Raw genomic sequence first — 576,716 nt, 5'->3', positions numbered from 1 at the left:
AGTTTAAAAATAACTCAAATATTAATTAAAAAATTAACTTTAGTTATGCTGTGACTAATTTATATGCTATTGCATCTTGTGTGATTGTCAAATAAATAGTTAAATTGAAACATGTTTATACTTGGGCCAAATCTATTACAAATTATTCTACACATCTCCTGCAGATTTGTAAAAGCCAACAGACACTGAAGACTTTCATTCTATAATTTGGGCTACATTTGAATCCGTATCCCAAGCAGAAGACCAAGTTTCTAATCTTATATTCAGTTACATAGCTTATTTTTCACAATCCATCTGACAGCTAATTCTTTCTGATTATGATTGTCAAATTGTGGTTAGTGTTCTGTTTCTAATGTTGTGTGGATCTTCCAGAAACTGTGATCAGGGGTTTCCAATCCTAATTTGCAAGTATGGGCATAGAGAGAGGGAACCTTTTTCCTATCGGGATAGACTAAGTTCTTAATCTAGGCCCAGCATGAGCAACAACTAGTCAAGTGTGCCTCCAAATGCTTAATGCTAATTTTTTTTAAATGTCCTAATTAAAAGTTTAGGGGGTGAAACTGGATTTGATGGTGGTCATGTTTAATCAAAATAAGAAACCTTGCAGATCCAAATTGGTGTGGAGGCTTTGAGTGCATATTGCACCTTTGTGATGCAATAGTGTCTTCTACGAACACAGAAGTCTCAAACTTGCTGACAGGTTATTGAACAATAACAGCAGTGGTATCAATTGACAGTTGTCATATTCATAAAGTCATTTGGCATCACTGCTAGAAAATAATGGAGTGAATAGCCACTTCCAGACAAGGAACTCTTTTATAGAATTGAACCTGCATCACTTGCTCAAGGCTGTTGCTTGGATTTTAACTTGAGAAATTAAAGATTGAATCAATTTGTGTTCACATAACATCTTACATTTTCTTAGGTTGACTCAGACTATTTAACTGCAAATGAATTTCTTTATTAGATAAACTTAATTCAGAAAATGTTTACTATATTTAGTATAATTAAGGGAAAAGGATAGGTGAAGTGCTGCAGAAGATTACAAATGATATGTAACCACAAGAAAATGGAGAAACAGATTGTTGAGGAATGGAGATGGAGTTAAGAATGAGAGGCAAACATTGTTGCCTAAATGTTATCCCAAGTCAAAAGCACAAGGTTAAAGAAATAAACTGGAGGCAGAATACAACTAGTTGTGTATCCTATAAAATATGTTTAGCATTACTGTCTGGGGATGAATTTCTTGGCAAAAATTGAAAATGCTAGAAGCACTTGGCAATTCAAGCAGCATCCATAGGGAGAGAAACAGTGTTGATGTTTCTGGTAAGAGCTGGAGAAGTGTGAAACCAACTCTGTTTTAAGTTGCGGGGGGGGGGGGGGGGGGGTGGGGGGATGATAGGAGTAGAAGAATTGAAAGAGAAAGGCAGAGAAGCATCTCTACAGATGTACAGATGCATCTCTGGAGAAAGAAAACGAAAGGTTACCTGAAATTGTTAAATTCAATTGAAAATCAAAAAACCGCAGATGTTGGAAATCTGAAATAAAAGCAGAAAACATTGGAAACGCTCAGTGTCTCAGATAGCATTTGTAGAAAGTGAAACCTGAAATGTTAACTCTGTTTCTGATCTGGTGCATGTTTCGAGTATTTTCTGTTATTATTGTTAAATTCAATATTGAATCCTGAAGGCTGTCATGAGCCCAGATGGAAGATGATGTACTTACCCTGGGCATGACTGGAGTAATGTAGGAGGTTAAGACAGAGAGGTGAGAATAGGAGTGGGATGGAGAATTAAGGTGACAGGTGACGAGAAGATCAGGGTCATTCAATCTGTGCTCAATTCCTCCAGTAGCGAAGAAAGCATATTGAGAGTACTGAATGCAATACACCAAAATGGAAGAAGTGCAAGTGAATTGTTGTTTCTCCAGGAAGGACTGTTGAGGATAGTGGAAAGGGAAGGGATAAAAGCTCAGGTGGTGCATCTGTTGTGATTGTGAAAAAGGGTGTTGTTGGTGGAGATGGATGAGTGGACCATGGAATGGACCCTTCAGAATGCTGAAAGAAGAGGGGATGGGAAGATGTTTTGTGGTGGAATCCCTTTGAAAATAGAAATTAAGAAGAATGATCCATTGAATGTGGAAGCTGGTGATATGAAAGACGAGGATAAGAGGAACTTTTTCCTTATTCTGGCTGGGACGAGAATGGGTGAGAACAAAAGTATGGGAAGTAGAAGCAGCTGAGAGTCCTGCCATGATTACAGAAAAAGGAGGACGTCTGAAAGAGCCACAAGAGACTGCAGATGCTGCAATATGGAGCAAAAAACAGACTGCTGGAGAAACTCAGTGGATCAAGCAGCATCTGTGGAAGGAAAGGAATGGTTGACATTTCAGGCTGTGGCCCTGCATCAGAACACCTTTAAAGGTGTGGCAAATCACATCAGAGCAGAAATAATGGAGATGAAGAAACTGGGAGAATGATACGGAGTCCTTACAGAAAGCAAGTTGAAAGAAGGTACAGTCAAGATAATTGCAAGTCACTTGGCTGAAAATGGAAATTGGTTGCTAATCTTGAGATGGGGATAAAGATGTCAAGATAGGGAAAGGATGATTCCGAAATGGACCATGTGAATATGAAAGCAAGGTAGTGAAAATGTTCAAGTTCTGAAGGAGTGCAGGAACCAGTCATCACTATATGCCCATCTCAAGATTAGCAACCAATTTCCATTTTAAGCCAACTGACTCGCAATTATCTTGACTATACCATCTTTCAACTTGCTTTCTGTCAGGACTCCATATCGTTCTGAGGGAGAGGGTCTAAATAAAACTGAAGCAAGAACTTTTGCTCTTGTCCAGTGAAGAGACAGGCAAAGCTTGGGCCCGTGAAAGTTCTTGTAGCTACACCATTGACATGGGGACATTGAATGGAGTTGGAAAAGCTGTTCAATATAAGAACACCTTCAGCAAAGGAGAGTGATGGTGAAAACTAAATATATCACCAGTATCATAAAAGAAAGGAGAGAGGTAATCTAACATCAGTAACAAGCAAAATCCAAGAGTTTAAAATAAAGGATGTGAGACAGGACACTCAGAAAATATTAATGAGATTAGACAAAGTAATCATGGAATTATGAAGGGCAACAAAAGACCTAGGAAGAGTACAGATATAAACTGTTGAGATTGACAATCACGTAGAATGGCAGTGCAGGCTGTAAAGACTGAATGGCCTAATCCTTCTCTAGGTCCTGTTTCTATAAGGTTAGTTGGGCTTCTGTTCAAGTAAAGGGCCCTCAGATTATTCTGGTAAGGGGGTGGAGATGTAGAGGGATAGGATGTCCATAGTGAAGATAAACCTGTTGGGATAAGGAAAGTGGGAACTTAACTGGCAGGGGACATCGGAGTTGTCAGGAATGTAAGTGGAAAGGGAATAGATGAGGGGTGAAAAAAGACAGTCAAGGTGGGAAGAAATAATTTTTCTGGGTAAGAGCATGCACTCCTGATTGTGAATCTTGGGGAGGAGAAATGGGATGTGCAAGGTTGAGGGCTATAAGGCTGAAGGCTGTGGAGAGGTTTCCTGAGGAAATGAGGTCAGTGACTGGGAGAAAATGGTCTGATGTTCAATGGTAGGGTCATAGTCAGGTGGGAGAAATGAGGAAGTGTCTGAGAGCTTCAGTAAGGTAGAGGCCAGTTTGACAAATCACAACAGCACCACTCTTGCCAGCAAGTTTTATAAAGATGTCAGGTTGGGTCCTTAGTGAATAGAGTGCTGCAAATTCTGAGGATCATGGGTGAGTAAGGCTGTGGAAAAAATTGAGAGCATCAATGTCATGTTGGAAGTCAGTGACAGATAATATTGAGAGAGTAAGAGGTTGTTGGAAGGATCCAACTAGGTTGGGAATTCTGGAGATGGGAGAAAGGATCTACCGTCTTGGGTGAGGACTCCTGGACAAGGAAATGGACAAAGAAGCAAAAGCAGGGCAAGAAGATATCAGCATCATGTTCAGCTCAAGATTCAGTCAGTTAGAGAGATGAAGCTAAGGCCTCTGCTGAGGACTGATTATTTGGAATCAGAAAGTGACAATCAGAAGGGATTGTGAAAATAAAGCAATGGGTGAGAGCTGGGGTCTTTTGTTGAACTACACCAACAATGCCCTTGTCAGCAGGTTTGATGATTTTGTCAAAATGTAGCCTCAATCTTGGGATAAATTGGTGATCAATTTCCATGATAAGGACACTGGCTCCTACAGTTATCTAAACAGAGCCTCTTCCCACCTTGCTTCTTGGAAAGATTCTATTCAATTCTCCCAGTTTCTCCAGCTCTATTATATCTCCTAATGAGATTTTCCAAGTGAGTGTCTTCCTTTTACCTTCATCACGTCTTCGCTTCTCTCTAATATTGAGAAGACTCCCAACCATTTCCCTCACTTCTGCTTTCACCCACTTTCCTCCCAAACTGTCCTCACCTTCTTCCCTACTAACCTCCACATTTGACGAACCATCCTTCTGCCACCTTCAACGGGATTCCAGACACATCTTCTTTGACTCAATGGTCCACTCCTTCACATCCATCTACTACCCCTTTTCTCACAACACTTTCCCATGCAACTGCAAGAGATGCAACACTTGTACATTTACCTCTTCCCTTTCCACCATCCAGGAACCCAAACAGTTCTTTGTGGTGAAGCAGCAATTCAATTGTACTTCTTCCAATTTAGTGTATTGCATTCAGTGCTCATAATATGGTCTCCTTTGCACTGGATAAACTAAACATAGATTAGGTGGCGCTTCGCAGAACATCTCTGTTCAGTCTGAAGGGCTAACCCTGAACTTCCAGTCATCTGTCACTTTAATTCTCCATTCTGCTTTGCTCTCTCTGTCTTCAGCCTCCTATATTGCTCCAGCATTGCGCAAGATAAACTCAAGGAACGGCACCTCATCTGGGCATGTGGTTGATCACTTCAATTCTTTGTTTGATTCCCACTCTGACCTCTCTGTCTTCTTTGTTTATTTCTCTACTTTTACAGAAATGAGCATCCTAACTGATGAGAAAAGGGAAGCCACAGTAACAGCTATTACGCCATGTAAATTCTATACAATTTCAAAGGCAGACTTTAATGAAACTCTTGAACAATATCCAAAGATGAAGGGGCATTTTGAAAAAATTGTATTGGAAAAGCAGAAAGCACTATCCCAGGATATGAAATCCACTGAGTAATCCTTCAAATTTATTTTAGTTTCCTTTTCATTAATACTTGTGAGTAAAATGATTCTTTGTATCTGTGTTGAATTCGGTTTGCTGTTAATATTTTGAATGTTTTTCAAAACTTTGGGACCTGATGGTGACATAAAATGCATTCTGTTTTATGAGTTCTTTTCAGGATATAAGTAGAAAAGGTCTATGAAAGAGTTGAAGGAGGGAGAGATGGTGATGCGCAGCAAAAGGGTAGGTCATGGGATGAGGAAAGTAACAGAAGATAAGTCTAGAGTGAAAATAAATAAGAATGATAGAATCAGTACACCAACTTGTTGAAGTCATTGTTGAGTCTGGCAGATGCTCTCTTCCTCAGATTTACATTAGAACAGTGTAGGAATGCAAAGCTATTGTGGGGCGGAGAATTAATGTAACAAGCAAATGGATATTCGAGTCACATGTATGAACTAAATGGAAATGTTCTTCACAAGGGGGAACTCAATTGCTTTTGATTTCCCAGTGTAGATGAACATGAACAGTGAATGCAGTTTGCCAAATTGAAAGAAATGTAAATAAGTGTCTGGACAATAGGTAGGATGGAGGTAAAAGTTTCAGTGATATACAGTATCTCATCTACTGTGCTGGCACAGGAAGGTGGTGGTGAAGGAGAGAGAAGATATTGGTCTTCACTGAGGAGAGTAGCGGAGGGATCAGATTCAGCTGAATGTTAAAAAGGAGATGGGGAGGTGGGGGGAAGAACATGGGTTTATTGGTGGCTTCATGCCTGAGATTGCAGAAATGATAACGCATGACCTGTAAACGTGCAAACGATCTGTTAAGGATGAAACACTTTTGTCATTTTGTTGCCTCCCGCACGATTGTTCGAGCAAACACCTCCCATTTCAATCATCTAGGGCATCCATTCTCTGCCTGAAGTTTATTCATTTAGTGGTTATTAGGTTGTTGAGTTCTTCGTGAGTACATTTAAATAGAAACACCTGGCATTCTAAGTGCATAAATGCATCAAATAGTAACATAGTTAATTCGGTCAAATTAGTTTACCTGTTTGACCTTCTCATAGGATTTAAACATTATTTTTCAATCTGCATTTGTAATAATGGTGGGTCATCACAACTTTATGATACTCAGCTACCAGCAGTACGGTGGTATGTCTGGGGAATATCAGCTTCTACTGCAAGGAAATCTTGGCCTCCGTAGGAACTATTCCAATTGACTGTGAAAAGGGTGGAAAAACTTCCTACCCTAACAAAGACTGAATGGAAGAATTTCACACAGAGCAGGGATCTAGAACAATGTGGTCCCAACCATTTGGTGTGGTTTTCCAGAAAACAAAAAGACTGCAATTCTGAGAAACAAAATCAGAAAATGATGGAAACGCGCAAGTAGCTCATCCGCTCCAATCAGGAGAACAAGCGAGTTAAACGGCCAGCTTTTGCGGGGAATAGTCGGTGAAATTCACCAACTTTATGTACCTGACGCATTTCTGCGCGCCAACATGAAAATCAGTAAATTGCTATCTGCAAGTCTCTACTGGGGTGTAGGACGCATCCTGCCCTAGACTCCTCATGGAGTTCAGCGTTGGAACGGTAACTGAGAAATTATGGACTTGCCCAGGAATCCTGGAAACGAACATTTCCTTTCCAACTTGGTTTGAATTGAAGGGGAAAATTGCGGGAGCCTCAGACAAGTGTTCGTAACGTTAAACAGCTCAGATACTGGCTTTTAATTTAAAAAAAACTACTATAAATCTTCCCAAATAATGTTTTAATTGTTAATTTTGATTTCTTTACAGTTCTTAAATGTGTTTTAAAGCATTTGAGCATGTTTTCAGAAATGTATGTGTTATAGTGTTTCAAGTATTTAAAATATTGTTCTTTTACTGCATTTAAGTGTTTAAAAGTTATTGAATTTTTCTGAACGTTTTTAAATTTTGCTAAAATATTCTGAAGCCCTTTGAAGTTTTAATGCATTGAAAGTTGGGAGCAGTTCTGGCTCAGTCAGATGGTGGAACTTTGTCGGCGGCCAATCATTTTCCACTTTTGTAGCCGGGGCTGTTTTGCTGCTCCATGTGATTCCATTCAACGTGGAAGCTCTTTCAGAGCCTCGACTCCAAGGAGTTTCCCACTGGCAGAATCGGCAGAGATGAGTGAAGTTTTTGTCAACCAAAGTCACTGGTGATCCAACAAACCTAACTGCAAATTGTTGGACAATGTTTGAGAATGTAAACGGTTCAAAAGAACACAGGATTCATTTTGTCGTTTGGCAGATTATGGTAAGAACCAGCAGAATCTTCCCTAGAGATATATGGCTGTTCCTCGTAAACATGTTCAGAATTTTGTTCTACACACACATGCACAGCACAGAAGAAAATATTTATATATTTTGGTGTATTCTTCCAATGTTAAGTAAATGGTTTTTAATTTAACATTGCAGAAAAAGAAGGGTTAAATAAAATAAGGTGGGTTAGATGAAACAAAAATAATACCAGCAGCCATCAGAAAGCACATAACTTCGCGAGTACTGCAGTCTTCCCCATGATCCAGGGCAATGCCGATATCAAAAGAATTCACTTCCTCGTTGTCAGCTGATGTGTACCTCGAATAGTGCATCAGTAAACAATCCTAGTGTCTATCTCCAGTTGAGTTATCTTGGATGCTGAGTAATACAGACTATTCACTGACAATGAGTCATGACACCACTGCACAACTGTCACATGTGAGTAACATCCCTATAATGCAATCCGTGGTGCCAAATTAAGTGAAGCACTGGAATGTAACAGTATATACTGGAACAGTTACTAAACAACAGGTGGAAATAGTCTCCTGTCCTTTGCAGACGGGAATTTTTTTTGAAGTTTTTAATCATCAGCATACCTCTTAAGTCAAAGAGCTTTTACCAAATAAATATAATCAAAAACCAATGAAAATCATATAATATGCCTTACAATAGCCTCAGAAGCTTATAATTAATGTCTCACTGTTTTTTTCAGTATGGGGTATGTATCCTTGCGGTTAAGGGCCAGTCTTGCTGCAGTAAGTTGCACCTGACGTGGATCTTTACTTTTACCAAGTGCCAGAACCAAAACCTATTGTCTTCCCTTCATGAGTTAAGGCTTATTTGATCACTTGCAAAATGGCAATAGAAAATTATTCAGCTCCTTATCACTATCAATAAGAGATTTTTACCAAGACCCATTCCCAGCAACAAGCAATAGGATGTTAATGTCCTTCCTCCGTAGGAAGGAATACTGGAATTTTTGTGCAGGTCTGTAGTATATGATGCATATTTTGTCTCCCTAGCTGGTTCTCTTTCTTGAAAGAAACATCTAGCTCTGATTCAATGTACCCAGTTTCCTTCTCTTCCCACTCAGGAAAAGATCAACTGCAACTTCATGTTCACGCAGTGTAGCCACTTGGGATTGTCCCACTTCATTTGAATGTTTTTCCTCTATCTTGCCATCAAGTTATAATCCCATCATTTCTTGCTCAAGTTGGAATCTGTGTGGTCCAGATTTCATAACGAGTGAAAATTTGCATTGTGCTTCCTGAGTCTGATTTATTTCCTCACTTGAAATGTTTGCATTGTGAATTGGGATCAGTGGGATATCTGGATCTTTGGTTGGTAGCAAGATAGAGGTCAAATGTGTCTGCCTTACTCATTATTTTAACATTTTAAAGAAAGCTAACAACACTCTGTAATAGCAAATGATATCTTAGATTGTTTTCCCCATTAAAATATAATTTCATATTAGTAAAGCTACTACTTCCCTCCAAAGAATCAATGAAATCAATTTTCTTTGTCTTCCAATTCTTTTACTTCTGATTTTGGTCAAAGTAGCAAATCAAACACATTTTAGGATTTTGGTCCAGAGAACCCCTTCCCTCCCACCCCCAACCCCTTATTAGTAGAGCAGAAATTTTCTCCAAATATAAATGGAAAACCAAGCATAAATATTGAACCGACTTTACTTGGACCCAGTCTGTTGCCCTGACTTGTCTCCTGTGATCTCTGTCTACCTGCACTCATCCAGTTAGGTTGCAGAAGGTAGCAAATTTCAACAGTGACTAGGCCTTAGAAGACATTGCACTGTAGCCCTGTCCCTGGAATGTTCCTGACTGGTTTGGACAGAAGGCAAAACTGGGGCAGTGCTTTACTTCCATTTTAAATGTGTCTGACATTAAACAAAATTTAGTTAATTAAACTGAAGGAAAATGAAAGAATAGAGAATATAGTTAATTCTACCATTAAAATATTTGAAGAAATTAAAAACATTAAAAGAAAATACCTTTCAGAAGTTGTTTTTCTTAATTTTTATTTCCTGCTCCACAGGACATAATTCCTGTTGAAATGAACAGGGTCCCTGGATCTAGGATTGGAGTGGCAATCCCCCTATATATTGCTGAGAAATCTCAACAAGTCTGGGGTTCACCACTGCATGTGAAGTCCAGTGATGGAGCATCCTGCCAGATCCAGCAGCATCTATCACTCAGTAAGTATTGAACTTAGAGTAGGTACACATAAGTCAAGGACTGTTTACCATTGCAATGGCTGAATGCTGGGAATTCCAACAGGAATCACTAGCCAAAGCCAGGAAGATCCATCCGATTGTTTTCAGTCCCCATCCTAAACCATGTTACCCTCCTGTTAACTCCATCCTTCCCTCTGATAATTGTGTGTGCTTGAATCAGACCATTTGCAACTTTATTGTCATGTTGACTGAGATGGTCTTCTAACTATATAGTTAAAGCATCACGCAGTTTTTTCCTATCTCTATAATGTTTCATTATACTGCCCCTGTCTGAATTTGTCTGTTGCTGAAACCCTCATGTGTGCCTTTGTTCTAAATCAGATTATTGAGCATTGTTGATTTCTGCCTCAAAAAATTTCATTACTTCCAGCTGCATACTTTTGAATGGAAAGTGAAAACTTGTAAAAAAAAATGTTTGAGCAATTGTGTCAGTTAAGTTCTGCATTACTTGCTAAGCAGTAAATGATGGTTTTGAAAACCAAGTTGAGATGTCAATTTGCTCAGTTTTGCTTTCTTACTTGATGAATGATGTTTCATTTGTTCATTTGAATCAGTTGGGGTAATTTAATGGGTAACTTAACAGATAAGTCCCAATTGTAAGCATTTTTTTTCTGTGGTATTGGAACACCCTGAATGAACTTCAAAAGTGGTACTTTTTAGGTGTGATGTGTTCCAAATGTATCAAGTTATTAATGCACCTTGGGTACAAGACTTTTAATTATTCAGGTTTATGGAGTTTGTGAAGATTTTATCCATCTTTTAATTATTGCAATGTTGTAAACTTGGTTTTGTATTTTAAATGAACTTCAATTTGTACTTCTATTTGCATTTATAACTGCCAGTGTATTTTAAAACTGAACTTCATCTTATGCAAATAATATTTTAATTAATGTCAGTGATGAATTATTCCTTTTTAAAAAATCATGTATTTAACTAGGATTTTTGGATTTCCTTAATTTTTCCCATTCTCTGCATTCAAAATGACTGGCTCAGTCATGCAATGGCAGAATTCACGAGGACAGAGGTTTCCTTTGTATATTGATAACACTCAGTTTTATCATTTCACTCCTCCTTGTGATCCCTCCACTGTCCCAAATTTGTCACTTTGCATATCCAATATCTGACTGACTTTCCATTTCAACTCTTCTGAGCTCATTTAAACTTCTACTGCCTGTATTTCAATTCTCACTGAATCTGTTCATACACTGACCTTCATTAGCTTCTGGTCTGGAAAACTCATTTTAAAATTCTCATCCTAACTTTAAGATACCCCATGGCATTACTCTTCATATCTCTTAACCTCCATATTTTCAGTCTTTCCAATTTCTGCCCTCCAGTGCATGCCCAAATTTAATCGATGCACTTTTGGGACTGTGCCTTTGAGGAGTAGGTCCTATGCTTTAGACTTCCCTCCCTAAACCTTCCTGCTTCTATAGCTCTCCCCCTTGATTTTCTTCTCTGCCTTTAAGAGAACCTTTTAAAGCCAGTGAACTGTCTAAATTTCTCTTTCTATGGCTTGTGTCAAATTTTATTTCATAATGTCCTTGTGAAGTATCTGACATGTTATCTGATTAGGTTTCTGATGTAGGAAGAAGTTGCACATTCTAAGCATTATCTGGGTAAAGACGTTTCTCCTGAATTCTTTATTGAATTTATTGCTGACTAGCTGATACTTTTGGTCTCCCTCACAAGGTGAAGTATTTTCTGTAGGCCAACCTTATTAAACTTTTTCGTAATTTCGAAGACATCTGTAATGTCATCCTTTAGTCTAAACATTTCTAGAGGAATGAATTTTAGTGCTTTTGTTTTTTTCCTAATGAATTTAATTTCTAAGTTCTCACATTATGACATTTTAGTTATAACTCCTGAATCCAAATTATTTATGTAAATGATGTGCAACAGTGACCCAACATCAATTCCTGTGTGTACCTCTTCTCACCTATCATCAACCTAAGTAACTACCCTTAACCTCTTTCACAATTTTATGTTTTGTAGCTTGCTTTGTGCTGCTTGTTTCTTGTATTGTCCACCATAAAATGTTATACCACTGTCTAATGGATTTTTAATGGCAGTCCACCCTCTACCTCTTCCCAAACTTCTCTTTGTCAAGGGATTTTACATCTTTTTGAACTAGTTTACCAGTTATTTTTATCTTCCTATCTTAAATGTCCTGAATTTTTAAAAATCTTTTCTGATAACATATACACACAATTTTTGCCCCCATCATTACTATTTATCTGTACAACATTTAGGAATTCTACCCTAATTGTCCTTTTGTTAGTTATGTGACTGTGGAATATTTTAATATTGCTTATGCTGTTCTTTGTTAATTTCATTTCATACTTTGCATTTATAATTTTTTTCAACCTCTTTCCTAATCTCTTTGAAGTTGCATTTGTCAGTCTTATCTTTAATATGTACTCCTTTCCTTGTGTCTTTGTTCACCGATAGTAATGTAGGTTGTTTTAGATTTTCAGCAGAATATTATTTTTCCTGAACTCTTTCGATCACCTTTTAAAATATTTCCTCTCGCTTTTCTATTTCTGTATGACAATGTAGTTTTCCAGTTTATTTCCCTCAATTACATTTTCACTTTCATGATCTGCTTGGATTTTAGTTGTGATGGGACATAACAGGACATCTGAGGAATTTAAATCTGGTCTTTTCTCACTTACTCCCAGTTCAGATTTGGGTTCAAGTTTCTTAATGATGGAATGAAAATTCCTTCTGTCTGCTGGCTGTTGCAATCCTGAACAAAATTAATTTGGGTCACTTTAATCTAGTTTCTAATGGGCATAAGCATACCCCTGAGCCTAGCCTTAATTTGGCACTAATTAGCATTAAATTGGCAATCTTTCTGGAGAAACAGTAATATGGCTATTATACAGAATGGAAGAATTCACACTGGTATAACTCTTCTGAGGTACAGAATAAAGGATAGTGTTGGAACAGAACAGAGGGAACTTTCCTGTTTTATGCAACATTATTGAAATTCTAATGGCCAGAGCATAACTATGTGTTTCACCTTGAAAGACACAAAATTCTGAAAATAAAATACACAGGCATTGCAGCATAATTTCTACCCTTTCAATCTTCCATAGAAGTATTGTTCTCTTGCTCTTTTTGAATTTCTGCTTAGTACTTTTCCACACCAGCTATAATTTGTTCATCTAGCTTTAAAGCAATCTCAAACATGTCCTTTAGACTGTTTTTGACAAATATTTAGCTTCACAGCAAATAATTTTCATCTTTGCCACCTGCATGATAACCTAACAGTGCAGATCAACTGTTTCAAGTGGAAATATATCAGGTGAAAATTGGATCAGTTCTATAGTGGATAGACAACCAATGTATCTTGGATTCATAGCTCCCATTGACACAGCCACAGCCATTTTTTTTGTCTGAGCTGAGACAGTGGGCATTAGGAAGGTAATCTTGAACCCATGATCTTGTTGGATCTGTTCTGGATGTTCACTGCAGCTCGTGAAATGTTTCAAACCCAGTGTAGTCAACACTGAAGCAGCGTTTGTTTTTACATTTGAGGGATGTGAGCTTCTGAGCCAGCATTTAATTGCCCATCGCTTGTTGCCCTCGAGAAAGTGTTGGTGAGCTGCTTGAACTGCTGCAGTCCTTGGGGTGTGGGTAAACTCACAATGTTGTTAGGGAGGGAATTCAAGGATTTTGATCCAGTGATGGTGAAGGAATGACAATATATTTCCAAGTCAGGGTGGTGAGTGGTTTGGAAAGCAACTTCCAGGTGGTGGTGTTCTCATGCTTTTGCTGCCCTTGTCCTTCTAGCTGGTAGTGGCCGTGGGTTTGGAAGGTGCTGTCAAAGGAGTCTTGGTGAGTTGCTGCAGTGTATCCTATAAATGGTACAAACTGCTAATATATCATTGGTGGAGTGAGTGAATGGTTGTGAATGGGGTGCCTATCAAGTGGGCTGTTAACGTCTTGTATGGTGTGAAACTTCCTTGAGTGTTGTTGAAGCTGCACTCATCCAGGCAAATCTAAAGTATTCTGTCACACTCCTGATTTGAGCCTTGTCGATGGTGGACAGGCTTTGGGGAGTTAGGAGGTGAGTTACTCGCTGCAGGATTCCTAGCCTCTGACCTTCCCTTGTAGCCACACTGTGTATATGGCTACTCCAGTTCAGTTTCTGGTCAATGGTAACCTCCAGAATATTGATAGTGGGGGATTCAGTGATGGTAATGCCATTGAATGTCAGGGGGTGATAACTGGATTTTCTCTTGTTGGGTATTGTCATTGCCTGGCACTTGTGTGTTGCGAATGTTAGTTGCTGCCCATTGTCATATTGTCCAGGTCTTGCTGCATTTGCATGTGGACTGCTTAATTAACTAAGGGTTATGAATGATGCTGAACATTGTGCAATCATCAGCGAACATCCCTACTTCTAAACTTATGAAAGAAGGTCATTGATGAAGCAGCTAGCATCATCAGTTGAAAGTTATAAGGCTCTTAATGGAGCAAATATTCACTTAATCAGTTACACCATTGAGACCTTGAAACCAGGATACCCATCATTAGATGGCCCACAGATTGAACGAGGAGATCACCCTGAAGATAACTAATCTTGAAATGAGATAAGAATATTCCCAAAGTGGACAAACATACCTGACAAATAAATAATTTGGTTACAAAACTATTTGGACTATTCATTGCTGATTTGATTATTATGGGTTCACACTTTGCTCTGAATCTTCCTGATTTTACTACAAATAACTAAAAAGGAAATATTTACAAATCTGTTTGAGATATTGCTGCAAATGAGGAATTCTTGCCCCACTGTTTTAAAACAAGTCACCATTTAGTGTGTTGCTGGTACAGCAGATCACAAGTCTGATGTTTCAACTGTTCTATTAAAAGTCACTATTTTCTTCTTCTGCAGAATCATTGCATGTCTGAAAAACCAAATGCGCACATATTAATGAGCTGAATGATACACCTCTGCTTTTTATAAATTATCTGAAAATATGTTCAGTACTGATATTTGAATAGCTTCCATAAACGTTTTAAAATGTATTTCTTGATAAAAGGAAAATTTTTCAGTGACTGATTTAATGTCTTGCATCAATAATTTCTGTGAGATATGGACATTTGAAGCTTGTGTCTTCTCTGAATTTATTTTAACTAATCAACACTATTGCCAATGTTCAACCTTGGATTTGAAGATGTTGTGATAAAACATATCTGGGTATACTCAAAATTTAAGATCTGAACCTACTAACTTTTTAAAAAAGTTTTACAACTGTCATGTACAAGGAAGCAGCTCAACCAGCATACATTCTGAGGTTTGTTTGTATTCAGAAATATCTGGAGGAGTCAATAAATTCAAGTATGAATGATGGGCATCCTTACCAGTTTGGGCATATTTGGAGAATTCATCTGAAAGGTGGCTGAAGGAGAGGAGGCAACAACTAATTTTCTCTGCCTGTCTTCAAAAATTCTGTTGAAACTCCATGTGTGCCAGGAGAGGTACAAGTAATGCCTTGGGATTCTCACACCCCTTGGTCTCCCAAACAACACTGAGGAAACCACCAGTACTAAATATTCATTAATTTCAAGGTCCTACTCGCCATCTATTGTAAATCCTCTATAATCCTGGAACCCCTGCTCCCACTTACTCTAAGAACCCAGCCAATAGATTAAGTTTACGTATGACAGCAAGGAATGAAACTGCAGATTCATCGGAACAAATAATGAAGACAAGTTACATACGCTTGGTTTTTAGTCCTTTGTGTTTGGAGATTGAGGGTTATCTGATCAAGCTGTTTAAAATGTTAAACAGATTTGATAAGAGGCATACATGGAAACAATTGTGGTGAGGAGTGAAGAACAAGGGCAAATATCTTGTAAATAGAGCTTGGTGATTCATGAGTATGATCAAGAAGTACCTCTTGCCAAGTGGTAGAAGACATTTAGGGTTATCTTGCAAAAGACCTGTATCTGTTCCTACCAAAAAGGTAAAAGGATAAAAAAAAGAGTTCAATTCCTTAATATGTTTCCACACCAAGTATGCTGCTAAATATTCCAAGGCACGGAGCCATAACAAAATTATTCACCATTTGGCATAAGAGGATAACTTTTCCAATGAGCCTTTGATTAGGTGTCAGTTGGATGGTGCTATATTAACTAATTACCTGGCAATTAATGTATTGACTTCTTTGGATTGACAAGGTTAGTTTAATTTTTCAAATGTGGAGCAGCTGTCAAGCCCAATTAGAGTTCACAGGACAAAAATGTTTAAGGTAGATTTTACAAAGGCCCAATATTTCCAAAAGATTAGACAAAAAGAAATTTCTGACAGAATATACCTGGAGGTGGGAAATCAAGTGTGTCTGATGTGGCATGGTCCTCCAATCCATATCCGATGATTGATGATGTGGAGCTGGAGCCTCATGAGAGAATAATAAAAAGATCAACTCCATTTGCAGCTGCAGGGCACTGTCCCTGGAGAACTGATCATACAGCCACTGGCAGCATCAGTGCTATAGTGCACATTACCTACAGGTGTCCTTGCAGTACTATCATTATCGGCCCCATACAGAACTCGCTGCCAATGATTTGGATTATCTGCAGGCAGAGCTCCACTGACAAATCCATGTGCTTGTGGTTGTATATGTGGGTTTGTTGCTAGGCAACCACTGAATGCCTCTAGTGCAGCTTGACCTGCCTCCTATCCTTGTGCATATCTTTCAGTTCTTTCAAAACCCATAAGGAGGAATTCATTGCACAATGCATTGTACAAATATTGTTGACACTCCAAACAGGTGAATGCACCAAAGCATTTGCCACAAAGCCTCTGAAGCAACTGAGTACATCTTTGAGAAGAGATCAAAAATCAATAAGAAATGTTTATGACTTCAGGCAATTGCAGCATAGACTCTGGAAAATTGTACATCTAAATCATGTCATATTGTATAATTTAAACTATGCAACTATGAATCCACTTACTGTCACTTGAAAACCTGAGCAGATAATTAAGTGGTGCATTAAATGGATAGAGATCCAGAATTAACAACAGCTGCATTTTTGTGGCTGGTTGCATCCACTTTACACCTTAATTGATGGAAAAGTCTGCTCTGGTTTGTCAATCTCAATCAAACAGACCACAAGTATGCCTGCATGGGAAATGGAAATGCAATACAGATATTGTTTGATATTTGGGTTAAGTCATACTTGTTGAATAACCAGAGTCTATCATATATCTGCCTTTTTTTAAAACTAAACCTAGAAACAACAGAAAATTCATCTTGATGACCAAATAGGAAACATTGGCCTGCTTTATAAATTTAATTTGTTCACTGCAATAATATTAGCAAATCAGGACGCAGTCTTCTGATATTGCCATCCAATTTTCAACCATTAATATCAAAGCAAACTGTCTAATGGGAGGTGGAGCATGGGCAACAAAAGCATGGATTTTAATTGCCAGCAATTTTCACCAGCAAAAGTCCTTGAGATTGGAGCAAAAAAAAACTACTGGAGGAACTCAGCAGGTCAAGCAGCATGTGTGGAGGCAAAGGGATAGCTGCCATTTCAGGTCAAGACCCTGCACCAGGACCACTTCAACTAAATATGGTAGTTGGAAGTTGATGGAGATTTGCACAGTCCTGTAATTGCCCAATATGAGGCAGGTGATGGGATCAAATCTCAGGGGCTTCCTGCAAGGATCTTGTGTCCATGCAACAAAGACATTATGCAAATAGAAAACAAAGTTCAAAACTTCGTTCCCTCAAGTTTCTGTTAGGTTCCACTGGTCTTTCCAATGCGGCATACCCAATATTATTGGAACTAATGAAAAGATCAAAGAATTCCAAGCATTTTGGCACAAACTGAGTTTCAGTGATCTTTCAGTTTTTATTTGGCCAGGACACCAGGTCATATTGGTCACCATGGAGCAGTTCCTTTAGTTGCACCTAACTTACCTGTTAGTGAGTCTTTAGGCAAACTCTTAAGATTAGTGCTTTGGTATCTTGTGTACATTTTAAATATTCCATATTTAAAACAATTGAGACTACCAATAAACTGATCACTGTACACCAATGAAACTATTAAGTGGCCCAGTAATTTATATATGGCCAAGATGTGTGTTTAAAAAGGTGATACTTTAATAATAAATCATTTTGGCTATATTAACAAAATGGCATCAGTTACTACTTGCAAATCATAAAATCATAGAATTGTACAGCATGGAAATAGGCCATTTGGCCCAAATCATCCAAGCAGAGGAAGTGGTCACCTTTCTGTAATCCCTTCACCCAGCACTTTGTCCATAGTCCTCTATGCCTAAGGGATTTGAGTGTTCATTCAGACATTTCTTAAATGCGGTCAGTGACACAGTGGGGTTCAACCACTCTCTCAGGCAGGGCATTCCAGGTACTTAACACTCTTTGGGTGAAGAAAGTCCCACTTATATCCCCTCTCTTCCCCCTTATCCTAAACCTACGTCCTCTAGTTTTATCTACCTCTGATATGGGGGAAAGTTTCCAGTAGTCCACCCCATCTATACCCCTCAATTTTATATACCCAGTCATGTCCCCATATGCCTCCTCCACTCCAGGAAGAATAGACTTAGTTTCTCCAGTCTCTCTTCATAACTGGACTGACAACATCCTGTTGAACCTCCTCTGCACCCTCTCCAACTCTATTATTTCCTTTTTATACCTGGTGACCAGAACTACATGCAATGCTCCAGCTGAGGTCTGACTAACATTTTATAAAGCTGGAGCATAATCTTTCTACGTCCGTATTCAATACCTCGACAAGTCAAGGCCAGTATTCCAGATGCCTTTCTAACTATATTATCTGCCTGTTTTGCCACCTTCAAGGACCTTTCAAATTACACCTGCTGTCCAGCCCTCATGGACACACTTTATTACCTCTTCAAAGTATTCAGTCAAATTGGTCGTACAGGATCTGCCCTTAATAAAGTCACAATGGCTGTTCCTGCCTTTCCAAGTGATCATTAATCATCTCCCTTGGAATTTTTTCCAGTATCTTCCCTACCACTGATGTTAGGCTCACAGGTCTAAAGTTATTAGGCTTTTTCTTGCTACCTTTCTTGAAAAGGGAGACCATGTTTGCTGTCTTCCAGTCATGTGGTACCTCACTTGTATCCATCAAAGATTTAAAAATCTCAGCCAGAGCCCCGGCAGTGTCTTCCCTTGCTTTCTGTTGCAGGCTGGGAAAAATCCCATCTGGCCTTGGGGATTTATCCAAGCCCGCCAAGGCATTGATGGGGTTAATGCTTTGGCAGGCCTATAGATGCTTGGTGAGCCTTGGCAAACTTAATTGTTCTCTTTATTGATGAAGATCTGCACTAGACTTTCACCTACCCTTTCACTAAATTCTCCAACTACAATATCTGTTTTCTTTGTGAGTATCAAGGAATTGATTATTTATTTGGATTGTAGCGACTCACCGTCCGGGTAAGCAAACCGGCTCGGCAGTCGGGTCGCACGGCGTCGGAGCGGCGAGGGCCAAGTTGGCGGCGGGCCTTCGTCGTCCCCGAGCGACGGGGAGAACCCGCGTGCGGGAGAGACTTGATGACGTAGCATATACATCATTGCTGGTTGCATTGGGCGGGAACAGTCTCCCTTAAAAGGCCTGCACAAGGCGGGAAAATAAACCAGTTCTGTTCTGAAACTGTACGACTCATGTCTTGTGTTCATTCCGCGGTAGCAACCGCTACATTGGTGACCCCAACGGTCCAAACGGATTTTGGACCTGCACAATGGACGGCAACGCAGCATCCAACGCTGTGGCACTCAAGCTGCCCACCTTTTGGATGCTTCGTCCCAGCGTCTGGTTTCACCAGGCCGAAGCGCAATTCCACCTTCGGCGGATCACCTCTGACTCCACAAAGTACTACCATGTGGTCAGCTCTCTGGACCAGGAGACAGCTGCCCAGGTCAGTGATTTCATCCAGTCCCCTCCGGAGGAACGTAAGTACCCGGCTTTCAAAGACCTTCTGATTTGGACCTTCGGCCTCTCCCGTCGTGAGCGCGCCACCCGCCTGCTTCATCTTGATGGCCTGGGGGACGGATCCCCATCCGTGCTAATGAATGAGATGCTGGCATTGGCCGAGGGGCACAAGCCCTGCCTAATGTTCGAACAGGCCTTCCTCGAATGACTGCCTGACGACATTCACCTGCTGTTGGCCGACGCTGATTTCAGCAACCTGTGTGAGGTGGCTGCCCAGGCAGACGTCCTGTGGAAGGTCAAACGTGAGCGCGGTTCATCCGTCGGCCAAATCGCCAGGCTGTGAGCCTAACGCCCGCCTGAACCAGTCCCAGCAACCGGGCGACCACACGCTAGAAACACAGACGACGACACTGCCAACCAATTGTGTTTCTACCATCAGAGTTGGGCACGGAGGCCCGTCGATGCCGCCCACTCTGCAAGTCAGGGAAACGCCAGCGCCAGCTGCCGCTAACAGCTACGGCGGCTGGCCACCGACAAAGCCTCCTATCCGTTCGGGACAAGCAGTCCGGGCGGCGTTTCCTCGTCGATACTGGAGCAGAGGTCAGTATTTTGCCCCCGACCGGCCGCGACACTTGTAACAGGCAACAAAGTCCGGTACTCAATGCCGCAAACGGCACAACAATACGGACTTTTGGTACCGGTACACTTCAGTTACAATTCGGCGGCAGCCGTTTCACCTGGACCTTCACCCTTGCCACCGTCACCCGACCACTCCTAGGAGCCGATTTCCTTCGGGCCCACAACTTGTTAGTCAACCTGCGAGGGAAACAGCTAGTCCACTCCACAACCTTCCAGACCTACCCCCTGGGAGAAACCAGCCTACCAGCCCCACGCTTGGACTCCATTTTCCTGTCCGGCAACGAGTTCACCAAGCTCCTAGCCGAATTCCCATCAGTTTTGCCCCCTCAGTTTACGAATTCTATGCCCAAACATGGGGTCCAACACCACATCATTACCACAGGGCCACCACTTCATGCCCAAGCTCGACGCCTACCTCCAGACAAGCTCCGCCTGGCAAAGGAAGAGTTCCATCGCGTGGAGGAGCTGGGGATTGTTCGCAGGTCAGACAGCCCCTGGGCCTCCCCCCTGCACATGGTCCCCAAAGCCACCGGCGGGTGGAGGCCCTGCGGCGACTACTGCAAGCTGAATGACGCCACCACCCCAGACCGCTATCCCATCCCTCACATCCAGGACTTCGCAGCAAACCTACATGGGGCCCGCATCTTTTCCAAAGTGGACCTCATTTGGGGATACCACCAAATCCCGGTCCATCCGGATGACGTCCCCAAAACTGCAATTATCACCCCATTCGGCCTTTTCGAATTCCTTCGAATGCCATTCGGCCTTAAGAATGCCGCGCAGACCTTCCAGCGGCTGATGGACGCGGTAGGCCGAGACCTGGACTTCGTGTTCATTTACTTAGATGACGTACTAATCACCAGCCGCGACCGCCAAGAACACTTTTCCCACCTCCGCCAGCTGTATTCCCGTCTCCCTGATTTCAGCCTCACAATCAACCCGGCCAAGTGCCAATTCGGGCTTGACTCTATCGATTTCCTCGGCCACAGAATCACCAGCGACGAAGCAACACCCCTACCTGCCAAGGTGGATGCTATCCACCATTTTGCCCGCCCCAGCACGGTCAAAGGCCTACAGGAATTCCTGGGGATGGTCAACTTTTATCATCAGTTCATCCCTGCAGCAGCCTGTATCCTGCGCCCTTTGTTCGCGCTGATGGCTGGTAAGGGCAAGGACATCGCCTGGAACGACGAGGCTGAAGCTGCCTTTGTTAAGGCCAAGGACGCCCTATAGTTCCTGCAGCCTGGCGGAAACACATTTTCGATTCAATACATGGGTTGGCGCACCCGTCCATCAGATCCACTGTCCGGCTGGTCGCCAGCAAGTTCATCTGGCGTGGCCTGTGCAAACAGGTCAGAGAGTGGGCCAGGAATTGTCAGCACTGCCAGACATCGAAAATCCAATGACACACCAAGGTTCTGCCACAGCAATTCGAGCCTACCCGTAGAAGGTTCGACCACATCCACGTCGACCTCGTAGGCCCTCTGCTGGTTTCAAGAGGGGCTCGGTACCTCCTTACCATCGTGGACCAGTTCATGAGGTGGCCAGAGGCAACCCCTCTATCTGACATCACGACTGATTCCTGTGCCCAGGCGCTGCTCACAACTTGGATCTCACGTTTTGGTGTTCCAGTTCACATCACTTCAGACAGAGGCACACAATTTACCTCCAGCCTCTGGTCTGCATTAGCGAACTTGCTGGGGACGCAGCTGCACACCACCACGGCCTACCACCCTCAATCAAATGGGTTAGTGGAACGTTTTCACTGCCATCTGAAATCAGCCTTGATGGCACGCCTGAGAGGTCCTAACTGCGTTGACGAACTGCCTTGGGTCCTGCTCGGCATATGCACTGCCCCCAAAGAAGACCTCCGCGCTTCGTCAGCTGAGCTTGTGTACGGGGCGCCCCTAGTTGTCCCAGGGGATTTCATACCTGCCCTTCGAGACCAAGGGGAACAACCCCCAGCAGTCCTACAAAGACTGCGCGAGAAGCTCGGCAACTTGGCCCCGATCCCCACTTCGCAGCACGGTCAAGCCCCATCCTGTCAGCCCAAAGAACTACGAGACTGTAAGTTTGTTTTCGTTCGCAGGGGCACACCTCGGGCGCTGTTGCAACGACCATATGAGGGACCGTTCCGAGTCATCAGGAATAATGGATCCACCTTTATTTTGGACATTGGGGGCAGGGAACAGGTTTTCATGACGGACCGCCTCAAACCGGCCCATTTAGATCTGCAACAACCGGTCGAGGTTTCAACGCCGCGACGCAGAGGCCGACCCCCTAAGCGGCGGCTGGCACAGCCCGCGGACCTTGGGGACTGTATCGCCGGTTCTGGGGGGTGGGGGGGTTGTGTAGCGACTCACCGTCTGGGTAAGCGAACCGGCTCGGCAGTTGGGTCGCACAGTGTCGGAGCAGCGAGGCCCAAGATGGTGGCGGCCTTCGTCTTCCCCAACCGATGGGGAGAACCCGCGCGCGGGAAAGACTTGATGACGTAGCATATACGTCATTGCCGGTTGCATTGGGCGGGAACAGTCTCCCTTAAAAGGCCTGCGCAAGGCGGGAAAATAAACCAGTTCTGTTCTGAAACTCTACGACTCGCGTCTTGTGTTCATTCCGCGGTAGCAACCGCTACAGGATATTGTGTGCAGTTCTGGTTGCGACGCTATCGGAAGGATGTGATTAAATGAGAGAGAGTGCAGAAAAGGTTCACAAGGATGTTGCCTGGACTGGAGGGCTTGAGTTATAAGGAGAGATTGGATACACTGGGACTGTTTTCCCTGAAGCAAATGAGGCTGAGGGGTGACCCTTTAGAAGTTTATAAAATCATGAAGGGCATAGATAGGGCAGATTGTCCCAGTCTTTTTTCCAGGGTAGGGAAGTTTAAAACTAGAGGGCATAAGTATAAAGTAAGAGGGGAATGATTTCAAAAGGATCTGAGGGGCAAGTTTTTCATTCAGAGGGTGGTGGATATATAGAACAAGCTGCCAGAGGAAGTGGTAGAGGCTTGTACAAAAATCTAAAAGACATTGGACAGGAACATGAACAGGAAAGATTTAGAGGGATATGGGCCAAATGCAGGTAAATGGAACTAGCTTATATGGGTATCTTGGTCAGCATGAATGAGTTGGGCCGAAGGGACTGTTTCCATGCCATATGACTCCATGACTCTAACAGGATATCAAGTAAATAAACAAGCCCAAACCAGAAACACTGTCCCAAGCACCATTTGGGAAAGTTGATTGAATGCTGAACTATGTTTTCATATTAGTAGAAGACAGTTATAAGGATTTTGTGTTGAAACTACATAGTTATCTGTGGTGCTCTATTATTTTGCTGTTGTTGGTAACATTCTGGCATTTTTGAATATGTTAAGTTTGTGAAATAAAGAGGAGATCAGCTGTGTCAAGATTGCAAGCATATCAAGAAAGCTCAATATGTTTTGACGCCATTACATTGGATGAAATTAGTGGCTTTAATTGGAGCCATTTCAGTACTGGAGCAAAGACAGAAATCTGGTGGGAGAGTTTTGGGAAACTACAATATGCTCAAGGACTTTGGAGGGAGAAGTGAGGACGGGGATCAGTAGTGCAGGCACAGATAGGACAAGGGTTAGTTTATTGAGGAGTTAGGTGAGGATATTGGTTTTGAAGAGTCGTGAACAATTAAGTTTTGGCTTTCATGGAGGTCTGGAAGTACTGAAAGTAGATTAGTGAGAATTAGTTCAAGGGAGCAAGTGGTGGATCTCATAGAAAAGATAAACAAAGGTGGCATGCAGAGAGATAGGAGAGGAACAGGAAAAAGATGGGAGTTCAAGGCTAAGGTTGGAGGGAGTCCTAGAAGCTCAGCCGAATGGACTTAAGGGAAGGATGGGAAGCAGCAAGTAAACTGACCAGTCAGTCTCAATTTCGATGTCATTAAAGCCAAGAATTTCTCATGGCCGTACCATCAGATGCAGTTGCCCAAAGTGGTGTAGTTCCCTTGCTGAACCTGTTCACTTCTCCCTTTCTTTTATTTCTTCTTTTGATAGTGCTCTTTATAACCTACTTCTTTGACCAAAGTCTTTGATCATCTGCCCTAAACTTACTTCATATAAATTTACTTCATAGATCACCAATTTTTTGTTTGGCATTTAATATGTTATGCAAGTTGCAAGTTGTTGAGATGGAAGAACAGAAGATGGTTTGCAACAGAGAAGGGAAGCCAGGAAATATCTCTGCATTCCCTTACAATGCTCATAAATCAGTTCTAAAAGTTGCTATGATTGTATGTGACAGCATCAGTACCTAGATGGAATTACAACACAGTAGTGTCAAGAGTAGGTGGTATTAAAATTCAAATTATACATTATTTTTAAATATGTTTTGATACATGCTATCTTATATAATGAAACTGCTGCAGATCAATGCACAGAGTTTAAGTTATATAAAACAAACTGAAATTCCACCTGGATAATGTGCCTGAAGTCAACTTTTCAAACTGAAATCAACTAGACAAGACAAATCAAGAAACAACTGGTTAGAATAAAGTTTGTATAATATCATTACTTTCTTAATAAAGTTTTTATCATACATAGTCTGATTAAATACTCTTGTAAATTATGACAGTATTATTTTTACTTATAAAATTATGTGATTATAGTGATGAAGATCTGTGTATAATGTGAAAGAGTTCTCATCAGTGAGGCAGATAACAAAACTGGTGAAATGATTTCCTGGAATCAGACAGCCTCAGATCAATTCCCAGTCTAGTCCATGAAAATTAATAGAGCTCCCCTGGGATGTTTCTAATCACTCAATGTAACTGCCACAACAAGTGGTCGAGAAGGAAAAGAGACATTGGGTATAAATTTGATCATGGAACACTATATTTTTCTATGATAGGTGATTGAAAATTGATTTTTCACAAGTGATGACCATTTCCAGTATTGTTTCATATCACTGCAGAAATTTAGCTCGGCACTTCCTGAAGTGATTTACTCTTGTATAGTGGATACATTTCTGCTGTTGGAAGTGCATCTAATTTTATTTTTTATATTTTTTGTGACAGAGAAGGAGGTTGTTTGGTCCTTTGAATCTTTGCCAATTCTTAGAGGATTCTCATCAGTCTCTTTCCCCCAGTTATCTTCGTGTAACCATTCTCTTTCACCTGCCATCAACTCCCTCCTGATTCTCCCACCTTTTGGCCATTGAATATACAAACTCCACGTAGACAACATCAGATGTCAGGATTGAACCTGGGTCACTGGAGGAGTGTGGCACCAGCATCAACTACTGTGCCACTGGGCTGCCCAAAATGCAAGTCCTCATGCATTGCCAGATGAAATTCAAACTGCTGTAAAGTTGGCCTACCTTTTGTCTCCATCCCCTACCCCAGCCTTTCATCACAAGCCTCCAGTGCCTCCACCCCCACTGCCCTTCCATCATATGACTCCAATGCCCAAACCCTCCTTCCACCTGAGCCCTGACCACCTTTCACAAAGCTCCAATATCTGTCTTCCCTCCCCATAACAATCAATCACTAGACTTCTGATGTCTTTCAATATTGAACTCTGAACACTACACCCCTGCCCTCAACCATCAATCACCAGGTTCAAGTTGTGCTGAGGTCTTGAGCACTGGATGCAATTGAAGTTTTGAGCAGGGGTCCAGTACAAAAATGGCCATTGGCACCTCACTGTTGAGCCCTTCTGGGTGCAGTACAATTTCTTGATCATTGTCAGTTCATGTGTCTGACATCGTTGTAACAAAAAAAATGTGTGCTTCTCATAAAGTGAGAAAAAGACATACCGGGTGCATTTACATGATGCTAGTGACCTAATAATTGTATTATTAGGGGATAAAATTGAAATAAGTTGACTTAGCTCTTACTCACACTTTTACAAATGACAAAATTCACTTTATCTCACAAATAAAAGCAGTACAAAGTAGAAATACTCCAGGTCAAGCAGCATCTGCACTTAGAGAACTGATGAAAGCTCATTAACCTGAAACAATAGCCCCTTTTGTCTCTGCAAGGTGCTGTCTGACCTGGTGTGTCTTTTCAGCATTTTCTGCTTTTATTTCAGATTTCCAGCTTCTGCTATTTTTTTTGTTGTTACCTCTCACCTCTCTCTGGAAGTGAGCAGCCAGAGTCTTGAAACTTTCCATAGTGAGCTTATACAGGTCCCACAAGGCTCAGATGGACAAGGTATAGCAATGAATTAAGGAGCTTGTATTGGAGCTTCATATTAACAAAAAGAAGTGTGAAGTAGATTTGAAATTGGGTTTTGGTAGATGCACAGAATTGAAACACAGTAGGTCGTAGTTAGAATATTTGTTATAATAGTTCTTGCACTTTATCATTTTAACATAGCCACAATGTGTTCACCGCTTGAAAAGAACTGGAACAGTAACCATGCATAGGTTTAGAAAATCTTTGGTGCCACTGAATGAGTGTGAAAGGGCCTTTGCCGGTATGCCAATCAAAGGTTCACAACTCCCTAGTGCACGACGTCCAAAGCAGGGGATGAGGCAGATTTGGTGGTGCAAGCTGAGTGTGGTAGGGTGTATTTGGAGTTGGGACCCTCGGGTTCCATCAGGTAATGGTTTGGGCTGGCACAGTTGGGAAGCAGGGTATGGGTGGAGGAGAACAGCAAAGTTTCATATGTTAAAGGAGCCTATTTGGGTCAAGTTTCCTGCACTGAACTGCAATCTGTTCCAGGAGGCCCCTATTAAATCATGATCCTGCATCAGTCATGACACCATGAATGGCTAGGAATGATCGTTGATGGGCACAACCTGGAACAAAGTGATCTAATTTCCTGGGTTGCGTGTGGGATGTCATCATCAGTGCAATGGTGATTGATGACTGGAAGCACAGTACAGCATGGCGTGATGTGACCCAGAGTTGGCCATACATTCCACTATCAACATAAACAATTTTCAGATTTATGCTGGAAAACCATCACTTCTTGACTGAATTTCTAGGTCATAATTCTTTACAACATCAAAACTTTGACTTTAAAAACCATTTTACCCTTTCATCTTTTCATGTCAGAAAACTTGGATTCTCAGTTCTGTGACTTATTGTTAGAAGCATTCAATTTTGATCCTAAATGGCCCAAAGCTGCCACAGAAATGTCAAGAATGCAGAAGCTTTAAACTGCAGCTGAAGCTTGTGCCTCTTTTCCCAGTTGCTTTAGAGTACATCAGAATTCCAATCTATTTCCACTCTCAGACAGATCATTCAATAGATGAAACATTAATATTATAAAACATTCTACAATCTTCATATTGTTAAGGATCCTGGAAAGATTTTTGATTTATGTGTGTTTCGGCCATTGGAGACAAATAACTTCCTTGGATTTGAAATATACGTAAGATGAAAGTAACTAGTTTAAGTTACATTTTTGTGTTTTATTGATCAAGCTGTATGGACGTATGATTTAGGGAACTATGATGTTGACCCCTTTCTCTCCTCCCCACCCAACTGCACTCATGCAAGCTTCCATTGTTCTTTAATAGAAAGCAAACATCTAAATATGAAAAGAATTTTAAACAATTTTTATACAAGTTATAGCAAAAACTACCTAAACAAAAAATTATGAATTTTCAGGAATTGGATTTGGTTTATTATAGTCACATGTACCGAGGTGAAAAACATGTACAGTGAATAACTTGTCTTACATACCATTCATACAGATCAATTCATTACACAGTGCCTTGAGGTAGTACAAGGTAAAACAATAACAGAATATAGAATAAAGTGCAACATCTACAGAAAAAGTGCAGTGCAGGTCAACAATAAGGATCTGGTAATGCAAATATTTTTTACCTGCATCTACTTTCCATTAAACCACTTTGACAAACTGCAATCCTTCTGGCGAAGTTACTCCTACAGTGTTGTTGGGTGAGGAGTAGACCCAGTGACAATGAATTATGAATGGTATATTTCCAAGTCAGGGTAATGTGTGACTTGGAGGGGAACCCACAGATGGTGGTGTTCCCTTGTGCCTGCTGTCCTTGTCCTTGGTGGAACTGTTTGCAGTTTGGGAGATGCAATCGGAATGGCTTGGACAGGTATCTGCAGTGCATTTGGTAGTTTACACACATTGCAGCCACTTTGGACTGGTGGTGAAAGAAATGAGTATTTACGGTGTTGGATGGGGTACCAATCAAGTGGGCTGGTTTGTCCTTATCGGTGTTGAGCTTCTTGACTGTTGTTGGAGTTGCATTCATCTAGGTAAATGGAAAGTACGCCATCACATTCCTGATTTGTGCCTTGAAGATAGTGGAAAAGCTTTAGGCTGTCAGTAAGTGAGTCAGTTGCCACATGATACACAGCCTCTGACCTTGTTTGATTCTATAGCCTTTGCTGTATCTAGTGCTCTTAGCTGTTTCTAGATATCATGTGGAGCAAATCAAATTGCTGCTGTGATGGTGGGAATCTCAGGAGGATGCTGAGATGGATCATTCAGTAAACATGGATGTGAATTCTTCAGCCATGTCTTTATCACTCAAATACTGGCACCTGCCATCATTGAGGATGGGGATGTTTTTGAAGACTGTCGTTCCATTACCTTTTAATCATCTACTACCGTACACAATTAAGTGTGGCAGAACTGTAGAGCTTTGATTGAATCTGTTGGTTGCGGGATCGCTCAGCTCTGCAGATTGCATGCAGTTTTTCCACCTCAGTTCTTCATCAAAGGACAGACCAGGACTTTGATGTGGCCACTGCACTAGGAGGCTTAAGATTATCTGGTAGTTTCCATTCTGTATATGGATATTCTACATTTATTTTCTTTCTGAATTGGCTCAGTTCATGGCCTACTGTGGAAATTTCCATTCTTAGTCTATAACGTGAACCAGAAGGGTTATGATTTCAGCCGTACACGAGCAGGTAAACCTGTGGCAGCAGCAATTTAAGGTGATAAAATCTCTCAGGCTGAAGAGCATGAGTACCAGGGATGGAATAGCTTCTGAATCTAAGCAGGCAAGGAGGTCACAGAGGAGGCCAAGCTGGATAACCCAAGGATGCAGGCTGGGAGGTTAGGCAGGGGTTATTGCAGTGGGGTAGAGAAGTACTGGGTGAAAGGAACTTTTTTGCATCTCAAAATTTGTGTGTCACTAACTTTATTCCCAGTAGAGGTCATTGACTTGTGCCATTAGCTCTATTTTTCTCTCTCCACAGGTGCTGCCTGACCTGCTCAGAATTTTGTGCAATCTTTGTTAGGTTTCCAGCATCTGCAGTATTTTATTCTTGTTCAGCTCCAAAAGGCCAATTCTTTTGATTATTTACTTTTTCCATTACCACCCCTTTTTGTCTCATTTGTTATTTAACCTCTGTCTTGTTCTTGAACACAATCCTTTGTTCTCCCCTTCTCTCTTCAACTTAAAAACCTCTGATCCTCTTAACCCTTTCTGATCCAAGGAGAAAGTCCTGACTTTTTCAACAGAACAGCTGTCACAAACTCTCTGCAGCACCTTGATAAATTTTCTCTGTGCCCTATGAAAAGCATTAATATCTTTCCTGAAGTATGTGCCCAGAATTGTTCACAATATTCTGGCTGAAACCTATCAGCGCAGTTATAATGGTATTGTAGGTAGAAACATTGCATTCACTTTTCTTTCACTGTTTGGCAACAAGAATTTTGTGTCGAACCTTCCATTTTCTGATAATAAAGTTCTCCATTATGTCGGAATCACTGTTACTTTATGTAATAACATTGAGGATAAAATAGTAATATAATATCACATCAGGATAGTGGGAAAGTAATGTACTTGTGCTTCTATATATCACAAGACCTTTACAAAGCAAAATACTTAAAAAGCAATTCTGCGGATGTCAGGAATAGATTCTGATATTTTAATGAATAATTCCTATAAATGTGTGTTCAGATTAAGTCCTCTCTTTTGGAACTGCAGATCTCCAACAGCAAGCTGCAGCCCACTAACTCCATTTCTCACTCCACAGATGCTGACAGAGTTACTGAGTATTCTAGACTTCTTGTTTTATTTGAGATGTTCAGAACCTGCCTGTTTTGCTTTCTTTCTGATTCCATTACTGATTTAACTTAATTCACTTTATTTCACTCTTTTATTCTTCTGCTTTTCCAAACAGGCATGATACCCAACTACAGAAAATTCTGGGCCTTATTTAGTTATTTATAGATGGACAAAGTTCTATTCTCCTTCTGCACAACTATTGCAGGTGGATGGATTTAAAAGAATAAAAAAGATCTTGACAGAAATTTTAAAGAAATTGTTAGAAATAAACTAGTTATTTGAAAAATGAATGGATTGTTATAAAAACCCATCAGCTTTATCAATGCCTTTCAGGGGAAGGAATCTGCCATCCTAACCCAGTCTGGCCCATATGTGACTCCAGACTCACCAATGGGATTAATGCTCAAATGCCCATGGAAAGGGTCCAGCAAGCCAAACAGTTGTACCATGACTGTTAGACTGACACAGATAAAGAATAAAATGAAATGGACCCCCAGCATTAACCTGGGCACCAAATTCAGAATGGTGTTCAACTTGGAGGGGAACCTGCAAGTGTTCATCAGAAGGACTATAGCAATTTAAGTAGGTGGCAGACCACCACCTTCTGATAGGCAGTGAGGTTCAGACAATAAACGCTGACCTTGCCAGCAATACCCACATCCCAAAAAATGGATTAAAAAAAGTAAAACTTCCATGCATGGAGTACTGGCATCTCCCCTTCCTTTTGCCCTGTCCTGAATATAGGCTTCCTTTCCCCAATATCTCACTATGTGCAGATTCTGCCACCCTGTTACCCTCTAAGTAATACACAAGTGTTTGATGTGATGACTGTTTATGATCAATTGATTTAACAACAAGAAAACATATTTCATAAAGTTAGCTCAAGTTATTTTTAAACTCATTCCAGAGTTTCAGGGACTATCTCCCAGTGCAGTTTCTATGAGGCAAGCCTTTCACAGAGACACCCAAGACAGCTGCTCGAAGGGTCCAATATTTCTTGCCAGACTTCCGTAGCAACTCTTACTTCCATTTAGTGATACTGTGCTCTCATGTTGATTTTATTCACAAGTTCTGGGAAGCTTGGGAAGTCCTTGGGTATAAAATTCCAAAGTTTGCACCATCACAGTCAAGTGGAAGCAATATTTTGTACCAACCTCTCTATGTGTTTCATGAAGCTGCAGTATTTTTATGTTAATTTCACAACATTCCTGCCCCAGAAAGTTAAGCTTCATAATTAACAGCATAAGCATCCTATTAGTGATGAGATAATTATGAATAAGTGCCACTCAATCTCTCTTGCTTGGAAATTCTTTGCCATCTGCAAATGTTTGTAAATGTGATGTGAGGATGGACAGGGAACATTTCTTCATCAGCCCACACTGCAATTCTATAGCTCACAAAGACGAAGGCATTTGAAGTTATAGATGAATACATTATGCACTGGATGGCCTTTCCTTTACATGCTTTGCAAAGGAAAGAGTTTCAGGGAAGTAGTCGGTGTGGGAGGGAAAGGGGGTTGGTACATATCGTAGAGGTGCCTTTGATGGCAATGACCTCAACAAAGACCATTGCATCCCATTCCAGACCTTGGCAAATACACGTCCCAGGAGGAATCAGATGACGGTCTCATCCCCACTGCAGCGCCAGCTTGCATTTTCATTGAGACTCCTGTTGAGCGTAGGAGAGAGAACTTCTCACCTCCAACCAACAAAGTCTTGGTACTTGTTGGAAAGTTCTGATGATGAGGTATTCTGCCGAATTATTTTGACAGTTGGCTCAGGGGAATATTCAAGAGGATTCATTATTTCCTGTTCCCAAAAGGCCCCAAGGACATTTTGTGCAAACCACTGGCTGATTGACATGTGCTTTCTCTGGAAACTTTCCTACAAGGGTCAGGTGGTGCAGCAGTTTTGCAACAACGGGGAACAGTGGAACCTTGGCTTGCAGTGAACTTGGTGTTTAAGTACTCAGGATTCAGCCACACTCTAGCATCAGACTGAGGGCTTCATTGGGACCACAGTCCAGTCCAGATGAAGGATCTCGACCCGAAACATCAGCTGTCCATTTCTCTCCATAAATGCTCCAGTGTTTTATAGATTGCTTCATTGGAATACACACTGAGGTGCCTGCTGTAGGTAATGCAGGTCTAGAAGCATATAAGAGGGTAGGTCTCACTGCTGAGTTTTTGTCAGATTTGAGATCTTGATCTTCAAACAATTATTTCCTCAAATCAATCAAAGGCTATGCTAGCACATGGAAGGTAATGGTGAATTTCATTATCAATGTCTGCATTCACTGAGAGATGACTCCCAAGACGTGAGAAGTGGTCCACATTTTCCAAGGTCTCGCTGTGAACCTTTACTCTTGAAGGACAGTGTTGCACAATTGGGTCAGGTTACTAGAGAACCTTTATCTTGCAGATGTTGATTGTAAAGCCAATCCTCTCATGTTTCGGTAAACAAGTTGATGATGGCTTGGAACATGGCCTTTAACTATCAGCAAACACAAATATTTTATGCATTTACAGCTTGACTGTTGAGGTTGGGATGTGGAGTGTAGTCACAGAGGTTGAATAGTCTCCCATTTGTTTTAATGATTAAATTCACTCCCAATGAGGTGTAGAGTAGAGGTGCAGCATTGCAAGAAGAGACATTGGAAAAGGTATCACGGCAATGGCACAGTCTGGTTTGACATTGGTCTTCAGTGAGATTGGTTCTGTGTAGACCCATTCATTAAGATCATGGCTTGCACTCCATTGTGAAGCAAATAAGATGGAGACGAACTTCAGTGGGCAACTAAATCTGAGGAGAGTCCCTCCCAGATGATGGAGTCAAGGGCTTTAATAAGGTTGAAAAAGGCCATGAATAGCGGTTGGTGCTGCTCCCAGTACTTTTCTTGGAGTTGTGTGCTGAAGATTATGCCCACTGTGCCTCTGCATGGACAGAATCCACACTGTGGTTCAGTGAACAGTTCTTCAGCCACTAAAAGATATAATCTGCCAACCACCTAATGTCCCCTCTTATGCCAAACTGTTTCATAATCTATAAGCTTTATATAAAGTACGATTCATATTGATGCAGTTCGTTATGAGTGAGAAAGTTAGCAGTTTAGCTGGCAACTGGCATAACTGATCACAGTGGAAGTATCTGAGTGGAATGCAGCCCACGACAGGGGGCCATGTTCTGACAATCATAAAGTTGTCTGACATGCATTCATGTGCTCCACTGTCAGCACCTCTCCCTTGGCAACAATATCCTGTTGATTTATGTGAAAGTTTCCAAAGGATAGCTCCATTTAACAGAAAACAAATAATTTACACCAAGCTTTTGTTGGCAGCATTAGAGTGAATATGATTGGCACATAAACAAAGCACAACTCAACACCAGTAAAATACTACAGGCCGCGTACAAATGGAGCAGGCTGATAAAGCAGACTAAACAGCATGGGAGAAGTGCCAAAAGTACAATCGTCATTACATGTGGGATTGAACAGTGACCAGCATGAAACATTAAATATTGATAAAGGTGGAAGTGGCTTGGTGCCAGTGGGCAGTGAGTCCCAGAAACCAGCAGTAAAAGACGTAAAGGTTAATTTGCTATAATTATTATTATACACTTTAGAAAGAAGGCAATTAAGGCTGGAGCTGGATCTAATTTTGTAATATGAACAGATGAACTACGAGTGAGTTATTAATAAGGTAATTAATTTATTAATCAGGTCCAGGCTTATGAAAGCATTTGAAAATTATAATTGCAAGGTGAAGTTTAGAGCATGCAGCCAAGAGACAGTAGTTTAACTCTTTGCTCAAGGTACAAGGTCTCTGAAGCTGATAAAAATGATACATTTAATATGATAAAAATAAATCACTGCTATTAGCATGAGGTAATGCAAGGATTTCAAAATCATTACGGCTTCTTTGCAACTTAACCATTGGGCAAATGTACCATGGAAATGCAAAATAGAACCAATTGCTAAACTAATCTGAAATGGATTGTGTGTTCATTATATCAGGCACCACAGCACTTTACACTTGTATTGCGCCAAGTATAAACACTACCAAGGTCATTGGAAGTAAGGACGTTCCTACAAAAATAGTCTGGAACACAAGTCAAACATATCTAGAGCAAGATGATTTTACAGAATTTCACTGTATGATATAGAGAAGTCTGACAAATTTTGTGAAAGGATTTATATAAATTTTCAAAGACTCAGGCAGGTAACTTAAATCATTTATTGCGGGAAATGTTATTTCTTTCGATAAGGCAAATAGAAGGAAGCTTTCACTGAGAAATATGACATTCCATTTGAGAAGGTGCCCAGCACAACACAGAGATGAAAAATCACACAGCATCATCTGTAAGTCTAAAGGCACTAGCTCTGGATCAAACGTTAGGGAAATCATTTATGTATGGTACAAAAGAAAGTAGGCCAAGGACAGAGCCCTGAGGGATGGCAACTGATAACTGATAGAAGCTGTTCAACAGATCCAGTCCTGCTGGATATATTACACTCTTCAGAAATCTAGACTCTCATAAATGTTAGAACAAATCCATCAAGAGTGGACAAGGCAAATTGTAAGTATCTTGGCAATATTAGGTAGTGACTTATTGGAATGAATTATACAAAAATACTGAAGCAAACTATGTGAGTGAGGAAACACACAGAATGCAAAGAAAAAGTCCATAGGGAGAGTTACCTGTTTATAAATATTACTCCATAATAATGTTGAATTATGTTTGTTTCTGTATGTATGCCTAGAATAAAAATTGCTTTTGGAATGTTCTCAGAGCTAGGAAGGTACAGTACTATGAATTCATAATATAAAGGGAAAGAGAGCAAAAGCTTTAAAGCATCAAAAAGTATGTTGGGGTCTCCACACTTCTGGGAAGATCCTTTGGTCCATATATTTAAATATATTCAATAATTGAATTGAATCCAGTGCTGGCATCCATTCCATAATCGCTGGTGAATAATTTGATTGGAAGAAAATCCTCACCATATTTGTTGTTTATATGATTCTCCAGGGGAGCAAGATGGTTTCTTTTAAGTGACAACAATATTGTTTCAAGTTTTACTGTGGGAAATTGGAAATGAGCCATGATTAACACATGCCAGTAATTGTAGCATTAGGCACAGATTCAAACCATTGGCACTTCACAGCTCAGTGTTTGCTGATTTGAATCGATGTGGCTGCTCTGTTCCTGCTGGTCTACCTCTCCACTGGACCAAATCTTCTTGAGTCTGTTGGGTCTTAGGGTAAAAAGGACACCCAATCACCTTTCGGTTTGCTCCCAGTAATAATAGCTAGGACTACCACCCTTCTGTAAGAAAGAAGAAAGATACAAACTACTTGCGGAACTCAGCAGGTTGAGCAGCATCTTGGGGAGTGAAAGGAATTGTCGACATTTCGGGTCAAGACCCTGCATCAGGACTGAGGGTGGAGAGGGAAGATAGCCGATATAAAGAGGAGAGAGGAAGGGGTGAGACAGGGGCCTGGAGGTGACAGGTGGCTGAGGAGGGGTGAAGGATGATGGGCAGAAGGAGCTGACAGGGGGGAGGGGTGGAGTTGGGAAATAGAGGTAGATGGGTGATAGGTGGAAGCAGACAAGGGAAAAAAGGAGGCAGGTTGAACCAGGAGGGGAGAGGAAGTGGGTGAAGGTGGAGATGACTGCTGGAGGGTGATAACAGTGGACACAAAGGCTAACTGTGCTGGAATCTGAAAACTAAGGAAGGTGATAATGGGAGCCATTAAGGGAGAGATGAGGCACAGGTGGAGCTAGATGGGGGAGGGGATTCGGTGGGTGAAATGTGTGGGTAGTAGGTGGATGGAGGGGGAAGAGGATGAAAATGAGTGATGGGGGGCTGGAGGGGAGGATGGGAAAGGGAACAAAAATGGGAGGCTTATCACCTTTCAGCCTCTGTCTCCACCTTCACCCTCTCCTTCCCCCACCTGTCTCCATCTACCTCTGATTCCTTGTTTGCTCCCGTCAATCATCCACCTGCCTCTGGCTCCCAACTTCTAGACCCCCCCCCACCCCCCCCACCCACCCACACACACACCCCACCCCCCCTCACCTGGCTCCTTCTGCCCATCATGCTTCACCCCTCCTTGGTCCACCTATCACTTACTGGACCCTGTCTCATCCCTCCCCTTCCTCTTTACACTGGCTATCTTCCCTCTCTGTTCTCAGTCCTAATGCAGGGTTTCAACCCGAAACATCTACAATTCCTTTCTCTCCACAGTTGCTGCTTGACCCGCTGAATTCCTCCAGTAGTTTGCTTTTTGCTCCAGATTCCAGCATATGCAGTCTCTCTTGTCTCTCTTTCAGAGAGATTCTGCCTTTGGTTTGCACAGCAAGTAGGAAGTTATTAGGAGTAGGAGTGCACCGACTAGATGCCTTCAACCTTTCTGACTAAACGGTAGGCATAGCAAGAAGGTGATAATTGGCAAGTAAAGAACAAGATATAATTGGAAAATGGAGGGGAATTACAATGCAAGGCAGACAGGGTAGAAATATTTTTGCTTACAGGCATGTAATGTTTTGGGTTGCAGATGGCAGGATGTGAAAGGATAATTGCATTCAAGTCTATGGTCGGGCACTGTGGTTTCTGACCCTCCACTGGGCACTGTTGTCTGGCTGCAGAGTCGTTGTTTGCTTGGACACTTTTTTAAATGATTGAGCCTTTAAGAATACAGGGGTCCCACACTGGACAGCTAATGCGGTCACTCCATGAGCAGCCTTCTCCTGCAAAAGAGAAGAAAGTGTGTTGATGAGTATGTTCTGTTTGTGTGAATGAAATGGCTGGCATATCTGAACAACTGTATGTTTAGGTGGGACCTGAGGGGTGTGTGAGTGCTGAGCAGTAGGAAGGGTGTAATGTATGATAATTCTTGTATTGTAAAATGGGATTTGTGGTCAATTTAATTAACTTTGACTGGATCAGTGGGATTATTAAAATTTTTTTCGCTCTGCAGCCAGGTCCATGATGCTTCACTTCTCACTGTCAATTCCTCCTTCCTTATTTCCCCTCGAACTGAGAAGGTCTCACTCTTACTTCTCGCATACATGCCCCGACAATGGGTGTCAACCCCTTCCACCAGAATGTCCAGGTCAAGCATCTGTGAACCTGGGAGACTGCTCCCATTCCTGTTCAGGCATCTCTCAGTGCTGAGCTGAAGATTCAATCACTCCCAGCAATGGTGTGACCGAGGGGTTAGCAGCCCTTTAAGAGCTCCAGTCCTTACAGAAATCAGCAATGATTCATTCCACAGGACTATGGTATTCAGTAAATTAGTAGCATTTAGCATTCTCTAGTGTATGATTTGTGATTTCTAAGTTCTTGTCTTTGTGCACAAGGTACAAGACAAAAAATTGCCCTCCTGACAATGAAGTAAACAGGCACAGTGCGCACAGGCTCAACTCTCTGAGTACATCTTTTCATGAGCTTTACAGATTTCACCATCAACCTTTATGAAACTGATTGACATTTTCTGCAGGTGGTAGGTCACAATCAATTGATCCTGCAAAGAATATTTCTGTGGGCCACTATCCTTCAGCCTTGGAAGACCTGTGGGGGCAGAAGTCTGTCTTTGATTGTTCTCACTATATGCTTTTCTGAATATCAGCCACTGGTTGTACTCACCTCTGCACATACATTTCCATTGCCTTTAAAGATAAACTTCTCCCCAAAGAATGGATGACCACTTGAGAACTATATCAATATTTTATTGCCCTGGCCAGGACAGCTAATTGAATAGCTCCACAAGGCACCCTTTTCTTTACATCATGCTTTAAATTGGGATTTACTTGCATTGCTTTTCCCCTTTTAATTGAATTCATTGCTTTGTCCTTTCAATTCCTTTTGCCATTCCCCTGCTGTTGCATTTTTTGCATATCTGCTATCATTCTAACCCTGCCTCCACAACCACTGTGCTGCATTTACCCACCAAACCATCAGTTCGTTTTGTTCTGATTTAATTTGTATTCAGTTCCATTTCCTTTTACTTTTCTGGAGAATACTCAGAGGCCAACCTCAAAGGCTTGTAAATGAAGGTGAATCCTGTACGAGTGAGGATGAGTGAGTTATGAAAGTCATTCTCATGAATTGAATATAAAATCATTTTCTAGCTTCTATATGAAATATTTTCTTCGTATACATAATTATTTTCCATCAATGTGAAATTGGGATCATTTTCTGAGTTTATTTGTAAAATAAAAATTATACCCTCCAATTGATTGGACTAAAATATGACCTTTAAGATCTTATGTTTCAACATAGAAAAGCTCACACAAATCCAGGAAGGTCAAGGTGAAAGAACTCTCCTAGTGTGTTGCATCGAATTACATTAAATGTATACCATGGAAACAAAGGGCAGCACTGTGGCGCAGCTGGTAGAGCTGCTGCCTCACAGCTCCAGTGACATGGGTTCAATCCTGCCCTCAGGTGCTTTCTGTGTGGAGTTTGCACGTTATTCCTGTGACCACGTGGATTTCTTCCAGCTGCTCTGGTTTCCTCCCATATCCAAAAGATGTGCAGGTTGGCAGCTTAATAGGCCAGTGTAAATTGCCCCCAGTGTGTAGATGAGCAGTAGTATCTGGGGGCAATTGATGGGAATATGAGGAGAATAAAATGGAAGTAGTGTAGGATTAATGTAAATGGGTGTTTGATGGTTGGTATAGACTCGGTCTTTCCTCCATGCTGCATGACCAATGCCTGCTTCTAGAACAATGCCACTAATCCCATTTCGCCGCTGGTGGGATGTAACCTATTCTCTTTCTGACATGCCAGTGAACTTCACCCTGATTCTTCTGACACCACCTATACTTGGAGCAATTGACAGTAATTAATTAATTTACCAACCTGCACATCATTGGAATGTGAGGGTACCCAAAGGTCACATGGTCACAGAGAAAATGCCACCTCCACACAGACAGCAATATCAGAATCAAACCCAGATTGCTGGATCTATGAGGCAGCAGTGTGATCTGGGTGCCCTTCAACCATTAACAACAACTTTTGGGGTTGAGTTCCACACTGACAATTGCTGGTTAAAGAACTTCATCTGAATTCCTTACTGAATTCATTACTGACTATATTTATGGCCCCTGATTTTGTTCAACGACAGAGTGTAAGTACTTTCTCAGCAGCTATCTTATCAAATCTACTCATGATATCAGCACTTGGATAATGGCCTGATGATCTGTGTTAGTGACAGAGGGATGAATTATTGGTCAGGTCACGTATGGTAACTCCACTGCTCTTGTTCAACGTACCGTGGCCTCAGTCATGTCACTCTACAGCTTTCCTGCTTCTAGAAAAGGCTCCCAGTCTTTTGATCCTTCCTGGTAGGCATGTGTTTATCCTATCCCCTGTACTTAAGTCAGTTTTCTATGTTATAACCGTTTGATTGGAATGTACTGTATGATATTGTTCATGTTGTCATGAGTAGACGGTGAAGTTGTAAATCATGGTAATCAGATGTTATGCTGCAATTGAAGAATCCACAGCAGTTCAGGAAAAAAAGTCTCTCTGTTTCTTTCTTTTGTTTTTGATTGCAGTCTTCAGAAATACAGAGCTCAGTTATCAGCGTAAGTTACCAAGCAATTGAACCTCAACCATGTCGCTGATGCCGCGTGTTAAAGTTACATTTAGGGCAGGTAGGATCCTGCATTGCCTAAAGCAACTGAAATTATGCACAGATTAATTGCTGGTTGATTTTATGCAATGTTAAATGGAGGTGGCACTGGCATTCTCAGGCAGAGTTAAAGAAGTACCAGCGTGTTGAAGAAGAGCAGTGGGGTTACCCTAGGTTCCTAACCAACATACATCCCTCAGTGAGCATCACTAATATAGGCCTGTACCCCACACTCTTGTGCTGTGACAGTCACCTGAGCCCTGTTGCATTTCATCTGGAGATCCAAGATGGGGTGAATCTGATGGGTCTCCGGAGAACAGAGGAAAAAGCATATCCAAATTTGCCCTAATCTTGATGGTCATGTTTGTGTGTGGATATATCAAGCTGTGCTTAGAACTGAAATACACAATCAGCAACCATTTGCTGAGGGTCTGCCTGTCCCTGGTGTTGCCATGCAATGTTCCATTTGGCTGGACCTTGTGACACTCTCTGTCCTTTGTAAAGAAAACTTTCTGCAGATAAACATCTTTGACCATGAGTCCATCAGGCAATGGTCAACATGGAACATCCTGTAAGCCCTGTGGGACAAAGACATGATGGATCATGTAGGTTTGTTCCCTGAGCAGACTGTTAAAATCATATGGTAGAACATGTCATTGCCAGAACTCACCAACAAGCACCAAGACCTCTCTTGGCTGGCAGCGACAGGGACCCTCCCTGTCAGATCCTTCCTGCACGGTTGGAGTCTTAGTCCCAACATACACTGCCTTCAAGATGGCTGCATTGCGGATGAGATGATCATCCACCTTTTTGTGCACTGTGCATTTGCCATGTCTGGAAAATAATGCAATGGTCCTTCCTGAAGTTCACACTGAGCAGATGCATAACAAGAAACTCTGATCTATGGGTTACTTACTGGGGCAAACATCAAGTGCTGCTGGAATGTCATCACCTTGGTGAAAGATGCACTTTGGTCTGCCTGCAACTTGTTGATGTTTTGGTACAATGAAATGTCTCTAAGGGAATGCTGCCAACTGACTCATGCCAGGCTATAGGAGAACATGTTAAGGGATGCACTGAATGTTGGTGCTGCCAATGCAAAGACTTGATAAAGAAGGACTGGAATCTAAGGTCCTGGTGTCACCAGACACCAAGGTGCTGGGTCTTGTGTAACAGCCCCTCAAACACGAAGTATGTATTGTTCTAAGAGGACAACATGAGTGGCATTGGTGATTTGTACATAGAAAATACTGGTCTGATGACACAATGAATATAAAGAGAAACATGTACTGATTGTCTTGCATTTGATGTATATATCTTTATGAATAAAGCTTTTCTTTTGAAATAAAAAATTACAAACCATCAGGCCATTATCACAGTACTTTGATGGAGCTTACAGTGTATATTGCCACAGTTCAGTGTTTACTTCATTGGCAGTAGTGCTCTTTGAGGACATGAAAGGCACTTTATAGATGCAAGTTTTTTGCTTTACTCTGATGCCAATGTGCAAGTATCTAAGCTGGTGTTAAGTCCCCTTGAGGTGATGACAGCTCTTCAGAGGGAGTCAACTCCAGAGTGAATTTACCACCTTCATGGAAGGGGGTGTTAAGTATCTCCTGAGGGATACATGAAGACCCTATGGGAGATAAAAAAAGAATGCTTGAAGCTATCATAATGCATATCATCATACCTCACTCACTATTGGGGAGGCACAGTGGTGCAGCATGTAATGCAGTTACCTCACATCTCCAGGGACCCAGTTTCTGGTGCTGTCTGTGTGGAGTTTGCATGTTCTTCCAGTGACTGCTTGGTTTCCTCCAGGATTCTCTGGTTTCCTTCCACATTCCTAAAACATGCTGGTTGGTCAGTTAGCTGGTTACTGTCATTTACCCCTCATGTAGGTGGGAGAATTGTGGGAGTTAGGAGAGTAGGAGAGTTGATGAGTATGTGAGAGAGAATAGGTTACAGGGAAATAACTGGGGGGATCTTACTCCTGGAATGTCTAACTTAAGGACATCTGATATAAAACATGAGAAATAAATATGCTGGGCTGGATCAGACTGAGCTTGCCATCTGTTGTAGCCCCGGCGCAATAATCTGTGGGAGCATGGTTCCCAATGACACTAAGGACTTGCCATTGAGCTGTGCCATGGAGTGAAACAAGGCACAAGTGGCAACTAGGCCTCAGGCAGCAGAAACTGAGCCCTCACCCACAGATCCTCCAGGTGGCCCACTGACAGCTTGCCTTGTCAAGGGCCTCTTCACGGATTCCAAAAGTCTCTGAGCAGCAGCTGTCACATCTTCACACCCTCTAACTTCTCCCACTCACTCACTGACCAGATAACCTCGTTTACAGTTATCCCAACGCTCACCCCAGTTTTACCCTCTCGGAGACATTCCCCCTCCCCCATCCTCCCTGCACCTTAACAAACTGCTCTATTTCCCTTCCCAATCCTTCTCTACCCCCAACTGTTTACAAAACACATGACCGTCTTCCACCCACCAAATATTCAGACCTGGATGATTCTACCTACAGCTCCCACTTCCTCATGACATTTTGCAATATCTTTACCAGTATTTTGTCCCCAAAACTTGCCCCATTATCACCAAAGTTGGCCTGGCACATTTGCCATTTTGGTCATCACTTGGCAGGCTCCCGCATCACATATCTCTTTCTCTCTTTTGTTCTTTCACTGTCCCCTATCCCCAGCTTTACACTGACTTGAAAGCTGTTTACCTCTAGCATCCACTACTTGGAATGAAAGGTGATCAATGAAACCCAAATGCCCAAAAATTGTATTGGACCTATGTAGATGTGCTAATCACTTGTGGCACTGCACACTAGTGCCATTTTCTTCCTGAGAAATTGTGAAGCATTTGCCCAAGTTCCTACCACAGAAGAACATGTTTCCAATGTGTTTCCCACAGGGAGAAGCAGAGAATCATCATGATTGCTGTGTCTTTGCTGATCTATGCACAGAGAGAGTTGAGGGACCTAAAAGCACAGACAACTATGCAGCCAGTGATGAGGCAAAACACAGGGGAGGGGTGATTCATTGTGTGCGGCTTCCCCCATTTGACCATCTGCCCTGAAGAGTCCTGTGCTGCAAGTAACCTCCAACCACTGCAAGTTGTGGGCTGATCAGTGAGGCAGAGATCACAGAATGTTGTATGCAGGTGCAGAAAATAAAAAGGCAACAATGATGGAGCAAGGAACAATTATTGCACAAATACTTAGACCATCAGAATATGTACATCCAGTGCTGTGATTAAAAAATATCAAATTAGAACAGAGAACACTTGATTCATGTGTCTTTGGTGATTTGAGCAGATTGTGCTTTTTTGTGACTGACAGATGATCTCCCAACCTGGGAGGTGCACTTTTATTTGGAAGGAGATCAAAGATGCAGTGAAATGGGACATAACTGCATGCACGCCTGATGCTGTGCAGAGGTCAGGCACGCGGGCATGCGTCCTCATTTGAAGTCTCCTGTCCAACTTCAGGAGAATCGCAGGTATTGTCTGACAACGATTGCTAATGCAATTCACTCTTAGTAAAACCAACTCTGGTTCACTGAGCACTGAAAAACCAAGCACTGTGCAATCCATTTTCTAGGCATAACCTTCTCTATCCACAGGTTTCTACCGTGTGTTTTCACCATTTTTTTATTTTTAATGCACACCTTATTAATTTTTGGTTCAGTATAAACTTCCTACAATAAATGAATGTTTTAATTCACAGCCTAACCCAGCAAGCTCCCTCTGAAGCTACATGGAAAGATGCTCTTCCCTTGTCCTTGCTGTGCAAGTGCAGCTGGTGCATTATGAATAATGAATTGGGCCTCAAGATTAATGCATCTTCACACTGGCTACACTGGGACTAAAATTATGTTTCTTCACATGAAGGTCCAGCTCTTCATAACAGCAATCATTCCTATGCATGTTGCTGCTTACTATTCCAGTAAATAATTAATGTTGATTGTTGAAGAATAAAGTGTTTTTTGACAAGAAAAACTTAGAGAGTGATCCACATACCTTTTAGACCGGAGTGGTGCTGCTTGCCATTTGGCAGTCCATTTTTAAATGGAAAGGAAACTACTACAGATTTTATTAATAGTATCTGCTTCATCAGCTTTAATCTCATTTAATGTAAATGCAGATAAGGCCAATGTCAGAACCTGACTTTCTATTTTGGTTGTGTTTGCACTTTGGCTCCAACTTTCCTTGTACCTCTGAACCCCTCAATTTGGCACAAGGCAGGTGGAGGGCCTCCAAATTGTCCTCCATTGATTGGACTTAACATCACCTGAAGTGCACGTTTGTTCTCACTAACTGGCAAGGTCCTGAGCCTGAAAACCCAGGCCATAATGATGAAAGTAAAGAATAAGTAGCCTGGGTCTATAACTGAGACAGGTCTTTTGTAGGTAAAGGATGTGACACCTGTTTTATCAGTCCCTGGAAATGTGTTGCTGGCACAGTTGTATTCAATTTTTAAAAAACAGAGATAATATAACAGGCAGACATTTCTTAAACCAGCCCTTGTATGCCACCAACAACCAGACGGTGGCCTGAAGTGGTTCATGATGATGGTTTAAAAGATTGAGGAATTCCTAGCATATATATTGAATAAGTGTAAATCACCTATAACACAAGTAACACTGTTTTATTATTGAGGAACCTATTTGTTTCCCCCAATATCCTGCCCATTGTAAAGTTACTCTCAGGCTCATAGAAATTTCCAGATGTTCTGATTGCATCTACAATACGTTGCGGCAACTTCCTCTATGATCCTTCTGCAATTTTCAATCTTTCCAATCGAAACGTGTGGCCACTATGTCAACGGTCCCACAATGTGAGTTGAGAAAAGGGGAGCGGGTGGGCATTTGGAGTTAAAAATGGAGTGTGATCCCACACTGGCACATTTATACATCCCCACTGCTGTCTGAGTATTGCATCCCTAAGAGACAAAGGCTGTAGCCTTCTGCTTCTGATTTTCCCATCCAGGAGTAGGGTGGCTAGTAAATTTAGCCTGGTACCAGGTGGGAAGCAGCAGAGTTTCAGAAAGACCTCAGTATCTCAACTAGTACCACACTTTCCCACATGCTTCTTGCTTTTCAGTAAGTATCTTCTCCTTTGAGAACTGAAACCCTAGTTATTTTAAACCCGAGTACCTCACAACTTGTATATTGAGTCTGAGAAGCCTCACACGTTGTTCCTCACTGTGATTCACAGGGGAGAATTTCCCCGTGGAAGACCCTGGCGCTTGCTGCTGAAGGCCCTTCACCTCCCTGTTTCTCCTCTCACTTCCAGCTCTGTACGCCCTCTCCACATTCTCCTGGTCATGCTGCACCTTGAGAAGAATGGAGCACTCATGTTCTGGAGTTGAAGTCAGCCTGTATTTCTTGAGCTCTTGACTTTACAAACTTGGAGAAGTTTGGAAAAGCACAACTCAAGCCAACGCCCTGAAGAGCACCCAAACTACAAGTTATTGACTATTCCACTTGCGATGGTCCCTCATAGAACCATAGAATAGTACAGCACAGTACAGGCCCTTCGGCCCACCATGTTGTGCTGACCTTTAAACCATGCCTAAGACTATCTAACCCCTTCTTCCCACATATCCCCCTATTTTAAATTCCTCCATATGCTTATCTAACAGTCTCTTGAATTTGACCAACATACCTGCCTCCACCACCACCCTAGGCAGCGCATACCATGCACAAACCTCTCTCTGATATCTCCCTTGAACTTCCTACCCATTACTTTAAAGCCATGCCCTCTTGTATTGAGCATTTGTGCCCTGGGGAAGAGGCGCTGGCTGTCTACTCTATCTATTTCCTCTTAATATTTTGTATACCTCTATCATGTCTCCCCTCATCCTCCTCCTCTCCAAAGAGTAAAGGCCTAGCTCCTTTAGTCTCTCCTCATAATCCATACTCTCCAAACCAGGCAGCATCCTGGTAAGTCTCCTCTGCACCTTTTCCAACGCTTCCATATCCTTCCTATAATGAGGCGACCAGAACTGGACACAGTACTCTAAGTGTGGTCTAACCAGAGTTTTGTAGAGCTGCAACATTACCTGTGGCTCTTAAACTTGATCCCACGACTTATGAAAGCTCACATCCCATAAGCTTTCTTAACCTCCCTATCCACCTGTGAGGCAACTTTCAGTGATCTGTGGATATCACCCCCAGATCCCTCTGCTCCTCCACACTACCCAGAATCCTGCCATTAACCTTGTTATATATCTCAAACAGATGGCACTTGCTGCATCGTTGACTACGTTTGGCAACACTGGTGTAAACTAAGCACTGCAGATAGTATCGTTATGATACAGCTACTCTTCACATTACTGCACCCCTCCCAATATGGCAGGTTTGAACGACAAATATCCTTGCACACGTGGACACCAGTTGGAAGCACCTTGATACCAGTACTGCCCAACCAACAAGCACTACACAGCTGATTTTGTGACTATTATCATTTCTGAGTCCAAAATAATTGTGGCAGAACTTGAACCATCTTCAGTAATACGCCACGTTTTCTCTGATTTCCTCTGTAATTGGCCCATTAATATCTTCCTCCAATTAAATGATTCTATTTTCTCCTCCTCTCCTGACATCAACAGATGACTCAATGGCTGAATGCATAAATGCCCAATGACATTTCTTGTTTAGGAGGCGGGTAAAAGATATGACCCCTGATCTTACCTTCCTTTCCTGTGGGGAAAACACCTGGTCACATGACCTCTGACCACAATTGCACGGTCAAGATCAAAGACATGACATGGAACTTATGAGGCCCATAACTCGATGTGACACATTGGTCGAGAAAATCAATTCCATAGAGCATGCTGTTACGTGCTGGGTGATTGAACTAAAGTGCAAACAATTGCTGATCGTGATCAGGTTTCATGGTGTGTGTATACCACAAAATTTGTTTTCAAATTCCATGCTTCAGTGCACACAATGTGTCAGTATATGAAAGATGTTGTACGTGCAACAGTAATGTCAGTTGCCATGCAGCACGCATTTGACATTGCTGACAATGTGGGCTTTTAACAGGAAAGCAAACCCAGAGGGAGCCAGGCCTTTTGAGTGAGGAATAAACCTTACCTGCATCATTGTTGGGAATCCAATCACAAAATCAGCCCTCTACCATCATCATCTATTGCCTATTGCCAAGCCAGTGTCGGAGCCAATTTACCATCTTTCCTTGGATCCCATGCACCCTAACCTTTTGGACTAGTCTCCCATGTGGGACCTTGCCAAAGGTCTTCCTGAAGTCCATGTTCTGCACTGCCCCCGTCGATAAATTTTGTTCCCTCTTCAAAAAATTCATTCAAATTTGTCAGACAAGATTTACCCGTGACAAACCCATGCTGGCTGTCTCTGATTAGTCTCTGTCTTTCCAAGTGATCATTAATTCTGTCCTTCAGAATTTTTTACAATAACTTCCCTACTACCGATGTTAGGCTCACAGGTCTGTAAATAGGAAGGCTTTTCCCTGCAGCCTTCTTTGAAAAGGGGGACCATGTTTGCTGTCATCCAACCATCTGGTCACTCACTTGTAGCCAGTGAAGATTTAAAAATCTCAGCTGGAGTCCCAACAATCTCTTCCCTTTCCTCCCATAGAAGCCTGAGAAAATTCTCACCTGGTCCTGGAGGTTCATCCACCTTTAAGCCTGCTAAGGCATCAAGTACCTCCTCTCTATTTATGGAGACCTGCATTAGAATTTTATCTTCCCCTTTGCTGAATCCTCCAACTACAAAGCCAGAGTACAAGGGTCCTGAAGAAGGGTCCTGAAACATTGACCGCTTGCTTTTCTCCACGAATGCTGCCTGGCCTGCTGAGTTCCTCCAGCATCATAATGTTTTTCATCTAGATTCCAGCGGCTGCAGTCCTTTGTTTTTCAGAGAACAAGGGCTTCCTAAACATTTTTTGATAAATAGGAATTTGTCGTAAAAGAGATTACAATTAGTGGGAGCTATTAAAATGGAAAAAGTTTGACATTTACATACATGAGTTGTCAACGCATCGACTGAGTTCTGGGACTATCTTTTTAGTGAAGTTTCAATCTAAATGAACCGCCAAACATAAAAAAGATTGGATATACTTTGTGGTGTCAAAACACTCCTGTTAATCCCTTTCCCTGTCTCTGTCAATGTGGCTGACTATATCAAGCCTTCATTTTCTGTAATCCTTCACTAGATGATGGGATAACATCACTGCAGTCTCCAATGTCTGGAAGTCAGCTTTTGCACTTCAATTATTTGTTAGGTTTTTAATATTTTTTTAAAGCACATCTTTTCAAACATATGGCAAAGGTACTGAAATGTAGAGTTCCATATGAATACTGTTGCTGAAGGGCATCTATTACCTTTTTTACTAAGAACAGAGGGACCTAGGAGTACAAGTGCATGGTTCTCTGAAAATGGTGTCACAAGTAGACAGGGTGATGAAGAAGGCTTTTGGCATGCTGGCCTGCATCGGCCAGGGCACTGAGTATAGAAGTTGGGATGTTATGTTGCAGTTGTACAAGATGTTGGTGAGGCTGCATTGGGAGTATTGTGTTCAGTTTTGGTCATCCTGTGATAGGAAAGATGCCATTAAGCTGGAAAGAGTGCAGAGGAGATTTACAAGGATGTTGCCTGGACTCGAGGGACTGAGTTATGGAGAGAGGATGTGCAGGTTGGGACTTTTCTCATTGGAGCGTAGGAGAGTGAGGGGTGATCTTATAGAGGGGTACAAAATCATGAGGGGCAAAGAAAGGGTGAACGCACACAGTCTTTTTCCCAGAGTTGGGGAAATCAAGAATTCGAGGGCATAGGTTTAAGGTGAGAGGGGAGAGATTTATAGGAACCTGAGTGGCAACTTTTTCGCCCAGAGAATGATCAGTAAATGGAATGAGCTGCCAGAGGAAGTGGTTGAGGCAGGTACATTAACAACGTTTTCAAGGCACTTGGACGGGTACAATGGATAGGAAAGGTTTAGAGGGATATGGGCCAAACGCTGGCAAATGGGACCAGCTTATATGGGCATCTTGGTCAGCATGGACCAGTTGGGCCAAAGAGCCCGTTTCTGTGCTGTGTGACTTTATGACTCTATTTTGTTTCAGGAAATAGAACATATTCATAAGTATTTACAAACAATCTGATACTGTCTCTGGTGGGACGATGAATTGAGCTGTTATCTTCTGGAAGTCATATTTTCTGGTTACTTTTGAAGAAGATTTTAAGAGAACATGGTGCTCTTAAAGATCTAGAACTTTGGGCGTACATCTCATTTTCATAGAGAAGCCTGGAACTCAAATCATTGGTGGCAGCTACAGTAGTTATAATTGGATTATCACCAATATAAATCATGGTGTCTGATGCAGCAGTTAAATGCAGTTTGTGCCATCAAATCTGCCATGTGAATTTCCATCACGAAAGTAATATTAGGTTGTCAACAGTTTAGTCTTTATTTCTGAACTGTTTATAACAATGTTAAGGTTCTATTCTCAAGGTAGAACAATGTTTCAAATTGTCAATGTATCAAGACACACTAGCAAAGACCTTTGATATGTTTTACTGCATTAAGGTGTTATATAAACATACAAAATTGTTTTATCCATAAACTCAATTGTGTTCCAAATCTCAGTCCTACTGCCTTTTAAAACAAATGGTCCAGGCATTTGAAATTGATTGACGGTAGAATTTTAAAACAAAGATATTACTCAGTTGGCAGCCAATATTGGTCAGTGAGCACTGTGGCGACGGGCAAGCAGGGTTTGATGTGAGTTGGGATATTATTGCTTATTCCTGAAGCCCCAAGAAAATGGATGCCTTGTTAAAACTTTATCATCCGTATCTTACTCGCATATTGTTAGTTACTACCATTGTGTTAGTAATTGGTTATTAATGCTAAGGTTTTTTGTGTATTATTGTAACCCTGGAGACAGAGCTGGAAACACTTGATTTTGATATATACATTTATATTAGTGAATTAAACATTGATGTGCAGAATAAAATTTCCAAAGCTTGTAAATATGGTATAAACAGTGAGGAAGATACGAATGGATTGCAAGAGCACATAAGTAGGCTGGCAGAATGGGCAGCTAACTGGCCAGTGTAATTCAGTATGGAGAAGTGAAATGGTATACCTCTGCAGAAAGATTAGCACTGCATTGAGTTACCTCAAAAATGGTGAAATTGGTTAAAAACAAGTGTGCAACAGTGTCAGTGTGACTTACACTCAGAAACAAACGCTGCAATGCAGCTTGCAGGTCCAAATGGGACCACAATAAACCTGGTACAAGTGCTGACACTTGGCTGGACTGCATTCCAAGCAGGGCTTGCCAGCAACATAATGTAGCTATTATGGAGGAGAGAGGCAGTGGGTAAACTTATTGAGGGACATTACTCATCAGCGAGATACATGCCAGGGCAGAGGTTCTGTCCTGCGGGGCAAGAGAGGGGGAAAGCAGTTGGACAACCACAAGAATATCCTAGCAGGAGGTGACTCAAGTTGCTTTCTTCAAGAGAGAATCCCCAATCAAGCAGTTTCTTAACCTTACAAGGAGTGGAGAGATGCAGCTCATGATCAGATGCTCGCCTCATCAAGCAGAGTTAATAGCACCAATGAACACATCTCTTATCGTTAGAGAAGGCAAAAGTACCTCCACTCTCACACCTCTTCATCTTGAGCAGAGTCCTGCTCAGATTGCACAGTGTGGAGAGGAGTGACAACGGCAGAGACCAGGTGCCTGTGATTCAGGGCCTGTGTCCCAGGTCATGCCCAGCTGAAATGATTGAGTGTGTTGTTTGGGTGCCAGCAGATTGATAGACGGTTGGCTACCTGGTCCTCGGAGAGGTTGTGCAGCTTCAGGATATCGATGATCGCCCTGACACAATTGGCAGCTGAAGCACGATGTGCCCCACTGCCATTTATCCCAGTCTGCTCCTCTAATTGGGCTGGGGCAGCAGTCTCAAGCTGCCACATCTTTGGAAAGAGCTTTGTAGATCATCATGGACAACAGCAGGAACTCAAAGGGAATGGGACAGTTTTCCAGCAGCCAGACTGCAGCCACCTAGGCAGCATCTCAAAGCAGCATGGGGACAATGAACCCCATTGACATAGCGGTCACTGAGCTGTTTATAGACAAATTTCAACCTTATGTGTTATTTAATTTCACACCGCTGTAAGTGATTTTCAATTTATGTGCAACACTCAAATGTGTTCTTACTTTGGCCATATAACTTCTTACAACGTGCAGAGAGAGAGAGAGGACTTACTGGTCTTGTAACTGCTGGCGTTGCTGCATACTCTGTGATACCTTTTAGTGAGGATGCCCTGTCAGGTCGACTTGCTCACAGGTGAACCATGATTGGCATTAGCCACTGCCGGATGCTTTTCAAATGAAAAGGGTTGCCATAAGGCAGCGTAGCAAATGATGGTGAAATCATTGCCCTGCTGCCATGTCATTGGCAGTGAATGAACATGGCCTGAAAGTGTGAAGTTGTTTCCATCTCAGGATTCTCCTCTCCTGCTTAGTGCGCTCTTTCTGCACTTTTCAGGGCAACCTCTAAGAGAAGGTGTCTTGTGAGAGGTCGAAGAATATTAACAAGTACACATCTACTGTCTAGAAACCCTCCATTATGACTGGGATTAAAGCTGACAGGAACAGGTGAATTAGCATTCGGCAGGAATGTTTGCTTGAGCAGGAAAGTAATCGTGGTTGTCCTGAACAGAGTGAAATATTGTGCTTCCACCACTTGTACATCATCATGCCTTGCCCATTGTCAATCTTGGAAGGGATAATTGGTTCAATGGGTTAAAATGAACCTCACTCAGAGTTCCATAGGATTTTCACATCATTGAATGAGTGTAGATTTCATTGACTTCATTCCTGCCCAATGCATGCCAATCTGAACTACACATAGGGATGCATGTTTCTTTCAACTCCATTGACTACAATGGTGAATACTAACCATCGATATTGACTAGCGAGACAAAGCATAAAAGCTCTTGACCATTGCTAACAGCAGCAGACTGGAGCTGCACTGAGAAAAGTATATTCTGTGCAAGGGTCAGACTGCATTAAGCAAGGTGCCGTTCATCAGGAGGTACAGAGATGTTGTAGCAAGACATTCAGTCAAGCAGGGATGAACTTATTTGTGTATTTTAAGCAGTGGACGAGCAAAGCAGCATGTGATGGAATATTATGTGTCACCTCGGTCTCTTGGCTACTTATTGGTGTCTTGTGATGGTGGAAGGTATTGAAGTGTGGACGGGGTCACTTGGTTTACATTGGGAATCTACAAGAGAAACATCTCTTGAAGGGAAGTGCTTAAAGCCCATCACTCCTGCACTCAGCAGGAATATATCCTTTTTGATTGTGCTCCTGCTCCTCTTGATTTTATGCATGTGCTGCCCCTCATGTTTTTGATTTCTTGGTTGCTCTTCATTAAGCGCCAGCCTCTGCTTTCTGTTTGTCATGTTAGCATTCTCCACACCCACTGGGTTTGTATGGCAATGCACCCCAGACTGATGAAGGCAGCAGAGTCTCATCTTCAGGAGCCAGTGGTGTTCTCAACCAACATTCACGTACTTGCACAGCTGGCATTGTATCTGTGCTGTAGCTGGAGTGCGCTCAGGTGTCAGAAGCCATAAAAGGAGCGGCTTGCCCTTGAGCCATCTCACAGGGCAGCCTGAGCAGACTCCCGAAGGATAAAAGAGTCGTGGGAGCTGCTAGAAAATATGGCTTTGGGCATCATAAGATTCTTTTCATGATCCACGATGACTTGGATATTTAGGGATTAGAAAGCACTTCTTTTCCTGAAGGATCTGGATTATTCAGGGGAGCCTCAATGGCTGCCTGCCCTCATGTGAAACCAGGAATGGTGACAAAGGTCAGTGCCCAAGATAGAACCTTCACCTCACTGAAATCAAGGTAAGTGAAGTTGTTCTTCCAGGAGTACCTGGCCTGGGTTACCTCTCAAAAGCAAAGAAAGAAATTTGGCAAAGGCAGGCAGTGGTCAATTGGAGCAATCCAGTGGCCAAGAAGCTGAGAGTTAATATTACCTTTACCTTCACAGAGAGTAATCCAGACAGGAAAAGGTCATCTCACAGACTGAAACATTTCTTTCTTGTTACAGCCTTAGAAAATCTGAGCCTGCAAAATCATTGCTCATCAGAAAGGACCCTCAGGTGTCTCGGAAGGTTCTCTGTGCACAGGGTCTTCAATGATGGACATTTCTGTCTCTCCTGCCTCATGGTCTCTGACCTTTTTTGAGTCGTCTGCGACACCATTCTGAGGCCTCCAGCAATGAGTGTTGTTATCACTGAGGCATGCAGTGAATGTGCAGCGTAACAGTTAACATATGCTCCCCCGATAGTTTGAGCACACACACACAGTGGAGTCGGGGAATTTTCTGAAGCTGGCCTCCTCTGAAGTCAGCAGGCTATCACATTGACCTGCAGTGCTCCCAGTTCTCCTGTGATTGTTCCGTGATGATTATTGTCTGGAGCTTTGAGCTCCAGTGTATGTCAGAATGGGCTGAAACATGTGTTGTATGGTGATAGATGTCATTAGGTGCATGTCTGACGCCGGGAAAATGTCAGGAGGGTGACTGTGGATTGTGACTGGAACTGTCCAATCTCTGAGTCCAGCTCCACAACAGCACACTGTCACCCAGATAGAAAATAAGTGATTACTTATACACTTTATTCTGAGAAAAATTAACTTCTGATCATATGGTATGTCGTGGCACGGAGCATGATCAAATCTCTAGGCAAATATAAACCAAATAGTGCAGTTTTAAAGAGTGTGCAGGAACAGAGGGACCTGACTATTTTGGTGCAGGCTGTGTGGATGGGACAGCCTCTCTGCAGGGTAATTAGGGTTTTTCTGTTGATCCTTGAAAGTAGAAGGGTATGTTGAAGGACACACTGAAAGTAGTTATGATCTGGAACCCACAGTAGTGGTGGAAATAATCAATCAGGGCTTTCAAAGGGGAATTAGAAGAGCACTTGGGACCATGGGAAAAGAGTGGGAGAATGGGACTGATGGGATTCCTCATTGAGGAGTCAGCATTGACCCAACAGACCAAATGGCCTCCTGTGCCATAACATTTTGAGGAGTTTATGATTCCCTAAGTAATGCTTGCTAGCTGTATTCACCTTGGAGGTAAAAGAATCAAGCACAGTGGGAAATTAGAAACACTCAGGAGCCTGTACGAGTGGAATGAGGAGCATTTATGAGTAATGTAAGGACTGTCCACTGAGCTATTTGATGACTTGTTGAATTACCAGTGATCTGAATAAAAGCCATAAAACCTCTAAGTTGCAATAGTTGCCTTCCTTGAGCAGGGTAGAAGAACTGCAATTGAGTGAAAATTGGAACAAAGTACCATATGCTGAAGAATAACGCAGGAAAACCTTGAGATCCTGCTTTATAGCAAAGTCTCCTTATTCCCTTTTCCATCCCTAAATTGGTGGATAATCATGAAAAAAATGAAACTTAACATTATACACCTGCCTCAATTTGACGGGAATGAAGTGGATCATTTTTAAGCTGATGTCAGGCTCTGGTCATCAATTCTGTTCTTGCTGGTTTGCTCACCATGAACAAGTGGAATTCGAACCAGCATAACTGATAACTGGATGTTAAAGGAATGAAGGAACATGGGGAATGGTACAGGGAAATGGTGTTTGAGGGAGATCGGCCCTGGTCTTGTTGAGTGCCCAAATGGCCTATTCCTGCTCCTATTTCACAGAGCTATAGAGAGATACAGCACTGAAACAGGCCAACCGTTAACCACCCATTTATACTAATTCTATATTAATTCCATTTTCTTCTGTTCTCTCCACATTCTCATCAATTCCTCCCAGATTCTACTACTCACCCACACAATTTACAGTGGCCAATTAACCTACCAACGCGCATGTCTTTAGGACATGGGAGGTAATTGGAGCACCCAGAGGAAATCTATGCAGCAAGCGCGAATATTCAAACTACACACAGACTGCGTGCAAGGTCAAGATTGAACCTAGGTTTCTGACACTATAAGGCAGCAGCTCTAGTAGCTACGCCTCTGTGCAACCCTATGTTCTTATGTACTTCCCACAAAATTTCTGCAATAATGGATAGGAAATGCATCTCAAAATCATGCGGAGTGATTTTCATATCCAATCAAACCTATTATAAACTTCCTTGAATTTAGCATTTTAAGAGCCAGATATTAATTTCTCAGTATTATCTTACCCCCCCCCCCCCCCTCCCCCTGCTGATTTTCTGAACTGGAGACCAAGGCTCAGGTCACCACTTCAGATGGTGTCATTTTAAATAGCCAAGCATAAGAAGGTGATTTGCAGGTGATTTACCGGTTCACATACCAGTATGAGAACCTACTTGATGTCCTTTCTATTTATCAATAACACCTTCCTTTAATATAGTGTACTGAATATAGCAAAATGCCCCCAAAGCACTTCACAGGAGTCCTATTAAACAAAGATTGATTCTGGGCCACAGAAGTCCAGAGGCCAGGTGACCAAATGTTTGGTCAAGGGGTGATGTTTTAAGAAATGTCTTAATATGGAATGAGAGATTGGGGGGGGGGGGGGGGTGGGGTGAATATGTGTAGGGAGGGAATTCCAGAGCTTAGGGGCTTTGGCAGCTATATACTAAATGAATGCATGCTCATACCCGATTGCTAAAGGATCATATAATTGCAACTAAATTGTTCAGGATAGTTTGACTAGTAGTGCTAATCAAAGCGATACACAAAGACTTTCAGTGAGAACAACCTTTAACTGTTTCCCTGAGAACTCTAGCAGGTTCCAGTCCATATTAAATGTCTCTGAAGCTTCTTCTGTACAGAGCTAGAATTTGATGAATACTTTGTATAAAAATGTAAAAGAAATCTTTGCAGCAACTACCATAAAACAGATTATTTTAACTGCCATGCTCTTCAGGTTCATCTAGTTTTAATTTGCATGAATTGACATTTGATGGTACATGAAGTTCTCCAACCACTTTTAATGCAAGACACTGAATGAAATGTAAAATGATCTGCGGTACTGAAACCAATGTATTTTCATTACAATGCAAGTTCTACTGAATGAACAAAAGAAGTTATCAAGAGTAATGAGAAACAAGAGTCAACATTTCAGATCATTGACCCTTCACTAGAACTGGAAAAGTGAGAAAGCAAGCGGGGAGGTGGGTAGGGAGGTGGAAAGACAAAGGGAACGTCTGTGATAGGGTATAGACCAGGTCTCCTCCCTACCACAGATATTCCCACTGTACTCTCCCATCCTCTCTTCTCTACAACTTAAAGCCTGGTTGTTTTCTCACTTTTCCAATTCTCATGATGGGTCATTGACCAGAAACATTAACTCAATTGCTCTCTCTCCACAGATACTGCCTGACCTGTGGAGCATTTCTGTCATTTTCTGTTTTTGACCCTGGGGATAACTCTTCTTTTACACCCCCTGACGAGATGAAGGGTCCAAAATGTTGACTGCCTATTTTCCTCCACAGATGCTACCTGACCTACTGAGTTCTCCAGCAGCTTGTTTAAGAACAGAGGATTTCTTCTTTTAACAATTCATCCAACAGTGCAGCATTTCCTTGGTATTGCATGATAGCATCAGTCTAAACTTTTGCACTTAAACCCACCAAAGTGAGTCTTGAACCCTACAACAAATTATAAGAGCAGAGGAATAACGACTGTTGGTCTTCATGACTAGTGACACATCAAACACTTGTACCGAATCCTGGACTCCATATAATACCATGGGCCAGAACTTTCTCCTCGTGCCAGTGTTGATTGGTTGGTAGGTGCTAAGCCAATCCGAAGTGGTCAGGCCCATTATTGCAGTAGGACTGTGAATGGTGTGATTACACAAGGACTCAGAAAAAGCTCCAAAACATAATAGTAAAGATCCTCTCAGCTGGCTAAAGCAAGCACCCTGACTCAGAAACACTCAAAACCAATGAAACATTTAAGATTTTTGTAGGAATTATTTTGAAATGTCAATAATTAAAAAAATTAACACTTTTGGGAGCTCCAAACACTTTTACAGCTCAGTGTTCAATACCGTCATCCCCTCAGATTAATCAACAAGCTTCAAAACCTGGGCCTTTGTACCTCCCTCTGCAACTGGATCCTCGGCTTCCTTATCGGGAGACCACAGTCAGTGAGGATCAGTAATAACATCTCCTCCTTGCTGACAATCAACACAGGCGCACCTCAAGGATGCGTGCTTAGCCCATTGCTTTACTCTCTCTACACTCATGACTGTGTGGCTTGGCACAGCTCAAACGCCATCTATAAATTCACTGATGACACCAATGTTGTTGGCAGAATCTCAGCTGGCGATGAGGAAGTTTACAGGAGTGAGATAGATAGGCTGGTTGAGTGGTGTTGCAACAAGAACCTCGCACTCAATGTCAGCAAGACCAAGGAATTGATTGTGGATTTTAGGAAGGAGAAGTCGGGAGAACACACACCAGTCTTCATTGAGGGGTCTACGGTGGAAAGGGTGTGTAGCTTCAAGTTCCTGAGCGTCAATATCTCAGAAGATCTATCTTGAGCCCAACACATTGATGCAATCACAAAGAAGGCACTCCAGCAGCTCTGCCTCATTAGGGGTTTAAGGTGATTTGGTATTTCACCAAAGACTCTTGCAAATTTCTACAGATGTACAGTGGAGAGCATTCTGACTGGTTGCATCTCCGTCTGGTATGGAGGCTCCAATGTGCAGGATGGGACGAGGCTGCAGAGGGTTGTAAGCTCAGCCAGCTCCATCATTGGCACAACCCTCCCCACCATCGAGGACACCTTCAAGAGCCGGTGCTTCAAGAAGGTGGCATCCATCATTAAGGACCCTCACCATCCAGGACATGCTCTCTTCACGTTACTATCATTGGGGAGGAGGTACAGGAGCCTGAAGACCCACACTCAACGTTTCAGGAACAACTTCTTCCCCTCTGCCATCAGATTTCTGAACAGTCCATAAACCCATGAACATTACCTTGTTATTTATTCCTCTTTTGCACTATTTATTTATTTTTGTAACTTATAGTAATTTTTACATCTTTATGTCTTGCACTGTACTGCTGCTGCAAAACAACAAATTTCACAATGTATGTCAGTGATCATAAACCTGATTCTGATTCTTTTAAACAATTAAAGACATTCATATACAACATAGAACAGTACAGCACAATACAGGCCCTTTGGCCCACAATGTTGTGCCGACCTTTAAACCTCACCTACGACTATCTAACCCCTTCCTCCCACATTACCCTCTATTTTAAATTCCTCCATTCGAGTAAACTGAATTAAACTTTGAAAGATGTAAATTCAATTTGCATTTTTCAGCAAGTTCCAGCCTAAATACAATATTATGTGCAGCATTAAAAAAAGTGTATGAATGGATTTTACATCCAAGAACACAAACCTGTTTTTATATAACAGCTTTAACATACCAGGATGCCTCAAAGTAGTTCACAGAAGTTTTATCAAAGAAAATTTGACACTGAGCTATAAAAGAGATCAGATGACTGTATCAATGTTTTAATTTCCGCCCTTCCCTTTTTCTAGAGTACTCGAATTTCCTAGAGGTATTCAAGTTTCTCAAAAGGTCATTGCTTTATACCATATTTAACCAGCATCATCTCTCCACTTCTGGTTACCTTCTAAGATTTCCTACAATTTACTCCTCGTCCAATGTTGCTGCTCCCTTGCTCAGGACCTTCTCACACACACTTTAGTAATAGTTGTGGATACTATTAGCAAGTACCTTATTACCAGTCAGTGGTAACTCAGGTGGTTACAGGTTAGAATCTTCCATCCTTTCAGCTGTATAAAGGGAAATGTGAAAAAACTGTGTATGGTGTACTGAGGAAGAATAAGTGCAGACAATGAAGGCTTGGAGAGGGAAGGATATAAGTCGTGGGGAGTGATTTTTTTATATTCAGTTTTCACAAATTGGGAAGTAACTCAACCGGTGAAATTGATGGGAAGTTTCTGAGAGCTGCTGTCAGCTTACAATGGACATCATTATTTCATAAACAGAAACAATGCTGGAAATATCCAGCAGATCAGGTGCCATCTAGAGAGTGAGAAACAGCTATTTTTTTTAGGTCCATGACCTCTTATCTACAAGCTGTTCCCATGACCTTCCTGACATCCTCTGCTTATTCCACTAGTGGAGGAAAGGTTTCTGTACAAATTAAATGTTCACATCCCACTCTATTGCATTTGATGCATTTGCAGTGGAATTTGCAGTGGTGAACCCTTGCATAAAGCATCAATTGGTCCATTTCACACAACCAGTTAACCGTTTCCAGCCATATACATTTTTCAGCCAACTTCTGTTATTGTCAGACCACTTAAACAAAAGCAGCATTTGTTGCCCATTTACTTGGCAGATCCCCTGACTTCAGCATTGTTGTTTGAGTTACACTTTTTAAAACAATTCTGTTTACTTGAGTATTTTTAATTGTTCAAAAGCATTTTGGAGATCTTTTTAGATTTTATTTGTTAAATGTTTCAACAAAACATTTGAAATAAGCCTAATAAACTGATTATCACAAGTGCCTCTGGAGGCAACATGATACTCATATCTCTGACAAGTAAGATAGAAAATGCCATATTTGTAATCTGTAGGTGCAGACACTTCTTCCGCCCCCTCTTCTACCTCAATGGAAGTACCTTCCATCAACTAGAAATCGATTTATATCTGGAGTATTCAAGCAAATACAGGATCTGCGGGTGTCTCTGCTGATTTTTCCTTGAGGAATTTACCATATATCATAAATGAAATAGGTTCCACAGGATTGGCAGTCTCAGGAGTAATTCAGGCTCTCCTGAATGCAATTCCACATGTAGAAATTAGTATAAAGTTCAGGAATTAACTAAATCCTGTTGCATATTCAAATAAGTCACAAATACTCACTCAAAGCTTGACACAGTCCAGGAAGGGATTGATTCAGCATCTACTTGTTAAGAATTGCTTTGATGCTTGATAACAGAATTAAATCTACATTTGATATCTCACAAACAATTCAATGAGCAGCTTTAAACTAGCCACAAGAGGATCAGAAAACAGCATGTTGCACTAAGTTCTTTCTAGAAATTTTCTTTTAATCCTGACTTCTGTAAGTAATCTCCAAGTTGAAACTGTGATCATGATGTCACTGTCTATTATATTAATTGATGGGTCAGGTATTACTATACAATAGTGTGAAGGATACAGTCCTCATGTTAGCTGTTGTGTCTTTCTTGCAAAGATGTTAAGATTCATTATTGTGATGCACAACTCAAGAGTTTTCCAAATCATTGACAGCTCCCTCTTGTTTTAAATATAATTCAACATGATCTCACCATTTCTTTTCCGTTCTGCACTGTTACATCGCAAATATAGTGTTGAAATGGTTGTTAATGTTTAGCAACTGCTCACAGTGTCGAGAGGAAATTGTTATATTTGTCAAGTAATAGCGCCATAAATAATAAAACTTAGTTGATAAATGTGAAATATTAACAATGAATATCATAAATGCACATATGCACTTAACAGTGCCTTTATTAATATTGTTCGTCCAAAGCAAAAAGGCTGCCATAGACTGACAAGTAAAGCTTTTATTTCATGTCTTCAATCATATTCACCATACTTGACACCAAGGCTACAATTCTACTAACCCATTGAAATGTGGAGAGGTAGCAATTCTGATCACCCAGATAGCCTGAAGAACAGCCCACAGGGTTTCCCGTTTGATGAGTTGCGAATGTAATGTTCAAAACAGATTTCAACTGGGAACCTCGTCTTGATTGTGGTCCTGAAGTTCAGAAATTGGCCTCAAAGAATAATGAGAGCACAAGGACATTACATTGGCAAAAGGATGAAGAGCCTCAGGGATGTCTGTAATGATTAGATCTCTCATAATCTCAGAACTTCAGTAAAGATAATGTTGGCAGGAATACAGTAAAAACAAGAAGAAAAACAGCTCTTAGGCAGGCAATACATTAAGTATTTGATGTTAGATGTGCACTGCCCACCGTTCTGGTGAAGCCAGGAAGATGGTGAGCCCAGGGCCATGCATGAAGTAGGTACTTAAGCACAATGAATGTGCAAATAGAGAGTCAAAACACCTATTGCCTATTCCTTTATCGAGACTGCTGAGCCCTAAACCCTGCTGATGCTGGTTCAGTGGAGCCAAGAAAACCACATTTTTATTTTCCCTGAACAGCAGTCCTTCCATGGATTGCTATAAGACATCATCAAAAATATATATTTAAGAGTGAATTAGGGAAAGTAGGAGTGCTGTTTCCACAAGTGGAGCTGGTGAGTTGTGCAACCGTTACACAGACCCTCCTGATCAGCACATTAGAAAAGTATATCCTTGTTTTATGCATGTAAATCAGCTTAAGTGACCTACAATTGTTGTCTTGTTGTTGTTAGGACAAAAAAATGAAGAGATTTCTGTACTTACTAAAATTGTATTCCTTCTCATGATTACAAGGGAACATTTTGTGCCCATCCCCAAATGCGTGAGATCGTTGTAGTAATTCAAGTAATGTAAAAAGATGGTAGTTCCCTTTCCTTGAATGTTTTTTATGATACTGCCACTTTTGATATATTACCAGATTTATTGACTTAATTTTACAACTTGCTATGGTAGAATGTGCACTTGCAACCTTTTGATAGCTGATGCTAATTGTGGGAGGGTCGCTGTGTTAATTCCAGCAGTTTAATCTGCCTGGATAGCACCATGATATCAACCTATGAGTTGAACATAAATAAACTGAAAGTGAATTATGACTATGGTCATACAGATTAAAGATCATGAAAAAAATTCACCTCAGTAGCCTTCACATAATGAAAAATAAATGGAAGTACAAGGGTCAAGAAGCTATTTTGCTGTTATGGGCATGAACCCAGCAGCAGCCTTTTGGGTCCAAAGGTAGAGCCATAGAGTCGTACAGCATGGAAAAAGGCTATTCAAGCGGGTACCCATCCATATTTACTCCATCTTCCAGCACTTGTCCTGCAGCCTTCAATGCTTAGGTTTTTCAAGTGCTCATCTAGACACCTCTTAAATGCTGACAGCAACTCTGTTTCCACCACTCTCTCCAGCAGTGCATTCCATGTATTCACCACTCCCTGAATTAAAAAGGTCCCCCTCAAACACCTTCTAAATCACTTAGCTCTTAACCTAAATCCATGTCCTCTCGTTTTATTCACTTCTGATAAGGGGAAAAGATTCCTGCAGTCTGCCGTATCTTTACACTTCATGCCCCCTCTTAACGTCCTCCACTCCAGGGAGAACACACCTAACCTCTCAAGTCTCTCTTCAAAACTAACACACTCCATCCTAGACAACATACTGCTCAATCTCCTGGTGGATCTAAATCACTCTCTTGGTTAATTTAAATGGGTTGAGCACTGCTCAGCTTCACTGTATAGACTTAGGTAAAGCACCAATTTACTAGTGGATGTAAATCAGGAAATGACCTGTTAAGCGCAGTTTCTTGTTCAGAACTTCAGACACTGACACAAGGTCAGCCATTATGTAACCACTGGTCTTCAACTCAACTTCACTCGTGTTGAAAGATCTTTTGGCCTGGAGTAATAGAAAATAAATATACTGAAACTAATACGGTATTGATCCTTTTAAAACCTCAGAATGTGGTGTTTGATTTGGTTGTAGATCTGCTGGACCAGATTCACAGTGAGCTCAGGACAAGGGGAAGAGATCAAGACCTGAACTGCAGCAAGTCAATTTTAATTACCTTCATGTAGCAGTCTCCAGCAGACATTGAATCACCACTAGTTTAGTTACATCATTTCCAAGAAAACTGCACACCAATCAAATATGAGAGGGCCTTGAATTTATATATAAATGGCAAACATAAGTTTTGAGCCCAGGGATATTGAGCTTTTGTGAGAGGCTTAAAGACCAAAATTCTTTGGTCAAAATAACAGTGAGCCAGAAACTCGGAAATTAAGAAGTTACAGTGTGAGATGTGTCATTCCACCATTAGCTGTGTGAATGTGGCATCCTGGTTCTGCATCTCTATTGAAATGCATTGTGTGGTATGAAATTCTTCTACTTGCATGATAGATGAAAAAGTCTATTTCAGTCTGACTACCCTTTTAAACATAACATAAATAGTATCTAGTTCCAATCTGTCTCAAAGCACTGAAAGTTAACTATGACTGGTGTGGTGTCTTATTCCTTGAGGTTTCAGATTTTGCTGTGGATTTTTATAAAATACAAATTTAAAAGTCATTTTTTTACTTTTCCTTTCTGTCTCTTTTGTCTCCTCTCTTTTAATCTCATCTTTCTTTTTCTGTACCTGACTTTGTATTGAATTCACACACTCTGATTTACACTTCCTTCTTAGTTCAACTGATTGGTTAAGGAAGTATGCAACTGCTTTCTCTGTTCACTCAGACACTTGATGCCTTTGTTATCCTCACTGCACTAATACCAGCTCACACTTTCAAAAACTTGTTGTGCAAACAATTTTAAAAGAAAATTTACAAGAAGAAGTCTAACTAACAGTAGATGCTATTGAATAATGCAGCAAAATATGGTCCATTCTTTGACATTAGCCACTATTTCCAATTAAACTGAAGGATATAGAGTATAGGTATGCTGTGTATGTTAGGGATATTAACAGCTATACCGAATTATCAAATTGTTCTGAATTAATTGCAAATCGTAAGTGTATGGAACATATCCTGAACTGGATTTTATCCCCTCAGTTAATGATGCAATCATCATAAAATTTGAAACAGGAAGCTGATTTAATAAGATCTCCTCATTTATCAAAATGAGATATTATTTTCTTGAGGTGAAGTTCCTGTGGCTATGTGGTCAATAAATGGATTGCTCAGGGTGAATGAGTCACAGACAAAAGAACCCAGCTTTGTCCCAAGTCTGTGCTGTTAATTGATTTGTCCTGTGTCACTAGCCATAGTCAGTTATTTTTCTTTTAATTAAACCATAGCTATTTCAACTTCACCTTGACTCACTCTGCTTCCTCTGAGGATTCCATTCCGTTCTTTCAGTTTCTCCATCTCCGGCGTACCTGCTCTGATGATGAGATTTTTTACAGCAGTGCCCTAAGACATCTTCATCCTTAACCACAGATTTCTATCTTCCGAAGTTGACAGGGTCACAACTGCAGCTCCACTATTTCCTACAGTTCTACTTTTACTCTCTACCTTGCCAGCCAGAATAAGAAAGGGTTCCCTTCCTTCTCACCTTCCACACGGCCAGCCTCCACATTCAACATTTGTCCATAGTTAGTGCCATTTTAAACAAGATTCCACCAAACATCCCTACCTCCCCTCCTCAATCCCTTCATCACTCCCTGGTCTACTCTTCCATCTCTATCAACCATTTAACTTCTCACAGCACTTTCCCTAGCAACCACAGGACATGCAACACCTGCCCCTTACCTCGTCCCTTCCCACCACCCAAGGATCTTTGTGGTCCTTCCAGGCAAAACAGCAATTCTCTTGTATTCCTTCCAACTTAGTGTACTGCACTTGATGCTTACAATATGCTCTATTCTACATTGGGTGACCACTTTGCTGGACACCTTCATTCAGTCCCTTAAAGAGCTAATGTGATTCTTTTGTTATTAATTCCCACTACTCAAAGGACGATGACAAAAAAATAAAATGATTTCACACTTTGAGAAGCATAGGGTGGAAACTGCTGAAATGTGTGTGTTTTTATTAAATGTTTGCACACATTGAACAGTGCCATTATTGTAATTGACAACAAGGATGAGATGAAGATAACCAGGATAGTTCCAAGAGTAAATGTTGCTTGTCTTTCATGAGATTTTGCTTTCTTTTTTCCCCTCTAGAGCTGTGGAACAGCATGGTTTTCTGAAGTCAACTTGGATTTCATAGATTCAATTTTTTGTACTTGCATCAGCTGTGTTGTCACAGCGTTAAAGTCCAGGTGGCCAAAATTGGTACCTTAGGTTCAGTGGAATCATGGATTGAATACATGGAAAGGATGGAACTTATCCCTGCAAATGACATTGCAGAAGGGAAGAAGAAGCCCATTTTGCTCATGTCTAAAGATGCTATGACATATATGTTGATAAAAGCTGGCTGGCTGGAGCCAAACCAGAAGATAAGGCCTTTGAACAGCATGAGGGCCAGATTCCAATCTCATTGTGCAACAGTAAAGTATAGCAGCAGGGATCAGAAATTATTGTAAGTTTTGTCATAGATTTGAAGGCGCTGAAGACTAGCGTGTGGTATAAGTTTGGAGCTGACACGGTGGAATCTGTGATATGCATATTAAAAAAGGGGTTATTCAATGAGAAGAAACTGAATTTCAAGCAAACATGTGATGTTGTGATGCCGCAGAGAGTAGTGGACACAGCCCTGTCCATCACGGGCACAGCCCTCCCCACTATCGACAGCATCTACAGGAGGCGCTGCCTCAAGAAGGTGGCATCTATCATCAAGGAATGCCACCATCCAGGTTATGCCCTCTTCTCACTGACAGGCAGGAGGTACAGAAGCCTGAAGTCCCACATCACCAGGTTCAGGTACAACTACTTTCCTACAACCATCAGGTTCTTGAACCATCTTGCACAACCTCAGCAATGGAACACTATGGACCACTTCCTGCACTTCCATCGACCTGTCTTCAATTGTGTCTTTTATTTTTTTCCACTGAAGTCTTGATCTTGCACAGTCTTTTTTCACTGTATAGTATAATTTATGTATAATTTAATATTCTGTGTGTTGTCTGTAGCTACCTGTCTGTGATGCTGCTGCAAGCGAGTTTTTCATTGTACTGTACCCCCCCTTACTTGTGCACATGACAATAAACCACTTTTTCCAGACAACAGAGAGACAATGATCATGCAAACACAGACATGCAGCATTACCAGGCAAGGCTCAGAGTGCAAACAAATTGGATCCAGTCTCTGCGGCAGCTTTGGGAAAAGAGGAGATGATGGGTGTACACACACGGTCAGTTGGCCATAATTGTGGTGTCAAGGGACAGCTGAGTGCAGAGCAAGATCACTGCAACAACCAAGCAGCCTGAAGTTTATTGGGAAGCATAGTAAGGGTTATCATACACCTGAAATAGGTGAAGAAAGTGGGGATTGAAAAGCAAATGCTTGCAGATGCTGTAAATCTGAAATCTAAACAGAAATTGCTGGAAGTGCTCAGCAGGTCAATGCAAAGAGAAACAGTTAACATTTAGATCAATTATGTTCTGTCAGAACTGACAAAGAAGATGGTGATTAAATGGATTATGTAGATCATTCTCACTAGAACTCAGAATTCTACTGAACTTTTTCATCTATCAGTATACATTGACATTGTCAATGGAACCTGACACTGGTACTACTGTACTGGTGATATGTGAGCAGGAATGTAAGCCACATTGGGCAAATGGTATTGTGAAGCTCAATGCAACATCTGTCTTCCATCTGGAGAAAGGCTGAAGGTGCAGGATGTGTGGTTAGAGGGAGAGGTGGTAAAAGTGAAACAAAGCTCTCTCCTCCAATTGTTCCAGGACAAAGATCACGTTTGAAAGACTTGAACTGGCTACCCAAGATAAAGGTAGATAGGAAAAGATTAAAGGCATGAGGAAACTGTTGATATGAGCTGTGCTCATCAAATACCCAGATGTGTTTTGTGATGACCTTGGAAGAATTCAAGAACATGAAAGCCAAGGTTCACTGAAAGGAAATGTTACACCCAGCTTCTTCAAAGCACCACCTGTATCTTAAAGGAAAAGCTCGGGGAAGAGGTAAAGAGATCAGGAAGCAGGAATTGTTGAATGGTTGAATTTCCCATGCCTTACTGTGGTGGAGTCAGATGACACCAGTAGGATCTGTGGAGACTGCATGTTAACAGACAACAGAGAAATAAAGGTAGACAGATTGTTTAATTGACAGTGTCTTTAATTGATGATTTGTTTGCTTAGCTATGAAGAGAATCATTTTTCATAACCTTTGACATACCAACAGATAAAGTTTGACAAAGGTTCAAAGGAATACTCAACAATTAATACTCATCTTGGACTGTTCAGTTACAACATAATTTGAAGTTTCATTTGGGATAACATCAGCTCCAGGCATTTTCCATAGGACAGTAGATAGTTTGATCAAAGGTATGCCAGATGTGATGGGCTACCTGCATGATATCCTGTAATCTGGAAAGGCAGAACAGGAACACATGTGGAATCTGGAAGGTGTATGACATGTATTTCAACAGTTCTGGGAAGAAGCAGTTCAGCTGAGGAAAGACAAATGTGTCTTTACTGACTTGGAATTGTCCATCTTGGTTATATGATATAAAATCAGAAAATGCAGGAAATACTCAACAGGTCAGGCAGCAAATATGAAAAGGAAACAGAGTTAGCAATCAGATCCATGACCTTTCATCAAAACTAGGAAAGTGAGAAACAGAGATGTTTTACAGAGAAAGCAGAATGGCGAAGAGAACATAGGGAAAGTCTGTGGTCAGGTGGCAACTCTGACCTGGAGAAGTTGGTAGATAGATTAAACATGCAAGTCCGGGCATGTTAGTTATATAGCTTTGTTGTAGCATTACACTTCTTTGAATATATTTAATGTATGTAGATGCTCATCCCCATTAAGGGGGAAGAGGTGCAGCATTCCTTGTCAGGAGAACTCCCTTTAAGGGACGTTGTGATCCCACTGTTATCAACCCCCTCTAGTGGTCGGATGACAACACAAAACAAAATGGCTTTTCACAAAGAGCACACAGTGAGAACTGCTGAATAGTGAGTTGATTTTATAATTTTCATGTGACCTACAAAGAGATTTCTGCCTATTATAATCACAGTCAGAATTATTCAATTGTTTTATCTAAAATGTATATCAAAGCAAAGTGATTATTCTTAACACTGAGGCCATTTTAAACCCAGGTAAGTAGTATCATTGTTATGAGGCAGTGTCTAATGTTCTAGTGATAACTAGTGATGAGATTTTTGGTCCCTTCCTCAGAATATCTGTGTTCGTGGCATACTGCATTTTATATTAATGCCGCTTCTGGCTGGTTGTTCACAAAAATATCATGCGTTCATAAATAATGCCAGTAGTGTGGATATATGACATCTTCTTAGGCAGTACCTCAGGTTCAGAAAGACTTGCTTCCACTTTGGTTCTTTAGGTTTGAGGTGGCTGATTTGATTAATGTGGGAACTGCAGATTCTTCCACAGATGGAGCAGAAGGTGCTTAATGGGGCAAACAGAGGTACAGTTTGTGAGGTGGTGTGCTCCTTCCACCATTAACACAGGGCTTCTGTAAGCTCCTGTAGAAGAATCAGAATCTGATTTATTATCGCTGACATATGTCATGAAATTTGTTGCTTTGCAACAACAGTACAGTGCAAAGACATAAAAATCTATAAATTACAAAAAATAATTTGTGCAAAAAAAGGAATAATGAGTTAGTATTCATGGGTTCATGGATGGTTAAGAAATCTGAAGGTGGAGGGGAAGAAGCTGTTCCTGAATTGTTGAGTGTGACTCTTCAGGCTCTTGTACCTCCTCCCTGATGGTAGTAACATGAAGAAGGCATGTCCTGGATGCTGAGGGTCCTTAATGATGGGTGCGACCTTCTTGAGGCATCGCCTCTTAAAATGTCCTCAATGGCAGGGAGGGTTGTGCCCGTGATGGAGCTAGCTGAGTCTACAACTCTCTGCAGTCTCTTGTGATCCTGTGTATTGAAGCCTCCATACCAGGCGGTGATGCAACCAGTCAGAATGTTCTCCACCGTACATCTATAGAAATTTGTAAGAGTCTTTGGTGACATACCAAATCTCCTCAAACTCCGAATGAAGTAGAGCCAGTGGCATGCCTTCTTCGTGATTGCATCAATGTGTTGGGCCCAGAATAGATCCTCTGAGATGTTGACGCCCAGGAACTTGAAGCTGATCACCCTTTTCACCACTGACCCCTCAATGAGGGATGGTGTGTGTGCTCCCAACTTCCCCTTCCTGAAGTCCACAATCAATTCCTTGGTCTTGCTGACATTGAGTGTGAGGTTGTTGCTGCAAAACCACTCAACCAGCTGATCTGTCTCACTCCTCTACACCTCCTTATCACCATCTGAGATTCTACCAGCAACAGTGGTGTCATCGGTGAATTTATAGATGACAATTGAGCTGTGCTTCGCCACACAGTCATGAGTGTAAAGAGAGTAGAGCAGTAAGCTCGCATCCTTGAGGTGCACCTGTGTTGATAGTCAGTGAGGAAGAGATGTTGTTACCGATCCACACTGATTGTGGCCTCCCAGTAAGGAACACAAATACTGACACAAAGTTCTCAATACCATCCTGAATGCACCTTCTCTTTCAGCAGTCATGGGCCAAGGTTCCCAGGAGTAATCAGAGATCTTGCAAAGAGGATTTGAGCACAGTTTTGAATCTTTTCCTCTATATACCTGGTAATGCCCTGTGACAGAGGTCAGGATAGAGTATCTGTTTCATGGGTCTGGTGTCAGCCATGCAAATGACATGGCCTGCCAATGGAGTCAACTGACTGCAATCAGTATTGGGGATGTTGGTCTAAGAGACAACACTGAGATTGGTTTGCTAATCCTTGCAGTGAATTTGGAAGATTTTGTGGCAAGACCATCGGTGATATTTTCCCAGTGCTTTGAGGTGCCTTCTGTGGGTAGTCCAGCTGTCAGAGCATATGGGAATACAAGGATCACTGCTGCTCAGTAGATCACCAGTTTTGTGCCAGATCTGAGGCCTTGATCTTCAAATACCCTGTTTCTAAACCAACCAATGGCTGTGCTGAAAAACACTATGGTGCTGGTGGAACTCAGCAGGCCAGGCAGCATCCATGGAGAAAAGCAGGCAGTCAACTTTTCAGGTCAGGACCCTTCTTCAGGATGGGTCAGAAGGGTTCTGACCAGAAATGCTGACCGGCAGAAGGGTCCTGACCTGAAACGTTGACTGCCTGCTTTTCTCCACGGATGCTGCTTGACCTGCTGAGTTCCTCCAGCATCATCGTGTTTTTTATGTAGATTCCAGCATCTGCAGTCCTTTGTTTCTCAATGGCTGTGCTTGTATATTGAAGACAATAGTGAATGTCATCAATGTCTACCTTCATTGAGAGCTGTGTGCACAGGTCACTTGAGGGGCATTGCCTTGCAGATGTTGAGTGCAAGTCCAATTTCTCATGTGTTTCAGTGACAGAGTTGAGGGATGACAGGGAGCTCAGCACTGATGTGAATCCTGAACCTTGACATCTGAGGTTCAGATAACCTTGGTTCTGGAGTGTAGTCACTGTGAGTTGGATAGTTTTCATTTGTTCTGAGGATTAGTCCACTCCTGCGTGATGTTTGTTGGTGCTGAAACCGAAACGATTTCAACATACTTTTACAGAAAAAAAACTGTTAATTCTGAGCCCATGCCTGCAAGGAACTGAACTGAGACTGTCACAAAAACCTTTTATATAGAATTCTCATGTACAGAGAACAGTGGAGACTCTCAGCCTCTTAGTCTGGGCTAGATTTGAACTCTCAACCTCAGAACACTGCAATTGAATGCTTTCTTTATAAATAGCCAGTTTCATATTGACCCACTCGAACTTTTCAAGGTTATGTGTTCAGCTAACAGACAAAATGCATTGAGGAACATTGGTTACTATGGTGAAGGGTTCAAAAACCAGGAAGCACAAATTGAAATTGAAGAAATTAGGATTAAGAAGGGAGCAATGTTGTATAATTTCACTGAAGCATAAAAGATTTGCAGACTGATAGCCAGAAAAACCATTAAAGTGAAGAGTTCAAGAGCTATATTTCTAGAGGGAAGGGATTGAGAAATTCAGTGAGAGGTTAAAGAACTTGCAGAGATCCATTTCCTGTAAAAGCAAATGCTTTATTGACAATCTGGGTGTTTTCCTGTTTGCAGAAGAAATCCTAACAATGCAGGTAATGATGCTGGGGCGTTAGAAGGAACAGCATTTTAATAAAGTCATCTGCTGCAGCACAGCAACATTGCGAAATTGTAGCACTCTCCACTACTCAAATTTTTCACTGTTAGTAATTTCTGCCAAAAGTAATGTCGGGTTTGTAATGGGGGCTATTCTCAGCCATGTGATACCAATTTTCGGACATGTGGCAATTTAACACTAAAACTATGAGACCCAAGGTATGCTTCTGATGAGAAGAAAGCAGGATCTGATCATTGCCACCTACCAACTATATGCACCATACAGAACTGGCAGATTGTGGTGCCAATCTGGGTGAAAGAGTGTTCCTGCTTTTGAATACAACACTCCAGTCAACTCCCCTTCTTAACCAGACAGAGTGGAACACCAAAAGAAATGAAGGGGCCACCACCCCCACCAGCTCTACAAAGGGGTCATGAACGTCTTATGGGTTTGTTTTTGAATTATACCTTCTGACTACTGGTGAAATTAAACATGGTTTGGAGCTAAACTCTGGAAACTCTGCAGGGAGTGGACTGCCAAGTGTTGAAGTAATTTTCTATTCATTTAAAAGCTTGTGCTGATGATCCAACTTCACTTTCTGCTTCCCTTTCTGGCCCCCTAGTTAGCAGATCTTGGTAAATGACTTCTTTCCTCAGGAGCTTTACGTGTGTGTGTGTGTGTGTGTGTGTGTGTGTGTGTGTGTGTGTGTGTGTGCGTGCGCGCGCCCACCTACATGCCTGTGGTACTGCTGCAAGCAAGTTTTTCATTGTACCTGTACCTCACCAAACTTGACTTGACTTGAACCTTCAACTCTGTCATCAACAGCCCTCATCAAAACACTGCAGTCCTCACCCTCTTTTTTTTCAAATTATTACCTTATCACCAACCTGCTCCAGAGATCTGGGTTCAATCCTGACACCAATTACTCTCTGTGTGGAATTTGCCCACTCCCTGTGGCTGCCTGGGTTTCTGCCACCATCATTCTTCTTGTAACATGTCCAATCCATCTGATGTCTTGGAGGAATTCCATGATCACCAGAATCTGACAGAGGACAAGTGACTCTGCATGTTTTAAGGCAGATACTTTATTAAAACTCTGCTCTTTAATGTAACTTTACTTTAAACTTGCTGCACAACCACAACCAACTATGCTGTGGACCCGATTCCCCACAGGGCTGGTGGGCCTTGGTCATATTCATTCCAGCCTGGCGGAACTGGCCAAACCCAAACAGGATTGTCATGCTCATCAGTGTCTCTCAAAACTAGACAAATTCCATATGGATTTGACTCAGAAGTATCATTTTAAAGTCTCAGGTGAATTTTGTCAGATTTGGGAATATCACTGCTCACTGACCCAGGTTTGACTTTCTTCTTGTTTCAAGGCTTTCACTCATACGTTCATATTTTCTCACTCCGGTCACTTTGGTAAATGCCCTAGTCATCCTGACTGCACATCCCGGTACCTGAAAATCAAAAACAGCTGTAGATGCTGCCTCACCTGCTTTGTTCTTCCAGCATCTTCCATTTTCTGTTTTTTTTATCCTATACTCTTAAGACCAGCCTGTTGGACAAATCCCACCACCCTACCATTAACAACTCATTACACAGGCCTAGCAGCCTAATGTGCTGATAACTGTCCCCATGAAACCATTTCAACTCATCCTATCACACACTCCCTTTGCTCTACACATCCCTTCACCAACTTCCCTCCCCCGATAGTCTGCTTACATCTCCGTCTTCCCCAGTTCTGACAAAGGGTCACAGACCCAAAAGTTGACTGTTTCTCTTCCCATCGATGCTCTCTGACTTGCTGAGTCTTTCCAGCGTTTCTTGTTTTTGCTGTACATCACAGTATTCTGATCCCACTGAGTTCAAGTGTGTTCTCTAATGGCTCCGGTCTCAAAGTGGACACGACTAGACTTTCCATCAATTTCAATTCATGCAAGCCCCTTGTTCTAGAACTTTTTCACTGCTTTCTTTAAATCCTTGTATCTTTTTCCTTCATTCAGATTCCCAGTGACTATTGGGAAACTACAAGTATCTGTTCCCATCTTCCCACTGATGCAGGCTGCCCTGCTGAGTATTTCCAGAATTTTCTGTTTTATTTTATATTTCCAGCATCACAGATTTTATTTTAGATTTCCAATATCTGCAGATTTTTTTGGTGTTCCCATGTTCCATTTGGGAATCATCACGTAAAGCTTCCTACCTTTATTGACTGGCTCTTTGTGATCATCAGTCTGGGCCACCCTTTCCTTGGAGCCTGATCCAGTGCTCACTGTTACCTGTTCTTCACATTCTGAGTAGCATCCATACTTTTCTCTCTGTAGTTTTGCGGTGTTTCTTTTGAACCTCACAGGTATCTAGCAACTTGTTCTGTTGTACCTTTACTTGGATGACTTTCCCCTGCTTACTCTTTACTGTGCTGAAATCAGGGCACAGCATGTGATTCTGAGGGAAAAAAGCTGTCTGTTAGCTGCTCATGGTTTCCCACACTGTGCACGGTGCTCAAACAGAATATGATTGGTCCTAGTTCTCTGATCCAGTTCCTGCCCAGTGCAGTTAACTTCCAGGTGTAGTCCAGCATGATTAATAGCTGAATGATGTCCTTGACATCTCGGGCACGAGGGCACCTCAAGTCTCCCGGCATCCTCAGCACTTATCCTGAGTTCATGCATCGTACAATGTTGCTCCTGATCTGTGGAATTTGGCTCATGTTGTATCTGAAGGTGAATCATGCCATCACTGAGTGATCTGAGTGTCAATATGCATCACGACAGTCAAATCACCATAGAATATAGAACACTACAGCACAGGATCAGGCTCTTCAGCCCACCATGTCTGCACCAATGATGATGCCAATTAAACTAATCCCATCTTCCTGCATATGTTCTGCATTCCTCTATTCCCTGCCTGTTCATGTGTCTGTCTAAATGCCCTGATAGTGCATTCCAAGCACCTACCATGCCTCACAAATCTCCTTTGAACTTTCCCCCTCTCATCTTCCTCTGGTACTTGACATTTCCCCCCTGGGAAAAAGGCTCTGACTATCTACCCTATCTATCCCTCTCATAACTTTATATACTTCTCTCAGCCTCTGAAGCTCCAGAACATAAAATCCAAGTTTGTCCAATCTCTCCTGATAGCTAATACTCTCTAATCCACGCAATATCCTGGTGAACCTTCTCTGCGCCCTCTCCAAAGCCTCCACATCCTTCCTGTAATGCAATGACCAGAACTGCGCACCATGCTCTAAATGTGGCCCACCCAAGGTTTTATACAGCTACAACATGACTTCCCAACTTTTATACTCAACACCCTGACTGATGAAGGCAAGCATGCCGTACTCCTTCTTTGCCACCCTATCCACTTGTTTTGCCACTTTCAGGGAGCTATGAACCTGCATCCTCTGTACATCAATGCTGCAAAGGGTCATGCTGTTTACTGTATACTTCCCTCTTGCATTTGACCTCCCAAAGTGAATCACCTCACACTTGTGCGGATTAAACTCCATCTGCAATTTCTCTGCTCAAATTTCCCTGTCCAAATTTCCAACTGATCCATATCCTGCTGTATCGTTTTAACAACATCCCTCGATATCTACAACTCCATTTTTTGTGTCATCTGCAAACTTACTAATCAGACCACATTCATTTATATCACAAACAACAGAGGTCCCAGCACTGATCCTTGTAGACCACTGTTCATAGACCTCCAGTCAGAAAAACACCCTTCTACCACTACCCTCTGTCTTCTATGACCAAGCCAATTTTCAATCCAATTGACCAGCTCTCTATGGATCCCATGTGACTTACTTTTCTGGATCAGAGGGACCTTGTAAAATGCTTTACTAAAATCTATGTAGATGGTATCCACTGCCCTACCTCATCAATCGTCTTTGTCACTTCCTCAAAAAACTCAATCAAATTTATGAGGCAGGACCTCCACCACACAAAGCCACGCTGACTATCTCAAATAAGTCTATGCTTTTCCAACTTTGAGTAAATCCTGTCCTTAAGAATCTTCTCCAGTAATTTCTCTACCATTGATGTAAGGCTCACCAGTCAAAAATTTCCTGGTTTGTCCCTCTTGCCCTTCTTAAACATAGGAACAATATCAACTATTCTCCAGTCTTCTGGTATCTTACCTGTAACCAAAGATCTCTGTGAAGGCCCCAGCAGTCTTCTCCCTTGCCACTCTCAGTATCCTGAGGTAGATCCCATCAGGCCCTGGGGACTTAGCCACTTAGCAATATTTTTCAAGACACCTAACACCTCCTCCTCCTTGATATCAACATGCCTTAGAATATCAACATATCCCTCCCTAACTTCACCAAAATCCATGTCCTTCTCCTTGGTGAATATCGATGCCAAATATTATTAAGGACTTCACCCATTTCCTCTGGCTCCACACATAAATCCCCTCCTTTGTCCTTGAGTGGACCTACCCTTTCCCTAGCCACACTCATGTTCCTAATATATGTATATAATCCTTGGGATTCTCCTTAATCTTACTTGCCAAGGACATTTCATGGCCCGTTTTAGTCCTCTTAATTTCCTTTTTTTAAGTTCTTTCCTGCTTCCTTTATAAGCCTCAAGGGTCTTGTCTAATTCAGCTTCCTAAATCTTATATATGCTTCCTTTTTCTTTTTGACTAAACTTACAATATCTCATCATCCAAGGTTCTTCAGTTTAAATACACTGCTGCAGTCTCCTCTTCTGTCACTGTCTGTAGTGTAAATGCCACTCAGCATGTACTCTTCCATATTTTCATTTACTTCAATAATACTCAAGGCACCCCTTTAAGTTTGCTCTGCATATTTGGTTCCCTGCCTGAAAGACATAAATGGCCTGTAGTTTTCAGTGTTTGAAATGTTCTGTCTACATTTGCAAACTTGTGCAAGATGTCCCAGATTATTGCAGCTCTACCCTCAGGCTGTTTTGAATGAGCAAACAGACCGTGTGGTTTCCCTGGTTTTAATAGCAGGGCCTCCCATCATTTACAGTCACATGGGTTCTCTCCATTTGGAACGATGTAGCTTGTGGACTTCCCATCAAAACCACACTAGGCTCCCATGTCACCAGGTTGTGATGTGGAAGACACAGTCAATGCCAGTATTACTGCTCCTGGAACTTGCACAATGGTGAGCTGACCAGAACTCGTACACTTTCGTCAGTGCCATTTCCACTGCATACCAACCCACTAGCCTTTTCAAAAATAAAGTCTGGCATTTTAATATTCTTGGGCTGTAGTCACTCATCAGTTAACCTACATAATAATCTCTCCATCAATGCTCAGTACAGGAAATGTCTAAAATTGCAAAATCTCACTGTATCCCTCAGAAGTGTACAATGTTGCCTCCACTGGAAGATGGAAATGTACACTGGATTTGTAGCTTTGAAATACTTTTGGATCGTGCTGGGTTGAAGCATTTTAGACCACTTTGTCAACAAGACATAACAAGTCTGCAGTCCTAACAAATTAGCTGGAATCACGTTTTTAACATTGCTGACAGTGTATCCCAAGAATAAGGAACTAGTTTTGGGCTGTGGTCATTGTAGACAGGGTTTGTGGTGGACAGAATTTTACCCATAGGATCTTTTTCCCACAGTCCAGATCTTCAGGACAACTGAAGGCCTGCTGGCCATTCTCTCTCAACTGTTGGGTCTTATGGCCTTGGTAGTGTTGTTTAGATGGCTGCTAGTGCCTGGCTGCACTCATCTGCCAGACTCCTCACTCACCCTGTGCTATTAGCCCAAGGATCTCCTGGCATCACTGAGCCCCCCATAGTAGGCCCACTAATCTCCCAGCCATTGTGTCAGCAGACTTCTCCACCAACATCAATCCAGGCAGCAGCACCTGCTGAATGGTGGGAGGCACAGCTGTGCCTTGTGAGATGCAGACAAAGATGTCTCCCCTGTCTTCCAGGCCTCCACCCTCACTCCTGCCCTCCAGATATATGGGGTCTCCTCAACTCTCCCACCCTTGAGTATTTCAGCAGTCCTCCCACTGGATACCTTGTGTCTTGGCAACCTTCTCCCTGGATCTCCTGTGTGCCAGCATCCCTCCCCCTGAATCCCAGTGACTCCACAGCCCTCCCACTAGTAACTTTGCAATTCTCCCTTCGAATCCCCAGTGACTTTGCAATCCTTCAATATTTCAGAGGTGCTCCCAATATCCAGTGACTAAATGGATCCCTGGGTATCCATTATCTCCTCACCCCTTCCAAATTCCAATCATGAGATTTTCTTTTGCTCAGGGACTGCTGCATTTTGTTCTTCCACATTTTCACATATGCTACTGAGTTTTCTGATGAGCCCCATTTGTGTGCTTTGTGCCATCTCACCTTGAGCCCCATTTACACGTGCTACTTGTTAGTTCAGTATGGAGACCTCACATCCTCATCGCCAGTGTAGTGTATTGGGTTCTTCTTGTACTCATACTATGGAATACCACATAACTAGCTCAGATCGGAAGCATCAACAAAATGTCTGTTCTTATTGCAGTCAAACTGAGTTCAGGCATGGTATATATAATGTTGCAAATACCAAATTACGTGGCACAGTTTCTTAAAGCAATAGTGACCCCACTGACCTTACTGTAACAGCTGCATGTACACCACACTGGGGTTCAGAACTATCCTACTGATCAGCTAGAGAATGCATTGCTGAACTGCTATGATGCCCTGGATGTTTTGATTGGAAATGTAAATCATAATTTTATCAATGAAGATAAAAAAAATAGACATTTAATCAGTGCTGATATCTAATTGAGGTTAGATGAGCAGTTTCCTAAATGGTATCAGAAGTCCAAATATTAAGGAGCTTTAGATGTGGAAAAAATTATCTGGCAGTCTTTATCACAAAGCAAAAGCTGGTAGAACTTGTTCTGATTGAAGGATACATATCTGCTTGAAGTGTACACAGAGAAAATTGTTCTCTGTTTAAATCAGATTAGCAGAAAATCCCATTTGGCAAGAAGTTAGGAAAAGTGCATTGCTGAGATCAGATAGCAGGTTTTAATTTGGGAATCACTGTCAGATAGCAGGGCATCATAGCTGCACGAAAGCTGAATCTAAGCTGGGGACCCAACAGAACGCCTGAGGGGGTCATGCATTCAAGAAATTTGAGGTTCAAGTAACTGAAACAATCATTTTAATTATTCCAAAAATGACGGCCTGCAGCTTTTCTTGAATATTCATGACATTGGTAGCCTTGAAAATAGACAATTTAATTATAGCAATACATTAAGAATCTCCCAGTCAGTGCTTCTTCCAAGGGCATCTTGATTTGGATGATCTTTTATTTGGGTTCAGGAAATGAACTGTTACTCTGACACTTCCTGTTCATGTAGGCACTTACAAATAATCAATTATCATCTTTAATTACAATTATATACATATATGATTACCACTTTCACATATCTATCTTCCCTTGTTTCCTTTTCAAGGCTACTAAAATACAGTAAAATTTTAACGTGCCAAACACCACTTTGGCTCCTGCGTTGATCGAGATTGTGACATGTTCACTTGCACTTTTTCACTGATGTCCACCCACGTTCTCTCTCCCTTGGTTCATCTCTTTTGTCCTTCCACCCCCACTCCATATTCTTGTTACCTGGAGGCATCACCCTCCATCACTGGGTACCATCTTCCCATCACCTATATACATATCTACCTGGGTTTCTTCTCCCTTGATTCACCTTTCCTGTCCCCTTCCCCACCTGGATCCATCTGCCCATCATCCCTCCTTTATCTGGTTCAACTTATCACCTCCTAACCTCCATCTCACCCTTCCCTCTCACTTGTGTATGCTAGCTATCTTCCCTCTACACTGTCAGTTCTGATGCAGGATCTTGACCCAAAAAGTCGACCACCTCTTTGCCTCCACAGATGCTGTTCGTTCCACTGAGTTTTTCCAGCAGTTTATTTTTTGGGCCATTTAACGTTTGAGGCATCATGCTTCAGTTCCTACACAACCTCTCCCTTGCATTTTCAACAAGGATTATGAGATAGTGACTAACATCTTAGTTATAATGTGAGATTAAGCATGAAATTTAAGCAATTAGTGTATTCCAGTTCTGGAATGGGCATCACTGAAGATCTGGGATGAGGAACAGGATTTTGTTTGAATGGTGAAGCCACTGGTTAAACACAAGTGATCCATCCATGGGGAACAGTCTGGGTACTTAGCATCCTGATTATGTTCTTGGTAAACACCAGCCAGCAACATTGCTTGAAGATCAATGGCATCTTGAGGTAGATAGTATGTAGTCACAGAGACATAGAGTTTTACAGCACAGAGACAGGCCCTTCAGCCCACACCAACCTTTTAGCCCATCTACACTAATGCTTTTGGCTCACATTAGGACTTCATTCTTCTGCCTTGCCTATTTAGTGTCTATCTAAGTGTCTCATAAATGTGCCAATTGTATCTCACTCATCCACCTCCTCTGGCAGCACATTCCTGATATCAACCATTCTCTGTGTTAAAAACTTTCCTCTCAGAACCCCTTTAAAACTCCTTCCTTTCACCTTAAATCTGTGCCCTCTTGTTTTTGATATCCCAACCAGAGGAAAAAGATTTTGACCACCTACCCAATCTCTGTCACTCATTATCATGCATACTTCTATCAGGTCACCCTGCAGCCTCCTTCGCTCCAGTGAAAACAAGCCCAGCCTATCCAACCTCTCCACATAACGAAAGTCCTCCAATCCAGATATTTGAGAAGTCTGTCTGACAGATGATTTTCCAACTGCAGAACCTTTAAGAATTCAGAGGATGTCTTCATTTTATTTATTTTGAATTTAAGCAATAAAGTTCAACAAAATTAAATTTAAATGTTGAGGGTTGCACAAACACAAAGAGATATTAAAATTTAAAATATCAACTCTTAAAACTGGAAACTGTGATAAAATATGTTACTGATCAACTGGGAACTGAACAATTGCATCTTTAATGATTTGACATGAGCACAGATTCTTAAGGTTAAAAATCAGGATTAGTCTCATACATTACATGGAAATGTGGAATTCCTGTCAAAGTAATAGCACGTAAGTTTAGGAGCTCTTTTCAAATATGTATTCATAATCATCGTAATTCTGAGCCCTATCAGAAAGAGTTAGCTCTCATTTCCAATGATGCACTCATACTTAATTTCTGTCCCAAACCACATGCAGTTCTCCTAAAAAAAATGCACTTAGAATTTTACAGGGAGAGCTCAGCCAACTAAACACAGGTCCAGAAATGTTTCCCATAATTTATCTAAGATACTTTAGATATCTAGTCCAAGCTTGGTTATGTGATTTCAATTAGGGCAGGAGGTAAAATGCTACAGACAATCCCCATCCAGGAAGGAAAAGTCAGCAAAAGTTTCTATTCCTCAACTCTATTCAACAACCTCTGAGGAAGACTGCTGAAAACTGGGTCAAACCTGGCTGTGATGCCACCTACGAGCAATTAGCCCGGCCTGGCGTGTGAAGAAAAGGCCTGGTGTGAGATGGTTGTTTCTCACTGACAATGGAACTGTAGTTCAGAGTGATTAGTCTCTGTGTAAGAAGAGGGGTTAGATTAGTTTAGATTAGATGAGTTTATTGTCATATACACCAGGGTGCAATGAAATTCTTTACTCGCATGAAGCTCATAAACATTATACATGGTAATAATAAATACAACAATAACTACAGCAACGAGCACAAAACATCAGAATGGAGCAAAGATTGTAGTGCAGTCTGAAGTGGTGCAATAAAATACTAGAGTGACTATAACTGAATAACCGAGAGAGATGAAGTTAAGAGTCTGAGAATGGGGCAGCACCACTGGGAAGGGGGTGTGAAAGAGGTGATTGATTCAGGAGTCTGATAGCAGTGCGGAAGAAACTGTTCTCAAGTCCAGATGTCCGGGCTTTCAAACTCCTGTATCGTCTCCCAGAAGGTTGAAGAGAAAGGGAATGGCCAGGGTGGCGGGCATTCTTGACAGTACTATTAGGCTTCCTGAAGCAATGCACCATGAAGATGGACTGGGTGAAAGGAAGTGACGAGCCTGTGATGGACTGGGCAGTGTTTTCCACTCTCTGCAGGTTCAGTCAGTCAAGAGCAGAACAGTTGCCATACCAGACTGGGATGCAGTCGTCAGTATACTTTCTGTAGAGCATATGTAGAAGTGCAAGAGAATCCTCATGGACATGTTGAATCTTCTCAGATGCCTAAGAAAGTAAATATGCTGGTGCGCTTTCTTGATCACAGCATCAGTGTAAAGGGACCAGATGAGGTTCCTGCTGACATGGATGCCAAGGGAGTTGAAACTGTCAACCAGCTTCTACAGCAGCTCTGTTGATTAGGACATGGTTGTGTTCACCCCCCCACTCCCACTTCTTCAGGTCAGCACCCAAGTCTTGCTGACATTAAGGTCTGGGTTGTTGTTCTGACACCATAACACTAAGGTTCAGGATCTCTTTCATGCAGTCTGTCTCATCATTGATGTTGATCCGGCCGATAACAATGGTATCATTAGTGAAATTAGATATTGAATTGGCATTGTACTAGAGAACGTATTCAAGTAAAACCTTATGGGCCTGAATCCTGTAGCCAATAAAGGGACAAGAGGCTTCATACAAGAGAGGACGAGCAGGCAAAGGAGGGAGTTTAATTGAGTTTAACTAATTGGCTAACTGGAAACAAACAGTCAATGAGTTTGTCAAAAAATGATATGTTTCTATCAAGATTTCATTTGTATCAGTGCATCTATAAATTATGAATAAAAAAGGAGAAAAACTGGAAAAGCTTTATATTCCATCCATTTAATTTCTTTCAATAATTTAGTCCAAGGACAGGTAATGTAAAAAATACTTAAATCAAATGTATTTTACACAAGATTTTAGAATTGTAAAACACTTTGTTGCCTTCTGACTGGGAATAATCATTATCAATCCAGTTTGTTAAATAATCAGTCAAATGATTTTGAGCAGAGAAAATGTATACCAGTAATGTGACCATTAAATTTGTAGAGCGGGCAGAGTGTTCTTACCTACTCCATAGTTTGACCAGGATTCACACAAAGATATCCACAGAGGGTGAAGTAACCTAGTATATGGGAAAAGGAACAGTCATAGCAAAAGAAAATTGTTTATAAATGGTGCCATTTTCTGTGGAAGGGTCAGTGATTGCACGCCAGTCTTGTGCTGGAAACGAGTTTCAATGCTCATGGTGATGACAAGCAATAGCTACGGTATAGGAGTGGATTAACAACATTATTACTGCAGATTATTTTGGTTCTGAAATTTGAGAGGAGGAGGGAAAATGCTGAAAATGGGTGAGGAATCCAGAACCCCTTTATGAAACCTTTGTTTACAACCTGAAGCTGGCCAAATCAACTGCCTGGCTGGGAGCCAGGAGGGTGAGTGAAAGGCAGGAACCCACAGCTGGGAACATTCAGGGACAATCTCCAGTAATTGAGTCAGAGGATGCTGGCAGATCTCACTGATCACAGCAGGGACAAGAAGCGGGACAGAGGAGGCTATAAAAGATGGTTTGTGGCGGAGAAAGGAAGGGGTTATTCATTACATTCTGGCATGATCATTATCATTATGTGTTTCAGCCCAATTTACATGGATCCAGTTATATCTTTTGCAGCCCGTCCTCACCCCATGCCAACCAACAAGAAAATCTGGCCTCAGCTATCACTGGGAATGGGGCAGTTCCAGCTCCAGTTGCCATATGCCCCCCACACAACCCCAGATCTAATCTCAAGACTACATTGAAAATTCTTGCAGTATTCCCAGCCTTTTGGGTATGGGGGTGAATGCAGACCTGACTTTTTTTTCAGTGTTCACTTACCAACATCGATTCATCCACTTTCTCCAAACACATCTCAATTTTGGTCTTTCGGAGGTTGGTACATTTCAGCACATGGGTCCAATCTCCAGTCCTGAGCCACATCCCACAGAAAAGTGGGGGGAAGCGTGACCTGTCCATAGAGGAATTCTCTTACTGAAGGTGTGCCTCCTATGAATTTGGTCTGGGGATTACAGAGATTCCATTTTACAAAATGCTGACAGAAATTCTGAAAATGTGGAAGAAATAGTGCAGACAAAGCCCTTCATTACTGGTGAGTTCAGCCACACTTCCCACAGTTAAATTGTTGTAAATCACAATGGAAATTCGATGTCAATTTGCTTTTGCTGATATTGGCTGGACATTGGAAGAGCCCTCCAGTTTTCTTCAAATGGAGAGATTCAGTCGTTCACCTGAGAACATGAAAACTTTTCTTTTCTCAAAGGTTATCAATACTGCTACCACTGCAACATCAACTGAGTGGACAGTGCAGCATCCCTCCATTCTGCAGGAAAGTTTTAATCCAGATTATGTGTTCAATAGATGAGCGGATTAAATAAGAATATCTGCAGTGAATTTTGAATGTTTGAACTTTACAGCAGAAATGAAGAATGTAGGAGATCAAGAAGATACAGAATGGTTATGACGTCTGAAGAAAGCATGAATCATAATAGAATATCCTGAAATTCGGTTCTTCACTCAGAACAATATTTACATCAGACATTTTTATAATCTGTTAAAGTAGGACAATATATAAAGATTTATTCAAATGGGTAATAATGATGGTGAGTTGGATATATTTTTGATCTGGAAAGAAGCAGTTCTTTCTCTACACAAAATAGTAATTTTGGCAGTAACCAGGGATAGGTAAATTAGTTCCATTCCTGATAACAATGAGGAATTTTACTGAACAATTGCAAAGTGACAGTCAATAAATTTAGTCATTACATCAGTGTGGGCTAGGGCCAAGGAGCTGGGGTTGTATCAAGAACCGTGAACCATATTGTTTTGGATTCAGACACCCAAGGGGCAATGTAACTAACCAGATTCAGTCTATTACTGTTTCTGTCATCTCATTAAGTTTGGTAGGATCAGGTTTACAGTTTCTAAAAGACATGCTTATTTTTGATGCTGTTGGAGAGAGTAAATAATAGAAATAATAAAAAAATACTTAATTTTTAATCAGGATTGACATAAAAATTGAAAGATTTGTTTTTGAAAAACAAAATTTAAATACATTTCAGACATGACCTGTTTATTACTGATGTACCCAGTTTGTGTGGAATTTGATTAAGTGGAGGATCTCTTTCCAAAAGCAATTCTGATCACTTCATTTGCCTCAGACACTTTAAATGTGAACATCGCTTACGCAATGTGGAAGGACTATTTCAAGTAAAGTTGTCAAAAGTAAGAGTATTATTTCTGAATTTTGAGATATTCAAGATGTTTTCTGTTTTATAACAGACCTACAGGTTAAGTAGGATGTACTGACTCTTTTCACTACTGTGAACTCAGTGGGTTGAGCAGCACCTGTGGGGGGGGTGGGGGGGGGGGTGGGGAGCGGGAGGGAAGGAATTGTTGACTTGTGTTATTTGGCCAGCAGCTGAAGAATTATTTTTAGTGTACCCCATGACCCTAAATCAGGTTGTTATTCAACACATGACACATTACCTTGCAGATAACTATGCTCATAGCGTAATCTTTTTGGTTAATAGGAAGCCTAGTTTTGTGAATGGAAATGGTGCCCTGAACTGCAAAGAAAAAAATGTGGCAGTAGAGCAAATATATTACACTGTGTGAAAAGAGACCCTTTTTTCCTTCAAGCTGACCTTTACTGTGAGTACTTTTACACAGGTTGCTTTGCATACTTACAGCCTCTTCAGATGTGGAAAATATGTCCTGACCCCACTATATTCCCAGAGATCAGCTGCTTGAAAACAGTCAGAAATGAATCTAAGACTTTATGCTCCAAGTGATTTGTTATTGCATCATGTGGTTCTTTTACAATGAAGATCTGGCACTTCTTCTTTCCAGCTGCCGTGACTATTTACTGCCTTCAGAAGGAACTGAATGAACCTTAAAATATGAGTTTACAACTGCATCCTTCTAACCATTGCATGTGGTAGGTCTTTTGATTGTGACTTTCCTGCATCTTAGTCCAAACTCCAACAAAATACTGTTGATATGGGAATAATATTGTTGGCCATGATAGGAAGTAGATTCTTTTCAGTTTAGTTGTACAGAAAAATATTTCTTTGTGCTAAGAGAAAAATCATGGTAGACAGCACAGGCTACCCTGCCAACTGATATTATTTCAAGGATAAATATTGGCTAGGACACCTGATAGAACTTTATCCTCTGTCTCTTTTTGGAAAATACTACTGGAAAGAGAAAATTGACCCTCGTTTAAATGCCTCATGTAAAGGATAGACCTCAGACAGAGCAGCACTCTCGACTGTGCTGCATTTGGCCAAGATTATGGAGTTGTACAGCATGGAAACAGGCCCTTTGGCACACCAAGTTTGTGCCGACCATTAAGCACCCAGATACACGAACCAGACGCTAATCCCATTTTATTCTCCCCATTTTCCCATCAACTGCCCCCAGATTTTACCATTCACCAACACACTAGGGGCAATTTAAGTGCTGTTTTCTGCTCAGTAGGTGGGTGGATTAAGTGCGTAAAGACATGATAAAATGACTAAATTTACACATTGCAGCATGAAATAAAATAGGTAGGAGGGCAAAAAAATGCAGTTTTCATGTCTAAAGACTGCACAGAACATGATGGAATACAGCCAAGTGTCTTGACTTTACCACTAGTGAAGAGTATGAGCAATGTGCAGAATGACAATAGCATTTGAAGAAAATGCAGAGGAAGAGAAATATTTGAGTGTTTATTTGATCTTAAGACCCATCGCAGTGGTTGTTTGCAATAAATGCAAAGAAACTCTCTGCTTTTATCACCCAGTAATCCTGCTGGGTTTCACTGCAAAAAGAAGACAGTTGAGCTTGGAATTGTCAGTCATATTTTTTACCATCTTGTGCTTCTGGTATAGGTTGCTGGCTGGTAAGATGCGTGCTAATCTTTCATGGTCCTTTAAGAATGAGACAGAGCAATTCCAACCTGGGCTAGGATCACATTATATAGAAGTAAATGTCCTTATACAAAACATTTGGTTCGCCAGAACATCTGGATTGGTGCACATTTATTACAGAACCCCTTGTCTGAATTCTTCTAATTAGGTTTCTTTCTCTTCCAGATATGCTCAGATCAACGTCACAAGCACCATCCTGCGTGACTATGTCAAAGGTAATCTCTTTTTCCTTGATCATTTCAAACCATCTTCAGCCTTTGAACTGGTTGTTCACACCATCCTCCTCCACAACCTCTCCACCATCATCCTCCTGGGTGGAACACACCCACCTGGTTCCATCCTTATCTATTCATTTGTAGCCAGCGAATCACCTACAGTAGTTGCTCCAAATGCTCCAATGCTGTTATCTTCAATGTGCTCCAAAGACCATTGCTTCTTGCTTCTCCTCCCCCTCCACCCCCCACCTCTCATCTACTTGGTGTTCTTATCGACTTCATGTGAAAATGCAGAAGGCATACGGCTCCACAAATGCTCATCCAGGTATTTTGGTAAATTGGTTTATTATTGCCACATGTGCATTGAAAAACTGTTTTGTATCATCTCATCACATCGGCACATCGAAGTAGTACAAGGGAAAACTATAACAGAGCGTAGAATTAAGTGTTACAGTTACAGAGAAAGTGCAGTGTGGGCAGACAGCTGCAAGGCCATAACAAGGCAGATTGTGAGGTCAGGAGACCATCTTATCGTACTAGGGAACCATTCAATAGTCTTATAACAGTGGGATAGAAGCTGTCCTTGAGCCTTGGCATCTGTGCTTTTAGACTTTTGAATCTTCTGCCTGATTTGGGGGGTGGGGGGGCGGTGGAGGTGGGTGAAGAAGGAACATATGGGTTAGGAGGGGTCTTTGATTATGCTGGCTGCTTTACTGAGGCAGCAAGAAGTATAGACAGAGTCCACGGAGGGGAGGTTAGTTTCCATGATGTGTTGACCTGTGTCCACAACTATCTGCAGTTTCTCGTAGTCTTGGGCAGAGCAGTTGCCATACCAATCCATGATGCATCCAGGTAGGATGCTTTCTATGGTATATCTATAAAAATTGGTGATAATGCACTTTCTTGGCCATGGCAACTACATGGTTGGACCAGGACAGGCTATTAGTGATGTTCACTCTGAGGAACTTGAGGCTCTCAGCCCTCTTGACCTCAGCACTGTTGATGTAAGCAGGAGCTGACACCACGCCAGTAGGCTCTCTATCTCCTTCCTATACTCCAGCTCATTGTATTTGAGATTCGGCCCACGACAGTGGTATCATCTGCAGACTCGTGGATGGAATTAGAGCAGAATCTGGCCACACAGTCATGAGTGTATAGGGAGTAGAGTAGGGGGCTGAGGATGCAGCCTTGTGGGGCACCACTGTTGAGGATAATCATGGCAGAGGTGTTGCTGCCTATCCTCATTGATTGTGGTCTGTTGGTCAGGAACTCAAGGATCCAGTTGCAAAGGGCGGTGTTGAGTCCCAGGTCAAGGAGTTTCGAGTTGAGTGAAATATATTTTTCACAACCCCCAATAAGCTCTCCCCCCACCAGACCCCTCCACCCACCAGACCCCTCCGCTACCAGACCCCTCCCCCCACCAGCTCTTCCCCACCAGACCTCTCCCCCCCCACCAGACCTCTCCAGAACTGTAACTAATGTTTCATACAACTCTAGCATAGCCTCACTGCTCTTGTACCCAATGCCTTGGCCAATAAAGGCAAGTATCCCATGTGTCTTTTTCATAACCATCTTAATCACTGTTGTGCTATCTTCGTGGACTTGTGGATATGCACCCCAATATTCCTCTACTCCTCTTCATACCCCACTATTTATCATTTATTCCTTTGCTTTATTTGCCTATCAAAAGTGCATTGCCTCACAGTTTTCTGGACTGAATTTCATTTGTCATCTTTACACCCACCTAATCAATCTATTGGTGTCATCGTGGAACTTAGAACTTTCTTCCTTATCATCATCCAAGCTACCAGTCATCGCATATATTTTAATTATGACCCCTATATTTAAGTCCAAATAATTTTTATAAATAAGAGCCCTGCAGAACCCCATGGTATACATTCCTCCTGTAACTAAAATTCTCATCAACCATTACCCTTTGCCCCTCTGCCTCCAAACATTTTTTTCATCATTTGTCTGAATTATTTTAATTGAAACCCACTATAATGTTATAAACTTACTTTTGGATCCTCTTGAGTTTCAATTTTATAATGAGAAGGAAAAACAAAACACTACAGCTAATATTCTCAAATTTCAATTTCTATAATCTCCTTTATACGAAAACCAATAAATCATTCCACTGATTCACCAGTTGGAGATCATTCTATCTGACTTGTTTAATGCTCTGCATTGAATTAAATGCCAGAAATGCAATATCTTTCCTTCCCTTTTTTTATTCTAATGTGAATTAACATATTAGTTTCTGTTTCTTTAAAATATGTTCATCCTTTGTAGTAATCATTTTTTGTTCTTCTTACCTATAGGGACATGATGAAGTGGAAAACCAAAATTTGTTCTGAAATTAGTTGGGACAAACTGCATCCAGAATTAGACACAGGATTATCTGCCAGAGAGCAGACGCATATCCCTGAAGGTGAATCTAGCACATGCTGAGCTCATCGTCAACAAATGGAAGTGCTTCATTCACTGGAATTATTATATCAGGTACTTAGAAGTGCAGTAATATAGCTGGCTAAAATTTGGCATGTTGACCTTCTGACCTATTTCATTAAAGGTGACCTCATGATTTATTTTTAAATTGTTGGTGACTCCACCATCAACAATCGATTAAATAAAAAATTATTTATAACACAATAGATCATACCATGAGAAAAAATGGCATATTTCCATGTAGATTCGGGAATTCCATTCAAATGGTCAAGTCCCAAACTTACTAGCCTCTCTTTGCTAGTCATTTATCAACTTCAGTCTCTTATTTATTTCCCCATGGAGATGACAGCACACCAGTCCTCTTTTCCTACGTCCTACTTCCCCTTCATTCCACAATCTCTTTTGATTTATAGGTAGTGGCTGGGAAGACTTTCATGTTGCATAATAACTAATGCAACAAAAGAAGGTGTCAGCTGCAGAATGGAGTCCAAAATGGCAGTGCTCGCATGATGCCATGATGTGCCTGCTCCACATGCTGCTGGTGGACTTGTCCTACAGAAGAAAAGGTGAAGAACAGTGCAGCTGAAATACATTTGTAAACCTCATAATTACCTGATGAAGAAGGGCAAAGTAAAAAAAGTGAGGAAGGAATACCGTCGGCAGAGGAAAGTAGATCACATTTTGCAATTTACCCAACATCAGAAGAGTATCAAGTGTTGTCCTGCTTCTAAGAAGACAGATAACAATTCCAAGCCTGATATGCAGCATTCAGACCTGTAATATCTTCCACGTAGTTTTTTGCTACTGCTACATATGGCCTAATAGCTTTTCCTCCTGCTCTGGATGTTCTCAATCATGTTATCTGGACCACAGGACAGGAAAGTCACGGAGATAGAAAAATCAAATTCAAATCCAATAGTTTTATTTCTCTATAGTTTTCCCTTATTGTGAAAAGTTAGCATGAAAACCTATTTCTAATTTGTATACCCAAGAATAAGATCACCATTAACCTTATGATAATTAACACTACAGAATTGCTTTTGTGAAAAATGCTTAATTTTGATTGTGTAAAATAAACATGTCCAGTAAGAAATTCTTTTGTGTGGCGCAATGATTTTGTTTGCTACATGAAAGAATTTAAGTATTATTGGGTCATTTATGTGCTGTTCCTGCTGTTTCAAACATTTGCTACAAGTCCTTTGTCCATGTGACATGAATATGCATGGTGGCTCCCCAAAATGCCCAGTGGTGTCAAATGACATGGACTGCATGTTTTGATATCATTTACACAAAATTCCTTTGCGCATCCAATGTCCACCGGCTGCACAGGCCACTCACACCAAGAAGCCCTGACTGTTTGAAGGCCTTGGACATACAACTAATTTGGTCAGCCTTAACTGACCTGCTTTAGCAATCACTAAAAGGACCATGTCTACCACGTCTGCTGCCAGGGTGCCCAAGGCATCGATTTTTTGACAGATAGCTTCTTTAAGAATCTTCCTTGGTCACTCCCTGCCCTTGCTGTTGATGTTGTTCAGAGCCCTGTCACATCTCCGACCTCACCCCAAAAGCCTTAACCAATTGTGTGTCCAAAATTCCCTCTTACCACCCAATCACATATCAGATTAGTTGCCCGAAGTCCATTTCCTCATATTGCCCCTCCCCCTGATGCCCCTGACTCCAATCCTCCTTGTTCCCACTCTTGTCCTCTCTTAAACCCACCTACCTGATAGATGTTGCGGATCTAATAGACTGTGTATGTTTTAGGGCACAAGACCGTGATGCCTTTGACCTGGGGTGTGATTGAAAACTGCTCTTGGGGCCCCCTCTTCTCCAGCATTAAATAATTTATGCACTGTACAATCTCATTCCATTTTGTTTATTCTCACATTTAACCTTTTATTCATGGAAGAAAGAGTAGAGCAGATTTTAACCTGCTTATCTGACTGCCAAACAGTGGTTAAAATTGTCCTTGAGTACAGTTCACGAAGCCCTGAATCACTCCTACGAGCTGCTGCTTTAACTGCAATGATCAGACTCGGCTGAGAGGCCTATCAAAGGCAGGAGTATGGTTACCAACACTGCAGGATAGAAAGAATAATCTCCCAGATGCTGGCGCCAGCAACCCAGGAGAAAATTGTAAGGGCATTAAAACAATGGCCAGGATTTTGTGGTTGTAATTTCATTATTTCACTGTGAAACCCACAGCAATTTTGGAGCTGGCATATGCACAGTTAAGTACAGACATCCAGAAGTTGCTGTCAGTAATTCCCTACTCATCCGTTCTCTTTTGCAGACTTTCTTCTCAGCATAATCTTCAGAACTCAATGATCTCATAAGAACCTGAAATTTACAAAGTATCCTTGCATATAATATTGCTGTGGTAGTTCCCTAGTAACCCCTCTCACCCTAAAAACTACTTTTGAAATGTGTAAATTCTTACCACTCATACAATTATTTCAAAACTGTGTCTTTTAAAACACTACCTTCAATTCTTCTGCTCCAAAGTTGAATATTTTGCCACCTACCTCAATGGCATGTATTTTCAGTTTTATATTTTATTTATATTTCATTTCTGTAAAATAATTATGACGTTAAATATAATGCCTTTTGTTTTCTGTTTTGCTCTCTGACTCAACCTGCTTGCTGACGTCACTGTGATGGGGCATCAGAGATCTCACTGACAGCAACCTATCTGGGAAAAGCAGAAATCCATGCTGCAGAGACACCAAGACTTGTTGGCAACCTTCTCTGAGGTCAGCAATGAGTACTGTTGCTTCATGGCCGTCTGCAAAAGCTGATAACTTCAATTTAATTAAAATATTTTATTAGAAAAGTAATGAGATAGAGAAAATAGGTAGTCAGACAGCTGAGAGTCCATTAGCTTTACAACTGGCCATGGGAAGTTGGGGAGTTTCAAGAATTGAGAGGATGGAGTGAGCTTGGGAGTCCTCGGCGTTGACCCTTTGAGGTCTCACAGCACAGGTTAGATATGGGGCAGGAAACTTCCTGCTGATTATCACCTACCATCTGCCCTCAGTTGAAGAATCAATATTCCTCCATATTGAACAGAGTGCAACCGTTGAATTCGGAATGAAAACAGAAAACACAGGAAAACCTCAGCAGATCAGGCATCAGTTGTGGAAGGAGAAACAGAGCTAATGTTCCAGGTGCGAGACCACCATCAGAACTCGAAGGGTCTCAGACCTGAAGTGTTAACTCTGTTTCTTCTTCTTCAGATTCATCCTGACCAGCTGAGTGTTCCCAGCATTTTCTGTTTTTATTTCAGATTTCCAGCATCAGCAGCTTTTTGACTTTAATGCAATTTAGAAGCTTTACAATTTCATAGAAACAAAATTGCCGAGCATTTCATATGAACTGCTTTTGGGACGTTCCTGAGATTACGAGTTGGGTATTTGCAAATCATTTAAATTGAATCATATGATGTTTTGTAATCAATAAGGAAATCATATAAATTTACATAAAGGAAGTGGTATCACATGCCATGCCTGTGCCAGTGCTAATTACCTACCACATCCATTTAATACACTCCCATTTCCTGACTTTTCCCATGCCCAACTGTAGATTCAAAACATTTTCTTCCATTACAGTATATTCTTCTTCACATTTGAATGTCACGCTTGAAGGTAATTCGAATGTCACACTTAAAAGAGTCTTTAATTCCATCCAAATCTATGGAAATAAAAATGGGATGTAAAATGGGCTGCCAATTCACTACTACCCAATTCATACCATTGTCAGAGTCATTCCCATTATTCGAAAACTTGATGCTATTTGGAATTTCAAAATGGACTTCTCATTTAGGACCTTTCTTGGATGAGTACTATAAATACCAGTTTTGGACGTATTTATCACCATGGTCCAGTTCTTTAAGGCAAAGTGTAATTTTGGTAATCTATGCGTAAGCAATTCATCAGACCTTAGCTTAGGATGTCAGTTAAAATGTACAGAACTAGCTTTAAATAAAGATCGCAATATTACATTTAGTAATATGAGCACAGGATACATTTGATATTCTTTTATTTCCTTGCTTGGCAGAAGCATTTCCTCAGCAATGATAAAAGGATGAGGATATATGTCTATGTCAAGATAGTATGTGACTTGGAAGTGTATTTAAAGGCAAAACTATTCTCTGCACTTACTGCCCTTGTTCTTCCAAAAAAATGTAACATTCATCTTATAGATAGTATATCCTCCATCCATTTCATGGTGGAGAGGGTGGAAATCTAAGCTGTGAGTGAAGTGCCAATCAAATGAATAGTTTTATCCAGGATAGTTTGAAATGCCTGTTTGTTGCAACAGATGCATTCCTGTTAGGTGGAAAATAGGATTGTGCAGAGACTTTGGGTGTAATAAAGTGAGCCACTTCTCATAGAATACCCAGCGTACAACTTACTTACTTTAGTAATTACAGAATTTATACAATCTGTGCTGTTCGGTTTCTGGTTAATGGTAACACCCCTCCTGGGTGTGACATTCCATTGAATGTCAGCGTGCATTTTTTTTTGGAGATATTGTTGTCTGGAACGTGATGGGGCTGTGGTGCATTGAAAGGCAGTGCTCCAGTCAGAGCCTTGGGGATTAGAAGCTGGCCTTCCCCTTCACAGCTGTCTCCTCACTCTAAGCATGTGTCTGCAAGGTCTCCTTGTCTCTTTCCACCTCACCACCTCCTCCACCAGAGTACCTCAAAAATCATGGAGTCTGTTTTGTTCCATAGTATGCAATGATTCTTCCACCAAATCACAATCATCTTAACCTTCGCCCCCTCCCCCACCCATTATAGCCACAATGCATTTCCTTTTTAAAAGGGTATCAGTTGGTGTTAGCTACTCATGAAACTGGGCCCCCTGCCAAAGCACCAGTAGAGTTAGCTCCAGCTGTTTGCTGAAAGTTTGTGCGCTACCTGAACAAGGTCAAACACATTAGCCTCTCATTACAGTGCCCTTGCCCAATGTCTGCATTCCCTCCCCCCATCCCCCACCCGTAATCCTCTAAAACTTTGTGAACCATCTAAAGGAAAAAAAGCATTAAAACTTTAAAAGAGAATATTAATTGTCTCTTCAAAAATAGGTTTGGCCTAAAGTGGAGTGGTTACCATTCCAGAATTATTTCTATTGCTTCCAAATTATCATTTTGAAGATACTATACACTGCAAAAAAAATCCATTATTTTAAATGGTCCAGCATTAAAAGATCATTGTACCAATTATAAATACAATATCTTGATGTAAATAACCTTGACTTGCCCTAGGATTCTTTATTCACTGAAACAATAATGATTCTTCTGTTCACCTTGAAGTATTTTAGAACATGCAATCTGCTATCTGAGGTGTACTGGTGAAGATAGGTCATATTGTGTTAATCATGTGACCTTTGGTTGTCTATTAGGCAGTAAAAGAAGAGGTTAAGATCTTTTTAAATTCAATATCTAATTGCTCCAGGCAATCAACAATTTTAATACTCTGCACAAAGTCATTTTTATATGAAATGCTTTCCTTATTATACAATATCTTAACGAATATCATCTAATCTGATTGGCTCTGAGGTAATAAGTGATAGAAAATACATCATATCTTTCATACACTTCCATATTTGGTTGCTATTTCTTAATTATATTCGGTTCATTTACACTGAAAGATCTATGAAAGAATTCATAACTGTAAAGTGACTCCAGACAAAGTGGAATTTACAAGTTTAATTTCAGAATTACCTTTTCACTATTTACTGTTTTTTTATATAAGACCTTAAGATATAGGAAGAGAATTAGGCCATTCGGCCTATCGAGTCTACTCCACCATTCAATCAACCCCATTCTCCCGCCTTCTCCCCTTAACCCCTTTCCAATCAATATTGTGCAATATTCTTCAAATTTACCATCAAAATGTTTGGCAAGGTTAACTGTAAATCACAAATACCATGGAAACAAAGGGTTTTAGAAATTTATACTGTTCTTCACCTCTTTCAGGAGTTGAGGAGTAAATTAGAAACGTCAGCCATTTCTTTAAGAAAAGTCTGCTTTCTACTTGGAATCATTCTCTGGTAAGAAATGAAACAAATTGAAGCAAAGAGCAACAAAAGGACGAAGGTCACTGTTTCTTTATTAAACTGCTTCAGGAATAGCAGTTAAATTGTTCCCTCGATACGCAGATTATTTTGTCTTTTCATACATCAGATCTCTCGTTATATTGCACTTTGTAACTTGATTTTGATTGGCGATAGTGGAATTACACACACACACACACACACACACACACACACACACACACACACACACACACACACACACACACACACACACACACATATATATATAAAAAAATAAACAAAACTAGCTACGTTTATAACTGCAAAATCATGATATAGCCCAGAGATTAGTGCTCGCTTACAGTTAAGGAGGGCTATAAGAGCCAATTAAACAGTGCAGGCAAAAGTGGAAAAGTGGATCTGGAATTATGCTCTTCTGCTGTAGTAGAGAGGCAAGCTGGACTTCATAGGTTTAAGAAGGTCTCTATTATAATTAAATGTATTCTCTGTACCTTTTGCACAAACACAGAGGGTGCAACAGATGAAAAACAGCAGTGATGACTGCAGCTCTTAAAGGATTGTTGGTTTGTTTCAACTTTGCTGTGTCTGCTGCATTGAAGAACTGGTAAAATTAATGCAGTCGCTCATATCCGTTGCTCATTGAAGTAGATATTTCTCAGGTCTGCAGAAGATGGCATCTTAAGATTACCCATTTGTGGAGTCTGTATTTGTATTAAATGCACAAGCAGTGTGCTCAAATATTTTGCTGTAATATTAACTGACCATAAAAACAAAAGGCAAAATCTCTTTTGTTAATCACACTTGCTTTTCTATGTCACTTTAAAACTTTTCATTTGACAAATAAAAATATTCTGAATGTTGTGAAGGGCTTATTGTCCCAAAAAAATTAAAAAGCCTTTTAAACCTACTTGTTTTGTGTTTAGACATGGATTCAGGCAAGGCTGATTTCTGTTATGCCTACAGGCACTGTTCTGCATCTTTCTAAATGCTGAAACTGTGTTTTGTCTGCTTTTAAAGAAAAAGACTGTGCGTAACCACAGAAACCTAATGGAATTCGGTAGCAAACCTGTCAACCTTCCAATTCGTAAATGGTATCAGGGAACAGCCCTTCAAATTATAGAGCTGAGGCGATGCAGGCAAGGAAGTGTTTGGTGGCATCAGAAGTATCCTTTCTTTGCTTGCATCAGCTTCCAGCTCACTATGTAACAGGCACTACTGGCAACAATAGAATGAGACTGAGATTTTGCAATGGCCTCATTTCAGGCAGGGGTCAAGCAAGCATTTGGTCCTATCTTTCCTGATGTGGTTTCCCACTGTCATTGTATCCCAAAGAAGGTAAGAAACCTGTATCAGCTGAATGCATGTGTCATATATTTCAGAGTGCAAAGGCACCAATTGAAATACATCTTTGTGAGGGTAATCAGATCAATAGATAAAATGCACAAGGGAAGCAAATTGAGGCAGCATCAGAAACAATCTGAAAAAGATATTTTTCAGTTGTACAGGCCATAGGTTTCATATTTATTGAACAGCTTGCAAAGGTAAACTGAAAAGATGGAGGACTTCATAATCCTTTCAGAATATTTAACGCTCCCTGAATGGTCCAGGACTGAACTGAGATGAAAACTGAAAATGCTGAAACGGCAACATCTGTGGGGTGGGAAACAGTTAATGTTTCAAGTCATTTGATTTTCAGAACCATTGAAACGTTCCATAATCTCCATAGGCGTAAACGGGACTGTGCTTGTGTGAATCCTCTCTGGGAGATGGGTTCAGAAATGTCATAATTACACAATAATTATCTTCATGAAACATAAACAGGTCACCCTAAAACACCCTTGCAGATGTGATTATCTTTAAAGGCCTGACTCAAGCAATGAAGCAGTGTGGTTGCCAGCAATCCAGGTGCAATCACATCTTCCTTTATCCTTGCCTTCAGAACTGCCAGAATAGAAATGATCAGGGAGCTTTACTGAATTATCAACCACCCTTTTAAAAGTAAGTTTCCTAAAAAAAAATAATCCAGCACAGCCTATTTTATAACAGTGACCAGTGCTAATCAATTGAATGAATGAAAATGGCCGTCAACATCAATTTACTGACATTACCTAAAATAAGAAGCTGTAAGTGGCCCCTACAGATTGCATGAGGCCTCCAAGAGAGTGCAGTTTATTGAAGCTGGCACGAGGCACATTCCTGCAGTGTAGGATTTCTGGCCTTCACTAAATCACCCTTTCATCTGCTCCTTCCTTTGGATGATATATTTAATGTTGATGGTTTTCCTCTTTTCTTAGATGTGGTTTCCTTGATCACATATTACAATGATTAATGTTTATTATGCAGGTGAGACACTTTTTTTCCAATCCTATCCTTTGCCCCCAGCCCTTCTTTTCATCTCCATGCACCATCAGACTGTGTAGGAGGTGCATAACTGGGAAACCTGCTTTTCTCTCACCACCTCCACAGGATATTGTTAAGGAGATCTGAGGGGAGGAGCACTAATACAGAGACCCAATATCTTCATACGTCTATTCCATAATTTAATTGTGGACAGCAGCAGCCCTCCAGTACCTCAGTAAAGAAGCCTTTTTGCCACAGCTGAGCCCAGAGCTGCCAAAGACTTGGGATATTTCTGGGCAGTTATATCCCAGATAATTTATTAATGTGGCCTTCAAATGTATACTCAACCCAGAATTTCCATCCCCTCTGGGTATCATCCATCACTTACACATTTTAAATATGTTCACAACTTTTATGCTAACTGATAAATGGGTCAAAATCCTGGAACTCCCTGCCTAGAAAGGCTGAGGGAATACCTGCATCAAACACAACTGTTCAGAGCAACAACTCAGTACCAAATTCCCAGAAAAAAATAGGAATAGTCCTGTCATCAATGCCCATGTGTTGAGAATTATTTTTAATAATGCTTCAAAAATCACCTTTGAAAAGAAAATTAATTTCATTTTTTCCTATTATGAGTCAGATACACTTCACATCATAAACATGCACTGGGTAGAAGCGAATATAAGACAAGGTTGTGTGGATATGCTGAATAGTCTTTTCTTGTCCCATGGTTTATTTTATGCTTCTGATAGGGAAACGAATAAACTGTAAAATAAAATACAACTTTCACATTTATGCCAATAATGGCAACACATCTGAAAACCCACAAAAAGCCTTGAAAATTGGAAAATGAGTAACAGTAAGAACGCAGTGGTACTCTGCTTTTATGTAGCTTGTATGAAATAATATAAATATCGTTTTGATAATTTAATACTTATTTTAATTCTGATATTAATTTTGTCCTGTTGATCTAACTCAAGATTAGTTCCTCTCTTTCCCAGTTCGACCTGAAACATCAACTCTTTTTGCAGATGCTCCATGGCCTGCTGAGTTTCCAGCATTTTCTGTTTTTATTTCAGATTTTTAGCACCTGCAGTTCTTTTAAAATTTTCTTACCATTTTGGCTTTCGCTAGCAAACCTTTCCATGTTGTATGAAGGATGGGTGGGGGAGGGGAGGGGCAGGGGTAAAAGTGTGTCATTTGACAATTTTATGATGTCCTACCTAAGATGAAAATGGTTTTATAAAGAATTAAATTGTACCATTTAGTCCAGTAAATACAGCACCAGCATTAAACCATTTTATCCAGTGGCTGAATCAGCTGCAGTCGACCCAGTTTCCAACTACTGAGAATAATGACAGTATACGTGGCACTGGGATGCTCATTGTGCCCAGAATAATGTGACAGAATTCCCAGAGCTTCTGTTATCAATTGAGATTGTGCATGGATTTGTCCTGCAAGATGCAATACAAACCTTAAAGCGTTTTATAGTGGGAAAGTATCACATTGAAAGGAAAAAAGTAGAATTAAAAGACAAGTAAAATTGCCTGCTTTATATATCATAATAGGCACTGAAAAGACATCCCTAAACAAAGCAGCTGTAGACTGCAGCTGACGGCAGAATCCCCATTATGTTGTGCACAGCACAGAGTGTGGGAGCAGTGCGTTTCACAGGACTCTGATTTGCACTGCAAGGGAGATAAGTGGAGTTTTGTTTATGTGCAAACAGCAATTACTTTCTGAAATGCAGAGCCTGACAGTTGGTGCTGCAGGGCAGTCGACTGTACTTCCTGCAGATGGCTGCTTAATCCTTGTAGAGGTGGGGGAACCTGAAGGCAAGCACCAAACAGGTGGTAATTGACACAAATGATGACCTGTGCAGACAAGTCACCGACAGACAAAAAGAACTGGCAACTAAAAAGGCTTCTGCATGGCTTTACCATAATCTTTCTCTATCATTGATCACAAACTATAAGGAGTTCCTTGCAGCTTATTTGTGCATAAAAATATTAATGAAAATATCCGGTGGCCTGATATTAACTTAATCTCAATTCCGTTAATGAAACATCTAATCTGTTTGATCAAAAACTATAAATCAGTTTCGTTTCAATGTTTTATTTTGTTGATATTTTTCAGAAATTTACTGAGAGAATGTTTGTGAATTAATTATGATTGCAAGTCAATATCTAGGATGCTCATTTGGTCACAAGTAACTAGTCAGCTTGACTTAATTTAGGTATGGCCTTGAACTTCCAGGACTAGTTTTTCCAGTGCTTAATGAACTCTGCTGCACATATTAAGATGGGCCATGCAATTTAGGAGTGAAAATCCATATAAACTTTTCTCCACATTCTTTAAAAAGTGCCCTGTTACTTCAACAACAAATTTATAAAAACCTCTTATCTGCTATGAAAGCATGAAATGCTCTATTTTAATAGGTTAACATCTTTAAGGATCAAGACTAAGAAGTTTCATATAGCCATTTAATAAATTCATTGCTGGTATTTCATGATGTAATATAAACCCACAGTTGTTTTTAGTTCAGCTTGAACATAAGCAATGTTTTTACCTATCTCTCAGAATGCATCCAATTGTCCGTTGACTTGTTTTTATAATTGCTTATTTTAATGGCTTAATGGCTTTGACCTACCAAATGTATAAGCCCTACAATGAGCCTTACCCACCTGGAATGTATATTAAGTTACTAAGAGTGATCTGCCTCTATTTTCAATCTGTTTAAATTCATAGAATGATTGAGCACAGAACGAGTTTACCCAACCAGCTGTGCCAACTCTATCCAACCTATTTAATTTCTTGCTTTTTCACATTTTTGCTTTTTCACATTTTTGCTTTACTAAATACAACATTTCAGGATAAATTTATTCACAGATCCATTGGGTCCTTTCTTTGTACATTTGCAAAGTGAATGAATTATTGGATTAACGTGTGTCAAAAATCAACTCATGAATGATATAATTGTTATAACAAATGAAAGATCCTGGTATTACCCAATGACATAAAATAGTTTAAATTATCCAGATTGGGAGCACAGGTTTGTTTCAAATTAAGTGCAAGGTACACATAGGAATTTTATGCAAGCAGAATTACTTAAAAAGATACTCATCCATTCCCTCCCTGCTTCCCAATCTTGGCCATGTTCCCTTTGAGAACACTTGATTCACCAGAGGGAATGAAGGAAAATTAGAAGCAAACTCGCTCTTAGTATTGCTGTTACATATTTCCCAGTAACTTCCCACTCTGCAGGAATACGTTCACATCTCTGAATGGTTTCATATGTCAAAAGAAAGTGGGGAAAGGCATAAAGTAACAAGCAACTTGCAAAAAAAAAGGCACATTAAACTTAAAATAATGAACATTCAAGTATCAACATGTAAACTAAGTACTCACTATTTTGAAGAATTACTTTGCCTCATGTGTTGATTTCTTGGCTAAATATTCATTCTCATCAAGGAGAACAATTTCATTAACTGGCAATGAAATCTCTTTTGTACGTGTTCAGACACCTCCAGGACAGGTGTTGAACAGCTGAGTAAAGAACAAAACTACAAATCCTGACTTGGCCCATCCATAGAAGTGTACCCTCTGCTCCAAACCTGTGAATTGTTCTTCTGTTCATAGCTATCGTGTTTTGACTGAGACTCAATTTTTGCAAGTTTTAAGCTTTTTATGATTGCTGCTGTTGAATGAGTTGGGAATTTGATGAAACTTATTTTGACCATGTCCCTTTCAAACAGCATGAAGCATCCACTTTTATTTGGGTTGGATTCAATCCCAAATCCCAGAAAATGTAAGTAATCAAGGCCAAAAATTAGGTTTTTTTAAATACTCATGGGGTCAATTCATGAGATATTTTCAGATCACTGAGCAACTATATTTTACAGTGATTTTTATGAGCTTTGTCATTTGTCCATGTTGTATAAGTATTGGAATTGTATTCTTTTATAGCTGGGGAATGCATTAATAGTAAGAAGGTTGGTGATAGATCCTGTTCTCCAGGTTGGAACTACAGAGTCCCTCTCTGATAAATATTTAAATTGAATAACCTTGGATTTCTTTTCTTCACTGGTGCCTTTAGCTACCTGTAAGGAAATGGGAATGCTTGTCAATTAGCAATGTGGAATGTAATTCTCATATTTTTATTTACAAAATGCCAGAGAAAGGTGGTCTACAGTAACTAGGCTGGGTAGTCTAATTAGCTGAGAGGAAAAACTTCGGTTTAGAGCTAATAGGAGAAAATTACAAATAGGGATAGCTTGACATAAGCAGAAAGAATTACCCAATGAAAAAGGAATGAGTCACCTAAGGGGCAAGGGAATAGGCAAATGTCTTAAAATATTATATTGCAGGACAGACAATGACAACTTAAAGTTAGGGGTTAAACTTAGACTACTGAAGTCCTGACTCTGAAAAACAGGATTCAGTTGTAGTCAAATAAAACAGATGAAAGGAAAATGAAAAATAAGACACTGCCGTAATACCTGTGTACACTCTCTTTTCCAGTTGAGAGGCATGTGAACTGACAGCAAGGATTCTTGGTGATAGCCAAACCACTGACCTTTCAACTGCCCATTCGTCAGCGAAGAGGTGCCTGCGTCACACTGCTGGAAGCTGAATCTCCCGGCCCTCACACCAGCAGCAACCTCTTCCAGTGATCCACGTTCTGCCAAGAATGGTGTACCCACCTTGCTGAATGGCAGGAGGCCTTTGGCTTAGTGACACCCCAGAAAGGGACAGGATCATAGACTTGGGGCTGGGAGATAGGCAGAAGAATGCAATTTTTTAGCTTATTTGAAAGAAAATGCAAACTACTTATTAAATTGGCATTAATGAACTGCATTAAACTCATTTTATGTTAACCACTTCATAGCTTATGATGCTGATTTTACATCACACTCAAAGAAGCTTATCTGTCCATGTGGAATGCCACAACAGCTTTGGATTTAGACCAAAATAGTCCATAAAATTATTTCATCCTCCTATGGAAAGTTAGTTCTTCAAAAGAATTAGATATGGGTCAAATGATCGGCCATACATTAAGATCATCATTTGTTTTCGTTTTGGACGTTTCTATTTCCCATGGGGAACATCCATGCAAATCTTTCAAGTGAAGTTGTGAATTATTACTGAAGTAATGGCTTAAACAAATAGTCAGGGGTGATTTAATATTTAGTTCAGATGTAGCCATTACATTGCAATAGAATGGCTGCCAATGTGTTAATAATGTTGACTGAATTGTTGGTGCACTGGATCGATGACAAGATTTACGTGTCGACTTTGGGCAAGTTGGAAAGGTAAGTTGGGGGTTGTGACTTTCTTGCTGATGGTGGAGGCGAGAGCAGGAGGGCTGGTCACATGACCCCTCCCCAACACCAGTGGGTGGTGCAGGGTCCATCCTGGGGAGGCTTCTGGATTCAATCGCGGTCTGATTGGCCTGTTCACAAAACGATGAAGCAACGCGTGGTTATGGCTGCAACTTACCAGTAAGTGGTGGGCGGAGACCAGGTCTAAAGGGGGAGCCTTTACCTCAACTCTGGACTTAACTGGTCTCTACCATTTTGCAGACAATGTAGAAAGTAGATGATTGGTTGCATCGCATCAAGTGATAAAGGTCAATGACCTAGAAGTTCAGGGGCACCCAAATGAACGTGATAGATGGTGGTGAAAGAGCCCACCAAAAATCACCATGGCAACTCTCAGTGATCTGGGAGCTATTGGCACACAAGGCATCCACGTTTCCATTCAGTGAGCTAACTGCATGTAAGTATGGGTTCGCACTCACTAATATGCTTTCTGTGATTGATAAAGTAATACTAAGTGAAAAGTTAAAAGTTGTATTTTTTCATATACGATTAAAGTGCTACATCAAGAATCTCAAGCTCAAACTAATTACTAAGATAAGGCAAAATCTTTCAAAAAAAATACCTGGTGAGCCATCCAGGAATCTAAAATGAAATTTTAAAATATTCTGTGGCTATCTCATAAAGATTCAGTTTTAGTAATTATATTATGTACTAAAATGAATAAAGTTTGAGAACATCAATAAGCATTTGGATGACATAAGGAATGGTGCTGAAAGCATAGGAATTCATGGTTTTGGAAATTTAGTGCCTTAATTGAGTGATTAGCTCAGTGAGCTGGAGAACAAGGAAAAGTGAAGTCTTTTATGATTCAGAGTAACAGACCTTGGTGTACATGTCGGCACAGGGGGCAGATGGTAGAACTGATGCTGCACAGCTTCAATGACCCAGGTTCAATCCTGACCTCCAGTGCTGTCTGTGTGGTGTTTGCATGTTCTCCCTGTAGTTTCTGGGTTCCCCCAGGCGCTTCAGTTTCCTCCCACATCCAAATACATGCAGGTGGATGAGATACAGTAAATACAGAGATATTTGTATCGTCGTTAGCCATAGATAAGGTCCCGGAAGACTAGAGGGTGGCTTGTGTTGTACTTTTATTTAAAAAGAGTTGAAACGACAAGCCAGGGAACCACAGGCTGGTGAGCCTACCAACAGTGATGGGGAAGTTACTGGAAGGGATTCTAAGAGACAGGATCTACCTGCATTTGGAAAAGCAAGGACTGATTCAGGATGCCTGTGCATTGTGCATGGGAAATTGTGTCTCACAAATTTGATTGGTCACCTCTTCAAAAAAAAAATCAGAGGGCAGGGCAGTAGACATTATCTACATGGATTTTAGCAAGGCCTTTGACAAGGTTCCACATGGTGGGTTGGTCTGGAAGGTTAGATCACGTGGGATCCAGGGTGAGTGAGGCAATTGGCTTGGTGGAAGGAGTTGGGGTGGTTGTGAACAATTGTTTTTCAGATTGGAGTCTTGTGATCAGCAGTATGCTGCAGGGATCAGTGCAGGGTCCACCATTGTTTGTCATCAATTTGAACATAGAACAGTACAGCACAGAACAGGCCCTTCAGCCCACAATGTTGTGCCGACATAGCTATTCCCTCCTACCTACAGAATGCCCATCTCCCTCCATTTTCCTTTCATTCATGTGCCCATCCAAGACCCTCTTAAAAACCCCCAATGAATTTGGTTGAACATATAGTTGGCATTGTTGGTAAGTCTGTGGATAACACCGATATTGGTTATCTAAAATTTCAACTGGGAAAACTCAGGAGCCTGAGGGCACATACCACCAGGCTCAAGGACAGCTTCTATGCCACGGTGAAACGATTATTGAATGGTTCCCTTATACGATGAGATGGACTCAATCTACCTTGTTTGACCTTGCACCTTATTGTCTACCTGCAATGCACTTCCCTGTAGCTGTGATACTTTACTCTGTACTCTGTTATTGTTTTTACCCTGTACTACCTCAATGTACTGTGTGATGAATTGATCTGTACAAACGGTATGCAAGACAAGTTTTTCACTGTACCTTGGTACAAGTGCCAATACCAATACCAAAATGGGCCAAGGAATGGCAGATGGAATTTAACTCAGACAAGTGTGAAGTGTTGCATTTTAATAAACTAAACCAGGCAGGACTTGCACAGTAAATGGCAGGGCCCCGGAGAGTGTTACAGAACAGAGAAACCTTGGGTTACAAGTACATAGTTCTCTGAAAGTGGCGACACAGGTGGACAGGGTGGCAAGCTAGCCTTCATCAATCAGGGCACTGAGTATAAGAGTTGGGATGTCATGTGCAATACATTGGTGAGACCACACATGGAGTATTGTGCACTTTTCTGGTTGCCTAGTCACAGGAAGGATGTCATTAAGCTGGAAAAGGTGCAGAATAGATTCACAAGGATGATAACTGGACTAGAGGGCTAGAGTTGTAAGTGGAGACTGGATAGGTTGGGGCTTTTCTCCCTGGGGCATAAGAGGCTGAGGGGTGACCTTATAGGAGTGTATAAAATCATGAGGGGCATAGGTAAGTGAGTAATTATTTTCCCAATGCAGGGGAGTCTAAAACTAGAGGCCATAACGTGATTTCAGGTGAAAGGAGAAAATTTTCAAGGGGACCTGTGGGGCAACTTTTTCACACAGAGGGTGGTGGGTAGGTCCCAGAAGAAGTGGTAGACGCGGGTACAATTGCAACACTTAAAAGACATTTAGGTGGGTTCATGGATAGGAATGGTTTAGTGAAATACAGGCCAAATGTTGGCAAGTGCTATTGACTCAGGTAGACAATCTTTTCAGCATGGAGGAGTTGGGCCGAGTGGCCTTTTTCTGTACTGCAGGACTCTACCCTTGGGTAGGTGAGAGAATTGATGAAAATGGCCTCCTTTTATGCCATAAGGAGATATGGAATATTATTACTGCTGCATTATGCATATCCAAGGATCCCTGAATTCAGCAGCACAGGTAGATAAGATGGGTAACAAAGTACAGGGGATCTTTGCCTTCATTAGTGGAGCATAGATAGCAGGGAGGTTATGATACGACTGTATAAAACATTAGTTGCATCACGGCTTGAGTACCCTGTACAGTTCTGGATGCCACATTAAAGGAAAGATGTGATTTGCTGGGGAAAGTGCAGCAGAGGTTCACTAGGATGTTGCCTGGGATGAAGTGGGGAAGGTTGATTGATGCACACAAAATTATGAGGGGCATAGATGGGGTAGATGGTGAGAAACTTTTTCCATTAGCAAAGGTGTCAATAACCAGAGGACACTGGAGATTTAGAGGGGATTTCACCTTTGGGGTGATTGAAATCGGGGGTACTGAAGGCATGGACACTCACAGCATTTAAGAAATATTTAGATGTGCATTTCAAACACTATGGCATAGAAGACTGTGGAATGACTGATGGAAAATATGACTCGTGTAGATGATTACTTGATGGATGGAATGGACACAGTGGGCCAAAGGGCCTGTTTCCATACAGCATGACCCTTATTACTTCATATTCTTGGTATTCCAAGAGTGAAAATGAACATCTAAACAAGGGAAATAATAAATTTGAAACCATGTGGTAGCAAAAAAAATTAGAAGCTGCATAAAATGAAAAATGCAAGAGATGAAAAGATTAGTTTGCAGGCCAATGGAGAGTTGGGTGTGTGGATGTTCTTGAAAGTGCAAATGAGATGCTAAAGGATCATGTAACAGAGGGAGAGGTGTTGAATGAGGAATTGAAATTCACACTCATTCAGGCGGGCCACCCTAGGAATCTGAACCACTAAAGAATCAACTGACTGAGTGTGTGGTACAAAGTGCAAGTATCAGAGAGGTTCCAGTTAGCAAGAGTTTTATTCATCCAAGCTCTTAAGTATGTTGTGCCCACAGAAAAAGAGGCAGATGTGGAGATTCAGGCAGGTGAACTCGTGAAAGGGCACACTCTCAACTGGTTCACCAAAGCTCCCTTCATTCCCCTACCCATGTTACCCCTCTCCCAGCAATAGACAAGTAGGAGGAAAACCTTCAGCAGTTAAGTAACCTGCTAACTCCACCATTTCACAGCAGGTACACATGCACTTGCATGCAGAATCCTTGGCTACCAATACATGGAGAAAACATAAAACGTGGGAAGTTAAATTCACAGAAAAAGGATAAATATTTTAGACAGCTGAAGAAGGTGAAGGGGAAGATTCTGTCTTGTTTCTCTTGAGCCAGGATGCAGGGTTTCTTTTGATTTCAGTGTAAAAATGTATGCGAAACTGTCCACAGGGTCGGAAGTTTCCCTTGTTTTCGGTTGACAGATTAAACCTTTGTGTTAGTTGTTATTGGATTGCTACATATATTCAAAGCATTATTCCCTGCAAGTGCTAGTTTTTCACAGCTACATTACATAAATATGAAAGATAATGGTGACACAATCAATAAATTAATGCCTTCTGCTTGTTTTTTTTGTGATTCTTAAGGATACATGTTATTCGGTTTTGGAACGGTTCAAATTACTTAGTTATGCAGTGTATTAGGGAGGTCCTACTGCTTACACATACACTGTTAGAAATTGGGGAACTCCTCAACAGTCATTTAGAAATGGGCTGTTCAATAAAAAAAGTAAAGATGATTAGACAAATTAATTTGGGAAAATTAATTTGTATTTGATTAGACAAATCATATCAGGGATTTTAAGATCAGGCAGGTTATATTCTGCAGGACTGCCAAAGATAAAGAAGATGTATATCCAATGGTAACATTTAATCCTGGAGACCAGCATGCTGATTACTTTTGCACGTTCAAGCACTCAAGGGGAAGAACTCGCAGCGTGACTGTGGATTAAATATTCCAGGTAATTAGGCCTTTAGAAAGGATAGGGGAATTAGAAACCAGGGAAGGATACCACTAAGAGACTATAACAGCATTAGAGAAAAGAGGATATCAGTACAATCCACAGGCAATGGAAATTCACTGAGTTAAAACTGAGAAACAAAAAATATGCAAGAATTTGTTGGGAATAGACTACAGGAACCCTGACGGCAGTGATAAATTAGTAGAATACATAAACACAGAGATCAGTGGAGCATTTTGGTAAATCAGTGTGATTATAATGAGAGACATTAATTTTCACATAGACTGGGACAAACAAAACAGTTTGAGTCCCTATGGCAGCCTATTCCTTGTGTGTATGCGAGAAATGTTTCAAGAACACATTGTTCCAGAAACTACAAGAGAATGAGCCAAATTATATTTGGATGCGAGCAATGAGCCTGTGTTAGTTAACACGCAATCCTATTTAGATCCTGTTTAGGACCACCAATTTCCATTGAGGCTGATGAAACTCAGGGAACCTGGTCGGTTTCAGCCATAAAATGAGTGAGTTCTGTGTTGGACTTGAGTGAATGAAGCATGAGTCACAAGCCAAACTTTCAACTGAAGCATCAACGAAACAGATATCTACAGCAAAAAGGAACATAGCTGCCTCCTCGTGTCTGCCAGCTGAAGAAAAGCTACTCTTAACTTTGGGCTCATATGCCTGTAATTCTCTCTTTTTAAGCAAGAGGACCACGTTAACAGTCTTTCACAGTCTTGGGAGGACTGGAAGACGATGGTTGGAGCCTCCTTTCCTCCTTTTGCTTTCCTGAACAGTCTGGCATACATTTCATCCAGGTCTGGTAATTTACTTCCAAAGATTCTAAACCTCATAATGTTTCCTTTCTCACCATGTTTATCTCATCCACTGTTGCTTACTCCTCCTGCTTAATTGCAATGTCTGTGAAGACAGTCATGAAGTATTAATTAACATCTCATCAAGTTCAACAGTAACAAAAAATGAAACTGCTGGGATCTGGAATTTTTTGCTCCAGACGACAGCATCTGCAGTCTCTTGTCTCCAAGTTCAGCAGTAAAGCCTGAACTAAACATACAGTGCAAAATAAGGAATTAATTTAGGATACAACAACAAGGGTCTCTAATTTTTCACCTGCTTCGAAGGACCTGAGTAGTTCTTAGCAAGATCATGGACTGTGTGACAGCAAATCAAACTGACAAATCTGTTGGAATTCTTTGAGGAAGGAACAGGCAGGATAGACAAAGGAGAGTCAGTGGATGTTGTTTACTTGGATTTTCAGAAGGCCTTTGACAAGGTGCCACACATGAGGCTGATAAACAAGATTGGAGCCCATGGTATTACAGGAAAGGTACTAGCATGGATAGAAGATTGGTTGATTGGCAGAGGGCCAAGAGTGGGAATAAAGGGGGCCTTTTCTGGTTGGCTGCCAGTGACTAGTGGTGTTCCACAGGGGTTGGTGTTGGGTCCACTACTTTTCACGTTATATATTAATAATCTGGATGACGAAATTGATGGCTTTGTGGCCAAATTTGCGGATGATACAAAGATAGGTGGAGGGGCAGGTAGTGTTGAGGAAGTAGGGAGTCTGCAGAAGGACTTGGACAGGTTGGGAGAATGGGCAAGGAAGTGGCAGATGGAATACAGCATAGGGAAGTGTAAGGTCATGTACTTTGGTAGAAGGAATAAAGGCGTAGACTATTTTCTAAACTGGGAGCAAATTCAGAAATCTGAGGTGCAAAGGGACTTGGGAGTCTTAGTGCAGGATTCCCTAAAGGTTAATTTGCAGGTTGAGTCAGTAGTAAGGAAGGCAAATGCAATGTTAGCATTCATTTCAAGAGGAATAGAATACAAAAGCAAGGGTGTAATGCTGAGGCTTTATAAGGTGTTGGTCAGACCACATTTGGAGTATTGTGAGCAGTTTTGGGCCCCATATCTAAGCAAGGATATGCTGGCATTGGAGAGGGTCTAGAGGAGATGATCCCAGGGATGAAAGGGCTAACACGTGAGGAGTATTTGATGGCTCTGGGCCTGTACTTACTGGAGTTTAGAAGGACGAGGGGGATCTCATTGAAACCCACCGAATATTGAAAGGCCTGGATAGAGTGTTTCCTGTAATGGGAGAGTCTAGGACGACAGGGCACAGCCTCAGAATAAAAGAATGCCCCTTTAGAAAGGAAATGAGGAAGAATGCCACAGGGTGGTGAATCTGTGGTATTCTTTGCCACAGACAGCTGTGGAGGCCAAGTCATTGGGTATATTTAAAGCGGAGGTTGATAGGTTCTTGATTAGTAAGGGCGTCAAAGGTTACGGGGGGAGGGTAGGAGAATGGGGTTGAGAGGGAAAAACACATCAGCCGTGATCGAATGGCAGAGCAGACTTGATGGGCTGAATGGCCTGATCCTGCTCCTATGTCTTCTAGCCTTGTGGTCCTTCTCTGCCTGTGATTTTTGCAACCACATCAACTAGTGGACCATTTCGTCACATCCTGCTCTTGACACAATTGGTGGAGACATCTTCGAGGTAAACCCCCTCTCCAAATGGTCTCAAGCTGAGGTTAAATGTTGCTCCAGCACTTGCAAGAAATTATTCCCTTGTTCTTTATGTATTGTATTTGAGTTTTGAGATTTTTTTGCTTTCTTTTTTTTTCATGGCTTTTCTTTGCTTCCCTACTTTTTTTAACTTGAATCTGCACCTTTTGTATGTTGTTAACTTTCTGCAATATTGACTTGTTCCTTATCCCACCCTGTCTGCTCCTTGCATCCGTGGGACTCTAAAATTGATGGTCCATCAACTTTTCTTTGTGGGAATTTTTATTTGTTTTGAAATTGGCTACTTAATTGAATGTTTTCAGCAGTTCTGACCTAATTTACCCTCAATTAACCGGTTCTGGCCCACTTGGGCTAAATCACATCTGCTTCGAAAAGTTAATTTCCTCCTTCCTCAGTTCTCCCTTTCCTTACAACAGTGGTAGGGAAATCATTGGAAGATATTCTTAGGAACAGGATTTACTTGCATTTGGAAAACCATGGACTTTTAGGCATAGTCAGCATGGCTTTGAGCAGGGCAGGTCCTGTCCCACAAATTTGATTGAGTTTTTTGAGGAAGTGAAAAGATGATTGAGGGTAGGGCAGTGGATGGTGTCTACATGGACTTCAGCAACGCATTTGACAAGGTCCCTCATGATAGGCTGGTCCAGAAGATTAAGAGTCAGAAATGACCCACAGTGAGTTAGTAAATTGGATCCAAAATTTGCTTCGTTATAGAAGACGGAGGATAGTGGTAGAGAGATGTTTCTCTGACTGGAGGTCAGTGACCAGTGGTGTTCTGCAAGGATCATTGCTGGGACCTCTGTTTGTAATATATATTAATGAACTGGATGAAAATGTAGGTAGTCTGATTAGAAAGTTTGCAAATGACTCAAGAATTGGTGGAATTGTGGATAGTGAGGAATGTTGTCAAAGGATACAGCAGGATATAGATCAGTAGGAAATTTGGGTGGAGGAGTGGCAAATTGAGCTTCATCTGCGCAAGTGTGAGGTGATGCATTCTGGGAGGTCAAATGTCAGAGGAAAATGTACAGTACAAGACTCTTGGAAGCATTGTACAAAGGGATCTTATGGTATAAGTCTATAGCTCCCTGAAAGTGGCAACACAAGTGGATAGGGTGGTAAAGAAAGCATACAACATGCTTGCCTTCATCGGTTGGGGCATTGAGTAAAGGTGGTTATGTTGCAGCTATGTAAATCGTTGGTTAGACCATATTTGAAGTATTGTGTGCAGTTCTGGTCGCCACACTATAGAAAGGATGTGGAGGCTTTGGAGATGGTGCAAAAGAGATTTACCAGGATGTTGCCTGGATTAGAAAGTATTAGTATCAGGAGAGGTTGGACAAACTTGGGTTGTTTTCTCTGGAGCATTGGAGATGGAGGGATGACCTGATAGAATTATGTAAAGTTATAAGAGGCATAGATAGGGTGGATAATCAGAATCTTTTTCCTTGGGTAGAAATGTCAAAAACTAGAGGGTATAGGTTGAAAGTGAGAGAAGGAGAAAGTTCAAAGGAGATTTTTACACAGGGACTGGTAGGTGCCTGGAACATGCTGCCAGGGGAAGCAGTAGAACAGATATGAGAGCAAAGTTCAAAAGGCATTTAGACAGATACATGAACAGGCAGGGGATGGAGGTACTGTATGCAGACTATCTACAGGCAGATGGGATTAGTTTAGATTGGCATCATGGTTGGTGCAGAAATAGTGGGCTAAAGGGCATGTTCCTGTGCTGTACTGTTCTGTGTTGTACTTGAAAGCTTTTCCTCCTGTCCAATCTCTGTCCTTCTCCGTAACTACACTAAATCTAACTGAATTATGATTACTACAACCAAAATAATCTCCCACTCTTAATTCTTCTGGTTCATTCTCCAAGACTGAGTCCAGAACCATCCACTCTCTTGTTGGGCTTGCTACGTACTGAAAAAGTTTTTCCTTTTGTAGATCAAGATTTCTAGGCTCTCTATGTCATCTTTAGTAATTCAATACTTGTCACTTTTCAAATAGTTGAAATCCCTTTCTTTTACTCCCCAATTACTTTTGCATTTTTCAGATATTTGTCTACATATATGCTCTTCTGTCTTCCTCTGACCTTTGAGGGGTGCATGGTACACTCTGTTGATTCTGTGTTTTGCAATGTATGCCAGTAAGTAATGCTGTCTTCACTGTTACCTTCCATTGTTTTCCCCACATCTTCCAAACCTGCTTACCGACTCTCTGTCTTCCATTTCCAGTTTTGTTTCTCTCTCTTCCATATAAACTATCAGATCCCTACCAGCCCGTTTTCAAGCCTCCCCTGATGACATTGGTAGACCTGGCCATGCGGGCCACCAGATGTTATCATTTACTCAGAATCTGTTTGCAGGACCTCTGCCTCTAATGGAAAATCTTCTCCATCCCTCACGTCCTCCAAAATGTTTTGCAGTTCCTCAGTGTTGTCCTTAGCTCTAATACCAGGGAGGGAACAAATCATCTTGGAATCTCTCCACTTACCACAAAATCATGGCTCTACTGTTGAAACTTACTTTCGTATTTGCTTTCCTGATCTTCCCCATCCATCCCTGTACAGTGAACTATCCATTGAGCTGGGGATATAGCTCTGGCTGGAAACCCCAAAAAGAATTATGGTCCTTGCCATTATTTGGAGATGAAAACAAGTCAGAGAGTAAAATACATTCAGGGGATTCTGGCACTGCTGGCTGGATTCCCCTTGTCTGGCTGCATTCATTCCCTCTGCGCCTTCATATTCTAAAGCTGTGTTCGAGTACCTCTTAAATCATGCCATCCATGTTGTCCTCATCCTCACAGATGCACTGCAGCAAAGCCCAGAGTTTGGGTGCCTTAGCCACTGCCATCTCCTGTGCATCTTGTTGTCTAGGACAATGAAAACAACCTGGAGTTCCCACTTGGCACAGGATATGGATTTACCACGATGGAGCTGTCCTGCCATGGCATTGTTTACAAGTGTATCAATGTACTCCACCTCCCTTTACTCTGTGCTCTCTTACCTCTGGGCTCTCCAAACTTTTTATCCAATTACTGATTTTTAATTCTTCAGTTAAATAACTAATCATTCATTTAATTTTATTAATTAGATCTTTAATTCAGTGAAGTAACAATCACTATATATTCCCAGCCCTTTTATCTAGTGCTCTAATTTAGAGAGGGAAAATAAAAACCTGTAAAACTCATCAACTAATCACTGACCTTTTATCCCACCTCTGCTCCTCGCAGTAAGTTTGGGTTTTGGTCTTCCTTCACCAGCTTTACTGTCACCCGCCAGTCAGTCCAAATGATGCTGCCTCCACTCCTTGACTGTGGTGACACCCTGGAAGTCTCTTTCAATGTGACTATCCAGAGCAATAATGATTGTATGCTGAGCTGGCACTGGAACACTCAGGCTGGATAGCTGCTGCTGCGGCAGAGCCTGGGAATGCAATGGAAGCTGGAGTCCCGGGCTCTGGACATTACATCGTGGTTGGTTCACTAGGGAATTGATGGAGTCGGCCTTTAAGAGATCAAAGCAAGTGAAGAGTAGTGCAGCATAGAGTTGAGGCACAATTCCTCCCCCAACCCCCTGCACCTCCCCCCCCCCCCCCCCCCCCTCCCCGGGCTAATGCTGATCCTCACTGAAATTATGAGTGAGTTGCATCATGCCTGCATTACACAGCAGGCTGGGGTTAATTCTACATTGCAACCCCTGCTCCTAAAACCAATTTAATCACATCTTGCTTTCTCCCTTAAACAGTTGTGATGAAGGGTCTTCAACCTGATGCATTAATTGTTTCTCTTTCCACAAATGCTACCTGACCTGCCAAGTTTTTCCAGCACTTTCTGTTTTTATTTCAGATTTCCAGCATCGGCAGTTTTTGATCTTTTAATCACCATCTCCTGCAGTTCCTATTATATACTTTGCTTAACTGCTGATTAAGGAACAATGCTTCAATTTTAAATTCTCACCCTTGTTTTCAGTTCCCTCTGTGTACTCACTTGCTGTAATCTCCTACAGAGCTCTGCTGAGAATTCTTGCTTTCCTCCATTCCAGGCCTGTAGTACTTGCCCTAATCTAATCGCTTCACAAAAGCTGAACTGGCCCATGTTCTCCCAACTATCTGTCTCTCTTATAACTATCTGAGGATGGACCAAATAATTTGCAACATCAGATAGCCTTGGTATCATATCAGTCCAAGAGATGAGCTTGGAAACATAACTGCATTATTGCCTAAGATTTCATGCATTGTATTTCTTTGACATTTGCTCATCATCACCTCTGCCAGGCTCAATTACTGATGAAACCTTCATCCACGCCCCTCTTACATATAGACCTTAGCAAGTTGGAGGAACAAATCTAGGTGATGGAGTACATCACCGTGACACCACTATATATGACTTGTTTAGCATTAATGGCCAAGGGTAGATTAGTGGCAACACTATTATCAGTTTGCCCTAAAATTGTCAACAGCAACTGGTGTTTCTTGAGCAGTTTCACAGTAAAATGTACATTGCATGTTCATAATCAAACAAAAGCTGACACCAAACCATATAAGGAAATATGTGGAACATTTCTGAAGGATGTGGAGATTTTTGGATGGAATTACAAAGTTTCAGTTCTAGACAGATGAAGGCAAGGATTAACAGAAGGAGGCTAATTAGCCAGATTGGGAGAATTTTTTAAAATGAAGCACATGCAAACAACAACCATTGTATGTCTGTAAGCAATGGGTGAATGTAGGAAGCTGCTCCAGAGAATGTTGGAATAACCAATTAAGAGGAAACCAATGCATGCATAATGTTTTAACAGGGTAGTGTAGTGGTTAACGTAATGCTATTACAGTGTCAGTGACCCGGGCTCAATTCCAGCCACTGTCTGTAAGGAGTTTGTATGTTCTCCCCATGTCTGCATGGGTTTCCTCCGGGTGCTTCGGTTTCCTCCCACATCCCAGAAAAAAGATGTATGGATTAGGAAGTTGTGGGCATGCTATGTTGGCACCGGAAGTGTGGCGACACTTGTGGGCATCCCTCAGAACACCTTACCCAAAAGATGCATTTCGCTGTGTGTTTCAATGTATATGTGACTAATAGAGAAATCTTATTTTACAATCAAGTACAGCTGCGACATTTATTACTGTTCCTGCTGATCCCTCTACTAATCACCTTTTCCAAGAAAAAGAAGTATTCACCTGTTTTTACAAAGTGCACATTACGAAACAACACCCAGAAATTTCCCTTGTAGTCTCTCAGAATATTTTCTGAATGCTTCCAATTCCAGGGATGGGAAAGACTGGCAGCTAAATGTTCTAGGGTACAGATACTACAGGCATGATAGAGGTGGAGATAAGAGAGGGGGAGTTACATTTCTGATTCAGGAGAACATCACAGTAGTCCTTGGTGAGGATAATCCTAGTGGATCGTCCAGTGAGGCTATATGGGTAGAATTTAAAAATAATGGGATTGTACTATAGGCCCCTCGATAGTCGGTGCGAATTGGAGGAGCAAATATGTAGGGAGATCGCAGATAGCTGGAGGAGTATTAGGGTTATTAAATTTTTTTTAAATTTACAGCATGGTAACAGGCCCTTCCAGCCCAACAAGCCTGCGCCGCCCATTTTAAACCCCCAAATTAACCTACCTGTACGTCTTTAGAATGTGGGAGGAAACCGTAGCACCTGGAGGAAACCCACACAGACACAGGAGAACATACAAACCCCTTATAGACAGTGACAGGAATCAAACCCCGATCGCTGGCGCTGTAATAGCATCGCGCTAACTTCCTTAATATATTGACTAGGACTGCCATAGTGCTGAGGAACTGGATAGAGTAGAATTTGCTAAGTGTGTCCATGTAAGTTTTCTTAAGCAATATGTATCTTGAGTAATACCTGACCTCCTCTTGGGAAATGAAGCTGGGCAAGTGGCTGAAGTGTCAGTGGGAGAGCACTGTGGGACCAGTGACCATAATTGTATTAGTTTCAAAATAGTTATGGAAAAAGATAGGACTGGTCCACAAGTTGAAGTCCTAGGGTCAAGATAATCTTGATGGCATTTGATTGGGAAAGATTACTAGTGGGTAAAAGGACATCAAGCAAGTGGGAAGCTTTTAAAAGTGAGACAGGGAGAGTTCAGGGCCAGCATGTTACTGTGAGAGTGATGGGAAAGGCTGGCAGGATTAGGGAACCCTGGTTGATGAGGGATATTGAGGCGCTGGTCAGGAAAAAAGGAGGAGGCATATGTCAGGTATCGGCAGCTGGGGTCAAGGGAGTCCCTTGAGGAGTATAAGGGATGTAGGAGTACGCTTAGGCAGGAAATCGGGAAGGCCAAAAGAGGACATGAAATATCCCTTGCAGATAAGGTAAAGGAGAATCCCAAAAGATTCTATAAGTATATTAAGATCAAAAGGGTAACCAAGGAGAGAATAGGTCCCCTTAAAGAGCAATGTGGTAGTCTCTGTGTGGTACCATGGGAGATGGGCAAGGTCTTAAATGAAAACTTCTCCTCTGTATTTACTGTGGAGAAGGTCTCAACTCGAAACATTGACCATCCCTTTGCCTTCACAGATGCTGAGTTCTTCCTGCAGTTCCTGGTGGGAAATTGCCAGCACGTTCTCTGTTTGGACAAGGGTGCAGAGGAGATTTACCGGGATGCTGCCTGGAATAGAGAGTATGGATTATGACGAGAGACTCAGGGAGCTACTCATTGGAGAGAAGGAGGATGAGGGGAGACATGATAGAGGTATACAAAATATTAAGAGAAATAGATAGAGTGGACAGCCAGCGCCTCTTTCCCAGGGCACCAATGCTCAATACAAGAGGGCATGGCTTTAAGGTAATGGGTGGGAAGTTCAAGGGAGGCATCAGAGGGAGGTTTTTCACCCAGAGGGTGGTTGGTGCATGGAATGCGTTGCCAGGGGTGGTGGTGGAAGCTGATACATTGGTCAAGTTCAAGAGATTGTTAGATAAGCATATGGAGGAATTTAAGATAGAGGGATATATGGGAGGAAGGGATTAGATAGTCTTAGGAGTGGTTTGAAGGTCGGCACAACATGGTGGGCCGAAGGGCCTGTATTGTGCTGTATTGTCCTATGGACACGAGTGCAGTCTTTAAATGCCTTCACTCTGTAAAACCTGCAATGCAGACATCTACTTGTGTCCTCTCTCTGTTCCTGTGGGCTGAAGGGGAAATAAATTAAGTCTTCTCTCCTTGGGTGGGGAGTTTGAGTGATATCTCTAGTGTAGCAGTGAGCAGCACATCGTGAAATGTAGCACAGACCAGCTGCAGCAGCCTGGAGTGATCCAGAAGCAAAAAAAAACTGAGAGTGACCATAGCCTGGGCCATGACAGGCAAAACATTCCAAGCACAAGTGTGAGTTTATATTTAAAGGTAACAAAGGTCACAGATCTCAGTGAGGACAAAGAGTGCACTTTGAATCTTGGTCCTTTTGAACAACATGGCTTTAGCGGAGACGGGATAAGTAAAGGTTGGTGGTTCTGGAAGTAAATAAAAACTGTCACCTTTAATACCAGCGAAGTTGAAAATCTCCACTATGTACAAATTTTGCACTTTGCACTATTGGGAGAGATTTGTACCGGGGGAAAAAAAGGTTCTTGATAGAAAAAAATCCCACTGAGAAATGAGGAGGTGAATATCCCAGCAGGTGCTAAGGTACCAAGAAATATGCCCAAAGTTGTACCAATCTGGACCAACCCAATCTTCAACAGTTCAGCACCATGTTTTGTTTTGGAATCAAATTTCAATCCCCTTGCACACTATTGGTATGTGTGCCCATTGGTATATACTTATTTTAGAGCATTCAGTAATTAGCTGCTTGTCAAATCTGAAGCTTTTTTTTTAACCAGAGTCTGGGTAGTTCCTAAAACAGATGTCAGGTCCCTGGAACATGTAAGTCAGGGATCCTGTGCTTTTGAAGGATCCAGTTGACAAATTGATCACTGGTTAAGCCAGGCATGTGTATTCTTAAGTCTTCAGCACTCCCTTATCCACCAATTCAAGCTGAGTTTCGAAAACAACTTATTTTAACAACAGAAGGAGCAGGTGTGCTCCCCAGACACTGCACGTGTCATTATCGCCCCGTCTTTTCATCAGCCCCAATCCACTTCTCCCAAAACTTGCAGCTTGCCATTACTTGCAAGGTAAGCAACCGAAGCTGGTTTCCCCCATAGGTTGAGCTGGCCACTGAACGGAGGCATGGTTAGGACATCCCAGTTTTATCCTTGATCTAGGAAACAGTTCATGTTAATCCTCCTGCTTGGGGACTGCCAGCAGGTGTAATTCTTCTGAGGCCTGGGAAGTACGATAGCTACTTGCACTTACTCATTTAATATAATAGTGTTCAAATATTTGGAGGGTTTTTATTCTGTAGGAGCAGTAACAATTTGTAATTTGGGGGAGGAGGGCAGCAGGGGGGGAGATGGGGAACAGACGTGGAGTTCCCTAAAATAACTTGTACCAGTGTAGATAAAGTCTGAGTCAACAGCAGGCTGACAGAAGTCAAGTTCTTATCATGAGCCAAGATCCTCCCATTTCCTGAGGCATCCTGCCCGGTATTACAGAAAAGAGCTAATGAAAGCCATTCCATTTAGAGGGCTATTATTACAGAGTACTTGAGTAAATAATTGCTTCAGAGCCTTTCAAAATGCACCAGAAAATCCATCAAAGTACATCAGATGTCAGTGTTGGCTTATTTTAAATGAGTACTGTACTATTAATAATGAAGGTTTATCCTAAAATAAAAGCAGTAAAGCCCTGTTCAGTACAAGTAGTAAAGGTTTAAGTAGAAAAGATAAAGAATATAGGGAGCTGAGACCCAGAAATCAGTGTGCATTGGGAAAGATGCACCAGAATGGCAGAATGCAGGCCCCAAGCTGGTTTGATTTTCTGCCGCTCTCACCCAAACTTTATGTGTGCCCCCCTTGAAATAATTATAGCATTTAACCGCCGCCAATTGAACTATTTTCCACATTAGTGCACGAAAATAGGGAGTTGTTTCAGGAAGGCAATGCAGCAGCTGAATGTAACTGAAACAGATTGAAATCATGTCTGCACTTATTAAGTGGCAATGCTCACTGCTTCCAGCCACTGCTGGAAGTCATTGTGTATTTTGGGGAGTGATCACTGTTATAATGGGCTAATGGCTAGTTTTTGGTCAGTAGAGAGGCTCCAGCTAGCTGCAGTATGGGCACTGACTTGTTCAAGAGCTGTACACCACAGCAGCGAACCCAGAAGGTGCCAAAGGTCAGATTCGGGCACATCTGGATACTTGCTCTGCTCCTTGAGCTCCACTTGATTAAGGAGGTATCGCACGACTTACTGAGACGAGGGTCTGATGCACTTCATACCTGGTACCTCAGCGTAATCCCATTCATTTGAATAAGGTCCTCAATCTTTATTAAAAAGCTGGTTTTGACTTTAATTTTTATTAATGTTCTTAATTAATTTATATCAGTTAAATATATTTTAAGTGAATTCACTAGTTAATTTTTTATTATCACACATTTTTATTTTTTCCTGAACTCTCTAGTCCAACTATGCAATTGGTAGGGAAGGGGTGAGCACGGGGTCCCGAACAGTGTGGCCCATTGTCAAACCAGACTCACAAGTGAGCAGCCCAACCAGCAAATTTTTTTGGATTAATTGAAGAGGTGGCAACCAGGATAGGGACTCGACACACAACGGGGATATGAAGCCCTGCAAGGCTGGATTGAAACACCAGTGAGAGGAGGTGACGATGGAGATTAATTCCAGGGGCAACATGCCAAAGACACAATTGCACTTCCAGAAAAAGGTTTAATGATGTACCTGCGGTCAAGATCAGTGCACACGTGCTCTTATTCCACCTACTAACAACTGAATCCTACACTTGCGTAGTAAACTCCATCAGTTGCCTAAGAACAATCTCCATCAATCAATAAAAAAACTGCAGATGCTGGAAATCTGAAACTAAAGCAGAAAATGCTGATGCTCAGTAGGTTAAGCAGCATCTGTAAGAAGGAGAAATAGTCAACACTTCTGGTCTGTTTCCTTCCATCAGAACTGAAAATCTCTATCAGTCACCTCTCCTACTCAACACATATACATCCCAATACACACATGCAGATTGCCGCTACTCCAGCACTTACGTACGTCTTACAACTTACACAGGCTTCCAGCTATTCAACCATGGCACCCATTATAATGCACTCACCGGTGGTCTTCCCTCTTTTTGTGGGTGAGGTGGTACGCAACTGTAAACCACCACCAACGGCAAACTGGCAAGGGTCACTAGCATGCCCATAGCTCAACGGCCTGTCAAAGATGTTGCTGGCAACCTGGGGATCAAGAACCCCAGAGACCATGGGAAATGATCAGTGCTCATATCTGGTCCTCCTTCTCACATCTCACTTCCCCATCATTCAACAACCTCTTCTGGTTTGCAAGATGCAGGTATAAGGGCTATGCCCTCATCATGGTATGGTTGTGGAAAATGCAGAAAAGCCTCTGGAATGTACACCAGAAAGACCTGTCCAGGCATCAAGGATTCCAATGGTTGACTCTGCAGTGTTTATCATGGCTCTGTAGATCCCACCAAGAGCCCACACAGTTCTATGGATTCGGGGGGTCCTTCTTCCCCAAGAACCATAAGTCAGTAAAGTGGCTGAAGTGGGGTAAACATGGAGCACTGTCTCAGAATGAAAGAGTTATGCAAACTTCCCAGGTTACTAGAAGTGGTCATTAAAAGTTTTTGACTGTTATCATAAACTATTCTTAAGTTCAGGGAATGATAAATCAGCAACCTTTTATGGATGAACAGCTTAGGATTCATATATCTACCCTTAAAGCCACACATGCAGCCAATGGCTCCCGGAACATTAAGGAGGCTGCTATCTGGGTAAGTACTCAGGGAGCAGGAGATGAATTCTCCTCACCTTGAATAGAAAGCTTCCACCTTGTCAGAAATGCAACGGTGTGCTGGAACCAAGGCATGTGATTTATGTCAGCTGTCTCTGCCTGAAATGATCTGGATCTAGGGAGTGACTTTCACCTCCAAAGGCAAGGAGATCCTGGCCCATATTTCATGCATGAGCCCTGCCGGCAGCAGCTGGCAGATCTTGGTGAGCACTTGTGTTGAAAATGTCAGTCTCCAACTGCATTGCTCCTCAGACATGAAAAAGATAACAGTGTTGTTCACAACAGACTGAGGATAGGCCTAGCTAGCCAAAACTACTTAGTCCCTTGCCCGTTGCCCTGCCTTTGGGCCCTCCCTTCTTCCTCCCGGTCATATGAAGATTCACCAGGACCCACACTAAATGGTGGAGGGGAGGAAATAGTAGACTTTACCTCAGAACAGTCAGTAAAATTTCTGTGACTCAACACCAATGTACAACACAGAAGAATGCAACAAGTTCTTCTTGAACTCCTGCAACCCTCTCAATGAATCTCTGCCAGTGAAATCCACGTCCTGAGAATGAACAGGACAAAAAATGATCTGAGAATTTGCTGTCTTTGAGTTTGCTGGGCACAACTTGTCTGTTGCATTTCCAATGTTACAATGACTGCACTTTAGAAGTATTCTATTGGTTGTAAAACACCTTGAAGCATCCTGAGGTTATGAAAGGTGAAGTAGAAAAGCATCTATTCTTATATTTCCTTTTTATTTCTTGTCATTGATGTAAAATGTACTTTCCATCAATTTGCTATTGCACCCCTTCAGTGGTCGGCAGATTTAATGTATTTTTGTGATTATAGCAAGTACATTAAAACACTTTCATCTTCATTTCTGTTCTGTGCGCTATGATACAGTCATACTTGTTGTACTTTGGTGCTCTTGCTTAATTCAGGAAGCATCTTCCAGACTTCTTCCAAGCTGCTATGGAGAGATTTAAATTCAAGGTTATTAATCCAGGCATCTGGACTTTTAGTCACTTATGCTACATTACCCTTTTGCACCAGCCACACCACTCCTTGAAGACATTGGCAATTATAGAAAGAAATAAGAACTTGTAGAATTGTAACAATAACCAGCAGAAATAAGCCACAGCTAACCCATCAATAGCACCAGTTAAAGGTCCTTCCTGTGCTCAGCTGTATTGGTATTTGGTATTGATATTGGTTTATTATTGTCACTGGTACTGAGGTACAGTGAAAAACTTGTCTTGCATACCGTTCGTACAAACCATTCGTACAGTTGTGCAAAGTTAAGGGGGTGTGGCAGTGAAGGGACACTGATCTCCAAAATGGTAGCACAAATATTGTGATTGATGTCATTTTCTACATACTTCCTAACGGTGTTCACTAGACTACTTGTTCAATCTAACATCCACCAGTTAATTTGTTTCACTAACATGCAGGCAAATTTTGGAGGTTTTAAGGGCACTCAAAGCGTACAAATAAAAATGAGTGGTAATGAGTCAAGTTTTGCAACTAATCTGTAAATGCATCACCACTCAAATCTACTTTGTCCACTGAAGTTGTTAATCCCTGTTGTGACTACCAGGAAATCAATCTTATATCATTAAAGGTATAAGCAGAAAAGCAGAATACTGAAGATGGTGGAAAGACGAATAAAAATACATAAATTATAAGAATGGTGCTGAAATAGCATTTACATTAAATGATTGCTGTATCTGTAATTAACAGGGCATGAATAGGTGGTACAAATGTGAATTATTCTCAGCACTTCACGGGATACCACAGAGACTAATGGCCAAAATTATAGGCAGCTAAGTAGCTCTTCTAACGTATTTCCAAATGCAGCAGAGTTGTGCTGCAATAATAATTGTCAAGAAGTCAAACTTTAAATTGATCAAGAGCACTTTAACTACTAGTCCAACAATAGAATTTAACCTTCAGGTCAACAACATACCATCACTTCCACTAATGTCAACCCACCCATTCAAATTTTCAAAAATTGGGTCATCAAGATAGGTTAGAATATGCTACTCAAAAGCAAATTCATAAAAAGCAAGTAGACTCATTAGGAGAAAAAATTATACTGACGGTTCTCAGAACTCATTCCAATTTATACGGTTGGCCTGAGAAAGACCACATTCAAATTCTGACAGCAAATTCACTGCGACTGACATCAGTGAGGAATACTGGTCAGGGTTATATGTGAGATGTTGTCTCAGCCTTTAAAGTAGTGGTTTTATGAAAAGAAAGATGGCCCAAGAATTCAACATGACCTCTTATTGCATGCATTACCTATGGTGCACCCTCAGGATGCACCCAAACAGCAGGACTGAGACTCAACAGAAAAGGGGTCATTGGCCATGTAAATTTCACAGTGGGCAGCTAATGCCTATTACAGCTCTAAAGACTGCTCACTGTAACACCAATGTGGGTCAGTTGCCTTGACTAGAGAAGGGTTGAGATGGTGCTGTGAAGCCGAGAGATGTACTCCTCCTTCTCTCAACTCCACAGAATGTGATAAGATCTGTCTACCTTTTCCCAAGAGGCGAGAGCAGTCTCTCATGGGTTATGACTTGAAAAGTTGAAAGACAAGTCATAACTTGGACAGCGTTGCACTCCATCTAATTTTTGACATTTCTGGGAAAGAGCCTAATGTAGACATTTGGGACGTGATTTTTTTTTACACGGGAAGCACTTATTTACCAACATAGCAGCACCCTTCCCTTCCCTGCAAATCTTTTGAAGTTCAGGCATTGCAAGGCTGAAAGTGCCTCGTAAACCATAAACGAGAGAAAAAAAAGTACTCCAATTCAAAGTCATTAAATTTCAATCACTCCCGAAATTAGTCTGCATCTCCTCCAAGAAGTCGGGATGCAGCAAGGATTAATTTCTCCAGCTGCCATGTGTCTGACAATTTGAAGATAGTTCATTGTTTTGTGATGTGGGCACGTCAGTGGGAAGACCCCTGTGTGTCCATAGTTATGTAAATAACTAGAATTCAGGACTCAGGTTTTCTCAGCAAACATGCAAGTCTGAAATTTTATTTTCCAAAGTAGAATGTGGTTGTGCCCATTTCAGGGTTGAATCTCACCACTGAGGATGTTTGACCACCCACTTTGAAGTGCAATTCACCTTTGCACACCTGGCACAATTTCCACATCATTTGAGTATGGTTTGCTCCTTTTGGAACATAACTATGGAAATTAGACCAAGTTGGCCTTGGAGTGACCATGATAGGATACTCCCAGAACAATTAGATCTTCAGAGCATGGCATTGGATTGAGACCCCACTAAGGTAAGTTCAATACTTGTCTTCAAATCTTCAGAGTTATTGTTGAAAACTGCACCAACCATTGTCCTACCACCACCACACCCCCTCTCCCCCCACCGCTCTGATTTCACTAACAATCCACTGATCTTGGCTTTGTCCCCTTGATCTCACTCCTGACTACCTATTCAATCCCACCTCTTGAAACCACACTGACTGGCCAAGGCCCATGACCACCCCCCCCCCCCCTCCAACCAGCCAAGGCCCAAGATGGAGGCCTTGATCACCAGCCTAACCAGTTGCTTGCAGAATCTCCCCCAATTCAAGTCTTGCTTTCAGACCCTTGATCCCCTTGATTCCTGGACACTTACTTTTCTCACAGACCCAACTTTTAGTCCCCAATCAGACCTATGACTGCCACCTCTCCTCCACCCACCCCCCACCCCAAATCCAGCCCTCTGTCTCTGAATCCTGCTTCGATCCCGGACAGATGCAGTACCCAAGCTCAAGGCTTCAGATGCTACTGAAATTTGCAGTGACCAAGACAGATATTAGTTTGCCAGTTCTGCAACCACTGAGCACATCTACTTGGATGCACTACAATTTCTGGGCCACTGTATCTTCGCTTGCTACATAACATACTGGAAAATCGATTACTTTAAAGCAGAATTGCACACTTGATGTAAATGTATCAGTTCAATTTATTACTCCGAGTAACATATTGGTTAGGAATCTTTAGATTCTTCAGATGAAAATGTCATCTTAATCCTCTTGAGAGAACCCAATCAAATTCTAAATGCACCTGAATAAACAAGTATTCTCTGCTCTCCACAAACAGCAGCCAGCTGTGAGTTAACTTGTTCAGTTCCAGAGTTATGGGGAAGCACCATTGAACAGCAAGCACTTTCCCAGATACGGGAATGCAACATCAAGGGGAAAGACACTTGGGGCACAGTTCCCACCTTCTCGTCTGAGCATTCGAGAACCTTTTGCAGAGACTTGGAGCAGGTGACCCACTAGTGTCTTTGAAGGCCATAGAATGGGAAGTGAAGACAAGCTCCAAATACCAAACTTAAAAGTAATTATATTTCACAGTGATAATAAAGAAGGTATAGTTTTAATTCGCTGAGCAAAACAAACCACCTGGATATACTAATATCAGCAGTGGCTCCTTTTAGAACTAAAAGTAATATTAATTTTAATAATATTTCATTGCTATTATTGAATGCAGTGGTTTTTCAGTTCTTGTGATTCCATGACCCTCGGTTTGATTTCAGTTGGTATCCAACAGTCTTTACTTGGTAAAAGTCATTCATTTTCAGTGCAATATGCCATTTTATGGCAATCACTGATTAGCACTGAATCCCTTGTACAATTGAAAGTTTGCCCAGAAGTTCAAAACTATCAGCTATGCTGTTCAAGTTATTTTATAGTTATTTGTTCGGGCTTTTGCAGATGTGCAATTTACACAAGGGCTTTTGCACTGAGCAATCAACAGGAGTTAAAAACATTGTTAACAGTTCCTTTTGACAAAAAGTAAGTGCACATTTTATTTGACTGTAGATCTGGTAAAGCAATAATAATTGACTTGAATGGTTTTAATTCTCATTTTTCACTAAAAATGTCAAAAGATTTGATGCCTTCCTGCATCTACTGTTGTCAAATGGGATTACAAACAAATATTTCAAATTTCACATATTGGAAGGATTACTTCTCAGATGTTAAGTTGCAGAACAGTTGTATATATTATTTCAGAAAATTGGGTATATAGTCTATAGCACCAGACAGCAGGGAGCTTTGAAAAAAGGCAGGGAGAAGACAAGATGAATCAAGGTGTCTTGACATGGCTCCCAGAAGAGAAATTGCAGGGGGAAGGTGCCGAGCATTTCCAAGAATTGGTGGGGAAGGGAGGAATATCATTCACACCCAAGATAATGGGGGATGGTGTATCCACATTCCCTTATCCTGCTGACAGGTAAATGATTGCAAGGAAAAGTATTTAGTTCAAACCAAGTTGGAGGCTTTTGATGTCAGTGTGCAGAACTACTTGCTAAGTAGCTGGGCCAAACAATTCAGTGCGTGGAGGATTCGTTCCAGTGTGCTGGTGGACAGAAAAGAAAGAAGTCCTGTGTACTAACTGGTAGGAAATGATCTACTTTCTATTGGGTAGTGTGTCTACTTAGCTTTGGAATAAACATAGAATAAACTGAATTAAATCACATTTTCCAACTCCGTAAAATGTGGTCAAGACAATTTGAAAACTGAGAGAATGCTAAAATAGAATGCATTTGAGCACCTAGACTTGTATGGCATTTTCTCTCATTGAAATGACTCTAGGTGGGTACCTCCAGCTACTTGTACAGCTGGCCTGCAAAGAGAACTGCTACCTGTTCGCTTCCAAGCTAGTCTGCAGTGTCCTCAGCTGAAGGCCAGTGGCTATTTTCTTCTTTGTTCTTCAGAGCTCTGTGCAAGAAATCAGGAATACGCTTTAGTTTAATCCATTCCTTTTACACTAACCTACTGACAGAAAACACTGGAATGACCTTTCTTCCAGTTTATTTCCACCAAATATCAACACATCATGGAAATAAATGTGTAATGATGCATTGATTTGTTCTTCATTATAAAGTATTTACTATCTCTGTGATTTTTTTAACTGCAGGTATATGTGACTGACATATTATGCATTGAAGTTGTAATGCAATCTAATGTAGAAATGTGACACAGTGAGAAGTGCTAATCTCAGTAATAACCTCAAAGTAAAATCCATAGAACAAATATTATACAGCTTAATTACAGGGAAAGAAGTTCAGGTGCGCTGACTTTGAGGTAACCTCCCTGTTATCTGAATAGGGGTTCCATTGTGGAGTTATGGGGAAGCAGCACTGTAGAGCGAGCATTTTCCCAGATTCAGGGATACAATGCCAAAGGGAAAGCCACTTGGGGCACAGTTCCAACCTTCTTGTCGAAGCTTTTAAGAACCCTTTGCAGACATTTGGAGCAGATGACCTGCTAACATCTACGAAGGGCTACAAAAAATACAGAAACTGCAAAAACAAAGGTTAAAGATGGCAGAATACCATAAATTCGTCCAATTTACTTATTTTTTTCCCACAGTGATAAATTTACTGAGCAAAACAAACCACCTGTATATAATAACGATTATCAACATTGGCTCCTTTCAGGGGGCCCTTCCCCTTTCCAGTATTGGCCCAGCAATCTCATTAACAACCCAGCATAAGGCCTGAATCCAGGAGGGAGATGGAGCATGGAGTATAAGTAAATCTGTGGGTCGCCAGGACTGGGGCAGTGGATCAGAGTCCAGGGCTTGGAAGGAAGTAGGTGCAGTTACAGACAAGGTAGAGGGTAATATGTGAAAACACAAGGAAGTTGTTACGTCTCTGGAATTTGCACGAACCCTGTCTCCCCCCACCCTTTATGAAAGGGGCCAACACAATTTCAGCCGGAAATGCAGAAGACCTTGCTCACTTTAATACTCGGTGCTTAGTGGATCAGTCCATTGTTAAACGGGAACAAAACACTGCAAATTCTGGAAACAAAAATAGAAAATGCACGAAGCTGGCAGCAGGTTGAGCATCATCGGTAAGGAGGGAAACAGAGTAGACATTTCAGGTCAAGGACCCTTCATCAGAACTGGGACAGTGGAAAAGCAAAGGTGTTAGAAGCAGCAAAGAGGGGGAAGGGTAGAGAGAACAGAGGAAGTGTCTATAATTGGGTGCGGACCAAAGTTGTCAAGGTAACAATTACTTTAAAAAAAACAGCAGTTAGAGGTAGAAGAGATGAAAATTAAACAAATTGAAACAATAAGGTACAGCTGTGAAGACATAGAAGAAAAATGGTGCTTACTTTAAATTTCAGATCCACTGATAAATCCTAAGGGTTGCAATGTGCCCAGATGGAAGATGATGTGCTGTTCCTCGTGGTTACATTGGGTATCATTGGAAGAACGCAAAAAGCCAGAGACGGGGAGCTCAGAGTGGAAGTGCCATGGAGAATTAAAGCGACAGGTGATTGGAAGCACAGGATTGCCCTTGGGGACTGCACTGAGGTCGTATAGTTACAAAGAGATAGACACAGAAGCAGGCCCTTCAGCTCACCGTGTCTGCACCAACCGTGAAACTCCTGTTAATACTAATCTTACACTCATCAATTTTATTCTCCCCATATTCCTGTTAGTTCCTCACAGATCCTACCACACATCTACACACTAGAGTGAATTTACCTTGGCCATTTAACCTACCAATCTGCATACCTTTGGATGTGGGAGGAAGCCGGAACACCCGGAGGGAGCCATGTAGTCACAGAGAGGACGCGCAAATGCCACTCAGACAGCGCCAGAGGTCAAGATTGAACCCAGGTCACTGGAGCTGAGAGGCAGCAGCATTACTATGGTTTGTGTACAAACCAGACATCCAACCTGTGTTTGCTTTCGACAGTGTAGAGGAGACCACATAGCGAGAACTGAATGTGAAACACTAAATTGGAAGGTGTTGGAAGTGAATTGCTACTTCAGCTGGAAGAACTGTTTGGATCCTTGACCGGTGTTGCATCTCCCGTGATTGCAAGGGAAAGTGCGGTGAGAAGGGGAGTAATTCGTGGAAATGGAGAAGTGTACCAGGTCCCTTTGGAATACTGAAAAGTGACTGGGGGAAGATGTGTCTGGCAGTGGAATCCCAGTGAAGTCTGGCAGAAATTATGGAGGATAATCCGTTGAAGCTGGTGGTATGGAAAGTGAGACAAGGGGAACCATATCCTTGTTCTGGTCCGGAGAAGGGTGAGAGCAGAAGTACAGGAGGTAGAGGACAAGTGGTTGAGAGCCTTGTTGACTATGTTTGAGGGGAATCCATGGTTAAGGAAAATGGAAGACATTTGAAAGGTATTAGTTTGGAAAATCTCATCATCAGAGGAGATTATGTAGAAGCTGGGAGAATGGAATCAATTCCTTACAGAAACAGGGCAGAAGGAGATGTGGTGAAGATAACCGAGGGTGTGGGTGGACTTATCACTAACTTATCCCCTGAGATGGAAATTACAATGTCAAGAAAGGGAAGGAACGAGTCAGGTCTGGATGTGAAAGTGAGCATATAGTAGAAATTGGCAGAAAGTATAATGATATTTTTGAGTGACATAGGTGCTGTTTGGCCAAATTTCAGACCACTTTCCATTACCCAAACATCCATAAATATCAGATGGGGCACAGCTTTAGATAAATACAAATAGATCAGTAATGTCATGAAATGATACCAGAAGTACACAGTTTCTGGTTCAATGAACTTCTGATGGAACTACCAAGCAGATTGCCCTTTAAGGAACAAGCTCAATCTAAACAGGACAACCATTCATACCCATTTTGTGTTGTATTACGGTTCATTTCGGGTTCAGACATTTGGATTGATATTGGGTCAAGAAATTTATTAACACTTTTGAACCTTAAAAAGCAAGCAAACATGACACATTTCCCCACTGCAATAGTTGCAAAACAGGCCTCAGCGCTCGAAAATACAGATTGCTTATGCCATCAGCACAGACATCGAGTAATCCAGTTTCAACCTTTTATATGTTGTGAAGTGCTTTGGCCCATTTGTCTTTCTAATTTACCTCTACAGAAAATTGAATTAATTTTCAATTGGATCAGCCTTGTTGCCAAGGTGATTGGCTTATTCTGTGCAGTCATTTTTCATGGCATCACCATCATTACTGGTGCAGTGAAGAATGGCTACAATACTTACATCTTTTCCAGAGCATAGCCATCAGTCAGAAAATGTGGTTCAATGAATTGTATGTGCTGTTCTGTTGTATTTTTCAATTTACTCACTTCAATGTATCCTCTCGGCTGATTGACCCAGGACAAGCCTGGGGAGCTTTTGGCAGGAGGCATGCTTACCAGAACAAGACTGGGCCTCCTGCCAAGCTTCTCCAGTGAACTGTGCATCACTCCCACATGTGGGAATGTGTACTTCAACTACCTGCTGTGGCATTCTGTAAGACCTGGTCTATCTTTTACCTCAGTGTCACTTTCCAGCTCTAATCCTATATCCCTTGATTCTCTTAACATTTAAAAATCTGTCCATCTATGCTTTGAATATACTCAGCACTTTAGCCTCCAAGAACCATATGAGTTAAGTATTACATAGATTCACAACCCTCCAGGTAAGAAATTTCTCCTCATGACACTCTTGTATAGCTCATCCCTTATTTTGAGAGTGTGATCTCTCATTCCACACAACAAAACCAGGGAAAAAAGCAGCCGTGCATCTACCCAGTCAAGCCTTGTAAAAATTTTGTAAATGTTTTAATGAGATCATCTCTCAATCTTCTAAACTCAAGAGATTTCAGGGCCAGTGTGCATCATCTTTTCCTCCTATGACAAAGCCTCCCCACCCCCACCCTCCGATCCCAATCTGATGAATTTTTGTTGCAGTCCCTTTAAAAGAAGTATATCTTTCTGTTGTGAGACCAGAGCTGTGCACAATGTCACAGATGCACTCACTGAGTCCAGTATAATTGCAGGAAGAGACATCTACTCCTGTATTTGCATTGGTTTTTCAAGATACTCTACCAGAAGCCACCTCTCTCCACACTATTACAGCTATTTTTTTTTTACCAGTTCATATGTAGATTAAAGTCTCACATGATTATTGTATTACCTTTATTTCATGCTCATCTAAATTTATACTACACTCTACATCATTTATACTACACCCTACGAAATCACTACTGTCTGGGGACTGAGCAGAACTTCCTTTATTTCAAATAAATCTCACCTCTTATGCTCCCAATTCACTTCATATGGGGAGAATTCATTAATATTTTTTGTGTATTTATGAACAGACCATTAACATAACCAATCACTGTATAGAAGGACTTGCACTTCTTTAGCACGTTACATCATTTTTCAGAATGTCCCAAAGCAACTCACAGCTAGTTATGTACTTTGAAAGCATAAGGAATGTTGTAATAGCAGCAAATCTGTACACAGCAAGATCCCACCATAGCAAGTAGTGAGCAGATAGTTGAATTTTAGGAAGGTCAAGTATGGCTAGTAAAGTGCAATATGTGAAATTTTGCAAACCTTCTGCATTGAGTTCCAATGCAAGAGTGATTGAAATAGTGAGTGCCGTTGAATCTCTTTATTTCACTTATATCTCAGAGTGAAATGGTTTACAGAGAGAAGGATAGATCAAGTGAGGTGGGAGGTGCCTCATTTGGAGCAGAAATACCATCCAGGATCAGGAGGACTGAACAGCCTGCAACAGTGTTATGGGTTCCATATAGTTCGAGGTAAGGGTGATTAATCAGAATCAGGTTTATTGGCACTGACTTATATGTCGTGAAATTTGTTGTTTTGTGGCAGCAGTACAGTGTAAGACATAAAATTACTATAAATAACAAATTAAATAAATAGTGCAAAGAAAGGAATAATGAAGTCATGTTCAGGGACCATTCAGAAATCTGATGGTGGAGAGGAAGAAGCGGTTCCTAAATTGTTGAGTATGGGTCTTCAGGCACCTGTACCACCTCCCCAATGGTAGTAACGAGAAGAGGGAACATCCCAAATGGTGTGCGTCCTTGGTGATGGGTGTCGCCTTCTTGAGGCACCGCCTCTTGAAGATGTCCTCAATGGCGGGGAGGGTTGTGCCCGTGATGGAGCTGGCTGAGTCTACAGCCCTCTGCAGCCTCTTTCATTGCTGTGCATTGGAGCCTCCATACCAGCCGATGATGCAACCAGTCAGAATGCTCTCTACTGTACATCTGTAGAAATTCGTAAGAGTCTTTGGTGACATACCAAATCTCCTCAAACTCCTAACGAAGTAGAGCCACTGGCATGCTTTCTTCGTGATTGCAACAATGTGTTGGGCCCAGGATAGATCCTCTAAGATGTTGACACCCAGCAACTTGAAGCTGCTCGCCCTTCCCACCACTGACCCCTGAATGAGGACTGGTCTGTGTTCTCCTGACTTCCCCTTCCTGAAGTCCATAATCAATTCCTTGGTCTTGCTGACGTTGGGTGTGAGGTTGTTGTTGCAACACCACACAACCAGCTGATCTATCTCACCCCTGTATGCTTCCTCATTGCCATCTGAGATTCTACCAGGACAAGACCTGGGGTAGATTTTGACTTTTGAGTGGACAGTCAGCTAATCAATCTGGTGGCGAGAGGTTACTGTGATCTTTAGGCGTGTCTCAGTTGATTCTAATCAATTAGTTCAGAACCCAAATCAGATCCACAAATTTTCACCATATTTATTAAAGATTTTTACTCTGGTGAGCATAGCATTTTATAGGATTCCTGTAAAAATTGTGGATAATTTATGTTTTTCTTGTGAATCCTGCTTATATGACCCTATGTGCCAGTGATGCCGCTGCGAGTAAGTTTTTCATTGCACCTGTGCATAGGTGTACTTGTGCATATGAAAATAAACTCGACTGTGACTAGATGAGTAAATAGAATTGAGATTCAGAGCAACCATAATCTAATTGAATGGAAGAGCAGATCCAAGGGGGAGGGAGCAGACAGGAATGGTGAATATCCTCCTTGGGTTCTTTGTCCCCCCACAGCATAACTTCCTTGCTGGGGAAACTCATCAGAGAATCCAGAATGTATGCTCACACCAGCTTTTCTTCATATTGGCAATTAGGTCCTTTGTACATAAATTAGCAGAGTAAGAGAGATCCATTGCCTGAAACAGGCATACACGTGCCTGATGAAAGATGCCTCAATATTTCTCCCAAAGATACTGGAAAATATTTGTTCAGACTAATAAGAAGGTACTTTATGAGATAATGGAAAAGCCTACTATATAAGTGTAGCATTCTTACTGCAGTTTTCTTCACAGAAGCACACAGAATCCAGAAATTTCCACACAAAATAATGTTGCAACAGCAGCTGGTCACATGAAACAATATGTAAAATGGTAAAGCCTTAAAGCAGTGATAGTTGTACACAACCAACATTAAAGATGAACATATGTTGCATTCCTCCTTCAATAACGAATGTACAATATGATGTTACAATAACGATGTACATGTGACTAATAAAGATCTTATCTTATCTAAAAATATAAAATAGAAACCAAACACCCAAATTAAGTGTTGAGTTTCTGTGCTTTATATTCATATCATGTTTTCTGGATATGTGGATCAATAGACTGTACTTCTAAATCTGGTACAGTCTCCCAGGGCCTGTTGATGAGCTGCAGTGAGCTTCATCCTCCAGTATCTCCACATGTGCTTCCATTAAGCCAGCTTCTTTGGTGGTCTTCCTGAGATTGTACCTGTTCCTGCAAAATGGGGCACCCTTGTCATGATCTTGTGTGATGTGAGGTGATGTGTGTTAAGTCACCACTGCCTTCTGCCATGTCTGACATCGGCCTAATTTAGGCTTATTTCTTATTGTGTCTCCAGCTCTGAGCAGTGATGGTGTGCCCTTACTCTTTTAGTTTCCTCCAGTTGTCTTCCAATGCTTCAAGTTTCCCAGTTCCATGAAAAATATCCATACACGCAGCTGTGAGTTGTATGACAGAGGTGATTCCTTGCATTGAATTAATCTTCATGATCCTATCTTGGTGTCCTTTATCAGCTCCATCTGAGGTAATATAACATCTTTCTGGTCTACTACAATGAAATCCATATTATTTCACTCTTGATTCTTTCAGTTGTCCACCTTCAATGAAGGTCACCCAGCAGGCTTCAGTGCAGTCTCATTGGGCATTGACATCACAAAATACATTGGTTTCAACTGCACCTCCTTGGGATTGATTGCATACATTTCAAGTTACTCCCTGGAGGAAACCCTTGGGGTTATAGGGAGAATGTGCACCCAAGGTCAGGATTGAACCCAGGTCTCTGACACTATGAAGCAACAGTCTACTAGCTGTGTCACATTGATTAGGAAGTATTTTACAATATCTTTTAGATGTCATAAACTGGATAAAGGCAAGCCAACTTGGGTTTGCCCCATTGTACACTGTTTGTGGATATAATTGTCCAATCCACATTGCACACACATTTACCATATATAGGGCACTTTTTCAGCTGTTCATGTTGCCAGCAACAATACTTGCAACTTCTTTCCTGGCTACACAATCCCTACTCTGCATTTGTCTTGCACTTCACTGCATGTACTTCCTGCTGCTGGCCATCCCACATTATAACCTTCCTTGAGTTAGCTCTGTAGCTCTGCACATCTGTATGCAATTTTCTCGCGTTAACTCTCTCTCATGTAGTGGATGTTCCCTCAGGCCAGACTCCCGGATTCCACAAATAATTCAATCTCTGATCTGCAAAATTGCAATTACCTGCTAACAATTTGAGCTCCATTAAGAAAGCATCAAAGGTTTCTCCCTACTATTAGTTGTATGTAAAGATCCAATAACTGTCAGCTCTTTCATTTTACGGTGGGCTGTACTGTGCTTGTAATACAGGGGCTCCCTGGCTTACGAATGACCTAACTCATGGAAATCTGAATTTACACAAATTCTCCCATGTCTTTTTAAAGCATTCTTCAAGCTAGTAATAATAATAACAAAATGTTTCATGGTATCCATTAATGACTAGGTACAGTATACATTCCATTAGTTTAATTATGGGTAGTGTTGGGGGTGATTATTCAATGAAATGAAAGAATGATAGCGAGTGTGTGTAGAGTGATATGATATGAGTTACTATAGAGAATAAATGTTTCTGACTTGTGGACAAGCCGGCTTACAGACCGTTCTCAGGAATGAAATCCTTATGTAACCCAGAAACTGGCCGGATAGTGGTCAAAGCCAGCTGAGTATACCGTGCACATTCTTTCCTTCACCACCTTCGTTCTTTAGATGGATTACTTTCTTGGAAATCCAGCTATTCTGGGATCATAATTTGCTCCATTGTGTATTATTCTGGTTAAATCAAGTAGCTTGCCATCTCTCAACACACTCCCGCGTGACAAGGTTGGTGATGTTGCCCACTGAGATGGCTACAGATGGTCAGGCCTGTCTGGCCAAATGCTTGAGATTCTCTCACTGGAAGTGGTGCCAGGACATCAGGACTTCCATTCTAGAGGCCGTGAGCACTTCTTTGCAAGAACTCAGCCACATCCCATCACATCGACTGCTACAGGTGCCAACTGCTGCAGATCGAGACCATATGAAGCCTTTCTGCTTGTATCTAGTTTCACTCGGATCCACTGGAGGTTTGCTTTCTGCCACATGGGAGCAGCTTAAAGTTTTCTCTGAGCAAAGAGGCACCTCTTGTGAGCAGATTGCTGTTCTCATCTGACATGGATTCAACTCAGGAGCAGATTGTAGTTCTCCAGGTGCAAGAGGGTACTGCACATCAGGAGCTAGCTGTTCTCCATGAACAGAGAGATACTGCATGTCATCACATTGTTCACCTGCTGAAACAGATATCAGGCATGCTCCTTGTTCACCAATGTCCTTCAGGGGAGGGAAGTTTTATTTTGCAGGCTTCTTATGAAAATCTTTCCTCCAGTATTCCAAACCGCCAATATCTGCCTGCTCCAATCAGTGGGGCAATTTGGCTTTGGATGGTGAGCAGGAACATTCTCATAGGAATGATGAAGGGTCCTGTTGAGGGATCTCAGACCGAAACGTCGACTGGTTATTTCCCTCCATGGACGCTGCCGGACCTGCTGAGTTCCTCCAGCACTTTTTGTTTATTGCTCCAGATTCCAGCATCTGCAGAATTTCTTGTGTCTCCATAGGAAACTTCTGCTGCTCTTGCTATTGCTGCTCTCCAAGCTGTGCCTCAGGGACCTCAGGTTTCACTCCTTCCGGCAACAGCTGCTGTCTTCATTTGGCAGCACCGAATAGCATTCAGCAAGTTGTCACTAGACTTGTGCCGGCAACAAAACTTCATCTTCGGGAGATCGGTGGCATTTTCCACAACTAGCCTGGTGCTTGCAAGGCTCTCATTATATTGGTGCTCAGCTGGAAAACACACACTAGAAAACAGCCAGGAAAGTGGAAGTTGCCCTTGTCCCTCAGGATGCAGTCCACTGGGCGGTATCAGCTGCTGAAAATGTCCGATACTGTAGACTCTTTCAGCTTTAGCAACATTCACCACCACAAAATTCTTCTGGAGATTCACAACAAGCTGCCATTGAGGGAGCTGTAGTGAGACAGCACATGGCTGTCACATGACAGTAATGACACTGACCCCCGCTGACCGGAGGACAGCATTGCTCCTCAGATCGGAAGTGATACTACTGTCAATCAAGGTGCAGCTCCTCCCATCCCTCAGGTGTGAGAGTACCTTTTGTCTCTGAACTTGCCTGACCATTGGCTCATTTAAATCACAACAGTGAGGCTCCACCCAGCCTCCTAGCACCATAAAAAGGGCTGCAATTTCCCCCAGCCCTCCCTCTTTGACAACCCCAGGAGTAGTGAGACAACGCTGCAGAGATCACTGGTAAGAGTGCATCACCATGTGGTTTGGGAGCGTTTCACTCAGATTCCAGGCAGTCTTAGAGCCAATGCTAGTGTGGGTCAAGCATTGAAGTATTATATCCTGAAGTTGTACATTGTTATTGTTCTTGTGTGTATCAGTGTGTGTGTGTGTGAGTGTACCTTATCCCAGTTGCGATGCCCCCCGCATGTTTGCAGTCTCCTGCGTGTATGTGAGTGTGTGTCTGTTCCCATCCATTCTGTCCCTGCATTTGCCTTTGTGATTAAACTAGTTTTGATATCCAAAGCTCGTGTCCAAAGTCCTTGATCCTTAAGGCCAGAAAGAACCATTTAACACAACAGGAGCAAAGAATTTTTCTCTTCATAAAAATGTCCTGATTATTAAGGGGAAGCACATGAGTGTGGTCACTAGCTCTTGATACTCATAAGAAGCCAAAAAAGCTGCCAAGTCCTTGTACCTGAGGTACTACATATTCCTTAATGAAATCAGAGTAGGTGCAATCAGTTTCCAGGGTGACCTCCCTGATGTAGTGGTGAGCAGCAAATCAGAGGACATAACTGAGATTGGCTGCAGTCACTTGGAATGATCCTGTGGTGAGGACATTGAGAGTTGGTGTAACCTTGGCCTCCGTGGAGAGAGTAGTCCTGGTATGGAAGCATAGCCAAAAGTTATCCTGAAGAATGCCACATACCTCAGTGATGACAACCTCTGATAACTTGTGTCTAGAAATGGGTGTTGAACAACACTCCAAAGAGTTCAGATTCCCAACCAATGTTTGGTCCTGCAAAGTGGTGTTGCTACAAGGGAGGCATAACGAGCAATACATCGTTAATCACTGAGGGCCAGTTAGGGTGTAATGCCTGTGAAGATTGTGGGGGTAGGCTGTTCACTGATGGGTTTGCCTTTGCCTACTGCTCTAGTATTCCCAACCTTCTCCGAGTGTCCAATCATGGTGACGACAATACCTCCAGTGATGGAGTGTTGCCTGCAATGTTACAACTCAGGCGCTCTCAGAATGTGCATGTCAGCTGTTAGGTGCTGGGAAAAGCACTCACTTGTAGGTTTCATGGGAGGGGTTTGAGCAGCTTGCAGTCATACCTGAAAGTGGCCAGTCAGGTCTCCCCACACCACCAGCATGCCTCTTTCAACAACGAGAAAAGCGACAGACTGACACAGTGAAATCAAAGTTCCACTGAAACCATTCCACCACAGATGCAGTGCGGTGTTTCTTGTCTAGCTTATTATGAGGATGGAAGTGGGCTTTGCATGTCCGGTAATGTTATTTGGTGTGTGTTGTTACCAGGCATGGATTATGCCCTGAAGTGCCTGGTCTTCTTATTGCTGCAGTTTCATCCAGAAATTATTTCCAGCGTGATCTCCTCTGGGTAAAATCAAAATTGGATCATGTAGCTTATAAATAAACAGGTGCTATGCAATCCAATATCTTAACATCTACTTTTCAAACCCATGAGCTTAAAAATGGCATTGCAGACAATTTTTTGCATGTTCCACAACTATTGAGTCATTTGGGGAGTTTTGCAGCAGAAAGAAATGTTCAAGAAGTTGAGGAGACAAATTCCCTGGGGGTTGCGAGGGGAATGTCCGCCTAACCTACATTAAAACCCAGACCTTAAGGAGTGTACTACACAACAGGCCACAGGCACTTCCAGTTCAGATCATGACATAGACCACAGATACAAGAGCCCGGAACCTCCGACTTCCAGGACATAGCACAGGCACTGGCCAAAATTAGACCATTGCCTCCCACCGTCTCTGTCACCAATGTAAATTTGAGAAGAGGCATTTAAATAGTTTACAATTCTGTTATGAAAAACAAATCAAATTACACAATTATGTACAAATTTCTAGACTTTTCTAGCTATGATTCCTAAAGCACCAAAAATGGAAATAAATTACAGATTTTCCTCTGTAAGATGCTTAGCCAAGAGTAAAACTAATTCATCCCTAATTATTTGTTAGGAGTAATAATTCCATGTTCTCAGATTCTTCATTCAAGGAGCTCATATTTGCCTCATATTCACTGATGCTCTGCTTGCTCAGACAAGGTTATTGGTCACGGTTGCAACTTAACAAGTGATTCACTGAAGTTTCACTGAACAATTATTGCAGCAATTCAACAACACACCCTAGCAGGAGCTTGGGTACTCATTCAAGTCTATAGAGAGTGCCCAAATGTAAATACGTTCACAAAGCCTGTGCTGAAAGTCAGGAGATGGAAGAGATGTGCTGGGGGAGGCAGGGATCTATTAAAATAATTTTCCCTGAATATTTGTTTCTCTCAAATGATTCACTATGTGATAGCTGCTGGACTCAAACTGTCAGAAAGAGTGGGCTTGATCAGCAAAGGGCTTTTATTAGGTGCATGAGGAGCATACAGATTCGAAACCTAGTCTTTTCTCTTTCAACAGAGGCAATGATCATTTTAAAATAAATGGGTTTAGACCTCTGTTAAATTAGCAACCAAATTCGGTAAGCTTTCCTAACATGTTTACAAAAGCAAAGTATCTCAGATGCTGGAAATCTGAAACAAGTTTAGAAATATTACCAATGAAAGGCGATTGATCTAAAACAGTAACTCTTTCTCTTTCCACTGATGCCACCTGACTTGCTACCTACTTTCAGCAATTTTGATTTTATTTCATTTGCTCCACCAATTTCTCACACACCAAATCTCACATTCATACTTATTTTTAGTTAAATTTAACACCTTATACTTCTCAATATTAAAAATGCTCCCTTCAGTTGCTCCTTCTGCAAATTTAATAACCTTTTGTTAGTTTTCCTATGTGTTAACTATCCTCTCCAATTTAATATCAACCCCACATTTTTAAACTGTTCCCAATCCAGAAGTTCCTGTCATTTATGTAAACAGTGAACATGTGTTTCCATCGCTGATCCCTGTAGAATATCACTTCCCAGCTTCTGACACTTATGCTCTATCCAAGCTTTATTGTGCAGTTTTACTGTGTATTTACTGTGCAGCTTGGATATGTAACTCTCTGATCCTTCATTATTAAACACATTGTGAAAAGCTAAGGTCCTATTACAGATTCCTAGTGAATACCCTTGCCCCACCCCGTCAATCAGTGAATGTATCCATGATCCCTGGGCTCTGCCTCCCATTTCCTAATAATTATCAATCTGTGCAGTTTTTATTCTTTCATTTCAGCAAATAACCTCTTTGCTTGGAACCACATCAAGTGCCTTCTGTAAAATATCCTTCATATCCTGTATGCAACTGATGTCAAGCAAGGCTGTTTGATTAGTTTTTCACTCTTTCTCATTGCAGTGCCATGTCTCATCTTCAATAAGCTTTCCACTGGAGTGGAGCTAATCTACAGGACAAATGGGAAACGCTTCAACCAGTGTAGCCTCCATTCCAAAACCAAGCTCGTGAATGGTAGGCATCAATTCCTCCATCTCCCCGACTTGTCATTGAACTGCAGTACGTTGACGGCAGCCAACATATGCATATGTTTGGAGGCCAAGATCCAAAGCATTGTCAACTCTGCACTGCAAAATATGGGAGTATGGATTTTACATTTAAAAGGTGCAAAACTAAGATCCTCTACCAACCTGCCCCAACTTTACAACACTGCACTCCAACAATAAAGGTGCACAGCAAGAGGTTGGAAAATATATACCCAGATATCAGAAGCCACCTTTCAATGAAAGTGGACATCAATGATTAAATTCACCTTTGCCTTCAATACACCAGCACAGCCTTTGGCCATCTGAGGAAAAGAATATTTGAAGATCAGGACCTCAAACCCAAAGCCACTCAGGCAGTAATGATTCCTACCCTCTTGTATACATCAGAGGTATGGACTCCTCATGACACTGGAAAGATCCCACCAATGCTGCCTCCACGAAATCCTCCAAATCCAATAGCAGGATAAGCAAACCAACCTCAGCATCCTTTCCCAGACCAACATCCTCAACCCAAGTTGCATTAATTTGGCTCCAGTAGGAAGCCCACATCCTCCATGTGCCTGGCACCAGACTGCTGAAACAGGCATTCTATTCCAATCTCTTTCATGCCATGAAGTTACCAGGTAGACAGAGGAAAAGATTAAAGGATTTTCTTAAAGCCTCCTTGGAAAAGATGTAATAACCCTACTGAGTTGTTGGAATCTAGGGTCATAGATTTAGGGTGAGAGGGGAAAGACTTTAAAGGGACTTGAGGGGCAACTTTTTCACACAGAGGGTGGTGAGTATATGGAACAAGCTGCCAGAGGAAGTGATTGAGGCAGGTACAATAGTATCATTTAAGAAGCACTTGGATAGGTAAACACAGGGGCAGGACTTAGAGGGATATGGGTTGGCACCATGGTCGGCATGGACTGGTTGGGCCAAAGGGCCTGTATCCATGCTGTATGACTCTATAATTCCCCAGTACAATTACTGCTCAAAATGGAGAACCAACTTTTGGAATAGCATTCAAAACGTTGAGTTCATTCGTTGGGAACATACAGAAGTCCAGCATAAATGGCAGAAGGAGCATGCCACCTCCCAACCTGCCTGAGCACCTTGTTCCACCTGTGACAGGGTCTCAGTTACCTCAGAGCCCACAAAATCAGAGTGGAAACAAGTTAACCTCCATATTCTTGTACTACTTAAGAGACAAGGAATAGCTACCATTTTGAGCTTTATCTGTATTGATTACTGTTAATGTATCTTAATGTTCAACTTGCAATGGTAATGTGTAGTAATTATTACCCTCCTATTTCTAAATATGTAACTTCAAAATTGACAGTGAATGTTAGTGCAGTTTTCAGGTAATGGAAGCACACTATGTTATTAGTCAATTTGAAAATGGAATCATTAAACAGCATCTTAAACTGTTTTGCTCCAGTGTTATTCCCCAGCTGTTCTGGACTAAATAAGCAATAGAAGAGGTGTTGCCTTCCCCGTGGTCCAAAGAGCAGCTCATTTTATAGCACTTTGTGATGACAGCTAATTTCAGTAATTTAAAGCCATAATTTTAGTACTAAAGTACTAATGCCTGGAATTCAGTTGCATGACACCTTTCTGGCATAGTTTTACACAACTGAAAATGATTTTTTCCAGTAATGACTCACAATAATGACCATTTTTCCGGTCAGTTTTGTCACTCTGAAAATTTGACCAGTCTCCTCCTCTCGTGAGTCACCCTTGTGATCCAGACGTAATACCCACTGATGTAAGTTATCCACCATTGGGATAGTGTGGTTGCAGTATGTCTTGTACACAAAGCCCACTGCGGAAACTCATGAAGGTGTTTTTAGCAGCATCTCCTAAACCAACAATCTCCACAGTTTGGAAGTACAGAAGAGCAGCAGCTCAGTGGGAATATCACCACCTCCAAGTTCCTCTCCAAGTCACATAACATCTTGATTTGGGAATGTATCACTTTTTACTCGGTTATTAGATCAAAAATTTTGGAACTTCCCACTCAGTAGCATGTGGGACATTCGCTACAGAGACCACAGCAGTTAAATTAGTAGGCACACCATCACCTTCTCAAGGACAGCCAGGTTTGGGCAATAAATGCTTGCCTTGCCAGCGACACCCACATCATGAGAATGGAAATAAATCTTGTCATCATTTCTCACAGTACTTGCCAATATAACCTTTGGCATGAACATTACCTTAATAGAATGCACAAATACTGTGGGCAATGAGATGCACACACAGTTACTGTTCTGCTTGGACACGATGGATGACAAGATTTATAAGCTATTTTAATTCTATTGTTTTGCTGTCATTTCCACATTTTTATTCTGCATTCAAGCTTATTAGCATAAGAGCTCTTTGTAATCACTCCTGCAGTGAGGTTGTGTGACACTTACTTGAGTGAACAGGTTCTTACATAATTAAACCAGTAGATGGTTGTTACTCAGCAATCTCTCCACCTTATTTTAGCTCTTTATTGAATTGGAGTCATCAGAAGTGCAATAGAACACTGTGATAAACAACTCCACACCACACTGGGTCTTTGTAAATCACGGCAGTTTCGACAGAAGTCTTATCCTTCTTGCAGCAGACCAATAGGAAAAGATCCAAAGTATATATAAAAACACTTGATACAAGCTCATTCATCATCATCATCTCCTAGAGAACCATGAATGCATTCCAGGTTGGAACTTTGAGAAAGGTACTCACAAATCAGTCCCAAAACTCCCCTGTCTGCAACATGCGTTAAAAAAAAACTTGGGCCAGATCATGTTGGACCCAACCACTGCTGGTGATTCCAGTCCACCGGTACTCCTTCCAAATGAATAGGGGTGGACAGGCATCCAGCAAGCCAGAATGGGCTCTGAACAGCGAGTCAGGCTCAGTCAGAGTCCCCTGAGTCTCCACAGTTCACCACTGGCAAAGGCTTCTTCAGAGTTTTTAAATGTCTCATTGTCAGAAATGTTTTAAAACTACTTCATGATTTCAAAAAATGAAACTATTTTGATGTGAAAGTGGCTGTCCTTGATTGTATTTCGTTGAGTGCAGCATCAAGGAGCTCTGGTAAAACTGATGTCAGTGGGCATTGAAAGGATTTGAGTCGTATCTCACATGCAGGGAAATGATTGTGGTTGTTGGAGGTCAATCATCCCAGCCCCAAGTTCCTCAGGACAGGGCCCTAGGCCTGACCATCGTCAACATCTTCGTCAATTACCTTCCTTCCATCACAAGATCAGAAATGGGGATGTTGCTGGTGATTCCACTGCAAAACTGACAGGCAATGACCATCTCCAACAAGAGGGAATCCAACTATCTAACCTTGATTATCAATCACATTAACTTCCCCATCTCTCATCATCAACATCCTGGAGGTCACCACTAATCAGAAACTCAGATGGGCTATCCCCATGAATACTGTGGCTGCAAACCCAGGTCAGAGGCTGGGTATCCTGTGACTTACCTCCTGACACCCCAAGGCCTTTCCATCAGCAGCAAAGCATAAATCAGGAACGCAAAGGAAAACTCTCCACTAGCCTAGATAAGTGCAGCACCAATAACCCCTAAGAAGCTCGACACCGTCCAGAGCAAAGCAGCCTGCTTGATTGGTACCTTATCCACTGCCCAAAATTTTCATTCCCTTCTCCATCAGTGCACCGTGGCTGCAGTGTGTACCATCTACAAAGTGTAGTGCAGTTACCCACCCAGACTATTCTAACAGCACCACCAAAATCTGCAACCTGCGCCCACCAAGATATACAAGGGCAGCAGGCACGTGGGAACACATCACGAAAACTCCAAGCACGCACCATATGGCTGGGCATATATGACCAGTCCTTCATCATCCCTGATCTATATCCTGCAACTCTCTGTCCAAAAGCAGTTCAAGAAGGCAGCTACACCCTCCATCATCTCAAAGGCTATTGGGAATGGGCAATAAATGCTGGGCATGCTAGCAGCTCCCAGATCCCGAAAAATGAATAAATAAACAGATAATTTGTCACCATACAAATATTGGCGTAACACCAGGGATTGGAAGCAATTGCATCCAGATCCCCTGTTGAGCACAGTACTGCTCTGTCACTGGACCCAGTGGTGAACCCAGCAGCGGAACAGACTCAAAGGTGAAACTCGGAGCAGAACGGACACCCACCAGCACATGTCAGACCTCTGCCTTTCGCAGCTCATCTATGGAACTCCAGGACATGCCGTGGCCTGAACGGTTGCCAGTCAAGTGCTCCCTTTCGAACAGCCAGCTCAGTCAGTGTGATTCATGTTGTTATGTGCTCTTCCTATCTGCAGTCCTTACTGAATGTTGCAACTATTTTAGTCACCCTTCAGTGTCAACTTCTCCATGATTCCTCACATTTATGACAGAAGCCAGCATCGTAAATTAAAAATCATGAAATAGTTTTATTTAGTGTGTGCCAATCAGACTTGACATAACATCTTATCACAAAGCATTTGTGAATATGTGCTTGTAATCATCTCAAATAACAACAAAAAATGTTAAAATGTAACTGCAAATGAAATGTTGCTGATTGCTGGAACAGATAGGTCACCTACCAATGAACAATCAGTAGAAGGGAAAATGCCGATCAAAAATTGGCAAGATTGCCACCAATAAACAATTAACAGGGAGAAAAAAGGCAATTCAATTAAATTGTTCAAGCCACTTTGTAGAAATGTTTCTGACAGTGTTGATTTGTCAGTAAGCTGTGAAAGATGTACTCAACACCTAAAAGCCTGACAGGAGTGTAGAAAAGGTATGTAAATGGCGAGAGGAAGTTACAGTTTTAATTTGGAAAGGGATGACAATAAAAACTTGAGTGTTACTAGGAGTGGGATGGGATTAATGTTTTGACAACTGTTACTAGACAGGCCAGAAAACTGCTAAATAAGTTTATGCCTCTGTTTTAAATATTTGATCTGGAAAGGAATTTAGAGTGTCATGGATAAGTTGTGGCATGTTTCACCAGCAAAGTGTTATAAAGTAGATAAATCTTAGTGTCCAAGAATCCATAAAGAAATAAGGAAGGAAATTGTAGAAGCTCTGACTCATCTTTCAGAAATTGTTTAATATTAGAGAGATATCTGGTGAAAGAAAGTCAATGGTCAATGAAACTAATGTCTAAAAATTGGATTTCACCATCTTTGATGCATTAAAACTTAGTTGCATACAGCACTGGTGCTAATTGGGTCTTCAGAAGGATTGTGACATTGATTAAAATAAACAAGTATGTTCTCCACCCATGTAGGACCAGGCCAGGTTCAACCCCTTGCTTGCATCAATCAAAGTAGGCCATCAAACACACCCCATGGCAACCAGACAATAACAATGCTCACTGGGCTTGTCATAGAGGAGAGAGCACCAGGGAGGGGGAAAGGGAGAGCCCCTGGGTTTGACAGAGGGGCATTGACATACTCTTAACCAAGATATATGCCAGGAGGGGTCCTATACACTGGGTTGGGGAGAGTTGATGGGATGGGAGGGGGGTGTGGGTGTTGTGGGGGGGAGGGGAATATTGGTGACTCAATGTACTTCATCTCCTCTATTTAGGTTAAAACTGTGAGGAACGAGAGGGAAGCCAGCCTGAAGTTAGGGGAGTATCTGGAGTGCTGGGGCTCACCAGGCTACATAATAAGAGGCCCTCACAGACAGAGGCTGCACAAACTCTGGTATGGTCATTTCTAACTTGTTATTGCAACCAGTGCTTTCCTTCATATTTGATCAAAAGTGTACACTATGGGCCGTTGCTCGGTAACAAATGGAATCAGTTTTTACTGACGCCTGTAAGTCAATTTTGCCATAAGTCAGAAAATACACAAATTCACTCAATGTGGTAATGAATGCCATCAAAAGTACAAAAGACTGATAAGAAAGATCAATACTAAAGTGGACAGAGAAAGGAAACTATTTCTGACATTTGTTAGGAACAAATGATACATGTATGTCAGACTTTGAATTTAGTAATATTACGGGAGCTCGTCCATATGTACGGGTGTCCATAAGTGAGACGTTGGTAACCCAGAGATAGCATTGTCTTTGTAGGGTATGAGGAGATCCCCCACCCCCCTTCTATTTCCCTCCTACCATCCACCCACCATTATGCCAGGATACAGAGTGGAAGAAGCAGATGGAGGTGAGGAACAGAACACTTCTAGCTCCACCTGACACTACAAGACAATTGAAGTTAGATGGACATGTGTTACAGTGAGACACCCCAGGCAAGTGCGGGTTGCAATCTGGCATCAAGCATAGGAGATCTGGTGGGGGTTCATCACAGTTGCTCTCAACTGTTGATTATTGATGTTGATATTGATCAGCAGGCCAAAGCTCTTGACCACTGTTAATGGTAGCAGAGCGAGCTCCTTTCAAGGAAAGAGGATTGAGTGCTGAATTCAGAGTGCTTCAAGCCACGTGCCATCCCTCAGGAAATAGAAGAATATTCAAATCATAAGAGCAGGAACTAATTTCTTGATAACATGTGAGGGAATATGAGGCCTCATCCAGGATCACTTGGCTATTTATTGGTATACAGTAGTGCTGAATGGAAATGGAGTTTGGAGAGGTTTGCACTTCGTACTGGAAGAATCAGTAAGTGTGTGTTGGGTGTTTATGAACATCTTCTCTCTATAAAGGAATCTGTAGGAGCACATCCAGGCATGGCCTCCCTGCTCTGCTGGGACTGATGATCCAGCTCATGAGTTTCCAATGGGATCTTTTTCTCAGAGTCCTTCTATTGCAGGTCATCATCTTATGTCTCTTGGATTTCACGCCCCTGGTCTCCTGGCTGATTTTCCTCAGGCACAGCTTGTGCCGTGCTCTAACCAGGTTATGGAGCGTTCAAGAAACAGCGATCAAGTCTGGATTCCAATTGGGCATAAGCTGCAGCGCCTTCTCTACCACCACCCTCCTGGACTAATGGAACCTCCTGTTCAGCAGGTAGATGGCATTCTCATCATGTCATAGTGGGACTCAGCTGGAGGTCATGGTGCAGTTGTACAGAATGCTGGTGAGGCTGCACTTCCGTTCAGTTTTGATCACCCCGCTATAGGAGAGATGTTATTAAACTGGAGAGAGTGCAGAAAAGATTTACAAGGATGTTGCCAGGACTTAAGGGACTGAGTTATAGGGAGAAGTTGGACAGGCTAGGACTTTATTCCTTAGAGCGTAGGAGACTGCGAAGTGATCTTATATAGGTGTATAAAATCATGAGGGGCATAGGTAGAGTGAATGCACTCAGTCTTTTTCCCAGAGTTGGGGAATCAAGAACTAGAAGGCACATTTTTAAGGTGAGAGGGGAGAGATTTAGTAGGAACTTGAGGGGCAACTTTTTTACACGAAGGGTGATATCTATGTGGAATGAGCTGCCAGAGGAAGTGGTTGAGGCAGGTACAATAACAACTTTTAAAAGACAGTCGGACAGGTACATGGATTGGAAAGGTTTAGAAGGTTATGGGCCAAACGCTGGCAAGTGGGACTAGACTGGATGGGTCATATTAGTTGGCATGGACCAGTTGGGCCGAAGGGCCTGTTTCCGTGCTGTGTGACTCTATGACCCTATGAGTGGTGGGAGTGTATATGGAAGTATTAACAGTAGTAAGTAGCTTTTGTCTCCCAAGATACATCCCTCATGTCAATGCTCTCTGGCAAAGCAAACTCCCTGAGAATGAAGGAATTATGTGAACTCCCAGGAAACATGGCATTGGCCATGAGAAAGTTCTTGCCATGATCCACAACTATCTAAACATCGAGGGAGTAGAAGAGCTGGAGGATTTTTGAGGGGAGACCTCGTGGGCACATTTATGCAGTGATGGCGGCCTTGACCTTGGGGATGTCAGCAATCCCTGGGTAAGTAATGCCACCTGTTACTCACTGAAACCGAAGTACACAATGTTGCCCCATCATGCATAAGCCTGTGGAGCAGTGAGCAGCAAACTGTGAGATGTGGCAGAAATGAGTGACAGCCAACTGGAACCATTCTTGAGACTGGGAATTTGAGAGCTAACGTGATCTTAACCTTGGCAGTGAGAACAGTTCAGGCTGGAGAGCATGGCTGAAGATCTTCCCACCGAATGCATGTCGTAGTAAGTGCAGCCTTTGAAAGTCTGAGACTGCATCGACAATACTCCTTGGAGAAGTTAAAGTAAGGTCCTGTGTCTCTGAAAACTCTCAGCGGATAAAGTCTTCACCCTTGCGTTTCTCTGTGTGTCGTGCCATCAGATTCCCCAGCCCTGTCTAAATTGCCCGCAATGTCAGTCCCAACAGTTTCAGTCAAGCAGTATCATTGTCCATTATGACAATCGAGGCCTCCACAATTTGCTTCTGAAGTTTAATTTTTCAACGACCATTTCGTGCTGGTGTGAGCATATTCTATGGACTTCGGGTTGCAATTCGACATGCTACAGTCAGCTCTGGAACTGCGTTGTGAACTGCTCTGATGTCAGCAGAGTGGCACTTTAAATGATGTCTAAATGAAGATCATAGTGCATTGTGCTCCTTGTTATTTGATGACGGTTCAATGACAGTCGTTTCCTGGAGCTGGGAGCTCCAATTTATGTCACGTGGTGTTGAAATGTGCTTTGCAGATAATTGATATCATTAGGTGTGTGCCTGGTACTGGGAAAATGTTGGATGTGCTGACATGGATCGTGACTGTAGTTGCCTGGTCCAGTTTCACAATTTGCATGAATTCACTTGGAAATGGTCACTAACAAGATTGGATTGCTTAGCACCGGGGGAAAAAAAAACACCCTTTCAGCACTAGCAGCCAAAGACTAATTTCTACCCTATGATCTTTCTTAAGGATTTAAAGGGAACAGTGGCATAGTGATTATGTTAATGGACATGCAGCCCAGGGTCCAGGATTAATGATTCACGATTATGAGTTCAGATCCCAGCACAGCATCTGCAGAAGTTAAATTCACTCAATTAAATCAGTCCCAAATAGTAAAGTGGTATCAGGAATACTGACACTAAATCTACCAGACTCACAAAATAAATCACTAAATAATCTCTGCCATTGAAACTCACATCCCATAAAAATAAATTTAAGATAAGGTCAGGTTTGTGATGCTTCACCTATATCTCCTCCATTACTCAGACTTCTGCTCCCACCCCACCTCCCCCCAGACAGGACAGTGGTAGAGTTCCCTTGGTGCTCACCTTTCACCCTACCAGCCTCTACACCCAGCACGTTATTCTTCATCATTTCCGCCAGCTGCAACATGATCCCATCTCCAGCCACGTCTTCCCATCCCCACCATTACCCACCTACCACAGGGACCACTCTCTCTGTGACTCTCTGGCCTGCTCATCCCTCCCCACTCGCCCTTCCCTTCCCCCAGCACCTTGCCCTCCAGTTGCAGGAGGTGCTGGTCCCTGCACCTCCTCCCTCACCACCAGCCAGGGACCTAAACAGCTCTTCCAGGTGAGGCAAAGATTCACGTGCACCTCCTCCAACCTCATCTACTGCATTCAGTGCTCTCAATGTGGTCTCTCCTACATCGGCGAGACCAAGCATAGACTGGGCAACCAGTTTGCAGAGCACTTGAGTTCTGTCCGCAGTGGCCATCCTGAGCTCCCAGCCACCAGTCACTTCAACTCCCCCTCCCATTCTCACACAGACGTGTCCTTCCTCTGCCTATTCCACTGCCAGGGTGAGGCCAAACTCAAACCAGAGCAACAGCACCTCATATTCCACCTGGGTAGTCTACAACCCGATGGTATGAACATTGAATTCTCCATTTTCAGGTAACTCACAGCCACTCCGTTCATTTCTCTCTCCTCTGATCCACCCAGGTCCTCTTGTACACAACCTTCTTTCCAACTGTGCCCCCAGTCCCCCGTTACCCAGTTTCTTTCCTCTCCCCCACCTCCCCCACCTGCCTCTCCCTCTCCCCCTCTCTCTCTCTCACACACACACACACACACACACACACACACACACACACACACACACACACACACACACACACACACACACACACACACACACACCACTCGGTCCCCTATAACCCTCCGTTCCCCCCCCCCAATGTTCCCATCTACCCACCATCCCTCCCTTACCTGGCTCCACTCATCACCTTTCTTGTCAGATTCCATATCTGCAGCCCCTTGTGGTCTCCACCAATCACCTCCCAGCCTCTGTCACAATCTCCATCCTTCCCTCGCCCACCCGGCAGCTTGACAATCAGAGGGGTTGGACAGAGGGGCCGGCAATTGGAGTGTTGACCCTTACCTTGGTCAACTAACTTAGGTTAGGTAAATGACCACACAAATCGTAATTCATTCAAATTCACAACCTCACTGCATCAACTTTATGACATCAGTGCAAATATTCACATAAGTTATGTTGATCCCAGGTCAACAATTCGTGAATTCTATTGTTCCTTTTGGACCCGTACTCACCCAAACTACCTCCCTCCCTTACAACACTGAAATAGGGGATCTCCCATTGACCGAACAACCGATCCTTCTTCTCCCTGTCCCAGGCATGGGGGTCTTCCTTGCAATAGTTGGTCTCCCCCGGAGTTCTCGCTCATTAGTCTCCTGAGTCTCACTTGTTAGTCTCCTGAGTTCTCACTCATTTGTCTCCTAAATTCTCACTCATTAGTCTCCTGAGTTCTCGATCATTAGTCTCCTGAGTCTCACTTGTTAGTCTCCTGAGTTCTCACTCATTTGTCTCCTAAATTCTCACTCATTAGTCTCCTGAGTTCTCGCTCATTAGTCTCCTGTTCTTGCTTCTCTACCTCCGATAACCTTCATTATTTTTCTCTTCCCTATCAGTTCTGCACTGTTATACTTCGATTCTGTTGGCTCTGATTCATCAGGCCATCCTTATCCACCCCTCACTGGCTGTGGCCCAAGGCTAGGGGTGGCACCACGTCATTGCTCTCCTCCCAAATAAGGACATGCCTCCCATGTCATTCCTTTGCTTTTTGCTGAATCAGGCCATTTCACACCGGTTAAAGCCAGTCCAAGTCAGACACTGGGCCCAGGCCACTCCAATTCACGGACACAGATTACTCCTCCCGTAAGCCCGTGTTGCTTCTTCTGACTTATCAAGGAGCATCCCACAAATAACTTCTTATCTGGAAATGGTCTCTGATTAGCAGATTATTGGAAAGGCCTTCATTATGTCCACTTTCGATTATTTCAATCCAGAAAAGATTAATTCAGAAAATGACAGCCTCCACTTCTTCCACCACCTGGCGAGAATGAAGATATTTGTTCTGTCTACTCGTCCACTGTCCTTGACTTGTTCCAGCTAGCTGTTCCGCAGATTTTTAATTTCTTCAGGCCAACAGGAGGGGATTGCACAGGGTCAGTGGTCAGTCTGATGGTCAAGGTGATGTACACTGGGGGTGGTCCTAGCGATCGTGCAGGAGGAGAGTGGAGCGGGACAAGGTGGACCAAGTGAATATGAGGGTAGGGGGTTCTGTATGGAGGGTGGGCCAAGTGATTGCGGTAGAATGGGTCAGAGGTTGGGCCTAGGAAACGTCAGGGAGGGGTGTAAAGGGTTTAGGCCCAGTAATTGGCAGGGGGGAGGAGTTGGTTGGGCATTGGGACCGGGTGGGGGCACTGTGGGGGGAGTTGTAAAGAAAGAAGGTCAAATCATCAGAGGCTGTGCGCAGAGGATGGGCCCAGTGATTGTGGGAGGATCTTTATTAGTGTAGGCCTGGTGTAGTGTACAGAGAATAGTCCTGGTAATTGGGAGGGGCTGGGTGTACAGAGCATGAGCATAGTCATCAGGGGGTTGAGGGAGGGCTGTGCAGAGGGGGGCATAGTGATTGGAGGATGAGTTTTAAGGCTGGCCTGAAAGAGAGTGGGTTTTGTAATCGGTGGGTGTATACGGAGCATGGGCTTAGTGATCGAGGGTTATGTGCTGAGGATGGGTCTGGAGACCGGCAGAGTGGGGGTGTGCAGTGGGTGGTCCTGGTGTTCAAAGGATGTATATAGTTGGACCTGGTGATTGGTAGGTGTTTACGGCTGGTGAACCTCGTGATTGGGATGAGGCGATACATGGAGGTTGGGCTTAGTGATCAGGTGGGGGTGTACAAAGCAAGAACCTGGTGATCAGGATTTAGTGCCAAGGGTGGGCCCAGCGATCCGAGTTGAGGTGGAGGGCATGTCTCAGACTGGAGATCAGTGCATGGTTTGGTGGAGGGGTTCCAGCGAGTGATCGGAGATGGGGAGTTACTGGGCATACTCGCGATCATAAGGTGGGGCTGGGGTCCTGCCCTTAATTGGGGAATGGATGGTTCGGCTGGAGATAACTGATGGTTCAAAGAGGATTGGGCTCAAGTTCAAATGGGGCTTACAATCAGGTGAGTGTGCACACAATAATTGATGGAGCAGGAGAATTTGTGACCAGGGTATGAAGCTGAGGTCACGAGGGAGAGCCACCACAAGGGCAAGTATTTTACTGGAGTCCTACCCGTGCCAGCTCCCAGTGCTGGGTTCCATAAACTGGCATCTCCCCTCCTTTGTGCAAAGTTGTGCATTGTCAAAAGTAAAATACCTGCGCTATGACTGACTGCTTCTGCACAAAGGGCCAGGTCCATTGACATATACTAGGAACACAGGCCTGCAATGGCATCCAACATGTATCACACACTGCACAGAATTTACACTGTCTGCCAAGAACCCACAGCATTGAAGGTGACATCCCATGTGGCTTTCAGAGCTCAGTAATTCTCATCCTAGTAGTGTCCTTAATTCCACCAATGTCACAAATTCATGGCCTTGGCGTGTATGTTGTAATATCACCGTTTTATCCTTTCACTATTTTATCTTCATTTAACTTATTTCTTTGCATAATATTTCTATAAATATGGCAAACAACTCAGTATAATTGTTAAAAATAACCATAAAATTTCTTAAATCATTGATACATTTGATAAATATACTTTCTCTTGCCTTCCCTGGATCAAAGGATTAAAGAATTCTGGCTCATAATTAAAAGCATAGTTTATACATGGAGCATTGGAATGGATAGCTAATGGGAAGGAGTTAAAAAGCAGAGTAGATAGCATGAATTAACTGCCTGAACTTTGCACTGGCGATTTGTAACACCAGTGATTGCATTATTGACGTAACTCCCCTTTTACCATCTTCCCATGCACGACACAGCGCCATCTGGTGTGTGCACAAGCACTAAAATTATAGTTTTGTTGGAATAGGACTTGAAGAAGTGTTTGTAAGAATGTACATATGTTCTTTGCTTCAGGTATAATGGGTTTAGTTAATTCAAAGTTCATTGACCCAGATTTTGCAGTTTATTTGAATTAGGCAGTAATTTTGAGTTTTTTGTGCATGCACAGTATAAAACAGGAATTACAAACTATGTCAGTAATTCAGATTTCCTTTACAGGATGGCAGAATCACAAATGGAAGGAGGCCATGCAGCCGTCTATGCTAGCACAGTCCAGCTGGCTCCCCTCCCCATAGCCCTTCAAAGTTTTCCCTTTTAGATACTTCTCCAACTCCCTTCTGAATGCTGAAAGTGCCTTCATTCCTACCCCTGGCAATGCATTCCGGATCCTAATCACTCATCAGAAAAGTAATTCTCCTGTCACTTTGGTCCCTCTGCCAATCACCTCTATCCTATGCCTCCTAGTTTTTGACCCTCTTCCAGTGTGAATAGTTTCTTTCTATCTCATCTCTCTATATCCTTCATGATGTTGAATACATCAGTCAGATCTGATGGTTGCTCCTCAGTTCCAAGGAGAAGTTCATGCAGTATATCCACAAATTTAAGTTCCTCATCCCAGAAAAATTTTTGCTAATTTTTTTCTGCATCCTGAAGCGTGGAGTGTTTTATAAAGTTTCATCATCACATCCTTTCTCCTGCACTAAGTGCCTCTATCTTTAAAGCCAAGAATCTCCTTTGGTCTTTTAACAGGATACAGAAGAAATTTCTCATCCTGTCCTGTCACTTTCAATGTACTACACACATATATCCCCAGATCTCTCTGTGGTTTTACCCATTGTAGAATTGCACCCTCTGCTTTATATTGCCTTTTTTCATTCTTCCTAACAAAATGCAACATGACATTTCTCAACAGTAAATTTCATCCTTCACCCTTCTGCCCATTCCAACTGCCTGCAGTTCTGGGTAGCATGCTAGTGTGGCAGTTAGTACTGCTGCCTCAAAGCTCCAAGTACCCAGGTTCAATCCGGTCTTTGGGTGCTGAATGTGTGGAGTTTGTACATTCACCCTGACTGTGTATGTTTCCACTGTGTGCTCCTTTCCTCCCACATCCCAAAGATGGGCTGGTAGTTTAATTAACTAGAGTGCAGATAAGTAGCAAAAGAATTAAAGGGGAATTGATGGATATGTGAGAGAGAACAAATTGCAGGACTGCAGGAAGATAAGGAAAGGGGATCTGGCACTCATCTGGCACTTATTCATCTGGGAGCTGACATAGATCTGATGAGCCAAATGGCCTCCTTCTATGTCCAAGTAAGTCAATTGTAGTCCAGCTCACAGTTCACAAGATCTCCAATGTTAGCGACAATCTCCACTGCAATCAAGGGAAATCAGTTGAATTAACAAAAATCTGTAGATCAGGAGCATTATTGAAACACATATTACTGTAGATAAAAATCTGTCTGCATTCTGGTTGCAAGTGGGTTTGCAGCAATACCAGATCAAGCTGATTGACAAACTTGTTTTGCCTTAACACATACTGTAAAATATTACTTTTGTCCCAGGAGATTAAGTTTATAAAAAATGTTGTAAGTCAAATTAACTGCTTAGTAAACTCTCTAGTCCTAATAAACTAATGTTATACATGTGAACTATAATTTGCTGACAGTAATATTTAAAGATATAATAATTTTAAAAATAATTTATCATTTTTATTTTTAAAAGCTTACTAATGTTATTTCAGGTATATATGTTTCAAACTTTATATTTAGCAATGTTTAAAATGTTTGCTACGTATAATATTTTCTCCTCCCTGTTTTGCTGTGAAAGTTTTGTTTAATTGGCTACACTGTTGCTATGTACTAGGAAATCCTTTAAATGAATGTCTGATGACATTGACATTGGAAAAGAGGGTTTCATGCCACAGGTATCAATAGATTCTCGCAGGCATTTTTTTTAAGGTAAAAAATGAATGTCATCATTTCCAGGCCTTTGCTGATCACAAAGGCCTGATTCAATCAGCTCAATGCTCTCAGTGGAAAAATGCAGTGCCTGAGCAGCAGGTCCTCGAGGCCAAACCTTCACCTGTACTTAAATAGCTGATAGTGTAGTAGGAGAGAGGAAATTACAACTGACCTCAGTCTTCCTGGGCCAGATCAAATAATATAGCCAGAGTCCTGCTCCAGATAGCAATCCAAGGATTTCTCTCAGAAATAGTGCTGGTGTCGAAAGCAACCACATTCATGCTCAACATTAGCCATCAGAATGTTCCAGTATTTATTAGATAGGAACAGGAAGGCTAGCAGCAGCCATAAAACTATACCTGTCATAATCCAAGACATCCAGGTATAAAAAGAGTGGGAGGGAAATGCTTTATAGTGCTTGACAGAGATTTCAAGACTTTTCTCCTTGCTAATTTTACTCCACCATTTCCATACTGTTTACTCCTCGTGAAAGACTGTAAGGAGTTTACTGGGCCTGGTATCACTAACACTGGGTACCCTCAGTACCTCAGCAACGATGAATAATGATTTTATTAATTTTACAGTTCCTATGTGTTTGACAGAAGCTAACATTGGAATGCAAACAGGTTTTCTTTAATGGTGTTGTTGGATGGTTGTTATAGAAGACCCAAGGTATTTTCATGATATTTACATGGTTATTATATTCCTACAAAGATGCAAAAAAATCTCTAAAAATGGACTTCAAAATTTTTAAATAGGTTTTATCACATCTTTTACAAGAATGACCTTTACAAGCAGATGAATATCAATCAATAAACACAGTGATTAATGGGGAATTGTTTTAGTTCATCGTGAGAACCTGATGAGGTGCTTTTAGGAACAGTGGGGCATTGGGAACATGAGGAAATTGTGCGGTGCTTTAGGGCAGCTCAACCCTTCAATTATATCACAGCTGGTCTGCACCTCAACTTCACTTTCCTTCCTTTGCTCCTGGTATCTTTACCAAAGAAAAATCTATCAGTCCCAGCTGAGAAAACTCCAAATGACCCTGCAACAATAGTCTATTGGGAAGAGAGAGGTTCCTAGAATCAGAATCAGGTTTATTATCACTGACATATGTCATGAAATTTGTTGTTTTGTGGCAGCAGTACAGTGCAAGACATAAAAATTATCATAAGTAACGAAAAAATAGTGCAAAAAGAGGAATGAGGAGGTTGTGTTCATGGGTTCATGGACCGTTCGGAAATCTGATGGCGGAGGGAAAGAAACTGTTCCTAAAACATTGAGTGCGGGTCTTCGGGCTCCTGTACCTCCTCGATGGTAGTAACGTGAAACGGGCATGTTTCGAGTGTTGAGGGTCCTTAATGATGGATGCCACCTTCTTGAGGCACCGCCTCTTGAAGATGTCTTCGATGGTGGGGAGGGTTGTGCCCATGATGGAGCTGGCTGAGTCTACAACCCTCTGCAGCTTCTTTCGATCCTGCACATTGGAGCCTCCACACCAGGCAGAGATGCAACCAGTCAGAATGCTCTCCACTGTACATCTGTAGAAATTTGTAAGAGTCTTTGGTGACATACCAAATCTCCTCAAACTCCTAATGAAGTAGAGCCACTGGCGTGCCTGCTTCGTATTGCATCAATGTGTTGGGCCCAGGATGTTGACGCCCAGGAACTTGAAGCTGCTCACCCTTTCCACCACTGACCCCTCAATGAGGAATGGTGTGTGTTCTCCCAACTTCCCCTTCCTGAGGTTCACAATCAATTCCTTGGTCTTGCTGACGTTGAGTGCAAGGTTGTTGTTGTGACACCCCTCAACCAGCCGAACTATCTCACTCCAGTACGCTGCCTGTCGCCATCAGAGATTCTGCCAACAACAGTGGTGTCATTGGAGAATTTATAGATGGCATTTGAGTTGTGCTTAGCCACACAGTCATGAGTGTAGAGAGAGTAGAGCAGTGGGCTGAGCACACATCCTTGAGGTGCGTCTGTGTTGATTGTCAGTGAGGAGGAGATGTTATTACTGATCCGCACTGACTGTGGTCTCCCGATAAGGAAGTCGAGGATCCAGTTGCAGAGGGAGTTACAGAGGCCCAGGATTTGAAGCTTGTTGATTAGTACTGAGGGGATGATGATGTTGAACACCGAGCTGTAATCAGTAAACAGCAGGCTGATGTATGTTTTGCTGTAGTCTAGCTGCTCCAAAACAGAGTGAAGAGCCAGTGAGATTGTGTCCACTGCAGACCTGTTGTGGCAGTAGGCGAATTGCAGTGGGTCCAGGTCCTTGCTCAGGCAGGAGTTAATTCTAGCCACGACCAACCTCTCAAAGCATTTCACAGTAGATGTGAGTGCTACTGGGTGATAGTTGTTGATGCAGCTTCTACAAGCCTCTGTGATGAAATTTTTTAAGATCTTTATTAGTCATGTGTACATCGAAACACACAGTGATATACATCTTTGTGTAGAGTGTTCTGGGGGCCGCCCGCAAGTGTCACTGCGCTTCCAGCACCAACATAGCATGCCCACAACTTCCTAACCCGTACGTCTTTGGAATGTGGGAGGAAACCGGACCACCTGGAGGAAACCCACACAGACACAGGGAGAACGTACAAACTCCTTACAGACAGCAGCCAGAATTGAACCTTGGTCTTCCCTCCCGAATGGACTTGCTCTTCTTTTAAATGTCTTGTTTCTTGGTTCTTGGTTCTTCATTCCCTACTAGAGAAAGTAGTTTTTGGTAGGCCTAGCCTATCAAATGCTTTTTTTTAAATACCTTGACGAGACCAACCCTCAGTCCTCCAAACCAAAACAAATACAAATCAAGTTTATCCAACCTGTCCTTATAATTTAATCCACCAATATTTTTATAAAACAGATGCAGTTGTCACATTGATTGCCAAGAGTTTTGTAACAGTGTACCTAATGAGTTGAAAAGGGCAGGGTCATTAATTCAAATGACTCCTTGATGCTCATTAATATTTATAAAAACAGCACTGATTGGCAATTGGTCTGAACACATCAGCCTGGAAATTCAATCACTTATGAAATTCATGTGGTCAAATGGTGCTGTGGAGGAGACACATGGAAGGTTGTTCCATTAACATGTGTTTTTAATGTTAAAATCTTGTGCAAGAACTGAGTGCTTGTGAAACACCAATCATATTATTTTTGGCACACGTACTCAATGTACATGTGACTAATAAAGACCTTAAAAAAAAATTTCATCACAGAGGCTTGTAGAAGCTGCCTCAACAACTATCACCTGGTAGCACTCACATCTACTGTGAAGTGCTTTGAGAGGTTGGTCGTGGCTAGAATTAACTCCTGCCTGAGCAGGGACCTGGACCCATTTTGGCACATTTTAAGCATGAATAATTTCAGAAATAACACACACCAGCTGAAGCTAACCTGTGCTAACTCATGGGATCCAACCACATGTGAACACTCAGGGAGCATGTCAAGATAACATGGAGCTAAGAGTGGGCGACACAGACTACCACACTCTGGTTGGGGAGATGGGCACGTGCAGAGAGGTCCTGCCTACTCATGGAGCCCAGGAAGTCATGGAGTCGTAATGAAGTGGCTGTGGAAGCCCCCACTGGTGCTCTGGATCTGAGACTTGTGCTACTACATAAATTATTCATGGAAAATCCATAATCTGTTTTCTGCATTCCATTGAGTCAGCAGGAATGTGCACTGAAACATTCTACCTCCATGAGAAGAAGGGTCACTTGTGGTAAAATGAAAATTCTTGCATTTCCTTCAACCCTTTCTTTCAATGAGTGTTCACTTTTACTCAGAGCCTTCTTATCAAGCCTTGTCAGATTATTCATTTCCCAAGCTGATAGCAACAGATATGAATATCAGACGACTATTACCAGAACCTGATTACGTAAAACTACAACTTGGAACACTCAGTCTGTTCAATCGATTCATATAATTCACTCAAACCTCTTCCCATCATTCCTCAGTTGATTCTAACTGCGGTGCCTCGAGAGATGTTTTCTGTTTTTATTTCTGACTGCAGAGCCCTCTGTTCCCTTCTCCCTCATTTGCTTATCTAGTTCCTCTTAAGTACTATTTCTTCCAAAAATTGAGGGTGGTAGCAAGCTCTATTCTCAGCATTCTTTGGAGAAAAAAGACTTCTGATTCCTTCACCCAGTTTTTCTGGTGACACACTTGCCCCCACAAATAAAAGTTTACTATCAGTCATCCATTAACCATTCCTTTACAAGAGTACAGAGATCTGATCTTTTTATTCTTTCACAATAATATGAACTCACAGTTTTGGTTTCATCATTGTAAATATTTTTTGCATCTTCTCCAGCACCTTTATGCTCTATTTATAACACGCTAACCAGAGCTGTGCACAGTACCTGGAGTGATGTAAGATTCAATGCACTTTGTATAATTTCTCCATTGCATCTCTCTGGAAATAAACCCAAGTGCTTGTTAGCTTTTATTGCAGCTACTGAGATTCTTAACTTCCAAATAATATGTCAGCAGCTAAATGTAAGATCTCGCATTCAGTACTGTCGAAATTATTTGCCAATTGTATGTAATTTTATTAGAACCTTCTTGTATTTTGTTGCAGACTTTCACTCTTTAGCTACTCCTCCAATTTGGTGGTACCAGAAATTTGGAAATAGAGTTTTGATTCTAAAGTTTAAATTGTGAATATAAGAAATGTATAGTAAAGATTCCAGTAGTCCATTTACAACCTCGTGCCAGTCTTAATGGATGCCCTTTATTTCTAATCTTTGCTTTCTACTTCCAACTTGCTATCATTCCGGGGGAGGAAGAGGAATTACATTTATCCTGGATCATTTAAGCTAGCAGAACACCTGAGGAAGTTTTGTCTTCCATTTTGCAGTAGAAGCAGGAAATGAGTAAGAAGTTGGCTCTGTTGCCCATGGCAAGACCACCCATCAGGCAAACCAAATTAGTTAACTAGAAATTGCTTTGCACCTATTTTTGGTGTGCTAAATCATTATTGTGTTTAGCATGCAGAGGGCCATCACAAAGCCTCCCGTAATGGAGTACTGCCAGTGATACTATTACTGATGAACCCATAGAAAGTGTAACTCAGCAGGTAAATGCTAGAGTAAAGCCTCAGAATAAAGGGATGTCCCTTTAAAACTGAGATGAGGAGGAATTTCTTCAGTCAGAGGGTGGTGAATCTGTGGGAGTTGTTGCCACAGAGAGCTGTGGAGTCTGAGTCATTGGGTGTACTTAAGGCAGAGATTGCTAGGTTCTTGATCGGTAAAGGAGTTAAGGATTATGGGTAGAAGGCAGGAGGATGAGGTTGAGAAACAAAATCAGTCATGATTGAATGGCAGAGCAGACTTGATGGGCCAAATGGCCTAATTTTGCTCCTATATCTTATGATCTAAACATTCTCTGTTGGTTGCAGCAACACTGTGAGAGATGTCAAAGCAATCTTCAGTCATTTCTGAAGCTACCCAGTGAGATGTCCCTATGTCAGCAGCGTGTCCTTCTAAATAGCGATAAACTAGCACAATGTGCTCCTATCCATATGAGTTTGTTCCATGGCAGTCATACCATGGAGCTTTGAATTCCAATTTATTTTACCATGTGTGGATTTGTGCAGCCAGTGACATCAGATACTTGAAAGTGGATTACATAAGGAAGTACTTTGTCCAATTTCACAGATAATGAGACTTCTTCTGGAAATGATCTACTCCAAGTACATTGGAATTTTGGCTGATTGACATCTTATGAGTGAGCACTATGCAATCTAATTTTGAGGCTAATATTGGTAATATTATCAGCATTATCGAAAAATGAAGTGAAAAAGTTACATGTTCATTTTCAGGATATTTCAAACTGAACGCACAGATAAAACTTTTGGAGTGGCATAATTAAACTCTGTGAACATGTTTTTCAATATCTGTGTGATCTTAACTAAACTAATTTAGGTAGACTCATTCCATTACCAAATAAGCATGAGATATTACAAAATTGTCCACAAATTTTCAAATCTGCTTTACAACTTGGCAATCTCACACAGAACGCTCACAAGGGCGTTGGCGAGAAAAAGGAAAATTTCACACTCATGAAGTTTTGAGACTGAAATTAATGCATATAATTGAGAAGCAATAGCTTGCCTTTGTAATTATCTTGAATCTGATTTAAAAATAACCTGGATCCAAGCCCCAGATCAAAACTTTAACACTTAACCTAAGCAGATATTGCAATGTAATACTGAGGGAATGCTGCCTTCTCAGAGGTGTTACTCATTGAGTTATATATTGAAGACATCCTAAAGTCTTTAGTATCCAGTTAAGAATACTAATCTTTGACTAATGTTTTGACTTGAACCATTGTAGCAGATTAATATTCTTCCTAATGTTTGTTGTATTATTTAGAGGAATAAAGGAATTCTGATGCCACAGTCAATATTTCTCTGACCACCAAGAACAGATAATTCACTGCTTGCCCATTTGTGGAATATTGCTGCTTGCCAAACTAATGCATTCTGATGCAGCAAGAGTGTGCTGCATTTCAGAATGAGTTACTTGAATGTGAAGTTCTGCATGATGTCTTTGGAGATTCAAATAGGTGCTATATAAATGCAAGTTCTTTCTTCCAAAGTAAAGTCAGCTTTAAGCTTCATCCAGTCCATGTTATGTTTGAGTTGAGAATGACAGTTAAATAAATAAAACTTATCCATCATCATCTTGATAAGCGCAAGATTTATGAAGCTGTTCTTAGAACATTCCAAAATGTTGTCACTTCTTCTACATCAAAATAAAAGCAGCAACTATTTTGGACACAGCAAAGCCTCAAAAACAGCAATAATGGAAATGAGGAGGTAACCTGTTTTCAGGCAGGACACGTGTCCTCATTGCCATGTTGGAATGTGCTTCTCAGGAGCACGTCAGAATTGTTTAAATTAGGATCATGCATTATGTGTGGTCCTCTCTTCCACATTTTGGATTACCCCAGTGCCTGATAAAGCACATGTCCAGTGGTCAGCAGGAAGGATCACTCACCAACAATATTTGAAGAAATGCAGCTTACTGAATGTATACTTGACATGCACACGTGACATTCCATGGGTAATGGCAAGAACTGAGGAACTCTTCCTTTACTGGGATTGGTAAGACTGCATTGAATGACACATTTTAATAAACTGCTCTCTGATGGCTGTGGTGGGCAACCTCAAATCATGGTTGGCGGTGAGTGCCCACCTGCAAGCCACATTGTCTGTGCATGTACAGGCCCAGCTGGCTGTGTCACATTGATTAGGATACTAACAAAGTTGTTGGTGGTGGTGGTGCAAATACTTTGTCGGCCTGAGAAGTGACAGCAGGTGCCTCTCCTATGTAGTCAAGGTACCTCAGCACTCCTACAGCTCTGTGTAAGAATAGAGGGCGAGTGAATTGAAGATCTAAATTGGAGCTCTAAAAGACCAGACGTTCTTAAAAGCTCAGGTGGCAGCTGCAAGAGTTGCCAGAAGGTGTTCCATGACAGTAGAAGACATGCTGGTAGAGCTAAAGGTTGATAGGACATATGTAACAGAAAATAAGTTGCAGGAGTGCAGGGAAGTAAGAAGGGGGAAGTGAAACTAATGGGATGAGTATGGGCTATGTGGCCTCCTTCTTTGGTAGAAGACATGTTCATTAATTCTCCTTTGGTTCTTTTGCCATTAACCTACAATAAGGGATGATGTACACTTGCCAATTATCCTCCCAGCAGTACATCTTTGGGATGTCGGAGGAAACCAGAACAACTAGAAGGAATCCACACAGTCACATGGAGAACAAGCAAACTCCCCACAGACAGCACCCAAGGTCAGGGTCAAACCTGGGTTCCTGGAACTGTGAGGCAGCAGCACTACTGATGCATTATCTGTGTAAAACACTGATACAATTTAGAGCTGGAATTCTCCGCATTCTGGAATAGTGATGCAAGTTCACCGATGGACTATCCGATATATGGAGTGTTTGCAGAAAAATGTCCATTAACTTTCTTCAGAAAACTGAGCACAAAGACAACACCCATTTCTCTGCACCACAGATAGTTTATGATCTTATTCTCTGTCAAGATGCCACCTCTGGTATCCCTAATGTTTGCATGTTTGTGCACAATGATTCACAACATACAGACATCTCTTCTGGCCTAGTCTCTAAAGTAGGCATGGTGCCACTATCTGATCTGACATTTGCCAAGGTCTTATTGCACGATCCTGATGCTTTGGGAAGGCTCCACTAACAGATGCATGTCCAGCTCTTCAGTGCCAGAGGTGAAAGAGAGAGACAAGAATTAGCAATTAGTGTGAAAAGAAAGCAAAGAGAAATGAGGAGTGAAAACATTTTTTAGTTTGAGTAAGGCAGGAACAAAATGTGTGAAGTAGATGTAAGAAAGGGGCAAGAGGATTAAATGGGAAACTTGACTGAGAATATTATGAGTACTGTGACTAGAGGTGGTGGAGGTGGGAAGTAGTACCATTATCTTGACATTTCCAGGATGTTTTCTGGAATTGTGTCAAGTCTTGGGATAAATTCCTCTGCCACTTCTACCCAAAGTCAATACCTATCTATTGTCCATTGCCTGAGCTAAATCAGCATCAGAAAAGAAGGGACACAATCAGAACATCTCGTAGCCACTTCTTCATTTCACTTCCTTCTGCAACCAGAATGCACTTCTCCTTTAAGAGGTGCGAGCTGCATTGAAATACCTGGCTCCTAAAACAGACATGCAGCTCAAAAATAGCACAGGCAATGCTGGCTCAATTCCTGAGTGATGATAGTAAGCAGCAACAAGAATATTGCATGTTGTCTGAGAAAACGCTAACAGGCAGATGCAGTGTGCCCCTCACCCCTTGTGTATTTCTTGCCCATGTCAAGGCAGCTCTGAAGTGTCAGCCTGGATTACGATCTCAAGCTCTCTAAAACTCTGACTCAAACCTAAACAGAATTGAGGGGTTAGCTGTATTTTTTCTTTTGATTAACTATAAGTTAATATTATGAATTCCCATTAACATTCTGGCATTGATGGGGAAGTCTCACCTTCAACCATATAAAATTTACAATGAAATGCATTCAGGTTTATTATATGTAACATGTTGTATATGTTTCATCCATTACTTCTGTTAACTTTCACTCAATAAAATGTCTGTGCCATTTGTTTTAGGAGCTCATTATTTTAAAGACAAACCCTTTCATAAGCAGTAAAAGACTACAAATTAAGGAGAAATGCTCTTTTAATCAAGAGGTAATTATGATTTAAGAACCATTGTGATTTTTGCACAAAGATCTTGCCCATCCAGAAAGATCACTTCAAACTCACATGAACTGCAAATTCTACATTACTATTCAGAACCTCAGCATATTTTCAATACACTGGAGTCCTCCAACTATCAGAGCCAATTTACAAGTCAAACGTATGATATTAAGAGGCTAAGACTTTAAGTGAGCTTATTAAAACAAATGAAAAAAAGTAGATGGTGAATTTAATGGAGATGAAATAAATGAAAACTGTAAGACACATCTGTACTTAGAAAGAATTCTTTTCTATCCAGGCATCTCAGGGACTTTCAGTAATAACTACAAACAATTTGAAAAGTAGTTATTAAATCTGTGAAGTTATTTGGTTGAAAATCTTAATGGGAAAAACTGCTTTTTCCTTTTGAAATGCAACACTGCTGTCTATGTAGGTGTTAAATGGACCCTTGTGTTGCAATTCAGGTTTTATCCAACACTTGCCTCATGCAGCTTGCCAGAGCTTGTAGTCTGAAACCTTGGTGTAGAAGAACAGAAGTGGATCAGTCATCCCCTCAAACCTATTCTGCTAAAATTTCATCAACTTTCCTTGTGTATCTAACTCATCTTACTCTCACAAACAAAAAGCTATCAATCAGTCTTACTTCCACAGCTTTTTTTGGGCAGAGGGTTTCAGATTTCATTTGTTTTTCAACATCACTCCTGAATTAGTGCAACGAGTGGGAATGCTTCCTCATGGCTCCAGCAACCTGGGTGTAACGGGTGCTCCCTGTCACTTTGCACCTTCTCCCTGCGAATGCACGAGTTTCCTCCAGGCGATCCGGTTTCTGCCCACATTCCAAAGCTGTGCAGGTTGGTCAGTTAATCGGCCACAGGGTAGGTGAGTGGTTGAGTCCGGGAGAAGTTGAGGGAAATGTGGGGAGAATAAAATAGGATTAATATGATTGATGCTTGATGGTTGGTGTGGACTTTGTGGGCTGAATGGTCTGTTTCTATGCTGTGTTACTCTATCAGAGTAACTTGATGAATTGCCCAAGCTCCAATTTTACATTTATGGCCCTTCGTTTTAGACTACCCCATCCAATTAGTCAAATCACTTTAAATGTCTCAATTAATTCAGCCCCTGTATTCAAGGGAATATAAACTTTGTATTTACAACCTGCTCTTCTAATTTAACCTTTTATCCCTGTTGTCCTTTGAGCAATATGTGCTACAAATCTGCATATTTACTGCAAGGATATGAACTGCAAGAATATGTACTGCAAGGTTAGTATATCCTTCCTGAAGTGTAACATTGTGAACACCACTCTTCCAGTTGGAATTTAATCACAGTTCTGTGCAGATGTAGCATTAACCTTCATCTCCAGGTTAGATCAAACTTTGAGATCTGTGAACAGTTCTGGGGTCCATGAAACAAAAATGCTACAGAGGCACTGGAGAAGGTGGAAAAGGGATCGACAAGATGTACGCCAGAATTGATAGGAGTCACCTTCTTGACAAGGTTGAACAGACTGTGAGGCTCTTTGATTAAAAAGTGACTTTTTCGCTGGCTTTAAAATTATGAAACAGTTTGATGAAGTAGATATAGAGATGATTCCAGAAATGGGGTCACAAATGTAGTAAATCCAATAGGGATATCAGGGGAAACCACTTTAACCAGATAATATTGGAATTTGTTACCATAAAATAAAGTTGAGACTTCTAGTGTCAATGTGCTTGAGGGAATACACAGTGGAGAGGGCAGTAAAAGTTTATGTTGATGAGGTGGAATGATGAAAGAAACCTCGTGTGGGGTATAATTACTGGCATAAACATGTTCAGCTGAATGGCCAATATCTGTGCTGTAAATGGTACCTAATGTTATCATTCACAGAGAACTTGAAGAGAAGGAAAGGAAGAGGAGGTTCAGATTGGCATTGCAAACTTAAAGATTAATCCTGGTAATTGCGTTGTTTAATGAATTTCTTTCCATTGCATTTGACATTTTACACTAATTGCTTTAATCGCCCTGTTTCTTTCTCATCTCCTCAGTATGTTGACTCAGTTTGGACCACAGTTGTACAGGTTCCTGCAGCTTGCCCAATTAGCTGCACTTTGTAATGACTGACAGGAGAATATTCAAATATGGACGGCATCATAATCCACACAGCCAACGTACACACACTGCATTTTTCAGCAAGGGCCAGTAAATCAAGGGCTCATTTTAGCAACCTCAAATCAGAAACTGAAGTGCAAAAAATTGCAGCTTCTAGAAATCTGAAAAATAAACCAAAAATGCTGGAGATACTCAATGGAAGTAGTATCTATCAAGAGAGAACCAGAATTAAAATTTCAGATCAAGGACACTGCATCAGAACTGGAAAAGTGAGAAAGTGGAAAACTGGAAAAGGTATCTTTTAAGTTGCAAAGAGTGGGAGGGGTTATGAGAACAAAGGGAATCTCTGTGAAGTGGTGGAGACCAAGGCTGTCCAGGTGACACAATTGCTTGCAGTATTGTCTAGTTAATTATAGTTGGTGAGTCTGGTGCAGTGTAAATGGAAGGTGGTGAATAGGGCAGATAAAGAGGGGGAAATCAACAAGATGCTGGAACTGAGAGATATGGAAGACAGCAGTTGCTCGAAACCCGAATTAAACAGGAATACTGGAAATACTCAGCAACATGATTGATTGTACCACCCATTGCAAAGATCCAGTGATTGACTATGTCATTACAATGCAGTTTTGACAAAAAAACAACTGAAATGTTAATCACATAACTTGTGTCTACTGTTTTCTGTTTCTATTATTTAAACCAGAGGAGTTCCCAACATCTAATTGAAAACGTGGCTGAACAATAAAATTGTGGACTTCTGGAAATACCTATTAGAATTTTTTAAAATTTAACTTGGCTATTCAATGTATTTTAAATTGTTTATACAGTAGTCATGGTGACATGAGTCAGTTTTCTCCAACTCACTACCCCAAGTTCATGGAGGCACAAATCTTCTCCCTCCCACCATGACTTATCAGAAAAGCAGAGGCAAGGTAGCCCAGTTAGGTGATAAATTGTGGATCAAGTGTGTAAACGTTCCAAAGTTGCAGAACCCACAAAAGACACAGCATGTTATGCAACACTATAGATAAAATAAATAATTCGCTTGCATTTATGTAGCATCTCAAAACCCTAAAATGTCCAATTCTAATTCACATCAATTAATTACTTTTGCAACCCGATCATGGTTGGTGTGTAGGTCAATATGGCAACCAATTTGTAAACATTAAATAGCAACAAGATAAATAACCTGAAAATCTGTTTTAATGATGTTTGTTAAGTCCAGGTCAGGTCAGGTCATGAGGAAATCTCACTACTTTTCCTCAAGCAGTCCAGAAACTGTTTGCATCCACCTGAAGTGAAGTCAGGGACTTAATTTAATGTTTCAGCTGAAAGATGGCACCTTTGGCAATTCAATACCCCCGTGTTATTCAGCAGGATATTCATCCATTGGGAACTTTACAGACGACTGAATTCTGTACCTATATCCACATTGGTCACTTTCAGCAGGGATCATTGGGGAACAATTAGAAGCAGGCACTTGAGCCCCAGGTCAGAGATACTGAGAGTAATTTCACACACAAGACCAAGGTAAATGGAGACTCAATGAATTAAATTTGATCTGTGTGTGCCAAATTGCAAAAAACATTTCATTTACCCTGAAACCTCAGAACCTCATTACCTACATGCTCAATTGTGTTGGCAGTTATTTTGATCCCCCTATTTTCTCCTGAAGTCAGTAACTCATGTCCAGCACTCTGTTACCTTCTCCAAACAGTTTTTTTCACTAAATGAACTTTGGGCATTAGATATTAGCAGTCTATATAAAGAGGTCCCTCAGCTGAGCCCAGATCTGCCCCACCTGACAGTCGTGTGCATGTACTTTCCAGCAGAGGTCACTAGACATTGATCAGAAGCAGGACTATCACCAATGAGATCATCCACATCCGGATAGATTGATGATCTGACCTGCAGTGTCCCTTGTTGCAGGTCTACCTGTGCCAGCTGAGACACCCAAGGAATTCTGCTTCATGTCTGTGAGCCCAGTTCTTCCTTGATAAATTTAATTGTGAATATTTTAAACTCTTATGGTTCCAACACTTATACTGACTTTGTTTATCATATGTTTTCAGGAGGTCATTATTTTAACAAGTATTAAATCCAAGCTTAAAATGAAACTGCCAAGTTGCTGAATTTACATGAAAAGATCTTGACTCCTTTCAAATCCTGGTGAATCTCAAATTTTAAACTATAGTTCACATGCATAAAATATTTTGAATTGTACTCAATATCATAATGGTTCTATGGTATTAAGAGGGTGAGATATTCTGTGGGTCTATTAAAAGAAATGTAAATAAAGTAATGGCAGGATTAATTGTGAAAGAAACAGGAAATGAAGGAAAATCCAAAATACAGATGAAAGTTACGTGAAGAAAGGAAAGAATAGAAGAAGTACTGCAGGAAGGTGAAAGCTGACTAAAGGATTATTTATATTATCACAGACAGTCACATGCTAACAATTTATGAGAATGCTGATGGAGCAATTCAAGCCTGAGCCAGGTGTGAAGTCTGCTTGCATGAAAAACAGTTTATTGCAAATGACCTGAACAAATTATAGTGCAGGAGAGGAATTTATTAGTGATTTGTAAACAAGTAATGTGGAGGAATGTGGATGGCTGTGAGTTCCTGCAATGTTTGCAGATAATGATTATTCCCTTGCCTTGTATTACAGCTCATCTTTATATTTCCCCTGTACTTTATGACTTCCCTGAATATTTTCACCACTACAATCACATATCACATTTTCACTTACGTATCTACTTGTGATACAATCACAAGTAGACATGTGAAAATATCAATATGTTTACATCCTTTACTCAATGCCCTTACTGGAAGAGCTTTCGTCCATGGTTATAATATTGACAACCTACAGAACAGAAGCTGGCTACCCAACACCATCCCGATGAAACTTGACTCCATGTATGGGTCAGGTATCAAACAAATTTTGTCCACAGGCTCAGCTCAAGTTTGGATTGGCCTTGGCTACTTTGAGTTGGCAAATTAAATTAGGAACGTTGCAGATGACACCTGGATGCTATGTGTTATTAGCAATTCATTTTCATGTGTCGTTTATCTGCATAATTATTTACAACTCCAAGTGCAGAGATGGATAGGTAATGAGATGATGAAGGCACAGGGATTGTGAATTTGTATGTAGATGGAATTAAAGCTTCAACTTTATCTATAAAACATGCTTAACATAGTAAGGTATATTATAATAGCGATATCAGATGAGATTTGACACAAACCATAAAGAGGTACTCAGGCAATGGACCAAAAGGTTGATTAAAGAGAGAATGAATAAAATAGTGGGATTAAGTGGATGAAGAGGTTTAAGAAGAAAATTCCAGGCCTTAAGTCAAAGCATGTAAAGGTATTGTTGTCAATAATGAAGCATTACAATCAGGGACTTGCAAGAGGTCAAAATCAGAGATCATGGTGTGGGCTGAGAATAGGAGGGATGAGGCCCCGGAGGGATATGAATGCAAGAATCAGAATTTAAAATTTGAGGTATTGCTGGACCCAGAGCAGAGGAATGATTTGTAGTGAGTTAGGGCACTGGCAGCAGAGTTTTCATGAAACCATTCTTTCACAAATTCATGCTGACTTTCTTTGATCACTCGAGCTTGTCCAAATACTGAGTCACTTGGATGCCTGTAGTTTGCTTGAATCCGACAATGAACGGCTGTTTTACTCTATCTACTGTGTAAATACAAAACAATATTTGCAATTTTCCAATTTTGAGACATTTAATCCTAATCTAAAAAGCTTTGAAAAATTATTATAAATGGATCTGTAATTTCCCCAAGTAAAAACAATTAGGTCCTGGAAGTTTGTCTTAGTTGAGCCCAATTATTTTCTCTATTACTATTTTTCCTACTATTTCTCTACTACTATGTTTGTTGTGACAAACATTCTGCTGGAGGAATTCAGTGGGTCAAGCAGCATCTGTGGGAGGGAAAGGAATTGTCAACGTTTCGGGTTGAAACCCTGCATCAGGATCCTGCTGTTGGTTATTTGATTTATTCCTAGGTTCCCTTACGACACTGGCATTTTGTTCTTTTACTTTTCAGTGAAAATAAATGCAACATATTACCTTAACAAGGCTGCCGTTTCCTATTATCCATTACTGTCACCAGCATCAGTCTTTGATGGGCACTTTATTCCCCATACTAGTCTTTCTCTCTTTAGAAATTTAACTCAGCATTAGCAATACACAAAAAGTCCTGATGAAGGGTCTCAACCTGAAACGTCGACAGTTTATTTCCCTCAATAGATGCTGCCTGACCTGCTGAGTTCCTCCAGCACTTGTTGTGTATTGCTCCAGATTCCAGCATCTGCAGAATTTCTTGTATCTTTAACTTCGCATCAGCTTTGGTTTCTCTCACATACCTTCGGCTTTCATCGCTTTCTTTCTTTAGAACTATTTGTTCATGACTATTTATCTACCTTTCTATCTGTAGATATATTGATTGGACTTTTATCTTTCCTTGTGTGGGCTTTTCCTTTAAGTTATTACTTCCTCTTTCCTCTGTGGTTGATCATGGTTGCTTAAAACACAATGGGACCTCCTGCGCTTCAGGGATTAATACCGTTTTTTAAATTCTACCTCACACTCTTTGACTTTCTTTTGTCAAATTAGTTGTCTAGTTCTTCCTTGTTGTTTTTCTTCTAATACTCTCTCTTTCCCATCCCTGGCATTTCTTTTCTCAACACTGGATTGATTCCAGGGATGAGGCTGTATGAAGGGAGAATGAGAAGAGTGATTGAGACCTATAGTCTCTGGAGTTCAAAAGAGCTCACAGTGATCTCATTGAAAAATAATACTCTGAAAATCTTCGACAGGGTAGATCAGCTGCATAAACATTGCATTATGAGAGCAGGTCAGAGGCTGGATATCCTGCAGCAGGTGACTCGCCTTCTGATACGCCAAAGCCTTTCCATGTACGAGGCATGTCTCAGGAATGTGACAGAACATTCGCCACTTGCCCGGATGAGTACAGTTCCAACAATGCTCAACAAACTTGATACAATGCACAGTGATACAGATAGTAGAGGTGGAGACACAAGAGACTGCAGATTCTGGAATCTGGAAGGGACCAGATGAAAAGTCTCAACACAAACTTTCGACTGTCTATTTGCCTCCACAGATGCTCCTGACCCACTGAGTTCCTCCAGCAGTTTGTTTTTTTTTCTCCTGATAGGACAGCTGCTGCCTCACAGCTCCAGCAACCGGCTTCAGTCCTGATCTCTGGTGCCGGCTATGTGGAGGTTGCACGATTCCCCCCAGGTGCTCTGGTTTCCTCCCTCATTCCAAAGACATGCAGGATGGTAGGTTGATTGGCTTCTGTAAGTTGTCCCCAGTGTCCAGGTTAGTGGCAGAATCTCAAGAGTTTGATGGGAGTGTGGCATGAATAATGTAGGATTAGTGTAAATGGGTGTTTGATTGTTAATGGGTACCTGGTGGTCTGAATGCTGGGTGACTCCATGACCATCCAGGACAAAGCAGCCCGCTTGAATGGTACCCCCATCCACCCCACTAAATATTCATTCCCATCACCACCAGCACAAGGACTGCTGCATGCATCATGTACAAAATGTACTGATGTTACAAGCCTGGACATCTCTGAGAGCACCTCCAGATTCTCCAATCTATCACAACAAGGACACAGGCAGCAGGGACAGAGAAGCACCATCACTTGCTGTCCAAGTCCAAGTCACACACCATTCTGACTTTTACTTATTCATTTTTCAGCAAGGCCAGCATTTATTGTCCACCCTAAATTGCCCTTGAGAAGGTGATGGAGAGCTACCACCTTGAACCACTGCAGTTCTGGTGAAGTTAATCTCACAATGTTGTTCAGGAGAAAGTTTCATGATTTGGATCCAGCGCCAGTGAAGAAATGGCAATATATTTTCAAGTCAAGATGGTGTGCCTTAAGTATATGCTGCCATTCCTTCATCAAATGTTGTCATTGATATCTGCCCTTGCTGAGTGGTGGCTCCCAAGCTATGGAAACTGATCAACATTTCCCAGGATCTTGTCATGGATCTTAATTGTTTGGAGGTAGTGTTGTATGGCAGGGGGAGGGTGCTCAAGGACTTTTGTCTTCTAGTTGTTGGTGCAAAGCCCATTGTTTTGTTCCTCTCAGTGAACGAGTCAATGATGGTCTGGAGCTTGGTCTATGATTACGCACAGATGCAAGTCATCCGTGTACTGTAAAATGATGACTGAAGTTGGGATGATGTTGGTCTGGAGTGAAAACAAGAAATGTTGAACTGTTTCCTTCTCATCCTGTACTTCAGCTGCACTCCAGCTGGAAGCTTCTTGAAAGTGAGGTCCTCTGTAATAGCAAGGAAGATTGAGAAGAAAGTTGGTGAGATAACACATTCTTGCTTGATCCCAGTTTACATGAGAGCCATATCTTTAATGAACCTGTTGGTTAGGACCATTGTGCAGCAGACACAGAATGGATATGAACTTCTGAAGACTGGCAAATTTAGGAAGAATTCTTCATAATCCCTCTGGGTTGATGGAGTTGGAGGCTGATATGAGGTCAAATGTGGCCAGAAGGCCATGAGCATGCTATTCTCTTGGAGTTGTGTGGTGATGATCATGACCCATGGCTCTGTGATGGTCAGACTCCTTATTGAGGCTCTGGGTGGAACACTTTCTCCACAGGAAGTCACCGAGAAGGATCAAGTTCAAGGTACTCTTGCCTTTATATTTTAGCAGAGCATTTTTCTTTTCTTAGTCTGATTTGGGATGGCTTTCTATGTTAATAGTGCTAGATAAATTAAAGTTGTTGTTTTGAATATATGGTCTCCCCTGTTTGATCCTATGCATCTAATAGTCTCAAGCGCAGGGATTGGGATTGGAAAATATGTCCATACATTTTTTCAAAGAACGTTGGTGTGTTCCTTTAGTGGTTTAGTTGATAAATGCACAAACAACTGTGAAGAATCCAACCTTAATTCTGAATCTGTGCTCAGCTGATTAACTTCTCGTGGACAACCAACAGAAGAGTTATAATTGATGTCAGCACCCATAGGTATGAAGGGGAAAAATTAAGGGAGTTCCAGCTCCTGATCTCTACTCATTGGGTTCTGCTGGGAAACGTGCATGTACTGAACTCAGGTTTCCCCTCAGCATTGCAGATCCTGTTTAAGCATACACATGAAGAACAGTCATTGTAGAAGATGAGAGAGGGCAGCTTGGACCCATGGGACTGCCCCTTCAGGAAAGGAATCAAGACAATTAGAGAGGGAAAAGTAGAAAATAAGGTAAAGGAGAGCATTTTTAACTATTTTTGAAGGTTATTGGCCATTAAAAAGATTTGCTTTTATGTGTATTATCGTGTCTCAGATGTGCATTAAAACAAATCACAAAATAAATTACTGTGATTTGCAGTGACTGTTATTATGTAGGCAAACACCTAATTAATTAAAAGCCCATTGAAGATCTTTGTAGGGAATCAATCCCATATCATTCTAATTGGGGAGAATGGGAATCACTGGGGAGATGGAAACAATAATGCAAGTAATTAGGCTTTAATTTAATTGAAGGTTTCAGAGGACATTAGCAATCCTCACTGAAGTTTGAGTGGTTTATAGACATTATCATCCCCTAATTATTGCATACCTTTTACTCACTTTTATATCTATTATTTTTATGTATCTGCTGTAGCCTCAATAAAATAAAACAAAATTGACAATATTTATTAATGAAAGAGCTTCTTGATTAACAACGGTTGAAATTATTGTACACTCATCATCAGAAAATAAGGGAAATTACAAAGGGGGATCTTCATCTCCTGGGATATAAAACATGGGAATATGGGAAACTGCAGATTCAGAAAGGAAAATTGTGGGCTACTAGCAGCAGAATTCCAAAAAAAAATTTACTACATTTGTTTATTTTTCCAAAAATGTAACTATGTTTGATGGTAATCAAATTTCTCAGTATATTTAGTTTTACAGCCATGGGATTAACACAAAGCTGGTTTCCTCCAGTAATTTTAGTGAACGTGAGTTTAAAGTGATGAGCATAAGATTGGTCACAGAGGGGAGTGAAAAGAGATGACAATAAGTAAAAAGACCTTTTTATATCCTGCCTGATATTCTTTTCTATTAATTTCATCAAAAATCATATGCACCTCATGGTACCATTGAGATTCGGAATATCTGCAGAAGCCATGTGAGTGTCTACTATTCTCAAGAGTTTCCTAAGCTAAGGAACCAGCAGCTTCTAAGTTATGAGAGATATGGGAGGCTCAAACCCATCAGCTACAGTCAATCTTGTTTTATTGGTGCTGGAAATGTCCTTTGTTGCAGTCACTTTGCTTTTGATGAAAGCACTTGCCTTTCCACTGTTGCTTGAAAACATCTCTGCACATCAACTGCTCCTGTGCCCTACCATACATCTCACTACTGGAAACTATTTCCTCATGATCCCTATTAATCCGTCTCAAAGCAGAACACTGTGAATGTCCTCTTCATGCATATAGTGCCTCTCTATGCAGGTTGAAGCTAATCATGTCAGCACTTGGAATTTGGCCTCGCAAAAATCCTTAGCCAGAGAGGGGACTTACAGTATATGAGGGTTGCTTTTATTACTGTGTTCTTACCCAGTGACACCACGACTACAGATACCATAGCTATTGTTTTCCAGTCAGTGGCAACACTTTCGTCTGTTCTGACTATGCAGGTGAGTTCTAAAATACAGAAAAGCCAGCAGATGAGAAAAAGGAGAGGGAACTAGGGTTAAGGTTCATGAGCTGTTAAAAAGTAGCTCGCTAAGTGGAAAAGATGATTTTCAAAAAATGGAAAACTGAGTTTTACGGCAAGAGATATAAAATATAAAATTCAGTGTAGTATAAAACTTGAGTAAGAATTAAATTATGGTGTGTTTTTTGGACTCTGGACTCCAGGAAGGATATTGAGGGGATGGAGATTTACTGGGTACTGCCTGCTGTGAAAAGCACATGAATATTAGGAATGTTGTTACAACAAAGATTATGAGATGATATGATTAAAAGGTTAAAAAGATGAGGATGGGCCAGAGTAGAAATGTTGTTAAGCTATACAACTAAATGTAAGAGATCTAGGACAAAGGTGGAGAAACCTTTCCACAGAGAGAGCTGTGCAGTTGTGGAATACACTTAAATTTACGATCAAAGCAGGGATCATGTTACAATTAAAAATTATAGACAGAAAAATGAATCAATTGAAATTAAAGAATCAATATATACCAGTTGGATCAATCAGCTTGTTTCATGTTTCGATGTCATTCTATTGCAGTTTTATAGAATCATCTGTATTTTTACACAGAACTGAATTACGTGCAGGAGCTCTTCCTTGCATCTTTTGGCTCCTCATCAATCCTATTGCTGCTACCTTTTATCACCAGCATGCCGTGTTTTCTCATCACATGAATAACTAATTGTTGGAATGTTACAGTATCTGTTCTGCTTTATAATGTCAGTGAGTGACATGATGGTTCGTGCTTTGGGAATACTGCTGTTTGATTACATGCTGAACCTGGTTCTCAGTTCTACGAATGATGGAGCACTTTAAGTATGTAGCACATTTAGCCATTGTATTGTCATTATATGAACTATTAAGCACTTATAATCAATCAATGTTATGGATATATTGAAGTAACATATAGAGAAAATCATGGAACATGTGATTAATATGATACATCTCAGTTGGTCTGCACTACCCTCCAGCCTGCTCATGCTCAATTCCTTTGAGGTTTCCCTCTCCTGCTACCAAGTAATTCCATAACTTGCTGATCATGTTACTTTCTTCTGATGTACTCTAACACCTGTTCCATTATGCTCCCTCCATTGTGCACTTTAAACATAACAACACAGCACATTAGCAACATGTTTGCCCCATGCGACATCATTCCTGGAGTAAATATTCTTCACTTTCATGTGGATTCATCTGTCTGTCATTTTTGGCTGCGCAATTTCCTTCCTAATAAATCTGAGTATAAGTGCAGCGAATTTTCATAGCTTTATCAGTAACTACATAGCATAACATGGAATAAGTTTCCTCAAAAAGTACTGTACAATAATATTCCTGCCTAATTTTGGTGTAAATTTTTTTCCACATATTACAGCTTCTTCTGGACCTCAATTTAAATACCCACAGAGCTGGCACCAAGTTCCTTTTGTTCACTTTTCAGGATCTGAGTGTCACTACAAGGCCAACATTTATTGTCCATCCCTAACTGCCTTTCAAAAGATGGTGGTGAACCGATTCCTTGACCTTCTGGCATTGTTCAAGAAGTCAGTTCTACTCCCACAGTGCTGTCAGGGATGTAGTTCCAGAATTTAGACCCAATGATTGTGTAGGAATGGTGATATTTCTCAAACTTGATATTTTCTTCAGCCACAGAGGGAGGCCATTCAGCCCATTAAGTCTATACTGGTTCTCAGAGCAATCCCATCAGTCCCATTACCCCACTGATCCTTCTGCAACCCATTCTGTCACGTTATTCATAAACTCCATCCTGATTTACCTATCACCCACCTACGTCAGGTAACGAACAGTTACCAATTAACATGGAGTCACGGGTAGACCGGGTGGTGAAAAAGGCTTTAGGCATGCTGGTCTTTACCGGTCAGGCATTGAGTATACAAAGATGTTCAGATCTACAGATCTTTGGAAAGATGTTATTAAACTGGAAAGAGTGCAGAAAAGATTTACAAGGATGTTGCCAGAACTTGAGGGACTGAGTTTCAGGGAGACGTTGGACAGGCTAGGACTTTTTCCCATGGACCTTAGGACACTGAGAGGTGATCTTATATAGGTGTATAAAATCATGAAGGGCATAGATAGGGTGAATGCAGTCAGTCTTTTTCCCAGGGTTGGGGAATCAAGAACTAGAGGGCATAGGTCTAAGGTGAGAGGAAAACAATTTAATAGGAACTTGAGGGGCAACTTTTTTACACAGAGGGTGGAATGTATATGGAATGAGCTGCCAGAGGATATGGCTGAGGCAGGTACAATAACAACTTTTAAAAGACAGTTGGACCGGTACATAGATAGGAAAGGTTTGGAAGGATATGGGCCAAATGCGGGCAAATGGGACGAAACTGGATGGGCACCTTGGTTGGCATGGACCAGTTGGTCTGAAGGGCATTTCTGTGCTGTATGACTCTATGACTTACCAAGTAGTAAACTCCACCCAAATCATGCTGGAGGTCAGTACTGAACCTGTTTCACTGGAACTGAGAGATAGAAACATTCCCTGCTACCCCACTATATTTATAAGCCAGGATGATGTTCATCTTGGAGCAGACTTAGAAATATACATTGCCATTATTTATCAGATTTCATCATTGCTGTTTGCCTTTGCTGAGAGGTGGAAACAAGGTTACATGTATGAGAACCATAACAGCAGTAAAATAAGTAATGGTATCAGTCGCTTTGTGCGTTCATTGGGGCGTGAATGTCAACTGGGGCCCCAGAAGAGTTTCTTGATTTTCTTTGAAATCATGGCACATCTACCTACAAGGGCAAGTGGGACTACCATTTAGTATCACCCCCAAAGGAAGACAATTTCAACAATGCAGCACTCCTTCAGTACTGGGCTTGTGTGTTAGCCTACATCTCTAGAATGGGGTGTAAACACACAACATTCTGATTCAGGAGTCATTATGCTGCTTCTGTAACAAGGCTTGGATGAGACAAATGTCAAGCAGCTAAATTACTGTCATCCATTAATAAATCAGCAATTTATTGTTGAAATTAGTTCCTAGGATAGCCAAAGCATCCTACAACCAAGGCCACAATAACAGCAATTAGGTAACCGCTTGCTTTGCAATGGATCACGGGCCTCATTCATTGACACTTTGCAGTAAAACACTCTAAAGCTGGCTGGTGTTAGGAAAGTTTGCCATTAAATTACCATTGAACAGCATAAAGCATTTGCTGCAAATAATTGAGGTGGTATGTTAAAGGGTGTGGTGACATGTACATTATACTTCTGTGAGCACTTCAAGATGCATGCTGCACTTGTTTTTTTCAGAGTCTCAAATAGTTGCTGCCTTTGGGGAAATAAATTGAAGTTCTCCGTGTAGCCGCCCTTTGGTTTGGGTTTGGGTCGTAGCCTCTGGCCATATATCCAGTAATGACTCCAGAAAGGGTCTCTGTTGAGGCTACTGTGGAAATGGGTGGATGGAAAGAATAAAAGTCATTTCCTAATTTTCATGCTATGTTTCAGATGTTAGCTTCTTGTACATTATGTATATTTTTACTGAATTCCTCAGGTGCCAGTGTTACATAATTGAAGTGGGGGGAGGAGAAGAGGGAGAGTAAAGCCTGTTAATATTCTCTTAATGCTGCCTCTGCATGTCTCAATAAACTAGAGTTCAAAGACAATCCCCTGTCAGGTGACCTTTTCTAATAGCAGCTAGTCAGAAGTGAAATAAGCTTTCACAGTCTCAGTCTAGTCATTATAGGATATGAATTCACAACCTAGATCATTTACTTTAGGCACTTTTACAGTACAGAATTTCAGCCAACTGGAGATATACAACTCCCCTCTGACTAGTCATACTCGATGAAATGAAAACTTGAGGAACCAATAGATTTGTAAAGCCTCAAAAAGGTGAGTCTCTGAATGTGCCATTGGATTAAGGAAGCCAGGCTCAGAAAGACAAACACAGGGAGCCAATCTCTGACATTTTCAATGACAACTGGGTCTCCACTTTCCACAGAGGACCTATGCAACCAGAAGTTAAAGAGTCAGAGTGGCACATGGACGTCAATCTTCCAAGACAGGAGGGAAATAATTTAGCAATAGAAAGATGCTTGGAGGGCTTGGGGGAGTTGTTTTAATTGATTAGAAAAAAGAGACTCATAAACAGTGGAACAATATTAAAACAAAATGGTAATGAAAGCTTTTATATGTTCATGTCATTATTCTAAGTTTCTCATTCCAAAGAGGGAAATAAAATGAAATTAACAAGGAATATTATCTGTTAAGAACTGCTGACCTTCATAGAAGGCCAATCATGTGAAAGGCAGGATAAAAGTGATCTCACCTAGTTGAATGAAGATTTTGCAGCATTGTATTGTGGACAAAAATAAATACTACAAGGGAGTTTCAGTGTCACAGATTGAATGTGTTCAAAAGCAATACTTCAGACAGAAGAAGAGGGTGGGAAATGATCACATTCAATCCAGTTGATTTAGAAAAATGGAGAACTGATCCCAAGTAAGGTTATGGGCTATGCAGAAATGCAACAAGTAGTGTGGCTGTCTCATTCCAGTGACCCAGGTTCAACTCTGACCAGTGCTGTCTGTATGGAGTTTGCATGTTCTCCCTGTATCTGCATGGGTTTCCCTGGGAGATCCCATTTCCTCAAAGATACTCTGGTTTGTAAATTAATCGGCCACTGTAAATTGCCCCTTGCATAAGTGGATGGCATTGGAATCAGAGAGGAGTTGGTAGCCTTGTGAGAGAGAATAGATTAGGGGGAAATAAGTGCCAGGATGGGATTAACGGGATTGGTTTGAGAGCTGATATAGACTCAATGGGCCAAATGAGAACCTATGTCATTAAAAACATGAAATATGACTAGGAACTGTCACTGACAATACAAAGTATTTGAAGCTCAGGTCATTGGGTCTAACTGATCTGTAACTGGGTTAATACTCTACACAAGCCTCATTTCTCTCTGTCTGTTGCTAATCCAAAGGTTTAGGTGATAATCCAGAAAATATTAATTCAAAACCCTGGATGGTGGTTTGACAATCTGAATTCACTTTAAAAAAAACTAAAAATGTAAAATAAAAAATTATATCAGTAAAAGCAAATAAAGAGCTGTCAGATTGTTGTAAAAACCTGACAGGCTTTATCGGTCTGACCTGGTTCTAGCTCATCTTTTCCAGCAGTTCTGTAAATCTGCAGTTCACAGCTCAACACGTCTCGAATTTCTAAGCATGAATGGTCAAACAAGGATGTCAGATGCTGGCGTATATGACCTTTGATCCCACCACCAGGCTCAATATTGAGTCCAGCAGCAAAGTACTGAGGTGCTGAGGAGAAGGTGTATCACATTAGGCCCCATTCATTTTCAGTGAGGTCGCTGACATTTTAACGTTATTACAGTGTCAGCGAACCGGGTTTAATTCCCATCGCTGTCTGTAAGGAGTTTGTACGTTCTTCCCATGTCTGCGTGGGTTTCCTCCGGGTGCTCCGGTTTCCTCCCATATTCCAAAGACGTATGGGTTAGGAAGTTGTGGGCATGCTATGTTGGTGCCGGAAGCGTGGCGACACTTGCTGGCTGCCCCAAGAACACTACGCAAAAGGTGCATTTCACTGTGTGTTTTGATGTAGGTGTGACCAATAAAGAAATCTTATCTTATCTTATTTCTTGAAGTTCAGAAGAATGAGGGATGACATATTCAAACGCCTAAGATCCTAAGAGGGCTTGATGGGGTAGATGTATCGATGTTACCACTAGTGGGAGAGTCACAAACAAGGCAATGTAGCACCAAATGAATGAGCCTGTCCTTTAAAACTGAGGTGTGTACAGATTTCTTCTGTCAGAGGGCAGTGAACGTCTGGAATTCTCTGCCCCTGTGGATGGTGGAGGCCAGATCATTAAATATATTTAAAGTGGAGATAGATAAATATTTGAAAGATTGAGGGTTATGGGAAACTGGCACAGAAGAGAAATTGAGGCCAGCATAAAACAGCCATGATCATATTGAATGGTGAGGCAGGCCTGGGGGGACCTATTCCTGCACCTATTTTCTTGTGTTCTTGTGGAAAGAGCAAGTGGTTAGTGGATTTCTAATTTTAATTTATTTTAGTATTTTTACATTCTTGTTAGTATTTAAGAAATGTTAGTTTTTTTTAAATGTTTTAAATCATTTTGTTAATTATACATATTTGTTTGCACAGTTTTGAACTGTTTGTGACCCTTAGATATATTTAAAAACAATTCTGAAAGCCTTTGACAGTGTGAGGTAGCACAGAACCAGTTCCACTTTGCAGGACACCTCCGAGGTACAAAGGAGAAGCTTGGCCAACCCTCTGTATCCAAAGCAGGATAGAGCCAACAGGCAGACACTGTAAACAGTGAGTTTGTATAGTGGCCCATATCTTTCAAGGAAGGAACCCTGTAGTCTTTATTCATTCTGGCCTGTAGGTGAATCAAGATCTGCACCAGCATGGTTGATTATTAGCTGGTGACTGAAGTGGCTTAGCAAGTCATGAAGTTGTTTCATTATAAATGTTCTACAATTGTCAGCTTTGCCAGTGACACCCATTCCTGAAGAATGACTTTTTTTTACAAATAACCTCTTTCCAATTTGGTCCTGTGTTCTTCTATTCTTTTTCAGTCCTGCATGCATCAAGTCTCTCTTAAACTGATCAATGATATCTGTTTCAACCACTCCATGGGACAGCAGGTTCACGGTTCAGGCTTCCTGTTCTCTGGGTACTTCATCCTTTAAAGTATGAATGCCAGGTGACTACTGCAAACATCCCTGCACATGAAACACCTGGAGGTGATCTCAGCTAACACCTGTAAGTGTGAACCATTGGACAGGTTTGAATTCCCTGAATCCAGCATTCTGCAATTGACGCAAAGCCAAGTACAGCTTACCAAACGATACATACCCGCTTCCACTCTGCATGTACAGAAAGCAAGGAAACAAGCAGTAATTTAACGCAAGCTCTGTGTTCTAATATTGTCCAATAGAAAGCACATTGATGATAATCTTTATCATAAGAGCAAGACAGAAAAGGCTAGGACCAGCATCACCAGTACCTTAAGATTCAATGCACATTCCCTCGTGCACCTTAATATTTATTTGACCAGAAGGCATAGAAATTCAATAACACAAAAGCATGTGCTAAGATAGCACTGCTAGGGACACCAGGCTGGTTTGTTCCATTGTCATTGTGCAAAGTTTCAAGAATAATTTCATGAATCTCATGTAACAACTGGAATGAACCAGTGCTGATCAGCATCATGATTGACCTCTTAAATGATCGATGATCACTAAATCCAACCATCGCTGGAAGTCTCAGCGAGAGGAGGGAACATTGTATTCAGAAATGGCAAAACACACCTGGAAACACACACTCCATTTTGCTGACACTGACTGCAACAACATAGTTGAACAGTTGAGTAAGATTCTGCACATCCTGTGGCCCAGGAGGTCCTTGAGTATTGAAATGTAGAGGCAGCAGAAGGAGGGGATCAGAGAGGTCAGTGGTAGGAAGACTGTGCCAAGGACCAAAAGGAGTTGAGGCCTGAAGTAAAGTGACCACGATCATAATGTACAGTAGGGCAGGCTTGAGGAGCCCGCTTGTATTTTCTTGTGACCTGGTTCCAGTGCCATAGAAAAAAAATTAATGACCACAAACATGTGGCTAAAGTCAGTGAACATAGCAACAAAGTCCCTTGCCAGCATATGCATCACTGAACACATACACTGTTCTGTACATCATACCACCATCACACAAGTAACAACAATTGCAAATAACCAACGCTCTGACCTAAAGCTATATGTCCAAGTCCGTGAACCATGAGAATGGTATCCTCATGTGAAAGTTCTTTTTTCCTCTTCCTCATCATCTTCCTTCTCTTCTTCCTGCTGCTAGACAGTGGATAAAGGTTGTGCTGTCATCATGCAGAGAATACTTGCAGGGCACTTCCTAGTCGGTTCAGGGAACAGAATGAAATTTAAGGGCCCGATGGCATTTTCCACTAATGACCTTGTGGCTGCAGTTGCAATCCATTCTCCAACACAGGTTGGAGCCACGGATGATGAGGATGTACAGTGTAAAGTGCATGTGAGAGTCTTGTGGAAAGTGTGTGTGTGGATTGGGGCATATGACTTGGTGAAAGTGTTGATTGGTAGTGACGGGTGGAACATCACTCCGTCGGGTGTGGTGACTGGCACACCCAACTGCCCCAGGATGAGTCACACAACCTCCCCAGGTACAGAACTTTGATCTTAAAGTTGCACTTGTGGTGTTCAGAAGTCCATGTCCAGGGTGGAATCACCTGCAAAAAGCTTCCCAAATTCATGTGTCTGCCCTTTGTTCTGCACAGGGAGGTGGAGATCAATACCTCTCTCTTGAGTGGAGAGCATTTGTGATGTGATGGACGAATCAGTGAGCTGCAGACTGTGAAATGTGGCACGTACCTGCCATCACTGCCTCCCCTGTAGGCCGAGGAGCACCAGCAGCCTTCACCAAGTCAGGCAAAGAGGTCCAGAATTCAGTGTGTGGTTGGACCCCCACCAGCCAGAGGTGACTGATCTTTTTCCACTGCCTTTGAAAAATTGTAGCCCCCAATTGCAACTCTCTACAGACAGGGGGAGGTAGGAGTGCTGCTCCCGGAGCTTCCTGGGAATGGGCTGTCTTCACCAGAGCCCTTCTCCCCTTCCCCCTTCAGCCTTCTTTGGTGAAGAAACCTTGCCTTCACCACACCAAAGGCCTAGTGCGATTATAACTGGGTTTTTTTGTGAACAGACAGAAGGTTTCACCTCAGAAAAGCTGTTGCAGTTTCAAATTTCAATAAGCTCGACTCCAATTGACTCCCAAATAAACCTGGAAGTAAGTGATGAATCTTTGGAAAAGAGCAGGTGCAGGGTTTGTTCCTACTGTCCAGAACCGGCTTCCTGTATGACAGGAAGGGTTACAGTATTTGTTAAATGATAATTGACGCTGCCATTACCTGGATAAGGCATGTATAGAAAGTGTGATCAAGTGTGGGAGACATTGTATAACCTACCAGTGTGACTCACAGGCAAGTCTGTGGCACAATTTAGTCCCATGGCACTGAAAAATTCATTGTGCAATTGAATTCTTAGGCCAATCTATCTATATTTTCACTTTAAGTTTACTTCCATTTTGCATTATGATGATTAGTGCAGTGGTAACTGTCGCACCCTAAATGAACATTATGATAAATTATTTGTTCCTTGCTTTGTGAAGAGAGCATATAGGCGCAAACAATACATGAAGTGTACAATCAACAATGTAGATGATAAAGTATGATCTGTGGTGAATACAACTCATTATTGTTATTTTGCAGTCATTCACTTTCATCAGGCTGAACACTTTTAAGACATTCCTTGTGTCACTCCTTGAATTTAAGACAATTCTCTGTTCATTAAGAATTGTATTTCCCTTGGACTGAGGAGTCCACCATTGTTCCAACTATTCACTTTCTGATCATGTGTGTGTTGTCTTAAAGCAGAAGAATTAGAGATATTAAAGTATGATTACTTTTCACCTTTCCCGTAAATATTTAGAAACAGCTTTCATTTAACCATTTTTGTTTATTTCCTGTTGTCCATATTCATGTATGATTTACCCCTTTGTTCATTCTTTGTTTAATGTGAAAGTGGCATCTTCTTTTAAATTTTTATACAAATAACACTTAACCACTTTGCACGTACACATTTTGCTGTTACTTTGCAGTGATATTCCTGCCAAATTTTTGGCACTCTATTCAACTCATGAAACTTGTCCTGGATCTCCTTCCAGTTCCTGCAGTGCTCGGGCACAAGTTCACATGCTCTGTGATACGCTGCCAAACATTTGTCTCCAGAGTGTTCATGTGATCTGGCTGCCTGAGTGAAAATGTGCTCCTGCTTCACCATGACTCAGTCCACATGAGCATTTATGATATGGTCACATAAGCATTACTTTTGGATTTGACACTGAGCCATTACAATAAAGGTTGATGGAACAACAGCTGGAAATTATGAAACTTTTATCATTTATTTGGGTAAGTATTTCAATTAGCTGCTTGACTAATATAAAATGAGGATTATTTCAGGTGTATCATGTTTGGACTGCTTGTATTCCTGTTAATAAGGTTGTACAGGCTGTCCCTGAGTAATGAACAGGTTCACTTTCTACAGTCCTCCACAAGTCAATTTTGTCCATAAGTTAGAAAATACACAAAAATCACTCTGTGGTAACCATACCTCCACAGTACTGTAATGAATGACCTCAAAACACATTAGACTAATAAGAAAGAACAATTACTAAAAGTGGAAACAGAGAGGAAACTATTTCTGGCACTCTTAGGAATGAATGTACGTACGCATGTCGGACTTTTGAATTTATTAATATTATGGGACCTTGATCGTATGCAGGGTTGTCCATAATTCAGGCATTCATAACCCGGGGACAGGCTGTATAGCATTAAAGTGCCCATTGTACTCCTTTCCTAACTTCCAATTTATATCTATTGTCATTTAAGGATGCCCAAAGAAGTTATTTGTATTCCTTTTTCACAAAAGAAAGTTTTAAAGTTTGATACATTTTGACCAATTTAGCTACCCATTCTCAAATCCCTTATCATGGGCACCTCACCAAACAAAACTAGTTGTTAATCCATATATGGTCACCAACCAGCAAAGAAATATAGAAGGTTAAGGGAATGTTAGCTTTTATCTCAAGAGGTCTGACATGCAAAGAATCAAGGCAGGCAGATGTAGAGTCAAGATACAGATCAACTCTGATCTAATTGAAGTTGGTGAAAGCTAATTCTGGCAGCAAGCAGGGTGCCCAGAACTACCTTCAGTACATCCATTGGTAGCTGCCTCATCCAGCCTTGCACTTCCAGGTGTCTTGACCAATTAAATTGTCAACCTGCACAAGTTGACCTCAGATTGCCTCCCCTCACACTGCTTTCCTTATCATGGTGATGTGTGAGCTCCAATGTCAGGGCCTTGCCAGGCCTCAATGTCTGCTTGTTGGTTGTAACGCTATGTGGCAATGTGAGAGGGAAATATAACCAAACCACCTCCACACAGATCTTAATAAATAGAAATCATTTCAGAGAGATATTTTCCTGAATGGTGAATATAACAATGCTCTGATGGCAATCACTTCCAAGGAGAATCATATTTTTTCCCTTGGGTGCTGCAGAGTAAAACAAAGGAACATACGAAGGTGCTTTGAGACTCCCTGAGATGGCGAATGAAGCTATGAAAATGCAAGTTATTTCCTGGGGCGCCACAATGGCACTGAAGCTAGTCCAGCTGTCTCGTAGATTCAGTGACCTGGGTTCAATCCTGACCTGCTGTGTTGTCTGTGATAATGTGAATTTCCCAGGGTGCTCCAGTCTCTTCACACATTTCAAAGGTACGCTGGATGTTAGGTTAATTGAGTGTAGATGAGTGGTAGAAGAATCAGGAGTGTGTTAATCAGCGTGAGAGAGAATGCATTATGGGAAATAAATGGCAGAAAAGGACCGATGAGAATGTTCCTAAAGGTGGTATCCACTTGATGGGCTAATTGGCTTCTTCTGCACCGTGAGGAAATATAACAAATTAGGAACAGTTCTTCGAGCCTGCAATACCATTCAATATACAAAATGACTGAACATCCATAGTCCTCGGGAATTCCAAATATCAGCAGTTAACCAAGTAAAGAAATTTCTCTTCATCTCAGTCCTTTGCTGAATTGATTCCAAGGTATAAGACCCAAACTGCTCTCTACCCCACATACAGTCTCAGGAAAGCCCTGTATACTTCTGACAAGATTTTCTTGTTTTAATACTCCAAACCACTTGCAATTAAAGCCAGTAAAAAGGCAGAGATTGATAGGTTCTTGATTGGTAAGGGGGTTAAGGGTTACAGGGAGAAAGCGGGAGAACAAGGATGATAAAAAAAATTAGTCATGATTTAATGGTGGAGCAAACTCGATGGGCCAAATGGCCTAATTCTGCTCCTATATCTTCTGGTCTTGTGGTCTTTCTAATCCAGATAAACTACATCTGCTGCATCCCCTTCATGTACTCTGTTCATTTTATCCTCAAAATATTCTTATTCAATTTGTCAAGTCAATTTTGCTTTCATATATCCAAACTGTCTCTATCTACTTAGTATATGCAGTTCTCCCCCAGTTAGTGAACATTTACTTAATGAATCTTAACAACAATAAAAGATTTTATTTAATTTGTCACTTAAAAAGGTTTCAAATGCTAAAATGAAGTGTGTCAAACTGGTCTTTTGTTCCTTCTCGACATCCCACTTTCTTGAACAGTAGTGTCAAATTTGCTATCTTCCATTCTGCTGGGCATTTTCCAAATGCTTAATCTGAATTTCATGACTTTTTGAATATTCTTCACAATGCCATATACATCAGAGTCATACAGCATGGAAACAGGCCCTTCGGCCCAACTCATCCATACCAACTGTGTTGCCCAAGGAGCTAGTTCCATCTGCCTGCATTTCGCCTGTAACCCTCTAAAGCTCTTCTATCCATGTACTTATCTAGATGGCTTTTAAATGTTGCTGATGTCCCCGCCTCAACCACTATCTGTGGCAGCTCATTCTAGATACGCACCACCCTTTGTGTGAAGAAGCTGCCTCTGATGTCCCTTTCAAATCTCTCACCTCTGATCTTAAACCTATGCTCTCTTGTTTTTGGCATCCCCTCCCTGGGAAAAAGACTATGTGCTTTCACCCTGTCAGTGCCCCTCATGATTTTATATACCTCTGTCAGATCACTCCTCAATCTCCAACATTCCAGGGAATATAGTCTACACAACCTCTCCTTGTAACGCAGACCCCCAAGTCCAGGCAACATCCTGGTAAATCTTTTCTGCATGCTTTCTAGTTTAATAAGGTCTTTCCTATAACAGAGTGACCAAAACTATACACAGTACTCCAGGTGTGGCCTCACCAACGTCTTATATAACTGCAGCATAACTTCCCAACTCCTATACTCAGTGCCCTGACAGATGAAGGCCAGCATGCCAAACGCCTTCTTCACCACCGATGTAGTCAACTCTTGTTGAAGATGGAGCTTGTGGTGAAGTTTGCCAGATCTAGCAAATCTCTTGTCTTTCAATATCCCTAATTTCTCCGGTACCTTTGTTTAATGATACTAATTATTTTCTGAATTAATCCATCAACCAGATGACATTTTTCATTGCTTATCCACATGGCAATATCAGAGACATTCCCATTATCCTGTCTATTCTTCACCCATCCTCTCGGCAACTTAAAACCAGCTCTTTTTTCCAGTTCTGATGAAGGATCTTAAACCTGAAACATGAACTCTTTCTCTCTCCACAGATGCTGCTTTACCTGCTGAGTTTTTTCAGCATTTTCTGTCTTTATTTCAAATTTCCAGCTTTGCAGTTATTTTGTTTTTTTTTACTTGGAAGATGGCTGCCCATGAAGTTAAGGGTAAAGTCGTTTAATTTTAAGAAGCAGAGGGTGGAGGTGGATAGAGTTTTTTAGAATGGGGTGTAGTTTGCAGCGATATTCCCAAGTGGAACAGTTGTGGGCCTGTTAGTTTAACATCTATTGTTGGCAAAATGCGTGAATCAATCATCAAAGAGGAATTATGCTAATCATCACAGGGAGGGTTGATACAGGGGAACCTGTAGATGTAATGTATTCAGATTTCCAAAATGCGTTTGACTAGGTGCCACATGAGAGGCTGCTGCATAAATTAAGAGCCTAACGCTTTGGAGAGAGTGTTAGCATTGATTGAAAACTGGTTGTCACATAGAAAACAATGGAAAACAAAAAATAACTGTGTCCTTTTCAGTCTGGGATGTAATTCATGGAGTTTCCCAGGGATCAGTTCTTGGCCCTCAATTATTTACAATGTAGATTAATAACCTGGAGAAGGGAATAAAATGTAATGCTTCCAAGTTTGCCGATGATCTGAAAATAGGTGGAAGGGTACATTGTGATGTGTTTCTACAACAGGATGGAGATAGATTGATTGACCGGGCAAAAACCTGGCAAATAGAGTTTAATGTGGGGAAGTGTGAGGTCATGCACTTCAGGAGGAGGAATCAAAAGGTGGAATTTTATCTAAGTGGATAGAGACTGCAAATAAGTGAAGTTTGGAGGAATCGGGATGTTCCAGTGCATGGACCATAAAAAGTTATCAGGCAGGTCAAACAAGAAGGCAAGCAGCATGTTGGCTTTTATTGCAAAGGGGTTAGAGTTTAAAAATTGGGAGGTTTTGTTACAGTCGTACATTTTTGGTGCTCTTACCTAAAAAAAGTATATAGTAGCATTGGAGACAGTCCAAAGAATATTCACCAGATTCATCCCTGGGGTGGGAGGGATGTCTTGTCAAGAGAGGCTTGACAGTTTTGGCCTCTATTCCTTGAAGTTTGGAAGAATGAGGGGTGACCTTATTCAAACATGTAAGATTCTAATGGGGCTTGACAGAGTAGATTTTGAGATGTTTCCAGTCATGGGAGAGTCACAAACAAGGGGATATAACCACAAAATAAGGAGCCAGTCATTTAAAACTGAGGTGCATAGAAATTTCTTCTCCCAGAGGATACTGAATCTCTGGAATTATCTGCTCCTAAAAGTGGTGGATGCCAGATTATTAGATACATTCATTGATAGATAAATATTTGTTAGATTGAGGAATTAAGGGTGATGGGAAATGGGCAAAGAAGAGGAGTTGAGACCAGCATAGATCAGCCATAATCATATTGAATGGCAGGGCAGACTTGAGGGGACTGGTGGCCTACTTCTGTTCTTGTGTTCATGTTTTGTAAACAACATAGAGTTGGGTGCAGAGAACCACATTATGTAGTTTGCAAAGGATATGCATCTTGGTAACATAAACAACTCTGTTGAGCACAGTTATAACTTTCAGGGTGTCATAGATATTAAATATAGATTTTAAATCAGGGAGCTGTGATCCCCTTTGGGAGGGGTAATATGGACAGTGAGTACACTATACATGATACCATTTTGAAAAGTACAGGTGATCAATAAGACCTTGAAGGCCCTTAATGGAAGTACAGTTGTTTATGGTGTGGTTTAAAAGAGCATGAGGATTACTTGTTATTTAACAAATAGGAACATAGAATATTTTGGAAAGGAGATCATGCTAAAACCTTCCAAATCATTGGTTGAAGCCCAGCTACAATATTGTGGACAATTTCTAGGCACCAAGTTTCAGGAAAGATATAAACGCTTGAAACGGGAGACCGAGGAGGTTACCCGGGTAAGAGACTGAGATGAGAAGGGAAAAAGCCAGAACTCTTCTATTTGTAATTGTGAAGGTTGTGGCGACCTTATGGAGATTTGCAAGATGATGAGAGGTTATGATGGATTATGTAAGAGGACAAATTATTCCCTTTGTTAAACAAGCCAAGTAATCTCCGGCCAATGGCCACAGATATAATTTTGTTTTGGCATGTGATCCAGGGAGAGTTGAGGATGAGAAGAATTTCTTTTAAAGTCATAGAGTAATACAGCAGGGAAACAGGCCCTTCAACCCAACTTGTCCATGCCGACCAAGATTCCCATCTAAACTAATCCCATTTGCCTGCGTTTGGCCCACATAGACGGATTCCCAGCATCCCAGCCATGTCCTCTTCTCAATGCTGCTATCAGGCAGGAGGTATAGGAGCCTGAAGACCCACACCTCAAGGTTCAGCAACAGCTTCTCTCCCACTGCCATCAGGTTCTTGAACTGACCTGAAGAACACTAACACCACCTCGGACTATATTTCCTTTCCTCTCTCTCAACTTGCACTAGTGTCGTTATGTTTATTTTGTTGCGTAAATTATGTATAATATATGTTAATTTAAGTTTGTGTTAGCTTTACGTTTGTCATGTTTGTAATGTACTGTGCTGCTGCTGCAAAAAGCTGATTTTCATGACACTTATACCCTGCGTATGCATGCCTACGACAATAAGCTTGAACTTGAACTTAAGCCTTTCCTATCCATGTACCTGTCCAAATATCTTTTAAATGTTGCTATTGTATCTGCCTCAACCACATCCTCTGGCAGCTCGCTCTATATACACACCACCCTAACTTTATACACCTCTATAAGGTCAACCTCTCAGTCTCTTATACTCCAAGGAATAAAGTCCTAGCCTGCCCAACCTTTCCCTTGAGTCCTGACAACATTCTCATAAATCTTCTTTGCTCTCTTTCCAGCTTAATGACATATTTCCAATCACAGGGTAACCAAAACTGTACACAATACTCCAGGTGTGGCCTCCCCAATGTCTTGTACAAGTGCAACATAACGTCCCAGCTCCTATGCTCAGTGCAACACACACAAAGTGCTGGAGGAACTCACCAAGTCAAGCAGCATCTATGCAGGGAAATTAACAGTCGATGTTTTGGGCCGAGACCCTTCATCAGGACTGGAAAGGAAGAGGACAAAAGGCAGAACAAAAGGGTGGGGGGAGGGGAGGAGCACGACCTGGTGGGTGATAGGTAAATCCAAGTAAGGGGGGACAATCAGATTTTCAGCATCTGCAGTCTTTCTTGTATCTCCCATACTCAGTGCCCTGACTAATGAAGGCCAGTGTGCCAAATGCCTTCTTCACCACCCTGTCTACCTGTGACACCACTTTCAGGGAACCATGTACTTGTACTCCTACGTCCCTCTATTCTACAACACTCCCCAGGGCCCTACTGTTCACTGTTAAAGTCCTACTCTGGTTTGACTTTCCAAAATGCGACACCTCGCACTTATCTGAATTGAACGCCATTTACCATTCCTCGGCCCACTCACCTGGCTGATCAAGATCCCCCGTAACTTTTGATAACCTCTTCGCTGTCTACAATACTACCTATTTTAGTGTCACCTGAAAACTTACTAACCATGCCTTGTATATTCTCATCCAAATCGTTTATATAAAATACAACCAACAATGGGCCCAGCACCGACAGCTGGGGAGCACCACTAGTCACAAGCCTCCAGTCCGAATGTTATTGGGATCTTGAATGCTTAAACTGAGAAAAGTTGTGGAAGCTCATGGATAATATGAGATCAGAGAGATCAGCAGATTAAATTTGTTAGAATAAGATGTGGGTAAAGAGCAAGGCCAGAGAGAAACTTGGCTGCAGTTCGGTTAGGTGAGCTAGTAGAATGGAGAGATGCCACAGAAGCAACTGAATGATGGTCTTAGTTTCAGTGAAAGAAAAGCCCTTGAACTCTTTGTATGTTTTTGGTGGGGGCAGATGAGAGGTCAGAGTAACTCAGTGAAACATATTTCCCTTATATCTAATTGCAGGCCTCCTTAAAGTGGGATTCCAGGTTGTAGGAAGCCTAACAATAAACTGTGGTCTTGTGGGGGTGGGGGGGGGGGGGTTGCCAGTAAACCTGTCTTACCGGCTGTAGAAAAAACCTATGGATAACTAGGAGTCAGAAGTATCTTTGGGAAAATGGGTGGGTCAGGAACAGGTTCAGATTACAGGGAGGATGTCTGGATCAGAGGTCTGGATCTAACGAGTCTAGATCATGGGGTTAGATTATCGGATAACATGGGATTTTCCAGTAGCTGGAGGTAGGAGCAAATGGTAGTTTGTGAAGAGCAGGTAACTTACAGAAAAGAGGTTGGGATTTACGGGGAAAGATTGTTGGACCTGGAAGAAACACTCCTTTTCTGGCTCGCAGATAGTGGCTACCTGGTGGTTCTATTTCTTCTTGTCTACTTTCATCTGCCAAATTCCCCTGGCCAGGAAAACCAAATCACCAGTTGTTAAAAATAGACCTGCTCTTGAAAAAGAAGCAGACAGTTTCATTATACTATTTAAAACTAGTTCTTGTGAGTAGATTAGCTGTCCTCCCCTGTGATACTGATATTAAAACTGGATGCAAGCAGGTTCCAGGCACGCTTGATTCCTGCTTTCAGTTTTGGCAGCAATTTAATCTGTGGTTTGGCTCCAGGCAACCCCCCCCCCCCCCCCACCCCCCAAACGGATGGACGAGTCCCCAAATGTGAGGCAGCTTTTGGGCTTCATTAATAAGTTGGTCAATGATAAGGCTGCTACAGTTATCTTCAACATCCCAAATTAGATAGAGGAAAATACATACAGAATCCTGCTCTTTAGCTTAATCCAGTTCCTCAGCAAAAGAGGGTACATACACCCCTCGCCGGCATAATGGAACTGCATCCTGACACCCACTTTTTAGGATCATTCTTGAAGAGTTAATACAGGACAAAAAAGAAGAATCGCATTTATGTTGAACATTTCTATCCTTGAGATAGGCCCAAATGTACTTCATAGCCAATTAGTTACATTTCAAGCATATTCATTGTCCCTCTGTGGCAAAAGGCAGCAGGTCCTGTCAACAATACATGTGATGAACCACCAGGCCCTCTGGTTTTGACATTACTGGCTGAAAAACAAATGTTGGCCAAGGTACTAGGTGAATTTCCAGCCATGCCGTGGTATCTTCTTAATCTGTCTGAACAGAGGAAAAAAAAGCCTTTGTTTTATGCCACTTGTGAGAACTGGCAACAATCTTTTAGTCCTACAGTAAAACTCCAAAAATACACTATCCAGTTGTTCAGAAATCCAGACTGTTTGGCAGCTGGTTCACAAGTTAATGTTTCCTGCGCTCCCTTTAAACTCACTGGGACCCTGTTCCCGGACCAGACACATCAGGGCTCAGTTCCCATACTTCCACTCGCATACTAGGACCCTGGTTGCCTTGCTCCCTTGAAACTCTGTTTCCCACACTCCTTACAAGGTTTACTGGAAAAATTATTATACTACTGTCCTGTGTAATATTTAAAATTTGTGAATTAAAAGTGTTTTGCTGTAATAATTGGAGTAACATCCAATAGTCTGGAAAATCTGCCAGTCTGGCACCACCAATGTCCTGAGCGTTCCGGATTATTGGAGATTCAATCTACATTGAGTTATCAGCCTTGATTGATGTGCCAGCATCCTGTCAATGGAGCATGAAAGTGCAACCTTCTGAACCAAAAGCAGGACTGCTGCCAGCTAGCCCAACCAAGCACACTGCCACAGGCACTTGGCCAGGGGCAGAATTACAGAATAATAGTAAAGCTACAGTGCAAAAGGTGGTCACTTGGCCTGATTCTGTTGAAGGGCACTTTCAAGAATTTATCCAGTTCCCTTCTGAAGGTCATGATTGAATCTGATCCATAAAATTACCCAGCAGTGCATTCCAGACCTAACCACTCAGTGTGATAAAAAGAGTTACCTCCTGTTACCTTTGGTTATTCACCTTTATTCTGGTTCTTGTCCCTTTACCAATGGGAACAGTTTCTCCCTTTCTACTCTATCTTGATCCTTCATAATCTTAAATAGTTCTGTCACCTCTCAGTTTCTCCAGTCTAACCACAGAACTAAAGTCCCTCATTCTTGGAATTATTTTAATATATCTCTTCTGTACCTCCTTGAAAGCTTTTCCATCTATCCTGAAGTATGGTGCCCAGCAATGGAGACATTACTGCAGTTGTAGCTGAACCTGTGCTTTATAAAGGTTCATCATGGCTTCCTTGCTCTTAACCTCTTTGCCTCTAATTTATCAAGCCCAGGATCCTCTGTGATTTTTTAAAAATTGCTTTCTCAACCTGCCCTGCCACATTCAACAATTTATCCACATGTGCCCCTAGATTTCTCTTTTAAGAATTGTGCCATCTATTTAGTTACCTCTAGTTAGTTACCCTTGGTTAATTACCTCTCCTTGTTCTGCCCATAGAAATGTAATGCATCACATTTTTCTGCACTAAGTTTCATCTCACAACCCCAGCCATTTCACTAGCCTGTCTACATCTCCATGAATTCTATCACTCCATTCCTCACAGTTCACTTGGCTTCTAAGTTTTGTGACCTGTGCAAGTCATTTGATATATATTAAGAGCAAGGGTCCTAGAGAATACCACTGTTCTCTTCTCTCCTCTCTAAAACGACAACTGTTTACTCCCACTGCATGAGGAGGTGGTGCAGGCAGGCACGCTCACAACATTTAAGAAATATTTAGTCCTGAAACACCAAAGCATAGAAAGCTATGGGCTCAGTGCTGGAAAATGGGATTAGTTTTGATAACAACTGATGACCAGCAAGGACACGGTGAGTTGAATGGCCTGTTTCTGTGGTCTGTGACTCCATGACTATTAATCTCTTTCTCCTGTCAGTAAGCTAATTATCGATCAGTACTGCTCCTGCCTCTCTTATTCCACGTGCTTCAGTCTTGATGACGGCTGTTCTGCAGCACTATATCGTGCCTTTTGGAAGTTCATATACACATTAACCACATTGCCCTCTGTGTTACTTCATCAAAAACCTTTGTCATGTTACTTGAACACAATTTGCCTTTTGAACATCCCTGCTAGCTTTCTCTAACCATCCACACTTCTCCAGATGATTGCTAACCCTGTCCCTGGTTAGGGTCAATTTCACCAATCACAATTGCTGGGTTTATGCCTTTTGAACATGGGTGTAACCTTTACAGTATCCAGTCCTCAGGCAGCATCTGCACATATTCGGATGTTTGGAACATTATGCCCAATACCTCCTTTTCCACCCTTACTTCTCTTGGCAATCAAGAAAGCAGCCTATCTGGATCAGTTGATTTATCTATTTTAAGTGCTTCTTGCGTTTCTAGTACCTCCTTTATTAATTTTTAGCCCATCCAGAATTTCGACTATCTTCCTTGGTAAGTACTGATGCAAGTACCCATTAATCCTAATAAACTGCCTTCAGGTATATTTGATGCATTAACCAGATGTTGTGTATCTTGTTAGCGCCAAGTAGGAAGTCACTAAAAATTAACAAAATTGGGATATCCTTTCTCGAAGAAATGTTTATCATGGTTTGTTCCTTTTCAATAATTTTAAAACCCAACCTATGTGTTTGCAGACACTAGCTGCTTGCTGAGCTCACAGCTGATCAATAGGAAGTGGGTTGCAAAGGCATCCATGGCAGCCACAGATCTGGGAACAGCACAGCAAAAAATGGGATGGGAGGTAGAAAATGGGGATAACTATGCACAGATCCCTCAATCTTTACAGAAGGCTGCTGGCAACAATATTTTAAATAAAAATTAGAGAACATGCTCTTTTACATATTAAAAGGCAGAATACTCTAATTCACGTACAACTCACTAATCTCAGCATGATGCACAACTCTTTTACATATTAAAAGGCACAGTAGTGTAGCAGTTAGCGTAACGCTATTACAGCACCAGCGACCCGGGTTCAATTCCAGCCGCTGTCTGTAAGGAGTTTGCACGTTTTCCTCGTGACTGCGTGGGTTTCCTCCGGGTGCTCCGGTTTCCTCCCACATTCCAAAGACGTATGAGTTAGGAAGTTGTGGGTATGCTATGTTCGCGCCAGAAGTGTGGCGACACTTGTGGGATGCCCCCAAAGCACTCTATGCAAAAAGATGCATTTCACTGTGTGTTTCGATGTACATGTGACCAATAAAGACATCTTATCATAACTTTTATTGTGGGTTATTTATATGAGCTGCTGTTTTTCCATTCAGTTTCCGATGGTAAGTAACTGAATTGTTCAAGGAGGGAATACTTTAATTCAAACACAGTTCACTAATTTCAGTGTGATTTTTATTGTGGGTTAATTATGTAAGTTTGCAACTTCATTTTATTGTGGGTTAATAATGTAAATTGCAACCTTTTTATCCAGATTCTGCAACTAATATGAGCTACATGTATTGATGACATCATCATGTGCAGGAAAATACTAAATGGAAAACTCGCATTAGGGTGAACCGTGTCAAGATGTACCCAGCATAATTTCCTGATGGGCAGGAACTCAACAGGAAATAGGTGGGCATAAATATTTCAAATACATGTAAAACGCTTTTTATGCATGAGTTATGCAAATGGATCCAATTTCTACACATTTGCACCATGCCTACTGCCTCTGTAAGTAGATATTCATATTGGTCCCTGACTGGACCCACCTCTCCTTTTACTACCTGTTTACTATTTTTAGGCCCTAAGATCTCAAGAGCGTCTAATAACCTTTTCCAACAATAAGTCAGTACACTCAGGGAAGGAGAACAGGAAGATGAGAAAATTGTCAGAAAATAATTGGTAGAAAAAAAGTGTTGAAACATCACCACCAGGGGGACAGGATTACCTTTCTCTTTGGTCTGCTGCATTGTGAAAATTATTACAATATTATAGCTAATTTATTCACTGTATTACCACTCACTAATAAATAAAAAGTGATTCCAGAATTTTTCAGAGGCAGATTTAATTTTCACTTAGCTATATTTGGAATACATTTTGTCCAATTCAAAAATATTGCAAGATAAAGAAACAATTAGAACCCTGATTTGAAAATAATGCGGTGTCACAAACTGGATTATTCCACAACATGAAGCACATGGCTCAAAAAACTTGACAGAAGATTTTGTTCATGCATAAAATGTTGTTTGAAGGTGCAGCTTAAATCAGGAAATTCTTATTTTAATGGAATCATAAATCAGATTTCTATTAGATGACAAAAGGCCTGTACAGAAAATACAGAAGACATGTTTACACACCAAGCACACAGACCTTTGCTACTTTTCTCACACCCGATCTTGAGCTGTTGAGCTTCAGGTGAGATCTGCACAGGAGCAATCCCTTCCATACTGACAACAGTCCGACTATATAATTTACAGACAAGTGGGCAATGAATGAGAGTTAGAGAAAATGATAAATAAAAAGAGTGAGAAAAATAACAGGAAATTCAAAAATACAAAAGCCAGAAAATAAACAAAGCAGAAAGAAAAGAGAAATGTAGTTTCTATACGACACAAAAGGCCTTTAAAGGGCTGTATTTTATGGCAGAGGAAAGAGAGCTTTGTTTTCACAGGCTGCTCACATTTTTATGAAATTGGGAAAAGCGGAGCTTCATGCATGCATAATTGGATGCACACACAGCACTCTTCACTGGCCTCCCACCACCACTAATGCAACTGTTAAAAACAGAAGTAGAAATAGCCTGATATATTCAATTATTTTAGAAAAAAGAATGGTGGTGGTGAGGGATAACGAAGTTCACATTCAGCTTTATATACTAACCATTTTTATCGCTGCTCACAATTTCAAGGTGACTTCAATAATATGCTTTTCCCAGTTATTTTCACATAAGACCAACATAATGTAGGATGATTTTCTAATATTCACATAAATATGAAATTACAGTTGATTTCCTGTTTCTCTTTTTGGGGGCCATCTTCGGTTCTGGGCTCACAGTGTGTTGTGGCACAGACTGAGCCAATGTACTAGTGCAGGCCCATAATATATGTGTGATTTCTAAGCAATTTCACTGGTGGCCTCAATTATTATTAGGGATGGGAATAATGGCTGTTGTGTATTTAGTTGCAGGTGGCATGTCCATATAGATTGGGATGTCAAGGAGTTTTAATGGCAGTATTTCAATCAAATATTTCCTGGAGTCCAGCACAGTACCTAGCCAGATTCACCACTTGGTGGGTGTGAAATGTTGCCTCAGGAGAACACAACCAAGGACCCAGGAGGATGGTTCCTGGATATTGGTTGGATAAGGCAAGCTAGCTCCATGATGAAGAGGGGTTAGGGATCCTTTTGCTGGGAGACTGGGTATTCTTTTGCTGTACAGGATCTGAGATCTGGACTTGAAAAGTCCAAGGATCCCAAGACATGGGGGAGAAATACTTGTCCACAGATTGTTCAAAGAGATGGACAATCTCAAAAGTTACTGGGTCTCTTCTGAACAATTGACTCCTCCCACTTAGATTCTGTTGCCAGGCAGCAAACAGCAGTACTCTCTCTGGTTTGACATTAACTTCACGTTGCAGGACTGATGATGTAAATCGACTGTGACTTTTATATCTGAAGTAAGGCTCTGCCTCCTTTTGACAGAAGCCTCACTGCTGCTAACATTAGAGCAGAGTTTTGATTTTCAAGATTCTAACCCCAACCTAGAGTGTTTCTCACCCATCAGTGCAGAGATGGTTTTAGTTCAGGTCAATGTCCCAAAAGAGGACTTTCAAATAAAAGAGATGACAGAAATTTGTATATGGGCTGCTGTTTAGTATTTAACCCCAATACTTTGAAACCAACTATATTAAAGTTGGTGAGGATAACATATTGCCAGAAGGCTAAGGAATTTAACTCTAAGTAATTGTATAACAAGCAACAACTGTGGAAATTGATGTACAATTTTATCAGATTATTTAAAACATTGCCCTCATATTATCCATGTCAAATTTTCCAAATCATGCTAATAATGAAATGCATTCTTGACTGCGGCTAGGGGATTGCACAAGACACCACTTGAAGGGAGTGATTGTATCATTGTATTGTCCTGTGTGAAATAATGGAATTCGCACCCAGTTTAAGACCCTTGTGTACATTGGGGGAGTTTGTCGATTTAGTGTATATATGTGTGAGTGTGCCTTTAAAATTTCAGTGTACCATGCAATGTGCTTTTGGTTGCACTGTTATATCAGGCATTGCTGTTAGCTGAGATCTGACTGCTCCACTTCTTTTGTTTGCCTAGTAACTTGTGAGCAGCAACACCAGTGAGTTTACAAAGATTACATTAGTGTTGGGTTTGGAAGTTTGCTGCTTGAGGATGTGGTGGGACAGTGAGCAACTCAGTGCACAGTTAATACAGATTGGGATTCTCCAGGGAGTCACCAAGGTGGATATGTCAGAGAACTTGAGAAATATGAGCTATCTCAGCCATTCGCCCTGAGTGGAAACATTCCCAAGTGGGAGTGATGACAGGGAGGTCACAGAACTAGGCAACAGAGCCATACATGAAAAAAGGAAGACAACATTGTCACTGATAATAGGGTCAGGGATACATGATGTGGTGGCGAGTCTATGAGCATCATGAACCCCATGGAAGACATCTCGTGTGAGGATACTATAAAAACCTCGAAGGGATATTTTAATCCAAAGCTTTCAGAGATTTTTAAATGTCACAAGTTTGGTATTTTCAACCAGAGGATCAGAGGAAATGGCTGTCACATATATGGTCAGGCTAAAGACAATGGGAACAAGTATGTAATTTCCTGACCATTTTAGATTGGGCACTGAGTATTTAGTGTACAGGCTGGCAAATGAGGAGATTTGGGTGAAATTATTTGAAGAAGCATGCAATATAGCTCCTGAAATGGAGAAGGAACTTAAAGCGGCAAGGCAGTCTCACTTGGGGCATGGTTCTGAGGAGCAAGTAGAGAACAAACCCACAGGAACGGTAATAGCAGTGTGATCTTGTTTGTCACCAAGTTAGTTGTCATTACAAATGGGTTTGGTGGGAAAAGGTGGCAGTAATAGGTGGGAGGCCTTGCCATGGCTGTTATGGGAGCCACCCAGGCTCGGAATGCTGATTCTAGATGGCCCTGTGCTATAATTTTCAAAAGGTAGGACACATTGCACTAGGGTGTAATCCTGAAGAAAGCAACTACTGGTAAAGATTTTCCATTTGCCTCATGCTCAAGTAGGTTAGGGAATGCAAGTTTCCTGCTGGGATATCATTTATAGCCTGAAATTAGATAACATCCTTTACACAGAGTATGGTAAGGACAGTATATTTAATACCATCTTATTCATTAAGAAATCAATGATAAGTATGTTAATTGATACCACTTTGGTCTCTTTCAGGTCAAGATATATATTGGAAATACTTCAGTGTTTTCCACTGAGATAGAGCAAATGGTGTTGGTCACCTATGCTGGAGGGACTCTGAGTTATGCAGAAGGTAAACCATTGGGTTGCCAGTGAAGACAGATGGGTCCAGTTACCCATCATTATTATCAGCCAGAGTGCGCACCAGTATTCATAGGCACAGATCAGGTTGAGTCACTTGGATTGAGTGTTTGTGCCTTTGAAAAGATCAGTCAGTATTGGGTAGTGAAGAGACATAGGAGCTATCAGGTGTAGTGCAACCCCAAACAGATCAGTTGTTAGGTGGGCTAGAGATGCACCAAAACTCACAGACAATGGCAGATTGGAGTTACTGCAGCTCCAATGAAACAGTAATGAAAATCGAGAGATCAATTGCTGCCCCACTGCTGCCTGAGGCAGGAAGGGAGAGCAAAACCCAGAAGAGAATGCAGTGAAATAAGTGAATTAGAAATTGAAGGTGGTCCACCTGAAGAGAAATGTGCAACTTGGGCTGGAAAAGTAACTAAACAATTAAATGTGAGACTTTCCTGAGTGAAGCTAATGCAATTGTCTGAATGATGCATACAAAGGTTGCATACTAAGCAGATGGAGAAAAGGTTGAGCAATATGGAGCCAAAGGCTGTTCTGAAACCACGTGGCAGTGAATGTGATGTCCCCAAAAGTGAGTTTGTAATATGACATGTCAATATTAACAGAGAACATATCAAGGGAATATCAAGAGCTTTCTTAAAAAATTTTGGATTTCCAATGTTGATTGTTCTGGTGTCTGCTGGCAAGGGCTGAGCTTGTGCCTACTTCAATGCCGGTTAGCAAGTGAAGCAAGTATTAGATTGCGATGGCAGTGAGATACGAGGGTAGAAGGTGTTGATTGCAGAGTGTTCATAGAGGTCACCAGAAGGTTGAGAAACAAACCTGTAAAGCAAGGCAACAAGCTGGTCTGAAAATTAGACCAGGGTGATATGTCCCAGAATGGATGACATTCTATAATAAACAGCCAGAATCCAAACCAATAGCAATCAGTTCAGAAGATTTCATAGTCTGGTTAGATGGTATGTGAGAGCTGGTCCACTGGAGGTTCAAGATATGCATGTGCCAAAATGAGAATCCACAGATAAGGCAAAAAGCTTAGCATGGAGCTATAGGGAGTCTGGCACAGACAACACTGATGGAGAGGATGAGACTGATTGAATTTTGGGGGAGAGTTCAGTTTATACAAGTCATGTGTATGTCATAGAGTCATTGTGAAATACAGGACAGTAGCAGGCTTTTCCACCCACTGAGATCTCACCAACCATCAACCATTCATTTACTCAAATCCCACCAACATTAATCCCATTTTTTATTATCCCCACATTCTCACCAACTCTCCTCTGATTCTACCACTCACCAACACAGTGTTCAATTAACCTACCAACCCACACACATTTGGGATGTGAAAACAGAACACCCAGAGGAAACTGACACAGTCACAGGGAGAACATGCAAACTCCACACAGACAGCACCAGGATTGCACCTGGGTCTCCGGTGTTCTGATGCAGTGGCTTTACTCATGTCACCATTGTTGAATGGACTGATTCAAGTGAGATTGAGTTAGGTACTTTAAGACAGGCCTGCAAAGCAATACACAGACAGTTGAAAAGTTCCGAAGACCCTACCAGGAATGTCACAATAGGTATGGATTTACTGATATCTGCCCAATACAGCCTTGTCAGAGAATGACAAGAGAGTCTGAAAATAGTTTTGATAAAATTGAGAGCTTTAGAAACAATCTGGAGAGGGAGTCAGGTTGGATGATTTTGTGGCTTCAAAATGGACAGCAGGGAAGGTGAAAAATCCAGTGTGTACAAGAAGTCAGAGTAGGAGACAGGATATCAGATGATGTAAAAAGAGAACTTTAAGAAGCAACCAAGTAGAAATTGGAGTGATTGAATTCATGGTATCCAGCAATGTGCCAAATAGAATACATAGCTGTAGCTATGTTACAGCCATTATTAGGTCCAATTATGTCTAATGTTAATATTTTATGTTTAGATTGTGTAATACCATGTATTTATGATTATGCATTGTTATGGAGACATTTAAGTTGAGGTAACAAATGCAGAACAGGATGAGAGATCAGCTGTGTATGAAGCTTAGCATATGAAAATAATCTTCTAGAATTATCAGATGCTTAAGGGATATCAAGAGCAGCCCATAGGTGAAGTTTTGTGTTTGAGAAGACTCAAAAACTGAGTGAATTTATGTTAGGTTAGATTTATAACTGTGTATATATGTCTCAGTGAGTATTAATTTTATTACAATAAGTAATTAACTGATGATATAATGCAATGGTTGATGGCTTGGAAAGGTTTATTACATTTTTAAGGGGAGCCTATGTATTGTTCTTTGAATGTGATTATATTTAGTTAAGATAAAATATACAATGTGGTATGACTTTTGAAACTTTGTTGTACCAGCCACAACTGTTCGTTGGGAGTTGACTTCCTTCAATAAATAAAGTTTTATTATTGGCTCCAAATCTATTACTTGCTTATGTACGCAGCAACTCCTGCTAGAGGTTCTACTGTTATTCATTTTCATTCTTCAAATCCTTTAAAACCTTATCATTCTTTGGGAAACAAAATATTCTGTCTTGATAATATAATTATCTAAAAGTTGCAATGAATAAAATGTATTATTTGGGGGTTGTGGTGGGCTAGGCATTAGCGGAAATCCTGACAGACCCTAAATGATTAAACTAATGCTGCCAAAAGCTGTCATCTGTCTTGGGAGGCAAAGCCAATTCTGGATCACACTAACTAACTGAGACTATAGCCTTAACGGTTCTCGCAAATAAGCGATTAGATAAAATGGGAATCCATTGGAAAATTTAAAAGTATTTATATTTTTAGAACATTTCAAAAGTATGAGCTTCTTGCACTTTTTGTTACCTACATCCTTGAATGCTCAGTGAATCACTACGCCATATGATGTGACCCTATATTAAGCAGAGCTGGAAATTCTCAGGTTTGAACCTTAATGATGAATTAATTGAACTCAAAAAGAAAAATGGTTAGGATCTTGGACCCGTGAAGAACAAACCAGATAAAGCCCTTCCTGCTCCCTCCATTCAGTGTTGAAATCTGTAGGAAAAATACATATTTATCTTTGTTGGTGGAAAACAGGATCAGGTTCATTTGCAATAGCAAGCCAGAAGCAAGACAAGTGGTCCCATGGTTCTTGAATAACTGTAATCTGGTATAACTCTCTACCTTCAAAAAAGAGAGGAGAAAGATGGAAGAAACGCTCATCAAAAAACACGTTATCTGAAACTTATTTTTAAAACTACAGAAAAATATTTTCCCAAAAGACTATGGTAGATTCCTGTTTGTGCTACAATCTTACATACTTCTGTTTTATTTTCAAACTGGAGTTTCTGACAAAGCAGATAGATATTGATGAATTTATGGAAAAGTCTGAAATTACAAGGGTCAAGTGGGCTCTTTAAAGTTAAAGGCAAAATTTAGTTTTAAAGTAATCGTCCTGGATTCTATGGACTGCAGTCTAATCTTCTCAACTGATGTTCAGTTGTGGAGTGCAATTGGACTCAGAAACTTTGGCAGAATTCATGGCTTACTTGTTCGTTCTTTCTCCTGTGGATTGATGTGTAGAACTCATGGGGGCTTTATGATAAAATCTTAGTTTATTTCCAGAAAAGATTTGATCTGTTGTAGGGAGATTTAAGTCAATGTATTTCTATTCTTAAAGATAATAATATTAAAGATAGATGTATTTCATGTTTGGTAAAATCTCAAAATAACTGATTTCATAATATACATTTTCTATGCAATACTATTCGTGGTCTAAAACATGTTATACTTGTAGGATCATGTGATAATTTTCAGCCTGAAGGTTATGTTGCTGTTTTTCAATATGCCTAAAAATTTCAATCCTAAATCTCCTTCAAGTTTACTCAGAAACTGCATAATACATTTAATTTTAAAATACTAATGGAAGTACTAAAACAATATACTTTCACCTAAGTAGTAAAACAAAATCCCTTTGTTTGCTCTCATATCAATTCATGATGAATCTGATCTTTCCTCTTCAATAATTGGCTTAGAATTCACAGTGTACTTTTGTACTCATGTTTTTGTTCCAGTTCCGCCCATTTAAAAAGGCAATGATAAGATGATATGCTTTCAACTCAAAACCAACATCAATTAATAATTAATTGTCTGATTTTCTTTTACATGAAAAATTAGATGACTACCTTAAGAGAGTCATAGCACAGGTGGCACGGTAGCGTAGCGGTTAGCGCGACGCTATTACAGCGCCAGCGATCGGGGTTCCATTCCCGTCGCTGTCTGTAAGGAGTTTGTACGTTCTCCCGTGTCTGCGTGGGTTTCCTCTGGGTGCTCCGGTTTCCTCCCATGTTGCAAAGACGTACGGGTAGGTTAATTTGGGTTTAAAATGGGCGGCGCGGACTCGTTGGGCCGGAAGGGCCTGTTACCATGCTGTAAATAAAACTTTTAATTAAAAAGAAATCAAATTGTTCACTGTATATTGTTTGAAAAAGAAGAAAGTTAGGAGAGCAACTGTTGATATTCAAAGTCCTAAAGGGGATGGTAGCATTGTAGTTAAGTTACTGGACCATTCATCCAGAAACCTGAGTTTGAGTTCTACCATGGTAACTGGAGAATTTAAATTCAATAACTAAATAATTTTGGAAGTTAAAAAAGCTAACTTGGGTTTTTTTCTCTGGAGCGGTGGAGACTGAGGGGAAGCCTGATAGAAGTTTATAAGAATATGAGAGGCAGAGATAGAGTGGACAGCCGATATCTTTTTCCCAGGGTCAAAATGTCTAATACTAGAGGGCATGCATGTAAGGTGAGAGGGGGTAAGTTCAAAGGAGATGTGCGAGGCAAGTTTTTTTACACAGAGAGTTGTGGATGCCTGGAATGTGCTGACAGAAGTGGTAGTGAAGGCAAACATAATAGAGGTGTTTAAGAGGCTCTTAAATAGGCACATGGATGTGCAGAGAATGGAGGGATATGGAGATTGTATAGGCAGAAGGGATTAGTTTAGTTAGGCACTTAATTACTAGTTTAATTAGTTCAGCACAACATTGTGGATCGAAGGGCCTGTTCCTCTGCTGTACTGTTCTGTGTTCTATGAGAAGGAAAGGAATTGAATCTTATTCCTGGGGTTGAATAGACCAAGTTTGGGATTCGGCACCTCACTGAAGTTATTGGGAATAAAACAGAAATTGGGGAGAAAAGTTTTACATAAAATAATTGTGAATGAAACATTCATATAAAAAGCAGACAAGATATTTAACTCAAGAAAACTAATAGTTCCATGTAAGTGATCAGAATTTGAACAAGGTAGTTTAGAACAGTGGCATCTTATTTGACCCTAAATTTACCGGTTTCTTTCACCTCTGAAGTATCAACTATCTATGTACTTGCCTCAGTCCATCTGCTGCTGAAACACTCATCCATGTTTTTGAACCACCAGACATGACTATTCCACTGCCCTCTGATTCATCCAAATATCTGCTGCCTACATCTTAATTGGCACCAAGTCTTGTTTGCCTGCTACCCAAGTGGTCACTGACCTATATTGAATACTGGTTCAACATATTATGCCTCTTTAAGCATGGAACATGTTGTTTTCTCTGTGTCCATCTGAATGTTTATATTGTGATCTCATTGGACAGCAGAGTCATGTGGTGTGGCTACTTCTCAACTATGTAACAGTTTCACAGATGTTCAATTTGTACCAAGAGCTTCGAATAAACCTCTTTTGAGAATAAACCTCTACTATATATTTGCTATGTCTCTTTGCTATTACAAATTGGTGATGAGGATATATAGAGTATAATGTAAAATATTTATGACTCTCATATTGGCAAGATTTTAAGATGAGTTTATAGCACCAAAACAGAATATTAAGGATGTGAGAATATAATCACAACAACTTACAGAGGGAAGGAAGAAGTGTTGATCTATCAATATACTTTTCTACACCAAATTAATTGTGTCAATGCTGAAAAGGACTGAGCAACATGGCTGCCCCAAATGACTATACAGGCAAACCCTGCATTATGGAGGGGGAGTGTTATGTTTTTAAAAAACCTGTAGGTATCACAATTTTCTGTAATGCGAAGCTGTGTCAGTTGTGCATGCGTCAAGAAACGCAAGCTGAAAAAAAAATGTTGTGTTTATTTATTTACCTTTTTCCCCCCACGTACATTTCGTAAGAGTGAATTTTTATTTTATATCTCAAATTTTTTTGGCAGTGATTTGTGAATTCTATAAGGTCGAATTTCTGTGAACTGAACTGCCATAAAGCAGGGGTCACCTGCACTGAGAAGTCTTCAACCTGAAACATTAACTGTTTCTCCTTCCACAGATGGTGCCTGAACTGCTGAGTGTTCCTGGCATTTTCTGTTTTTATTTCAGATTTCCAGTGTCTGCAGATTTTTTTTGATTTTCGTATTGAGAATCTAGGCATGTATGACTAAGCTTGAGAAGCATTCAACTCATCTATAGAATAAAAGTGGGCATGTCTTTTAAAGTGAATGATTTCCTAGATGCTGAATTAGTAGGTGATGTATGAGAGCCCAAAATGCTGTGAAATGTGAGTAAAAAATGCAATACTCTTAACAGAATTTGGGCCAGAAGCATTTGGCATGCTTACAAAATTTCACATGCCATGCAAGACCAGAGATGTCTTGTTTAAAGATGCTGTGCAGAAACAGAAAGATTATTTTGATCCAAGGCCATCAGACACAGTAGTGACAAGGAGCCAGAAGCAGGGTGAGGCAGCCAGAGGTATAGTATTTCATTAAAGACCTTATTCTTGCATTGCAGTTTTGGTGCCTTTTTGGATTGTGCCCTGCAAGTTATGTTTATGTGTGGAATTGTAGATGAACAAAGTCAGTCAAAACCGTTGAACATGTAAAACCTGACATTCAAACATTCTTGTCAAATTCCTGCATCGACAAAAATTTCACCAAAGAATACTAGAGAATTTTGTTCACCACAATCATCTGGTGTACCTGCAGTCCACAGTTAGAGAACTGTAGCACAGTCCAAGTCTATAAACCTGAGTCTGAAGCACATTGATGAGACCAGTTCAGTCAGTTCCTAGCATTGCCATGACCATCATTTATCACAGTCTCATCAGTTAAGAGCAGCCAAGTACTTTAATTGCCAAAATAAATGTGATATTTCAACAGGCCAAAGATCCAAGGGTAAGACAAATAAAAAAAGAAATTTCAGTGGCAATTCAAAACTACATAAAGGAGGACTTTCTAGTTTGGAAGTTTGCTTAGATAATAAGGAACTGGAATTGTGAGGTTCTATGCTGCAAGCAGCAACAGCTATAAGCCGACAGGCTTTGAAGTAAAGGTATTGATTAACAACCAGTGCATTGACATATGAATTGATACTGCTACAGAATGCTTAGTAATGAGTCAAGATGCTTACTTGAAGCCAGATACAATTGATAGAAAGCGCCAGCAAACTGAAAACCAATTCTGGTGAGGTTTCGCAGACTTTAGGGCAGATGGATTACACAGTGCAATATAATCAACAATGAGTACAACTACCCATCGTTGTAGCATACTATGAAAAGAGGATAATTTTGAGGGAGAGGGACTGACTGAGACAAATCATATGCAATGGTTGTGCACCGTCACATGATCTGGAAAAAGATCACGTGGCAGAATGGAAGAATGTTTTCATCGTTGATGCTTCAAAGTCGCACCTTGGTGCATTGTTAGAAAAGAGTGATGATATGTTCAAAGACAGTTCCACTGGCATAACAGTGCATAATGTGCACATTTGCATCAGACCAAACATTAAGGCAGTCCCAGACCAGTCCTACACTCTAGAGTGTTAAATTAAGAAGGAATTGGATAGATTGGTAAAAGAATGGTGTGCTTGTGAAACGGAGCAGAGTGATTGGGACACACCAATAATAGTTCAGCAAACAAAACTATGTGCTTGCGTAGGCACTATCAAGTCTCATCAGTGTGCTTCAGACCAAGGCTTATAGAATTGGACTATGCCACAGTTCTCTAATCAGAGACTTAGTTGAGAGAGGGACAGGAATGGGTGCTTAATGTTCCAGGATTTTGATGTTTTAGAAAAGATAGAGAGGGAGGTAAAAGAGGGGGGGGGGGGAAGTTGCACTTCTAATCAGGGACAATATCACAGTTGCATTCAGAAGGGACATAATGGAGGGCTCGTCCATTGAGTCTATAAGGGTAGAACTCAAAAATAAGAAAGGTAAGAAAGGTGCAATCCCTCTGATGGGATTATACTGCAGACCCCCCAGTAGCCACCAGGATATTGAGGAACAGATATGCAGGCAGATTAGGGAAAGGTGTAAAACTAATAGGGTTGTTGTCATGGGGGACTTCAGCTTCCCTAATATAAACTGGGACCTCCTTAGTGTAAGAGGTTTAGATGGGGCAGAATTTGTTAGATGCAGCCAGGAGGGTTTCTTAAATCAATATGTGGATAGTCCGATGAGAGGAGGGGCCGTACTGGACCCGGTGTTGGGTAACAAGCCTGGCCAGGTGACTGACCTTTCAGTGGGAGAGCAGTTAGGGAACAGTGACCACAACTCCTTAAGTTTTAAGATAGCTATAGATAAGGATAAGTATGGACCATGCAGGAGAGTATTAAATTGGAGCAGAGCAAATTACGAGAGCATTAGGCAGGAACTAGGGAGAATTAATTGGGAACAGCTGTTTTTGGGCAAGTCCACATCTGACATGTAGAGAGTGTTTAAAGACCAACTGCGCAGAGTACAGGACAGGTCTGTTCCAGTAAGAAAGAAGGACAAGGATGGCAAGGTAAGCAAACCTTGGCTTACAAGAGAGGTGGTGAATTTAATTAAAAAGAAGGAAAAGTATGTAAAGCTTAGGAAGCTAGGATCAAACAGAGGACTTGAGCATCATAAAGAAGCTAGAAAGGAACTCAAAAAGGGAATTAGAAAAGCCAGGAGGGCCATGTAAAGTCCTTGGCAAGTAGGATTAAAGAGAATCCCAAGGCATTCTATACCTATATCAAGAGCAAGAGGATAACTAGGGAGAGGGTAGGACCACTCAAGGATAAAGGAGGGAACATGTGCTTGGAAGAGGAGGATGTGGTAAGGTCCTTAATGAGTACTTTGCCTCAGTATTTACCAAGAAGAAGGACGTGGAGGATAGGGAGATCAGTGTGGAGCATGGTAATATGTTAGGGCATTTTGAGATAAAGGAGGAGCTAGTGTTGGGTCTCTTAAAGAGCATTAAGGTGGATGTCCCCAGGGCCTGATGGGATATACTCCAGGCTATTGAGAGAGGCAAGAGATAAGATTGCTGGGGCCTTGGCCGATATGTTCATGTCTTCTTTAGCCACAGGCAAAGTCCCGGAGGACTGTCAAGTAGCTAATGTTGTTCCATTATTCAAGAAAGGAAATGGTGATAATCCTGGTAACTATAGACTGGTGAGTCTCACGTCAGTGGTAGGGAAGTTACTGGAGAGGATTCTTAGCGATAGGATATATGAGCATTTGGAAAACCATAGCCTAATTAAGGACAATCAGCATGGCTTTGTGCAGGGCAAGTTGTTCCTTACTAACTTGATTACGTTTTTTGACGAGGTGACGAGGGTGATTGATGAGGGTAGAGCTGTGGATGTTGTCTACATGGATTTTAGTAAGGCGTTTGACAAGGTCCCTCATGGGAGGCTCACCCAGAAGAGTAAAATGCATGGGATCCTCGGTGAATTGGCCATTTGGATTCAGAACTGGCTTGCCCGTAGAAGACAGAGGGTAGTGACGATGGGACTTAGTCTAGCTGGAGGTCTGTGACTAGTGGTGTTCCTCAGGGATCTGTACTGGGATCTCTGCTGTTTGTGATGTATATAAATGACCTGGATGAAAATGTACATGGGTGGGTTAGCATGTTTGCAGATGATACGAAGATTGGTGGTGGTGTGGATAGCACAGAAGACTGGCAAAGGATACAGTGGGATACAGATCAGTTGCAAATATGGGCGGAGAAATAGCAGATGGAGTTCAATCCGGCCAAATGTGAAGTGTTGCACCTTGGGAGATCAAATATAAAGAGACAGTACACTGTTAATGACAAAACCCTTAACAGTGTTGATGAGCAGAAGGATCTTGGGGTCCAAGTTCATAGTTCCTGAAAGTGGCTACACAGGTTGATAGGGTGGTAAAGAAGGCATATGGCGTGCTTGCCTTCATTAGTCGAGGCAATGAGTTCAAGAGCCAGGAAGTTATGTTGCAGCTTTATAAAACTTTAGTTAGGCCGCATCTGGAGTATTGCATTCAGTTCTGGTCGACCCATTATAGGGAGGATGTCGAGGCTTTGAAAAGGGTGCAGAAGAGGTTTACCAAGATGCTGCTTGGATTAGAGGGCATGTGCTACGAGGATAGGTTAACCAAACTTGGGTTGTTCTCTCTGGAGCGACAGAGGCTGAGGGGAGATCTGATAAAGGTTTATAAGATTATGAGAGGAATAGATAGAGTGGACAGCTGGTATTTTTTTCCCAGGGTTGAAATGTCTAATACCAGAGGGCATACATTTAAGGTGATGGGGGTAAGTTCAAAGGAGATGTATGGGGTAAGTTTTTTACACAGAATGGTGGGTGCCTGGAATGTGCTGCTTGTGGTGGTGGTGGAGGCAAATACGATAGGGGCGTTTAAGAAGCTCCTAGATAGGCACATGAATGTGAGGGAGATGGTAGGACATGGACATTGTGTAGGCAGAAGAGATTAGTTTAGTTGGGCATTTTATTATTATTGTAATTGGTTCGGCACAACTTTGTGGGCTGAAGGTCCTGTTCCTGTGCTGTACTGTTCTATGTTCTATCAGGTACAGCAGATGTTCATGGTGAACAAAATTCTCCAGCATTCTCAAATGAAATTTCAGTGGACTCAGGAATTTGACAAGAACGTTTGAATGTCAGGTTTTACATGGTCACTAAAGGAAGCTGCTGATGATGGTCAGTATCCACCATCCAAGATTTCTGATCTATCTTCTCAGACCTCTGAAGTCCTTCTGGAGAAGTTATTCTCACAGTGCTGTTAGGTAAGGAGTTCCAGGATTTAGAACCAGTGATGATGAAGGACTAGTGATATATTCCCAATTTGGGAGGCTGTGATTTGGAAGGGAATCTACAGGTGCATTCCATGTCATGTTGCATTTTTCTTTGTTGGAGGTAGAGATAGCAGGTTTGGTAGGTTCTATCTGAGTAGCCTGGGTAAGTAATTGCAGTCCGAGGCACCTGATGGCAGAGAGAATGAATCATCTTGATATTAGGTCCGAAATCAGAGATACCAACTATGATGGCATCAAGTCATTAGAAATCATGGAAAGGTTACAGCACAGAAGGAGGCCATTTGGCCCATTATGTCCACACTCTCTACCAATTCACTAGTGCCATCCCCAACACCGCCACAGCCTTGCAAATTTTTCCTCACCATATATTTATCCAATTCCCTCTTGAAGGCCACAATGAGCCTGTTTCCACCACATCTGCAGGCAGTTCATTCAAGATTCCAACCACACACTATGTAAGAAAAGTTTTTCTTCATGCTACTCTTAATTTTCTTCCCCTTTAGTTTACACCTGTGACCTCTACAATATGATGCCTCCCACGATCCACACTGTCCAGACTCCTCATCATTTTACATACTTCTGTCAGGTCTCCCCTCTATCTTCTCTTGTCCAAAGAAAACAGTCCCAGACTCTCTAATCTATCCCTGTAACTGTTTTCTCTCATTTCAGGAAACATTCTTGCAAATATCCTCTGGACGCTCTCCAGTTCCTCCATATCCTTCCTATGATGAGGTAACCAGAATTGAACAAAATATTTCAGCTGGGGCTTCCCTGCTTCCCTGCTTTAAAGCTCTGTATCTTTATTGATACAACCCAGAATTGTGTATGCCACTTTCAATGATTTGCGCACACATACTCCAAAGCCTCTTTGTTCCTTCATTTGTTTTAGAATGCTATCAGTGTAGCGGTTAGCGTAATGTTTTACAACACCAGTGACCCAGGTTCAATTCCGGCCACTGTCCGTAAGGAGTTTGTACGTTCTCCACGTGTCTGCGTGAGTTTCCTCTGGGTGCTCCGGTTTCCTCCCACATTCCAAAGACGTAGGGGTTAGGAAGTTGTGGGCATGCTATGTTGGCACCAGAAGCGTGGTGAGACTTGTGGGCTGCCCGCAGAACTCTCTACGCAAAAAATATGTATTTCACTGTGTGTTTCGATGTACATGTGACTAATAAAGAAATCTCATCTCTCATCTCATCCTTTATACTATATTGCCTCTGATTCTTCCGACCAAAATACATCACCTCACATTTATGTGAATTAAGCTTCATCTGCCACAAATCTGTCCATTCTATCAAGCTGTTTATATCCTGCTGTAATTTATCCATACCCATTTCGCAGTTCACAACACTGTCAATTTTAGTGTCATTTGCAAGTTAGAAATTGTGGCTTGCACCCCAAAGCCTGGGTCATTAATATCACTAAAAAAAAAGCTTTGGCCCAAGCACCAATCCCTGGGAAAGACTGCTATTTATCTTCCTTCGGTCCAAAAAACAACCATTCACCATGATCCTCTGTTGTCTGTTAATTCACCAGCTTTGTATCCATGTTATCAATATCCCTTTTATGTCACGATTCAACTTTGCTGACAGGCCTGTTATGTGACATCTTTTCAAAAGCCTTCTGAAATCAATGTATACCACATTACCCTCATCAACACTCATTACCTCATCAAAAAAATTATCAACTTGGTTAACACAATTTCCTCCCATATTTCCACAAAATCCTATGACTGACTTACTTTAACTTCAGGCAACTTTCCTAATGCCAGTTAAATATCAATATTTAACATTTCCTTCTTCTTTGTTACTTTAGAAGCACCTACCCTGATGAAGGCAGATGCAAAGTACTCTTTTAGCATTCAACACATTGCCTTCAGCCCCCATTTCTTTTTCCCTTTTCCTTGGAGCAGACTCGATGGGCCGAATGGCCTGCTTCTGCTCCCTTATCTTGTGATCTTGTGATCTTGTGATGTGCAAGTTCCCATTTTTATTAGTAATAGCCCGTCACCTCCATGTACTACCCTTTTACTATTTTTATGCCTATAGAACAATTTCGCATTCCCAAGTGTGTTGACAGCTAACCTTTTCTCAAATGCTCTCTTTGTCTCTCTTATTTTAGTTTTCCCTTGTCCTCTGATTATTTTGTAATTAGCCTGGTTTCCACTGGTACTTAAAACCCAAAATTTGTTTTAAGCAGTCCTTTTTTGCTTTATCTTCCTCTTTTTCTCTTTCATCATCCAGGGAGTTCTAGATTTGTATGCTCTTTCTTTGTTCTTCATGGGAATGTGCCTCACCTGTACCTGAACCATTTCTTCTTTAAAGGCATCTCTTTGTTCTACTACAGTTTTTTTCTGTCAACCTCTGGTTCCAGTTTACCTGGGCCAGATCCAACTCTCATCTCATTGAAATTAGTCTTTTTTTAACAATAAAAATTAGAAATATATATATTTTTACTTTGGATTACTTGTTTTCTTTAGCTAAACTAAATGTTATGACATTATGATCACTATCTCCCAAATATTCTCCCACTGAAACTTTGTGCAGTTGATCTACCTCATTCACTAGCATTTGGTAATGCCTCCTTTGTTGTTGGACCAGAAATGTACTTCTTTAGAAAATTATCCTAAACATGCTTTAGAAACTCTACCTCTCTGTCTTTGCTACTATTACTATTCAAATTTACACTAGGGTAATTAAAGTCCTCCATTAAAACTACTATATAGTTTTGTATTTTTCTGTAATCTCACTGCATATTTGTTCCTCCATATTGCTGCCGTATTGGTGACCTATAGAAACAGCCAGCAGTATGATGCTCCTTCCACTGTTTCTCTGCTCTAGCCAAACAAATTCTCTTTGACCCTCCATATCATCACTCCAGCACTTAAATATTTGCTTTAATCAGTGCTCCTACCCCTCCTAGAGAAACAAAGGCCTGCAGATGCTGGGATCTAGATGAAAAACATGATGATGCTGGAGGAACTCAGCAGGCCAGGCAGGGTTCCGAACATTCAAGAAGGGTCCTGACCAGAAACATTGACTGCCTGATTTTCTCCACAGCTGCTACCTCTCGTCCTTTCTTTTCTTTCCTATCCTTTCTGAACGCTTTCTGTCCAGGAATATTTAATTCCCAGTCATGTCCTTTTCTGAGCCAAGTTTCTGTTATTGCTACCACATCATATCTGTGCTTATGGTTCATTGAACTTATTTGCTAAACTCTGTGCATTCATATACATGCATAGTAAAGCAAATTTAATTATATCATTTTTATTTTCACTGAACAGTAAAATCCTTACGCTGACCTAACCTACTGTGAATTGTCTTCCACATTTCTTTTTGACTTTTTACCTGTAATTTCATGCTTTCGTTTTTTCCTGACTCTGACTGTATTTGCTCGTTAGGTTTCATGCTTGTATACTCTGCCCTTCCTGATAAACTCTGGTTGTCATTTCCCTGTACTTTTGTCTTTTCCTTCCAGAATACATCTTCACCTGAACCCCTACCTTCTGCTTCCAGCTTTGCTTTTCTCATTTCTGATTCTACCCTCAGTCCTCCAACCTTCTGCTAAATTAGTTTAAACCCTCCCCAGCAGTACTAGCAAACCCCTCTGCGAGGATATTGGTCTCATTCTTGTTGAGGTGCAACTCATCTGGCTTTCAGAGGTTCCATGTCCCCAGAAACAGTCTCTATTGCTCTCTCGTGTTTCTTCCTCTCCCCCTGTGCAGTTGACCCACTTGCATTACCATGTTCCTGGTTTTGTACAAACTCCTGAGTAGCTATCATCTCCAACAGTATCCAAAAGGGAAAACCTGAGATTGAATCAACTCTTCATACTACCATGGGATATACATTTACTGAGATCTTGATGAAAAGAAGATTGAGAAGGTGCTTGAGTCTTGTTTGACCAAATTTGGCTTCTAGAGTTCAACAGAAGCAGTTGTGTCAAAACATCACAATGATGCCAATCAGGAAAATGAAGTTTCAGCAAAATAAGAACATTTGTGTTCATAGTCCATCCAGCAAGTTGAGCTTACTCAAGTGGGTAGGAATGATAGTAGACAATTGAGGGACCAAGAGATGCTTGGCTGAAACAGGCAACAAAATCTGAAGTGTTCATGTGGACCAAATTCAAGCAAGTGTGACAAAGAAATGGAACCTTTTTTGAGTTCAAATCCAAAACCAAATAGTCCAAACATTGATTCAGCACCAAAACCTGTAAGAAGATCAGACTCACAAAAAGTTATTAGATTAAATTTGTTGTTCTTTCTTAGTTATTTCACTGTTGCTTCAAAAAAAGGAAGTAGTTTGCAATGCATTTTTAAGCCTGGAAAAGCCTCCTTCTCTGTAACTGTGTTTATACTGTGATCCTATTGGATTACAGAGTCATGTGGTGTGCCTGCTGCTCAATAATCTAAGAGCTTCACAGACATTCAGTTGTCTCAAGAGCTTGGAGACCTAACTTGCACATAGACCTTTATTTTTAGGACAGCCTACAAACTATCTTTTGGATTTATTTGCTGTGTTTCAAATGCATTCATTAAGACACAACAGAACAATACCCCCAAAGGGTCCAATTCCGGCCACTGTCTGTAAGGAGTTTGTATGTTCTCCCTGTGTCTGTGTGGGATTCCTCCGGGTGCTCCGGTTTCCTCCCATATTCCAAAGACGTACAGGTTAGGAAGTTGTGGGCATGCTATGTTGGCGCCGGAAGTGTGGCGACACTTGCGGGCTGCCCCCAGAACACTACGCAAAAGATTCATTTCACTGTGTGTTTTGATGTACATGTGACTAATAAAGATATCTTATCTTAAAATTATCAGTATGTTCAAATCCTTCAAAGACCTCCCCTTCCTATTTCTGTAACCCCTTTGAAGACTTCCCATTGTCCAAGACCTTTGTGGTCCTCTAATGTACATTCCCATTTTCCACTGCCCCACAATTGCTGGTTATGGTCAACTGTCTATGGGTCTAATCTTTGGAATTCCTCCTCTAAACATCTATCCCTTTCTATCAATCTGTAAATATTTAAGACATTCCTTAAAACCTGTTTCTTTGACTAAACTAGCTGTCTGCTACCCCTCTATCAAGTTTTGTCTGGTAACACTGTGAAACGCCTTAGGATATTTCACCATGTTAAAGATACAGTATAAATACTGTAAACAACAAGTTCAAGAAATGTTATACAAATTTATGAATGTGATGCATCTTGATAAGTTTATTTATTTATACATATTTACAAAGTCCAGATTTTTTTCCATACAAGATACATTGTTTTTTCTTTTGCACTTTTTAAACATTAAAATTTAAAGTTAATATTTAACGTTAAAACATTTTCAGGTGAGAGGAGAAAAATTTAAAGGGGACATGAGAGACAAATTTTTCATGCAGAGGGTGGTGGGTAGATGCAATGAGCTACCAGAGGAAGTGGTAGAGGTGGGTAAAGTTACAAAGTTTAAAAGACATTTGGACAGGTGCATGGATAGGAAATGTTTAGAGGGACATGGGCCAAACGCAGGCAAATGGGACTAGCCTTGGTCAGCATGGACGAGTTGGGCTGAAGGGCCTGTTTCTGTGCTGTATAACTCTATGTCTGTTTCATCACAGTTTCTAAAATATCATGGGCTGGGGTAAATCCTTCGTTGTTTCAGACTTTTAAAAAATCATTAGTTTCCAAATATATATTAATTTATAAAATGTATTAATAAATTGCAGAATATTCAGAAAGTTACCATTCATTTCATCACACAGGGTGCCTCATTTCCATTTATGTACAAGATTCACTTTACATTACCATTGCAATTTTCCCCCTTTTGTGCATTTTAGCATAAACTCAACAAAGGGCATTTTTGCATTGCTATAAATAATTTACCAACAATTCAACTTCCAAGTTGGCTTCATAAACAGACCCCCTTTAAGTACAAAACGTTTTCTCAAACTGTATCTCTTTAAATGTCTATCAGAGAGGGCTGTAGCTGTTGATGCCAGGTTACCACTGTAAATAATGTATGAATAAAACGGGTGAAGCTTTACATTACATTGAAATTGTTGTTTTTAAAAACACACTAATTTTTAAAACCATTTTTTGAAGTTTCTGTAAAAAAACTTGTACTGCCAAAGCAATCAGTTTTACTTCCGCGCTTCAGCATGAAGTACACAACAAACCATAATGTGGATGTTTGAAGAAATTAGTTTCCTCCCTCCGAAAAAATACTGCTCGTCTAGTTATTTATTAATTTATGTTTAAATTTCATTGAAAAACTGCGTAGCTTATCATCTTATTTTAAATGCTGTATATAAAACTGTTCTGGGCGTCATGAGCCCATCGATTAGCAATGAAATGCCTTTTCTTTGCCCCTTGCCTCTTTTGATCGAATATCAGATCAACCAGGATTTGCAACTAACCTTCCGGCATAACTGAACCCAACTGACGCTGGGAGACATAAAGATCAAAAAGACTTCTACAACCATTTTATTTTTCCACAAAATATCGCTGAATCACTATTACAAACTTCAAATTTATTTGCAAAACGGATTTATTTTGCAAACGTCGGGATTATTTGATTGCAAATTGAGAAAAAGGAGAACAAAAGGGACATATCTTTTACCCCGGGCTGACGTCAGTTTGATTTTACTGACAACTATTGATGCGTGTGAAGCAATTGCAAGCAACTCCCTTTCATTAGGTAAATGAAAAAGACTATTAGGATCTGACTGAAAACTTCTGAAATTGGTTACAGTGTCAGTGTAAACTAATTGGAAATAAATATCATAAAGCATTTTTAGATTAAAAATAACGATTTTTCAAATTTGTTTTCAATGTAAAAAGATCTCCAGAGGGAGTGTAGAGGAACAGCAAATAGGCACTGAGCAGAGCAGAGAATGCTTCAACCTAGGAATGTTGTTCATTACACTGAAGGAAAGGACACATTAGAGAAAATAGTCCCTGCTATTTTTGCAGGATTTTTCTTAATCCCCTTTCTCAGACCTGAGTTGCCACATCAGTCTGGGATAGGTGGTTTTAGGGTGAATATTTTTTGCTGGCAGAGTTTTGATTTGGATGTTGGCAGATGTGTATAAGTTAATAGCGTAAGGATCCAGTGATCCTGTGATTATGTCTAACTCTGAGGCTAGAGAGAAATAGATTGAACCCGGGGCAGGGAGAGAGCAAAGAACTGGACTGGAGCATTCTGGCACACGCAATGTAAAAGGAAAGGTGGCCACTTTTACAAAAATAAAATAACGAAAGAAATAAACTTCAATTTAGTGTTTTTCTAAACAATACTTTAATAATAACGTTCCCAACAAGTACTGTAATGAGTATAAATTTGTCTGGTTGTTTTAAAAAAAAATTAAATGGGTTGTGCAGATAAGTAAATTTTACTTGAGCATATTATTAATACGTTAATCATTAAACTGGTGTTTTCGAATTTGGAAACCAAGTTTAAAGTTGTTAAGGGTAATTGTGCACTTTGGCTTGGTGGATGGCCAAAAGCTTTGACTCAGCTGCATTCAATGTAGAAAAATATTATGTACTAACAATAAATTAAAATATTTTTAATGAGAGGATATACAAATAAAAATGAACGTGAATTAATTTTATTGTTATTACAGACAATGGAACAAAGATTTTTTCCCAATCAAATATGAGAAATGCAACGAGATTTTATTGATAATTATATATAAATATGCAATGTATCAGTTTTAATAGCAGAATATAGATGTTGCACGATTTGGCTGAAATAAGAATCAAATTTCTGTAAGGAAGTAAATGAAAGTTTAGAACATGTATTTAGAGATTAATATGTTTAAATAGCTCATTGTATGCGTGAGTGAGAGAACTATGCTCCAGCCCGTGTTTTCGAGTTGATGTGCAATAATAAGACGAATGGATAATAGTTGTTGGAGTCCTCATGCCATGCTGGGCCAGAGGCTCAGCTAGACATGTATTTACCCATATCCGGGTTAGAGAGGAAAGGAAAGTTTGATTTTTAAAACAGATTTGGAGAAAGTTTTCTATCTATTTAACAAAAAGAGGAAGAGGATAACAGAATGTAATATATTATAATAATCACCCATGCAACAAAAGAGAGCCTGAGCCTTTTTTCCCCTTCTCTCTTGCTTTCAATCTGGAGGAGGACGAGTTTTTTTCCCCCTTTTTAATAATATTTAATGATCGGGTGTAAAAGGAAGAGAAGAAGCAGACGTGTCTGTGTGTCTCTCCCTCCTCTCTCGCTCTCCCTCTCTGCCTGATTCTCTCTCAGAGATGATCATGGCCGCTCAAGTAGCAGCAGCTCCGGCCAACAGTAACGGCGGCGGCAGCCCCGGCAGCCGCGACCCCGACACCATCAACAACGGGAAGCCAGCGGCTCCCACTCCGGCTGCGGGAGGAGGACTGCCCGGAGATTCCAGCGGTGGCGGCGGCAGTGGCGGCGGCGGCGGCTTGAATCTCAACAGCGTTGATCATCATCACCATCCCCGTCACCACCATCACCACCACCACCTTCACCACCCCCTCCAGCAACAGCAGCACCACGGCGAGCTCAACATGGCCAACTCCTCAGGCCCGGCTAACAACAGCGGCGGCGGCGCAGCTGGAGGCTCGGGGTCCAACCCCAGCCTCAACCCGAACCCCGAGCCGGCGCACAAAGAGCCCGCCTCGGCCTCGCCTTCCTCGGCATCCACCGCCTCCTCCTCCTCGTCGTCGTCGTCTTCGGCCGCCAGCGAGGCGGGGATAATTCCCAATCACAAAGTGAAGGCGAGCGGCGCCGAGTTGTTGCTCGCCCCCCATCACCAAGGAGAAGGAAGCGGCGGCGCAGACACTCAACATGGAGGCGGCGGCGGCAAAGACAACAACAGCCTCTTAACCGCCGACAGCCAGGGCAACGGCAGCAGCAACAAGGCCGACGACGAGCTGCTCAAAATGGGTGACCAGAGGTACGAGCACCCGGCAGCCGCGGGACCCAACAACCAGGCGGGCGTCGCCGATTATAATTACTACCGAACGGGGCCGGCGACGGCGGCAGGAGCAGGCCCCGGGCCCGGCCCTTACTTCGATCAACATGGCGGACAACAAAGCCCCGGGCTCGGCGTTCACCCTTCCACCAACCTGGAACTGAGCGCCAGCCCGCTGCACAACTCGCACGACGGCTACTCCAACAACTACAATCACTACTCGGGCTACAGGCCACCCTACGGCAGCCCCGGCTACGGCATGATGAGCTCGCCCAGGGCGAACAGCATGGGAGGCAGCAGCAGCGGCAGTGGGCACCACCACCACCATCACTCCGGCAAGCAGCAGCAGCAGCAGCAGCAACCGCCGCCGCAGCAGCCGCCCTTGGCCGGGGCCTTCCAGCGCTACTCGGGTCAGAGCCAGCATTCGGGAGCCACGCCAACCCTCAACCAGCTCCTGACCTCCCCCAGCCCCATGAGGGGATACGGCTTCCCGGACTACAGCAACCCCGGCGCTTCGCAGGCCTCGCTCAAAGGCAGCGACATGGGCTCTCAGTACGGAGTAGGGAGCAGCCAAGCCTGGGGAGGAGGTGGCGGAGCGGCAGCTGGACAAGCCCGCAGCCACCCGGCTATGAGTCCCGGCAGCACAGCTCAGGCTCTGGGCAGGGCGCAGGTAAAGGCGGCCTTGGTGAGAGTGCGAAAGTGTCGGTTTTGGAGGACATTAGAGAGAAGCTGGTGGTCGGGGATATGGGCCTCCCGCTGTTTGCTAGGAAGTTTTAGCGACTCTGCCCCGCGTTTTGGTGTAACCCCGTCTGCAGGGCGTCGGTGATCTTGCTTAATTTAGCCCCTCATACCCCAAAACGGGTGACCTAGACATCCACTCTGCTAATTGTGAGCTGGTGGAGTGCAACCCTGTTGTTACACCTTTTTAAAATAAACCAGTTAATTTTTCTCTATTATTTCAAACAGCTGTCTTTTTGTTGACCCCACCCTTTTCTCTGTGTGTCTGTGTGCGGTATTTTTGCCCTCCAGACTGCTCAGGTTGATTCTGGTTCGTGATGTGTGAAAACTGGCAGCTCCATTCAGTTCGCACTCGAGTCTCTTCACAACTTATTTTGCAAGGTTTGCAATTTGAATTGTGGAGGTAAAAGGCCTGGAATCGAGTCTCCAGACAGCTGCCTCCGAGTTGACATCTAATCTGCCATCTGATTGGCTCTCACACTCACCACTGGGCATTTATCAGTGCTGATGTAAATACAAGTTGTTGAGCGTTACAATCACAAATCCACAGCCAGCACCTTTCCCACTGCAAATTCCCCAGCAATCCACACACCACTTAGATAATTGGGGAAAAAAGATTTTAAAAAAATTTTCCCCTCCCGTATTTCGGATCCTTTTAAAAAAAAGTACTGTATTTGTTTCAATAGTAATAAAGTTATTTAAATTATTTTTAATTTAACTAAACATGTTCAGAAATGGTAGATACCAGAACAAAATTAATTTGTTTAAAATCAAGCTGTTGAAAAAATATTTATAACTTCTTGCAATAAACAACAGCTTGTGCAAATTTAGTAAAATCAAGTGTTAATTATAAGCATTAGTAATTTCATGTAACAACCATAGATTGTTCCGTATGTTTCAAAACCTGTTCTTCATAACCAAAGGATACAAATGTTTATTTGGCTTATTGATTATAGGTAATTTAGAAGTTTATTAACATTAAAATAGTCATGAAATTATATACTTAGTTTCAATATGAATACTTTGTACCAGTTCAAAGTAGTACTAAATATTGCCAGTGGTATTGCATGTAGAATACTTATCATTTGTAGGTATGCCTGTAAATGTTGTTCTTGATTCCACGTCCATTGCAGTAATATCAGGTATATTACAATTTTGATTTGTTTATTTTGTGGAATGTTCTGTGACTATCCAATTTCTTACTTTGTGGTGATCCAACCATAAAGACAAATGTTAAAATTAATTCCTGCTGCATACTGTTCAGAACAGTTTGTAACTTGGATGCCATGAATGACTTCAATTTCTAATGAAAAGAAGCTGAAAATCAGTGAGGATTCAGCAGACTCTCAGATATTGTGATGGCTTCCTCAATAATTGACTTGCAAACTTTTGTGGATTTTAGTTTTTAATATACAATGTTTGAGACAGATGTTGAAGAATTACTATTGCTTGTAGTACCAAACCCTGCATGGTTTATTCTTCAGAGATGGAAGGAGACAAATAGATTTTAAAAAAAATTTTAAGCTCAGATTGGCTCTCCATAAGAGGAGTGTCTTTCCAGTGCTTAACATAAGGCAGTCAATCAAGCAGTTTCTTGGTTGGCAGTTGTGAAGTGATGTACCTGCAAATACATGTGTATCTACATGAAACAAATGTATTTTAAAACTACAGACATTAACAATTTCCCCCAAATATACAAGTTAATCATTTATCTTCATACCCCAAGGATCTTGCTAAAATGTAATTATGACAATTTTTATCAGAAAAAACTTTTTTACAAATAGGTGATGTTAAATCATGCTCTCAGCTGTTATCTACTTGGTCTAGTAATGTATGAAGAGAACATTTAAAGGTATAGAAGTTTAATTGTGATTTTTTAAAAAAAATGATAAATCACTAGTGAACCAGGTTGAAAGCAAGAATCTATTTTAGGGACTTATGTTGAAGTCGGGACATTTCTAATCAGTTACATAACAAAGGTTGCAAGTTTATTGTTTAAGTTTGTCCAGAAACAACTGGAATAACATGTTCACCAGTTCAGGGGCTCTGTAATTTCAGGCAAAAATATGTGTCATTATCACAAATCCAATTGAAACATGGTCACTTTAAAGTATTGGAAGAAATTGCTTCATAACAGGCATCTGAAATAATTTTTGAATTGTTTTAATTTTGATTGTGTGCCTCTAAGGGCAATATTTTAGCAATATTAGTTTGCATTATAAATTATAACTAAGGTATAATATATTTGGGAAATTTATTTGAGTTGGAAAGGATAAGGGATTCACTTTTTGGATAAAAACTGCATTGTTTTCTAGTGTCTAACTGTTGGTTATGTTGATTTGAACGACAAACAAATACTTTTGAAAGCCTCTGCTGCTGCTTTTTTCCTCTCTGTGTACTATCAGTGTTAGTATTCTGAAACCGATTTAGAAAACTGGAAATCTTTGTAGACTTGTTCCAGAGCTGGCCACTAGGAGGTGTGTGAGAAAGGCACAGGATGACTGACCTTTCGGTTAGGCTGTTAAGTTCCTGTTTGTTTAATTCCTATTTGGGTATAATTGAGACTGTGTGGTGGGGGTTTTGGGGGAGAACAAGTGTAAATGGTGGTGCACAATTTTATGGTCTTGGAAGTCCAATAAGTTGAGCCATTGTGTCACCTGTAACTATGTATCTGCATTTAAGAGGTGCATCGGAACATGCTTTTTCTTCCATAAATTATAAAAGCTGTAAGTGCTCTGCAGATTAGACAGCAACTGTGGAGTAAGAAACGGTCAATGTTTTAGGTGGAGTAAATCGGTTTGAAGTTGTTGGGAAAGGGGGAGGAGTAGAAAGCTGAAGGTGACGGCAGAAAAGAGTTCTGTTATATTGGAAATTAGTGAGATGGAGGACAATGAAGCTGAGGCTTCTGCTGAGGACTGATTGTTTAGGATCAGAAAGAATAATGCAAAGGCAGCCAAGGAGGAAGATTAAGAGGAGCAGTAAGGCCTAAAGAAAACGTAGCAGAAGAAAAAGTGTTAAAATTCAAGAATTTTGTTTGTGATCTGTGACACCTGAAATGAAGGGAAAAGTTTTTTCTGAAACTACCAATGTGGTGATGTGGAGCTTTCAGAGGGACTGTCGGTTGCCTCTTAGGGAATTTTCAGGCTTCTGTCAGATGGTGTGGTCAAGTCTAGAAATGTGACATTATAGTTGCTAGCTGATATGGTGCAGTTGACCTTGTTCACTGCACTGTCAGTAAGTTAGATGGTGGTGCTGCTTCATTGTTTCAAGATTGAACTTCACATCCAGGGCTCTGTCACTGAAAAATGGAGAATATAGAACCCAGATTACTTTATCACAAGAGTAGCTCTGTTGGACCAATCTGTCCTTGGTGTCTCCTCCATTGCTTAGTGAGCTGTCTGAGATGATGATCAGAGAGAAGGTATCCCTTTATTATTCAGGTAAGGAGAAGTGGTTAGGTGTCAAATGCCCATTATTTGCTAAACTTTGAGCATTTGGGAGGAATCAAAAGATTGCATGCAGCTTGTTGTGGTACAATGAATTCAGGTTCAACAACCAATCTGCTGGAAGAGCTCAGCAGGTTAAGCAGCATCTGTGGGAGGAAAGGAATCGTTGACGTTTCGGGTCGAAACCCTGCATCAAGACAGTCTTCCAGCAGATTTTGTTGCTCCACATCCCAGCATTTGCTGTCTCTTGTCTCCATAATAAATTCAGGTTGTTGCTTAAGTGTTACTCTGCCTAAGCTTATTTTATATCGCTAGCCACCATTTTAAAGTGGGGGAGGAAAAAAGAATTGAGGATAGCTGCCACAAAGAATAACACAGTTAGAAAAACTGATGGAATATTTTTAAGTTACTTGGGTGGTAATTTGACTTTAAAAGATGGGGATATTGATGGGTTGGCTAGCTCATGGATGTGACTTGCTTGAGTGTTCATTGAGACCAAAAAAACTACACCTGTTTCCTTGTATGAGGAACAAGGGTTAAAAAATAGTGTTAAATTTAGAAGATTATATCATTTGTGCTGTCCTTCTGGCACTCTTGTGAAAGGAATGATCTTGTGCAAGCTCTGTAAGGCTAAAAGAATACCAATAAAATGGGAGAACAGCAAAGTGTGAACTGCTCGGCATGCCTTTTAATTTAATGATCTGGTTCAAAGTGACGTTACTGGCTTATGCTTTTTCATATTTCCCTGAAAGGTCTGTTGTCAGAAAATTCCAATGCTTTAAGACTTTTTAATAGGTCAAGTTGGTCATGCTTTGTGGATGCTGCAACAATTGACCACCCTTGCTTTTTTTTAAAGCTGGCTTGTATTCCTGTATGTTGGTTCTTCTTGAAAGTAAAATTGCTTTTAAGAAAGTATTGTATTTCCATGTTAATGTGCCTTAACTTCTTAAGGTTGCATAGAATTTTTTTGTTGGAAATGAATTTCACCTCATGGCCCATTTTATAACTCAGTTTCACCTTTGGATTTGATTTGTGCTGATCAAGATAATAAGTTCTGTTGCTTGGTCTGTGTTGATTTTTGAGACGCTAATCTTGATTGGAGATTTGGTCATACTGTCAACGCCAGTTGCTTCAACTGGTCTGGCGGTAGTAGAAACATTTGGTAAATGGTATTCTTTTTGTGAAGTTCATTTGAAGTGAATGTAGATATAAATTAAGGTGGTTCTGATGCTCATATGGTGAACTAAATATGTCAGCAAACTATATATGAACGTGCTCACTTTTATGACTTTCGAGAATGTTTGCTTGTAAGGGGAATGTAACTTGTAAGACAGAGCCTTCAAAAGTGGGGAAACCTAATTTCCTTGGCCAGGTACCTCACAAATTGAATCATTACCTGATAAATCAAAAATGGTTAGCTTCTGTGGAGAAAGTATTTTCATTATTGTGCAGTTACAATTGTTTAATACAAAAGGATTTCTCGTATATAGTTGGATATGCAGGAATTTTCTTGTGCAAAGTCGGTGTGACTAATGCTTTCTTTCCCCACCCCCCCGGAAGAATGTTGAGTACACTTTTAAATTTTAAATTAGGACATTTCCACCAGCATTTGAAGTGGCTTTGATTTCATACTGGTGGAAACAGTGGGAAGTGTTGCTGATTGTGATTGGTTCAGCTCCTTTGCTTTCCTCATTCATTGTGTGGAAAGCAAGTACAGCTGAAAATAAATGAAAAAGATAAAACATTCATGAGGGGACAATATTCCTCAGAACATTGACTGTTGATAGCAACATTTTACTCTACTACAAGATCTGGGCATTCCCAGCATTTGGTATCCTTCCCTAAATATTCTTGTAGTTGATGAGCTTTTGCACCTTGAATTGTTGTAGTCTGTACTTTAACCTTGCACTATGTTTAGGTAACAGAATCCAGAATCTTTATTAAAAGATGTGAGGAACACTGATATATTTGCAGGTTATTATGGTGCGTAATTTGGAGGGAGATCGCATTGGCTTTTTCATGCACCTGCTGCTTGTATCATTCTAGCTTCTAAGAGATTGCAGGTTTGGGAGGAACCATCAAAGTTGCTGCAAAATGTATTGTTGATGGTACATATAGTAACTGTAATTGCACCTGCTGTGTGCAATTTGTTTTATGGTGATGAATGAAGTAACATTCAAGAGGCTACTTTGTCCTAGGTTGCCTTTTGAGCTTATGGAGTCCATGGCCTTACACTCAATTAGGCTAGTGGAGAAAATTCTATGACCTTCCTGACGTATTCATGGTAGAAGGCTTTGTGGGAGGCAGGCAGTGTTTCACTGGCCAGAATACTCAGAGTCTGACATGCACTTGTTGCTGAGGTATTTGTATGGCTAGTCCAGTTAAGGTATTGTTCAGTGGAGGATTCAGCTTTTTTTGTTTATGTCAAAATTATAATATTTTCAGTTGTGGTCTGACAGAACCAAAACTTGAATATTGCTGAATGAATAACTGGTGATTAACTATAATTTGGCAGCACCATCCATCAGTTTTGTTCAAATGAAACAGGCTACATTAGGTTTGTCTTGTTCTTTTGTTGCTAAGACCTGCTGGGAAACCTTTCCTTGTATTTGTTAAATAGGTCAGTGTTGTAGCCTTGTACTTAGTCAAGCTCTTCTAGAACAGCCATGTCTTGTAACACCAGAGCCAGGATGGTATCACTGTCCACAACCTCTGCTTCATGCAATATGCTCAGCAATTTTTGTCATATGGAGTAAATTGATTGGCTGCAGACTGGCTTCTGTTACGATGGGGATTACAGGCAGAGGACAAAATGAGTCATCCATTCAGCTCTGACTGGAGGGGGTTGGAAATACTTTAGCATATTCTTTTCTACTTGAGTATTGGACCTTTTTCATTAACAAAGATGTTGAAGTTCATGGGATCTTTTGTTAGTTGTTTAACTATTTACCATGATTCATGACTAGATATGGCAGGACTGTGGAGTGTGACTTGAGCTGTTGGTTCAGGAGATGCATTCTGCTATTGTATGCTCCTTCGACTGTTCATGCAGCAGCTTGATATTTCCTTTTTGGGTATTCCTGCGAATTGATCACACTGATACATACTGTCATAGACAGGTGCATCGTAACGAGTTGGAGGCTATGTTGCAGAATTTTGCCTTGTGTTGATTCCTACATCACCTGCCTCTGGTCCAATCTGAAGATTGTATTCTTCAAAATTTGGCCATCTCAGTCAGTGCTGCAGTGTCACAAGATCACAAGACAAGGGAGCAGAAGCAGGCCATTTGGCCCATCGAGTCTGCTCCAAGGAAAAGGGAAAAAAGAAATGGGGAATGGAGGGGGGAAACAAAAAAAACCTATTCTAATCCCAATTTCTGGCCTTATCCCCATATCCTTTGATATCCTGACTATTTAGATATCTATCTATCTCCTCCTTGAACGCCCCCACTGATCTGGCCTCCACTGCTGTACGTGGCAAGGATTTCCACAAATTCACCACCCTCTGGCTAAAGAAATTTCTCCTCATCTCTGTTTTGAAACTGTACCCTCTAATTCTAAGATTGTGCCCTCTGGTCCTAGACTCACCCACCAAGGGAAACAGCCAAGCCACATCTACTCTGTCCTTTCCTATCAACATTTTAAATGTGGCTATGAGGTCCCCTCTCATTCTTCTGTACTCCAGTGAGTACAGTCCAAGAGCTGACAAACGCTCATCATACGTAAGCCCTTTCATTCCTGGAATCATCCTCATAAATCTCCTCTGAACCCTCTCCAACGTCAGCACATCCTTCCTAAGGTATGGGGCCCAAAACTGCGCACAATATTCCAAATGAGGCCTCACTAGTGCCCCGTGGAGCCTCATCAACACTTCCTTACTTTTATACACTATACCTCTCGAAATGAATGCCAACATAGCATTCGCTTTCTTTACCACCGATCCGACCTGGTGGTTAACCTTTAAGGCATCCTGCACGAGTACCCCCAAGTCCCTTTGTATTTCCGTACTTTGAATTTTCTCTCCTTCTAGATAATAATCTGCCCGCTTATTCTTGACAATTAACCAAGAAGTCTCCCACTTGGTATATTATGTGCTTTTATTACTCTGCTTTTTCCATTTTTGGTAATCAGCATGAAGGAATATCAAATCGTCATTTGAGGGAACAGCAGGAGGTTGACTTGGATGCTTAATTTGCTGCTCCAAGGTCTCCTAGTGCCAACAATGAGGATTTCTAGGGCTACCTCCTCTGGATTGTTTGCTGCCATGTTGTACCTCTGATGGGTCAGGTCACTGAGAGTGTGGGGTGAAAGGTGAAAATGATGTTTTGGTTAATGTGAACACGTGCTTAATTAGTTTATGGGAAAGCTCTTAAATTTGAGCACTCATCTCCCAAAATTAGTGAGGAGGACTTCATTGGCTGGGTATGTTTGTTGGACCTCCAGGCACTAGATTCATATAGCTTTGCTCATAATGTACTTTGCACACTGTTTTAACAACAATTAAGTGGCTTTGTAGGCCATTTTGAAAGAGTTTAAGGTTAAATATGGGCCTGAGATGGTAGGCTAGACCAGGGAAGGACATCAGATTTCCTTCTGTAAAGGATATAGCTGACCCAGACATGTTTTTGTTTTAAGACTATCTGATACTTTTATGATCACTCTTTTATTCCACATTTATTTTAACAACAAAGTTTATGTCCCCCAACTAATGTGTATCTCCAAATCATTGGTTCAAGCCTCTAGATTGTGCATGCAATACAATTTTACAGTTAATTTTATAAGTATTAATAAAAGTAGGTGAGAGCGGTTGATGGATGTAACTCGGCTGAAAAAAGAAGGAAATGGTAAAGAGTAGGGGATCTCTGGCTGCAATAGTCATTTTTGGTTTCTTGGTTCACCCCATTCTTTATTGGAGCCATCTATGTTTGTTCATTTTTTTGCTCGTTACTTTATTATATGTCTGATTGGGGTCCCTATTGGATTGGTTGATTTAATTGAAATTAATTTGGACGTATTGCATATACGAAATCATGGATAAGAATCTTTAACCCATTTCTCAATTTATTATTTTACTTCCAAAAAATTTAAATACTTTTTTTGTATGTTTGTGAATTGTTGAATGAGCTAAATCAATCAATTATTGGACTGGATTTTTTGGGTGGAACTGATGGTATTTTTCCACTTGTGTACCACCAAGCTCTGGATTCTTGCACACATGAAGAAATCCTGAACTAGCAAGGCCTTTTTTTTTCCATGCCTTTTCTAGATGGTGCACTGACATTGGTAAAATGTGAAGTTGAGGAAATTTTCCAGCACACTTGTATTGGGGAATTTACCTGAAAGACCTGAATTATTTTAGACCTGGTGGAAGTACAGCTTCTCCATTCGCAGCTGTCCTTCCTAGTCAAATAAAAGATGAATGTGTTAGACAAACTTGCTTTGTGTTTAGTTAAATGTTTAAAATTAAGTGTTTTTTGTTGTATTTGGAGCAGCTTTTTCTTCATGGTTTGATGGTTGAGAAAACCAGAGGAGTATCTTAGTTGGCAGTCTGTCTTTTCATTTGTCTGTGGGAAGGAGTCTCTTGTTTAACATTCTTCTTTATATTGCACCCCCCCACCTTCACATGATGGCATTTATGTATGCAAAGGCCATCTTGTGCAGGGCCTTGACATTAAGGACTGGGTTGACACCTTGCAGGAAGCTAATGGTGAACTGGCAAAGGTAAAATCATTTTTATCACAGATCATCAGCGAATGCTGACAGTGACATAAAGTTCTGAGCCACCATGTTTCAAGGATATGGCATTATGATTAATGCCAATTGAATATTTTTTTAATTACAGCTTTTAAAAATTCTATTGCTGTATGACTTGATTTTTAAGTTTAGAATTGTGCAGATTTGGGACTCAAAACATAATCGTATCCGATGCAGATTGAAAATATTTTCATCTGGTGGCTTCTGGGACCTAAATTTATGGTCCTTCTGTTTTTGCTTTAATTGGAGATACTAAATCTTTCTTTGGTGCTAGCAGCTGGTCTTGCCCATTTATTGTGTGACCTTAATGGGCAACAATGGGCTAGACTGTCATGGAAAATAACATTTTAGATGGAATGGATGAGTGATGATCAAGGCATTAGTGGTTTCACTTTTGACCATTCTTAGTTTGGGATGGAGATGTAGGTAGGGGAAAAATCTTCTTGTTTAGTTTACAGAATTGAGATTTTCAGCTCAAGCTGCAAATGCTTTCAACTAAGTCTTGTTTCACAGTAGTGGACTGCACTGGCACCTGATTAGATCTACCTGACTGACATTATTGATATAAACTAGATTTAATGTAAATTGAGTTGTGTTTTGGCAACAGTTTGAATCCACTTGTCATGATAATTGCAGTTAATGCAGAGGATTTGTTTTTAAAAATCAACACTTGAAGTACTTTAATATTTTTCATGCCTCATACACGTGGGGAAAACTTCAGAATGTTCAGCTGTAGCATAGGGCATTTTAGTATGGTTATTACAACTCTTTGCATATTTAAAATGTGTAGTGGGGGCAAGCTGTTATGCATGGAATTCAAAACAAAGTAAGGTGGCAGAAAAGTAAAAAGGCTTACATTTGTATATCACATTTCACCCATCAATCATTCCAAAGAGTTTTTCAGCCAGTACTTTTCAACTATTAGTGTTGTAACATTTGCGATATGGCAACTTTCTGATGTTTTTGTGATGTTCATCTTAAAAAATGGTCTACTTAACAAAGCAGCATTCCCTCAATGCTCCACTGTAATTTTTGTGCTTAGTTCTCACGAATGGGGCTTGAAACCAAGCTCACTAGCATGGAGTCACAGCCGACACCAATGTGTTTCTGGTGAGAACATCTCTATTCCCTGCTCCCTCTTGTCCCACACCTGCTACTATTATCAAGCCACATTGTAGTCAACAAAATTGCTGTTATTTATTATTATGAAGGTAACTTATTTTAATGTTTCCTCTATGCTGTTGTGCTTTTTCATTAAAGTTGGGGAGCTGGTTTTGCTAGCCCAAATAATTTTCATATTCTATTGTCAGCTGGCTGGAGGTGTGTCTTAAGTAAATGAGAAAGTTGATTTTTAGTTTTAGCTCTTTTGGAATAGAATATTTTATGGCACTTTATTTGATAATTAGCAAATGCATGGAGCGTGTGAAATTCATTTGACTTTTGGATTCAAACCAGTCACAGTCTGCTAGGAACCTTGTTCTGCTCTTTAGCACTGGTTACTGGGTCACAAGGATTAAGTACTGACTGATTTTTAAACTTGAATGTTTGAAGGGTGTCAAGTGCCACAGATACAGGTTTAACAAGTTATAATCTCACTGTAATAATAATATGGGTAATCATATGTTCAAAATGTTGGGGAAGAAAAGTGGGCAAATAGAGCACGGGATATGATGGCTTTTCAAATTAGATTATTGCATCATGTTTTGCTGGGGATTCTGTTTCTCTTGTGTCTTGCTCTTGGGGGGTGAGCGGGCAAGTACAATTGTGTTAATTTAAAAAAATGAAATTTTAGCTCATTGGAGATGAAGAAAGTAATATGATTAACATTTTGCTCTGAGGAATTGTTAGAAATTTTAATTCAAAGGCCCATTTATAAACCAGATATGTAAATTGGTTCTTGAAATTTTTGATTCCTTGCTGAATTATGTTGCTTCATGTAAGAACTTGCTTTCCAAAATAATGTTTTAAAGGTAACTAAATTTGGTATGTTTGCAAAAAGACAAATCCTAAGCAGTGTAGTATTTCAGATTGAGAGCTACTTAAATGTTTTCAGTTGTTCTAATCCAGAGGTTTCAATAATTGAGACTTCTGGTGCTGTGTTCCCATTGCTTCACTTGATTTGATTTTATTCAAATTATTTAAATCAAAATAGCAGTCTGCATATTTAATTTAAATGAACATTGTTCAAAAAATAAATTTGTTTTTTGTGTCCTGACATCTTTTACGCTACTAAAATGGTAGGTGATTAATGAAAAATATTGCTGTCATTTTCAAAAGTGATAAGGTGGGAGAAAAATTGCTGAAATGGCATTTCCTTACTTTCGTCTCTGGTGTGACAGGCTGTTTTTGTACTCTCAAATCTTAGATTTGTTTTGGGTCAAGTAAATTTATATGCTACTTTGTTACATTTGAGGTTCACTTTGAGTGTTTATGATTGTGCCTTTATAATTTTTCAGAGTTCTTCTATATGATGGTGCAAAATGTACATTTTAATGGACTGCGGATGAGGTGCAGGAGTTGATTTTTATTTGTTGAATGAAACAGAAGTCACTTGTCTTGCTGTCATGGTGTTTCACTGAGCTTTGAGTACCAGGATTTTGTTTATTATCTAAATTCCCAAATTTTAAGTTTGATGGAGGAGGATAAGAAGTGCTCCGGGAGCTTGAATTGTAATCCTGTTCTCAGCTTCTACGTTTTCCAAAATGGTGTCTACATTTTGTTTCAAATAATTTGGTAGCATCAACCATTGTTTATAAGCTTGCGTAAAATAAATTGAAAGTGCTTTTTTAAAAAGAAGTTCATTAGGCCAAATGTCTTAAGATAACTACTGATATTTTAAGTTTTGAAAGTTGCTGCTATGTGAATTTTGAGCTGCATCGCAAATGTATTGGAATATTAATTCATATTTCCTTTATTGGTACAGGAGCAGTTAAAAATTCAATAATAGTTGATATTTAGGATGTGATGTAATTTTTGGTCCAACCTAATTGTCTTTAAGTTTTTAATATATTCAGGTGTTTGTAATATATTCAGACATTTTTAGATTCTCTATTCTATACCTTTTTGTAATATATTGGGCGTGAAATATACATTGGTGATTAATTCTGAGGAATTGCTCCTTGCATTCTAAGTTTATATTTTACTCAAGTGTTTTGAGTCCATAGAAATTGCAGAATTTACTTACAGCATGACCAGAATGAAACTGGTCTCTGGAAGCCTGAGCAATTAACACAGGATTATTTAAATGTAATGTGGATTTGATTGTGGTGTATGATCTTGGCCAAAATATGGTACCTTATTTTATGTAAATAACAATGTGAGTTGCCTGGCAAATAGTTCTAATAAATAGAACAGACTTAATAAACTGACACAATTGCATTAACTACAGGATTCTTCTACTTCCAGGACATAAATTTAAAAAGTATATGGTGACATCTATAAAATGGTCTGTTTCTGATCAATGAATCTTAACTTCTGTTTCTACTTTATAAAGTAGAAGGTAATTTAACAGTGTGTTATATGAAATAAAATAGTTGTTTTCCTTGTGATGCAAGATTTCGGATGGCAGTTTTATTTGTACTTGTTTTAAACTTGCATCAATTTTGCCATTTTAATATAAGAAATGATCAGAATCTAAAATTTTGTAATGAAATTTGTAATTGTATTTGCTTATTTAAGGATGGAATTATGGTAACCAAGGTGCACTGGGATGGATTTTTATTAAATGCATAGACAGTGGAAACTACCAACCAGTTGCCAATCAGACTACTCACTAGAATTTGGCCAGTTGCTTTTTTAAGCTAACATCTGTCTTGTATTTATGGAACTTGTCCTTTTTAATGAAAGCTTGCAATCATCAATAATTGTCTCTTTATAATACTTAGTAATTTGTTCTGTACATTGCAGAGAAGGGGCACATTTAGGTAGTAGGTGAACAGTAGGAAACCTGGGTTGTGAGATTATTCAGGATTGAATCTCGTGGTCAGCTGTGTTGCTGTTTTTTTTTCTCTGCTGCCAGAAGCTATCTATTGCTTTTCAGCACTCTCTCTCATTGGGCACTAATCCAAGATGTTTAAGACAACCCCCTATGTGAGCTGTTCCAAATTTAACCTCTTTCACTAAAGTGCCATGACCTTCACATATGTAGATTAGCCATGTGCTCTTTGAATTGAAACTTGCCTCAGGAAGAAAAGGCTTTTTACTTGTGAGAATTGACAGGCATTCATCTCTGACCTGGGGAGAAAGTGAAGAAAAGGAGATTAGGACTGACTGGAAAAAATGGAAAATGGAATTGAGTGAGCAGATTCACTGGCACCACTTTATTTTAACCCTAGCTTTTCCTTAGTTCACACAAAAATAATTAAAACTTCTCCCAATTTGTTTTTGCATATTTGGGGTCAAAAAAAAGAAATTTGTTTGCTCTTTCTTGTTACATTGGCCATTTGAAGCATAATGTTTCCTCCAAAACGTGGACATTATTCTGGGACTGAGGCTGCATGGGCACATTCTGGTTCCCTGTGGCAGTGCCTGGTTATTATAGAGGAAAGTGTAGCTAGGATACCACTTAATGCTTTTTCTATATGCATGTGCTATGCAGGGAGGGGCCATTTGATAGAAATTAGGAGCTTGGCTGACTTTGTCTCTGCTCCCAACACCCTGGTTGAGACATGATAACCCTTCCTTTTGTTGAAATTGGTTAAGTTTGAAAAGGTGAGATATGAAATGGGTGCCTTCTGGTGTATGGCAGTATGAAGCAAGGATATCCTGTAGCCAGTCTCTAAACTGTATGAATTTGTGAGATATGTGACAGTAGTATGAAAAATGCATGGAGGTCTATGGTCTTGAGTAATAGGTAAATTTAAAGTAGGATGCATTTCAAATGCCTTGGAATGTCTTTTCCATTGTCCATTTTTAATACTTTCATTGTACAGTGTCTTTCAGGATAATTGAACATCCTATTTAAAATAAAATCTGATTCTGTTATAACTTTTAAAATCATTATAGATATCCTTTATAGTGAAATTTTGAAATCACAAATTCTGAGACCTGGCCATGTATCTCACGAGGACAATTGACCTTAAAGTATGTAGTTCCCTTTGACTTTTTTTTTGAAAATACAGCTGTGAGGAATCTCATGAGATAGTTATCGCTTTTGAAAATGACAGCAATATTTTTCACTAATCATCTAAACAAACCCAGTCTGCCTATTTTCTTTGTGGCCAAATATACCATGATTATTGGTGCAAGCTATGAAGATCCTATATTCATTGCTTGAGGGGAGGGGGAGGAAGCTTTCTCAAATAATGGTGCTATATAGATCTTATGTCAAAAAGGATTGGTTTGATTCTGATTTTTGAATACGAAGATGGAAGTAAATTAAGGAAATGAAAACAAGTATTTTGTTAGTGTTGCAGTAAGAGAATTTTTGAGATATTTACAAATGACTTAGCAAGTTTTTGAGTTGTTGAGCAATATAGGAAGGCCCAAGATTCTGAGCCTAATTTATTTGAATGATTTGACTATAGATGTGTAGTAGAATCTCAAATCTTTACAATGTGGAAAGAGACCATTTGGCTTGTTGAGTCTATGCTGGCTCCATGTAAGAGCAATCCAGTGATGCCCTCACCCTACAGTCCTGCAAATTATTTCCCCTCCCTTTTGAAAGCTAAAATTTGAATCTGGATCTGTGACTACCCTTGCTAGTGTGTTGTAGGCCCTTTTTCAACTTTCTATGTTGTTTTAAAAAAAAATTGATAAAGATTGGTTCTTTTGCATTTTTCTTCTGTCTCCCTTGGTTCCAGACTCCTCTGCCAATGGAAACATTTCTTTGTCTGCTGTCTAGGTCCCTCATCCCTGGAATAATTTCATTAAATCTCTTCTGCACCCTTTTACTGTTGTCCTCACAATAAATTATGCCTCCATATTTTATGGTATTTGGAAATTTGTTCCATATATATCCAAGTCTTAATCTACATTAAGAAAAGCATTGGCCTAGAACAACCTCCTGGGACCTCTGCTGAATACATCACTCTGAAAAACAATCTTTTACATGTTACTTTGACAATTTTCTATCCTTCTACAACCCTCTTTTGTTCCATGTTGGTCAATTGTGATGACAGGCCTATTATGTGCCACCTCATCCATTGCCTTTTGGAAGTCCATTTGTACCTCGAATTCTTCCATGACTCTTACTGATGCTACTACAAAAAGACTCAAGTTAGTTAGATGAGACCAGTAAGAAATTCATTTGTTTCAGTGAGACTGCTTCTCATTCTAAACTCTGGCTGCCTAATCTCTCAAATGGAAAACCCTCCATGCCAGAAATCAATCCAGTGAACCTTTGTTGCACCCCCTCATCACAAGTAAATTCTTCCACGGGCAGGAAAAACAGACCTGTACACAATATTCCAGATTTCCAACTTGGAGCAAGGTATAAGATATAAGCACTCTTTTACTCAAATGCTCTTGCTAAAAGAGGCCAACATGTCATTTGACTTCATTATTGCTTAATGTGCCTGCCTGTTAACTTCCATTGACTTGTGTACAAGGATACCCAGGTCCTTAACAATACCCAAATCTGTCACTATTTGAAAAAAAATATTCCACCTATTTATTTTCTACAACCTCCCATTTTTCTGTGTTGTGTTCCATCTGCTATGTCGTTAACTTATCTGTTTCTCCTTTAAGCCTCTCTGTATCCTCCTCACAAGCATGCTGTTGCTGAGGTTTGTATCATCAGCAAACTTGGATGAAGTACATATTCTTCCCCTCCCCACTCTTCTCTCCCCTCCCCCCCTCCAATCCAAATGCAGTCTGCAATTTCCTCCCTTCCTTCAGCAAACTAGGATCCATCCCATTTGACCCAGGTGATATAATCACTTGGCATGGAGCTAGATCTTTCAATATCTGCTCTATTCATTTTTACCCCAACCAAATCTAGGTTGCGTTTTCCATTGCTAAGACTATAGCAGTTTCCTTCGTGAAGACAGATTTATTTATCTTCTCATCCTTGGCTTTCATGAGTAAATCTTTTTTTTGTCTTTGGTCCCACTTCCCTTCCAACTTCTTTTTTTGTTCACATACACAAAGTATATTTTTGATTTTTTTTAAAAAAAATTATTATTTGCTATGTCTTTCCCCATGTTCTTCCTTTTGCCTGTCATTTTTTACTTCCCTTCTGTAATCAGCCCCAGTTCTTGTGTTAATAACCTGCTGTCCCTCATTTGTTCTTTTTTTTCTGTTATATTTAACTTGCCAATTTTTTATTTGGTCATCGCTTCAAGTTTGGCTTTAATTTCCCCACCATTCTCCTTCATTGGAATGAACTTTAAAGACCTCCTGTTGTTAAAATTATATTTTTGCTGCCAAGTTTTGATTCCAGATTATTTGTGCCAGATCTGTTCTCATCTTTTTTGAAATTTGCCCTTCTCCAATTTGACTCTTTTTGCCTTGGAGTTCCCTGTATACTTTCCCACAGCTATTCTAAACCATAGAAGCACAATACAGGCCTTTCGGCCCACCATGTTGTGCCGACCTTCAAACCACTCCTAAGACCATCTCCCTTCCTCCCATATATCCCTCTATCTTAAATTCCTCCATATGCTTATCTAACAATCTCTTGAACTTGACCAACGTATCAGCCTCCACCACCACCCCAGGCAGCGCACTCTCTGGGTGAAAAACCTCCCTCTGACGTCTCCCTTGAATTCCACCCCCCCCCCCCCCCCCCCACCCCATTACCCTACCTTATGTTATTTTCTAGATGTTCTTCTGCTGATACAACTTGGCCTGGCTAATTTCCCAGAACCGTATTGAGCAATGCCACCACTCCTTGTTGGGCCAGGACCATATTGATTAAGAATGTTCTCCCAGACACGAGACCCCCCCCCCCCCCCCCCCCCATGCCTGTGATGTCATTATTAACTCAGTTTATATTTGTCCCCATTATAACTGCTGGATGGCTTATGCATATGCCTGCAATTTCCCTGCAAATTTGCTCCTCATTATCCTTCTCACTAGTTAGTGGTCTGTAGAATAGGCCCTGTGGTGCAAACGCATGTCCCTTTTTGTTTTAAAGAAAAATAAGATTTTTAACAGATTTAGTTTTACGGCAGTGGTACTCCTTTATAGGAGTATCTCAATAGTCAAGAGCATAAAATTGACCATGTTTTCTTATCCTGATCTATGTATAATGGGACATTGGAGAGGAAAAGATAAGGCCCAGGATGGTACGCCATTTACTGGTAGCATTCACTATTTATAATTGTGCATTATTGCTGATCACTTGGATCGTCTGTTGAATACCAAAACCGGTTAGTTAACTGTGCATTTGAAACCTAACAAATCTCCACGTATGAGGTTGCTTAACACTATAGTCCATTTGAGGCCTAACCAGTGTTTTGTTTTTAAGATAAATTCCTTTGGTACACTGCTCAGTTGTTTAAAAAGGTGGATCCTATATGAAAACCATTACTGTTACATAGTTCTGTCCATGTAACCCCAGGAATACACTCTCTTTAAAACTGGAGTGTTGAGTTAATTTTGCCAATTCATCCCATCGTACTTCTGTGCAGAAAAGTTAACCTCTTGTATTTGCCACCCTGTCATTTCATCATTCTGTGCTGCTTGAAATTGATTGCTATACTTGTTAACTGTATTTGCAAGTTTTGAGTTAATTGCGTGCTTTGAAATTAAGCACCATCATGGTATTTTCCATAAAAGCAATCCCATGTCCAATTACAGCAAAATTCCAATTACAGAAGTCGTGTTGTGCTCCAAGGAAATGCAGCCAATTGTCACTATGAGATGGATTTAATGTGGGTCTCATATATGAAGGTTAATTTGTTAACCCACACAGCAAGTCCTTTTGCATGTATCTGTCTTAATTTGGAAAGTGTAAAAAAAAATCCACTGTGCAACTTTTACATTTCTAATTTATGCTTGGTGTAATGTACAGTTCTAGGAGAGCCTTGAGTAATGGAAGTATAAACAGGATTAGGCCATTTGGCCCTTCAAACCTGCTCTGCCATTCAGTGCGATCATGGCTGATTGTCTGTCTCATTTCCATATTGCTGCTCTCTCTCCATGCTCCCTGATGTCTTTTGAGCTTGGAGTTCTTTGGTATTAGAATAAGTGATTTTATTTTTGAGCTTGGTAAAAGCAGACTGTGGTATTTGCCTAACCATGTTACAATTTTCACTAGGTTGGTTGGTTGCCGGTTTTTAAGTTAAAATCACTACCCAATTTACTTTACGGTCTTGTTGACATCTCTCAAACTTGATTTGGGTTCTGATCACTGAACCTACAACAGAACAAAGATGGAATATAGTACTATATATGCATTGGTTATGTGTATTCTGTGTTGAATTGCCGAGTAGTTACAGCACAGGATGAGGTCGTTCAGCCTGTTGAGTTGGCATTGGCTCTGTGTCACAGCAATCCAGCTGGACTCTTCCCCTTCCCGCTTCCTGAGTCCTGTCCTGCAAATTTTCATCTCTTACACTACTGGAAATCCTTTAAGTTTAAACTTCTCAGATATCCATGCAATTTCACTCTTCCAAGGAGAAGAAGCCTAGCTTCTCTGTCAGGCAACTGATGTTCCTTGTCTGTGGAATCATTTCAATAAATCTCTTGCAACCCCTCCTAAAACTTTTACAGTCCTGTTTACTTCCCAACCCCCCCCCCCCCCCCCCCCCCCCCAAAAATTTTGTGTTCAGAACCAGACTCCACCTACTCCAACTACTCCAGTTGTGGTAGAGGCATTGTTTTATAAAGTTTCATCACAAATTCCTTGCTCTGAATTGGCAAAGGTGAGGAGATAAGGCCTGGAACAGATCAGTCATGATTGAATGGAATGGTGGGACAGGCTTGAGGATTGAGTGGCCCATTCCTGCTATTTTCTTCTGTTCTTATGTACTTCACGATTTTATTTATAAAGCCCAGGATCCCTTTTGCTTTTAAAATACTTTATCAACCTGCCCTGCTAATTTAAATATGTTCTCCTTTTAGAATTGTGTCCTTTAGTTAATATTGCCCCCTTTCATTCTTCCCACTAAATGGTAATGCTTGGCATTTGTCAATATTAAATATCATATACTATTCACCTATCCATTCCACCACTGGTCTACATCTCCTTGAAGTCTTTCTTTAAGTCATAGTTCATTATGCTTCCAGGTTTTATATTATCTGCAAATTTTATTTGCATTGTTTGCCAATGGTACTTAACGCAACAGTTTATGGAACAGAGGTTAAAGCAAACTCACTTATAGTACAGGATAATTTTTATAAAAGTTAGTATGCTTTTTCAGTGGACTACAGAATTTTCAGATCTTTTTCATAAAATTAAAATTATAAAGGTAGGTAGTGGCATTTTTCAGAAAAAGGATCAAGGTCAACCCAGGAATATTTTCACTGAAATATTATACATGTTCTGTATAGAGGTGTGAAATGTGTAGTTCAAATTAATTTGGTCCTAATGAACTACAGTCATTGATCATTGTTTAGTTTTTGCATGTGTTTTAATTTTAGTTATGCTGAAATAGCATTTTTATGTAATTTAGGAGTATTTTGTCAAGAAATAGTAGTTGTTAATTTTTCATTAGCTATAATATGTTATTGAGAATATTCTCAGCATACAGTAAATAACCCAATATATTTTCCAAAGAATATTTGTACTTAGTATTACAAAACATACCTGAAGCAGACCATTATCTCCACAAATCACCTCTATCATACAACAAGATCACGGTGAATCTTCTACCTCAACATCATTTTCTTGCTCCATCTCCATTCCCTTAGATTTCAGTAATATCAAGAAATCAATCAATCTCATTTTTGAATGCAATTAATGACTCCACAGTACTCTGGGATGGAGAATTCTTATGATTCGCCACTCTTTGAGTGGAAAAAATATTTCTCCTAATTTCTGTCATAAATGGTCTGCCCCTTGTTTTGAGACTTTGACTGCTACTTCCATGCTTCACAGCTACAATGTCCTCTTGTGTCTACCCAGTTGAGCCTTAGAACTCTTGTGTTTCAATGTTTCTTAGCTCTGGAGAATAGAGCCTAACTTGCATTACCTCCTCTTGTATGACAGATCTTCCATCTAAAGAACCAGTCTGTGATCGATCTTTGCTGTATTCTCCAAGTATTTTTTTAGTGAGGAGACCAACATTGTACATGATACTTTCAGGTATGGTCCTACTGAGACCCTATTTAGTTACAGTAAGACATCTTTATTCTTGTACACTAATTCTCTTCAGTAAAGCCCCTTGAAGCTCCTTTGCACCTTCTTGCATTGTTTCATGTCAGTAGCAAATTTAAAAATATTCCACTTGGTCCCCTCTGCCAAATCATTTGATAACAAATAGGCTAGAATAGGTATGGTCAACAGATCGACTCCTCCTGAAGAGGATCAATGAACCAGATGAGTTTTTACAGCAATCTGGTACATTCATGGTTGCCATTATTAAGGATTTTTTTAAACTTCACAGCTGCTGAGGTTAGAAAAGTAGTTTTCATCTCCTTGGACCATAATACTTCCCCTTTTTGTTTTCTGGAGGTATGTCAGTGAAGTTAATTCTTGAAAACCAAGAGCAACTAATTGTCTCTGAATGTGAGCTGTTAAATAGGGAAATTTGGGCTTTCCTGCAAGTATTGCTCTTAATTTCCACAGGGTGTGCTGTTGGAGTCTTTGCAAATGAAATTCATGAGTATCATGGATTTGCCATGAACTCTGTGCATTTTTCTCTCTTTTTTTGGGGGGGGGGAATTTTTTTGAATGGGTTGTCATGCATTTTAATGGAAATCCAAGTCATAATTACTGCTGAACAGTAAGTTTCTGAGGGGAATAAATATAATCGTGGAAAGTCGTGTCTTCCATGATTGAATTCCACAGATTTTGAAATTATTTTTCAGAATCCACCTTAATCCTTTACAGTCACTTCAGGTTTTTTTTGTAGATTCCTGATTTTTTTTTCTTCTACTGTTATTTGAGAATTCAGTCCTTGGTATATTTGGCTGTTCAACCTGCTTATGGACTGCTCCTGGACATCACCCACCTTGTTGATACCAGATTGAGTCTTGCTGTCATAGATTTGGTTAAAACTTATGGGAGTCTCTAGATCAGTTTATGAATGAATTCTCTTCAGAAAAGACTGCAAAATATGGATAGGCATTTTTCTTGAAATTACTGTTTTCATGAAATTACAATTTAGTAATGCTATTTAAGAAGTACTATTGAAGTCCAGCAAAAAAAACATTTTATATGACAAGTATGATGAGTACACAAAATAATCAATTTGTTCTCTTAATACTCTGCAAATAACTTATTAGTGGGGAATGATTAATTGCAGGCCACACTGCATAGAGATTTGACAGAACAACATATTGTAGAGTGGAGAGCAATTTTACATTGTGTTGAAATTGTTATATTTTAAAGCTTGACATAATCTAGTTAGGTGCAGAGGAAAATTTGATGTTGATGTAGGCAAAATGGGCACTTAAGTAGATCTAAATTCAACCATAGCCTCTGATTATGCTGGCTGCTATGTGAAATTTGACCTTACAAGGGTGGGGCGGGGGGGAACAGAGTTTGCAGTTTTAATCTGAACAGCCGTGTGTGTATAATAATTTAAAAAATGGATTTGCACATGTTCTCTCAATATTTTTGTACTGGGATCCACAAAGTACAGGAATGCAATACTACAGATCTATATTTTTAAAATAAATCTCTAGAAACTTGCATCTTTGAATCATCCTTAAATGTTTTGCTGCTAATGTTAAACTGATACTGGTCTGAAAGTCTGTGCTTTGAATGCCAAAGTAGGCACCAAGGACCAGGACAAATGTTCTGGAATTATATTTTGATACACTGATGGATTTTCTGTGTGAACGATTGCAATAGATTTGTAATCCACATTGTCTTGAACAATTATACTGTCTAGATGCAGGCAGCCTAATCTTTAGGTGACAGGGAAGTTCAAAAGTGAATTAAAAATGTGAAAGTGTTAGAGTAAAAAGGTTGTTGTTCTCCTTTGAACTTTGTAAAGACGGTTTGCATTGGGGGGGGGGGGGGAGAAAAAGAAAAATTTATTAGGAAATTCTGGCCTAGATTTCCCTTGGTCATTAACTTGGCAATTAATTCTGGATTTAATTCATTAAAATGAACCAGAAGTTTCTTAAGAAAGATTGTTGATTTTGCATCATTAAGTTCCATGTATTTCTGGGAATGTGGATGACAGATTGGTATTTGTGTACCTTTTTTTTAAAATTTGGACATCTTTGTTCTGATTACTTGATTCTAAAATAATTTCCTTCTGACGGAGGTACTTTTTATTTTTGATAGATACAGCATCATGCTAGAAATTTAACTTTTCTCTGGAATTTTAACTATATCAGTAATTAGCTCATGACTGCTGTGAAAGTACATTTGTCTTCTATTGCAAACTAATATTCCATTTTAGGAAGATTCTGACTGTAGAGAAGTTCAGTTCCATGGTTGTTGGCAACCTTCTGATCATGCAACCAAATGGCCACACTGTGATGAAGCTGAGATGGTGGATTTCCAAGCTTTTGTATCATGGGTGCTTTACAGTTGAACTCTTTAGTGATCCCTGTGCATTGACAATGACTTTTTCACTCCAGTTTTGTGGGTTCTGAGGCGTCTTATAAAGCTAATACAGACCCATGTACTCTGGCACAGGTTGAACAAGAGATGTTTGATGAAGTGGGTGGGTAGGTGGTGTCTTTATTCATACTTGAACTTCGTTTTGGTATGATGCTTGCTTGGAGGACCAGGTCCTTTTTAATTCTTGCTTTACCTTTATAACAGGGTCATTTGTAATGCCCAGCTGATTTATCAAAGCTAATCTTGGATCAGACCTGAGTTGGTCCAATCAAAAGAATAATTTTTCTGGTCTACCTTAATTTAAAATATACTATGTAATAATTGTCCAGCATTCCTTCTCCAAGAGCTGTCTGATGCAGTCTAGATGATCTCAGAAATGTGGACTTTGTGCAAAGTTGGATTTATTATAACATTGAGAGCACATGAAGGAATGAAGATTGCACTTTATGAAATTAATTTGAATTTTTGAGCCAAATAATATAATCTGACTTGGTTTAGGAGGAAGAAAATTACATTGCAGTTGTTTGGAAAAATAGATGCATTGTTTCTGCCTAAAAATACCTTGTTACAGAATTTACAGTATTTCTGTAAAGGAATCTTGTCAAAGCTAGTAATGGCTCAATTGTTGTACTGACTCGGTCCATCAGTACTAGATGATTTTCTGCTAAATAGGCCCATGGGGTTGGTTTTAACATTATCTAATAGCCTTTCCAACAGCAAAGTATGGTTGTTGAGACAACACAATCAATTGTAGCACTGTTAAAACTTGCACATTAAAAGGAATCAATGATCAATAATCTTTCAAATAAAAACATTGCTTACACGATTGGGACAGATCTGAGTGATGGAACATCTGTTTATAACTGAATGTCTGAACAAATAAGTGATTGTAAGGTAAATTGGAAAATAAGGCTTAAGGCTGAAGTTGTGGAGCCGAATTAATGTTCATTTGTGCAAAATGCATGATAGCTTAATACATTTATCAAATAAATCTCTGGAACTGTGCCTGTTAGAGTTGAGTGCACAGTTGGTCAATCTATTGCCCAAATGCTTAAATAAGGCCATTACCACTGGCTAAAAATTGGGTTAAATACACCAATTGCTAAAAATTTGTTTCTGAAATGATTTTGATTTTAAAGTCCTTAAGATGTAAATGATTTTCTTCTCTCACACATTTTTGCAAGTGTTCTTTTCTTTTCTCAATATTCAGCAGAAGCTTCCTTCAGCTAATTATTGGGAAGTATTGTCTTTGATCATTGGCACAAGCTGTTTCCCAACCATTGACTCCCTCCTCATCCCTTCCATCATTCTGAGGATAAATCGGACTTGGCAAAATTGGTGATGTAGTTGATCTGCAGTGAGTTTCGGATCTGAAGTCCAACGCACCAGGAAGACTATTCATCCAGCACTGCATACAATACCCTATCCTGCGTCTGCGTCCTCATCTGTTTTTTTGTTTAAATTTTCACTGGACTTGAATGCTCCTGCAGACTCATGGCTGACCTCCTTGAGGTCAACCAAACTTTTAATTCCCATGTCCTAACTTGCATTAATCATCACCCCTGTGCTTTTAACCTATATTGGCTCTCAGAGCAATGACTTGAATTTTTAATATAAATTCTCGTTCCTTGTCTAGATCTTTGTGGCTTTGTTCCTTTCTACTTTGATAATTTCCTCCAGTCCTTTAAAACTGCCCAAATACTTATTCATTCATTTCTCAACTCTTGAGCAATCCCAATTTTAATAACTCCACTATTGCCAGTATGTAATCATCCTATCTGAGACATTTCTTGAAATCTTCAGATTTTTCTTATCAACCTTAACATCTCCTTGTGGCTATATGTTCGAATCAGTTTGTTAAAACTCCTGTGAAGTGCCTTGGGCTATTTTAATATATTTAACAAATCCATAGAAATATTGATTTTAATTGTGCTTGATAATTGAAAACTGTTCCTTGTATGCTTGTGCAGTGGTACACCTCTCTTTTGCCCCCTCACATGCATGCAGCTTAACCAGAGATAACCAGATAAAGCTGATGGATTGAATTTGGGGAAGTGCATTACTGGGCTTGCCATTGAAAACACCAGCTACAAAGAAATAGATCACTGAGAGGCTAATGATGGTAAAAGTGATATTTACAAGAGTCAAAAATTTAAAATAAAATATCATGAGATCCACACTCAAGGCCTTGTATTGCCACGTGCATCCTCTTGACCTCTCTAGCAACACTATTATTCTCCCTCAACGCTGGCCAGGTTCAGAGTTCTACTTTATCTTTGGATGCACCCGTTGCTTTCACTAGATGTATTTCACTGATACTGTTAGAAGTTCTAAATAATCTAAAGTTTAATAGTGGGGAAATCAGATTGTAGCAGTTGTTTGGAACAATTGGAGATAACTAAGATGCAACTGAATGATGTTGGAAACCCAGTATGCTTAATAGATAAGATTGCTTTAGGGTGGCATTTTGATTTTTGCTAAATTGTGTATACATTGCAAACATAGTTGCTGGCATAGTAGGATCCTAATTATTTAGCAGAAATGGTCAAAGTGCGTTTTGATGCCTTCTGTCCTTTCTCGGTTATGTCACTGGATTTTATGAAAACATCAGCACTTTAATTTGAGGTCAGTGAACAACTTCACTGGTAATTCTCAAAGTTTGTCTGGTATGTATGTAGTGATTTCTAGCAGATGGTTTAAAATTTCCCACACTAAACAAACCCAAAGGTACCAGAAATTGAAACCCCTCAGTTTCTACCAGGATTTCATTAAACTGCATTCGTGAAAGCAATTGCTTTTCATTTCAAAATTCACCTAATTGGTTGAACTGAATTCAACAATTACTTTTGAATGGTAGTCTGAAGTGCTGTCATGTTTATATTCTATTTTCTTAATACATGAAAGGAAGTCATTTGGCCCATGGAGTCTGTGCTGGCTCTCAGAACAAACCCATCAATTTCATTCCTCCACTCTATCTCATTCTGCATTCTCCCGCTTGTCTCAGTGTGCAATGTTATGAGTTAGAGGACATAATAGCTTATATTTACTGTCCAAGTGAAATGTACACTTCCAGTATAAACTCAATGATGTTTTCAATGAGGGAAAAAGAATAAACTTGGTTTCTGATTTTTTTTAAATATAGGAGTATGCTTCCTGATGGGTTTAAACAAAAAAACTGTATTTGTACTGCTTGCCCCAATGGTTTTTAAGCTTGTGAAGTAGTCGGGAAATACAGCAGTTTCCTCCTGGCATGATGCTGCAAATTATGGTGAGGTGATCAGATGATTTTTCTTCCTGATTAAAGGATAAATATTGGTCATGGTGTCAAAGAAACTGTGATGTCATTTTTCATAATGTGCATAGGATATTTCTACATCAGTTTGCCCAAAAAGATGTATTTGAACATTGCACTCCTCAGTGCATGTACTGAATTTCCAGCCTGTATTTTGAACTTGTGGCTCTGATGTGGATTTGAAATTTAGGCCATCCATTACATACATGTGAGTGCTACCACCGTGCAAGGAACTAAAAAAAATTACTGTAAGCACTTACTCTCGACCTGTGAGGCACCATGGGTCAGGTTGATGATCCACTGACCTTTTGCTTGTTTAGACTTGGCACAGGTTCAGCATCTCCATTCATTGGAGTTTCAGTTTTTTTGTTTTGTTGGTTCTCTTCCCCATGTTCTATTCCCACAGAAAAATAAAATTGTAGAAATTTTGGAGCATTGAGGCAGTCAGGCAGTCAATCAGTACCCGACCATACCAGCCAAAAATGAGCTAGGCAGGTTACTTCTACTTCCCATCACTCATCAGTTTCTCCTTCAAATCTGCCTCTCAGACAAGAAAGTAATCCTTGTCCCATTTTGTCTTACCTACGGCATTGTTTGCCTTTCAAATATTTGAACAAGTAGACTCCTAAATTTATTGCCATCTTTGTCGGAATCTCATGTTTCAATCCATTTAGTTCACCACCATCCCCTCCCCTACCATATTATCAAATGAAAGTTAATGAAGTCAGAAATATCGTCCATTGGGTTTGGGATATGGGTATCTCCTTGACTTATCAGCAGCCTTTGGTTGAACCCACCATCCTCCAATGCCCATCTACGACTGTCCAGCTAAATGGGACTGCACGTGCATGTATCCCAGTTTACCTCTCTACTCGCAGCCATAGAATTGCATTCAGTGAGAATTTTAACCACTCACAGGCCATTAAAATGTTTTGCCAAAGATTTATCCTTTGCAGTTGTAATTTTCCTCTTCATGGTGGTCTTCAGCAACGTCATCTGAAAACTGCATTCATTTACATGTGCACAAAATGTAGTGGTGGCACCATTGCCACCACTACATTTGAATGTGAAATGAATTTTGGACCATCCACCGAGACCACTTATTAAAACCACTTATTTCTTTCCCCAACTGCTCCATTTATCAGCTGCTGAAGCCCTCTTCCATGCCCTATTACCTCCAAGCTTGATTACTCCAATGAGTCCTTCATTCCACCCTTCATAGAACCACACAGCACAAAACAGGCCCTTCGGCCCACCATGTTGTGCCATCTTGGTATCATAATTACTGCCTGTGACCTGTCTATATACTACAATGAACCAATTGACTCTGTTTGCCAGCTTGCGTAATTTTTGTTTCTTGGTGAGGCATCACCACAACTTCAAAATTCTTCTTCTGGTTTTCAACCCTTGCCTATCTCTAATTTCCTACAATCCAGTGGGATAGTTACCCTCCTTCAGCTCAGGGGTCTTGATTATTCCTGATTTATGTGCTTCTGCCACAGAAGTCTGTGCTGATGTCCCAGGACCTGGTGCTCTAGAACTTGCTTTCTAAATTTTTCCTCTTGTCCTCGCCCCCCCTCTCCACTGTCACCTCACCCCTTTCCTCCTCTAAGATGGTCCTTAAAATCTTCCTTTGACTAAATACATGCTGCAAACACACAGCAAGTCAGACAGAAAATGTGGAGTGATAAACAGAATTAATGTTTCAGTGCTATGTCCTTTCATCAGAACTAATTTAAAGGTAATTGACCTGAAAGGCTAACTGTTTCCACAGAGGCTGCCGGACCTGCTGAGTACTTCCAGCAATTTCTGCTCCATTGTGGATGGTGGAAATCTGAAATTTTAACTATCGGTGCAACATGTTGCAGCCGATTTATTGTTCTGGTAGGCAGAGGCCTATTGACTTGAGCTTGAAGCTCATATGGTAGCTAGGGAAATTGTATTAAGACAACTTGAATCTTAATGTATGTCATCAATGGTAACCATGAAACTGTTGGATTATTAGTAAAAACCCATGTGGTGCAGGGAAGGAAATGTGGTTGTTACCAGTCAGGCTGATGTGTGGCTGTAGAACCTCCGATGTGCTTGGCTCTAAACTGACCATGTTCTGGCCAAGGGGGCATTTGGGAATTGGCAAGAAATATTGGCCTTGCCATTGATATCAATGTCCCAAGAATGAATAAATAAAATATTTGACTTAATATCTCATTGAGTGACCTGTTGTCAAAAATTACTTTTGGTTACATTTCCTACGTTTAAGTGCTATTAATTTATTAGTTACCATGACTCTCTAGACAAGATGGTTCTTGCATGTATTCTGATTTGCATCTCCATGCCATGTACTCCTCCAGGGCACTTGTAATAACTGATTTGTTCCTTGGACATCAGACCTTCAGATCTAGTGACATAAAATTGTTTTTGGGTTTAAACCAAAAATGTCTTAAGTGACCCAAGCAGAATCCAAACTGAATATTAGTGCCTTGATGCTGATAGGTCACTAAGTGTTTCATTTTCAATTTTTAAGTTAATTGTTTTCCCAAATCTGGGTGTCACTGACAAGACCAAAATTTATTGCCCATCCTCAGTTGCTCTTGAGAAGTTGTTGATGAGCCACCTTCATGAAACCTGCACTCCTGGTAAAGATGCTCTGTTGTTGGGTACAGAGTTCCACGACTTAGACCTGAGAACGATGAAGAAATAAGTAGTAATTTCTACATCAGGGTGATGTGTGTTTTGGAGGGGAGCCTGCAGTTGGTGGTGTTCCTGTGTGCCTGAAGCCCAATGTCATCCTTGGTGATAGAAGTTGTGGGGGTATGGGAGGTGGTGCTGGAGAAATGTAGGCATGCTAACGTGGGGTAATCTTTGGTATCTACTTTGCCCTGGATTCTTGTTGAACTGCTCTAATGTTGTTGGAGCTATGTTTGGGTAAGTGGAGGTACTCCATCATGCTCCTGACTTGTGCTATGGAACAGCTTTGGAGTTGGAATCGCTTGGCATTGGAATCCTTTTTTATTTCAAGATGTACCTTGTATATGGAAAAAAATGTTCAGTGTGTATTACAAGTTTTTCATAACAGCTTGAGTTATTCCCACTACTTAATATTAGCATGTTATGAATTATAAATTATTTACAATCTTAAGGCATATAATTCAAGGGGTTCAAACACTCACTTCAACTAATTAGTATGCAATGGCAGGAAGGCCCTAAAATGTGGCCTTTCCTCATTGTGCTATTGCAGTGACTCCACCTTGCTTTCATGCATTCCTGGACTTTCAGAGTGTGCCACTTTGCAGCAGTTGGTTCTGGACAACGCCTTGATCTGGAATACCTGCACATTTTGGGCATACCAGATGGTGGCCTTCACTCAGTTGATTGTTACAGCAGCAGTTGACAATTGTTTGTGTGCATAATTAGATATATGTGGGAAGTGAGATGATAAAGTACTGTGACATACGCACATTACTACTTCTGTTGCCTTTTGAGATGAGGGTACTGAAATGTGTTTGAAGTATGTGACGCACAAGATTTTCATCAAGATGTTCTGAGAGATTGCCTGAATCTTTGTCACAATACTGGTCAGATTGTAATTACCTTTAATGGTGAAGATGCTTAATATTTATCAGTTTTGCACTGTTCTTCATTTAGGGGAATCCAGTTGATCAGATGGGCATGAAGAGACCCCAGCTGTACGGGATGAATAGCAATCCTTATTCACAGCAGCAACAACAGCAGCAGAGTGGACCTTACCCTGGCCAACCATATGGACCTCCCACACCACAGCGCTATCCAGTGACCATGCAGAGCAGGAATCAAAGTAACATGGGAGGAATGCAATACCCACAGCAACAGGTAAACGTCACTATTAAGGATGAAACATTTTATGACTTACATAAATCCCAGCAACTCTTGTACCTTGATTTTGGACAATTTGAAATTAATTTTCTTTTTGTATCAGTTACTGTGGGGGGGGGGGGCGGGGTGGGGAGGAGAAAAAACAGGGAGGGAAGGAACAATAGTTAGTTATAAAATTAACTGAATTCAAATTCATTGTAGACTGTGCAGAATAAGCAATGTGTGATGATGATGTTCAGGTAGCCTTAGTGTCATGTATGAAGTTTGTGCCAGGAAAAGGTGTTGCCTTGAAACTATGCCCCTGTATCCACAGTAACTTTGTAATCAGGAAAAAGAAATAAAATGTTGCAATTTTGAGTTTTGGGCACCACAAAACACTTTAGAATCAATTTTTGAAGTGCAGTCAGTGTAGGAATTATGGCAGCCAATTCATGTATAGCAAGCTTCCATAAATGGCAATCTCTTCCTTTCACCAGAGAAGACACTTTGGGCCTCTCTCAAACATTTCAGTAGAGGAGTCTTCTACTCCCTCAATAGTGTTAAACCCCTCAGGTGCTTGTCTCTGGAGTGGGACTTGAACCTAGCACTTTTTGATATGAGCAAGAATGCAACAGTTGAACCACAGCTGACAATAGGACTCAAAGAACGTCCTATGCCTCTCTTCTCAAGACTCGACTGACTTGGCAGATTCAGTCACTACTGTTAAATGGGGAACTCAACAGTTGTGAGTACCCAGATCAGAAAGGACTCAAAAATGAAATGGACCCAAAGCATGCTAATGCACATGTTAAGTACAGGCCACCCCCTCATTATGGATGTTTGGGTAACAGAAATTTGCCCTTGCAGCATTCACAGATCACTACCCAGAAATCTGAGATATGGAATAAAATTTGCTCTCTCAGAATTTGTGTGGAAAGAACAATACTTTTTTTTAACTCTCCTTGATGCATATGTAGATGACATGGCTCTGTTACGGAAAATTGCGATATGGACCATGTTCTGGGAACGCAACCCCTGTTATGTGGGGGGGGGGGGGGGGGGGGGTCATCTGTATTAATAATTGCTAAGGAACCATGCCTTTTGTATGAACTGGAAGTTAGAATGAGGAAAAGGTCTTTTTTAGATCATCTTGGTTTAATCAAGAGGTAAAATATTTGAAAAACCTTTTACTGGGCTGTCAAGCTATAACAAATCCAAATTATGAAGTAATTATCACAGCCCAACTCTGCACGTTGGTGACAATTTGACCTGGATATAAATCTATTGATACTTTTAAAGTGCGTGAGGGTTGGAACTGTATTCTTTTTATGGTGGTTGTGTTGAGTTACCTGATGACAATTGGAATAGTAATAGCTATCCTGCAGTTTGCCTTGGACTGTAAGTCAGCTGAAGAGAAAACTGAACCGTATTTCCATTGCTGTGTGGTGACTGCTGTTGAAAGTTGAGAATGTGAAGGCAGCATGAACTATGTTCAACTTGGTTTCAGTTGTGATTGTCATGCAACCTGTTGGGTATTTGGGGGCACAGTTTTGTATTTGAACATTCAGGTTTGCAGATGGCCTCCAGGTGCACTGTAGGTTTTGGTCAGTTTAATGGCATGATTGTTGAAATTTATGTTTTGCCATATTTTTCACTCCTTCTCTCCCTCCATCACTGATTATTATATTCATCAGATGCTGGATGCCCTCCAGTTTCACATCCCTTTTGTCATTTCCACTCAGATTTTTACCTGAGACCATAGTGTCTGCTACAACCACTTTCTAAAATGACATAAAATTTTACCTGGGACGTTCTTGTTTAATATCAGCTGCATGCTGCTTTTACTAATGTATCGGTTACGGAGCCTCAATAGTGAGCAGTTGATGGTTATTAAAAATTAAAGAGCAACACAATATGCTGCCAGAATTTGTCATTTGAAATTTTGCATGTTGCTACTAAATTTCAATGTTTTCATTGCTGTCAAATATATTGATCACAAAGGTGATCAGAAATATTTTTGAGTGACACTTATGAATCAAATGTCAAATTTTGATATTTAGTTATAGAATATTCTATTCTTCAAATGCCTTAACCATTCCATTATTATGAGGTTGAAGCTTTTTTCAAGATTTTTTCCATAATAATCCTAATTTAGGAAAATAATGAACTACTTTATTAAAATTGAATTTGTTTGCCTGCTATGCAAAGGTAACGTGGGCCAAAGATATCTTTCCATATTACAGTTGGCTCAACTGAGAAATTTTACAGCATATTGTACAACTTTTAAATCTTATTACCATATCTCAACTGCTATAAGGGACAAAAGGTTGACTTTTTATTTTAAGAAAAATCCAAGTTTTGGCTACGTTAGGATGTATTCTGCATTAGCTGAATTAAAAAAAAGTGGTGATTTAACAATACTGTGATCTCTTATTTAAGTGCGATAACCTCTAGTCTGGAATAATGAATTTTACAGTGTTGATACTGCATTTGAAAAAGTATTAATTGTCTTAGATCTGTTCTATTGCCAAATACACAAAGTATTAGTATTACTCGTGCATGTTAAATGTTAGGAATGCGGGATCCTAATCTTCATTAATGCTGGTGAACTTGGCTAATTTTGTTTTCTTTTAATCTACTTGAGAATTTATTATTTTAAGATGTTGGTCAGTGTTAATTTTATTTCTTTGACATTTTGATGTCTAGAGTAATTCTGAATTTTTAAGATGTCTCTGTGATGGTAGGAAAAAGATGAAACATAACTCTTTCAACCTTGCCAGTTATGATTTAACTGGTAAGCTAAGAGAATTGATGTCCATTAAAATATGATTGTGGTGTGGTCTGTCAGTCATTTTAAAAGGTGCAGTTTAAATGGAGCCTTGTGTTCTTTCCACTAATATTATGTTCATGTATTGCCTATGTTTGAGAAATGGCAACATTCAGTAAATTTAATTCATTTCAAGGATCAGTGGGCAAACTAATCATAATTATTACAGTCATAAGTAACAAATTTAATAATTGATTAGATAAAAATGTGTATATTTTTAAGAACCTTATTGAATACTGTAACTAATGGGTATTGGTTTTAAGATTTGGGCCCAGTAATTTATGAATGTCTGTATATTCGAGCCTGAAATTGAGTTGAATTTTTCATCCATCTACGGTAACTATTTTAACATCTATTGGTCAAAACTTTTTTGTTATGTTCACACCAGTGATATTTGCTGATGAATGAAGGAAGGTTAACTTGATACGTAATAGAGCTTCAGGTCATCATTGAGAAATGCCGTCTTTAGTTATGTACTGGTATAGGTGTGAGCTGAAACAACTGTGTGTCAATGAAATTTTGTCAAGTGAACAAATCTGAAATGTCAACAATGGATTGGAAAGAGGAAGTTGAACCATTCTTTCTTATGACACAGGAGGCCATTCTGTCTACGTTGGCTCCAAGTAAAGCAGTCCCCTTTACCATAAAATTTAATCTTTCTCGTATCCCCATCAAGTCCTCTTTTGGTTTATTTTGGCAATCTTATCTATATTAAGGGGCAACTTGCAGCAGTCAGTTAACCTACCAGCACATCTTTGCAATGTGGGAGGAAGCCAGAGCACCCATCAGAAACCCACACTGGTATGGGGAGAATATGCAAACTTGATGCAGACACCACCTGTGGTCAGGATTAAAACCAGGTGCCTGGAGATGTGCCACTGAGGAAGCTCATTTACATAAAGTTTGTAAGTGTTTGTCATGGCAAGATAAATCAATGTTCTATTAATACTATTAATTATCTTGAAAGTAAAACAGTGCTGTGAATCCATCAGATTGGAAAATCACTCAGTGCATCCTGATTTCTGCCCTAGGAGTAAAAGTAATTTATGTTTGAGACGGGAATGTGGAGTGCACTTGTTTTTTTATATATTCCCTAGCCCCACATTCTTTCGACACCAGGTTTCCATAATCCTGATCAGTTCTATTCTCTTGTCAGTGTTGGTCTGATATTTGATTAGTCTGGTGGTCTAAACGCAAAGTGCTGCAAATTCAACACTTCAATTCTCAATTTCCTTTTAATAAATTGCAGCTGTCATCTGCCATTGCTTTACTGCACTATGTCCTTGCTGCCATTGCCTGTCAAGTGATTTACTCTTTGCATAAATGGTTCAACTTCCATATTGAGGAATAATAATCTGTTAAATGAAATAAATAGTATGTTGCAGCATGAAAAAAAGCTCATTGGCTCCTTAAGTCTGCACCTGCAATGGAATAGTGAATAGGATAGATAGGATGGTGGCAAAGGAGATGGCTTCAAGTCAGACTTCAAGTTCAAATGATGGATAAATTAATTTGAATGAGCCACTTGGTCCTACACTCCTTGGTCCACGTACCCTTGAATTTACTCTTTGAAACAATTACTGAATTTCCTTTCTAAAGCAAGCTATAAACTTCAAATGACTGAGTCCCATTCAGTAGCTATCATCTGAACGTGAAAAAAACCTTGTTTGCATGACCAGCATTTTAAGTTCACCTTTTTTAAAAAAAATTCTAAATGCTCAAATAGCAAAACTAGGATGCATGTTAACACTGAAGTCCCAGCAAACTTAATCAATTTTAAATAAGTTGGTCTTTTTAGATTGCTTAGAAATACTCAACCACATACCAATCAACACAGGGAAAAATGGGGTGGGGGTGGTGTACAAGAATCACAGAATTTCCTGGAACTGATGTGAAAAGGCACTTAGACTCCAAGATAGCAATTATGGTGAGCAATGAGAGCTTTAATCAGTAGTGTAATTATGAAGCTTGTCTTGGAGACAAGATATTGGTTTTCTGCTGTCAGGTATCAACCACTGTTTCAATACTGTCCTGTGGATGCTGATTCAGGGCCCAAGCTTGCGTGGTCTGCTGATATTTACTCAATGGAGAGATGAAATGCTTCAGTGTATAATCAGAAGCAGTACTTGTTAAGGATTCTGATATTGATAATTTTTTTTGTATGTTCTGTAACGTACAGCACAGAAACAGGCCCTTTGACCCACCATGTCCATGCTGACCTTTTTTTGTCCATCTACACTAATCCCATTTACCTGAACTGGGTCCATATCCTTCCACAAAAAACAATGGAACACTAAGAACTCAGCATGTCAAGTCGCGTCTTTGGAGGCAAAAAGTGTAAGTCGATGTTTTGGGTCATGACCCTGCATCAGGACCAAGAGAGAACGGGGAAAGATTGCCAATTTATAGCAGTGCCTAGGTGGGTGGGGATGGGACAGAGGCTGGTAGGTGATGGGTGGAACCAGAGGGGAAGGGGATGATGGGCAGATGGAATTAGGTGAGGGAGGGTGGGACAGAATGTACAGTATCTTCTGTCTCCATTTCCTTCTATGCCTTTTAAGTGCTTGTCTAAATGTCTCTTAAATGTGTACTCCACCACATCCTCTGGCAGTGAGTTCCAGACATCAATTACTCTAAACAAAATTTGCCCCTCAAATTCCGTTTAAAATTCCTTCCTCTCACCTTAAGCCTGTGCCCTCCTTGTTTTTGACCATTACCATCAGGAAACAATTTTGACTTCCTACCCTATCTATGCCACTTGTACACTGAGCTCATCCCTCTGCTTTCTCTGCTCTTGAAAAAGTGAACCCAGCCTAGCCTATCCAATCCATCCCCATAACTAAAGTCAGTGAAACCAGGCAAAGTCCTGGTGAAATGCAGACATGACACTGCAGGTACTGTAATTTGCAGCAAAAAGCAAACCGCTGGAGGAACTCAGTGGGTCAGGCAGCATCACGATGCAAGTCTAGACACAAGATGTCAACTATCCCTTTGCCTCCACAGATATTGCCCAACCTGTTGAGTTCCTCCAGTTTATTTCTAACAACCTGGTGAATCTCCTCTACATTCTTCAACGCAACCACGCCCTTCCTCTAGTGTGTAAATTGACAGCAAATGTAATCATTTGCCTTTCTGTAGTCACTTCATGGTTTATTTGAGTTTGTACTGGCTACAGGATTATTTGGTAATAAGTGTTATTACTGCAAGCTTACTGAGAAATAGTTACTTCAGTCACTATTCTAGCTATTGATATAAAATAAAAACACAAAGTTGTAAATACTCAACAGGTCAAGCCTCAACTATGGGAAGAGAAACAGGTAATGCTTCAGATTGAAGACCAACTGAGTATTTCCAGCATTTTGTTTTTATTTTGGATTTCGAGCATCTGCAGTTATTTTGCTTTTCATTTACCAATCAGTGATGTATTTTGTATGTCAACAGCATTGAGGATACTAGCTCCTAGCAATTGTAGTGGTGGTTGGCACAAGCTTGAAATTGAATTTGGCAACTAAAATGATGATACTTTGCACATGAGCCTGTAAGTTAACACCAAAGTATAATGACTGTGTTTTGGTGACATGATTTCAGAGTTCTAATGCTTCTCTTTCTGCCCCTGCATGCTCTTCCCCACCACCTGCATTCCATGTTTATAAACTATTTTTTGAAAAGGGTGGGTTACTTGGTGCAATGCTACAGCCGCTGTTCTATTGCTGTATGATTTTAAAAAGTAGGCACAAGGAGTTCATGAAGAATTTTTCTTCTTTCCTGAAAGTACTGATTTTTACTCGTGCTCTAGTTGTATCTCACCCAAATATCAGTAATGTTTATGTTCTGAGCATTGATGCTGCTAAATTATGTGACCTTGGAGACGATTAAAGCCCAATTTACTTATTTAAAAATCTATTGTTCACACACTGCCTTGTGCCAGGAACTGCATGGATAATGATCAGAAATGGAATACAAGAAGTAAACGCAAGAGAAGGCTTGTCATGCAGCCTCTCTGGTCTGCTCCCTCATTCAATAAAATTGTGGCAGATCATATGCCATCGGTCTACTTTACTGTCAGAGTCCCAAATGCTCTGATTTCTTAGTGTCCAAAAAGTTATTGAATTCAGCCTTGAATATACTCAATAACTGGCCCTCTGAGGTAGAGGATTCCAAAGATTTACAGACCTTTGTAACAGAAATACCATCTCGACTTTAAATGGCAGACCTCTTTCCCTGAGACTCTGCTGCCCAGTTCTAGATTCAGCAACTGGAGAAAACTGTCTCTTGGCTTTACCCTGCCAGACCTTTGCAAAATGGATGAAATTACCTCTTATTCTTTGACACTCCATTGGATCTGCACCATAAACCACTGCACTGGTTTTATCTTTACCCCAACATTATCTAGTTCCTGATATTTCCTCCTCAAATTGGCTTCACTAAAACACCATAACTGTAAATTTTTCCACATTACATCATCCACCGGCTTGTCCATTTGCTTAACTTGTTTATATACCTTTGCAGACTTCTTGTATCATCCTCATGGCTTAATTTCTCACTTACCTGTGTCCTCAGCAAATTTGAATATGTTACACTGTCTTTTCATTAATATTTAATATAAATTGTGAATAGCTGAGGGCCTATTACTAATTCCTGTGGCACACCCTGATTTAATTTTCAGGTTTGCAGACTTTTCCCACTGTGTTCAGTTCTTTAACCAATCTGCCATCTGAGCTAAAATGTACACCTCACCCTTTGAGTCCTTATTGAGGCTTTTATCAAAAGTTTTTGGGGAAATAAATCACATCCACTGGTTCTCTCTTCCTCTGTCCTTTTCAAAAAAAAAAACCTCTTAGATTGGTCAAGCACTATTTTCCCCCTCAAAACTACTTTGACTTTGCCTAGTCTTTATTATGATTTTCTAAATGTCTTTTTGCCAGAACCAAAATGATGAACTCAGATTGGACTGATCACTACTCTACTGCCACCCCATATCTGGGTAGGAAGCACACCATTCTGGTTCACATTGTCTTAATATTGGGGAATTGTGTTCATTTTGTCTTTTGTGGCTTTCATGCTCAGTATGAGTAGAGCTTTTGGGTATGAGATCTTTGGTGTTTTGGAGGTCAGTCCTAACTTCCCTGCATTGCTTAAATTTGCAAATGCTGGAATCTTCTGATTTGTCTAGGAAGTTAATGGGCCATCATTAAGCACACATGCATGCCCATCACCCCGCAATCAGGATGATTACAAGTGAAAAATCAGGATTAAAAAAAAATCCCAACCCTAAATGTGGAATTGAAAATTAACTGTGAAGGTTAAAGCTGGTGTAATTCCTGAAATGTGTACAGTAGAACTTCACTGTTTTCAGTCCTGTAAGGAACTGTTGGAACTTGTTTTGTGAAATGTAGCTTGGGTAAATTGAATAGGGAGCCTGTGATCACTAAATTATTCATGTAATTATGGATAAGGAAAAATCAAATGCAATGAGGACTGTTAGTTTCAGTGAGCTGAAGAGGCAGATAAAACAGTGAAGGACCAGTGGGAAAGCATTCACAGAGTAACGTCTGTGTGAAAGCAACGTTTATATATCAAATAAATGTTAAGATATCGAATGACCTCTCCTGGGTCCAGCAAATAAATGCAATCACAAGGAAGGCATGCCATCGTCTTTACTTTCTTAGCTGTTTAAGGAGGTTCGGCTTGTCACCAAACACTAACAAACTCCTACAGCTGTACTGTTGAAAGTATTCTGACTGGTTGCATCGTGGTCTGGTATGGCAATTCAAATGCGCAGAAACTTAAGAAGCCGCAGAGATAGGTGGACTCAGCCCAATACATCAAAAGCACGTCCCTTCTTACCATTGGTAGTATCTACAGGAGGAGCTGCCTCAGAGGCAACATCCATCATAAAAGATCCCCACCATTCAGGCTGTGCCATCTTCTCACAGCTACCATCAGGCAGGAGGTACAGAAGGCTGAATTCCCACACCACCAGGTTCAAGAACAGCTACTTCCCTTCAACCATTTTGTTCTTGAACCAACCAGCACAACCCTAATCACTTTGCACTAAAATGGACTTTGTTTTTCTTTGTTCCAATTATGTTCTTTCTTGTAAAAAATTGGGTATAAATTATATTTTTCTTTTGAATGCTGCTTATGTGTTGCTGTGTGCCTGTGATGCTGCTGTAAGTAAGTTTTTCATTGCACCTGTGCATATGTGTACTAGTGCATATGACAATAAATTTAACTTTAACATTTCAGTAAATTGGGGTGGGGGGGGGGAGCGGTACAAAGCTCTCTCCACAAGTATCCATAGAATGTGGATCTTGTGATAGTGAAAAATGTCTTAGATACTTGGGTGAAAAGACTGTGGAAACAGAAGTAGTTAATGCCTTGGGTTGATCATTGCAACTCAGAACTGGAATAAACTGGGAGTACAAGATTTAAGACAGAGTGAGTAAATGGGAAGGGGAAGTATGAACAAAAAGTGAAGTCTCTGGTGGAATGGAAAGAAGGGCAACCTAAATGAATATTTCCAGTATCTTGTGTTCATTGTGCATTTCTAGATTCTGCAGCATTTTTTATTTAAATTAAATATTTGGCTCATAACTCAGTGGATAATCTGAATACAAGGGAGAATTGCAGGAAAGTACAAGGAAGTAATTCCAGGAAATAAGATTTTGAGCAAATGATCACGTTGAGCACTGTTTTAAGAGGGAGTACTAAGGAATCGGAAGTGTTCACAAATGAATACAATGTGAAATGCAAGCAGCTGGTATCTCCAAAAACAAGAGATGGACAATAAGAGGTGGGGGAACAATATGAAATCAAAGAAAAATAGTACAAAAAATATGAAAATTACCACAGATTCTGGTAATAGTGAAGAAAAGTAGAAGGTGGCAAGGCCAACAATGAGTTACAAAAATAGTGTATAGGTATAGCCATGATCAGCAGTTGTTTTACCTTGGGGTGGTCAACAGCATTGTGAGCCCTTTGAAAACTTCTGATATTATAAATGAATACCAGGAAGTGGCAGACATATTGAATAATTCCTTTGTTCCTCTCCAGTAAATCATTGACACAATCTTGGATGGAATTTGCCAAAATTAACAATACAATGATGATGAAGAAAATTAATGGCAGCAAATGAGTAACCTTGTGAATTTGTCAAGTGTTTGATCGAAAGGATTTTGAAGCAGATGAGAATGCCTATGTCTCTGCAATGATCATCCAAAGTTCCAACTCGGGGACTGGTGTTTGGATTTGAAAATTGTATATGTTTATTCAAGAAATGAAAGGAAGGGAAAGCAGGGAATTATTGATAAGTTATTTCCTAGCCACAGTAAACTATCAGAATCTGTAATGATTGACTGACCACCTTTAATTTTCAGTTGATTGGAAATGGTCAGCATAAAATTGGTCAGAAGTGAGAAACTGAAAGAATTAAAAACAATATTTCATTATAGTTGGAAATAAGTAGTTGTGTCCCTTGAGATTCTGTTTGGAGGCATTGCTGCTTACTGTGAACACTCAACGCTGGCTGATTGCGCGGAATGACCTGTTTCTATGTTGATAACTTGCGCGTGTCTCTCCTATTCATTTGCAAATGTTGAAAATAGATTCAGGCCATCCCCAGGTAAAGCACTGGATCCGTTTTTACAAATGTCCATATGTTGGAAAATACACAAATTACAATATGGTAACCATATCTCCATAGTATTGCAATGAATGGCATCAAAAGCACACAAGATTAATGATAAAGAACAATTACTAAAAGTGGAGAGAAAGAGGAAACTAGTTCTGCTGTTTGTAGGAACAAATGTATGTACTTATGTTGGACTTCTAAATTTAATGGTATTATGGGAACTCACTCTCATGTAGGGATGTACATAAGTTGGGTGTCTGTAGCCTGGGCATGGCCTGTATTTCAGTGAGAACTTCAGGGAATGTTGATGAAATGGAATATAATCAGATTGATGCTTTTCAAAGAGAAAATGGCAAGGTGTGTCTTTTGTTTAGAAAAATATTCAAGTAACAAATGACCTGCTATGAAAAATGGAATAAATAAGACTTGCAAGACCCTGCTCATAGTGGGTTATGTTCCTGGAAATGGGGGATGGATTATTGAGATGTACTGTTAACTGTTATATTTACTTTCGGTGCTTGGAGCATTGGTTTTCTATGGCAGTGGTAGGCCTGGGCATTGGATAGCATTCCATCTTCTAGCAGTTTGCATTGTTAATCCATTAATTTATTAAAAGGTCTAGTTTTGATACTTATTGGACTACTTCCATTTTGGTGTTTTTTGTGCTAAGATTGCATGAAAGTAGCCTTCATGTGTTTTTTTTATATATATTGGATTTAGTGAAGAGTTGATTGGAACATGAGTTTTTATGAGATCATACAATATAAATGACACTTCCTGCAGAGCAGCTTAATCTCTGATGTTTGACAGGATCAGAGGCACAGCTTTCTCTTGGGTTGCTGCCTCTTTCTTTTCCAATATATTTTCTTGTTAGCTCCTTTCCTTCCCTTCCCTGAATCCATAACTTTCTGTGGCATTGGCAACAGCACAACAGTAGGTAATGGGAGTCTAGACCAACGCCTGCAAAAGCATGATGGCCCTACCTTACAAGTGAAATCGCTATCAGCACCTGATTGGTGTAAAGATATTTGAATTTTTTATTGTTGATAATTTGCTCATTTGAAAAAAACTACAAAATCCATGCGTGGATAGATATGATCTAAAAATGGAGCCAGCATGGGTTTGTTGAACACATTGTTTCATGAACTTGAGGTTTTGCTGGGATAACAGATTGGGGAATTAAAACCATGCAGCTGAGATTCATGTGGGGCACAGTAAGGAAATAAGTAGCTTGGCTTAACTACCTCCACAGTGCCTGTAGGTGCTGATTGGCTGAAATTACCAACTGGTTGACTGAAATAAAAGACCTTGTAAATAGAGGTATTGAGTATAAAGCTATAGTTGACTCTCCCTGTTCATTAAAAGTCTGGGCTTCTTCCTTGAATTTTTCCAACCAGCTCTTGGTGTCAAAATTTTCTCAGTCTGCTGTCAGTCTCATCCTTTTGCTCGTTTCTTGAAACCTGTTTGGACATGTGGTTTCTTAAAGGAAGCATCTGTCTAATTCTGTATGGTTAAATGAAAAATATTTGCTCTCTGAGACTTTGTTTCATCAAGCCATGTTTACTGCCTTAACAGTTTCTAAGTTTCCCCAGGCCTACATTCTTAATTGTGGATTTCAGAATTTTCCTGGCAATTGATGTTGGGCTAACTGGTCTCCTGTTCCCAAGATTCACTTTCCTTTTGTTTAATTGTTCTTTGGATGATACTAAAAAATGTTGATATCACATCACAGAAACTTGTTCAGCGAAGTTGGTTCCGAGTGATGGGTTAAGGGAGAGAATTCCAAAGCTTAGACTATTAGCAGTTAGGTAAGGCTGCCAGTAATGATAGATCAAAGTTCAAGTTTTGTATGTATGAAGGAAATTGCACTTGGAGTCTATGGGGGAAAAAAGCAGCATTGAGAGTTGCTCAACTGGGAGCCAATGTATAACATCAGTCACAGGAATAGTGGTGAAATTGACAGAGCGAGCTTAGAAGTTAAGGAAAGACGAACAAATTGCGGCATGCCAGAAATGCTTAGGAATTGTTGAATCTAGAATTAATAGGTGTGGATGAATGTTTCACCAGCAGCTGTTTCAAAACTTCTTTGTAATTTTGGCCTGGTTTGTATGTTATGCCTCCTAATATTTTTGTCATGAATTTGAAGTACAATAAGGGAACTAAAGATTAAATTTGGCCCATTGTCAATTTAAGCATTTAGACTTTTAACAATTTCTAACTTGGGCAAATTTAATTTTTAAGCAAACAATGCTGTAATCACTTAGCAGATCAAGCAACATCTATGGATGGAGAGATAGATATTGATCTTAAATGTTAATTCTATCATTCTTTGAAAGTTTCAGAATTTGTTCATGGTAGCATGCTGTGGCAAACTGAGGAATCAGAATCAGGTTCATTAGCACTGACATATGTCATGAAATTTGTTTTGTGGCAGCAATACAGTGCAAGACATACAGACATTAAAAATAACTAAGTTACAAAAATTAGTGCAAAAGAGAAATAACGAGGTAGTGTTCATGGACTGTTCAGAAATCTGGTGGATGGGGGGAAAAAAACTGTTCCTGAAACGTTGTGTGGGTCTTCAGGCTCCTGTACCACCTCCCTGATGGCAGTAATGTGAGGAGGGCATGTCCTGGGTAGTGATGGTCCTTAATGATGCTGCCACCTTGAGGCACCGTCTCTTGAAGATGTCCTCGATGGTGGAGAGGGTTGTGTCTGTGATGGAGCTGGCTGAGCCTACAACCCTCTGCAACCTCTCTTAATCCTGTGCATTGGAGCCTCCATACCAGGCAGTGATGCAACCAGTCAGAATGCTCTCCACTGCACATCTGTAGAAATTCGCACGAGTCTTTGGTGACATACCAAATCTCCTTCTACACCTAATGAAGCAGAGCCACTGGCGTGCCGCCTTTGTGATTTCTTCAAGTTCCTGGGCATCAACATCTCAGATCCTCTTAGTGTTCTCATGACCTCCCTTTCCTGAAGTCCACAATCAATTCCTTGGTCTTGCTGACATTGAGTGTGAGGTGGTTGTTGTGACACCACTCAACCAGCTGATCTATCTCACTCCTGTATGCTACCTCATCGCCATCTGAGATTCTGCCAACAACAGTGGTGTCATTGGCGAATTTATAGATGGCATTTGAGCTGTGCCTAGCCACACAGTCATGAGAGTAGAGCAGTGGGCTAAGTACGCATCCTTGAGGTGCACCTGTATTGATTGTTAGCAAGGAGGAGAAGTTACTACAAATCCGCACTGACTGTGTTCTCCCGATAAGGAAGTCAAGGATCCAGTTGCAGAGGGAGGTACAGAGACCCAGGTTTTGAAGCTTGTTGATTAGTACTGAGGGGATGATTAGTACTGGTTTTGAACGCCGAGCTGTAGTCGATAAACAGCAGCCTGACCCATGTTTTGCTGTTGTCTAGGTGCTCCAAAGCCGATTGGCGAGCCAGTGAGATTGCGTCTGCTGTGGACCCCTGTTGTGGCCATGGGCAAATTGCAACGGTCCAGGTCCTTGCTCAGGCAGGAGTTAATTCTAGCCATGACTGATCTCTCAAAGCACTTCATTACAGTAATGTAAGTGCTACCAGGCAATTGTTGTTGAGACAGCTCACCCTGTTCTTCTTGAGCACTTGTATGTGTGCTGCCCTTTTGAAGCAGGTGGGCACCTCCGACTGTAGCAGTGAGAGGTTGAAGATGTCCTTGAACACTTCAGCTAGTTGGTTGGCACAGATTTTTAGTACCCTGCCAGGTACATTAGGGCCTGACACCTTGAGAGGCTTCACCCTTTTGAAGGATGTTCTGACGTCGACCTCTGAGACAGATCACAGGGTTGTCGGATGCTGTGGGGATTTGCACAAGTGTGGTGGTGTTCTCCCTTTCAAAGCATGTATAAAAGGCGTTGAGCTCATCAGGGAGTGGGGCATCACTACCATTTATGCTGTTAAGCTTTGCCTAATAGGAAGTAATGGTATGCAAAGCCTGCTGCAGCTGTCGTGCATTCAATTGTGTCTCTAACTTCACGTGGAATTGCCTTTTCGGTCTCACGATGGCCTTCGGAATGTCATACCTGGACTTTTTGTATGGTTCTGGATCGCTGGTCTTGAATGCCATAGATCTAGCCCTCGACTAGAGGATGATATCAATCAACTTCATTTGAACGTAGAGGCTTGCAGAAAGGAAAGACAAGATAGAATTCAATACCAAAGTGTGAGATGATGCATTTTAGCAGAAGGAATGAGGAGAAGCAATAAAGACTTAATAGCATTGTCCTAAAGGATGCAGAAACGGGAAACCTCGGACTTCATGTGCATAGATCTTTGAAAATGGCAGGGCAGATTGAGAGAGTAGTTAGCAAAGCATATGGGATCTAGGGTTTTGTAAATCGAGGTATTGAGTATAAAGCTATAGTTAGCCCACAGTTGGAGTACAGGCAGTCCCTGGGTTATGCAAAGGTTCTATTCCTGAGAACTGTCCATAAGCTGATTTTTCTGCAAGTCAGTTTTCTACACACACTTGCTATAATGCATTTCATTGAATATTCACCCTGACACTACCCATAATTAAGTTAATGTATGTATCTTGTACTCTGTAATTAATGAATACCACAAAACATATTATTCTTATTGCTATCTTTTTAATAAAAATGCTTTAATATATGCGAGAATTTGTAAAATTGGATTTCCATAAGTTAAGTGATTTGTAACCTGGACGGCCCTTGTATTATGTCATTTCTGGTCATCACACTTTAGGAAGGGTTTGAAAGTCCTTAAGAGGACGCCTAGGAGATCTGTAATGGTGATTGCGGGTTGAGGGATTTTAGTTACAAAGTCAGGCAGGTGGATCTGGGAAGGTTCTCCTTAAAGCAAAGGAAGGTGAGGGGAGATTTGGTAGAAGTGCACAGAATTAAGATTGGTTTATGCAAGGTAGACAAAGAAAAGTTGTTTCTATTAGCTGATGTGCAACGGCTAGTGGACACAGATTAGAGCTTTCGAGGAAGAGTTAGTGAGGTGATGGCTGTGAGGAAGAACTTCACGCAGCAAGTGGTATTTATCTGAAACTTGGTGCCAGTGAGAATGTTGGGAGTGCAACTGTTCAATGATTTCCAAAGGAGTATTTAAGGAAATAGTATTGAGGGGTTACAGAGAAAGGGCAGTAGAATGGGAAGAACTGCATTTCTCTGGAGAGTCCGCATGGGTGAATGAACTCCTGTACCATTATGACTTAATCATCCTACCTTAGGCTTGGTTTTACATCGTTTTGTTTCTCTTTCCCTCCTTTAAGGGGATGTTGGCCCTTCATTTAGCTATTCCTTTTCATATATTCTGTATTGGTGGCTGAGAGGGGAAAGTGCAACAGAAATTTGTATATAAACAGGAGATGTGCATTTTCCATGGTATGGGATGTTATTTTCTTGCTGAGTTGATAGCATCTTAGTTCTCAGTCCCAGTTTCCATTCAGTGGTGTTTCTCTTACAACTAATTCTGTTTAGTCGTTGAGACAGGAACTAGCTTTGAGCATGTGACATCAGTTATCTTGATGGTGTTTGGTTTATAGATGGGTTCTGCTTTCATTGCCACTGCTTTTAAAATGCATGGCTTTATTGATTTGTCCTGCCATCGTCAAATATTTTAACTTCATTTAAAATTTAATAAGATCTTAAGAAATAGAGACTAGAGCAGGCCATATGGCCCATCATGTTAGCTCTTTCCTTCAGTGGGCAGATCCTCTAACTAAGCTATCCTGTCCAAACCCCATCTGTTTGTTTCCCTTGGAGTCCACAAATACATCACAACCTTGAATGTACTTTTATATGGCTGTGATTGAGTTCTCTGGTATTTCAGATTCACGAGTCTTTTCTCCTCAGCTTGCATATAAATGACCAAGTCATTGTGAACAGCAGTGTGCTGGAGGAACACTGAGGAACAGTGTGCTGGAGGTGTGGGATATGTCTATATCCCTCTCCACTCTGTCCTGATGCAGGATTTCGACCCAAAATACCAACAATTCTTCCTCCTCCACCTCCCAATGATGCTGCTCAATCTGCTGATTTCCTTCAGCAGACTGTTGCTTCAGATTCTAGCATCTGCAGTCTCTTGTGTGTCCAAGTCATTGTGAGACTGAGTCCTCTTATCAATCTTGAGACCACACTCTCGTTCTGGAAAATCAGATTTCCATAATTGCATTGATATCCAGAATGATATTTTTATGGGATCCTCTACTGTTTGTCCACCCCTTCGTACCTGTAATAATGTGGACTTGCCCTTTTACAATTCTCAGTACACATATCATTAAAATTATAGACATAATGTATTAGTTAACCATGTAATAATGCTGTTTTGCTACCATATGTATTGATATTGCATTGCATTAATGGCGTGACCAAGCTAAACTACTTGCTGGCATTTAGAAAAATGAGAAGTGGCCTCTTTGAGTCTTGAAAGAATCTTGGGAGGGATCGATGGGGTAAATGCCAAGAGGTTGTTTCCTCCAGATGGCACACTTAGAACTAGGTGCATAGTCTTAACGCAAAAGGGTAGCTGACTGAGAGGAGGAGAAATTTTGTTATGCAGGAGATTGTGAATCATTGGACTTTTCTACCTCTGGTATGTGGATGCTGGGGTGATTTTTTTTTGACAATTCGAGGATATTTTGGATTGGAGGGTAGAGATGAGGCAGTGAAGTAATCAAGGCATAGGACTGCAGATCATATGACATTCAGCACAGAGAGGATGCCTGTTTGGTATGCAGTAATAAATTGTACATTCAGAACTGGTTTGCTTGGGTCACAGGTGAAGCTCCTTAGCGTGGTTATTGTCCAGTAAAGGCATTAACTTGTGCCAAAAAAACTCTGCCTAGCTATGTCAGATGTCACAATGTACATCCACCTATCTGGGAATCCGCAGATGGAGGCATTACATCATTGCATTCATATTATGCTGTTGGATTATGCTGAATTCTATTTGGCTTAAGGATTCCAAAAAAATTCTTGCAACATGTCTTGTAGACCTCCAAACGTAATCTATTGGGCATGGTTAATATAGGTTTTCCTGAGAGAAGTCAGAAGGTCTTCTAAGCCATAATGAAAATTCTTGAATTTGATAGTTATGCACTTGCAGCTCTTACTGTGGTTTAGGGGTACCACTGCTGTCATTTTAGTCTGTGGATGTTTTTACCAAAGATTTTTTTTTCTTAGCAGCAATGTAAATTGCAGATCATCATAGAGAACTAGGCATCCCTTCAGAAATAACGTACTTTGAAGCAGCTAGGGCCAGATGAGTGATGATTTTGCAAAGTTGGTAAAGTCGTGATCTGATTGTGGCAGGACAGGTGAGAGTCATAATGAGAAAAAACTAAAAGTCCAGTTTTTTTTTTGATGGACGGCTGCAGGCAATCCCCTACAAGGGGAGCAGGATTAAGAATTGGGCCCAATGTGATTCTTTAATGCCAAAATAAAATATAATTGCTGGAAATCTGAAATAATTGCAAAATTCTGGAAATGCTCAGCAGGTCAGGAACTATCTGTGGCAAGAGCAATGATTAATGTTTCAGATTTTGAAGGAATACTTTGAGAATTATGCTACTCTAACTTAATTAGATTTTTCTAAAGTTAGTTGCTTTCCAGATTGAAGACCAGATGAAGACTGCTGCCGTATAGTTGAACACAGTAGTGATCAGCTGTTGGAAAAGAGAGACACATGCATAACAGCTTTGATTGCACTAAGGAAGTTGCAGGAACCGGCATTGCAACTCCTCTAATGGACATGGAGAGAGGAGTTGCTACAATTTTGAGAAGTCACTAGAATTTCTGTGGTGTGACATGACACAACTAACCTATGAAGGACTAATCTCTCTGCACGTTCTTGCTCCGTCATTGCTGTTTCATTATTGTGGCAGTGTCCAAAAAGACAGTATCAAGAATATCTTCTCAGCTTTGTGCAAAATTCTTGTTTAAAATATTCCATTAATAATCCTCCCATGGATCAAATCTGGTTCAGATTATTATCCATTCCCGCAGCCATCAAAGAATGCTTGTGGAACACATTTGCCTTTAGGTAATGTTTCTATTGAGCACCAGATTATCATTTTCATAAGTGCATCCATGATTCCATGGGAACTCTGGCACAGTGGCTGTAGGTAATCAATGACTAGCTTCAGGAGTGAAAATCGTCTTGCTTTATTAAATTTGTTTTGTATCCTGCTCAAATTGCCCATCTATTTCTCATATTTTCATTCTCTTGCAACAGAGAAAGAGGCCACTTGATCCATCCTGTATGTTTATTCTCACTGCAATCCCATCAATCACATTCCCCCACTTTGTTTCTCTGCAATCAATTTTTCCCTGATTTTTCTGCACCCACCTATATCCAAGGGTGGTTTATAGGAGCCAATTAATTTACCAAATTAAACAATCACGGCAAACGTGCAAATTCCATGCAGCATTGGAGGTCAGTATTGAACCTGGTCCCTGGAGCTGTGAGGCAGGTCTACCTTTTGGGGAACTGCACTGTTCCAGTGTAACCACATTTCAGCGACTCGCACTGTATCCAGATCCTCCCCACAGATTAATGCTTTTAGTTTACCACTTGAATTTGAAAATTGCAGGTTGCTGTTCTAGCAGTTCAAATTATTTTTGCTATCTCTGTGATTCTGATTTTAAGCACTTGATAGGAACTTCTGAAGGTATTTCATTGAAAGATTATAAATGATGGTAATTTTTTGTGGGATACAATCTGAACACATTACATAAAACTAGGGCACCCATCAGTCCTTTGGGTTGGGAGATGGTTCTGACCTATGAGGCTCCTGGGATAGCATTTATTCTTGAATCCCTTTTTGGCTCAATTTACAATTAGTAGTAAGCTGCCTGTACTTACAGCTGACCTTAAGAAAAAATTCCTAAAGGTTCTTCAATTTAAGAAGTAGAAATTACCACAGTTTAAGCATCTAGTTTAGGAGTGTAGATAGGAAAACAGTAGGGGCTTAACGAGCCTTGCCCAAATCTGCTGGCTAGCTTGTGGTCCTTTTATTTTACAAGAAATTGTACATGCCCACCCTTATCTTGAAGTTGGTTACCATACACCGAATGGAAGGAAATGATCCAGCTTGGCATGATTTGCAACCTCTGAAACAATTAATTGGACAGGCAATTTGAATCATGTTGTCAGAACAAAGTACTGCTAAGCAGAAAAAGGAAGAAGATAAATGAGATGGGCAAAGGCACTGGTTGACTCATGGAAGCAGGTCACCACCTCAATTTCAGGACAGCAGGTAACACTGCAAATTATTTGCCTTCTGTGTTATATCACATACATGTGCAATGTACTTCGTGTGCTTTGACTTAACTGCCCATGGTTTGTTTTTTTGGGGGGGGTGGTGCAGGGGGAGAAATCAACACATTGCTGGAGGAACTCAGCAGGTCAAGTAGCATCCATGGAGAAAAAGTCAACATTTCGAGTAGGGACCCTTCTTCAGGACTGAAGATAGGAAAAAGGGATGCCCAATATATGGGGGGGGGGGGGGGGGGGGGGATAAACAGAGCAGTAATAGGTGGACAGAAGAGGAGAGGCAGAATGGGCACAAAGTGGTAGATGCAAGTAAGAGATAGTGATAAGCAGGTGTGGGGGAGGAGGCGAGAGCAGATCCACCGGGGAATGGGTCAAAGGTATGGACGCAGGTGGCGTGGGGGGAGGGGAGGAGAAGAAAAAAGATGGCAAGGAGAAAAAAAGAGGGGATAGGAAAGGGAAGAAAAGAGATGGGGGAGGGTGCATGGGTTGGGTTTACTTAAAGTGAGAGAATTCGATGTTCATGCTGTTAGGCTGTAAGGTCCCAAGACAGAAAATGAGGTGGTGTTCCTCTGCCAGAAGTTTGGACTTCTGGCAGTGGAGGATGCAGAGGACTGACATCAGTGAAGGAGGGGGGAGTTATTTTGGGGGTTGCCCCTTTAATATTAATCCCCCTCAGCCAAGAATATGGTACATCTGCACAAACATGGAGAGGACCTTTTGGTGTTTCATGGAAGCTGTTTAAACTTGAAAGGAATCTATTCTCACTTGGATTTCATAAATGGCCAGCTTGGGGAGAAAAACAATGGGCAAAACTTTCTTGCAACAGCTGGGCCAACAGTTACCAAGACCAGTGTTGGCCAAGAAATTGTGAAGACAGTGTTTTATCCATTTCGATTTTTGGAACACTCCTGTTGTACACTCTGATAATAACATTCTTAACATGTATATTTGCTTAACACCTATTCCCATTCAGTATCAAAGGGGAGTGAAATACTCCTGATCCAAAGCACTTGCTTTGCAATTCTATGAATGGTTAAAGATGTAAAGTTTTAGTTATGTATTGTATACTTCTGTGAATGTGTAGCAAGACTGTATGCTTTGTGGCTGTGTCTAAAATCATTTGTAATTTATTGATGAAAGAATAGAATTGGCTCCATTCCAATTAGCAATGAGGTTAGTTGCTAATCTTTTGGACGATACTAGTCAGAACCAAGCTTTGGTATTGTCAGGTTATTGTGCTACACTTATAAATAAAGAGTTGCTCAGTGTGTGCAGAGCTTTTCTGGATGCAAAGACCAAAGAATAAACAACTGTTGAGTCTTCTTAAATTGCTGTATGCTGAAAGTAATAATTTGAAGCTCGATTATGCATAGTGGAAAAGTGTTCTAATTCTGACATATGGCAAGAATTTTGTGATCCAAATAAAACAAGGAAGCAATTTGCAGTAGCTAAACCAGTATGTTTCAAAGAAAAAAAAACAGTGAGTAATGTGTTCATGGCAATGAACCAAAACAGTTTAAGCATTGGAGCACACCTTGGGAGTAGTGATCACAACAGTGAGTTTAAGGGGGATTGCATAGGGAATAGATTGGAAGTAAGGGTAAAGTCAGATCACACCATAGTGGTTGAGTAATTTAAATTGAAAATTAATCTGGAATTTACTAACCTCAGTAAAGTTGGTCATTTTCAACATATAATGTTATTGGGTTGTTGTTGAGACATGAATTTAGTCCACTGATTGGGTCATTTGTCTGTCTGGGTGGTGAATATTCTACACCAGTATTTCTAGGTGTTTCTCTAACAGAGTACTAACAAAGCTATGAAGGTGTAGCCAGGGATTGTGATGCAAATGCAGATCTATTGTTTCATTAGTGACTTCTGGATGGTTGTAAAATTCCATCTGATTCACTAATGATCTACAAGGAAGAAAATTTGTTGCTCTTGTCCTTTTCTGACCTAAATGTGATTCCACATCCATAAAAATGTGATTAACTCCTAACTGCCCTCTGAAATGACCTGGCAAGCCCTGAGCTACTTGAAAAGTTTCTACTGTGATACTGAAAAATAAAACTGTTTATTGGCAAAGGCTTCAGACACAAGACAGCTGCAGCCCATTTCATGTTGGAAAGTCCCTGCTTGACTATCTGGGGGCAGGTGCCCAAGCTAGGAGAGCTGCCTCACTGATGAGTCAGATAACCCCCTTAACAGCCATACTGTAAAGATGACACCTCTTGAGTAAATTACCAGATGCCTCCACACACACTTCCTGGATACATTCTGTCCCATCAGCAAGATAGACGCACCAGGGGTGGCAGTATGTGGAATTGTAAGCAGGAGGGAGTATCTCAAGGAGTCCTCGACATTGTCCAGACCCTCTGAAGTCTTTTGATATGAGCAAAATGGTCTTGATTACCACCTACCATCCTTTCTCAGTTAATGAATCAGTATTTCTCCATGTTGAGCAACACTTGGAGGAAGTATGGAGAGGGAGCTAGGGCATCAAATGTTCTCAGGGCGTGGGAGTGCAGTACAGTTCACCAAGAGTGGCATGGTAATCTTCACTGACCAAGCTGGCTGAAACCAGAAGGATTTAGCTATCACCAACATGAATCATATACTTGTCTTCACTAATATTTCTTTTGAATAGCTGCATTTTAGTATTGGTGGAGATGCTTTCTTCATATAGTTGTGTGGGATGACAATTGTGCTAAATAGGATAAACTCCAAACACATCTTCTGGCGCAAAACTGAGCATCTGTGAAGTGCTGTGACCAGTAGAAACCTTACTTTTATTCTTTAAAACGTGCACTCCAGAACTTGCTATGCCGTAGTCAAGCCGTTTCAGTACAGTTACCATGCAAGTGGCTAGCTGGTAAAGTGGAAAATTTTGCACACAAAGCAAGACCAATCCAATCTAGCTGAATGCCTCAAACAGTTCCCCTTTATCATCAGAAAAATGATGGAAGATGTCATCTACAGTGCTATCAAATGGTACTTAGGATCTGCTCACAGATGCTCAGTTTGGGCAGAATACTTGCCTCCAGAGCACATTACAGCTTTGGTGCAAATATAGACTAAAAGAGCTGAATTTCAGAAGTGAGAGTAACTCCCTTTGACATCAAGGCAGTACTTGACTGAGTATGATATCAAGAAGGCCTGACGCTGAGGGGAAAATTATTCCAATGGTTGTGGTTGTACCAAACATAAAAGAAATTGGTTGTGGCCTTTCAAGTTTGTTCATCCCTTTTAAACAAAATGCCCCTTTTAAACAAAAACAAGCTGACACAAATGTCAGTTGACAATTGACATTGTGACGGCAGTGTGTACATTCTACGTAATGCCCTGTGGTTACTCGCCTAAGCTGCTCTGACAGCAGCTTTGCCATCTAAAAGATAAAAAGGCATCTCGTGTATGGATAGAGGACCACATGCAGGATCCACCTCTAAGTTGCACAAAGTTATCTCTTGGAAGTTTATCAGCATTAATGAGGGCCTAACTCACTCCCCAGAAACACCAGAAGGATCACTAGAGTTCAGGAAGATAGCTCATTACTGACTTCCCAAGCTCGGATAGGGAAACCTGCTGATGATGATTTCCACATCCCATAGATCAACAAAACCAAACATTGTAAACTGAAATTTTTTAAATAGAAAAAAGTAAGAAAATGCAAATCAAAGAGGAATTAGTTTTCAAAAGAAGTGCATTTTTGTAAAAGGCAAAAATAGGGAAGCAGAGAGACACAAGACTGCAGATGCTGGAACCTGGAGCAAAAAAAAACAAACCACTGGAAGAACTCAGTGGGTTGATCAGCACCTGTGGAATGGGGAGAGGAGGAATTGTCAATGTTTTAGGTGCTGACCCTGCATCAATTCCTTCCTTTCCCGCCTTCCCTACAAATGCTGCTCGATCTGCTGAGTTCCTCCAGCAATTTGTTTTTTGCAAAGGGGAGCAGAGAATGGGACACTCTATATGAATTTAAAAAAAACTGAATCTGGAAAGATTTTTAAGACTTTCCTAAATACTAAAGGAGGAGAAAAGGAATGCAGAATAAAATAGGAATGAAAATTTTTGAAAACCATCAGACAGATTAAGGAGTTAGGCAATCAAGTAATCCAGGAATTTAAAAAATAAATATATTCAATAGAGATGCAATTAAGAGTAGGAAAAAGTAAAGTAGGGACAAGGCCAAAAAACTGAGTGGGGGAAAACTCACAAGAATGGGCAGAAAACAGAAATGTGTGATTTTTTTTCTATTGGTGGATGATCTTAAAAATAATGATAATTGACCTACCACCAAAATTAACAGAATGTGTTTTAGGTCTAGATTTTACGCACACAGATGTACTCAAGAAATGTGAACAGATGCCAGAGCACTAATCTGTATATTCATAAGAATATTTGGGGAGTGCCAGCAGATAGTTAATATTGCTTTAAAATGCAAAGTAAGGAGATGGAAGAAAATCTGAGATCTGTCGGGCAAACAGTTAAGCTTTAATTATGGAAAAGATACTAGAACCTATATCAATAGAAGAAAATCTAGTAACAAAACACAATAAAAGCATGTACACAATAAGAGCATACAATACAATCCAATGAGTTTTGGTAGGCCTTGGATTTACAAAGCAATTCTTCCCTGCTCGCTAGAGGAAAGAATAGCTTCTTAAATCCAAGACACACAAGAATAATAGGGCATGTGGATGAAAATTTTTAAAAAAGCTGAAGATGCTGCAGATCTAAGCTAAAAGTAGAAAGTGCTGGAAACACTCAGCAGGTTGGACAGTATCAGTGGAAAGAGAAACAGAATTAGTGTGTTAGGTTCAAAACCCTTTGTCAGAACTGGGAAAGAGAGGAAGCAAATTTGTTTGGGTTTTTAATAGATACTTATGGTGAGCTTGTTCCCTGAGATGTAGGGCATGTGGAGTCTGGGAACAAATGCCTGAATGATAAGGAAATAGTTTAAGAAGCAGAGAAAGGTAATTAAATTGGTGGAAGGTGGAAAACAATGTTTCACTATATTCACTGATAGGTTGTTCACAGTTTAATTACTTAGGAACCAGTAACTTGTTCTCAATGATACCAAATGTGTGTTAAACTTGCACTGAGGAAGAACACAACATGAAAGAAATCATTACTAGAGAACTTGCAAACTGGGTAGTATAATGCTTAATAAATTTAGCTAACTGTAACCTGATACACTTGGCTCAAGGAGGGAAACATTACCATATTTTTTTTGTTTAAAAGGTAGAAGAGCCAAGGGTTAGAGGTACCAGAATAAATCATTAAAAACAGTATTATGGGCCAGTAGGGAAATAAAAATGCCAACAAAACATTAGGATGTTGGGGTATAAAATTTGTGATTGAGCTATATTAAACATACAAGATCCTGCACAAGGGGCATTAAACATGCTATGCACAGTGCTAATTTCCACGCAGTGTAAAGGACACAAAAGCACTGGGGAGATTTACAGGCATCGTATTGATACCAAGGCCTTGAAGGGTGGAACTGGAGGCCCTACTGGTCCTTGTGCCTCTCAAAATGAATTAAACTAATTGGTAGATTTACTCTGAGCCACCAGGGAAACTATGGTTGGAATTTAAATATAAAATCTTTAGTAGTGATACTTGGGTGTCAAATTGTAAAGGACAGTAAGTTCCTGATTCCCTTCACCCTTTGTGTGAAAAAGTTTTCCTTCATATTCTCTCTAATCATTATACCAAACACTTGAAATCTGTAGCTGCAGAATTTTAGCCCTTCAGTTAAGGGAAATTTACTCTGTCTGGCCCCCTCATAACATTCTTTACCCAAATTATGTCTCCTTCAGTTTTTTCTGTTCCAAATAAAACAAATGTAGCTTATCCAATGTTTCCTCGAGGCTAATATTTTCCACTCCAGGCAATGTCCTTGTAAAATTGTTCTGCACCCTTTACTGTTCAATTCATTTTTCCTGTAATGTGGTCACTAGAACTGTATACAGTGCACAAGCTCAGGTCTTGACTAGTTGGGTTGAAAGTTGTTGGTGTTCACATGGATCTGGGTGTTGTATGCGAATCAATGAAAGTCAACATGAGGTATAGCAAGTGACTGAGAAGGCAAATGGTACATTGGCTTTTGTTGCAAGAGGATTTGAGTACACTATGTCCTCATTATTCACTGACGTCTGATCCGGGTCAGAAGACCTACTTACAAGATCTGCCACAGGAGGCACTTCAGATTTGATCTGGAGATACGAGTTTAGGTATGCAGCTTTTGGTGTGTTTGATCTGGAGAATGGGTTGGGTGTGTGCCCAGAGCTAAAACTTAGATACACTGAAATTATACCCACAATGGGGTCATTTCCAGCAGCCTCAGTGGTATCCACATTTTTTTGTTATCTGCAGAAAGTCTGTGCCTCCATCTGTCACAAATAACAAGGGCTCAGTGTACAAGAAAAGACATGAAATGCTCCATTTCCTTAGGACTCTGATGACACCTCACCTTGAATATTGTGTACAAATCTGGTCTCCTTATAAAGGAGGAAAATATTTGTAATGGACTGCAGTAAATGATCACTAGTTTAATTCTGGGATACAAGAAGATACTTAGACTCTTTTGAGTTGAGAAGAGTGAGAAATGGTTTCATTGAAACATGGAATTCTTACAGGACTTGATTGGTGTTGATGTTTTCCCTGGCTGGGGCACCTAGAACTAGGGGTCATTGTCTCAAAATAATAGGTAGATCGAGAGAACTGAGAAGATGCTTGTTCACCTAGAGCTTAGTGAATCTTTGGAATTATCTACCTCAAGGGAGCTATGGATATTAAGTATATTCAGGATGCTGGTGATTATATATCAGGAGAATTAAGGGATCTGGGATTAGTACAAGAAAATAACATTAAAGTAAAAGTTCAGCCAAGACCTTTTATTAATTGGCAAAGCAGGCAAGAGTCGTTGAATGGCCTACTCCTACTTCTATTTCTTCTTGTAAATACAAGGTCAGCATAACTTCCCTGTTCTTTTATATATTGTGTCTTGGCAAATAAAGAAGCATTCTATAAAATCACTCAATTGACCTGGACTGCTAGATTTAAGGATCTTTGGATTTCTGTTTCTATTAATGACTTTTCTCTTATTGTGCGTTCCTTTGCTTTGTTGCATCACCCCAAATGCACTACAATTAAAATCTGTTTGCCAACCAACTGACCTGTTTTGATCTGCTGGCAGTTTAAAGCTTTCCTCCTTGATGTCAACTGTGCAGAGTCAATTTTTGTATCATCTGCAAACTGTCAATCATTAATCTTTGTATCATACCACTGAACCAATTTTGATCCAGTCTGCCACTCTCCATTGGATCCTAAGAACATTCACTTTTTTTGACCAGCCTGTCATGCGGGCCCTTGTCAAAAGCCTACAAGCATCCATGTGGAATATATCATATGCATAGCTTTCATTAACCCTCCTCCTTGCCACCTTATTCAGTCAAGTTAGTTAGATGTTACATTCTCTTAAATTCATGCTGACTGTCCTCAATTAACCTCTGCAGTTCGAAATGATGGTTCATACTTGGAATTTATTCCAATAATTTGCCCACCTATCAAAGGTAACTAGTTAGTCTGTAATTGTTCACTTTATGCCTTTTGACACAGCAATGCAACATTAGTAGTTCTACAATAAACACCACTTCTGTAGCAGGGGAGGATTGACAAATGATGATCACAGCCTTTGCAGTTTCCTTCTTTGCTGCTATTAACAGCCTGGGACATACTTCATACAGATCTGGTGGTTTACCCACTTTGAAATATTGGCTCTGGTGGGACTTTGTACTAAAAAAAAGTACCTGAAGGCCATCATTACTACAGAGTTTGCTATTATAAAACACTTGGAAGCAGAGATTTTGCAAAGTAGAGTTGTCCCAATGAATGCTGTTTTTAAAAAAAAAATTAGAGACTTTTCAGTCACAATCTAGCTTGATATTGATTTGTTGGTTATTAAAATTGTTTGTGTTCAGGATAATATAATTGCTGATAATTCATGCATATTCCATATGTGACAGCCTCAAGTACTTATTAATGTTACTGAAATTAATCCATTTTTATAATGAAGTGGCTAGAGGTGAAATTAATAAGCTTTTTAATTATAAACATTGCAATGTGTTGGTTAACCCTTCAGAATTGCAGATTAAACTTTTCAGTAATGATACCAATTAAATTAAAAATAATGTGAGGACCTGAATGGAATGGAAATTATGTCTGCTAATTAAATTTCCTGGAGGATGACTAGTTTTATAAGATTTTTGTTGCTTGCTTTTCTCGCATGTGTTTGTCAGACTTGGGTGAGATTCTGTCTTACGTACCAATGTAACTTGAAAGGGAAGTGACTATAGACTTGTGTCTGACTATGTGGAAAGCAGGTAGCTGCTAGCTTCCTCACCTATGAGAGGAATTCAAGGTAGAAATTTTGTTCCAAATATGAGTTGGACTGTCGTTCGCTATTTTTGTTACACAAAATCATGTTTTTTTTAAAGGAGATGCTGAAAGTACTGAAATTATTTGTGCACTTCTAATTACTTTGAATTGTGTCTTGTTAAACAGTAAAACAATTTAGTTGGTCCTAGATAGGTTGCAAACCCTGTTAATGTGAGTACTGCTGGTATGAACCTATTTCATTTGAGATCTCCCAGTACTGATATGTTGAATAGAACGTGAATGGATGTAGAGTTACCTTTCCTGGGATTGCAAAGGTGACCTAAAAAATGACTCCTGAGTTTCCTGCCAGTAGTGAGGTACCTGCTCTTTGCATTGGCCAAAGAAAGTGGATGTTGACTTGCAGCAGAGTGCCTATCTGATCATCTGGTTGCACAGGGCCTTGTATAAATATGTTACTCTCCACTTAAGTGTATGAAGTCTTTATTTCTGTCCCTGTTCCAAGTTCAGTAGACTGGTTCCATGGATTTTGCAGCATATTCTGGAACTATCTGCCTGCTTTTATACCATCTTATCCTCCTTCAGTAACTTAGTTTTCAGTTCATGAAAAATATATGGTATTTGCACATCCTGATATAAATTCACCATTTAAGAAAAGGGGGAGGGAGAAAATGGGGAATCCTCCAATTAGACTGACTGTAGTTGGGAAAATATTCAATTCTTGTATTAAGGAAGTGGTAACAGAGCATTTAGAAAATAATAATAGGATAGATTAACATCATTATAGATTCATGAAAGGGAAATCACGTCTGACAGATGTTAGCGTTTTGAGATTAGAGGGAGCAAAATAAATGAGAGTTGGACTTGGAGAAAGCTTTCAATATTGGGACACATGAGATTATCAAACAAAAAAATGCCTACTATTGGGGGAAAATGAACTGATATGGATTGAGGATTTGTAAATCAGCAGAACTTTCAAGTTGAGTGTGTGCTACAGGGGTTGGTGCTGGGGCCCCAGCTGTTGACAATCTATGACAATGATTTGAATGAACAGATTGTTTGCAATATATCCCGCTTTGTTCATGGTGCAAAACTGAATAGTGGTGTGGGCTAAGAGGAGCATGCAGAAGGTGCAGCGATGTCGACAAGTTAAGTGGTGGGAAAGGACATGGCAGGTAGAATGTAAGAGAGCAAAATGTGAGAGCATCCATTTTGTTGGGAAAAAAATAGAAACACGAGTATTTTTTTTAAATGTGAGAGATTGAAAAGCTTGGTGTGCAGAAGAACGTGGGCATTGTACACAAATCACTGAATGTTAACCTGCAGGTGCAGCAGGAATTTGAGAAAGCAAAAAGTATGTTAGACCTTTATTGCAAGAGTTTTTGAGAACAGAGGTATCTTACTCCAATTTAATAGGGCACGTGACACCTCATCTGGAATATTATTTCCAAGTCTAAGGAAAGATACACTTGTGATCGAGCGAGTGCAGGAAAGGTTCACCACAGTGATTCTTAGTTTGTGGGTGTCTGTCCTGTGAAGAGGGATTCAGAACAGTATGTCTAATATTCTCTTGAGTTGGATCTCGTTGAAACATACCATATTCTTACAGGGTTTGACAGAATAAATGTGCAGTTAATGTTTCTCTTCGCTGTCACTGTCTCTATAAGTGAATGGTCTTTCAGGATATAGATGAGAATAAACCTCTTCACATGAAGGGATTCTTCAAATTATTGTTAAGGCAGATGTTGACAGGTACATGATAAACAAGGGGGCGAAAAGTATCAGCAAGTAAACCGTAAAGCAGAGTTGTATTCAGATCAGCCGTCCTCTTATCAAACGGCAGAAGAGGCCTGAGTGGCCTTTTCCTGATTCGTGTTTTGATGTAGCGAACCTTTAGAATTCTCAACCCAAAACAGGTGAATAGATCTTTAGAAACTAAGGAAGTCAATGAAGTTAGTGCAACAAAGCTATGATCTTAATGGTAGAGAAGGCATGAGGGGTATAAGAGCCTACTCCTTATCTTCACATCCATAAAAAGATTATCTCTCTACATTGGCTCCAATAGAAGAGCAGCAAACACCATTCTACCTTGCTTTTGTGTATCTCACCAAAGATTTTGACACAGAAAGTAAGACAGGTCTCAACCAAACACTGGAGAAAATTGGCTTTTCCTCCAAAACTGCTCATTCTCATTTGTTCCTTTCATCACAACCTGATGCAGAACAGCTTGGCTGTATGTAATATATTCTTAAAATCCCAAGGAAGAAAAAGGTTTCCAGCAGAGTCATTCACTCAGAAGCTAAGATGCCAAGTGTCATAGCTTGCATTGAGCAAAGAGGACTTTGTTGTGTCAGGCATGTGCATAGGATGACCACATCCCCCAAGGATTCACCATATGGGAAGGTGGCCTAAGCTAAAAGATCAAAAGGATGCTCATAGCTCCACTTTAAGGATGAAAGCGAAGGGAATATGAAAGTGTTCAACGTTCATGTTGAGAAGTGGGAAACTGGCTGCTTTCAATATTGGGGTATGTGAAGTTATTAAACAAAATGAGAATGCATACTATTGGGGAAAATGAACTGGAAACGAAATGTGACATTGACTGTATTGCAACATTTCACCAAAATGATCAGTGGTTTATTCTCCAAAGTGGGAAAAGCTCTAAGCAAACCTCCTAATTTATAAGATTAGTGAATTAAACTTTTGGTTGTGACATATGTGCAAGCTATCTTTTCAGAATAGGCTTCTTATTTATCAGTGGCAAAACAGCACCTGTTGAGGTCTTGCCCAAGTTTAAAAGCTCATGAAGATGGAAGTTGCCAAAAACCTAAACTTGCGTAAATAGTTAATGGTTTGAAACTCTCAAATGTGTACCTAAGTGGCTCACTTCTGTGGTCTAGGAACAACATTTAGGGTTAATTTACAAAATAATGTGACAGCAGTTAAAGTGGGAGTCAGGTAGGTGCTCCAAGAAGAATTCTGGAAACCAATCAGAATTTATTTTTACTCCTTGAAATCTGTCTAATGGTCCATTGTTGCTCAAATATTTGTGATCGTTGAGTTAATCCTCGGTTTCACAATAGGTACCAGGGTTTGTGTGGATTATTTGAACTTCCCTTATAGCAACTATCAGTCAGATTTTATATATAATCATACATAGACACGTACAGTGAAGATTTGTCTTATTGGTGACAATTTTTATACAGTTTTTGAATTGTGATCCACCTATGTGATTAAAGATTGTATTTGTATGTATTTAGAACTCTCATTATAGTTGAAGACAGGTACATGAACAACATTTAAAAGGTACTTGGACAAGTACATGGAGAGGAAAGGTTTAGAGGGATATGGGCCAAACGCTAGCAAATGGGAATAGTTTAGATGGGAATCTTGGTCAGCATGGACCAGATGGGCCGAATGGCATGTTTCTGTGCTGTATGACTATAACTCTAACTCTATGACAGAATATCTAAAGAGGACACTGCTGCTTTCCTCTTTGCATTTATTAAACTGATCTGTTTGATCCAGGTTAAACTTGAGGTTATGTTCCACTGAGGAAAAAGTGGATACCTATACTCAAGAGACAAGCTTCTGAAATAGAACATTGAACATAGGACAGTACAGCAACAGACCCTTCAGTCAAACTAATTAAACTAATGATGCCTAATTTAACCAATCCCTTCTGCCTGCATATGGTCCATGCCTCTTTATTCTCTGCATATTCATAGACCTATCTAAGGGCCTCTTAAATGTTTCTATCGGATCTGCTTTCACCATCACCCCAGGCAGCACATTCCAGGCACTACTTTTTTTTAAAAAAAGTATCTTGCCCGGCACATCTCCTTTGAACTTTTCCCCCTGTCACCTGAAATGCATGCCCTCTAGTATCAGACATTTTGACTCTGGGAGGGGGAAAAAGATACTGGCTATCTACTCTATCTATGCCTCTCATAATTTTATAAGCTTCTATCATGGAATTTATGGATGCCATGGATAGATTTTTATAACAAGGACAGTGATTAGTAAGTGTTAGGAGCTGAAAAGATACCATGGTGTATGCACCAGAACCATCACCTTGCTGTAGCATAGACTTTCAGAATGTTCGTTGCTCGCTTTAGTGAAATTGTACCTGCAAATTGCAAGAGCCATATTGGGTAAATGTCAAAATACCTAGCCTCTAAATAAGGTATACAAAGGAGCAGTAGCATGTTGAACCGTTGGAATAAAAAATGCTTAAGGAGTGAAAGAATGGTCTGGGGTGGGAAATGGTGGTAAAGAAGGACTTCACTTTGCTGCAAACTTGGTTCATTATTGTTTGGTTCAAACTTACATTATTTATAACACAAAGGGTTGGATGTCAAGGTGTAAGGATCAGCGATATCTTGGAACAAATGAATCCTTTGGTTCAAACTTTCATCCTTGTTTACTGTCAAGGTAACAAGAAAGAATTGTCTGCCAGAGCATTTCTCTGACCTAAAGACCAAGGCCACAACTACAGTATAAAGGAAATGACACAATTGTACAGGTAGAAATAATGGATTGAATTGTATATTCCTGGGAAGCTGTATAGGAAAATAAAATTGAAGCACACTAGACATGCGATGGAAATCAGTGTAGAATGTGAAAAGAAATTTTTCAGACTTTTGTTCATCATTATTTCCATATGTGCCTGAGAGTGTGCTTTGCACAAGGTACAGGAGCAAAGGTTAGATAATTTAGACCTTTCTTTCATCTGATCTGAGTGCTTCTCTAGGCATGAGATGTTCTTAACCCTGGCACTGGAAATGCAACGTAACCTTTGGGAGTCATTGTTGTGGCTTCAGAGACCATCCATCATTACATACAGTATTTATCCTCTGGTTATTGTATCTCCTATACTATTTCTTTTCATTGTACCCACTTAAATGGTCTTTTTCATGGTGCTGTAGTTAACTGTTCCACCCTCCTCTAAGAACATCATTCCTTGTATTTTCCATTCATTTGAAAGGATGTAGGCTTTGTAGGATGAGCCTATATTTAATTGCCTATTCCTAATTGCCCTTGAGAAGGTAGTGGTAAACTCTTCTTGAATTGCTGCAGTGTTCAAGGTGTGGGTTTGCCTATGATGTACTTAGGGAGGAAGTTCTAGGATTCTGACTAAGTGATGATGAAGGAACAGTGATGTATTTCTATGTCAGGATGGTGTGTGGCTGCAAGGGCAACTTCCAGGTGATTGTGTTCCCATGCTTTTGCTGCCCTTGTCCTTCTAGCTGGTTAAGGTTGTGGGTTTGGAAGGTGCTGTCTAAGGAGTCTTGGTGAGTTGCTGCTGTCCATCCTATAAATGGTACAAACTACTACTACTAGTACTACTGTGTGTGTCAGTGGTGGAGTGAGTGGTTGTGGATAGGGTGCCTATCAGCCGGACTCGTATGTCCTGAATAATGTTGAGCTTCTTGAGTGTCGTTGAAGCTGCACTCATCCAGGTAAGTGGAGAATATTCCATTGCACTCCTGACTTGAGTCTTGTAGATGGTGGACAGGCTTTGGGGGGGTGGGGCAGGGAAATGTTAGAAGATGAGGTACTCACTGCAGGATTCCTAGCCTCTGACCTGCTGTTGTTATCAAATTGTGCATATGGCTACTCTAGTTCAGTTTCTGGTCAATATTAACCCCCAGGATATTTGATAGTGGAGGATTCAGTAGTAGTAATACCTTTTGAATGTCATGTGATTGCTGGATTTTTCTCTTCTATAGTATATAAAACTGTTCATAGTGTATGAAACTCTACAATAGCACAAAAGTAGGATATTTGGCACATAAACCAGACAGTTTATGCTCACATTCCTAATTGCTTCACATAACTTCTAGTATTCTCTTTTAAAAGAATTAATAATGTATTTGGCTGTAGAAGTAGTTTGTGTCTAAGATTATAATACTGATTTTGGTCTGCAGGTACTTGGAGATGAGTGGAGATACTGTGCTTCAGGCAGCAGGATTGCCTGTAATGGGCACAGAATTAGCACGTGCAGAGATGATGAAAAAAAGAAGGCATGTGCACACAATGTCAATAAGCGTAGTGGGAAACTGGAAGATTGGGTAAACTTTAAAAAGCAACAAAGAACCACCAAGCAAGCAATAAGGAAACGGAAGATAGATTATGAAAGTAAATTAGCATAAAATATAAAAACAGGTAGTAAAAGTTTTTATAATTATATAAAGTGGAAAAGGGTGACTAAAGTGAATGTAGGTCCCTTAGAAGATAAGGAGGAGTTAATATTGGGTAATGTGGAAATGGTTGAAGCCTTGATTGACTATTTTGTGTCAGTCTTCACGGTGGAGGATACGTCTAACATGCCAAATAGAGATGTTACGGATGCGACGGGAGGTGAGGACCTCTATACAATCACTGTCACTAAAGAGGTAGTGATGAGCAAACTAGTGGACCTAAAGGTTGACAAGTCCCCTGGTCCTGATGAGATGCATCCCAGGGTACTGAAAAATGGTGGAGGTTATAGTAGACACACTTGCGATAATTTACCAAAATTCTCTGGACCCTGGGCAGGTCCTGGCAGATGGGAAGACAGCGAATATCATACCACTGTTTAAAAAAGGATGTAGGCAATAGGTAGGTAACTGTAGGCCAATTAGCTTAATGCCTGTAGTCGGGAAAATGCTTGAAGCTATTATTAAGGAAGAAATAGCGAAATATCTGGATAGAGATGGTTCCATCAGGCAGGTGCAGCATGGATTCAGGAAGGGCAGATCCTGTTGGACAAACTTATTGGAGTTCTTTAAGGATATAATGAGCACAGTGGATAGAGGGGAACAGGTGGATGTTGTATACTTGGATTTCCAGAAGGTGTTTGATAAGGTGCCGCATAAAAGGCATCCATAAGATAAGGATGCATGGAGTTGGGGGTAATGTATTAGCATGGATAGAGGGTTGGTTACCCAATAGAAGGCAGAGAGTTGGGATAAATGGATGTTTCTCTGGTTGGTGAGCAGGGTGCCACGGGTCAGTGCTGGGCCCGCAACTGTTCATGATACACGTTAATGATGTGGAAGAGGGGACCGAGTGTAGCGTATCTAAGCTTACTGATGACAAACCAACCTTTTGTACCTTCTGCACTTCTGGGTTGATTGCAAAAGTTGTTTCCACTGATGAGTGGAAAAGCAAATTGTGCAGAGGATGCAGAGAGTCTGCAGAAAGATATAGATAGGTTGACTGGGCAAGGGTCTGGCAAATGGAGTACAATGTTGGTAAATGCAAGGTCATCCACTTCGGAAGGAAAATAGATGATCAGATTATTATTTAAATGGTGAAAGACTGCAGCATGTGGTTTTGCAGAGGGACTTGGGAGTGCTTGAGCATGAATCACAAAAGTTTGGTTTGCAGGTGTAACAGGTTATCAAGAAGGCAAATGGAATGCTGGCCTTCATTGCTAGAGGGGTTGAATTTAAGAGCAGGGAGGTTATGCTGCAACTGTACAGGGTAGCGGTGAGGCTGCACCTGGGGTACTGTGTGCAACTCTGGTCTCCTTACTTGAGGAAAGATATCCTGGCTTTGGAGGCGGTGCCAGGTTGATTCTGGAGATGAGGGGGTTAGCCTTTGAGGAGAGATTTCAGTCGCCTGGGATTATGCTTGCTGGAATTCAGAAGAATGAGAGGGGATCTCATAGAAATGTATAAAGTTGTGAAAGGGCTGGATAGGACAGAGGCAGGGAGGTTGTTTCCACTGGGAGGTGAGACCAGAACTAGGGGATATAGCCTCAGGATTTGGGGAAGTAGATTTAGGACTGAGATGAGGAGAAACTGCTTTTCCCAGAGAGTTGTGAATCTGTGGAATTCTCTACCCAGGGAAGCAGTAGAGGCTTCCTCATTAAATACATTTAAGACAGATTTTTGTGTAGTAGGGGAATTAAGGGTTATTGGGAAAAAGCAGGTAGGTGGATCTGAGTCCACAGCCAGATCAGCCATGATCTAATTGAATGGCGGAGCAGGCTCGATGAGCCAGATGGCTTCCTCCTCCTCCTCCTATTTCTTATGTTTTACATTCTTGTGGTGTTGTTCAGTGCTGACCTGTGCAAAGCCTGTCCCAATAATTTCTTGCAAAGGCAGTACAATAAGGAATATATGCAGGATCATTTGGAGAAAGGATTCCTTCTGTATTGGAATTGCAGCTTGCCAACTGAGGAAGTGGTATTGAGCAAACTTAACTATTTGCAGTGAGAGGTTTTAGTTTCAATATTTTAAACTATTTTTGGAAAATTTAAATCCATATTTGAGACTAAATTTCATACCTGCACTTCTGGGTTGATTGCAAAAGTTGTCCTGATCTTCCATGTACCAGTGATCCTGCATTATGGCAGTTCAGGTAATGGAAAATCGGACTTATGGAATTCACAAATCACCACCAAAAAATCTGGGAAACAGAATAAAAAGTTTGCTCTTACATAATTTATGTGGGGGGCATAAAAGTAAATGAATAAACACAATTTTTTTCAAATAGCATTTCTTGACGTATGTGCAGATGACATGGCCTCATGCTATGGAACATTGCAATACAGCTGTTTTCTAGGAATGCATCCCGCACCCCCCCCCCCCCCCCCCCCCCCCCCATAAGATGGGTTGCCTGTATTATTTTGCATTGTATGAAATGCTTCCAGAAACAACAATTAATTCCTTACTTAATAGAAAAGCACTTTGTTTAGCTCACATATATTTAGATCCTCTTTGTACTGTGATGGTATCTCTAGTTAGCACTTTGCCTCCTCCTCTTAGTTTATCATCCACTTTCTCTTCTTAAATTTGATGCACTAATAAGCTTTTAGTACCTTAAAGCCTGTGAGTCTAGACAGGCTTAGTCTGCTGCTGGTAGCAAAACTAAACAAGTTGTTGTGTACTGAACTCTCTTCAAATACACATTTTGGCAGAGCTTGTCTGTAGTGATGAGGAACAAGAGTCTTGATTCTCATCTTTCTACTCCTCTCTCTCCAGCAGCCCAAACGGTCAATTCTTGGCGACACAAAAACTGCAGATGAGAGAATTAGGAGCAAAAAAAACCAAACTGCTGGAGGAACTCAGCGGGTCAGGCAGCATCTAGGAGACGAGGAAAGTCAATGTTTCAGGTCAAGACCCTGCATCAGGATTCTGCCTGACCCGCTGAGTTCCTTCAGCAGTTTGTGTTCTGCTTCAGTCAATTCTATTTTTTTCAGCTTATGCCTTGACTAACTGTATATGCCGGTAGTGCATTGGTTAAATTACTAGGTAAGTAATTTAGAGATTAATAATCCTGAAATGAGAATGCAAATCCCACTATCGTTGTGGAATTTGAATTGAGAGCACTAATTTGGAAATTAAAATATGTAAAAAAAAAAGTCTTATTGATGACAGCATTGTAAAAACGCAACTAGTCTTTCAGGGTAGGAAATCTGCCATCCTTTTCATGTGTGGATTTCATGTGACTCCAGACCCTCTGGGAGTGTTTCATTTTTAACTTCCTTATGAAATGTCTAATCATTTGACTACATAACTTCTATGATAAAAACAGAAAAAAAGAATAAAACTGGACAGGCTACCCGTCATTGACCAAAACAGCAGAAGTTCAGACTGAGCAAGATTGCTCCTGTCTAATTTGGCCTTGCAAAGCCCCTGGCGTTTAAATCTGGAGAGTTGTCCCAGCAGCTTAACACAGTTGAACTCAGAGAATCATACTACAGTTTCTTCCTTCGTATTCCCTGGATATGTCTTGTCCCAGCAGCAGGAAAGACCTAATGGAAGTGGTGGGACTGTAGTATACACATAGGAGGAAGTAGCCCTGGGAGTTTCCAGCATTAAATCTATGAAGTCTCATGGCTTCAAGTCAAATGTGATTGCACCACCACTAAGCAGGCAGAATCCCGAAGGATATAGTTGCCAGACTAGATCTATAGCAGGTAGTAAGCAAACAAATGTAAGGGCTAAACTTGCTTAAACTTACACTGATCAATCTAACTGTAACAAATACATCTATTCAGAATACATTGGTAGAATTGATCATAAAGTCTTATCTTGATACTGCGCTGTGCAGATTAAGTGTTGAGCCACTCTGACAGCTCCTCTCAAACCTCCAGTCTCTTCCATGTAGGATGGTAGAAGTAGGCTTGAGAATACTTCCCTTCCAAGTTGCATGCTATTCTTACTTGGAAGTATAACACTGTGGAAGCACCTTCAGTAGAAGGACTGCAGTAGTTTAAAAACATTGCTCATCATCACCTCAAGGGCAATTAGAGATGGGCTCCCTTTCTTACAGAAGATTTACAAGATGGCTTTTGAGGTTTGACTGACCAGTGCTGCTCAAGAATGCAGATTTAATTTATGAAAAATTGTATATGTGAAAGTAAATAAAATACTACTGGAAATGTGCATAAAGGAAACTTTATTTGTCATGAACTTTGCAGGTTTTACCATACTACAAAGAAGGTGATTCATTTAAAATATTTTCTGCTAGATGTGGACATGTGTTAATCTCTCTGTACTAATTTGTTTAGCAATTAAAATGTGTATCCTTTATATGGAATCTAAAATTTAAATGGAACATCTATAGCTTGTAATATAAAAGTTTCATTTGATGAAGTGAAGATGTCTTTCATTTTAACACACAAGATGTTAAACCGATTTCATTCACTCCAATTTATATCATGGATCCTTGTGTGTTAGTAAGTGAATTTGGATGGATTTGAAAATTCTGATTTCTATTCTGTGAAGTTCTAAATTCTTGGATCTCTAAATACTCAACTCAGGAAAAAGTAAGGGCATAGGATGAAGTTATCAGAATATTTATAAATGTACAAAAGAAATTGGATTTGATTTAAAAATATACATTTTTGAATAGAATATTGAGAATGGTCACTTTAGAGTGGAAATGAATAATGTAAATGATTGTAGTACTTATTTTTGGTTCCATGTTTAACGTTGTAATCGGTCTCATCCAGCCAACCATCAAAACGTTCAACAGAAGTAGTGATTGGATACCATGATGGATCCCTATTCTATCTTTTTACAATTGCATACATGCATTCACATCTGACTATGGACTGCAAATTAAAATGGTGAATTCAAAGATTAATGACATGAAATTTCAAGTCAGATTGCTTTTGTAAATTTAAATTAGGACGTTAGACTTGGCTCAATGGTAGACCTGTTGTCTCTGGGACAGTTGATATGACATTTGAGAGACATTCCTGAGATTTTGATTTGAGCATATAATCTAGGCTGACTGCAGTTTTGAGGTCTAAGCATTCTCTGAGGTGCCATCTTTTAGGTGAAGCATTAAACTGAAATATCGTCTGCCTTCTCATTTGAGCATAAAATATCCTGTTGGACTTTTTTGTAGCAGAAGAGGTTAATTTTCCTGATCATTTTGGCCTGACGCGTCACTGTCATATACATAGTATTTGGTCATGAATACAAAGGTAAAATACTGTGTATACGAAAATAATGTATTTCATGAATACAATTTGGCCTCCACTTGATGAGATATGAGAAATATAAAATATGGTTGAAAGGAAAATAGTGAAATTTATGCCTAGCAGGCTAGGCGGTTTCTGTAGAGAGGTTGAGGTGCCGATGACTTTTGCCAGATTTGGAAGATTAACAGATTTTTAAGCAGGTATAGGGATGCTGGGGGTTTGGTTATTGGGGAGAGTGGAGGGGTATAGGGGATCATGCATAGGAAGGGTGTAGAAAGCTGTTCCCATTTGCATGTCTTCTAAACCAGTCATTGTTTAGCATTTCTCTTTACTGCCTCCTTGTACCATTGTCCCTTTCACCAATTAATCTCTCCAAGCTTCTCCCTTTTGTTTCTTCCTTGAGTCATAGTCATACACCACATAAACAGATCCTCTGGCCTACCATCTCTATGCTGACCATCAAGTATCTATCTATAGTAATTCCATTTACCAGCACTTGATCTGTAGCCATATACGCATTGGTGATTCAAGTGATCATCTAAATGCTTACTAAATGTTGTGAGAGTTTCTTCCTCTGCCATCCCCCTCAGGAAGTGCATTTTAGATTCCAACCACACTCTGGGTTAAGAAAAAGTTCTTCCTCAGATCCCCTCTAAACACGTTTACCCTCAGCTTAAACCAATGGCCTCTAGTTTTAGGTGCCTCAGCATTTGGGAAAGGTTTCCTACTACCTATGCGATCTATGCCTCTCATAATTTTGCACACTTGTTTCAGATTCCCTCTCAACCTACCCATCATTGTGCATGTCCTACCCTTATTAGTCCAACCAAAATGCATCGCTGCACGCTTGACGAGATTAAATTCAATCTTGTCATTACTCGGCCCATTTTGCCAACTGATCAATATCGTCTTGTAATCTATGACTAGCATCTCGATCAACAACATTATGTTAGATTAGATTAATGCGATATGCACCAGGGTGCAATGAAATTCCTTGTTCTCATAAATTTACAAAGCAAACAGTATACATGGTAATAATAAATACAATGACGAGTGCAAAACAGAATTTTTGTGCATTCCTCACCTTTCCCACTTTCAATCTCTGTGCTTAAAATGTGTTACATTTTTCTCTTGCGCACCGACTGAAGGTTTACTGGCCTGAAATGTTCACTCTTTCTCATTGCGCAGGTGCTTGCTGATTTGCTGAATATTTCCAAATTATTTTGTTTGTATTATCTGTCAGTATATTCATTGCTGTTTGTTGTACCTTGCTTTCCTATTTTACACAAATAATTGCACTTTTCAAGAATATTATTTGAAGTGATATTCTTGGGTTGTGTGGAAATCAGTTCCCTGGCCTCTGCCAAAGTAACATTGCGACCCATAATCTCTGTTTGAAAAATTTTCATTGGAAAATAACTATCTTCCTGTTGTGGGGAAAGGTGTCTTTGTGTGCCCTTTTGAAATAAATATAAATTATTTGATTTTAGTGGCCATAGAGCATACGATGGTTTAAGTACAGACTAGCTTTCTTGAACACATACAAGCACTCCATACAATCTTTCTGAATGCATTTAACAGTCCAGATCTTGCACCATGCTTGGATATTAGGTGCTACTTATTTTCAAAAGTTTTGCTTTGAGAGCATGTGGATAGTCACCAATGACTTTTCCCATTGTCGTCCTCCTCTCCCCCTCTCCCCCCCCACATCTATTTGATATTAATTTCAGTTCCACCCAGTTTTTTTCTGTTTTTAATGGTGAATGAATGAGTATTGAGGCTTTTTAACATTTGGGAATTTGTATGGATCTATGTCTGTAAATTTCATTACAGTGATGAAGTATGTTGTGAGAAAATTAATGATAAATACATTGTGAAAAAGTAGGAGGATTTTTAAAAGAGATCCATGTATTAATTTGCATTGGTGATAGCACAAGTATTAATATTGGGATTTCAGTTGATTAATTTGCCTTCTGCTGTACTCTATCATAGTTCCTATTTTCATATAGATTGACTTTGCCCTGATTCCATTGTCCTTGCATTATGAAAGACACAATGAGCATTCTTGCAATTTGACATTCCAGAAGACTTTGAGATGATGCAGGGAGATGAAACCATCTTGAACACAGATAAGCTTTTCATCTGTCCAAACAAAGTTGCTTGTTGAAACAAATGGAATTTGTGTTTTGCACCCAAACTTGTAGGTAGGTCCTGTGTAGATGTCATCAGAATTGTTCTTTTCAAAGTGCAAGGATGGGTTTGTTCTTGCAGTGAATTCTGCTGCTGATTCAGTAGACAATCACTTATTTGCTATAACATGGTAGTTTTGATGTGTACAATTCTAAATATTATTGAAACATGCTGGAGCACTTTTTGCAATAGACCATTAATAAGAGATTTTGTGATTGAAATTTATAAGATGGTACTTATTTGCAGGAAGGTATCTCATACATTTTTGAGTTCATACTGAATGCTGACCCTTGAATTAGTTGGTTCTGAAAGACAAACCAAAAGAGTCCATCACCAAGGGTGGCTTGGTCTCGCCAACATTGACCAAGCTTGTGGAATCCTGAAGTACGTAGCTGCCAAACTGGGTCAGTGGCATGTAGCAAATGAACGAACATAAAGAATAAATGTGTTTGACTTTGCCCTCGCCAAAATCCTGTGTATCTATCCGTGGTAGAATTGGTAGAAGTTATGATATACAGCCAAAAATCCTGTTTTCTATAAGGATATCTTTGAATGTGTTATGTGACACTACAGTGGTGGTTAATGGGATAGACTTAGAATAGATTTGTGAACTCAACTGGGCATTCATGAGATGCTGTGGACTCTTGTTGGCAGCAGCGATCACAATCTGTAATCTTGTGGCCCAGTTTATCTCAGGGTCTACCACTACAATTAATCAAAGGACCAACCTTAGTTGAATGAGCAATTCAGAAGGGGGTGGTTAGCATTGTAGTGCAGTAGTTGGTGCTGCTGCTGTACATCTCCAGTGATGCAGTTTTAATCCTAATCATGGGTTTGTTTGTGTGGTGGTTGCATAGTTCCTTGTGACCAAATGGTTTTCCTCCAAGTGCTACAGTTTCCTCCATATCCCTAAAATTGTACTGATAGGTTAATTATGGGGGGGGGGGGGGGGGGGGGGGGGGGTGGTGATGTGGGAGTGTTCAGTGGATGTGTGAAGGAGAATGGGTTGCAAGAAAGTAAATGGGAGAATGGGAAATTCTCTGAGAGCCACTTAAGACTCAAGTGGCTTCTTATGTCCATGTCATATGATCTGTGAGAAGGGCATGCTAGAAGCAGCAGTAAGCATACCTACAGATGTGTCAGTTTAGTAAAGCTGCAACAGTAGATTATGTATATGCTAAACAGCAGAAATAGCATGCAACAGAGAGAGCTAACCAATTTCGCAACCAATGAATGATATTGAAGCTGTATACTGTTAGCACCATTTGCAACTCAATATGGTATGATGATAAACAGTTAAATAGCTTGTGGGAGGAAGATGCTCCAAGATCCCCATTGTTTACAGTGGCAGGGCCCAGCATGTAATGCCAGCAGAAGGACTGAAGAGGCTGCAATGTGTGCAACCATGAGTCCCAAATAGATAATCCATCTTGGTTTCTTTCTGAGATCTCCACCAACACAGAAGTCAATTTTCGGCCAGTTCAATTCACTGTGTGTAATTTCAGGAGATGGCTGAGAGCACTACTTATGAGACAAGTAGCACTGAAAACCTGTGCTCCAGAATTAGTTGCACCTCTAGTCAATATGTTACAGCACACTTTTTCTCACTGGCATCTCCCTGACAAAATGGGTAATTGCACAGAAACTGAACTGGCCCAGCCTCAAAAGTATCATGTGCCAAAAACCATTTGTTCTATATTTAAAATGCTTTATATTCTATAAACTGTCTGCCTTTAAAAGCATTGTTTGTTTGCTTGTAATCTTTCAACATTAGAGTAAAATCGTAAAAGGTATTGAATGGCATAAGTTGCTTGATAACCTGTATGAATGAGACCATTGGGATCTCTTCCAGGGCAGAGGTGACCTGGACAATAGGGATGAGTTGCATCTGAGCTGGAGGGGGACCAATATCCTGGTGAGCTGATTTGCTGGAGCTACTCTGGAGGGTTTAAACTAGTCTGGCAGGGGGGTGGGACCCAAAATTGTAGTGTACCAGATGAGAAAGATAAAGCAAATATAGAGGTTAAAATGAGCAAGTCCAGAAGGCAGGCTAGGTAAGGGTAGAATAGGGAGCGTGGAAGGTCTGATAGGCTAAATTGCATTTATTTTAATGCAAGAAGCCTGCCGGGTAAGGCAGATGAACTCAGCATGGATTGGTACAAGGGATTGTGATCTTATAGCCACGAAGGAAACCTAGTCAAGGGATGGGCAGGACTGGAAGCTCAATGTTCTGGGGTACAGATGCTTCTGATGTGATGGAGGTGGAGGTAAGTGAGAAGGGGTGAGTTGCAGTATTGATAAGGGAGAATATCACAGCAGTACTAAGAGAGGATATCATGGGGGTAACAACCAGCAATGTCAAATGGGCAGAACTTGGAAATTAAAAAATAAGGAACATCACTTTGGGATTATACTATAGGCCCCCAGCAGTAGCGGGCATTAGAGGAGCAAATATGTAAGGAAATCACAGATACGTGAAGGAATAAAAGGGCTGTAATAGTAAGTGATTTTAACATCCCTAATATTGTCTGGGACTGTGAGGGTACCAAGGGATTAGATGGGGCAGACTATGCTAAATATGTCCACGAAAGTTTTCTGAAGCAACTTGTAGAAGGCCCTTCCAGAGAAGGGGCTGCACTCAACCTCCTCTAAGGAAATAAGACTGGGCAAGTGGCAGATGAATTGGTGGGGGATCACTTTGGGACCAGTGACTATATTTCCAATAGTTTCAAGATAATGGTAAAAGATAGGACTGGTCCACAAGTTGAAGTTCTAAATTGAGGCAAGGCTAATTTTAATGGCACTAGACAGTAACTTGCATGGGTTGATTGGGAGATGCTGTTTGCAGGTTAAGGGACATCTGGCAAGTGGGAGGCTTTTAAACAGTGAAATACTGAGATTTCAGGGACAGCATGTTCCTGTAAGAGTGAAGGGCAGGACCAGCAGAATTAGGGATCCCTGTGTGACGAGGGATATTGAAACTTTGGTCAGGAAAAAGGAGGAGGAATATGTCAGAGAAACAAAGGACTGCAGATACTGGAATCTCAATGAAAAACACTTCGATGCTGGAGGAACCCAGCAGGCCAGGCAGCATCCGTGGAGAAAAGCAGGTGGTCAACATTTTGGGTCAGAATCCTTCTTCAGGACTGAAGATAGGAAAAGGGGAAGCCCAATATATAGGAGGGAAGAGCAGAGCAGTGATAGGTGGACAAAAGAGGGGAGGTAGGGTGGGCACAAGGTGCTTATAGGTAGATGTAGGTAAGAGATAGTAATAGGCAGGTGCGGGGGAGGAGGGGAGAGCAGATCCACCGGGGGATGGGTCAAAAGTAAGGAGGAAAAAAGAGGGGTAGAAGAAAGAGAGGCTAGGAAATGGAAGAAAAGAAGAGGCATGGTTGGGGGTGGGTGTGGGGATTACTTAAAGTGGGAGAATTCAATGTTCATGCCGTTAGGTAGTGGCATATGTCAGGTATAGGCAGCTGGGATTGAGCAAGTCCCTTGAGGAGTATAAGGAATGTAGGAGTACACTTAAGAGGGAAATTGGGAAGGCAAAAAGAAGACAGAGATATCTATGGCAGATAGGTAAAGGAGAATCCTAAAAGATTCTATATTAAGAGCAAAAGGGAAACTGGAAGAGAGCAGGACCCCTTGGGATGAGTATGGTAATCTATGTGTGGGGCCACAGGAGAGGGGTGAGGTGTTAAATCAATACTACTTGTCTGTATTTAACATAAGAGAAGAGCATGGAAGTTGGTGGGTTCAGGGAAGAGAACAACGATATCTTGAAGCTTTTCAACGGTACGAAGCAGGAGGTGTTCGTAGTCTTTAAGAGCATGAAGGTATATAAATCCCTGGGCCTGACCAGGTGCATCTTAGGACATTGTGGGAAGTGGGAGGTGATTGCTGGGTCCCTGGCAGAACTTTTTGTATCTTTGTTAGCTACAGGTGAGGTACTACAAGACTAAGATGGCCAATTCTGTGCTTTTATTTAAGAATGGCTGCAAAGACAAGCCAAGGAACTACAGGCTGGTGAGCCTCACACCTGTGGTGTGTAAGTTTTTGGAAGGGATTCTGAGGGACAGGATTTATTTACATTTGGAGAGACAAGGACTGATAAGGTATACTCAACATGGCTTTGTTCATGGGAGATCATGTCCTTCAAATTTGAGGGGCCTTTTGAAGAGGTGACCAAGAGGATTGATGAGGGCAGGGCGGTAGATGTTGTCTGCATGGACTTTATCAAGGCCGTTGACAAGGTCCTGTATGGTATGCTGGTCTGGAAGGTTTGAATGCATGGAATCCAGGGTGAGATAGCTGATTGTATACAAAATTGGTTTGGTGGTAGTAGAGGGTTGCATTTCAGATTAGAGACCTGTATCTAGCAGTGTGCTGCATCCTTTATTGTTCACCAAATATATTAATGATTTGGAAGAGAAGGTAGCATGATTAGTAAGCTTTCAGATGACACCAAAATTGGTGGTACAGTGGATAGTGAAGAAAGTTGTCTAAGCTTACCACAGGATATAGATCAACTGAGAAATTGGGCAAAGGAATGGTTGATAGAATTTAACTGGGACAAGTGTGAAGTGATGAATTTTGGGAAGTTAAACCAGGCCAGGAAACACACAGTGAATGGCAGGTCCCAGGAGAGTGTTACTGAACAGTGAGGTATTAGGTACACAACAGGGCGACACAGGTAGACAGAGTGAAGAAGGTGAATGGTTTGCTTGCCTTCATTGGCCAATACATTGAGTATAGGAGTTGGGACATTATGTTACACTTGTATAAGTGGTTGGTTAGGCCACAATTGGAGTATTGTGTGCAGTTCTGGTCACCACACTGTAGAAAGGAGAGAGTCACAACCTTTTTTCCAGGGTAGGAGAGTCTCAAACTAGAGGGCATAGGTTTAAGCAAGGTGAGAGTGGAAAGATTTAAATGGGATCTGAGGAGTAAGTTTTTCACTCTGAGGGTGATGGGTATATGGAACAAGCAGCTGGAGAGAAAGCAGAGGCAGGTACAATTACAACATTTAAGAGACATTTGGATAGGTACATGGATAGGAAAGGTTTGGAGGGATATGGGCCAAATACAGGCAAATGAGATTAGCGTAGATAGGGATCTCAGTAGGCATGGACGAGTTGAGCCGAAAGCATGTTTCCGTGTTGTACGACTCTATAACTTTATGAGAACAAACACTGCAAAGAGGATGTGCAAGTTTGGTCAGAGCACCATGATACAGGTTCATTTGAAGGGAATAAAAAGAAATGTAATTGCAGAGATGTGTATATCTGGGGAGATGGGTACTCTTCTCTACAACCATGACTAATAATTCCAAAGTTGGTGCCTGCCCAGGTTGGATAAGACATTGGTTGTAGTGATCCATGTAGGAGCCAGGGACAAAGGTAGAGTTAGAAATAGTGTTGTGTTGTGACAGTTAAAAGAGCAATTGTGAAACAAAATTGAAGAGGGAGTAGCCTGGAAAAAGAGTAACATAAGGGTAGTGACAAAGAATGATAGTTGTTTTGAACATCAGAAAGTAAAATCATTGAGGATGAAAATGAGCGATAATGAGACGAAAAGCTCTAGTGAGAGTAGTTTAGAGGCCCTTAACTGTGCTGTTGAAGTCTTAGTCAAGATATAAAAGGAGCTTGTAACGAAGGTAATGCTATAATTGTGAGGACCTTAATCATCTTATAGATGGGACAAATCAAATTAACAAAAGTAATTTGAAGAATCAGTTCATAGAATACATTCGAGACAATTTCCTGGAACGGTACAGGAGGGAACCAACCAGGAAGCAGACTATTTTAGGTCATGTCTTGTGTAATGAGATGGGGTTAATTAATAATCTCATAATAAGAGATACTCCTCAATTGTGTCCATGATACAAAAATTTTGCGTCAAACTGGGGAGAGACTGAAATTTTAATACACACATTTACTTGGGGATGACTGGTAAATTGGCTCAGGTAAATCAGGAAATTACATGGCAGACAAACAATCCCAAACATTTCAAGAAATTTAATAGGTAAAGAGTAAACGTTCTATTGACAAATAAAAAAAACTGTATTGAAACAGATGGCTAACTGAAGGGTAAGAATACTATGAGGTTAAAACAAGGGGCTTGCATAATGGCCAAGAGGAATGGCAAGCGTCAGAGTTGGAAGTATCAGAAGCCAACAAAGGATTATTAAGAAATTGTTAACAAAAATAGAATGAGAAAAAGACCAAGAGTGTTTACAAGTTTGTAAGAAGAAAGAACAGCAAGGTACCTTGCAAACAGATGGAAGAAATTGTAAGGGGAATGAGGAAATGGAGAATTTAATCAAATTTTGTATCTGTCTTTACAATAAGACATCAGAAATAGTGGGGAAGCAATAGGTTAACATCACTAAACAATTTAAAGTATTATTGGTGAAGTAAAAGGACTGGACCAATCAAGTGCACTGAAAGCAGACACTACCTGGATTTGCTGGAATCTAACAAGTGACTTTGGGGACAATGGAATAATCAGCAGCAATCTTTTAATAATTGTTAGATTTGAGAACCAACCCAATGGATTGGAAAGATTGTACACACATCACTGTGGTTCATGAATGGGAAGAGCAAAATAGGGAACCATAGGCTAATTTGGCATATTAGTTGTTGGGAAAATGCTGGAATCCATTATTTAAGAATGACTGACTGTTTCTCAAAGTGTCAGTGGTAGGAACAGAAGTTTTGTCAGCTTTTGGGATAGGTAAAAGGATGAAGACACCAATGTTTGGTGGGTGTTGAGTGGGTGTAGAAATGGTGTTTCCTTGAAGAAGACACAAGATCAGAAACTCAGCTTAGATTGAATAGATAACAAGGATAAGAGAATGGGAGGTTTGGTTGGAATCAATAGCGTAGAGCTCTGATGGGAAATAAAATGCCTGATTCACTCTTCAAATGATCCAAGAATGGATATCAGCATCAGTTTAACATAGAGTAGGGAAAAGGCTGAAACAGGTAGAGGATAGATGGGTATGAGTATAGAATCAAAGCAGGTCTGCAGATACCATTGCAGATGAAAAGAATGTGGGAAAAATAGGGCTAGATTCAATTTTTTGGGGATGCTAGAGGCAATGATGCAAGAATGGGAATTGGAATCTCTACTGAAAAAGCTTTGCCTGTAATTAGAACCGTAACAGTAGAACAAAGTAAATGCAGTTCCAATAAGCTGGATAAGAGAGGATAGATGTTGGAGGTGGATGGAATGATCAACTGAAATGAAGATGCAAGAGACTGCAGATGTTGGAATCAGGAGCAAAAAATAGACTGCTGGAGGAATGCAGTGGATCGTGCAGCATCTGTTGGGGGGGGGGGGTAGAGGGGGGACTGACGTAGGGTCCCAACGGAAATGTCAACAATTCCTATCCCCCACAGTTAACCATTTGACCTGCTGAGTTCTTCCAGCAGTGCATTTTCAACCGAGATGAAGGCTGGGATAATGCTTGTTACAATGGATCTTGTTCATGACTTCAGCTCGACAATGTGTTCAAGGTCTCTTGAAGAGGTAGATCAGCAGACGATTGTAAGGAGAATTAAAGAAATGACAAGAAAGTTTGGAAAGATATCAGAAAATCTGCCTGAAAGTAGAAGAGGTGGCATAAATTTAAACAATTAAGGAATATAAGAAGAAATGGCAAAATAATCAACCCTTTTCATACTTTGCAAATAATCTGACTTTTGGGTCAGTTCAGGATCCCAAAGCAAATTAAAATCTGTGTTGTTTTCCACAGTTGGAAATGAAATTAATCAATGTTGTAAATTATGTGAAATATCAGAATTTCCAGTGTTTGTATTTGAGCCAATTTTTTTTAAGGCAAACAATTTGAAAAGATTGGGCCTTTCTCATGGCATGTCAGGTCTACTCGTATTTTCTACTATATTTGAGGAAACCCACATTAATGGAATGGCCTGATTTTATTCCAAAACCAAAATTTTGTAGTGCTAGAAACCTTTCTTTTTTTAAAATTCTGGAAATACTCATCAGGTCAGACAGCATCTGTGGGGAGAGGAAGTGAGTTAATGTTTCATCAGCCTGAAATGTTAACTCAGTCTCTCCCTTCACAGATGCTGTTAGACTTGCCAAAAATTTCCAACATTTTCTGTTTATATCCATGGTTTTATTTTCTGTCTTTTGGAGTCATAGTCTTCTGTGCAGATATTTCTTTTTCATTCCAATGTGTCACCTGATCGTTTGTTTCACTGTGGTAATAGTGTCAACCTAGATAAGAAGTTATGAACTAAGTGAGAGTCATTCTTAAGTAAAGGTTACCATATTTGTTATAAATCTCTTTGATGGTAGAACTTGTTTCTTAACATATTTCCATTTGTTGCTGATATCTAAACCATTAAATTGTTCACTAAATTATGAAGACCAAGTGATTATAGTGTACTTATCCTGCAACCCAATTTTATGAATAGATGGCAAATAAATTAAATGGCACAGCCTCAGATGGAGCCTAGAAAAATCAAGATGAACTTTTTGGATGAAATGCCAGAGGTTATGGAAATAGAATACTGGTGTGAGTACATATTCCTCTAAATGTGTGACAAAGCGATGTACAGCTGTATTTATACTTCCTTGGAGTTGCTTGGTTAAGTTCAAGTTCCAGTTTATTGTCATGGACATACATTCCCAGGGTATAAATACCATGAAAGTTACTTTTTGCAGGAGCAACGCAGTACATCACAAACATGATGAACATAAATTGCATAAAATTAAATCACCATAACATACGTGACACAAACAAAAATAACATAATGACTTTAGTGCAAGTTGAGGAAAATATAGTCTGAGGTAGCATTAGGGTCTTTCAGGTCAGTTCAAGAACCTGATCACAGCGGGGAAGAAACTTGTTGAACCTTGAGGTGGGAGTCTTCAGGCTCCTGTACCTCTGCCTGATGGGAGCAATGAGATGAGGGCATGGCCTGGATGGTGAGGGTCCTTAATGATGGATAGTCTTACTGAGACATCGTCTCTTGTAGATGATGGTTGGGTGAGTTGTATACATGATTGAAATGGCTGAGTCATCTCAGTCAAATCTGTTGTACCAATCATGGACTGTAAAAATGAACATCAGTATTTGTAAATCAATGTGCCATCTCTGCAAGCAGGAAAGAAATTAATTCCACCCCCCCCCCCCCCCCAAACACACCTCCTGTACTACTCTCCAAAACAGTTTTTGACTTTAGACATTAGGCCTACCACAACATGTTATAGCCCGTCAATCAGAAAATGAGTTTGGTCTGCTCTAATCTTATCACTTGATTCCTCACTTCTAAACTGAACATAAGCTACATTTAAGGGACATGCTTTAATATGTCCAATTGTGATATTTGATAACCATTTCCTAAATATTTGAAGGTATAGAATGCTTTTTCCATCATTTTCATTAAGTTCGGTGAATTGCTGTGATTCTGCATTATACTTGGCAAGGAAAAAACCTGAATTTGGAGCAAAGTGTTTGTTATTTAACCCAGTTAAGGAGGTGTTTTTTGCCTTATGACAGATCACAACTTGCCATTGATCCACTTAGTGATTTGATCAAGATCTACTGAAGAGCTTGGTCTTTGAATGAAGAAGATTTGGAGCCCCTGTGAGACTTTTAGTTCTTTCATCTTCACTGCAGGATTAAGCAGGATAATTTCATTTGGAAATTATAAAGCTGATGCCTAGGGTGTACTTTGAGAACTGCTTGCACTGCAAGCATTTTTTATAATGCATACTGGTTTGTTTGCTGCCAAATTCAACCAGTTTATTTTACTGAGCAACACCTGGGTTTTCACAATCACTGCAAATTTGATCAATCTGTTAGAAATTGATTCAGTTTTGTTTTCTGTTGTTCTGAAAAATCTTTTCTTAGAGTGGATGGAAAAACTTACCGAATAATCTTCATGAGAGCTATTTGTCAAGCCAGGTGTATGAGCCCAAAATGGTCCACATCCCTGGGGGGGGGGGGGGGGGGAAAGTGTAGTGTATCCAATGCCACATAGAACCCCTGGCTATGAACCATCAAAATGCAGAAAGAGCATTTGGGGTGACATTGAGAACTTCGAGTCCATTTGTCAAGTGTAAATTACAAAAGGAGCACAGCAACTCCCAAATGATTTGCCTTCTGCTCCATCTGTTGAAGGAGTTGGTTGGATATCCAGGCACATAAGACACCGGGGTTGTGGGGGAAGAGAGTGGAAAAATGGTGTTGAGATGGAGGATCACCCATGACTATATAGAATGGTGGCACATGCCTAATACTGCACCTATTTTTCTGTTTCTGTGACTGAGGAATTGCCTAAGAGCAAAGAGAGGGCCATAATACTATCAGCACCGATTTTAGTTTCCCTGCTGCCTGGCTCAACAACTCCTGCCTGCAAGTCCACCACTCAGTGTATCAATGTTTAAGCAGGATGGCTTTTAAATTGAGGAGAAATATGCTAAAAAGTATATTAAAAGTTTGTACTAATTTTGACTTCTTTTACAATGACCCTCAGCAATCTGTACTGGAAGATTAAATATAAAGTAGTGGAAGTCCACCTGCTTGAGAAAAGTCAGGGCCACGATTACAGTCTCCCTTATAACTATTTTAACTATTGACATGTGGAAAGCCCCAAAAACACTGCGATTGGATGTCGCACTCAGTCAAAACTGTGAACGGTTTGTGAATGAGAACTGTTCCCACTGGCGAGAGGAGCAGTAACCAGGAGGGATGCAGCTTGTAGACAACAGCAAGCCCAAGGGAGATATTGAGAAAGTATTCTCACTGTGTCTCTGTTCTCACTGGACAAGTAAGGGTGATCACTCTGAAAGGTTGGTGGAGGCAGATCTAACTTTGGATAGAGAATTGGGCATGAGGTGTCATAGAGGTGTACAAAATGATAAGAGGCATAGATTGAGTGGACTGTCATAGACTTTTTCCGAGGGCAAAAATGGCTAACACGAGGGGACATAATTTTAAGGTGATTGGAATTAGATATAAGGGGGATGTCAGGGGTAAGTTTTTTTTTACAGAGAGAGTGGTGGGTGCGTGGAACGCACTGCCTGCAGAGGTTGTGGGGGCAGATACACTAGGGACGTTGAAGACACTCTTAGATAGCCACATGAATGATAGAGAAATGGCGGGCTATGTGGGAGGGAAGGGTTAGATAGATCCTGGAGCAGGATAAAATGTCGGCACAACATTGCGGGCTGTAGGGCCTGTACAGTGCTGTAGTGTTCTATGTTCTATAACTTAAGCTGCTTGAGTTAATCTGTATATTTTGTAAGTGAATGGATAGTAAAATGAAACATAATGTTAGGGATACTAAAATGGGTCATATTCTGAACAGAAGGAAAAGTACCCGTAACAGAACATTGAAAGTATCAACTGTATGTAACCAAATTTTGAGAGGTAGCAAAAACTGCTGTATACATTATATCAGTATGACAATGTCAAGAAGCCTTAAATTTAAAGATTAACTGGTCTTTCCATCCAACTCTCATTGATTTGAACAAAAGATATTGTTTGTTGCTTAAAAAAAAATCTTCTGGTTTCCACTGCCATAACATGACCCAATACTCCTTGCCTCTGTTTTGGCTTCTCTGGTATTGGACTGTTCATCTATCTAATGCCCCTGGATTTCTCTATTTCTATGTACTCCAGGCCATTTCACCTTGAAGAATGAAAACTTGATGTGATACAAAATTCTGATGCCTATGCCCTAAACTGTGTCAAATCTTGTTTGGCCATGACCACATTTATTGATTTTCATTGGTTCCTAGTCAAGTTGCTCACTTATTATCAGATTTGTGCCCTTGACAGTCCTTCCACTGTCTGCCAGTCTTGCTGTTTCCTTCAGACCAAAGGCTTCTGATATACTCTGCTCTTCCTGATCATATGTAGAATTTAATTATACCAACTTTGGCAAATGAGGCCCCAAGCTCTGGAATTCACGCCCTGAACTTACCCTTTATTTCTTTCAGCAGCTGCTTAAAACATATTTTACTAATTTTATGGTTATCTGTCCTAATGTGGCTTGATCAAATTTTCTCAGTAAAATTTATGAATGCTACTGTTAAACTTACCACTTAAAAGCAAGTTGCTTCATAATTTTACTCATGTAATTGTGTAAATGTGTTTACAAATCTTGCACTTTGAATAAGTACTTTATGATTAGTAATAAAAGGAAACTATTTCACATCTATTAAATAGAATATCTGGCACAGAACATGACATTTAGTCCAACTACTAAATGCAGGTGCTTAAAATTCCACATTGGTCTCTTCCCATTCTATCCATCTTACCTAAATGTTTCAACATATCTATCTGTTCTCTTTTCATATGAATGGCAAGTATCCTTTCTGAAAGCATTTAAGCATGTGTTTCAAGCACTTAGTATGGAGACAAGTTGTGTATTCAAACAACCATAAGTAAAGAAATTGGTTTTGATTTCTCTATTGGATTTACTAATTATTAATTTTGTTTTTGATTGGGCTTTGAGTGGAAACATCCTCCTTATATGTACATTGCCCACCCATGTATAATTTCAATAACCTCTATCAATTCCTCTGACTCATCTCAAGAGAAAGGCCTAACTTGCTCAGCTTTTACCAATTATTATAATGGTCCAGTTCTTTTACATCTTTTTTGCACTTTTTCTGAGTTTCCTTGTCCTCTTTACCAAGACCAGAAAAGTTCCTGATCTAATAAAGTATACAGTCATTGTATTTTAATTGTGTACCCCTTTACAAAAAAATAAATACCGGCATTTTGTTAGCATGTTTAATTTCTCTGACTTGCATTACCATTTTTAATTATTCATTCACTATTCCTTGGTTCCTATGCTCTTCTCATTTCTTTTGTTATTGGAAGTGATTGTTTTTCTATACCAAGTATATCATCCTACACCTGACTATGTAACAGAAGATTATTTGTCACCCTACAACTCAATCTGTTTCTATTATAATGTTGTTTCCTCTTATGTTGGCATTTATTAAGGAACTAATAACATGGTGGCCAAGTTTGCAGACGATACCAAGTTTGGTGGAGGTGCAGGTGGTGTCATGGAGGCAGGAGTCTGTAGAAGGACTTGGACAGGTTGGGACAGTGGACAAAGTGGCAGATGGAATATAGTGTAAGTGTGAGGTTATGCACTTTGGTAGGAAGAATAAAAGTGTAGACTATTTTCTAAATGGGGAGAAAATTCAGATATCGGAGGTGCAAAGGGACTTGGGAGTCCTAGTTCAGGATTCCCTTAAGGTTAACTTGCAGATTGAGTTGGTAGTTTTAAAAAAAACCAAGCAAGTGCAATATTAGCATTCATTTTGAGAGGACTAGAATATAAAAGCAAAGATGTACTGCTGAGGCTTTGTAAGGCATTGGTCAGACCACATTTGGAATATTGTGAGCAATTTTGGTCCCCATATCTAAGGAAAGATGTGCTGTCCCTGGAGAGCATCCAGAGGAGGTTCTCAAGAATGATCCCAGGACTGATAGGCTTAATATATGAGGAGCGTTTGTCTCTGAGCCTGTATTCGATGGAGTTCAGAACAATGAGGGGGGATCTCCTTGAAACCTAGCGGATACCGAAAGGCTTGGATAGAGTGGATGTGGAGAGAATGTTTCCATCAGTAGGAGAGTCTGGGATCCAAAGGCACAGCCTCAGAATAAAGTTGAGATGAGGAGGAATTTCTTCAGCCAGAGGGTGGTGAATCTGTGGAATTCAGAGGGCTGTGGAGGCCAAGTCATTGGGTGTATTTAAGCCAGAGATTGATAGCTTCTTGATTGGTAAAGGGGTCAAGGGTAAGAAGGTGGGAGAATGGTGTTGAAAAAAAAATCAGCCATGATTGAATGGTGGAGCAGACTCGATGGGCTAATTCTGCTGCTATATTTTATGGCCTAATGGTTACTCAGTGTTAGTTATATCCCACCAGTTTGGTGTCATCCACAAATCTTGATATTGCTTTACATGCAAGTCCAAGTCATTAATGTAAGTTGTGAACAACAGTCATTGCAGCAATGAGTGTTGCACAACTTTGCGCCCTACCTTATTCCCAGACACCAGACTAATACATGTCAAGAACCTACTGTGTGGAATCATGTGAGAGCTTTTAAAAATACAAGTTTATTCAATGTCTGCTCTATTAACATCTACTTTGAAGTGTTTAAGTACATGTCTGTTTAAGCAGCACCAATGGAGCTAGAAGCAGAATTAACTTTTTAAATACCTCTAATCAGTTTAGTGAATCATTATTTTACTCTTTAGTTTCTGTCTCTGGAGAGAGGATTCGGGAGAAATTACAGTATATTTTCTAATACTCATAAGGCGATTTAACTAAAATTCCTGTATTTTGTTCCATCTCCCTTTTTACCATATGGGAGTAATATTAGCTGAGTGCTAGACATCTGACACAGATCAATATTCAGTAGAGTGTGTCTGTTATCTCTGTCTTGCTTGGCATCTGAACCTAGGTTTTCTGCTTTTCAAAGGAATCTTGGGGAGTTTGTCTCTTTGCCCATCTATATTAGTTTTGAGCAATTTTTTTATTATTAGTTCATTAATATTTCTATAATTTCCATGTCATTGCCTTTGTGATAATCATCTCTTTATTTTTCTTGTTAATTTTTTTGATAATTCTTTATTACGTCTCCCAAGTTCTTCATGTTCCTTAAAGGTAATCTCTCTTTACGCTGTTCTTTAAGTTCAGCTTTTCACTTTTTAAAAATTCATCCACAATCCTCCCGTAGATTGCTGCTTTTAGGCTTATAATGAAATATGTTTTCTTCATTTCTATTCCTTCCCCCTTTTAAAAAAAAATCCAATTGTTCTGTTTTTCAGATTTTATCCCAATTTACTTTTAGTTCCACCCTCACTTTCTCATATGTTGCTCTTCACTGTAGTCATTGTTTTCTGTAAAGCAGTCTGGATCTTAATCATGAACTTTTTTGTGATCACAACTGCTAAGATGACTTCTTTGTCTGCTGTTTGTCTATACAGGTGCATTCAGTGGTTTATGTGTAAATCTTGGCCAAAATTCTGCTGGATTTGAGGTGCCTTTCAATTTAAGGCAAGTTTTCACAAGAAATCAAACATAACATATACCATAAACTAGCACAATCAGATAGTGTTGGAATGTAACTTTCTAAAAATTGCTTTCAGAATAATTCCTTGATGTATTTAAGAATGGTAAGTTGGCACACTTGAAAATGGGATAGTTGAAAATTAAAGAAAGGTATTTCAAGCAATTGTTTGTTACAAATGTGCAACGTGATTTTAAATAACAGAAAATTAATTTAAAAGCTGTACTTCTCTATATTCCAGTTGTATTTGAATTTAGTAGCCAGTAAATTAAGATTCCAAAAAGTCTTTTTTCAGTGGACCACTAGTGTCCCCAGCTGTTCAGGGCTTCCTCAAAAGCTTTTAAATGTGAGTTCATATGGCGTAAACTCTGCAAGATTAATTCACTTTGGGTGCGTGGTTACTTTTGTGGGCATATCCAGAGTTTATCACCATGTTACTTAAACCATTGTTTTTTTTTAAAACTAGTGCAAAGGATCACAGTGTCAATTTGTATTGCATGGAGTTTGTACTTAAAAGTTTGGTGCTGTTTTCACTGATTTTGGGGAAATAGACTTCACAAAAAAAAATGACCGCAACCTAGCAAACTCCAGGCCTATTTTAAGCTTTGGTGACCCTAAAACCTCTTGTGCTTCAACTTCTGGCTGCAAAACCAATTGACATGTGAGAGCGGATTGTATGAAATGACGTATAATAGTTCCCTAGAGGATAAAATTCGCTTTAAGAGTAAATTGAAGTGCATTGTAGTGTTTAACCATTCTGTATAAAAATCTCATTGGAATCAATGAGCTTCCATTATATAGGGATGCGTGTGAAATTGACAATTGTGCTGCCAGTATTTTCACTTGGTGCGTGGGATAGGCAACAGTCCAATAGAGCACCATAACTAAGTATAGCAAAAATGAATCTATGTCCAATATCAGGAAACCATGCTAATGCATTCCATTTCTTTTAATATTTCAGGAACTACTGCATGTAATGAAAAGAATTTCTTTTGGCTGAGCAGTAGAATTTTGTTTGTTGCTTAAAGGCCCTATTTATTTTGTCTTTCAGTGGAGAAAGCTTTTAATTACTTCCTTTTTGTAAATTTAAGTTTTATGTAATTGATGTCAATGTGGAATGCTGAAAATGACAATTTTTTTCCTGTAGATCATAGTTTCATGTCAGTGAAGCCCTGATTACAATTCAATGACTGTTTAAAATGTTATTGAGATTAATGTTGATTTGAGATCAAGTGGAATTGATGATGACATGACACTCGTGTTGGACTATCTGGTGTGTTTTACATTATAGCCATCAGTTTAAATTTAAAAAAATGCAATTACCTTCTATCCCCAGATATTTTGATAAAACTGCCTTTATTTGGTATTGCTAATATGCCTGAATAATTATCATATCTCTTGTTCCTATTGCATTTTCATGTTAGGATGGATTCAGTGAAGTTGAGCCAGTTTCAATATTTACCAGTAAAATATAAATGGAAATTAGATTGATTTATTCCATCATCCATCAAGGACCACAGGGAAAGGAAAGACGGCCAGTTTTGTGCATGGTATTGCAGATATGGCAACTGCCAATTCTTGTTATCATTTACGGACAATTTCTTGCAGCTGTGCTCATTTGAGGAAGTATGAGGAATGCCATATTATAATTTGTGAAAATGGTGTGAAACCACTGAAGCAAAGTATACACGTTCAGAACATTTGGCTCTTGAATTTCCTTGAACTGTAGGCACAAAACACATGCTGTTTGAGTCAGGATATTGAGAGTTTGACTTGAGCACAAATTTGTCAGATACTCTCAGTGCGTTACTTGAGGGAGTACTGCATTATAGTAAAGATAAGCCAAGGCCATGTCTTGTGAGTTCTAAAGATCTCTTGATTCTGTTTCAGAGAAGAACAGGGTAGTTATCTCCAGTGAATATGTATTCCATAACTATTATCAATAAAGAAGATTATTTGACTATCTTGTACATAAATTGGCTGCCATGTCTCTCAGCAACTGCATTTAATTGGCTTCAACACTTTGGAATATACAGAGAGTTGTTAAAGACACTGAATCTTTTAATAATTCAATCTGTTGAATTCCCCCTGAGGTGCAATACTTGGCAATATACCTCAATCTTATCAAAAGGAAACTGGTATGATTATCCTATGGACACAGTCACCTTCCATGCAGTTTATATAGTTGTATCCAGGCACTGTATAATATATGGCTCTGACTGGCATTGTCTTGCCCAGGAAAGATTTTTGCATGTGCACTATTCCCTCTTGGTGGTTAAAATTTAAAGGTTTTGTTTATGCAGGCAGGAGAATCTGCACTTGCTCTAAACGATCAAATAAAGATGAAGTGCTTTTTTTTTGCTAAAGCATTCAAATGGTCATACAGAGAGCACAGTTGTTTATGCTGTTTGTTCCTTATTGTACATTACTGTTGTAAATTATCACATTCTTTGCCAAGTCTTTATTAATTATGTATTCCATCCTCTTTGATTATAGACGTAATAGTAAGTGTTAATCCTAACGTGAAGTGTTAAGTGCTTGGGATAATGTTACTGAGTCTTGCTAGCAGTCTGGCTGAAGGTATTTTCGATTACATTTTTTTTACCAGAAAAGTGTTTTATGAATGTTCACACCTGCCTGGTGACATTCTGGAAGGCTGGATACTTTAGTTTTCTTTCACTTTTCTAGTTAGCTCTGTTGTACATCTATTAAGATAGGCACTTAAGCATTTATGGAGGAGTTCTTGTAACAAGGACCCTCATTAACGTGTGCAGGTTGACCTTCATCTTTTATGCTTGTATTCAACAACTGGTTGTCAAAAGTAAACACAATAAGACAAACTAGAGCACTTTGAAAGACTGAAAGAAGAGTAGCTGTGTGGGCATCTGGGTTAATGAGGTTTGACTATAAATGATGTGTTTCAAAACTATTTACCATTACAAGCAATCAAGGATGCTTCTATTCTGGGTGCTGCTCATTACTCATTCACGTAACATTCACTACGTTAGCCCTGCGGCAACAAAGCCTTTTAAAAATAATTTAACATCTTGAAGTTTTGTATGGTTTTTTTTTGCCACTATATTGTCTGCAACCATTATGACAAGAACATAAAAACACAAATTAGGCAATGGAAGCAACTTCAAAAGATTGCTTATTTCACTGCTCCTCAGAACAAGCGTGGAGTGACTTGATGGCAATGAAGTATTGCAAGTTAAATAATGATCAGTTTGTCCATCTAAATTCCTTATCTATTTGATGATTGCCTTATTTTTTTTAAAGAAGATTTTACTTCTTTTGATACTACTATGAAATGCTTTGGGCCATGAGGTACTTGTATAAATGCAAATTGTTTAAATTAAAACTTAAGGGGTAATATACTCTAAAGAAACTGATGTATGTTTATTTTCTAGATTTTTTTTGGAATGGGCTTTAAGAAGAGGGATGGTAACATGTACAACTGTGTTTAATAAGATTAGGCTTAGTAGTATTTGGTGTTTATCTTTCAAAACACAACATGTTGATTTCTGTACTTCCATGTTTGTTCATTCTTTAAGTTTTTCTGAAGCAATGAAATTGTAAAACATAGCATAATACATCATTAATAGAATACACAGAGTTCCAAAACTGGACATTTTATTATTGAATCCATACAAGGTAAAAGTTGCATAGATTTTAAGGCCCAAGAAAAGTACTTAAAATTGAAGTTGAACCAAAAAGATGACTGATATGTTGGTTCAAAATAAAGTGGATTGTATGGTAATTGTTTGGTTAGAATGTAGGGGTAACATTATTGATTGGCCTTTTTGGTGTATTGAGAAAAAATAGCATCCAAAAAAAACATTTAACCCTTCTGTGAACACTCAAGAACGCTTGATTTAGATAACTTTGCAGGCAGTTGATATTTGGAGTTAACTGGTGCCTATTTTGCTACTTTGGTGTTGCATTGTGTTTTAATAATTTCAGTATCTTGTATAAATAATGTCCGTACTGTTAAAATTGTGGTTTGCATCTGGATGTATAGCGGTCAACTAAACATCAAGATTAAAAAAATTTTGTTTCCATTGGAAAATATTGCCATTTAATTTTAAGAGCCCTGTAAGTTTGGGTCTTTAAATATTTCTTGTAATTTGCTCTCAGCTCTGTTATGAAGGCAACATGGTTGAACTCTTGCACTTTTCAAAGGCTGGGAATAGAGCAATATTGTTAAATGCCTTGGAAACTGGTTGCCATCTAGCGCTCTCTATTAAAGAATGATGTGTTGTTGAGGAAATCAATTTCCATCAAAAATTATGTTAAGATTTTGGGAAAATTTGAGTTGAACAGATCCAATCACAAGATTTTGTGTTTGCTATTCTCATGCTTCTAAAATTTATACTGAAAGTTCTTTCAAGAATTAAACTGCATTATTAATTTTATTTCTCTTTTAATAATACTAACACACAGATACACACCAGCAGATAGTGAATCCCATCAGGAATTAATAAAAGATGAGAAGCCCTAGAATTGCATTTTAGGGGTTTATTGCATCCCGGAAGCCTCACACATCTCAGATACACGTACAGCAGGCAAGCATTGACAGACTAGTTCGATGCAAGTTAATTAAGCCTGATCGACAGGACAGCAGTGGCAAAAAATTCCAGTTAAATGTGTGAGTGAAGTTTATGAAGATGGGTAAAAGTGTGTGTATGTGGGGAAGGAATGGAACTGTAAAAAATCTGCATGAGTATATTTTAACTGACGTAATTGCAGATCATACTGTTAGTTAATTTATACATTTCCGAACTGTCCTTTCATAATATCTGCATCACACTCCTGTAATCCTTAAAGGGTTACTAGACTAAGAGGGGAAGTGGATAACAATAGTGAAAATTAAACTAAAATAAATATTAAATTCAATATTTTTTTATGACACGTTAGACTGAAATTTTTGTGAAAAGTTGCATGCTGGATCTAGCTGAGATTACTGAAAATCAGATTTTAGGTGCCAGTACATTATGCAGTAATACAAAAGCAAATGTGCAGATATTGAAAATCTGAAATAAACAAGTTCGAAGTACACATCAGGTCAGTCAGCATTTATGAAGCGAGAAACAGTTGATATTTCAGATCATTGGTCCATATTTCCAGCATTTTCTGTTTTTGTGCCAAGACTACTTCACAAATAATTTGAGTAATTCCTCTTTTACAGATTTTTTTTAAATTCAATGCCTTGCAATGTTTTTCCATTTTAAAGGTGCTATATAAATAGATGTTGTTGTTTTCTCACTGAATATATTTAGAAGATAGACTTTTTTTTCACTTGGTAGGCAACTTGCATTTTAGTTAACAGGGAACAGACAACATAAACTCTCCAATTTGTGCTAGGTCATAAACCATTACTTACTAAAATGTTGCTCTAAAGTGGTTCAAATATTAGTCAAATGAAGCAGCAATCAAGTAACTATAATGGCCCCAAATTTCTGGGAAACCTGTTCCCCTGCCCTCTTAACTTGCCATTGTATTGAGCATGTCCACCAGCATGAATTTCCTCATGGAAGCCAACTGTGATCTGATCTGTGATGCCCCAAGCAAAGCAAGGCCTCACTGATTATCTGTCAAAGCATTTCTGTGTGATTGACAATGAAGCCACACCCCAGGCTGAACTGACTGTCAAAAAGCTTGAGTATTTGAATGTTTCAAAAACATGAAATAACTGAAATTGCACATACTTTTAAGTATTGTAAAAATTACTTCATTTGGAAAAAAGGAAATAGTCTTGAAGACAAAAAACCCCACTAAATCAAAAATGTGAATGACCTCTATTTACTTGTTCTCCTCGCAGCTGTTTATCTCAATTGAAATGAATGCAATTACTGAATTGCAGTGCAAGTTTAGCAGGTTGATTTCCACCGTAATGCTTGGGAAACTGCAGAAATTTGTCTGCCCCTGGCTTCATGAGACACTGGCATCTGACATTAACAATTAGGTCAAAAGAAATCTAGTAACATTAAAATACAACAGAATATTTTTTGAGTTTGAGTGGTAAATTTAATGCCAAAACCAGAATTTTAAACTTAAAGCTAAGATCATGGATATGAAGGGACAACTGGATAAAGCGGTTTGGAAAACATGCATTAAAAAAAATCATCTTACAAGATAGAATTGACTTTTTTTTATGAAAGGGGAATGCAGATCTCATGTTTTTTTTTGAAGATGTAACTTGTCAGAGCAGTTAAATGAAAACTAGTGGGTGCAACTATAGTTTACTTTACAATGTGGCTTCGCATTACGACTAGAATGCATTGCAGCAGTGATGCTTATAAGAATTTATTGGTAATAGTCTGCCAACCTGAAAATAACCCATTTATTCCAACTGTTAGCTAACCTTTAACTATGCTAATATGTTAATCCATGCTTGATATTTTACCTCCAACCCCATGAATCCTAATTTTTTTTGCAACTACCTTTTGAATATCTCAACTTGACACTATTATTTTCCATACTGCCCACTTACGGTAAAAATTTCTACAGTGTGCTCCAGAAACCAGCATTTTCTGAAATAGAATTGTATGATAGAAAGATAGTACGGTGTAGGTATGTTAGAATGTTAGTATGAGCTTGTGAATTTTGCTCTTTTTGATGATGTTAAAGAAATTGCTGGTAAGATTTTTTATACACGTAGTGCCCTAATATCATCATCTTAGGCTGTCCTTTGGAATTGAGGGCAATTTTGCTTTCGCCACAGATCTGCTGGTTCAGAAATGGCTGATGAGGCCAACGTGAGACCTGCGGACTCTCCCATGGCTGCAGGTGCCTGATAAAGAGGTAGTTTTGAAAGTGCAGAGCTCTTTCTACAGTTATACCGGAGCTTTTATGTACTCATGATGAATGGACCCAAAGTTCTCAATGCCATCCCAAATGATTGTCCTCTGTCTTAAGCACTCCCAGGCGATGCATTCCCATAAGCAGCTTTGGATGTTGCACTTTTTCAAGGAGGCTTTTTCACTCACTACCAAGTAACTTCCTACTATGGCAGAGCTCGAGTTGTTTTGGGTGTCTGGTGTCAGACATATGGGCAACTTGGCCTGTTCATTGGAGCCAGCTGGCTGTAATTAGGGCCTCTGGCTTGATTCAGGATATTCATCACCTAACTTGACAGTGGATTTGGAGGGATTTGCAGAAGACAGCATTGGTAGTTTCTTTCCAGAGCTTTGAGGTGCTGCTTGTTGCTCAGGTCTCAGATGTGGACAGGAAGTGATCACTGCTGCCCAGGAGACATGAATGCAGTGCCTGATTCAAGGTCTTGATACTAAAACACTTCTTCAGTTATAACCAAAGGCTGTTTTGACACATTGAGGGTAAAATTCACAATTACCTTCAATGTCTGCCTTCATTGAGAGCTGGCTTCTGAGGATTTGAAAAGTGGTTCATGTTTTCCAGGATCAGTAATTTCTGAAGTTGGGGTGGGGTGAGGTGCGAGTGGACAGGGTGCTGGTGTTTGAGTGTGCTTGATTCTGGGATTGATATAGGTTAAATAGTTTCCCATTTTGTCCTGTAAATTAGCTCCACTAATGGGAAGCTGATTGGGGATGGGGTTGAAGCACTGCAGTGCAAAAAATTGGGACAAGTGTTATGGCAATGATGCAGACTTGCTTGTTATCAGTCTGCACTGAGACTGGCTTTTTATAGACCCATTGGTTAAAATCATGGCTGACATGCCACTGTGTAGCGGACATAAGATGGAGATGAACTTCTTGAAGGCAACCAGGCTTGAGAAGAATAGTCCATAGTCCCTCTTGATTGGTCTCACTTAGAGCGCAAAAAAAAGTATGGCTTCTATGAGTTTGTAAAACAAATTAATTTACAATCTGGTGAGAATTAGTAGAGTGTAAAGTTATGGTTGAAGATTTTAAAACTTCAATGGTTTATACAAAGCTCATGAGATTTGTGCTGGGTAATTTTATCTGTCTCATGAAAATCTATTTTGACTTCCCTTTCCTAGATGCCCCCTCACTATGGTCAGCAGAGCATGAGTGGCTACTGCCAGCAGGGCCAGCAACCTTACTACAACCAACAGCAGCAACAACAGCCATCATACATGCAGCAGGCACAACAGAGGTACCAAGCCCAGCAGGTAGGTTTATCTACTTATTTGATGCAACTAAATTTCCAGAAAATCCAATGACTTGGAAGACAACAGAAAAAAGAGTAAATTGTTTACTTTTCACTCAATGCTGGCAGGATTGATATTTAAACTGAATGTTAGACTAATTTGTGTAATTGAAAATGATGTTTAAATGTTTGACAGGTTATTTTTCTGCAACAAATCAATCACTGTTGCTTTATTTCTACTTTCGATATCTTTTAAAACAGTTGCATCTCACTCCCAGTTACTTATGACGTTTTGATGGTGACCAATTGGTTTGATAAATGCGTGCAGTATGATCATAAACATTGAAGTATTCCAGAAAATACAGCAACTCTTCCTGTCCTGTAGTTTGGCTGATTAATTACTTGATAGGGTGAAAGAAAACCAAGGCATCAGTTTTAAGAACTAACTAATTGCACAGAAATGATGAGCTTTGAGATTTACTTTTATAAGGCCAATTAAGGATGTTTGAGATTTGAAAGGCTAGAATTTAAAGTTGCAGTTGATTTGTTTTCATGAAAAAAATTATGATTATTTTTGGTTTTGAGGGAAAGTAGTTTCAGAATTTTGTTTTTTGAGTCAGATGCCTCAAGTTGTTTCCAGGAAAAATTACCCCAATTTCAAACTTATGGCTTCGCAAAAAATGGATTTTTTTTTTGTTTGTGTGTTTTTGATTACAACATGATACACAGTAGAATTAGAATTAAAAACACCATCTAGAATAAAGTGTATCCTTTCGCCATTTATTGAAAAAGTATATGCTGATCCCAGTTGGTGAAAAGTTTCCCTCTCAGTTCCAAGAATTAAACTGTACGTTGATGAATTTTGTCAGGAGATGATTGTGCCGACTTGTTAGTATGTGAAAGCGAACGGATTAGTGAAAAATATTTACAAAATAATCATTTTACAAATCTCTCAACTGTTTGCAAAGAAAACTATTTCACATTTATTGAAAAAGGTTGCAATATTTGCTGTATGTAATTAAATGCTTGTAGGTGAATTACATTGGTTAACTCTTCCTATATTATAGGGAATGATTAAAAGGGGGAAAATAGTCATAATCTTTGAAATCTGTGAGCTACAATCACTTTTATATGCAGCATTTTGTAATCTGTTACGGAGTATGGTAGTCTCACTGGACATAAAAGGTGAGGCTATAACTTAACATTTCAGCTGATGGATGGTGTCTCCAGGAAAAATGTGCCCATAATATTGTTGTATGCTGTCACTTATGGCATATATATTCAGAAAAGATTGCCAGGCAAAAGAAACAAAGATCCAAGAATATGTTCAAAGCCGATTAGCAGGTGAATAAAGGAAAAGATTCAAGATGGTTCTCAAAGCCTCCTTTGGTGGGGGGGGGTTGTGGTTGGAAATGCTATGTTTCAACTGATTCCTGGGAATCCCTGGCTTATGAACACACAAAAGTAGAGAAGGAACATGTGGAATTATCTGAAGAACCTCAAGTCCTTGCATCAAAAGCCCAGCATAATGGGTTTGAAGGAACATGTTGTCTTTCAAGCTACCCACCCACCTACCCCATTGTCGAAGAGTGTTTGTTTCTTACATTGGCCTCACAAGAACCTATAAAACTGGAGTGGAAGCAAGTCATCCTTGATCCTAAAGGATGCATAAAAAGAAGATGACAACATATTTGGGTATTGAACCTAAAACATTCTGTTACAAGGTTGGAAACTTTGGAAGCTAACAGAAATGTTAATTATTTTCCAATAGTCATGAGTCAAGTGGCTGGGTTATGTTATAATAGTTTGTTCCATAAGTGTCCATAATTTAAATTTGCCAACTACTTCTTATGAATACCCCTAAACCTGGGGTGTTCATAACAGCAAAATGCTGGTTTTAAATTGGTATTGTGGATCCTGTGCAGCTTTTTTGAGTAGGAGGCTTGGGTTTACTCAGACAGAAAATGTCATGATTATGGTGTCTCCCTTGGTTGTGGTTGAACAGACATCTTTAAGTTCTTCCAGAATGGGAATGACTTTAGGTACAACCCTACAGAGTTCTGAAGAATTATAAGAGTATATGTGGAAAAGCTTTTATTACTGTAGGTAAGAAGAAAATTGGGTTCATAAAGCAAAGATGGTTAGTAATAAGTCTAATTGAAAATATAAGGTGAAGGTGATTGCTCAGGCACGAACCATGCTATTTCCTTGTTCTTATCTCTGACATGACAAGTTGAGGTGTTCATGAAGGTTACTTCTGTTAGTCATTTAGTTGTCCACCTGGTGTTCTTGGATGCAGCCTGGATACAGATATTAGAATTTTTTGCTCGTATGTGAGTAATGGATGTCATCAGCCAAACCTTGTGGCCTTTAGGAAGGTTTGATGCACTCCCTTCTCGTACCTTTGCATTATGTGATGAAGGCATTAACACAATGCTGTTAGAAAAGCAGTTCCAGCACTATCACCAAGTAACATTATTGGCAAGTCAAAATAGGTTGCGACTGGGGGAAAAGTAACAGGTTGTCTCTTGCAATTGTCCTTCAACGTTGCGGGGGAGGCATTGTTGAAGAATCACAAGGAGTTGTTGCAGTGTATCCTGCAGAGGTTACACACTGCAGTCATGGAGTTCCAGTGGTAGATAGTGCTGGTCAAAGTGGTCGCTTTGTTCTGAATTGTGTATTTTTGTGCCTCAGATTCAGAAAATGAATTGGATAGTGATTGTGTATCTGATCTGGTTATGTTTCTGGTCACTCTGACTGTAATTTCAGGAGGAGGTCATACAACATTTGCATGAGGTATCTTGTCCTTGTATTTGTAGTAGGTTCACCTAGCTAAGTGCATAACATGTTATACCCACTTAACTGTGCACTGTGTCTACTTACCAGGTTGCACAGAATATAAACTGTAAAGACACAAAGCTATATGATCTGTTTCTCATGCCTCCATCCCACCCCCAACAACCCAGTTTTTTTTTTTGCTTTCTTTCACTAAGTCAGTGAATCTGGTCTTCACAGGATGGCAGTCAGTTCTAAACTAAGTGGGTTTGAGTACAGGAATAAAGATGTCTCTTTACAATTATGTAAAGCCTGGTTGAGATCATTCCTGGAATATCATATAAAATTTTGGTCATAAAGGAAATGCTATTGAGGAAGTGCAGTGAAGATTCACCAGATTAGTTCCTGAGATAGCAGGTCTGTCATATGAGGAGAGATTTAGTAGGCTTGGCCTCAGTTTTTGGAGCTTAGAAGAGTGAAAGAAACCTCACTGAAGTATACAAAATTCTTGGAGGGCACAAGATGTTTCTTCTGTGTAAAACTGGGGGTCCCAGTCTCAAACCAAGGTGTAGGCTATTTAGGACGGAATTGAGGAGAAACCTTGTTTCTCAGTGCATTGTAAATCTTTGGAAGTCTTCACCCTGGAGGGCTGTGGAGGCTTCCTCACTGATTCAAAACAGAAACTGGAAGATTCATCTATATTAATCAAATTAAGAGATAGGAGAATAGGACAGGAAAATGGTGTTTGAGGTAGATCAACTATAATCTTGTTGAATGGTGGAGCAGGCTTGAGGGGTGAATGGCCTACTTTACGATTTCCTAGCTTGTAAATGTACTCGGCATTTTAGATCTGCCTTGTTAATGATGAACATACAATCAAACAAGATTTGGATTTGCAGCAGGCTGTCTTCATACCCTCACCCTAAACCTAATCAAATTAATTACATATTAATACTCCTCTATTCAGAGGCCAATTGGTCAGAATTCTAATGAAATTCAGGTTTATTTTGTAAATCAGATTAAATCTTTAAGGCTTTTCTTGTTATCGTTTCTCTCCCTTTCCTAATCTGTATTATAGAAGATTTCTTCTGTGTGAGTATAAATAAGCTTTCAGTATAATCGATTGAAGAGATTTATCTTTATCACTTTTCTTGCTTCATCCGATGCCAAAAGCATTTCAGATGGTGCTTTCAACACCATTCACTGCCACTTCATTGATGTGCCATTCATCCTAGTTATTGGAATGGAAATGGTTATCACAACTGAATTGTGACAGCACTGAAGAGGGCCATTTGGCCCACCGATTCAGTGCTGCCGTGGAGTAATCCTGTCATTTCCCTTCTTATGTTCCTATCCCATAGTCTTGTAAATTTGTTTTTCCTCAAATGCCAGTTCAGTTCCTCCCCTTAGACCCCTGGTTATCTCTCTTTCTAACACTATTGTAGGCAGTGAGTTCCACAGTATTACACTTGTCCGCATAGAAAAAATGTTTCCTTTCACCCACATCCCACCCCTCCCTATCTTTTGTCCATCATTTCTAAACCATCTGCTGATGGGAATGGCTTTTCCCTATTTACCATGCCTGTATCTATCATGATTTTGTACACTTCTGTCAAATTCTCCAAGGCAAACAGTTCAGCTTGTCTAGTCTAATATTGTGGCTGAAATGCTGCATTCTTCTGTTTTCTGCACCCTCAAGACCTTCACATGCCTCTTAAAATTATGATGGCCAGAACTGGGTAGAGTGCTCCATTACTTTTGAATGGTTTAGCATAACTTCCTTGCTTTTGCATTCACTTGTGAAGCATTGGTCCTATATGTTTCATCGCCTGATCGCTCAGATTTTTGAACATGAACACCCAAGTCCCTCAGTTCCTGCACATTATTTAAAAATTGGCCTGTTTACCTATATTCTCTCTTTTTCTCTTCCAAAATTCTGCTGATTTTCTCCTTATTCTGCCAGCCTATCTGTGTCCTCTTGCAGTTCATTACCATCTTGCATTGTTATTTACCATACTTGTGAGCTTGGCGTCCTCTCAAAAATTTGAAATTTTACTCAACACACTCGTATCTGTTGTTCTTTTATTGAACTATAAGACAGATGTCCCAACACTGACCCCATGAGAACATCACTGCACATCACCTTCCATTCTGAAAAATAACTTGTTTATAGGGGCTCTTTGCTTTCTATACTTAAGACAATTACTTACCTTACCTGTTGCTGACCCTTTTATTCCATGTACCTCAATTTTGGTAATCTTTTTATAAGGAACTTAAGGTCAAAAGCCTTTGGAAAATCCACATGGGTGATATCTACTGCATTCCCCTCATCACCCTTCTCTGTTGCTATTCAAAATATTGAATTAATCAAACATCATCTGTCTTTCACAAACTGACATTTTTAAAATTCCTAATTTTTTCATCTGCCTATTTTCCCTGATTATTTCCAAAGGCTTTCTCACCTCTGCACTTAAACTGACAGACCTTTAGTTCACTAACATGCTCTTGCACTCCATTTTAAACCAGGAAGCCATTTTCCAGTTCTCTGGCATTGTCCCTATACAGAAAGAGGATTAGAAGATTAAGGAAGCCCTTCTGCAGTTTCCACCTCCATTTCTTTCTGGTTCCTTGGATACCTCCCATTCAAATAAGGTGGCTTATTTAAGCCGAGTCAATCTTTCTTGCCTATCCTTAATGTCATTTTTCATCCATCAGTTTCCTGTGTTACCTACCCTTCTACTTTTGACAATATTGTCTCTGTAAATAATAAATACAAAATATATTCCAGCCATGTTTAGATCACCACCATAATTCATAATCAGCTGCTTCCCTTCTCTTACTACCTGCTTACAATTTTCATGCCACTATAAGAACTTTGTGTTTCCTTTTATGTTAACTGCTAGTCTATTCTCATTTTATCAATTTGCCCATCTTATTTTCTTTCTCACTTCCCCTCAGCTTATAATATTCAGAATGGTTCTCAATTGAATCATTTGCCTGATATGCACTGTCATTATTTTGTTTCCTCATAATCTGTCTCCTTTTAGAGTAGTTTTCCATGAATGTTAATTCCCTGATCTTTCCCACTTTTGCCCACCTGTTAGCTGAAAATCATTTTTAAAGGTCAACCATTGTTCCATTACAATTTTACTTGCCAATCTCTGGTTCCACTTCCAGATGATCCTTGTACCCTGAACTTCAACCTCACATTCAGGAGGGAATTTCCCCACAAGTATTTATAACTGCCACCATAATATTCTAAATAAACTGACTATTTGTGCTGTTGATAATTTTGTGGCATCTGTTCACTAGAAAAAAAAAATTTGGCACCAAGTAAAGAAAAAGTAGGGATAATCAAGTACTCAGTCAAATTGGTAGGTTTTAAGGAGCCCCTTAGAAGAGGAAAGACCTGGAAAGGCAGTGAGGTTTTGGAGGTCACTGCAGCCAAAGATCGACAATAATCTTACATGGTGGCACAGACTTAAGGGGCCAAGTCACTTACTCTTAATTCTTATGTTTATAAGGCAGCTAATCAGTTTGTGGAAGATCAAGAAGGAAGAATTCCAATACCACTTGTAACTGAATTGAGGGACTGCAGATTAGAAAGATGTTAGAGGGATGGGGCTGTGGGGTTTGAAATCGAGAATAAGAATTTTATAAACGAGGCATTGCTTAACTGTGAGCCTGGAAAAGTTAGTAAATACAAGGTGATGTGAATGTGTAGAATAAGCCTGTAATTATTGTTTGGAAAAAATTAGTTGATCTCATTGGAACATAAAAGATTTTGAAAGGCTTGATAGGACAGATGCTGACAGGCTGCTTTTCCTGGCTGAAAAGTCTAGCACTAGCACTTATTGTTTCAGGGTAAAGTTGCAGACTATTTAAGACTGAAAGGAGAAAATTTCTTCCCTCAGAAGATATGGTCTGCATGCTGAATTGATAAATATATTCAAAGCTGATATTAATGTAAGATTTGGGCAATAATTGACTTGAAAGGGTGTGGAATTGATTGAGGATCATGCATTATTTTATTGAATGGTGATGAAGACAGAGGCGATGAATGTTTTACTCCTTTTCCTTGGTTGTTGTTCTTTTGATGTTTTGTGCTTTCCACACTGCTGATGTAAGCTACATAGCAAAGTGAATGAGCAACAATACTGCTTAATACAGAATAGACATTTTAATTCAAAAGCAAAATTCTGCATCAGGGAGGCAAATGAGAGGATGGAAAGTGATGCAGAAGTCAGTGACAGCAAGTTGAATAGGCATGACAGGCAGCAGAATGGCCAGGAGTGAGGAAAGCCGATTGGATTAAATTGTAGTTAGTTCAATTCAAGAGGTCTGATAGGTAAGGCGGATGAACTTTAGGCTTGTATAGTTATATGGTACTGGGATATTATAGCCATTACGGAAACCTGGCTAAGGGAGGGACAGGACCAGCACTTATTGTTCTGGGGTACAGGTGCTTTAGGCAGGATAGAGACGGAGGAAAGAGGAGGGGGAATTGCATTTTCGATTAAGGGGAATGTCACACCAGTGGTCAGAGATCATCCAGTGAGGCTTTATGAGTGGGCTGAGAAATAAGGAGATGATCACATTGTTGGGATTTTAATATAGGTCCCCAAATTGTCAACAGGAATTAGAAGAACACATATGCAGGGAGACTGTGCAGAGTTGTAAAAATAATAGGAAATCTTAACTTTCCTGACATAGACTGCCATAGTGCTAAGGGCTTAGATGGGGTGGAATTTGTTAAGTGCGTTCAGGAGAGTTTCCTTGGGCAATATATAAAGGGCCCTGCTAAGGAGAGGGCAAAGCTCTACCTATCTGTTGGGTAATAAGGCAGTGCAAGTGACTGAGGTGACAGTGGGGGAGCACTTTGGGACCAGTGGCCATAGTTCTATTAGTTTTAAAATTATGGAAAGGGACAGAAGTGGTCCACGGATTCAAGTTCTAAATTGGGGCAAGGCGAGTTTTCATAGTATGAGACAGGAGCTTGCAAAGGTTGATTTGGAGTAGGTTGTTTATGGGCAAAGGGACCAGAGGCAAGTGGGAGATTTTAAAGGTGAGATTGTGAGAGCTCAAGGTCTGCATGTTCCTGACAGAAAGAAGGGCAAGGCTGGTAGAAGTAGGGAACCCTGGATGATGAGGGATATTGAGGCTCTGGCCAGGAAAAAGGAGGAGGCATGGGTCAACTGGGATCAAGTGAATCCCTAGAGGAGTATGAGGGATGCAGAAGGAGGAAATCAGGAGGGCAAAAAAGGGGCATGAGAAAAGTTTGGCAGATAAGATTAATGAAAATCCAATGAGATTTTATTAGTTTATTAAGGGAAAAAGAGTAACTAGAGAGAGAATAGGGCCCTGCAAGACCAAAGGGGCCACCTTTGTGTGGAGCTACAGGAGATGGATGAGATTCTTAATGAATATTTCTTCTCTTTTTACTGTGGAGAAAGACATGAAGATTTCAGAACTAGGAAAAATAAATAAGGAGGTCTTGGATAGTCCACATTACAGTAGTGGAGGTGCTGGATGTCTTAAAAGGTATGAAGGTAGAAAAATCTCCAGGGCTTGACCCAGTTCCGAAAACACTGGGGAAACTAGAGAAGAAATTGCGCGAGCCCTGGCTGAAATATTTACATCATCGTTAGCCACGGGTAAGGTACCAGTAGACTGGAGGGTAGTGAATGCTGTGCCTTTATTTAAGAAGGGCAGCAAAGAAAAACCTGGGAACTATAGGTCAGTACATCTAACATCTGTGCTAAATTGGTTACTGGAGAGGATTCTGAGGGATAAGACATCTGGAAAGATGGGGATTGATTAGGTGTAGTCAGCATGGCTTTGTGCATGGGAGATCATGTATTACAAACTTGATTGAGTATTTTTGATGAGGTGACCAAGAAGGTTGATGAAAGCAGTGTGGTAGATGTGGTTTATATGGACTTCAGTAAGGCGTTTGATAAGGTTCCATATAGTAAGCTGCTGTGGAAGGTTAGACAGCATGGAATCCAGGGAGAGCTGACTAATTGGATACACAGTTGGCTTGATCAGAGAAAGCAGAGGGTAATGGTGGAAAGTTGTTTCTCGGATTGGAGGCCCATGACTCGTAGTGTGCCCCAGGGGTCAGTGCTGGGCCCATTGTTGTTTGTCACTAATATCAATGACTTTTGATAAGAGTGTACAAGGCATGGTTACTAAGTTGGCAGATGACACTAAAATAGGTGGTATAGTGGACAATGTAGAAAGTTATCAACAATTACAGGGGGATCTTGATTACTTTAGTAAGTGGGCTGAGGAATGGCAAATGGAGTTTAATTTGAATAAGTGTGAGGTGTTGCATTTTAGAAAGTCAAATCTAGGTAGGACTTTCACAGTGAATGGCAGGGCTCTGGGAGTGTTGTCGAACAGAGGGAGTACAAGTATATGGTTCACTGAAAATGGAGTCACAGGGTGGAGAAGGTGGCTTTTGGCACACTGGTCTTCATAAGTCAGGGCATTGAGTACAAAAGTTGGGAGATCATGTGTGGTAGTACAGGATGCTGCTGAGGCTACACTTGGAATATTGTGTTCAGTTTTGGTTGCCATGCTATAGAAAATATTATTAAACAGAAAAGAATGCAGAAAAGATTTGAGGATGCTGCCAGGACTTGAGAGACTGAGTTATAAGGAGAGTTGGACAGGCTCGGACATTATTCTTTAGGGAGTAGGAGATTGAAAGGATATTTTATCGAGATGTATAAAATAATGAAGGGCATCGATAGGGTGAATGCACTCAGTCTTTTTCCCAGAGTTAGGTATCAAGAACTAGAGGGCATAGGTTTAAGGTGAAGGGGGCAAGATTTAAGAGGAACTTGAGGGCAACTTTTTTTTTTACACAAAGGGTGGTATTTTTGTGGAATTAGCTGCCAGAGGAGGTGGTTGAGGCAGGTACAACAACAACTTTTAAAAGACAGCAGGACAGGTAGGTACATGGTTTGGAAAGGTTCAGAAGGTTATGGGACAAACACTGGCAAGTGGGACTAACTCAGAAAGGGCATCTTGGTCAACATGGACCAGTTGGGCCGAAAGGCCTGATTCCGTGCTGTATGACTCTACTCGGGCTGCACCTTAGAGAGGCAGAGAGATTTCTATATTTAAGTATGGTTTACAATTTTCTTTCAGTCTTACCTACTTATTAGCATATTAATGGAATATAAAGGTTGTCTCATAGTCTTGCAGTTTATAAACATTTGTACTTGCCTCAAATGTTCATCTGTTTTTATCCTGGTGATTGTAGTTAATTTTGTGGGTCATAAAAATGAGCCGCCACCTTGTTCTTAGGTTAGTCAATCTGGTATGCTTAATGTTGCAGCAGAATTGGAACTCTAGTTCTAATGTAGTAAGTGCAAATGCAAAAATGGTTTCAGTGCTGATGTAACTTAAAAACGGTGTAGCCCTGTAGTTAAGTCTGGCATTTGTGTGTTACTGTTCGACCATCCTGATGTCGTCATAACCACTTTTCCCTGACAATTTTTTGACTTGAACTCCATCTGCTTTAATTGTATATTGCAACCTTGAATGATCACTTTTAGGAAGTCTCTTTACACATCTATTTTCTGCTGGTTACTTTGGGGCTCAAAAAGTCAATTAATCATTCCTGTTTGTGTGTTGATTGCCTTCCTTGACCTTGGGTTAATCTAAACCACTTCACAGCCAATTATTTCAAAGTTTATTTCGTGTTACAAAAGCAAATACTATCATTTTCTGTAGCCATTTAATAAAGAAAATTCTGTATCTACAGTTGCATTAAGTTTAAAATGTAATGCCCTATATATTTACTTCGTATGACAGTTTAGTCAGTAACAGTTTTTACATCTACACATCTTTTAGCCTTAATAGTTCTAGCAAGAGAATAAATAATCTGAGGCTAAATATTCTGATGTCAATTGAGGGATAAATTTTGGCATGGCATCAGGAGAACTCTCCTGCAGAAAAAGAACATTGGAGCTATCCTATAGTATTCCATTTATCTTAATTACTGCTACATTGCAGGTTAGCAATACAAGTTTTGGCAGCAGAACAAAATAAAATTTAAGCTTCTCCCAACCATATCTGTGGAGATTTCTGAGGAAAATAGACTGGCAGGTTGGGCAGGAGTATTAGGTGAAATTTAATATTAATCTTAAGAGGAAAAACATAACTTGTATGTGAGGGGTGCTTTTCTCATCCTTGGGATTTCAAGAAGAACCTTTTTCTCCCCTAGGCCTTATCCAGTAGCTGGGCATAGGGGCCGAAGAGTGCTGGCCAAGAATGCTCTGGAAAGTGGTTGTATCAAAGCCCCCAACACCTCTCTCAATCTTTCAGCAATACTCAAACTCCCTTTCAATAAGCTTCCTGCTGGAGTGGAGCTCATATACAGGACAAATGGAAAATTGTTCAACTTGTATCACCTCACTCCAGAACCAGAGTTACTTCAGCTGTGGTCAGTGAACTGCTGTACACAGGCATATGCATGCATTCAGAGCTCGAGTCCTGAGTCATTGTTGGCTTGTTCATTGAAGTGTATGACAGAATATGCTGAACATATGAAATCATTTACCAACCTGTCCCTGGTGCATAACATCACAAACTCACAATAAAGTCAATTATGAGAGCCTGGGCATATGAACCATTTCCCATATCTTGGGAGCCACCTCTTAGTGAAAGCAGACATTAGTGATGAAATTTGCCGTCACCACTGGTGTGCCAGCTTAACTTTCGGCCACCTGAGGAAAAAAGTGTTTTACGATTTAAGGTCATAAACTGGCTCGTGGGCTGACGTGCTTGTTCATTTCTCTCCCCCTTTTTTTCCAGCCAAGATGCATCATTATGCACCAGTCTCATGTCCAATGACGTTTAAAAGATTTTGGCCAGATTCTTCAATATTTGCACCCTCACATCCATCAGTATCCTATAGTGGACCTTAGCGCAATCCGGTTTTCTTTTAGTGCTGGCAACAATGGAAAAGTACCTCCCGTGCTTTTCCTTTAACTTTGATAATCTGGCTTTTCCCTCAAGAATAGAAATCTCAGATGAAGGCAACAAAAAGGTGGAATACTGTGAGAGGTACAGCTGGCTTTCAAATATTTGGTGTGTCTGAACATTGAAAGGCAGCTGCAAGTGAAGGCCATCTCAAATCATGACAGCATAATTTGCTCTTATGTAGAGAGAAAACTGTTTTCTGTATGTAGTCAACAGATTGTGTTGGAATATAATTCCCCTGCTGCTGGTGGTCCACAGAACCTCATGGATACCCAGTTTTGAGTGGAAAGATCTGATCTGTTCCTTAGATATACCTATGTCTCATGGCAAGATGTTCCAGTGCAGATCCACAAGAATTTGCAAATATTAAATGAGCTACATCCAAGGAACATAAAGCTCAAGAATTTTTTCAAGAAGATGAGCCTCCTTGTCACCAAATAACAATGAGCAATATAAAGGGATAATTGATAAGTAGAAACCAACTGTTACTTGTTCCCTTGTGGTATACCATATTGATTTTATAGTGTGTCTAAAATAAACATGAGTTAGTGTTAAAAGTTTATTTAAACAATGTAGTTATTTGTGGACCAAAATACTTCTATAAAATTAAAAGTGCCATTTCCCTATAAGGTTCATTGCCCAGGAGAAATTTAAATGAAAATCTTGCACAGTAACAACTTTTGATCATATTTTGAGCAAATTGTTAATTGTCCAAGTATGTGTACTTATGAAACGTATAGGGCTGAGGTTTGTAGTTGTCTGCATCCTGTACCTGTGTACGTAGACACTTTTTTTAAAAAAGATGCCACCTAAGGAAAATACTTCTGCATGTTATGTTAGTTCGTTAAAAATAGCAAATTTTAGTCATTTACTGGCATTTTGATATCTTGCTACTTCTATATATTTAAGAAAAAAATCAGCTGGTAACAATTTCGTTTATCAACCTAAGGACAATAACATTCAGCTTGTATACAGTTCTAATGAGCTAGTCTTGTAGCAGTTGATTCTTACTATTTCATCTTATGAACTCCTCCTCTTCTGATGATAAAATTCTTTTTTCAGCAGTAAATCAATGCCATTCCAGTCAGCTTATGTTATGCACTATCTGATCTGCAAAGTTGGCTTATTTTAGTCATTATATACATATCATGTACATAATATTTGGAATCCCTCTGTAACAAAGTAAGGTACTTGTACTCAAACTTTGTGCTATAGTACATTGATATTGAGAGCAACATGGTGAAGCTTTGTACTCCTGACTTTCATTTGGAAACATCTCTTCAGTGTGCTGCTCCACTGATGTATTTCTGAATGATTTTCTATTTCTCATGGATTACCACAATGACCTAACATCTGTGCAATGCTGATAGAATCCAACAGGCAACCTGATGTTGCTAATAGTTATTTTAATTATTCATTTCAATGTTTGTGTTGTAACTTGACAATATACACTTTTTTTTTCATTTTTCTTTGGAATTCAATTAAAACTGTGTCAAGATTCTGGTATTACTTTTTTACAGTGAAGGGGAATGTAAAATTTCATACTTTCAGTCTAGTAGCCAATTACATAACCTAGGTCAGGTGGAGCATGGGTCAATAGTAATAATAGTTTTAATATTCTAAGGAGAGCTGAAGTACATTTTCTTCAATGAAGAATATGTCAGGTAGCCTTCAGAGATCAAAAGGATGAATGCATCTTAATGTTTGAAAAGTATTTTTCTTGTATGTTAAATGCCTGTGGTACTGGAATTGAAGATAGCATTTTTGTATTCTGAAAATTAATCTATAAAGTTTCAGTGCAGTTTCCTTTATTCAAGAACTGCATGAATTGATAGTCTCAACTCTGACAAGAACGATCCCTTTTTCTGTAGCCTAACAGTAGCCACATCTTTCACATCAGGAAATGGACACAGTATTCTTGCTGATGGCAAGCCAATGTTTTACAAAGGTTTACTGCAACAACTTTTGGAACCATAGAACAATACAGGCCCTTCAGCCCACCATGTTGTGCCAACCTTTAAACCATGCCTGAGACTATCTAACCCCTTCCTCCCATATATCCCCTTATTTTAAATTCCTCCATATGCTTATCTAACAATCTCTTGAACTTGACCAAGTATCTGCCACCACCACTACCCCAGGCGGTGCATTCCATGCATCAACCACTCTCTCTGGGTAAAAAAAAAACCTCCCTCTGATATCTCCCTTGAACTTCCCACCCATTAATTAAAGCCATGCCCTCTTGTATTGAGCATTGGTGCCCTGGGAAAGATTTTAGCTTTGTGCCATCATTTATAAAGCCATTGATTCCATATATTTTTTTAATAGCCTACATTTTGTCCTGCTCTCTTTAAATATTTCTGTATGCAAACCTCCAGGTGTTTTTGTTCTTGCACCCTCCTTGTAATACTTTAGCCTTCACATTTCACATTTCTATCTTAATTTTTAGACATGTCCACCTGTTTCACCAATCTGTTGACATTGTCCTGAAGTCTTTACTGTTTCCAGATTCTTCACTGTTTGCTGCTTGCTTCCAATATATTGTAGACAAAAGCATTTTATTTAAAGGTCAAATGCTTTATATTACTTTTTTCATCCCTTATCATTAACTCTCTTCATGAAGTAAGACAGACATTCATGACTTATCTTCATAAATGTTTTGCCAGAATTTCATCACAGCTCTTGGGATGCTGTTTGTTCCTTTATATAAAATCAGTTCAATTGCAAATTCTACATTTTGGTGCATGAACATACAATTTATGAACTTTCGCTCTAATGTAAGTGACTCTTTAGGGTATATGTCCTTTATTTACAAATATTTTTCCATTGTAGCCATCAATCCTTAATGTTAGGGGGCAAAGAGAGAGATTATATTGATATTAGCAATAAGCAGCAATTGAATCCCAGGCTGATAAAGAGCTATCCACAAAGCAGGCAGCTGTGCTGAAGTGGACTGTATTTGCGTAGACCACTGACCTAAGTACCTCTTGACTCAATTGATTATTGATGCAATTCACTATTGGAAATATACCTCTAATGATTATGTTTTATGAAAGGCAAAAATTTTGTAATGGAGTGAAAGGAAAACAAGGGTTAAGCATTTGGTTAGGGGATTGGAATCAGTGGCATTTGCCTCTGAATTGGAGAATGATCCAGAACAAGTAAGACATGAAAAAGTGAGGGTTGATGGATCTTCCAAAAGTGTTCATAGGTTCAAGGTCAATCATGGTTGGTTTGAATGTTTTAAGTAGCCTGAATAATATTTGTCTTAATATTTGGGAGAGGCAGCATGTGCTGATACCATGAAGGCAGAACATTTTGCAAACTAGATATGTTTATATCAAACGACTGAGAAAACTGCTCCAGGCTTCAAGGCAGCCAAAGATAACCTTGCTCTTTTGAAGGCAATGTTTGTGGTGATTATACGCCTAAGTTGTATTGATCTTCCACTCAGAGAATCCAACAGCTCCAAAGGAATATTCAATGATGGTGTTACAGTGGTGTGGTTATCTAGAAAAAACAGTGGATGGTGATGCTCTCTTGAGATCATACACAAATATTTTTTTCTCTGTTCAGCAAAACCTTGTATGAGGAATGGCCTGGACAATAGAGCAATGTTGTCATTGTCAGTATCCCTGGGGATTTATTGAACTTTGAGGACATGGCTAACAGCATCTTTGTGGTATTTTGGCCCTCTAATACAACTTCATTAATACAAACCTTGGACCAGAATGTTATGACTATGTTCAAGGCTTATAACATGTAATGAGGCATGTCATTTGAGAGTTCAGCAGCAATAACAATCCTACCATTCAGTTACAATATCAGGAAGGCTGTATCCTACATCTGTCTTGGGAATATAAAATTCATGCAAAGGTGAATGGTGTACAGAGGAAATTTATGGCCAGAGTGTGAATACAACTCCTGTTGATTTGCAAGAAGTAGACTGGGATGATATGTGGAAGAGCTCACTAATGAGAGTCTGTTAAGAAGAGAAACGGAGATAACAGGACAAGCAAGAAGCCATCACCAACATTACCACCATGAAACAGTTTATCAAAAAGAGGCTTTTTGAGCCATCCTGCCACATCAAGAAAGTGGTAGCCATCTTTAACTTTAATCCCAACATGGAGTGCAGCATGAAATGTGACTCTGTGATGGAAAATTACATGCTTTGCAATAAGCTTGATCAGATGAAGAGAACTAGACAAATGTCCATTGACACTTTCCTTATGCCTCTTTCATCAATTGCCCAGATACAGTCACAAGACTGTATTTGTTTTCTCCAGTTGCAGCAGCCAGAGCAGCAGCGGGGAGGAGCTAGCAGCTGTTTTTAAAGTTGTCTGATTGGCTAAGTGTGTGGTAACTCAGCCAATAAAAGGAAGGTAGGGTAAAGCAGAGCAGCCATTGTGAGAGTGGACCAGTGTAGGAGTGGGAATCTGAGATTTTGGCTCAAGAAGCTTCGGCAAGGAGGCACAGGTGAGTAGCAGGTAAGAACAGATGAGGCTTTTAAATAAAAAGACACCAAATCACAACTAATTAAATAAAGTGGGGATGCAGGATCAAGTGATGTGTTGTAGCCGCATGATGAGGGAGCTGGTGGATCCCATTGTGATTTCTGGTAACAGTTTGCAGCACATGTTGATTGCTTGAGGAACTTGGGCTCAAAAGTTCATGATGTGGAATCTGAGCTTCAAACACTGCAATGCATTACGGAGGGGGAGAGTTACCTTGGCGCTGTGTTTCAGGAGACAGTGACAGCCATGAGATTAACTACTTAAAACTTGGTCTGTGGTCAGGGACAAGAGGGTGTGACTGTGAGTGAGACAGATAGGGGGATCCAAGAGGTTGTGCTGGAGGAGCCACAGCCCTTGAGCTTGACCAACAGGTCTGAGATTCTTGCTCCCTGCGTGGATGAGGGTGGAGGCTGTAGGAAGGATGAGCAACCGAACCACGGGACTATGGTTCAGGGAGCCATTCAAGGGAAATGTTGTAATTGGGGATAGTATGGCCAGTGGAGTAGACACAATTCCCTGTTGCAAGAATTGAGAGTCCTGAAGGCTGTGTTGCCTGCCTGGTGCCAGGGTTCAGGACATCTCATCTGACTTGAAGAGGAATTTGGAATGGGAGGGGAAAGATCCAGTTGTTATCCATGTGGGTACCAATGACGTAGGTAGAACAAGGCAAGAGGTTCTGCTGAGGGAATATGAGCAGCTAGGGACTAAATTTTAAAAAAAAAAGTGGCAGATGGAATACAGCAAGGGGAAGTGTATGGTCATGCACTTTGGTGGAAGGAATAAAGGAGTAGGCTATTTTCTAAACGGGCAGCAAATTCAGAAATCTGAGGTGCAAAGGGACTTGGGAGCCCTAGTGTAGGATTCCCTAAAGGTTAACAGGCATATGCAATGCTAGCATTCACTTCAAGAGGACTAGAATATAAAAGGATGTAATGCTGAGCTTTATAAGGTGTTGGTTAGACTACATTTGGAGTATTGTGAGCTATTTTGGATCCCATATCAAAGGACGGTTGTGCTGGCATTGGAGAGGGTCCAGAGGAGGTTTACAAGAATGATCCAGGGAATGAAAGGGTTAATGTATGAGGAGCATTTGATGGCTCTGGGCCTGTACTCACTGGAGTGTAGAAGGATGTGGGGGGATCTCATTGTAATGTACCCAATATTGAAAGGCCTGGATAGAATGGATGTGGAGAGCATGTTTCCAGTAGTGGGAGGGTCTAGGACCAGAGGGCACAGCTTAAGAATAGAAGGACACCCCTTTAGAGATGAGGAGGAATTTCTTTAGCCAGAGGGTGGTGAATCTGTGAAATTCATTGCGACAGACTGCTGTGGAAGCCACGTCATTGGGTATATTTAAAGCAGAGATTGATAGGTTCTTGATTAGTGAGGGCATCAAAGATTGAGGAGAAGGCAAGAAAATGGGGTTGAAAGGGAAAATACATCAGCCATGATTGAATGGCAGAGCAGATGATGGGCCGAATGGTTCCATTCTGCTCCTATGTCTTATGGTCTAAGAAGAACCCTCCTTTTGATTGCCTCATGCTAGTATTTACCATGATTATTTGGACACCAGACACAACTCTGCCTCACACCTGCAAAACTCTGCAAAGCTGCCACGAATTAGAAGCAGGAATACACATTGAGACCCCTTGAACCTGCTCTGCCATTCAACAGGAGCCTGGTTAATATATAGTTTGTCTTTTATTATGAATAAATTTTAGTTTGAATAAAAAAAATTCTTGCCAACCTCTGGTGACGTTTCACCCCTTTATTATCAAGAATCTGCGTCAAATCGGATTTTGCTTCCACTGTTCTTTAAGGAAGAAAGTTCCAAGGACTCTGAACTCAGAGAGAGAGAGAGAAAACCTCATTTGTGACTTAATTGATTGAGCCCTTAATTTGAGAGTATTAACCCTCTCCCATAAGAAGATGTGTCCACTCTGTCAAGACTCTCAATATCTTTGTTTCACTTGGTGATTACCCTGAAAAAGTACATTATGCCTTTTTCATTATTTTAATGAAAGATTAGATGGTTGATCACAAGACAAGGGAGCAGAAGCAGGCCATTCGGCCCATCGAGTCCGCTCCAAGGAAAGGGAAATAGAAATGAGAAATGGGGAATGGGGGAAGAAGAAGAAAAAAAAAACTATTCTAATCCCAATTTCCGGCCTTATCCCCATATCCCTTGATATCCTGACTATTTAGATATCTATCTATCTCCTTCTTGAACGCCCCCACTGATTTGGCTTCCACTGCTGTACGTGGCAAGGAATTCCACAAATTCACCACCCTCTGGCTAAAGAAATTTTTCCTCATCTCTGTTTTGAAACTGTACCCTCTAATTCTAAGATTGTGCCCTCTGGTCCTGGACTCACCCACCAAGGGAAACAGCCTAGCCACATTTACTCTGTCCTTTCCTATCAATATTTTAAATGTCGCTATGAGGTCCCCTCTCATTCTTCTGTACTCCAGCGAGTACAGTCCAAGAGCCGACAAACGCTCCTCATACATAAGCCCTTTCATTCCTGGAATCATCCTCAAATCTCCTCTGAAATCTCTCCAACGTCAACACATCCTTCCTAAGATGTAGGGCCCAAAATGGCGCACAATATTCCAAATGAGGCCTCACTAGTGCCCCGTAGAGCCTCATTAACACTTCCTTACTTTTATACACTATACCTCTCGAAATGAATGCCAACATAGCATTCGCTTTCTTTACCACCAATCCGACCTGGTGGTTAACCTTTAAGGTATCCTGCACGAGTACCCCCAAGTCCCTTTGTACTTCCGTGCTTTGGATTTTCTCTCCTCCTAGATAATAATCTGCCTGCTTATTTCTGCTTCCAAAGTGTACAACTGCACATTTCCCTACATTGAATCTCATCTGCCATTTCCTTGCCCATTCTCCTAAACTGTCTAGGTCCCTCTGCAACCTTCCTATCTCTTCAATACTCCCTACTCCTCCCCCTATCTTGGTGTCATCTGCAAACTTAGCCACAAAACCATTTATTCCATCATCCAAATCGTTAATGTACAAGGTAAAAAGGAGAGATCCCAACACTGACCCCTGCGGCATACCACTAGTAACCGGTAACCAGCCAGAACGAGATCCTTTTATTTCCACTCTTTGCTTCCTGCCAACCAGCCAATGCTCCACCCATTCTGTTATCCTACCCGTAATTCCATGACCTCTCATCTTATTAATCAGTCTCTTGTGAGGCACCTTATCAAAGGCCTTTTGAAAGTCTAAATACACAACATCTACCGCCTCTCCCTTATCCACCTTACCTGTGATTTCTTCAAAAAACTCCAATAGGTTGGTCAGGCAGGATCTTCCCTTCACAAAACCACGTTGGCTAGGACCTATCCTGCCCTGCGCCTCTAGGTATTCCGTAACCCCGTCTTTGAGGATAGATTCCAATAACTTTCCCACCACTGACGTCAGACTAATAGGTCTGTAATTTCCTTTATGCTGCCTCCCACCTTTCTTATACAACGGAACTACATTTGCGACCCTCCAGTCCTCTGGAACCACGCCGGAATCTATCGATTTCTGGAAAATAATCGCCAATGCCTCCGCTATCTCTAAAGCCACCTCCTTCAGAACCCGGGGATGCACCTCATCCGGTCCGGGAGATTTATCAGTCTTTAGTCCCTTTAGTTTTCCTAGCACCTTCTCCCTAGTAATCTTAACTGAACTCAATTCCATTTTGTGAGACTCCTGACTAACCGGCACATTGCTGATGCCCTCCACGGTGAAGACCGATGCAAAATATTCATTCAATTCCTCTGCCATCTCTCTATCGTCCATTATAATAGCTCCTGCACCATTATCAATAGGTCCTATATCAACCCGTGTCTCTCTTTTACTCCTTATGTATTTAAAAAAAACTCTTAGTATCCTTTCGAATGTTATCTGCCAACTTCCTTTCATAATTCATCTTTTCTTTCCTAATGACCTTCTTAGTTTCTCTCTGCAGGTTTTTAAAAGCTTCCCAGTCTTCTGTTTTCTCACTAATTTTTGCTTCTTTGTACGCCACCCCTTTTGCTTTTATTTTAGCCTTCACCTCTCTCGTTATCCACATTTATTATTTCTGATACTTGTGTTGTATTTTTAAATGTTTAGGTTTCGTGCCCCAAGAGCCTTGGGCTCTAGAAGGAAATATAAGTCTTTAATCTGAAGCCTGTGGGAAATGTCTTTTAAATTTAAGATTTTTTGCTGAACAAAATATTTTCTTGGAATGTAATTCTTTTGTAAATCTGAATACCTGTATAGGATTGACCATACTCCTATAGGAGCTAAGTGACTTTTATGTCTGAAAAAGCCCAGGGACAGGTTTTTTTGGAGAAGTGGCAGTGATACTTCCACTAATGTTACATTTTTTGCAAAACATTTATATCAACATAACTTGATGGATAACAATCAGCAACTGTATTTGTCAGATTTTAAATCTACGGAACTTTTCTGACAATCGTACATCCAATTGTTGGAAATGATTTTGCACATAGTGTTTGTTAATTGAGAGATGTGTAAAGCCAGTTCAGTCCGACAGTGTAGTTGAGTTTGAGCAATTTTTTTTTAAAGCTCCAGTTGTTTGAATACATTTAACTTACGAAGACCTCCTCTTCAATAGTTTTCCCAATAAAGGGCGTCTTAATAGTTTCTTCATTCCTGACACCCTCTCTTGCTATGTTCCATTACATGCATGCTTTGTGTTTTATTTCTCACAATATGAGACAAGTTCAACAGATAGCACATGATGTTGGAAACTGCTATGAAAACTATAGATGTCAAAGTTCATAAAATCTGGACAAATTATTGAAGAAATCGATTGAAACAAGATCTATATTTGTCTGCATTGTAGACTGATAAGTGCTATAAATAAATATTTATTCAAGGGAAATACCTTGAAGGTTTAAATTTCTGTGCAGTTACTCATTGGTTGCGTTGACCTGCTTCTCCATCGCCACCCCTCCAAACTGATGATGATTCAGCAGTTGCCACATGTGCATGTGCCAAAAATCATAATGTTTTGCCATTTTTAAATCTGTTGCATTCATATATGCAAATTTACTTGAAATTTATTGTATCTCTGCACGTGACTTGGCAAAATTAACTGTGGCAAAGATGTTGGCAACCTTTCCTTTTTAAATATCGTTTTTTTATTTCACAGACTAAGCAATAGCCGAGGTACAGTTTTAATAAGAAGTAAGCTAGTGATCAAAATAAGATCAGCTTGGCAAGTACTTCCACTGGTACACATATATCAAAAATTTCAATTTATACCCAGGGCAAGGATTTCAGTGCACAAGTAAGAGAAAGATGGAGAAATAACTCAATAGTTAAATGAATAATTGACAAAATTGCTAGGTTATCCATGCTAATTTAGTTATGCCAAGGATAATAGATGTTGGGAAGGAAAATGCACTTGTTGGCTGCTTCTGATAGATTTTTGTTCTCAGTATTGTACAAATATGCATTGTAGGAGGGAAAGAAAACTAATACAGCCTGTCCTTGGGTTACGAACTCCTGACTTATGGACACCTGACATATGAACGACTTGGGTATATACGTCCATTCCTACAAATGGCAGAACAAATTTCCTCTCTCCACTTCTAGTAACTGTTTCTTATCAGTCATATGCATTTTTGATATCTTTCATTACAATACTGTGGAATTATGGTACCATGTTGAGTGATTTTCGTATATTTTCTGACATATGGACAAAATTGACTTTTGAACCTGTTTGTTACCCGGGGACGGCCTGCAGATATTGTCTCTTCCAATAGCGATCCTTTGTCAATAATCCCTACCTGTATCTCTTTCACCTGTATCCAACTACTGTGGCTTGTGGATCATAGTAAAAATTGCAGTTCTGTGAATGAACACCTGCATATCCAAGATCAGAGGTTTTCAACAAAATACATCTACCAATGCCAAACTTGCATTCACCACTGGGTATATTTGTTCAACCTACTACTCTTTCTATGTCTGAGAATGAAAGAATGATTTAACGCAAGCGTACTGATCTCTCTGAATTTGGACCCTTATTTTTAAAATAGAAAGAAAGGCGTGAGGCATCAACTGGCATTAGCTGCACTCCCAAGGTTAATATTTTACATCAAAGGCCTTTCCATTCATCAGAAAGGTAATTAATTTGAAATGTTTCTCTCTTCACAGGTGCTAACTGACCCAGTGAGTGTTTTTGATGGTTTCTATATACATTCTGAACTTGGCTGTGATGCCTCAGGAAAGAGTGAAGAAAAGGGAACGATATGTGGAAGGTGTACTTAAAGGCAGAGGAAGGAAATTGTGTAACGCTTCCTAAATAGTAGTAAATGGAAGGACCCCTATCTTTACGTAATATTGTATTTGGGACATATTAGTAGAAAAATGAATGAATAATTTGTGCATGATTTTGAGTCTTCATTGTCATTAAGTATGTTGTGCAAAAATTGAACACTAATTAGTTTAGAAGTGTAAAGTCAATGAATTTGTTTTCACTAGGTGGTGTCTGTTTTATTGAAGGTAACATTTCTCTAAATCTAAGAAGATAGCTGAAATCTGAAGACATAAAATATATTTTGTCTTATAAAAGTATCTGGATGTGACAAAATAAAGGAAAGAGTAAATATTTTGAGAATTCAGGATTCTTTTTAGTGAGTTACTCTATCATGTAAAAGTTCAGTTTTGGAAATGATTTCCTTGTTTCAGTTGAGTGGATTCAATATCAAGTGTTGTAAGTGAAGGTATTTCTCTGATCTACTTGATATGTGAGAAACCCGCCATTTTCAGTATAATAAGGTGAAATGCTTAAAAATGTTAGGGAGATGTTTTAGTAATTGAACTAAAAATCAGAAAATTATAGTAGTCAACAACAACTTTTAAGTGTCTTTATCTACTGTTAGAAGTTGCAGCTGTTGTTCGTTGCTTGGCTTGAAATTGCCCATAAAACTAGATCAGAAAAGCTACATACAACAACATTCCATTTGTCCTTCAAGCCTCTCCATTCCAGATTGTTAATATCTTGGATCTGGGAGAGTCAACATTATTGTGCTTAATTTTCTAAAGGATCAAAACTTTGGTAGTCCCAACTGTTTTGGTCTTTATTCTTCCCATCATCCTAACGCCAAGTAATGTGATAACAGCTGCCTTTCACTTTGCAAGTACTAACCAATGCTGCATGGATAGTAGCTTAATCCATGTTTTTTTTCTCTTGTGTTTGACTCCATGCCACCCATATCAGATGGTGCATTTTCTTTACATCTGTTGTTTGAGGGTCTTATCTGCTAATTTCTCCATTTTTTGAATATTTCGGCCATCTTTATGCCTGCTGAATCATACCAAATGTCCAAAAATGTCAAAAAATTTTCAACAGATCACTGATTGAAAGTTGTGTTGTCGCTCACTCCTATAGTTGTGGATGATCTGTATATTTTATTTTGGATGTACTGAGGGCTCCTCCCCTGGTGATTGTCACTCCCTGCACCTTTCCTTTTATTTGGTCTTCAATTCCAGATCCCTATTTACCTTGAGCTAGTCAGCAGTTGTAAGTGTCGTTCATATTTTGTGCATTTGTACAATCAGAGTGAAAACTCATAATCATGTTATATCCTTACTGTGACCAGCATTTTCTTCATTTTATTAGACTCCCTGACTGTTGCCAAAGGCTTAGCTCTTTACTCATTAGGAAGGTCACCTGTGGAGCCAGGGTTTAGGTTGTTACATAGTGGAGTCTTATTAGCTAGTTTTGGTAAAAGAACTATCAGTTGTCTACATTTCCAGTCTTTTACTTTGATGATTAACAAGCCCAGTGTAAATACATATTTGGAACTTGTTAGTTATGTTTTAAGTTGAAAGGTAATGAGGCTCTTGATAGTCAACTGTGGGTTTTCATTGAATGTTATATTGAAGCAGTGAATTATGTTTTGCAATCTGTGTGGTGTAGTACTTTTGTTATTTACAGGATGTGGTTGCCCTTGACAAGACCAAGATTTATTTTCTTTGAAAAGTTAATGGCAAGCTATCTTTTGGAACTGCAGCAGTCTTGGAGTGCAGTGCTATTAGGATCTGATCTAGTGATGATGAAAGGGTAGAGGTACATTTCCAGGTCAGGTTGGTTTGTTACTTCAAGTGGAATGTGGAAGCGCCAGTGCCCTTCTGTGCCTGCTGCCCTGGTCCTTTTTGATGGTGTCAGCCGTGGATTAGAGAAATGCTTTTGAAAATGACTTGCCTGACTGCTTTAGTACATTTTTTAGGTGGTATACACTGCAGTCACAGTGTGCTTTTGATGGACTTAGGTAATGTTACAGTGGTGGATGGATGGTAAGCAATCAAATGGGCTGAACTGTACTTCATGTTGTTAGGCTCCTTGACTGCTGGAATAGTACTCGTCCTGACAAGTGGTGTGTTTTCCATCACATTCCTGACGTGCTTTGGAGATGCATGAAAGACTTTAGGGATTCAGAAGGAGAGCCACTTACTGCAGAATACTTAAAATGTGACCTGCCTTTTTACTCATGGATCTTATGTGGCTGATACGTTAAAGTTTTTAGTAAATGGAGACCCTCGGGGTAATGTTGATAGGTTTCACCAATGACAAAGTGTTTGCTGGAAGTCTCCTACTTAGTGCCTTGAGATCGAAGTTTGCTTTCACTTCAGTTCTGTGGGTTTGAAGGTGCTTCAAGGCCAATGTGGGACCTGTGGATTTTGCCAGGGGAGGAGCAGGCAGAATCGGGCAGTTAAGTGGGTAAAGGCAAGGACTGATTGGGGATAGTCAGCGTGGCTTTTTTCATGGGAAATTGTGTCTCATGAATTCGAGTTGTTTTGAAGAGGTGACCAGGAAGGTTGACAAGGGCAGTATGGTAGATGCTGTCTACATGGTCTTTGACAAGATATCACATGGCAGGCTGGCCTAGAAGGTTAGATTGCATGGCATCCAGCGCAAGCTAGCCAATTGGATCTAAAACTGAGTTTACAGTAGGAGACGGGGTGCTGGCAGAGGGTTGTTTTTCAGATTGGAGGCTTGTGACCAGTGGTGTGCCCCAGGGATCAGTGCTAGGTGCACATTTGATCATCATTTGTATTAATGATTTGGATGAGAAGGTAGATGGCGTGGTCAGTAAGTTTGCAGATGACACTAAAATTGGTGGTGTAGTGGACAGTGAAGAAGGTTATCTAAGACTACCATAGGATCTTGATCAACTGGGCCAGTGAGCTAAGGAATGAGTTGAGGAACAACAGTGAGCCAGGAACACGGATGGATTTTAATTCACATAAAGGTGAGGTGATTCATTTTGGTAAGACAAACCAGGGCAGGACTTGTAAATGGTAGGGCCTTGGGGAGTTATGCAGATCAAACGGTCCGAGGGATGCAGGCACATAGTTCCTTGAAAGTGACAACACAGAGTGGTAAAGAAAGGCATTTGGCACATTTGTCTTCTTCAGTCAGGATGTTGAGTACAGGAGTTTGGATGTCATGTTATAGCTGTCCAAGTCCACATTTGTACTATTACGTACATTTCTGGCTACACTGCTGCGGGAAGGATGCCATTAAACTGGAAAGGGTGCAGAAAAGATTTATCAGGATGTTCTGGGACTAGAGGGTTTGAGAGGCTGGATTGGCTTGGACTTTTTACCCCTGTAAGAGGCAGAGGGGTGACCTTGTAGAGGTTTATAAAATCATAAAAGGCATAGATAAGGTGAATAGCCACAGTCTTTTCCCCAGGGTAGGGGAGCCCGAAACTAGAGGGCATAGGTTTAAAGTGGGAGGGGAAAGATTTAAAAGGGATGAGGGGCAAATTTTTCACACAGTGGGAGATGCATATCTGGAACGAGCTTCCAGAGGAAGTAGTAGAGGCAAGTACAGTTACAACACTTAAAACACATTTGGACAGGTACATGGATAGGAAAGGTCTAGACTGATAAGGGCCAAGCACAGGCAAATGGGACTAGCTTGGTTGGGCAATTTGGTCGGCATGGATGAGTTGGCCCAAAAAGCCCATTTCCATGCTATATAACTCTTTAAAAACTTGGGAGGTGGTGCACTCCTTTATACTCCCGAGGCATGAACCAGTGTCAGCTCTTTACTTTGAAAAGGAAGGGACCAGGGATCCCAGGAGCCAGTGGGGTTGTTGTACTTTTTCAAGGATGACATGCAAACATCCGTTATTGTGGGAAAGCATTGTTATCCTGAGGTAGCTTAGGTGGAGCATTTTTGCTTTGAAGATATAATGTGTAAAGCTCATCTTCTCGGGCTTCGGTGAATGCATTGGTGATATTTAGGAACTCAGCCTCTGAATGTGTGTACACAAGTGTAGCTTTTATGCTGCTCTTGACAACTGATGTTGGACTGACTGCTTGTGCAATAAAGTGAGTTAAAGGAATCCTTTTGGGTTGGTAATATAAGCTCTTAATTTATTGACAATTGTCTCCTTAAACCTATGTCCCTTACCATGGTTAACCTCACTTCAAACCAGTGCAAGGATCTCAAACTTCTGTCATCAATTTTGTGACCATCTTGTTAGATGCTTATCCATCTTACCACCACCAGCAGCAGCAAACCCCCCCCCCCCCCCCCCCCCCCCCCGGCCACCTGTCCTTCTCTTCCTCCAGTGGGCCATACCACCATCTGCCATCTGCTTGTTCTTCATCCTGTGATTTTTCTCTGGTTTATTTTGTAGAAATTTAATAGACAAGTATGACATAATGCATTTTACATAAAAAGTTGGGAGAGCTAATGGCACAGTTCTAAAGCATGCACAGGAACAGAGGGAAAGTGGCAAGATGTACAGAGGAAGTAATTAGCAAAGCATACAGAGCTTTATAAAGCTCTGGCTAAGACACAGTATTATATTCAGTTTTTTTCATCATACTTTCCGAAGAATGTGACTATTCTTGAGAAGGTGCGGAGAAGATTTGCCAGAATAATTTGAGGGAGGGATTTGATCTAAAAGGTTAATGATAGAGAAATCGGGGTTGTTCTCCTTCCACCAAAGAAACTTGAGAGATTTGAAAGAGGTGGTCAAGATTAGATAAGGCCAAGAAAAGTTGTTCCCATAAGGTGAGTGTACAAGGACAGTAATTTAAGTTTTTGGGCAAGAGATATGGTGAGGATGCAAGAAAGAAATATCTTATACGGCAAATGCTAATATATGGAATAAAATCACAGGGATGTCTTGCAAAATACCTACATTACAAATTAGGTATAATTGAAAAATTAGTTTGAATGGAGATAAATGTGAGGTGGTGCATTTTTGAAAAAAAACTGAATAGCAGATTAAATTGTGAAATGAGTGAATTAGATTAGGGCTACTTCCTATCCATACCATGTCCATTGAATCAAAGCCTAAAGTAAAAACAGGAAATGTTGGAAATACTGACTAGGTCATGGTGCATTTTATGATCAAAGGTCATTGATACAAAACATTTACTGTTTCTCTTTCCACTGATACCTGCATGATCACCCAAGTATTTCCAATATTTTCTGTTTTTATTTTCAGCATCCTCAGTGTTCTTTTATATCAGAATCAAACCCAGAATTCTTGGATGAGTGTGGGAGATTAGCAATGTGGCTATAATTCAAATAGCATTCAGCAGGCTCTGTATTCAAAAATTCTAGTGCAAAATTGCCTGTGTGGTTGTATAGTTCTATTGCTTGTTGAGTTTATTATGATTTATTTCTCCCTTGCTACTCCTATTCTGTAACAGGCATTCACGCATTAATCTGAGAATTGGCTGTGAATCAGTGCTAGCAATTTCAGCCCTGATTCTAGAGTTGTGGGTTCATGACCATATCCAGAATCTATGGCTTTTGAACCTTAAATTGGCGCCCACCTGCTTTTAGTGAGAGCTTTTGTCCAGGGTCTAAATAACCAGTATAAGTCATGATTGAGATGGAAAGTTAATAGTGACTTGAATGCTCAAACTGAGGGGACAGAAAAAAATTTATGGCAATGCAGAGAGACAAGCAGGTTGCATATCACTGCTGGATGATTCCCTTTTCATTACCATCTAACTCCTTTATAGTGCACCTGGGATTGACACTGAGCCAGGTGCTGGGCCTCTGCTCCATGAGTTTCAAGAAATAGCTGTATTTGAACAGTTCAAACAAGCTTAATCTCAGTACATAAAGTTCAAGCTGGTACTTAGCTGTATCAGGTCTCCTTTAATAATGAGATTTACATTCCTGAGACAGAGTACATTTAAAACTCTGATGTCTTACTGATGCATATTATAACTTCTTAGATATTAGTATTGCCTTTTTTCTGTTCCTATTTGTTGGATATGTTTCCCTCCTTTATTTCTTGTTCACTTTGATTATACTTCAACATTCTCTTCTTTTTCCTTTGTTTCTTTCTGTACTTTGAAATTTGGTTGGGTGAAGAGGTCATTGCATCTGCTGTTTCAGCTGGAACTTCCAGCAATCTTTAGCAACAAAGATTTTTCATATTGAAGAGGGAGAAAGCAAATCCCCTCTGCAGGACAGCTCCAGTACAATGTCTAGGAAGTAGGTTGATGTCTGAATGAAATGTTAAATTTTTGCTACAATGAAAATACCATTAGTTCTTACCTCTAGTGGAAAAACAATTTTAAAATGGAAGTTTTGCAAATTGGACCATTTCACACTTGGTATCTTTCTGTCCCCACGTTGCTTTGAAAGCATGATGACTTATTTTTGAAATTTTTTTGAGGTCCTATAAATATCTTTTGAACTGGGAACATAGAGAGGAAAAGGTTTTGCGTTATTTACTTTGCTACTTTTATGTGTGTACATTGTTCTTTTTTCCTTTCTCACATGTGTAAGTGTCAGTTTCAACAGAAAAAAAGACAAATGAGATGCAAAGTCAATGCTTGCTCATTTTGTTTGTCCATTGTAAAGCTGTCTAACTTTGGTTCTCAATGTAGTGGAGTGAGGAGCTTACAAAAGAAACTTCAGACATTTGTTGGTTTAAACATCACTGTTAATCCCTTGCTACCTGCTGGGCTGTGCAGTGGGAGGTAATTGTGCCGGCGAAACGGTGTCTAGCAGTGGAAGATAATCACTTATCTGCTTTTATGACCTTCTAGTTGAATTGTTTCCCTCTGCTGGTTATCTCGTCACACTGCTAGTCCTTTGCCACGATAGCTTCCCATCATTCACATAGACAGAAATTTATAAATGAGTTTTGTTTTCACAGGATATAACTCAGGAAGGCTATGGAACTCGGACTGCACCACCATTGACGTCTAGCAAACCCAACCATGAAGAGTTGAACTTGTTACAGCAAGAGAGACCATCAAGTTTGCCTGTAAGTGACTCATAATAATGCTTTTCACGTAGTTGAGCTCACTGTTTAAAGTTACTTGGAAGAATGTGATATTCTTTATTACATAGAATGTAAAAGAAGCCATGTTATTACATCTTGAAGAATATAGGTGACCCCTGCATTACGGGTTGCAGAAATTCACCCTTCTAGAATTCACAAATCACTACCCAAAGTTTGAGATGCAGAATAAAATTCGGTCTCATGAAGTTAATGTGTTTTTTAAAAAAAAAAGTTAATAAATCAACATAATTTATTTTTTTTCAACTCTCATTTCTTGACACGTGCAGATGGAATGGCATTCTGGAAAAATCACTATATGGGCTGTTTTCTAGGAATGTGGCCCCACCCCCGGCCATACCATGGGGATATCCTGTAGAGGTGGTCATTTTAAATTATGGAATGATGCTTCATGAGCAGACTATTTGGCTGTTCCTACCAAGAAACAGTAAATCCATTTAGTCCTACTTTCTTGCTCTTTTCTCACTGGGATAGTGTTTCTGCTTCCACCAGTTTTAAAGTTTATACATCCAAGTTAATCTAAATGTTAATCTTCAGTGTGTGAACAAAAGAAAGTTCTTCTGTCCTTTTTTGCCTAATACCAGTAATCTTTCTTCTGTTTATCAACCCTCTTGCCACTGGAAACCATTTTTCAATATCTGCTTTATCAAAAGCCCTCATGATGTTGAACACATTTACCTACTGATCTGCTAAACAAATCTGTTTTAAGAACTACATCAGCTTTGTGTCAATGAGTGGAAAAAATCAAAATGATGCTGAAAAAGTTACTTAGTCATTGAGTACTGTATGTAATTGAGAGTAATTACTCTTCATTTATGGCCTCTTTATGTTACATTTCTGTTTCCATTAAATTTGCAAATGTATGTCAAGTGTGCCATTATAGTTACATACTATGATGTGGGTGAGCTGTTTGCCCGTGGAAGCTTGAACACCTATTCATTTATTGGACCAGTCACATGATTTCATAAAAGTGACTAATATGATCCTCTTGATTGGAGAAATGCATTTTCCATACATTTGAGGATTTTCTGTTTTGATAATGGCTTAGAATTATTTTTTATATTCATTTGTTGACAAAGGCAGTAGATAATGCGTGCACAAGATTCTTACATGTAGTTTACACAGAACATTGGACATTACAGCACAGGAACAGGCCCTTCGGTCCACAATGTCTGTGTCGACCATGATGCCAATCCAAACTAATACCATTTGCCTGCATGCAGTCTATATCCCTCCATTCTCAGCATGTTCATGTGCCTCTTTAAATGTCTCTTAAACATTGCTGTAGTATCTGCTTCAATCACTTCCCCTTGCAGTGCATTCCTGGCACATACCACTGTCTGTGTAAAACAAACTTGCCCTGCTCATCTCCTTTTAAACTTTCCCCCTCTCACCTTAAAGGGATGCCCTTGATTATTTCACATTTCTACCCCAGGAAAAAGACTCCATCTACACTATCTACGTCTCATAATTTAACAAACTTCTATCAGGTTGCCTCTCACCTTCCAGTGCTTCAGAGAAAACAGTCCAAGTTTGTCCAACCTCTCCTTATAGCTAATATTCTCCAATCCAGGCAACATCCTGGTGAACTCTCTTTGGAACCCTCCTGTAAGTTTCCACATCCTTACTGTAAAGCAGCGACAGGAACTGTGCACAATATTCCAAATGTGTCCTAACGTGACTCCCTGGCATTTATACTCAGCACCCCGACCAATGAAGACGTACGCTGTAAAGCGCCTTTACCACCCTATCCGCTTGGGTTGCCACATTTAGGGAGCTGTGGATTTGCACCCAGAGATCCCTCTGTACATCAATGCTCCTAAGGGTCCTGCCACTTACTGTATAGCTTTCTCTTACAGTGAACCTCCCAAAGTGCAACACCTCACACTGTCTGGATTAAACTCCATCTGCCATTTCTTTGCCCACAAGTCCAACTGATCTATAGCCTGTTGAATCTTCTTCCAGTCTTCCATAACTTCATCAATTTTCATGTCGTCTGCAATCTTACTAGTCAGCCCACCCACATTTTCTTCTAAATATACATCACAAACAACAGATCCGAGCACTGATCATTGGGGACCACCACTGGTCACAGACCTCCAATCAGAATAACACCCCACCTACCCTCTGTCTTCTGACTAAGCCAATTTTGAATCCAGTCTACCATGTCTCCATGGATCCCATGTCCCATCTTCTGGATGAGCCTACCGCAAGGAACCTTGTCGATAGCTTCACTGAAGTCCATGTATACAACATCTACAGCCCTATCAATCATCTTCGTCACCTCCTCAAGACACTTGATCAAGTTTGTAAGATGTGACCTCTCCCACACAAAGCCATGGTGACTATCCCTAATAAGTCCATGCTTTTCCAAATGCAAGTAGATCCTATCCCTCAGAATCTTTGCCAATAATTTCCCTACCACTGATGTAAGACACATTGTCCTATAATTTCCTGGTTTGTCTCCATTGCTCTTTTTAAACAGAGGAACGATATTGGCTATTCTCCAGGCCTCTGGGACCTTGCCTGTGACTAAAGGGGATACAAAGATATTGTTAAGGCTCCAAGAATCTAATCTCTTGCTTCTCTCAATAACCTGGGATAGATCCCATCGGGCTGTGGGGACTTAGAGAAGTGGTGGAGAAACACCTTAATTTTTTTTCAAGAGCTCCTCCTCCTCGATAACAACATGCCCCAGAATATCAGCATACCCCCCCACTTTGTCCTCCATGTCCTTCTCCTTGGCAAATAACAATGCAAAGTACTCGTTTACTATCTTGCCAACTTCCTCTGGCTCCAGGCATAAATTCCCTCATGTCCTTGAATGGTTCTACCCTCTCCCTTATTACCCTCTTGCTTTTAATGAATATATAAAATGCTTTGGGCTTCTCTTCAATCCTTCTTGCGCCAAAGATATGTCATGGCCCCATTTAGCCCTCCTGATTCCCTGATGAAGTTCTCTCCTGCTTCTTTTAAATTCCTCAAAGGCCCTGTCTGATTTCAGCTTCCTAAACCTTACATAAGAAATAGGAGCAGGAGTAGGTCATCTGGACCATAGAGCCTGCTCTGCCATTCAATAAGATCATGGCTGATCTGTCTGTGGACTTTTTCCCAGAACCCTTAATTTCCCCTACTATACAAAAAACCTATTATTCCTTTTTTTTGAACTAAATTTGCAACATCTCTTGTTATCTAAGATTCCTAAACCTTGCCATCCTTGTCTGTCTTCCTCACAGGAACACGTTGGTCGAGAATTCTGACCAACTGGTCTTGAAATGACTCCCACATGTCAGATGTGGACTTGCCCAATTACGGCTGCTTCCAACCTACACTCCCCAGCTTTTGCCCAATACTGTTGTAATTAGTCTTTCCTCAATTCAGCCCCTGAGTTTAAATAAGTTTATTAATTTTTCCAGTCTTGTTCTGACTATCACCCAAAGTTAAGTGAGAGAGCAGTTGAGAGTCTTTTCCTCTGTACATCTAGTAATCTCTTGCCATGACAGTTTGGAGCAGAGTGTCTGTTTTTAAAAAATCTGGTGTAGGGCATGTAAATGATGTGGCCTGCCCATCAGAGCTGACTGAGTGAAATTGAGCTTTGATGCTAATGGTGATAGCTTGGGAGAGAATACTGATGTTGGTTTGCTTAACCCACTAGTAGTTTTTGAGGAATCATTGTTTGTGGTTCCTTTTCAGTGATTTTGAGGTGCCTGCTGTAGGTAATTGAAGTGTCTGGAGCATACAAGCAGACACCTGAGGATCTGTGCTGCCTGCACCAGGAATTTTACGCCAGGTTTAAGGCTTTGATCTGAGCACATTTTCTTTTCTCAGAAAGCCAGAGGGTGTGTGGGCATACTGGAGCGGGGACTTTTGTTAAAGGGATACCTACATCAGGACTCCTGGCATTAGGGGCAGCCTGTAAATATTTTGGGAATAAAAAGGACACAATGTTTATACCAGAATAAATTTAGCTATGAAAAAGACACTTGTAACTTGCATTTTATTCTGGGAGATGGAATGAAACTGACCCTCCTTTCAGAGTTCTCTATCTGATCAATGTTTAACAATAATCAATCTGTGATACTTGGTTGTAATAAATAAACATGGTTTTTCTGTTTTCAAAGAACGACTGCCATTGTTTTACAATATTTCACACCAATTTAATTGTCATTAAAATTCCTGATTCTCACGGTAATGCAGTTATAAGAGTTTCAGTCATAGCTCAATGGCAAGCATTCTTGCCTATGACTCAAAAAGCATAGGGTTCAAGTCATGTTCAAGATTTGTGGACAAAAGTTGAGGTTAACACTCTGGTAAAGTTCTGAAAGAATTTTGCACAGCTGGAGGTATCCTCTTTCAAATGGCACGTTAAATCAAGGCCTATCTGTTCTCCCAGGTAAATATTGTGGCACAATTTTTAAAAAAAGAGCAGTAGAGTTGTCTCCAGTGTCTTGACCAATATGCATCCTTGAATCCACCTTGTTTCTAAATAAAACCTGGTTACTGTCAGGTTGCTATTTGTGAGCGCTTGCTATGTCCAAATTTGTTGCCATGCTTCGAACTTTATAAAAGTTATCACAGTGTTGAAGTACTTTGTAGCAAACCATTTTGGAATGTTGCAAAGGTGTGAAAAGCACTTTGAAATTTGAATAAATAAAGGACCATTAGCTCCAATGGATAAGCCAAGAAGATTCTCTGCAACCTGTGGTTTCATCATTGATGAACTTAAATAGGAAAATTGAGCCCACGTTCTACATTTATGATTCAATATATTGTGGTTTTTGCACCCTAGTCAGAATCAACAGTGTCAGGAATCAGAAAATCTATGACAACTGCCATTATCAAAATTTGCATGTGCACCACTTTGTTTTCTGGTAAATTAGGAAAGTTGTGAAAAAATAATACTTGTTAAAAATGTTAACAGCAGATTTTATACTGTCAGTACCAGCTCTGTATTTAGTCAGTTAAATTAGTCACCTTAAAGTATTAGAACTTTGGATGGGGTAGTAGTACCTGAATATTCATTGTCATTTTTTTGGATGTTATAATGTCTCCACATTTGTATTTATATATTGGAAACTATGGAATTCCTTGCAAAGATATTAGACCTTTGTATTTAAAATTGAGTTTTGTGAAATTATAAAAATGTGTTTTGATCATGTGATGCAGTGTATGCATTGAAGAATGTTGTGCAATGTTCTGGTCACCATAATACAAAAAGGATATTGGAGCAATTGAAGCAATATAGAAGAGATGAACCACAATGACTGAGTGATTGAAGGGATTAAATTATGCAGAACAATTATATAAACTCACAGATGTATGATCTCACTGAGAGAAGAGCAACTTGAGGTGATATAACTGTTGTTTCTGGGATCCTAAAAGGAAAGCGACAATTTAGGCCTTCATAAATGACATATAAAGGCTGCAGATACTGGATATCTGAAATAAAAAGAGAAAATACAGGTTAGGAGGAATGTGTGGATCGAGAAACAGAGCCCTGAGTAAAATGTTTAAACTGTTTATTTTTCTAGAGATGTTGCCTGACTTGTTGAGTGTTTCCAGTATTTTCAGTTTATAGACCATTAAACAAGCTGTTTTGCCATACCTCGAACAGCAGAACACAGAATACTTTACCTGCACGTGAAGGGAAGTAAACTCAAAACTAATAGTGAGTGAGTTTTAAATAAGAATCAGATTTAACAGATGCCTTTCAGAACATTTTAAGAGGCATTTAGACAGGCACATGAAGAGAGAGGAATGGAGGGATATAGATCAGGTGCACACAAATGGGATTAGTTTAAATTGATACAATGGTCGGCACAGACATATTGGGCCAAAGAGCCTGTCCCTGTGCTCTACTGTTCTGTGTTCTAAAATATTGGGATGCCTTGCGTGAAGAATGTGTGACATGACATCGTAATTTGGGGTGAAAACCCTCTGCTTTAAACTGGCAAATTGGGTAAAGACCCTTTGTTTTAAACTGCTGAGTGATAGGCAAATAATCTGATCAAAGCAGGAAAGGTTAAATGACAAAAGTAATAATGGTGCACTCCAGTATTAGGTGAAAATGAGACATAAATAGAACAGAAGGTGGGTACAAGGCAGTGTAAATGGTTACAAAAATAGCCGAGGAGGAGGGAAGCATAGAAAACCTTGGGCAGGTTTTTCAACTCCAGTGTTTATGTGGGGGATGTCAATGCTGATGGAAGAGTGGATGAGGGCGTCAGAGAGAGAGCTGTCCTTTAAAGCTTCTGAATGTGAAGGGAACATAAGGATTAGGAGCAGGAATAGGCCATTTGAACCTTCGGCCTGCTCTGCCATTCATTGAGATCCAGGCTGATTTTCCATCTCAGCTCTATTTTCCTGCATTATTCCCTTGTTCTGCTATTTCCTTAGTATCCAGAAATTTGCCAACTCCTTTTTAGAATGCCAACAAAACTGAGCCTCCACAGCCTCCAGATAGAGAATTCCAAAGGTTAACACCGTCACTGTAACTAACTTTCCTCTATTAAACTGAGAAAGACCTCTTTATTCCCACTTTTTGCTTTGATAAACAGTAATCAAATTACTTCCAACTCCATGTGGTGTAACCTTATTGAAAGCCTTTTGAAAAAGCAAATGTACCATATCTGCTGGTTTCCCTATTCTATACTTATCACATCCTCAAAAAAATTCCAATAAATAAGTCAAACATAATTTCCATTTCATAAATCCATGTTGATTGTACTCCATTCACAGTGCTGCAGTCTTTAATACTGCTGCTTCACAGCACCACTAAACTAGGTTCGATTTTTGAACTTGGGTGCTATCTGTATGGAGTTTGCACATTCTCCCTACAACTACTGTGGCTTTCCCCAGATGCTCCAGTTTTCTCCACATCCCAAAGGCTTATTGTTTGGTTAATTAGTTCCAGTAAATTACCCCTAATGTGGGCGGGTGGCTGGAGAATCGGTGGGGGGGAGGGGGGGGTCTGGGTTGATGGGTATGTGAGAATAGGTTAATAAATTGCAAGGAATAGAGAAGGAGAATGGGAAGAACTGGATGGCTCTGCAGAGAGCTAACAGACTTGACAGGCTGACTAACCTCTTTCTGTGTTGTAGTCATTTAGTAATTTTCAAGGAGTTTGTTATTATAGGGAGGGCCAGGTATTTTTGATGGTTTATTACTGCCCACCCTCGCACAATCTCTATTCCCATAAATGGTGAGGAGCTAGTGACAGTGCAGACCAGAATGGGTCATTGAACACATACCACTAACAAGAAAAATCTAAAGATGATAAAAAGCAGTGTTGTGATCGATAAATTAGACAAGGGTGTAAAATGGATATGTAGCCAAAGCAGGAAATTGAGTTAAGAGGCAGATCAGCCTTGACCTTTCTTTTCCCATGTTCTCCTCTCTAAATGCACGCTCACTCCCTTAACTTTGGTCACTCAGATTCAGCAGAGAAGCATAAGACTTTCATCCCATTGCAGGACAGGACACAACCACAAGTCCAGAAGTGAGAGTGTTATTTAGCATCATAATACTTGTAGAAATATTCAAAATATTGCATTTTATTTATGGAAAAGAATTAAAATTAATCACTGAATTTGGCTTTGGACTATTTAATGTTTTATTTTTAAATATTTTGATATGAAGGCTAATGGAATTCCAGCTGCACATTGGCTTGTACCAGATATCTCGAGATTTCAGCTGCAGAATAGAAGACTAACAAACGTTGGTTACTTGACTCCATGATACCTTAATGTACATACTCGTTTGATGGCATTTTTGCCTTTGTTGCTGGGAAAATGCTTTCCTATGGGGATTATTTCATGGGGTAGAAGATGCTTCTGAGAGCTGATCAGTAGTTCACTCTTTAGATGGCGAGAAAGCATTGAGTAGTAAATATTTAACTAAGAGTCTACAGTAGTTTCTTGGGGAGTTAGTAGGTTATGGCTGGTAAGCAGGCAGTTTGAAAAGGGGTGTTTTAATGGATTAAGCTCTAAATTAATGTAAACTTCCTAGTTTCAGCTACCTTTACATCAGCTGGAAAAGTTACAAGAAAGTTCAGTGACATGTATACTGAATTTGTGAATGTATACTGAACTTTGAATTTGTGAATGTCCCCAAGCTTAAGAGGTTCAATTTGGTTTTGTGGTATGGTAGTTTTGAATTCCTATGGCAGGAAGGAGAAAATATCAACCAGTATTTCAGCCAGTAGCTTTGTGTGATAGTAGTGTGGGTTTTGAAACAGGAGCCTGCAGTGGAGCAATTTGCATTCTGGTATTTGGTCTCTCAGATAAATGAAGTATGAGAGAGTTGCTGTGTCTAGCAGAATGATGTAATACTTTAAGGATCAGGGAAACATTTTAGGATGAGAAGAATGGATGGAATGAACAGATTTTAAAATATTATAACCAACTCTGTCATATATAGAGCATTTTATTGAAGGACAAAAAAAGTGTACCAAGTTAGATAACATGTGAAGGATATATTGTTCTAAATTCAGTATGCCAGTTAGAGCTTGTAACAGTAAATACTTCATAGGATCGTTCAGTCTATTTTGGGTGGTCACCTAGTTTGAATATAAATTGGTTAAAGTGTGTTCCAGTATTTGGGTCTTTTTCTCTCAGAAATTAATATATTTTCTCCCAATATCTTTCCCAGTTGAACTTTCAAATGAATGAGTACCTCGTAGTGGGCACAAATAGTGGTCAGGGTTCCTGACTTGTGCCTCTGTTGATACCTAATGGCTTGTAATGTTAGAAAACTTTAATAGCCATTTGCATAGACTTGGACAGACTTTAAACCTCAAACTATAGATATTATTTGTGCAGTGAAAGTGCATCTGTAAAGTTTCATAATATTTATATCAAAACATTGAATTGATTCAAGAGTCTTTAATGCAAATACAGATTTAAAGTAGGAAAATAATGTTATGGAAGATCATGCATGATTTGTATTGAATGTTTTCGTTTTAAAGTGCTCACAACGATGAAAAAACATTTAATAAAATTTCAGTAGTGTCACGGATGTGTGAAATTTTTGTATTCCCTTGAATTGCTATACACAGCCAACATACAATTACAGATTTCATCTTCTGGTCTTGGCAAGAGGGAACACTTTGATTTGTAAATTTAGCAAAGCTAGAAATACATTTTCCACATCCGATTTGTACCTCATTGTAGAGAACTGAGTTATGAGGAAAGCCAAGGGGAAAATGACTTTTCAGTTTAGAAAGGTGATAGCAAATTAGATAAGGAGAAAAATTATTTGTTAAAGATATATCTGGAAGTAAATCAGGATTTTAGGACAAGTAGACATTAGAATGGGTAAATTTTTAAAAAAAAAATTATCTGATCTAAGTCTTCACATGAATGAAGCAATAGATAAGATGAATTTAGGTTAGATTAAGCAAACATTAGGAGAAAAAAATGTTAAAATGCCTAGGTATATTGAAAGAAATTTAGAAGTTATAGGAGAATTTTGATGCTTTATTGATGAATAATTCAGTAAGTAGGATCATACAAGCTTAAACATTTAAGACTTAAACTGGTTGAAGTTCATTGGAACCCTCATTTTCAGTTCTGTTTTTTTTCCCGTTATTGATCAAAGTCAGACCCCTGTTCATGTGACATGTTGTCATGATATTACCAACACAGGCATGTTCCAGGAGATGCAGAACCATTTGTGTTCATCTGCTTGCCTTTGAAATGATTCAAAAAAACCAGATTCATTTGTTTGGTGTCCAGTATTTTTTTTATTAACTTTTTCCTACTTAACTTCATTGACAGGAATGAAAAGTCTGTTTTAAAAATTGACCTGAAATATACTTGCCTTTTGCTGGCAGTCATCTTTGCAGTTCAGCATGTCTCTGATTTCCTTACCTGTGCATTAACCCTGCATCTGAGCTCCTCCTCCACTGCTGAACTCTCTATTGACTGGGCCTCTACATTACTGTAGTGAACTATGGGGGCTGGATGTGCTTCACATCTACCCCTTAGTTTTATGCCAGCTATGGCTTACGTTTGCTGAATGACCACATTCAGTTGAATGGTGTTGCTGACGTACATTGAAAAGATAGTTGCAGGCAAGTGTTTTAATTCTGCCGTATCCCTATATTTCTAGCATTTTGTTGTTTTCAAGTAGATTTTTTTTTAAACATTTTAGCAGTTTTGATTTGAATCTATTTGAATTATTGTTGAATGTCTGATTATTAAGAATATTAATAAACATTTCATGAGCCTACGACAACAGCAAGCTTTTTAAAAGGCCATCAGGGCGTTCTGGAGGCAGAGCTTCACGGTCTGTTCTCTCAGTCCTTGTCAACACACACAACCCTGTAACGTCACGGATGGCCATAGCACAAGGCCTTCAGCTTTAAGTGGAAAAGCAAAAATGCAGAAAGTGCAAATGCCAAAACAGCACCGATGAGAACGTATACCAGCCCTGTAACTTAAAATTGTGTTTCCCTTTTACTTACAATGAAATAAAAATAAAATAGGCAGAGCAATGGCAGATGGAACTTAATCCTGTTAAGTGCAGGGTGATGCATTTTGGGAGGACTAATAAGGGTAGGGCGCTCCCAGTGGGAGGGTCCTTGAAAGTATTGAGGAACAAGTCCAAGAATCCTAGCACAACAATTAAGGCAGTGAAGAAGGCATATGGGATACTCACCTTCATTAGCTGAGGCATAGAATAAAAGAGCAGAAACATTATAGTACAATTTGATAAAATATTGGTTAGGCAACAGCTGGAGTACTGTCTGCAGTTCTGATCCCTGTACTATCGGTGGGACATGATTGCACTGGAGTGAGTACAGAGAAAATTCACCAGGATGTTGATTGTGAGAGATTATTTTAGTTATAAGAAGAAACTTTTCAGGTTAGGTTTGTCAAAGTTGAGTTTATTGTTTTCCTTTTAGTGGAGGTGATTGAGGTGGGGGGTCTGGGAGAGGTGCACAAAATTAAGAGAGACCTTGATAAGATTAGAGTGTGAGAAACTTTAGCCCATAGTTGAGCTTCTAAAACTATAGGGTATGGATTTAACGTAAGGGGCAGGTGGTTTAGAGGGGATCTGAGGAAGGATTTTTTTTTCACCCAAAGGGTGGTTGGAATCTGGAGCACACTGCTTGAGGGGGCAATGGGGGCAGGTACTGTCTCAACATTTAAGGAGTATCTAGAGAAGCACTTGAATTGCCAAGGTATGCAAGGCTACAGAGCAAGTGCTGGTAAATGGGATTTGTATAGGTAAGTACTTGGATGATCAGCATGAACATTAACATTTTAGCAGTTTTGATTTGAATCTATTTGAACTATTGTTGAATGTCTCTGATTATTAAGAGTATTAATAAACATTTCATGAGCCTATGACAACAGCAAGCTTTTAAAAGGCCATCAGGGCGTTCTGGAGGCAGAGCTTCAGGGTCTGTTCTCTCAGTCCTTGTCAATACACACGAATCTTGTAACATCATGGCATTTTTCACGTATGTGAAGAGCAGAAGGATGATGGGAGTAAAGGTAGGACCGATTAGGGATAAAGGTGGGAAGATGTGCCTGGAAGCTGTGGAAGTGGGTGAGGTCCTCGATGAATACTTCAGTATTCACCAAGGAGAGGGGCCTTGATGACGCTGAGGACATTGGTAAGGTTAATGTTCTGGAGCATGTTGATAGCGAGAGAGAGGATGTGTTGGAGCTGTTAGAAAATATTAAGACAGAAGTCCCCGGGGCCTGATGGAATATTCACCAGACTGCTCCACGAGGCGAGGGAGGAGATTGCTGAGCCTTTGGCTAGGATCTTTGAGTCCTCATTGTCCACGGGAATGGCAACGGAGGATTGGAGGGTGGTAAATGTTGTCCCCTTATTCAAAAAAGGTAGTAGGGATTGTCCAGGAAATTATAGACCAGTGAGCCTTGCATCAGTGGTGGGCAAGCTGTTGGAAAGGATTCTTAGAGATAGGATCTATGGGCATTTAGAGAATCATGGTCTGATCAGGGACAGCCAGCGTAGCTTTGTGAAGGGCAGATCGTGTCTCACAAGCCTGATAGTGTTCTTTGAGGAGGTGACCAGACAGATTGAGGGTAGTACAGTAGATGTGGTCTACATGGATTTTAGTAAGGCATTTGACAAGGTTCCACATGGTAGGCTTCTTCAGAAGGTAAGAGGGCATGGGATCCAGGGAGGCTTGGCCATGTGGATTCAGAATTTGCTTGCCCGTAGAAAGCAGAGGGAGTGCATTCAGATTGGAGGGCTGTGACTAGTGGTGTCCCACAAGGATCTGTTCTGGAGCTCTGCTTTTTGTGATTTTTATTAATGACTTGGATGAGGGGGTAGAAGGGTGGGTTGGCAAGTTCACAGATGACACAAAGGTTGGTGGTGTTGTGGATAGTGTGGAGGACTGTGGAAGATTGCAGAGGGATATTGATAGGATGCAGAGCTGGGCTGAGAAGTGGCAGATGGAGTTCAATCTGGAGAAGTGTGAGGTGGTACACTTTGGAAGGACAAACTCCAAGGCAGAATACAAAGTTAATGGCAGAATTCTTGGTAGTGTGGAGGAGCAGAGGGATCTGGGGGTCCATATCCACAGATCCCTGAAGGTTGCCTCACAGGTGGATAGGGTAATTAAAGATCGGCACAACATTGTGGGCCAAAGGGCCTGTATTGTGCTGTACTGTTCTATGTAACATGGTGAGCCAAAGCACCTGTTTGTGTGTTGTAAGACTAATTTTTTAAAAAAGGGAATCCCAAACTGGTGAAGTTTAATGATAAATCTGTTACTTACTATTACCATTAACCCATTTAATTAATAACAATTATGCCTGTTATGAATAATTAATTTATTTTGGGATTTGAAGTATGCAACTTTTAATTCCATTCCAGTAATATTAATTACTTTGGCAGACTTGAACATGGGAAGTTAAATAAAAAAGACAGTGAGGTTGGATTGTTTACACGCCAATACAGAAGGTGCATCAATTGTAGCTACAGAGGCTGCTGCCTGAAGGATTAAAAACTTGCTCTGCTGATCAGAAGTGGATTGGATGGCAAAAAAATATAAACAACTCAGCAAGATCATTGGTGGGCCTCGTGTCCATGTCTTCCTTTGAAACTCTTGAAGTGTAGTTAAAAAAAAATTAGGTTTAATCTTTAAAAGTTCAGAATTCTAAAATTTTATCATAAGTTATTCTATTTGTATAAATCTGTGGAAGAAAATATACAGGCAACTGATATGAAAAGACCACTGATCCTAGTTACTTTTAACAGTTAAATTTGTTAAATCTCACTAAACTACGCACCAAGAACTCTGGCAAAATGTGGTCCCACAGTCCCTTTGTGCCTTAAGCCATCTGGATCCTAAATTCTATAGTTGCCTCAGCAAACTTCTCCATTTCTCTCTGAATTCCTCTTAAAATTTATTTCTTTAACCAAGCTACTGGTTACCATCCCCCCTCCCCCACAAACATCTTTCTTGTCCCAGTGATATGTTTTTTTCTTTTAAAGAGCCTTAGGACACTTGGAAATACAAGTTTTTCTGCATCTTGACAATTTTGTGAATAGATCATTTTTAATTGTCAAACCTATTTACATAACTGATTAAAAAGTTATACTTGATTTATAATTGCAAATTCAATTGACCACCTATTTGTCATTTTAAGTACCTGGACAAAGGTGAAATGGGAAAAAATCATTCTTGCTTTACCGTCAAGGTGAAGCTGGTAAATTTTTTTGACCGTTTCTTTTTCCCTTGTACTGAATCTTTATTGCTGTAGTGGAGAAACCAAGTTGGAAGTGGAAATGCTTTCTTTCGTTCCCGACATGCTGTTTACAAAAGCTGCACCATCTAGTGGACCTGTCAGAAACTGGCAAAATTTGTTCACAGTTGTAACTGGCATATCCAAGTGACACTGGTTTTAGAACCCCTGGCCATCTGGTCAAGAGTTAAGCACTAATCCAAGGTTGTTTGAAATGCTTCCAAGCAAGAAATTTGCCAAAGTAACGTATTGAGTGCGATGTTCTTTTTAAAAAAAAAGTGTAATACCCACTGTAACTTCTCATTAAATTCTATTAATTCAGTATTTTAAAACTCTGAATGTAGCTTATGTAACTTACACAGTCAAACAGATAGTAACCCTTCTTGGTGTGAAGCTAGATATTCTGAAGACTTGCTTGTGTTGCCAATACCAACGGAAAGGAACATTCAATGATACTTGGTGTTTGTGTATCCACGGTCCATGTGGAGTTTTGCAGCTTCATACAGAAATAGCCATCAGGATGACAATCACATTTGGTAAACTTTCCCCCTTTCCCTGGAAATTTGTATGCTGCATTCATAAACCATTTTCATTCTCCATATAAATTGGAAAGTGCTTGGATGATAGGATCGCCATATCAGCCACACCTGCAACACCAGTTCCACCTTACCCCTGTTGATCAGGTTCTCTCCTGCAGGAAGGAGCACTATTCCCATATTTCCAGTTTTTGCTGCCCAATTATTATGATCCTTCAGTTATCTCACCTTGTTCCTCCTGTAGACAATGCAATTCCACCAACAATTTCCACCATTTGAGAAGTAGTCTTAAAACTGGAGTTGGGTACTACTACTGATCTCTAAGGATATTATCATCATTCCACCTTCATTTGAAGCGTATTTTCTTTGTGTGTTTGGTGATGAGCTGTTGCAGTTTCGGGAGCCGCCTTCCGCCTAGCAGGCTATTTTGTTAACTTGCATTTGCACAGCCCACTGCTCTTAAGGGCACACAACATACTAGAAATCACTGCTAATTTAGCCATCACTCGGGCCTTTTTTATGTAATTCTATTTAAAACTGCATAGTACCCCATTTCCATAATAACTGATCATTTTGGTTTCCAAATTCAGGGATTGGAATCTTTTTATCTGAAGCAGCAGATGTTAGTCAAATACTTATCCTACGTTCAGCTAGTAGCAAAGTCAGGCACTTTCAAACTGAAATTAATTCCCATACAATTACTTGAGAGCATGCCATCAGTGCAAACTCACAGTGGGATTTCCTGTGTTAACTTTTTAAATGTTTGTTTCTGTCCTTTTTGTGTTCATTAATTCCTGGCCAGCTACTTCTGAAGCTGGGGTACTCTTGTTGGGTAACTCCGCCAAAATATTTAATTTCAAGGTCTTAATGATTGCTTGAAATGGCATTTTTACTAATTGCTTGATATTCTAATTCCTCTTGTGTCTAGAGGATTTCATTTTACTGTTTTTAAATCTTCAAGCAATATTTAAGAGTAGCAAATTACAGCTGAAGAAATGTTAAGAATTATGTTCTCTTCCAGGCACAGATGTATTATTTTTTATTTTTATTCCTAATGTTTCAGTAATCTTCTGAATTTAATGCTAATAGATGTAGATGTTAATGAGAGCAGAATATTACATGTATATTTGGTAATTGATTGACAGAATTATTGCTTATGAGTCACAAATTCAATAACATGTTTTGGCAGGTCGAGAAGTCAGGGCATCATTCCTCCTTCACTGCAACTTTCAGAAAGGAAATAATTGTTAAATAAGCAGTCTTACTTAAAGCACCGAAAATATTTCCATACACAGCTTTCAAATCTTTTATTACACATAAATTTAAATTACCCAAAAATATGTTGGGATAGCTTTTGATTGTCTTGATGATGACTAAACTTGTCTATCTCCACTTGTGGAGATTTGAATTTGAGATGTACTTCAGATAGTACTGCCATGCTTTTTCATCATTAATTGGTTATTTAGCCACAGCATGCACTCCAGATTGACTTCATCCTACCCCAGGTGTCCATACGCCAATTTCTTTCAAATGGCTGATGACATAATTTGTAAAAATCTGGGATGTATTCCCTGGGCAGTTGGTGGAGGCAAGGACAGTCTCAACATTAAAGAATTATCTAGACAGGCCTTTGAATCACCAAAGTATGGACCAGAGTCTGGTAAATTCAGTTAATATAGATGATCAGTGTGGACATGGTAGGCCAAAAGACTTGTATCTGTGCTGTATGACTTGAACTCTGTTTTAAAGAAGGGTTTGTTGGCTAGATCTAGACTTTTTGACACTTGAACTACCATTAGACAAAAGGGATAGTTGTTTCACATTTCCTCTGTGTATTCTGACCATGCAACACTTGCAGTTTGCATCACTGCATTCTTAGATTACATTATGTATAACTCTTGATAGAAAATTCTGATCCATAATCAACTGAATTGAAAATAGTCATGGCTTAAACAATCTGCCTATGACTCTGGAGTTGCAAAATGTTTGCGAAGTGATAAAATTTTGGACCCTTAATTGTTTATGATTGCTAATTAGTTCATTTTTCCAACGGGGGAATTGGCAGTTGATTGCATTGATTCAAAAATTGCAATTTATTCTCCCTTTCTCTCTGTCCTGAACTCTGCATTTTGTATGGTTCCTCTCTGACCAAAGTGGATCATCAAATCTTAATACAGACTAAGAATTGAGCCTATTTCCTTTTGATTAATTTAGTTCAATTACTTGTCATGTTTACCAATTGAGCTCTGGATCAGCTGGCTATTTTTGCAATTAGTTTTAGTCTAAAATATAAATTGGAAAGTCTGTTTGAGGTAAGAGCTCGGGATATAAATTTACATGAGCAATTTTTTTGTTTGGAATACCTCTCTGCTGTTTAACAAAGAGAACACTTAAATTTTGATTCTATTGTGGCACTTACATATTTTTGGTCCAAGTTAGGAAATAATAGTTTCTGAACACTCCTGCATTGCAAGTGACAGTGTATGTTTTTCCTTTATTGGAATGTGACACAGAATATGCTATATAGTTGAAGCTTTATTTGCTGTGTAGGAAATCGTGCCGTGTTGTAACGCAAGTATTTTTAAAAGACTTTAACCTTTGGATTCTGGTTACTGTAGTATTGAATAGAAAATTACCCATATTCTTTGTACAGCCTGTTCTTCATGCTTTATAAATTCAATTTTAGCTTCAAATTGTTATACCTCTGTTGGTGGGTTTCACATTTAAACAGATTGGATTTCGGTTGAAATTTGCTTCGGAGTGTATCAATGTTATAACAGCAACAATATTGATGCATGTTTCTTTCCATAAATTGCTTACTTCAGGCAGTCACTTAAAGAAAGCAAAGCTGCAGTTTAAATTCCAATCTAAACATTGCCCAATAGGTTTTTTTTGTTACGAGATGCCTTCTTTGAACTGTAGTTACTGTACTCCTTTGCACTGTTACCATGAAAATATTGGGTGTCTGTAACAAAGGTAGAAAGTGAAGTTTAATGGCTATTCAGTGAATTGTTATAATGCACTTATTCATGGTATGAAATTAACTGACTGACATTTATCTTAACTTAGTATTGCTAGAAAAATGCAACGTTTTATTTATAATGGGATGTTAGGGCTGCGCAGTGACATTTTCAGTGGATCGACTCTTACCAGTCCATGAATAATGAGGTGTTTCCTAGTTTTGACAAAGGGTCTTTGACCTGAAGCATTAACACTGTTTCATTTTCCACAGATGCTGTCTGACCTGAGTGTTTGCAGCATTTCGTGTTTTTATTTCAGATTTCCAGCATCTGCAGTTTATTGATTTTCACTGATGAAGTGGTAAACTGACAAGGATTGGGAAATCTTAGAAATGTGGCCTCAGGCTAGAGAAAGGAAGTATATGAAAGAGACATCCAACCAGATGGTTTTGATCTTACTAAGAACATATGTTACCTGCATTTAATTTAGGTGAGGAGGCCTAAACAGACATGAGTCTTCACAGTCATGATTTAAATTTTTGAGACCTTGAAAAATTTGAAACAATTTTTATGGTCACATAATATTTTGGCTATAGAGGGAGATGTGGGACTGGTGCAGCATGCTGCTGATGAACATGTAGGACTCTTTCCTCAATATTTTGGGCTTAAATGTGCAAGGCCTTAGATCTATATTTGCTGCTTATGCTCTCCGTTCCCTCGATCTTGCCTGATTCCAAATGCAGAAGGCCTTCTGCACTTCTGAACCATCTTAGACTCTAGGGTCCATTAATAAAAATGAGGCATTGTGGGGTTGCAGGATGAAGCCCCACCCAGAGAAGGTGACAAAAGGCCAGGATGCACCACCAATTTTAAACTATCGTTTAAATTTTATACTGAATCTAAATGTGCATTGATTGGTTAATGGGTTCAAGCTTTAACATCTTCATGCATGAATTGGGATTTTACTTGCGTAGTTTGCGCTCAATCCCTTTTATTATGGATTTTATTTGGATTAATTTTTCTCCTGTTCCTTTTGTTCTATTTCCTTCATTTCTTCAAGTTGCCCTCCCATTTCCCTCCTTTTGAAGGGTGGTTTGAAAGAAATTCTGTATGACTAAATCAATTTTCAAAAGTCATATTTGTGAAGGGAAGAGTTAGGGGTGAAGAGAAGTTTTCACCAACATTCATACTCTTGATAGTTACAGTGACACCTAATGAAAGATGTGAAGTGACAGATGACTCTGCTTGCTTTTGATGCTCTTGTGAAAGTTGAATGCCACTGGTGCTTATCATTCATTGAGAATACATTCGTGCTTCAAGTCCCACTTCATGCATGAAAATGTTAAAGTTTGAACCCATCAACCAATCATTAGTGCATATTTAGAGAGAGTTTAAGATGTTAAGTATTTCACAAAAGACATTTCTACCCAACTTCACTCTCTCTCTCAAGCATTTCTGCATAAAACTTTAAACATTATTCTTCCTTAATTTTATTGCTGACCTTTGCAAAGCCAAGTTAAGATGCAACAATACAACAAACAGGAAAAATTCACTCAAGTGAAGGAGCTGCTGGCTGAATGGTTTGTTTTAAATGTTGGGAATTTTTGATTGTGGGTAGTATGGAAGGTATTTCATTTCTGCCATTTGTTGAGCAAAAAAAAGAAGCATCCTTCCACGTGCTCCAGACGAAGGAACTTGGTGCTCGGTGAAATGTTGTCTCTGTACCCTTGGAAATCTGTTGTGAGGGAGTTTGGAGTAGGCTAACTGTTTTAGGAATCTGTTATCAGGCATGAAAATAACCACCCATCAGAGTTAACTATATATAATTAGAGGTTGAATGCTAGGAATATTGGCCTGAGAGAGAACACTGACTTTCTGCTTGTATATCCTGCCGGTATATTGAGAGGATTTTGAGGAGGCAGGATCGAAAGACTTGGATTACTTTCCATATCTATCCAGACATCTCTTAGCAAAGGTAGATACCATTAATGGCATTCATGACTGTCTTTAGTGCACCTACACAGTCTTTGGCCATCCAAGACAAAATGCTCAAAGATCAAGACCTAAACCCCAAAACCAAGCTCATGGTCTACCAGGCAGAGTGCTCCTAACACACAAGAGACATGACTACCTACAGCAGACAGCTTGAAGCAAACTGGACAAATCCATTGATTTAGCTTAATAAGAACATTGAACTCAATCATATTATGATTGTTTGATGGGGGAATATGAAATAACTACTAAGATCCTATGTGCAATTAAAATCAGCCTCAATGGAACGAGACCATAACTGTCCTCATTAAAGTGGACAAATATGTTGATGTCTAAAATTATAACAGACCATTGGGATGTGTTCAGTAAACAGTTGAGCATGAAAAGAAACTAGCAAGGTTTATCAAAATCAATATAAAAACCTTTTGCAATTATATTTGGAAAAAATCATTGTGGTTTGGAACATTAGAGTTGTACAGCATAGAAACAGGCCCTTTGGTCCACCACATTGATGCTGGCTGTCATGTGTTTCTGTACTAATCCCACTTGCCTGCATTAATTCGATATCTCTCTCTGCCATACTCATTTACCTGTCCAGATGCCTCTTAAATGTTGTTACTGTTCTTGCCTCCACCTCCTCTGGCATCTCTTTCCAGATACCAGCTACTCTTTCTGTGAAAAATTTACCCTTCAGATCCCCTTAAATCTCCTCCCTCTCACCTTAAACCTATGCCTTCTAGTTTGAGACACCCCTGCCATGGCAAACAGACTCTGGCTATATGCTCTATGCCTGCCTCTCCATAATTTTATATACATTGTCCCTTGACCACCATTGATATCAATACAATAAATATCAATACAATAAATCCACATTGACAGTAGAAGCATAAAGCATGCTGGACTTTGAAAGGAAATTAATACCGAATCAGGAATAGATCTTCACTATAATTATTTCTAAGCAAATTACCAGTAATGAAGAAAATTACAGCTCCTACAGATCAATTTGTTCAGTAGCATGCTTGCTTTTTAGCTCAACAAATGGAGTGACATAACTCCAAGACCAGGTGCCACCTGTTAGAGAGTATCACAGTTAATTTTTAGTTCAAAGTTTGTAATCTGTCTAAAATCTAGTCAGTGATAATCAGCATGCAGATAGGCACAGATTAGTCATGAACAATAAGCATGGATTTGTTAAGGATCTGTTATGTCTGATTCGCATATGATGTGGTATCCATGAATTTTAGTTAGGTGTCTCTGACATTTACAGATTAACCAAGAAAGTCAAAGCCCATATGATCCAATTTTGCCTAGTGGCAGACAGCAAACGGTAATGGTCATCAGAAATTTAAGTTACTGAGGGCTGAATGCAATGGGACTCATTATTTGCTTTTTGTGGTAGGCCACAATTAAGAAAACTTATTCCAAGAATTGTCAATGTGGTTAGTAGTAAGAAAGTTGCAAAGTTCAGGACAATATCAATAGACTGAATAGGTGGTACATTAGTAGCAAATGGCATTCAATTTAGAGAAAAGTGAGGCATTGCTTCTGAAGAGGGCATAAGAGTAAGGGAATACACAATAAATGGCAGGGTACTAAAAAGTGTTGAACAAAAGGATCATGAAGAGCATGTTAAGAAGGTAGCAGGATGGGTAGATAAAGTGTTTAAGAAAGGAAACTTGCTCTATTAGTCAGAGTATAGGCTACCATGCCATGAAGGTCATGCTATATCTGACAAAACTTTTGTTAAGCCACATCTGGAGTGCAGTGTACAGTTCTGGTTGTCACACAGAAGGGAAAATTCTTTCTAATGCTAGATTCTTTCTAATGAGAACAAAGATTTGTGAGAATGCCGTCTGGGCTGAAAAATTACAGTTATGAGGAGCAACTGTCTAGGCTGGATTTGTTCGGAATAAAGGAAAGTGAAGGAAGATTTAATCAAGGTAGCAAATTAAGAGGCTTGGACAAAGTGAACATTATGGATCTGTTTCCTCTGGCATAGGTATATATTTAAGTTAATTGATTGAAGGATGAGAGGAGAAACAAAATAATTAGAGGGAGAGAAAACTTTCACTCAATGACTAATGAAAGCTGGCACTCACTGCCTGAAAAGATAACGATAGAACCTAAAAAAAACCTGGTTGAGCACTTGAAGAACCGTATCCTGATTTGCTGGGAATAGGGATTAGCCTAATGCAGCTTCTGGATGGCATTGACATGATAGGCTGGATGGCCACCTACTTCTGGGGAAACTAATTTTTAAATGTGATCTCACCTTGATGTTCAAATGGACGCCACCATTTAATCCCTTGACATCTGTAGCCTCAGTTTGTGATGTGAAGCTTAACGCATAATGTTCAGATGAACCTATAATAACAGATGGTTTAACTGACCCCATGACTTTCCTCAACAAAAACAGAAAATGCTGGAAGTACTCAGCAGGTTAGGCCACATCTGCGGGAAGAGATACAGCATTGACATTTCAGGTTGGAGACCCTTCATCAGAACTGAAAAGGAAACAAAAGAAACTTTAAAGATGCAGTGAAGATGACGGGGGAGGGGGGAATGGAGGTTTCCGACAGGGTAAGACTGGGGTAACTGCAGGGGTAAGCTGTTAACAAGGTTATCTTGTCACTGAGTGAATGGAAGCAGTAAAAGGGTGAAAACATAGACAAAAGAACCCAGACAAAGTAATATGGAAGTTGTCCTCCTGCTCTGCATTTCACAAGCCCAACAGGTCAAGCTAGGCATGTCCTCCACTCCCAGAGAGAAAAAAGGAAAGAAAACAAAAAATAAGCTGAGCTAATTTTACAGGCAGACAGAGGCTGAGAAATCGTCACCTGAAGTTATAGAATTCAATATTGAGTCCAGATGACTGCAATATGCCCAGACAAAAAAAAAAGGTGATGTTCCTTGAGCTTGTGTTAAACCTCACTAAGATGGTACAGGAGGCCACAATCTGATGGATCAGAATGGGAATGAGGAATTAAAGTGGCAGACAACGGGAAGCTCCAGGTCCCCCCTCCAGACTGAACGCAGGTGTTCCACAAAGTGATCACCCAATCTGTGCTTAGTTTCTCCAGTATGTTCTGCATATCATTGAAATAAATTATCTCCACACTCTCTGGCCAATCTTGATAGCTCAATGCTCTCAAGTTTTACTAGCAACAATAACCATGAAAACGCAAGTTGTTGTTGATCTTCCATCAAATTTGTGTTTATGGAACCCAAGAGACCCCAAAGCTGTGTATCATTTTATGCAAGTAACCATGGTGCAACAGTGGAGGATTTGTATCTTCAATTATATGTAAGGAAAACTGGTGGCATTGAAGCATGTGATCATTTTTTCTCATTATTTTTTGAATATCATTTTCACATATGATTCACTTTTCACTGCTTTTTCTGTATTCAACTTTGTTTTCATATCTGCTAATTTTGCTCTGTCTCAGTGTTGGATCCATGTCAGTTTTTTTCCCTGAGTGCTGGAGAGTTTACCTTCAAAATTAATGATTGTGAACCAGCTATAATAGTTATTATGTCATTGAGTTATTATACTTAATATAGTATCATTGATGAGACTTTGGGTTCAGTCCTAAATTTTCCAGTTTTTCCAAATCTTCGAGAGATTAGAGTTTCCAATAATACTATAACTAATACTGGCAATGGTCCAGGATGAAGACTTTTCCATTCTGTGGGGTTATCCTGCTATTTATTACCTTGAAACATTGAAATAGGGATAGATTATTTAACCCTTTGAATCTTTCCATCATTCAGAAAGATCGTGAATGTCTGTATCAATTGCATCTACCTACCTTGTTTCCATATTCCTTAAATCCCTTGTCTAACAAAAAAAATTCTTACCAATGAAAGCAAAATGCTGGCAACCTGAAATAAAAACAGAGAATGCAAGAAATTATACGGCAGGTCAGCAGCATCCACAGAGCAAGAAACAGACCTAATGTTTCAGGTTTTTAACTTTGCATCATAACTGAAAAAAGAAATGTATAATATGTGTGTGTATATATGGGAAAGTGAAAGAAAAGGAAAGAACAAAGATAAGGTCAGTGATTGGGTGGAAAGCAGAACAGTTCAAATGAGAAAATAATGCAGGGAAAAGAGAAGTAACATAACAATCAGTGAGTGTAAAGGAGATGCAAATTTGGTAGGATTGTGAATATGGAGGAGTATGTAGAGAGAAATCAAGGGGATATGGACTAGCTGAGTGAGTGGATGAGGGATTAACTGAAGGGCCTCGACCCAATATGCTGACTGTCCATTTCCCTCCATAGTGCTGCGTGACCCGCTGAGTTCCTCCAGTACCTTGAGTGTAGCTTGAGGGAGTGGGTGAGAATGTGGCAGATGAATGTAATGTGAATAAATTTGCACTTTGCATGTTACAGAAAAGTGGAGTATTTGTTAAATGGTGAGAGATTGGGTAGTGTTGATATTCAAAGGGACCAAGGTATACTTATACACAAATTGCTAAAGGCCAACATGCAAGTGCAGTGAACAATTAAAAGGGTGAATGGTACGTTAGCCATTGTTAGGAGAGGCTTTGAATACGGGAGTAAGGAAGTCTTATTGCACTTGTTTTGCACCTTGGTGAGACCACACTTGGAAGTGTCTTCCCATACAGAGTGTGCAGCAAAGATTCACCTAATTGGTTCCAGGAATAGCAGATTTGCCATATTGGGAGAGATTGAATAGACTGGAACTGTATTCTTCAGAGTTCAGAAGAATAAGGGCGATCTTGTCAAAATGTACACAATTCTTAAAGGGCTTGACAGGCTGGATGCAAGGAAGATGCTTACCCCTGACTGAGGCATCTAGGGCCAGCAAGTAGGGAATAGTGCTTCGGAATATGGGGTAGGTCATTTAGGACTAAGGTAAGGGGAATTTTTTTCACTCTGAGGGTGACAAACCTTCTGAATGCTTTACTGCCGTGGGGGTCTGTTTATTGTGTTGATTCAAAACACAGATCAATAGATTTCTGGACATTAACATTATGAGCATAATGCTAGAGAATGGTGCTGAGGTAGTTCAGTCATGATATTGATGAATAGCAGAGCAAGCTTGAAGGGCCAGATCCCCTTCTCCTACTCGTATTTCTTATTAAAATGCAAAAGCAGAATCATTACTGACAGCTGCTGTCTGGAACAAAAAAAGAGGTCAATGTTTATAATCTGAAACTATTTGAACCCATCAAGATGGAAAGATTCTGAGGGGCACACTCACAGTTGAATGGGCTGTTCTACAAGCTGCTCGTCCAATCTGCAATTGGTATTAACAATGCATCATAAGATTTCCTATGAAGAAAGTATAATTAAAACACTGTTTCATTTGAATAGATTGTTGAGCTTAAAGATGGGGAAGGGAGGTCATGAAAGAACAAATGTTCCATCTTTGAAGTTTGTATAAGATACTGTGTGGGGGGGGGGGGGGGGCGGGGGAGGAGAGAGACGGAGGATGTGGTGGATTGAGAATGTTCCATAGTTGAGATGTGGAACAGAATGTTCTGGTGACAATGTTCACTTTTTGGAATTCTGGAAAAAGAGGGGAGGATGTTTTTGCTTGTGGCATTACACCGGAGGTGGCAGAAATGGCAGTTGATCTTTTAAATGAATGTGGAAATGAGAGTTGAGGACATGGGTGATTCGATCATGGTAAGTGCAGAGAAGGAGTGAGAGCAGAAGTCTAGTAAATCAGATGGATAAATCTGTACTTGTATTGAAATGGCTCTTGAGGGAGAAGGTTGAGATTTTCACTATCTTTTGTGTGGAGAGCTTGCTGATGTTGTTGGAAAAGGATCTAATCTCTCCTTGCTTTGTTATCCCTCCACCATCTCCTCCTAACTTGAGGAATTTCTATCTACTTTTCAAATTTTTTAATCAACTTAACCTATAAATCCTCTAAATTCCAGGGGATATTAGTCTTCTCTGTGCAATTGAAGCCCATAACTTAACCCCTTTAGCTATAATATCAATCTAACACCTGAGATGCAGCACTCAGAACTGAATGCATATCTCCAGGTATTGTATTACCAGAGTGTCATAATTGTAAAATTTTATCCCATTGTTTTCCAGCTCCCTTGAAACAAAGGCCAGTTTGGATTTGGTTATTTTGTTTGTAATTTCTCACTAGCTGCATGATTGCTTTATAGAGTCATACAGGAATACAGCACAGATACAGGCCCTTCAGCCCAGTGAGTCCATGCTGACCACATTGCCCACTCAGCTAGTCCCCATTTCCTGCGCTTGGCCCATATCCCTCGAAGCCCAACCCCTCCATGTACCTATCCAAGTGCTTCTTAAATGATACTCTTGTACCCGCCTCAACCACTTCCTCTGGCGGCTCGTTCCATATACTCACTACCCTCTGCATGGAAAAAGTTGCTCCTTAGGTCCCTTGTAAATTTCCCCTCTCATCCTAAATCTATGCCCCCTAGTTTTGGACTCCACTACCCTGGGGAAAAGACTGTTACCATCCACCTTATCTAAGCCTCTCATAATTTTAAACATTTTTATAAGGTTGCCCCTCATTCTCCTACGTTCCAAGGAATAAAGATCTAGCCTTCCAAGCTCTCCCTGTAACTCAAGTCCTCTAATCCTATCAGAATCAGGTTTATTATCACTGTCTTGTATGCTGTGAAATTTGTTGTTTTGCGGCAGCAGTACAGCGCAAAGACACAAAAACTATAAATTACAAAATAGTGCAAAGAAAAGGAACAATGAGCTAGTGTTCATGGACTGTTCAGAAATCTGATGACAGAAGGGAAGAAGTTGCTCCTGAATCGTTGAGTGTGGGTCTTCAGGCTCCTGTACCTCCTCCCTGATGTTAGTAATGAGAAGAGGGCACATCTCAGATGGTGAGGGTCCTTGATAGATGCTGCCTTCTTGAGGCGCCGCTTCTTGAAGATGTTCTCGATGGTGGGGAGGGTTGTGCCTGTGATGGAGCTGGCTGAATCTATGACCCTCAGTAGTTTCTTGCAATCCTGTGCATTGGAGCCTTCATACCAAGCTGTGATATAACCAGTCAGAATGCTCTCCACTATGCATCTATAGAAATTTGTAAGAGTCTTTGGTGACATACCAAATCTCCTTAAACTCCGAATGAAGTAGAGCTACTGATGTGATTGCATCAATGTGCTGGGTTCAGGACAGATCCTTAGAAATGACACCTAGGAACTTACAGCTATTCACTCTTTCCACCGCTGACCCTTCCAATGAGGACTGGTGTGTGTTCTCCCAACTTCCTCTTCCTGTAGTCCACAATCAATTCCCTGGTCTTGTTGACATTGAGTATGACATTGTTGTTGTGGCACCACTTAACCAGCTGATCTATCTCACTCCTGTATTTCTCCTCATTGCCATCTGAGATTTTACCGACAACAGTGGTGCAAATTTACAAATGGCATTTGAGTTATGCTTAGCCATACAGTCAAAGTGTCAAGAGAGCAGAGCAGTGGGCTAAGCACACATTCTTGAGGTGCGCCTATGTTGATTGACAGCGAGGAGCAGATGTTATAACTGATCAGTACTGACTGTGGTCTCCCAATGAGGAAGTTGAGGATCCAGTTGCAGAGAGAGTTACAGAGGCACAGGTTTAGAAGCTTGGTGATTAATACCAAAGGGATGATGGTAAATCTTTTCTGCATTTTTTTCCTACCAGTTCTACATTGGTTTGACTTTCCAAAATGCATCACCTCACACTTATTTGTATTGAAATCCATTTGCCACTCCTCTGCCCACTTTCCTAAGACCCCTCTGTAATCTACAATAACCTTCATTATCAGCAACACCTCCTAATTTTGTGTCATCTGCATACTGACTGATCAAGCCTTGTGCATTCGCATCCAAATCATTTATATAAATAATGAATAAACATGGTCCCAACACCAAACTCTGCGGCACACCACAAGTCATCAGCCTCCATTCCAAGAAACAACCTTCAACCACGACCCTCTGCTTCCTACCTCTGAGAAACTAGACCGGCCTGTCATGTGGGACATGTCAAAGGCCTTGCTAATGTCCAAATAGGCAACATCCACTGCCCTACCCTCAGCTATCTTTTTGGTTACCTGTTCAAAAAAACTCTAAATGGTTCGTCAAGCACAAATTTCCACAGACAAAGCCACGCTGACTTCTCCTAATCAGACTCTGTCTATTGAAATACTGGTAGATCCTGTCCCTCAGAATTCCCTCCAGTAACTTCCCCACTGGGACTCTTTGCTTTTCCTCAATTTCTAGGTTCTCGCCATTTAGGAAATACTTCACCCGTGTTATTTTCCATTGCTCCATCAGTTATCATGTTCAAAATTCTGGTCATTTGCAAGAAAACTCAAGCCTGGGAGTGGGGACAAAAACATGGAGGGTTAAGTGGTGGGATATCGACTTTATACTAATTCCAAATAAACCTAATCATTTGAAAGGGTTCTTGGTCAAATGCTGCCATGTGTCTTTTACATTAGAATTTCTTGATTATGCATTTGGAGTGGGATCACATCATGGAGAACTGCTTGTTTAGTAATCACAATACATGACTTTTCTCTGAAGATTGGCTTTCGAAGAATATGGATGTGATGAACTATTCGTTCTGTTGGGCATGTTTCACTGAAGGATCATGTGACAAGAGGAAAAGGTGTTGAAGGGCTCTTGTGTGCTATTCCACCCAAGTTAAAAGAAAACAAGACTGGGGCAATACAAATCCCTCTTAGTGAAAATATAATTTTGCAGTACTATGAACACCTTGTCACACATCTCAATGTACTTAGCAGAGGTGAATTATCGTAGACACCCCTTATCCTTTGGAATTTGTCAGATAATCAAAAGTCTCTAAATGTTTGTTTTGCGTGGATGGTACTACACAGCCAAAAGCATGCCAAATTCCATTAATAGAAATTGAATTTCAATTTTCATGATGAGATTAATTTATTTCAAATAGTGGGAGTAAATATTAACAGGTTGCTTACACAATTAAGGCTTTGCATGCAGCTTTGTCCAACATACATTCTGGTGGGAAACAAGTATCATTATGAGCATTCCATTCTGATTACGCTTTACTGAAGGTCATTGACATTCACTGTGGCAATAATAAAAAGTCTGAGCACCATGATTTTGTAATTTGCTCTTTTTGGCAGAGGTCTATAACCACATTTGATCCAGTCCTGTTCCATATTGCATCACAGTCTATGTATCAGCAAGCATATACCGTGGAAGGCAGCCTATGTTAAGCTGTGTCAGATTTGGGTGTTCTCATAAATACTCTTTTAGAAAAACCATTATATAACACTTGAATCATCATGAAAAAATTTGGTGTCGTGAAGTTTCCATCTCCTGCTGGACACTTAGCATGAGAAATCTATCAAGCAGTTTAACATAGTGTGAAATATGTATGTTTATGGTTTAAAAGACTGCTTAAACACAATCCTTATATTTCACCTCCACTCCACATCATTCTATCCAATCCTACCTCATTGCATCCATCCAATCACAAAAACTAGACAGCTTGGGGAAAAATGGTCAGTTCAACTCAATTGCTACTAATCTGGTTGTTTTTTGAACACAGTCAGTGATTTTTGCTTCAGCTACCTTATATTTAAACAGAGTCTGTAATGTAGAAGCACATATGACACATCCTGTGGAGTTTTGCTTGTTTGATCTTATTTTAAAAATGTGTAGTCTGTACTTGCTTCAGTGTGCAGTTTTTTTCTCAGTTATCCATATGCAACAAAAGAATATATATATTGCTCAAGTTTATTTAATTCTGCATCCCCATATTATTTTTTTTAAGGAAAAATTGGCCTGAATTCTGCTGACTGATAAATGGTGGCTTCTTTGGAGAGGCTTAAGGGCCTCTGCTCTACTTACTGAATTATCATATTTTCAATGTTTCAGTTATGAATCTGCAAGTACCAAAAAAAGCAGCTGTTCAACTCAATTATTAAAGGTTAATTCCAGGCAAAATGGCATCTGCTCTCAGAATGTGGTCAATTTACTAATTGTGTCTCTGCTATCAAGAGGCAGGAATGGGATATTTCGGATAGCTGCGGATATTAGTTGGAGATGTGTGTAAATATATGCTTCCTGTGAATTAACTACAATCCATTTTGCTGTTTTGTTAAATTGCCTTTAATTGTTTCAGTTAGCAAAAGGAAAATTGTAACATGAGTTCCAAAAATCTTACCATAAGATAGCTAATCCTAATGGCCTCCTGCCATTCCAAACTTGGTTTCTAAACTTAAAGAAATGAATTAATCAAAATTATTTCTCCAAATAAAACTAGAATCCAATCACCAAACAGACAAAATGACATACTGAATATCTATGAATAACGACCTAATGTGGCTTAGTAATAGTACAGAAAAGATAGCACAATACTTATGTCAGTATAGCAGAGACTGTGATGCCTAACCCTTTCCATGCTTGCATATACATTTCTTGAATTCCAAACTGATTTTTATGGTAAAGGTGCTTTCTTTTTACAAACAGGTAAAAATTTATGCTAATGCCTAATCTCTTAGCTTTTAATTCTTTCCACGTTGATGTGGACGCTCAACTTTCCTTGCAACAGCATAAGTTTAATGCTCTGAGCAAAATATCTTGGTATTTATAGTATTACATTTATTGTATAACACCTATTTTAAACGATATACTCTTAAATATGGGCAGTGTTACAAGAAATTTAAAAGTGACGTTAAACAATTCTGTAATTTATATTTTGCATGTTTTTGCTGTTCCTCCAGGACCAAGCCCATTTTGTCTTTTTCTTTCTTTGTACTGTTGGGCTCTTTCTTTTGTTCCTTCCACATCTAGTTACCAAATCATGAGTTTCTTTTTGCTTTGTGTTGCTTCCCTAAATCCTTGCACCATTCTCCCCAGATATCTTCCCCATCTATCACTGTTCCTTTAACTTCCTGCTCTCATTATGCCCAATCTCAAATTTGGCTCCATCTTGTCTCTTCACATTTTTCAAAAGGTCTGTGGTGACACTAGTTATGCCTTTTCACAAATAGTAGCCCCAAATGTTTTATGAGACAGTCTTGGAGTGGTAATGGGGTTCTGAACTGTTGGTTGTGTCCTGTCTTCGGAAGAAACACATTAAGCTCTATCTGTTCTCTCAAGTGTACATTTAAAAAAAATTCCATTATACAATTATTAAGAAAAAAAGGGAGTTTTCCATAGTGTCCTGATCAATTTTTATCACTCATTCAAGATTACTAAAAGAGATTATCCTGTTATTATCAAGTTGCTGTTTATGGAGTCTTAATGTGCAGAAATTCTCTTCATTTCCTACATTGGAACACTTCAAAAGCACTTCATTGCTGTTATAAAGTTTTGGGGCATCTTGTAAGGGATGTGAGATTCAATATATGAATTCTGATCATGTCTTTTATTTTGCCAAACATCCCATCACCTGTGAGGTCATCAAGCCAGTATTCTCCCTGTCCCTCTCACCACTGACCCAACAGGGAGAATACTGCAATAAATTGCATCATAATGGTTCCCCAACCAAATGGGTTTATGCAATTAGAATCAAGGCTTGAGCGATCCTTGGTTTGCCATCATTCTTTTGAAGAAATTTGGCTTTTTGTCATGATGCATTACTCTTAATAACACCTCCCAGCCTGGCTAAACCTTCCCTGATCTGAATTGTGGTGGCAGTGCTGTTGTCTCCTCATCACCAAATTTTACCTCAACCTCTCACAATTACTAGAACTTAATAGAACCAAAACAAGTTGATGAAATTTAGATAAACCCTTAATCTAATTGAATGACAAAACTGTTTCAAGAAATGTAATGGTATTCTCTGTTCCTGTGTTACTCTTATACCTTCTCTGAACATCTCAACCTGTTCTACTGCTTTGCCCTTAAAACTACTATTCTCTACTTAGCAGTAAAATCCTGGCCTGAGGTCTTTGCCAAGATGCCTTCACTTAACTCCCCACTTTTGTCTTTGTACAGATTGCTTTCTCAACCAGGTTGATTTCATCCTCCATTTCAGCTGATCTGCTCTTAATTCACTGTCTACATTTCAGTTCTCATTTTTTTTTCTCCATCTACCCACGTTTATAGCCGCATCCTTGACCCTGCGCTCTCACGTGGCCTTTCTATTCCTTTTATCTCGATTCCAGACAAGATCTTTTTTGTTCATTCTGTGCATCACTCTCAGCTCTTAAACCCTTTTCCAATTGTACCTCATCCTGCAGCTGCCCTTAAAATCAATTGTAATTGGACTTTAAAACCCCATCATTGACTACCTATGCATCAAAATATTTTAGCCTTCTTTCAGCTCCATTTTTTATACCATTGTTCTCATTGAAACTATTATTATTTTTCTTGGCATATTTACCATTCATTGCCCCATCCATAATTGTCCACTTGAAGATAGTTACCATCTTCGACTTTTGTGAATTGAAGGTTCTTCCAAAGTTTCACTGTGTAAAGTGTTCCAGGATTTGACCAGCAATGAAGTATCAGTCATGGAGTCACACAGCACGGAAACAGGCCCTTTGGCTCAACTTGTGCGTGCCAACCAAGATGTCCACCTGACCCCATCCCATTTGCCTGTGTTTGGCCCAGATCTCTCTAAACCTGTTCTTTCAGTGTTCCAATGTCTTTTAAACATTGTAATTATACCCAGCTCTGCAGCTTCCTCTGGCAGCTCATTGAATATACCCACCACTCTACATGGAAAAAGTTGCCCCTTGGGTCCCTTTTAAATCTTTCCCCTCTCACCTTAAATCCTTGTCCTCTAGAACACAGAATACTATAGGACAGTACGGGCCCTTCAGCCTACAATGTTCTGCCGACATTTCATCCTGCTCTAATATCTATCTAACCCTTCCCTCCCAAATGTTAACTCTTCCCTCCTATTTCTCTATCATTCATGTGGCTATCTAAGTCTCTTAACTGTCCCTAATGTATCTGTCCCCACAACCTCTGACGGCAGTGCGTTCTACGCACCCACCACTCTCTGTGTTTGGAAAAAAAAGCTTACCTCTAGTTTTAGACTTCACTGCTCTGGGGAAAAAGACTGTGACCATCACCTTATCTGTGCCCTTCATGATACTATCTACCTCTATAATGTCACCCCTCAGCTTCCTATGCTTCAGGGAAAAATGTCCCAGCCAATCCAGCCTCTCCTTATAACTCAAGCCCTCCAGTCCTGGTAACATCCACATGAATCTTTTCTGCACCTTTTCCAGCTTCATGACATCCTTTCTATAGCTGGATGATCAGGACTGAGCACAATACTCCCAAGTTTGGTCTCACCAAGGACTTATACAGTTGCAGCATCCTAACTTCTATACTCAGTGCCCTGACTGATGAAGGCACTTTCAAGGCATGTACCTGCACCCCTAGAACTCTGTGTTCTACAACACTCTGCAGGGCCCTATGATTTACTGTGCAATCCCTGCCCTGGTTTAACCTACCAAAGTGCAATCTCTCTCACTTGTCTGAATTGAATTCCATCTGCCATTCCTTGGCCCACTTCCCCAGTTCATTTAGATCCTATTGTAATCTTAGAAAACCTTCTTCACTGTTCACTCCACCAGCAATTTTGGTGTTATCCGCAAAATTACTAACCATGCCAACTACACTCTCATCCAAATTGTTAATATAGATGACAAACAACAGTGAACCCAGCACCACTGTCACAGGCCTCCAATCTGAATAACAACCCTCCATGACCACCCTCTGACTCCTTCCACCAAGCCAATTTTGTATCCATTTGTCTAGTTGTGATCTGACCGTCCAGGCGAGCCTACCATGTTGGGACCTTCTCAAAGGCTTTGCTAAAGTCCACATAGACAACCTCCACCACCCTACCCTTGTAAATCCTCTTCATTCAAAAGACTCAATCATATTTCTAAGATACGATATCCTATGCACAAAGCTATGCTGACTGTCCCTAATCAGTCCTTGTTTTTTTCCAAATGTTGGTCAACCCTGTCATCCAGAATCCCCTGCAGTAACTTTCCTACCACTGATGTTCGGCTCACCAGCCTGTGATTCCTTAGCTTGTCCTTGCAGTATTTCTTAAGTAAAGGCACAATATCAACCACCCTTCAATCTTTCAGTACCTCACCCAGGACAAAAGATGATGCAGGTATCTCTTCCAGAGCCGCTGCAATTGCTCTGGGGCAGATGGGGGAGTTTCAGGTAATTTGTTTTTTTTAATTAGAGTTAAATTAATGTTGAGCAATTTGTTTTAGTGTTGATTGGTGTTTGATATTTTGTTACATTAACATATTATTTTTGAAATGATTTAGATTTTAATTTTAACATTAAATTCAGCAGGGAAAAAATGTGCGCATATATATTTTAAGAGAAGGAATTTCTTCCCTAGTTTCGCACAATGTCCTGGCCCTGGGGATTTATCCAACTTAATATTCGTTAAGACTGCCAGCACCACCTCTTTTGTAGTGTGGATATGTTCCAATACATCGCTGTTCATTTCCCTAAATTCCTTAACTTCTATGACCTTCTCCACGATAAATGCGGATGAGAAATATTCATTTAACGGCTTGCCAATCTCCTGTGGCTCCACACATTGACAACCACATTGATCTTTAAGGGGATCTATTCTTTCCCTAGTTACACTTTTGCTCTTAATATACTTGTAGAATGTCTTAGGATTTTCTTTTACTTTATCTGCCAGTAGATATCTCATGTCCGCTTTGTGCCCTCCCGGTTTCCCTCTTAAGTGTACTCCTACATCTCTTATATTCCTCAAGGGATTTGCTTGATCACAGTTGTCTATACCTGAAATATGCCTCCTCTTTCCTGACCAGTGCCTCAATATCCCTCATTAACCTAATCCTGCCAGCCTTGCCCTTCATCTAACAAGAATATGCTGTGCCTGAAATCTCAGTATCTCACTTTTAGAAGCCTCCTACTTGTCAGATGTCTCTTTATCTTCAAACAGGCTCTCCCAATCAACCTTTGTAAGTTCCTGTCCAATGCCTTCAAAATTGCCTTGCCCCAGTTTAGGATTTAAATTTGTGGATCAGTCCTATCTTTTATCATAACTATTTTGAAACTAGTAGAAACTGGTTCCCACTGACACTTTAGTATGATGGATGTCCTGTACCAACGACCAAGGTGTTTCTGTTGGAGATGGTCCCAGCATTTTTGTGGAGTGAATATTACTTGCCATTTATCAGTCAAATCTGAAATGTTGATACAAGAGACTGCAGATGCTGGAATCTGGAGCAACACAAAAAAAGCTGGAGGAACTCAGCAGGCCACGCAGCATCAATGGAGGGAAATGGACAGTCGATGTTTCAGGTCGAGACCCTTCATCAGTCCAATCTGAGATATTGTCCATGTCTTGCTACATATGGGCAGGAACTGGTTTATTATCCGAGTTGTTGTGAATGGGAAACATAATCAAGCTTCACCATTTCTGGCCTTGGTGAAAGGTTATTGAGTAGCTGAGTCTGGGTTACTGTGCTGGGGAGGTTCAGCTTATTTGACTTTTGGACCAAGGCTGCAATGAGATGAGGAGCTGAGTGGTTCTGCTGCAATTTAAACTGAATAAGGTTGAACAGGTTATTGAAGCACCACTTTTGGCAACATCTTTCATCACTGAGCTGATGGGACAGTAATCGGCTGAATTGAATTATCCTGCTTTTGTGAGTTTGACATAACTATTATTAGGTGACTGTCAGTGAGGTAGTTACTGGAACAGCTAAAGCTAAGGCTAGCTCTAAAGCCCACCCCCTCAGCACTATGGTTAATATGATGCTGGGACTGTGTTCCTGTGCACTCTGCTACTTCTGACTTAAATTGGCAGGAAGCAAGCTTCACTGATGATGCCAGAAGGAACCCAAACTATGCTTAGTACTCCTGGCTGAAGACTTATCCTTGGTACTCTGTTTCTGGTCTCTGTCCATGTTGAAAAAGGGTGTGTCATGGAGTCATCACCTTCTGTTAGCTATTTACGAGTTTGGTGCCAGGTCTGAGGTCTTGATCTTCAAACACTCTTTTCCTCAATTGACCAAAGGCTTATGCTGGCACTATAAAGTCATGGTGAATTTCATCACAGACTTCTCCATTTGCTGAGAGTGAATCCTGAGATGTGAGAAGTGGTCCATGTTTTCCAGGCTCTCATCATGAGGGCACTGGGGACAGGTTGGGAGGAACCTTGGTCTGACAGATATTGAGCATAAGGCTTAATTTTGTGTGCTTGGGTGAATAAGTTGACAATGTCTTAGAGCATGGCCACTGAGCAAGCGCAAATGCAAGTGTTGTCTGCATGTTGCAGCTCAATTACTGATGTTCAGGTAACCTTCATTCTGGAGTGCAGTCCCTGTGGGGTGATCAATTTCCATTAGTTCCTCTATCTTGTTCAACACCTTATCCTACCATTTAATGTTTATTCCTCACAAACACATCACTTACTTCTGAGAACTAAATTTCATTTTTCCAACTTTTTTGCACTCTTGACCAGTCCATTGAAATTACCAAAAGTAAGGAATTTAATGCTGAGTTTTGCAGAACCCCACTGGGAGCAGTCTTGCAGTTGCGATAACTCCTGTCTATCCTTGCAATGGGGATCCAAAATTGACTGTGATATTAAGTGGTGACGTTTTCCAGTGTCACTTTACCATTTTCTATGCTTTCTGGGACCTTGCAACCATTTTAAAGTCCAAGTAGACACGGGCAAACACACCATCTTCATTGATGTTTCTTGTTAAATTCTCAAAAAGCTGTTGAGTTGGCAGATACCTCCTTTCATGTTGACTGTCTAGATTAGTCTGTGACTTTGTAAATGATAATTGACGTGGTCCAACAGGTTTTTGGACTCTATTTATCTCTCCGAAAACTATTCTGGACTGTACTATTTCAAACTTTTCTATATACCTGTTATCCTTGTTGAGTTTATTGTCACAACATCTGAATCCATCCATTCACTATTGTCAGACATTTGAATTTAATAATATTATGGGAGCTCATTCTTATGTACAGGTGTCCATAAGTTGGGTGTTCCTAATCCAGGGACAGCCTGTATACAAAATTATGAGGGGCATAGATAGGATGGATGGTGATAAACTTTTCTCCATAACTAAGGTGTTTAAAACCAGAGGCATATGCTGCAAACTCAATCTAATTGAGTTTGAATGAACTCAAATGATTGAGTTTCATATTGAAACATAAAACAGACAAGGCAGACTTGTCCTGGAGAACATAGAAGCACTGGGAAGCACACTCCTGTTCGTATACAGCATTCACCTGGAGGGTCAGAGAGTAACATTCCTACAGCCTGTTTTTTTTAAAAATTCTGATACCTTTTTAAACTAGATGTCAGATACTTTAAGTTCAAGATAATCTTTGAAATCTCTTATTTGTGATCTACTTTGTCTTTTAGTCTTAAAGCACTAAAGTGCTGCCTTCATAACTGTAATACTTAAAAAATCATGCAGCAAAAGTTGTAGCACATTGCATTTTTTGAGGTGAGCTTGATTTACTTTAATGTTTGAAGTCAACGAATAAAATCTGTAACCACTGCTGAAAAGAAAATCTGACAGTGGGTGGCTTTTAAATTTGGATAGTAAAGGTGAATAAAGTGAGAAAAGTCAATAAATTCCTTCAAGTTAACAACTGAAAATGTTGAGTAATTTTATATCTGCAGCTGCTTGCAGGTTTAAAAATAAAGTTTAGTGGGTGGGGGAAGAAAAGTGTCTATCTCACTTCTTTATCTTGAGTGGCCCAGTGCAGATTTTTACCTACTGGTTTGCTCGGAGATTTTGAATGGAAGTTTACTCTGAGCTTGTGGGATAAACAGCCAACAAAATAATTAGCTGAGTAAAATTTATATTAATTTTCTTCTCATGTTTCACTGCTGATGTTGGCTCTATGGTCCATACTACAAATGTACACCAAGATGCTAGTTTCATCTTGCTTTGAGCATGAAGTGGCTCCAGTTTAACTGTAATTTTTGGCCAGAATGCATTTTGCCGTTGAGGCAGACAGGTGCTTGCAAGTTTCTTTTTGCACACATCTTCTAAACTCCATCTTCAACTCTATGCCATTCAAAAAAATTGTTTTGTGCCCAGTTTTTGCTAATTGTAATTATTCTCCAATGAAGTAACTTTGGAGTCACTTTTAATATGGGTTTTGGCTCCATTGGTCCGTCGACCCACAGTACAGTTTGACTTCAGATTTCATTCAGCTTATTGGCAACAGTGAAAGTATCTTGTTAAGCTGTTGTCGCCATCTATAACCATCATTTTTAATTTATTCATTGTGTCATGGAATTTGATGCACTGCTTGGCCTAAGCTGAACTACTTTTTGAACATCACTCTGATAGTGCAATATCCTTTTGCCCAACTCTGCACTTACACACAAAACCCTACTGCCTCACTTTCAGTGCTGCCAAAAATGTGGTCCCTGCCCTTTTACCACAGTGAACCTCTGACACGCATCAATAAATTAAGACTTAAGAATGAAGTATCCTGCGCTTGCATCTGCAGAGACTCCATACCATCATCACATGAATTCTTTGCATGCTCTTTTGGTTCCAGTGTCTCAGCAATTTGAGTTTAAATAGTTCCACACTGTTTCAATTTAATCCTGAATGTAGTCCTGAGAATACCCTTCATCCCACTGAAAATATGTTACTGATTGGTGTCTGGTCTACAGTGGATTGCCTTCCTTTGAGCATTCATGTCCTGCCCATTTTATTTCTACACAATGTCACCTCCTTCCAGTTGTCCATGATTTCTTCCCAATATCCTAACTCCTGTACTTTCTTTCTGTTCAATGCTTTCATAAAATGCTTCAGTTAACTTTCTGCCTTTGTTGTAGAAGCCTGTATTTGTTGACTATCTTTCTATCATTATTACCAGGAAAAAAAATGCTCATCTTTTAGTAAACCAATTTAGGGAGAATTTTGTATTTACTTACTTTGTATTAAATACTTTGTATTTGCTCACTGGATTGGCAAAACCGAATTTAGACTACCATAGTGATGTACAACTTGTTTTGTGGGGAAGGTTATTTTGGCAATCCAAATCCCTTGTGTGAATTATGTGTGCAAGCGCACAAGCCCTGAACTTCCTGAGAAGTCCTTGCTACTGTCATTCTGACTGTACTCCAACGTTGGACAACTCCTGTAGTTTCCCACTGAACCTGTGCCAAATGCAGATTCAGGAACTCTGGGGGAGTTTCAAGTAATTTACATTTTTCTTTTAATTTGAGTTAAATTAATGTTGAATATTTGTCTTTGTGTTGATTGGTCTATAATATTTTGTTACTTTAACATATTATCATTGAAATGATTTAGATTTTAATTATCATTAAATTTGCCGGGGGGAGAAAAGTGCAATTTGTGGAGAACATTGGACATCTTGTTCTGGAAATTTCCATATTAGAATGCAAATATTGCTACATTTAGTTCGTGGCATATCTGATTCATTGTGTAGTCTAATACAAATGTCAAAATATGTAACCTGTTGCTTGGCTTGCACACTGTTTTGATGTACACTTTCATGGTATCACTAAACTGAGTAACCACAAGCCAGTCAATTTAACATCGGTGATAGAAAAATTATTGGAAAAAATGTTGAGGGTCAGCATAAATAAGTATTATAAGGCACATGTTAATTAAAAACAGTCAGCACAGACTTAGGGAAGGTTGTGTGAGGCTGTGAACCAAGCAGTGGGAAGTGGGAGTAACCTAAATAACACAACTTCTGGCTGGCATGGTCAGTGAGTCAAAAAAAATTTGCACATCATAGAATCATAGTCATACAGCACAGAAACAGACCTTTCGGCCCATCATGCTCATGCTGACCTCCTTGCCCATCTCCATTGAGGTTAATATGTTTACTGATGAGAGAGAACAGTATTATTGCCAATATTATGATGATCATGTATGTCAAAACAGAGTGCAAGGTAACACATTTTAACAAATTTAAATATATACATAATTCTGGCCATAAATTTCTATGATTAGTAAGTCTCAAGAAGCTTTACACTGTGAATTACTTGTAAAGAGTATTAACCTGTGTGAACGTCTACAGAAGCAGTTTTGAATCTCAGGTCCTCAGTCACATTGAGCTTTCATTGAATTGTGTAAGCTTCAGTTGGAGTTAGTGACTTAAGATATTCCACAGGTTTTAGGAAGGATATTCCATTCAGGTTTTCATCACATATTCTGCCAACTCATCCTGGAATTTCACAGCCAATACTAAGATAGGAAATCTTTTGCTGTTCCTGTTGAACGGGGATATTCGGAATTTGTTATTAACACTTAAGAACTGAGTGCAAGATTGCAGGATAGAAAAACAAAGGCTATCATTTATATTAGGGCACAGATTTTTTTTGGTGGTGATGCCAGTGCAGCTGTTGGCAGTCACTGTCATTACCTTGTGGCAGAAACTTTAGGATTTTTATGAATTTGTAGTTTGACGTGGAAATCTCTGTTGCTTTCAGTGATTCAGTATATTCATGTGTTGCTCTATTTATAGTTTTACCCACTGCAATCAAGGGAAATTGCTTGAATTAACATGAATTTCAACAGTTTACAAACAAATCCCTCTGTCAGTAAGTAAAAATACCCTGAAAATCTTATGGTTTATTACATAAGATTTGAGAGAGTTTTTAATGGTATATTAAGCCATATTAACTGCTTGGCAAACTGGCCCTGTTTGTTTGTTTGTGTGTGTGTGTGTGTGTGTGTGTGTGTGTGTGTATTATAATTCTCTCATATTTAAAAGTGAGATTTTAAAATATCTTGTACAATTATATGAATGATATATTTGCTCACTCTTACGCAGCTGACTTCATGTCGATAGACTATGGATGCTCCCATCCCCTGCGCGCCCCCCCCCCCCCCTTTTATTCTGGGCACTAAAACCTGACGAGAGTCTGTGAATCTACTGTATAATTCACCCTCTATTATGTTTTACTCAAACTGCTTCTCATTCTCATAAACTTAAGTAGATGAAGGCCTGTTTTACTCAATTTCTCCTCAGTTTTTTTCACTCAGTCAACTTCAAATCACAGACTATTTGGACACCTCCTGCTGACTTTTGTGGGACCTCTGTACGCATGGAATGGCTGTTGTATTTCTTGCAAAAGTGACTCCATTTCAAAAGAAGTTCATTTGTTGTACTTTGTGATCTCTTGAAGCCATGAAAGTCAGAATTTGTGGAAGTGGCGAAGCAGTTCCTCACAGACAACCTTAAACAAAACTTCCCTCTTTAACTATGACCTTTTCCCATAGAGTATTTGCAGTGGAGGCTTCACTCTTCATTGTGTCCACAGCATGTCGTCTGGGACCTTGGGATGTGCCAGGCTGCACAATTCAATTGTGGGCACTTAGTTGCACTAGAAGACTAACAGGCTTTGGGCAGACCAAAATGTGTCTTTCACTGAGTTGATATTCTTCCAACAACAACCCACAGAGAATGACATCCCATGTTACATAACTATACAAAACAAACCCTGACAAGGACCACTGCATTCTTTCGAGACATACTTGGCAAACACTCATTCCACGAGGATATGGATTATGGCCTGACAGCAACTGCCTCAGACTAGTAATAAGGTGGGCCCTCGCTACCAATAAAGCAATATTTTGGTGTTTGTTTGAATGTTTCATTGAAGAGATATTTTGCCAAATGATTTTGAATGTCTGTTCAGGGAACAATCCAGTTTGATCCAGTCTCCTTTTCCTGTAGGACCTTGAGGACATTCTGTGTAGATCACTGTCTGACTGACATGTGGTCAAGGTTTTTCTTCTGCACAAACTTTTCTGTTCCTTTCAACAGGACCTTCCTTGCAGGTGAGAAGGCACAGTTGTGCTGAAAGGAAGGTTCCATGGCAATATGGCCAGACCCATTTTTTGCAACAGAGGGAGCATCAGCACTAGTGAGACTTGGTATCTGTATTTCTGTGCTACGTGAACAGCTTGGAGTCAAGCACAAAGGTAGCTAGCAGAATGAGGGCCTGAAGATGTGTGAAGATGCCACATCCTGCTCCACACTGTGGACTCTGATGCAAGAAGTGAGTATTGTTGGTTCTTGGAGCTGCTGTTTGGCATTCATCCCCACTGACTGCAGCTGGAACAGATTCCTAGAAATGGCACATTTCCCTGCAACTCTTCCCTGATCAAAACTGCACCTTGATCAAGACTCCTCCTTGATCGAGATTCCTTCTTTGTTTTTAAATGCTTTTGAGGATGACAGACCTCTTGATGTTTGCCTTAATTGCTTCCTACCCAGTGCATTGGGAATCAGGATTTCCTAGTCTCCAATTCACGTAATTCCTTTTAAATTCCAGTGTTTTCTGCAGTCACTCGTTCCACATTCAGCTTCCAGCTCTTTCCTACCAGCCTCCTTGTCTTCCTGTGGATGAAGGTAAGCTAGCAAGTGGCCTTGTTTCAAGGAAAAATACTGGCATGTCAGAGGTCGATCTCACTGGGTCTCAACCAGGTGTATTGCCAGGATGCTCCATACACATCTTTTACTGTTTCAGTTAGGAGTCCAGAGGTAGTGTCCAATTTGCTGTCAAATCTGCTGCATCGTCAGTGGTGTTGAGGTCACTGCCCAGAACGACTGGTTGAGACGCTGCCAGCAGCAGCAGTGAGAACTGCTGGAAAACAGCCAGGCATTTGCTGTTCAGAGCCACGGCATACATATTAATGAGGCAGAACAGAGCATTTTAGTACATTACGTCTAGTATGATGCAACATCTGCCAGTGAACTTTGACTTTAGTGATGATGAAGTTGTCTCCCCGCAGTGGAATATCCAGGATGGAGGAGTGGCCGTTGTCGGTTCCTTGCAGGACCACCATTGCTACCGCTGGTGATATTTGCCACATTGTATTTAACTGCTCTCCTGAAACAGGTCGCTTTTGACCATGGCAAGATCTCCTTTTATTGCAGCATTTCTTTTGCCGAAGATAGACTTTGTTCATAAAATTTACAAATATAAGATATTGTTTTAATTCACTGTACCTTGCACATTACATTTGCTTACTATATTTAGATTACATTGCATCATTTCTTCTTTTACAAATATTCCATCGGTGAGAAATTTGAGAAATATTTACATATAACCCAGCTATTCAGTGTGCAGAGACAGGACTGTCGACTTTCCCAATAGAGCCTTTGTGGTGCAACTGGAACAAGCTTCATTGTGTCCCTCAGCACATAGTCCTACACCATGGAATGTGCCAGTCTGCATCATTCAATTGTGCATAGGTCCTTGCACTGGAATACCTGCAAATCTTGAGCAAATCAAAGTGTGCATTTCACTGACTTGAGGATCATTGAGCAGCAATTGATATTTGTCTCAGAAAGGGCCCCAAGTAACAACTGTTGGAACACAGTCCTGTGTTATGCATCTACTTGAGATGAACCTCAGCAAAGAAAATCACATCCCTTTCCAGACCTGCTTGGTAAATTCACACTGCAGGAAATAGATGATGGTCTCATTCCCATGGCAGCTGCTTTGAGACTCCCGCTATGCATGAAGATCTGATGGGGAGAGCACTTTTCAGCATCAGCCAAGCTAGGTCTTGGTGCTTGTAGGAAAGTTCTTGTGATGAGGCATTCTACCAAATGAGTTTGACAGCCTTCTTGGGGAATCATCTGATGGGATACAGCACCTCCTTTTCCCATGGTGCACTAAGGACATTCTGACTTGTTGTCAGTGTTGTCCTTCTGCACACACTTTTCTACAAGGGACAGGTGGTACAGCATAGTCCAACTGAGTGGAATCTTTCATGGCAACATGGCCAGACCCATCCTTTGCAAACTGATAAACAGGTAGAACCTAAGCCCAAATTTGCATTTGGTGTTTACATACCCAGAGTCCATCTGCAGCTCGATGCTGAGTGCTTTTAACAAAGTGTAATCTTAAAACTATTGTACTGATAAAATAATTAGCAGGGACAGCGGATTAGCTGAAGGACAGGAAATGGAGTAGAAATAAGCAGGTCTGTAATAGGTTGTGGAGTACCATAGGGATCAATACTAAGCCCTCAGCTATTAACAATTTATGCAATGATTTAGAGGGAGAAAACTAAATGCAGCATAAACATGTCTGCTGATAAAGCAGACGGATGAAGTGAAGATGACATTGGGGTGAAGAGTATGAATTTAGAATTGAGGCAAGGTTTTAATGTTAAGCTTCAATAATTATATACCTGAAGATACTTTTGCAAGGTTAAATAAAGATTAATTTAATGGCCTTAGAAATAATTTTAAGGAAGGATTTTTTTAAATTTTAGGATGATGTCATATCTATAATGAAATTGATACTAATTTTTGTAAAGTTTGGGAAGGCAGCAGAAATAGAAAATGCTGGAAACACTCAGCAGGTTAGACAGTATTGAGTTAAACTGCGCAGTGTTCCCAGCAGTGTTTGTTTTGATTTCAGATTTCAACATCTGCATTTTTTTATTTTCAAATATAGTAGTTTACTGTTCTATGATATTCGAGAAGACATTCATTTGGTAAATGTTGCTAAAGTCCAATCAATACTGTTGGATCAAGGGTTAACCATGTCCTATCTGAGAAGACAGCAATTGTGAATATTTCCAGGTGTTGTTGCATTGCTGCTATAACCAAAATTGAGTTCTGCCCATTCATTTATCAGTTTGGGCTGTTGCCAGTGCTTGACAGCATATATAAGATAGTGGAAGCTGGAGTATAAAATTCAGCTTCAGTTAGGCTTCTAATTTGGAATCATAAGAGTGCTGTGTCCTGCTTTAACCCCAATCTCAATTACTTTTCCTGATAGCATATACTGTGATCATCTCCAAATAATGCTTTGAATATTTAATTGATGGTGCTGACCTACGTCCAAATCAAATGATCACAAATGATAATAATCAGTAATTGCTCACCTGAAGGTTCAGTGGGCAGTTGCACTGGCTGGCTAGCAGGATCCAATGCTACGTCGACCAAACTTTTCTGGTTCAAAATCACTTTCTCTTTCAAAATCAATTTCTGTTGAGTTGGGTGATGTTGATTACTGCAAGCAATAATTGTCTTCAATGCTGTGGATCCAGGGAGAGGGAGGAAAATCATTAATGATTTTGCACCACATTATATGTAGTGACTATCTACCTCATGCTAGAAGACGTGCATTTACCCAGGATTTGTGATAACTGTACATACCGGTTTAGTGTATTAACGTTAGTTGTCCAGACTTGCACAAGAACACACTTGATGTGAATACAATTGACAAAAGTCACAGCATGCTGCTGGCATCCATGGAACTGCATATTGCAGTATGGTATCATTTTTCATGGAGATCTGGAGACTTACAAAATACTTTGATGCACCACACTCTCGAGGGAAGAGTGTAAGTAATGGTATGTATAATTAAAATTAGCTGCATGTAAATATTAGCAAGGAAATGGACAATTATGTAGGTTTAACAGAAAGTTTGGGAAGGTGATAAACTTTACATGCAAAGTAGGTGCTTTCTCAGAACTATTGATGTTCGTCCAAGGCATTATTATGTATGACGTTATAAAAATACACTATTCAAAATAATCTGACAATGGCAAAATCGTTTAAAAACACATCCGTGGTTGAGTTAATTTCTTCTTATTTTAATATATCAATGCATTGCGAAGGTAGTGATAGTAACAGAGGAATATGGTAGCTTGATTCATCGTCTTCAGAGCAAAATCCTGACTTCATTACATTGAACAATGATAATGTAACAAGGTTTACAGGAGAAAGGTGAGAAAGAAAAATACTCTGTTAAAATTCTGACAGTTATATGTGAAAACAGCCCCAATAATTGCTGTTGTTTTGTTGTACTTCTATACACCAGATCAGTGTAAATTGATGTATTCATTTCTCACAGTACTAGCTTTCATGGTCATGATACAAGAGGTCCAGTGCAATGCTGCTAATGTTGAAACCCAAAATGCAAATGCATGGTTAACTAATTTTCTCCACTTAAAAAGAGCATGGATCCAAGATGTTATTCTGTTAGTTGGAATCAAATGGCTCTTTCTTTGTGTTAAGAGTCTAGAAATGAGTGCAAGCTGGCTGTTCGATAATTGGAGTATTACAGTGGAGCTAAATTCACGCGCACATTTCATATTAGGAGTCATTTAAGAATGATTAAATAAAGCATAGCAGCTTGTTTCAATAAAAGTCGTTTAGTCTCCTCTGTCTACAGAGTAACAAATGTTCCATGCACTATTGCAATTAAGCAATATTCTCTCCAGTGGTTGTGCTAAACTGAATTGAGTGCATCTCATGTTGTTGCCTCTTGTGTACTTCTGTTTACCTAGAATAGAGTCATTCTTTTAGATTACACCCAATAAGCAGGCTGATAATGTAGTTACACCTTGTTACCTAGTCTCACATGGGTTGAGCATCAAAAATGAAACAATTTGCTCATGTAAAAAAACTTAGTTACAGTAGACGGACACCAGAAATCGAGTCTAATCTAGAACCTACAGAAACATGTTCTTCATTGAAAAGCATCCAAAACAACTGATAAATATTTTCTTTGTCATTAAAAAAAAAATGGCTTTTTACATGAAGGTGTTTCACTATTTCTGATGGTTTTGCTTAATATTAAATACTTAAAATTAATGCAGGCAATAGTTGCTTTGACTTATAGCAGTTATAGCTCCTGAGGATGGCTGTGATTTAAGACTTTCAGTATTTCTCAGTGGAGTAATCCACAATCCCAAGGCCATAATACTGGACAGCCCCAGGTTCTATCTCCAGGTGCAGTCACAGCAGCAGTGTAGATGTAGACACAAGACATTCTGCAGATGAGTCCTGATGGAAGGTCTCAACCCGAAATGTGAACCGTCTATTCCCTCCATAGATGCTGCCTGACCTGCTGAGTTCCTCCAGCATTTTGTGTGAGCAGTGTAGATGTACATTTTTTTGGCAAGTGCTAAAACTTCACCATAATATCCTCCCAATTCCTATCTGGTGACCTCTGCCAGCAGTATTATTTATGGACTTGAGGCTTGGGGCCAATTCAGTTCTGGTCTCACCATGGATGAGTAACTTGCTATCAGCAAGCAGCAGCAGCAACAACATTAACAACTTGCACTTACAGAAATAATACCTACTTGTGTTGTAGAGCAAACAGTGAATGTCATCATTGAGCAAGGGGAGAAAATAGCTAAGAAAAAATGTGACTCCCCAAAGCCAATATTGGCAAATGTACCTGTGCTGAGTCAACTTAGACGCACTACTAAAATTAATATCAAGGCTGTGAAGGTGGAAAAGTCAGTATAGTACATGTGTGTTTTGATGCCTTTGGTATTGGACTGGACTGTACTCTTTCGCCTCATCAAATAATCTGATGCTGATCATATATCAGTACAAGGCATCACCTTCAAATAGTGTTTGAGCTTCAAGTGCTGCAACATAATACTTGCACTCGTGTGGTGTTTTATCATATAAATATTGCGATACTTTAGCTAATGCATTATGTTTGTTATGTTATGTTGATGGTATTTTGCTTTTGTGGTCTAAATGCTTCATTTGAATTTCAAGCTCTCCACCTTCCTGAATCTTTCTGATTTCTATGTTACAGTTTTTGTTATTATTTATATCTTCCCATGTAAGCTGTATGCATATATGTTGGTTCAATTTTTGTTTATTGAGCTTTGAAGCTTGGGACATGGGAGGTATTGAAATGAGGTATTACTTACTGTGAATTTTGGAAGCTCAGGAAAGAGCAGTTTAGGGGAAGAGCATGATATTGAGCATGATAATGGAGCTTTGAAGCTCACCTCTGATCATCAAAGTTAAATGGATGACTGTTTAAGACACCCATGGTTTTGTAACCACTTAAAGATGAGATGAAAGCTCTAATGCACAGATGTCTGAGTTTTTCTGCAGGGATGGTACGAATGAGGCTGTTGACTTGGATGTATCAGTTTGTGAAAAGTGACATGTTGAAATGCTCACTGGATTCCTCACTGCAAATGTTTCCACTGAAGTTCTTTCCACAGGACCTGCAGAATTTACTACTGGCTCCTATTGATTTGTTTTAAATTGCCATCTCTGTGATGCTACTTTTTATTAATTTGTCTTTCCTTCACTTTTGAAGATGCATTCCATTGGATTGCAGTTAGAAGTTGAAGCTGAAATGTTCCCTACTGAAACTATTTCACCCTCAACCCTCCTAAATCTGGCTGAGATCAACCAACCAGGCACAGATTGGGAAGGAAACTGAGGACATCATGCTTTATTGGTATTGGTTTATTATTGTCACTTGTACCGAGGTACAGTGAAAAACTTGTCTTGCATACCATTTGTACAGATCAATTCATTACACAGTGAATTGAGGTAGTACAGAGTGCATTGAGGTAGTACAGGGTAAAAACAATAACAGAATACAGACTAAAGTGTCACAGCTACAGGGAAGTGCATTGCAGGTAGACAATAAGGTCAAACAAGGTAGATTGTGAGGTCAAGAGTCCATCTCATCGTCTAAGGGTACCATTCAATAATCTGGCCACGCAGTCATGAATATATAGGGAGTAGAGTAGAGGGCTGAGGATGCAGCCTTGTGTGGCACCAGTGTTGAGAATAATCGTGCTGGAGGTGTTGCTGCCTATCCTCTCTGATTGCGGTCTGTTGGTCAGAAAGTCAAAGATCCAGTTACAGAGGGAAGTGTTGGGTCCCAGGTCTCTTTATGCCTTAATACTCAGTAATGGTTATGAAAGTATGCAGAAGGGGCTCCCAACAATGTGGAGGTAGTCTAAAATTATCAGGATAATTGTGTGATATTTTGTGTGAAGATACGTGACATGGTGAAGTTTTGTTGGATCAGGAAATCTTTTATAAGGAGGGAGGGGCGATCTCTTGAAGCCATTGGCCAACTCTTTCTGCATGTAAGTTGTCTTTTTCACTCCCTAACACCTTTATTTGTCATTTGAGAGTGAAAGACAATCACTCCCCATGAAATGGTATGGCAGCAAGAAGTTTATGTTGAAGGAAAGAGTTGGTGAATAAAAGTTCCTGTAAGAATAGAATTTTTTTAATGTTCTGTAATGCAAAGCAGATAACAGGTATAGTACATTAGATCAAGATGTACAGCTGGGATCTGATCAACTTGCAGAGTTGGGATTTGGGTTTCCCTAACTAATAATGCATTTCCTAATTTAGTAGTTTGTGTCGGGAGGTTCCTCGAGAAATTGGGTGGGGGGGTGGAGAGTTAAATCATTCTCACACCTGGCTGTTGGATTGCTACTGTATCTTCTCCTAACCGTCATTGACTGTTGCTCCATAATTGTTAAAACTGCAGGGTTATAATTATATTCATTTCCATAGTCTGGCTTGGCGTTGTTTAATGTACTTAGAAATTAGTGTATTTTTGAATCATGTAAACAACACAAACTAGATTGTAATGAATTGTACTAAATGTACTTGGTCATGATTATTCCAATAAGAAAGAGAAACAAATTGCGAAGGAATTCAGAATTAGGTAATTGTAGTCTGATTCCATGCAAGTTTGGGCATTGTTAATCTGTTTATTTGTCCCAGAGAACTACATACCTGCCATGTCACATTTGATGCTTATCTTATGTGCTTGATTCTTTGCACCAACTGGAGATTACAGTCTTTTAGTATAGTAATGAAATTAAAACAAAATAATGGCACAGCCAATGTCAATAAACCTGCTGTTGACAGCTGAAGAGTAGAAATGTAATCATTCTCAAGTGGTAGGAGAGAAGTGTGTTTTGAGGTGCTATGGGTGGATCAGTGTTCTATAACCATGGTGATAGAACACAGTCACACAATTTAGAATTGGTCAGGAAAGCAACCTTGGCTTCCATTTATCATTAACATTTTACATTTTCTAACAGTCCTCCAGTAGCAATAATTGAACAATATTTGATGCACAAGATGTTGGAACAGATTTTCAAAATTCACCAATATTCACCATTCCTAATCTGCATTGAAATTTACAGATATAGACCACTGACTGTTTAGTATGTTCTTTCTTCGTTATCAAAAGTTCTGTTTTTACCACATATGTTGCTAGCTATGAACTCTCTATTTTAGCTCCTGGCAACATTTATCTGTCAAGCAATGTCACTAAAACAGACTATTTGTTCATTTCTCACGTTCTTGTTTGTGGGGTCTTGTTGTTTTCCATTTTCCTGCATTAGAAAAGTGAGTGCACTTCAAAAGTGTTTCATTGGCCGTAAAACATCCAAGGATGATATCTATTCTTTTTAGTTTTCATATCTTTTTCACATCATATACTTGGGCACTCTTGCCATATTCAACAATTTTTCTCCGGCCCTAATTGCCATTAAAAAGGAGGTTGTGAGCTGCTACCTTCAACAATTGCAGTCATTTTAGTGAAGATGCTCATACAGTGCTTTTGGTTAGAAAGTTACAAAATTTAGATCAAGTGTTGATGACTTTTCAAGTCCAGATGGCACATGAATTGGAGAGAAACCTGCAGCTAATGATATTCCCAAGTACTTGTTGCCCTTGTCCTTCTCAGTGGCACAGGTTGTGGGTTTGTGAATTGTTGCTGGAGATGTAGTTTGGCTCCCTCCCTTTCATTTTGTAAATCTTAATGAAAATGCTGCCATTACTACACAAGGTGTTCCTTAGTGGCCATTTGATTGTGGTATCAGAGGCTATTTGGTGGTTATGGAACCAGCAAGAGCAAACGTAGTGGAGTGAAAAGGAAAATAAACTTTTCTGTGGTCTAGAATCAAAAACCACTGAAGTCAGAAGCTTTATTTAATTTTTAAATAAATCTTTAATTTTTTTAAGATCAAATGGACTCATTATTTAAAACACAGAATAAGTAGCCCAATTGATAATGAGAAGTGAAAACAATTACCTACCCAAGATGATATTAAATTTCAACTAGTCTTTGGGAATGCAGGGCCATTATTTTAAAGCTCACAAATGTTTTAACTGAATAAAATAAACTCCAGTTCATTTGCTTGTTTTTGCTGGTATGTCATCTTTTGCTTATTTGTGTTGTCCATGTTCCTCTTTTGTCACTATAAATTGTAAAGAGCAGAAGGCTAGCACCAAAGCCTTGCCTGTTGGGTTGGGATATTTGAACTGAGATTCCCCATCTGTCAGTCTTGTGTCTTTTGTCAAGGCTGTAACAGCTGGGCATGCTTCACTACTAATGTAGTCGTATCATCTGTGTTTCAGAAATGTATTACTTTTTGGTCTGTAGGAGTTTAGGGAAAAGAAATATGATTTGGTTCTGCCAGTGGTGAAAGATATTTTGTAAAAAAGTAAAGAAATGATTATTCATGTGTTTTGTTTGTCTTTGAAGAACAGCATTCAGAATGTTTGCAATTCAATCTAATTGCATTATGGTCCTTTCTGTTTCAATCTATCCCACAAAAAGTCACATGGGACTGCAGAATACAGGAGAGCTGACAGTATGGTGTAAGCAAATCTACCACAGGGTTGACATTCCAGTCAAAGTGGAAAGGTTCAAAGGAGGGACTAATGCAATATTTCTAATAAAATTGAATCGGCATAGCTTATGCTAATACTATGTCACCTTCAGCTGCCTTCCACGTTTTTGTTTGTGATTATCCACAGTAAAAGATTCGATTTAAAGGAGAATAAAGGACAATTGCTTCACATCAGAAGCAAGCTTATAAATTTTTGGCTCTAATAGTCACAGAAATGCGGCTATAGTTGGTATAACATTCTGGCATGTTTTAAATGGAAAACATAATAAATATTGCCAGTTTTGTTCTTTCAATGTTTGCTCTGCACTACTGAAAGACATTTAATAGAAGCTGGTCTTTTGTAATCTGGAGATTCATTGAGTTTTAATTGAATGAGAGAACAGTGATATGGATTGTCCACTAGGGGTGCAGTCAGTAGAGTGGATTGGGCATGGCATAAGTTTTATTGACGTGAGATTTTGCTCAGATTTCCACATAAATTTTATGAAAATAAACATGAAATCTCCCATGAATCAATGTAGCCTGGCAGAGTTATCAGTCATAATTGATTAGTGACTGGAAGAGGGCATTCTCCAGCCTCTCACATTGCTAGGAAATCAGCCATTCTTCAATTTATTCAAAACTTCAACTGATTTAATACTGTCTTGCTGCTTAATTGGCTTCAATTGACTACTTTTGTTCTGCCCTTGATGCATTAGCTCTCCATGCAGCAGTCAATTGAAACTGCACAGTGTGTCCCGCTCTCCCATGAAGGACTGAATTTCGACTAATTTAAACTGAAGTTAAGGTATTTGCAGCAGAAACAGAGCTTTTTACTGGTTTCCACAGGTACTGATGTTAACAGCAGTTGTATGTTATCATGGGTGCCTGTGCAGCTGAGATTCTGCAAGGAACACTACTGAATGGTGTTCCAAGCTGGGACGTGGGCACATTAGTGGGCAGGATCCAATGTGACTGGTTGCATCTTTGACATGGTCTAAATTATTTGGGATACCTGGTTATAAAAGGTGAAGTTTGGTGGTCCCTGAGACTATTTTCTTCAAATCTTTTGTGCTATTTTGTTAATCTTAGTTGCTGTATTGCCTGGGCAGAAATCACACAGAAGCTACAGTTTCTTTGCAGCCAAATAATTTTGCACAAATGAAGGATTACGAATAACTCATTTGTCTGCTCCAGTCCATTTGGGTTTTGTCAATTCTTCAGTATTCTGAGTTAACTGAATACTTAGTCCTGAGGAATTGTAAAGGACTAGCATTGTATATTTCATATCATCACTGTAACAAATAACTATTGTAGTTATGGCATTTACTACAATCACTCTGTTGCAAGCTATGCCATCCCACATATGGTTCCCCTGCAAAGTATGTAATGCAACCGGTTTTTGGCGCTGCCTTGTGAATACAATTGTTGGTAGCCTTGATGAGGTTGGTATCATAAATTATTCTCTTGTGGCTGAAGAAGACTGCATGCAGCACTGGGCTTTGATCCAAACCAAACAACAACATGCAACTGCATGACACTATTAGCATAGCAAATTGTCCTAAAAGCAGTTCACATAGGCAAAAGGAAAGTAATGCCAGTCCAAAGGAAGAGGTGCACAATGTTTGACCAAAAGCTAGGCCAACTAATTGTTTTAAGATGTGTCTTCAAAGAGGAGGGAGAAATAGAGGTGTTTAGGTTTTAAGATGTCACCTGTAGAGTTAAGATCCTGCTGTCACCTGTCGAGTTAAGGGGAGACAGACAATATACAGAGATCAAAGCAGAACATTGGTGAGGTGAAACAGCATTGTTTGACTCCAGTCTGTAAAGGGATTGGGTCTGTGATGGACCTGTTGGTTGTGAATGTCTTGTATGTGTTCATGACCACAATTTCTTATCACAAAATTGATAGTGGTAAGCAAGATAGAAAATCAATATTGAGGAGAGTTGTCACAAATTACAAGAGGATATTAATAAGATTGCAGAATGGGCAAATAATTGGCAGATGAGGTTCAATACAAACAAATTCAAGGTAGTCAAAGAAGATCCTTGTAATGACTTTCCCTGAGGCAGGTAGTATTGACGTACCTCTCGTTACTGCAGTTGGACTTGTCTTTCTTGGAGATGATTATGCTTACCATGTCTGTGAGATCCTTAAGCATGTTCTGTTCACGGTTGAAGGAGATGAGCTGAATGAACCTGCGCGACGCATACTACTTAGTCATGTTTTGCTATTCAGGGATTTTGTGTGTGTCAGAAGCTTCTTAAATTTGGTTATTTTCAGTAATTCATTGTCATGCCATGTTTGCTGGAGGATATAACACAGAAACTGGCTCAGTCATTCCATGCTGGTTTATGCTCAGCTCAATCCCTTAAACTTTCCTCATCTTGATTCCCTTCTCCCTGGTACTCTTGTCCACCCCATGTTTAAATCCACCTTTTACCATTTGCTTCAACCATTTCCTGTAGTCACCAACTGTTACAGAGTCATAGAGTACTACAGCACAGAAACGGGCCCTTGGGCCCATCTAGTCCATGCCGGCCTGATTTTCTGCCTAGTCCCATAATCCCATCTACCTGCACCCTCACCGTAGCCCTCCATACCTCTCTCATTCATGTACCTATCCAAACTTAAATGTTACAATTGAACCCACATCCACCACTTCCGCTGGCAGCTTGTTCCACACTCTCTCCATCCTCTGAGTGAAGTAGTTCTCCCTCAGATTCCCCTTAAATATTTGGATTACCTTTTCAACCACTTGCTGGGCTGTTGCAGATAGTGTGCTGTGGAGTCCAGGGCACTCACCCCAAAGGTAGAGCCTTGATTGAAGATTCACTTGAAATATTTGAGGCTGCGGACTACCGCTCTGATGACTTGAATAAACTGTCACTCATTGAGCTTTCAATGGGTTGAGACCTTCATGATTGATCCATATATGGTCTTGTCATTGTTAAAGAACCCACATGGCTCATGGTTATCAGCTGGTTGTCTGAATTTCCTGTACTTGTTCCAGCCACCATTGGGCCACAGTTTTTGTTGGACTGACTTTCAGCCTGTAGATTTGTTTACTTTTGATATTTTCAGTGGCATTGCATTTATGGTTAATTAGGTTCTGGATCCCTTGGTTGTTCTCACTAAACTAGTATTTTCTGATAAGAGTTGCCAAGAGTCCTTTATTGGTGCTAATTATGATTGACCCAAGGGCAGACCAGGTTCTGTGGAAGCTCTGTGGCTCCTGTTGTTTAGGAATTATCACATCTATGAAAGCTCTACTCATTGATTGATTAGAGTGTTCTTTATGGAGTCTGAGTTCTTAAACACTGATTTTTTTTCATGGCAGTATTACTGTTGCATTGATGATTAGGTGGCACTGATTGGCACCTTCAGCATACAAGTGATGTGAGCATTCTTACAAGTGATGTGAGCATTCTTACAAGTGCCTCACGTGGGCAATGATGTAGCTGATGCCAATGTTTAGATCAAGAGTGTCCTTTATAAGTCCTTGTCCCTCTGAAACAGGGTTAGGGGTAAGGCAAGACAGTATTCCAAGCATTTTGTCAGGGGGGGTTTCTGATGCATTTAGTTTTTCGTACTTCTTCCTTGCCAATCATGCCTTTCTAGAGGTTTATGTCCTTTCTGAATCTGGCATTGAAGTAGTAAAGGAGGATCAGTTTGCCTCCTATTGGGACTCAGGCCAGAGATTATTCAAGGTCAGAAAAGAATTTCCTTTTGTCTTTGTCGGTTGTTGCCATAGTTGGGCACTTGCACTAAGGAACAGAGCGTGCAGGATTATGAGACATTTGCTTATCCCGTTTTTGTTATCTGATTTTTGATTGGAAGATCAATGGCCGTGTTCTCTGAGCTGACTTCCTTCTAACTGGTGTGTCTCACTCATGGTGATTTTAATGTTGATATTTTAATGAGTTGCTGTGCTATGGCAATGGTGTAATATGCATATCTCTTGCTGCTGGTATTGTCCAAGAGAATGCTGGTGTTGCGGGTCCCAAGTTTGTCTCCAGCAAATATTGCCCCAATATTCATTACCACGATTCATACACTCACTCATGTCTTTCCACTTTATTTATCTTTTTTTTAATAAAAGCCTTCTTAAACATTTAATTGCAGAAGGACTGGTGTAACAAGAAAAATGAAGTTGATTATCAGTTTATGAACTCATAAATGCTTTTTACAAAAAGGGGACATGTGCTATTACCAAAACTTTGTTTTGAATAAATGAATGAAATGCATTTAGATATTCCATCATCATAAGGTACCAAATGGAATCTTATTGTTAGCTGTACCGAGATAGATTTGTTTCTGGGGTAAGGGTAGGCTGGTGAGAAACAGCTTAAGTCACAGAAATATTTCTTCTATGTTTTAAGTTAAATGCCTAATATTTCTGTTGACTAAATATTTTTGCTGCAGAACAGTGGGGGAAAAAAAAATTTTGGCCTATTAATAGCATAGTGACCCTGCAAGTAACCGGGAGGGAGGCCAGCGACCTTGGGAAAAGTGGAGTCATTGGGTCAGACAATCTAACCCGTTCCAAGAGAGCAGTCATATTGCAGGATCAGTCATTTCTGTAATATGGCAATCTATATGGGACTTTACATTTACATTTTCCAAGAAACTTCAGTGTTGAACTTTATCTTAAGAGTATTTATTCTTGGTTGTATAATCCATTATGAAAGAAATTGTAGTGTAAATTGTAGCAGTGTATGAGTTTCACAATCTCGCAAAAGGGAATTGGATTTATATTTGGGTAAAAAAAAATTTTGCAGACTTATGCATAAACTGGGGGAAATAGATAGTTCTTTCGAAGAGCTGGGACAACTTCAAAGGGATGAGTGGCCTTCCTCTGTGATGTATGATTCTGTGAACCAAGGGGTATTTTTTGTTTTATCAACATTAAAAAAAAATTTTGTCTACATGCAGACTGCACATTTGCACAGCAAATTAATGTCTTTCATCTTCATCTCTGGAAATGATAAATGATCACCTTATTGTTGACCAACTAGTCCTTTACCCAGTGGAAGCATACTCAGTGCTGACGTTTTGTAAACCACGGTACAACATATGGGCAGCCATGGTTTACAAAATTGTATAGGTGGGATGTGGAATCTTGTGTCATAGGAGTTTTACAGAAAATATCTGTAGTGTATAAACTGACCTTTTCATCCACAAAATGAAATGCAAGAGTCAGAACTTGTTTCAGAAATTGTTAATCATTGGGGAAAAACTTTAAGAATACTTGTGGAAAAAAATATTAAATTTCAGTGTTCATATTTTGCTTGGTTTCACAAAAGGTTTGACCATCATACTGTATGACACTGTACTGTATGGGCTCCAGTTTCCTCCCACATTCCAAAGACGTACGGATTAGGGAGTTGTGGGCATGCTATGTTGGCGCCAGAAGCATGGCGACACTTGCGGGCAGCTCCCAGAACACTTTACGCAAAAGATGCATTTCACTGTATGTTTCAATGTACGTGTGACTAATAAAGATATCTTAGATTTCTTAGATTTATGATTAAATGATGCACATAAAATTTAAAATACTACGCATGAAGCTTGATTGCAAAATCTTTAGGTTGAGGAGTTATGAATTTAAACAGCTACCTGCTTCTGTTCCTTCATTTAATACTGGAAGTTTATTCTGTGCACAGTGGGCCACATAAACCAGGAAGGATTGTTCACAGTCCGTCCTGAATTATCTCATTTTTAGCTGAAGTAGAAGTGTTACAATTTGACTTGGAACCCCTCAGTCAGGGAGAGGGAAAATAAGCTCTTGTTCCCAAGTCCTGATTAGTATCCAGCAGTCACTGGAATTGTGTACATGTAGATGCTGATTTGAGAATATGATTAGGTTTGGATGTATTGCTGAACTTGCTCAGTATGTACAGTAGCCACTTGAGTGGGGTATTGGAAGATCTTGTTTCCTGAGCTTCAAATTCCCAGCAAGGAGTCTGTTCTTTAAGAAAGGAAGAAGTGAGAAATCAAACTTTGATTTGTTTAAACAGAGCAATTTTAAAAAAAGTAACTGTTTTGTTGAAAGGAATATTGTGTATCTTTAGTTATTGAAAGATCATTACCATTTGTTTGGTTTTGGAGCTTTTTATACTGCTTTGTTAATAAAAACCTCAAAGCAAAAAGGCACAGTTTCTGAAGGAGCATCTCCCAAACCGGTTGGCCCTGAATGATGTGTTTTGTGCTCGTCTGTTTGCCAGAATGAAACCTATGCTTTTGCAGATTGAACTTTTTCAGTACGATGCTGACTATGTCTGAAAATGGCTTGGGGTAAATGAAAGAAAGCTGTTGTGCAGACTGAATATTAGAGAATCAAATTCCCCCTTTGTCCTTTCTCCATCAACTCACTGTTCTCTATCAGCTCCACCTTTTCTCTCCCCCACCTCACACACACTTGAAAAACGTTGCTGATAAACTGAAAGAGATGAGCCTTTTGCTCTTCAAGGGAATTGAATACCAAGTTATAAGTGCTTTAGTCACACTCAAATAGACATCTGACAAAATCACTGAGATATCTTCAGGTGCAATTTGTTTAAACTAGTGAAAGCAAATCCAACAAATGCTACTGTTAAATTGACTGGTTACCAGTGCCTAACAGTTGTAGATTTATGTGGGTGAAATCGAAGTACAGTAAGATGACATTTTGGGAAGTAATTTTCAAATAGCACTATAGCTGTATAATTTTATTTTTGTATTTTTATATTATTTATCTAGAACACAGGCTATTTTCTGCATTTGCCTCTGGTAACCCAGAATAAATTATCTGAGAATACTTAGGTTCAATCAATTTAAAATTTCTAAACATAACTTTTGCATTTATGCACAACTGAAATTAAAATTGTAATGGTTCAGTGTTTACTGAGGAAAGCCAAAACAATGGGACATCTTCAAAATATTAACAAGTGAGGGATAATCCAACAGTGTGTGCTGGACCTTGTTAAGCCAGTGATGTGGAGACTACAAATTGTCATGGCAGGGGAGTGTGTTGTGGTGGGGAGTGGGTGTGTAATTTTTGATGCCATTGCAAGAATGTAGCTTAGTCTAGTGAAGGAGAGGGGGAAACCCGAAATAGACTTGAAGTTTACCTTCTGGCCCAGTTCTGACTCCCAGTCACTCTGTAAACAGATTGTGAAACCAGACCTACTATTCGGTTTAATACTTATCTGGTCCCAGTAACAACATTGGAATTGATCTGCAAATTTAAAACAGAACAATGCCTCCTTCATGAGGATGCCCTGCTCTAAGGTGCAGGTTAATATTATTTCATGGAGATTGGAAGGGATTATTGGAACTGGACCTTTTCCATCAACCCTCAACATCTTCGTAAGTCTGACCTAATCTAGGAGAAGCCTTTAAAAAGAGTGCTACGGTTGGTTACAGCATTTCTCGATTAAGGAGGAGATAATTAACAGGGTTTTACTTCCAGTTTGCTTCCCTGCAGTCCTGGCACGTGCATGAAAGTGGGATCCATTTGGGGTATGAACTTGAGACTGGTTATGATGTCCTCAAGACAGAATGGTCAGCTGGCCTATTTGTAGAGAATGGCTGCTTGGATAAGGTGCAGAAAGTAGTTGGTGCTTATTAAGCTTATTCCTGGAAAGAGAAAAGATGGAGGTGGGTGAAAGAATACAAAAAAAAAACTATGGTTGGCCACATCTTCTATTTTCCAGAAATGTCTATCATGTTTCTGACATGTAAACACTTTTACTATGCAAATAAGGCTTCATAGTATGGTTTCCATATTTTGGAAGTGCTCAAGTTTAAAAAAAATCAGTGAAGCTTAGGAGAATTTAACTTGGAGCATATGGCAATAAAGGATTGCATTCTCAAATGGTGTAACTTACTTTCAATTCATGTAATTAATCTAACATAAAAGGAGAATGTGCTTGAAGTATCATCCATTAAATGGATAAACTAACAATGTTTTTTTGTACTTTGATTGTATTGTTTTGAAGAGCTTCCCATTTCATTTGTAGTTTTTAATCATATTTTGAAAACGTACTGGTTTTATCATCTTGTCTTAGCTTTGGATGAGGTAGCTGAATTGAGTGCCAGATCCAATTTTTTTTTCTAGCTCTGCTCAAGTAATGAGCTAATACAATTGTCTTTCCACAGATCCTGCTTCAAATAGAGGAGTTGGGGGGCTTTCTCCTATTTTCATGATATCCCATAGGTTTTGTTTTTCATGGACCCAAGCAGATACAATTATTAATTATAAATATCCACTGATAAATATTGCCTATCCTTTGAATGAGAAACCAGCCAATATTGCTGTTTGAGACTTTTCTGCATAATTACAATCATGAATCATAAGCAGAAAAGGATTTTTTAAAAAAGTCAATTATGTAGAATTCTGTTTCAAATTATTAATTTTATATAAATATTTAACAAATTAACTGCCTAAGTTTTACGAAGGTAGAATGTAAAGAAAATAATTGCAGTTGTCAAGGTTCTGATGTTTTGGAATAATTTAAAGATGCTGTAAAAACAACAAATTTATATCACACCTTTACCATATCAAAAACATGTCACAGCAGTTGTCACATAAAGAGTGGACATTATGTTAAAGGTAAAGATACTTTATTTATGGTTTGAGGATGTTACTGCCAAGGCCAGCATTTAGTGCCCATCCCTAATTGCATGAGAAAGCGATGGTGAGTAAATTCTTGACCCACTGCAATCCATCCATCACCTTTAAAAGGTGATCAGAGGTTATGGTGTTGCTGTGTTGGTGATTCCTGGAATTAGACCCAGCGAACAATGATGAAGGAATGACAATAAAGTTCCAGGTTTGGATCATGTATGTCTTTGAGAGGAACGTGCAGGTGATGGTATTCCCAAGCACATGCTGCCCATGTCCTCCTCCAGTTAAAGTTGTGGATTTGCAAGGTGTTCTTAGAGATGGAATGATCCAAAACCTTGTCAAAAACTGGAATGCAAGAGGATAACAGAGAAGACAAAGGTCGAGTAAAGGAGCAAATTACAGGACATAGGGTGTAGATGACTGAAAAGGCAGCTGTGAATGGTAGAGCAAAGGGATAGATGGAGCTCATGAAGCAATGTCAGGGTTGGTGCAGAGGGAGTGAAGAGCAGAGTGTTCAGAAGGAGTAAGGTTAGATGGAGCACAAGACTAGAGTTGGAGGAGTGGGGAATTTGGGGGGGTTGAAGCTGGAGGAGGTTAAGGATATACAAAACTGCAGGGGGATTTAAATAGAAAAATTAAAACTGAAGAGACAACAGGAGTGGAATGTGATGTTGGTCAGCAAAGACAGGTCTGACAATTTAAAGGGACTAGGATATAGGCAGAAAAGTGATGTATGAATAGAAGTTTACAGCAGACTATGGAAGATATGAATGACCAGAGGAGTATTGGAATTAACAAATCTGGAGATGACGCTGGTAGAGAAACTATTTCAACAGCAGATGGGCTGTGAAAAGACTTGGGCGGACAATATTTCAGAGGTAAAGTTGAAAGAACGTGAGTTTGAAAATTAAGTTTAGGATTAAGAATGGCATTGACATTGCAAACAATCCAGTTTAGCATGAGACCAGCAGGAAAGAAGATGGAGTCAATTTGAAATTATTCCTTGCAGTTATCTGGTTGGCATATTTGTATAATCCATGAATTTAACCATTGCTGTAAAAGAATAGAAGCCAGCGTTGTATAGTATTTTAGTTCTTAGTGTCCATCTTTTTCCAGAAGACAAACCAATTGAATTGGTTTATTATTGTCACTTTCCCAAGGTACAGTGAAAAACTTGTCTTGCATACCGTTCATCCAGATCAATTCATTACACAGTGCATTGAGGTATTACAAGGTAAAACAGTTACAGAGAGAGTGCAGTGCAGGTAGACAATAAGGTGCAAGGTCATAACGAGGTAGATTGTGAAGTCAAGGGTCCGTCTCATCGTAACTTACCACACTCTGGGTGAAGAAAATACCCTTGTATCACCTTTGAATCTCTTCCCCCTTACCCTAAACCTATGTCCTCCAGTTTTATCTACTTCTGATGTAAGGAAATGTTCCTGCAGCCTACCCTATCTATACCCCTCACAATTTTATATACCCCAATCATGTCTCCTTTTCACCTCCTCTGCTCCAGTGATAACAGACCTAGCTTCTCAAGTCGGTCTTCATATCAGATTTGCCCTATCCCAGGCAACGTCCCAGTGAATCTCCCCTGCATCCTCTTCAGCGCAATCACATTCTACCTTTACCTGGTGACCAGAAGTGCACATAGTACTCCAGCTGAGGTCTGACTAAGATGCACTATTGAATTTGTGAAATGAGATGTGCAGGTATACTGATGTGCTGCTTCTGCAGTTGTGGTGAATTGTCACTGGCACTTTTCTGTTTCTGAATTTTTAGGTGTGTTTCTTGGAATTGTACTTACTACTGTAAAAAAAATCAGATATAAATTTTCAGTGAGGCTTTAATAGTGTAAAAATAACTCATTTTTTCCCTATAAAAGGAAATAGCTTGAAATGAATCTTAAATTTGCTTTTGAAAGCCATTTATTGTGCCAATGCTTAAATTTACAAATTTTAAAATGAAAATCTCAGTTGTGACCTAGAGAAGTCTAATATAATATTGTTCATTTCTTTTGAAGACTTGATTTTGTTGCACATATTCACTTTTCAAATGTAAATACGCATGGGGATGCATAAATATTTTTTTCTGTGCATCCTAAGTTACAGCTTCAGTTAATTTTTGTTACAATTTTTGTTGCTTATTCCTTCTCACCATTATTTTCTCCCCTCCCCACTCCCCCCAAACACACCCTGCGCCCCTACCTCCCACCCCCAACTGTACCTCTGTTCAGACTTAATCATTCATTGGGTTGACAGGCTGTTTACTGAAATCTCAGTAACTAATAATGCCCCAAAAAATAAGGAATAAAAGAAGGACTGACTAATCACTTAGTTATGTGTGTTTTACTAGGGTAAAGAAATTAAAGCATTTAAGTTACTCGAGCGAATCTGTCAAAGGCAAAATGAGCAAAGTGGGAGGATATAAAGAAGAGAAACTCAATTGAGAATTCTAAGCATGAGATGATTAAAAGGTCTTGTGAGGGATACATGCCCGGCACTATTTTCAAACCCAGTACTGGCTGTAATAAATAAGCCTTTCCGGCATTGCTTTATTTTAAAAGGAGGGCAGTAACAAAGATACAAATTTGAGGAAAAGGTATGAAATGATTCCCTCTGACATTAATCTTATCTTCCCTGTTTATAGATTGTATTTTGATGATTTTTGTTATAGTTCTTCCCTCCCCCGCACATAAAACTGACACACACGGAGAAATTCTCCCAGCCTGAATTGAAAATCTGCCTCGTTTCCTCAGAAACCGCAGCTGCTGCTGGTGGAAAACACGTCAGACTGGCCCTCTAACACGCACAGATGTGCCTTTGTAAATCCAGAGAAATGCGGAGATGGATTGCGTGCTGAGGGCAAATATCCTCCCTCAGAGGAAGGAGTCAATGCTAATGGAAGGGTTGCTTTTTTTCAAACATTTGTTTTTCTGTTCCTAATTCTCGACCCATATTATACCCAAGTTTTAAGTAAATGAATATGGATAAAAGCATAGCTATTCACTGTGTCTCTTAGTTTTAACTGAGAACTGAGTCATTATTTATCAGATTCAGCAGCCATTGTTCCCTTGCATGTCCTTGTGTTTATATATGAAAAAATGATTTTGTGGACACCCCCCCCCTCCATTTTGTGAAAAGCAATCTGCCCTTTTTTTGCTGCTCCAGTCTTGAGTTCCTAATTCTCTCTTTATGCCCCCCCCCACCCTGACATTCTGCTGGAGGTAGATTTATTAGTATCCGCTGACGCGCTGTAGTTTGAATAATATCTCATTTAATTTACTTTTAGGAGAGGAGTGTTGTTTATCATGCCATCTCCTGCCAGATCTCCACCTTTTTTTCTCTCTCTTCCAAGCCAGATGAGTTGCTGCTAGTTCTATGTAATTAAAATGAGTACATGATGGTGTTTGAGAGGAAGGGGAAAAAAAAACACAAAGCTAAGAGGGTTGAAGCTCTGCTGAACCAGACAAAAACAGGGCTGGTTGTGCAAGTGTGGAGGAGGGGTGCATGTGCTTTGATTGGCTGAGCTCTGGGCTCGGAGCAGCTGTGGGAGCAGAGTGGTATATGGCAGTTACTGCTAAAGCACTTTAGTTCCATTTGTTTAATAGATGCGAGTTGGAGCCAAATGCATGTTCATCAGCCATGACTGGCGGGAAAACTGAGTCAGGGCATATTTTTTTAAAAGGGAGGAGGAAGCGAGGGCAGGTTGAGCCTGTGGACATTTCAATCTTAAAAGAACATTGTTGACCTTGAAGTCACTGTGTTCCCTTTTGTTCCTACATGCAGAGGCGATTTGGAAACTTGAAAAAAACACCCAGCATAGCAGTTTCTTAACCCTTTGTAGGCTAAATTTCCTTCGTATGTTTTATACATATGAAGTACTCTAAATAGATACAAGGTGATACAGAAAAAATTAGTATGGCGTGTGTAGGAATATTTTGAATGCTACTTGACACTTATAAATGAACTTCGGAGTATTTTAGAAAATGTTCACTTTCATTGGGATTTTAAACCCCTTCCTGTCTGTACAGATAAAGAAAGTGTTGCTTCTACCCTCCCCTAATAATATCACTTCTGAAGTGATGTAAATAAAAATTCTAATGTACAATGTATAGTAAAAGATGATAAGATATAATTAAGGGGACAGAAGAGGAATAAGCGGGACTTTTGTGCCATGGTTAAGCATTGAGTTGAGATGCCCAAGGCAGACTTCAAGCACAACTGGTGGGTGTATAATCCATGAGAACAAGCTATTGGTCTCAGGGTGCAAGACCAACAACCGGCACAGGAAATGGCCTGGCATGACTCCAACTTGTTTTCAGTGCATTTTTATGTGAACAAAGCTAATTGAACTTTTTGAAGGATTGACTTTTTGAAAGCCTGCTCATGCCATGGAGTGTCCTTTGTTTTAAACATTACCATCCATTGAAAAAAAGAAAGCATTTTTACCATATCTCTTTCTGCCTCTAAATTCCCCTAATTTCTCCCCTTGTGATGTTTGGTTCCATGAGTACTAATACTCTGTTAATAATTCATCCAGTCAACAATTCTTCAAGAGTGAATTTAAGCACGGACATCGTGGGATCTAAGCCTGCACTAACTTGCCATGGCCTTACAGTAGCAGTGTTCCTGGTCGATTCTCTTTTCTAAATACTGAGGCCAACTGTACAGTTTTCAACATTGCCTTTTTCAGTTTACTCACCAGAGGTGGGGCATTGAACCATGCTGGGTTTTGTGGTTTACATTAAGCCATGAGCAGATGAATGCCTTTAAACATCACACAATTAGGCCTAAGCTCTATGTCCAGTGGAAATAGTTTGTATCTACCTGAAAGGTTTTCCTTAATTGCTTGAAAATTTCAATCATCACCTTTAATTGTCTAAATTCCTGGGAATTCGATGACAATTGTATAATAGTTCCTTGTAATTTAGCCCGAGGAGTCTGGTATAATTCTGATAAGTCTACGTTGGATTCCTTCCTCAGGCGTGGTGCCCAGAACTCCCTACAGTACTCCAGGTGTGGTCTAAAACAGGGCTTTGTATAGCTGCAGCATAACATCCAACTGCTTGTATTCCAATCCTTGGGATATAAATGTTCACATTCCATGAGCCACCTTCCTTATTTTCTCTACAGTTATGTTTGCAATTTAACATTTCCATCTATGATGCCACTTACCTTACTTTCATTGATGCACTTGGATGAAATCCTCTCTTCCACTTACCAAATTGTTCATAAGTAAAGATGAATAGGGCCAACAAAGATTTTTACAGATCACTACCAGATCACTCTGCAATTTGTATATTTATCCTTTATCCCTATGCTGCATCAAAGCAAATCAATAATTTGCCTTCATTTCAAGAGTGCCTCCTGGACCAGTAATACCAATACCCGCAGACATCTGCTGTCCTTCTCTTCAAAGAAGAATTTGTCCATCTTCAGCAGCCACAGTCTACCCTTGTTAAATCAGTGCTAGATTCCTCTGATCAACTGAAAATGTTGAAAGTACTCTATCATACTATCTTCTATGGGCAGGCACGGTAGTGTAGCAGTTAGTGTAACACTTAACAGTGTCAACGACCCAGGTTCAATTTCGGCCACTGTCTGTTATGAGTTTGTACGTTCTCCCCGTGTCTATGTGGGTTTCCTCTGGGTTCTCCGGTTTCTTCCCACATTCCAAAGATGTACGGGTTACGAAGTTGTGGGCATGCTATGTTGGCTCCAGAAGTGTGGCGACACTTGTGGGCTGCCCCCAGAACGCTCTACGCAAAAGATGCATTTCACTGTGTGTTTCAATGTACAGGTGACTAATAAAGATATCTTCCAGGTGGGAACAAAAGGCATGTGGAAATGTCATCTTCCCACCAGGCGGAAGATGCCTGCAGCACCTGATGAGTTCATCCCTTTCTGTCTTGTCAATCTCCCGAACACTTGTTCATAAGTCAGGTCTTGGTAATCTGGGAAGGACCTGTACTCAGTCTTTTTCTGAAGTTTTTACTTTTCTGTCACCTTTTGTTCTTTGTACCTCTCTGTCGTCAGCATCTGTTTTTGCCTTTAGTTTATTTTTTTTCTTTGAGTTTCATTTTTATCCCTTACATTTTTAGTCACCTATGGCTTTTTTTTAGCAAGCAAAGTTCTTGCCCCTCCTGCAGTTAAATTATTTTTTGAACACCTCCCTCTGATCTTTTGTCTTTTTACCCAAGAGTGGATTTGCCCACTTTACCATGCATGGCCCTTATTTCATTGCATTGAAGGAAGATTTAATCAAACCTAGAATCTTTGTTGCAGTTTCATGTTTTTCCCTTTTGGCCACTGCATTGAATTTGATTGTATTATAATTGTTATCAGATAAATGTTCAAACACTGTTAGGCTGTTAACTAAATCTGGTTGATTATTAAATCTAAAATTACCTACCCTTTTATAGTAACTTAGACACACTGCTGAGGGAAACTATCCAGAATCCTCCAGCATAACATTCTGACTATACTATATTTTTGCTTAATTTCTGCATTTATAGATTTTATCATTTCACTGCTATTGTCAGGGGACTGAATCACAACTCCCACTAGAGTGCTAATTTTTTTCTATTAATTCTACCAAGAAGTCTCCATTTACTTCCAGTTATTAACCTCTCATCATTGAAGTGACTTCATTCTTAATTGTTAAGACTACTGCTCCTCCTCTACTGTTTCCATAGTTTTTCCATGGATCTAAATAGTTTCCAGTTCTGACCAGCTTGCGGAATTTGTGCTTCCAGTTTTTCATGAGACATGTTGCTTTCAGGCCAATAATTGGTTGACTAGTGTTATTTCTATGTAACTATATTAAAGAGGATAAGGATGGAGAACTTTAAGGGGTTTCATCAACGAATGTGACTTGTGGAAAAACATGGATGTTCAATGGTGACCAGTTCTGGCTCAGGGATCTTGCATGCTCCCAGTCTCTTCAATGGTCACAGGGTGGAGGCTTTTGTAATGAATGACCGCTTAGATTAAAACACAAAGTACTCACAAAAAATGCAGTTCAAGGAAAGTTAGATAAGGTTGGACAACTTTTGAAAATTAGATGTATGTTTCTAGGAAATAACTAAATATAATTGACATGATACTCATTACATAATTATGTAAATTTTGTTCTCACAATTCCAAAGGAACCTGAATGTGCAAAAGACTATCTTCAGTCTGAAGTTGCTCTAAATTGCTGCATTATTATCAATTTACAAATGTGTATGCTGAGTGACAAATTGTTCTGCATGTTTTAGAGTTTTGTTTGAATAATATTTATTCAAGCTCAGTTTTGCCTTGATGGAGTAGGATGGGCTGTGAGATGAAGGAGCAGTGCTTCAGGAGAAAAGCTAGATGGCATCAGCATTGACCTACAAATGAGACCACCCTTGCCACACACTACTTGATGGCTGATCACTAAAGATCTGCTCTGCCTGATTTTTTGGGTGGTGAGGAAAGGGGCAGGAATGAGCATGCAAGGAGAGACTGCAAAGGCTGTTCTTGATATTGACTGCCATTTTCCAAGTGTTGGTGTTTTGCTTATATATTTTGAAGGCCCTTTCATAATTCTTAATAAAACTTGTATGTTTGGCTTTGGTGTTTTATTTCTGCTACCATGTCTCTGCCACTTGAGGTCCTCGGTGCGCTATGTAAGTTGGAGTTCTCTCTCATTGTAGAAGGTATCAGACCATATTTTGGACAAGGAAACTCCAGTCAAAGATGTATTTCTTCAGTACCTATAGTTCTAAACCTAGCAAGAGTGCACTGCAAAAGCTGTGAAAATACAGTGTAAACCCAGTCATTAATAGCTTATTTCCATTGTGCCATGTGTATATGCTGATGTGCTGGCTTAAAGTTTCAGAAGAAATTACTTTTATCACAGCCAGATTGACAATCCTTTTCCTGTTGGAGGGTTAAACCTTCAGCTATGTCGCTCATGACAGGTTTTGAAGCATTTATGAGGGTCAAGGTAAAATTAGATCATTTGGATATGGCAATTCAAGTTTATTAAAGCTCTAAAAGTTATAAGCCACTAATTTGAATTGAATTTGAATTACTCATCCTAAATCACTGGTCTTGAGTTTTTCTCATAGGGTGCTCTCATGCTTTGAGTTCCTAGGTATTGGTAATTGTAGATGAGGCTGGTTGCTGCTTCATGGTGTAGAAGGAAAGCCAGACAGCTGTGTATTTCACAGTGGAACAATAGCAGTGGTCTATTTTCCAATTGCTCATGACCTGGGAGGAGCATGAGAAGGAAAAGCATAAGAATAGAAAATGAGAACAACATGTTGAATGGACAAGTGTTCGAAAAGGAAGAGGCCTTCTGCAATAAATGGTAGATTTCAACAATAAATCAAAGTTGTCGAGTTAGCTGACTTCAGTTTGGGAAAGTGGTAGTTATGGCATGGTTGTTCTTTACTAGCTTAGTGAGGTGAGATTGCTTCTTGGGTTTCTGCTTTGAATATTTGTTCGGTAAAATCCTTGAATGCAATCCTTTTATAAAGAAAGGGAAGAAAATACTGAAAACTGGAAAGATACTTGGATGTTTGGTAGGAAGCTACCAAAATAAGAGTTTGATGTTCAGCTGTTTCCTGGCAAATGGCACCAAACAGTCAAATCCTTGGATCTACTTGGAGTTTAACACCACGGTTGTGGTTTCCTGCAATGAGAAATATCTTTGACGTACATAAATAATAAAATTTAATATTCAAATATTTTAGATTACCTAACAGATCCTGTAGGTTTTTCCACCTGTATTTTATGTGAGTCTGCCCTTGATTGTTAAGATTATATTTCTGCCTTGGTAGATACGGTTTAAATTACTGATGGAATATTGCTGACAGTGTTCACTATGTATGTTGATGACCATTCATTATTATTATTGAAAAGGTCGTTAAATAACCATGTCATCTTAGACAGCCCCTTGGTGTTGAGATGGACTTGCTTCCTTCCTGGTTCTGAGCTCTGAGTTGACTGATGAAGCAATGTGGGATTCACAGACTGTGTGCCAGGTGGAGCAGGATGTACTTGACAAGGTGAACGAGTAGATTGGAAGATGGTGTGGTACTTCGCTCTTTACACTGGTCTTCTGTATGCCCCTGCCATCCCAAATGTTGCTTCTCCAGTTTGAACAGTCATGGGCCAGTGATTCCCAGGGTTGATGGGGATCTTATACTTTTTCAGAGAGGCTTTGCGAATATCCCTAACTTGTTTCCTTTTCTCCACTCCATGATCTCCACTCCAAAGGGAAGTCTGTTGGAGGTAAGCTGCAGCACTGTATTGAGAAAAGAAATGGAAGAATGAGGCTGCACTGAGAATGAGTCTCTCGTAGATTAGATCACTGTGTAGCAGACATAGGATGGAGACAAATTTCTGTTGGCATACAAGGTTGAGGAGGATATTGAAAGGGTCTCTTCAACTGACAAAGTCGAAGGCTTTTGAGAGGTCATTAAAAGGCCACATATAGTGGCTGATGATGTTCCCTGCATTTCTCCAAATTCTTATGGAGTGAGGATCCATGTTCATCGTGCGTCTAGTTAGTCAGAATCCAGAGTATGATTTAAGAAGCAAACACTGGGATAAAGTGGTTGAGGTATACCTTTTGTGATGACCTCGCACCTGGCAAATGGTAGGGAAACATCATCTTGTTACCTTGATTACCTTTTTTTTGGTGAACAGATGTGGTGCATCACTGTCATATTATGAAAAATTTCTGATTTATTGTTCAAAACAAAGAATGGAAGTGTGAAGGAAAATTAATTATAACATGTAACTGCTGGTACTTTAATAAATGTGTTCTCAATTTATCAGTAGTCATGATTGGATGCATGCTCTAGATTAGATATAACTGTTTAAAGCCTAATGTCTTACATTAAATTAATAAAAATGACCATCACAAATGAAGTAAATTTCGGTGATCATCAGAAACATACAGTTCGGAAGAGGCAATATTAAGAAATGCAGATCCATGGAAGAGTCCTGAAGTTCTGATAAATATCGTGATGTTACTGATTTTGAAGAGAAACTCTTAGTAAACACTGTAGTGTCCTCTTATGGTGTCAGTGGGGTACTGCAGCATCTACTGATAGCAATCTGACCTATATGTGTTTTCCGAAAATATGAAATCCTAGTACTCCCAAACATGCACCAAAATTCCAGGTGTCATTTAACCAAGGTATACAAGTATGATATTACTTCTCTGCTTTTCAATTTTAGCACTCTGGCAAAAACACTTTTTTGAGACTCCATTAATCTGTGCCACTAATCTGTGCTTTTTGTGTATCAGTACCCCAGATTGTTGGTATTTAGAATGCTTTTATCCAAGTTTATGGAATCCTCTGTTTTCCTACCAAAATGTACAACCACACATCTATTTCCCAATTATATTCCTATTCTGAAAGTATATTAATGTCATATTGTAGTTTAACACCCTCCTCCTCTGTGCGACATATATCCCCAAACTGGAGTCATATACAAGTTTTCAAACTATATCTCTAATTCTCCTGAGTTGAAACATTCGAGCCACACAAGTGACAGACAATGTCAATATCCAACAAGAGAAAATCCAGCTCTCACCCCCCTGACATTCAATGGAATTCCCCACTATCAATATCCTGGGGGTTCCCATTGACACCAGAAACTGAACTGGAGCAGCTATATACACAATGTAGCTACAAGAACAGGTCAGAGGCAAGGCATCCTGTGGCGCATAATTCGCCTCCTAACTCCCCAAAGCCTGTCCATCTTCTGCAAGGCTCAAGTCAGGAGTGTGCTGGAATACTCTCCACTTGCCTGGATGAGTGCCGCATCAAAAATGCTCAAGAAGTTCAACACCGTACAGGACATGTCAGCCTGCTTGATGTGCACCCCATCTGCACCATCCACTCACTCCATCACAGACGCACAAGTAGCATCAGTGTGAACCATTTAAAGCATGCATTGCAGCAACTCAAGGTTCCTCAGGCAGCACCTTGCAAACCCACGACCTCTCATTTAGAAGGATAAAAGCAGCAAACGTATGGGAACACAGCCACCTGGAAGTTGCCCTCCAAGCCACACACCATCCTGACTTGGAAATATATTGCTGTTCCTTCACTGTCGCTTGGTCAATACTTTCTCTCTGGCAGCATGTTGGATATACCCACACCTCAAGGATTGCAGTAGTTTGAGAAGTTCACCGCCACTTTCTAAAGGGCAACTAGGGTTGGGCAATTAAATCAGCCTGTGAAGCCCAAACCCTTGAATGAATATATTTAAAAAATATTTTGTGTAAGTTACAAACGACAGTGATTTCAGTATCACTCCTGGTGGATCAGCATTTCACATCATTTTGCAGGCAAAATAACTATTTAACTCCTAATCTTTTGTCCCGTAGCCAGCTTGCTCCCTTTTGTTGCTATACCCCTATGTGCAGAATTGTGAATGGAATGAAATTGCTCAAAATAGATGGTATTATCAACCCATTAAGTCAATATACAGCTTGCTGTTGTGGAGAAGTAATTTCTCCCAGTTTTTCACAATTTTGGACATCTGCATTAATCTTCTGATATACATCCAAGCTTGTACACTCTGGCACAATCCAGAGAGAGTACTGCACCGAGCTTCTGCTCTTGAGGATGAGAAGTTCACGCAGGCTGGTCTGCCCCAAACAGACCATTTTGTTGCCTGAAGAAAGAAGGGAGCATTTTTTTTGGTAAATTCCTCAACCTACATCTGGATCATGCCAGAACAGAGATTCTTCTCAGGAACCAGTCCTTCACAACTTAAGCCATCTTTTGAAAATGCCTTTCAAAGTAGAAGATTCCACATTGCATGGAGGGGTTTCCTACATGAGCAACTTTCAGGACCAGTAGGCTCTGCAGGGAATGGAATGCAACCTGAACACACAGGACAGTGTTTTAATGTGAAGGTCTTTGTTGATGTTTTAATAAAAGCAACAAGAAAATAGTTGGTGCTTCCCCTGCATAATAGTTGCAATACTTAAATGTATTGCCAGAAATGCTTTGAAGTATTTTTACATGTGGTAGTACCAGTGAGTATAAACACCCGAGTTAATTCACTGAGACTTTTATCCTGGTTACATTTGTATCAGTTTGTAATGTATTACAGTGAAATCAGTCACAAAAGGTCTCTATGAACCTTTCTTTTTAAATGCAAAACTTCTGGATAGTGGAGTAATCCTTGTGGAAGAAGTGCAATCTTTTCCTTATGAGGTGTAAATTGCCCTTTTAGCAGCCCTGTCCTTGAGCTGTGCTACCTCCTTTGCATGAGAAAAACAGCTTGGTTTTGCCACAAGCAGAATGTAATGAATGAGCATGGAGGGGAAAAGGACTGCAGCTGGGTTAGGGTTTCAAGTGCTGCTGCTTACAAAGCTTTTTTTTTCGTTTCAGCTTTTGAAGGTGTGTTTGCAAGTTTAGCTTGATAGATATTTGAAAATGCTGCATTTCCCTCTTAATGCTACATCATCTCAGAATACCTAATGATAGTAGGGGGTCATTGTCAGCAAATTAATTTCCATAATCTTTATATTGTGTTGGCAGTGAAGCTAGAAGCAATGCAGAATAAAGTAGACTGGTGGACATTTGCATATTGCAGTGCAGTGCTGTGATGCAACATTCAATCTTTTTCGCATGTGCTTTGTTCCTCCCTGATGCAAGTTGACTAGTCAGTCTCAACACAAGGGTTAAACATTAAGGCATGAGACTTGCATCTGACTTTAAAAACTGCAGATGCTAGAAATCTGAAATAAAGCAGAAAGCACTGAAAACACGCAACAGCTGAGGATAGCAAAACAATTAACATTTCCGGTCGATGATCTTTCATCAGAATTGAAATTGGCTAATCTGCTTCTTTCTCCTCAGATGCTGCCTGATGAACTGACTTCATTAATTTGCGTCTGTTGCAAAGAAATAACAGTTCATTAATGTTGCCAGAACATTTGTGCACAGGCAGTATCCATCATGCATTTGATTGATTCATCCATTTTCTGTAAAATAAGCTAAAGTTATGATTAGTTATGAACTATGTCACCCCAATTCTTAAGAGTAATTGTTTTCTCCCATGACGTGATCATCAAATGTACCCCTGTAGAACACCATCCCTGTTTGGCTGTCTTTGGGCTGTTTTATTTATCCACTTTCTGGTCTTTAAAAACTGAGCAACTGAGCCTTGCTTTGCAGACAGTTCTGTCAGTGCACAGTATTAGCATGTAGATAATTACTGATAGATAGAAAACATCACGGGTAAGAATAAAGGGAAGGACCTATTCAAAATTCTGAAACTTGAGTGCTTTCAGGCATTCATTTTGTTTTCAGAAGCCCAACATACATTCGGAAACTCAACTCTTTAAATTGGCTTCATAGCATTGATGTACCCTAAAATGTCTACAACAAATTTTGTAAATATTGTTTACTAAATGTAGTCATTTGGTGGGGGGACCTTGATGTTCAAGTCCAAAGTTCCTTGAAGGTGGCAGCAGAGATAAATAACATGGTGAGGAAGCCATATCAGATATTGGCCTTCATTAGTCAGGGCACTGAATACACAAGCAGGAAGGTTATGCTCCAACTTTATAAAATATTGGTCAGACCAGGAATACCACATGCAGTTCTGGTCACCATACTAGAGGAAAGAAATTATAATGCTGGAGAGGTGGCAGAGAGAATTACCCAGGATGTTGCCTGGGTTGATGCCTTTCAGTTGAGGAGAGACTGCAGATAGACTATGAGGATAGTTCTGTTTTTCCTGGAGCAGAGGAGGTTAAGCGGGGACATGATTGAGGTACATAAAATTTATGAGGGGTATTGATATGCTGGACTTATAGGAAATGTTTCCCCATATCAGAGGTAGATAAAATTAGAGGGCATAAATTTAGGGTAAAGGACGAAAGATTTAACGGGGATCTGAGGGGGACATTTTTCACCCAGAGAGTGGTGAGCACAAGGGAATACATTGCCTGAGAGAGTGATGGAAGCAGAGTTGCTGTCAAGAACTTGAATCGCCAGGCATAGAAGGTAATGGGCCAAGTGCTAGAAGATGAGATTAATACAGATGGGTTTCCACCAGTTAGTGTGGATGTCGTGGGCCAAATGGCCCTTTTCCATGCTGGATGACTCCAGAAAACAGACTTGGATTTATGTAGCAACTTTCATAAGCTAAGGATGTTCTATGGCATTTTTGAAATGATGCCTTTTCTAAGCATTGTCCTTGATGTATTGTAACTGATAGATGTTACAAGTCCATCCATTGATGTACTAAATTTTTATCCAAAAGCAAATTCACTGGTATTTCCAATTGTTATTTAACATTGAAATATTTATATATTTATTACACCTATATTGAAGGATCTTTCTTTGTGTAAACAGAAATGCTGCAACAAGTGGAGACTTTGTATAACATGAAGGGAGGGGGTGGAAAGATTAAAGTACTGTTTCGTTGAATAACAATACGGTGAAGCCTTTTCATTGATTGTTGGCATTTCTCTTTTCTACACCTACTGGACAATCTGAGAATTGCAGTACAAACCTCCCCACCCCTGTTTTTCAGTTCAATTCATCCACTGCATATTCAAGAAGAGGGAAGAAAGCTGAAGCTTTAGGCATGTGCGTTATTTCAAAGTCCAAATACCTTTTCTTCTTTCTTTGAATTGTTTTTCCCATGAAATTAAAAGCATTTCTTGTGCTAATGTAGCATCTTTAAAATGTGAAGATACTATAAGATCCTGTTTTACTTACAAAATCTCATCTTGTCATTGGGCCAATAAAACTGTGAAAACATTAAATTGCACTGAAATGTGATGGTTTTAGCTAACTAATATCGTTCATACCAAACTAAACAGTTATCCAAGAGAATGAAGTTAATATATTTTGAACATGTGAATAAAGAGCTGCGGAGAAATAGAAGTTGTTGGAGGACTGCTTTTTTTTCTCCTCTTTCTCTTTCTCGTTCCCCATGTGAGTAGACTATCACTTTGTGTCAGCAGTTTGTGTGCTGCATAGTTAATGAAGGCAGTCGTTCAGTTCGGCACAATCTTATTACGTTAACAGAATTTCGATTACATGAGATTTTCCTAGGGAGAAGGAACAGAAGCACAATATTAACCTCAAGCTTTTTAGGCTTGATTGAAGTATTTTTTTGTCTCATCCATTTTCTCCTACCTTTTCAAAAAAATCAACAAGCGCATTTTTAAAATAATAAAAAAATAAACCACCTAAAGTAGGACACTAGCTGCTGAGTCTAAATCATGGACAAAAGCATGGCTTGTCTGCTCTGCCACTCAGTTTTTATTCTGCAAGAAGGTTTGTGATTAGTGCAGCTTTTGTCCAATTATGCTGTGATTATTCCACTGCACTGTAATTGACTGGGGAGATATGCTAATGCCTGTCATTTGGGGTGATAAAGGATGAGTGGAGGATGCAATGCATTATTTAGCTGGCTATGTGATAGATGAGAGATGCTCAGAGTGCTTTAATTGCTGAGAAGAGGTTAAGATGAGGGAAGGGATGAATTAGAAATGAGCCTTTTAACAGACCTACAGAAAACAAAACTTTCAACAATCTGCTTAAAATGGAACTGTAAATAAATGTCCCCCAAAATGGTTGGTCAAATATTAAACTCTACTGTTATCTGGATGTCTTGCACTTCTTAACATTTATTTTGGGATGTAGGAACTGATGACAAGGTTGGCATTAATTGGCCAAGTCTCACTGTCCTTGAGAAGTTGCTGGTGAACTACTGTCATCTGGTACTTCCACAGTGTGGTGAGGTAGTGAGGTCCATATTTAGACAATGAGAAATAACATATGTCCAAGAAAAGGAATGTGACTTGAATAAGAGCTCTGAAATTGCAGAGTATCCATACACCTGCACTTGTTCTTCCAGACAATAAAGGTAGGTTTGGAGGTGCTGTAAAAAAAGACCTTGACAACATGCTGAAGTGCAGTTAATCAGTGCTGCACACTGCAACCAGGGTATGCCAGTGGTGGAGGGAATGAATGTTTGTTTAAGTTACTGGGTTTAGTGCCAACTGGGCTGCTTTGTCCTAGATGATGTTGAGCATCCTAGATGCTGTTTGAGGTACACTCATCCAGGCAAGTGGAAAGTATTACATTACTCTCCCTTCCAGGTGAAACAGTGATTTACTCAGCCGCCTTCCAGTCCAGTGTATTCTATTCAGTGTTCATGATGTGGTCTTTTCTACCTTAGAAGAAAAAACAGATTGGGTGACCACATTGCAGAGCGCCTCTCTTCAGTGCACAAGGGCAACCCTGAGCTTGCAGTTGCCTGTCATTTTAATTCTTCATCCCACTTCCACTCTGACCTTCCTGTTCGTGGCTTCCTGCACTTGTTCCAGTGAGACCCAACGCAAGATTGAGGAACAGCACTTCATGGACCACCTGGGCACATTGGAGCCTTCAGGACTCTATATTGAATTCCAGTAACACTTTCTCTGCATGTATCAGAACCAACCAGTTCTGCTGTGGATTATTCAAATGTAGCATTGATTTAGTTTTTCACTATCATTGCCTGATCTGCTGGGCATGTTCTACAACTCTGACCTCCATTCACAGCATATAAATATCCCTTTGTTTTCTCTCTAACTACTCTCATTAATCTATCAGCCAGAGGGCTACATCTACAGTTTAAGACCATGGCAATCCTAGCCCCACTTATCAGAGAGAAATTCACTTTGTGCAAGCCATCCCTCCCCAACCCTCTCTGCATCTTAAAACTAACTTGTTTTCTCTCCCAATTGTGATGAAGGGTTTATAGAACCTGAAACATTAACTCTGCTTTTCTTTTCATAGATGCCACCTTGACCTGCCTGTTAAGTGTTTTCACCATTTTCTATTTTTATTTCAGATTTTCAGTATTTTTTTATTTTCATTAGTGCTTACTGTGACTCTAGCCAGTGGAGAGTTTCCTCTTGATTCTCAACTTTAATACTACTGTGCTGCTTGATGCCACACTTGGTGATATGCTGTATTAATAGTAAGGGGTATCCTACCTCTAGTTTTCAGCTCTTTTGTCTGTTTTTGGATCAAGACTAATGAAGTCTGGAGCAGAGTGGTCCTAGCAAAACACAAACAATATTAGTGAGCAGGTTATTGGTGAGTAAGTGTTATTTGATAGCACTGCTAAATGACTGCTTCCATCAACTTGTTGATTGTTGAGAAAAGAATTAGTGGGATGGGAAATGTTAAATTAGTTTTGTCCAGCTTTTTGTGGAACATTTGGTAAATCAGAAAATAGTTTAAACAACTTGCTTCAAAGCATTGTTGCTTCTGAGGAAAAGATAAATGTAGCACTGACATCTAACTTGCATGTTTAGTATAAAATGGCATTAAACTGTTGAAACCGTGGATCCCATGATGCAAGCTCGGTAACTTGAAGAATAATTTGTTTTAATAGTTTGAACTGTTCTGGCACAAATCCATTCATACACAGCAAAGTAACAATAGTGGATCTGCATTCACTATTTTGTCTGTTTACTCGAATGACAACATTACAGTTGTATTTTGGAGACTTGGCAGCTTCCAAATGAAATATTTGTTTCCCATCCTTCTATTGTCTACCCACAAATTTGTACAGCTCATTTGTAAGAAAGCTAGATGGTGGTTGTGGGGGGAAAAAAAAGTAAATAATATATTGGGTCCAGATTTTGTGATCAGCAGTAAAGGCATGGTCCTTGCTGAGGTTCCCTAAGGTAGCTGGTGACAAAGATTTAGTGAATGCTTAATTTTGTCGTGCTCTCATGTGAATAAGCCCAGTCTGACGTCATTAGGTGTCATATAGAGTCCAGGAGCAGTGAAGACATCAAATAAACTGATCAGCAAATGTGATTGAAGTACTCTCAAACACCAAACCAGGAAGTAAAAAGCACAGATTATAATTACCTTTTACATAAAGAAAAATGGGTTGAATTACTATTCATTCTGTCCACTTATTTTAAAAAAAATGTTTATTACATTTTACACAGAATCGCAAGGGAATGATTCATAGAATTATACATTACAGAAATAGGCCCTTCTGCCCACCGTAGCCCTGCTGATCATTGTACCATATCCATGCTGATCATTGTACCTACCTGTGCTAGTCCCACTTAACCACATTTGGTCTGTAGCCTTCTCTGCCATACAATGATCCTCCACACTTTGCAGCTTTTTAAGGCAAGAGAAGTTCTTCAGTAGCAATTGTGATTAACGTTGTTCAAATGGGTGAGAAAATACTCGCCTGATTTCACTTGTATTTCTCCAGAAGTTGCCTCACTTCCTTTTTCAATAACTTTGCTTCTGCTGCTCCTGTCCCTCAAGGCTGTATCCTTGCTCTCATCCACACTAAATTGTCCAGAAACACAGCGTTAGTTTCCACATGTATGCTAAAGACACCCAGTTTTGCCCCATCATCACTTGAACTCCTTGTTGCCTCTAAATTATCAGACAATCTTCTCTGACATCCAGTACTCTTTCTTGCAGGCAGCTGTTTGAAACTGAAATAGATTGTATGGAATCTTACGGTCACACATAAACCTACCACACGCTTTGGATAATGGGTCCTAAGACTTGCATTTTTCTACCTCTTTGATATCATTAACTATTCCTGATGTACAGGAAGTAGGTTGTGAACAATCCTGATGAAGCCAGCATTTGTTGTCCATCTCTCAGTGTCCCGAAACACTTCCATTTCTGTTGAAAGTCAACCACATTGCAGCGTCCAGAATAACATACAGGTCAAACCAGGTTAGGATGATAGAATTCTATCCCTGAAACAGGTGGGATTTTACAACAATTTTAAGAGTTTAAAATGGCTGCCATCACTGAATTTAAATTCCCTCAGCTTGCTGGTGGAACTTAAATGTGTCTCTGGCTCAATGCCCAGACATCTGGATTCTGGTCCAATAACTTGACCACTGCTGCACTCCTGGCTGTGTGAACTTGATATCAAAAATTATGCTATCCATTCACCTGCCACTCTGGGTGTGTGATTATTTTACCTTTAAAATTCTCATTTTGTTTTCCAAATCCCTCCCCGATCCTCCCTGTTTCTGTAACCTCCTCCTAACTCTGGAAGTTATCTGTATTTCCCTGTTTTGACCTCTTGATCACCCCAAAGTTTGATCACTGTGTCATTGGTGGGTCTGCTTTTGAATATCATAGAATTGTCCAACCTAAACCTTTCTGCATCCATAAATGTATGATGTACAGTTTACCAACCTAAAGGAATAGTTTGCAAATCAAGAGATCTTGGATGATTATAGCAAGGAATCTGTAACATTCTCACTTCATTCTTTTACAGCCTATTATTCAATCCATTGGATCCTGTATATTTCCCCATCAGTAGTATTTTCTCAGTATTATTTCGCTCAAGTTAATGTTTGCAGGTATCTATTCTCAATTCGGTATTTGTTTCCGTGGAATGTCCAGATTGCTTTCACCCATTTGATTACATTGCATCAGTATTTATATTAGTGTTCAAGATTTCCTTATATTCTTTTACAATGTGACTGGTACTCATTTTTAAAGTCCCAGGTTGCTCCTGATAAGCCAAATGCAATTGTAAGCATTTTTGTGTGTTTTTTTTATATATCCCTTGGAGGTGTGCAGAGAATATTTTCATATATTTTACATACAGTATCTAATATCTTGCTGCACATATTAGGTGCAGGACCAGTACCTGGAAATTGTTATATATTGTGTCAGTTTTAGAACTCAAAATGAACAGTACGCATAAAAGCTCCTTTCTCAACATTTTCAAATAGCTTTTTACTGTTTCTGGCACACAGCAGCTGCCAGGTTGCTAAGCCAGGGTCATAATGTAATTTGTGTATGACAGTTGTGAAAGCAAAATACTGCAGATGTTGACAACCCAAAACAAAAACAGAAGATATTAGAAAGTTTCAGCAATTCGGACAGCTTCTGTGGAAAGACAACGAAGCTGACGTTGACGTTTTGGGTTTTAAATCTTGATATAAATTTAAGCACATATTGGTCAAGTTCTTTGATCTATCCAAAACTTTAATTCCCACATGCATTCAAAAACTTTTTTGAGGAAAATTTACATTAGAAATCAAGATATTCCTTTGCTTCCTTTCTGACGCAATGTCAATTGTATAGAATCTCAAAGAATTGTTACTTTGTGTGTAGTTTCTGCAGTTCATACACAATGCATTCTTGACGAGCAAATGAATTGTTCTACTTCATTTTCTTGCAAATGGTAATCAGTTAATTGTTCACATAAATAAGCAGTTTAACACTTCATTATTCATCAACTTCAAGAAACTAGTTGATGGAAATGTTTTAAAATGTGCCTTAAATTCTCTTCCTGTTATAAATTTTGCACTTATATAGACACACTAGAGATTGCAGATGCTGGGATCTGAAGTAAAAAGCAAGCTGCTGGAGGAACTCAGCAGGTCAGGCAGCATCTGTGGATTGGTCCTGATGCAGGTTCTTGATCCAAAACATGGACTATCCCTTTGATTCCACAGATGCTGCATATCCCACTAAGTTCCTCCAGCACCCTTTTTTAAAACAAAATTTATATATTTATGTTTTCATATTAGTTTCAAAGTGGAACTCAATAACCAGAGTTTGCATTTTATGACGTCTTTGACATGGGAATATATGGAAATATGCTGAAGTATTCATCATTCTGTGGCATTATTGCTGAGAGATACTTTCCAGTTAAAGGTTGATAATGTTGTCCTATCACTTGTAATTTACACAATTTGTGTAAACATTTAATTTTTCATAATGACTTACAAGGTGGCCATTTGCTCCATCGAGCCTGTGCCAGCTCCTAGCAATTCCCATCTCTCCAATCACTTATTTTCCGGGAACCTATTCTTTCTCATATGCCCATTAACACCCTCTGGATTCTCTCAGCAGCCATTGCACTTGGGGTAGTCAATGTTAGCCAATTAATTGATCTTACCAGCTTGTCTTTGGGATGAAGAAGGAAACTAGCGCACCTGGGGAAACCCACAGTCACAGTGAGCATGTACAAACTGTTAGCACTGGAGGTCAGAATCACAGCTCAAGCGAACAGTTTTAGACTTCCCTACCCTGGGAAAAAGAGTGTGATAATCCACCTTATCAATACCCCTCATGATTTTCAGGTCACCCCTCAGCCTCCTTCAAAAACAGTCCCAGCCTATCCCATCTCTCCTTACAACTCAAGCCCTCCAGTTCCAGCCACATCCTTATGAATCTTTTCTGCACCATCTCTTGCTTAATCATATTCATCCTATCGTATGGTGACTACAACTACACATAATATTCCACCTGTGGTCTCACCAACATCTTCAGCTGTAACATAATGCCCTGTCTGATGAAGGCAAGCATGCCATACGCCTTCTTCAGAACCTTGTCTATCTCTGTTGCTGCTTTCAGGGTACTATGTATCAGATCTTTCTGCTCTACAACACTCCCCATGGCCCTGTTGTTCATTGTGTATGTCCTGCTCTGGTTTAACTTCCCAAAGTGCATCACCACACTTGCCCAAGTTAAATTCCATCTGCTAGTCCTTGGCTCATTTTCCCAGTTGATCTAGATCCTGTTGTAACCTTAGACAATCTTCTTCACTGTCCACGACACCACCAATTTTGGTGTCATCTGCAAACTTACTAATTGTGCCACCTACATCCTCATCCAGGTCATTAATGTATATGACAAACAACAGTGGACCCAGCATTGATCCCTGTGGCACACCACTGGTCACAGGCCTTCAATCTGAATGCCAGGTCTTTCGCAACTCTGCTTGCAAACATTGTACTGGAGTTTCCAAGCTCAATGACTTTATTTTTTTTCTGGAGATTTTCCCTCTGTTACGGACTCGGTGAATGTCCCTTTAAGATAGAGTTAGTAGTGTGTGTGTGTGGCATGCTTAGGTCAACAGAAGATAAAGGACGTAATGACGTTGTTGAAGAAGTCAGTCGAAGAGAGAGAGAGAGAGAAAAGGGAGAGAGACACCAGCCTGCTAGTTTCTCTATCGATGGATGAGAAACAATAACTGTGTGTGTCACTGCGATCCACGTATGGAAATTGGAAGTAATCCGGTGGAGTTCACTTTGTTGCTGACCTGTAGAAGGAAACAGGTATTTATGTGGACGACCACGAGTCAGATGCTTTTCGGGGTGAGGAAGTCACTACCGAGTAAACACTGAGGTGTCGTTTGGGTTCCATCATGGAACATTTGGATTTTGTAATTACTCTCGATGTTCTGTACATCTATGTCTTATCTTCAGACAATGGTGGTTGTTGAAGAAGCCTTTGCTCATGTTTTACCTTATGGCTTGCTGAACTGAACTTTAAGAACCATTCCTGGACTTGGAGTTTGGGACTTTGCCATACACACATGAAGAGTTTAGTTTTTGAGGTTAATGTTCAAGGTTTAACGTTTTTGCTTCTAACATACTAACATTTTTACTTTTATTTTTCTTATTATCATAAGTAGTGATTCATAAAATAGTTTTTAACACGGAATCATGACTCAGTGTGTTTCTTTTGTTGCTGGTTCGTAACACCTCCAACATCATTATCTGCCACCGATACACAGTTGATTTCTACATCTTTTCCAAGAATGATAACCAGGAATGCTCTGTTAAAAATTCATCCTGTTTCCACTTTGCAGAATTTGTATTTTGATACATTTTTTCCTCCCTTGACCAGTCTTTTCCACTAAGACTGCCAATATTGCATTCCAATAATAAGGGGGAGTTTATGGATGAGGTCTGTTGTGGATATGGCTGTAGCAATCCCCACAGGATAACAGGAAGATCCTGGGATCAGCACAAACTCAGTGGGCCACACTGTCTCCTATAAACATTGATGTTGCATGAAATGTTATGTTTGTTAAGGGAAAAAGGAGAAAAAGCAAATTTAATACAAGATCTGCCGGTGATCCATTCCTGAATGCTGAATGTTTTTTTTTAAAAACACCATAGTCCTCAGTGTGTGATACTACATCCATGGGTAAACTCTCTCTTCAGACAGATTATAAAGAAAAATAATACATAAAGACATATTTTTTTAAATACTAGCTTGTCACACCTTCCTCTGAGGGAAGCCTAGACTAGATTTTAGGGAGGCTAGGGCAAGGAACTTCCAGCCCATCATTCCTATGATGGTTCTTTAAGAGCTCATTGAAATTGCAGTTTGTACCAATGGGATAACCATACCTACCAGTACTGTAGTTCAGTGTTACTGAGTGATAGGTCTGTCTGTACCCATTAATACTGTTTTACAGTAACAGATATATCCATCAGTACTGTATCCAAGTTGTACTGCAGTGACAGACCACTACCCACTAGTACTATATCCACGTTATATGGACAGATCTGTACAGAACCTTATACTTAAAACAACACGGAGGAGGCCTTTGAGCAATCAGGTCCCCATCAGTTCCAAGGGAAGCAATCCCATTAGTTCTGTTTCTCTTCCCCTAATTTATCTGTAACCTTGCAACTAGTTCTCTTTTGCATATTCCACCAACTCTCCTTTGACTCTTTTTGCCATTAACACAAGGTATGATTTAAACTGGCCAATTAACCTGCCAGCACATTTTTGGGTTGTGGGTAGAAACCAGGGCAGCTGGAGGAAACTGGCATGTATTCCTTTGCAAGCACGTAAGATACAAAGCCTGCTTATTCACCACCTTCCTTCCAGTTCCTTAAGCCCTAGACATCCCTTCCAAGCAAAACAGTCTTTTGGTTTAATATCTTACATTTGCTGCTCATTTTGCAATTTCCTATACATTGGGGAGACCAGATGCAGATTCAGTGATTGCTGTGCAGAATACATATTTTCTGACTGTAAGCTTGACTTAAAGTTTCTGGTTGCCTGCCACTTAAATTCTCTTTCCCATTTCCATTGACTACCCTTGGCCATGTCCACTGTAACTCAGCTGGGGAACAGCTCCTCATCTTTTGACCAGACTGAGTACAGACTGCTGGACTTGACACAGAGTTCCAAAATTTCAGCTAAGGATTCTCATGTTACTATTTTCACCGCCTCTAGCTATCATTTTTATTTCTTTATTTGTCTGTTACAACCACCTTTAGTCTGTCACCATTATCTCATTGGTAATTTATCCTGTGTCCTTTTTGTTCTTTCCTCAGCCTCATTCCCTGGCTTGTTTTGTGTAACCCTTTCCAGGTCTGAAATGTTTATTTTTTGTACAAATACTTCCTGACTTATAGAATGTTTCTAGCATTTTTTGTTTTTATTCCAAATTTAAAATCACTGTTGATACTAATTTAACCAATTGCCAATTACAGCAGGCAGTACATGCAACTCAGTGAGTTAACAAATCATTGACAACATACTGAATACACTTTCTGCTACAGGTGAGAAAGAGAAAGCTAGATTTTAGATGAGGCTGAGACCTTTGAGAAGGCACTTCATATACTTAAGAGCACTGTTGCCAAGGCTGCTGCAGAGTTCATTAGGAGTTGTAAAATATTTTTAACAACTTGGAAAATACTACGTAAATGCACATTGTTGTAGGACTGCAAGTTAAATGAAGCATTAACTCCAAGCATTATTCTTGCATTACTTTTTCACTGTATCTTACTTTCATGTCAGTCCTTTTCTGCTTTTGCTAATGTTGGAAAAGAAGCTTTTCTCCCCTATTCTTGTACTTACTGCTGATCAAATTGATTTTGGCAAGAGGGTTTACCCAAAGCATTCAGTTGCCAAATATTTTCTATTGTGCGCAAGATGTAACGCTGCCTGCATTTGCTATTAACAATGGGTAATTTGAGGAATATCTCTCAGTTAGAACCTACTAATTATTGTGCAAGTGCAAATGAAGTTAACAGCTTCCTCATTTATAATCCAGTAGATGCAAATAATCTGAGGAAATTGCAAGGTGACCTGGAATTTGGCAATAAAAATACAATGAAAGAGAAATTTTAAATGTTGAAAGGAGAATAGGAGGTTAACTTGTGTCTGAAACTCTCTTTGCTTTTGTATTTTTTCCACTAGTTTCTTCTTTTGATTCAAAATTCATTACTTAGCATAGGGAATGTTTGCTTTTGGAATACTGAAAGAGAAGGGGAGGAAAAGACATATTTGAAGATTTTAGAAATGCTTGAATGTGGAAGCCACACTCTTCTCTCACACCTTCCTTCCTTTTATCTTCTCCATCTACCCCACCAGCCTCCATGTTCAGCAGATCATCCTCCAATATTTTCAATTACTGCAATAATTAAAAATTACAATGTAAATGTTTTTAAAACTGTAACTTGAGTAAGTTTTTAATCAAGAAGAAAATCTTTATACAATACATATATTATGCTTCCACCCACTGAAGCCTTTTATTTTAAAATAAAAAATATATTGTAGACTTTGAGCTTTTCCACCTGGTTCAGATTAGTAGAACTGTTATGATTTGTTTTTGCAGTGAGCCCCAAATATGACTCATGAATTTCCCCACTTTTATCCATTTGGTATTCATGCAAAGCTGGAGATTTATTTGGGTTACATCATGAGAAGAACCAGTGTGATTCAAAAGGCTGCCTGTATTTGAAGCAGAGTAAATTCAAAAGTGTATTGCTGTCAGTGGCCAAACAACGCAATGGAGTTTCCACAAAGATGACAGAAACAGTGTTGATTCCTTCAGATGAAAATTGTTCTGATTTCTTTAAGGAAATGTTATTTTGTGTTTTGGTGTATAAGTACTTTAAGATTATAATGTATGCAAGTCTAGGCAATTTGTAAGGAGCATTTGACTTTTAGCCAGTAGTTTCTATGGCTCATATTATGTCTGGGTCAGTTGTAGACGAATTGATTTACAACAATGAGTTAACATCTCCATTCTTTTTGTATTTTGTGACAATTTGAATGGTAGAGAGTGAGGTAGACATACCTTGGAGTTTATTTTTGTCCACTTCAGGGAACTCTTAATCAAAAAGAAAAAGAAATTAGATTCATTTGTGTCGTGGTAATGTTGCATCTCCTGGTCTACCCAATATTATTTTGTGTTGTATATAATACCACAGTGTGAATCTGTTATTTTTATGAATAAGCTCTTTTGCTTTTACTGTGTTTGCTGTTCTTGTATATACCAAAAATAAAATTGAGTTATCTTAGCAACTCTCGTTCCTTTCCCAAAAATTCTCTTTCCCTCTTGCTCCTGTGTTGGAGGCCTAAACCACAAGAAAGATCAGCATCAGTAGACCAGAGAACTCCAATTCCAACATTAAGATAACAGCTGAACACTTGCATCAACTCCATTTTCCTTCTCTTTCCCTGTATTCCGTTGGTGAAGTTGAATAATATTTTTTTTAATGGTCTCAGAACTCCACAAGCAATGTGAAGTCTAGCTGTTGCCTTTATACAGGCAAAAGTGCTGGGCAGTTTGCAAGTATCAAAGCTCCACAAACTGCAATTAGATTAATGTCAAATTAGATAGTGCTCACTGGTGATGTTTGAGTAAGAAATGTGAACCAAGGCATATGTAAAACTTTCTGCAGCTCTTATAGTCATAGAATTGTTTGATTTCACCTGACAGGCAGGTGGGTCCTTGTGTTAAATCCAAAATACAACAATCATTCAATACTGTAAAAAAAAGATAGCTTAGATTTTTTTTTGGTCATGTCAAACTTTCTAGCTTAAAATTCATCCCCTTCATCATCAGTACACTGACTGCAGTGTGTCCTGTCCATAAATAGCAACTTACGAAGGTGTCTTTAACAGCATCTCCCAAATCCACTACCTTTACCATCCAGAAAGGCAAGGGTAACAGGTTGTGAGAACAGCACCACTTGCAAGTGCTCTTCTCAATCTCACTCCATCCTATTTTAGAAATGGATCAGAACTCTGGAACTCCCAAATTAATTGCACCACAGTCTTCAGTATTTCAAGGTGGCAGTTTATCAGCACTTTCTCAAGGGCATTTGTGGTTGTTTAATGAGCGCTGTCCTTGCCAGTGACATTAACACCTCATGATTGAAAAAAAACAAAAAAAAGTGACCACTGACTAATGCTACTGATGCTGCTGTTGTAGTGGGTGTGACTGCAACTTCAGCACAGTTATGGCTGATGTGCGTGCAGTTATCTGACTTTTGTCTCTTGGATTCCTCTGACTAGATTTCATGTTCTAGAATTCCCCCTCTAAATCCTTCAGTGGCTTCACATATCGTTTGTACAAGCTTCCTTAAGACCCACCTCTGACCAACCTTTTAGTCTTTCCTCTTATTCTCTCCTGTGTCACTTTTTTCTACGTAATTAAGTTGTTTTTCTTTTAAAGTCACCATTAATGCAGGTCGCATCAATCATAGAAGGAAAGCATTTCCAGCATCGGTGTTCTTGTGATTACAGTATTTGAGACATTGCCATTCTGAAAGGGACATTACCAAGTATTATGGTTTGGTCTGTCTAGGCTAGTAACACTAAATATGAAATTCTGTCCTTCCCATCTTCAAATCAGTTTATAATTTTGATGTCTTGTGTTCATTGCTCATTTTCATTAGAGCATAGTTGTTGGAAAGTTTGAAATGTTTGTTTGATGATTCAACTTTTAGCATAATCTCGAGTATTTTGCATTCTCTATCTTGCTGTTTGTAAAATCTTAAAAATGTGCATTCTTTAGTCCAGGTTAGCTGCCTAATAGAATTACTCGATGTTATTGGCTGCTCAGCCTGGTTGCTGGAAGATAGAAGTCCATTAGAGTTGATGCCAGCTAGAAACTGATGCCTGAAAAAGGTTTGTCCACTCCTCAGGTTGCTAGATTTTTGTGGACAACTTCCTTCAAAGTCAAGGGTGGTGAGCACCATTTCTTCTCCAATGACGGCAAAGTCTGGGATAGTCTTTGTAATGACAGAAAACTTCGATATAAATGCACTGCATTTTAATTAAACAGAATGCCAGTTGTGCACCTAATGGAAGAATAGTATCTTTACTAGTTTAATGTATTTTTAATTATACCATTATTTTATTCTTCAAGTTATTTACACTCATTGTGAACGAGCATAATCCTAAATGGTTGGATTTTTCATTGGCTTAAAATAAACCACTTTAAACAGGCAGCAAAAAGGAAAAGAGACCCATTTCTTGGCTTAAATGCCCATCTGTCATTTTCCTTCTCCAGTGGATTTTTGACCAGATACAGAATTGAGATGATGTTCCTTTGGTTTGAAAGACCTGTGGATAAATGGGCAAAAAATGATCTACCCAGAGTGCAAATAACGAGAACTGACAGATGATCCTACTCTATTTATTTATGACTTAGTACTTTTGTTAGCCCTTGTGAGAAATTTCTGCCTGAACATAATATTGTTGTTTGACTCTGAGCACAGGATCCTGTTGAATCCAAAAGTCAGCATTTGGAAATGTCTTAATAATGAACCATTTTCAATTATTTTCGTGCTTGCTTTTTCTTGTTGATAGTGGCATCTTATTTTTCCCAAATGATGAGTTGGTTTAGTGTAGTATTTGTACAATGCTAGTAGATAGCTCAATGTTGAGATAATTTTCATCAGTGGTTTGGCATTTTGCATTCTCTGGATCTAAGAAAGATTAATTAGTTATCATTCAAATTTATTGGTTTTTAGAGGGCTTGAAAAGGCAGCTATAGAATGCACTTTTGCTCACAAGAAAGTCTAGGATCTTGGCATCATAATCGTAGAATAAGGGGACCGAGTTGAAAAGCAATTTCTTTACTGATGCAACTTTTAAGTCATCATCACCCCACCCCCACAATCAAATCTCCTTTGGTTAGTTGTTCCTGAGAAGTAACTCAGACATTTTTCTAAGTGACATAAATGCAACTTGTTTTATTGTGTGATTGTTACATCTGAGGCTCGCAAATTCCTCTGAATCTGCCCAATGGTCTTAACATTGAGGAGTGCTCAATATTAGTTAAATACCATTTCTAACGGCTTCTATAGCAGTAAAAGGACAACATGAATCAGTTATCAGTCTAATTTTGGTTTCCACCTGCCAATGAATTAATCCCTGACTAAAGTGAAGCAGGTAACTCGATTTCAGCTTCTATGAAATTGAACGCAAGGATATCAGTAATGAAACAAAATTTTGTCCTTTACCACGACTGTCCTTGTTTTCAAAATACACTATTTGAATTTTTAATTGCAGCCATCTAGCAGTGAATTGTGTTATTTGTATGCTCTTATCCTGTGGTTCTAAACACACTGGAGTTGCTTATCATGTTACTTCAGAACCTTGTACAATCCTGGAGCATTGCACTAAAGTTCAGTGATTCCCAGATGATTCAGCTGTTCATTTTATTAACCCAATTCAGAGTAGAGAAGTTGGGTGCAGGGAAAAAAAATAGAGAAGTGAAGCCTGGGTATTACAAAGTGCTTAAGCCCAGTTTCCCTCCATCAGTAACTATATTTAAAAAAAAAGACTTAATTGAATGTTAAGCACTTTGATACATCATGAATTTGTGAGATGCAATATAAATACAATATTTTTAAAATTAATCATTATCTATCTCTAACAACTACTCCCATCCCCTTTCCAACACCTGCAAGCACGTGCACATTTTTCTGATTGTCTATCTCTTGTAGAGAACATTACACAAAAATACAGCATTTAACTTTGTGATACCTTAATTCAGGAAAGTTATTTTTCTATTAGTTAATGTTTCAGGTTGAAGCCCCTTTGTCAGATCTTTGACCTGAAACATTAACTCTGTTTCTCTTTCCGGAGATGCTGCCTGACCTGTTGAGTGTTTCTACATTTTCAATTTTTACTTCAGATTTCCAGCATCGACAGTTTTTTCAATTTCAAGTAATTTTTCCAGCTCTGGTTAGGGTTTTATCAATGCATCGGAAAGTATTTGGGCAATAGATCATTTGAAACTTCCTTGATATGTATTCTTGTTGAATACTAAGAAAGTCATGTCCATTCTTGTGTGCATTGTCTGTAATTCAAATACCAAAACATGAACCAGTAACAGAAACCTGTACTCAAGAGGAGCAATGTCCATTAAGAATTAATGAAGCTTTTACGTCACTTTTGTTACGGACTGGGTTACTATTGGTGAATGTCCCTTTAAGATAATAGTGTGTGTGCGCATGTGTGTGTGTGGCGTGGTTACGACAACAGAAGATAAAGGACGTACTGATGTTTTTGGAGCAGCCAGTCGGAGGAGAGACCAGCCTGCTAGTCCCTATCGATGGATGAAAAACAGTAACTGTGCCTGTCACTACAATTCATGTATGGATTTTTGGAGTAATCCGGTGGAGTCCACTTTGTCGTTAACCTGTAGAGGGAAACAGGTATTTGTATGGACGGCCACATCTCGGATACCTTTCCGGGTGGCAGATACTTCGGAACAAAGCAGTGGAGTTCACTTTGTTGTTGACCTGTAGAAGGAAACAGGTATTTGTGTGGATGGCCATGATACGAGTACCTTTCGGGGAGGAAGATGCGGTGGAGTAGTCACTGCTGAGTAGACACTGAGGTGTCGTATGGGTCCCGTCGTGGAACATTTGGATTTCGTAATTACTCTATTTTCTCTCTACATCTACGTCTTATCTTCAGTCGACGGTGGTTTTGAAGAAGCCTTTGCTCACGTTTCACCTTATGGCTTGCTGAACTGAACTTTGAGAATTATTCCTGGACTTGGAGTTGCCCCACACACACACACACACACACACACACACACACACACACACACACACACACACACACACACACAACGAGTTTAGTTTTTGGGGATAATGTTTAAGATATAACATTTTTACTTCTAATATTCTAACATTTTTATTTTTATTGTTCTTATCATAAGTAGTTATTAATAAAGTAGTTTTTAACACTTATACATGAGTTGTGTTTCTTTTGTTGCTGGTACATCACACTGTTAACAGGAATGTGCTTTAAATTTTGCAATTATTTGAAAGAAATCTTTCAGGCTGGTATGGCTATGAGCACAGCGTCACTGGAAAAGATGTGTAATTTAGTGTGGATCTTGTACTCCCTTAACTGAAATACATGTTCTATATTTTTAACATTCTGCTTTCCTTAAAGAAAAAATATTCAGGTCATACAAAGGAGGGATTTTGTCATTTTAGTTGTCATCTATTTTGCTAAATTACACAATGTAATAATGTAAAAGAGGTGAGTCTGTGTGTGTGTGTGTGCTTGTGAGTTTCACCTTGCAGAGTTAAGAGTTGGAGCCAGATTTGTAGTGGGACCTTTTGAAAAGAGGTGAGTCTATGTGCGTGTGCTTGTGAGTTTCACCTCGCAAGAGTCTAAAAGAGGTAACAATTTGCAAATGTGCTAGTTGATTGGCTAATCAACAGCAGTGAATAAAAGGAAGGTAGGTATAAGCAGAGCGTCCATTGTGTGAGTGGAGCACTTAAGGCTTTGGCCCAAGAGGATTTGGCGAGAGGAAGCGAAGGCTTAAGTAAGTCTCTGGCATGTTTCTTTCCTTGAGTTTTTCTCTAGTGCCAGGCTAGAGTAATTAGAATTACTCCAGGGTCAGTGATGTGTTCATCTTGTGTGATGTGGGAGTTCTAGGAGACCTGCAGTCTCCCTGATAGCTGCATCTGCTAAAGGTGCAGCCAGCTGCAGCTCCTTACAGACTGTGTTAGGGAACTGGAACTGCAGCTGGGTGACCTCCGGCTCCTATGGAAGAAAGGGGAGAAAGAGGAGTAAGAGCTAGAGGGAAGCAGTCACTCCTAAGCTGGAGGAGGCAGGCAGGCAGCTGGGTGACTGTCAGGGGAAGGAAGGAGAATAGGCAGGTAGTGCAGAGCAGCCCTGTGGCCATTCCCCTCAATAACAGGTATACAGCTTTGGATACTGATGGAGGGGGGTGAGGAAACAACCTACCAGGGGAAAGCCACAGTGACCAGGTCTCTGGCACTGAGCCTGGCTGTGTGGCGCAGAAGGGAAGGGGGAGAAGAGAAGAGCGATAGTGATAGGGGATTCGATAGTAAGGGGGGCAGACAGAAGATTCTGTGGATGTGAAAGAGACTCCCAGATAGTGTGTTGTCTCCCGGGTGCCACGACATTTTGAAGGGGGAGGGTGAACGGCCAGAGGTCATGGTACATGGAAAAGAGATGAGGTCCTGGATAGGTTTGTCCCATTGAGGCAGGGTAAGGATGGTAGAATGAAGGAACCGTGGTTGACAAGAGACTTAAAATATCTAGTGAAGAGGAAGAAAGAAGCTTACCTAAGGTTGAGAAAGCAAGGATCAGACAGGACTCTGGAGAGTTGCAAGGTAGCCAGGAGGGAGCTTAAGAATGGATTTAGGAGAGCTAGAAGGGGGGATTAGAAGGCCTTCGCGAGTAGGTTTAAGGAAAATCCCAAAGTGTTCTACACGCATGTGAAGAATAGGAGGATGACTAGAGTGAGGGTAGGACCAATCAGGGATTAAAGGGGAAACATGTGCCTGGAATTGGAAGAGGTACGGGAGGTCCTTAATGAATACTTTGTTTCAGTATTCACCAGTGAGAGAGACCTTGACATTTGTGAGGATGGCATATGACTGGCTGATACACTGGGGCATGTTGATGTGAGGAAAGCGAATGCGCTGGAACTTCCGGGAAAAAAACATCAGGATAGATAAGTCACCGGGGCCAGACAGGATATATCAAAGGTTATTATGGGAAGCGAGGGAAGAGGTCGCTGCACCTTTGGCGATGATCATTGTGTCTTCACGGGCCACAGGAGTAGTGTCAGATGATTGGAGGGTGGCAAATGTTGTTCCTTTGTTTAAGAAAGGGAGTAGGGATAACCCTGGGAATTACAGACCAGTGAGTCTTAATTCGGTGGTGTGCAAATTACTGGAGAAGATTCTTAGACACAGGAGTTATGGGCATTTGGAGAAGCATAGGCTGATTAGGGACAGTCAGCATGGCTTTGTGAGGAGCAGGTCGTGCCTCACAAGCCTGATTGAATTCTTTGAGGATGTTATAAAGCGCATTGATGAAGGTAGAGCAGTGGATGTGGTGTACATGGATTTTAGTAAGGCTTTTGATTAGGTTCTTCATGGAAGGCTCATTCAGAAAGTCGAGGCATGGGATGCGGGGAAACTTGGCTGTGTGGACTCAGAATTGGCTCGCCCATTAGAAGACAGAGGGTGGTTGTAGATGGATTGTATTCTGCCTGGAGGTCGGTGACCAGTGGTGTTCTGCAGGGATCTGTTCTGGGACCCCTACTCTTTGTGACTTTTATAAATTACTTGGATGAGGATGTGAAAGGGTGGGTTAGTAAGTTTGCTGATCACATGAAGGTGGGTGGTGTTGTGGATAGTGTAGAAGGTTGCTGTAGACTACAACAGGACATTGATAGGATGCAGAGCTGGGCTGAGAAGTGGCAGATGGAGTTCAGTTTGGTAACGTGTGAAGTGATACACTTAGGAAGATCGAATTTGAAGGCAGAATACAAGGTTAATAGCAGGACTCTTAAGCAATGTGGAGGAACAGAGGGATCTTGGGGTCCACGTCAGTAGATCCCTCAAGGTTGTCGCGCAGGTCGATAGGGTCCTTAAGAAGGCGTAAGGTATGTTGGCCTTCATTAGTTGGGGTATTGAGTTCAAGAGCCGCGAGGTAATGTTGCAGCTCTGTAGAACTCTGGTTAGACCACACTTGGAGTATTCAGTTCTGGTCGCCTCATTATAGGAAGGATGTGGAAGCTTTAGAGAGGGTGCAGAGGAGATTTACCAGGATGCTGCCTGGATTGGAGAGCATGTCTTATGAGGACAGGCTGAGTGAGCTATGGCTTTTCTCTTTGGAGAGGAGGAGGATGAGAGGTGACTTGATAGAGGTGTACAAAATGATACGAGGCATAGATTGAGTGGACAGTCAGACACTTTTTTTCCCAGGGCGAAAATGACTAACATGAGGGGGGCGTAATTTTAAGGTGATTGGGGGAAGATGTAGGGGGGATGTCAGGGGTAAGTTTTTTTTTATATACACAGCGGTGGGTGTGTGGAACACATGGCTGGCAGAGGTTGTGGGGGCAGATACATTAGGGAGTTCTAAGAGATTCTTAGATAGCTGCATGAATGACAGAAAAATGGGGGGCCACATGGGAGGGAAGGGTTAGATAGATTTTAGAGCAGGATAAAATGTCGGCACAACATTGTGGGCCGAAGGGCCTGTTCTGTGCTGTAATGTTCTATGTTCTAATATTAAAGTATTTATTGTAATTTAGTGGATGTTCTCGTTGTTGAGTATAGCCAACTGTGAGTGGTTAATGTTTTGGAATTTGAGTCACAGGTGCACTGCACAAGTATAAGTCCTTACCAGGCTATGAATGCCCGATTTATGTTCACCTATACATGTGATCTCATAAATATTATTAAATTCAAACAAGAACCAGTCTTGGGGAAAAATGAGCTGTTTACATGTAATCTCCCTAAAGTAATCAGACACCATTGTCTCATAAGAAGGCAAGCTGCCAGTGTCACTGTGGGAGGCCACTTAAGAGAGTTGCTTTGGAAATCGACAAGCAATCGCTTCTGTTGAACTTGTGCAGCTATACTCTGTTAAACAGTGTAATGTCCACTGATACTTCAAGCCCGTTGAAAGCAGCCATTAAGCTGGTTTTCGTTACAATGGTACAGGATCAGGCATGCTGATTCTGTACCATTGTAACTAGGCAAGGGAAGACAATAAATAAATATTCATGTTAATTGGCCTTCATCAACATCATTTATTACAATACTGTGGAGGTATGGTTACTGTATTAAGTGATTTTGTGTACTTTCCAGCTGATGGACAAAATATACTTGGGTACATCTGTTAAAATGGAACTCGTTTGTAACCCAGGGACAGCCTGTAATGGCATTGTTTAACTTGCTGGTTGCTTAAAAAAAATACCATCCAGTTTCCACTGAGGTATTGCCTCATTGCTTGCCTATCTATCAATAAATTAGGAACTATTTACTACAATGGGCTGGGGAAGTGATAATTTAAAGCTTTCAAATTGGAGGATCAGCTCAGGAAATCTGGTCATGATCCACCTTTAAGAATAAACAGCAGCAGCCTGGTTTAAGAAGTCTCAAAGTCTGGGAATTGCTAAATCTCCATGAGATAGTTTTCTCAAGCACTACACAACACAAGATACCTTTGGAGTTCTCTGTGAAGTGAAATCACGGAATAGGATTGAACAAATATGTAACTTGTTTTCTTTCAGTACATTAATAGCTGGATAGAGAGAATTTATATACAACATAACAGAGCTCAGACTGCCAAAACCAACTGAATTGAGATACAAGATGGGCAACCAGATGTTGATGTCATGTTACCCTTCAGTGTTACTGAAGGCAAGTGGCACAGGGAAGTACTACTGTGTCTCTCTGTATGTTAATGCTTAGACCTGTGTGAAATGTCCAGCTGCAGAGGTGAGCTGTTCTTGCACTGAGGCATGGCAGTAGGGTTTTTGCTGAATACTAAACTGTAAATGCAATACACATTAAACAAGAAGTAGGGTACTACTGCAGCTTAAATAAGTAAGCCCAGAAACTGTTATTCATGTCAGATAAGTTGCTTTTTGGTGGTTCTGCAGTACTTTTATTATTTTTCTGAATATGGGGTGGGGGGGGGGGTGGTGTTGCATTCCCAGAAAACAGGCAATACAGTGATTTTCCATAAAGCAAATTCCTGTCATCCGTGCACGCATCACAAAATGTGAGTTGGAAAAAAAACTGTGATCTATTTACTTTTTTCACATAAATTCTGTGAGAGCATTTTATTCTGTATCAAAATTTTTTGAAGACTGATTGTGAATTCCGTAAAGGCGCATTTCTATAACCCAAACGGCCACAACACGGGGTTCACCATCATGTGCACAATCTCTAGTTTAGCTCTTTGATTAAATCGGCACTCAAAACCACAGTTAGATTTTGATCATGTGGACACATTAGATTACTGAAGAAATTATGTGGTCAGTGCAAAAGTGGGGACAGATTTTAAGTAGAACTGAATTCGGATGAAGTCTGAGAAAAGTGATCCTGGAATTCTTAGTCATGCATTTCAATTTCTAAGCATACAAGTTCACAAAGGGACTACAATCTACTGGGATCAGTTCAAAAAGAAACCAGACCTCATTTAATTCTCTCTTTCTCAAATCCACCCTCTCGCAACTCAATGGTACTCTTTTATTCCTTGCCTTCATTAATTTAACCTGGCACTCTAGCCCAGTCCCATTCCATTGACACACTTACTCTCTTGTGTATGAAGTACTAGAGGAAGCGACCTGGTAGAAGTGAATGGCAAATGCTGGCCTTTCCCTATTCATAATACTTGATGTGGCATGATTGATCTTGTGCAGTTTTACGGAATCTTGTGTTTGGTAAGGCTGCCATTTTTCTTAACTATATTTTGTTAATAACAAAAGTCACTGCACTTCAAAATAATTTATTGTGTGAGAGGTGTGTCAATATGTTAAATAAATGAAAATGTTATATCAGCAAGGAAATGGGAATAAAGAAAAAACAAGAAGAGTAGGTGAAATAAAAGATCAAATAAGCTAGCCAGTTTATCTGAAAGTAAAGGCTATACATACTGGAAATACTCAGCAGGCCAGGCAGTATCCATGGAACATTAAGCATTTAACTGTTCTACTGATGAAAGGACTTCAACCTGAAATGTTAACCATTTCTCTTTCCATAGACACAGTCTGCCTTGCTGTGTGTTAACAGCATTTTCGGCTTTCATTTCAGGCATACAATATTGGCAGTTCTTTATTGCTTTTTTTTCTTATTGTTAGCATCTATAAATCTCACTTCCATATTAATTAGACATTTATTCAGAAATTATCTCATTAGATTTTATTTCTCTCCAACAGTTTTTGTTATTTAAAGACTCTGGTTTCCCCTTGAGATTCCAGAAAATTCATTGTTATCTTGGACTTGCCTTTTATTTCATCTCTGTATGAACCAAGGAAAATGACTCAACTGTTTCAGAAATACTCACTTGAGACAAATGTGCAGTGAACTTACATCACCAGTTATTTTAACAGCTCAGTGTTACCAATCAATCTCTCATAGGAACCATGTAGCGTGTTTTGCTTGCACCAGTTCATGGGGAGAATCTGTCAATCCCTGTTTCGTAAATTTTCAGTTGACCTGGCATCAAAAACTTTTTGAAGTGAGCTTAGGGTTCTACCCTCTTTTAACTACCCTGTCAAGGAAAGAAGTTCCTCTCTTTGTACTATGTTAAATCCTGGTAGGAGTGCAGAAAATTGTTTTTGCTCTCTCTCTCATTTCAATCTATAAGCATGATCATTGCAGACTCAAGGTCCAAACGTTTTATGCTAAATGCAAACAATCACTTGTGTTTATATAACTGGATGATCAAACTAATAATATAAATCACTTTTTGATTTTTGAAATCCTAAAAGGATAAACAGTTTACAAAAAAACTGTATCGGCCCCTTCCTTGATTTCGGCTTTGTACTTCAAAAAAAGGATCACTAGAATGAGACATAAGAAATAGGAGCAGGAGTAGGCCATCTGGCCCATCGAGCCTGCTCCACCATTCAATAAGATCATGGCTGATCTGGCTGTGGACTCAGATCCACCTACCTGCCTTTTCCCAATAACCCTTAATTCCTCTACTATGCAAAAATCTGTCTAACTGTGTCTTAAATATATTTAGTGAGGTAGCCTCTACTGCTTCCCTGGACAGAGAATTCCACAGATTTACTTCTCTCTGGGAAAAGCAGTTTTTCCTCATCTCCGTCCTAAATCTATTCCCCCAGATCTTGAGGCTTTGTCCCCTAGTTCTGGTCTCACCTACCAGTGGAAACAACCTTCCTGCCTCTCTATCTTATCTATCCCTTTCATAATTTTATATGTTTCTGTAAGATCCCCTCTCATTCTTATGAATTCCAGCAAGTATAGTCCCAGGCGACTCAATCTCTCCTCATAGGCTAACCTTCCTCACCTCCAGATTCATAGAAACATAGAAAACGTACAGCACAATTCAGGCCCTTCGGCCCACAAAGCTGTACCGAACACGTCCCTACCTTAGAAATTACTAGGCTTACCCATAGTCTTCTATTCTTCTCAGCTCTATGTACCTATCCAAAAGTCTCTTAAAAGACCCTATCGTATCCACTTCCACCACCGTTGCTGGCAGCCCATTCCACGCACTCACCACTCTCTGAGTAAAAAAAAAAATTACCCCTGACATCTCCTCTATACCTACACCCCAGCACCTTAAACCTATGTCCTCTTGTGGCCACCATTTCAGCCCTGGGGAAAAGCCTCTAAATATCTACCCAATCAATGCCTCTCATCATCTTATACACCTCTATCAGGTCCCCCCTCATCCTCCGTCACTTCAAGGAGAAAAGGCAGCCCGCTTTCATAAGGCATGCTCCGTATTCCAGGCAGCATCCTTGTAGATCTCCTCTGCACCCTTTCTATGGCTTCCTCATCCTTCCTGTAGTGAGGTGACCAGAACTGAGCACAGTACTCCCAAGTGGGGTCTGACCAGGGTCCTATATAGCTGCAACAATACCTCTCGGCTCCTAAATTCATTTCCACGATTGATGAAGGACGATACACCATATGCCTTCTTAACCACAGAGTGAACCTGCGCAGCTGCTTTGAGCGTCCTATGGACTCGGACCCCAAGATCCCTCTGATCCTCTACACTGCCAAGAGTCTTACCATTAAGACTATATTTTGCCATCATATTTGACCTACCCAGATGAACCACTTCACACTTATCTGGGTTGAACTGCATCTGCTAATTCTCAGCCCAACTTTGCATCCTATCTGTGTCCTACTGTAACCTCTGACAGCCCTGTATACTATCCACAACACCTCCAATCTTTGTGTCATCCGCAAACTTACTAACCCATCCCTCCACTTCCTCATCCAGGTCATTTATAAAAATCACAAAGAGTAAGGGTCCCAGAACAGATCCCTGAGGTACACTACTGGTCACCGACCTCCACGCAGAATATGACCCTTCAACAACCACTCTTTGCCTTCTGTGGGCCAGCCAGTTCTGGATCCACATTGCAATGTCCCCTTGGATCCCCTGCCTCCTTACTTTCTCAATAAGCCTTGCATGGGGTACCTTATCAAACGCCTTGCTGAAATCCATATACACTACATCTACTGCTCTCCCTTCATCGATGTGTTTAGTCACATCCTCAAAAAATTCAATCAGGCTCATAAGGCAGGACCTGCCCTTGACAAAGCCATGCTGACTATTCCTAATCATATTATACCTCTCCAAATGTTCATAAATCCTGCCTCTCAGGATCTTCTCCATCAGCTTACCAACCACTGAGGTAAGACTCACTGGTCTGTAATTTCCTGGGCTATCTCTACTCCCTCCCTTGAATAAGGGAACAACACCCGCAACCCTCCAATCTTCTGGAACCTCTCCTGTCTCCATCGATGATGCAAAGATCAACGTCAGGAGGCTCCGCAATCTCCTCCCTCGCCTCCCACAGCAGCCTGGGGTACATCTCATCCGGTCCTGGCGACTTATCCAACTTGATGCTCTCCAAAAGTTTCAGTACCTCCTCTTTCCTAATATCTAAATGCTCAAGCTTTCCAGCCTGCTGCAAGTCCTCACTACAATCACTCAGATCTTTTCCCGTAGTGAATACTGATGTAAAGTATTCATTAAATACCTCTGTTATTTCTTCTGGATCCATACACACTTTCCCACTGCTGCACTTGATAGGCCCTATTCTTTCACATCTTATCCTTTTGCTCTTTACATACTTGTAGAATGCCTTGGGTTTTCCCTAATCCTGCCCACCAAGGCCTTCTCATGTCCCCTTCTGGCTCTCCTAATTTCCTTCTTAAGCTCCTTCCTGTTAGCCTTATACTCTTCCAGATCTCTAACATTACCTAGCTCTCTGTACCTTTTGTAAGCTTTTCTTTTCCTTTTGACTAGATTTATTATAGCCTTTGTACACCACGGTTCCTGTATCCTCTCGTGACTCTCGTCTCATTGGAACATGCCTATGCAGAACTCCACACAAATATCCCCTGAATATTCGCCACATTTCTTCCTTACTTTTCCCTGAGAACATTTGTTCCCAATTTAAGCTTCCAGTTTCCTGCCTGAGAGCCTCATAATTCCCTTTACTCCAAGTAAATGCCTTTGTAGTCTGTCTGTTCCTATCTCTCTCCAATGCTATTGTAAAGGAGATAGAATTATGACCTGGTGAACCTGCTCTGCACCGCCTCCAAAGCCAATATATCCTTCCTCAAGTAAGTACACGCATTATTCAAGGTACGGTCTCACTAGTACCTTGTACAGTTGCAGCATAACCTCCTTGCTCTTAAATTCAATCCCTCTAGCAATGAAGGCCAGCATTCCATTTGCCTACTTGATAACCTGTTGCATCTGCAAATCAACCTTTTGCAGTCCATGCACAAACGCTCCCAAATCCCTCTGCACAACAGCATGCTACAGTCTTTCACTATTTAAATAATAATATGATCTTCTATTTTTCCTTGCAAAGTGGATGACCTCGCATTGAGCAACATTGTACTCCATCTGCCAGACCCTTACCCACTCACTTAACCTAGAACACTCCACGCGAAAGAAGCATTTCACTGTGTGTTTCGACATACGTGTGACTAATAAAGATACCTTAAGTTGGTACTCAGTAACTTTCATGTTTTTAAAAACAAAAGGTATCAAACCAAGCAGTTATATAATAAAATATATGCAGTTATGTAATTCTTTCAGCATTTAACAAATATGTTGTGTTATTGGTGATCCTACAAAAATCTGATAGAAAGTTTTTAATAAAATCACAGAACAGAAGTTGGGTGATAAACTTCTGTAAGTGTAGGTGCAAGTCAGTCAGTTCCTTGAGCCTACTTCATTATTCATTGGTGGTCAGTTGCTTAATGACATGTACCCACCTTGGTTCTGTAATCCTCAAAACACTTCGCTGAAACGAAAAAGTCCATTTCTCCCAGTTTTGAACTTTTCCATTGACGGCCTTGGCAGCATTTTGAAGAGAGTTTAAGGTTATGCTTTCCCTTTTTTTAAACTTCCCATTAGGAAAGCTAGTTCTTCTCAACCCAATATTTGTCATGCTAACCAACTACTGAAATGGAGCCCTCCTTAAATTTCTATAAGGAAAATGAATCTTGTGTATGCAACCTACTCTTTAACCCTTTTAAGCCCTGCTTTAACCTGAAGAATTATTTATAACCTTTATGAAAGTGATGGGTCCTGTCAGAGAGGCATTGTCTAGAACTGAATGCAGTTCTACAGCTGGAGTACAACCCAGAACATCTTACATTATCACCACCACTACCAGAACCAGAAAGAAAATAGCTCAAATGATACTGATGATGGGGGATTCAGTTATGCTAATGCCTTTGAATGTCAGGGAATGATGGTTGGATTTTCTGTTGCTGGATATCGTCATTGCCCGGCACTTGTGTGGCACAAATATCAGTATGCAGATGTAGAAAGTAATGGGGAAAGTTGACAGAATGTTATTGTTTATTGCTGGAGGAATTGAATACAAAAGTAGAGAGGTTATGCTTCATTTATAGAGAGTATTAGTGGATCCACATCTTGAATACAGTGTGTATTGATCTCCTTGTTTAAAAATGTTAATGCATTGGAAGCAGTTTTCTGAAGGTTTACTAGATTAATACTTGGGGTAAGCATGTTCTCTTGTGCAGAGAAGTTGGATAGGCTAGGTTGCTGGAGTAATTAAGAATGAGAAGGAACTTGGTTTAAACATACAAGGATCTAAGGGGGTTTTGATAGAGTGGACATGAGAGGATGTTTCCCCACGAGACAATTGAGAACTAGGGTCACAATTTTAAAATGAGGAGCCATTTAAGACAGAGGTGAGGTGAGATTATTTCTCTCAGAGGGTTATGAGGCTTTGGAAATCTCTTCAAATAATGGAAGCAAATATCTAAAAAGTCAGGGTAGACAGATGCTTGATAAGAAGAAGGTGAAAGGTTACTGTGGGTAGCTGGGAATGCAGAGTTGAGGTTACAGTAAAATCAATAATGATATTAAATAGTAAGACTGCTTCAATGGGGTGAGTGGCCTACTCCTTTTCATAATTCGTATGTATCACATTCGTAGGAACAAAAGATGCATTTCAACATCAAGACTGCTGTCCAACTAAATTAGGGCTACTCTGCGCCTCTCCTCTGTTTAACCAGCCTTTGGTTGTATTCCTTGATTCCCTGAACATTTAAAAAAAAATCTGCCAACCTCAAGTCTTCACAGCAGAGTAAAGGGTATGGGCTTTTGGAATGTAGACATCTCTGCCAAGTCCATCCCTAGTTTAAAATCGATTAGGCAGGAACTGATCTTTCAAATGTATACTCAGTGGTGACAATCCTGCAATGGTCAGGAACTTGTGGGCTCAAGTTCCACACCAGAGATGACCAAAAATTAAGACTGTCCTATTGATTATTATGGGATCTAACTATTCCTATGTTAAAACAGTCACCTCTCTTCAAATATAATTGTCTATGTAGCACTCCAGGATAACCAAAGGACCATGTTGATGGAAGTCATTCTTTCGTTGTTGTGCAGTCTGCAGAAGACTTTCTGCAAGGACATCCTTAAAGATCTTCTACCTAATGTCACTTAAAAACAGAGTTGATGTTAACAGATTATGATCGTGCCATCAGAGGGAGAATTTCAAGAGGAGAGATGGTTGTGAAGATTCATGGTCAAAGACCCACTTCACTCAGATTAGACTAGGACTTTATTTGCTGGAACGTTGGAGATTGTGAGGTGACCTGATAGCGGTTATAAGATCGGTGGGGGGGGGGCATAGACAGGGTGAAAGCACATAGTCTTTTCCCTGGGGAGGAGATGCTAAAAACGAAGGCATAGGTTTAAGATCAAGGGTAAGACATTTAAAAGGGACATCAGGGCCTTCACGTAAGGGGTGGTGCGTATTTGGAATGAGCTACCAGAAATAGTGGCTGAGGCAGGCACATTAGCAATATTTAAACGCCATCAAGATAAGTATATGGATAGGAGAGGTTTCAAGAGCTATGGGCCAAACACGGGCAGATGGGACTAGCTCTCTGGACAAAACAGTTGGCATGGACAAGTTGGGCCAAAGGGCCTGTTTCCATGCTGTAAGACTCTGACTCAAAGCAAGATAAACAGCAGGGAGTTGGAGTAAAGTGTAGATATTCAGAATGATACAAGGTGAAAACATAACCCACAAGTTTCATTGCTGGGATCACAGTTGTTTATAATTTCTACAAACTATATTGACTTTTAATATGAAAAACAGATTTCTGAATTTCCAAATGTCTCCACGTTGTAGAGAGAGTCAATACTGAAAAGGGCAGTAACAAATTAAGAGAAGAAATTAATAAACTTTCAGGATGGATACCTAATAATATCAAATGCAATGTGTCTATGTGTAAACAATAGAATTTTGGTAATGAAAGTTAAAAGACAATAAACTGGTAAGTCCGCAATTCTGTCATCAGTATCTCTTTCACCCTTAAATAATGGAGTAACATTGGGCATTTACATGTCCAAAGGAACAGTTTTTTCAACTAAATCGGTTTTGGAGTTCATAATTGTAGTCTGTACAATTTCCTCATTTATTTCTTGTGCTAAAATGAGGTCCTGGTATTTGTCTGATTTCAATTTCATTCTCTTAATGTTGCAAAAAGCAGTAAGTTGCTCTACCTGATGTAGTTTAAATTTTGCATATAGCTCGGATAGTATATCCTCTAATTAAACTTACAATAAAAAGTATGAATGAAGTCTGCTATTTCCTAATTTATCTTCGTATGTTGCCAAGTGTACACTTTCCATCTAATTTATTTCATGTACTGTTAGAAGCATTCAAATGGCAAAAGTATTGGAATGAAACCATCAGCATTTACAATTGATAAGAGTAACTCGTATTGACTGTTAATTCAGTATAGTAACTGTATTTGGAAAGAATTAGATTGCACAATTGATCTGGAATATTATAAAATATTTCTTGCATGTCTTCAAATGTTATATGCGTTCACCAGTAGCATGGTCACCACAGCTTGGAATTTTTTTTTTCTTAAATAGTGTTTTATCATTTTATCAAAATGTCACAAATGCATACACAACATCCACACAGTACACAGCAGCTCCAAGGCAAGCTCTCAAGATCTTAAAGTCAGACAGATAAGGCTGAGTGGGAATGTTTTGTGCATCTATATTTCCAGCAGTATCCAGCCTTGGTCATGTTATATTAAAGCCTGTAGCACTGGGGAGAAGAACAGGTATGACTAGGCACAGTACCTATCTTAGGGTCTGAGCTGAGAGTTGTTGAAGAACTTGATCTTTTGTCTGTACACCAGAAAGCTGATGAGAGATTCAAGATTAGTAATTGTAAAGGTAAAATGAATAATGATAGTTGTTGAATGCCATTAAGCTAAACCAGGAACATGAGCTCCACTAACACTTAAGTTTAACTATTTTGCTCAAAGCATAGGATTTGAACCGGTGAATGATTTAAGGGCTGTTCAGTCAGATAAACACAATCTTTTAATTTATCAAGCACAATTACTTTCTGAGGTGTTGTCAAGCATGTGCAGAGACTTAGTCCCAACAACGTTGGTTGAGATGAATATTCACTGTTCAGGTGTTGGTTGAAAAAGAATGTTGACTAGGGCACTAAGTGCACTATGCTATTTTTGAGGCCTCTTATTGCATCCATTTGAAAAAGAAGACATCTTTTATAGTCTTGGGTAATTTTACTGCTGGAAGAGAACATCTGATGTGATACCATTGTTTAAAAAAATGTTGCTGATCAAATCCAGAATTTTATACAGATGTGGGTTATTTTCATGCAGATGGAGTTTCTTAGGATCATCTTGTAATGGTAGGCTGTGGTCATGAATGGTTATTTCAAAGGCCTTTGGGAGTGAATTGCTACATCTGTAGAAATCTGCTTCCTTAATTTATAAACAAGTTATTTATACAGTTGACCTTAATATTTGTTGGAAATACATGGCCAGTTGCAAACATCTTAACATTCCTGTTGAAGAGCACTAAATGTAGTTGTGTTTAGGGAAATATTACTAAAACTTATCCTTTACTGCCATCTGCTAGATCTATTTTGAATCTATCTCATCTAGCATGGTAGTAGGCTACACAATATGGTGGGGAGTCTACATCTTCACACGTTCTTTGTGGTAGCCATTCCTACTCGTATTGTCATGGACAAATGTGTAGTTGGTTAAGTTGTATCAAGTTGTGTTTTCCCTTCTCGGTGTTCTCACTACCTGCCACAAGCCTAGCATGGCACTTGTTTCTGCTGGACACGCCCAGATTAGTGGTGCTTCAAATAAGCCACTGTTGGTTAAGAACATTGACTTTCTTCACTGAAAGTTCTCTCTGTGGCTTTTCTACACTGAATGTGGATTTGTTCATCAAGTGGAAATTACTGATACATTAGTTGAGGAAGGCAAGAGCTTTCATCACTTGACCTGATGGCAGGAGCGAGAGAGAGTCCAATGTCAATGTTGAAGACTCCCCGGATCATTCCATCATGACGGTAATTTTGAAGGAACGAACAATCTGCTGGAGGAATTCAGCAGGTTGTACAGCATCTATGGGGGCAGGGAGGGGTGGGGGGAGAAATTGTTGATGTTTCAGGTTGAAGCCCTGCATCAGGACGATTTTGTAAGCCTTGGTCTTTTGTACAGTAATTATTTGCAATGAAAATGTGGATTTCCTTTGCACTTTTACATATTTTACTGTTGTGAAATTCTGATAACATCAGGCTTCCCCAGAGTTCATATTATCATTCCTTCAGTAATTAATCAGAGCAAATGCAACTGAAAACCCTTTATAAATACTGCCTTCACATAATAAGGTTTGATTTGCAAAAGGTCTGGAGTCTCAAATGCAGCAACAAATTGACTTGGGTCAGGATGCAGATTGTTAACAAGAAAAAAAATCTTCAAAGAACCTTCTGATTCTTTGTCATGACTGACATTTGGCAACATTAGTGCCAAATATCTTTCTGTTAATTTAAATTTGTAAACATCACTTGTAGGATGCACACAGTTCTATTTGAAGTCAAAGATTTATATGGATTATGGAAATTCATAAATTGGTCTGATAAACTGGAAGTGTTCTATTTTGTTGGTAGCATTGTCGATGAAAATATTCTGCCACGGTGGTAATTAATTTGATTCAGTTTGCTGTTGACAGAAATCTAGCCTGGTCCAAAAATATTGGAGGTATTTCAAGGAAAATGGAGAAAAAAAACCTTTGGAAATAAGCAATGTAAAGCAATATAAATCTTCAATCATAATTTTCGAGCCCTGTGCATCCTACAAGTGATGTTTACAATGTGTCAAATGTCAGAGGTAACAAAGAATAAGTTAAAGCTTTCTGCAGTTGTTGAACCTGTCTGTGCTTGCTTAGTTTGATGCAATACAGTGCATGGGAGGAGGAAGGACAAGGGAGAGGTCATATGAGAACCTTGTCTGTGAATGAGTTACATCAGGTTTATGAGGAAATCCCTGAAAAGCATTCACTAAGGAAATGCCTATGACCTGTCATCCTTTCCTCCCTGCAGGGATTAAGTGAAGTATTAGTTGCCTGCCTGACTTGATCGGAAATGACTTGAATCCAAACAGAATTGCCTGATTTATGAGTATTTCACAAGCTACACAAGCAATACTCATGTTCACTGTACAGTTCTATTAAGTAGATCCTATTCCATTTCCAGAGGTCCAATACTATATTGTTTACAGCTGGTAATAGTTATGGAATATTATTTAGTTGTAGGACAAAACTTTGAAGAGCACACCTTGCTTGTAAGATATTTAGCACAACTGGAATAATGAAGGCACGGGGGTGGGGGGCGGTTGAAGGTTGCCTTTTGATACATTTTTTTGTTTTTCAGATTTTTAGCATCTGCAATACTTTGCTTTTCAATTGTCCAACATATCTGATACAATGTAGAACGCTGGGAGTTATCTAATACTACACTTGTGGGTCTTCCCATAACTCCTGCTTTTCCAAGATATATTGAGACACAAGATTTAGCCATCAGTAAATAAAAGTGAACATTGTTCCATGAAATTCATTTGTTCTGGGACTTTGGCCTTTTTTGACTCGCAACGGAGTTTAATTGGATTTTTCCTTGGTGCTTATAATTGCTTTCAAGTGCAGATTATAACATACTATTGCATTCTGTCAGATGCGAACTTCAGTATCCTCTATACACCAAGAGCTGGTATTTGAGAATTAGATGAATGAAATAGCTATGCAATGAAATATGATTCCACAATTAAATCACAGAAAGGCTACATAAATAAAGGAAGTCGTTCAGCCCATTCAGCTCATGCAGGCTGTGTGCAAGAGGAATCTAGCTGCTCCCTTTCCCCTTAAGGTGGCAAATGATTTTTGTTCCAGTCCCCTGTTGAATGCCAGAGTTGAATCTGCTTTCATTTCCCTCTTAGTGCTTTACTGATCCAAGCCACCACCTTGTAGAGGTATTTAAAATTATGAAGGATCTAGACAGATTAGTCTGAGAGAAACTGTTCCCTTTGGCAGAAGCATCACTTTTTGAGTTTTGATGCTTCTACCAAAGGGAACAATCTCTCTCCAACTAATGTCTAGATCCTTCATAATTTTAAATACCTCTGCAAGATCCCCTCTTAAGCTACACTGCTTCAAGGACAAGGACCTGAACTTCTGAGAGCATTAGAAATAGAAGTATTTGGTACTTTGTGTTTGCTCCTTCATTCAATAAGATCTTTTTGATCTTTCACTGCAGCATCACTTCGCCACCCCATGACCTCAGATTCCTGTAAAAATCTCTCCCTCTTTCAATAACGGAGTCTCCACAATTCTCTTGGGTAGAGAATTTCAAAGGTTTATTGCCGCCCTGGATGAAAAAACATCTTCATCCATGTCCTGAATGACTGACCCCTTATTTTCCTACTGTGACTCCTAATTCTAGACACCCCGGCTGGGGGAAACATTATTCCTGCTTCTCCTCTATCAAGTCCTGTAAGAATTTTGTATATTTCAATGTGATTACCTGCATTCTGCTAAACTCAAGGTACAGGCACAATTTGGCACAATATCACACAAAATGCTGGAGAAACTCAGCAGGTCTGGCACAAATATCACAATATCAAACATGATTTTCTTTTCAAGTATCTATATTGATTCTGCCTCATCCTATTTGTTCTTAATAATTGATTCTTGTGTACTGTCTGATGCTGATGTCAGGCTAATTGGTCCATATTTCCGTCCCTTCTGAGCTGGTGGGGTTACATTTACTACCTTACAATCTGTGTAAACAGTTCTACATTCTATCTATTGGAAGGTGACAATTAGTGCATCCACCTCAACACTCACAACCCTTGGATCCAGGTCATCAAGTCCTGGGGATTTATTGGCTTTAAATCCTATTACATTCTCTAATATTAATTTTGTACAGAAGCTAAATTATTTGAACTCATTCACTCTAGACCTGTAGTTCTCTAATTTTGTGAGGTTTCCTGTGATATCTGTGAAGATTCTCAAAATATTGGTTTAATTTTTCTACCATTTCCTTATTCCCCAATAAAATGCCTTCTATTTTGGTCTGCAACTGAAGTGTTTTGTCCCTGAATGATTCTGTGAAATCTCTTCTGCATGGAGAGATACAGCTTGGAATAGACCTTTCGGCCCACTGAGTCTGCACTAACCGTCAACCACCCATTTTTTAAAACAAAATTCTTCCCACATTCTCATCAACTGTACCACTCACCAACACACCAGGGGTAACTTACAGTAGGCAATTAATCTACCAACCTGCACGTCTATAGAATATAGGAGGAAACTAGAGTTCCCAAAGGAAACCCATGCAGACACAAGGAGAACATGTAAATTCTTCACAGATACCACCTGAGGTCAGGATTGAATTGGGGTTTCTGGCGTTGTCAGACAGCACCTCCACTAGCTTTGCCACTGCAACTCTCACTTGTTATGGAGTAGTTTTATAAATGTAGTTCAAAGTTCCTTGCTCCTGTACTCAATACCTCTCTTTATAAAGCCCCTCTTTTTCTGTAGTCTTATTGCCTCTCCTTGTCCTTCTCAGCAAAATGTAACACCTTGCATTTTTCTGCATTAAATTTCATTTGCCAAATACCTGACTATTCAACCAACGTGTCTGTATCCTCTTGAATTTTATTGCTATTCTCTTTACAATTCACTATGCCTACAAGTTTTGTGTTGTTTGCAATTATGCCCTGTACAACCAAGTCCAAGTAACTAATATTTTAGTAAGAAAAGAAATGGCTCTAAAACTGACCCCTACAGAATTGCCACTCCACACTCCCCTTCATTCTGAAAACCAGTGGTTTGTAGCTATTGTTTCCTGTTGTTTAGCCAATTTTATATCCATGCTGCTATTGATCTTTTAATTCCATGTATTTCTGTATTGATGGCAATATTAACAAATGTTAGAAACACAAAGTTCAGTGATGGTTTCACTCTAGCATAATCATTGTTTGACCTGTAATGTCAGTGGTTTGACCTGTAAAGGCAGTGGCCAGCAAAATATTCTAATCTTATTTCTTACTGAAAAACAGTAAATACTCATTAATAATGGGGAAAAAAAACTTAATGTTGTTTATTTAGTATCTATTATTGGATAATTGCATAATGACGTGGATAAACACTAAATTGTGACTTTTTTTTCTTTTTGCTAGGATTTGTCTGGATCCATTGATGATCTACCAACGGGGACAGAGGGAACTTTAAGTTCTGGAGTTAGTGCTTCAGGATCCTCGAGTGGCCAAGGAGAACAAAGTAATCCTGCGCAATCTCCCTTCTCGCCCCATGCTTCCCCTCATCTCTCTGGCATTCGGGGACCCTCTCCCTCTCCTGTTGGTTCTCCTGTTGGAAGTAACCAATCCAGGTCCGGGACCCTGTCCCCAGCAGGTGTACCAGGTAACTTTACATTTTCTTTTCCATTTTGCTTACTGTTCTAGAATTGTAGAATGTTACCACACAGACCACTTGGCCCATGAAGTTTGTGACATTACTTTGATGCAGCTCTACAAAACTCTGGTTAGACCACACTTAGAATTCTGTGTCCAGTTCTGGTCGCCTCATTATAGGAAGGATGTGGAAGTGTTGGAGAGGGTGCAGAGGAGATTTGTCAGGATGTTGCCTGGATTGGAGAGTATGGATTATGAGGAGAGACTAAGGGAGTTAGGGCTTTACTCTTTTGAGAGAAGGAGGATGAGAGGAGACATGATAGAGGTGTACAGAATATTAAGAGGAATAGATAGAGTGGACAGTCAGTGCCTCTTTCCCAGGGCACCAATGCTCAATACAAGAGGGCATGGCTTTAAAGTAATGGGTGGGAAGTTCAAGGGAGATATCAGAGGGAGGTTTTTCACCCAGAGAGTGGTTGGTGCATGGAACACGCCACCTGGGATAGTGGTGGAGGCAGGTACGGTGGTCGAGTTCAAGAGATTGTTAGGTAAGCATATGGAGGAATTTAAAATAGGGGGATATGTGGGAGGAAGGGGTTAGATAATTTTAGGCGTGGTTTAAAGGTTGGCACAACATGGTGGGCCGAAGGGCCTGTATTATGCTGTATTGTTCTATGGTTCCACATGATCTCCTTGTCCAATCCCGTTCTTGCTTGAGAGATTTCGTGCAACTACCTGATTTCTTTCAAAAAAAAAGACCTTATCAACTCTGTTTCAACAACACTTTCTCTCAGAACAAAATTATGTATTATCATCTTCAGGGGAAACATGTACCTTAAACCCAGTAAGTATCTTGTCTTGTGCTGGGAAATAATCTATCACTGTGCTATGTTATGATCAAAATCTTGAAGACCTCTAACAGGTCATTTGTTCATCTTTTCAGACGTGGGGGGAAAAAATATCCCAGTTTTTCAGTTCTCTATCACTGGTTGTTCACTGGTATAACCAAATAAATCTACACTCTTGTTTTCACCCTTCTAATACTGTGGTGCCAAATATTGGTGCTCGATACTCCAAGCATGGCACAAAGATGTCTTAAGTGAGTTCAATATTGTCCTCTTCCTTCTGTACTCAAGGCCTGTAGGTATAAAGCCAAACCTTCCCTTTATTATGATCTTCCCCATTCATGCTGCAATATTTAATCATGTGCATACCAGGATCACCTTTCTCCTCCTTTCTGTGCAAAATATTATTCATAGTTCTTTATTTTATTTCTAAAATGCATCCATTGAAATTTTAATGCCTGTTACTGTGACCATTATTTCTGCTGCTTTTTATTGTATCAGGCTCTTTTAGAACAGCCTCAATTAATTAATACCAACTGAAAGAGTACAGATAGTTTAAAGGAGCAAAAGTCTTGAATCTACAGAGAGTTTATTATAAGATCATAAAAAATGTATGCATTACCAATGCTACATTAGAATTATTTCTCAACTTTTTGTCATAAAAATATCTTCGCAGATTTTATTTGATATTTATTATAACATTCTAGTAGATTTACTTGATTTTCCCCCCAGTTAGCTTTTAATTTTAAATGAAACGATTAATTTATAAACCTTATGTGTAATGTTTTACCTGATGTTCGAGCAAGTCCTGCAATAGAAATGAGAGTCCATTTATTAAACTCCACACACAAGTCAAATTAAAGATTTAGCTGTGGGAACCTGGATGCAGCCAAATTATGTCTTCCTGTGGGAAATGTGGAACATCCTTGTTTCACCCCTACCCAGGCCCACTCCCTCACCTCTTTTTCTGGTATATCAATGGCAATACCACTGCTACTTCCTGCTCTCATATAGAGCTTGAAAGTGTATTCACCTCTGCCACCAATTTTTGCCATTTTTTCTTTCACCTGGTTCTTAACTGACTTTTCTTTCTGAGCTTCTCCATCTACATTTTATGAAATAGTTTAGTGTAAAGTGTCCTACACAAGCCCACGGACTGCATGTCCATCCACCCTGTTTCCTGCAAGAACTCCTTTCCATTGACCCAGTTTCATGATGTCCATCACATCTGGCGAAGCTGGCTCACCCCTGTCCACTGAGATTGGCCTGAATCCATCCAGGTGGGGGAAATCCAGTCAAGGTCCATAGTGCAGCACAACTCAGACCTTGCTACTTGTTTAAAAAAGTTCATTAAATCTGAACAAATAAGATAATGTTAGTACAAATACAGAAGTAATATTGCATAAGATGTTTTGTGAAATGACTAAAAATCTAATGTAAAATACTCTATTGTACTCCATTATGACTTTCAGATTCTGTACTTTTAAACAGCTTTAACTCTCAACTGTAACCTATGGTGTATACACTCACATGCACCTCTCTCTGACTCTGTACAGATAATGAACTCTGTCCACATTTCCTTTGCACATTACCAGCGTTTTGTCCTAAAGTTTCCTTATTTTATAATCCAAGAAACACACCTGTGACAGCTTGATTGACCAAACCATTCCTTTTAACTGTACCATATTTGAACAGAGTAGATGTGGCTAAGTTGTTTCCCTTGGTGGGTGAGTCCAGGACAAGAGGGCACAGTCTTAGAATTAGAGGGTACCCATTTAAAACAGAGATGAGGAGAAATTTCTTTAGCCAGAGGGTTGTGGATTTATGGAATTCTTTGCCACATACAGCTGTGGAGGCCCGAACATTGGGGGTGTTTAAGGAAGAGATAGATATCTAATTAGTCAGGGTATCAAGGGATATGGGGAAAAGGCTGGGAACTGGGGCTAGATGGGAGAATAGTTTAGCTCGTGGTGAAGTGGCGGAGCAGATTCAATGGGCTGAATTGTCTACTTCTGCTCCTTTGTCTTGTGATCTTGTGATGTTCATGACCATGAATTGCCCCACAAAGGAATGTTTGATGCCCAACCATTCGCACAACAAAAATGCTTTGACCAAGGAAAAGTTTCAATTTATTAGCTTCACAAAAAGTTAATGGCGTTTTTCTCTGATGTTTAGTGCTTTCAAAAGCCACACCAGAGTTATCTTGTTGTTTATGCTACAACCTGTAGCTTTTGTTGACATTACTTCATAGCAGAGGGTTTAGAAGAAGAGCTTGTATTTGTAAAAATAAATACGTGGAGGTTTCCTTTCATTTTACAGCCTATTTGAAAAGTTCAGCACTGTTACTGGGTTCCCCACAACATTTATGGGCAAAAGAAATTTCTGTTAATTTTGGTTCACCTTGAGTTGGGCATTCTTGATGAAGGTATCTGACTACTCTACCAATGTTTCCAATGTGTTTTCCTTTCTCCTCAACAATAGTTTAGTCCAATCATTATGCAGTTTAAAATCACCCATGATAATTGCAGTTTATATGCCTTTTATATTTCCTGATTTGTGCTTTGTCCTGTCAAAACGCAAGATTTTGGGGGCCCATTGACAAGTCACATCTGTGTCTTCTTTCCCCTTACTGTTCTTTATTTCCACCTAAATCATCCATTGCATTTGTAATCACCATTCAGCATCACACTTGTCTTTTTTTGCCTATTCTTTTAGAGCATTTAATGACCTGGAATATTGACTTCCTAGTCCTGGTCAACCTGCTACCATGTTTCTGTTACAGCATATTGTCAAACTCATTTGTGTAAGTCACTTTATGTATCTTATTACAAATGCCACATGTTACAAATTTATGAAGGAAGAGTTGTCTAGAGTGAACTGGAAAAATAAGCTAAAGAAAGGTCAGCAGATGAGCAGTGATAGATTGTTGCACGAGGTGCAGATAAAGAGCTTTAAATTTTGACTTTACAATTTTGACTTATCGTAGATTCACTTTCTGTTGCACAATTTTGCTGATGTTTTCTGCCCCATTCTCCATTTCCTTGCCACTGCTCTCACATTTCTTTTAGTTTTATGAACTTCTTTTCAAAAGAACTCTTTCCCCTACCCCCCCCCCCCCAATCAGTTTAAAGCCTTGTCTATGACCCTATTATGTATTTCACCAGGACACTGTCCCAGCAGAGTTCAAATGAAGCCCATCCCAATGTAACAGTTCTACATTTCTCTCTCTCCCCAGTACTGGGGCCACTGACCATGAATTAGAACCCATTTTCCGACACCAGCGTTTGAGCTACACATTTACTTTTCTATTCTCCTTTACCCTCTGCCACTTTGCATGTTGCCGAGATGCACATCTGGAGATTGTCACTTCCTTGTGGTTCTGCTTTTCAATTTTGCCCCAAGCTGCTTATGATCCTGTAGCAAAACTTCCATTCCAGTCCTTTTTGGATCACGACTAGTGGATCTTCCTTTACTCTGTGTTGCACTTAGAAATTGGCGAACAAATTTACTTATCTATATTGGAAGTTTATATCTTGGAAGCAAACTCCCAGCTTTGTTGCAGCTTCTCCACTCTTCCTGAATAACCCAAATAGATTCAAACCTACAATCATCTCAAATATCCTTTTTATCTTATTATGTAATACCATCTTTAATGAATGCAACTAATGGCTCCTCTTTTTGCTTTTCCATTATTCTTTGTTACTTGGTAACCAGGAATATTAAGAGCCATTCCTGACCTTGTGTTAGCCATGTTATTGTATGAATGTAACCACACTATACTCCCATATGGCAATTTGTCACCACTGTAACACTGTGGGTACTGAAATGCATAAATTTAATGTCTTCTGCAAAACTGCTTTTTTCATATTTACAATTGTTCCAATTTTACTGGTATATATTCTTCTGATCTCATTGCTGTTCCACTCTGATGTTTTCTAGCTCCCCTTTCACTCCCACAATAATTTATCCCCTGCTCAAAGTATTTAACAACTTTTTAGCAAGGTCATCGGTCCCAGTTCTATTTGGATGCAGTGTGTTCATCTTGTGCAATTGGCCCTTTCCCGAGAAATGATCCCAATGCCTCAACAATCTGTAATCTTCCCTCCTGCATTTCTTCTCCAGATAAAATATTAACCTGTACCATCTCTCCAACCAGCATTTTAAAAGAGGTAATAATCTCAACAAAACTTCAACACCATTTCTTGAAACTTCACCAAAAGAACCTCTGATGCTTTTACCTTCCAAGTCAATGTTTCCATTGTTCTCATTGCAGAATGTCCTGCACCTGGACCAGAGGTGCAGCAGAATATTCAGGAGATTGGTAGCAGTTATTGAAGTAACTGCCTACTATGTTAATAACTATGCAACCACCTGTGATTGCTGCAGTTCCCCTTGTTTTCTGTGTATGATGTAACCACCCCGGAGTTTGATTCCGACTGGACTCATTCAAGCAGTTATCAAGTTACCCAGTTTTCAAAACTGAAAATACCTGGGTCTTCCTTATAACTTGTTTGATAGTCACTCTTACTGTCATCTGCTGCATTTTCTATGGCAGTGTGTGACTGCCACTTGGAAAATACACTTGAGAAAGCTGGGCTCTGGGGTACAGGGCAATGCCTTCAGCTATTCATCAAGCCCTGAAACTCGCTGCTTGAGCTCGAGCATCTGATGGTATTTTCTACATATCTGGTTATTCAGGGCACATGATCTGTTTCAGAGTTCTCACTTAAAGTTGGATACTCATGAAATATATTTCAGCTGTGATATTCAGTCCATTGACTTCCAATTCGCTGAGATGCTGGCCTCTTTTTAAAAAAAAAGAGACACTATCCTAAACATGTAAGATATGGACAGCTCAAACAATGAAAAATAAGCTGTTAAATTCTAAGAGGCTGATGTCTGAAACTCATTCCTCACAGACTAAAATTGTAAAAATGTTAACTAAAAACTCTAGAATTCTGTCCATTGATGAGAAACCATGAACACTGCCATTAGCACATGAGCAGCATGTATGAAGAGATGCTATTTCTTATCCTTTTTTATATCATCTGCATCAATTGTAGCTTTACTAGATTCTGATGTTCACCCATTGCTACTCTTCGTATGAATTTCTATGGTCCTTGTTAAGCCACTGACTTGATGAAATTGACAATGAGGAACGTGCCTGGCTATGAAATTATGAATTGGAATCCAGTTCTGCAACTAATGACGAGCCTCAGTGCCATACGGATATTCAAGCTGCTTAATCTGTTCTGAAATGACGTCATGTTGCATGGTGATAGAGCCACACAGCAGGGTAGAGAATGACAGCCATCAGATTATACCACCCCCCCCCCCCCCCCCCAATGGAGGAGATTACCAGACAGATAGAGAAGAAGATTCGAGGATGTGCTCAAAGCTTCCCTGCAGAAGAGCAACATCCCCACTGTCTCCTGGGAGCCCTGGGCCCATGACCACTCAAAGTGGAGGAGGAGATTCAGAATGGTATTGAGAACCTTGAGGGCACATATAGAGGGCATACATAGTGAGCACACAGACACCCTGTGGAAGCTGTGGAAGGACTGTGCCACCACATCAGCTACACATGCACCCGTTCCGACAGCGGGCCCCTTTTGTGGAACAGTCTGTGGTTCCCACATTGGCCTCATTGAGCCATCTCATCACCCATAATACTGGTGTGGAAGAAAGTCATCCTGGATTCCAAGGGACTGCTTAAGAAGAAGAGAAGAATAGAAATCGATGGTTACATCATGCAAGGAAGCCTTCGTATCATCTTATACCATTCATAGCTCATCTTGCTCTGTGCAAAAGCTGTACAATTAAATTCCACTCCCTTGTTCTTTCCCCATATCCAAACAAATGTTTCTCTTTCAAGTATTCATCCAAACCCCCTTTGAAAATTTGCTTTCACTACGCTTTCAGGCAGTGCATTTCAGACAACAAACTGCTGCTTAACATATTATTTTCTCAGTAGTTGAAAAATAAAAACCTGCAGATGTTGGAAATCTGTAATAAAAATAGGAAATGGTGGAAATACTTGGGTCTGGCAGCATCTGCATTGAGAGAAACAGTTAATACTTCATTTTTCTTCCTGACCTGCTGAGTGTGTACAGCATTTTTTGTTGATTTTATTTTTTCATGTCTTTTATAATATTCTTGCAACTTGCATTAAATCCCTGTCTTCTGGTTTCCAATTTCCAATCAATTTTGCAAGGGAAATAGCTTGTCCTTATTTACTCCATAAAAATCCTTGAAGATATTCTGTGTCCCCATTAATTCTCTTCTCTTAACCTTATCTGCTGTAAAGAAATCTGTCCCATTTTCTCTTGTCTCTTATATTGGGCTGTCATCCATGATGCTGTCTCATAGATTTCATCTGTAACTTCACTGTGGCCTTGAAATCCTTTGCAGATCTCAATGTAAACCTCCAATAATGCTCAATTCATGTTTTATATATGTTTCACATAATTTTTTGTACTGTATACTTCTGTTTATAAAGCCATGAATACATAAGCCTCTTTCCACCTTCAGAGTTGTGAATGTACACTTCTCCTCTACCCCTTATTAAAATTTTACACGTGTCTGTGTGTGTATGTATGTGTGTGTATATATATATATAGTATTTCCTCTGGTTCATTAGTCCAGCATGTTATAATTCTCCTTGCTTTTTGCTATGTTACTGAGTTTCACACCTTTCATATCAAGTCCAGGTCAATTATTAACAGCAGTGTTAATGTTTCAGATTTATAATCTTCCATTCAAATGTGACAAGTCAGCTTGTTTTGTAAATGTTGCCTGATTTGCTGGGTCTTTCCAACATTTTATATTAGATCTCCAGCATTCACTGCATTTTGCTCCAGAATGAGTAGACCAGTGGTAAGAATTGGGTAACATCTACAAAATGCTGAACTGAACATCAGTGCTAAACTTAGCAGTATATCCCATGGGCTGTCTCGTATAGCGAGATCATGGAGGGATGCATCCAGGTTGTTGTTTGTACCTTGGTTATATCACTTGATGTACCTTTTGTTACCAACTTTACCAATGATTAACATCAGAACCACAGCATCACCTCCCTCTGGCTTCCCACATCCTTTCCTTTATTCTATGGTCTACTGTCCTCTCCTATTGGATTCCTCCTTCTCCAGCCCTTTGCCTCTTCCACCTATCACCTAGCTTCTCACATCATTCCCTTTCATCTCCCCCTCCCCCACCCACCTACTTTCCCCCTCTCACCTATCACCTGCCAGCTTGTGCTCCTCCTCCTCCCCCTCCCTCGGCTTTTTATTCTGGCTTCTGCCCTCTTTCTCTCCAGTCCGGATGAAGGGTCTTGACCGGAAATGTAGACTGTTTATTCCCCTCCATAGATGCTGCCTGACCTGCTGAGTTTCTCTGGCATTTTGTGTGTGATGCTCATTACAAGTGATATCATGGTATTACAAGCAGAGTCATAGATTTTAAGTAAACACCAGGAATTACATCATTAGGTGGCATCAGGGATCAACTAAAGATACCACATTGATGTTAATCACTCCCATTAAAATTCTTCATTTCAACTTTTTACCAATCTTTATTGCTCATGACCAAATTTGGTCTGATGATCAATCAATTGTAGTTGTAGCTCTGTGACAGAGCAGAACAAAAAAGGATAAGCTTGTTATATTTCTTGAACAAGTACTGTAGTTGTGGTATGCCTAATTGGTGACATTATTAAACTTGGCTATAAAGATCAAGAAAATTAAATGAGCGAGTTGATTTTAGCATGCTTGTGGTTAGGTGGTTGTTGATGGCTTTAGTGCCCCTTGTCTGCAGGTATTTGCTCTTTATCACTGCAAAATAAAAGTGTCTAGATTTACATATAAAGAATGATGACATTTCAGAAAACATCTGTGGAGCCATTATTTCGCAATGTCTGTTTTTGGATGGGAACGTTTTTTTAACACATCCCACTTTTCTCGCTCTCATCTGTTTTTCTGTCACTGCCTTCAGACCATCCTAAATTGCAGTATATAGGAAATTTCTTGTCTTTTCTATAAAGTGCTGATATTCTGCTTATTTGGTCCTCATTTCTTGCTATGTTATTTGATTTCTGATTCTACCAGCTAAATAGTGATGGATCTGTTTTTATGCAAATAGTGATTTCTGTTCAAACTTCATATCCCAGTCTGTGTGATTTCAGGAAAAAAAAGGTTTCTTCCAAAACAGGAAACCAAAGAAATAAATTGCAGTATGCTTGCTCTATAATGAAGCATCCTAGAAAGCTCGAACCAGTAACTTACAGATTTACTTAATTCTTCTGCTGATAAACTAAAATGCTCTTCCACAATGCAGGAAATCAAATGCCAGCTCAGCCTCCCAATAGCCAATCAGATGCTAGCTCTCATCCGGCCATGAACCAGTCACCAATGTCACAGGATAGAGGTTTGTAATTTCAATAACTTCATTTCTGTGTGATCTATGAATCAAGTTGAATAAGTTAAGCAATATTGTCAGTGCGTGTGCTTTAATTTAATTTTGGGCATAACTTGACTTACAACTTATTTTATGAAGTATGTACATTTGACAAACTACCTCTTTGGAAAATTATTTGTTAAAATATTTAACTAATTTTCAAATAAATTAGCAGAACTTGATTAATCATCGTTGAGTGCACCAATTAGGAAATTATGATGTAAAGTAGAAATTTGATTTAGAGTCTGAAATTGAAATTCTTGTAACAAGTTAATCATCGGTTTGTCTGTGCAGGAACAGCTACTACACCTGATGATTCTCTGTGAGAGGACTTGCTTTCGAAATCCTTATTCTTAAATTGTATTATTGTTGTATCATGCTTGATGTTTGAATATTTGTGAGGCTGAACATAGAATTAAAGAAAAGTTAACTGTTCAAAGGACATTCTGTTGATGATTCAAACAGTTTGCATCTTTGTTTTTCATTCTTGGCCACGGTTGCACAATTGACAATTTTATCTAGTCCTTGTGTCTAGAATAAAATTTAGAATTTTGTCACCCTGTCAAGTTCTCTTGCCATTTCAGCCTCAGAAAATGTAAACGTAATCAATTTGAGAAAATTTATAAATTTGTAGAATCTTAAAGCAGGGAGACCATTGAGCCTATCACCTCTTCACTAGCTCCAGATCAAAACCATGACCCTTTCCCTCAAAGCCTGACATTTTTCTATCCTCACTTATGTATTCAAAGTTACTGTTTGATCCACTTCGACCAATTCCAGTTTCTGCTTTGGTTTTCCTGTTAAAATTCCATGCAAGTGCACATTGTGGTAAATCTTTCTGAACGAGGCGTAATGCATCGAGTCTCCACTTATATGTGCTTTGCTTAGAGTGCAGGTGCTGATCCTTTTCACCTTTGACTTGGGCCATGAGTCGTAGTGAAGCTTGCTTTCTTTACCAAAAGAGTTATAATCTGAATATGATAAAATATGATAGCTCACTGAGAAATGAAATTGTTAACACTTTGACAGTGTTAAAAGTTAAAGCTGACTTTTATTTCTCTTCCACCTCTTCTGGGGGGAGGTAAATTTTTGTTGAGATGCTGTTCCTTGAGATGTTCATCCAGAACATCCTCACAGCCTTACAGCCTTTTGACAGAGGACAATGAGGTTGGAGTTTCACCTCTATTTTTTCTTAAACAGTATTTATATGTATTTTGAATTGACAGAGGACAATGAGGTTGGAGTTTCACCTCTATTTTTTCTTAAACAGTATTTATATGTATTTTGAAATATTAATGGAACTACAGCAGCTGGTGCAGATCCTAAAAATGTTTTTAATGTATCAAACTCTTAGATAGCCATAAGAATATTAAAGTAAAATAATCACTCAGCCCATTATCCAAGCCAAGAGTTACCATTCAAATAAAGGGAGTCTCCAGTTCTACCCCAGGTATGATCTGGAGAAGGATCAGAGAGGCAGATTCCCCAGTGCATTGCTGGGAAATCCTGAAGTTCTCTGCCTCATCACTCGAGTCCACAGGGAGTCCAGTGATGGGGAAGAGTGACAGATGCACCACTGACTCTAGTTCGCAGATCTGCTCAATTTCAGACTTAATTTTGTGGGAATGGCTGAATGCTTTGAGTTCATTTTAGAACCATGTGATACCATAATAATGTGTATAATGTAAACTTTAAAAGGTTTTGCCACTTTGCTGGGTGCAATAAATAATATTATTTACTCACACTTGTAAAGGAAGCACTGTCATTGAGGGAATAAAAATCAGAGATGCATATGATCATCCAGATGTCTGACCAAAATTTGATTCAATTATATGATCTCAAGGTTTTAAGCAAAATGTACAGAAACTGTGTTCTGAAAGGTTTTACTGACGAGTTTAATTTGGGTTTTGGTAGATAGCATCAACTGTGTGTTGATATCTTTTATTTCCTTTCTGTGAATATTACAGCAAGCTTAGTAGTATTTAAGATTTACCAAAAGGGGATCAAATATTCTGCTTGTAAAAACTGAATTGTGTTAGGGCTCAGCTACCATATGTGACAGGAGGAACTATTTAGATTCAATCGCTGAAGGTTAATGGTGCCAAGGAACAGCATCTCAGCAAGAATTTACCTTCCCCAGAAGAGGTGAAAAAGAAATAAAAGCTCCTAAATTTTAACACTGCCAAAGTGTTAACAATTTCATTTCTCAGTGAGCTATCATATTTTATCATATTCAGATTATAACTCTTTTCATAAAGAAACCATGTAATCAAGATAAATCAAACAATGCCAATGAAGGATGCATTACTTGTCAGTCTTTTTTTTTCTTCCCTCCTTAAGTAATTTCTTACTGGGGCATAGTTCCATGAGCACTTCTGTCAATGTGAATGAGATCCTGTCCACCAGATCTCATAGGCATAGATTTACTGCAGTAGGAGCTGCATTCTCTTCTGACATTCCTTGTATTTCCCCCCCCCCCACCCATTTCCTAACTGAATGGCCCAGATCAGTTGCATCTCATACCACTCCTTCAACATGGATCATATTGCTCAGCATAGCATAGAGATTGTAGCCAGGGCCTTCATAAATTGACAACTTAGTAGATAAAGTCACCAAGTTTTGGGAGAGCTCACTGTGTTGTATCTTGGAAAAGTGTGTTTCTTGTGAGGTTTTAATGGTGATGCTGATTAGTACATATGATCCAGTTATCTGAAACAACAAAAGCATGCAACTTAAGGCTATATTAATGGTGCAGATTTTTATTTTTTTTTTAGTGACCATTGTAAGATTGACATTTGAAATCTTCTTCCTGTTTAAAAGAAACCTTTATTCTCTCATCTGGCTTTGTTTTGTTGTTGCCATCCCTTAATTAGTACACTCACTAGTAGAACCCAAAGGAAACATAGATTTTTCCTTGCTCAGTTGTTAGCCTGCAAATAGAATAAAATTAAAGTTTGATCCTTTAAACATCTTTTTCAGTGAGGAAAATATGTGTAAAAGATGCAAATCCTATTGTAGGAGATTATATATTTTGTGCGTGTGTGTGTGTATGTATGTATATATGTAGTGCTTTTGATTTCACTCTTTCCTAACCTCACTTTTGGTACTAAATAGATGTAGATCACTTCTGTATGTAAAGTCTAGGGCTACAAACTATTGCTCTGTTCACTCTGCTCTCCAATTGTGTAATTATCCTTTGGAAGTCTTTATCAAGTAAATGAGCAAAGATAACGTTCATCTGTGTGTCTTCAAGCAGCAAAGTTTGAGTCTGGGACTCCTTAACCTTCCATTTGAAACTTACTGGTTGTCAGTTGATCAAAAGGTTCATTTCATTGCCATTTTCAAAGTTTAACTACATTTAAATCCTACTTAGCTATGGTAATAGACTACATTGTTTAGAACAAACTCATTTGATAGAGAGGCAAAATAGATAAACCTAAATAATAAGTTTGTTCTATCGCTGTTGTAGGGATAAATTAGTAAAGGATTTAAGAGTTAAAATAAATTGAAATATTTTTTGGCTTTACTCTGATATAAAAATCACTCTACATGATGCTAAGACTAAAACCTGAAAAGGGCTACTCATTTCTGTTGACTATCACTTATACTTTATGCTAGTTTCTACAGAAACTGGAGTGAACCAGACACCTTGGACTTTTCAAGTATAAATTCATAATGCATTTCCAACTGTACACTTAAATACTCTTGTATTGTTGTGCAAGTCAAGCAAATGTGCACCCAGTCTACTCTAAACCAGTTCTTTTTGAGAGCATAATGACAACATAGGTTAACCATGATTTTCATTAACTAAACTAGTTAGCAGCATTACTTCCACAGCTCCATGACTGACTCAATCAAGCTTAACTATGTTGTTAGTATGATTAAATGATGGAAAGTAAAGTGGTACTCCATGAAATTTAGCTGAAGGACAATTCGGTGCCTTAATTTTCAAGGAGAGCTGAACACACCAAGGTAGTGTTAGCTTTGTAATTTCGTGTTATAATTAGGTTTCTCTCTTTTCTTTTTATGTCTGTGCATATGTCTGTCTAAACCTCTTACTTTTTCTCTTTCTCTCTGTAGGTTTCATGCCAGGTGTCCAGAGAAATGCACAAGTATCTCAATATGGATCTCAGCAAACCGGTCCCCCCATGTCTCCACACCCATCACCTGTTGGACAGATGCACACTGGTATGGGGCCTTATCAGCAGACCAATTCCAGCAGCACTTATGGCCCCCAAAGTGGCCAGTTTGGGCCACAAGGTAAGAAAAGGAAACCTAAAGTTAAATTCAGTAGAGACTATTTTAAAATGCCTAGGTACAAATGATGATGAAAAGGGAACGTTTAGCTAGATTCATGAATATTGAGAGGTTCATCAGAAGGAATCTAAAGAGTCATGACTGAGGCTGCACCTTACAAAAAAAATGTTCAAAAGCAGCTTTTACTTTGGGTGGTACTCAAAGGTATTTCACACTGATAAGATCTCTTTATTAAGCGTATGTACATCAAAACACACAGTGAAATGCAAGTTTGCGTAGAATGTTCTGGGGGCAGCCCACAAGTGTCACCACGCTTCTGGCGCCAACATAGCATGCCCACAACTTCCTAAGCCATACGTCTTTGGAATGTGGAAGGAAACCAGTGCACCCAGAGGAAACCTCAGCAGTCACAGGGAGAACTTACAAACTCCTTACAGAGAACGTACAAACTCCTTACAGACAACGGCTGGAATTAAATCCAGGTCGCTGGCGCTTTAATAACATTATGCTAACTGCTACACTACCATGATCAAAATTGGGAAAATTGGCAGTTTTGGTTTGAAATTCTTTGTCCCAGCAAGAGACTTGAGGTTCACTTGTGCTTTATTTGTATATGGATGATTATTTGATTGCTGTTTGAGGAAAGGTAACAAGCATGACCTGCTTCATGTATTACCAGCTTGATTTCATAATTCCTGAACATTTCCATGCGATAGGCACTTCTCCTCTGCAACCAAAATTTAAAGAAAATCTCATCATTGACTGCAGCTAGAATTATTGCTCAAATAACTATTTTCTTGACTATTGTAGAGCTTTTATGCATGTGTTATTATGGACTATTTACAGTTTCCAGTGATTTTTAAATGGACAAAAGAATCTTGGGTTCACCCATTGGAAGCCTGGTATCCAAGTGTTGATTAAATCCTTGGTAGACAAGTACCTGGATAAAACATGCTACCATGTATTTCTCATTTTCACTGAGCTTCCTGGAATGTGTATCAAAACACAAACATAGAAGTAGCATAATCTTTGTGACAACTTCTTAACAGTGGCTGGGGCAATCAGACATATTGTATTCCTCACAGTAAAATTGCAGATTACAGATCAGCACAGCTTGAAGTCAAAGGAAGGGAACATAAAGAGGAAGTTAGGCCAGGCCAAACTTTCAAGCATTTTCTATTAGCATGCTGCATTGTGGCAAATGTAAAGATGTATGAAACGATTGCCTGATTTTCTTTACTGAGAATAGTAAGTTTCAGTATGTTGTTATGCTTTGGAAGACATTGTGGAAACAGAGTCAATAGTAACGTTGAAAAGGGAAAATATTTTCTAGGCAGTAGAACTTATTCTTCCTTAACACCACCCCTCCCCCTGGAGATATTCCTTTCCTGGGGATATAATTCTATTGTTCATTGTGAGGGTGAATTCACGATCTGACGATACTATGACAGGAATTCCTTTCCACTGAATTCAGGACAGTTTAACGCCTCGGGATGGTTGTAGCATCATCAGGTACAAGTGAGTAGGGGCAAGACTGTGAACAATGGAGAGTCAAATGCAGATAGTTAGCATGTATAGATATGAAGACAGCAAAGGAAACATCTATTTTTCAAATGAATATTGTGTGTGAAAACATTAGGTATTAAATGGTGGTTTTGGCGGGTTTTTTGTTTGCATAAAATTGGATAGCCTTTATAAAGCTACCAGTTAATTTGAACTTTTGATTTAAAATTGAACTTTCAAAAGCCTCTATAATACAGACCAGATAATGCTCTTATGCAATAAATCAAGACAGGCTAATGCACAACCTAGAGCACCACATGTCTGAAGTTCTTTCAGGAACTCTATATTTTCCTCCAGGAGCATCAAAAGTTGGATAGGCAGAAGTGGTAATTTCTTCAGTGTCACCACTGGTTTGGCATATAAACCAAGATACAGCCTTTGAGGACCTTTTAAATATAATGGTATACCTACTTATTACAACAAAGGAAGCAATTCGGCCCATTAGGTCCCTGCCAGCTCACAGCAGAGCAGTCTCATCATTTTCCCACCTCTTATTTACCAGTATCCCTGCAACTTATTTCCTCTCACGTGGCTATCCATTCTTTCTTGATTTTGTTTTGCTGCATGCTACACTGAAGCAGATACAGAAGTTTACAGCAGCCGGTTAACCTGTCAAATGTATAACTATTGAGGATCTGGTATGAATTATTTGTAAAAATTTCCCAGATGAAAACAAATTCACCTCAACTAAATAAAGCTAGTGTTTCTTCTTGGTTTTTATTTCCTAAGTGGAAAGACTCTTCAGATGCAGGGTTTGATAATGCATTAAGGAAGAAAGAGCTGGATTATTTTAGGGGTGGGGGGGTGATTTTGGGTCTATACATTTTAAGAAGCCCTCTGGTTGTCATTGTACATAAATAAGGTGTAGGATGATGAAAAGATCTTCACTCTGATTTGTACCCAAACAGTTAACAGCTTGGGCCACAACTCATATTAATGACTTGAATGAAGACACCAAAGTTATGGTTGCTGAATGTTCTGATAAGACAAAGATAGGTAGGAAAATATGTTGTGCAAAAGACACCAGGAAGTCACACAGGGATGTTGAATGGGCACACATCTGGTAAACTGAGAATAATATGGGAAAATGTGAAATTGGCAGGAAAAATAAAAAGCATATTATCCAAATGGTGAGAAATTGCAGAGCTTTGCTATCGCAGAGAATCTTAGTACATAGTTCATATAATTTAGAGAGCTAACCAAATGACATCACTCATTGCTAGGGGAATTGAACGCAAAAGTAAGAACATTATCCTTCAGTGATGTAGCGCATTGGTGAGACCTTCAGGAGTACTGTTTAGTATTGGTCTTTTATTTAAGGAAGGAAGTTAAAGCGTTGGAAGCAGTTTGGGGAAGGTTTACTTGAGTAATGCATGGAATGTGCAGGTTGTGTTATGAGAAATGTTGGACAGACTAGGATGTATCCACTGAAGTTCAGAAGAGTGAGAGGGATGATTGAAACATGAGATTCTGAAGGGTGTGAATCGAATGGATCTGGAGGTGATGCTTCCCCCTTTGGGAGAATCTTGAATGGGGAATCACTGTTTAAAAATAAGGTATCACTCATTTAAGACTGAAATGAAGTGAGGTGATATCTCTTTCTCTGAGTGTTGTAAGTCTTTGGACCTCTCTCAAAGAGTACTGGAGGCAAATTCTTGGGACGGACAGAGTCTTGATGGGCAAGGGGGTGAAAGGTTACCAGAGGTAGACAGAAACATGGAGTTGAAGTTGCACTTAGATCAGCCACCATCTTAAATGGTGAGTGGACATGAGGAACAGGAGTAGTGATTCTAATTTGTATGTTCAAATGCCCTGGAACCAGCTATGATGTGTCCGGGTGCAGATATTAGACATGCATGTAATGATGGAATACTGGTTTTAATAAGACATTTTAACCTTTATTTGATTAGGGGTAAGCAATCTACCTCCTAAAACCAACAATAAGGCAGGCCATATTAGACTTAGTTTTCTTGAGTCTGAGCCAGATTTAGTTATCGGCGTAACATTGCATGGACAAGTATCTGATGATGATGGTGGTGACCTGGATTTTGCTGAATAAGTGTCAGTAAGCTTCAGACTTTGTGCTCTGTTACTGCAACCCAAGGTTGCTGGCTGAATTCCACTGGCAATTTTCCAATGTGTTCTGTCCCTGGATTCCCCATGATTTCAAGCAACTAGTGTGATTAGCAGAGATTCATTTGCTTTTGCATTGAGATATCTGTTCTTGCATCCTGTGCCAGTTTAGACCTGGTGCATTATCTGAGCCCATATATTTTAATGGGGATTTGTAGCACTGTAGGGAGAAAAGAGGGTGTTCATCTTGGCTATTCATTGCACAGAGTTTCTGCTGTATAAGCAGGGCCTGGCAGCATTGCTGAAATGCGCCATACTTATAAAGTTATTATAATACGCTATGCTTAGAATGAAATGATACCAGAGATGAGGATTTCAGTAATGAGGAGCAGCAAGAGCATTTCCCCTACTACTGCTCATGGAGCAGGGAAGGGTAATGAATATTTGATAAAGATGTTCACAGTGAAAGGTCTCATAAAGCAGACAGAAAGAGGCTTTTCATTTTCAATAAACATATAAGGTGGTAGGAGAACCAGAAAGGAGGGAAAAGGTGAGAGAAGACATTTTTTTTTACACACAATGTTCTTACGATATGCATGCACTGCCTAAAAGGATGTTAGATGTAGATTCAATATTAACTCACAAGATGGAACAAAAATAATTTGCAGTGTTGTAGATAAAGAGATGTTAAGTAGGACTATCAGGATAACCATTTTTAAAATTTGGCATGGGGACCTCAAGCTGTATGGCTCCAAAATTATAGTGAAACTGTTTAGTATTTCCAAAACCAGGATTGCTGAGATGTAGCACAAACAACTTTACCATGACAATGTTCCCTTTGTTGCCATGTGGTTAACAAGAAAGAAAGTCTCCTTTTGTAGTTGTCAAAGAATTAAGCCAAGAAAGAAGGGAGCAGTGGGGTTTAAACTGTGTGCGCCAATTAAGTCTCAACTTTAACGTCGTCATAATACACTCGTTTCTGGCGCGTGAGGTTTTGAGTTCAACTCCCAATCCAGAGATTTGAGCACAGAATTGAAGTTAGTACAGTTGAGAGGGATTCTGTTTTTCAGATTAAGCATTTCACCAAAACCCTTTTTGTCCCAAGTGAGTACAAAATATCCCATGGGACTATTTGATGAACTAAATCATTCTCCCAGTATCGTGGCTAGCATTCAGCTCTCGTACAATATCACTGAAACAAACTGGTCATTTATCTTTTTGTTTGACCTTGCTGTGCCAATTTGGCTATTGTATTCCCCTATATCACCACAGAGACTACACCTCAAAATGCTTAATTGATTGCTATGTTCTGGAGTCTCTTGAACTTGTAAAATACACTTTGTGAAATAACTTCTTTACATATGCACTGCTGAATCAACACTTATATTGGTTCATTTCTGGCATCACTGTGGCTGCAAGTTGTTTATTGGACATTTTTGTTGTCCCATATTGTAAAGAATTCATTTGGTTGTCCTCTGTGTGGATTAGTACTTTAACCATCCTGAACTCCTAGTTAAGGAAGTTCTGATTAATAATACACTTCCATTTGTCTGAGGTCAGGCATTCAGTTTGTTTTTTGCATAGAATTTGCTTACTACTGTCTGCCTTGAGTTTGTGCTCCGTGCTACTACCTGCAGTGGAAATACATAGACAAAAGTTCTCATAAGGCCTGTATCATTAAGATTTTATTTTAAATATTATCTGTCAAATGCCTCACTATTGTGATTCAAGATCCTAGAAGCAGCCACAGTTGACATTCTGTCTTTTCTCAAAACAGATGAATGATACCACAGTGCACTGTGATCATTACTCTTTGTTTATTTTGGGTCATCTGAATTTGTTTCTATCCCACTTATTATGTTTATTCATCTCAGCCTTGTGTGGCCTTTTGCTCATGTTATTCTGAGAAAAGTCTTTTACTTGTGGACAACCAACTGCAGTCCCTGTCGGATTATTAGTAAACTGAAAGCTTCTTTTGCCAACAGACGCATCAAGTAAAAGAAAGGTTCACAATAATGAAAATCCCTCTGTTGCTGAGAAATGATGCAGGAAATAAAGGGAAAAAGGATGACAAGCAAACAGCAAAAGGTTAAGAAGCAAAGATAAAAAAGAAAGGGATTGTCAAAGCACATGAGGCAGGTGTACAAAATAGAAAAGGGGGAAATTACTGAGTACAAATATTCAGACTCTTGGCCTACTACTGCTACTCACCCATTGAACCTGGCGTGAAGAGCAAGGGAGAAAATTATTAATAGATTTGGCAGCTGAGTTGTGAAGGAGACAATGGTATGGTCCTTGTGTTTACTGTGGATTCTCCTGGAGCAGGTTGTGCCATGACAGTTAAAAGAAATGGCAGCACCCATGGAGCGGAAGGAAAGGAAAGGGGCGCTGTCGGTCTGGAAGTAGCAAAGATCGTCGACGAGACTGTTGGAGGTAAGAATCTGAAAGAGGAAAGTACAAAATAGGAGGGTTTGATAGTTGGTAAATCTCATACACAGCAAAATAAGAATATAAAGAACAAAAGAGAGAAAGTGGGCATTAATTGACCTTAAAACAGTAAACTATATTCATGTGTGCAGGGGGAAGGTAAAACATCTTGGGAATCTGGGGATAACCAGGTTATAGCAATGAAGCCAGTGTATTATTTTGCTGATACTAGATTACCAATGCGCACAATTCATCATTTTCGGTTAGATATAGTCAGTGGCTGGAAATCTAGACCAATTACAAAAAGTTCTGCAAGAAGTTTTTCATGCTGAAAATGCATAAAACAAAGTGTCTATTTTTGAGAAATTTTCCAGCTTCTTTTTAGATTTAAAAATATAGTGGAACATGAGAGCCAGTTTTTTTTTTAACCTGGGTCCAGCCAAAAAAGATTGGCATAAATGCTGCTTTTAGTTTGTAGGACTTCATTTAAATTACTTGATGATTACATTTTTAGTACCAAATTTGAATATTGTTTTGTAATATATGTTGCTATAAACAAATTATTGTGTGATTCCATTTTTAAGCACAAAAATTTCATTTAGATGCAAGTGGATTATAGTTAGTTAGCAAAATTAAATTCTCTGGCATATATGTATCTAAATGTTGCCAAAAGCTTCATCATTTTAAATTTTACAGCTTGCAGCTGTTTTTGATTAACTGCTGTTGTACTGATCTGTTTTAATGCAGGTTCTTACTACTAAATTTGTTCCTAGTTCATTTATTGTAGTAAAATGGCTTAGAACTGGGTTGACATTGCCCAGCCCCAATTTGTAAACAGTATCAAGTTCAGCTGTTAGCTGGGTCCAAGAGTTTATCATGTTTATCCATGCTCAAACATTCAAGTAGCTTCCAGATCTCAAACTGAGTGGATCTTTCACATGGTATCAGATACATTTCAGTACATTTCTGAACTCTACTTCTCTGAAAATAGTAAGGGATTACTTTACTCACTGACTGCTTCTGAAACTACCTTTTATAATATACACAATTCCAAACAACCTCTCTCAACTATATGGAGGCAGGAGCCTTCCACTGCATTGGGTGTGAATTATTTATTAATTGCAAAGACAAATTAACATATTTGTTTGCAATAGTTAAGAAGGCATCATAAAATTGTATGATGACATTTTAAGTACTGTCCACTACAGAGTTTTTTTTATTTCCAAAAAACCTTGCGTGAATTGCAAAGAGAAAACTATTCATCATTGGGTTTTTTTGTTAAATCTTTTCTATGGGATAATAATCTAAAAAGTCTCAGAATTTGCACTCTCACTGGAGCTCAACAGCTAAGAACTGCCAAAAGTTCTTGTAAGACCTTGGAAGGAGAGATTGATTATTCTTGTGCAGTGAGTTTATAGTGCTCCAAGGGACTAAGGAAAATTGACTTGGAAGGGCCTCAGTGTACCTTCAGCGGAGCAGCTGTCAGCCATTCCAGCTGACAAAGAATCGAAACTTGCAAGTAGCAATACAAATGTCTTCATCTCTGGGATTTGGGATGGGGCGCGTCCATTCTTTCACACATCCGTGAGGTCTGCTCTACCATGCACATAGTATTTAGAGGCTCAAGTGATGGCCACCTGGATATAACAGTGCAAATGCTGGAATTCAAACTGAAAACAGAGCAATATAAAAGTAGAGAAGAGGATGAGATTAATTCTAATCCTTTCAGTCTGGGCTCGGTTTGAATTTGAGCCCCAGAAGACAGATTACTAACTCACAGAGCCACTCCGTGCCTGGAACCAATTCTTTAAGTAACTTAAGTGGTTTAAGTAACAATGCTTTGCATCTTTATTTATGAACTATCAGAACCCTTCAAATATCACAGAACATAAACATGTGTCAGTGTTTTTTTTAAAAAAAAAGTCTAATTGTGCAGTGTTCAGATCTCTCCCCTGCCATAACATTGTCCAGTTGTCTCGTTTATGATGAGTAATGTTAAATTCCAGATAGATTCATCTAAATTTCTTTTTGTGTAACAAACTCTTCACTGAAGAAATTTCACGAAAGCCTCAGGAGGAAATTGATTGTTCAGAGTCCAGCTGAACTATGCTGGTCAGGCATCTGTTCAATTGATTCAGTTTAATTACTTAATCATTTGTTGCCCATCAGGATTTATGCGAACAAATTACAAACCGATTAAAGCAACATGAAAGTACAATTAGATGCTGCTTTCTGCCACTTGTTAGCCTTTAGTTTCGAGAATTATGAACAGTAATGTAATTAGTGTAAACTGTTTCCAGTTTAAATGGTATGTGTATTTTCACATCACAAATGTTCAAGGAACCAATAAAGCAACATTTAGCTACATTTCAACAATTTCTACGTCTTCCATAGAATGATCGTAGTCGGTTTCAGGCAAATGTTAGGGACCTTGCTGTCAAAAATCTTCTTAATCCGTCAACAATTGAAAAACAAATGCACATTTTTTTCTACCAAGTAACCTGTACACATTGTTCTCAATTCTGAGGCTGGATATTTAAAATCCAATCAAGAAAGATATACAATAACAGATTGTTTGAATGTGTATTCTTATTTAATGTATTTCTTATTTTTATTATAATTTCACAGCCTGTAAGAACTTAGAAGTAATGGAAGGATTCTACATTCTTTTGGTTGAGGCTATTAAAACATTGTGTGCTGTAGGGAAAATTCAGTAAAAAGAAATGCCATGTTATCAGTTGCATCAGCAATTAACAGTAGTCATCCTTATGAAATCTTTCAGTTTTGATCTTTTTCACAATTCAGCCATTTAGAAGCTTAGAGGAAGGTATTTTACTGTACTAGTAATCTAACACACTGACTCACTTTTTATTAATGATTAAACTGTAGTCTGCAAATAGGACTACTATGGTGACGTAAATAACAAAATACATAAATTCTCCTTGCAGGATTTAGTTTGACTATGATGTCACATAAGGGTACAAAACACGGCCAGCTTACTGACACTAGGCTTTCCCACAAATCTTGAAATTGATGAGAGTTTTGAGAACTGTGTCCGGGCAAGGAAGATGGGAGCATATAAAAACCAAGAAAAAGTAAAACATATGTTTCAGTGGATAAATGCAGCAAGTGATGCAGCACCAAGTAATACATACCAGGAAGTTCTGACCAGAATGTACTTTGCCAGAGCTTAGAGTGACAATAGGGTGCCATGGTTACTTCTGCTGTTGTTAGAGTGAAACAGAAAAAAATAGATTAATATTGTTTTGAGCTGCAGTGCCAATTACTGAACACTCAATTAATCTTTGTCAAAGTTCCTGTGTAGCTGACAGTTGACGGTTTTTCCGAGTCTAAACCTGTGCTCCCGTAACGATCACCACATTTGGGAAAGGGAGGGAACAGTTCTGGTTGAAAGTAATGGTCAGGGTGAGGAAATATAGAAGATAGGAGCAGAATTGGGCTATTTGGCCCTTCAAACCTGCACCACGTTCAGTACGATCATGGCTGATCATCTGTCACAATTCTATGCTCTTCCCTTACCCCTTGATGCTTGTGTCGAGAAATCTTTATTCCCTTCCTCCTCAAGCATATTTCGCGACTTAGGTTCTATTTTTAATAAGCAGTACATGTTGACAAACACAACATAATTAATTTTGGGAGAGATGGGATAGATAAAAGAAACACAACTTAGTACTTCAAATGGATTTTAGTAGTTCTTATTGGAATGATGATGAGAACAGAAACTTGTAATTTAAACAACCCATGTTAGACCAATTATTTGGTACCACTCTTTTTAATTACCTTAGATCCTTTCATTCTCCTACTCCATTTAAAACCTGACAATGGTGCTGTAATGTTTTATTCCAAAGTGTTTAACTGCACATTTTTTGTGTTGGATCTGCCACATTTTCACTCAATGTATATCACCAGTAATCTGAAGTTTTTCATATGCTGTCACAATCCTAACCTCAGTGTTAACAGTAAATTTCAATGTCTGGATCATTTATACATTTAATAAATAAAAGCAGCTCCAAGACAAACCATGTGGCCTTCCGACCATATGCCCACAACTTCCTTGAAATCTCCTGTCCGACCTTTGTTATCGTTCTCTACAGTCCCTTCTGGAACTTTTTTAAAAAATACATGTAAACTACTGAATTGTATTTTGTTTATCCATCCTGCATCTCCCAGAAATAATTCTGTAGTGTTGGTCAACAGGAAGAAACTTTTAAAGGTGGAATGTCGAGCCCTGAGTAATTCATGTTTCTCCAATGCCAAAATAGGAGAACGTCCAGGTACTTTAAGGCGGTCAACTCTGGAAGGGAAATATTACCAGAGCACAAGGAGTATTTTCTTCAGGGTGAAAGAGAGAGTGCCAGCAGATATCTGCACAATGAGGAGTATTTTCTGTTGGCTTCGAAGTCAAATCCACAGAGCTTCAGTAATTTTGATGTCCGATTTGATCCTTGGAAACATAGGAATCGTTTCTAGCAGCACCCACCCAGTCCTCTCCACCCCCCCCCCCCCCCCCCACCACCCATATTCTCTATAGCATAAAGGTTATCTCCTTCCACTTGCACAACATTAGTTGTCTTTGAATCTAGCCAAGCCCATCTGCTGCTAAAATTCTCTTTCACCTTCAGGTAGCTTTTCTATCCAGTCTCCTGTCACCTATTTTTGCAGGCTATACCTTATCCAAAACCAAATCCTCCTCTCACATCTTTTCATCCCCAGTTCTGCAGGTTTAAATTCCTTGCCTTCGCCTGCCTTTGTAACTTAAATTCTCTAACCCGATAACTCTTCACACGAAATCTCCATTCTGGTTTGTTATGCATTTGTCCAGCAGCCTCATTCCCCAGTTATTGGCAGCCATGTCTTTTATCACCTGAGTCCCCAGGCTATGCAATTTCCTCCCTAGTTTCACTTGATTCTCCAAATTCCTCCAGTTGAAAACTCTTCTTAAAACCCACTTCTTCAACCAAGTTTTTCTTGCTCTTCCTTTTGAATCAATGTATTTTTATTTTATCCATTTACACCTTGTAAAATATTTTGGAAGGTTTTGCTACCATAGCATTTCGTGATGGAAATCATCGTCTTAGTTGCAAGCTAATATCTGTGACAATAAAATACTTCAGTACTGCATTGATATGTTGTTTCAAATTATTACATTTATTTTAATTTCCCAGAATGGGGCTTTAATCCACAGAAATATGATTTGGCCAAGAGTGTTTCCTACTGTCTCTTAAGTTGTTTAAGGTGATTGTGCTCTATGAATGTAAAACTGTATATCCTAAAATACCGTACTGGTAGTTACCTAGAATTGACAGGACTTGTGAATTTTAATGACTTAATTCAACTTTCACTTGAGATGTTGAATATTTTGTGTGAATTTTATCGCCAAGGCAATCTTGTACTGAAAGATTTAAGGGAAAGAAGCATTTAATGGAAATGGTCTCTGAAGTATAACACAAATAAGAAAATAAATTTGAAATGTTCCACCGGGCTCAAGCGATATTATTTATTGTTAATAGAGATAAATGCATTAATAAACTAATGCTAGAGGCAGGTGGCACTTTTGTATACATGCTCACATATTCTATTTTGAAGATGAATATTCAGCTGATTTAATAAACTTGCTTACCCCAATCTGCCATAGCAAGGTAAACCATTATTGTGCCTAACCAAAGTGTATTGATTAGGTCATTAAGGAATGTTGCAACATATCCATTAACTCTCTATCACAGATTCTCCTATTCCCTAGCATTTTAAATTAACCACAATGCTGAAGCCAGATGCATGTTTGAGCTCATAACTTTGAAAGGTTTATGTCATGTCTTAACATGTCTTAAGATTTAATTCTAATGGTTTTTCCATCAATTAAACATATATATTTCTGTCTGAGCAAGATGTATAAAACACCAAAATGTATAATATTTCTGCAAAATGAAATGTGTTTACATTGAATTCTGTTTAAAGCAGGTTGTTTGTTGCCTGATGCTGCACAAAGAGTTTGATACCAATTCAATCCATAAGGTTTTTGATTGTACGTTGGATATTAACATTGAGGCGGACATAATTTATGCCAGACTTGATTCTGGGACAGAAAAAGATGGTTTAGCGTATTCCCCCATTGTGCCATCAAACTATTCAACCCATTAAAGAAATATCCTTCCATCGTCAAAACAGAATTTATTATCCAAATAGATGTCATTCTGGATGTTTGATTAGGTACATAGATTTAAATTAGCTAATTAGTTGATGAAATTTGTGCAACCTTTGCACTTTATGGCTAAGCATGAGTAACTTTCTATTTTGGTTCACCTTACAGATATTAAAATTACATTTTCAGCACTGGGAGGACTTTGGAGATTTGCAATTTATTGTTGTAAATGTTTTCCTTCAGTACTCTAATTGAAGAAAACTTAAAATATTCATTTGAAACCTACGACATAGACTACAGCTTTAAAACTGTGATCCTTGTATTATTCAAAGATGAAGTTTCACTTTTAAAGGGTCCATGTAGCTTCCCTGTTGCAATTGTCCAACCTAATAATAGTTGTCATTTAAAATCATTTAATGTTGTACAGGATTCATATCTATTTCAAATCTTGAGCAATTGTAGCATCTCACTTTTTTGACCACAGATGTTTCATAGCAGACTGGCATGAGATCAACTTGTTCCAATGTTTTTCTGTTTTAGGTAATTATCCCAGACCGCCAAATTATGGTGGAGTACCGAACACCAACTACAGTGGTCCGGGTCCAGGCATGAATAACAACATGAGTATGAATATGAACAACCAGATGCATGGTCAGGGTCCAGCTCAGCCTTGCAGTAACATGACAGTAGGGAGAATGTCATCATCAGGGATGTCGAACTGGCCTTACTCTGGCAACATGAGTAATATGACCCCAAACTCTCCAAGCATGTCACAACAGGTTGGCGCAGGGATGGGACCACCAATGGCAACTGTAAATCGCAAGGCACAGGAGGCTGCTGCTGCAGTGATGCAAGCTGCGGCAAACTCTGCTCAAAACAGGTATGCAAAAACAAAATGGTTTCTTCAGGCTGGATGCTAAATTTGTTAATGTTTTAGAAGACACTTCTAATATACGTAGAAGGCCTTAATGAAGGCAAGCAAGTAAATTTTGCCTCTGATTTGTCAGTTCTCACACTGACATTCTTTAAGTTATGGATACGTGGCTGGTTTACACTAAGCATAATTAAATTTAGAAATTTCCAACTGGTGTGGTGCACGAGAGCTATTGTCCTGCACTGTAGCTTTAATCAGCTTTATAATGAATGGCAATGTATTTGTTAGATATTAAATATGATTCCTGTCATGAGGCATTTGGATAACAACCTCATACTCTAAACGTATACATGGTTTATTCATGTTACGGTCACTCAAGTGTTTCAGAATTCGGATAGTTTGTCTCAGTGCAGCCTATCATATGCACAACTTCTCAATTCTATCAATTTCCAACAGGTCCAGTGCATAATGGATTTGAGAACCTATATTTGGGAGGAAACCTAGGCCTGACTAGTTATGCACTTAGCAAATCATTCCCCCTTTCAGATGATTCCACAACTGCATTCCTATCACCCAACACAGATATATTTTGACTAGCAGACTGAAAAAATGAAAGTTAGGGAAGACTGAAAATATAAAGCCAAAGAGATCGTCTCCCCTTTTCTCTGTGTTCCTTGAACTACTGAAGTTAATGGACATAAGAAAGTTGCAATGACTTAAAGATTTTTAGTACAGCTAGTGCTCCCCTCCAAATGGAGCAAAGTACAAACGTAACAAAATTTTTTTCAAAATTTTATTTACAACGTGGTAACAGGCCCTTCCAGCCCGACGAGTCCACGCCGCCCATTTTAAACCCCAAATTAACCTACCCGTACGTCTTTGTAATGTGGGAGGAAACCGGAGCACCCGGAGGAAACCCACGCAGACATGGGAGAACGTACAAACTCCTTACAGTGACGGGAATCGAACCCCGATCACTGGCGCTGTAATAGCGTTGCGCTAACTACTACGCTGCCGTGCCGCCCCACTTGTAGTGTACTCACCTTTTGATCGTAAAGTAAACTGAGCACAGTCACAGCATTTAATTATCCTTGCTATAATAAAAAAAACAGCTCTTGAAGGGAAGTTTCCATCTGCTAAGCAGATATTACACATGTACATAAGTATGTTTTATCAGTGTAGCCATTCTTGTGGCAGCTACATGGTAGAATTACCTAAGCACATCTCAATGTTTATTGTCGACCTCTGATGTTTTCAACCTAATAGCTAAAATGAATAAATCTGTACAGGACATTTCCATGAACAGCTATTTACAAGAAGCTGCAGGTGATTTAAAGTCAGTAACAAACATTAGACTTGCAACGCAGTGTCTGATGAGAAGGAATGCTTTAACCACAAAACTCCAGGAAATTCATACTTCCATATCAGTTTCTTTCCCAAAAAGTTTTGCTTCACTTTCATCTATTGTTAGCTAAAAAAACTAAAACATTACCAGGAGATTTAACATTCAATCATTCTATTTAAAATGTTTCCAGTAATCTGAATTTCCAGACAATAGTTTCTTTTTTAATAAATTATCACGTAAATTATTTGCTTCATGAATAAAATCCAGTTCTGAGGATCTCAGAATATACTTAGTTGCAAGAATGAGCTGTGTTCAGTTCGCATTCTTTCCAAAGAAATGAATGGCTTCATATCAGATGAGATTAGTGAACAAACTGTCTTTCATACATGCTGGATTACATTCTCAATTCATCAGTTCTTCTTCCTGCTGTTTGAACATGATGTTGAAGCAAGGCATTCCATTGGGTACCTAGGAACCAACAATTGGGCTGCATATCTCAAAATGTGCTCCCTATTGGAATAATCGAGGAATGTCATTGGAGTAAGTTATGGTGAACCTTTATTTAACTTGTGTTGGAATGCATGAGATGAAATACCTATAAGAGAATTGGAAAGCAAACTGAAGCAGAAAATGGTAAATTACTGGTAAATTGACAAAATATTCCTCCTTGCCCCCAACACCCTTGGGAATACAGCAGCCTCAGATACAAATGTTGCTACATACTTCTGTAGTACTATTGTAGCTCCTCGGTAATCTGTTGATTTAGCATTCTTTCCACCAGCTTTCTAGCTTCTGAATTATCCTTTTTTGAATGACTGAGCTAGAGATTTTACACATATCCATTACATGTTGGTTCACACTGGCTGTCTCTCTTCAGGGCAGGGCAGGATGGGTAACTTTTTACCTTTCTCAATTAGTGTCCTGTCATCATTCATGTAGCCAAATCTAAGTCTTGAATGTTTGAATTGAGAAATTAATTGTGTAATTGGAGTTATTTTGTAGTTATGATATTGTGTTATATAGAATTCGTTTCTATTGCTATATTTATATTTCATTTCCTTCAATAGTGATTATTTTGTGCCAGTTTTCACTCCGTGGTTTTGTTATAATAGCAGGAAAGGAGAATAATTGCTCTGAAGTAAATAATTTTTTATTTGGTACTTATTCTTCAATATTGAGTTTTAAAATCATTTTACTTGGCAATATTCAAATGCTGTTACCTGTCGTGCATTTTTGAGTTTAGTGTTTTTTTTCGGTTATACAGCTCTTGACTGTAGTTCCAATTCTGCCAGAATATGTTGCTTTACACTCCATGTCCAAAATATTTATGTGCAGTTACATTCAATGATTACAGTTTCATGTGAGAAATAATATGTAACTATTATTGCAACATTTTGCAACATTGGCAGTGTTGGTAATCAGCAAATCAAAAATTCAACAAATGTATATAGCATTATAAGTAATGCACATTTAATGGAGAATGTATGACTTAACATCCATTAAGGAACTATGCCGTTGATTTGTCCAGAGTGTGTTTTCTGTGAATATCTGATACACTGTATATCGCTAATTTGCACATAACACACAGATTGCACTTTAAACAATTAGTAGTGCAATTTGTATGGACCGGAAGTCAAGTGCTGACAATACAGGATACCCAATTTTAGTCTCATTTGTAACTTGGGTAAAGCCCTATCCAGTTATGATTCCTTGTTTGCGTGGAAGCACTGTGTGGAAACGGAATGTGTCATTTAAATGCAGTAGAAATCTAAATTATTGTCTTGCCCCAATGTCTTCAGTTTGGATAGTCTTCTTGCGTAGCAGTTATAATTCCCTTTCAGCTGCACAAACATATAGGTTACCAGTTGGAGAGGGGAGGGATTAAAAAGTAATTATATTAATAAATACAGGTAAATATTATACCATTGCAGGATGGAAAAAAACCTGATGCTACACTGTACCATTTCAAGGCTTTAAAGAGTTCTTTTAACTCTTTATTACTTACATTTTCTCTGAATATTTGAAGATAAATGAAAATAAACAATCTGTACTTTTCTATCTGAAATAATTACAGAGTTGCAGTGTCCTTCAGAAATGTTAACCATTTTATGTAACCCTTTCAATCTCAATATTAGATTTGATTGAATATTGTTTAAGTGGATTGCTATAAGCTGCACATGACAGTCTTGTTATACAGAAAAAAAAAGCTCTTGGCTGTTACAGTTTAGTGAGAGAAGCAGTTTGAAGAATTCTGTGTTTCTGTATGGTTTACTAGCAAGTAGCTGCTACTTAACAATGTTTAAAAATGACACCTAGCCAAACCAAAACCCATTGGTATACATGTTTTGAATTTACATTTTTATGGGTTATATCCGAAATGATTTTGTGGATCTTTTTTAAAGTTTGAGTATTGGATTCTTTTGCACAATATGGCAGGTATTATTTACAGTATCCTTTTTTATGGAAACCAATTCAGACATTTATTTGTTTTAAATTGGCCATTTGAAATTATAATATACCTGAGTAACTGGCATTCATTTTGAAAATTAAACCCGTCCCAAAATACAGTAAGTGGCTTATTATTCTATCAGGTAGTGTACTTTGCTTGCATAGTCCTTTGAGTGTATGGTTAACGGAAAGGATTGTCCTTAATGTGTGTGTGTGTATGTGTGTTCTTTATTCTTCTGCCCTCTCCTTTCCTGACTGTCCCTTTAAATTTCTTGTGTACCTTGTCCAAGTTAGCCTTTTTCATAAATAGAGTCTAACTAGGGTGGAATGATGAGACAATAGAGAGAACCGCAGCAAACCCCAGATTATCCTTTCTCAGTGTTTGCTTATGCATGTCACAACAGGAGTTACTGAATAGCAATCAGGAATGGGCCAAGCCACTCAATTTTCATTCATACTATTCCAAACTCTTGCCGTCACTAATAAGAGATTGGGCTGACACATTATGTGAGCTGGGTTATTCAGCACTGCACCACATAGTCTACTAAGTTAAATGATTTTGATGAAAGTAGATGATTGCACGATTGCGATTATACCAGCAATATGATTGAATATGATACATCACGTGCCTACCCTGCAAAAAATAATTGAAAAATTAATGTGTTATATTTTGAGTAGAATAACCCATAATTCATACAAAATCTAAAGGAAATGTGTTAAGCCATCAGAAGAATAGAAACAACTATCGTGCACATTGTAAAGGGAAGTTTGTAGCAGCATGCATTCACAACTTTCAACAGCCAGGTTTCCATTGTTTCAGTTTAGAATTGCTTGGGAAACAAGTGAAATCTGAAATAAATATGAGCCCAATAAAGATAGTATCCCACTGTGACGCTTATGGCATACAGGCCATAATGTCACAATTGATTCCTGGTGTGTACTAAAATAGCTGACCTCAGCCAGATCTGTAGGCATGACATTACAATTGATCTCTGTGTCTCCAGGAGCTCACTGTTCTATGATTCCTGGTGGGACCTGCTTGTGTAGACATCTAGTGAAGACAGAATCAGGCTATGCTGTGACTCCTCCTTTAGTCTGTCAGGAATTAGTCCCTGCATTGTTCTTATTTGAATGGTCAACAGGGCAAGGTATTAGTGAATGAATCCAATCCATGGACCTGAACTCCTCAAAAGTTATCAATTTAAGACTAAAACAGCTGATTGAGGAAGTGGAGAAAAGAGAACCAGTTTTAATTTAAACATTCAATCTTCAGATCTGATCAGTTTTCACTTTTAATTTTGTAATGAATTAAAATATGAGAATCCAATACTTCAACCTTAAATACTTTTCATTTAAAATTCAGGGAAGATTATTGGACATAGAAAAAATGGAATTAATTGTAAAAACCCATCTTGCTTAAACTGTTAAATCTTTAAATTCCATTTTAATTCTTGAGGATTGATGGGTAAATATCTCATGAATTTTAACAACTAATGCAGAACTGACACAGAATAAAAACAAAGGAGCTATTTCTTTCCCAATTTAGGCCACCGTACATTAGGTCGCCTGGTTATCCCAGTCAGACTGGGCCTGGTGGACGTCCTGTGTTTCCACCACAACATCCCAACTATGGCAACACTCAGGCTCCCTTGATGTACCAGCCTGACCAGTACGGGTAGGTAGCTGTTATATGATTGGATCTGCTGTGGGACCATGGCGTTTCCCAGCGGGATTTATAACCCGACTGCAAAAAAAAGGATTGTTCTTTGTGGTTTCCTTTTTTGATTCTGTTTAGTTATGTTTTGTACTAACCAGAGCTATGAGAGAATGAAAAAAAATGCATGCCTCACACCTGCATGGCTTTTGGCATGGCTGAACCTCTTCCTGCCTAATGGGGAAGTTGTAAACCGCAGTGCAGAGCTATTACATTACAAAGACTGGGGACTGCATTAAAAAAATTCAAGGCCTTCTCACTACACAGTTATTTCAAAGTCCCATTTTGAAGAGCTGAACATTCAAAAGTGAGAAAAATTATGTTTGACTCTCAAGCATGTCTAACTTTCTGATACCTTCAGTCATTGGATTGAACTTCAACTGAATAGCTGTAGTTTTTACTGTGTGGAATATTACATGGGGAAGGAAGCCTCAGGTGCATTATTGAAAAATGTTTCCACAACTTTGTATAACAATTCACCTTAAAGAGTGATCCTCCATATCAATGCTTTCTTTACTGGAAGAAACTGGGGAGAGTGTCATTACTTCATTTGCCTTTTTTTTAAACATTTCAGGAGCTCCTTTACCAGAATAGTGAGAGGTTGGTTTCCGGCTTCAGCCAGTATCACTTTGAGCTGATTGCTGAATAGGTTGAAGGTGCATCCCAAACTCACTGGCCTTTACTCAATACTTCCCCAAAGTAATCAGGATAAGTGACTGAGCAGTATAAACCACATGGCACCCCCTAAATTTAGTCACAGAGTGAAATGATTAAACATGTTTTATCTTTGCATTATAAAAGATTACTTTTCTTTAAAATGGCAGGTGCTGATGAAATTATTGGAAACAGTAAGTGAAATCTGGTCCGAAGGAGCTGTTAATTAACTCAGGGTATCTCAATAATTGTGCCATCTCTTTGTGTGTACTGTGCCCTCTCCCCAGCAGTCTCCCACAATGACTTTCCTCTAATACTTTGCCAATAGGGACATCGGCATTCATTGTTTAAATGTATTGTAAACAAAATCTCAGGGTATGGGAGCCTTGCTTTACAATTCCTTGTAACCTTTGCATTTTTACCAAGAGCAAAAATATCAGGAAAAGTTCACATGATGCCTATTTGATACAAAGGAGTTGAGACGAACATTTGCAGCGTTGTAGAATTCTTCTAGCATTTGTTAATCAAATAAAAATCAAATTTGCTTCTCTAGGGTGCTGCAAAATACTGAGATGAAGACTAAAAGCTTGATTACATGCAATATGTTTTTAAAGACCCCATGCTGAAATAAGCAAGTCCCCATATTGATGTACTAAAATAGCTGAAACCTCTATTGTGTTGAAAGGCTGAGAACTTGTGTTTTGAGTTTTTTGGTAAGTGCTTTTCAGATGGAGGGCACACCTTTGCTCTGGTTCGTATAATCTGTGATCCTGGACTGGATCTTGGATATCAATCCAATACATATATTTGTGGTTTCAGAAAAAAGTATTAGGTTCATAATGGGGAAAAAAAACAGAAAGCTTGCATTATCTTTTACTCATGGAAATGATTTTGCAACCTTACTGGTAATTCCATCAGATGTATGCAATACAAAGAAGATTTACCATTGAAATCTTCTCTCGGTATATATTTTGGTGAGAGAAGACCGTTTCTGTGATGAATATTTATGTGCTGGAAGTTGTTGCCATTGATTCTGATTGTTCAATGAAAAATGGAATGAATTGAAAAGTCTTACAAAACCATGGGGGCAAGAAACTGCTCCTATACTGTAGCTTGAATAAAGGAAAGATAAAGTGGCAAGTACAAATTTTACAGAAGGGTCTGAAAATAAATATCATTGGTCAGTTTTTAAAAAAGATTAGTTACTGTTGAGGGCAAATCATTCATCCATTGATCAACATTTGCTGCAGCCACTGTGATATCTCCTCCTCTCAGATGCTAATTAGTTTGTGTTTACATTTACAAATTTGCAAGAAACCAAGAGCCATGTTTTAAATCATAAAGACCAGATGATAGAGCTACCTTTACTTTAAGTGAAATTCAGTGAGTAGTCATTGGTCAGTTATTCGGGTATCGTTGGAGGCTGTTTTGAACCAGTTTAACTGCAGGGCTGGAATTGACTTGCTTGTCATACTAAGTATGAATTAAAAAGTGTAAAGTAGAACAAGTGAACATCGCAAAACTAGGAACAGGCAACTTAGGACTGTTATTGGCACATAATTTGCAGCTAGCTTTCCCTCTACTTATAGGTCCACACTGACCTGGATAGCAGTAACTTGGTCTGCAGATTTGACTGCCCTGATCAGTGAAATCCTGTGAATTTAACAAGGATCTCTTTTCATAAGTAATAAGTCCAACAGGAGAAATGCTTTGACAACTGACTAAGCCTGGATTATGTAGTGTCAAAACTGTGAAACACTGGAAATTTTTGAATATATGTGAGTGGCTCAGCCATTTACAAGTATTCAAAAAAAACACTAATCATGCTAAAAGAAATATTCAATAAAATACGAGAACACACAAAATCAAACAACTTTTATTAAATACTTGAACCTCACCTTCTTGCATCCATTCCTCTCCATATGAAATGAATGGAGCTGCTGAAATTGTGGTACATCTGGGTTCAGTGATGATTTCCTGGCATAACTGGTGGGAAAATACAGGAAGTTAGTATTAAAACTAGCCCCCACCTGTTTTCCAAGGCAACATCGGATGTAATTTCAAAAAAGAGTAAGCTAGTTCTTTCTGGCATCCTGTCCAATATTAATTCCTTAAGCAAATATCTAAAGATATGTCATCTGTTATTCCAGTTTGGAGGTGGAGGCCATCAAGAGTAATTTATTTGCTGTAAAGCACTTTGGGATAGTGAAAGTCCATATATGGACTATAACAGAGGGACCTAGGGGTGCAGGTACAATAGTTCTCTGAAAGTGGCGGCACAGCTGAGCAGGGTGATGAAGAAGGCTTTTGACATGCTTGTCATATTGCAACTCGTTGATGAGACTATACCTGGAATAATTTGCTTAGTTCTGGTTGCCCAGCTGTAGTCAGTAAGCTGGAAAGAATGCAGAAGAAATTCACAATGATGTTACTGGGATTGGAGAGCTTGAGTAATAAGGATACGCAGGATAGGCTGGGACGACTTTTCCTTGGAGTATAAGAGGCAGAGACGTGACCTTATGGACCCATAGATTTATAGACTTATCACCTTTCTCATACAGGAACATAATAATACCAATTGATGAGAGAGGAAGAAGCCTGACTGAAGGTTGCCTTAGAAGTGAAAGATGGGCCTTTGCTCCTTGAGTCACTCAAATGAATTAATTTATCAGATGAGGAATGATGAGGGAAGTGGCATATTTGCCAATGCCCAACCCATTCAAGCTACTGTTTTGAGCCTACAAAGCAAACCTCTCCGTGCACCAGTTTACTCTTTAGTATGCTCATCAGTGTCTGAACAGTTCCTCACATCTCCATCTCTCCAGCCATTACTGATATTCATCCTCACTGTGATTCATGTTCCCCATCCATGTATAGCAATCACAGCTTCTTAGTGACAGAATTCATTGGTCACATTTCATTCAACATCAATCAAGTGGAATTAAAGTTAGCAACAAAATTATGATATAGCTTTAGTTATTTTCATTGCAAAAGTTAATTCACATTCTTAATCTCCTATAAAGCCTTCACCCCTCTGAGGGCATGCTGAAAGATGATAGTGACCACTCCCACCCCCCCCCCCCCCCCCCCCCCCCCCCCCAAAGGAAGTGGTTACTTTGAGAGTGCACAACTACAGAACTCGTCTACCATGCATGGGCTCAGATACTAATACTTCGCTGGTTCTAGGAAGAAAGACAATTGAGTTTTCCGCAGGTGACTTGCACTTCACAAGTAAGCAGAGAAAGAAATAGATCTGGACAACAGTCCATTGGGCTTGTCTGAGCTCTACACGCTGGATGCAGATTGCCCAGCTTGGGCTATCAATGAATAGAATCTACATTTTGGACACATTCGTAGCAGTAAGGACATCAAGGGTTTTTGTTTCACCTTAGAATAGTTTGAAGCCAGTGATATTTGCTAAGATGTTTCCATCCGTGGAAAGTCTGGCACACCTGCATAGCACATCAAACAGAGAAATCAACAAGTGCATGCAGGCCTTCTCCAAAGGCTTGCATTTTATAAATTATACATTAATTAAAATACATGGTAACCCTGGTATTGACCCATCAGCACCACAATGATGTGCCCGGCAGCTCATTGCTAGCATAGAGGGGAGGACCTTGAGAAGGATGAATTTGAAAGGGGACATGGGGGAAGGGGCTTTGATCAAAATGATTCCTCTACTGAAGCATTGCCAACCTTTCTGTCTGCCTGTTGGTATTCAACAAGTCTTCTCCTGTCCAAGTATCTATCTGATGTACATATTGATCTGTCTAAGGGAGTGAGCTTCAAAACCCAGAAGACATCAGCCTAAAGCAGTTCAGCTATTAGAGCATGGTTGGGAACATTCTACCTCCACCTCTGTTGAATCTGTATGATACTGTACTATGTTGGAATTGCAGGAGTTATAAGACCAAATGTTTATAATCCCACAAAGTTGTGCATACAGGTGTAAAGCACCATTATATTTCACTAACGTGTATTTTTTTGTTGGCATCGTTTTGAAGCCTTGCATAATTTTGATTAGTGCCTTGCATTGACCAATTATGTGGAATAGAGAGAGACAAATCGAGGTACAGCAGAAGGCCTACACAAAAAATGTATTTCTGTTTACAAGATTGATTTGTGTTGGGGGAAGTGTGGTTGCCATACTTGCAGATTTGCCAATTGTATCGTCAACCTCTTGCAAGGCCACTGTGATCTAAACAAGCCTTTTCACTGGTAAGTTCTGAAAAACAAGGGAAGCCTGTGCACACTGAATTAAAGTTTAAAACTCATTTAAGATAGCATAAGTTTAGCTATTAGCACGCACCTTGATATGTTTGGATTAAACAGTTATTGGGTTGGAGGGAGCTTCCCAACACACTTACACTTTCAGCACAAATACCTCTGTCCTATTCTTAAACTGCCTCAATAATGCACCAATATATCCCATGCCCTTTCTATACATTAAAAGTAACATACATGCTTTAAACCAAATTTCCCACACCTAATCTTTAATCCAAATATTCCTGAGCCCTCAATCTGAATGTGCATTCTTCAACTTTGTGCACTGTTTCTGGCCTTCTCTCCTCACTGCAGCAAAGAGAATTTCAGATAAAATCACTCAGCCCTAGAATAGAGTTTAAATAAAAGACCTGTTCCATCTGATCAATATATTTTCTGATACAGAGCAACTTGCTTTTCTTTTTACTGTCAATTTTGTGGACGAGAACATTAGCCAGTTAGTCTGCTTAATAAAATTAATTTATTAACTAATTACAAATCTTGGAGCTCAAAGAATACTGCAGGATTTGAGCTTGTTTCCTTTGGTCAATGAATGGATCCTAATTGTGCCCCACAGGAGATAAAATGGTGTTATTCACGATCAATTGTAATGCACAATGTTTGAATGACATTGGGAGACAAAGGCTCTTTGCTGTAATAGTGTTAGATACTGCACAGAATCTCTGTCATTGTGAAGATATCTTTCAACTTTTTAATGTTAATTTCTCTTGCATCTCATGGGTTTCAGTTAAATTTTTGAAATGAGTTCTTTTCATAATTTTGAAGTTTTAAAATAAACAGCTGGTAAGGGAGTGGAAATGCAATTGATGGTTGCAAAATTGCTCTCTTCTGTTTGGTAATTTTATTATTACATACTGTCTCAATTTACATAGCTTTATTCCATTGAAATATATAATGGAACCATGTTGGTTAGTTTTCAAGATCTATTGGATAAAAATATTTTAATTCAGTTTCTATAAATAACAGCAGTGAATATGGAATATTAACCCCATCACCCAGCATTTGGTCTATAGCCTTCTATGCCAAAGGGATTCAAGTGCTCATCTCGACACTTCTTCAATGCTGTCAATGACCCAGCTTCAGCCACTGTCAGGCAGTGCATTCTAAGTATTGACCACTCTCTGGATGAAGAAGATTCCCCCAATATATCCCCTAAATCTCTTCTCCTCCACCCCCCCCCCACGATAAACCTTTGTCCTCTAGTTCTATCTACCTCTGATACAGAGAAAAGATTCCTAAAATCTACCCTATCTATACTTGTCATAATTTTATATACCTCAATCATGTCCCCTCTTAACCTCCTCCACTTCAGGGAGAACAAACCTAGTTCTCCAGTCTTTCCTCATAACTGAAACACTCCATCCTCATGAATCTCCTCTGCACCCTCTCCAGCACTATAACATACCTTGGTGACCCTAACTGCATACAGTGCTCTGACTGAGGTCTGACCAAAGTTTTATAAGGTTACTCAGTGCTCCAACTAATGAAGGCCAGTATCCTATATGCCTTTCTAACTACATTGTCTACAACCCTCCACCATCACCCTTTGTCTCCTATTGCCAAGCCAATTTTGGATCCAGTTTCTCAACTTGCTCTGGACTCGCAGCGGCAGCAGGTAGTTAGAGTTGGCAGTCATTCGTCAGGAACCATCTCAGTGAGCACAGGCTCACCTCAAGGCTGCGTCCTGAGCCCTTTACTGCTTAGCTTGCTCACACACGACTGCATTGCTAGATTCAGCACCAACTACATCATTAAATTCGCTGATGACACAGCAGTGGTGGGTCTCGTCAGTGACGGTGATGAGTCTGCATATAGGATGGAGGTGGAGCAGCTAACAGTGTGGTGCATATTCCACAATCTTGCCCTCACTGTGGACAAAACAAAGGAGATGGTGATTCAGGAGGGCTGGCAAGCATGATCATACACCGCTGACTATTGATGGTGCTGCTGTGGAGAGGGTCAGCAATATTAAGTTCCTGGGGGTTCACCTAGCGGATGATCTGACTTCCACTATTAACACCTGCAGCCATCGTTAAAAAAGCCCAGCAGCGGCTTTACCCCCTCCGGAGACTCAGAAAGGCAGGCCTCCCTATTCCATACCTCATTTTTTACAGGGGCACCATTGAAAGCATCCTGTCCTACTGCCTCACCTCCTGGTTTGGTAGCTGCAAGGCTTACGAACAACAGCAGCTCAATAGGACGGTGAAGACAGCTAGCAGGATCATTGGTGCCCCTCTCCCCTTTTTGATGGAGATCTAACAGTAACGCTGCGTTCGCAGAGCTACAGTCATCATTAAGGACTTTCGTCACACTTCTCATGACCTGTTTTCCCTCCTGCCATTGGGGAAGAGGTATAGGAGCATCTGCTCTAGATCTAGTAGGATGCTGAACGGCTTTTTCCCCACAAGCAGTCAGGATCATAAATGGAGTGTGTCCCCTTCCACTTCCAACGACAAGCTCTCCCTCCACACACACATAAACATAATCACATCAATACAGAGTTTGATAGTTAGTTACCTGATGCATTGAACTTCTTCTCGAACTGAATAAGCACTTATTAATACATAAACGCACTTTATCAGCTATGAATATGTGGTGTTGATATGTTTTTAGTTTTTTAGAGATGTTTTTTATAGACTATTTTAGATATTTATCACTTTTCTTTGTGTTGCACTGATATGAGCTGGTGAGAAACAGTATTTCATCTTTTTGTGTATGTAAATACTCAGAGAAATGTGACAATGAAGTAAATCTTGAATCTTAATCTTGGATTCCCTGGGCCCTGACCGTTTGAACCAGTCTCCCATGCAGGAGGACCTTGTCAAAGGCTTTACTAAAGTCCATATAAATTACACTGCTGCCCAGTACACTTTATTACCTCTTCATAAATTGATCAGACAGGATCTGCCCTTGATAAATCCATGTTGGGTGTCTCTGATTAGTTCCTGCCTTTCCGAGTGATCATTAATCCTCTCCCTCAGAATTTTTTCCAGTATCTTCTCTAGCACTGATGTTAGGCTCACAGGTCTATAGTAACCAGGCATTTCCCTGCTGCCTTTCTTGAAAAGGGGGACCATGTTTGCTGTCCTCCAGTCATCTTGTACCTCATATGTCCAGCAAAGATTTAAAAGTCTCAGACAGAGCTCCAGTAATCTTTTCCCTTGCCTCCTGCAGCAACTTGGGATAAATTCCATCTGGTCCTGGGGATTTATCCACACTTAAGCCTGCCAAGGCATCAAGAATTTCTTTATTTATGGAGATCTGCACTGAACTTTCACCTACCCCTTCATTGAATTCTCCAGTTCACCAAGTCTGTTTCCTTTGTGAATACCAATGAAAAGTATTAATTTAAGACCTTACATGTATCTTCTGGCTCCCCACACAGATTGTCCCTAATAGGCCCTATTTTTCTGGTTATTCTTTTGCCTTAATATACTTGTGTAATGCCTTCAGATTTACCTCAATCCTGTTTGCCAATGATTTCTCGAGACCCTTTGCCTTCCTAATCTCCTCCACAAGCGCCTCCCTATACTTTTTATACCCTTTGCAGGCCTCCCCTGTCATTAGTTCCATATACCTATTTTATGCGTTCTTTTCATTCTTCATCCAAACCTCAATATCCCTCAACATCCAGAGTTCCCTCTACTTGTTACACCTGGCTTTTCCATTGTAGGAATGCTTTGATCCTGAACTTCTGCTGTTTCTCCTTTGAATGCTTCCCGCTGTGCAGATGTAGACTTGCCTGCAAGTAGATGCTCCCAGTCTGCCTTTGCCAGGTCCTCCCTTATGAAATTGGTCTTACTCCAGTTTAAGACCTTTATTGCTGGTCCATCCCTATCCTTTTCCATAACTACTAAAATATACAGAGTTAGGGTCAACATCTCCAAAATGTTTTCCTTCTGACATTCCTTCCACTTGGCCAGCCGTATCCCCCAAGATAAGCTGCAGTAATGCTTCTTTCCTCATTGGTCTCTCTATGTACTGCAGTCCTGGACACACCTCAGAAATTCTGCCCCCTCTGAGCCTTTGACAGTAAGAAGGCAATCTCAGTTAATAATTGGGAAATTTGAAATCCAACAGTATGATAACCCAATTGTTATTGCATCTATCTGATATATGCCTCTGTACAGTTCCTCTAGCTCCTGTTGACTGTTGAGAAGTCTGTAAGACACCCCCAAAAAGGTGATGACTCCCTTTTTGCTTCTAATCTCTACCCATGGCCTTGTTCTATGATATCCTCCCTCAATACTGAAGTAATGAAATTTTTGACTAACAGTGCAATACCTTCTCCCCTTTTACTCCCACCTCTGTTGCTTCTGAAAGTTCTGTACGTTGTAATATGGAGTTGCCAGTCCTGCCCATCGTTTAACGATGTTTCAGCAATGGCAACAATATCGTAGACCACCATGTTAATTAAAGTTTTGAGTTCATCTAATTTACTAATTATACTCCTTCATTACAATAGACACAATTTAGCTTTGAATTCCCTTGATGTTCATTTACTTGTTCTGCTTACTGGACTTTTTCTCCTCCAAGTGCTTGTGCCTCTCCATCTGACCTTTTGTACCTTTTAAATCCTTGTATGTTTCCTTCATCCTCAAATATGCATGAATCTTGAGAATAATGACAAATCATTTGACTACAGAACCTTGCTCAGGCCTCATACAAAGATACTTCAGTTCTTTTTTTCTTCTCCTTAAGGGCATAATATCAATATTAGGGCCTCTGCGCTGCTAGAGTTGCAATGATTCTGATAACAGATCAACATTTGGATTTTCCTTGCCTGTGATATTCTGCTACTTGTGGAATGATAAATTGACTTGGGTCATTGGCAGAGCAACAAAATTCATTTGACGTTCATTGTACTTGTTCTTTCCCATTCTGTTGTTTTATTTTGCAAAAAATATTCCACTATATAATATTGGCACAATGTAAATTTTCTAAAATGAAATAAAGCAAAAATAAATGTAGTTAAATGTGCAAGTTCAGGCTCAAAGTGCAGAGATAAGAATAGAGTATGGGTTTGAAGCTTGTTTTTAACACAGATTTATGAAAACAAGGCACATCATGGGAAGCTTTTACTTTTTCCCTGTCTGCTTTGTTCAATAATAACTAGAGGCCATAACTTATATTAAAAAAAAGTCTCTTGGGTAAAACGCACTTGGAGCAAAGAAGAGTTTTCAGCCACAGGATGCAACAAAACCTTTATCTCTGTTGGACTGATGAACTATCTTGTTTTCATGAACTGACCTCAGCAGTACGGGGTTAATGAGGGGAAAAAATTCGGTGATGTTTCATTTATGGCCTTTTAGGGCAATTTTCAGTAGAATTTTTATCGTCTTTTGAAGTTCTCCAAGGATCACAGATTGCTTATGAAAGTATTGTATTAAAGCTGGCTACTTATATATAATTCATACTCTGGTTGATAGTGCCAACAAAGCACTTTGTGCCCTCTTATTTTCTCAGAAGCCCTGGCAATGAAGTGGTAATGATGGGCTGAAGGTTGCTGGGAATGTTAAAATAAATGCATACAGTGCACTTAAATGTCAAAGGGAAAAAAAACATTCTCTGCCAGCATCAGTTAATGATTACAGCTATATCTGGCTCTTAACAAAATGAAGTTCTAGTTTAGCATTTTGAACTTCAGCTAAATATGGAAAATTTAATTCCATTACATTTAAATTTGAAGCTTGTTACTGCATTCTCATCAATCAACATTTCAATTATTTCATGACTTTTACAGAATCATGATATCCAGTTTACACAGAATCATATTTTGTGCAAATTAACTGCATATATTCCATTGAGGATACTCAGTAACTTTCATATTTCTGCTAGATACTGTTGATAACTCGTGGTTTCCTGTGGACACACTGCAGGTTGTCTCTTATATTACATTTGTCCCTTGAAGATGATAGGTATGTTAATTGGGTTAACTCTTACTAATTGATGTCAATTTACAAAACGGCTTTTGTGTTATGTGACAGTGACGGCGAAGTGTAGAGATCTCTTCTCATACTCTTGTCAGTGTGCAGTCCTTGAAAAAAATTCACCACATTACATGAGCCTTCCACTGTCTGTAGATTGGCAGATTGCTCATCGGACATCTACAGCTGGACAAACAGAAATTTCCTTCAACTCAACATTTGGAAGTCCTGAGACATTGTCTGTAGTCTCGACCACAAACTGTTCCTTCATCACAGATTCTACTCCTCTCCCTGGTATTTGACCAAGCTTTTGGACACCTGTGTTAAATACATGGCTTGGTGTTCAGATTTTATTTGATAATGTTTCTGTGATGGATCTCGGACCTTTTATAATATATTAAAGGTACTGTATCGATGCAGGTTTCTGCTGTCACATCATCCATTTAGCTTAAGCTCCTTAAAATAGCACACTGGAAGCCTGCAGCATGGCCAACTTTGCTTGTAAATGTGCTGACCTTTAAATGTTGATTTCTCACTGCGTTAACAATGACTCCTGTTCAGATGAATTTTTTGAAAAATATTCCATTCCTATTCAATGTGCATGTATTAGCCAGTGCTTGAATTTAAAGTTCTTTAAAATATTTTGCCTAAACTGAATGTTTGAAGTCCCTGTCCCCTGAATTTGCTTTTGTAGTAGGATTCCATCATTCTCCTGCCATTACACCAGTGGGCAACACACACAAGCCCCAGGAAAACAGAAGCCAGTTAACCATAACTGCAAGTTTCCTGATTAACAATGCAAGTGCCAACCAAATGATCATTAAGTGGTGGTAGTTCCACACACCATCAGGTGGGCGAATGTGCTGTGTGCCTCTCAAGTGGCTTGGACCACTGAAGGTTATGTTTTTTTTCCCCTACAGATTGGTCTCCTTACTCTGGCTAAGAGGCTGAGTAAAGGACCCTGGTCAGAGGAGAGTTTGTGCATCTTCCGCCATTCCACGGGTGAGTGGTGTTGAAGCTATGCCTGAATGAGCCCTTGAACCTGCTTGTCCCATGCAAACACTGCCACTGACTCTTTATGGAAGTGATAGAGACATTTTTGTTCGCCCAGATTTTGCAAATATAAAAAAATTCAGAGGTTGCTGAGAGCAATTCCCCAATCTTCCACAAGGTGCACTGTTGAGAAGTTTAAACTCTCTCCAAAATAATCCTGCAGTATTATACCTTGTAAATGAGGCATAATTGAGTTTATAATACTGCTTCACAATCCTTCTGACTCTGAAAAGGAAGCAAATTTTATCTGTGCAGGTTGTCACTCCTTCACATAAATATTTCAAAATTCTGTGCTGCTTTTAAAGTTTGATATTTTAGCTTTGATAATCAGATGTCTATTTTGTGGTTTGTAAAGCGTCTAAAAGAGTTATTTTATTACTTGGTTTTCTGTCCCTGAGAATCTTTAATTTGATTGGCTGTTCGTTTTCCACAAAGACATCATGTTGCAGAATGCCAAGGCTTCCCTAACAGTGATGCCTGGCAGCAGCTGACTTTAGGAAAGAAGAAATCCATGTCCCAGAAATCTCTCAGTATTTTGGGTAGTCTTCACTTCTGCAACATTACTTTACTCTCCACATACCTTGGCCCTTTATGTTTATGATTGACACATTTTCTGTGTTGCTGCTGGATCTGGAATTCAGAGCTGAATCAGCCCGTGTTTCTCTCCTTATCTCATTGTTACAATTCTGAACAAGATTACTTGGAAGGAGGGAATATGATGTGATCAGGCATTCATTTAATTTTTTAACATTACTGGCACATGTCTTTGGTTACCATAGGTGGTGTTGTCAGTCTTTACTGACCTTGCAGTGATTGTCACCATTGCAGTTCACGAAATCATCATTTGTGGCACAGAAGGAAAGTATTCAATCCATTTTATTTGAATTAATCCATTATCCATGCCACCCAAGAATGGACTGGAGATGAATTTGAATTTCCAGCATTTCGTTCATAACCCTGCTGGTTACACTCCTCAGCTGCTCATCCAATGCACTCTGTACTAACCCAACGTAACTGCACTGTGTAATGAATTGACCTGTACAATCGGTATGCAAGACAAGTTTTTCCCTGTACCTTTGTACAAGTGACAATAATAAACCAATACCAATTATTCAATCAGGTGATGGTTTCTACTTCCACCACCCTTTCAGGCAGTGAGTTCCAGATACCCACCATACATGAATGAAAGAATTTTCTTCTCAAGTCACCCCTTACCATCTTAATTAAATCAGTGCCCTCTAGTTAATAACTTCTCTGCAGAGAAACATGCTGTCTCACTGTTCATCTTCTGTAGATGCCTCATAGTTTAATACATCTCAATCTCTTTTCAGTCTTTGTCCCAAAGAATAAGTGCTCAAAATTATACCATTGCTTCTCCAAACAAAATTCTCCAGCCCTGGCTAATGTCCTCTTAAGTCTCCTCTGCATCCTCTCTAGTGCTATCATATCCTGCCTGTAGTTTTAAGACCATAATTGTTTATAATATTTCAGCTGTGGCCTAGCAGATGTATCATGCAGTTCGAACATGATTTCCTTGCTTAGAGTATAAGCAAGCCTTGCCTATGGTTTGCCACCTTATCTGCCTGTCCTGCTGCCTTCAGGGACTTAGGGCATGCATTCCAAATTTGCCTATTCCTCTACACTTTGGAGTATCACACCATTCATTGTAATTTTCCTTGGCATAATGGTAATGTATAACTTTACAGTTCTCCAGGTTGAATTCCACTTGTCACCTTAGTGCCCACCTAAAAGCAATCTATTAATATCTTTCTATAACCTGGAACTTTTAATCACTGTTGCAGTTGTGGTTAGCCAATTAGAAATCTGGTGATGAGATAAGCTACACATGATAATCGGAGCTTTTCCACGAGTATTGCTTCAAAGCTTTTTCTGTGATTTTAAAAAAAAAGTTGAATTAGCTGATTAGTGGAGCCATTCCCACCTTCAACACACCGGAGTCAACTATATGTATTTAAGCATTGTGCAAAGATTAGTGTTCCAAATACTCCATTTTTCAAAGACAATTGGAGCTGTCCATCTATAATTTTAAGCCTTGTGGTTTGCTGTGTATAGAAAGTAATAACAAAACTTGAGATATTCCACTTGTTGCTCCTTCCACATCACGTGTAGCTCTTAAAATTGTTAAGAACATTTAATCATTTATTGTTAATGAACTTTTCATAGCTGATGCACAACATTGCGACATTTAGCAGGACTTAGTGTAAAATTCCCAACACTGACCTCTTTGCAGATGCACAGCATCAGAGATCCATGAATTCTTAAGATTTGTGAGCTACCATTGAGCTGAATGTTGAGACTAATGTCAGAGCTAGAAAAATTGCTTTGAAAATTGTGTTAATTCTTTTTGTAAGAGTGAGAAGTAAAAAGGAATATCAATTGGGGAGAGAATTGAAAAGAGTACACATTAGAATCATAAAATTATTTTGGCACAGAAAGAGGCCATTTGGCCTAACAAGTCCATTCTAACTTTGTATCAAGCAGTCCTGTTGGTCCAATTCCCTGTTTTTTTTTATTTCTGAGTAGCCTTGCAAATTGTTTTCTCTCATGCCTACTCAAATCCCCCTTTGAAATCCCTCATTCACCACCCTTGCAAGTAGAAAATTCCAGATCATAACAGTCCTCTGCAAAATATACTCCTCCTTGCAACCTCCCTCCCCCTGCATCTTTTGCTGATCACTTGAAATCCTTTTCCTCTTCTCATTGAACCCTCTGCTAGTGGCAACAGCTTCTTCTGCTAAACTTATCCAAATACATCATAGTCTTGTACATCTCAGTCAAATCACATCATTCTTCTAGGATCAAATTATCCATAATGTTGGCAGTTGTTTTCTTTCAGAGCTCTTCATTTTCCTTAAGGTGTGTTATGACTGGCTTAACTAAACTCTAATGATAATGCATAGGCTTGGAGTATTTTTCATTTTGTTGTTATGTCTTATCCTTTTCCCTTTTCAGAGAAAAATAGTTTGATTTTTAGTTTCTTACTTTCGGATTATAGCCTGCCAAACAAACACTATTTCACTTTGTTTCAAAAAGAAATCTTAATAGAAGGTGTAATATTAAGATGACGTAATTAGTTGTGGTAGTTCAATTTTGTAACCTAATTCATTCTATCCTAAAATTGTAAACCAAGTCCTAATAAGGTAAAACCTGAGAAAGAACATCAATCCATCAAAGAAATCAATCAATAGAAATTTGATTTTGGATGGAAATTGAGCATAATGTAATCCTGATATTTAGTTGTACAGAAGTGAAAGAACCACATATGAAGAGTGGGAAAGAATGGACACTCAATATTATTTTACAAGTTCAACTCAAGCAACCAAAGACCATATTCTACCCTAAGATTACAGGGCTTCTTTTGAGAATCACCACACAAATGACCCAAAAGTCATTGATTCAGTTGGAATGTGCAAGCATGAAATCAAAGATGGGACCTCCTTATCAGTCTGTTAGTGAGGGAGTGCGTCAAAAATTCACCAGATTAATTCCTGGGACTGCAGGACGGAAGTATCGAGAGAGTTTAGGTTGAGTAGGTTTGTATTTGCTGAGGTTGGGAAGAATGAGAGGGAATCAAATTGAAACTCAACATATTATGACAGGGCTAGATGGTCTGGATATAAGGAGGATGTTTTCCATGGTTGGGTCATCTAGAATGAGGGAGCACAGTCTCAGGAAATAATTTATATTATCTAGAACTGAGATGAGGAAAAGTTTCTTTGCTCTGAGAGTGATGAAGCTATGGAATTTGCTACCACACGTGACTGGAAGCCAAGTCTCTGAGTATTTCTAAGGAGATAAATAAAATTCTATATTTAATGACATAAAGGGGTATGGAGTGAGAGCAGGAATATGCTTTTGAGGTGGATAATAGCCATGGTCATATGGAATGGTTGAGCAGGTTTGAAGGACTGAATTGCCGGCTCCTATTATTCCATGTTTCTTTGAGCTGAGTTATATTACCAAAAAATTGAAGAGACTTTTATTGCCATCTTGTGTTTCTTACCACCTCTCGCATTCTGCTTTGAGAAAAATCTTAAATATTAATGAGTAGACTTTCCAAATGACGATTACTGTAAATCACCTTTTGTAAAATGGACTGCCATAGAATGCTGCTTGTCAGTTTCTGGGCATCATCTGAAGTTTTTATCACAGTGTTACCAATTGGTTATTAATTAAGTTTGCCAGTGAAAGTTAGCAGTTATAGGTTTAGGAAACTAGGTGTACTATCTTGAAACAGAGTTGTAAAATATCTAACTCTTCCCCCATCACACGCAGTTGTAAAATGTAGTCAGAATTATAATGCATTAAATGGTATTCCTCACAGTTTTATCTGTATCATTTATGTATGATTTAAAACAAAATTTGGGATCCAAACCATACAAAAATATTTTTAACGTTAATAGTAGGGATTTGTTTCCCCTCTTTTCAGTATTATTAAGTCAACATCTAACATAACATGCATTTGCCTGCAAAGGAAATGGGTTTATAAATTTATATATTGACAGATAAAGTATAAGAAAAAGAAGCAGGGGTAGGCCATTTGGACTCTCACCACTGCCCTGTCAATTAGTAAGAACATGGCTTCCTGTCAGTTAGTAAGAACATGGCTGATTTTTTTTTTACCTCAATGCCACTTTCTTACAACAATCCCACATTCTTTGGATCCTTTAAGAAATAAAACTCTATTATTTTTGGCTTTCAATGACAGAGCATCCACAGTTATCCTGCATGGAGAATCCTAAAGGTTCAGTGCCCACTAGTTGAAGGAATTTCTTCTCCGTTTAGCTTTGAATGATCAGCCCCATGCTTTTAAGACACCTATGCCTTGTCTAGACATCCCAGCCATTGGAAGCATTATCCCTGCATCTGGCCTTCCAGGTCAACAATTTTCCACATTATATACCATCTACCATGTCATTCACTTAGCCTATTTATATCTCCTTGAAGCCTCTCTTAATGTCTTCACAACCCACACTGACTTGCACCTTTGCACCATCAGCAAAGTTAGATATGTTACACTTGATCCCCTCATCCAAATCATTGACACAAATTGTGAGCAGCTGGAGCCCAGCACTAATATCTTTGTTACCCCACTAGTCACAGCCTCTCAACCGAAAATTACCTGTTTATTGCTATTTTGTATTCTGTCCCTTAACCAATCCTCAATCCACATCTCTATATTCTCTTGGGCTCTACTTTTGTTTAAAAATCTATTATGTGATACTTTTTCAAAGGTCTTCTAAGAGGCCAATAATCTCAGTTCTGCTAGTTCCCTCCAGTGTATTCTTCTGGTTAAAACCTCAAGGCAACTTTTAACAAATTTGTCAAACTTAGTTTCTTTTTCATTAATCCAAGTAGTCTCTGACCATTCCTTTTGTTCTAAATGTCCTGTACCAATGACTTAACAATAAGTTTTAGCATTTCCCCTGTTATTGATGACGGGCTAACAGTTCTATCGTTCCCACTTTTCTCTCTTTCCCCCCTCTTTAATAGTGGGATTCAGCTCTTCTAATCTGTGGGAACAATTATAGTATCTTAAGAATTTTGCAAGATGACAACCAGTGTCTCCTTCACCACTTTCCAAAGTTTTGAATGTACTTCATTATGTCCTGAAGATTTATCAGCTTTAAGCCCTTCTTGAGGGCACAGCCTCAGAATAAAGGGACATACCTTTGAAAGCTGAGATGAGGAATTTTTTCAGCCAGATGGTGGTAAATCTGAGCAGAGATTGATAGGTTCTTGATTGGTAAGGGGGTTAATGGTTGCGGGGAGAAGGCAGCACAATGGGGTTTGAAAAAAATCAACCATGATTGAATGGCAGAGCAGACTCAATGGGCTGTATGGCCTAATTTTTCTCCTATATCTTACAGTCTTATCTTTAAATGGACACAATCAAAATATTTTCTGCCATTTCGTGTGCAGTGTCAGAAGTGTATCACATTTATTCTTTTATTGCATCTGCTAGGATGTAGGTTCCTACACTCTACTTCCCAGTACGGAAGGCTCCTTGGCTCAGGTCAGACGTTTTTCTCCCAACAAAGGGCAGAACAGATGTGAGAAAGAGTCAAAAGACTGCCAATTTCATGTGCGATAAACTAGAGAAACTCAGCAGATCAAGCAGCATCTGTGGGGGGAAAAGAATTATTGATGTTTTGGGTCAAGATCCTGCATCAGCTCGTCGTTAGTGCAACCCAAAGCACCATCGCATTATCGCTGAGTAATTTTTCTGGCTGCTATGCCAGCTTAACTTTTGTGTGTGTTTTAATTTATATAATTTGTATTTTCAGTCAATACCTACTTACGTCTGTTTAAAGAATACCTTTCATGTTTGGCAGACCCTGACCTGGAAGATCCAAATGACATTTTTTGGGGATTATTTAAATCTGATGAAGAGTTTTGTGTCTTAGGCCAAAAGATCTTTTAGAAATGATAAATAACTCAGAAGTATCAAAGTTTGCAGATGAACGTCTTAGACTTGTCTCCTAACGTTCAAATCATTCAAGAAGTTCCACTTGGGGAAGACAATTCATAACCAAAAAAAAATAAAAACTATTGCAGCCAACTTACCCACAGCTATATTTGACGAATCTTTGCTTGTCAGTCATTTGCAAATGAAATCCTACTAATGGTGCACTTTCATATTGTGATCTCCCCAGAGTAAAGATCTGGAAGTGAGCCAGTACTTTGATTTACTGCATCTTATGAGTGTTGAATGTTGGTTTAAAATTTCTAGATACGAAAGGAAGGAAAATTAGATTGTGTGTGAAACGCTGTTGTATCACACCAGTGAAAAACATTGCAAACAGCTAAAGTAACTTTCCTGTTGATCCTCATCACTTTTTAATAACCATCCAGTTAAGAACAGGTGTGTTTCTTTGATGGAAATTGGGAAAAAAATTCTCTTGGAAATGTGATATGTTGGAGCAGAGATCATTGATACTAATTTCCCTAATTCTGTTCATTTATGAATTCTCATTTTTAAAAAAATGAGCTGTAATAGTACAAATAAACACCCAAGTAATTTGGGCAATCTATATAGGTAGCACTATCATTCAGCTGTAATGTTCCATGGAAGTTTTGTACCATGGGACTGACTCAAAGACACATAGAAAGCAATGGTTAATATTGGTTTAATTATCACTGTATTTAAATCAAGTCCTACAGAGCAGGGCGACTGTTAGTTCCTGCCTTTCCACAGGTGTCCTGGGAAGCTACTATTGGGACCCTGCTCGAATCATTGGTGTTCTTCTGGTTACATTACTCAGTTTATGGTGCTAGATTAAAAAAAATCCAAAATTTGGACTATCCCACTCGACAAAGTGACATCTTAGTAAGCTGTATTATTTTCTCTTATTGTTAAAATGCATCACATTTTATGGAAGTTAAATATAGTTGTCTTTCTACATAGGCCTTACACTTTTGTTTAGTAAAATGGAGTGACTGCTTTCTCAGGAGGGTTATAGAATCATATAGTACTGAGACAGGCCCTTTGGTCCACCTCGTCCACGCTGACCAAATTGCCTCTCTCGGCTAGTCCCATTTGCCTGAGTGTTACATATTCCTCACCAGGTTTCCTACCTTGAATTGAATTGACATGTGCTGCCCTATATCTCAGTATATATGTGGGTAATAAAATAACACAGATATATAACCAGCTATTTTGACATTAAGTGTATATTTATGTCTTTTGAATGTGTGTTGCTTAATTATGTCTAAAGGAAGATCAAGCAAATGCCTGGCAAAGTAAATCTTTAGATAGCTTAATGTCACTTCAAGTGATTGTACAGAGCAACAGTTGTGATTGCTATCACTTATTTCAATTTTTCTCTGGTATTGCAAAATACAGTGAATTTGTGGCACTTTCCCATCATCAATCATAATTAATGAGTGGAATAGCTGCAGCACTGCATTCAGGTAGCGTACCTGAGCAGAACCAATTCTTCCTTCAATACTTTCGTTGGGGCAACTGCAGCCATTTCTTCACAGTTTCCCACACACTTGATGTAATGTGTTTTTCATTTAATTATTAATACAAGCAAAGGAGTTGATTATTATTTACACTGCTATTCAGCAAACAACCTGCTTAAAATGAAACTAATTCATATTTTAAAAATCTTTCTTTGATCAAAGGCTGTACATTTCCTACATTATAGTTGAACTGTACTTCCATCCATACTCTATCATAGCTTTGTTTTTGTTGAAATATTTATCAAATCCTCTTCATAAGCTCTTGAATCAGCTTCCACTATTCATTCAAGCATTATATTAAAAAGTTTCCTCAGGTTGCCCCTGGTTCTTGTACAAATTGTGCTAGCTCTGTCTCCTCTTATTTCTGACCACTCTGCAACTAGAGAGCTTCTCCTTATTTACATTATCAAAACCATTAATGATTTTGAATACATCTGCAGTATGGAAACATTACTCCTATGAAACACAGTCCCTAAGGGGAGAGGAAAACAGATTTATACAAATGCAAATTAGATGCATTTTTCTGAGCAAATAATATTTCGGAATAAAGTATACCCTACCATGAGACATAATGCATGTTTGGGAGAAACAGGTAATTTTGAGCTTTTCTAAGCTTAAGCTTTCAAAGCTTTCTATACTGTGGTTTTCCTACTCTTGTGTCTGGTCCATTGTGGATTGAATGGAGATTTCTATGATTAGCCAATAACTCCATTATGGTTATGTCACACACCTTCTACTGGTAGAAAAAAAACTAAGATCTTGCCCTTTTTCCTTCAAGTGATTCTGATTCCTTTGTAGGCTCAGTAAAAATGAATTCACTGGTTTTATTCTGTGCCAATTGCAGAATGTTTCAACTCTAATTGGTAGTTTTTCTCTCTAATTGCTATTCATGGTTTAAACAGGGAGTCTTTACAGATTTTTTTATTTTGAAAAGGATTAATGCTAATCTTGATCCTGACCCTTGCCTGAAGCACTTTTTTTTCATTTGCGATCCTCTGCACACATTTTCCAGGAGGGATCTTTGGGCAATGTCCCTCCTGATGTGCTTCTTTCATAGTCCAGGTATACTGAGGACAACTGCAGCATTCTATCTCTCATACTGGTGAACATAAGTAATTTCATCACAGATCACCAATAAAGCTTAGGACTTTCTGGGTTCTGTGATATTGGACATTGCTGGTTGGTCCACTTTGGCAAGATGTATAATTTAACAGCGTTTGTAATATTTAAGAATTGTAAGGTCTGTTGGAGGTGAAGTGACAGCTTCCACAGCATGGTGTTTGAGAATAGACCTTGAATCAATACTTTAAAAGTAACTTGAAAGGGAAGATGTATCTTTTTCTGCTTCCTCTGTAGAATTCTGCTTAAAGTAAAAGTAATGGCTCTTATGAGTAACAGCATGAGCTTTAGGCAACAGCATATTCCTTAATCAGTAATCTACAAGAAACCAAAATTAAAATAGGTCTACTATCTTGAAATTCCAGAAATACAGGGTGAAATACTTCTTAATGTGTTCACCTTTGTTTGTTACAACTGAGTATTTTACAACAAACCCTTCTTGCTGATATTAATTCTGATGGTTAAACTTGAAGAATTTCTTCACTTCCCTTCAGGGATTCCAGAGAAATGAGTTGATTATAATTTTATAAAGGGTTATTGTATATATTAAAACCACAAATAAAGCTTGCACCAAGTTGTCATCCATATTAGCAAGTGCTATTGATCCATTTCGATAACTGACTGTAGTATTGGTGACATTTAAGTTATTAGTTTTCTGTGTTCCTTAGAGAATATTTTCACATGAATAACTATAATATATAAACAAACATTAATATTAAAGTACAATATATTGGGACATAAGTAGAAAAAGGATTTTAAAAATCAAACCCATGCAGTTTGCAATGGTTCTGGTAATTCTGTGGTGTAAATGTTCCTGAAAACTGGCAATGATATTGAGTGATGTGTGACAGCTTAATGGGAATCGTTTTGTTTTAACTAATGCTGTTTTAGTGTTGTGCTTGCTGTTGCTTAACACTTGACCTCTTTTCATTCTTTATCCTTGCTCTTCTTTGGTGTTCCACACTGTTGCTTTCAATCCAGCATCTGTCTCCAGCCCTGGAGTCTTCCCCCACGTTACTGATCACAGAGCATGCTGCTGCTGTCAGATATCTACTTTTGTCTCTTGCTTTACATTCTTGGTATATTTGTGTAGTGTTTATGCAAACAACCATGTATGCTGTCTTTTTTTCAGGCAAGCTGGATACACTGGCATGAACCAAAGTGGTATGATGGGCTCTAGCTCTCCCTACAGCCAACCAATGAACAACAGCTCTTTAATGATGAACCCTCAGACCACTACTTACAACATGGCATCTAATATGGTGAACAGCTCTTCAGGTAAATCACTTTTAAAATGAGGAGAATTATGCTCTTGAAAAGAACATTAGTGCCCTTTTGAGAACCTGGGAAAGAGATTTAGTCTCTGTTGTATGCATTTGCAGAAGTTAAGAAAGTTGCTTGAATTGAAGAATTGCAATGTACACCCGTGAGCAAATCATGCATTTAGCATGTACAACGGAAAAGAAATTTCTCCTCTTTGTTTAACAGAGATGTGATTGATTAACTATTTGAACAATTTTTTTGTCTTATAACAATTCACTGTTACTTTAGAGAAGACCCATAAATGGACTGCAGACACGTTTTCCTTGCAAATTGAAGAAAAAGAGAAAATAACATGAAGAATCTGGTCATTAGCAAATTTGCTATCTTGTAGTATGTACAAACTTTGGCTTAACAACACAAAAATGTCTAGTTGCGTACATTTTTTGTTGCAGCTTTTTGAACCTTCACTTTCTCGAAAAAGGCATTAATTCTATGCTTGGAGTATGATTCCATAGATATTGGCCCTCTGGCACCTTGCCTAAGGGTCAGATTTAATTTAAGTCATGTCAGTAAATGTTGATGTGCCATTTTATTGCAGCTATGCCCATGCTTCATGTACGCCAGTGGTGTTTATTGGACAGTTATTTTTTTTCCCCCCATCTTTACCTGGATCAAACCTGGATTTTTACAAGTCCATATGTTTCAGCAGAGTTAGCTTCTTCTGTACCCTTGCATTCTTCCTTTCATTTAGCCTTGTACTACTTAACCTGCCTGTTTAAAAGATACCCAGCGACATGAACTTCCAATAATTCTACACCTCAAGGAACCAAGGAAGGAGCTATGGACAAAATATGCTTCAATTCTAATACAAACCCCATAACTTTATAACCAAACAATGGTTCTGTGCCTTGAGATGATAGACACCCAATTATGACAAAACCTTCTGTACAAGATTGCTTGTTTGTTTGAAATTGCCAGCTGTAGCTAGAGTATTGAATGGGATACAAGCATCAGATTGTATACAAACCATGACAGTCAATAGATGTATCTGGCTTAAAGCATCTGGAATGGTATTGATGTTACCTTCCGAACCATGAACCAGTCTGTTTCGTAAAAGCGGGTCATTAAACCATACTGAGGCAATATGACAGTTATGATTATAAATATGCTAAACATCACCACACCAGTGAGGTAGCCCCTACCCACCCAAGACAAAATGAAAAACTGTAAGGTAGCACCACCCCCACCCAAAAAAAAGAAGCCCCGTTCAATGAAGGCAAATGTGCCAAAAGTCTTTACCACTACCTCCACCTGTGTCGCCACTTTCAGAGAACTATGTACTTGTAAACCCTTGGTCCTACAACACTCCCCAGGGCCTTGTCATTCACTGTGTATGTCCTGCCATGATTTAACTTCCCAAAATATATCACTTTGTATTTTATTGAGTTAAATTACATATGCCATTCCTTGGCCCACTTTGAGTTGATCAAGATCCTGTTATAACCTTAGACAACCTTCTTCACTGTCCACCAGACCACCAATTTTGGTGTCGTCCGCAAACTTACAAATCATGCCATTATCGCCCAAATCATGATTATGTTTGACAAACTATCGAGAGACACTGTGGACGTGATCTTTACTTTGCAACTTAAGGAGAAATGCAGACAGAAGTGCCATCTACTATACATGGTCTTTTTCAGTCTTGCTGAAACCTTTGACTCTGTCAACTAGGAGGGGCTGTGGAACACCCTCCTCAAATTTGGTTCCCATAGAAATTTGTCCCCATCTTCAGTTTGCTTCATGGTGGCATGCAGGCTTTGATTCTAACCAATGGGTCAAAAACTGAGCTAATCCCAGTGAAGACTACTATATTAGGTAAGGCTGCGATGTTGTCCTGACAATTTTTCCCAATCATTAGTGCTGCTCCTCACTTCCAAGTTTTCTGCAGAAATAGATCAAATCTACAGTACTGAGGAAACTGAATCAACTAACATTCCAGAAGCAAATATTGGTAAATGGGATTGGTGTAGGTAAGTAGTTGATGGGGCATGGACAAAGGCCCTGTTTCTGTGCTGTAAAACTCTATGAACCAATGTTACCCCTATTTCAACAGTTTACCTCTGGTATCCCAACTATGCTTGTGTTTGTGCGCATCCAGCTCCAAGCCACTGTGAACTCGTTCACTGAAACATATGAGAGGAAGGGCCTTGCACTCATCCACAAGACAAACTTCCTTTACCAACTTGCCCTCATTATACAACAGTCTCCAACAACAAAGGTTCACAGCAAGGCCCTGGAAAAAGTAGACCATTTTCCCTGTCTTGTGAGCCATTCCTTAGCGAAGGTAAACATTGATGACAGATTTCACCATCAGTTTCAATTTGCCTACTGAAGAAAAGTGGACTTAAAGATCAAGACCTCAAACCTGTTACAAAACTTGTGGTCTACCGGGAAGCAACGATCCCTGTCTTCAGTATGTTCTGAGACCTGGGCTAATTTCCCCAGGCACCACAAGGGACTGGGAAGATACTGCCAACAAGCAATCCTCCAGATCCACTGGAAGGATAACAGATCAAGTTAAGTGTTCTTTATAGGCCAACAATCCTGGACCTATTGCTTTTTTTTTTGACTCAGTTGGCTTTGTTGAGCAGTCCACGTCATCCTTGTGCCCATAACCACAAGCCCGAAACAGGGACATTATTCCAAGCTACTTGCAGGAAGAGATTACTGGGCAATCAGAGAAAAAGATTCAGAAATACTTTCACAGTCTACTTGGGAAAAATTGCAGCATATTCACTAGTTCTTAGGAGTTTCTGGGCCAGAATAGAGTAGCAGCATTCGGGAGGCACTGAGAACCACAAATCCATCTACCAGGAACTCACAGAAGCCCAGTGTTAGTGGCAGAAGGAGCACATTGTCTCTTACTCACTGGCTCATGCTAAAGAAGGAAAAACCAAATAACAAGCCTATGCTAGCAGAGATGGGCATTACCCTTTAAACTAGCAGTCCCAAGGATAGTATTTAACATATGCCAATTCAAGTAACATGTACTCCTGAGGGAAATGAATATGTGACACATCTCCATTGTCAGGCGATGGACTGTTAAAATCACATTTCCAGGAAGGAAGCATGAGAACTGTCTGGTCAAAAGTCAACAATATTAGGCAGGTTAGATTGCTTTTAAAGCTACAAAAGTCCCATAAGAAACTGTTACAAGGCATTATCCTTAAGCACTTAGTATAGGGTTATTCCAGAGCACCTCTCTGCATCAAAGTAAACTGCATAATCCAGTTGACTCAGCAATGGACTTCTGATTCAAGTAAATTTAAAACAGTTACACTTTAAATTCCTAAATTACTTTCTCTAATGTTAAAAATGAAAATAGATCAATATGAATTCTGTTCTTGTGCCTCCTTATTTATGTAATAAACAAAATATGATACAGAATGAAAATTTCTTGATGAGGTCATTTTCAGGCAGGTTTATTTTGATTTGATTATTTTGTGCAATTGCGATTCATAAAAGATCATTAAGCCAAAAGAAAATGAGAGATACTACATCTCAAAGCCTCCCTGAATGCACCATGCTTGAAGTTAACTTGTTCAGCTTTTGATTATCACAGTATTCCCTTCAAGAGTGAACTTGAGGAATTCAGTTTGCTAGGAGAATCATTAGCTTCCTTGGATCTGGGACATAAATCCATTGCTCCATCTTGCCATGGCCCCAAGTGCTTTGCCAGGATTTAACCTGCTACATTGTCCATAAATGCTTATTATCTATTTCAGGACCATGCAAGATCTCTTGTGCCAAACATCATCTTTATCACCTCATTGATAACTCAGCCTGTAACTGGTACAGACCAAGCCATGATGGATGAGAGCCTACTGGCAGGTGACATCAGGTGCACTTGGTCACAAAGTTATATTTTGGCTTGGAATCTATGCAAACATTAAATAAATAAATAATTTGCGCTGTCATTTCCTGGGCATTAAAGACATTATGGAAGTTGAAATGTGACAAGGTGGATAAATGTGAAGTTATCCATTCCATTGGGGGTATAAAAGAAAGGTGGCGTATTATGGGAGAGAAAAAAAAGGTCTGAAAGGACATACCACCAGGCTCAAGGACAGCTCTACCCTGCTACTATAAGAGTAGTTCCTTTGTACCTCACAATCTACCTCATTATGATTTTACACCTTATTGTCTACCTGCACTGCACTTTCTCTGCAGCTGTTTAACTTCATTCTACATTCTGTTATTGTTTTACCTTGTACTAACTCAATGCACTGTTGTAATGAATTGATCTGTATGAATGGTAATGCGAGACAATTTTTTCCACTGCACCTCGGTACATGACAACAGTAAACCAATTGCAAGTGTTTATGTACAAAGACACTTAGAATTGTTGCTCACCAATCACAAAAAGCAAACATGCAAGTGCAAACAGTTAAGAAGTTAAATGGTATTTCAGTTTATGTAGCCAGATGATTTGAGTGGAGGATCAAGCATGTCATTGTACTGTTATTGAAAGCCTTGGTTAGACCACATCTGGAGTACTGTGTGCTTTTTTTTAATTGAGCGGCAATTATGGATGGTAAATAATTGCCAAAGTTACCAATGATCCCATCAACAAAAAAAAGTATATTGTCCTGAAGAGCTCTTGCATCCGTTAAGCACAAGAGTTCAAGCTAGTGGGGTGTTACTCCTTGATTTTAGTTTATCAAGTCTCCTTCATGATGTACTCAGTTAAATGATCTTTTATTGTTTGGAGTCATCCAGTGCAGTAATGGGCCCTTTAGGCCACTGAGTCCATGCCAACCATCAAGTACCCATTTACACTAATTCTGCACTGATTTCATTTTAAACTCAATCTCGTTTTAATCCCCAAACTCTCCTACTCAACTACACAATAGGGGCAACCTAGAGTGGCCATTTAACCTACCAATCCTAATGTCTTTGGGATGTGGGAGGAAACTGGAGCAGCAAGAGAAAACACACATGGACACAGAGAAAACATACAAACTGCTTAGAGGTGGCATTGAAGGTCAGCATTGAACCATGGTTGCTGGAATTCTGAAGCAGCAGACTATTAGCTGCACCACTGCTGCCCCCAGTCACCTAAAGGCAATCAATGATCTGCACTTTTGTCCAAGCTTCAAAAAAAGGCTGCAGTGAGGTCTGGAGCAGAAAGGTTGTGGCAGAATGGAAAATGAGTCAGTGTTGTTTAACAACACCTTCAGTTGCTTGACACAGAACGTCGAACATTACAGCACAATACAAGCCCTTCGGCTCATGATGTTGTGCCGAATTTTATCCGGCTCTAAAATCTATCTAACCCCTCCTACATGGCCCTCCATTTTTCTATCACTCATGTGGCTATCTAAGAACCTCTTAAAACTCCCTAATGTATCTGCCCCCATAACCTTTGCCGGCCATGTATTCCACACACCCACCACTCTCTGTGTATATAAAAAAAACTTACCCCTGACACCACCCCCTCCCCCCATACCTTCCTCCATTCACCTTAGAATTATGCCCCCTCATGCTAACCATTTTCACCCTGGGAGAAAGTCTTTAACTGTCCACTCAATCTATTGCCTCTTATCATTTTGTACACCTCTATCAAGTCACCTCTCATCCTCCTCCTCTCCAAAGAGAAAAGCCCTAGCTCACTCAGCCTGTCCTCATAAGACATCCTCTCCAATCCAGGCAGCATCCTGGTAAATCTCCTCTGCATCCTCTCTAAAGCTTCCACATCCTTCCTATAGTTAGGCCACCAAAACTGAATATTTCAAGTGTGGTCTAACCAGAGTTCTATAGCGCTCTTGAACTCAGTACCTGACTAATGAAGGCCAACATACCATATGCCTTCTTAACAACCCTATCGACCTGTGCGGACACCTTGAGGGATCTATGTATGTGGACCCCAAGATCTCTCTTAGCAGTGTGGAGGAACAGAGTCCTGTCATTAACCTTGTATTCTGCTTTCATATTTGATCTCCCGAAGTATATCACTTCACACTTTTCTGGGTTGAACTCCATCTGCCACTTCTCAGCCCAGGTCTGCATTCTATCGATATGCAGTTGTAATCTACAGCAACCTTCTACACTATCCACAACACCACCAACCTTCATGTCATCAGCAAACTTAAAACTTACTAACCCAGCCTTCCACATCCTCATCCAAGTCGTTCATAAAAATCACAAAGAGCAGAGGTCTCAGAACAGATCCCTGCAGAATACCACTGGTCACTGACCTCCAGGCAGAGTACACTCCATCTACCACCACCACCTGTCTTCTATGGTGAGCTAATTCTGAATCCATCACATCTTCTTCACTTCTCCTTTGAATGAGGGTGCTTTTAATTTGGAGTTTTAACTTCAGTGGATTTGACGTAAGTAGACAAGCTCATCTAAAATGTAGTGAATTCTTTGGGTATATTCAGGAAACTTTGGAACAGTACATCCTAGAACCAACAAAGGGTCAGCTCATAGTAGATGTTGATGAGAATCGAGGCAAATTTGTTAACATCCCGGTGGTGTGTGAATGTTTATCTAATAAGTATTGTATTATGAGCCTTGTGAAATGGAGAAATGCCTGCTTAAGACACTAGGTCTAGGTTAGGCTGACTACTATACAATGAAATGTAAATCTACTAATCAGTAAACCCACATAGAGCAGTCAGTATTATCAATTAAGAATTTGGGATCATTGAATTGTTTTGTGTTCTGCCAAATTAAAAACAAGGAATAACGAAGATAAGGTAAGAAATAAGGTAAAACCAAAAGACAAAACATATAAAAAAGCCAAAACTGTCACAGATCCTGATGACTTAGAAAAATACTAAGTAATGCAAGATGTCACTAAAAGGATAATAAGAGCTACAAAAAGGAGTACATAAATAAATATTTCTTCTATGATGGTATACAGGGGAAACGAATATAGTTGAGCAGTTTGGGTCTATTATGAAAAGTGAAATTGTTAATGAAATTTAAGAAATGACAAGCTCGTTGGATGATCACTTGGCATTGATATTAACGTGAAAAGAAGGAGATGACATCCTGGACTTGGAGAGGAAACTAATACTGATCTAAGATAGGAATTTATAAAAAATTAATATAAACAATATAATGAGAAAATGATGGTACTAAAGAATTACAAATCTCTTCCATTATGGTGCTTTCTATTTCAAGTTTTTAATGGAAGTAGGTAAGAATATTGAAAATCACCCAAACATAATATTCCAATGTTTTCACCATTCCAAAACCATTCTGATTTTAAAAAGGTTAAACGATAGAAGCCAAGGAATTATAGACCAGCAGTAGGATTAACATTTCAGGTCAGTGACCTTGCATCAGAATGATTGATCAACCTAAAACATGAACTCTTTATCTCGCCAGAGATGCTGCCTGATTTGTTGAGCATTTTTGGCATTTTCTGTTTTAATTTAAGATTTCCTACCTCTGCTGCATTTTGTGTCTGTGTGGGGCATGGGCCTTTAATTTTGAAGAACTCTAATTTCAGGGAGTAGAATTTAAGCTGCAACTATACAAAGCCCTGAATGGAGCACAATTGGAAGACTTTGATCAGAGTAGTTCTGAGCATTAAACCTTATTGAAGTTGTATTAGCATTGAAGTAAATGCAGCATTGATTTATTAGAATGGTATCTGGATTTCTAAGAGTTGGTTTATAAGGAAGAGTGACACAAATTAGGTTGGTATTGCTTTGAATTTAAAAGGTAAAGGAATAACTTGATCCACTTTTTACAAGGTGTTAAGGGGAACTAATGGGGTGAATCAGAAGAAATTATTTCTAGTGATGGGTTATTGGAATGTGGGATCACAGTCAAAAGATCAGAATGAGGTCTGGGGGGGGGGCAGTTGGAAACATTTGCACACATGTGGTGGTTGAAATTTGGAACTGACTTTCACAATCACCCATTGAATGCCACGTTAATTAAATCTGATGGATTTTTGATAACCAGAGACATAAAGGTATAAGAGGAATTAACGATCTATGGAGTTAGGTCACAGGTCAGCCTTGATCACATTGAGTAATGGAAGTAGCTTGAGAAGCTTATTGTCTATTCCTGTTCTAGCATTCAATGGATGCTCGTTAGCTGGATTGCATTTGTCTTTGCGGTCAAGATGCAACAATATCATCAGATCATTGTCTCTGTTTTTGTAGCAGGTGAAGTAAGCAATTAGGAAGGCAAAAAGGGTACGCTGGCCTTTAGTACGAGAGAGGACTTGAGTCCAGGGGTGAGGGTGTCTGACTGAAATTATGTAGAGCCTTGATGATTCAGCACCTGGCATATTGTGTACAGATTTGGTCTCCTTATCTTTTTAAAAAAAAAACACGATGTGGTTGCCACATAGTGGATGACTGAAGATTCACTAGACTGGTTCCTGGGATGGCAGTTCTGCCATGTGAGGAGACTATGCATTGTAATCTTCAGTGTTTAGAAGCAGGAACAGAAACAGCATTGAAAATTGCAAAATTCCTGCAGAGCTCAACAGGTTGGATGGAAGGAGGATACTTAGATAATTTTGTGCACTCTGCAGCATCCACGTGATTAAGTGGAAAAGATGATGTGACAGTTTCATGTCAGAAATGGCATTCCCAGCAGTATAGCATTTCCTTGGTAATTCATTGCAATTTCAGTCTGACTTGCACACCAATTCCATACTTTGTTACTCAGACCTCTAATTTTTTGATCTATTGGTCAGCAAGTGAGCCGTCATCATTGGATAATATAGATTTGATGGTTGCAGTCACTTTTTTTAGTTTTCTGGTTTCATTAAATTAAAGTGAAATCCAGATCAGATTTCTGCTTTATGTACGGTTTCCAATTTGATCCCAATGAGACTGCTGTAAATTATGGCAAGCTCAAAAATTCAAGAATGTTTTTCCTTGTCATATTGTGAGTTGTTAAACAATTGGCACAAACTTTTATACAGGCTCCTCTTGCATAGTGAGAGTTGTATGAGTGTTTCATGGTGTTATGTGTTGCTGATAAACTTAAATAGCTCAGTTACACTGTTGGCGGTGAAGGGATTAGTTTCATTGCTTTAAATATGATCTTATTGTAGTGAATCAACAGTTATGAGGCGGGTATTGCTGCAGTTGATTATCTTGCCCAGCAGTTGTTTCAGTTTGACCCAAAAGGTGAGGTAAGCTAACGGCTGTGTAGTTTGTGGGGAGAGAAGGAAGCTTGTCGAGATGACAAAGTTACCACTCACTCGTATCATACAGGAAATGCTGTGCAGCAGACTGCAGATCACTTCAGTTCTTGCTTGTTAGTTCCGTTAAACTGAACTGAAAATAGCTCTGACAAGTGTACAGAGTTTGGTAGTGACTTTCAGCTTATGAGGCAGCAGAGACCAAACTTAAATAGCAACTTGCTCATAACTTTTTGTCCAAGCAGTTTAGCATGTTCATAAATTCAATGGGCTGCACTGGAAATGGCATGAATCTACTTATTGAATTTTTTTCAGCATTCTTCTTAAATAATTTTCCTTGTAGGATTCAAGGTGTTTAATGAAGTCTTCCAAAGATTTTTTTACATTGGTTCTGTTTGTTGGACCTTGCAGGTTTTTAAACAGTGGGAAAGTTTATGTTTTAGTGTTTTTTTTTGCTGTGTCAGAAGAAAAGGATATTATTCTGCTTCAGTGAGGAAAAATAACTACATGAAAAATATAAATATTTATGTAATAACACTTGGAAATAACTTGGTCTTGTTTGATTTTTTTTAATTAATTTGTGGATTGAGATAAATAAACAGTTAATGTTACTTCACAGCTTGAGCAAGATTTGGGCGATCCCGAGTAATGGATTTCATGATAGCTGTCACAAAGTACAAAGCTGTCTTTCAAATCTTAAAAGGCAGACTAAAGTACCACCCTATTTCATCATCATTCCAACAAAGGCTTGAGAAAGTTTGTACCTGACCAAATTATCAAACTTTAATGTACCACACACAGTCTTGTTATTTTGAAACTCTGAAACAATTAAGAAATTAATGCAGGATTCAGCTATATTTCATGCTCATCACTTATCTGTGAAAAGCATTTTTTATTTCAATAACCTATTTACTGATGGTTACGCTTCATTCATAATAGGTATATCATGGGTGGGTTGATTTTGCATATGTGAAATTGACTTGAATTTGTCATGTAGTTCACAGAGAAAAGGGAACATTTTAAGGCGTTCTCTATCAATGAGAAAGGTGTGGTAAGCTGCAGTTGATTGATAAAGTCAGCATTTTTTGGCTGTCAGTTTCAGACCATTGGGAATTAAGAGTGTATTTTGACTTCCAATAACAACATTTCCTTCTCTACCCTCCTCCTCCTCTCCCCCCACCCCACCCTGTGCACACTCCCTCTTCACCACCAAAGTGTGGAATTCCTGGCTTCTGTTTCGTGCACCCAAGTAAACTCTAAATTTTATCCAACCAAAGAGAGCAAGAACTGAACAATCGTCAATTCTGGCAGTTAAACCCGTGACCTTCCTGTTGAGAGTCAAGCTTATATAATTGAATCATTTTTTTTTCAGGCTGACCAGCATGGTTAAGCTCCAGGTTTGTAAAAAAAAAACTGTCTAATCCTTTGACCAATTCTTTATTCATTGCTGATTCTTCCATACACAAGATTAACCTATGCTGCCCTGAAGGATGTTTGAACTTCAGAGTTTACTCCTGAGGCCAGCATATAATGCTGACAGGGTTACTTGCATTTCTGCAAACGAGATTGCCAAGGTCAGTGATTTTTCTGTAAGAGGATAGAAGCTTGTGAGTACGCAGGCGCAGATGCATGTATCTTTGTAGAGAAATATGTAAAATACACATTTTTCTAAGAGAGTTTTTTTATTTATGTCTTAGATTTTACCAAAACAATGAGGATGTATTTTAATAGTGAATTTCATAAGCTACATTTAAATTTGCACAGTTGTTTGACAGGAGAAGGCGTGGAGAAAACACAGCAGCATTTCACCAGCATAACCATCAGCAAGAGAAGATATTTACCAAAGTCTTGTGCATATCTTCAATAGTGACCCAGTTTTAAGTTGGGTGATTTCATCAATTATGAATAAAATGATTAAGAGGTTTAAATTGAACCATTGTCCTCAACAGATGTGCATACATCTGATCTGGTCAGTTGGTCAGATTAACATGAATATGTGCTGTGCTTTTCAACTATTTGTTCTCAATATTTTTTTCTCTTGAAGGTCTTGCAAGAAACTGTACAGAGACTATATTCTAGTACCCTGTGTGGACGCAGAATATTTCAGGGCATACTGCATAATATTAGCAGAATTCTGAGCTGATTTTTCTTTTGCTTCCAACACAAGGATTGTCCCTCTTGCTGCCCTTACTAATAGTAATCTTAGAATCAGAAATCATACTAACAGCTGCATGGTTTGTGTGGCTTATGACTGTAAAGCTGATACTAATCATCTTGGCTCTCATAGGAGAAGTTTTTTTTTAACTGTGCACAGTTATTATTGTGTACTCCTCAAATTAACCATAAATCAGACTATATGTAGTCTCGTCCATTTAATGAAGACATTTATAAGTTAGATTGCAATAGCCACAATCTAGAAGCAAATCAATTCCTAATGGAGACACTAGATTCATATGGATTTATATACATCATTTTGGACATCTTAAACATAAGAGATGCCCAAAAGCGCATTGCATTGGTTGTACTTATTTATTTAATCAAGAAGTTGTGCAGCGAGTGCAGTGCTTTAACTGTCAAACAGATTCACTTTACCAAGAAGGGACCTGGCCTGGATAACTCTGAACCTTTGATCACCCTCATCAGTACTGTTACTACCTGTTGTGTCTGATAATTTGGGCAGATGCTGAAATTAAACAATGTTGTTTTTAACAAGAGAAACCAGAACAGTATAAACTGAAGCCCCCTGTATAGCCTCTTTGAAAATTATCGGTTAAGTGGCCTTGCTTACCTTGTCTTGCTATTGCATCATTTATGCCAGAATTTTTTAAATGTAGTTTGCTATAGAGGTGGTAGATTATTTGCACTAGAATGGATGAAATCTGTAAATGGAACAAAGTTACTCTCCCCCATCTTCTAGCACAGGTGGTGATGTTGAGCAAACTTACGTTTATATTTTTATATGCTCATTAAATTTAAACTTCGCACATATCCTAATGTTCTCCAAAAGAAAGTGTGAATAAAACACTGGAGACACAACTCTATCTTGCCCCCTCCTTGTCTAGTCCCTTCCCACCTACATCTGGGACACCTCGCATGCTCACCATCATTCTAACAACTTCCAGTTCCCTGGCCCCCACCACCTAATCCTCAGCATGGACATCTGGTCCCTATACACCATTCCCCATCAGGAAGGCCTTAGGCCCCTCTGTTTAATTCTAGAACACTGATCCAACTAGTTCTCCTCTACTAATACTCTCCTCTGCACAGCAGAACTTATTCTTATCCTGAGCTACTCTTTTGATGCCTCTCACTTCCTATAAATCAAAAATGTAGCCATGGGCACTCACGTGGGCCCTTGCTATGCCTGCCTTTTTGTTGGCTATGTGGAGCAGTTCTTGTTCCAAACCTACTCTGGCACCACTCCCCAACTCTTCCTCTGCTACATCAACAACTGCATTGGGCTACTTTCTGCATCCATGTGGAACTCGTCAATTTTATCAACTTTGCAACTAAACTTCACCCTGCCCTCAAATTTATTTGTACTATCTCTGACATCTCACACCCCTTTCTTGATCTCTCTGTCTCCATCTCAGTAGACAAACTATCCATTGACACTTAGTATAAACCCACTGACTCTTACAGCTCCCCAGACTACAACTCCTCCCTCTTATAAGGACGCCATCTCTTTCTCTCAGTTTCTTCATCTCCACTACATCTGTTCTTGAGATGAGGCTTTCCACTCCAGGACATCTGAAATGTCCTCTTTTTTCAAAAAACGTGCCTTTTCATTTACTGTGGTTGATTTAGCCCTCACCCGCGTCTCCTCCATTTCCCGCACTTCTGCTCTCACCCTACCAGCATGTCTAGCATGTATCTAGCATGTTATTCTTTATCATTTCTGCCAGCTGCAATGTGATCCCACTGCAAGTCGCATCTTACTCTCCCTACCCCTTTCTGCTTTCTGCAAGGATTACTTTCTCTGTCTATGACTCCCTAGTTTGCTCATCCCTCCCCCTCTCCCTCTGCATGCACCTTCCCCTGCAACCATAAGAGGTGCAACACCTGTCCCTGCACCTCCTTCCTCACCACCATCCAGGGACCTAAACAGCCCTTCCAGGTGAGGCAGAGGTTCATGTGCACTTCCTCCAACCTTGTCAATTGCATTCGATATTCATGATGTGGCCTCTTCTACATCGGTGAAATCAAGAACAGACTAGGCAACTGCTTTGCCAAACACCTGTGCTCTGTCCGCAATGGCCATCTTAAGCTCTCAGTTCCAGGCCATTTTAACTCCCATACCCTTCCCACGCCAACCAGTCTGCCCTTGGCCTTCTCCACTGCTTTGATGAGGTCAAACGCAAACTCGAGGAACAGCACCTTCTATTCCACCCCTGTAGTGTACAACCCAATGGCATAAACATTGAATTCCCCAGTTTGAGGTAACCCTCTCCCCATCTGTTCATTTTCCTCTCGTGATTCACCCAGGCCCCCTCTCATACAGCCTTCTTTCCAAAACACGTGCACACTCGCACTCTGTTTTTCCCCTGCCCCATCTGGTTCTACCTACCTATAACCCACAGTTTCCCACCCCCCAACTGTTCCCATCTACCCACCACCTCTCCCTTATCTGGTTCCACTCATCACGTCAGATTCCATATCTGCAGCCCCTTGTGGTCTCCACCAATCACCTCCCAGAATCTCCATCCTTCCCTCCCCCACCTGGCTGCATCTTCTCGTCAAACCCTCCTCACCTGGATCCACCTATTGCCTGCCAGCTCCTGCCTCACCCCTCACCTCACAACTTTATACTGGCTACCTCCCTCTTCTGTTCTCGGTCCTGATGCAGGGTCTTGACCTGAAATATTGACACTTTTGCCTCCACGGATGCTGCCTAACCTGCTGAATTCCTCCAACAGTTTGTTTTTTTGCACTTAAGTGAGGCACTGCTTTCCAATAGAATTCAGATCCTCCACTAAAATGACCACTGTTTATTCAAAAACTTGTTTCTTCTGGTATCAAACTAAATTAACAATTTTTGTTTTATAGGGATACAATTCATTTAAAGCCAAATGCTTTCTGTGCAAGAATATTTCAGTTCAGTATGAATTCATTAACAGATTTGTAGAGCAGAATCACACTGTATCTTGGGATTTCATGCAATTTATTTGACTCCCTCTATTCATTTCCAGAGATAACACACTTATTTACTGTAATGCAGCTGAGGAAACTGCTCTATCCTGGCATTATGCTCTCACATTTCTGCTTGCTGCCAGAATCCAAAAGGAAGAGAAAAAAAAACTCATGCAAAATCCATTCACAGATTAGCCACCATAAAATGGCTACACTGCGCTCCTATGTATAAACATGTTTTATGTAATAATTAATTGTAATTGCACCAACCAGAGCAACGTTCTGGGAAATTAGTTGGCAAGCTGTGTGGCATTAATTTGCCAATAAAGTCCATATCTGTACTGGGAAGGTAGTCTGCCAACTCGCACTAGCACTTTCTTATATAATCTGCATCATGCATTGTGTATACACACAGGTTACTTTCAGCTAGAAGTGAAATACTTTGTGCACAACCTCTTTATCAAAATGTTTCATTAAACCTAGCACTTTACCTTCATCCAAGGAGCTTAAAAATGCAGGCTTTTGAACTTTAAGCTGAAAACTTTGTCAGAATAAAGCTAGAGTTGTTAAAGTGCATAATGTGCATATCTGATGTATCATTCCTGAGGACTTTATTCTCCCAACTCCCAGGGCTGCTGCTTGTCATTACAGCTCAGTCCCAGACTGTAAGGGGATTGTTGTTAATGTAAGTCATGCAGTTGTGAATGAGTTTTTTAATTGATTTAATACTGTGCCCAGCTAAAATAGTTCTCTTTCCTGCCATTTACACAATAGACTGAACCACAGTGCCACCTCTAGACGAGCTCATACACAGTCACTTCTAAACTGCTCTTCCTCTTTAAAGAGAAGTTTAACACCTTGTTTTGTACACCAAGGTTATCCTGCCCAAAATTAAAATGGTATGCAAAATTCTAATGCAAGAAACTTAGTTCTAAGTAAATTTGAAGAAGTACTCTACAACTTTAAATGGGCCTTCATTATGCAAATAAAAGTAGAGCTTCCCATGAATTGCCTTGTGTAGCTGAGTTCTACACAGAAGTTTGTTGTCTTTCATCCAAGAGAATAGTTTGACGTGGGTTGAGCTGGCCTATAAACTTGTTCACTACTGTGGATAATCAATTATTCAGGAATTGATCAGCACAGTAAGCAAAAAGCTGAAGAAGAGTGACTAGAAATTGGAGTTCACCTTTTAGATGCACTGAGCAGGTGCTGTGGTATAGTGCTCATACCCAGTCTGATGACCATCAAAAATTCAGGAAATTGACACAAAAAATATAAGTAAAAATCATTATGGAAGTTTTCACTTTGATTCACACATTACAAAAACTTTACCCGTGTGGTTCCTGAAACAGCTGTCAGCGGGGTTTGCAGCTTTTATACAAAGAATGCTGTCAGGGCCTTGAAGAAACAGTCTCCACAGTAACTTTGTAGTAGCTGCAGAAAATGGCTGCCATGGAGGCGAGAGAAAACCTGGGAGAGTGGGAACACCTCTCTTCTGGTGACTAGCCACTCCCCATGATTGTCTGCACAGATTGAGTTCTGTTTCATAAGTGCCCCATGCCATTGTGAAGCATGGCTCATCCTGCTGGCAAAGATCACAGCATGTGTCTATGCAGTGAATTGTGTATTAGGTCTGCTGTAACTGATGGGACACCCAGCAATGCTGCCAGAAATTTGCTGGTGAATAAAAACCCAGGCCAATAGATGCAAAGGGTAATATATCAGTGGAACATGGGACCTTTGAAGTCGCACCGCTTTGTGACCTGCTTGGGTGGTTTAAATGCTCCTTTGTAAGTTATAAACACAGATCACAGGTTGTATCTTTAACATCAAATTTTTTTGGTAAACGCAAAATGGAACACTGAACATTGTATGGGACACTGCATTTGTATTGCCTGGAAACTGTCAGACACACAATTGGGAATTGCGAATCAATTCGAAAATGATCACTCGTGATCTAACATGGGCAAATAAGAATTTTATGGGCAACCTGCCCAAAGAAAGTGTGTGCAAATTCATCCAATTTATAGGCATTTATGTTTTTCTTAAGCAAGTTGTTGAGATCAGGGACACCATACCTGAAGAGCTGGTGAAAATTAATTCCACAAATAATCTCAAAAGGGATTTGTATACTTATTTAAAAATGATGAACCTTGAGGATTTGGGGCAGACAGTAGGAGTGTGGGATTAAGCAAGCAGTCTACATGGGCACAAAAAGCTGTTGACCTTGTGTTAACCTTGACCTTGTGCTGTAAGATTTGATATTTCAGTAATTCTGTAAGCGGGACATATAATTTATCTTTCCCAAATGTGGTCTTGTTCTTAAGAACTCCGAAAGAGAAGGGTGTGGTTTACCTGCAATCTGAGCTATAGCACTAGAGAAATGAGAAGTTCTGATTGACAAAGCTGCTCTCTTTCTGATCATTGCTCTGGTGGCTTAAAAGATGTCAGTATCCTAGCTAATATCCTTTAATCAAAAGACCAATAATAGCAATAATAAGACCAATTGAAAAGCAAATATTTGCAGATGATGAAAACCTGATGAAGGGCCATTGACCATAAACATTAATATTCTTGTCACTCCACAGACACTGCCTGACCTGCTGAGTATCCCCAATATTTTCTGTTTTTCTTCTCTGAAAATAGCAGCACTGAATTACTGAGTATGATAATTGTTTTTTTTAACTTAACCTGCATTGTAAAAGTAACCACTTGTCAAGTACTTTGAGATGCCTTTATAAATGCAGGTTCATTTTTTCCTCTTGATTGGAGTGTTACCCATTTAGAGAGACCTTGTTTTAAACAGGGATACTTTGCTGAATTTTGGTTGGAAGCATTTAGTCAAAGCATAGTCTTGAGTCTATCATCTTCTTTGAATTTACACAGTGCAAAAAGTTCAGTGATGAAAGCTGATATTAGAGTAATTTGTTATATATCCTGCTATTTGTGATTCTAAAAATTAAATTTAATTCATAAGTGTACTGAAAATTAAGCTGTTAACCAGGTTTGTATGTATCAGACTGGATTGATGCCCATCATATGACACAGGTTTTAAAAACTAGTACTCCAGGTAATCCTTTTATTCACCATAATCCTAAAACTCCTAGAATTCCATCACTCAATACTGTGAAAACACTAATCATAGTTTGCTTCATGTATATTACTCCTAGACAAGAAAGTGGTTCAGATTTTCAAACAATAAGTTCAGTGACCCAAAGTCTGCATACAGGTGCAGGTGAAATGATTGCATCAGTATGCTCATATGTTCAGGGTGAGTGTAAGGAAATGGCGAGCATCTTGACTTGCAGTAACAATTTTTTTTTAATCGAGTAGCATTTTAAAAATGAATTTAAATCAGGTTTATTTTAGCTTCTCAATAATATTGAAAGTGCAGTTCATTTTTTTCCTAATAAATTGTGAGGGGAAGGCCTATGTGGCTGAATGTAGAACACGCATTGTTTAGGAAAATTGTATAATGTGTTTATGCGCTTTCAAAATGAGTGACTAGGCTGAAGTAGGATTTTCAAGTGGTGAGAAGTTTGATTGAGGAACAGGAAGACTCCCCTGCCAACTTTGTTACTTTCTAAATTATATTTTCATTTTTTTTTACTGTGTTCTAAAAGATTTGTATTGGTATATTTGAAATTATGTTTGGTTTATCCCTATCAGTTCCCAGCAATAGCCTGAGTGAAAATTGGAAATATATTTATATATATACAGTATATGGTGTGTGTGTGTGTGTGTGTGTGTGTGTGTAAAATATACATATTGGACTAACTTTAGTTGCCCAAATTCTTTTTTGTGAATAGTTTCAATGGGTCTCGGAGCAGACATGATGACACAAGGCGATTCCAAGCTGCAGGTACCTCAGAAAATGGATATCAAAGAAGAAGGCCTCCCTCTAACTGAGAGCAAGTCTAAGGTATTTCAATAGCACGGTTGGTGTTGGTTTGGCCAGACAAGTCTGCTATATTACATCATTTGGTTTTCAGCCTCTCTTTTCTATTTTCTGCATGTCTTCTTTTGTGTGTCTTATCCTCCCATCCTGTGTAGGTGAGAAAGTTACTAGTTCTAAAGTCACTAAAAACAGTGGTAAATCTGGCATTCTGGTGGTACAGAGACTCTTGCCTGGTTTTATTAACTCAGCTGTTTCTCCTCCAGTTATGGCTTTCTGTGCAGCATTTGCAGCAGCAAAGGCACATTTAATATTTTGCTTTCCCGCCTTTTTTAAAATAAAACTGGGTTGATGGCTTCCTTTGTGGGGATATCTCTTGTGCTAAGCATTTCATATCAGCTTAAAAATTAAGCATGGTGGCTCAGCAAAGCATTCAGCAATTTTCCAAATTTATGCAGATTATTAATGTTCTAATTGTTTTTATCTGTAAGTTAAAGTTAGGCAAAATGTAAATTCAGTTAATATAACTCTCTTTTCCTCTTTTGAATGAAACTTGTCCTGCCTATGTTGTATTTTTGTCCCTCTACCACAGGATAGCTACAACTCACAGGGTATTTCTCAGCCCCCTACTCCTGGCAACCTGCCAATCCCTTCCCCCTTGTCCCCAAGCTCTGCTAGCATCTCCTCAGTGCATGGAGATGAAAGTGATAGCATTAGGAGCCCAGGCTGGCCAAAGACTCCGTCAAGCCCTGTAAGTGGCTCTGTTTTATTTTCCTATATGTTTTGTAATGTTTATGTGTTATGATGAAGAATAAGTTAAGATGGGGTGGGGAGGGGGGAATTGTTTGAATTTCCCACATAACCTTCTAATTGTGGAAACTGCTGAATAGGTTTTGGAATAAGTATTGCAACATTAAAGTTTCTTCCTTGGAAATAATGGCAGTCCCACTAAATTTTTAGAATGTTCTCAGGGCTACAGACTGAAAGCTTACAATAATGTTCCTTAAATACAGATGCAAATGTAAATATTCAACTGACCAAACAATTCACATTTATTTTATTTGTAGATCATTTCATATTTATATAATGATTTATTTTTGTTAATCAATTAATAAATTAGAAGTAGGAAGTGAATATGAATGTTTTGGCCCACTTTATCATCATTCTTGTTTGTGCTTAGAGACTGTAAGCCTTAACAGGTAAAACTAGGTTTACAAATTTACCTGCTGTCTACAGATTAAGCTGAGGCAAATGTTGAATCAGCTCCAGCTGTCGGTTCCTACAAAAAAGATTATTGTAGAAGTAGATATCTGAGAGGGACTTCATAAATCTTTTCAACTGCATAATGTAGGAACGTGATTGGTACATTCAGTTCCTCAGTCCTTTTATGCCATTCAATGAGTGTACCATCTTGCTTTCGTACCTGCTATTCCTATAGCAAAACAAAAATCTTCATTTCAGTTCCAACACATTCAATTTACCAAGTCTCGTCACTTTTTTTTGCCAGAATTACAGAGTTCCATTATCCTTTGTGCAAGAATAAAATCACTTTCAGACGTCACCCCAAAACAGCCATGCTGTAATCTTAAGATTATGCTGCCTTGGTCATGACTCAGCCAGCAGAGGAAGTTCTTTCTTTCCATCTTCTCTCATACCTCTCTCATCATTGAGTCAAATTGTTACAGCACCATAAGAGGCCACTTGTCGCATCAAGTCTGCAGCAATTCATTGCAGAGCAGTCCATTCACTCCAATTCCCCTGCTCTTTTCCCTTACCCCTGCATTTATTTTATCTTCAAATATTTATCCAATTCCCTTTTGAAACGCAATCTGCATTCAACACACTTTCCAGGCAGTACACGGCGAATCTCAATTACTCAGTACAAAAAAAATGCTTTTGCTTTCCTTACCCCTAGATCTTTTGCCAGATCTTACCTTAAAAGAAAGATATTTTAAATCTAACCTTTGGCCCCTCAGTTAATGAGGTTGCTCTCAATTTACGACATCAAAACCCATCAAGATTTTGTGTGTCCCCATCAAATCTCTGAACCTTCTCACTTAGAGGGGAGCAACACTAGCTTCTCTAGTCTATCTTCATTGTTGAAATTGTTCACTCTAGAAGTGTTCCAGTAGATCTTTACTGCATCCTTTCTAGGACCTTTGCATGCTTCTCAAAGTATGGTGACCAGAATTGCGTTGAACACACTGGTTGTGGCCAAATACTGTTTATGAAGTTTCAATATAACTGACTTTTTTTTATGTACTCCTAAGTCTTTATTTATGAAGTCTAAGATTACATAGGCTTCTTTAACCACTTTTTCAGCCTCTGTACCTGATATCTTCAAAGATTCATGCACATATATTCACAGGTCTCTCGGTACGGTAGTGTAACGCTGTTACAGCGCCAGCAACCCGGGTTCAATTCCAGCCACTGTAAGGAGTTTGTACGTTCTGCCCCTGTCTGTGTGTGTTTCCTCCGGGTGCTCCAGTTTCCTCCCACATTCTAAAGACGTATGGGTTAGGAAGTTTTGGGCATGCTATGTTGGCGCCAGAAGCGTGGTGACACTTGCGGGCTGCCCCTAGAACACTCGATGTAAAGATGCATTTCACTGTGTGTTTCAATGTACATGTGATGAAAAAGATATCTTCTGCACCTGTTTTTAGAATTGTACCCTTTAGTCTGTGTTTGGAAATAATGTAGCCACCCCCCCCCCCCCCCCCCCCCCCCCCCCCCCCCCCCCCCCCCCCCCCCCCCCCCCCACCAAAGACCTGGGAGATGCCACAAAGCATTTGGGGTGCTTGATGACTCCACATCCACTCCTAAAAGTTCATTCACCACCAGCATACCATGGCTCGCATCTATAAATAATTGGCAGTCATTTGCATCCCCCAAACATTCAGTGTCCACACTTCCTTTCTCTCTGTTTATTGAGAAAGTTTAGAAAGTTTACCATGCACAATTGCATCATGTATTAATATTTATCAAAAGCAGTATTCTTAATAATACCAGTGTCTACCTCCCTTCTTCTGAACGACTGTTTACCACAGACCTAATAATATCCAACCCATTCTCATAATTTAACACTTTACACTGATGTTGTACTGGTGAATTATGCATGTTTTCTGCCAAAGCCTATAAAGTCTTCCTCAGTTACAATGGGCAGAACTGATTGCTTAGACCCAGCCCAAGAGTACTGCACAGCCCTGTACAACTGTAATATTACTTCCACCCATTTTTCTTTCAGCCTGCTTGAGGTAAAAGCCAACATTCCATTAGCCTTTAAAATTATTCTTATACCTACCCACGAAGTTTTTGGTGGTTTCTGTACTTGGCACTTAAATGTCTCTGTACAACCACATGCATTATTCTTTCAGTTTGGAAACAAATCTAATCCATCTTTCTTCAGTTCCAAAATTGATGTGTTGAAGTCAATCTGGCACAGTTTTGCCCACCAACTTAACATCTTATTATCCTGTTACAACTATCTGGTCCCATCTACATTATTCATTTAATTTGTCCTTTATTAGCATTTTTGGATAGATGGTTCTTTCTTCCTTTATCCAGTTCATATATAAAATATAATTAAAAGCTGAAATCCCAAGAGAGATCCCTGGGTGATGTCATTCATTTCATTCTTACATTTTGAGTGTGTACTCATTATCCACTCTGTTTCCTGCTCTGTCTCCTGTTTCTTAACTGTTGCCTCCAATTCCATTTTTATTAACAGTCTCATTTGTGGAGTCCTTAGTGAATGCCTTTGCGTGTTCATAGCACATAGTATATTGGTTTTGGAGCTCCAAAGGGCTATTGAGTAAAACTACTTTGCAGTCTGACACTAAATCATACCAATCATTGCCAGTATTTTGGGTACCACAATCAGACATGGATCATTTCACAAGATGAGTATTCTGCTGCATACGGTGATGCCCTCTGAAAAATGTGTAGTAATCTGAGTTGATCTTCCCTACAGTGTTTTCTATATGCCTGACTGATCTTCTCCATTTAGCCTCATCTAAAGAGCCTCATTTATAGAACAACACCTTGATGAGGGTACAGCAAGTAAAGTTGAATTCCTGGAGGAGTTGGTGGTTTCAGGAGTGGAGGAAAATATATCATTAAGTTCAGGTCCAAATCCCATAGTACTACATTAACAAATTTTGAAAATATTTATAAGATGAATCACAACAGTTATTATATAACTCTTTAAAGAAGACAGAATATTGAAATTGTGCTGATTATTATGTTATTCACTATATGGTGTTTATGATTAATGTTATTAATATATTTTTATAACAATGTTTTAAATTTTAGGTATTTAAGAAGTTGTAACATATTCTGTGTTCAATGATAGTGATATCCAGGTTTTATGCAATCAGCTTCCAATCTATAGTTTGAATCTTGGATAAAAATAGTAATCAAAAACGATGTTTTTAATGGTGCAGCTCTCTGTAAATCAAGAAAAACGGTAAAAATGTTGTTCAGGTCATTAATGTCTCACATTTTCAATTAATATCCTGAGCAGGTGACAGTAACATGAATTATTAAACATATAGGCATTCTTTCTTTATCCAGCTTTAATTTGTTCTGCAATTAAAGATATTATGGGGATTTTTTTTTGCCATTAATTACCAATTAAAAAACAACATTGGAACTCAACACAGTCGTGTTTTATCATTGAGAAAAACAGAAGAATTAATGTGATATTACTTTTTTATCTTTATTCATTTTGCCTGAATTCAGCTTCCCCATTGCTGTGGTACCCTTTATAATTTATTATGCTGTTAAAACATCCTGTAGCAAGTTCCTAGCCCAGGTCGGGTGTTTTTGTTTGGAGGGACAAAAATGAAATCCACACCAAATAAAGACAGTGTTTTATGTTCGCTGCTGTCAAGTGACTCATAATTTGAAGAAAATTCAGTGTTTAAAGTTAACCATTAACTCAAGAAGGGCTAATGTGTTCACTGTAATAGACCTTCGGAGTGAAGAGATACAGGTTGAAGAAACCTGAAACTTGGGAAGGGTTAAATTGCCATTTCCCATAGAATAGTATTGTATGTCACATCCACATTTTAGTTCGCTACACTTGTTTTTTTTGGGCCAGGTGGCCTTAGTGCACACCTGACAAAAGACATGTAACAGTGCGTTCGCCTTCATAGAGCCAGCAACTCAGAACTCCAAATAAGTAATAAGAAAATAATATGGCAAATTTTCTGTTATGATCTGAAGTTGGAAAATTGGTTATATTTGTAACTATGTTAACAATAACTGTGTTACTGGATGATGAATGGTTATAGATTGAAATGTCTGGTAAAACTTCATGCTTTGCAAGGGTCAAATTGTACAAGTTTTCTGTTCGGCCTCTGCCACAAGCCTGTATCATTGACCTAGAATCCTGATTGTTATATTGATGAAATATAAAAGCACTAAGCACTGGAATGAAAACAGAGCAATGAACTGTTTATTTGGTGACTGCCAGAACTAGTAGCCTTCATTCCTTACTCTTTTTTCAAGGATTGGCACTTTATTTTTGCTATTAGGGAAAAAAGATGCTTCATATTTCTGCTTTGTTGTGCCTGATCATTCCAGAAATCAAACTCTTCCACAACTGGTGATAAAATAACCAAGCTCTATGAACTTGGGAGCGAGCAGGAGCGTAAAATGTGGATAGACCGTTATTTGTCCTTCATGGAGGAGAGAGGAACTCCAGTGGCCAGTTTACCTGCTGTGGGCAAGAAGCCATTAGATCTTTATCGACTTTACATTTGTGTTAAGGAAATTGGCGGCCTGGCACAGGTAGGTGCAGAGAAATATATTTTTACATGCGTGTAGTTCAGTGTTATTTATTGGGCAGGTTTTGGCTGATGTTTGGATGTTGTTGAAACTAAAGATGAATTTTGCATTGTCTCTTGGTAAAAGTTAATCCTGCAGAGAAATATCTTTCCACTAATTTTGACTCAAAGTAACAATGCTGTGGTGAAGCATGTAAACAAGTTTCAAGGATGCTTGTTGTAGTGTGTGCAATATTCTGAATATAAACACACCATTAAAGGCTTGATTGTCAATGCAGCCTGGTTGCTTGACCACTACAGTCACGTCAGAGCATGAAGGAAGATTTCATTGCCATCTTGTAATCTCACTGAAATATAAAGTAGTATTGTGCTCAGCTTTTTATCTTTTACTCCCTAAGAGCTAGACAAATTATTATCCATGGTGTGTTTATTGTGACTTAGTATTATGTAAAAGTTCTGTATTGAACTCTTTAGAGTCTAGAGATTTCTGTTGTTTACATTAATTTGTATGGCATTAAGTTCCACTAAAACAGAAGCCCAGTAAGAGAATTATGAAATGAAATTACAAGTGGTAGGACAGGCTCAGAATAAGTTGCAGACTAACAGTTTCCCTGAGGCGAAGTTACATGTTTACATGTTTCACCACATGTATTCCTAAGTCCAAAATTAAGACCACCCATGAATTAGCCTGGGTTCATGGTTCATTATTTTATCAGAGTCAGTGGGCTATCATAGGGCAGGGTGGGTTTGAATAAAAATCAAGGAAACCACATGTCCCGTAAGAGAATGAAGATCATAGGTAAGAAATTTAATGATTAATTGTTTAATGCAACAGTCTTCAGTTGAATCAACACTGCATTGGAACAGGACATATGTATCTTACTGTGACTGCTGTCACCTGTCTTTAGTGGACCAAGGTCATGCAAGTTGACTGAATTTCAACCCAGCTACTTTAAAATTCAATTAAAATAAGGCAGCAGGATGAATAATAGACTTGGGTTTGGCTTCATTTGACTGATCAACATGGGTCAAGTGACCACAAACCAAGATATTGGGCACAAAGTGATGAACAACCCAGATCAGTGTAATCAGAAGGAAATCAGAATTTTAACTTGAAAGACCTGGCCAGGTATGTGGAGAGAGTGTGCTTTGGTTAAAAGCAGCTTCAATCCTCTGTAAGTCATCATGGATCCTTCAATGTGAAGTGGTTAGTGATGTAACTTGCATTTAAAATTACACTTTTTTTCACCAGCTAGATTAACCTGATATCTGGGCAGACATCATGCACACACTCCAGCCATCTATACCTATTTACATAAAGTACTTGAGAGAGACCCCAGATGTACAAATACAATGCATTCTTAATAATAAACAAATATTTGGATAACATTGAAAATGGATGTCTCTCAATAAACATTGACCATTATATTTTGGGCCATTTCAATGCATATGTACTCACTCAGAAGAAATCTCCCACCCAAAACGTTATGTTTTGAAACTTGATGTGGCCTTGACAAGCAAAGCCAACATCTATTGCTCATTCCTGTTTGCTCTGATGAAGAATATATAAACAACTGAATAGTACGTGACTTAGAGCAGAACTTCCAGGCAGTAATGTTCCCATGCACCTACTGCCCCAGTCCTTCTTGGTGAAAGAAACTGCAGGTTTGAGATTGAGGTTAATGAGGCAGTTTGTTGTAATGCATCTTATAGATGTTGGATGTTGGATGTGGTGTTGCCTTTGATTATGTTGTTAGGGCTACAGGCATCCAGCAAGTGGAAATTATTCCATCAAGTTCCTAATTTGGACCTTGCAGATAGTGTCAAGGCTTTGGGGAATGAGCAGATGAGTTGCTCTCGACAAAATGACCAGCTGCTAACCAGTTCTTGTAGCATTTATGTGGCTGGTCTGGTTAAGATTGTGATCAAAGATGTTCCTCAGGATGCTGAAACGCTGTGGGTGAGCTCCCTTTCATTAGAGTTAGTCATCGTCTTGGACTTGAGGTATAAATGATGCTTGCTACGTAATAGTCCAAGACTGAAGAATGGGGTAAACAAACAGGCTTAAGTTTTCCCTGTGGCTCAGGTCCTTAATTTCATTTCCAGTTCATGTCTTGTTACGTGTGAGTCTGGTCTGCTTTATTGTATTAGATATTGTGATTGGAGCTGAATGCTGTACCATCATCAGCCTGGGTTGGCATGGTGGCACAGCTGCTGTCTCAGAGCTTCAGCAAAAATGGTTTGATTCCGACCTCACTGTAAGTTTGTATCTTCTTCCTATGACCATGAGGATTTCCCCAGGGATTTCCAGTTTCCTCCCATCTCCCCAAAGATGTACTGATTGGTAGGTTAATTGACCACTGTAAATAGCCCATAGAGTGCAGATCCAATGGTAGAATCTAGGAGGTGTTGAGGGTAACGTCAGGAGAACAAAATGAACTTGGTGTAAGTGGGTGTTTGATCTTCGGCATGGACTGGGTGAGCCAAAAGCCCTGTTTTCTGTGCTGTATGACTCTATATTCCCATTTATGACTTTAAAGTGGACGGAAAGACAACAGTGAAGCAGCTCTTTGGGCCTAGGACACTCTCCTGAAGAACTTTCCCAGCAATAACCCTTGTGCGAGGGGATTGGCCTCCAACAGCCACTGTAATCTTTATTTGGACTTTGGTCTGAGCCCATCCAGGGAAAGGTTTTTTTCTTGTTTCCCTTGACGATTTGCTACCTTCATGTCAAGAGCAATCACTCGCACCTCACCTTAGATTTTTTGTTGTCAATGTGTGGACCAACATTAATTAGATCTCAAGCTATTTTTAGCAGCATTTTTAGTACAATTAAACTTACTATTGCATCACTTTAAGCCTTTTTTTTACTACCTAAACCTGTTCCTTCATGTTTCCCCCACCCCAACTCACCACCAAAAATAATACAGAACCCCTTGTTTGAGCTAATTTCACCCAGGCTAATCAAACAGGATCATTCTCTTTCAGGTGAATCAACGTTTTAGGCAGCTGAAATTTGCAAGTTTCCAAGTTAGGGCTCTCGACTTCTATTTTCTCTCCTTTTTCCCCAATTCCCTTCAACCTCACCCTGTTCAGTTTATGAGAAGTTAAGTTTCTTTTATGGAGGTGCTTTGGATCTTCAAAAGTGAGGGAAAAAGCTAGTCAGAGAATTCAAGAACACAATTGAATATTGTAATTCAAATTCTGTTGAATGAATTATCGAACAGATTCTCATTCTATCATCGTCTCCCTAGGTGAACAAAAACAAAAAATGGCGTGAACTGGCAACAGCCCTGAGTGTAGGAACATCAAGCAGTGCAGCAAGCTCACTCAAAAAGCAGTACATTCAGTACCTGTTTGCCTTTGAATGTAAGATTGAACGTGGAGAGGAGCCCCCTCCTGAGATGTTCAGTTCTGCTGAATCCAAAAAGCAACCTAAAATACAACCCCCGTCTCCTGGTGAGTACAAAACTGGCAGTGGGCTCTGCTTAAGTTGAATTATTTCTGTTCTATTGTCTTAAAAATATTTTGTTTTTTAACCACAGGGATAAAAGTCTTTTAAATAACTTTTGATCATCAGTTAAGTGACACCACCTTGTGGGCAAATATGTATTCCTTTCTGAGTTTCAAAGGAAAATATTTTAAAACTACATTCCCTTGAATGTTCACATTGTCAGGGGCTGTGGTGCATTTTTGGTGAAGATTTAGTGAGTGTGTTGTCTGACTTTAATAGAAACAGTGAGTTTGGAGATCACGGTAAAGTTGTGGTCTACAGACATAGGCAATTGGAAGCAAGTTGCTGTTTCATGTGCTGAATTACAGGTGCAGTGGGCTAGATTGTTCTGGCTACGTGTTAAGTTACCTGGTTTGAAGACTAGGGGAATGATGAATGTGTACTTGGTTTCTCTGTAATAAGAACACAAAGCTGACACCTTTTGCATCTGGTTATGTTTTAAAACGCATGGAATTCATGTTCACTGAGATGAAAACAAACAGAACAAATTGCTGGCTTTTTTTCTCTGCATTTTGAAGTGGCTCCTCATTTGAAATGAGATTTTTTTCTAATATTTAGAGACAGAAAACACAAGCTACAAAATTTGGTGTGAGAATTTGATGCCCTCTTTTTCACATCCACTTTCCACCAATGTTTCCTTCCTCACCTGAAAACATAGTCCAGAGAAAAACTTTTTTCTGTAGCCATTTATAATGTACATCTAATATGGCAAGCTGGATGGACGTACAACCTTCCTTAGATTGGATAATGAAGAGGCGCTAGCAGCAGAAGCACAGTCCAGCATTGTTGGAAGTGCCACGGAATCTTGAAATTAGGGTAATGCTCATCTTGCAGGACCAACTTTTACTTTTCAGTCATCTAGCACATTATTCATCACTTGCACACAACAATCTGAACGAACAGAAAGCCCACCTTTGACTGTAGACCCAGCTACCTCACCGTACTCGCTGATCACTGTACCAGGGCAGGATCACTCACCTCTCCTCACTTAATCTTTGGGCTGCTGTAGGACCAGCATAGGCTCAATCTTCAAATTATGATTTGCCACCAGCTAGGTTTAACTCATTCCCTGTGGAAATGAGGCAGAAGATCCACTTATTTGCATTAACAATTTGGAGTCACAAAGTAGAAGTGCCATAACTAAATTTTCAGATTACTGGGTATTATAATTAACACTGAGGAAGCTTGTGATTTTAAAAAATTACAGAATGGGTGTCTGCATAACAATCAAGCTAAGGTGCTTTTCTCTTAAGGAAGCACTGAGAGCTGACTCAGTGGAAATTTTCAGAATTTTCAAGGGATTTGAATGTGGAAAGACTACTCCACAGCTACAGAGTTCAAAAATACATTAAGTGGAGACCATCTGGTCGGGCAGGAAGAATTGGCAGAAATGCTTCTTGCTGTTTGTTAACTGGTTTTTAGTTTTAGTGATGGTGAAGGTAACAACAATTGAAAGAACTGCAGTCCAGAACAAGTCAGTGGCATGTTGATGCAAATAACCACAGAGCAGCACAGATAGTCGAGCTGCTGTCTCACAGCTCCGAATGGTAAAGCCTAAAATCAGAACCCTGTCTTTCAAGAATGACACACATATGTGCTAGCAAATTGGAATTTGCTTTAGTTGACTCCAGTTTCTGGTAAACCATCATTAATATTAAATCTAAGATTGATAGATTTCTATTAATTGAGTACACTGAAGGACATGGAGGTGTATGCAGTTGAGGGTCAGATTACCCATGATTTCAGTGACTACAAGCACGGGGTCAGGGAGCGAAACAGCTTTTATCCCTGTTTTACAACATTTATGTCCTTATAACTATTTTCTGCTATTATTTTATATTCTTGCCCCTCCCTCTCGTGATCTTAATTAATTTGTTTAAAATTCTAACCGCCACACTATTTCACATGAACTACTGTTGCCGTGCCTTGCTTCTTTCTCAGTTTGACTTGGTATATGCTCATTTGAATATCCATACTTTTTCCCTATCATCATCTTCACCTTCAAGTTGGCTGAAGTGGTCCCTTCTCAGTGTGTTTACGTTCCTTGGAACATTTTAGGAGCTTTCTCGTTGCACACCCAATTTGCCATACCTCGTGCATAAACTTGTCAGCTGTTAAACTTATCATGTAAAGCTTTCTGCATGGTTATCAAAGGGGGATAATTCATAATTTTTTCTTGGTTTCTCTCTCTGCCTGGCAGCATGAATTACAACAAGCCATGTTTGTCTTTGCCAGCAAGCTTCCCAAATACTGCTGAGTGTTTGCTGACAAATGGTCATTGAAATGTCATGTGTTGAGATAGGGAAACCTTTGAGGCAAGATAAATTAGATGGAATGGTCTTGAATATAAACAGAAATTACCTCCAAATGACCTCTGATCAGTGCAGATTAACCGCTGGTCCCACGACATTCTGCTCCTAAAAGTAGGGCAGTGAGTTCATACTGAGTAAATTGTCTTCCCAGCATGATAGCTGGCAGTGTAGTCTTAAGTATGTGTGCATACTTAACCTCCAGTAACCTTTTATTGTTTACTTTGGAGAATACATTGCAGCTTCTGGCAAAAGGTAGGGAAATCCTTGCAGTTTGCCAGCTCTTTATTAGCAAGGGTTTAATGGTCTGATTTCACATCTTCTGAAGAAGAAAATATTGGCATGCCATGTGGGATTATTAGGAAACTGCTAATAAACTGCTGCAGCCCAAACGAACTAGGGAGATTATTTCCAACTATTTTTCTACTGTTAAATTAAACCTTATTGATCTAATCAATCCCAGATCATATTTTTGGATTATTTTGTAAGAAATGATTTATAATTATTACCCATGAATCCAAGGATCAGTCAGTCTTTTAACTGTTTTATTTTTCTTGGGGTTTCCCTTATTCCATATTCATAAGTTAAATGTGAGGTACATATCATCATATAGAAACAACTGGCATGATGTGTCTGAATGATGACACCAATGCCCTCTATGTGATGTGCATCCTAATATATTTACTATATCCTGCATGGTACAGATAGAATTTGTGCAGGGTTTTCCACAGAAAAGATCTCCTCTCATTCTTTCTTTGTTTCATTATGTGCTTGCCTGCTTTTTTAAGTTGATTATTTGAAATTTGTTGTGGTGTATACCACTCACAGTTTTGACTTATCAAACTGAATGGTGGTTTGTGTTTATGCAATTGATGTTTCTTCTTGCAGTCTTTGGTAGTGTGAATAAAATGTGTACATTGTTAGAGGAAAAAGTGAAAATAGTAAATATGATGATAGCTTCATTTTGTACATCTGATACAGTTCAACGCTGATGTTTTCTCAATATTTGTTATGACTTGCCCCAACTTACCCAACCCCAACCTTCATCCTCTCACCCCACCATAAAAATTAAACACATGGTCAAATTATGAGATGATCACCTCATTGCAACATTTCTCTTCCAGTGGATTTAAAACTATCTATCCTAAAAAGACAATTGTTCTGGATCTTAATAATCTTTTTTTTGCACTTCCCTTGAGTATTTATTTTCTCTTATGTTGGCCTGCCGCAAGGCCATTTGACTTCACAAAGGGCTGGATTTTTAGGGTTCACTGCCACCACACCATGAATCAGACAACTTTGGAATACACGTGCACAGACATAAATGCAGACATCCGGAAGTTTCTGTCAATAATATCCTGCTTCTCCACAGGAGCGCTATTTTGTAGCTCCCTCCAGTGTAATAATCTGATGAGCATTGGATATTTAGGAACTACAAAGGAAAACAAAAATGTTAAATTTTGCTGCATGAGTATGAGAGAGTTTTTAATGGTACTTAGCTGTATTACTGCTTAGAAACCACTCTGGTCCTAAATTGTGTGTTGTTATTGTGTCACAAGAATATTATAAGTATAAATGAATTTTAAAATATTTTACTTAAATGTTTGTTAACAGTATGTCAATTTCTTTCTTGATAAGATGTTTATGCTCCAGTCTTTACTTTGCACTATTTAAAATGTCAGTTAAATGTTGAGCTTCGTACAAGCTGTCTTGCTGTCTGTGTGAATTCTTCACTGTGATAGGCCATGTGATAACTGTTGCTGGCTTCTGTACATCCATAAGAAATAGTGTAGGTTTTACATATTTTTCTGTCGGCCACTATCAAGGTGAATAAAGCTTCATGGGCTGCTTTTTTTCCAAGGTCAGCCAAAGGTGCAGCACCTTTGCTGCTAACCCACAAAATCCAGATCATAACCATTTTCAGAATGGATAATAGAGTGGTTCTTAATCCTCTGAACTTGCAGTAACTTTTGTGGCTGATCAGCAAGAGATAATTGAAGTGAGTTGTTGTTTCCTACAACTCAATGTGGAGTCATGTTCCTTGCTGGTCTGATCATGACAATTGTTCAGCCATAAGCCTCCTCAAATCATTAGTGTGAGAAAATTAATTAAAGAAAGGTAATCGACTTGAATCATTAGCTGTGTTTTTCTCTCTCCATAGTTTCTGCCTGATCTGCTGGGTAAATAAAACATTTTCTGATTTTAAATTTGGAAGGGAATGTCATCTGCAATGTGAACATTTTCAATAATGAGACACCAGAGTTATTAAGGAGGCTTCACGGGCATTGCGTGGCTGAAATAAATCACCATACAAACCAATTAATAAACTCATATACAATACATAATAAAAGAAAAACAATCTTTAATTTTATAGCAGGTTCAGGTTCCCTACAAGGACCACAGACACCTCAATCCACAAGCAGCTCGATGGCAGAAAGCGGGGATTTGAAGCCACCAACGCCTGTATCAACACCTCATGGACAAATGACACCCATGCAAGGGAACAGGTATTGATAAAGCAAAACATAAAAATGTTTTTGAATTGTTATTACTTTTTGAGAAATTGATTACTTTTGTCAAGATAGAAAGGTTGGTATAGGCACTGTGCTGACAGACCCCATCACCAGTTTTTGGTGTTAATGCCATGAAAATAAATATTCTTTCCTGAAGTAAAGTTTACTGGAAGTGAGCAAACAATTATTTAATAATTGTTACAATAATGAGCATGCAAAGTAGATTCACGGGTGACATCAGGGTTGGCAAATATAGTTAGGATTGAGATATAAAGGACTATGTTCACTGGAGCAGAAATGGCTAAAAAGAGCCTTGATACAAACTAAGAAGAGTTTATTTTAGAGTGAATAGAAAATGACCATTCCTTCAAATTGTTGCAAGTTGTTACGATCAGCATTGCACAGCCTGTAAGGGTTCTGGAAGCAGTCAGTAACCTCTTTCAAAAAGGAACTGCTAATGAAAGAGTAGTGAGACCTAATGGCTTGCTATACCAACAAAAAAGGCCAAATACTCTTTGCTTTGCTTTATGGATTCATAATCCCAATTGGGAATTCAGTGACAAAGGATTGTTAATTTCAAGTTATCACTTCAAACAAAAGGGAGATGCTGAGATTTAATTTTATCACTGTGATTTTATATTAGTTTAAAAAAAAGAGGGATAGAAATTGTGGGAGGGGGCGGAGGGGGAGGGAATAGAGAAAAATAATTATGTTGTAAACTGACATATTTCTTAAATATAAAACAAAATGGCAAATTATGGAGGCTTGAATCTGGAGTGGTTTAAAGATTAATAAACAATTTAGGTTAAACAAATTCTTTGTCTGCTAGTACTATTTGTCAGTTTTTCATTATAGATTATTAGGTGCTCATTTATAATAAAAACTGACAGTGTCAACTTGTCGCACTGTAATATTAGAAAAATGAATTGAGCTATTAATGAAGAAAACCTGGCAAGCCAAAGATTTAATGTGTAATGCAATAGTTCCTGGAATTATGTAAGCTTAAATATTAGAATAAAGAAAATAAAATCATGAAGGTTCCATTGAAGAACTTTTTATACACCAAACTATAAAATAGGTCATCGGGCTGTTGTGTTTAAAGCTTATTCAGCAAGTTGAGGTTTAAGAGTTAATATTCGCACTGTACTACTGGCTACAAGACAGTTTGGCAGGTATTGCACATACATAAATATACATAAAATAAAAGCAAATTATAATGTACAGGCATCTTATCTGGGGGGGGGGGGGGGGTGAAATCCTTAAAATAATGATGAGTAGTGGCCCAGGACATACTTAAGCATGTCATGCCCAATTAACATCCACAGGCAGCTCCCTTTGAAATTAGACCATTATGGTTTGTAATGTGTGTCATCTCACAGTACTAACTTGAGCATTACTGTTGGAGTTTAATTATCTGTGACCCCAGTATTGTTTGGGATCACTGGATCCCTTTATAAATGCAAGTGAATTAAGCTCACAGCAGTCTGTCTCTATCTAAAAGTAAAACTGTGTCATAACAATTTTTCAAGTCCTTGGGGCATTGTTAACTGATTCTAACGAGCTTTAAGTGGCGTTAGGCCGAATGTCAGGTCAGGTCAATACAAGCCCTTCACCATTACAACAACAATGCAGAAGTTCTGTGGATCCCTGGCAAAGATAGAACATGTTGCTAATTTTTTCTCTCTCTCTGTTAACTTTTCTGAATGCTGTTTGTATGTATTCAGTCAGCTGAAAAGACAGAGTAGCCTGAGCGCTGAACTTCTTGCTCTCAATCAGAGCTATTCAATAATGGCCCAATACAAGGCATTATCAGGAAAAATAGAGTTCTGCAGTTTTTCACATTGCCATCACTGTTTCTTGCCTGTTGATGCAGGAGGTACACTAACCATGTGGCGTTTCTGCTGGTGACCGTAATGTAAATGAGCAAAACCAGCCTAATTGATTAAACCAAACTTGCACAACAAGTGCCTTGAGGTCACATTTGGGAGTCCCCATAAGAAATAAGGAATGCAACATTTTGAAGTGGTAGAATGGTTTTTCATTGACCATTAGAACATAGGAAAAATAAGAACAGGAGTTGGTCATATAGACCTCTGAACTTGTTTCACATTCAGTTAGATTTTGACTGACTTGTATCTTAACTACATTTATCTGCCTGTTCCATCATTCTTAATATTCTTGCCTAATAAAACCCTGTAACTGTTTAGAAGTGTTCAGTTGACCTCAATGACTTCTGAGTACATAATTCCAGACTTCCACTAACCTTTGTGCAAAGAAGCACTAACTAAAATTGTTCATGAACAATCTTCCTGCAATTTTAAAGTCAAACCCATTTGCTCTGAAATCTCCCAAGAGAGGAAATAGTTGCTTTCTCTTCAATAATCCATAAATACCTTTGACCGTCTTAAACACAGTGTGTATTGTCTCTCAATCTCCTACACTGAAGGAAATATAAGCTTAGTCCAAGAAATATCTCTTCATAACTTAGTGCCATTGGCATCAGGCTCAATCTGGTAAATCTCTGCTCTACCTCATCAAAGACCATTGTATCCTTCATGAGGTGGGCTGCCCCAAGACTCTAAATAAAGCATAATTAGAGCTTTATGTGATAATAAAATATTAACCATAGAAACAGTTTCTATTCTAAGTTTATTTGTTTTTTTAAATTTATTGATCTCTATCAGTTTATGAGCATCAGTGTCTCTATTTTTAACCTGAACAGGAATAATGCAATCAGCGTGCAGGATCCCTTCTCGGATGTTAGTGACCCAGCATTTCAGAAATGGGGCTCCATGACACCGAATACACCATACCAACCAGGCATGAATATGCCTGAAATGATGAGTCGAATGTCATATGAACCCAATAAGGATCCCTTTGGTGGTATGAGGAAAGGTAGAAAATACTTCTTTTAATTTCCAACTTTAAAACTCCAATCAAGATGGGAAATAGAACTGAGTTATTACATTAGAATATGAAGAAAGGCTGAGGATTGCAGTTAATAACCTAAATATATCTAATTGAATTGAATGCATTTTGATTAGGGAAATCTTGCAACATACTAGAAATACATGTACTTATTCTGTCCAATTGAAAACCATGAATGTACATAGATTTATAAACCTACTCATGCGTATAGAATCTATTTGAGCAACTGCAGTTAAATCCCATGAGAATTGAATATCAAAAGCTAAGATGAGGTACCTTGTTTGGAAATTCATGTTAAAATGTAAGCACTTAAACCCTGTTACTTAATTTTAAAAGCTGTTAACAAGCTTTGTGAAACAATCATACTATGCCAGCATGGGGGTTGTCTTGAGAGAGTTGTCTTTACCATCTGCACTTCTCAAATGTTTGATCTGAGGAAGTTCCCACTGATTTTTTTGTTATTTTGTGTGCTGACAGATGGTGAAATAAGCACTAATGCCATATGATAATGTGACCATCCATTACAGATGTTCCACATTCACTAGAAGCACATAATGCCATAATTTGCTATTCTATTTATGTATGTGTTGGGGCATAAACAAATCCAGTCATGCACTTGCTCATTCCAGCACATTGGATGATAATAAATGAACCCTGAGCTAATTTTCCCCTCTTTCCTTGCTCATTGGTGCTACAATTGGAAATTGCATATACTGCATTTGTCAGCCATCATCCCAAGTAAAGAATCAATTGTGAGATCTTCCTATTTATGGTGAACAGCCATCTTATCATTAAAGCCAGTTTCACCAGTTTAGCCACTGGAAAATTCATCCTTCCATTCAGACAAATGTCTGTTAGCTGGGCATTGCCTTGTGTTTGATTCAGTTAAACAAGTGCTTGCAGTGAATGGCTGGTCACATTTAAGTTGCATCTTCCTTTGTTAATGCAAAGTAATCTGGATGATGCCGGCATACCTGCATGCAAAGTCTACTGTGATTGGTGGACAATTGATGATAATTTTGTTTTACTTATCTTGATTTGATTTGAATGTGCCGAATCTAAACCTGTCCAAAGATTTCAATAGGGATCAAGGGTGAATACTTATTTGTGAAGACATTAATATTCTTCTTCTTGGAGGCAACTGTTGACCTTTTCCTTACTTGCTAAATACATTCCACTGGCTGCATGCACCTTCCTTGTTCCATTGTGTTTTAAAAGCATGAGCTTAATTAAGATCCATAATGCATAATTTATATTCAGTTTTCCTTTTTCTGCCCTCAGTTCTTCTCTAACATAATTACCTGACAGTTTAATTTAACATAGTCTTCTGGTTTTATCCGTTTGTTTATCGTGCTCCTTTGCCTATATCTGCACTAATATCTTTAAGAGTTCCAGTGCCTAACCCACCTGAATCTAGATCAACTGTGCATTTAATTCCTTGAATTCTTGATAAAATACTTTACTCGGGAAGGTGTAATTTAACTGAGATTTGTCCAGTCTCTGGACTTGTGAGTAATTCATCTAACATATCTAAAGTTTTCTAGTATCCATCTGTGTACCATTTCCTCTAATCAGTCTGTAAAACTACTGCATCCTATTTCACATAATCTTCCAATGTAACACTGGAAGTTTTGTGCATGTAAGAATATAGAAACATGCCTGCAGCATACATATGTGTGAGGATGTAGATGGTTCTGGTATTTTTAATTGATCTATACCATTCATCAGTGGTATGATCAGGATAGTCCAATATCATCCTAAGCTAGAAATAGAAGTCTTCTAAATCCACCATCATCTTCAACCTGTATGAACAAGCAGTTTTAATGCATTTGAGTGGCTTAGTGATTTGTTTGTTAAACAAATATATCTGAAACAATTTAAATTGTCTTGCTGTCACGATGAGATTTAAACTGATGGCTCTGGGTCATAAGTCCAGGGTCTAGATTGCTAGTTCAATGACATAGCTACTATGCTTCTGTATCCTGTATAAACTTATGAACCAGTTCCCCAAAATATCTGACCGAAAATCTCCAGGTTTCTCATATAAATGAGTCTTATGTAATCTAGATCTTTGAAGTAGTTTTAAAATGTTACATTTTTAAAAATCCACAACAATGACGTGCTTAGGCCCATTATTCAGATGAGTAGTTTATTTTTGCAGCCAGTCTTTGATCTGGAGCATTTTCATGAGTGCAACTGTAGCTCTGTGCCTTGCACTTGCAGAGGAGGTGCTGTGACATACCTCATGATACTGCATTGGTGACTGAATATTTTCCAGTTTTCACAAATGAAATCCATCATTATTTTTTCCTGGGTCAGCTGGTGAGGTAGTATTTGACATGATGTCAAAATCACAAAGAAGCTATTGTAGTAATCACATCACTGTAGTTTAGTAATGTAGTATTTCTATCTATTTCAAACCTAGACCTTGGGATATGCAGAGAGAAATTTGCAGAAAGATTTCATTCCCTTTCTTTGCAGTACTCAGTTTTTTTTGTACTTTGCCACAAGAATATTTTTAAAGTAACTTGACTTATTTCACCATAGTGCCTGGAAGTAATGACCCTTTTATGCCTCCTGGAGTAATGCCTAACAGTGGGATGCAGGATCTTTACAATCGTACTCCATCAGGAGGAATGGGCAACTTGAGTATGGGTCAGCGGCAACAGTACGCTTATGGATCCGGCTATGACAGGAGGTAAATAAAGCATTCTTATGGTGGAGTTTTTAAATGAAAAATTATAATTTTCTTCTTATTTTCCAAGTTGAGTGTAGAACAAGTTATTTTTGCTTTCGTTCCTGGTAGCAGCATTGGAAATTCTACTAATACATATTTTTAATTCGATCTCAGGATGCAGATGTCCTGACAAACATTTATTGTCCACTCCTGCCTTAAGGTAATGGTACTTAAATCGCTGCAGTTCCCACAATGTTTTTCCCAGTGATAATGAGGTTCTTGAATGCAGACAGATGAAGAGTCCATTAGACTCAGGATTTGAATTTGTGATGGAGTAAAATTTCTGGCAAGTCCACTTACCTACCCATGCTATTTGTTGGCATTGCTATCACTGAGATTCCTACCCTCAATATCCTCGGGGTGACTATTGACAAGAAACTGAACTGAACCAGCCAAAAGGGAAGGTCAGAGGTTGGGTATCCCATGGCAAATGGCCTGTAGGCAGAAGTCGGAAGTGCAATGTAATACCATCCACTTACTGGACAAGAGCTGTTTCAACAGCACATAAGATGTTCAGCACTGTCTAGGACCAAACAGCCGCCTTGATTGGCACCCATCAGTGGGTGCACTGTAGCTGCATTGTGTAGCATCTGAAAATTGCAATGCAGTTACTTAGCTAGTCTACCCTGACTGTGTCTCCCTAACCTGCAACCTCTAGAACCATCCTGACTTGAATGAAGAACTAATGGTGGCTTATTTACAACAGCACTAGGGATGTAACTTCACCAGAAGGAAGGCAGCAATTCAAGAAGATGATGCTCACAAGAACTGAGCAATGGATGCTGGCCTTGCCAGCAATGGCCGCATACTGAATGATAAAGAACATGGTATTGGGGGTATTCAGGAATGTTTAGTGAACAGAAAATAGTAGGAGTGAATCAGGTTGGAAAGCTGTGACTACTGGGATGCCACAGGGTTCTGTGCTGGGGCCTCAGTTATTCACAGTCTGTGTCTATGATTTGAATGAGGGGACCAAGTGTAAGATATTGAAAAATAAAAACAGAAAATGCTGTAAATACCCAGCAAGTCAGGCAGCACCTGAGAAGGAAGAAACATAGTTAGTATTTCATGTTCTGATTTAAAAAGTCATTGATCTGAAAGGTTCACTGTTTCTCTCCTCACAAGGTTCACTGTTTCTCTCCTGCCTGACCTCCTGCCTATTTCCAGTATGTGCTGTTTTTATTTCAGGTTTTTGTTTTTTTTTGCTTTTTGTGTAACCTGTCCAGATTTGCTGCTAGGTGGCAGTGTGGGCTGTGGGAAAATGTAGAGAGGCTTCAAGAGATATAGGCAGGTTAAATACATGAGGGAGGATGTGACAGAGGGAATATAATGTGTGAGGTCATCCACTTTAGTTGAAAAAAATTGAAAGTTTCAGTTTTACTTAAAGTGGTGAGAAATGGAAAGGTGTTGTTCAGAAAGTCCAAGGTGTCCTTGCACATAAATCACTGAAAGTTAACGTGCAGATACAGCAGCCAGTTTGGAAGCAAACAGTCTGTTAGCGCTTATTGAGTTCAAGAGGAAAAGCATCTTGTTTAACTACATAGGGCCTACTGTGACCACATCTGAAATATTGGTAAACATCTGCAGAAGGATGTATTTGTGATGGAAGGGTACAGCAAATGTTCACCAGATTGATTCCTGGGATGGCAGATTTGCAGTAAGAGGAAAAATTAAGCAGACATAGGTGTACACTATTTTCTTTTTAGAAAAATGAGAGGGATTCCCATTGAAATGCGTGGGGGGAAAAAAACTTATGGGGCTGAACGGGCAAGATGCAGGTTTGATGCCTCCCCTGGCTGGGGTGTCTAAAAGCAGTTGTCACGTCTCATATTAACAGCTTGGCCAGTGGGGTGGTGGATCTTAAAATTCTCTAACCAAGTGTGCAATGGGGCTCAGTTGCTGAGTATATTCAAAACAAAATGTGACAGAATTTTCCATTTTAAGGGATCAAGGGAAATGGCGTTAGTTCTGGAAAGTGCAGTGGAGGTGAAAACGTCCATCATGATCTTACTGAATGATGGAGCATGCACAAGGGCCCAGCTGATCTACTCCAGTTCCTATTTCTTATGTTCTTGAGTCTATTTAATTTAAAGTTCTTAAGTATGAAAAGTTGGTTGTTTTGTATTAGATGACAACACTGTTATCCACGTCCATTAAAAATGTACTTTTTCTGTGATTTCACAGGATGGGGTCCTAAATTTGGCTACAGGTATTCATAATTAAGAGAAAAGGAGTTAGTGAGAATAGATCAGAGCTTCCGTAAAGAGTTTCTATGTCAAAAGTGCAAAGTTAGTTGCACGTTATTGCAATTGAGAAATTGTGTACACCTGATAGAGGTTGTGAAAGAGTCAGACTGACAGGGAAAGTATGCAAGATCATCAGAGATAGAGGGGAATCTAAGAATGCTACCGAAAGTTAAATGGGAGTTAGTTATTAAGAAGATTTTACAAAGGCAATTCCACAGGAAATCAGCAAGTCCTTTGTAAGTTGCTACTACATCCTACGCCATGAGTTTAGTATTATAGAGATAGAAAGGATTACATGCAATAAGGTAAATTTTTTCAGTGACTTGATACATTTCAGTTGAGTCAGTAATCTTTCACTGCATGATACCCCATAGATATTTTAGAAAAACCAAAATCTGTGATCTTGTTCTAGGCCTGAACATGGAATGGGTCCTGAAGGCAGTATGGGACCTCCAGGAGGTCAGTCCAACATGATACCTTCCAACAATGACCCAAGTATGTACTCGCCAAACCGCTATCCTGCACAACAAAGGTAATTTTAACACATTTTTCATTAATAATTTAATATGTTATTAAACACCCATGACATTTCCCTGCTTCTCCAAAATTGTAGTGCAGGAAAAAGAGCTAATCCACTGCACCTCCAACTCGATAGTGTTTTTTGATACAGAAAGTAGACCAGATTGACCATTATGTCAGTTCTTCTATGGTCTCTTCTCTGTTACAGGGCATTTCTCAAAAACTGCTTGTAATTCATCAGCTCCATTCCCACCCCACTCCTGAGAGAAAGGGGACATTTTCAGTCTATTTGCCAGGCAGGAAGGCAGAATAGCCATGTTGCTGGAGTTTCTATCTGGTTTATCCATTCTGAGGTTTGCACAAACACTACTATTCCCTGAGATGAATATTTTTGTTGTGCTGTTAATTGAGGCTGCCAGATTACCGCTTTTTTTTAAATCTGACATTCTGCATGATGCTTATAATGTCCCAACATGTGTAAATCCAGATGATCCCCCAGTCACGCCAATAAAACTTTGCATTCCTCTTGGGAACAGCACCACCAAGTTCTGTTAAAGATAACATACTATCCTGACTTGGAACAATATTGTGGATCTTTCATTGTTGTCTGGTCAGAATTCTGAAACCCCCTATCTAATTGGGAGCTTCCTAATGGGTTCAAGAAAACCACCATTTCTCATTGTCCTTCAGGTATAGGAAGTAAATGCTTCTCAATGATGCCTACATTCCATGAATGAATTTGAAAATAAGGATCTTTGTATATCAGCAGTTAGAATCACATTACCTGACTATAGAATTCTACCATTTCCTTATTTAGTTTGCTAACTTGTAACATTTGCATAACCAAAATGGCTGTAATTTTTTAATGTCCTTGTTGGTTTAATTAAAGTCCAGATGAAACTGATGGCCTGAGTGTAACTAAGTGACCATCTTTGAACTAATAATGTGGCATGCAAACTTTTGGTTTGCATTCAATTTTTACTTGATTAGATCAACTAAGGACTGTATTTTTTTTTCCATCTTTGAAGACACACAATTGTGCGAACATTTTTCTTACAGGCACGATCTTTATGGGCAGCAATATCCAGGCCAAGGACCCCCTTCGGGACAGACACCATATGGAGGCCATCAAACTGGAATGTATCCTCAGCAGCAGGTAGAACAATCTGTAGAGTTACCACTGATAAACATAATAAAAATAATTAAAGTAAAAGTGTTTTGAATGCAAATAGCTTTTTTTAATATTATACAATTGTTTAATTTTTCTGATCTATTTTTGATAAAAGGTCATCACTCTGTTTGCATATTTCTCTGGGAAAGGATGTCACTTCACAAAAATAGTTCTGGCTAAATCGAGAGTTGTTGTTGGATAACAAAATATTTTTCCTTGAAGGTATCAATAACACTTCGTCTATAAAATGACAATTTTCTTGCATTCACAAAACCCATTGTATTACATTTAATGAACATGGGAACAGGAAGAAGTCATTTAGCCCTTTCAGCCATTTCCATCTTACATTAAGTCCTGTGGTGATCTGTGACCCAACTTGCCTTTTCTCACATTCACTTAGTAGTTTTGACTTTCAAAAACTTAGCGATCTCGGATATAAGAATAACTACTGATTTAGCATCAGTTGGTGTTTGCAGAAATTCCAGACTTCTGTATTTTAATACAATTTCTGCCTTCCATTATGAGACTGCTGAAATGTTGTACCAGAGTAGATACATCGAATACTGAAGGACCGTGATAGTCACTTGTGAATTTAAATCCAGAAAACCAGGCATGTTTTCTTAGTGTTGAACTATTCTGGATTGGAAATGAGTGCACATTCTGTGACTTCTTCCTCAGAGAAAATTTCCATCCATCACATTGTCAGACCCATTCATTCTTGTTTTAAGCATTATGTGTATCTAGTTTTTGGGGCAGTTGGGGATGGGGTACATAAAACAAAACCTGGTCATGAAATTCAGATATATTGATGCCATGAAGATAAGCAAATTTAATCTTGACAAAGTTTTACTCAGTGAAATTTCTTAACTCGTTACCTGCAAAAAAAAATTATTTCTCTTTGAGGTGCATAATTACCAATTCCATGAGTTATGCTAAAATAACCATGCTTGTATGTAGCTTGATCATAATGTAGATCTTGGAGCTGGCAGTAGATTAATTTTAAAAATACAATGTTCTTTTAACAATAAAATTAATGATTCCTTGGACCCATTCCTTGCCTTTCTTCACGTGGTTTGTTCTATTATTCCGTTACCAGCCTTTCTTACCTTCCACTCTCACCACCTTCTGTCACTTAATTTCAACTTCTTTCCACTCTGCTCACCATGCTTTCTTTACCATAATCCTCTGTCCTCTCTCTGTATTTTAAAACCTGATTAATTCCTATAAAAGGTAAACAGCACGGAATGTTAACTTAGTTTCTTGATCCACAGATGCTGGATGCCTTGGTGTTTCCAGCATTTTCTGTTTTCATTGCTTAATGTGCCTTCTATTAAAGAGTACATTGTATTATTATTTGCACAAGTATTCATCTTTATTTTTGTTTTATTGTGCAGAATTATAAACGGCCCATGGAGGGCATGTACGGTCCCCCACCAAAGCGCCATGAGAGTGACATGTACAATGTGCAGTATGGCAGCCAGCAGCAGGAAATGTACAATCAATATGGAAATGCTTATACTGGACCAGATAGGAGATCCATGCAAAGTCAGTACCCATTGTCATATAATAGAGACAGGATGCAGGGTCCAGGTCCAATGCAACAGCATGGAATGCCACCACAAATGATGGGAGGACCAATGCAAGTGTCCTCCACTGAAGGGCCACAACAGGGGATGTGGCAATCACGGAATGATATGCCTTATCAATATCCAAACAGGCAAGGCCCTGGAGCACCTCCGCAGGCATCGCCATATGCAGGGATGAATCGCACTGAAGAAATGATGTTACCTGATCAGAGAATGAATCATGAAGGCCAATGGCCCTCCCACATGAACCAACGTCAGCCTTCATATATGCCATCAGCTTCCATGGCTCCTATCACGCGACCTTCTCAGTCCTCCTACCAGACTCCTCCTTCAATGCCAAACCACATTTCCAGGGCTCCCAGTCCAGCTCCATTTCAACGGTCTTTAGAAAACCGAATGTCTCCCAACAAATCTCCTTACATGTCGTCCATGAAGATGCAGAAAGTTGGTCCTCCAGTTCCAGCCTCTCAGGTTGCTGTTCCACAACAACAGCCTCCCCCTGTAAGGCGGGAAATTACGTTCCCTCCTGGTTCAGTGGAAGCATCACAACCAGTCTTAAAAGCAAGACGAAAACTTACCTCAAAAGACACTGGTAAAAACTTTTACATTTGAATTAAGTTTGGGTTCATGATATAATTATGCTGGTACTGATAATAACTTAGCTATTAAATTGGAAATTTTGGATCAATTACAAAAGAAGAAATGTAAAGTTTGTTTTTAAAAAGGTTATAGGATGTTTAATGTTAGGATCTGTGTCAAAAGACTTTTTGCTTGCTTCAGGTGGAATTGCCCCAACTTACAATATTTGTCAGATATTTCAGCACCATTCCCCTTAAGTTTATTATTTTTAAAAAATCAGCTTAATGGTACACTGAAAGGATGAATATGGAAAGAGTTTCTCACCTCTCATATTTTGTTGTAATCTTGATTGACATAATCATTTCATGCAAATATACATGTTTTGAAATGCTTTCAAAATGATGAGGATAAAGGGTGTGCCAATCAACAGAGCTAATTACTTTAAATGTTTCATTTTGTCACCCGTGCCTCTCTCCACTCCAGCAACAAAGGTGTCAAACAAATGCAAAATTAACTTAACTCTGGCACTTGAATGGTAATTTTGTCTTTCAACACATGCTATACAGAAAACATATAGCAAATGGTAAACCATTTGATATCACAAATCAACACATTACATTCATTGGTAGGAAGTTGCTCACACTATGTAAAGTGCATTGGGAACAACCCTGTAAAAGAAGGTTTGATGCAGCTGGGTCTCCAGAAGACAACAGACTTGTACTGTAAATAGAACATCTCAAAGAGCAAAAGAACTATGGTCAACGTTGTAGTTTTAGTTCAGCTTGAATTTAGTTCACCTCTCTGTCAGATGGATGTGACTTTCTATTCTATGCTTTTGGCATTTATTTTGTGATTAGAATCATAGAAATGTTATGACTTGGAAGGAGGCCCATCATGTCCTTACTGGTTGAAAAAGAGTGATCTGGCTTAACCCCACCATCCAGGATCAGATTTGTAGTCCTGTAGGTCACAGCTCTTTAATCACATATCCAAGTACTTATTAAAACAGTCAGGGTTTCAGCCCCTATCACCCTTTCAGGCAGTAAGTTTCAAAGTGTGGAGTCTTTCCTCATTTCCCATCTAATCTACCTACCAATTACCTTAAATCTTTGCCTCCCTGTTTTAACGCCTGTGCAAAACAAAATAGTTGCTTTGTATTTAATCAATTTAGGCTTCTTATAATTATGTCTCTCTGTTTCAAGGAGAAGAATTCCAACCTATCCCACGTTGACTCATAAATAAAATTTTCCAGTCATGGCAATATCCTTGTAAACCTCCCCTTTAGTGTAATCATATCTTTCCTTAAATTTGGTGACCAGAACTGAGCGCAGTATTCAATGTATTGTCTAACTAACTTTTGTTGAAAACAGTTATAACATTATCTCGATGCTCTTGTATTCTACGTCTGGGCTAAGAAAGTCAAGCACCTGCATATTTTAACACCTTTTTGATCTGTCCTGCTCCCTTTAAGGATCTGTGGATACAAACTAAAGTCCCTCTGTTTTTCAACACTTCTCAAAATCTTACCCCCTATTGCATATTCCCTTGCTTTGTTGTATCTCCCCACGTACATCACATTACACTTCCTCGTCTTATGACGTAGAAGGAGATTATTTGGCCCATTGAAGCTCTACTGGCTCGTAGGGCAATCCCATCAATCCCCACTTAGTTTCCTATAACCTGTTCTTATATTCCCATTAACCACCTGCTAGTTCTCTTCAATCCACGAGGGATAATTTGCAGTAGCCAATTAATTTACTAACCAGCGCATCTTTGGGAGCACTTGAGGGAAAACCCACATGGCCATGGGATGAACATGCAGATTCCACACAGACAGGACTGGAGGTCAGGATCAAACCTGAGTCGCTGGAGCTGTGAGGCAGCAGCTCCACCTGCTGTGCCATTCTAGATCTGCCGACATTTTGTCCAATTGACCAGATATCAATATCTACCTACAGTCTAAATCCTGCCCCTTCATTGTCAGCAGCATAGCTGATCTTCATTTACCTACAAATAAGTTCTTCATGCCCCTTTAGAGGTCTAACTTATGAATCTGTACTACAAAGGTATTGGTATTGGTTTATTATTGTCACTTGTACCAAGGTACAGTGAATAACTTGTCTTGCATACTGTTCATACAGATCAATTCATTACACAGTGCAGTGAGGTAGTACGGAGAGCATTGAGGTTGTACAGGGTAAAAACAATAACAGAATACTGTGTACTGACCTCTGTGGAACCCAGACTGGTAACCCTGCCTTCCAGTCATCCACTGTGCTTCCTGTCACAAAGCCGATTTTTTTTGTTCTAATTTCCCTCTATACTTTGTATCCCAATATTTGATTGGAACATGACGGTCCTTTTTCTTTGCTGGTGCTACAAATCATGTGGTCATACACACAGAAACAGGCCCTTTGGCCCAACTCACTGATGGCGATCAAGGTGCCTTACTGAGCTAGAACCATTTGGCCCAGATGCCTCTAAACCCTTCCGTGAACCTATCCAACTATCTTTTAAACATTGTAATTTTAAATGTTGTCTTGACCAATGTCTTTAACTGGTAGCCCCAAAAAAATTGGTGATTCACCATTACTTCTGTGGAATATTGCTGTGTTCAAGAATAACTACTACATTGTGCAACAAGTTCAGGAATGATTGCAGTAAAAATGAGATACAGAACCTCAAGGATACCAGAACAAGAGCACCTGCCTCCATAGCTCTCTGGATTTTTTTTTCCTCTGAACAGCGGAGGAAAACATTCATGAAGTTCACAGATAGAGTTATGTAGCATGGAAACAGGCCCTTTGGCCCAACTCGTCCATGCCGACCAAGATGCCTACCTGAGCTAGTCCCATTTGCCTGCATTTGGCCTGTATCCCTCTAAACCTTTCCTATCCATGAACCTGTCCAAATATCTTTTAAACACTGCAACTGTACGAACCTCTACCATTTCCTCTGGCAGCTATTTCTATAGACCCACCACCACTTGTGTGAAAAATTGCCCCTCAGCTCCCCTTTAAAGCTTTCCCCCTCACCTTAAGCCAATGCCCTCTAGTTTTAGACTCCTCTACCCTGGGAAAAAGACTCTGACAATCGTCTATGCCCCTTATGATTTTATAAATCTCCATAAGGTAACCCCTCAGCCTCCTTTGCTCCAGGGAAAACAATCGCAGCCCATCCAATCTCTCCTTGCAGCTCAAGCCCTCCGGTCCCAGCAACATCCTTGTGAATCTTTTCTGCATTCTCTCCGGCGTAATGCTTTCTTCCTATAGTATGTTGACCAGAACTGCGCACAATATTCCAGGTGCAGTCTCACCAATGTCTTGTACAGCTGTAACATGACATTACAACTCTTGTACTCGGTGCCCTGTCTAATGAAGGCAAGCATACCGTGTACCTTCTTCATCACTTTGTCTACCCATGTGATCAGTTTCAAGGAATTATGCACTTGTTACCCCTACATCTCTCCTTGTTCTACACACGCCGCAGAGCCGTGTCGTTTACTGTGTAAGTCCTGCCAACTTTAGAACTGCTCTGATGGCTGGAGCCCTGCAATGTGTGGCAGAGCATGCTTCATTATTCATAACTTTCTGCTGTATGCTGCTTCATCTTGTCATTACCTTAACAGTAGACAGCTAAGGACTTGGGAGAGGAGGAGGTGGAGGGGGAAGTGAAAAATTACGATGTCGGATTTGTGGGGACGGGATTGGAGGAGTCGGGGAGGGTGAGAGAAAGGAGATTTCTGCCTTTTTTTTCCATCACCAAACTGCTGAAGGTTTTAAACCATAGATGTTTTTGTGGGGTTGGGAGCAGGAGGCAGGAGAGCTATAGCTTACTAGTGATCCATGTGAAGAGAGAAAGAGAAATGCAGGTAAAGGCAGAAGGGAGTGTTATTAATGGTGTATGAAACATGCAGTTTTCTGGATTAGCCAAGTTTGTGCATCCTACAAACCCCCATTGTGGGTTTTTGATTGAAATGCCATTATCGAGGATTTAGTGCAATGATATGAGGTGGTATCAGAGAGAGCTTGAAAATTTTAATTGTGCAAACCTTGGCAGTGGATCTCTGTTAAGATCTGTAAATAATTTAGATTTGACTACAAGAGATTTCTCTCTTTGTATTACATTTCTTTTTATATCAATATAGTTAATATCTTGATTCTGTGTGCACTGTTGCTGCCCTTTTCCCTCGTGTATCTCCATGTATCTCCATTTGCAGTAGTAGCAAACTTGGCTCTTGAGTCTGTAGGTTTGAGGTTTCAGCCTCACTCCAAAGAAGTGAGCATCTGATCCAGGCCAACACCTCAGAGTGCAGAAATACAGGAGTGAAATCTCTCAGCCGTGACATTTAAACCACTGTGTGCCTGCTTGTGCAAGTGAATATAAAAGATTCCAGGACTCTGAAGGTAAACAAGGGAGTTTGCCCTCTAGTAGTGTCACAAACATTGTTGAAATCATGGCTCTTGATGGTGCCATACTGTGCTCAAATTAACTTAGGGCAGATTGGGACAGTGACTGAACTGCAGAAGTATTTCATTAGATATAAATTGCCTAAAGACATCCCAATGTTGCAAATGGAAGTATATAAATGTATTTTTTCATCCTTTATTACAAAAACTACCTCTGGAAACTTGTGTAATTACATCCTGCAGTCTTTATGGAGGTGCTGCAACACTTCCCTTCAGCTGAAGAGCGTAATTGTTGCTAAAGTCAATTCAGCTTATATTTGGATGCAGAAATTTACAGTGATAAAATAAGGATTTAGTAATGCATTTTAAATAGGTATCAAACTGCACGACTTTACACGAAGTTACCATCAGCAAAAATCAAGCAACAACCTGAGTATCTTTTATTTCTTCAAGGGTTACGTGCAACATTACCAATGCCAACATTTATTACCAATTTTTATTTGTTCTTCAAATAGAAGGTGGTGGTGAGACGCGGCCCCCAGTCCATGCGGTGGAAGTGCTCCCCCCCCCCCCCCCCCCCCCCCCAGTGCTGTTACATAGGGAGGTCCAGTTTAATGACTCATTGACAATAAAATAACAGCTGTATTCATCAGGCTGGTGGATGACTTGGTGCAAAAGTGGAGATGGTGGTGCTCCTGTGCACATGCTGAGCATAACCTTCCTGTGTTGCTTGCCATTTGTAAACATAAACCTGAATGTTGTCTGGGTGTTGCTGCATTTTAAGCATAAATTTGAGGAAAGACAAATGAAACTGAACACTCTGCGATCATTGCTGAGCATCCTCACTTCCGAACTTCATGATGTAATAATCTCAGACAGAAAGGAAATAAGTCCCCAGAACTTGATCTGCATTGAAGGTTTTGAAGTGGATGCCCTGGTTGTCATCTTCCAAAATTGATTCTTAAATGGTTCCCACAGAACACAAGGTGGCAAATGTAACCCTAGAATTCAAGGAAGTTGAGAGAGAGAGAGAAGTGGGCAACTATTGACCAATTAGCCTGTCCTGAATAGTATGGAGATTGCTGGAATCTGTAATTGAGAAAGTGGTAACAGGACACTTAGAAAATAATAAAAAGATGGGGCAGGCTCAATGTGCGTTTATGAAGCTGAAATCACATTTGACGAATCTGCTGGAATTATTTGAGTTTGTAACTAGCAGAATAAAAAGGGTGAACCAGTTGTGTATTTGGACTTTGAGAAGGTGCAGTATAAGGGGTTATTAAACAAAATTAAGTGCATGGTAATAGGGAATAGTTTTCTGGTGCGGATTGAGGATTAGTTCAACAGGTGGAAACAAAGTAGGAATAAGTGGCTCAGTTTTGAATTCGGAGGCTGTGGCTGCTCAGATCATTTCTGGGGCCACGACTGTTCACAGTCTGTCAGTGATTTGGATGAGATAATCAATGGCAATATATTAGAGCTTTCCGATGATATAAGGCTGGGTGACAGTGCGGGCTGTGAGGAGGATGCAGGGAGGCTTTGGGGATAGAGGCAGGTTAACTGGACGATGTGGAAAAAAACATGAGGACATCCAGTTTGGTAGAAAAAAATGGAATGGTAGAATATTTTTTTTACGTAGTGTGAGGTTGAAAGGTGTTGGTGTTTAGAAGGACCTGGCTGCACTTTTGCATAAGTCACTGAAAGTTAACATGCAGTTACTGCAAGCAATGAAAAAGGCAAACAGCATGTTGGCCTTTATTGCAAGAACATTTCATTACCAAGGTAGAGGTGTCTTGCTTCAATTAGGTAGGGTCCTAGTGGGACCAGATTAGGAATATCACAAACATGCCTGGTCTCCCTACCCAAAGATAGATATCCTTGCAAAAGAGGAGAGTAGTCTAGGTTCACCAGATTGTTGTATGAGGAAAGATTGAGCAGGCTTGGTCTATACTCCCTTGAGTTAAGCAAATGAGAGATGATCTGATTGAAGCCTACTTAAATTCTGCAGAACTTGATGGGCTAAATATTGGTCATATGTTTCCTCTGGCGGAGGTATCTGAAAATTGAAGATCGGCCATTCAGGAGAAAGATGAAAAGTAATTCCTGCACCCAGAGAGCAGTGAATCTTTGGAATTCTCTACCTGAGAAGGCTGTGGAAGATCAGTTCAGTATATTCAAAACAGAGATCAATAGCTCAGTATATTCATGACAGAGTTCAATAGATTTTTCGAAATTAAGAGAATTGAAGGATATGGAGCTCATGCATTAAAGTTCACTGAGGTAAAAGATCAGCAAATGACCTTACTGAATTGTAGAGCTGACTGAACGGACTATCCCTTATATTTCTTATGACCTCTCTAAATCCCACCTCATTGGCGGTTCTTCAGAAGCAATTTCCTTATGTTTTAAATTACCAGAGTATCCTTTCTAAAATGAATGGGGCATGATGCCAACACAATCTGTCGTCCTTGAGTATAAGTGATGTCTCAATCCAATTGGAAAAAAGCTGTTAAAAATTGTATGAATATGTGTGTGCCTTTAAAAGAAAATTAAAAATTTAACACAAGGTTAAGAGTAACTAAGTGTAGAGTAACTTCAAAGTCCAATCTGAATACCATTGCCCAAACTAATCCCAGCCATTAGAGCTTCATGCTTTTTTTGATTAACTGAAATTGTTGTTAATGGCATTGAAAACTCTTCACACAGCTGTTTAATATAATCAGGTTACAGAAGGTCAAGGAATTTTATTTAAATTTTCACAGACTAAATGAACTTAAACTAAAACAAACTTTTTTTGAGCTTTACATTTCTTGAAGAACATCAGTTTTGCACATTTAAATATGTACTTTAACCAGGATAGGGCTTCAGTTTGCCCTGCTCAAGGCCTGGTCACTGCTCATGGACTCACCTCATGGAATGGCACTGAGGCCAGAAGGGCAGTGGGACTAGCACAGCCAGAAAAGATAAATGCACCAGCAGAGATCCCACATGAGAACAGGCAGTGTTGGATGTTCCAATGCCTCTTATTTCTCCCCCATTAAAGCACTTTGTACATCCTGTTATCCGATTTCACCTATCTTTTTGCAACCTCCTTTAGTCCATTACTTTCCTCCTTGCAATTAACTACATTTCTGAATTCCATGTAATCTGATTTTTCTCTTTATTTGTTCACAGAATTGTTGCCTTGCTGGTGAGGCTTATTCAACTGCCCTTTAAACTGAGCGACTTGGCAGGTCATTTGAGCAGTTGAGCATTAACTATATTGGTGTGGTAGGGAGTTACACAAGGGTCAAATGAGTAGATTGATGAACTGGACCCAGTAGGACAATCCAGCAGTTTCACTGTTACTATAACTGATACTAGCTTTTTACTAAAGGTTTATTAAGTTGAATTTCAAGTTCTCAGGTGGGTTCAAGCTTTTGAGTTACCTGTGCAGTAACATAATCATTTTGTAACCATGCCCCCTATACTGAATTACCAGAATCCGGGATGTTAATACATCAGCAAAGCTTGCATTCATGAAACACATTCTAAACATTCCCTAACATTAATGGCCATATGCCAGTTCTTCCATTATTTCATACATATATGTGCCAACAGTTAGTGTCAATTTGATCAGCTGAGGATTTCAGGTTTGACTAACTCCTGTTTGAACTGCTATTCATGATTTTTCAGGAGCCCCAGAGGCATGGCGGGTTATGATGTCCCTCAAGTCTGGCCTTTTGGCTGAAAGCACTTGGGCTCTGGATACCATCAACATCTTACTTTATGATGATAGCACTGTAGCGACGTTCAACCTCTCCCAGGTAAATAAACCTACTTGAAATGAAGACATTGTGTTTTGGAATTTTGTGATCCTATTATCTGAGAGTTCTGTTTCAGTCCAAGTTTGCTGATGGTGGATGTAGAACTGATTTCCTCTCCAACTAATCGTTATTTTTTCATGCAAATTTGTGCATTTTGTATTCCTGTGAATATCATAATTTAAAAGCCATTTTCTGCTCAAGCAATCAGAGAAATTAGACTAACTAGTTGGGTTCTGTAGTGATAATCAATTCTATTGCATTTCTTTCAACTACTGGAGTTGGTTCCTCAAGATTCTCTTCAATGCACTGTGGTCAAACCAATCAGAAAACAGGATGGAAGACTGTAATGTAGTCGCAAATTCTGCTTAAACTAAGCCAGGGATTTTGAGATCGTAGTGCATGCTGTAACACCATGGTTGTGGTGATTCATCTATTAAGAAAATGAGCAGCTTTAAATTTAGACTGATCAAGTCAAGCTATTTGGTTGGGTATGGTAATGTATCCTTGGCACATTTGACTGTGAACATTCAAAGGAATTTTGAGGTTTCAGTTTATTAACCAGGCAATGGACTTAAAAACTGAAGGAAGAATATAATTTGAATCATAGAATCAAATAGAACAATGAGCTGTTCATCTCACTGTGTCTTTCAGCTGTAAGAGCTATCTAAATAGCTGTACTTAATCATTCATAGCTTTGCAGATTTTTTTTTTCCTCTCGAGGATATTGAGGCACCAGATAAGATGTAGGAAAAAAACAGAAGATAGGTACCAGAGCTAAAAAGATATATTTACCAGGAAACACTAAACAGGTTTTGCTGAACTTTCATCAAAACTGTTCTGATGAAAATTAATAACCAAAAATGTTAATTTTTTTCTCCAAATGGATTGTGGCTCAGCTACTCAGTATTTCCAGAAGTTTTTTTTTGATTTGGATCTTCAGCAGCTGCAGTATTTTGCATTATCATTTAGTTATTACTTCCTGAAATTCTTCCCTGCAACATTTTCAGTGTTTTTCTATTGTAAAGTACATCTGGCAGTTGTCTTTCATCAGTCATGTCTTCCTGAAATCTTCAACTTCTGTGATGTCCACTGATCTTTAGTAGTTCATTGAGCACGATAGTAGTTGTTGTTCTGTTGCTTTTGGAGCAATATGCAAGATGTTAATGAATAAATGTCAGAATTCTTAATTAATCACACGTAAATAAATTAGTTATAATGAACACTGCAAAATAGACCCATTATACTACTAGTGTGTTGTACGGTGCGGAAACAGGCCCCTTGGCCCAAATCATCCTTGCCCACCAAGTTAGCAAAGTTTTATTAAATATTTTGGAAAAACTGAACTTTATTTTTGAACTGATTTTTGAGAAGTATGCTGCTGACATAATATCATTAAAATTGAGTGATCTTTTTTATTCTTCCAGAGTGGTTTTCAAAATATTGAATATGAACTTCTATCTTAATTTCTGAAAGTCTGTGTAGCTTAGCTAAAAATAATAATTGTATAACTGTTTATAGTATAAATGCAGCATTAAAATTATGCAGCTAAAATCAGAAAAGAAGAGGGTTAAAAATGGAAGGAAAATATACATTGCAATTGAAATGATACTCAGTAGTACAACTGGCCCGGTTTGTACCGGCGGCATGAACAGAAATCAAAATACTCCATTTTGGATCAAATGCTCTACAGATTAGGGACCTAATGCCATTTAAATAAGTTTATTTGAAAGCCTAAATTTAAAGTGCATGTAGAAGAATGTGCTTGAAGTTCTGAAGATAAGAACTTTTATTTCTGTTTTTGTTGCAGTTGTCTGGTTTCCTGGAACTTCTGGTAGAATATTTCAGAAGATGCTTGATAGAAATATTTGGAATTTTAAAAGAGTACGAGGTTGGAGATCCAGGTCAGAAGGCTCTGCTTGATCCCAATGTATTTAAGAAAGATGATGTTAACTGTACTAAAGATGATATCATGGAGGAGGAAGAGGGGGAAGAAATTGATGATGATGATGACTATGACGACGACGATGATGATCAGGAAGAAGATGATCAATCAGAAAGTGAAGACAGTCAAGTCAACTTTGCAGCAGGTGATTTGCAACTTGGTGAAGAAAAACCAAAACAAGCCAGTAAATTTGACAGGCTACCATTGAAGATTGTCAAGAAGAAGGACCTTTTTGTTGTAGACCGCACGAATAAACTTGGTCGAGTTCAGGAGTTTGACAGTGGATTGCTCCATTGGAAAATTGGTGGAGGTGACACAACAGAGCACATTCAGACCCATTTTGAGAGCAAAATGGAAATATTGTCACGCAAGAGGGTGACGGGATGCTTAAGTATACCAACTAAAGAGAAAAAGACGAAAGAGCATGAGAACAAAGAAAGCATCAGTACAGAAGAGCAGCCAGAAAAGAGTATCACAGCGACGATAGATGATGTGTTGTCAGCTCGGCCAGGTGCCTTGCCAGAAGACCATTCCAATGGTTCGGCTTCTGAGACAGAAAGCAGTAAATTTCTCTTTGGCATCCACCAGGCAAAAAAACACAGAAGTATAAAGTTATTGGAGGATGAGCCTTGCAGCCGTGATGAGACTCCATTGTGCACAATCTCTGACTGGCGGGACTCTTTGGCAAAGCGTTGTATTTGTGTGTCAAATATAGTTCGTAGCTTGTCTTTTGTGCCTGGGAATGACATTGAAATGTCAAAGCACTCGGGCCTAATACTCATTTTGGGAAAGCTGATATTGCTTCATCACGAGCATCCAGAAAGAAAGCGAACACCACGGACATATGAGAAAGAGGAAGAAGAGGATGAAGGAGTAGCCTGCAGCAAAGACGAATGGTGGTGGGATTGCCTTGAGGTTTTACGGGAGAACACCTTAGTTACATTAGCCAACATTTCTGGGCAGCTGGACCTGTCTATATACCCAGAAAGCATTTGTTTGCCAATTTTGGATGGCTTGCTACACTGGATGGTATGTCCTTCAGCAGAAGCCCAGGATCCTTTCCCAACAGTGGGACTGAATTCAGTCCTGTCACCACAGCGACTTGTGTTGGAAACTTTATGTAAACTCAGCATTCAGGACAATAACGTGGATCTCATCCTGGCAACTCCCCCATTCAGCCGTCAGGAGAAACTATATGCTACTTTGGTTAGGTACGTGGGGGACCGGAGAATTTCAGTCTGCCGAGAAATGTCTGTTGCTCTGTTGTCAAACTTTGCCCAGGGAGACACGTTGGTTGCAAGAGCTATTGCTGTGCAAAAAGGAAGCATCAGCAACCTGATCAGCTTTCTTGAGGATGGCCTCACTGTGGCCCAACTTCAGCACAGTCAACCTAACCTGATGCACATGCAGCCTCCGCCGATTGAGCCAACCAGTGTGCACATGATGTGTCGGGCAGCCAAGGCTTTACTTGCCATGGCTAGAGTAGAAGAGAACCGCTCTGAATTTGTTTTACACGAGGGTCGCTTGCTAGATATTTCTATATCATCTGTTCTGAACTCTATGGTTGCATCTGTCATTTGTGATACACTGTTCATGATTGGTCAGTTATGACAGAAGTGGGAAGCCAAGCATGTGTGAGTGGAGACAAAGAAGTTGCATTTGATTGGCTGTTTCTATTATTTATCCAACAAAAAAGTAACCTTTGCTCCTATGCCCCGTTTACTAAAGAAATTGGGCTTTAAAAAAAGTAGTCAAATTGGTCAAATATAAGATGGAAATAAATATTTGCTGTATGTGTATAAGTACTTTTTAAAACATTTTTTTAACCAAAGTTGCTGTCTAGTACAGTTGGGGTCATCTCTATCCCTAGATTCCCTTTGGGTGTTTCTTTCATGTTTGTATGATATTTTTGGAAGCAAAACAGGTGAATTTTGAAATGTGGCAAACATTGTACAATTAAATATTCTTTACCAGTTAAAAAAGGAAAAAAAATGGGGAAAAAACAGATTAATTTTGAAATGTACACACCACAGAAAGCGCTGTGCAATAGAACTTAGTGATCTAGGTATAGGGGATCAAAAAAAGGTGTGCATAGTCAACTGTAAAACACAAAATATAAAAATGCATTAGTCTAGCAGCAAACAACTGTTGACCTGGGTTGGGGGGCTGGGAGAGAAAGTGATGATAAACACAAGTTGCTTCCTCATGATACTGTCATATTCATACCTTTCTTGACCTTCCACAGTATGACAGTCCTCAGCAGTCTCTTAGTTCACTCAGTTTATCTTTTGATATTTTTTTCCAACAGCCAAAGGGCTGTAATGTATATAGAAGTTGTACATTGCACATACCCTCAAACTATTTCTGTTGTGTTTGGTTTTTTTTGTTTCTTTTAGAATGAGGTTTACAGTTTTCCTTTCTCCATGATGTGGTAAGGTTTAAAAAAAGTGGTAGATTTTAATTATTTTTTTTATTATATATTTTTGGCCATATCTCCTATGAGGGTGATGTACAAGTTTCTGTATGTATAAAGTTGTGCTCTATTTCAAGGAGAGCAGCTGATCACATTTTGCTTCGTAATCAAGGTGTGGAAAAGGTTAAGTACAGGTAATGATCAGAAATTTAAAAAAAATGAAGAAACACAATTTCAGAAATTTTTCAGTGATGCGAATCAGCATATTTGTATTTCAGATAATGTAGTTAAAAACATTGATGTAAATTCCTCCTTTTCCTCTGGCTTAATGAATATCATTTATTCAGTATAAAATCTTTATACTATATGTTCCACATGTTAAGAATAAATGTACATTAAATCTTGTTAAGTGCTGTGATGATTGTTCTTGAATAATTTTTTTAATGGATGCAAATGCTTTGGAAGATTCTGCCTGTACTGCTTAGAATTTAATTTTATGGTGGAAAAATGTAATTGTACTGCAGGAAAAATTAGTTGCCTTGGCCATCGATTTCTCTTCTGTCATTGTTCTAAACGTGGACAGGCCTTGGTGCAACAGAGGTCCCAGAAGCAGCAGGATACCCTGATCAATGATACTTTAAAATACTGATGTAACATAGTCATGGATGGCCTGAAAGAAGGATACATAGTGGAAGGGTCATCTGACCTGATTCTGTCTGAACTCTGAAACAGCAATGCAACCTTTGACACAATCATTTGATTTTCTTTTACCAGTTGTACTGTTATGTTATTTATGGGAGTTTTCAATTTGCAATTACTTGTATCAAGTTTAACATTTAGAGAAGCCTCTCCTTTGCTGTATTGAATCTGACAAAATGTACATGACAAAATGTCGTATTGATCATTCAGCTAGTTGAAAAGTATTGCCAGGTAGTGGGCCATCTGTCATTCAGCAACTTGCATATCATAGTTAAAATTGTTGGGGAATTTCAGTATCCGGATTCTATCTTTGCTTCTAGTTTCTTTCTGTCACCCGAATAGCCCTTCCAAACTTGTCTGAGAGACCGGACCTACCACCTGGTTTTGCATCACTATTAACTAAAATGCTGACCAGGAAACTTCCCTGTTAACTGATTTTTAAATAGTTCTGTAAGCTACCATTCATCATCCCTTCAAATCCACTATCATCCCAGTGCTGAAAGCTCTTTGGTTGAATCTCTCTAGTCACACCAAAATAGCTCTTGAATTCACAAATGACATTTTATGTGACTGTGAGAAGGGTAATCTATTTCCCCTCCTGTTTCTCAGCTGCCTACATTCCTTGACGTTGTTAACCGCAACATTCTCCTCCAATACCTATCTGCCATTTTCCAGCTGTAAGTAACTGTACTCACAAAATATAAGGATAATTTCCATTCATTGCCAGGGAATCACCTAAAATGGCTCCTCCTTCTCCTCCTGCACTGTTACTCATGGTGTCTCCTAAGGTCTGTCCTTGGCCCTCTTCTACTTCTCATCTACATGCAGCCTCTCAACAAAAACATCCAACAGCTCCTCGACAGTTTCCATACCAATGTTAAGAAAACACAGATCTATCTCAGTATCACCTCCCTTAACACCACCACCATGCCTCTAAATAGTCATACAGCTTGTCTGACATCCCATACTGGATGAGGAGAAGCTTCCTTCCACTAAATATTGGGGAGACCAAAGCCAGTGTCTGTCACAAAATTTGTTACCCAGAGAGTGACCCCATCTACCTTTCCCTGACATCTGCCTAAAACTGCTGGTAACTGTCAGATTTGTCCGTGATGTGATCTTTGGACCACATACCCATGTTGTTAGAGCCTATTTTTGCCTCCATAAACATTGCCTGATCATTTGATGCTGAAACTCTCATCCATGCCTTTGTTACCTTTAGCCTGGATAACTCCATTGTATTCAAATCTGGCCTCACTTGAAACTTCAGGCACTCTGCTGCCCATGACTCAAAACATACCTAAACCTGATCATCTCAACACCCTCTGCTCACTGACTTCCATTGACTTCTCATTAAGCAAACTTCTATTTTAAAAATCCCATCTGTGATGTCATTCTACCATGGCCTTACCCTTTGCAATCCTCCAAGAATCCTGCATTCATCCATTTTTGTCTCATTGATCATCTCTGAACTTAATCACTTTATTCTCAGCTGTGCTTTGAGCTCCCAGAAACACAGATTCTGGAATTCTCTGTTTTACCTTTCTTCCTTTTAAGGTGCTCCTTAAAACCTACCTCTTTGACAGAGTCACCTGCTTAGATATTTCCTTGTGTGACTCGTGTCAAATTTTATTTGTTGGCATTCCTGTGAAGCGCCTTGGGACGTTTTGTTACATTAAAGGTGTAAAAATAATTACAAGTTGCTATTGTTATGTTTGCTAAACCTGATTATAATCGAATTTGAAACACTGAGCGTTGTGTTATGCATGAATTCATGCTGCAATTTAAATGTTTTTGATTGGGCAGCCAGGGTATCTTACTGAGAAGAGTTTTCATGAGCCAGTGACATCTTGGCTGCTGCCTTTGACAATCTTTTTCATGAAACTTGAAGCACCAGAAGGGGCTTTAGAGCCACAGAAAACTTACAAAAATTAACCACAAAGAAATAAAAGCTTAAACCCCTACTCATCCTGTAGGAACATTATCTTTAAGAACCATTAAACCTTTTTTGCGGTGGTGGGGGGAGAAAACCCAAATCAGAAGTGGTAGTCAGAGATGTCTTGATTTATGAAGGTCGTATCTGGTAGCATCATGCACTTGATTGAATCAATGAGTGCTTTGAAGCATCTGATAATGTGCCCTATGTAAGAGTAAAATAATACTGACATATTTTTGCAGCATTGTTTTTTTTGCTGGTTAACATTGGTTGTTTGATACTGTGCTGGAGACCTCTAGTGACAGCTCAAAATCAATACAAAAGCTTTTTCTAGGAAAATAATCTGTAATGCTTGAGTCTTTGTAGCTGTATAGTGCTTTGTATTAATGACCTATTTGTTGCTTGCTCGGCACTGAAATAGGAAATTTTTATTTTTATACATAATTAATATTTAGCATTGCCTTTCAGTCCATCAGCAGTTAGGACCATCTTTTTAATGACCCAGGACTGATGTAAAATGTTATCAGTATAGTGGAGAACATGAATCCTGCTTGATCTGAATAGCTATGGGCCCGATAACAATGAAAGTGTTTTAGTAGCTTGGATGATGCATTATTAAATTGTTTCATAGTGAGTTCCCATCATTCTCAAAAATTTACTGCACAGATTCTATCAAGATTAGCTTTCCTCTTCTGAATCTCATACTTGGATACAGTCAGTGTGGGAGACAGTCCATTATCTCCCATTTTTGCATGCTGTGTTTAGGGTACAGCTCATAGAACAGGGTCATAATTCTCCTGTGTTCTCCCTCCACAATATTTTAATGAGATCCAACTGGAAGCAGGATCAGCTGGTAGAGCAGAAAGGAAGAAAACAGCTTAGAGGGTGAATGAGAGTAGGGAAAAGTAAGGATCGGGATTCAAAGGGTGGTTATGAGAATCAGATTCAGAAACTTGGATACATTGAAATCAGGAGGTTGGGTTGGGTGGAGGGGAGTTTGCAGACCAAGAAAGAAGGGGGGGGGGTTTGGTGTGGGGGCAGGGGGTAGATGATGAGAGGAGTTTGGGTCAAATTGGGCTAAAGTTGAAAGGTTGGGGGAGAGGAGGGAAGGAAAGGTGGTTGGGACATAAACTTATTTATGTTTCTGAGAAGTAACAGTGATCTACAGCACCTGTAGAGAAGCAGCCAGAGAAGGACAAGTGACCTGTGCCGGGATTTATTGGTGAATGCTTGTTTTCACAAGTAGGCAAATGAAACACAAGGGGACTGAGGAAATTCACAATCTGCAGCACACTTTGATTTTCAAGGTCCAATTGCTGCCAATCACCACAGGCTGAGAGAGAATGAGCCACATTCCCAGACCCTCGGTACTTTTCTTGGACCACCACTGACTGCTCAACTCCTTGCTCTGTCCCCAACTTGGTTCATCTGCTGTCAAAACTTTAATCCTTCCCTTTGTCCCCTGTTAATTGTTCTAACACAAGCCTGGCTGACCTCACTCATTCTAAGCTGCTTCAACTCGAATTTATCCAAAATAACACTACCCATATCCTAACGTGCACGTGCAATTCATCCTTTCCGTGTAGGATTGTTGTTTACACTGGCTCCTGGTTGAGTGACACCTCTATTTTAAATACCAACCCTTGTTAGTAAACCCCTCCATATCAAGCTTTACATCTCTGTACATTGTACAGTCCTGTGCCTATGATTCTGCAGTTGCAATCATCCCTAATGTTAGTTGCCGTTGGTAATTCTGTCTTTAACTGGCAAGACTCCAGGTCTGGAATTCTCATTTCTTATACCTCTCGGCATTCTTTGACCAAGCTTTTGTGACAGAACATTTTCTTCCTTATGTGGCTTGGTATCAAATGTTAGTTGACAATAGTCCTGAAGCAGGTGGAAATGTAAACTACTGTAAAGGCACTAACAAGTACAACATTGTTGCTGCTGTAACAATGCTCTAAAGATAGTATCACGAATAATGGGCAGAAGGAGTAAAGAGAGGCAGAGGCATTGAAGACTTTGCACACAAGGGCAGAAGGTTAAAGATGAGGCAATGTCTGTGTGCGGTTCGTACGTTCTCCCTATGGCTGTGTGGGTTTCCTCCAGGTGCTCCGGTTTCCTCCCACATTCCAAAGATGAAGGGTTGGTAGGTTAATTGGGCAATTAAATTGCCCCTAGTGTATAGGTGAGTGGTAGAATCTTGGAGGAGATGATGAGAATGTGGGGACAATAAAACACAGTATAACGTGAGATTAGTGCAAATGGGTGATTGATGATCCATGTGGACTCGGTAGGCCAAAGGTTCCTGTTTCCAGACTGTATCTCTCTGACTCTGAGACCACTGTATATGAATAACCATCGACAAACTTGACTTGGTGTGAGTCAGAAAGCGGAGAGCAGAGTTTTGAATGAACGCAGAACTTGATAAATGTTGGAAGTGGAGGTAATCGTGGTATTGAGGATATCATGTGGAGAAAGCCTGAACCGCGAACACGGAACAGGCTTCTTACCTGGTCATTATGTTGCACCTTAATGGAAGTATTGTAACTTGTGGTCCTTCTTTTTCGCCATTAATTCTAACTAGTTCTCTTTAAGTACTTTGTCCTGCCAATCAACCAAAGTATGTTGACAGCTCCATGATGTCCAAGAGATAAAACAGGAGAAAGCAAAATAACTTACTGTGAGGAATTGGTCACAGAAATACTCAAAATTTAGCTCATAGGACCAAATTTCATCGGTTATGGTTGACCTTGGAAATAATGTCCGCTTTACAGATTTTCAAAACTGAAAACAGTTGAGTTTCACAGATGAGACACTTCACTACTTCCTGGGTTTTTATGCAATGTCTGAGTTAAGTCAGCCTGTGAGTTCGGTAATTGTACATGCTCCCTTAACCTTACAATTGATGCTAGAAAAAGCATTCCTCCTTTCTTTCCCTTGATTTATTTAGGTTCTCGTACTTGATTTTGGACTGAATTCAGCGAACAGTGCTGAATTTGCACTCTGCTGTCTTGTTAAGGAGATGCTCAGTTCCTTGTTTTGTTCAGGTGAGCCCCAAATGCTGTGTGAAGGCTGCTGCAAAAGCCAGCCCTGCATCTGCAATAGCTTCTCATGTGACATTGAAAATCTCGGTAAGATGATGAACAACTGACTCTGTTCATTCACCAGTCATGGCTAAATCCATCCTAGGATGGCCGCGCGGTTGACGTGGTTCATTTGCATGAGTGCGCACTCTTCAAAGTGGAGACCAGGTGAAAGCATTCAACAGTCCTTTCAAAACTATGGCAGTTCTGAGCTAAAGTTATTAGGTCCTTGGACAGCATATAATTCCCAAAGTTCTATACAAATGAGACACGTGAGCCCAGACTTCCCAAAGCATAGAATCATTTGTACATTTTTTTTCCATGGAATCTTCAAAAAAAATAGTCTGAAAGATACAAAAGTGAATTTGATAACCTCTCAGTTGCCTCAAAAACGTTTGTTCTCTAATATTCAAATGGTCAACGTTGCCAGCTATCTGATCTTGTTCCTCACAGGCAGGATCTTTTATCTCAGAGGATCAAATGATATCTTAACTCAGCAGTTTTTTTTTGACAGCATGTCTATTGAAAGGGAAGAGCTAATAACAAAGAAACTTCAACTGACAGTAGTGATTGCCTTTCCCTGATAAATTTTGCAGTTCAGACTGCCAGAAATTTGTCATCCTGTGTGTAGCTGGCATGTAAATGCTTTATCCTTTGAGATCAGAGATTTGGAAATCCTGCAAGTTTAAAACAAAGTTTTTTGAGCAATTGTATTCCAACTATCATTTTACATTGGCAATTGGGCCATATTTTAGAAAATCTCAAATTAAATCTTGACACCAATTCATGAAGGTCAATTACTTCCTGATTCAAACCACCATACTAAGCAATAGGCCTGGTATTTGGTGCATTTTGTGATTAAGCTGTCTGCAGTGTGATATCTGAGGAACTTTGCCTTGTACTATTTTTTTGAGATGAGTTGAAGAATATTTAGCAGAAAAAATGAATACAGGTTTAAAATGCAAACTTCAAATGTGTCGGAAATATGTGTTTTTTTTTATCTTCTCTTATATTCCATGTTTTAAAAGCTTTATCAAGGCAAAGACCTATACATTTTCTTTCCTTCAGACCACTTGTGCAAGCCGAGTCTGAAACCAAAAAGCTTGTTTATTTGGTATGAGGCTAGGGCTGTGCCATTTAAACACAAAGTCTCCTAAGCATGAGAGCACCATTCTCCAACATGAAAATTAAAAAGTTTCACAGTATAATGTAGATTAACCTTGTTGCAGGAAAAAGGAAGAGGCAATATGAACCATGGTACAGCTGTGAGATGCAGAAACCGAAAGCTGGGGATTGAAGGAGGCAATTTGATAAGACTGTTTTCAGAACAAAACCAAGGACAATACAGTAAAGTATAAATCATTGGTTAGACCTTGTGGAATATTGTGTCCAGTTCTGATCTGAGCACTTGCACTTCATATTGCACGTCGGACCTGGGAGAATTTGCAGAATGGATTTATTGGAATGATTTGAGCGACAGAAATATCAGTTATCCGGGCTGCTGCTTAAAACTGAGATGGCTAAACAGAGATGCATTAGTTCTTTATTAAGATAAGATTAGATCAAGATATCTGTCTTACTGCAAATTGTGAGTACTTAAGTTGGAGCTTGGTTGGTGTCAGTACTGTGACGGTGCAGCAGAACGATAGAGGCCCTATAAAGAATTACCTGTTACCTCTACCGGCTTCTGCACGTGTGAAAGCCTGGTCAGCAATGAGAGATTTATTAGAACTGGCAAGGTAAGAAAGTTAAAGCATTTTTAATATCTTGTTTCACTCATTTATTTTACCATCAATGTTTGGTCTTGTACACCGTGTGGCTTTCTGACGTTTAAGTATCACCCACTGGGAGAGCAACACCTCTGTCACCATCCAAGTATAGCAGAGTGCCAGTGATCTCTGCCACCTCTTTTGCAGGTGGGGGCTCCTAGATAACTGGTGGGCTTTTTCTGGTTCCTTCCCTGACCCTCTCCTTGGTGTTCTAATGATGCATGAAGGGTTGAGTGTACCTACATGAGGAATGATCTGTTGGAGTATGTTCACAAGGGAAAAGTGACAAGGTTGTACACAATAGAATGTGGCTGAACATGGATCTGTACTTGCCTGGTTCGGTTATAAAATTGATGCCTGCACTAATTCTAGCAAGTAGACTCTGGTTGCTCATTTCATTGGTGACCTCCAACCGTGCCTTTGTGGTCTACGCCAATTGTTGGGGGATAATCTGTCCTTTCTACTCTTCACAGCCCACAGCAGCACACCCAGGAGGATCATTGAAATGGATTGCAGCCTTTGGGTATCTTGCTTTTACTTTTCACTTCTGATTTTTCTCCAGAACTCCAGTGCCTCCAAATTGCATCGTAACATTGTCCTTATAAATACCAGACTTGAGATCATACCATGCCAGTCCTCACCTGTGAAATTAGTGATACAAAATCATTTTTTCTTAAACTTAGCACATGTAGATGTCAGTTGAGAGTCTAAGGAAATGATCTACTAAAATAAAATATTAACGTGAAATAGCAAGGTTCTATTCTAAGAGATTCACACGTGAATCAAAACATGTCCTCCCACCCAAGAACACATTTTAGTAAGGATCCACTGCAGTGTCCACTGACACTCGCTTTCTGCCGAATAGAATGCCACTCGCCGCAGTCTGTATGAGGCAAAAGAAAAATATTTTATGTGCTGGAACTCTGAAGCAAAAGCCCAATAGGCTGGAGACGCAGCCCCTGCGGAGAGCACAGAGCAACTAATGTTACAAGCCTGTGCCTTTCATCAGACTGGGAAGATAACAGATAAACAGCATCCAGGATATTCACAGCAGGGAAAGAAAATAAATGACATGCTTAAATGGAAAATAGAAGGTGGTTAAAAAGATACCAGAATCATGGAGAAAAAAAAGACGTAGAATGAAAGACATGTACAGGATACGCTGAATAGCTAAAGGGATTGAAATTATACAAGTGAAAGCTAAGCATGAAAAGCGACCAAAGTGGAGCAAGAGACTTCAAGGTCAAGAGAGATGTGTGGGCCACTCCACTGGCATGGGATTCCATAGGGGGACCTCCACCCCACATGCTCAACCTGTTTCTTACACATCGCCCTTAATCATTTGCATAACCAGGACACAGTGGCAGCCCTTCCAACAGAGAATGGTGCTGTGGCCCCAGCTGTTTACAATCTGTATCAGTGATTGAGAAGAGGGGATCAAGTGTAATACATCCAAATTTACAGAGCAAACACTGCTGGTGCCAGCAGGGGCTGTGGGGAATGGGCTATGTGAATGGGGGAAAGACATGACAGGTGGAATTAATGTGGGGGGAAAAAAAGTCATTCACCTTTTATGAGGTAGGTCTGCTCAGTTAAGAATCACTGCAAGTTAACAAGCAGGTGCAGTGAGCAATTATGAAGGCAAACAGCGTGTTGGCCTTTATTGCAAGAGCATTTGAGTACAACACTGAAGATGACTCACTGGAATTATAAGGGACCCTGATGAGAATGTATCTGGGAATAATGTAGAGGTCTGAGCTCCCTACCCAAGCAAGGAAATGCTCGTGGGGGAGAGAGAAGCAAAGTTTTGCCAGACTGATTCCTGCAATGCAGAATTTGACTTGTGAGAAATTAAGCAGATTGGGTTTAGACCATTTATTGTTGAGAAGGTGAAAACTTCTCACTGAAGCATATGAAATTAGAACATAAGAATTAGAAGCAGGCCTTTCAATAAGATCATAGCTGATTTTTTTTTTACAACAGCTCAACTGTCCGGCGCTTATCCCACATCCCTTGATTCCATTCATAGCCAATGATCTATCCATCTCTGCGTTGAATATCTTCACTGACCGAGCATTTGCAGCTCTCGAGCAGAGAATTCCAAAGACCCACTCCACTCTGGATGAAGGAATTCCTTCTCAATTCTCATTTGAATGACAGACCCTTTATTTTGAGACTCTGATCCCGGGTTCTAGATACCCCAGCCAGTGAAAGCATCCACTCCACATCAACCCTGTCAAGTCCTGTATGACATTTTCTCTGTGACACCTTATCAAAGGTCTTCAGAAATGTCCAAATACACAACAGCTGGTTTTCCCTTCTCCATTCCACTGGTTGCAACTGCAAAAACAAAACTTTGTTGAAAATGATTTCTGTTCCATAAATCAATGTAAAATCTGCTTAATCCTACTGTTTAGAAAGAACCCTGTACCAGTTCCTTAATAATAAATCCTAGCATTTTCACATTACTTACATTGGGCTCACTGGTCTATAGTCTCCCTTACTCTCTCTTCCTCATAAATAGCCAGATTTCATTTTGCTACCTTACAATCTGTGAGAACCATTCCCAAGTCTATGAAATTTGGAAGATGCTAACCAGTGCATCTATTCTCAAGGCATTTGATGAGATAGGAACCCTAACTTGGATGTCTATAACTTGGGCGACAGTCTAAAAATAATGGGTCAGCCATTCATGACAAATGAGAAGAAATTTCTTCACTCAGAGGAAGTAAGTCTTTGGAATTCTCTATAGAGGGCTGTGGAGGTTAGGTCACTGAGTATCTTGAAGATAGGTGGATAGACTTCTTGGATATTAGGATTGTCAGGGAATGAGGGTTTAGTGCAGGAAAATGGCATTGAGATATAAGATTAGTGATGATCTTATTAAATGGCAGAACAGTCACAAGGGACTAAATGGCCCATGACAGCTATTTCTTATTCTTAAGAAAAAGAGTTATGAGATTATGTTGGCGATGTGCTCTCTGTTAAGTATGAAGACTGGTGAGATGTAAGGTGAGGCTAAAGACCAGCATGGTTCTGCACTCATTTGGGATTGGGCGGTACCACAGGAAGTAACATGGATTTGGCTGAGTGTTGTGAAAGCAAGA

The 576,716-nt window shown here is 39.8% G+C and overlaps 1 protein-coding gene and 1 long non-coding RNA gene across 5 annotated transcripts; both read left to right on the top strand.

The window, feature by feature from the left end:
• Positions 1–95,838: 95,838 nt before the first annotated feature.
• LOC127568958 (uncharacterized) lies at positions 95,839–101,601 on the top strand. Its single transcript, XR_007956105.1, has 3 exons — positions 95,839–95,897; positions 100,661–100,713; positions 101,427–101,601. It is a non-coding gene; the product is annotated as an uncharacterized LOC127568958 (long non-coding RNA).
• Positions 101,602–219,526: 117,925 nt separating this feature from the next.
• arid1b (AT rich interactive domain 1B (SWI1-like)) lies at positions 219,527–568,716 on the top strand. 4 transcript variants are annotated; one of them, XM_052011358.1, is made up of 23 exons: positions 219,527–221,334; positions 251,166–251,369; positions 316,178–316,309; positions 345,756–345,866; positions 454,770–455,010; positions 464,177–464,266; positions 468,377–468,556; positions 474,515–474,622; positions 481,317–481,656; positions 486,990–487,118; positions 509,319–509,464; positions 527,573–527,685; positions 528,251–528,409; positions 533,245–533,451; positions 536,702–536,906; positions 541,645–541,777; positions 544,506–544,678; positions 547,259–547,409; positions 550,107–550,226; positions 551,273–551,369; positions 552,779–553,562; positions 561,634–561,764; positions 563,572–568,716. In XM_052011358.1, exons 1-23 carry the CDS (start codon positions 219,976–219,978, stop codon positions 565,315–565,317), a joined length of 7,059 nt encoding a protein of 2,352 aa, XP_051867318.1. In that variant the 5' UTR covers positions 219,527–219,975; the 3' UTR covers positions 565,318–568,716. The 4 variants fall into 4 exon arrangements, with proteins under 4 accessions (XP_051867318.1, XP_051867319.1, XP_051867320.1 ...); XM_052011359.1 differs by lacking the exon at positions 486,990–487,118 and having other exon boundaries at positions 219,528–221,334; XM_052011360.1 differs by lacking the exon at positions 528,251–528,409 and having other exon boundaries at positions 219,528–221,334.
• Positions 568,717–576,716: the final 8,000 nt, after the last annotated feature.

This window comes from Pristis pectinata, chromosome 3 (assembly GCF_009764475.1).
Source record: "Pristis pectinata isolate sPriPec2 chromosome 3, sPriPec2.1.pri, whole genome shotgun sequence".
In the NCBI taxonomy this organism is placed as follows: domain Eukaryota; kingdom Metazoa; phylum Chordata; class Chondrichthyes; order Rhinopristiformes; family Pristidae; genus Pristis; species Pristis pectinata.
This window is presented reverse-complemented; position numbering and strand designations above follow the sequence as displayed.

Bases quoted from the DNA above. Each gene is read 5' to 3' on its own strand.
- arid1b (XM_052011358.1), top strand. From the start codon at position 219,976: ATGATCATGGCCGCTCAAGTAGCAGCAGCTCCGGCCAACAGTAACGGC. The intron at 455,011-464,176 runs GTAACTTTACAT...TCCACAATGCAG, and splicing joins GTCCCCAGCAGGTGTACCAG to GAAATCAAATGCCAGCTCAG. The intron at 553,563-561,633 runs GTAAAAACTTTT...ATGATTTTTCAG, and splicing joins ACTTACCTCAAAAGACACTG to GAGCCCCAGAGGCATGGCGG.